Source organism: Cricetulus griseus, chromosome 7 (genome assembly GCF_003668045.3).
Source record: "Cricetulus griseus strain 17A/GY chromosome 7, alternate assembly CriGri-PICRH-1.0, whole genome shotgun sequence".
In the NCBI taxonomy this organism is placed as follows: Eukaryota; Metazoa; Chordata; class Mammalia; order Rodentia; family Cricetidae; genus Cricetulus; species Cricetulus griseus.
Genome location: NC_048600.1, coordinates 39,219,819 through 39,796,534, shown reverse-complemented (window position 1 = coordinate 39,796,534; position 576,716 = coordinate 39,219,819). Strand labels below are relative to the sequence as shown.

At 41.4% G+C, this 576,716-nt stretch overlaps 1 protein-coding gene across 7 annotated transcripts; it reads left to right on the top strand.

The window, feature by feature from the left end:
* Positions 1–175,754: 175,754 nt before the first annotated feature.
* Rbfox1 (RNA binding fox-1 homolog 1) lies at positions 175,755–532,655 on the top strand. Of its 7 annotated transcripts, XM_035447733.1 has the most exons (14): positions 175,755–175,853; positions 365,495–365,734; positions 418,077–418,220; positions 425,704–425,757; positions 432,101–432,193; positions 433,935–433,995; positions 443,886–443,939; positions 463,041–463,121; positions 481,429–481,561; positions 491,450–491,489; positions 500,937–501,001; positions 516,682–516,734; positions 530,860–530,935; positions 531,315–531,462. In XM_035447733.1, exons 1-14 carry the CDS (start codon positions 175,755–175,757, stop codon positions 531,460–531,462), a joined length of 1,341 nt encoding a protein of 446 aa, XP_035303624.1. The 7 variants fall into 7 exon arrangements, with proteins under 7 accessions (XP_035303624.1, XP_035303625.1, XP_035303626.1 ...); XM_035447734.1 differs by lacking the exon at positions 463,041–463,121; XM_035447735.1 differs by lacking the exon at positions 516,682–516,734 and having other exon boundaries at positions 531,315–531,392.
* Positions 532,656–576,716: the final 44,061 nt, after the last annotated feature.

Genomic DNA, 576,716 nt, shown 5'->3' with positions numbered 1-576,716 from the left:
GACAAGGTGATTCTACCTGCTCAGGAAGGGCCAGAACATGTTTTCAGACAGCTTTATTGAAACATGATGACAATAAGCCCCTGGAGGTGAAGGGTCATCCTCACAAGCCTCAGCAACATTGGGAACTTGAAAATCTCCACTGCTCCAACTTTTCCTGCCCAGTGACATTTTGGTTTCCAAATCATCTCCTTCCACCTTTCCTGACATAATCATTGCAGGTCTGCTGTCTTCCCCTAGACTTTAGTTTTCCCTTTCTAGAACTGTTTCGAAAGCAAATCAGGTTACTTAATAGCAATTATTTTCTGTAAAGACTAGGACACATCTGCATGGCTGTGAATACATGAGAATCTTTCCAGAACAGAAAACATTGTATTCTCCTCCTCTTTTCATGGCTGTGCATTGTCCTATAGAAGCCACAGTTGACCTAGAAAGTAATGGCAGGAGGGTGACTAAAGATTGAGAGAGAGTGATGGAGAGATAAGCTAAGGGAAGATGCTGCCTAATCATTCTATCCTGGAAATAAGATGCATGGATGACCAATTAGAATACAGTAAAGTACACTTAACCAAAGTTGTGCTCAATATAATTTAATCTCTAATGATTCATAACAACCTTGGGTCATTGTAAGCATGAACTCTGAAGTCAGAGGCTTTGGGAGAAGTGTGAACATCCAACCCCTACTGAAGGCATCAACATATGAGTATTGCCCTCTGCATTGACAGGGAAGAGTGTCTTTGTATATGTAAGTCTATTTTTGGTAAAGTCTGTGAAGATCTTCACAGTTGAACTTGGTAGCATATGCCTTTTAGATATTAAGATATATAGAGGCCAAATTTTCTTCCATTACACATTTCTTTATCCAGTAAGCACTTGATGAGTATTTAGCATCTTTGATATATGGGTGATTATAGTAGGTAATTACCAATACGGAGTCAGGTAGAAATATAAGGGTATTTAATAGGGAAAAGCCTTACTTACAGAGCGAACCAGCCAGCCGGTGGTAGTCTGTACAGCAAGAAGCAAAGAGAGACCGAAACCGAAAACGCAGTCCCCCTACTCACTCTGACCACGCCCTCACAAGCCCTCAGGTACTCTTGTAGCCAGCCCCTAAGAAGGCGTGGCTACAGCTTCCCCTACAATTCCCCTTTTAGTCTAAAAGAGGATTAAAACTTAACAGTATAAAGGTAAAATATAAGAAGATAACTATCTATTTTAACTAAACCCTAAAGTCATCTGAAAGAGGTGTCCAAGCCTGAACACCTCCTTCCAAACCGAACCATAAACAATAGGAAGCTATTCCTAACAAGGTGTATACACTATCCTAAGTGACAACAATGGGGAAAGGGGCGTAGCATTTTACAAGTTACTTCCTGCTGAAATGGGATGTTGATAGTCATATGGGGTCCTGTAGAAAGAAAATGTTAGTATCCAGTCCATGTTAGATGGGATTCACTTGATTGAAGATCTCGCTTGAAATCCTCAACTTGATTGAAGTTAGTACCCGAACCTCTGGCCGGAGTGTCAGCTGAAATGGAGCAAGTTGGATCCAGTGCAGTCGAGGAGCTGTGGCCCATTTTCTTTCCAGGGTGTCCAGGGATTGCTGTCAGGCAGGTCTTCATTGGCTGTGTGGGACTCAAACATGAACAGTTAGCAGAGAAATGTTTGCTTGTGTATGTACACATGCTAGGGAATGCAACCATGAGAGCATAACAATTATGAAAGGGTGTACACCTTGAGAGAAAGATCCAAGAAAAGACAAAGACAGTCCCCAAATTCTTCTTTTATTTTGTATTACATCAATTGGCTTCTTGATACAATACAGAAACACTAAAGCTTAGTTAAATAATGTGCTTGGATTTTAGAGGAGGAAAGCCAAATCCACCTCTAAGTCCAGCATTGGTTTAATTGAATAGGGACTAGGAAATAAAGAGAAATAGAGTTTTTTGAGAGACAGCTGTAAAGTTTACCGTATGGCACATTAAGCTGTAGCCACGCCTTCTTAGGGGCTGGCTACAGCTTCCCCTACAGGTGATGGACAACATGAGTCTTTTATCATACCTGCTTGACTGTAAGTATTAGAATGCATGAGCATTATATCCCAGAAGCTGTTAAATACATCATTTACTATAATATGATAGGAGTTTAAATTAATGAAATCCACTAATGTATGTTGCAATTATACGTGTGCAATCCTTTGCAGAGGTAGAAATTTCATTAGAGATTGATGCAGCCACATGCCCAGAGATGCATGGGTCATGGGGCTTGTGGCAGCTTAGTTGGTTGTGCCTACCATGAAGCAAGACAAGATATGTATTTGTGACAGAATACTCTGTATTTATAAGCAGAATAAGGTTACTAAGCTGCACTGATATTGAAGTAATTCTCAGACATATGGTGATGGGGAAAATCATAACAAGCAACAATATGAATGGCAGGTTTCCATTTGTCAATGGAATGGGAAGGTGTGTGTTCGTGTTTGTGTTCTCTCTCTCTCTCTCTCTCTCTCTCTCTCTCTCTCTCTCTCTCTCTCTCTCTCTCTCTCTCCCCTACCTCAATATTTAACACCATTAGGAAGAAATGGCAAACAACATTATGTTTTGAAAACTTGTTTCTAAGCAGAGAGGGTGGTCAGACTATAACCTCTTATTTTAAATATTTACAATGTGCATTATTGGGTGTTTGGTTTGGAAAACAAATTTTTAAATATGTCTACAAAGGACACAGGTAGATTATTTTCATGTTTATCTTGAGATTCTTATATCTATTTTATGCAAATATCTCCCGAACTTACTATTAGGTCTCCTTCATTTATCATGTCCCTAAACACATAAAAGGAGAGAGAAATGTTGCAATTGTCCCTCTTCCATCAGATTTGCTTCAAGCCAATGAATTGATGATTTTCCTCTTGTGTCGCAGAATACTCAGAAAGAAAAATTGTAACTGGAAAGGAAAAGGAGCCCCCAGGGGTAAATCTCACCTAGAAAGTGATGCTTTTTGAGCCAGTGAGGGTGGCTACCTGTGGGCTAGGAGTGGCTTAGCCAAGGGAATGTCTGTGTGATTGGAGACTGGAAAAAGAGAGGGCGGTACTTCACAGAGCCTAGGAAGGACAAGTCTAGCCAAATGAGATAGGATGCTAAAGTTAATGTCAGCCATGCAGAGATGGGATTAATTTTTAATGGTGCAAGTGCTTGTAAGAGAGAGACAGGTGGATTCCTGGGACCCACTGGAAAGCTGGACTTGTCTACTTGGTGATCTCCAGAAAATGAGAAACCCTGCCTTAATTTTTAAACAAGGTAGATAGTGCCTGAGAGACAGCACCTGAAGTTGTCCTATGGCCTCCACATGCAAGAACACAAATATGTGCACTCATACATACAGAGAACACCCACCTAATTATGCTAAAAACATGAAGGAAAGTGAGGTAAAGTCATTTTCCTGGGACAAGAAGTGTGAGTGGAACCAAGACTTGAACACAGTTACAGAGAGGCTCACAGGCAAGGAGAGCATGAGAACACATGGTTCCTTGTTTTAGCTTTAAAATCCAAGCCCCTCAAGTGCATAGTAGTTAATAACAAGGTGCCATCTCTCTACTGACATCATTGCAGTTTCTCTGGTGACACTTAAGGTATTAATTTGGACACAAAGGAACCTAAGCTACTTCCCAAAGGTAAATGAAGCAGAGGCTAGCAGAATAGAGCCTAGTATTAACAGTCACTAAAGGCTTCTGATGTTTTTTTTTTCCATCGTGGAAATCATCTTACACAGAGATGATGATTTGGAGAAAAATTATTGTCTTATGGCTGAAATGTCTGTATTTATTATAGCCCCCAGAGCAATGCAGAATGGTGAGGATTGCGTGTTTCTCCCAGAGGCATCTGTGATATGAAATTAGAATTTTTAATTTGAGGTCATAGAAAGTCACTAGCATATCTATGGAATATCCCTGGAATTGATATTGTACAGTATTTTTAGGGGGGAAATCTAGATTGTTTTTATTTTCTTATCCTCACATGGCATTATGCAATGAAAGAGAAAAAATTAATAAAAATCAACTGTTCTCCAAAAGCCAAAGAGCTGTGGTTTCCTATTTTGAGACATTTGGCAAATCTCATTTTCCTACAGATGTTGTTGGACATAAATTGATGTTTTCAAGAAGCAAATAGAATATTCTGCAATGCTCAGAATTAAGGAGTTCAATGTGATCAGATGGGGCTTTGTCAAACTGAAGCATCTGAATTAACTTATGCCATACAAGTCGTCTGAGTGCTGTGCTTCTTCCCAGCTAATCAATGAAGATTAATATTCTATGGGAACCTGATTTTGTAGATGAGGTTCAGCCACACTATTTCCCTTACCAATTTTTTCTCCTGGTAAATAAATCATCTTTATTGTCCTGTATGAATTTACTTGGCTGTTTTAATAGGCTTTGTAAGAATAATGCTTCCTTTGATTATATTATATTTTTAAGTGCGTGCAAGTATGGAATGTGGTTGTGCTGTTGGGGGAAGGGTGGTGAGAAATGGAAGACTTGCTGAATATATCAGTTTTATCAGCTCATCCCCTGTGTGTTAAAGCAGATGAAGCAATGCCCCTGTATCCAGGGAGTCTTCCCCACAAATCACTGACTGTTTGCTGGGATAAAAATTGTTCCTATCTCTGCCTCATATCAAACTTTTCCTGTGGAAGATTAGATTATTCCAAAGGACTTGATCTTTATAAAACTATTTATAAAACTATTCTGGTTGCTATTTTGTATCCTTTTTATCTTCAAGGTGTTGGCTAGTTTATTTGATTTTTCTTCTCCCAAAGGAGGGAAATAAACTTTTTAATTCCAGCACTATCATCCACACATAGATTGATCGGCTGAATTGAAAAGTTGCTGACTGTGGACTCTCAGCTACTGCAGGTGGTCTCATTCACAATTAATAGAGTGGGTTCTCATACTGCATTCTCATAGGTTTAACCCTGCAAGGATAGATACACACAGTGAATGTCAGTGAGACACAGTAAGAGATAAAGGAGAGGAGAGAATACAGACAAGAAGGACAGAATATAGGTAGGATATAGGAAAGGAAAGATGATAGATAGATAGATAGATAGATAGATAGATAGATAGATAGATGATATTCAGAGACAGACTAAATACAGATGGGTGGAGAAAGAGCAGGAAGAGAGAAGAGGAGGAAAGGGGAAAAACAAAGGAGAGAGCTATTTCGATGGAAACAAAAAGTACTCAATGATCTTAGGCACTAGCCCAAGTCGTTCATTATTAATGTCACTGATGAGAAGAAATCAGAACCTCCCTGGCTTTCTACGTCTCTATGTGTTGTATATCATTTACTGTCAGCAGAATGGTCCTTCAAAGACATGTTGTCCATGGAGTTGAAGCGTGATGGGCTCCTGCTCAGGGTCTAAAAGCTCTGCTCTGTTTACAGATTTTTTAAAGAACCTTGTCTGAAAATATAGCTTCTCTTAAATCTACTTTTTCTGTCTATAAGTTGGGATAGAGCACATATACATATGATTGTACACATATGCTCACAGACAGACAGAAAGACAGACACACAGACAGACACACAGACACAGACACAGACACAGACTCACACACACACACACACACACACACACACACACACACACACACACACACACACACACACACGGGAAGGGGTTAATCTTTCAGTAGCTTGATGGATAATACCAGCACTGAGCTGTATTTGCTATCAGCTTGCTATAGGACAATGGGAAAAAAAATCTAGTCCTTTCTGGGCATCTGTTTATTATTTGTGTGGCATGAGGATTTGTGGTGAGAGGAACAAATGGTGACTGTAACACAATGCTGCTTGTACTGCTTAGTTGATTTAATTGGTGTCCTTTGGAAGGAATCAAAGGCCCTTCTCTGTTGATATTTGCCCCTCCATAAGGTGCCCAGAAGTTGTTGATGATGACTTCATGTAAACAAGGACTTAGACCTACCTGACTCCATAGAGTAATGTTATCCAGAGCTGGGCAGGATGCATGATGAAACACACATACTGGCTCCATCTATTCAAATATCAGCTCTCTAGAAACATGAATAATATTTACTTGTTTATCTAAAAGTAAAGAATTACTCTAAGCTCTTTTGGAAGAAACCAACCCTGTGTACACACACTCCTGTGGCTGACTTACAGAGAGACTGGAGATGGCAAATTCCATCAGTACCCTGCACAGTACAGAGATACTCTGCAGTCCTTAGCTTTTCTGTAGTCTGGTGCTAATTTTATCACACAGCTCAGTGGGAAGGACTGCTGTGAGGCATTTCAACAGTGAAGATGCTTATAAAGCAAAGAGCCAAAGTTGCATTTGTTATTTTGCTGGGCATCCTTCTCATGTTCACAGTGTCACCCAACAACTCTCTTTCTGGTGGCGTATTAGAGAATTGTGTGTTATTGCTGCCATTTGATCATGTAAGCCCATAAAAGCAACGATTTAGTGTGCTTCCAGTTCCAGTCCAGTTGAGGATGTACCAAGTGTATGATTTTCAGGTTGCATAGGAGAAACTGTACTACAGTTTCTCCTCTCTTAATGTCAGTGAATACATATTGGAGATATTTGTCCAGGAATATGTAGAGAGCTGTTTTGCTTGTGTATCTGTGTATGCATGTGTGCGTGTTGTCTATATATGTGTGTGCATGTATATGGAGGATAGTGGTCAACCCCAATTATTGTTCTTCAGATGCTGTCCACCTTGGATTTTTGAGGGAGGTTCTCTCATTGGTCAAACACTCACAAAGTAGCTTAGAATGGTTGGCCATGGAGCCCAAAGGATTCTCCCATCTCTACCTCTCTGGAGCTGAGATTACAAACACTAGCCAATGTGGCCTGATTTCAGTTTGGGGCATCAAACTTAGCTCCTCATGTATGCAAGGCAAGAGCTTTACCTACAAAGCTATCACTCCAGTCCACATTTTGCTTATTTTAAGTCTATATATACTCCTTATATAGATTATTCTACTGAGTTGTCATTTATTTTTATACTTGTTCTCTCATTGAAAAACCTTGTGAGCTCCCACTACCATGTTTTGACAGTTATCTATGATATTTCATGACCACCTCAAGTCATACACATTTATGTATATGGATATTTTTGCAAGAGTATTTCTAGGGGTTGAAGAGATAGCTCAGTGGGTAAGAATGCATGGTATGTAAGGAGGAGGACCAGACTTCAGTTTCCCAGCACCCATGGAAAAGCCAGGTACACCTCTCTATGTCTGTAACCCCAGGGCTGGGAGAAGGATAGAGACAGGTAGATTTTTGGTGCTCAAGTAATCAAAAAATGGTGAGCTCCAGGCACAGTGAGAGACTGTTTCAACAGAATAATGCAGACAATAATAGAAGAAGAGACCAAGTGTCTTCCTACAATCTCCATAGGCTCTTCCCTGCGTGAGTACACACACACACACACACACGCACACGCACACGCACGCGCACACGCACACGCACACACACACCATGGTATTATTTTTAGGGGGATCCAAGGTCTCTTACACTCTTAAATTCCTACCTTTGGGAAGGAACTTAGTTCTTTCTCTATGTTTTTATATAGGGACCCCAGAGGGCAGTGCTGTTTGCATGGAAGCATGCATGAGTGCTATTCATTTGAAGACGCACTCTGGCAGTATGGAAATCAGAACTGGTGCATGTTTCCAAATGCAAGTGATGGCCTGAGCCTAAGGAGAAATCCAGTGCCACTGATTCATCTCCTACAGCCCCAATCTTTCTCTATCATTTCAATGGTTCCCAAATACCTTCCCATCCTCAGCACAGTCCCTTCAAAGCTGAAAGGAGCCTCCCACCTCCTTCTATTCTGTGCTGGAACAAGCTTCTTTAGCCTCTTCAGTTTGTCTCTTCACACTTCACTCCCAGTCTGGGATTCATAATGTAAAATCCACTGATCTGGGGCAGGGAAGATGGCTCAGTCAGTGCATTGTTGGCAAGAAAGACCTGGACTTAAGCCCAAAACCCAGTCTGGGATTGGGGGAATCCTGGTGTGGTGGTGTAACTCCAGTCCTGTGCACCCGGAGACAGAGAATCCTTTAGTTACCTAACCTAGCCTAAGCTAACTAGCCCATGATAGACCCTGTCTCCAAAATCAAGATGGAGAGCAATTGAGTAATAACAGCTGAATTTTTCTGACTTCCACAAACATGTCCCAGACATAAATTGTGCCTTCATACACCTGTGTATAAACACACACACACACACACACACACACACACACACACACACACACACACACACGTGCACATGCACGCCCATGCACAGAGGGTGGAGGAAGAAGGCCTGGCATGATTTTGTGTGGCCTCCTTCCTGCTGATGCTGATGTCTCCCATCCAAGTACTAACCAGGCCTGACCCTGCTTAGCTTCCAAGATCAGATGAGATGGGGCATGTTCAGGTGGTATGGTAGTAGACTGCTGATGCTGATGTCTATGCCTGGCTCCTTCCCAGCTGTCTTTAGACTTAGGTGTGGTCACCCATGTGGCCTGCATAGAGTCAGAACTTGCAGAAGTGATAAATACTCATGTGAGTTGGTTGCAATTTGAAGTTAGAGCAAACCAAGTGTGGAAAGCTCTCTGGGTAAGGGTAGGCTGCCTGGCTTTGAAGAGATCTAGAGGCTTTAAACATTGGCTATGCAAAGAATGTTTCTTCAGTATAGCAGCATCCTGAACTAGTTGCTTTAAAATGGTGTTACTTGATGTTCTTTCTGTGGGATTTTGAAAGATACAGCCTATATTATTTTATTTTTATTAGCATATATTCATTCCACACAATAATGGGTTTTATTATAACATTTTCATACATATGCAGAATATACTCTAACCATACTCACCCCTAATACTCTGTCTTATCTTGACTCCCACAATTCTGGTTCCCTTTCTCTTCACAAAGCATTGCCTTTCTACTTCCATGTCTTTTCCCCCTTTAAGCCTAGATTCTACATACAATAGAAAGCACAACATACCTGTCCTTCTGAGTCTGGTTAGTTTTGTCTCACATTGTGGTCTCCAGTGGTCTGTTCTGCATTCAGTTCCATGACTTTAATACAAAAGCTGGTTTGTATTCTTCTGGAGTTGTTGTATTTGTTTTTGTTTGTTGTTTTTTGTTTCGTTTTTGAGTCAAGCTCTTACAGTGTAGCTCAGGATAGCTTCAAATGTGCAATCTTCACTAGGATAACATGTGGGGGGCGCGCACGCCATCTTTCCCCGTGGTGTGTTTTCTTTTTATTGTTCATAAAAAAGGACCAGGTGAGGAATGAATATCCTGGCCACAGTGAACCTTTACAGTGATCATTTGTAGAGGAAACCTGGTTTTGAATACATGCTTATTTCTGGGATCCATTTTTTGGCCTTTAGCTACACAGCACAGCAATGAAAATTATGTACAAAAGCCCTACCATTGTGAAGCTCAATTTTTATGAAAAAAAAAGGTAATGTTTTATTGCTGGATCTAGTGATACATGCTTACAATTCAGCACATGATAGGTGGCTGCGAACACATCAGGAGTTCGAGGCCAGTGTCTGAGAGCCAAGCAAGAATCTGAGTCCTCTTTGCTGAGTGATTTTTATAGCTGTGGCGGGGGCTAACATGTTGCCAAGACTGAACTAGGCTAGGATATACCTCTAAGCACTCTCTTGCGACTGCTACAAGACTTAGAAGTTCTACTTTCATGTTTTTATATGGGCCTTTTTAGAATGCTTGCTCAAGGCAGGGTCCCTGGTTTCCCCTAGGCTAAACAAGAGAGAATAAGAGAGGACACCTACAAAGAGGAAACATAGTAATTGTGTCATCTGATCTTGCCAGTGAAACTCCATCTTTCATGCTTTATTCTGTTCATTAATTAAATTAATCTGGTCCATTTTTAAGTGGAGGGACTGACACAATGGTAGAAGTCACTGAAGAATATCATGAAGCCTGCCCACTATATTCAACACATGCCTACCTTGAGGGGTATGATATGTCTCAGTGGTTAAAATAAGGAGATTTGAATACTGGAGCTCAGAACCCCAAGAACCAGTATAAATTTAAGAGGAACATGGCAATCTGCATATAATTCCAGCTCCCAGAAGGCAGAGGCAGGAGATCCCCAGAGCAAGTAAGTTAGCTACCCTCATCATATTGATATATTCCAAGTTCAATGCAGAGACTACCTCAAAAATAAAGGTGGAAAGTGATGAGGAAGAATCCCAGAGAAGCACTGGACCTCCGCATGTACACATGGTGCACCTGCACTCATACATGTGAACATGCATATATGTATACAAGAACATGACACTCAAATGGACACACAGATACACATATGGAAGGGGAGATGGAGGAAGGGAGAACAATACCTATCTGGAGATGCATTGAGAAGCAAGAATGGAATAAAATTTATTGAAGACTAAATGTTGGAACAGCTTCATGTTAAGTTATAATGATAAATCTCACCTACACTAAGCAAAAATCGAGGCCTAGGAACTGAGCTAAATATTCCATGAGCATCTCTACTCAGTCTTCACAGCAGCCTTCTTGCAGTGGGTACCAGTATATGTCTACTTTATAGATAAAGAAACACAAGCAGAGACAGCCATTTGGAGCTCTCTGTGTAATGCACCATTGGCCCATGCTTTTTGTCATATCCATCATGTTTTAGAACATGATTCCCACCTTCTCAGAATCAGACAAAGAGGACATCTGTGCACACAGGCCAACACTCACTATCATTGCTGATAGACATGTTTCAGATGGAAGAGTGAGATCTCATTCTCTTGAAGGGAACATGAATCTGGAGAGTTTTCCAGAGTGCTTTTGAGGCAAATATATTATAGTTCACGGTCAGGGTTCCCAGTGGGGTTGGCAGCCTCACAGTCACAGGCACTGGCCTCTCTTCTCTTCCAAATTTCCCCTCTCAAACCAATTTATTGCAATGAATAAACTTTATTCCGATTTATTGGACTGAATCCTCACTTCACAAGCAAATAAACAGGCAATAAATAGTCAAGCTCTGGGCTTGTTGCTGCTCCAGCTTACTGTACATTTCCATTCAACAAATCTATTAAAGCTTAAAACTGAATGTTTTTGGAAAAAGAAGAATAAAACCCCTAGCACCAGTCAAGGACCGCAGAGTTGGAAAATGCAGTTCACGTTGACATGATGGGATTCCAGCAGGGCTTCCATTAGAGGGGTCATTAAGCAGCTCTCTACTCACTGTTAGGTTGAAGGAAGACAAAGAGGACTCTGGGAATGCCTTGCATGCATTTGACTGATGGTCACTGATAACCCTCTCCTTGCCAGGCTTGCTACTAGGCATGTCATGACACACAGGACAAAGACCATCACTTCAAGGCCTGTCCTGTCCAGTGGGAATGGCCAATGGTGATTTAAATAATCCATGATGGGTAGTAGACAAACCAAACTTGAGGTTTTCTAAGAGAAACCTCTGAGAGAAGGCCTCCTGGAGGAGGCGTTGTCTAAGCTGCATCTATCAACTGAGGAAGAGTTTGATAAGTGTGGGTTAAGGATGGACAGTTTACCAAACACTGAGTTAAAAAGCAACCAAAATCATGATGTGTCTATAGAACTCTGCAAGTCCAATGCCACTGATGAAGAAAGTTTGACATGAGCAGTAGGGAGGTGAGGCAGACAGACAATGGAAAATGAAACAGGGAGAATATGGGATGTACTGGGGCTTACAAGTCATGTCAGTATTTTAGATTTTGAAGCAAGTATACTGACATGTTTTTAACCTATTTTAATTTATATGACTGTTTATTTTGTAGTTATTTATCAAGACAGGGATTCTTCCTATAGCCTAGGCTGTCCTGAAACACACTCTGTAGACCAGGTTGGCTTTGAACTCAGAGATCAGCCTGCCTCTGCTTCTCCAGGGCTGAGGTTAAAGGGGTATGTGCCACTGTTACTTATTTACAGGGCACACTAACATATTCCAAGCTAATAGATAAAAGTATTCATGTCAGTCATCAACCTCACACATGATTTTTATAGAATATCTTAGGAATACACTAAAATTAATGATAATGTATTAATGACTTGAGCAACATAGAATATATCACATTCATACATCCTTCTGTACTCTTTAATGCCTAAAATTCTTAAGACACCCAAGGGAATACAAATTTTGCATCATTCATTCATTCACTGTGATAGGAAACAATGGCATGTCAAGAGTGAAGGGAATAGTTTTTAAAAAGATATAATCTTGGTCAAAGTCAGTTGATTTTGCAGGGTGAGAACTCATGGATTCGGGGAGCTAATTTTGTATTGATATTTAATGACACATTGCAACTGATGACTAGAAGTTTATGAACTATACTGCTTTATATTGCTTTATATATATAATATAATATAACATAATATAAGGGACCACCAATGTTTTCCCATGGGATGAGAGGTGATGACTATATCCAATTTATGTCTTAAGGATATCACACACACACACACACACACACACACACACACACACACACACACACACACACACACACTGCCACACTGCAGGGGGACAAGAGTGGAAGGGTATGTTTTAGCCACAGCCCCATTAGTAGATATTCTATACAGGTACTTAATGCAAGTTTTCTGTCTCTCTACTTATTCCAAGAATTGCTCTAAGAAAGGATAGAGCTTTAGAAATAGAACACATACATTCATATGTCCCTCCAATTGGCTTTGCTGTTTTATTTTTATTCTGTTTATAATTTAATGTTTCTCTCTCTCTCTCTCTCTCTCTCTCTCTCTCTCTCTCTCTCTCTCTGTCTGTGTGTGTGTGTGTGTGTGTGTGTGTGTGTGTGTGTCCCTCTTTTGCTACCATCTGACTGAAGCGACACCCAAAGTGTTGTGGCCACAGTCTTAGGTTCACAACCAAGAAGACACTGGTGTGTGTGTGTGTGTGTGTGTGTGTGAGAGAGAGAGAGAGAGAGAGAGAGAGAGAGAATGTGAATATGTATATATGGAGAAAGAGGTGGCATGCAATGGTGTACATATGGAGACTAGAGACAATCTTCATAGAGTCCATGTTTTCTTTCCACTATGTGTGTTTTGGGGATCAAAATTCAGGTCATCAGGCTGTAAACCAAGCACCTTTAACTGCTGAGACATTACCCTGGCTACAATGGCTATAATGTTTTCTACTTTTACAAAATATGAAGAGACTCTTTATTGGGCTTGTAAATAAAGCATATTAATTGGGCTGGAGATGGCCCAAAGAGCACTTGTTACTCTTGCAGAGGACAGAAGTTCAGTTCCTACCTCAGCACCCACATGGCAGCTCACAATTGCCTTTATTCCTAGTTCCAGGAGTTGATGCTGTCATCTGCTCTCTGTGGGCACCAATTATGCACATGGTACACAGATAAACATGCAGGTAAAATATCCATACTCATAATTTTTAAAAATTAAATAGATTATTACTCACATATGCAATTTGAATATCCATAATTTAAATACAAACAGCTGTGAGACAGATGTTTAATACAGATATTGTGCTACAGTACTATCATTTGGAATACGTATGGTACACTACTTCCATAGTTTCTATATTATATGCTTCCATCCCTTCTCCCTCTCTGAGTTTCCCCTCCTCATCTGCTTTCCTTCTTTGTAACAGTAATTTGAGAGGTTGTGTGTATGTGGGTGGGGTATGTAGGCACTAATAAGGATGTATGCATGCGAATATACAAGTAGTTCGGGTAAGACAGTGAAAGCACAAGGGAGGTCAGATGTCTTCCTTCATTTCTCCCCACCTTACATTTTGAGACAGGGTCTCTCACTGGACCTGGAGTTCACAGAATGACTAATCGGCCTGCTAATGCACTCCAGCTATCTGTCCGTCTCCTTGACTCCCTTAGCACTGGATTAGCAGATCCACATCTCTGTGTCTATCTTTTATATGGGCATTAGGGATCTGAATCCATGCCCTTGTAGTTGTGCAGCCACCTCTCTGTCTCTCTGTATTTTTATTTAAAGATTTTTAATGCCATCTCCAACAAAGTTATCTATTATGACCAACTTTCATCATATCTCACTTCAAAATATTAATACAAAAATAGCCTCTTTCTCAAAACGAAAGACAACCACATTAGTCTCTGATCCTTGAAGAGAAGGGATCAGGCTTTAGCACAGAGATGACAGTGTGACAGTTTCTCTTTCACAGGTAGAAATGGCAGCTAGCATAGAAACGGTCTATATCCCATTTTTACAGTGTGCTGATTCATAAATTACTGAAGTGTATTCCTGAGAAATAAATATTTCACCAGCCAGTGACAGACTTATGAGATAATTAAAATGTGAGCCCATGAAGAAGTAGTGCCATTAGCTCAATTCAGGGGACTTGGAAACTTGGAGCTTTACTGGTCATTGACTCTGGGGTAGACGTTTACATATGGAAGGGAGGGGGCAGCCCATCCATGCTTTGGATAAAGGGAGTCCTCAGTAGAACATGAGATATTTAAAGAAAACAAAAGAAATAATATGAGAATTTTTTGGCTCATGGGATGAGATATGTTACTATAGGGTGATTCTAAGTGTACCTTGTGGGTGGATGGGTTGGGCAATATGCCTGAACTCAATTCCAAGCCCTATCCTTGCCAGATGCAGGACTTTGGGTGAGTCACTTATGTAGTATAAACCTTGATGTTATTGTCTATGTGGTGGTCACAGAAACACCTCCTTCCCCCATTGGGGCTGGGTTTAAAGTGAGGTCATGCTTATAGGTCATTACCAACATCTCGGCAAATTCTTGCCCAGCAAATGTCAAATACCAGTCTCTATCTAACACCAGCTGGTTCAGGAACGAAAGTCCTGTTTAACTGTCCCACTTTCTGTTCAAAATTCACAACCTACTAGATGCTGAGCAGTTTTGTTTCATTCCCACTGAGCCTGTTGAGGAAAACATCTTATGGGTCATGAAAATTCTAAAGACTACTGTGTGCACATCTTATTCACCCTCACCAAGTTATTACAAGATGCTTTTAATTCCATAGGGGAAACCGAGGCACAGAATTGCTGGAATTTGCTCAAGTTACTCTTTTAGGAATCTTCCTGTATTTCCATCTCAGCCTTAAATGGTCATGAAGAAAGATTTTCTTCTCTTTTAATTTTTATTTGGGGGGAGAGGTACTATGACTAGTCCTTGCTGTTCCTCTCTGATCTAAACATTGGTCAAGGTGGTAATTTCATGTAGTCCTAAATTTTGGTCTTTCTCCCACCTCTCTGGGTCTAACTACACTATCAGAGGAAGGAGATCTCAATGAGCCAGACACAGATGGCTTCTAAAAGCATAAAAACATTACTCAGCATTTTTGTGCTTTCCTTTATTCATTGTGTTGTCAGCAGTATGTCATATTATTCGTAGAACACATCATGCTGTACTCCTGTGGAGTCAAAAGGAGATAGTATTGAAAATAACCACAATGCAACTATAATACTAAGAGTGACTAGCTCATCAAATGTTTTTGCTAGATCAGGACTGCTTAGAAATATTTACAGACAATAGCTGATCTGATACTAATTATATGTCACATGACTATCACCCCATCTTACACATACTACTTTACAAAGAATGGAGAAATAAATACCTTGTTATATTAAGGAATAAAAATAACAGTTTCTTATGGCAGAGACTTACCTTCTTATTGGTTTCAGAGATCATGTGGATTATGTGAATGTCTGCTATGTGTGTCTGTTTGTGTGTCTGTGTGGGTTTGTGTGTTTATATCTGAATGCCTCTGCATTTTGTATCTGTCTTTCCATGTGTCTGTGGATAATGCCTCTGTGTGTGTGTCTGTGTGTGCCCTTGTGTCTGTATTGTGTGAGTCTGTGAGTGACCTTATGCTTGTGTCTGTCTATGTATCCTTGATTCTGTGTGTCTGTATGTATGTCTGTGTGTCTCTCTGTGTGTACCTTTGTATCTTTTTGTATATCTGTACATCTCTCTCTCCCTCCCTCCCCCTCTCTCTCTCTCTCTCTCTCTCTCTCTCTCTCTCTCTCTCTCTGTGTGTGTGTGTGTGTGTGTGTGTGTGTGTGTGTGTGTTGCTAACTGAATTCATTGACTATAAAGGTGTGAGTAAATTGAGAATCAATTTAGGAATGAATGAAATGACAATTTATGATGAGGTGACAGTTTCAAATAGTTGCATATCTAAGGGAAAAATGAGGCTGTGTGTGTGTGTGTGTGTGTGTGTGTGTGTGTGTGTGTGTGTGTGTGTATGTGTGCGTGTGCGTGTGCGTGCGTGCCTCTGAGTATATGCATGCATTTGCATGTTTGTGTGTGGCAAGGTGTACAGATGTACACATGGAGGTCAGAGGACAGCCTTAAGTATGGTTCTTTGGGTGCCTTCCACTTTCTGTTTGCCATAGTATCTCTCATTGGCCTGGAACTTTGTCAGGTAGGGAGCCAGTGATCTCCAGGGAGCCAGTAGCTTCTGCCTTCTGTCTCATTATTGCTGGTGTCTGACATTTTATGTGGGTTCTGGGGATCCAAATCAGGTCCTGAAACTTTCATGGCAAGTGCTTTACCAACTGACTCATCTCCCCAGCTGAACAAGAATTTTTCGGTGGTCTTTGAGTTTGATACTTTCCAGACATTGGCTTGTCTACTGTCCTAGTTAGCTTTAACTGTCAACTTGACACAGTCTAGATTAACCTAACAGAGTCTCAATTGAGGAATTATACAGCTCAGATCAGACCAGTTTGTAGGCATATTTGTAAAGGATTGTCTTGACTGTTAATTGGTACAGGAGACCATCCTACTGGGGGTGACATCATTCTATGGACAGGTGCTCCTAGGAGTATATAAGAACTCTTGTTAATCATGAACCTGAAACTGAGTCAGCAAACAACATTTCTAAGATTTCTTCTTCAACCTTCCGTTTGAGTGCCTGTCCTGACTCCCTTCAATGATGAATTGTGACCTAGATGTATAAGCTGAAATACCCCTTTCCTCCTATGAGTGGCTTTTGGTCATGGTGTCTGTCACAGTAACAGAAAAGAAACCAGAGCATCTACATTTCCCTCTGTGCCCCTCAGAGGCTAGCTGTAGTCTGACCGATCTTGTTAACATGGATAGACTCAAATCAAAGGTAGTTTGCAAGACTGTAAAGATTTTATCAAGAAACACATGAAGCAGTACACCATGGGCTGCAAGCTGTGCTGAATCACAGCTCGAGCACATTCCAGGGTGGGGGTATTGCATGAGCACAGGGTCCAGCTGCTCAAATGCTCTGCCTGAAATATGTTTCCTTTCTCTTTTTTGGCTCATCTTTTCTCTGCTGACTTCCCCCTCCGGCAGGCTTTTCCTCCATAGGAAAAGAATCTGAAGTGATGTAGCAGCTCTGGGCTTATTTTCCTCCAAACAGTTAGCTTGAAAACACACACACACACACACACACACACACACACACACACACACACACACACACACACACACCTGCTTCCTTAAAATTCTAACCAGAAGACAAAACTTGGAATGATTACTTTCAAAGAATAATTGTGTGTGTTAAATATCAGAAACTGTTATAATCCATTTGCTTACACTAACTCATTATTTCTTTCAATTCTTGCAATAATCCTAAAAACCAGGATTAGTATCTAAATGCTTTGAAATATAAATCTATCCATACAAACTCTATCAGCTGCATTTTAATATGATATGTAGGTACAGCATTCTTGCATGTGTTTGCTGTATTGCTGAGCAACACAGCTATCCAAGATTTGTGGCTTCTGAGAGGAATCTTGTATTGTTTCTCTGTCTATAGACACAAGGTCACATAGGGCTGGAATCCTCGGGTGCCTGTGGCCAAGAATGGTGGCTTATTTTTGTAGTCCTTTTAGTGTGGGTTGGAGACAGGTAGACCCCTCCAGCTTCCTTGCCAGCTAGCCCAGCCGAATTGGTGATTCACTGGCCACAGAAAGACCTTGTGTCAAAAAGAGATGGAAGTGGAAGCTGGAGAGGCTCAGCAGACAAGAGCACTTGCTGCTCTTGCAGAAGACTCCATGTCGCAATCAAGCACTTACATGGTGGCTTGCAACTATCTTGTAACTCCAGTTCCAGGGGATTAATACCCTCTTCTGAGTTCTTCAGGCTCCAGACAAGCATGCAGTGCACATACATACATACATACATACATACATACATACATACATGCAGGCTAATCACTCATAAAATAAATATTTTTCATATAAGGAGCTAGAGAAATTGAATAGCAGTTAAGAGCATTTATTGCTCTTGCAGAGGACCTTAGGTTGGTTCTCAGCACCCACATTTTGGCTCACAGCCATCTGTGATTCCAATGCCAGGGGATAGACTATTTGTTTCTGGTTCTGGGCACATAAGACATGTATGCCCTATATACACATACATGAGGGCAAAACACAAATATATCTAAAAACATTAACAATCAAAATGTGGGCAGTGACAATGACTGAGGAATGGAAGCCAAAGTGGTTTTCTGGACACCACAAGTCTGCATGCAAGCATACATGGGCACACACATTCACATATGCTTGAGTGAGTACATGCACACAAACACACACACACACACACACACACACACACACACACACACACACACACACACCATGGGGGGGGGAGATACAAGGACTCACTCACACACACACATGATTCTAGGATTCCACCAAAACGAGGTCATCAGATGATCCATAGACAGGGATTATTGTATTCAGTTTAGAGATCAGTCCTGTATAGAGCAGACACATGCACAATGAAGGAAAGTGATTGATTCTCTTAGTTTTAAACAGATGGGTATTTTAAAAGGGAGAACTTTATGGCTACAAATGGTCTTTTTATCCTCAGAATAATACCTTCTGCTTAGAAGGTGACTACTTCTGTCTCCTGTCCTGGATTGCCACTTTGTCTCTATTGCTCCACAAAGATAGGTTTTCTAATCTCCATTTCATCGTAGGTGGAAGGTTGAAGTAAGTCACCAGAAGTGATGCAACTTTTATGTAGTGGAAGTGGATAGGGCTGGAGTTTGGTTCTGAGCATGAAGACTTCTTTGTATATCATTCCTCCCAGCTCAGACTGGGAGGCTCAGACTGTCATATGAGGGCATGGCTGGCACATGAAGGTGGCTGGAAGGGAGACAGGTACAGCCTCCAGTACATTCTTCTCTTTCTGGGAGACAATAAGCAAGGGTCTCCTGTGCATTTGACTAGCATGTAAATGAGCTTCTTAGCTTCTCTGATGGGGTTTGATTTGTGATCTCATCACAGAATATTTGGTATACATGAAATCAAGTATTGAAGTAGAATAACTGTGAGATGGCTGTGCCATATTTCTAAAAAGGAGGATCTCAGCAATAGCATAAGGAAATAGCTATTCAACATATCTGTGCACTAGGAACACTTGTTGAGCTTCAAAACATACAGTTGCCTGACACACCCATATTTAATGTGGAATTAGGACCTGAGAGGTAGAAGCAAATTCGTATCCACTGATGGATAGACAGTTCAAATAGGTGTGACAAATAGCATAATAATAAATAAGGAGATCCTTCTGTCATAACACAGCTATTCTAACTTTGTGTCTGTTGCTGTGGAAAACACTCTGATCAAAAGGAGCTAGGAGCTTAGACTTCCATGTCCAAAATCCATCACTGAGTAAAGTCAGGTCAGGAACTAAGGTAGGAACCTGGAGGGTGGAACCTAGAAGAATCAGGCTTTCTGACTTAACCCCCCATTGCATGATTCCCAGTTGTGGAAAGTGGGTATTTAAAAGCAAACATCAGGGTCACATTGGCAATTAAAGCTAACCATCACAATATTCCTTAAGAACATCAAACTTATATGAAATGTTCCAAAAATAACTTTTCTGAATAGGCCTAACTATTAGCAGTAAGGTCATCAAAATTGAAATATATATGCATATACATTGATATATACATACACAAATATCTCAACAACCACCAAGACAGCAGCAGTGTCCTGGCACTGCGTAGTGTGTCCTCTGCACAGAGACTGCATTTTGGTGCTTATGACTGATAAATCCATGGACTAAAAATAGAGAATAAGCCATCAGTTGTCCCATTCCCTCTTACTTCTTTGATTCTCAGAAGTGACCTCATTCTTGCAAAACCAGGTTCTGATATCATGATTTATATGCATACAAAATGCAGTTTTAATATCAGAATTAATGACCTAGAAAGAGAGTTGAGTATCAGGTTTTCAAGATTTTAGAAAAAAAAAAGACAGGAAGAGCGACCATATAATTTTTTTAAATTATATTCATTGTCAGAGACATTATATTTGGGGCAGAATATTACTTTGTATGCAAGGATTTGAGAGGAACAGTGACATGCTTTGGCTGTTGGGGTGTGTGCTCTGTCTCTGGGTCAGTGAGTTTCGTTGTGAGAGACGGACGTAGGAAGTAAAGATCGGTGCAGGGCTCAGAATCTTTCCTCCACACAGAATTGGGCTAAGATGGTTGGATGACACTGGAATAAAAGCAAAATGTTCCACGGCAATCCCCTCATCTTAGTTCCTTTTGTTGTAATAAACAAAGAATCAATGGCAGGAAAGGAAAAAAAGGAGCAGAAAAACAGCGCTACTTAAGACAGGAGAGGTAGGAATGATTAACAGCAAAAAACATTTTCCTTTTAGCCACAGCGTCGTGATTTTAGAATGTATTGACACGAGTGGAAGGCAGAAAGAAAACAATAAACTGTTGATTTTTAAGTGACATTTATTTGAGGTGCACTTACTGTTCCCATAGATGTATAGTAATGTCATTAAGAAAATTACTAATTGATCTGCCAGGGGGTGAGGTGCAGGGAGGGACGACAAAGAATGGAGAGCAGAGAAAGGGTTTTTTTTGTGTGTGTCTCTTCCCTTGTACTCGAGAACACAGTGTTCATTTTGAAATATCATGGCTAATCCAAAAATATACAGCTAAACAGAAACATAACATCAGCTCCAAATATGAATACATGATACCCTACTTAATATGTCAGTGTATCTGTCAGGTTGATAACATTAGGCTCTGCGGCATTCAATTCCAAGCCTTGCAATATTTGAAGTCTGATATTGTGCTTCACTAAATTTAATACATGGGCCCCAGTAATGGAGGGAATCGCGTTAGCACTTGGCAGTTTGTTATGCTGTATAAAATTGACTGCCCTGCAAATACAATAGCGATCATAAAAACGGTGGTCAGCAGAGAGAGGCGTAATGCATTTTTGAGGTTTCCGTAAAGGTCCAGATGAAATTTATTGAGATTTTTTTCTTTCTGCCATTTGGGTGATGATCAATAGAACTCTGCTAATAATTTGTTGTGAGGACGCTCTCTGGGGAGATGGCATTTTGCTGTGAAACTTTGGAAATGCAGAAAGTAGACTAAGCAAAAGATGCGGCCCTCCTCTATGGGCCCGTCACAGCTGTTCATATCACTCAGAGAGAGGATTTACAGTGATCGAGATCGCTTCTTGCGGCAGTGGGGGTGCCATCCATTCAATTACTGCTAAGTACTCGTGCCCTCTCCAAGTTGGATTCATAGTCATTTGATCCTGTCCCTGTTTTCAGCCCAGGCTTGGGTGGTAGGTTTGTTTTTAATTTCATTCAGTTTCCAAATCGCTGCTTTATTTCCTTAATGATCATCGATCCCCACTTCCTTGGTCAGAAGCAGTCTTTTGCAAAGAAAGGGAAAGGAATGCACTGGTTGTCATTCACAGGGGCAGAGCCTGCTTAGAATCCCAGCTGCTCCAAGCGGGTTCGGTGTGGATTGAGGGCACTGCGGGTAGAGATAGATGGCCTGGATGCTGAGCTGAATTTACAGAGGGCTTCTGAGTTCCTGTTAAGGTCCTATGCGGCATGCAGATAGCCTTTAATGGTTGCAGTTCCAACATGCAGCTGCCAAGGGACCTGCTAAGGCATCAGGAGTACCATTCTCTCCCTTTTTCTGATTGTTGTTGGATTTCTCTCATGTTTTTTTTTTTTTTTCCCAATTTTGATTAGCTGCATCCTAGGAGAGGTGATTGATCTTTACAGAGTGAGTTGCCCTGCTGACAGTGCAGCTATCATTCCGAGGAAACACACACACACACACACACACACACACACACACACACACACACACACACACACACAAAGAGACCACTCAATCAGCAAAGTGCTTGCTGAACAGCATGAGGACTTGGTTGTCCCCCAGCACCCATGTAAAATCTGAGCACAGCAGAAGGCACCTGTAACCCCAGCACTGTGTTCCTGGGGCTTGCTGCTCAGACATGCTACTTGAACTGAAGCTCTTTATGTTCAGTGGGATATCTGGTCTCAAGAAACAAGATGGAAAAGCAATTGAGGAAGAACACACACACACACACACACACACACACACACACACACACACACACACTCACAAAGACAGACAGACAGATGGATAGACAGACAGACAGACAGACAGACAGAGAATCTTAAGATAGTTTTCTTTTTACATCAAAGTAACCCTGTTCTGGGCATGGGCTTATAGGCAGTCTTGTACTTGCCAGTGAGTGGAAAACAGCAGCCTCTACAGGGTGAGCACTGAGACTAGGCACAGCAGGACAATTTGTTTTGGAGAAGCACACACAAAGTAAGATTTATGGGTCTGTATCTTTGATGACATTTCTTACATTGCTTCTGAGCTCTGGCAAATTAAAGGGATCCGTGAATTCTAAGGGGTGTGTTTTTGTAATGAGGGAAAGAGACAGAGCAATAAGAAGATAATTAAGGTAACAACTTGTGAAAAATTAAAGTGTTTCCTGCTTTCATTTTTGAGTCTCTGAGCATAAACTCTGTAGTTGTTAATTTAATTGCCGCTGTCCACTGCATCCATGAAGAATATTGGGGATTAATCACCTGGATTGTTGCAGCAAGAGATAAGGCCTGAATGAATTGAAATATTCCCCAATTTCACCCTGTCTCCCTCCTAATATGACATGATTAACATTTCTTCAGTTAACAGTGTGTAATCATTCATGAGGTCACACGCTACTTATTTTGGTCTTTTTGACAGAGCAGTGTTCTTCTTCAGGTTGTGGGCCTAGAGTCATTCTAACATGGCTCTGAGAGCACTGATAGTTCCACGTGTATGGGGCATACTGCTTCATCTGCATTAGGCCACTGGAGTTGTTAGACCCCCGAAAACTCAAGTATCCGGGGTCTCAGGCCAGGTTCGCGGTCACCCCAATCACCAGGCGGATTCGAGAGCTTGCTGCAAACTGCACGAGGCTTTATTGTAATTTAACGAACTAACCCCATGTTAGCTTGGGTCTTTTACCCACCCGCCATGGCGGACAGCTAGAAAAAAGACGGCTCCTTGGGTCTCCCAAAAGATCTTATAGGGCAGCGTAAGGGGAGTGTCTAGGGGTACGCACAGGCTTAAGCACAGGCTCACGATTGTTGTGCTTCCAGGCTTGGAGGGCTTGCCCTGTGTTGATTGGTCAACTGGTTGTTATGGCTCATAGGCCCTCCCAAGGTGGTTGCTATGCTCTCTACGTCATTGCTATGCGCTTGCCCGTAAAGCACACCCAGGGTCGTAAAGCATAGCGCCACCAGCTAACTTCTGATTGGTTCCTTGTCACAAGACAGGCATCTGACCTCGTGTTCGGCTGTTATGGCTGCCAAAAGGGAAGCCGGTTCCTTCAGAGTTACCTTTCTCCAAAATGTATGAGAGAGAGAGAGAGAGAGAGAGAGAGAGAGAGAGAGAGAGAGAGAGAGAGAGAGAGAGATGGAGGGAGAGAGACAGAGACAGAGAGAGACTATAAACTCACCCATGTGTTCATGTTGTGTGGGTGTACATATGTGTGAAGAAATGTGGAGGCCAGAGAACAACCTCAGGTGCTATTACTCTTCATGAATTGTTTCTTATGGTTATTATTATTATTGTGCTGCTGCTGTTGTATTTACTTTTATTGTGTGTATTTGTGTGTGTGGAGGGGCACATGCCAGGCTTCTGTGTGAGATCAGAGGACAACCTGAAGGAGATGGGATGTCACTCCAACCAAAGGTGGGAGTTTTTCTTGTTGCTGCTGTTGCTTTGACCAGATGGACGTCCTGAAAAGTATGGCATGGCTCAGTGAAGCCTGAGTATTATGTGTGGCTGAGCTGTGTGAAACAGAACGCACCTTCTAGATGGGATGCCAGCAGCAGGTGGTGCTGAAGCTGTCTAATGCTGAACCCTTATGCACAAAACCCGCTGCCCTCTCTGTTGTTTCCTTGTAGTCCGAAGAAATTAGGAAACAGGAATTGGAGAAGAAACATGGGTTTCATTACACTTTGAACAAACATGGGCATATAAAAGAAAGAAGCCTCACTTCTCCCAGCAATGTCTGTAGCCATCTTAAGTGAGCCTATGGTGGAGACAGATGTAAATTGAACTGTGAGATGAGTTAACTGGTACTTTCCCAGGAGGAAGAAGGTCTGTGCCCAGGGTGATTCCATTCTCTCTGTTTGTGTTTGGTTGCTATTTTTCAGCTTTAAAATAAATAATCTGTGGCCAGATGATAAAGGAACTTAAATCTCTCCATTTTTAAAGAAAGAAGAACTAGGATTTTGGGGTCAAATCTCTGTCCTTTGTGGTCTGACAGAGACCTCTTTCTCCCTAGATCTGTGGCTGTGGCAGATGGTGAGGAAGCCTTTTGTGTCTTTCCTTCATGTGAGCTTCAAGCTGCAAGCTCCTGCTTGCCTGTTAAACACACTAATTTTGCAAGTGAAAAAAGACCAGACAGCTGCAGGAAGGGGCAGGAATGTCTCTTTAGATTGTTTACCCTCAGCCTGGGGCTTTGGGGTAAAATCTCAATTACAAAGGCAGAAGAACATTCTTTGTGTGTAATGATTGTGTGTTGTGTATGTAGTGATGGTGCTTGTGTGTGTGTGTGTGGGGGGGTGCACACATGTAATATATGTAGTGTTATATGTGTGTATGTTGCATGCTCCTGAGTTCACATGGGAGTATCCTCTCTTGTATCCCCAGAGCTAGATATTCAGTGTATTCCTTTATCACTCCCATTTCATCGCCTTGAGACAAGGTCTCTTACTGAAGCAGAAGCTCATGATTTTAGCTGGACTGTCTGGCCAGGAAACCCTTAGGATCCCCTGGTCTCTTTCCCGCATTGCTGGAATTACAGGCAAACATATCCATGCCTGGCTCAATGAGCCATTCTCCCACCTTGCCCTTTCATTTGTAAGAACCTGAATCAATACTAGTCCTTTTTGCAGTGTCAACATGGCAGTTGGTGGTCACAGTAGCTACACAAATGGAAAATGATTTTAATCTAAATGAAACTCATCACTCAGATTCAGCCAGGCTGCAATGCATGTACTGTGTGGTCCTTTGTGCCTAATTGTCACCATATTGGATATGATACATCTAGAGTTTCCCTTAATAGGAAGTTCCACTAAGTGTTGCTAGACAAGCATACAGTGCTGGGTGTGCCACATTCTGATAGTCAATGTTCTCCCTGGACCCCAGGAATGAACTCAACAACATACACTTTTGCACACCTAAAAGCTCACTGTAGGCCTGAGCAGGAGGAGAAGTAGCTGGAGGGCTATGTTAGGATCCTTCCTCTTTCCTTCTTGTTCTTTTTGTGAGAATTGATCATTGCTGACTTACATTTCTATGGAAGCATTAAGACTTCTGTGTTCTGTGGGCTAAATGAAAACTTACATCACCAAATAAGGGATTATTTTTTCTACCAATGAAAAGCTGAGGCTCAGAGAGGTTTGAGAATTTGCCCAAGATTGAACGGCTGAAGAATGATGGAGCAAGAGCGAAGTACAAGTAAGCCAGCTGTACCAATTCAATCTTTACTCAACTGTGTTGCTTTGAACAGAAGTCATTAGAGATTTTCAAAAACCTGCCCTGACCAACACCAGAAACACAAAGGAAACTCAGAATAGGGACAGCCAATTGTCTAGATGGTTGTTGTCACCATAGCTAAAGGTACAAGCTATGGGAAACACAGGCGTACATCAGTGAAGCAAAACCCACTTCAAGCATCTAGACTGGAAACTCTCATGTAACCAGAGATCCTGTTCAGTTCACTTCTACCTAACATCTCTTGACCCCCACTGCTTGCTGAATGCAATGCTGGAGGTTTAGCTGGATATGTAATATCCAGTGCCTCTCTCAAGACCTCCTAGTGAAGCAGCTACTGATTTCTTGGTTGACAATGAGGAAGTGATGGTAGAGAGAGGGTCTGGAATGTGCTGTTCTAGTTTTATTTCTGTGGCTGTGATAAAGCACCCTGCCTAAAAGCAACTTAGGAGAAAGACAGGTTTATTTTGGCTTACAATTCCAGACTAGAGTCAAACATTGTGGGAAAGTCAAGACAGGAACTTCAAACCTCCAGTCATTTCACATCCATAGTGAATGGAAGAGAGAATGGACACATGCTTGCTCATGTTTGCTTATGTTGCTCAGTGTAACTGCTCCCACGATTGCACAGTTTAATAGCCCCTGCCTAGGGAATGGTGTCACTCACAACACACTAGGTCTTCCCACATTAGTTAACTGAAGACAAACCCTCAAAAAAATGCCCACAAGCCAACACAATGTGGATACCTCTCACTGAACCTCTCTTCACAGGTAATTCTATGTTGTATTGAGTTGAGAAAATTAGCCATCACACTTTCCCAAGGTTGCACAACAGAATTTCTATATCAGGCTTGATTTAAAAACAAAAATACTTTTTAGAAAGAAGGAAAACTCAGAGGTCAGAAGCATTGCAGTAGAGGAAATGGGAATGCTGTGTGCCCTAGAAGGGTAATCGTATAACACAGATGTTAAGCTTGGGTTTGAGAACCAGAGGGGGCAAAGAAGGCATAGAGGTGGAACTCTGGAATAAAGAGAAGAAACTGGGTGGCTGAGAGAGAAGAAGAAAATAAGAAGGAATATAAAAGACTGCACCAAGAACTCTCTGACAATAAGGCAGTGCTCAAGGCCAAGACTTTCAGTCTTGTGGGAAGCTTGGCTTTGCCACTTTATCATGTGTACAGGTTACATCATTTTTCTGGGACATTTTCTTATTGGCAACACACAGGTAAGGATGCCCAAAGTCTCCAACTCTTGTAATGATTAAAAAGGAAAAAGGATAAGAACCCCAAAACTCAGTTTCTGTACCATTTCTAAGCTAGGTTAATTTGAATTTTATGCTTATGGGCATGTCTATTTCCTGGTCAGAAACCCCTTGAGGGACAGAGGGAGACTATGGATATCACCAGAGACTTTTGCAAAACACTTTTCTGAGACCCAAATACTTCATTCAGTTTTGGTGTTTGCTTGCTTGTTTGTTTTACATTGCTGGTACGCTCAGCATTGTGTGCATTCTAGGCAAGCAACTTAACACTGAGGCACATCCCAAGCACTTACACATTGTTGAAACTGGGGTTTTATATTTGCAATCACCCTCCCCCAGGTTTTCTACAGACTTTGATCCTCTTATTAATAACTGGGATCTCTTGTATAGTCTAAGGAAAGTTAACCTCTTTCTCCTCAGTCCCTTCCCCTCCTTTCCTATTTTCCTCTCATTTATAACCCATTCCTTCACACCTTTGCCACCTGTTTTAAAGGCCATCTCTTCTCACTTGATCTTCTCTTTGTAACCTTTTCTGACTTTTCTACTTCATACCTACCCTCCCTCATCACAACTCTTCTACAGACACTATTCATTTTTCTTAGTGTGTGTGTGTGTGTGTGTGTGTGTGTGTGTGTGTGTGTGTGTTGCTATGCTGCCTACCTTCCTAACTAGGTAACTAGGTGGCTCTGGAAGGTGCATACATACTCCTATGGGATTGAGTAACATGTAGGAAACTAGAAAGGCGTCCAGAAGATTTGGAAAAGAGACTTTAAAGGAGTGCAGTACAAAAGTCAGTGAAAGACTTGAGATATTAAAGTAGAAGGAAATACTGGGGGTAGGGATGGTGGTGGAGGATGGATGGAGCAGAGTGGGAAGGGGTAGGTCAACCAAAACTCAGTATGTGTCTAAATGTCAAAAGGAACCCTGGTGCTTTGTAAGCTAATTGTTTTATTTTAAAGAGGCTAAAAACTGTGAATGCATACATGAACTCATTTGAAGGCACTATGCTAATTTCTCATGAATGAACGAATGAACTTGTTCCCACTCCTGTGTCAGTTTGTTGGCAGTATCTGAATCAATGTCTCCTATCTTAAAATGCTTAAAACACAAATTCTCAGTGATAACATGTACAAGAATTATTGAATTGGGAGTGGGAGAGTCAAGAGATAACTCAGAAATTACAGGGAATGTAGCATGATGCTCCCCAGTGCCTAGTATATATTATTTTATTTTGTTTCATTTTATTTGCATTCTTGTTGCTGGCTTCAAAGCCCCCTGTCTACTACGAATTTCCCATGAACAGAGTCCTGTGAAGTTCTTTTGTGAAATGATTCCATAGGAAATTGCCATTTCATGCATGGCTTCCAAGGCTCAGAGCCCAAGGTAAGAGTGGGAGAGGAAAGGAGGGTGTGAGGATGAAGCTCAGCTGGAAGTCAAGCTGGAGTCTCCTTCCTCCGGAGCTTTGCCAGGAAGCCACCCTCAGCAGACCCCGGGAACTCCGGGTGGTTTGTGAGCCAGCTATGAGTCATCTCACTCAAGGAGGCTCCGGATGTCTCTGAATGGTGTGTCTAGACTTACAGTCTGCTGGGGAGGGAGTAGGAGGATCCTGAGAGAAGACCAGGAAATGATGGGTGGGTGTTGGTGCTGGGCTCAGATGACTTCCTGTCCTTCATATCCTGGAGACTCAGAGAGTTAATTCCAGGTCATCTACTCTGATGTTTATTTGTTTCCCGGAGCTCACAAGATGCTAGACACAGAGCTTGGTTCTATGAATGAATGAAGAGATGACCAGGACTCCTAGAGCTCTTCTCTGATGAATCTCAGAATGCTGCTTGGGAGAGCTACTGTACCTTGTCACACAATGATTTAATGGAAATGATGGGGATGTTATAAGGGGCATATGTAGGTGTCTGTGAAACCATAAGGCACAGGAATTTGACTTTGTTAGAGGGAGCTCTTGATGGTTTCTTTTCTTCTTGCTTATTTACTTCTGCTTTGACACTTTCATAGCTACAGATAATGAATTCCAATTGCTCTCAGCCCATTGCCCTCTTTCACACCCCTCCAATTCCATAGACACCATCCCTCATTCCAAGAAGTGCTCTCTGAGTTTCATGCCCTTCCTTTCTTTTGGGTGACTCGCTGAGTTTAGTTAGGCTTGCCTGCATTCACATGGGTGGGAGGTCATGTTCTACTGCATCTCCCCCAGCCCTGACTAAATGCCAAGAGTCAATATCTCAGGGAGGGGTGGAGCTCATACACTCACCCCCACTTGTAATGCATCGTTGATGACTACTGCTGTTTCTGGTCATATGTGGTAAGCTCAGGTGCACAGATTTTATGATTACAACAGCCAGGTCATGCTCAGATGTCCTTTGGTGGCATGCCTCCATACCTCCTGGGCCTTACATTGTTTCTTCCCCATCTTTATGATATTTTCTGAACCTTAGATGAGGTGATATAAATTTCCAGTTTAGGACCAGGGCCAAGGATCACTTATTTTTTTTTTCTTTTGGAGGATGGGAGATTTGTAACAGTTCGGGCCTGGTAAAGGAATGGTGATTGTCCAACATCATTCTTCCTTAGAATGAGTTAAAATAATCTGACCTTGGTATTCCTACAAGATTGGTCTATAAGAACGAAACACACAAGTGTGTTTCTGAGCTTCTATTGTCTCTGGATCCTCCTTTCCTCTACTTTGGCATCTAATTCGTGAGTCAGTCTATGTCTCTCTGTCTCTGTCTCTCACTCTCTGTCTCTCTCCCTGTTTCTGTGTCTCTCTTACTCATCATCCTGGTCAGAGCCACTGCGTTATTTCTTGTCTCTCTGTCTCTGTCTCTCACTCTCTGTCTCTCTCCCTGTTTCTGTGTCTCTCTTACTCATCATCCTGGTCAGAGCCACTGCGTTATTTCTTGTGATGACTCTTCTAGCTTTCTAACTATACACTTAGAATCCATTGGTGTCTCTTCCCTCATATTTTTCATATGCTAGCCAGGGCAACCTTTGAAAGGCATCAACCCCACTATCCTGAACCAGGATGTAATAGAGCTTCCATGAGGTTGGACTTCTGCTTTTATAACAACACTGCCATAGGAACTAAACAGGGCCTTACAAGGAATCCCCCATTCTCTGCTGAGTATGTGATTCCACTCTGCAAAAGACATTCCACAAGGCCTCACTGCTAGAAGGTCCATATACCTCAAGAATGCTGTCTTGAGACCAAGCCTCCAACACACAAAATCCTGGACATACTTCCATGATGATAACTACAACAATGCCACCCTGCAATGATAAATAAAAAGAAAAGTGAAGCTGGTACCTTTCAGAGGGCCCTGCCAAGGTACAACACTAAGCAAACAAGTCACATACAGTAGCTTTAGTGCAAGAGGTTTATTGGTGGAGAGGGAAGGGAGAGAGTAAAAGAGTAAAAGGCCATGTCAGAATGGGGACATGGGAGCAGGCAGACAGACATAGAGACAAGAGGAAGAAGAGAGGAACAAGAGGAAAGAAAAGAAAAAAGATGCAAGAGAGGTAAGAAGAGGCAAAGAAGGGTAAGAGAGGAACAAGCGGCAAGAGCTGTACTCTGATAGGCACTTTCAAGGGGGTGGAAATGCAACCCTGCTGATGATAGGTGATGATGTAACTGCTTTGGCATCAGAGGCAGGCTGCTGTGAAGCAGAAACTCACACACACCCGTCCAACATTGTCACCAGAAGCTCCAGTGACTTTTCGTGTTATTATACAAACACCCTGTCCTGATGACTCAGGGGTTAAAAGCAATTGCTGCTCTGCCAAAGGACCCAATTTATTCTTGATAATCCCTACAAATGTGAAGAAAATGCCACCAACTCAAAATAATCATGGCCAAATTAATTAAAGCAGAGCATAAGCATAACAAGTTGCTCATAACAACCTCCTGAAACAAAGATATGGTTGCAAAGTGGTCATAACAAGGTGTCATTACAAGGTGGTTATAACAAGGTAGTCCTAACAACAAGGTGGCCATAACAAGATGGTCATAACAAGATGGTCATAACAACCTTATAAACCAAAGACATGGTAGCAGTTTCCTGGAATAGGCAGTACCAAAACATTTGTAGTATAGGTGACAGGTGGGGAATTACCCAATTCTTGAAAATCACATGGAATCATAAACAGGAATGAACCTAGTTTGTCTTTACTATAAGATAGCTTTCAAGTCTAAGAAGGAGGCAGACTGGTTTAACACTGGTCCCCACATGCCATGCTGGGCAGCTCACAATCACCTCTACTCCAGTTTAAGAATATCTAAAGCCCTTTTCTGGCTTCCACAGGCATGCACATATGGCATATGAACACACAGACACATAGAAGCGCACACGTAATAAAAGCAAACTAAATCTTAAAACAGGAAAACCAGAGCCTGACCAGGCCCACTGTGGGTTCCTTATTGGCCTCATTTTGTGTTGCTCTTCTCTGAGTCCCTGAATGGAAACCTCTCTAGCTGCCTGGTAGTTTTTGGAATATTCCAAAACTGTGTTGTGTGTCTGAGTATTCATACTTGCTCCCTCCAGCACTGTTCTCTGTGTGCCTGCCTCCTTCTTTTGCTTTTGGTCTCTACAATATTATTTTCCAAGGGGACTGTCTCTTATCTTCATACCTTCTGGACAGTCAATCAAAGCACTCTGTTTTGCAAAACCATAATGGGCCATTATCTTGTTTGCATATGCATACCTCAATTATCTGTCTTCTTTCCCAAGCCTGCTGCATTCAGGCAGGGCCACCTCCATTGTTCTGTACATGGTGCTCCCAATGTCTTACAGCATTAGGAATATATAGGTTTGCTTCAAATACCATAGAGTGAATGAATGATTAAAAGTAAATGTCCAACCTGAGTGGTTTTTTCTTCTTTATTTTCCTTCTGTTTTTCTTAGTTTCATCTGAGGAATATTTTTCTTTGAGAATATACTCTTTCTATGATAGAGCTGTTTATTGACCCTTGAGATAAAATTTCCAAATTGGAATTGGGTGGTTGTGAGTGGTTTTCGGAGAGGTAAAATTTGTCGTTAGTATCATTGTTTATGTGTCCAATGTCCTTCATATTTTTCCCTTTTATACACCATTTGACATTTGCAAAATGTTTTCCATTTACTTTTATGTATGGGAAAGAAAAAAGCCATCCACTTTTTTTTCTCTTTTTACTCCTCCTCCCCCCTTAAGAGAGCATAAAGACAAAGAGTCTGATTCAGAGTAACTCTAGCTATCAGCTTTGTGTTCAGGATTGGACAAATTGAGAGCAATAGAGGGAGGGAGAGAGAAATGGGTACAATGAAAGATAACTGGAAGGCTGGCAAGGTGCCAGTCAGTCAAGTGCTTGGTGTTTGAGGATGAGGATCTGAGTTCGGGCCTTCAGAACCCTCATGAAATCCCAGGGGAAGTGGTGCATGGCCATCACCCCAGCTATGGCAAGGCAAAGGTCAGTGGATCCCTGGGACACCACAAATTGTTGGACTCTAGGTTTGGTGAGCGACTTGTCTCAAAACATAAAATGAAGGCGACTATGGAGATGGTTCAATGGATAAAGCACTTGTCAATTAGTTTTGAGAACAAGAATCTGATGCCCCCAAACTTATATAATAGCTGGACAGGTAAGACCAGTGCCTGGAATCTTAGCTTACAAGGGAAAAGGTAGGGGACCCTTGGAGCAAGTTGGCTAATTTGAGTGGTTGGAATTGGCCAGTTTCAAGTTCATTGAGAAACTCTGCTTCAATTAATAACGGGAGAACAAATGAGGAAGACATCTAACATTCACCTATACACACATATGCATAGGTGCACACTTGCACACATATGAGCAAATGTATCCCCCACTCCCAAACACACACTCAAATGAAATCCCACACAACTACAAATGAAAGATACTGACATCAACTTACCAACTTCAAGCCTCCACATGCTCATACATGGGCATTCATATGTACACACATAGGAGCATGCATGCACAAAAAGGGAGGTAGGTTAGGAAAAGACACATACAGAGAGAAATGTAAGATGAGAGTGTATGGAGTTGGAAGTTAGATGATAGATAGATATAGATAGATAGATAGATAGATAGATAGATAGATAGATAGATAGATGTAAGGATGTTGCATCAGGCAGTTTCTTCCTACACACCCGCCCCCAACCTCACTGTCAGAACTGAGTCACTGGAGAAGGTGGGAACATTAAATGACCCAAGGAAATATGAGATGGTGTGGGGTGTAGGGTTTCTTTATTAGTCAATTTAAAATAAAATGTGGCTGAGTAATTTAGAATGTGTCTGGAGTCAAGCAGAAAATTAGCCATATTCCCATATCCTATCCCCTCCCCTGAAGGCAGCAGAAGTGCCAATAAAAATAAAAATAACAACACCTTGTATTTATGGGGTCACTTCTCTCCAGAGCTGCTCCTCACTCAGCCTTTTAATCTTTCCTTTGTCCTTGGAGGGGAGCAAGCATCTAGAGACTGGGGGCTCATCTCTCTGCATACATTGAAACAACTTCTCAGAAGACCTTTCTTGCATAGGATGCTCCTTCATGAGATTATTTGTTCATCTACATTATTTTTACTATTATTTACAGAGCAGCACTGTGGACCAGCACTTCATAAGTCTGGGAGGGCAGCTATAGACACACATATAAGCCTACAGGCACCTGTACACTCATATGCACATATGCATGCCTATACATACCTATACATTTACAAACACCTGCGTCTATACACACATACTCACACACACACACACACACACACACACACACACACACACACACACACATGCAACATCTGATATACCATACACACGTATATCCACACACTGTAGAAATTCACAAAGTAATATATATATTGATGCATATTAGAAAGATTTTGCTAAATTTTCCTAATTTCCCTACTGTCTCTAAAATGCCACACTGACTTCAGAGCCCTGAGCAACATTCAGTGGCTATAAAAACTGAGCTTAGGGTTGAGATCTCTATGTTTTCTCCCTTGGGAGAAAGTGTTGGTAGGCTTTGCCTGTCCTGGTAATAATGCATGGATCTCTCTCCCTTGGGAAAATGATTCTTTTAGGAAAAAAGGGGGTGGAGTCCTTTTCTCCTTTTGAAGGTTTCCTCACTGGGGAAAGGAAGTGTCCCAGAGGCCTTTGAACACGGAAGGAAAGCAGAGACTGTCCACCAAGGAAGGAACAGAAACAGCTCCAGCCCTTGCAGAACAATTTACAAAGTTGACACTCTTGTCCTTGCACCTGCCAGTGCTACCACCACATGGAATGCTCCCAGCATGGTACAGTAAGAGACTGGACTCTTAGGAGTTCTGGGGAGAGCCTGTCCTGCGCTTGGAGTCTTCTATTGAGGATGGCATCAGTGAGTACAGAACTTCCTCCACTGTCTTCCTTTCAACTCCTCCCACTTAACAACCGAGAGCACAACAGGTTCTCCTGCATTGCTATGAAACAGCCTTAAATCAATAGCAATTCAAGCCTTGGAATAAAGGAGTCTTTATGGCCCAGGAAGGTGATAGCTGAAGGTTGCCTTTAAGCAGCTTTAGGTTTGTGTCTCCCTGGGGTATCCCATGGTGCAGTATCTCTCTGTGCCTTTGCCTGCATGAAAGTCAGCCCCTTCCAGCTTATCCTGAGGAGGGCAGGCAACACAAATTCTACAATGGGTCTGCCAGCATTTCTTCATTTAACTTGTGCCTCTGGTAAATCCTGAGACTATCAACTGTAGCTTTACAGATAGCCCTCCCCAGTACCAATGTCTGCACCTAAACACAGGGTGGTTTTAGCCAGAGTCCCTTCCAGGTTCCTCTTCCCCAGGACTGTGCATATTTATCTGGCTGTAAGAGGAGTTCAAATCAAGACCTGTACAGAGCTCTATGTACAGGTGGATTATGGTGATGAGCATACTTAGGACCCACACTCTTCTTAGAGGATCTTGTTTTCCTCTTAGCTTTTAATGAAGTTTGCTTGTTGCTTTGTTTGTTTGTGAGAGGGTCTTGTATAGCCCAGGTCAATCTCTAACTCACTGTGTTACCAAAGATGACTGGAAAATTCTGGTCTTCCTACCTCCACTGCTGAAGTGCTGGGACTATGGGTATGTATACCATTGTGCCAGTTTATACATGTTGTGGATCAAACCCAAGACTTCATGCATGTAAGGCCAACACTCTACCAACTGTACGATGACCCTGCCCACTCAGAAGGGTCTTGAAATTTAAAAATAAATGGAAGCTTAAGCTTGGCACTTATCATTGAAATAAGCCCTAACAAGATTGCATCAGGGCCATGTTTAAATCAGTTTTTTTTAACAACTCTAGCCTTTGTTCCTTCCTTCTTACAGCCCCATCCCCTCTTTAATTTCTCTTTCTCTCTCCCTGTTTTCCTTTCTGCTTTCCTTCCAATTGCTCTCTGTCTTGACCTTCCCCTCCTCATTTCCATCTCCATGTCCCCTTCTCTCCCTTTCCCCTCCTCATTCTGCTCTATGGCCCCTGCATGTGACCCTTTCATAAAAACATTGATCTTCAAAACCTCCATTCCTGAAGTTCATGGTCCATTCAGTGTGCAGCAACAATGGCCAGGTATTCATCTCTGCAGCTATCTGACAGTTCCTCTTTTCTCTTTTCCTCTTCCACCATTCATTGCATCTGCTGCTGACACCCGACTGAGGGCTAAGAGTACCATGATTAAAACTCCATGTTCTGCTACTCTCCTAATGGTTCTGAAGGACAGGAGATGGGTTTTAAAATGAACTCTGCCTCTCTTATCCTGTGCAAATCACAAGCAAAGGGTACAGAGTAGGATGCACATGAGAGGATGAAGGGCCTGCCCTAGTTCAAACTGCATCTCCACTTGCCTGGAGATTGAGTCCAAGCTCTTGTGTAGGAATTGCCAGTGCCATGCACTGAAGCTCTGTTTCTCTAGCACTGTAATGGATAATGCCTTGGAACTACAGTGTCTCACCTTCACACAGAGCTTGCAGAGAAGGTATTTCCTAGGCCAAGGGGGAGAGTAATGCATTGAGCCCCCATCAGCCCATTAGTTCTTTCACTCTCCACATAGCAGGCTGGCTAGTGATCTTGAACACAGAATATTTTCTGATGCTAGGGAGAAACATGTTGCATAGGCCATTGGGGTTAGCTTTAGCTATTTCATTTTTATCTTTTTAAGCTCCTCATTGAAACAAAGCAAGGGTGACATGGCACCAGTGCTCCACGGGAGTGATTATTGGAATAAGGCAAAGGTGAAGTCTTGACTATGGGCAAAAGCTTTCCAGGAAACAGTTTCCAGCTGAATGCTGTGCAGTCATCTAGGAGGCTGACAGGGGTAGGGACTTCCCCCGTGAGGTCAGAGATTAAAAGAAAGGATTCTGTTTGATGGCCAGAGAAAGTAGCCACTGCCATTTCTTAAGAAATGAGCACAACCAGCTTAGAGAAAAACAAACCAGCCAAACAACAAAAATTTAACCAGCAATTACAAACATACTACCTTTCATCCTTTGCTCCCAGGATCCAGATCCTAAGAGTATTAAATGTCTGACAAAGCAACGCTATGGAAACAGAACCTTAATATAGATGGGTGACATCGAAAGGGACTATGGCTATTGTTGATAGAGCTTCTTTTTGTGTGTATGTGTTTGTTCATGTGTGCACATATATGTAGAGGCCAGAGGTCAACCTTCCTCAAGAGCCTTCTAGCTTATTTTCAGAGTCAGGGTCTCTCATTGGCATGTACTTGCCAATTAGTATAGAATTGCTGGCCACTGAGCCCCAGGGAGCCTCCTGTATCTGCTTCCACAGTCCTAGAAAAAGTGCTTGCACCACCATGCTAGCTGTTTATGTGGGTTGTGGGACAATCAAAGCCATGTCCTTGTGTCTGCATGGCGAGCACTTTACCAACTAAGAGCTCCCCACCCCAAGAGTTTTCCTTTTAATACCTACCACAAGGAAACTCTGAGAAGCCTGATGCCAGCAATACACAGGCTGCCAGAGAATTAATTTTTGTATAATCCTATGCCTTTGATTTTCTTATCTCAGGCTCCTCCTTTTCCTTGCACATTTCTACCTCAGATCTCTCGTAGACCCAGAGAGTAAATGCACATTTTACATGTCTCTAGGCTGCAGTGCCCAGTTCCCTGAACACAAAGCATGCAGGTTTGATGGAGAGGAGATTTTCCAAGTTTGATTTCCTAACGACTCACCCTTTCCCTTGTACTTGTGATAAATTCCAGTTGTATAGTTTAAGTGGTCATTGAATAGATGTGCAGTTCTGCTGTCTACGGTTTTAACATGCTTGAATGATCTCAAAATGAGGCAATCGTTTGAACAGAAACCCAGAGAGGCCTGGGAGGCAAAGCTTGCCTGAGACTGATCCTGAATTCTGCAGCCTCAGGCTCTCGCTGCAGACAGGCTCCGAGTGTGTTGTAGCAGAGCGACCCTAGGGTCACCTATTCCATTCCTCCTCCTGCTCGCAGGTAGACAGCCGGCAGCTCCGCAAGTGCTTAAAATGAGTTCAGCCTGCTGTGTTCCTTTGAAGGAGGAAGTAACACAGGCATACCTGGAGCCATATTCTCTTGCTGCCTTTCTTGGTTCATGGGTTGTTTTCAGAAAAGTATCTTCTGGTCCACCAGCCCCACATTTTCTCTTTTCTTCTGTAAGTTTCCCTTCCTTACAATGGGAGATGGCATTTGAAAGTACAGGTATTCTTTTTTCAGTGTGTGTGTGTGTGTGTGTGTGTGTGTGTGTGTGTGTGTGTGTGTGTTCGTGTGTCTGAGTACATGAAGGCACCTGTACTGTAGCAACACTATACCTGCAGAAGTCAGGTTTTGATTCCTGCCCTGTGCCTTGTTTGTGAAAGGGTCTTGTGCCGAATACAGCAGGCTGGATGACCTTCAAGTTCCCAGGGATCAACCTGTCTCTGGCTTTCAGTGGTATTACATGTGCATGCAATAATGTGCCCAACATTACATGGGTTATTAGGATCCGAACTCAGGTCTTCAGGCTTGCAAAGCAAGTACTTTACACAGGGAATTCTCTCCAAGCCCTGCAAACTCAATTTACAGAGACACAAAAGAGAAGTAAGTGCTGCAATTTATCTCTAATGCTGGGCCCCGAAATCTCCACCTTCATTTTGTATTTATTTTGTTTTGTTTTGTTTGAGATTGTAACCCAGTAATCCTCCTGCCTCATCTTCCCAAGTTCTGGAATTAGACATATATTACCATGCCCAGTGCCAGTTATATTTTACAGGGATGATAGACTTCTGGATTTCCTGGTACATGTAACCCCACTGTGTAGCTATCATGGATATTTGCTTGGTAAGGAGTTAACAATAAAATCACACTCCTCTAGGTGTAGGAGTGAAGCTTGGGGTTTTATCTCCCAGTCATCCCACAAGTGTGTCTATTGAGTCACTGTCCCATTTTCATGTTAGTATTGAGTGAGGATCACCTTATCCCATGTATGACTTGTATGAATTAGCACAAATTCCCATGATTTCCTCTCTCCTGTGGGTCTCTACACTCCACTGTGCATACACAGACCTACTGACTCGCTTCTCCTGTGAAGTCAGGTGTGCTTCACTGTCACCTCTGGCAGGGACCATATGGACCCTAGCCAATCCCTTCTCAACACTTCTGAGCTGCAAATGCCAGGATAGTAGCCATTCTGGAGGTATTTCATGGTTTTCTCATATGGAGCCTTCTGTACAGGTGTTTCTCTTACCCCCGTTCTGCCTCATCTTCCTCACAACCCAGTTGTGACACTTAGAAAATCAAATAGACATTATAATTCTTGAGAGGACCTGTGTGCAGACCTCCATCCCTGGGCTGAATTGCTGGATCTAGCCCCTCTTTCTGCTCTGCCTCCTCTAATACAGGGCTCTTATGGCTCTTCAGAGTTCACATCAAAAACTTCTTGATGCATACCTGACAGCAATGGATACATTTGTTTATCTATTGCTTGCCAACAGTTTAAGTGTAAAAGACAGAAGACACATCACTGGCTTTGTCTCTTAACATATGTACCTTAACTTTGTTTCTGGACAACCTTCCTCTCCCCCTGCCCTTTTTTCCTTCCCCTTCCTTTCTTTCCTCTCCCATACATTTGCCTCTTCTCCTCCTCCCCTTATGTTTCTCTTCTCTTTCATCTCCTCCCTTTTCTTCCCTCCCATCCTTTCTCTCCCCCTTGTCCACTCCCCTTCTCTTCTTGATCACACATAATACCTATGGATTGGTTCTTATTATATCTTAATGCCCTATGACTTGATGAGACGATTATGACTCCCTTAGACATTATGGGTCTCTAGGCTCTATTGAAGAACCATGCTGTGTATGTGACAGCCACATCACCTCCCACAATGACCATGACACAGTGCTGGCAACAATCCCATAAATGATTGCACCAGAAAGGAAGAAGGGAATGGGCAGTTGTTGATCACCTCTTAAGAGGAGGTGGCTCCAGCAGATTAAAGTCTTACTTCCAGGATATTTATGTCTCTATTCACTCTTTCACTGTTAATGACTATTGTTGCCTCCAAGAAGTATCATTTTAACGTCCAGGTGGTGTTGTGGCAGAAATCAATCAAAGATTGTTTGGGTATCAGCTGTGAACTTTCTGCTTCTTACTTGAAAAGAAGCAAACAGACCCAGCAGTGTGCATTGAAGCATGTGTGAGTTATTAATAATTTACTCAATCTATTGATGCTCACTAATTGCAGTGGCTGAGAAAAGTTAGTTAATGATGTACCTGCCTGCACCACATTATAATTATGATGGTAGTTCCCCTATTATTAGGGCTGAGTAGGTGTTCCCATTAGAAACCTCAATTTTCAAGCTGATTGTCTTAGCCATTTCAAATCACATCAGGCCAAATCTTGGCAGACACTCTCACAGAGTGGATACACTTCCTTCCAAAATTATTTTTATGCTAGCACAAAAGTATCCTCCCTCAAATAACAGAGACTATAAAGCCTGTTCCACTTTCAGGAACCCTGTTGTTACACCCTGCGTGACCATGTCATCTCAGAAGCTGTGCAAAGAAAAAGCAGATTTTTGCTGATATGGATATTATATTGGTTCAAATCAGATGTATTTGGGAAAACGAATTTCACGAAGTTTCATTGTGTGTGTGTGTGTGTGTGTGTGTGTGTGTGTGTGTGTGTGTGCATAAACATGTAGAGTTCAAGGGCAATTCTCAGGAGTTAGTTCTCTGTTTCCCACTTGTGGTTTCTGGTAACCAGACTCAGGTCACCAGGCTTTGCGGCAAGCACATTTACCCTCTTAGGTGTCTTGCCATCCCCAAAAGTGAGTTTAGTGACATTATCCATGGAGTTTAAACTACATCGTGTTTCTCTCAGGACTCCTTGGACTTGGAATGTTTTTCATCTCAAGTAACAGAAACCCAGTATGTAAAGAGTATAGCCTACTGTCTCATGGAATTAAGTGTGAGAAATTACAGCATATTTGTGTTGATCTAGAGCCAGCACAAGCAGGGTGGCGAATGCATATGTCATTCTCTATCCTTTGAGTCTCTGTGTTGTTCAGCTTTTGGCTGTCACATGTGCCTGAGGGAAACTGTCTTAAAAGGAGAAAGTTTTATTTTGGCTCATTCTCTCAAAGGTTTCCATCAAAGTAAACTAGCCTCACTACTGTGAGCATAAGGTAAAACAGACTATCTTGGTAGTGATGGCTTGTGGTGGAAGAGGTCACTTACCCCATAGCAACTAGGAGGTAGCAATGCAATGGGGATGTTTAAAAGGCTTGCCCTGTATCCCATTCCCACAACTAGGTCCCACTTCCTGATATCCATTTAGCAATGAATTAATCATTGGAGTAATCCATTGATGAAGATGCCTTCATGATGCATCCCTACTTAATAGCACCACAGCTCAGGAGGGGACATTCGACATCTGAGCCTTTGAAGGGCTCATTATACTACAATTCAAAAAATTACAATCTAGTCTCAGATCTGGCTTTAGTCACTAGGAAATTTTTAATATGTGATCAGCCATAGGTTCCAGGCCATATTCTTAATATCTCATGTTTTACAAAACAACACAATTGTGTTATAACATCTCTTATAAAGCTTCCATGCATTTCAGTCAGTGAGATGGTGCAGTGTGTAAAACACTTGTCATCAAGCCTGACAGTCTCAGTTCAATTCTCAGAACACACATGATAGAAGAAGAGACTCCTGCAAGCTGCTCTCTGACTTCTACATGCTCACAGCCTCTTTTCCCACATAAGGTGCATACATACTTACATATGTACATGTATAAATCACAATTAAATGAGTTGATGTTAAAATATATCAAAATGATAAGAGGGATAGAGGTATGGCTCAGTCATTACTAGTAGGTACTATTATTGCTGAGGACCCAAGATCAGGTCTCAAGGATTTGATCACTTCCTCTGGCCTCTGTGAGTAACTGAAGTCACATGTATGTACCACACACACAGAGATGCATACACACACACACACACACAAAAAAAAAATTAAAATAAAATGAATCCTTAAAAATTAAATAAAGGAGCCAGGCAATGGTGGTACTGATCTTTAATCCTAGCACTCAGGAGGCAGAGGCAGGTAGATTTCTGTGAGTTTGAGGCCAGCCTGGTCTATAAAGAGAGTTGAGGACAGGCTCCAAAGCTACAGTGAAACCCTGTCTCGAAAATGCAAAAAATGAATGAATGAATAAATAAATAAATAAATAAATAAATAAAGTGAAAATTCCCATTTCCAGTCCTGAACAGATGCTTGGGGTTAGAAGGAAAGAAGATTCTAATGCACAGGCTGGGAAAGCATCTATCACATAGCTCTTCTGGAGTCATCATAGCTGTATGGTACCCACTGTAGAAAAAGTGTGATATTGATGCAAAGAGAAGAGTTACCACCAAAAGACAAAGAGAAAAGATGACTGACAAAAAAAGATAATGTGGATTGTCTATAACACTATGTCCATTACCTCATTCACCTCTTGGTCTCCCTGATGGCCAAAAAAGTAAGTAGCCATCACCTTTTCATGACCATCACAGGTCAACACACTCTTACAGCTTTGTTTTATACTCAAATCCTAACATTTAAAAATATGGTTCCCATAAGTTTTGATGGTATAGCTGGTTATGCAGACTTGGAAATGACATCTCATACAGTTCATTGGATTCTATTTGCATTATTGCCAGTGGCCTTTCTATTGTGACAATGGCATTAGACAGAGAGGAGTCTTGTGAGTTCTCACATTAGTGAGGAGGAATCTAGCACAGAAAATTGTTGCCTCAGCTCCCATAGAAATTAGGTTAGGTGAATTTCTTCTGAAGTCAAGGGATGACATGTTGTGTCCAACACAGTAGAACTTTTTATTTTCCAAGAAAAGCCAACAAATTTTAGGGTCACATAGAAGACTCCCAGAAGACACTAGCTGACATAATGCCATGGAAGTGGTTTCAGCTACCTAATTCATGCAAGCAAAAGAGGGAAGCAAGGATTGGTAGCTAACCCAATGATGAGTTCATTGATGGGCTTTTGGTAAGTGAATATGTGAGTCACTGGGAATGTGCCCTTGAAGGGTATTCCTTGTCCCAGACTCTTTCTTTCCTCTCTCTCTCTGGTGTTCATGATGCATAGCCTCTTCCATCTCATGCTTGTGTTGTCATGACACTGTACCTCACTTTAGGACCCGAGTTGTGGAGCCAGAATGCTTGGGTAGACTTTGAAGAAGCATAATGATTCATGCATCCTAGGGGATTATGTGTGGGCTTATGCTTCTAAAAGGTTTTCACCTTTTAATGTTTGGACTACTTAATATCTTGTGCAAAACTTTGTTTTTAAAGTCATACTCTGCTCAAGGTAAAATAGATGATAGATAGGTAGATGGATAGACAGAAAGATAGAAAGATTAGTAGAATAAATTGAGTTTTCTCCTTTCCCAGTGCTCACTATAATCTGTGTCACTTGCTGGACCTAACTGGGTCTTTTTTTTTTTCAGTAACTCAACTTTGGGTAAGAAAACAAAAGCAAAAGCCTCTATCAAATGCATACCTGGAGGCACGGGTCAATTCTCCTGAACTTTCCCATGTCTATTGATTGAAATAAATCAATAAACATGATCTGATTTAGTCTCTACAGCCAGAGTATGAGTGTAACCTTTTTATTTTCATCTTTCCTTTCTGTGCCACCTTCCAGGAAAAGCTGGCGTTAGTGAAGAAGGGCATTTATTAGATGGAAGGAGTGTCTATTTTCTTACTGTGTTTTTGTCAAAGTCACTGTAGTTGGAAAAGTACAAGGAATATGATTCAGAAAAGAAAATCATCAGACCCTGTTGCTCTCAATTCAAGACTGAAGGAGATAGATGTAAATTATTCTAGTTAGACAGTAGCACCAGCAAAAAACATCCCTTCTAAAATAGGCAGAATGGAAATAAAGAGGCAGAAGCATTGTCTTGACATCTCTGTGGGTTCACCTTTCAATTTGTCCATCATTGCCATCATTGTTGTTGCTTCCATTATTAATATTTAAACAGCAGAGTTGTGTAAATATTCTGCCAGGAGACTTAATGAACTAGAATTTATGCAGACATTTTTGTAGGTGGAAAAACATCCAAGATTATTTTGCTTTTAGATGGTTTGTTTCAACATCCAAAAGGCATTCCCTGAACACTATTATGTGTCAACTCTTGTGAGGTTAAGAAATAGCTATGGTTAGGCTGGAAGTATAGCTCAGTTGCTAGAGCACCTGCTCAGCATGAAGAGAACACTGGATTGATCAGAAACAACACAAAACCTGGCACAGTACTGACTGTAACCACAACACTCAGGAGGTGGAGGCAGAAGGATCTGAAGTTCAAGGTTATCCTTCCCTTCATAATGAGTTTGACACCAGCCTGGGCTACATGATACTCCGTCACAAAAGATAAAGAAAGAAAAAAAGAACCAGAATCCAGTTATAAGTCACAGCCCTACCTCTTTCCCATAGGCAGAAAAGATGCTCTGAGTATATACTTGGTTGCAAGCCAGCTCTTGTGAGGAGGATGGCACATTGTGGTGTAGATGGTATAGATGGTGTAGATGGTGTAGATGATGTAGATGGTGTAGATGGTGTAAATAGTGTATATGCTGGTGTAGATGGTGTGGAGTGAATTACCACCCTCTCTGTGCCCCCTGGCGAGGAGGAGGCTTGTATACTGTGTTGTAGATGGTATGAAGTAAATAACCCACTCTCTATGCTGAAGATTAGGAAGAGCACAGCTAATGTGTGTGACAGAAATTTAGTGTGACATAGATTGAAAGCTAAACTAGAAAGCCCTATCATGAAACACCCCAGAACCATTCTTGTTCTTATAACTTACCTCACAATAGGCCATTTGTTTGGATGCTCAGTGATGGAACCATGGCACAGACTATAAATTTTTCATGGGTTTGAGTTTTAGAAGTTGCTCTTCATGTTCAGTTGTTCATGCTCTGCATTAAAAAGGCATCTATAAGATGCTGAAAATTGAGCAATTGCAAAAAAATGGGAAAAGAAAAGCCAAAAATTTACATTGGTAAATGACACAATCCTCTGTCATGTGTGTGTGTGTGTGTGTGTGTGTGTGTGTGTGTGTGTGTGTGTGTGTGTGTGTGTTTCCATATGCCACACATGCACACTAATTAAACATCAACATTAGACATTATGTGTAGTATTTATTTAGTTCAGTATGCCCAAAGTAATGCATATGTGTTATCAAATCTGCTTTAAAGATGGCACAACTAAGATTTGAGAATGTCATTACTTGCTTAGTATTAAATGGTGAGTGGTAAAGTTGAGGTTTTATCTTTGCTTTAAATAACTTTATTCTCAAAATAGCACATTGACTTGAACTAGGTAGATACCTTGTATGGATTCTGCTGCTTTGGAACAGTCCTGTAATTGTTCTCTGCATGCAAGTATTAGAAGAGGCTACTGTTAAATTAATATTTTGTAATTAAAGCTGAAATAAAACGGAAGATATTTTTCCTTGAATTCTGACACCATGAACTTCATATCCTCATCAGATCCCCAGAAGTATCAGATCTTGTGAAACAAATCAGGGGAGGAATGAAACAAGTAGCCAAATTCTCTGTGGTTGGCTCCTCTCATAAAATGTCTACCTGCCTGCCTTCCCCATCCAACCCATCTAATTGCAGCCATCATTTGCTGCACTACCATGCACAAACACTAACACATAGACCTTCTGGCATGCACACACACATTCCTGTGCACACAGACACATTCACACATATACATGCCTGTGTATATGCATGCACACACAGTTATGTGATATTTTCATGGGAGTTAGAAATATCTTTACTAGCATCATAGTTTTCCATATTTTTATTTGCTGTGTTCCTCGGTGATATATATTAACTGATTTGCTTTTGTTTTGGTTTTTACTTTCTTCTTGTTTCAGAAATTGCATATATTTTTGCTTCTGTTTTTCTATATTTGTACATGTATATTTGTAGAACATTTTTTTTTGCAGAGACAGTAGCTAGATCAATTTAACGCCATAGGTTTTGCTAAGATTTGCCTTCTACCAGGTTTTATCCACTTACATTCCTGTTGTGTATGTGATAACCGGTTTTCATTACAACAAAACCAACAATAACAATATACTTTTAGAAAACATTTCCCTATAATCAACATATATATCTCCTATGCTGTCTGACTGCAAGGGTTGAAAGGGGTATAAGTCATTTTCCCATGCTGCTCATGTTGTATTTGATTATGCTGCAAAGGGTTCAGTGATTATGTCTAGCATGGAAGGATGGGACAGTGATGTTCTCAGCACAGATGAACGGAGGCAAACTCACCAGTCATCATTCTAGCCTTAGCATTGCCAGCTAGATCACTTTCTTGTGTGTCTGCACTGGCCATCATTTGCTGTTAGGAATAGTACCAGAGACTTGAGGTGGGAAGAAAGGTCCTCTGCTTCATTATTAAATGAATTCAGAGAAAACATGTGTCTTCCACAAGATATCATTTCAATTTGGAAATGAATGTCAGGCAAAGAGAAGGGTTGTGCCCATGCAGGACACAGGGAGGAGATAGGGCTATGCTGAAATCAGAGGAAGCCTAGGGCCAGTCAGTTCATACAATGCTGTTTTAGAATGTTGATACTCCATGTAAGGAGGTGCAGGTAAAAGGATGAGGAGGTGAAGCTCATTCTCAGCTGCATAGTGAGTTCAAGACCAGTCTGGGCAATGTGGAGCCTTGTTCAAAATTCTAAAACTTCAGAGATGGGGTAAGAGAGAGAGAGAGTTTGAGAGATAGAGAGACAGAGACAGAGAGACAGAGAGACAGAGAGAGAGAAGGGAGGGAGGGAGGAGAATCAAAGAAAAAAGGCGAAGAGGGATTATGTGTGCCTGATTTTTTTTCTGACAACCATATTAGATCACAGTTCCCAGATATGAGGAAAAACACTATCTAGATGTTACTTGTGAAATCATTTTTGAGATATTGTTAACATATTTCCCCTCCTTAAACTGCATGACACCACCCAAACAGCTGAAGGCCAAAGAGGCAAAGGCTCTTCCAGCATGTAACCTCCAGCCAGTCATGCGGACTCTCAGCACAGCTCCATTAGTGTATGGAATTTTGTTCAAGGCCTGGAATGTCACTGAGTAATGTGTGCCCAGAGATGGTGGAAGGAGTGTCAGGATCTTGGATATAGTTGTAAAGTTTTAGCTGAACTAGGAATGGAAGATGGAGGCCAGGTCTCAATTACAAACCTCCATCCACTTGTTCCCCCTTTCTCTGCTCCTTGTGATAGTCTCAAACATCTTCTGTGGCTGGAGATTCTTCTCCTTTACTAGAGGCAATGCCATTCACAAGGCATTTTTGCTCAGGATGTGTGATGACTGAGAAACATGAGCTCCCTGGCCACCTTTCTCCTATTGAACAACTGGACTTGCCCAACACGGGAATGCCAGCTGCAGCAACAGACTGGATGTCCCACACATTGGGAACAGAAAGACAGTCAGTGTCTTTGCTTTGATCATATTCACTAATTTATGGTAATGCAGGCACCTTGTGATTTCATTTTATTTTACTTTTGTTTTCACTCAATATTTGAATTACTTCCTTCAGGGGAGTTGTCACACTAATTAATTGTTTTGTGTTTTTCTTGACATGTCTCAGCATTATCTGTGCACTTGTGATCATGTATCTGTTAGGAATATTTGGGGCATTTGTAAAGATTATAAAACTAATTTCTCATTATATCTAGAATGTTATCTGTTTTAAAAGTCTGTTTCTGTCTCAAGAAGTTGAATGTTTCCAGGCTTCTGAACCTTATGTGACCTTGAACTTCGTGTCAGTTTTGTTCACACAATGAAGTCATTTCCCTGGTCTTGTTCTTTTGTGACATTCCCATCACTCACAAACATTCAGCACTTATGACAAAGAAGCTAGCTCCCTTTCTGTGTGTGATGCAGGCTTCCTTATGCTCCTGCTCTGGCTCATGCTCCAGGTGCCTATCTCACTTGCAGACCTTCACCATAGATCATCAAGGCCACTGCCAGACACTAAAATGATTTTGTGTGACTTTCTGTCTATGGGTAACCAGCAGTGCCTATCTTCAGTAGGGATGAATAGAGGATGGAGTGGCATGATCAATTAGTAATGCCTGCCACGGCTGTGGAATGGGGAAACAGTATGCTGAGGTATGTTGACTTTAACTCAGCAGGTCAATTCTCCTCTCTGAATCAATTGCTGATCCTTCTCACTTTGTACCCTTTCAGCACTTTGAGCGCTCACCTAGTTTCCACACTTCCAAGCAGGTATTATAACAGTGCATAAGAGTGTGGAGTGGAATTTGACAGGGAAAGGAGAAGCACAACACTTAGAGTTTTCTCTTATTGATGCAGATAAGAGCATAATTACTCCAATATGCCCTCCTTCAGCAGAAGCCTCAGGAGACTTGATGGGGCAGTTTGAGAACTATGTTTGGGGTCTTTCATTTTCTGTTCTGTGGCTTCTCTCTCCCATTTATCCATAGCTCATCAGGAACTTTAGATAATTACAGTGCCTTGTTCTCCTAGTTGTGGACTTACATAACTAACTGTATGTACTTCTTGATGCTTCTTGTGTTACTTTAGAGTGGATTAAAAAGATTCATCATCTATTTCCTAAAGACACTATGGCCCTCACTGACACTCATAGACATAGTTACTGTCCAGGGCAAGGCACTCTAAAAGCTTATTGGCCTTTATTGCCTGTCATCTTTTGCTTACTTTTGGAGTTTGTTGATGATGATAATGATGAAGATGGTGATGATGATGATGGTGATTTTGAGCTAAGGCCTCATGCAGTCAAGGCTGGCCTTGCCTTTCTGATCCTTCTCTTTCCACCTTCTGAGTGTTAAAATTGTTGATGTATACCACAGAGGCCCTGCTTATGTGATGTGGGGATCAAGCCTTAGGTTTTATATTGTGTGGGAAAGCACTCCAAAAGCTGGGGTGTATGATTTCGGAGAATATTTACTCCCATTTTACAAATGCAGAAGCTGGGATGCATGGTTGTTAAGCCATTTACCAGAATGGTTTGCCTAGTAAGCATAATTTACTTATTTCAACCTGGACCATACAATCCAAGAGACCTTTATACAACAGTACTGAAAATGAGCAGATTTCCACATGAAAAATATGAGTGAGTTTTTCCAGGGAGATTTCTAGTCCTTAGTTTTAGCAGCTACTCCTAGAATCACCCCTCTAGTCACTTGAAAGCAGACAGGCTAGCTTTCAGAAAGATGGTGTCCATTTAAAGACTGGATATTTGAAACCTCTAGTCAGTCCTAAGCTTCAAAGATGGAACTTGTTCAACTGATTTGTAGTTGGAGCAGCCCAAATGAGGAAGGTTCTGTGTCTCTGGAGCCAGGCTCAGTGGCTCTAACTAGTGGCTCAAGTCTCATTTTCCAAGCAATGAACCACTAGAAGCATGTTTGCTCCCAGGATACAGCCAGCCAGTGAGGTTTCTCCCACTGGTGCTGACATTTACCAGAATAAGAGTCTGTTTCCTTCTCTTAGAGAAGCAGCCAGCTGCTCACAAGGGAGTGGGCACCCTGCCAGAGGAACCCCGCCAAGCCCAACAGGGTGTGCCAGTAAAGTCAGCAGAAGTCAATGCTCCTCACCCCACCTGAAGTTGTCCAGTTGTGGGGCAATGGTGTCTAGCTGCTAAACTAACAAAGTGAAATACTTATCTGTCCAAAAATTTTTTCCTTTCACCTATCCATGTATTCATCACTCACATACTTGTGTTAATATGCAGATATACGTATGTATTAATTTCATTAGTTCTTTGAGAGTTATATGAATGCAGTTTTAATAACTTTTTATTCTTTTAAATTACAATTATATCATTTCTTCCCCTCTGAGCCCTTCCATGTACCTCCCTATGTTCTCTTTCAAATTCATGGCCTCTTCAATTATTGATATATATTCCTAAATGTAAAAATTCAATGTGCCCAGTCCATATAGTGTTATATAATGTTACTTGATTGTTATCATCTTCAAAGATGATCATTTGGTATTTGATAACCAATCAATGTATTCTTCCCTGAGAAAGAGGATTCCCATCCCTACTCCCATTATCCCTCTGCTGCCTGCAGTCCTTTGTATAGAGTTGAGGGCAACTGCCTAGGGCAGGTAAATTCCTGGATCTTGGAGGTGAATCTACAACCACCGCTTTACTATACCAGCATAATTCTTTATTTTCAATGTTTATCCTCACACCCACAGATAACTGCAGTCCTCGCTGCTCATCAAGGAAAATTTTCTTCGCAACAGATGGAGACCAATATAGAAAAATCATACAGTGTATTTTGATCATATTCTTCCCCTCCCTGAACTCCTCCCCAGTTCACATCCCCTTGCCTATTCACTCAACATTGTATCATTTTTAAAGGAAAGCTTCAAGATAAATTTGTGCCATCCAAATTCTCTTAGATGTGTGCTATTCCACTGGAAAATGATCTACTTGTCAATGGGATACAGTCAGACAGAAAACAGTCTCCCTTCAAGCAGCTAATAATTGACTATAACTTCGTGGCTAGGGGTGGGATTGTATGCCCATCTCCTCTCTCCATGCTGGGATTTGATCTGGCTTGAGCTTATGTTTTGTACATGCTGTTGCAAGCACTGTGAGTTCATATGTGCAGCTGCCCTGCAGTGTCCAGAAGCTTTCCTTGAGGTCATCCACCACCTCAGGCACTTACACTCTTTTCTCCATTTTCCTATGTCTTTAATAATATGGCTATATGTATGGAGAGAGAGGGAAGAGGAGAGAGAGGGAGGAAGGGAGAGAGGGAGGGACAGAGGGGAGACAGATTTGGAGGGCAGAATGGAGAAATGGAAGAAAAGATAGAGTGCACGTGAGAGAAAGAGATATGGTGGTTAAAATTAATATACTTATTATAATATCACTCTAATGCCATACATTTTAATGAGCAGATTTCATTATACCTCATCGTGCCAATGATAAAACATATATGGGAATCTGGAGATCATGATTCTAAGTTAATAAAGGTAAGGAGACATGGGAAACTCTCATCTTCATTTTCCTCTTCCACATTCCTTGTCTTCCTCTATATCTTCTCTCTTCTCTTGCTCCTCCTCTCCTTCATTCCCTCCATCCTCTTCCTCCTTGTATACTCCCCTTTCTTTGACTCATTCTCCTTTCTCTTCTGCACAGACTTAAAAGTTGTAGAATTGTCTGGGGAACTGTCTGGTCATCCTCAGATGGCACATGGAGGTTGGGGCAGCTGTGTTTATTTTCATTTTGGCCACTATTTACTTGATGATCCTGGGCATGTTGGTCAGTGTCTTTATGATTCCATTCTAGCATGTGACTCTGCAGACTCTCCTGTATTACTCTGGGAGCACAAAGCAGGGGAACACACTGTATTTATCTGGCAGGCACAGTGGTGCACATATCAATAATTCCTAGAGCAGCATATGTATCTGAGCTCACCCTCTTCAGTCTTATTTTGCTTATGTCAACAGCTGTCAACTGGGCTTTGGAAAGGTTCTGACTTACTTGTGCTGAAAGCATCAAGGAGTCCACTAGCCAATTTCTTTTGAGTATTACCTTGTTTGATTTGGATGAAGGGACAGGGAATTGTATAAATGTCACTGTGGAGAGCCCTTGTCCCCTGGTGATTAGTAACCTTATCAATCCAGAGCAAAGAGACATATCTAGAGACTTGGCTTTGGAAAATGGCACACAGATGAGGGTATTTTATGACTATGTATGAAAAGGTTGGTCTGGTGCCATTTCCCCTTGCAGGTGGCTGAGCGGCCTCATTCACCATGTGATCTGTCCTGTTTATTCTTGAATTGAGTTTCGTCCTTCCTCTGGCCTCAGTCTCTCCCCCTCCTCTCTCACCCAGGGTCTCCATAAATTTGTTCAGGATACTAGTTCGCACACAGCAAAATATTTGAAAGAAATGTTCTCAGTTTCATTTTTCCCATGACAAATAGTATGTGTCTATTGAAAATAAAACAAAAAACAAAATCCTAATCACAAAAGAATAAGGAGCAACATATATGAAGGTTCCCTCCTAAATCCTCTGCCGCAAAATAAGAATTTTTAATAACTTAAAATTTCTCCTAAATACACAACATGCACACATGGGTGCGCGCGCACACACACACACACACACACACACACACACACACACACACACACACACACACACACACAATCGGCTTTACAATGCTATAACAAATACCTGAGTTAAGAAAACTGATAGAGAAAATGTTTATCTTGACTCATGGTTTCAGAGTCTTTATCTCTGGATGACTGGTCCTGTTGGTTTGGGTCTTTGGATGAACATCATGGTGAGTGCACATAGCAGAGCAGAGACAGAGAGACAGAAAGGAAGAGGAAGAGCTCAGGGCTAACTACATGCTTCAGGAGAATGTGTCCATGACCCAAAGACCTCTGACATGGCTCTGTCTCTTAAAGTTTTCTGCTACTGATGATGCCAAGCTAGATCTAAGACCTGTCACACATGAGGCTTTAGGGACACTCCAGATGCAGATTGTAGCAGAAACAATATATGGGGTCCCTCAGTCAGCCTGGAACTGGGGCACAGTCTGCTTTGCACAGAAGACTTGAAGAAGACACACTCTCTCTGGAGTTCTCTAGGTCAAACCAGGCAAAGGCAGGGACACAGTTGGCACCAGTCTTTAGAAGTCAGGTTGCTTGCTTGTTTGTTGATTTTTTGCAGAGTTTTTTCCCCTACAGTCCATGCACCAGGCAGACCAGGGAAAATTGCTAGAAGACACTTGATAATCCACTTAGTTCTGCTTATACTAGGACAGAAAAGCTTCAGTGAAGTAAGTTGACAAAACACACACACACACACACACACACACACACGCACGCACGCACGCACGCACGCACGCACGCACGCACGCACACACACACACACACAGGAGCTAAGGCATAAGCAGGTTTTATGTGTGCTTCTATCTTACATCTTGGTGGAGGCCATTTTTATTTTCTTTGCATATTTCACTGAGACTTCTCAGCCACTTCTAGCCATAACTTCCTTCCTGTTACGAATTTTTCTTCCCAGATTTACTCTTCGGTCGGTCCCTAAAAATATCCAACCCACATTATTTATTCACTCCATAATGCACACCATCCAAAGACAACAATTTTGCCAATAAACTGTTACTCTCCTGAATAATTCATGCAGCCTTCATTCTCCTGACATGAACAAATATACTTTCAAATGGGAGGCGTGTGGCTCTATTTTAGTCTTTCACTCCATCTTTTAACTTAATATATTTTTAAGGCTTTGTGGTACCCTGCCTGAGGGGGAAACTCCATGGGGACTAATTCTAAAACTCCAATTAAAAAAAATAAGCCATGGCATGGAAACAGAACCAGAGTTCTGTCAGAGTGACATGAAAGTTTGGAAGTGAAGGAAGAAGGAAGGAAGTCATCAATGTTTCTGGGATTAGAATGTGTAACTAACTTTCACATAATAAGATAGCAGTGACAATAATTTTTTTCAGTTTTTCTAACATCCACGGCCATGGTTTCCTTATATTTTATATGTATGGTTGTGTTGCTGCTAATAAGTAAATAATAACAATTATATATGATAATTTTATGTGACACAAAAATAATGTTTGTGTTACAAAGAGATGTTTGACCTTCCACTAGGGGCTTTTCTTATATCAGTGTTTCCCAATCTTGATATTATTTGTATTTTGGATCAGATGATTATTTTGAAGGGAAGGAAGGCTGCCAAATATATGTGTAGGGTGTTTCCAAGATTCCCTTACTGATTTTCACCCTACAGTTCCAGTAGCACCTGCTTCTTCACTCCAAAAAAGCAAACATAATATATTTCCAGACATAACCCCAAAAACCCTCAGTGGATAAAATCTCTCAGTTGCAACATGCTCACACACATAGTTAGCTCTATTTTGATAGTATTCTTGCAGGCTATCTGAATCTACAGTTCCAATTCTAAGGGAAGAGACTGAAGTTTGAAACAAAGGAAGGACCAAACTTATAAGCAGGTTTTTAAGATGATTTTAATTTTTATTTGTGTGTATGAGCTTATGTATGTGCTCAAGTATGTTGTCATGTGTGCAAATTTGCCCACAGAGGCCATAGAGGGTAATATACTCCTTTGAATCAGAATTACAGGTAATCATGAGGCTCCTCACATGGATGATGGGACCAGAATACAAGTCCTCTTGTATTCTGTAAAATCAGGATATATTCTTTATGGCTGAGTTGCCTCCCCCACATCTTATACATTATTTATAACCACACCAATATCAGGGCTATTTTGTCACATACAACAATTCTAAACATTCATCCATCTACTGTCTTTTCTTCAGTAGATATTTTTGGCTTAAAAAAAATACAGAGTTAAAGCTGGACTGTGGTGGTGCATTCCTTTAATCCCAGAACTCAGGAGACAGAGACAGGCAGATCTCTGAGTTAGAGGCCAGTCTGGTCTACAGAGTGAATTCCAAGACAACTAGGACTACACAAAGACATTCTATCTTGAAAAGCCAAATAAAGAAAAAAGAAGGAAAGGAAGGAAGGAAGGAAGGAAGGAAGGAAGGAAGGAAGGAAGGAAGGAAGGAAGAGAGAAGGAAAAGGGAGGGAGGAGGGAGGGGGGAGGGAGGGAGGGAGGGGAGGGAGAGAGGGAGGGAGGGAGGGAAGGATTAGCTGGAGCACACTTTTAGTCCCAGAACTCAAGAGGCAGAGGCAGCTAGATCTCTGAGTTCAAAGCCAAACAAATATACATATTTAGATAGAGAGAACTGACATAGTATTTTGACATATGTGCATGTGGTAACTAGTAGCAATGTCTTAATTTTACCTGTGTGGGTGAATGTGTACATATGTGTTATGTGCACAGTGTCTTTGGCCAGAAGAGGCCAGAAGAGGGCATCAGATCCCCTGGAACTGGAATTAGAGGTTGTGAGCCACCATGTGGGTTCTGGGAACTAAAATCAGGTCCTTTGAAAGAACAGCAAGTGCTTTTAACTGCTGGGCCATCTCTCCTGCCCCTTATTAATAGTATTTTATGTTTTATTCAGAGATAGTTTCAAGTTCCCTAAACTCCATAGTCACAAAATGAACAATAACAGTAAAAACAATAATATCATGATTGCTAATCCCATCTCTTATCACTTCATCCTAAGTGCTGCCTGTGTGGCAGTTGGAAGGACTCGCCTGATCTGTGTGTTTGGTTTCAATATTGAAATGACAACTGCTGTGAGTATCTGTTAACTCTGTGCAGTGTAGACAAGATTTGTTTTATTCACTCCAGTGTCCTGGGCATTTTGAATAGCACCTGGCCTCCACACATGTTGATTAGATGAATGACTTAATAGAATTTTAGAGATGATGGTATTAAATTCAAATCCATGTGATGGGATTCCACAGTGTCCATTGCTGCCCATTGGGGCCCTTTTGGGACTGCTTCCTAAATGCTCCCATTTCTGCACCCACTGAAGCACCCACTACCCTCTACTTTTATGATACACTTGGTCTTGCTATGTCATGGTTAATGCCATCCTATCTTGCTCCTATTCTGGCTTGCTCTCTGCCTTCTTCATTATTGTTCATCTAAAATATCCCTTTCAGAGACAGTTAATTTCAGCCCTTGTCTTGGATACTGGACTGCTTTCTGCAGACTCTTAGGCACTCATAGTACATGATCCATCAGCAGTGGGTGGAGAATATGCAAACCAGACACATCTATGATTTATTGTCAGGTCCGTTACTTTAGGACATGTAAACTCCGGCAGTTGAGTGAAACTCCCAGAAACCTCAAATCCCTCAACCAAATAACAAAGAGAACACCATTACTACACATCCCTGTTGATCCTCGACACCTGGTGAGAAAATGCTTACCATGGTCTTCATACATATCCCATCCTTAAGGAATTACTGACAACATTAATATCCTTTGCTCAATGCACTCTGTGGTCTCCAATCACTTTATGTGTACATGACTTATCTCTATAACTAAACTATAGGATTATAAAAGAATCTTTCTTTCTGAGTGGGTCCTTAATGTTCCACAGAATTCATCACAGCAGACAGACCTGTGGCCAAGAGGATGCTTCTACGATCAGAACATAATTTTCTCTTTTTATATTCTGAACCTCAGTGTCTTTATCAATAACAGGAAAACAGCCATTTCCATTTACTTTGCCGTAAGAGAAGGGTCATTGCAAATGAGTTTCTTTAGATGGTAGGCAATCTGCTAGTGTTTTCTGAGAGCTGAGCCTCAGAACTATATTAACTCATTATCAGTCTGTCTGTGTACTTCATTGAAGTTCCTGGGTCCTTTGAATGTTGGCTTAGCCAGTGTCTTTCTTTATCTGTAAAATGGTGCTTAACATATAGCTTGAAGCAGGATGATAACCAAGACACATCTCCAGTTATGAGAGCCACTTAAGTGAGAATAGGACCCACAGAGAGTCATTTCCCAAAGGGAGCTGTATGCTTGGGATTCAATGCCTGCTGGCAGGCAGCGTGATGTGTTAGGAAAAAAATTTAGCTTCTGCCTGCAAGGAGGCCAGTTTCTGGTTCCAATTTTCCCAGGATGCACACAACCTTGGACAAGTCAGAAACCTCATTGTGTGCTTTACTGTTCTCACACATAAAAATAAACATGCAAATCAGATGTTATTACTTAACTCCCATTCCTAGAAATTTGCATTTTTGGATTGGAGTTCCTGGGGTTCAAACAAGCATTCAATATTTACATGAATCTACACCCAACAATAGATTTCCCACCATGATCCTGCCAGCTCCATCAAAAATATCTGCTCTCTTCAAATGCATGTTCAGCAGCTACTCCCCTAGTCCCCTGTGCCCCACACATTTTCCTAATAAAGTATATAATAAAAGTAAGCCTTCCCACTGGTGTTTTTATAGTGTGAAAGATGTTGTTAGTCCCACCATGGCTACTGGATTAAAAAATACATATTTATCTGTCTCTCATACCCACCCTTTGATCGCCAGGTTTTTGTCAGCAAATCTAAAGTGTTACCTTAGGCAGATGAGCACCACCTCCTGAGAAATGGTGCCAAGTTCCATTAAGTGTAATTAGCACTCCTGTTGTTTCTCTCACATTGCAAGAAAGAGAGACAGAGAAAGGAAGAGAAAGGAAACTGTCTGAGCATTGCCACAAACACACTTCATGCCAAGTTCTACCAATAGCATTGGTGCAAGGCTAGACACAGGAGGCAGACATGGGTCTTCACACACAGCTGGGAACTCACCTTCATAGGGTTGAAGTATCATAGAGTCTTCTCCCATGGCTTTTCACAAGAAAGCTTGACTTTCCAAGCCCAAACTAGTAGCTAGTGTGGGGCCTTCAGCACAGATGGTCTAAAAAGCAGGGCAAGAATAATGATCCCCTTCTTAAAATGGACCACTAGGGACCTTCAAAGTGACAGACTGAGCTATCTTAGAGCACTTAATCTCAGAACTCTATGCTGGGGTCTCCCATGAGCATTTTTTTTATAAGGAGTATAAATCACATAATAGGAATTGCATATCTCCTTGTGTGTATCTAAATGTGTATGTTACTAGCATTTGAACCCAAGGCTTTCTACATGCTGAGCAAACATGATATCAAGGAATTTTATACTCATACCTACAAATAGCATATTGATAGCTCACAAGTAGATTGTGTATGTTTAGAGCACATAATGGTGATAAATAGTATGTATTTTATTATGATTCTTGTATTGAATTACTTGTAACAAAAGTTTCCTAAACATTTACTATTAAGTAAACGAAAAACAATCACTAATTTGCTCTCAGCAGATTTATTTCAAATTATGCTATAGATTATAAAGAAAATAGTCATACCAACCCTAAACATAGGAATGACTATGGTAAAGGGTTGAATAGCTAAATCATTGTGCACTGTCAAAACTGTATGTCCCTCTGCACCCTATCCCATACATAAATAGAAAACAGAATTTAGAAACAAGTGGGTATAGGTACCAAGCACTTTGGCCAAGAGTGGGCTGATTTTGAGTGTTTTGTGTGCAACTGTGTTCATTTTGGCTGGAAATTCTTTTTTCTCTCCCAGAGCCATTTCTTCTCCTTTCCTTCTTGCCATCTCCCTGGTATTTCTACATTTGTCATTTCAATTACAGCACCACATACTATTTTTACACTCAGAAAGCAATTTCCAGAAACACCAGGGAAAGAGCGGTAAAAATATTAGGAGGTAGCACTTAAGACTGTGAGGATGGCTTCAGGAGGGTGGAACAAATTTAGGACATTTTTTATTTTAATCATCTATAAAGAAACTAATTCCATGCACCCATCTACAGTTAAGACCCACTTATGGCACTAAGCATCATAAAATTGAATAAAGTAATATTCTTTAGTGCCATGTCATAACTATTATATTATGCAAGTTAAATAGCTTAGCATGCCCACTAGCTTCTTGGAGAGCTGAGGAGAAGAGCCAGGCATGTCCCAGCCTGGGTCACTCAAGACAGAGTAAGCTAGTTAGTGGGGACTTCCTTTAGCAACTGCTTGTTGTACTTTGTGTTAGAAACAGGGAGCCATATGCAGCACAAAGGACTCTGTATTTACTGAACTTACCTTCTGTTCTAGGCCAAAAATGTAATTATTCAGGTATGTGTGTGGAAATGTATGTATGGGGGAGGTGTGCATATGGGGGGGTCAAGGTGGATATTGAGCATCTTCCTCTTTCATTTGCTAGCTGAATTTTGAGACAGGATCTCAGTAATCTTGGAGCTTACCAATTCCATTATACAAGTTTCCAGTAATCTTCAGGGATCCTTTAGGCTTTTGTTTCCACTTAGATACTCATGTGCCCACTCCCTCGTCATGAAGAGAATCCCTCAGTCAGAGGTCAAACTCCACACAGCATTATCTACAGCCAAGGATACACAGTAGGAAACAGGGAGGATGCTCACTCATAGGGTGCTATCTATCACTACGCTACAATTCTTTATAGTTTAGTCCCCTGCTTAGGGATAGAGGTACCCACAATGGACTGGGCCCTCGGACATCAAGTGATGATCAAGATACTCCCCCATTCATTTCACATGTCCCCACAGGCCAATATGATCTAGACAAATTCCTCAGTTAAGATTTCTATAAGCTATGTCAAGTTAACAGTTGAAGCTAATCAGGAGACACAACTTTCCTGTGACTGATTGATCATTCAATGAACCTCGTTCACCTCAGCAATGGAGCTCAATGAATACTAAGGGACATCTATCTTTATCAATAATATCAATCTATCTTTATCTTCCCCTTGTGACTGAGCCGACTAAGAAATGGGGGAGAGTAATGAAGAGGAGGAAAATATTTCTTCTTTTACAGAAAATCAGAAACTTAGGACATGAAGCTAAGCTTTTCCTGTCCAGTTTCTTCACAGTGCTTATTATCTAGGTGTAGAAGCATGGCATAGGTGGAGATGGCAGACCTTAGATGCAAACCATCCCTTTTGTTATTAAGGCACATTTTGTATGAGGACTTTGCTTTGGAAATAGGATGTGAATTCATGTCCCATCTTTGTGCTGCGTCCCTCTACTTTGAAGCCTGACAGCCACACATTACCCTGTCAGCACCAGCTTGCCTCTTCTAGCCACACCATAATTGACATTATTATTATTATCTTTTATCTTGTAAGTAAATGACTTGCTCACTCTGTGGATAATGCAGGTGGCTGCATGTGTTTCTCAGTCTGGTTCCAACAAGCAGTTCTCTCTAGGAAAAGGTCACTCTTTAGAAAATTTGAAAGGACTTGAGATGTGGAGATTAAGCCTAATGGGTTCAAAGAAACAAATAGTGGTTTCTTCACACCATAACAATTTACAATAAGACTGAGCATATACCCTCATATCAAGGTTGAATTGGGCAACCAAGTAGGAGGAAAATGGGATTTTTAAACATTCAATGATCCAAATGAAAAAGCCAAAGTTCTGAGAGGGACTTTTTCAACAGGCACCCAATGAGTGCATTGGTTAATTTGATGCATATTCAATAAGGACTTCAGCCAACAGAGGTTCCCCCAGTAGACATGAGAGTGGTTCTGGGAAAGCTGGTTTTGTGTCTGAGATTAAACACAGAGTCTCACACATGCTACAAGTTCCAGTACACATACCTTTAATCATGTTTCTCCATCTGCGTTCCTGGGACTCCATTGCTGTATGTGGGACTCAGGCAAAAGATCCTTAAACATATTAAGCATTGATTAGCCTAACTATAGAAGAGGATTGATGCTACTAGGAGTATCTTCAAGTCATAGTAGATAGGATTAAATGAGATAGACAGTGATTAGCACCATTCTTCTTTTTTTTTTTAGTTATTAAAAGTCTTCCTGTCATATTGATTCTGTATCGCTGACAGAATCTTACTAGATACACATGGTCTCTGTGACTTAACCACATACCTGAGATTCTCATTAATCCCAGCAATGTGACAGATACCTCTGAGGTACCTAGTTAGTGTCAGAGAGTGGTGTATGTCTTATCTCAGCCAACTGCGACTCTCAGAAGTAGCCAGTGTCCACCTGTTCTGTAAAAATAGTTTTATTGTCATCTGGCCAAACACACTCATTTGCATATTGGCCTTAAATATGTCCTTCCATTGCAACAGCTGAGTTGAAATCTCATGAAACTGCATGGTTCAATACTTACTATTAAGTGTTTCCTGGACAAGTTTTCCAACTCTTGTTCTAGATCCAAAGAATAAGATTTTGAACTCTCCATGTGTCCATATGCCATTTTCATCATAATAATGATTAGACAGCCAGAACACTTACAAACAAGAACCCGCATACAAATCTCAGTGGCTATAAGGAGCATAAGAAAATAAGAACATGAAAGGGGCTAGGCAAAGAATAGAAGGAAAAAGTAATATGTATATATGTATGTATGTATTCATGTGCATGTGTGTATGTTCCACTTTCAATTTAAAAGATTCTAATCTCAGATTAGAATTCCAAAAGATGTTTTTAATATTTTATTTTATGTGTATGGGCATTTTCCTATATGTATGTCTGTGTACTACATGTATACCTGGTGCCCACAGGAGCCACAAAAGGTATTGGAACTCCTGGAACAGTAGTTAACAGCCAAATAGAGTCACAGGTTCTGGGAATAGAACCTAAGTTCTCTGGAATAGCAGCCAGGGCTCTTAACCACTGAGCCATCCATCCAGCCCTCAAAAGATCTTCCCCCTTTTATTAAATATAGATTCTTTTCTCATATAATATATCCTGACCACACTCCTCCCTCCCTGTATTCCTCCCAGTTTCTCTCCACCTCCCCTCCCCTTGGTATTTGCTCCCTTTCTGTCTCTCATTAGAAAAGACAGCTTTCACACTCAGGAGGCATAGGCAGGCAAATATCTGTGAGCTGGAGGCCAGCCTAGTCTACAGAGTGAGTTCCAGGACAGCAGAGGTGTTATACAGAGAATCCCTGTCTCAAAAAACCAAAAGAAAAAAAGACAAATATAATAAGGAAAAAAAACCATAATATTAAATTTGGACAAGGCAAACCAAAAGAACTCAAGGGAAGGCATAAGAATCAGAGACACACTGGTTTACACACTTAGGGTCCTGTAAAAATGCTACACTGAGAGTCATAACACAGATGCAGAGGACCTGGTGCAGACATGAATAGGCCCTGTGCTTGCTGCTTCAGCCTCTGTGAGTTCTTCTGAGAATTAGTTGATTTAGAGGGCCTTGTTTTCTTGGTATCCTCCATCCCCTTGGCTCTTATTCTTTCTGCCTCCTCTTCCATGGGGCTCCCTGAGCTCGAAGGTTGGGGGGGGGGTAGAAAATATCCTATCCAGAGTTGTGTGTTCTCTCTCTCTCTCTCTCTCTCTCTCTCTCTCTCTCTCTCTCTCTCTCTCTCTCTCTCTCTTTCTGTGTGTGTGTGTGATGTCTGGGTGTGGGTCACTGTTTTGTTCCGTCTGTTGCAAGAGGAAGCTTCTTTGATGATGACTGAATAAGGCACTGGTCAGAATATTATTAGGAGTCATTTATCACTACATGTTTTAAGACAGGTAATATTTGGTTTTTCCTATGTCTCTGAGCTCTCTAGTCTCTGATTCTTGGTCACTCTTGCAAGGTTGGGTATGGATTACATCTCATAGCCTTAAGTCAAATCAGATGTTGATTGGTTACTCCTACAAGCTTTGTACCATCATCCACCTACCATAATTTGCTAGCAGGACCGCATTGTAGATAAAAGGTTTTGTGGCTGGTTTGATGTTTATGGTTCTCTTTTGGTATATCATTATATAATGCTTTATTGATGTAAGATAATTTTATGTAGAAAAAAACTGTCTGTAGCCAATGAAGTCCCATTGAGCAGATGGAAAAAATACTCAAGAATGCATGCATGTTCAGATATGGCTAACTGTCTAAGCTTTTTAGGCTATCATGGAGCTGGCTCTAAGGATAAAGTGTTTGGCATGCAATTTCCAGGACCAGAGATCATACGTCTAATAACCACATAAAATCCAGGCAGGCGTGGCAGTCACCTGTAGTCTCAAGTCAAAAGGCAGAGATAGGTGGTACCTGGGTGAAGTTGACTATATAGAAAAGGCAGAATTGGCAAATTCTGGCAAGAGACCCTGACTCATAAATAAAGTAGAAGGTAATAAGGAACAAATTCATTGTCAAGTTCTGACCTTCACAGGCTTGGATGTGAACATGCACACCTGAGCCCACACATAAAGCCATACACATGTGTGCATACATACATACACACACACACACACACACACACACACACACACACACACACACCACAAATACACATAAAATACACAAAATGTAGAGAGCAATTGAGGATATCAACTTTTGGTCTCCACATGAATGCTCACACACGTGTACCTACAGGCACACATGTAAATACACATGAGAATATTTACGCATGTACACCATATACACATGCAAATGAAAAATGTTAAAACATCTTGTTTTGTGTGACCTTGTGACTATTTTAAAACTGAGAATTTGTCATTTTGCTGACTGGCCTGCAGTGTGGGCCCTGAATTTGATTTTAGCAGAGACAATGGGGAGAAAACTTCTGTTTCAGTGAGAGGGAATTGCATCTGTGGTCTTCTGACAGGCTGAAGACCCACCAACAAGACAAAAGTATCAATTGCACAAACAAGCAAGCAGCCCTGGGGCCTCGGGCTTTGAGGATAAGAGGAATGGGAAGTAGGTCAAAGATGCTTTGTAAGGTTTACACCCTGTGTCTTATTTTCAGTAGTTTTTTTTCCCCTTCACAGTGGCTACTGTTGTAGGACCAGCTGCTTGCTCTGAGTGCGGCACTCCAAGCAAATTGCATTATTAACTAGATTGTTCAGGGAAGCAGGGCACTTGCACAGAATCCTCATGCCGAGGTCAGCAAATCTTATCTAAAAAAAGGCAGGTTGTAAATATTTTAGATTTTTATAGGTCCTACAATTTCTGTTGCATTTCTTCAGCCATGAACAAGACAGCCATGGACAATGAATAAATGAATGAGTGTGGTCATGTGCCAATAAAACTTTATTTATAGAAGTTTATAGGCTCCAACCTTGGACATATGGTTTTCCAAAGTCTGTTACATGTGTTGAAGCCTTAGAGTGTCCACTGGGTATCCCATACCTCAAGACTACGCTCTAGTCTTCCATTCTGATTTGTTGGTTTATTATCTCTGGGGTTCAAGGCCAGCTGTGTGTCCACTTCCAATCACTCCTCAGAGGAAGCATGTCAGTTCATTGTACCATCAAAGTCACTCAGTGGTAGCAAAAGGAAAGTTTGGTTTCTGCTCATTGAATGCCTGTGGTGGGTCTAAGAGACTTTCTAATGCAGTTGTGCAGAGCCATTTCACCGTGACTGCAGTTTCTAGAGCCCACAGTTTTGACTCTTCGATGTAATTGAGAAAGGCCAATGCAGAAGATCTCATAACAGTACCCCAGTGACTGACTTACTCACAGTTGTGGAGATTTCATCACATGACTCTAACCAGCCTCAATCACATGACCATAACCAGTCACAACAAAATGGCTGAATCTTTCCAGTGTCCATCAGGGGCAGGATATATTTAATCCTCTAATACTTTCATTCCATCAGTTACTTGGCATGTCCAAACTATTGACTGGTTGATGCATTAGTTACTTTGCTTATGGCTGCATGCAACAACACCCCCCCCACACACACACACACACATAAAAGGAAGGAAGGGTTCATTTTGACTAATAGTTAGTGGGTAAGTCCTGGTGGTAGTCCCCAGAATGATCAATCTCATGACCTCAACGTATATTTCTGTCACTGATGAGTGTAACCCTACTGAACAAGAAGGTCTGAATACCCACAGTGTCACAGTACTTACTATTTTTGAAGTTATTTCCCAAGTAACACATATCTTTGCTTGCCACACATATCTGGTGTGCTTAACTTTATTTACTTGGCTAATAAGATCATGAATAATAAGCCCCTTTGTTTATAGCCAACAATAGTGGCACATTATAATTTTCCATGGCAGCGCATAAGGCCCATGATAAACTCACTAATAAAGCTGTTCTGCCCCCTGTAGGATAATTCTTATTTTTATAGCTGTTTCTTAATCTGATACATAATTAATGTGTATGGGTCAACATTTTTTTGGTCTGGTACCATTTTATTTGATGCATATTGAAGGCTTTATTTTTGACATGATTGGAAGTAGGCATCTGACACAGAATTACAGTGTGCTACAGTCTATATGGAAGGATACGCAGTGGGGTTTTTAAAAAGCTATTTATTCTTTGAAAATTTCATGGATATCTACAATGAATTTTGATCTTATCCTTCCCTCATTCCCTACATCAAGCTCTGCCTGGGCCCTTTCTCTTCTATGTCCCCCAACCAGATTTATGACCCCTTCTTTTGTTTTTATTGATTCTGGTTAGGGATGCTAATTGGATTCTAATTAGTGATGCCCATGCCCACATAAGCATAGGACTATCCACTGGAGCATGGTCATCCTGCCAGAGGCCACACTCCTGAAGAAACCTACCTTTCCTCCATATTCACAAACCACCATTGGCTCCTCAGGTAGGGGTGGGGCCCTGTGAACTCTTTCCATGTCTATGCTGCAATTTTGAACTGGGCTGATCTTGTTGAGGTAACCACAGTCACCGTGAGTTTTGTGCAAAGCCAAGCCAGGTCCAGAAGACACTATACTGTGGAAATCTTCTGTGACTTCCCGTGCTTAGAATTCTTTCTACCTGCCCAGCTCTGAGATGCTCTCTGAGTCTTTCAGGAAAGGATTGTGACACAGGTTTTGCATTCCAGAGAAAGCTACTCCACAGAGGGAATCTCAAGTCTTCCCTGCCCTGCAACTACATCCTGAGCATCATCTCCTGGAGAAGCACCTCTACTGCCTTCCATCTCCCTTAGTGATCTGTCTGGCTCCTTCTTGAACCAATTTAGAGACCACCTACATCTGGGAGAGTGTTCTGTAAGCTGTTGTCTGGGTTACTGTATCTGTTATTAGCACTGTCTGCCTGGTGCTGGTGCTTCCATTTGGTCAGACATTTACAACAGAACACCACAAGTGATTCACCTTTGTTTTTCTCAAGCACTGGGCCAAGCACACAGGAGTGATTCTAACAGGTGCATCACCCTTCATTCATGTATGGACTCTGATGAAGCAAAGTCACAGCTTCTGTGTTGCAAGGGGCATGGGATAAATCCCATGATTTATCCAAAAGCAGCCCAATACTCACAGTGAGAGTCAGTTCTTCATTTTCTACCCAGAAGCATAAAGATGGTATTTAATAGTGATGATTCCAAACATGCCAATAACTCACATAACCCTTACTTGTATTCCACACACACTATCCTCTAATGCACTTTAGTATATGCATTACTGTATGTAACTCTTAAATTCTTTCTATAATTGTATGAGGAGGTTACTATTTTTATACTATCCTTCTCAGTTCCTTTAGAGGGGAATCAGGATCAGAGAGGGTAAGCAAGTTCTTGCTGCCACACAGTCAAGAAGGAACAGTATCTCTAGAAGTCCCATTCCAAAGCATGAGACACTGTTGGTATCAGATAAGGGGCAGGGCTGGCTCACCCTTCTGGCTCACCTGTTTTCAGAAAGCACACACTGGGTTTGTGCAGTATTCTTGATCTGGCAGGGTGCTTTGATTTTATTGGGCAGTGCTTCACAGGGTGATGGATGAAGGGATACTAGCAACAGGGACAGTTTTCTTCCCTTACTTGTAAAAGGTGTGATGGTTCCCTGTGGTGCTGAACAGAATTGCGGGAGATTTACTTCAGGAAGTTATCCTCCTTTGCTCTTCCTGACTCCATTTCTGCTGTGAGTTATTATGATACAAAAAGTAGGGAGCACATTTGCTTCAAGGTGAAAATATTTAGACAAAATATTACCACGGGGAAGAGTTAATGTTAAGCATCAAGGTTAGAAGGAAGAGTGCCAAATTTAGGATGTTGTGTGTCATGCTGTGTAGTGGTGGCTGTAAGGGGACAGATAATTAATATTTTAGGCTGGTGTGCCATGCTGTTTCTGTCAAAACTGCTCATCCTTGTTGTTGCTGAGCAAAACTTTTTGCAGACAATACAAAACACATAGTGTGGCTGCAGTGCAGTAAGCCTCTTTCTTCAGCAGTGTACAGTGAGAGAGTGTGGCCTCCATAAACTGGCTGGACTCAGGCAGAAAGGAATACAGAAGATGGGCATTCTGTCAGTAGCCTCTCTGTAATTTCCTACATCTTTGGACCTCTCTGAGTCACAGTCTTCTCAACTGCTAAACATATTGATTAATGTCTTACTTTTCCTGGTGCTATGATTAAATGCCCGGACTAAAGGAACTTGTAGGAGAAAATATTTATTTTGGTTCATAGTTCAAGGGTCACATCACATCAATAATCAAGAAGCATAAAACAAAGTGTGTGCCCTTCTCACTTTCTCTTTCTTTATATATATTGGGACCCTGACCCAGGGAATGGTGCCACCCAAAAGTGGGCAGGTCTTCATGACTCAATTAATACAACCATGATAATTCCCCAGAGGTATGCCCAAAGTGCAGACTCTAGATCTCATCAAGCTGACAGTTGAGATTAACCATCACATTACATATGATCCTAGTCATGGGAGCAAAGGACTAACTAACTGACTAACTGAGGGAATTATGAAATCAGTGAAAGCTGTTTTGTGCTGTCCTCTTCTCCCTAACCAAAGTCCCTTTCTTCTTGTGTCTATGTTCTGCTCCTTGACAAAAGAAGCCTCCTCCCTAGTGATGGTTGCCTGAGAATTTCTGCATGCTTTTTTATTTTTCTAGTCTAAGAAAAGCACCTCTCCTAGAAGGTCTTTCTGAACTGTGGAATTGGGAGGAATTCTTAAGTCCTGGTGGGGTTTTCTCAAAACAGAGGGAGGTAGGTGGCTACTTTGGAAAACCTAACATGAAAGAACACACCAGGATTCTCTGAACCAAGGTGCAGGGCACAGTGATGGTTAACCCTAATCTCCCTTGCTGATAAACTGGACAGACCTTTGCAGACTTGTTTGTGATGGACTCTGTAGTCAATGTCATTGCTTTGTGGTTATCTCATAAGATGCGCCTTCTTGTATGCCTTTGATCTAGGTGATTATCACTCAGGGACAGAGACTCTGAGCTTTCCTCAGAGCCTGCACTGTGAAAGGCTATGCTGCCTGGCATTTTATCCCACTTTCTGTAAATAATTATGGCCTTCTGCAGAGACCTTAACTGGAATCCAGAGGCCCCCAACAGACTGAGAAGTAAAAAAGTATTTTCTTTCCTCACTCAGGTTTCTACACCTCCTGACATTGGAGCCAGATGAGCCCCTGATTTGTTGACTCTGAAAGGCTTAGTCACACCTGGATATCTTCTCTGTTTTTGCCTTTTTCTGGTAGAAAACAGGCTTAGTCAGGTTAAGTAAATTACTGCATACCTGGGGGTGAGCTGCTGTCCTAGAAATCCAGAGATTAAAAGTAGTGTTAACTCTTCCAGGTGTGAAGAGCAGAAATCCACTGGACTCACACAAGGAAAATTTTGTTTGGGAATATTCCATGAATTTCAAATGTTACCAGGAGGAGGGGTGGAGCAGACAGAGGATGGGGGAGGAGTGGGGAGAAGGACAGGGAGGAGGGGAGGAGAGGTTTGGGATGTTGGGATATAGAAGAAACAGGAATAATCTCAGAACTCTGGCCAACAACCTTCCTTCTCTGTTGGTTGCCCCCAACCAAAAAGACTCCTCCCCCTTCACCTTGCATAGAATCCTTTGGGATTCAACCAGAAAGAGTTTCATATCCATGAGTCCTTTGACTTAATTGCTTTTCACCTCATCCCTGGCCATAAATAACCACATGTCCTGATCCTAAATTATCTTATTTTCTTTGCTTATTTTCCACTAGAACCTAAATTTATTGAGATCAGAAACATATTTAGAACAATGTTTGGCATTTACAGGAGATGGTGATTTGGGGGATAAATATTAGTTTAGTTAAAGTATGATAGCCTTAGATACAAATCTCCTAAGGGATAGAACTGAAATGTTTTTGCTGAGGTCAGTCCTTTGTCCAGTGAATGGAGGCTCCATAGATGAGGTACTTCTGTGTTTTTGATTCTGATAGGAAGCTGTCTTGGACTTGGTAGAAAAGGAATTCATTGTGAACAAGGAAGACAAAGCCCAAATGACAGCAACTATAATGGGTATTGGTGAATTTACAAGGTTGTGAGCATGAGAGCTGATCTCAAGTTTGGCATAAGAATGTGAGTAATTTCTCTGCTTGAAGGTTCATGCCAGAATTTGAGATCACCGGGCATAATGGATATGGCCAGAACTGAGATCGCTTATTCATTTGTTGTTCCCAAACACTGAAAACACCATAGAGTCATCTCAAACTTTAGTGGTAACAGATGGTATTCCATCCTCAAATTCCTGTGTATGTATGTTTAAAAGAGGGATGTAAGAAGTAAGGAGTGAAAGGGAGAAACAGAGAAGGAGAAGAGGGATGGGGAGAGACAGAAACAGAGGCAGAGCAAATATGGATTTATTTCTGGGCTCCTAGAAGGATGCATTAGTGATCTCCTGAAACTAGAAGATGTACTCTAGACCTCAGGATTCCAGGCCAGGTGATGTTTTCCCAGAAGGAACCATGGGATAGCTAACTCATATGCAACACAATCTTAGACTTAGTTTTAATGTATGAATTAGGTCCCTTTGAGTTTGATTCAGCTAGTAGACACTAGGCACTGGTTGTTGGGGGCCATTTTAATAGTTATGATATGGTCTTTGCTCTCTTCAATCTGCCATGCAAATAGAGCTAGTGGCTTTAAAGAGACTCAAAGTCAACAAAAAGGGTAACATTTTCTGCCTAAATTATGATGCCATTGAGAGAAGGGGTGAAGGAGTGTGGCAAGCATTGGCCAAGCTTGCCAGAGATAACAGGAAATCCTGGATGGGGTAGAGGGGAAGAAGGAAAGTCAGAAAGAGGAGTGGAGTGCCCTTAACTTGTGTGCCAGAGTCTCCAGCCTGAAAGTCCTTGGCTTGGTATGTTTAAAGAATAGACAAGAATTTGTGAAAGAAATTCCACAAATAGGAGCTAGAGAAGAGAGAGAGGGAAAGGAGTCCAATCAATCTTCCTCTACTCATGGTAAGATACTTGAGTCAGTGTTAGTCTGAGACAAAAGAGAGGCCATGGATGACATAAGAGATGGGGGTATCATATGAATTTTGAGAGGTGTGTGATGAAGAAGGCAAAAAGGAAGAAGAAACCCAGGGGCTTCTGAGCAATCCCATACAGATGGTGTTGGTCATGTACTTGCTAACACAATGCCTGGACTGAGCATCTGTCTGTCTGCACCATGGGTAAGATTTTGCCAAATTTGTCATAGTTATCAGCACTCCCCATCTCCTGGTTAAAGCTTTTCCAAAGTGTGCTACTTTAAACATGCCTTGATAATGAGCTTGCAAGCTTCTTGTGCCAAATGTCTCAGAATCTAGAAGAGTTGGCATGTACAATCTCTTACACATACTTAAAAATATATTAACCACCAAATCTGAAGAAGAATGCTTTGGAACTTTAAAAAAAAATAGGATTTGGGCAACATGTAGCTATAGATAGAAGTTGGTGCCTTTCAGTCAGAAGCATATAGTTTCTAAATTGCAAAGACTTGGACAAGGTTAAGGATGTAACTCAGTGGGTACAGTACTTGCTAAACATGCACAAAAACCTGAGCTTGATCCTCAACACAAAACAAAACAAAACAAAACAAAACAGTGTTGATGGTGCCTGTCTGTAATTCCAGCATTTGGGAGACAGAGGCAAGGAGATTAGGAGTTTAAGGCCAGCCTCAGATAAATGGCAATCTCAAAGCCAGCTGCATGAGACACTGCATCAAAAATTAGATAAATAAAATAAATAGAAACTTAAACAATGTCCTTTACCCCTTAATTGTTTGTATGTGATACTATTCACGTCAACACTAATGCTTACAAATATTATTAATGAGAAGCATAATAATGATTACTGGGTCTCAGGGGTAGTTTGGGGCTTAATATTTTCCATCTCTATGCCTTATGCATTCAAAACAATGACCCATTCTGGGTATAAAGAAAAGGACTTCAAATGAAATAACAGTTTTGAAATTATAACATTCACAGAGGACCATCTGTGTACTTTATTCCATTGAGTCCACCATATCCTGATACATTATGGGTTAGTGTGGGAAGTCCTTGGCAGGGCATTAACCACAGAGTAGGTACCTGATAACTTTCATGTTATACCTCTCATTGCAGATTTCAAATATTTATGACCTTAGAATGAATTCTAAGGAAAGAAAATTGACGGAAGTGTTTGCATGTGATTTTTTTTCCTAATGATTTTACTGTACCCGTGGGCATTCCCACATTTGTGTTTAATCACAAAATCTCAGCCATGATGTTGCTGACAGGTAATTTCCTTAATGCAGTTGACAAAGATGGATTGCATGGAGGTGCCTTGGATTCTGTGTCTTTGTGTGCATGTGATAGGACTACATTAGAGTCATCTGTGTCTAGTTCCTTCCTGATATTGCACCCTAATAATTCCCATAATAATAAGGGTCATATTTGTGGATACACATATTTTTGACCAGATCAGATTCACCAGTTTTCAAGAAACCCTGCTACATTAATTGCACCCTGAGAAACATCTGGGCTCATGTTTGTGTAGTAGCATCATAAATCAGTTTCATCCTTGGAGATAGGCTTTGTTATGCAATTTCATCTCCAAATACACTTGTTTCGAACTATCTCTGCAAGTGTACAGAGATGTGCACATATATAGGGGCCTTGAACTGCTTTTTAGATTTTAAAGTCATTTTGTGGGCACTCAAATATCTGAGCATCCTTCAGTCTCCTTTTTACTTTGTGAGCAAGACTCTTGTGTTACACATAGTGGTTCCTCCTTGGGTGTCAAGACTCCCCATCTTGTCTTGAGTGAAGGTCCAAAAGCTTAAGGATGACTCACTTTCCCTTCCTTTCCTCCTCTCCAGTATACCTTAGACTACTGTAGGCACTAGCCTACAGTTCTTTGGTGCTCTTTAGTAAGTTCAAGAGAAAGAACTTGTTGTGTGTTCACAAGGAGAATAATTGTTTCACTCATGTGAAAATAAATATGATTCAGTGGAAATCCATATTTACCAATTTTATCCTAATTGTTAACATTGGAAATAAAAATCTAAATTTCTGAAACAGACTAGTGGCCAGTTTTTTCATGGTCCTAAAGGACAATGCTGGCTTTGTGTTGTCAGGTGAACAAAGTACTTAGCACAGTGGCCTGAGAAGAATCAGGATATGCTGATATGTAGCTGACACGTGGAGCAAAGGCATTCAAAATGTATTTATGCAGCTCTCTTTCATAAAGTGTTGGAGGAAGGACACACTTTATGTTAGGGGTTTCCCCTCAATGTTTCATGGGGTATGAAATTATTTGGTAATTGCATGAAAGATGGCTTTTTATTCTCTGACATATATACATATCCATGTATATGATGACTATTATTATACCCTGATTACCCTTGTTTACCCTGTCCCCTCACCCTCTACCTCTCCCATCCTCTGGTTACCTTCTTCCAAATAAGTCACAGTTCTACTCTCTCATTGGTTTTTAACGATATACTGAGTTTAATTAGGGTTGTTTTCATGAGCACATACATTAAGTCATTTTGAACTAGTATTTAGGAGACTGAGAAAGGAGGATTGCTGTGAGTTCAAAAACAGCTTAAACTACAGAGAGATAAAGAAGGGAGAGAGGGAGAGAGAATAGAGAGGGGGAAATGGATAGGGAAAAGGAAGGAGAAGAAGACTAAAGAATCAGCCAATTCAACCCTTTGGACAAAAGCTCTCCTCAGCCCTTGTATTCCCATTGGATCCTGGAAGCAGACCTTGGCTGCAGATCTGGAGACATTAGCCTAAGCCTTTTAAGCTAAAATGAAGACATCATAAGATGTATTCCTGTATTTCCGTTGGCTTTCTAAGCCTTGCCTGGAAATGCTCTGATATTGTCTGAGTAGAGTTTTATTAAAAACCCTAGAGTTAAGATTTGCATTGCAATTAGTTTCAAAATGCCATTTGGAGAAAGCTTTTAAGTGCGTGTTGTCGAGGTCTAATATAGACCCTAGCTGAAGTGATGCAGGAAGGAAATGGGGTGTGTGTGTGTGTGTGTGTGTGTGTGTGTGTGTGTGTGTGTGTGTGTAGTTTAACCTCCCCCATTTGCTAGATGCTGCTTTGTACTCACCTTACCCCTAAACACTATCCCACACCCACATATAGCTTGTGAGGGAACATAGATATGGTGATCTGTTTTTTTCACTATCTCTTGATTTATGGACTAGCCTACCACTGGGAGAAAGGTGCTCTGAATAGGTTTTAAATTGCCAGTGAGGGAAAAGTCCTCAGTTCCAGCTCTTCCCACAGATACCTGCAGGCAAATCCTTGCAAAACTTTTTAGTGAATACAATCAAATCAAATAAAATTTTATATCTTCCTTCCAGCTTTCTGGTAGAGTCTGTTCTACAGTCTATATCTTGATTACCTGCATGTCTAGAATAGACTCAACCCAAATGTATAGGAAAAATGGATCATTATCCTAATTGAAATGGAAGACCATTGGGCAGGACATCAATTAATGACCTGACTGAAACGCTCTCCCTTGAGTAATGACAAAACTCGAAGACATCTTAGAAGGCCACTAAGAAACAGAAAAGCATTGATCAACTTGGTGAGCCCAGAACAATTAAATTTGAAATAAACGTCCTTCCATCCCATCTAGCTAGCCTTTGCCCTTATTTTCTCATTAGCTTTTATAAACATTGATGCATCTAACCCTTCAAAAAATCCCAATAAATATTTGTATTTCTCAGGCAGGTACTTTTTTATTTTATTTTATTTTATTTTATTTTATTTTATTTCTTTCCTAAGAGTAACTCTAAGCTTCATATAATTGGCTGAGGAGAATATAGGGAAAGATCTGGTACACAAAAGGAAACCAAGAAGACTGTCTGAGCCTAGGTTAAAGAACAGCATGGCATATTACTTACATTTCATGGCATGGGGACACAATAGATGGCAGACTCAACTCAGGAGAGAGAGCACTCATTTTATCTCACAGTTTCATGTGAAGGAATTCATGGCTATACTCATGGATAAGGAGTATAAGGCTAGAGTTCTTTATATCTTGGATCAGGAAGCAGAAAGCTTGTGCTGGAAGTAGAAATTCAGTCTCTTAAGCCTTGTTTCTATGGCCCTAAATCTACCAACCATGTTCAAAAGAGTCCACAACCTTCCAAAATAGTAATCCCCAGACAGAGACATTTCTCAAGCATATGAACCTGTTTGGGGAGATTCTTGTTTGTTTGATTGGGCTTTGTTGTTGTTGTTGTTGTTTACTTTTTTATTAGTTCAAATTAGGAACAACCTTGCTTCACATGTCAATCCCTTCTCCCTCTTCCTTCCCTCCCTCCAACCCTCCACCAGCTCCCCAGGAAAATTAGGGCCCTCCTTGGGGGCTTGTTTGGGCAGATTTTATACTCAAATCATAACATCTAGCTAGTAAAAATCAGTAAGATGAAATCAGAAATTCAAATACCCAGGACTCAGTGAAATTCCACCAAATGTCAGCATGGACTTGGGCGCACCAAGCCACAAGTGATAGGATTCTGTACAGCATGCGCCACTGTAATATAGAGTCCCTTTCTTATCATATCCTTCATTTATTTGAAGTGGGTACAACTATACTCGTGTGTGCGCACGCGCGCATACACACACACACACACACACACACACACACACACACACACACACACACACACGGCTTACTTATGCTTCACAAGAGAAATTCAGTGTTTACAAAATCAAGAAGAAACCTGTTTTTGAAATGTGAATTTCTGGGCTTGTTCTCAATTATTTCAGTGATCACCTTGGGAAGGAATATATGTCTGCCTTCCCTGAGAATCCTAATCATTAGTCCAATTTTGGGAAATGCCTAGGACTAACACATAATGAAAATAGGATTCCTCATTCAGAGGAGATATATTTCTGTTCTCATCATTGTTCATACTGTTAATAGCTACCATCCTCTTCCTAAGCAGACCACCTTTCATTTCTCTGTGTGTGTGTGTGTGTGTGTGTGTGAGAGAGAGAGAGAGAGAGAGAGAGAGAGAGAGAGAGAGAGAGAGAGAGAGAGAGAGAGAACATGAGTGCATAAGTGGGGCATGGCTATGTGGCTACATGTTGACAAATTCTAGTGGAGTCTAGAGGACAACCTTGAATGTAATCCTTTGGTTACTGTTTTACTTTGTTTCTTGAGACAGAGACTCCCATTGGCTTGGATCTCACTGAGTAGGTTAAGTTGGCTCACCAGCAAGCTCAGGGATTTTCCTATCTCCACTTCCTTGGTTCTGGGATTATACATTCAGCGCACCTGGCTTTTTATATGGATTCTGAGAATTGAAATCAGATCCTTTCCTTGCTAGGCAAGCACTTTTTCAACTGAGTTATCTCCCCAGCCCCACTTCCATTCCTTCATAATAAGTTGTGCTTATTCTTTAAATTTTTCATAGATGGATGCCATATATCTTTCAGTACTTACAAGCCACTGAGTCCAGTGAATGCAGCCTGGGGCATAGAAACCTACCAGTAGCCATTCTCCCAACAAAAGTGTTGCTACCCACACCCCATGGCAGTTAACTGCAAATAGTTTCTCAGCTAGGGGTGCATCTGTGGGTGAAGTTTTAACTGGCTTGATCTTATACAGGTCTTATGCAGGTAAACACACTACTGTTAATTCATATGTTATGTCATTGAGACAGAACATTATTATAAGAATAGATGTCTTAGATGTTTAGTATTTGATTGGAGAAGTCCCTCAGGTCATGTAGCATTGTAAGCTACTTTTATCCCTCTTTTCAAGGAGAAGTATAATGTATTGCTAACAAAAAAAAATAATAATCACAGCATTTTCTGGGTGCTTTCGAATATGCTGTGACAAATGGTGCCTCTTGTTGTGCAATCGTCCTCGTGGCTTGTAATACATCCCTTAATGAATTGATCACAGTGGAATGTAAAGACAGAGCAGCATTTATTTTGTGTGTTATATTGCATATAATTTTGAAAGTTGACATTTATAACCATGGAAGCTGTTATTTTACATATCATCTTCAAACCATATCAGCCTTAAACACATTTAAATTTAATAAGCAAGTAGATTAGATTTGCTTTTAAGCTAGGCATATCATTACAGTGTGTGCTTCCACTAGGAAAGCATGCTCATGATTAATACTATCTTTAGTTGTCTTAAAGAAACAAAAATCATAAAGAAAGGGGCTAAAGATGAGGTTGAAATAATTAAGTATAAAGCCCAAAGAATATTCTTTAGTGGAAGACTCTTAGCATAGCTCTCAAACCACTGAGGCAAAGAGATCTGATCATTTTTATTAACCATCATTGGGCAACTTGGAAGCTGAGTACAAGCCTTGGGAAGAAAATGCAAATTCAGTAATAGGAACATCGTTGTGATAATAATTTATTAAATTTCTTGAGCCATCTCCCTCTGAGGAGGACAGCACAAATGGCCCTGGTGATTAATTTTCAAGATCGTTTAACATTTTATTAGAGGGAAGCAGTTTTAAATCTATTGATGCCCTGTCTCTGCTAGTCCATGGATTGTTGTCCAAATCATGGAAAGATAAACAAGAGGAGAGGGGGAGCCCTGCAGAGGTGCAGTCTTGGTTCAGATGCCTCATAGATCAGTAGCCCCGGATTTCCATGGCATAAGTTTAGCTCCATTGGTAGCACACTGGGGCTTGATGCAATGAGAGAATTTGTTAATGAGTTGTGTTAGGGAAATCACAACATTCAGAAAGGAGGGATAACCAAGAGGATTTGTGTGGCTGGGGACTTACCTGAATCCTGATTCAAATGCCTATAGGAGCCAGGAATTCCCTATCTGGGAACTGAAGTGCAATTGAGTGATGAAGCAACACTCACTGGAAAGCTAGGGGTTGGAAAGCTAGGACATTGTCTAGAAGACTAGTGAGAAATAACAACTAAATGTCAGGTGGGTTCCTGGTTGGGACCATGACACAAAAAAGAGGGTAAGTGGACAAACCATGCCACCCCAAAGTACTCTGCAGTCCAGTGTACAATACTGTGCTGATGGCCATTTCCTGGTTCTTATATGTGCTGTGGATAAATATTAGCATGAGGGGAGATAAAGGTTCTCTGTATTATGTTTTTGTAGCCTTTCAGAAGGTTTAGAGATATTCCAAGCTAATGACTTAAAAAAGCAATTAATGGAAATTATGGAACATAGAAAACACACTAATAGGAGAGCACAGACTTCACCTGCTGTGGCTATTCCCTTTAGACAATGTCACACACTGGCTGGTAATTGTGTAGGACAGCATGTTTGCTCTGCTTTTGTTGAAGGGATACCCTACAGTTTGGCAGACTGGTTGGCAAAATATCCTGCCATGAATACAGACATACTCTTCCCCTGGAACTCTGAATATATTTGGCTCCGCAACAAAGAGGCAGTCAAGTTTTCAGATGGAGTTACCTGCAGCCATGTACTTCAGATGGGGATCAACTCTTGAATTGCCTGATCCAATACAATAAATAACACAAGGCACTAAATGTGGACAGGGGACAGAGGACAAAAGTATGAGAATGATGCTTTCTGATAAATCTTGACACATCACGGTTGTCTTTCTGATAGAAGGAAGCCATAAGCCATGGAATGCAGGCAGCTTTTGGAATCTGGAGGAGACAACAATGTGAGTGTCTGTCATCAGCTCCCTCCCCCCAGAACCCCTAGAGATGAAAGCTAGTAAGATTTGCTTAGGAAGACTTGTATCTCAGTTCGAAAATATTGACCTTCAAGATAATGCTTGTGCTACTGTAAACCACCTCGTTTTTTGATAATTTGTGTGGCAGCACCAAAAGGAAACCAACCCAGGCAAGTATTACATACAATAATGAATACATATGAAATTATTGCATGTGTCAGACACTCAAGCATTTTAATGCATTGCTGCCTTTAACACCCTGAGGCAGGTGCCATGTTATATTTTATTTCATAGTAGAAGAAAGAAGCAGATAGGTGCTACCTTGAGCATTGGTGTCCAGAGTCTGTGGATGATAGGAAAGAGGACTAGTCAGAGGCACAAGGTCCAGCCTGAGATGTATAGGAAGACCTTGTCTCAAAAATCTAAATAATGATGATCATGATGAAGGTCCTGGTATTGATGAAGCCTATGGGGATGGTGATGATAATGATGATGATGGTGGTGATAATCATGATAGTGATAATGATTATGTTGTTGATAATGATGATAATGAATGTGGTGGTAGTGATGGTGATAAAGATGCTAACAATGGTGGTAGCAATGAGCTGTTCCTGGTAGCAGTGACAACAATATGATTGTGATGATGTTGGTGGTGGTAAAGATGGAGGTGAAAGTGTAGTGGTGATGATGATGATGGGGTTGATGATGATTTGGGAGTCACATCTTCAGTGTCTGACTTTCAGAGGTACAGATTTCAGCAACTGTATTTATTTAATGGCTTCTTTCTACTTGGTAAGTGGCTTTTTAATATTTGCAATGCTGGTATATATTGTTTTTTTAAACAACATATTTCAATTTAACATAGGGATGGAAGATATTAGTTGATTGATCATCAATCATGTAACACACAGTGGCCTGAATGACAATGTCAGTGGAACAGCTAAGACTTGGGGAAATCAGTCCCTTGAGGACTGGAATTTTAAGACTCGTCTTTCTAAGTATGAAGCAGATGCTCATCACTAAACTGCAAGGCTTGTGAATGCCTTTTCCTAGAATGTACTCTTATTTTTAATTAAAGTACAGCAATTGTGGCATATTTATGGAGAACCATGTGGCACCTCCACACATGTATACAAGATGTGACAATTGGGGAGTCTCCCCGTAAGTAAGACAGTCATCTCTCTATCTGCGCTGCAGCCATCTTTGAATCCATTCATTCTGCTCTTCCCTTGCCAGAGTAAGGAGTTGCTGTTGCCTTTAGAAAGCAGAGCATAGACAGCCAGGACACTGTTCCTATCTTCAAGTTTTACTGGGGTGAGCATTGGTTCTTAATTTACTCTTTGCAGTTGTCAACATTCTAGCAACACAGACTTTAAATGTTTATGTTCTGTATTCAATTATAAAGACTTTTCTGTATGTTCACCTCACTATGATCTGTGCCTCAAATTGTTGGGCTGGCTGTGCGAGGTTTTCCGTGTGTATTCTGCTAATGGTCTGATATTTATTTGATGGTATTTGATGAAAAATGTCTGCATTGGGAAAATATTGTTTTAAGATACTTGTCACTGCACAAACCTGTAAGATACATTGCTCTAAGAAAAATTGGTTGTGAGTCAGTCTTAAACCATTGAACCCATGAACTAGCATGCCTCATTTCTGACTACTATGTTAAGTCACAAATCTAGGTGACTTATCAGCATCCTGCATAACTGAAGGCAGGTGGCTAGTATCTGATATTTTCAAGGCCAAACAGGTAACAGACTCAACAGTCCAGGATTGAGCATTGCAGAGTACTAGAGATGTACATGAACTGCCATAGAGTGTCTCATTTGTATTTCTTACAAACAGGTATTAGATGCAGTATAACCTGTAAAGCATGACATTGCTTTTATTCTCTGCTCTTGTAGCATTGTCTATGGATTTTCTTCTTCATTCTCAGCATCTTAAATCTTGCAGGATTATTTTCTACAGAATCCTAGTGAGTGTTCTACGGCTTTGTTGATTATTGTTGTTTTGTTTTGTTTGAGATGATTTTTTTTCTTTATCCTCTCCCTCTTCTATTTATGCAAAGAAAAGAAGGATATCCATCAGGTTGGTCCAGTTATTTTAAATTCTGACTCAGTAGTGCTATGATCATAATGAAGGTACTGATGTTGACTTTGATAATTCATTTTGTTGTGTTATGTGTTATAAATTCTGTTCTCATGGTACTGGCCATATGCTACTCATTCTCCCATTTTTCCCTGAAGCTCTCCCCATCTCTCACATTTCGAATCTCCTTCCTTCTCCCTTCTCTCTTGCCCACATTACCAGAGATTTGCTTCACCATGCAAAATCAAAAAGCATCTTTTCTTCAGACCACTCTGAACATTGACAGTGCAGGTCCCCAAAGGCCCCACAGCTTTGCAAAGGTTTATTAAGTATCTGCAGAGCTCAAAGTGGTGCAGAGGGCTTTTTAAATGTGTGAGCTCACATTACACTGACAATATGCCTGAACACTGAGGATGCTATGCCCATTTGTGTGTGTGTGTGTGTGTGTGTGTGTGTGTGTGTGTGCGTGTGTGTGTGTGTGTGTGTGTGTGTGTGTAGAGGGTGCATTCATGATTCTGAATGCTATAAGTACAACATAATGAGGGGGTAGATATCAAAGGAAACTTCACATTTTGTTCCTTGCCATCTTTGTAGCTGGCCCATGGGTTTCTGGGTATTCTCCTGTTTCCACTTCCCATGTTCCTGTATAAGTACTGGGATTATAGATATATGCTAGAGTGTCTAGGTTTACATGGATATTAGGGATGCAACTCAGGTTCTTGGGTTGTATAATGTGTGCTTTATCCACTGAACCATGTATCCAGTCCCTGTTATCCTCATTTTAAAGAAAAAGGCAGCGTTCCTAACTGCAAAGAGTACATATTCTAGGAGGGGACAAGTATTATGTTGACCCAAGTAAAACCAGTGGCATATACATGTGTGTACAATTGAAAACTTATGCTGAGAGAACAGGAGGAAATGTTAGAGACAAGGTTCTTGGCATGTTTCTCTCTCTCTCTTTCTCTCTCTCTCTCTCTCTCTCTCTCTCTCTCTCTCTCTCTCTCTCTCTCTCTGTGTGTGTGTGTGTTTCCAGTACCTGATTCATGGAGGGATGTGTTGAGCAGAGAGAATATTTGCAAAGAAGAAGGAAGGTAGAATTCTGAATCAGAGTTAAATAGCCTCAGACAAACATGGTTCTAGTGGCATGCAGAGGGGAAGCTGCGTAATCTGAAGTATGCAAAGCCAGCAGTCTAGTCTTTGAAAGTCAAGGATGGAGTTTAAGGAGAATTTCAAAGATGTGCTGTCAAAGGTGCACACCAGAGGCCCCTAGCAGCCCAACTGCTTTGTTTTCTGGATCTGATTTTGTGTGCAGCTGCTTTTCCATCTTGCCAAGTAGTTCCTCCAGTGCTCCTCCAAATTAGTCCTCCCCCAGGCTTCTCTGCTTTCCTTAGGCTGTTGGAGTGAAGTGTGTTATTGTTTGTCCAAGCACCCTAAATAGGTGTTCTCTTTTGGAATGAAGTAGTGAGAGGAGAAGGGAGAGAAGGTGGGGAAGGAGGGAGAGTAATGTGTCCCTGAGCCTCCCATGCTCAATGTCACTGTGGTTGAAACAAGAAACGGTTGAGCTTATTGTCCATTTCACCCACTGCTCCTGGGAATCATAGAGGTTCTTTGTTTTCCAGAGGGATGTTTTCTTGACAGCTGAGTTCAAATAGAGTTCAGGGGTCAGCCTGAACATCTGTAAGTAGAAGGCAACAGCAGCAACCACAGAAACAGACTGGTGGCTCCACGAAAACGTAGTTGTAGAATTACAGTAACACTCAAAGGTTCCAGTGCTGGCTTTAGACCTGAAAGAATAAAACCAATCAGTGAACTGCAGCTCATGTGTATAGGTGTGATAGTCACAGGGGCTAAATGTAACTGGAAGGCTTGTAAAGGAAGCAAACTCAGTCTTACCTATCTCAGCCATGAAAGCAAATTGAGTTTTGGCAAATGCCATAATGTGGACAAACCCTGTGACATCCTTGCCAGCGAGAGAAGCCAGAAACAAAGGACTGAGTACTGTGTGGTTCTGTATACATGCTATTTAGAAGTGGAAACCTCATTGAGACAGAAAGAACAATGGTGGTTACTGTGGGAAGGAGAATGACTGTGAGGTTTTATTTGTGTGTGTGAGGGTGGGGGGCCTGATATGTGCATAGCATGTTTATGTGAGTACATGTTAGAGTATCGATGTGTGTGAATGTGAGCACATGCATGATATAGCATATATGGAGGTCAGAGGACACAGCCTTGGGTATTGGTTCTCATCTTGAATTTTGTTTGATACAAGGTCTCTTGTTCACTGCTGAATATACAGCCTGGCTAACCCACCACACCACTCAATTGCATACTTCAAATGGTTTGTTTTATGTGAAGTGACATAAATTTCACTTCTGTGAAAGGACAGGCACAAAAGCAAAAGTCCACTACCAGCAAAACCCAGTGAGACTTCCAAGGACATGTGCTTGCTGATTTCCACAGTTTGTTCAGCTTCGGGGTTTCAAGAAGTGCCCACAATTGATCATCAGGGAAATGGTATCCATGGAGACTCTGTAGAAGAGAACACTCCAAGCACAGGGTACTTCCCAGCTCCTAGGGCTCACTTAGGTAGGACCAACAACCTCTATGTAGTCAGCCTCCAGCTGGGGGGTGGGATGCAGCCCATAGAATGGACTCAGATCATTGGATGCTGAGGACAAAGACATTGGGAATGGATGGAGTTTTACAGCAACTGGTCTTTAACTCCACTTTGGAGCAGAGGGGGACATTTGAAGGAGCTAAAAGCTTAAACCAGACAAGAGTTACTCCGCATGGTAATAAATACGCTGAAGTGCCCTTTTATGTTTAATAATTCAGGATCCACTGAGTGTTTAAAGGTTTCCCTGTTTTATCATTTTTTTTTAAAAAAAAATCGAATGGTAATCGGTTAAAAAGTAATAGCTGAAAAATGTCTGCAGGACGGGCTCTGCCCCGTGCACTTTAAAATGTCTTTGGAAATGGATGTCTGAGTATTCCAGGCAGCAGGTACCTGAGCTTTGGAAGCTTTAAACAGAGCCAGGCACCTGTCACACCACTGTGTTGCCAGGAGTATGGTGCTGGCTGGTGGCTGGAATGGAGAGAAGTTGAAATTATAAGATGTGAACATTGTGAGGATAGCCCTTGCTCTTGCCCAGTTCTGAAGGAGCTGAAGATGTAGACAGATACAGTCATAGGGCCAAATGCCCAGAAAATTCTGGAAGGAATCTTTGGTCAGACAGTAGCTCCATTTTATTTTCTGGGACATAAACACAGATGGAATGTCCTTGAGAATGGTTTTAATTGTTATGACCTGTAACTACATATGCAACTTGAATATAATAAGAAACCAGAGGTGTTTTGATGTGGCGGGGTGGAGAATTGTGTGGCAGGTTACATGTGCATGTGTATATGAATATGTGTAGAGACAAGAAGATAAACTCACATGTGATTCTTCTGGGACTCATTAAGTAGACTCTACTAGCCAGCAAGCCTCAGATCTATACCTGTCTCTGCCTCTCCAGCACTAGGATTCCAAACACAGTCTAGCCACCACACCTACATCCCCCCACTCCACCAGAGGATTTGGGGATTTAACTCAGGTCCTCATATTTAAATGGCAAGCACTTAACTAACAAAGCTACTTCCTAACTCCAGGTTGTGCCTTTCAAAAGAGGAAAGCAAAGGAGGAGGACAAGTTCAACTCTCATTGTAGACATACTGAATGACATTAGAATTCTTGGATTTAAAGCCAGAGAAGGGGTAGTGTGGGAATGTGGAGTGGCTGATGAAGGCAGTAAGCAGGTGTATCTAGTGGAAAATGGAGCAGTAGAGACCCATACACCCTTTGTTCTTTAAAGACAGGGTCTTGTTGTATAACCCAGGCTGGCTACAAACTCCCCATCTTCTATCTTCAGCTACCTCTTTGTTGTGATTACAGTTGTGTTTTATTATGTCTGGTTTCTTTGCATGTGTATATTTGTATTCATGTATGTATAGATACATGTGAGAGTATCTTCTCTCAGGTGCCATTCATCTTAATTTTGAAACATGGTCACTCATTGGCCTGGATTTTGCATGCCAGTGTAGCTAGACTGGATGGCCACTGAGCCTCGGGGATCTTTCTGACTCTACTTCATCAGAGTTCTTCTTCAATATTAAGATTACCAGCATGCACCACCAATCTTGATTTTTTTTTATATAGGTTCTAGGGACTGAACTCAGGTACTCATGTTTGCAAGGCAAGTGCTTTACTGATTGAGCTAACCCCCTCAGCCACTCTTTCTGTATTCTTAACTATCATCTTAGAAAAGAACCCACAACAATGCTTCATTATCACTCACCTGCTACTTGCTGTATCTCTGTTTATAGCATGTATGTCCAATGCTGCAGTCAGACATGGGATATTGTGGTACACAGTTCAGATATCATTGCTTCTTGCATGAAGCTCACATTCTCTGGGTAAGAAAAATCATTAAGAAAGAACTTCTGTCAGAAACTGCCAGCTGCCTACCCAGTATGCATTTATTGCTTCCTCTTCATGAACAGAACCCTTGGACCCCTTGGTAATGGGCCCATTAGTCATAGCCAATGTGGCCAAATCAAAAGAAGAGGAACATTAGGTTCTGGCTTTCCCAGCAAAGAGAGAAGTCCAAAAAGATGGCAATTGTAATGACTAGATGTGTCTTCTGGCAAAGTCCTGTAGTGATGGCCAGTTCTCTCCTCATACATATCCCTGTATCCCTGCTCCCTTTTGTCTCTTTAGAAGCCTTTGAAGTAACTTCTTCAGTCATGTACCAGGTATGATGGAAAAGGACAGGGAAAGAGAAAGAAATGATTGGGATATACTGTTTGGCTCAGAGAATCTTTCATTGAGAGAAAACAAACCTGTATTTTCTTTAAGCCACAGCTATTTTGGGAAGCTGTAAGTAGTGAAACCCAATTTTAGGTGCAAAATACGGGTTGAGCATCCTTTGTTTGAAATGCTGGAGAGCACAAGTGTTTTGTTTTTCATATTTTTTTAAGATTGTGGAATATTTACATATATATGAGATATCGTGTGGATGGTTTCCAAGTCTAAACAGAAAGTTCATTTATGTTTCATATGCACCTTAGACACATAGCCTGAAGGCAATTTCATACAATATTCTTTATTATTTGTGCAGCCTGCCTTTTGACTGCAACCTGTTGCAGGAGGTCAAGCATGGAATTTTCCACTTGTGGCATCCTGTCAGCAATCATTTTTGGAACACTGATTTTTTTCTCCACAGCAAGGACATTCAAACTTTACAAATATGAAATAATTTCTGAAAGAGAAAATTCTTCAGAAGGCAATGAAACTGGAAGATTGGGGATTGTTTAGGGAAGAAAGTGACAAAGGAGGGTCTCTTGAGGTTTGGAGAGCAATGTGTGGTCAGGCTTTGACAGTCTAGGAGGCCCAAGGTGAAGGAATATAGAACCACTGTGAACAATATGGCCAATATGGCACAGCTGTAGTACTACAGAGACCATAATTGCTGGAGGAAGAAAGAAATATAGAGATGCTACCAGCCAAGATCCGAGATGGGAAGACCATGATGATTGTCCTTACATCATGACCAAAAAAAGGGTTCTATTTTTGAATAAGGTGGGGTCTGAGGGTTTTGTTGGGTGTAGACAAGGGAATGTTGTAACCTGCCTCACTCACAATCTCTAGGGCAGAGAGTGGGCATATTGGCATGGGAAGGTTGGTATCTGGAGGATAACTTAGGCAGTGCTTGCAGACTTCCAGGTGAAGATAGATATCATGTAAAGTAGACTGTAAAGGTTGTAGACATGTGTAAGGGATTTGTATTAAAGGTAGTGCTGGCAGAATTTATAGAAATCCAGGAACCCAAAGAATCGAGAAGAGGTGTGTACATATGCCATTGACATCGTCTTCAGGAGAACCTCTCAGGGACTTCCCACTGGAACCATGTCCTCTGCAAGAGTTACTGACAGAGTAGGACACAGCAACAGAATCAAATAATCCCACTCAAGCTTACACAAAAGATTGGAATAGACCTTTCTCCAAAGGAGATAAGCAAATATCTACTAAACATGTGAAAAGATGTGCCACAAGCTAATCATTAGGGAAGTACAAACCAAAGTTATAAAGAGAAAGAATCCCACACCTAGTAGGATGGCTGTGATTAAGAAAAAAAAGATAATTTGTTAGCAAGGATATGAAGGAAATGAAACCTGCTTGGACTGTTGGTGAAAATGTGAAATTGTTCCATTGTTGGAGAGAACAGTGATTGGTCATCAAATAACTGGAAAGAGATTTATTACTTGACCCAGAAATTCTACTTCTAGGTATACAATCCAAAATTTGGAAAGCAGAGTCTCAAGAAAAAACCTTGCTTAGAGCTATGGTGTTCACACTAGCTAATATAGAACTAACTTACAAATCCATGATGAATAAGCTAAATGTGCTATGTATGTTTGTATACTACATACAAATGGACTTACACAATGGAATATTATTCAGCATTGCCTAAGAGGTGTGGCAATTCCATTCACTATAGATGAACCATGAGCACATTATGCCAAGTAAAATATGAAGGCATAAAAAAATAGTGTATCATTCCACTTACAAGAAATTGTTATAGAGTTATCAAAATCTTGGAGACCAAGAATAGAATAGAGATTGAGAGGGGCCAAGGACAGAGGAGCACAGAGACCTACTGTTTTATAGGAACAGAGTTTCAGTTTTATATGATGCAGAATTCTAGAAATGGTGATGACCATGCATACTGGGTATGTATTTAATGCCATTGAACCCTACATACAAAATTTTAAGACAAGATGACATGTTATCTACTTTCCCCATCACTGGCAACATAGCTGAGCAAAGCAACTTCCATGAGGACACATTTCTTTGGTTTGGTTTTAGATGATTTTGGTCCATCATGACAACAAAACTATGGGAGAGCAGCTCCAGGGTGTCATGAGCATGTGACCAAAGTCCTCACATTATGGCAACATCTGGAAGGAGAATTTAACAGGAAGAAGCCAGGAAATGCATACCCCTAGAGGATCAACTCCTACTGACTGATTCCTTCCGGTGAAGTACTACCCAGGAAAGAGTCCACTGCTTCCTACAATAGCTCAACCACCTGAGGACCAAGTGTTCAAACACACGAGCCTGTGGGGGTCATTTCCCATTCAAACTAGCCTTGCCTCATTTCCTATCGTTGCTATAAAATGTCTTGGCATAAGCACCTTGGGGGAGATAGGGTTGATTTGGGGTCTTAGTCCATCATAGCAGACATGTGACAGCAGTAGAAGTTTGAGAGAGCTAGTCCCATTGGATTTATAATCAAGACCACAGAACAAGAAATGCATATGTGTTTTTTCAGCATCTTGTCCCAGGCCTGGAAATGGTGCCAACTACATTCAGGGTTCGTCTTCCTACCTTGATAATGCAATCACGATAATCTCAGACACACAGCCAAAGGCCAGTCTGATCTACAGCATCCATCACTGGGACTTTTCTCCCAGGAGTTCTCTAGGTCATAATTGATAACATTAAATGTCACACTAATGATAGCACTAAATATACATTTGGATAAAAACATCAGCGGGCTGTTTGTTTATAGGGAAGCAGTGAGTCTTCAGCTAAAATTACTTTGTCTTTCCTCTCTCAGCTCAGTCAGAGACACGTCCCTTCACCTGCATGTCCATTCCAGTATCTAGATAACAAATGGAGTCACCTGGTTCCCTTTTTTTTTTGTTTGCAGATATCAACATTGTTCTTGATTCCTTAAAAGATCGTTTATAACCCAAGAAAGGCAGCCTTGGCCTTTAGAGAGCATGAATCACCATTCACTGAGTTAAGCAGACATCCAAGTGTGTCTACAGCTCTCATGCACAGAAGCAGCTAAAGTCAGAGCCAGCCAAGGAGAACACGTGTACATTTACATATGATTTGCATCTGTTTTACATAGGGCTGAGCAAGCTGTGCTGTGTTCTCAAACATCATTCACATTGTATTTTAAGATTGTCACAATCTTTAACTAACATTTAGAGCTGCAGCCAAGGTGCCCCTAACTTTCCATCATTTTATATTAGAACTTGCTGCAACCTCAGTTCCCACGTGCTGGAGCCCAGTGCCCATTCAAAGTTCCTGCATCTACCTGGCAGGTTGTTTATATTCTATATACCCATTCATTCCCATTCTCTAGGTTCAAAGAATGGCCTCTGGCCTCATCTCTTGCCCTGCTTTTCAGGCCAAGATGTAGGATTCCAGGGAAGGTTGCTGACTCTTTCTTTCCATGCTTAGATTGCTAGCCTTTTCTCATCCCCTGACTCCCCTTTGCTCCTTTCCCTCTTCCCTTGCTTCTCTATCTCCTCTCTGTCCTTTTCTTACCTTCCTTTCCTCTCTGCCATCCTTGGCACATGTCCCATCTTTTCATCGCCCATCTCAATTGTCTCTTATCATACCTAGCTCTTTTCTTTTCCTTTCCTCTTTCTTCCTTTGCTCCCCCATTCCCACTTCTTCCCTTCCTAATCCCTCTATTTCTTTGGCATGGCCTTGCTCTGTGTGTGCTTTGTTCCTCTCTACTGTTCTTCCATCCTTTCTTCTTGGCCTCTATGCCTTTTCTGGCTCCTCCATCTCAGGGCACAGTGGGGGTGTGATTCAGTCATTCTAACAGTATGCATGAATTCGATGCTGATAAACTCTTAAACATGACATAGGAATCTCTCTCCTCTGCTTTCCCATATTTCCTGCTTTCCAGTATTGTGTTAATGAATATTGTGATAAAGAGTAATTAGATTCTAGTTTTCCAGGGGAATTGAAAGGGTGGGATGGTGACCTAGTGAGCAGACCTACAGTTAAGGTGTTGTAAGCAGAGGTCTGTCTTAGGAGATCACCATTAAGGAAATCTACACCATCCAGAAAGGTAGGGTGACATGTATGGCAGAGAGAGCAAATGGGACAGGGAAGGAGTAGGTATGCCTGTGCTGTGTGGTTGCAGTCCAGTGGAGTAGTGGCTTGAAGGAGGAACCTAGCAGAGGTTAACTCTTCTCCTATCACCTATCTTTATTTGTTGAAAATTTTAATATGGTAAGAAGATACAATATGAAATCTATCCTTACAAAATTTAAGTGGCCAATATAATATTGGTACTGTGTCATATAACAGAGATATAGAATTACTGACTCTAGGCAATAGTCAATGTCTCCAACCATCCTACTCTGAGTTTGTATATGCTTTTATCTCTGGGGTATCCCATCTTCCTAGGCCACATGCATGCTCAAGGATCAGGCCAGAAAACTAAGCTCAATTTCTTTACTTTTCCTCTAAAGTATACTGTGACTTTGCCCAGAATTCTCCTTCCTTCTCACATCTGCTCTCCTGCTTCCTCTCCTGTTCCTTTTCCCATCTCCCTTTCCTTCTAATGTCTTTTATGTATGCCTTTATAATTTGTCTTTCCTTGTGTGAGATATCTCCATATGAGAGACAGAAATTTACTGAGTGTGGGAGATGGAGGGATAATGCCAGTCTTCTGTGAGGTAGGAGTAGGAAAACCAAGTGAAATATTTAGTCTCTTGCTTTTCTTCCACCTATCCCTTCACTGATATTAAGGAAATGAGTGAGAGATAAAGAAAAGTGAGACAAGAAATGCATCTTAACCAGGTGCCTATTTTGGAAAACTCCAGTTGTTTGAAGATGTCTAGAAAGAAACCTGGCTGCTTGTGATGGTGGGATTCTGCCTAACATGTTTCTGTCCCACCTTCTGTGATGACTAGTAGGTTATGCAATTTAAGCCTGGACCTTCTCAGCTTTCTGTTTCCCAGTGCCATTGGTGATTAACTGATCATTTAGCCTAGGTGGAAGGCGAAGGGAGGGAAAAGAACTCCTGTGTCTGTTCAAGTGCAGAATCCAAAGACTCTGATGACAATCTCCAAGATAGGAGGTGGCACCTTGCCTAGAAGGGAACTATAGCTAGTATCTGCTAAGGTCCAAGTCCACATTTTGTTCACACATCCAAAGTATGGCATACATTAGTACCCAGTCCAGCCTATACAAGGATATGCCAATGACAAATTAACTTTTACCCAACAGCATGGGGAAACCATGATAGCTATTTCAAGGCTTGGCCACTCAGACAAGAGTAAGACAGCTTTTCTTTAAACCAGCTTTAAGAAATCAACACTGTGGAGATGGCTCAGTTGGTAAAGTGTTTATAATACAACCATGAGGACCTAGGTTCAAATCCCCAAAACCCACAAAAAAGATGTTTGAGCCACTCACTGTGCACACATAATCCCAGCACTGGAGATGCAGAGACAGGGTGATGCCTCTGGGTCTTTCTGGACAGTCTAGCAGAAATTTACCATACCCAGTGAGAGACCCTGACTCAAAAATAATTTGGAGAGTAATTGAGGAGTCACCAATATCAACCTCTAGCTTACATGCAAATGTGAACATGAATATACATGTGTAATGTGTAGAACTGAACACACACACACACACACACACAGAGAGAGAGAGAGAGAGAGAGAGAGAGAGAGAGAGAGAGAGAGAGAGAGGAGAGACATCAAAAGAAGAATTTTAGTACATAAGTGTTTAATTTAGAAAAATAAGCTCTTAGTCTGGGTAATGGTCTTGGTCTGAGTTAAGTCAGTAAAAATGGACTAATTGTGTTTATAGGGAGACTTAGGAGATCAAATGGCTTTACTATAAACAGTCTCTTAGCATTTGGTGACTGGTCTGTACGAATATGGCTAGTGATGGGGAGTTTGAGGTAACAGGGTATGTTATTTGTGATATTGCCTGGCTACATAGTGTTAGAGTCCCTGCCAAAGGCACTTTGAGCATTCTCGGCAGTAGGGATATTTACTTCCAGGTATTTTTATAAGAAACTTGTAAGCTCTCTGAAGTGAGTTGCCTCCAACACCATAACCTCCTGCCAATCATAATGGCTACGAATGATTTTACTGCCAGTCATGTTGAGTTTGAGTTGAAATGCTAAGAATGCTGTCTTATCCCTCAGTTAGATTAGTCTTAAAAGGTGATCTTGGATTCCTGTCAAGCAAAGAATAAGGATTTACAAAGTGACAAATACATGCCCACAACATTTACAATGAGATGTCCTGTAATGGTAATGGGATTCCCAGCCCTGACCAAGAAAAATTGGAAAAGGGGGCATTTAAGTCTGGAAACAACTGAGAACTCAGACAGTTCTTTATGCCATTTTTTCTTTTCTTTCTCTCCTTTCTCTCTTTCTTTTTTTAGATTGGGGTTTATAAATAACATGACAATTCTCTTTATATCCGAGAAAAATGGGGGAGTGAGAGAAATGACCTTAACTTGAAATACTACTCCAATTCTCCCCGTTCTGGTCTAGGTCCACTCCATATGCAAGTGCTACTTACAGTGCACAGGACTTTCTGCCCTTTCCAAGCCAATTTAGCCCTCTGCTGCTCATTGTAATCTCATGCCTCATCCTGGCATCTTCAAGGGCTTTATGGAAATGCTGTACAGATGTTCTGGCACTTCTGTAGAGTCAGTAGCTGAGTCTTCAAATAACCCCATCTATCTTCATGGCATTTTTTACCTGACCAGTGAGAGCTGTACATTGTATTTTCTTTTATGGCATCTTCATTACCTCTGAGTCTCACACAGCAGCCCATTTCCATGTAGATTGTATCATCCACTAGGCTTTATGGCAGTTCCCTGGTCATGCTCAACCCTTCATCCACCAGCTTCAGCTTGATCAGCCATGCATGTTTCTGACCAGACAGAACATGCCCCTCATTATGTCACCTCTGTCCCTTCTAAGAATTGTTATTGTTCTATCCATTAGGTTCACTTCACAGGAGTGATGAAGAGAAGAAATCTGAAACATAAAAGGGGGGCTAGGGAGGTAGCTAGGTTGGTGAAGTACTTGCCATATAAGCATGTTCCCCAGAACCCATGTGGAATGGCATTATGAAATGTGCAGAGGACAAGGAGACATCCCCTGGGACCACTGGCCAGAGAATCCAGCTGAATGGAAGATTTCCTGGCTCAATGAGACACCTGTTTCAAAACTAACAAGTTGGATGGCAACTGAGGAATGATACCCACCATTGTTCTCTGACCTCCACATGTACATGTACAAGTACAGACCAGCATACACATGTGTACACACACACACACACACACACCACACCCCATAAGCTAGAAGCCCAAACAGAAACTTTATTAAATCTAAATGCATCTCCTACTACATTGAGCTTTATACATAACAAATGCAGCAGCAGTTCAAGCTTGGGTGTTGGTGTGATGGGTCTTGCTACATCATTCATAGGAGTTTCCATTCAAAGGTCTTCAGTTTGAGGACCAATGCGGAGTCAAATTCTCTTTTGGGGAAAGAGGTTTACTAGCGGTGTTATTAACACTGTGGCCATATGTACTGAAAGAAATTAGCAAGGCAGGGGTAGAGGCGCCTTCTTACAGATCATATTCAAAATGGGGTAGGTTTCAAATCAGGAGCCTGCAACCAGATTATCCCTGAATCCTTAAGGGGGGAAAGGAGGCAATTTAGGGGAAGGAATGTATGACTGAGAGGATGTGGGGGAGGAGGTTTATTATCCATTAGACTCTAGCCCCCTGATAGCCTGATGTTTGGCAGCATGAGGTCTGTGAACTTTCTTCGGAGGAGTGCCAATGATGCTTGCATTCCACTGGAATCCAGTCACCCAGGAGTCTGGCTACATAGACAGTTCATAGACAGGCTCTAAGTAGGATGTAGGAGGGTTGTTGTATCCTCCACAGCAGCTATACAAAAGACTGATGCATGTCAGGTAAAGCTTGATCAATCTGTAGCCCCAAACCTAACAAATACTCAGAATAACAAATGGATCAAAACTCTTACAGCAGAACAGTTTTCAGTACTGAGAACATTCTCAACAACCTAGAAGAAATGGCTCTAGGGGGAGAGAGGCGGCATTTATTTTTCATCAAAACTCAGAAATGGAGCAAGCACTTGGATTTCTCTGTATCATACTCAGTCTTGGTCCAATTGGGGATAATTTGTCAGTGGGGTCCATCTCAGATGGCTTCATGGTAGAATCAGCATTGATGGAGGGAGGAGGCCACTGTCTGTCACTAAGGAATGTCTTTCTGTTATTTGGGATCCAAACCTAAATAGTATACAAACTGTTACAGAAGGACCCCTTCTTCAGAAAGGTCTACCTCTGCTCTCTCCCAGGATCAGTCTTGGGGAAACCCCTTTAACTCTTGAGGAGCTTTTAATAAATGAAATCTATGTTGCACATCACCTGAGTAGCTTCATGCACCATCCCGAGCATGCTGGAAGTGTACACATCACTGATACTGGAATGGGTATCAGCTACCAGCAAACCACAGCCTGCCATCTAGCCATCCCTAGAATCTGGCTGCCAGACATCAATCTGTGTTTGAGATAGGAAACTGTAGTCAATTATCTCATCACCTATTACAGAGTCACTTATGTCTCCTCTTGGTACTCTTCTCACTGTTGAAGGAAGAGTTTCTTTTGGCACACAGTTTGAGGGTACAGTCCATCAGACTGGAAATTAACAATAATGTCACAGAAGGTATCAGGCATGCCACTAAGAACCTTGCATACCAAATGTTGTAGCCTGTTTTTTTTTTTTTTTCAGCTCATTTCTCATTCTCATCACAGACAGACAGACACACAGACAGACACACATACACATACACACACACACTGCTTTTTAGGAGCTTAACTGATCTATTCAACGTCACACACTTAAAATGTATGTCTGTATGAAAGTATTTAAGATATAAGAACTGTAATTCCTAAGATTGTTTGTTATTCGGTAATTGACCAAGAAATTGGATTTTTGTACTATTACCATAAAAAATTGAGAAATAAAAAAGAAATGCAACTATATATTAAGATATAGGTATTAATTAGGTTGGTTCCAGTAATCACAATATCATGATACGCTGATCAAAATGTCATGTCAGATATTAATGTATACACCAATTTTAAAATAGTCATATTCTCCCAGTGTAAGCTTTCAATACTTGGGCTAGTAAAATAAGGGCATATGCACTGTACTTTTGGGTTAAATAACTAATAAATGATAGATACATTAAAAGTCCAAAGTAATATTTTTCATATAAACAGTAGCCCTTGGATATAAAAGAGAGAGAAGTGTAGTGATGCTGGAATCTAGGGGCATGTGTGGCAAAGAAGGGTCATTCTTTACATTTCTTGAATTTCAAAACTGAACAAAAAGCAAATTCTCCAGTTCCAGTGATAGGGGCCATGAGCACATCTTCAAGCTCATGCCAGGTGGGTGGGATCCTGCTCCAGGAATCCTCCCAGGGGCTCACTGTAAGCTGCAATAAGCCTTCCCAGCATCCTGGGTTCATCCCCCACCCTTAGCACAAAGTTGCCTCAGCATTTCCTAATATAAATGCAAGCAAAATAAAATTAGAAAGTGCCAGTGGGGGGAAGCCAGCTACCCACAGACTCCATAAATTGCCTTTTTCCCTCTCACCCCTCCTCCCTTTTGCCCACCCCCTCTCAGCCCCATCAAGCCACCCCAAATAACCTGCCTAGCCTGGCTTGGTCGATGCTTCTGGAAAAGAAGGACCCAGGAGGCTCTAGTCAGTGGAGTGATGATTTGATGTTGGTGTTCAACAATCAAGGGAGAAGGCTGAATCCAGAGACAGCTGCTTTGATTAACCTGTGTGGGTACTAGTCTGGAAGGGATGCTTAGGGCAGACCCAGTGACACGTGTTATTAAGGGTCAAATGAAAGGAATCAAGAAATGAGAAAAAGAAGCTGCTGGATTTTGTCTTCCCACTGGCCATTGTTGTGTGTGACTCCTTTGCTTCTGTTCTCCACATCAGGGTGCTTCTCTTTCCTTGGGAGTGCTAGCTAGTTACCCTTAAAGGCCCACATGTTTGATAACTGAAGAACATCTATTTCTCTAGGAGCCCACTTCTTCCTGTTTTAATTGGGTGGGTGTATTAGTCAGGGTTCTCTAGAGGAACTACTGAACTGATAAGATGATTATATGTTAAAGTGAGATTTATTAGGTAGGTCTGGGTAGTCCACCAATGGCTGTCTCCCACTAAAGAGACTGTGGAAATTTATTAGACTGGCTTACAATGCAGAGTCTGGGTAGCCCACCAATGGCTGTCTCACACTAGAGAGACTGAGGATCTGCTCAACTGTGAACCTGGATTTCTCATGATCCTGGTCTTGTGTTGAAGGCCTGGAAAGTTTCTGGAGAGCTGCGGATCTTCAGTCTGCAGTAGAAACCAGAAGGAGCTGGTTCTATGATCAGTGAAGGAATGGCACAGTGACAGGACAGATGGACTTTCCAGCGAGAATGAAGACAAGCTGACAAATACACTGCAATTTTCTTCTTCCACCTAACTTTTGCCTAGGTTACCACTAGGAGTTGCCACTCACATTTAGGATGGATCATGCCATTTTAAATACTCTGATTAAGAAAGTTCCTCACAGGAGGACCAACAACTTGCCTTTTAGTTGATTTCAGATCCAGTCAAGTTGACAACTAAGATTAGCCATCTCAGTGGGCATATGTCAGGCTAACATCATAGTGTGTCATAGGAGAGTGTTTCCCATCATTACCCAGAAATATCCACCCTGAGCCTCTACTCCAGTCCCATGAAACAAAATCATGAATGGAGTGGAGGTTGTGCATAGACAGTGTCCAGGCAGAGCATTCTCATGATCCTCCTCGAAGGCTGAAATTTCTGGCATGAGACCTTCTCACCAGCTGCTTAAATAAAAAGAATCCTCAGTATTGAGTGTAGTTAATTAGATGAATGGTTGGTTGCTAAGATAATGATGGTGGTGTTAACACAGATGATAATGAAAGCAAGAGTGGCAATATGTGACCTACTGTTGAGCTATTGCTGTGCTGTTTATCCCCCAAGAGACACCACACGGAGCTTTAAGCTTGATTATCATAATAATTCCGTAAAACAAGTTGGATTGTCCAGTGTTGATGAGAAGAAATAAATGGAGGCATGAAGAAGAATGGCCAAGATGTGCCTGTGGAAGCTATCCCGGGCTATACAACAATACCTGATCTCAAAAAGAAAAATTCAAAAGCAAACAAGGTATAGTGGCTGGTGCCTGTAATTCTGGCACCTAAGAGAATGAGGTGGGGTTATTAACATGACTTTGTGGCTAGCCTTGGCTACATAGTGAGATCCAGGCTACTCTGGGCCATAAAATGAGTGAGTTCTAGGCCAGCCTAGACACAACAGATGACAGAGTTCCTAACCACTTCAATACCCTAAGTATGAGGCAAAGGTGGGACACACAGAAGTACATCTTGGGTAGAACAAAAAGGTATCAATTCTCCTCCTTCACCAGTGGCTCCCCATTTGAACTGATTAATATAATCTCTAGGGACATTTTCTAAATTATGTGCCCTGAGTATAACCTCAGAAGGTTTAGACACTTTTAAGCATGTAGGTCCTGTTACCAGGGGGCTGTTTAAGAGCTAACATAACAGACATTGGAGTTGAAGTCTACTACCTGATGTAAATGACCCTCAAAACTTGTACCATGGGTGGGACTTTGACCATTCTGTTCAAGTGGTCATGCATGAACACCTATTAAAATCAGGGGACATGACACCTCATGCTAACAATCCAACCATAATGATATAATAGTCTTTTGTAGGCAGAGTCTTTTCCACTTTCCACCAAGAACCTGTCATATGCACTAGGTGCTTCAATGGACTTCTTCGTTGGACCCTCTCATTTCACAGTCTTGATTTCCCTAGCATTATATAAGGAAGCTGATTAGAGGGAAAAGAGTTTTGTTTTGTTTTGTTTTGTTTTAGCTTACAATTCCAGGTTCTAGCTTACCATTATAATTATAGGAAAATCAAAATGGCATGACTTTGAGACAGCTGGTCACATCACATCCATGTCAAGAGTAAAGAATGAATAAATATATGCATGCTCATTTGTTTCTTGTGCTCATCTGACTTCTCTGCTCATCCAGTTTAGGACTACCTGCTTTGGGAATGCTGCCACCCACAGTGGGCTGAGTCTTTCCACATCAATTAACTTAAGCGCCCCCCCATAGACATGCCACAGGCCAACCAAATAGACAAAGCTTAATTGAGACTCTCAACCCAGGTGGTTCTAGGAAAGTTAACCATCACATGTGCCAAATTCAGTTTTTTATACACTCCCCTGATGAGTGAGGTTTGTAACCAACATTCTACACTGAAATTGCAGGAATAGTTCAAGGTAGGTAGTTGTAACCTTCAGGACATAAAGGGTTTCTGAAATGGAAATAGCTAATGGAAAAAATATTCCAAGTTATACCTTACCACTCAGAAATTATCTAAACCTTCCTGACAGAACAGGTGGGAAGGAGTTTGGCATTTCTTCTTGCCTTGAACTGTGCCTTATGGGGAAGCTTCTGAGTCTGTTGTGGGACATTTTTTTTCTCTTCCTTCTTTTCCTTACTACCTTACTTGTTTTCTCCCTAATTGTACCTCAATAGTGGAAGTGTGATATTTCTAATGGAGTAGACCCTTTGTTTCCCTAGTTATCTATTGTCCTAGTTAGGGTTTCTATTGCTGTGATGAAACACCATGACCGAAAAGTTGGGAAAGAACAAGACTATTTGGCTTATATTTGCAGATCATAGTCCATCATTGGAGGATGTCAGAATAAGAATTCAAGCCTGGCTACAACCTGGAGGCAGGAGCTGATAGAGAGGCTAAGGAGGGGAACTGCTTACTGGCTTGCTTCCCATAGTTTATTCAGCCTGCTTTCTTATAGAACCCAGGACCACCAGTACAGGGATGGCACCACCCACCATGGGCTGGACCCTCCTCTATTGATCACTAATTGAGAAAATGCCTTATAGCTGGGTCTCATGGAGGCATTTCCACAACTGGGGCTCCTTCCTCTCTGATGAATCTAGCTTGTGTCAAGTTGACATACAAAAACAGCCAGTATATCTGTTTTCTTTCACTTTTGCTTTTCTCTGAAGTGCAGCTATGGTTTCCTATCTGCCCATGGTTGCAAAGAATCCTTACAATGGTCAAATAATTCTCTTTGGCAACTCTATTCCCTTGGAGATGTTTCTGATAACCAATAGTGTGATAAACATACTCAGGTTCATCACCTCTATCTATTCCTCACTCCCCACTCATGGCCAGCCTGATGCCTGGGTCCACAAAGTGCATCCTCACATCCTGCCATGCTGTTCCTGCTCCCTTCCCTCCACCTTCACTACCTCTGAGGTTCAAACATCACCACTCTGCAGAAAGAAGCTCTCCTGTCTCCTGAGCCTTGCCCACCTCAGACTCCTCTACTTCAAAGTAATCTCTGGTAGCCAGGTAAATAAGTTTAGATACAACTTCCATCACACCTCTGTGGTGCTGAGAATGTTCCAGTAGTTACTTGAAGACTGGAAGTAAAGCACAGTATCCTTTCCTCAGCGCAGCATGGGATTTATGGTCTTTCTGTTCTCTAGCAGACATGTCTGTATTGTTTGTGTTCATATTTTGACATCACCTCTGCAAAATGAAGCAGACATTTTATGGCTATGCATGGATGATTGTAGACGGCATGGTCTGGGTAGCTCATCATACTGTAAGAGGATTTCTGTTTGTTTTTTAAGCAACTTTATAGAGATGTAATTTACATACTATAAAATTGGCCTACTTTAAGTATAGAATGAAACGGATTTGTAGTGTTGGCTGAATTGAAAAGCCATCTCCACAACCAAACATTCTAAATTTGACTCATGATCTTGAGGCTGTAAAATTAAGAGAGAGAGAGAGAGAGAGAGAGAGAGAGAGAGAGAGAGAGAGAGACAGACAGAGAGAGAGAAAGTTGAGCATGTTCATGACCCCCAGGAATATTGTAGAGTCAACTAGTGCTCATTCCCATTGCTACAACTTTGGGCAAACACCAAGCTACTTCTGTCTGGGAATTTCCCTGTTCTGGATGTCCCATAAAGATAGAATCATTTGGTGTTTGCCCTTTTGTGGCCAGCTTTTCTCAAGCAGGGTCATGTTTTCATGTGATCTATGTTACATACAGTATGTATGTCCAGGGAAGATGACAAGGCATGGAAGCACCTTGTCTTACTCATCTACTCAGAAAGTTTCCTGGCACTGGGTTGCATCCCCTAGTTACAGTGAGTCATGTTACTCTATATTTGTTTGGCCAGTCCAGGTGCCTTGTTTGTGATCAGAAGGAACCTCACCCACATGTCTACTCTTCTAACCCTGGTGAACATTAGCTGTTAGCATGTGAGTGAGGAGCTCAGTACAGCACTGGATGACAGGAGCACCCCACCTGCCTGAGCTATTGATGGTTGTCCCCTTCTCTTGGGGTCATAGTCTATTAGGAAAGCAGTTGTTGGTTGTTATCATACTGGCTCACTCCTCCTGGGTTGCTCAGCCTTTCTTATAGAATCCAGGACCATCTGCCCAAGTGTGGCACCACTACACCAATCATCAATCAAGAAAATGCACCACAAGCTCTCCCAGGCCAATTTGATGAGGGCATCATCTCACTGAGAAATTATCTTCCCAAATGACTCCATGACTCTAGTTTAGGTCAAGTTGACATAAAACTAGACAGTTGTCTCTGTATGTCTCTGTCTCTCTCTTACACACACACACACACACACACACACACACACACACACACACACACACAAACAGCTGTTACAATAAATCTTTCTGCCAAAAGCCACCTAGCCCCACCGCCACATGTGAGCTTTACGCCAGTCACCCGCCCTAGTTAGGGCCCAAATGAATACACAGAAACTTGTATTAGGTTCAAATGCTGCTTGGCCAATGACTAGGATTTTTCATCTGCTAGCTCAGTCTTAACTATCATAAACCTATATATTTTATAAGATTTATCTTATAGAGGATGCCTTTCGCTGGCACCCTCTCTTGCTGGTGGCTCACATGGCGCCACTGGAGGAGGAAGGGGAAAAAGGGAAACACTTCCTGTTTCCTTTGCTTAAATATGAGTCTCCTTGCTATGTCACTTCCAGCCTGGAACACCACTTCTCTACTACATTTCCCAGAATCCTCTTTGACTCCTAGTCCTGCCTAACTTGCTGTTTCATTGGCCAAACAAGTACTTTATTTAATAATCAATAAGATGAACATACACAGAAGTACATTCCCCATCACACAGCCCCTATTTGGAAACTTAACCCTAGCATTGTGAGTCTGATGTCCACTTATCACTAGACTACCAACTCCCAATCTAGCTTAGCCCTCATATAAATGCACAAAGCATCTTGAGATGGCTGTCTCTGACTGTCCTTTAGTAAACAAAAGGCCTATTGGGAAAAAGTTACTGTTATTTTGCTCGGTGTGGGGGTAGGCAGTGGGGAGTGTGGGGTGGGTTGGGGCACTAAGCTTTATTCACAGCAGCTAAGACTGCAAAGACACTTCAAAAAGAACTGGCTCATTGTACAGAATTTGAATCCCAAATAGCTCATCTCCCTAAATGGAAACTATAGTATCATCTCTGATAATTTGTGCATGTATTCTTTATGTGTGTACATACATGTGCATGTATGTGAATATGTCCTCATGTGTTGAAGTGTACATGCCCTGTACATGGTTGGTAAATGAATTATGTTTGTGTATGAGTGTAATTTGTTTGCATGTACACATATGATTGGTATGTATACATGGTAATATGGATATGTGTTTGTAATACTGTTTCCATATACATGTGTCCAGTTTCATGTGTGCATATTTGTGTGTTATGTGTTCATGCTTTCTTGAACATATTATCTCTGCCTGTGTTTGCACAGACATTGCTTCTGAGACCAGGGTGGACCATCCACCTCACTCATTCCTCAGATTCTTTCCATGGGGAATTGGAACATAGTTTAAATTTTATGTTCTCCTTTTCTCCTCAATCTAGCTAAATCCTCTGCCTCACACTCTTTTCCCATATTAAAATGTACAATGTGGCCACCATGAAAAATCTTCTCCAATACAATAGGCTGCTCCAACATACTGTGTATCTTGCTTTCTTGGGTTTTAACATGTGTGTCCTATGGGACAAGCAGACACGACCAGAGAAGTGATAGAGAGCCTGAGAGAGCTGGAGAGATGGATGCCTTGATGCTCCAAACCAGAGAGATTACAAGTGACACCTGACTGAATGTCATACATAGCAGCCTTTGCAGTGACTGAGCAAGAAAGGAAGGGCCTTCTTCCCCAGTTCTCTTTTCTTTCTTGCAGAGCCTGCACTTGCTAGGCCAATAACCTATGCCTCAGCTGTACCCCAACCTGATCTTATGGTTATATGCCATATGTATATCTGTGTGTTTACATGTACACACATGTATATACATAGGTTATGTATATATATTTGCATATTGTATACACACAAGCGTATATGTATACATGTGCATATATGTATTTGTATAGACGTGTCTATATGTACATTGCTCATATTTATGTGTGTGTGCATCTGAATGTATATATGCATATGTAAACTTACTTGTATTTGCATGTGTACGTACAAGTGTACCTTTTGCTCCTAACAATTTGCAAGTCTTTGACAGTCTCCTCAGACTTTTGGTGAGACTTGCTGTTCACTCAATCTCTTCTGATATAGTGGTCTGTCAGGACTCTTCCTCACTGCTTCAGTGATGTATGCTGGATCTTGGTGGGCCAGCCACTGGCTACCTCCTACCTTCTTATGTCCAGTCAGGGAGGACACTGAACACTTCTTCTTCTCAAGGGTGCAGGAAGCATATGAGCTGACTGTTCCTGGCAGGGCAGGATCATTGCTTTCACAATATTGCCTGTTACATGCTGATGGCCACAAGAAAAGGCAAAGTGAGAAGGGCTTGGGGCCAGAGTGAACCTTTGAAATGAGCAAGGCGTTGGCCACCAGCAGCCTTGTTACTCCCCGCCTTGCAGGCAGCCTGGCTGGCTTCTTGTCAGCCCTGCTCAGAGAAGCCTTGTTAATTCACCCCCATGAAAATGGAAGTTTCATACACATTGACATAATTAATGAAGAGCCAGGCAGCATGCTCTACCAATTAACACCACAGGGAAAAGTAAAATGGGCTTTCTTTTGGCGTGTTGTGCCAAAGTTAAGGACTGTAACACACAGCAAATAAATAGAGATGCTTTTAATGAGCCACAAGATCGAGCTGAATAACTCAGAAAGGATGGTGGGTAAACACTGCCAACTTGGGGCTCTGTTACCAGTAATTGATGAGCATAGTTAGAAGTTTGGGGGGAAGGGGCTGCTGGCCGTTGCAACAGTGCTCATTTATAAATGCGGTTTTTTTTTCCTGAAAATTACCTCTAGGTATGTAAAAAGATGTAATGTGCAACTGGAAACAAATATGAGAGACTGAGCATTTTGTAGGGCCTAGAAAACATGATGGAGCCGCTCTAGAAAGAAGAAAAAAGGAGGCGGGCATATTTTCACACATGATAGGCTTGTCGCCATTCATCCCTGCTCCAAGTACACCCTGGAAACAGAAGGGAGGAAATTGCTACTATGTCACTGGAAACATTCCATTCCTTTGAGAAAGCCAGATGGGTAATTTAATTATTTTTCTCTGTTTCTAAGATGAAACATGACCTTCCACCAAAGGAGCTTCCTCGTTTCTGAAAGAGCAAGCTCATTGGTGCAAGGAAGTTTTCTGACCAGAGCAATATACATCAGATCAAAAGTAGAAAACAGCCAGGTTCAGTTACTGTCTTATGATGCATACTAACCGGGATTCAGATGGCTTTTGTTACTGTGTTTATTTGGTCCAGACAAGGAAACATTTAGAAACTGCATTGCCTCCCACAGAGTTGAAGAATAGGTATGTTTAACTTCCAAGAATTTATTATGAAAGCCAAGCAAAATAAAACCTAACATATCCAACAGCTGCTCTGCCACCCTCCTGCTTCCTCTTATTGACAATTCCAGCCTTGGTCAGGAGCTCATTCTCAAGTGAGAGAAGGATAACTCAATACAGCAGCCAGCAGTGACTCTGGTCCTTCCAAACTCTCTCAGCTCCAGCATCAGATGATGATAATTATGATTCTACTTCCAAGTTCCACATCTTTCATGCATCTTTCCCTATGTTCTGTGCAAATACTTAAACTTTTTTCGTTCAAATAAACAGCAGGGCATTGCCATGCTACAGAACAAATTGACTGCCCCCTTCCCTGACATGTTTAAAGTACTTCATCATGAGGACAACATGGTAGCTGCCTAATTTATTTTCTGAGATTTGACCAGATATGTTTTTTCTTTTTTTCATAGTGTAACAGCCTGTGATGACCTTAGTGTTAAAGTAGTCCCCAGGAAGGCTCATAGTGTTAGGTAGCTATTTCTTTTGAATTGAGATGCTCACTTATTGGGAAAGGGGGGCCTCCTAAGTCTCAGACATATTAGTTGTAGGAAAGTTAAAAGATTCACAAGGGCCCTGACCAAGACTTACAAACAGTAAACAGTTCTGGGGAAGAGGATCCTCCAGAGGAGCCTTTTGGTGAGCCTTGAGGATGTTGCTTTACTGAGTCATTGGCAATGCCAGCTGGGGTGTGCTTTTCCTTCCGTGATGCAACTGCCTTAGTCATCCTTGCTCCTGTAAGTGAGTCCTCACCCATGCTCCTGCCTGTAACCCCAGTTAACTCAATGATTCAGCAAGCTAGACTTGGGTGAAATTCTTTCCTTGGTCTGTTACCCATGTAGTACCTCAAGTGGTTAGACGTTTATTCCTGTGTCCATCGGGAAAAAAAACACACATATCATGCAAGTTTCTGTCATATAAGGAATGAAACTTCTTCCTTTTGTGTAGGAACTTTGCTATGGCTGAGGGCTGAGGACTGGGGAGGATAGTTTTGTTAGAGTGTGATTCCCTGGACTAGCCTCATAATCACCATAGATGTCAGCTTACAGTGGAGTTTACAGTCAGTTTCTGATGTATAATAGATCATGGTGGCCCCCAAACAAACATTTTGAATAGACATCTTACTAACTCATGATGCTTCTACTTCGAAGAGTCCATGCTTCCTCTCTACTATTTCCAGCACTTGTGCTCTGGAAATTTTAGTGTCCTTGTACTTCAGAGAATGAGAAAGGAACACCTGCCCAGGTAAGAAAACAACCCTTTACTACCCATCTGTTAGAGAGGAATGCCATCTATGAGATGGGCCGTATGATGGCCCAGTGTGTACTTCTCTGTTTTTTTGAGAGGAGACCAGAACTGGGATGACTATCTCAGTTTTGAGTTTAAAATCTGCATTGTCTTCTGTGGATCATCGTTCAGTGGCTTATACAGTTGTGCTACCTGTACCTTTTAAGGAACCAAAATCAAAACACCTGCCTAGCACATTGTAGGGAGGTCAAGAAATCACTTGGAAATTTACAGCCAGCTGGTGCCTCTCAGAAGGTGAGGTGGCACATTGTAGGGAGGGCAAGAAATCATTTGGAAATTTCCAGAATAGAGGCTTCCCATCCCACAGGTGCTTCTCAAAAGGTGATGTGGCTAATTATAAAATGGAAATATCTGCCTTCTATCTCCTTTCTTTGTAATTCTCTCTCTCCTGCCACATACATACTTTAAGGAGTACTTCAGTTCACTGAAGCCAGTTATTCTACCGGAACGGTCCTGCCTCTCAGAGGTGTGATCAGAGAAAGTCAAGATGCTCACGACCAAGACATTGATCTCTCTTCCCAGAGGAGGCTGATTCATCTTCACAGATCCAGGAGAGCTCGCATCTCAGCATGTCCAGCGACAAAATGGGTAGAAAACCGTAGAAGGCCGTTGAGGCTTCTAAGCCTGGGTTTTCTCCTGCACAGAAAAAGGAAAGAGGCTGCGTTTTATTTTTCCCATCATTAGCCAGCCTGTCAGTCATCTAACAGTTCTGTGTGAAGACATGAAGCCAAGTTTTGAATACTTTGTGTCACACCTTGCCACTGATCTTACGAAAGACACTGGTGAATATTTCAGCTTAACACATACAAAAAAATGTTCATTTCAAAAGTGCAGCTGGAAGCCGGGTGCTATAGAAATGACCATGCCACAGGGCAGGTGGCTCACAAAGGCCCTTCCTTGTTTCTTTGAGCTTGTTTACTTTGTGTGAGCTCAATGAGCCCAGGCAATTAAAGATCTAACACTGCATTTGACAGGCAAACAGGGCCTAGTGTGGAGAGTCTCACATTGACTGTGTAGGTAGTTTTTCTGTCAGTCCCAATTACGAATACAGTCCTCAGCAATGAGGGTTTTCCTCCTTCATTCTCTCTGAGATGTTAGGGCACACTGCAGCCCAGAGCTCTGTCAAAATGAATTGTCCCCCCTGAAAAGTTGACAAAGCAGGCAAGTGACAACCCAATGCATGCTAAAGTTCTCTTGATAATGGGACCCAAGGGAGGTAGAAAAGGAGCAAGCTGTGTGGAATTATGCACCTGGGTCCTGGCCGCTGTTCTGCCTGGGTTCAAATCTTCCCTCTCTGGGCTGTATGCTGTGCTCTCTTACAGATTTCTTAGTACCTGGGAGACTTTTTACTTTGTAGAACAGTCAGGCAGATGGCTTGAAACTATGAGCCAGATTTATCCAATGCCTGCCATACAATACTTGCTCTATACCAATAATTATGCAAGTGGCAGGCAGAAACCAGCACCAGGAGCTGTCCAGTGCCCTCACCATTACACGTTCCATTTATAGACATTGTTTAGTAGCTTACTGTCAAGGCTGCTTGTTTGCCACCCTTTCTCACTTTGGTTTGCCCAGCAGTCTTTCCCTTGTGTGACAATATCGTTCAGTGAGTTCCCCTCTTAACCAGCATGAACCTGTACAAATGAACTAAGCTTGAGAACACACCAGGCAGCTGCAACTTGGGAAGCCAGCTGCCAGAGGGAATGGGTGCAGGGAACCTGCATATTCAAGGAACAGAAGCTGATGAGTAGGAGTGACCATCCAGGGCAAGAAAAGCTGCCTGCCACTCATTGTGAGTCAGCTCAAGAACTGAAGCTTGAGACCAGAACTGTGAGCATAAGACTGTGTAGGAGTCCACACTTGTGTGTTTGGAATCCAATGCCTCTTTATTCTTAGAGCACGAGAACAGTGTCTCTGAACCTCCATAGTCAGTGGTAGAAAAGGCTTCAGGGATTGGTGGGTCATTATAGGGAGAGTTTATAGTGATAGGATGTGTAAAGAGACAGAAAATGAAAACATACTTTTTACTTAATCATGATAAATTAGCATTTGCAAGCCAGAACTATGACAGGATGTAATGGATAGTACCAAAGAGCCTTACCTGAATGAAAGATTTATCAAAACTCTGATTTACAGGTGCATCTTCATTCCATCTGAGTGCAGGGCTTCGGGCTTCCCTCCAAGATAGCTCAACTCCCTCTAAAGACTCCTAAACATGCTACCATTCATTTTAGTGTCTTGGCCCAGAGTTAAAGATGGGTTGGATAAGTCACATTCTCCAATTTGCACACAATAGTGGATGATGTAGGAGATACAAGCATGTAGAATTATAGGACACTGATGAGATGTAGAGGAATAGGGAGCAAAGTGAAAAGTTCTTGTTTTCATCTTTGTTTAATAGGAATGATTTCACAACTAGCTGTCAACAAAATTTGTATACCTTAATGCTGGTTGGTTAGCACATATTACAGTTTAAATGTATCAAGATAAAAGTGGGTGTACACTATTCTAGACACTAATAATTATTCTTATTTTGCCTTATGCAAAGTACTCAATAACACCAATCATAAACATATCTGTAAAATGTATATTGTTTTGTGTTTTTAAATTCATGAACACTGGGGTGGGTAGGTAATGTCAAAGCATGAGTTTTGCTTGATTGACATTTTCAAATAATGTTTTCTCTACTTTCCTAAAGATGTCTCAGTTAGAAAGTTTACTTAGTGTATTAACATAATGGGAAAAGATCCCAAGTACTAATATTTCAGTGATAAAATGGCTAAATCTTGATACAATGATAGGATGTGCATCTCTCGATGTGATTAGTGAGTTTAGCAGGGTTCACTTCAGTAAATTCATATGTTTCAGGGATGTTTGAGTTCTGCATGTGTGGATCAGCAAGAGTTGCTATTCCTCCTTGATCTATAATGTCCCTCCCTAGGCATCTCCAGCCTATAGCTTTCAGTCCTGGCTACAAAAACTGTCCTCTAAACATACTGACACCCAGCCTTCCCATCAGCACTTTTGAATTCACTCATGTGGGAGGATGATGGGTCTTGGGATTCTTAACTGTTCGTTTTGGGCATTGATTGTAGAGATAGCATATTTCAAAATGGAAATGTTTCTTTGTTGAAGTTAGAAAGATCCAATAAGCTGTGTTTTGGAAAAACTTGAATATTTATAAACCATTCAATAGGATTCTTGTTTAGTGATTCCTAGCTGCCAGTAACCAAGGACCTCATCCTGAGAGGTATGGTCTGAAGACCAGCATCTCTCAGGAACTGCCTATGAATGCACTCTCAGGCCATGCCCAGTGAGTCAGAGCCTGCAGTGCATCACAATACCCAGGTAATTATGTGTACTTGAGTTAGAGGAACAAGGCTCCAGTGACAGTGGAAGAAGCTAATGTAGGGAGAATATATTTTCATCAAGCCTTTGCTAAATGTCAGATGTGGGGTGAAAACATGCTTGTGATATACTCTGAATCCTTCAACTATTGTGAGGATTGAATAAGGTGAAAACAAACATAACTAAGTGACTCACATCAGTGCTCTAAAGCGGGACTGCTGTTGTCACTATCATCATTATTGTCATTATCATCATCTTCATCACCATCCTGTGTGGTCTAGAGAGCAACCCTAGGACATGAGCATGAATATGGATGAAATTTTGCATATTGTCTTCTTCTCATGGGCCCCACTAGACGAGGAGATTAGGGCTTTTCTTAAAAGGTAACTAAACCAGAGTAAAATTGAATGCCTCATTCTTCTCATCTTTGTACAGTTACAAAGATAGAAATCATAACATAATTGTCCTCAGCCCAAATCAGAATATAGTACACTTTTGGAATTGTGGCTATCATGTCCACACTTGGTATAACCACATAATGTCTTCAAGACGATAGCCTGCTCTATCTCTAGTGTCTGCTTTTCTTGGTATCCATTTTTGGGGACCATTTTCCCCAAATGATGGCAAGATACTTATCCTTAAGTGCAGACTAAGACCATGTTCATTTTCTGTGATTGAAAAGAAAGAGCACCTTCTCTATAGTCTTGAAAGTCACTGGCTCATAGATAACAATGACCAATTGGCACTGCCCAGGAGCCTCAGAAAGTGTAAGACCCAACATAAGGTTACCTCCTGGATGAAGGCGCATTTCTTTAAAGTACAGTATGTTATTCTTACATAAAGGGTTATGAGAATTAATGTTCAGTGCAGAGGAGCATAAGTGAGGTATGTGTGATAGTTGTGGGGGAACCTGCATTGATTATTCAATGCCAGTATGCATTATTAAATGCTCCACCTGAGGAGCTGCTTATTCTGGCTCACAGCTTGAAGGGCAAGCAGTCCATAATGTTGTGGGAGACACAGCAGTGGTAGTGGCTCCCAGCTGCAATGGCAGCAGCATGAGGCTTCTTGCTCACATCTTGGTGGACTAGGAAGCAGACAGATTGCAACTAAGAATGTAGTAAGGATATGAACACTCATGGTACCACCCCCACCTGTCTATTTTCTCCAGGTTGGCTTTCCCTCTTACAGGTTCTACAACTTCTCAAGCCAGCTAAGGACAAAGTGCTCAAACACATGGGCCTATGAGGGACATTCTACATTCAAACAGCAATATTCATTCTCAGATCAAATCTCTGATCTCCTCTTATCTCCCTTGGCTGTTTCTCTCAGCTGGGTACCCTTTGAGGAGAGCCATCTGGTGTCTTTATCTGGCATGAAAATAGAGTCAGCTATTTGCCCAGTGAGCCCATTTTGTGTCCATGACATCTCATGAGATAGCCTTCCAGACTCAATCTCTGAACCAGAGTGTACAATGGTGGATCTGAGCTCATAGCAAAACAAGAGAGCTACCAGAAACTCAGCTCACCCCACAACTTATATGTAAATGCATTTCTCTCTGAAGATAAATTTCTCAGCAAGTTGTACCTGGTCCCTACCTACATCTAACTGCTCAGGAGGCTGTGCAGAAGAGTCTCAATTTTATGCTTTGGTCATAGAATGAGTTCAAGGCTAACCTGGGCATCTTAATTAGACTCTGTAATAAAAGGAAAATGTAAAAGGAGAACTGAGGAGACGCCTTATGCTGGAGCTTTGCTGAGCCTTCATGTGGCCCTATATTCCATAATACTACAAGGAAAACAAGTCATACTCTGATCAAATCATCTTGTTAAAAATCAAGCCCTAGTCAGAGCTCCTAGAAATGGGCCTCACTGGGCAGATGGGATTTTGTAAGATGCACATAGTCTAAGAATTTTGCTCTCATAGTAGGTAAGTGTGTACTATGGAAAATATAAATGTCTAGATTTCCTCCATCTCTCTTACAGAATGAAAACTGTAGTTGAGGTGCAACTGTCTACTCTCCCTCAGCAATGGGGATTTTCTTCTCTGTCAAGCTTTCTGCCTGGCCAGCATTGGTTATTTACATGATCATGTGGGCCTTAGAGACATGAGAGTTTGTATAGCCTAAAGTAACAGTAGCATGTCATTCCACTCATGCACACAGCAGCCAATGCTGTGTGTGAGTCTGGTGTTCTCCTCCCACACCCCAGGCTGCTGCAGAGTACACCACATGCTCTGTATTTGCATATATCTGTCCTCACTGAGTGTCAGTTTTGCACTCAGGCCAGAATCTGCCATGGCTCTTCTCTTTTCCTGCCCTGCTCCCTATCACTTAAGTCCCTGCATCACCTACTTGCCACCTCCATCCCCATCGTGTAGGAATTTAGCATGCTTTCAGCCCAACCATATTAATAAAACACTTAAAATATGCAATTTTATTCAGGATTATTTATCTAGCTATCTCTGCTGAAGTGGTACTGTGCAGCGATTCAGATGCAGTGGCTTCCCTAGGGGCAGCTTCTGGATTTGAAGGAAGAAATGCAAAAACAGTAATGCTAGCTGCACACCAGAGCAGCCACATGGTCAGCAGCAGAGAGTGGGATGAACATGCATGAACAGATCCTTCCTGCAGGTATTCCTTTCCTCACCTAGCACAAGTATCCAGTGATGTTTTTTTCTTCTTGTGGCAGAGGCCAAGAACTCACAGTGAATCTTCATACCTCCATGTCTGAGAGAGCTGGAGGTGATGACAAATTCTGTCTTGGCTGGTTTTCTTGCCATAATGATAAATTATCCTATATTCTTATTCCATTCCCTTTGGTGGGATTTTTTTCACAGCCAGGTATTGGTTTGCTGAGGGGTGTGAATAGCATTCCAGACTCTGGCCATGGGCTCCTAGTAGAGTCTCCTCCAACCAAATTATGACACCCAGCATGGCTTTTGGTATGCACTGATGTCTGCTGGGGGCACCTATTCCTGGCTGAGGACCTACTGCTTGCAAGGGATGGTAAATGGCAGACTTTACATTTCTTGAAAGCAGCACTAGGTCTGGATTAGCTCACTATTACTTGCCAGCATGATGTAAGTTCCCAATAAATATTTGTCATTGAGTGAATAAAGATATTCTTGGTCAAAACAGGAGGTTATATTCATCCCCAAGTTAAAATAGGAAACAGGTTATAATTTTAATTCACCTATTATGAGGGACATCAAGGGTCCCATTCTATTTCTTCCTCTTCCCCCCACCCCTAGTATCATCATCAAATACGTTCAGTAAAGGTTTGCTTAATGAAGCCCTACATCATCGTTATGGTGCTCTTAAATAGAGAATTGGCTGTGCAATGCTTTTAAATGCATGTTCTCATTTAATTGAATTCCCTTCATGATTTATCAAGGTAGGTAATATCAACCAGATTTTATAGACTAGGAGATTGAAAACTAGAGAGCTTCAGTGACATTTCCAAGTCCATGCAGCTATAACAGAGTAAGAAATGGATATAGAACTCAAGCCTGCAGAATTCCCAGAGTCCTCCCTACTCTGTGCATATTATTGGATGTGATCATGGTTCTGCCCAAGCAAAACTCAATTCAAGAGCAAGAAGAACATTAATCACTAGGTAATTTCTGCAGGGATTCAAGCAGACCAGGGTTCTTTCCAAGCACATTTCATTTGGCTGGGGGGGGGGGTTGATTAAAGACAGAGGTCCTAGATCCTAACTCTCAGGTTCCTTTCAGAGTGAGAAATAAGTGGCTAGGGAGATGATTAAATGGGCAAAGTTTTGCTGCACAAGTAGAGAGACCTAAATTCAAGTCCCTGGAACTCATGTAAAAGTGGCCATGGTAGAATGCATCTACAATCCCAGAACACGGGAGGCAGAGAACAGGAGACCCTCCAGAAGCCCTTTGGGTAGCCTGGAGTACAGTGAAGAATATTAAAGAGACCATGTTTCAGACAAGATGGAAAGCAAGGGCTGGCATCTGCGGTGGTCCTCTGGACTTCATATGGGCAGTGTGGCACTTACATGCCCACACTCACTCACATAAAGATCCATACACACACAGCAAAACAGAGTAGAATGTTTTACTAATACACAACTTCATGCTTTCTTTGGAAATGCTAGAGAAAGGAAGAGATGGATGGACTGGGGCAGAGAGCATAATAATATAACCAGGCTTTCTAGGGAAGGGTCAAGTGGGGAGATGTGCTAGAAGCTTAGGCAGCAGAAGGCTCAGTGTGGATAATGCATTCAAGATGTCACTGGACTATTTTTAAAAATGGTTAAGAGATTCAAGGAGAAATATAAAGAAGGAAGCACTCTAAAAGGTCACAGAAAGTAGTCAAGTAAGAAGCAAAGTCATTTAAACACGAAGAGGGAAGGCTTCATACACTCCTTTCATGCTTCAAGAAGCATCTGTCTGAAAGCTTGTAGCATCCCAATAATTCAACACAATCTTCTGCCAGGCACCAGTGTATTTCACAAAGACATACTTTTCTCCACCAAAGTTGATGATGCTCAGAAATGGTCCAGATTTCCTTAAAAATGAAACTAAACAACTGAATTTTGTTTGCATTAACCTTAAAGATAACAATGTGTTAGACTTGCCCTACACAGGAAGGCCTGGGGGTAATATCTTACCATCTATGGGACAACTCTGTACTTTAAAGTATGAGCATGAACATTACTAAGAAAAAGGAAAGGAAAGGAAGAGGGAGGAGATACAGATGGGGGAGGAAGGGGAAGTGAGGAATTAAAAATAGATGGACCAAAGGGAGGAAGTAAGGAGGAAGTGAAGGCAAGAAAGAAGGGAAGGATGGGAGAGACAGGAGGGAAGGAAGAAGGGAAGGTGGTTGAATCCATGTGAACATACTTCTTCACATACACCCAAATAAGCCCTAATTCAGGGATTTACTCCTGAGATTGATTCCTACCCCTATTTGTTACAAGTCGGTTCAGATCCAATGAACACATTTCCAGTGATGTTCCTTCCCCCTAACTCACCAGACATGGTTGTCATTACCCTTTCCTGAATATGTGCACTGGGCACCTTCTTCTTCCTTTTTCTTATTCCAAAAGATGCACAAGGAACTTTCAGAGAGGGCACAGAGCTTTCATTCTCTTCCCAGGTAAAACCCTGGAATGGGTCTCAGGGTCTCAGAGAATATATGTATATTTGCTGTACAAACACAGGGATGTGAGTTCATATCCTGAGCACCCTTGTAAACAGCTGACTATAGCTGCCTGTGCCTGTAACACTAGCACTGGGGAAAGAAACAGGTGGAACCCAAGAGCCTGATGGCCATCCAACCTATCAAAAGGAGATACTTCTGGGTCAATGAGAGACTCTTACTCATGGTAGTAAGATGGGGAGTGATGGAGGAAGATACCAGAGGTCTTGCTTTGTCCTCTACATGAAGTAATATACTCACAAGTACATGCGAGCACACACACACACACACACACACACACACACACACACACACACACACACACACTTCTGAAAGTCTATGATAAACCTTCCCAATCTTATCCTTTACTTCTCACTGAATCTTGACCCCCTTCTAATTATTTCCATCCCAGCTGGAAAGTCACCTCTTCAAAGAGGGGACCTATGCCTTCTTTACTCTTTGCCATGACACCCTGCTCACTCATCTTCTAACATCTCCATTTATTCTTTACATTGACTTGTACTTTGCTCTCAGGCTGTCTCCTTCATAAATGTAACACTGCTGATGAATATGAGGGCTTGGATGGTGCAAGCCCTAGATCAGTGCTTGTTAAATGAGATCAATGGGTGGCAGTTATTATGATGATCATTCTGAAAATCTCCAAAGTCCACTTTGCCCTGGAGCACAAATTGGCAGAATGATTTGGGATGTGTTTATAGCCAGCATCGTGATAGCCAGGCTGTTCTTCAGTACTCTGCCATTTCCACAAGGCCCATGACCTTCGTGCAAGGTACTGGCCCACTGAACTCTCAGCTTTTCTTTTATTTATGATGTATGTCTCAGGGACAATGACAACATCTGGGAATTCACTAAATGACAGTTTTCCCTTCCATTCCTTTCTCTGGTTTATTTCACCCAATGCAATCCTATTAAGGGAAAAGCTAATTGGTCACTAGCTTCGTTTTTGCTTAGCTTAGCCAAAAAGTCAATCACCAGCAGCCTGGAGCTGCGGCGGCTGCTCAGTGCATGCATCTCCGTCTCCACTGGCTTTGCAGTTCTGAAGAGAATCGATGGGAATATGTTTAATTCTATTTTGATATTTTTCATTTTCAGCAAAATGGAGACAACCTTGTGAAGTTATAATGATAAAGGGAAAGGGGAAATGGCTTTTGTAAGAAAGTTGGGTGTGATCTGGGGGTACTTGTCTGCTCAGGGAAGAGTGCCTGGTATTCTGACATCTTTGTCTGGTATGGGAGTCACTCTGGCAATCAAGTTGTTATAGCATTGTGTAAAGCATTTGCTAGGGCCCATGAAGAGTAACCCCACTGGTAGGGGAAAAGAGGGTCTATCAGTGAACTAAGGGTCTTATTACACACAATAAGGTGACTGATGTCAAGTTGGTTAGGCTTCCATCCATTTGCTAGAAAACTACAGCATAAGAAGCTCAACCTTTGCATGATAAAAGCTGACAGAACAGGTTGTTGAGTTGTCTCCATGGGTAAAGTGTAAACCCCAGGACCAGCATTTGAATCCCCAGAACCCATAAAGGAGGACATAATAGAGTGAACCTTAATCCATCTGTTTCTATGGGAGTTGGGGTATAGAGATATGAGAATCCTTAGAAGCTTGCTGGCCAGCTAGCCCAACAAGCATGACAAATAAAGGAGGTCCCATCTCAAACGTAGTGGAAGTCAAGCACTGACATCCAAGGCTATCCTCTGCCCTGCATGTGACTATATTAATGTACATTCACACATAGGAATACATACATAAATACACATGCACACATATACAAATATTTTTAAAAGCAGAATAGGCAACATGCTATCTGTGAAATAAGCCCCCTGCTCACAAAGAAGGAACTAGTTTTAAGAAAAATGTGCACTAGGTTCTATTAAGCTAAGCATTCAAAGAATGAAGCTTTCTGTTATAAACAACCAAAAAAAAAAAAAAAAGTGAACTTGAACTTGCCGTTTGAGCCAATCTTTCCACACACCTGTTCTGAACAGAGAAATAAGAAGAAAGTAATAGAACACATTCAAACTCATTTTCAATTTCCTAAAGAAAAAAAGCAAGGCACATTTGGGGTACATGGCTGTTTTTGAGCATTTAATAGGTAGGAATTTTATATATCCCATAAGAATTATTCACGAACATCTCCCGGTTCCATTTGCTGAGATCTATTGTAGACCTGCTTTTATAGCTGCAGCTTGGATCCAAGAAATTTATTTCTCCCACTGCAGTCCGAGAAAGGGAATGTCTAATGAGTTTTCACTGGGTGAGTCAAAGCCCCATGCTGGAATACTCCTTCCCAGTGTGTGCTTCATGAGCAGGGTGAATGTAAGGTGGAGAGAGTTCTGTAGGAAACATGGAAATCTGTGGATCATAAGTGGCTGCACTGGTCATCAGCATTCATTCAATGCTACATATTTTCAAAACTCCTTAAAATGCTGCCTTGCTTTTTAAAGGAAAAGAGATTTCCTGGGTGAGAATCGTGGTTCCCTTTAAGGGTTGGGTTACACACAGAATCATTAACTCAGTGTGTTTGAGGTTGACAAACTATATCCATTAGCATGACCATTGCCTGGTGGGGTTTGGGGCCTATGCAAAGATGGTGTACTGGAGATAGGACTGGCTCAGTGGGAAAGAACAGATAGGCAGATATGGTAGTAAACCCTCTGGCAAAATGCTTTGTTTCTGAACTGTAAGCCATTGTAGACCATGAGTGGCTCTGGGAGAGTCCCTACCACAGTGAATGTGGTAGGGGCTAATGCAAAGTCAGAGACTATTTGATGAAGAGCCTTATCTGGTAATGAATGAGCCCCCACCCCTACCCCTGACCCCACCCTGCCAACCTGTGTGCATGCACAGGGTACTTTCTATGTTCCTGTGGCTTCAAGAACCCTGGGAGCTAGGTATGTTTTCACACTCAAGGACTGAGACAGGTGTGCTGTGAGTTTGAGGCAGGCTTGGGAAAGAAAAGTAAAAGAGGAAGTAGGAAAGGAAGAGAAAGAGAGAAATGGGGGGGATAAAAAGAGAAGAGAAGAGGAGGGGAAACAGGGAAGGAGGAAGTAGAGAAGGAGAAAGAGGTAGGAGAGAAAGATGACAGAGGCAGGCAGGGAGTCCGTTTCATTTTCCTTCTTAACCATTTATTAGAACTTGATCAGAAAAAAATAAATTCAAAGTTTAAATCTAAGTAGCATCCCGATGTCAGCCTGCACACAAAAAATAATGCTTTATTACCACCATTCCGGCTTTACACTTGAAGGCTATTAATCAATGAGGCAGCAAGGACCCTATGAATATTGATCACGGTCTCCTTGCCCTCCTGTGAACGGCCTCTCTTAATGACAGCCAATTTCAATATTCATTAGAAAGGGTGCATTTTCTGGATTGGACCATCGCTGATTAGTGACTGGAGGGATTTCATTAGAGCGTGGTGGTCTTGTTTAATCAGATCAAACACATCCTAGGGGTAGTCTATCTGGATGCTCCAGCCTTCAGCAAATTAGAATGTTTTATTATTTGTACTCTAAGCTGGACACCTAAACAATGCTGCTATCAAACATTGACCTACCCTAATTAATACCTTAAAAAATCAAAGCAAATAGCCAAATGGTGTATTCTAGACCCCCAAGGGAAAACCTTGGTACTTCATACCGAGCACTGCCCAGGATTAGAACAGTCTGCTTAACGCCATGTTATTTCGTACTTGTGCTGTGTTTACTGAGACAGGGTCCCCTGTATCCCAGCTGGCCTTCCACTCTCTATGTACTGGAGAATGACCTTGAACTTTTGATCATCCTACCTCTGTCTCTTGAGTGTTGAGATTACAAGCCTGCACCGCCACTCCTGGTATATACAGAACTGGAGATCTAACTGGGGTCTTTGCCCATGCTAGATAAGCATTCTGCCAACTGAGCTACATGCCCAGCCTCCACCATAGAGTTTTAATGAAGTTTAATGAGAAAAGAATATCATGCTTGTATGCAAAGAAATCCTCTTCTTCCCATTTTAGCCGAGCATCATGGGCCCTTTTTGGTCCCTCCAGAACATGCAGATGCAGTTCCCGTCTCAGCTGCTGTGTGATGTGCACAGTAAAGCCCCTTTGTGCTCCATGCTCGCTATTTGCATCTACTCTGATGCCATAACGACCTTGCTTTTGGTTTCATCTCCATCTTTTGGGGTTTAGTTATGTCCTATAAATGGATATTTCTTGACCATAAATGGCCTCTTTGTGAGGCTGTCCCAAACAGGAAGTTACCCAGAGAGTGACAAGGCTTTAGTTGCTTCAAAAAATAAAAAATAAAAAGTCAGAAAGATGCCAATCAGGTGGCTCAGGAGGTAAAAAGCACTTGCTATGTGAAGCTAAGTTTGAGTCCTGTAACTCCACTAGAAAGAAGAGAAGCAGCTCCTGAAAGATAACCTTCTAGGCCTGTGCTTAGTACACACACACACACACACACACACACACACACACACACACACACACACACCACAGAGTATTAAAAATCATTAGTAACTCCACTCATTAGCTCATTAGCAGTGCATGTTCATTGTTATAGTACTGGGTTTCTTAAAGACATTTTCAAACAAGTATGTGTTGTACTTTGTGCCCTACCCCCACATATCCCATCCTCTTTCTCTTTTCTCTCCATTCCCCACTCCCAATAGCCCCCTTTAGTCTCCTAGAAACCTTTGCTTCTACTGTCATGGCATATACATCAGCATGGTTTTATGCATCTGGATATAATCTAGAATCTGAAAATGAGAGAACACACATGGTATTTGTCTTTCTGAGTCTGACTTAATTCACTTGATATGATAATCTCCAGTTGCATCCATTTTCCTGCAAACAACATAATTTCCTTTTTCTTTATAGCTGAACAAAATTCCATTGTGCAATGTAAATTAGTCCTGCCACTATGGAAATCAGTAAAGAGATTCCTTAAAAAGCTAAAAATAGATCCTCCATATGAGCCAGCTATACCCCTCCTAGGTATTTGCCCAAAGGACTCTAAGTCAGCATAGCATTGTTTTTGAAAAATATTTTTCAGCTATTGTGAGTTTCCTCTAGCCTTTGGTGGCCTGCGTTACCCAGCAGTCATTGAATATGCAGGTGATGAGGAAGCCAATTGGGTCTGACTTTATCCCCATGTCTGACTCTTCAGCAAACATAAGGTCTCCAGGAAGCATGTGAGACTTATCTGACTTCTCTGGGGTGCCTTGTGTGGATATAGTTCCTGGGGATGTCATTCAGGGAATTCTCTTCCCTCGGAAGTGCTTCAGAGACCTAAGGGTAACATCTGGAGCATCCTGGCTTTAGAAGTTCTGTTCCGAGGGAGAGCTTACCATATCTTTTACAAGCCTGGCTTAAGACAGGTAGAGAACAATGCACAGTTCGGGAAAGCAAGCTGCTTCCAAATCCTGCTAGACACCACACCACAGTAGTCGGCACAGGTATCAACATGGGGAGCTCACAGGTCAGAGCTATAACCAAGAGTCACTTCTTCATCAGGCCTTCTGGATTCTGCCTTTTAGTCCAGAAATGTACATGCTGAGCACATGGTCTCAGTGGGCATCTGATGTCCCTCCATGTCCAGTAAGCTAAGAGAAGGTCACCAGAGAGGGTATAAGAGAATTTGGTTGTTGACTAAACATTCTGGATATAATAATAATTTGTACTGACACCATGAAATGATCTCTACATAATGCTGTAGACTAGGCACCACTCAGAATGGTGCCAAGGTGTTTTTATTTAAATCACATTTACATAGTTGGCATCTATGCACACACCTTATTAGCCTTAATCAGAAGTAAGTGCACAAAGCAAAATGCCAATAAGACTCTGTGTAATGGCTTCACACTCCCAGCTCTGCCTTACCCCCCCCCCCCCCCCCCGCCCATGACTTTGGAAAGTCCATTTTGCTTTCTACACCTGAGCTCCCTGTTTCCTATTCAGCTCTTCATTCCAGCCCTGGGTACCATGTGGCTTTTGCACAGGGTGTTTCTTTTCCCTGGAATATTTTCCCTGGAGCCTTCTTTCCCCCCTGAGATTAGCCTTCTTCCTCTTGCAAATTTTGGACTAATCTATGCCTCATTAGGACACCTTCACTCAAGTCCCTTCTCTTTGTTGTGTGCCTCCCGAATTCAAAGGCTCTAATGAGATGGACATGCAATTCCTTCTGTTGTCTTTAATTCCTTGTCACCCCTAAAAGACATGGTTTGAAATAGCCAAGGGGAATCTTCCATCATTGGCATGGGGACAGGGAAGGCCAGGGAACTTAGAAAATCATAAATCAGCCTGGAGGGAGCATTCTCCTTGTCACTCCTAAAAGACAGAGAGAGACAGAGACAGAGAGAGAGAGAGAGAGAGAGAGAGAGAGAGAGAGAGAGATATGAAGGGAGGTATGCCTCTCTCTGTGTGTCTCTGTCTCTGTCTCTGTCTCTGTCTCTGTCTCTCTCTCTCTCTCTCTCTCTCTCTCTCTCTGTGTGTGTGTGTGTGTGTGTGTGTGTGTGTGTGTGTGTGTGTGTGAAAGAAAAATGAAAACAGAAAAGGATAGGACACTCATAGGCACCTCTGCCCCTGGTGAGATTGTGACAGCGCATTTATCTTGTATTTGATGATTATTTTATCTCCTGAACCTTTGATTTAGGTAGTTAGTGTATTAAAATTTGCTGATGTTGTATGTCTGTGTGTTTCTTTGAATCAGCAGTACCTTACTTAGAACCAAAAATGGGGCATGTGGCTTGGAGGAAGAAAATAAATATCATTTATATTCATCCTGCTACATTAGACTACAGCTACTAAAGGAGACCACATGGCTCAATGCATAAAAGGCGGAGTTCTCCATGTTGCTTGATATTCTCATGTCATGAAACTCCATTGTGCCTTCCTGGTTGAAAGTATAAGACTGAATAGTCACCATGACCTTTGGGAATATTGTATATATCAGGCACCAACATAAGTGCTTCTCATGTCTTAACATGTTGACAATCACAAATTGCTTAAATGACTCCTGTTCATGGATGTTGTTTTTAACATGTCTCTTGTCTACTTTTTGAGGCACAGTTTCAAGTAGTCCACGCTGGCCTCAATTTTTTTTTTTTTTTTGTAACTGTGGGCAACCTTGAATTCTTTATCCTCCTGTCTTCGTCTCCCAAGTCCCAAGCTTACATGAAAGCCCTCCTTTGCCTAGTTTTATGCAGTGCTAAATATTGATCCTAAAGCCTTGTGCTTTCCAGATTATTGCTGTCCCAAATAAACTTCATCCCTGAAGGCCTATAACATGTCTCATGAACTATGGGTGCTACTTTGGGTATTTCGTGACTGAACAAAAAGTTTCTGGTTTGATGTGGTATTTTGCTGGTTCCCATGCTACCAGACACTTTTACTTAAAAACAGGAGCAGCAGCAGCAGCAGCAGCAGCTTCATTCTGAATAAAAGTTAAGTCACTAAATATTCCTACAATAAAGAAATGAGGGACATTCAAGATAGGCTATGTTTAACCTAACTTAAACATAAAATGCATGCATGTAACAAACTATCATAAACCACAACCCCCTGTGCTCCCCAGGGAGGGTGAGGCCCTCTTATGGGATCCCCAGTGTCTGTCATATCATTTGGGGCAGGGCCTAGGCCCTCCCCCATGTGTCCAAGCTGAGAGAACATCCCTCCATGTGGAACTGGCTTCCAAATTCAATTCATATACCAGGGATAAATACTGATCTACCACCCTAGGCCCCATACGTTGCCAAGGCCTCCTCACTGACACCCACATTCAGGGAGTCTGGATCAGTCCTATTCTTGCCTCTCAGTCATCAGTCTGGGGTCCATGAGCTCCCTCTTGTTCAAGTCAGCTGTTTACATAGGTTTCTCCAGCCTGGTCTTGACCCCTTTGCTCATCACTCCTCCCTCTCTGCAACTGGGTTCCAGGAGTTCAGTTCAGTGTTTAACTAAGGGTGTCTGTCTCTGCTCTAGATGAAGGCTCTAGGATGGCATATAAGGTAGTCATTAATCTCATTATTGGGGAAGGGCATTTAGGGTAGTCTCTCCACTATTGCTTAGATTGCCAGTTAGTGTTATCCTTGTAGATCTCTGGAAATCTCCCTAGTGCCAGATCTCTTCTCAAATCTATAATGGCTCCCTCTATTATAGTATCTCTCATCCTACTCTCCTCTATTCTTCCCCTGAATCAGCCTTCCTGCTCCATTTCTTCCCCTCCCCTCCTCTTCTCTCCCTCTCCTTCTCCCCTACCCCATGCTCCCAATCCCCCATTTGCCTTCTCCAGGGTACCATTCATGTCTTTCTTAGGATCCTCCCTGTTTCCCAGACTCTCTGGCAGTGTGATTATAGACTGGCAATCCCCTGCTCTTTAATGAAAGAGCAATGGGTGAACAAAGAATATTGAAAGAGTAGACATAGTCTTCTCAGGGAAGAGCCCACCAATTGGTTACCCAACACCAAATGGTAGCCCTGAAAGCACACAGGCAATCAATATTGCACAGATGGAGCAGGTTGTATTTATGAATTTGTGTATATGTGAGTATTTTTACGACAATTAATGAAAACAGAGGCAAATGAATTTAAAAGAGAACAAGGTGGGGCATATGGGGGGTTGGAGGGAAGAAAGGGAAGGGGAAATGATGTGATTATATTATAATCTCAAAAATAAAAGAAATAGTTATAAAAAGATAGCCTACATGTTTCAGAGCCAGTCATTCTGAAAGTTAGTGAAATTTCATAGTAAATGCTTATATGAGGATAGCCTGGGTAAATATGATGTATTAGGACATTGTGCAAGAGGTCTTTAAAATGTTGTTTCTGATGGAAGTCATAACAAAGGGAAAATAAATGCCATTGCAAAAACACAGCCCTTACCTCCATAAGAAATCATTTATTCTGAAGTCAACTGTGAGTGACTATTGCTCAGGAATACAGATTGAGGCTCCTTACCCCAAATTTCAGGTTTCAAAGTGCTAACAGTTATGGTGATATATTTATTGTTGTTGTTGTTGTTTGAGATAAATTCTCTTTATGCTACCCTGGTTGTCCTCAAACTTGCTGTGTAGGCTCTGTAGGTGAGGCTAGCCTGTGACTCACTGAGATCTGCCTACCTCTGCCTCCCAAATGCTAGGAGCAAAGGTGTGCACCATTGCACCAGGCTTGACTTGTTGCAGTACCAAAGGAAAGCCAGAAATCGGAGCAGTTTTAAATGCATTGGCGGTAATATTAAGCAGGTGGGCAAAAACAGAGAAAAGAAATCTCATTGTGGCCCTCAGTTGCTATCGATAGATATGTGGTCTTTTTTGTTGGTGAAAGTTAGGGTTTTAATAAATGAATATATTACAGAAGGTATTGTCTTTTGGTCACAGGGTGCTAGAGGTTGGCAAGGAATGTATATTGGTGGGGGTACTAAATATAGCCCCAAATAAATTGTAATTAGGCACTGGACCTTCAACACCCTTCCTCAACCCTCCCCAGAGTCACTGATGTCCCTCTCACTCAATGAGCTCAGAAGTTTCAGTGGAAAGTATGGTCACTTTCTAAGGACTTTGGTTCACATGACTTTCCTCTTTGCCTTCACAGTTTCCAGTAAAGAGGGCTTATGAAGGTCCACACCTAGGTATGGCTACGACACAAACAGTCTGGTATACTTTATATCTGTGGAGCAGGAGGGGTAACTTGGGGGCAGAGTGCTTGCTTAGCACTGTGAGGCTGGGTCCCATTCTCAGTGCTGACAAACAGTCCTTGTGCATAGACACAAATGTATGCATACAAGTGCATGTTCATATGTACTCCTATTTCAGTCAGGGTTACTATTGCTCTGACAAAACACCATGACCAAAACAACTTGGGGAGGAAAGAATTTATTTGGCTCATGCTTTCACATCGCAGTTCATCATCATAGGAACTCAGGGCAGGAACTCAAGCAGGGCAGGAACCTGGAGGCAGGAGCTGATGCAGAGGTCATGGAAGGGTGCTGCTTATTGGCTTGCTCCTCATAGCTTGCTCAACCTGTATTCTTGTAGAATCCAAGACCACCAACCCAGGGATGGTACCACCCACAATGGGCTGAGCCCTCACACATCAATCACTAACTGAGAAAATGCCCTATAGGCTTGCCTATAGCCCAGATCTTATGGAGGTGTTTTCTCAATTGAGGTTCCTTCCTCTCAAGTTGTGTCAAGTTGACATAAAACTATCCAGCACTACTCCTTTGTATTTATGTACATAGATGTGTATGTAGACACATACACATATATGTGTATTATCTAAGTAAATATACACACATATGTATGCATAAGTAAATAAATATGAGCTTCAAAATACTATAGATTAGTGTTATATGTATGATTGTTGGTTTTCAATCTTGGCTCTGTTGATATTATTAACTTACGCTTTTTAATGCTATGCCATTCTGCCCTGTAATTTGTATACCATTCTGCCCTGTAAGTTGTAGACTATACATCATATCAGCATCTCTGGTTTCATCCACTATCTGTGGATAGCACCAGTCCCTGCATTTGATCCTGAACTGTGTAAGAAATGGAAAAATTGAGCTGAGGAGTGGACATTCATTCCTTGTGCTCTTGACTGTGGATATGCATGACTACCTGTTTTATGTTCTGGCTACCTTGACTTCCTGCCATGATGGGCTGTCACCTGGAATTGTGAGCTAAAATAAATTCTTTCTCTCTCTTAAGTTGTGTTTGCCCCTCATAATGCCTTATCACAGCAACAGGTATGAAACTAGAACATATCTGAGCTTATTAGAGGGAATTTTATTATAGGAAAGACAGGTACCATTTGTTGGTGCAAGATCAGTTTGTGTCATGTCATAGCTATGTAACCTTGGACATGTAACCAGATTTTCCTGAGCCTTGGATGTTTTATGTATGTAAAAAGAAGGAATTTTGCTCCTCAAAGAAAAGTGTGGAAGAAGGCAGAAAGTTGCACAGCTGTGCCCACAGTGTGGGTAATCTTTCAGTGACCAGATAAAAGAAGAGTGAATAGACTGTTGGAGAGCATCCTGATACCCACTTTCTGGATACCTTTCCCTTCTAAGAAGGACCACTGCCAACATGCCCTGTTTCTTCTAGGACTATTTGACCATGAGGCTATAAAACCCACTATTCATGAGAGGACACAATTTATATGGGCTAGCATGGGGAAGAAAGACCATTTATTTTACCAGAGCGGAGACTGCCCATAAGAACTAGTATAGGGAAGGATCATTCTTTAATCTAGCTAGAGAGGAAGGTGTCCACATGGCTGGCAAAGAGAAAAGTAGCAGTCTTTCAATGTCACCATTTGTTACATTCAAGGATGTATGTACCATAATTCACATCCTCAGCCATGCATGTGTTCAGGGTTACACGGCAGTTTGAGTGTCTAGAGGGTTCCTGATAGTTACCTGGGTATAATTTTTAAAATGTCTTAGAGTTATATCTGCAGTAGGCCTACCTCAATCATTCAGTGGAACATCAGTTCTTCCCGATCTATGTCCCTGTAATGTTGTACCCCCCAGTTTCTAATAGACTTTGGTTGCATGTCTGATGGCGATAGTCACACCCATTCCTTGTCAGGTGGAATTGGTTACACCACTCAAGCAAAAGACCCAACTGTTTATTGAGACTTCACTGTTGGCCACTCCAGGGCAGTGGGTGGTTGTGATGTCTGTGGATGGCTCTGAAAGACAGTGTCTTTGTGCCCACCCCTGACACCTGCCATCTCATGTTCTCCCTCCTCTGGTCTTATTCCTTCTTCAGTCTTCTTCTTCCCCCAATATATTCCTCATTCTTTGATGCTTTGATTTTCAGAATGTTGATTTTCAGAATATATATATGTAATGCACTTTCCTCATTATCTTTGCTACTAATGTAAGATTTTAAAGATGCCAATATATAATACATTGGGATGTTTTCATTAAAATTGAAACACAGCCAATATTAAATCTGAAAGTGGCTGTTGGCAAACACTTATCAACTGATCTCTTACTATTAATGCCAACAACTATTCTAAGAGCTTCATGTGTATTTAGTCCTCCTGGCCTACCAAGAAGTCCTCAACTGACAGCCTGACACCACCCTCATTCTGGAGATGAGGAAGGGGAGATTCAGAAAGTTCACAGAAGGCATTGCCAAGCCAAGGGCAGTTATCACTCCAAGAAGCTATGTACTTGACTGTTAATCAGCATCGGCAGAAATGTTAACTTTTCAGAGACTATTTTTAATTTATGTATATGTGGGGAGGGATATATAAACATGAGTGCAGGGTCCAAAAGAAAGCATTAGGTCCCCTGGAGTTGGAGTCAGGGGTGGTTTTGTGTCATCCCCCACCCCTGGTGTTGGGAACCTAGCTCAGTTCCTCTGCAGGAGCAGCAAGCACTCTTAATTGCTGAACTTCTTTCCTGACATGATTTCTTTATTTTAATATATAGGGGGGATACAATTAGGGGAAGAAGAAAAAGAAGAAGATTGCAAAAGGAATAAGACTAGAGGAGGAGGAAGATGGTTGGCAGGTACTAGGGGTAGGCACAAAGAAAATGTCCTTCTGAACCATAGAGAAATATTTTGTGTGTGTGTGTGTGTGTGTGTGTGTGTGTGTGTGTGTGTGTGTGTGTAAGTTTAAGCAAGTACTCTCTATGTACTCTAGCTCTAGGCTGGCATAAGCTTCAGAGTTCTTCCTAGTTCTTCCTAGTTCAGATCCCTGAGGGCTGATGTTACAAGTGTGAGCCATCACACCTAAAAACAAAAGTCTTGATTCCTTATAAAGTTCATAGATCCATTGAATCTCTGCAAGTGCTTAGAAAACTACATGCCTAATACATTTGTATTTCCTGGGGAGACTGTTCACAGCTTAGATCAATGCCTCAAAGTAGTCTTTGTGTTTTCCACATGACTGAAAAGGAAATGAGAAATAATCAAACATTTCTGGACAACTTTTTGTTATCATTTCCCCAGTCAGTTTTAAGGATTCTCCTCAGCCAAAAAAAAAAAAAAAAAGGGAGGAGTAAGTAAATATTTATAGTAATATGCTTTACACATCTTTGTAACAGTTCTGTTCTAGGAAAGTATGAACTGTCTGACAGAGGTGAAGGTTGGTGCTCTGTGCTCACTGTACTAAAGTCCTGAAACCCTCAGGTGTGTCCCTGTGGACCATACTGGTCTTTCCTCGTAAGCAAGGCATTTTGGCACAGTCTACGTCATACTTTGTCATGCTGTGATTGAGCATGGCTGTCTGCTCTGCAGAATCATATCCAATTTTCTTAAGTGGGATTGTGTTTCTGGCTTGCTTCCATTGGCTGCAGAGCCAGCAGTCACTTTCAGTTGCAGACCTAGTGGAGAGTGGACACTTTAATTAGGACACAGTGGAGTTGGCCGGTGGCCCAAGTCATAGAGAGTGCTCCCCTGATGTGGCCACACCAATCTGTCAGTCTGTGGCTTCCTCTCTTTGGATCTCTTCTCACTTCTCGCCAGCTTCTAATATTGATTTGGTAAAGGTCAGAAGTATAAAACCCAGGAGTTGAGAAGTTATCATATCTTTAGGAGATAGGCTTCATCATACAACATACATTTGTCACAGTCTAATGCTCACATTTCTATCTGGGGTCCTGATTCGATGGTAGGAGATATTCCCATGCTACAGAACAACTCTGAGTTGGGATAGAGAGATTGCTCATCTGGTAAGCATAACTGCTTCTTTTGCAGAGGATCCAAGTGTCATGTGGGGTGGCTCATAACTGCCTGTACCTCCAGCTCTAGGGGATCTAGACCTTCTCCTTGGCCTCCTTGGCCACTCACACAGACACCCAGCCTCCACCCCCCAACATAAATAAAAAAGAAATCTTTCAAAAGAAAAATCTTATGAATAAGATTTGAAGCTGGCACTAGAGGCAAAGAGATCATGAGAACCAGGGACTGATGCTTGCCTGGCCACTACCACCTGCTCCCCAGCTCCAGTCCATTTGCATGTCATAGAAATGACTGATTATCTGATTTTTTGAAAAGAGAATCTATAACCTCTGGTTGTTAAATAAAGGTCTCTCCATTCCATCTTGACTTCTAAACTAATTTTTAAAACCCTACTGGATTTGGGATATAGCTGAGCCAATGATGTGTTTGCTGTGCAGGCATGAGGATGTGTGCATGGCCCAGAGTTTATAACCTGCACATGGTGGCACTCACTTGTGATCCCAGTCTGGATAGGCAGATACAGATGAATCTGGGGATAATTAGTCAGCTATCCTAGCTGATTCAGTGAGTTCCAGGTAAAAGTGAGAGACTATCTCAACACCAGCAAGCTCCAAAACAGTTAAGTGCTAGAGAGGTGGCTCAGTGGTTAAAGACTTGTCATGCAAGTGTGAGGACCAGAGTTCAGATCTCCAGAAATCCTCATAAATGATGGATGGATGTGATAGCCTGCCTGTAGATCCACTCTCAAAAGGCAGAGACAGGATTCTTGGGGACAGCTGTCAAGCAAGGCTAACTGAATTAGTGAGCTCTGGGTTTCATTGAAAAATACTGTCTCGGCAAATAAAGCAGAAGAGCAATTAAGGATGATCATATTTGGACCTCCACTTGTACAGGCACACACTTGTATGCACACCCCCTACACAAGCACTCTCTCTCTCTCTCTCTCTCTCTCTCTCTCTCTCTCTCTCTCACACACACACACACACACACACACACACACACATGAAAATAGGGAGATGAAGGTGGTCAGTACTAAGGGATCATAGCTGAGATTGTCCTCTTCCTCCCTCAAGTGTGCTTATGTACCTGCATATATACACACATTGAGAAAGAGAGAGGAATGGAGATGGAGGGAGGGAGGATGGGGAGGGAAGAAGTGAAGGGGTGAAATAAGCCCACTTGAGCTAAAAGAAAGGTATTTGTACAGTCCTTCTCATCTCACAGTTTGTAGGAATAGGGAAGAAGATGATTGATAAACCTGGTTTTGTACTTCAGAAAGAGAGAAAAGAAGACAAAGGAGGGAAGAAAAGAATCAGTGTTGGTCCCATGCCTTCTGTGAGGCAGCTACTGCAAAAGCTAAGCAGATGGAGGTGGCCACTGGCTTCTGTCGTTTTGTTTGTTTGTTCCAAGATGTTTGCTGACTCTTGAATACTCAGAACTAAAGAAATGTTGAGGGGTGGCCTTGTGTAATTCCTTATTACTGCAAAAAACAACAACAAAAAAAAACAGACAAACAAACAAAAAAAGGAACCACCCATTTTACTTTCTGCCCAGCAGTATTCCACAGTGGTTTAGATAATACTTCATTTGTTCAAACAACTGCTCTCACTTCCCAATTCTGTTCCCTTAGGGTTTACCTAATTTAATCCCTCTAGCCTTATGAATAGAAAGTCTGTTCTGCCAGCCCACAGCAACTTGAAACAACTTAACAAACACAAATTAGTTCATCCCCGCAAAAGAAAAATGATATAGATCCCGCTATAAATATACATTTCTCTTTTGACTACAAGTAGGGCATAAATTATCACCCACCTTAGGTGAGTGACTAATTCTACAACTGCTGAGTAGTTTTTACTTTTACTCTTAGCAAATATTTTGAGATAGCTTTCATAATTTAGTTTGATACTGAAGTTGGTACGTGTTCTGATGAAACCCGCTGAAGCCAAGACTAATTTAGAACTAGGCTGACTTTCCTTTTCCATAGTCTCCAAACATTTTTAGCCATGCATTTTCATTGTATACAGTAATAGGTTTCAGACGGACATTTTCGTCCTACTCAGTCATGTATTTGAGCTGCACATCATGTGTATAGATCCTGACGAGGCCAGAAGAGGGCATCAGATACCCTGGGACTGGAGTTAATACTGTCCTGAGCCACCAAATGGGTACAGGGAATCATAAGTAGGTCCTCTGGAAAACAGCCAGCATGCTTATCTGTAAGCCATCTCTCTAGCTTCTTTCTAAAAGTTTACATTACTTAATCTTTGTGTACAGGAGTCACATGCATCTGTGTTTAAAGTTAACTATGACAATTGCTTTTGACATATTCTTGCACCCCAGTAATAACAAAAAAAGTTACTAATACCTGGAGCATTGTCTCAGTAGGTTACTGGGGGAATTGCTGCCATGTAAATGAGAATCTTCTAGAATAGTCTTGCCATGGCTTAGTAGCCCTTTCATGATTGGTAGGGTTTGCATGTACATAGTGGCTGAGCCAAGCTATGTGGTATAGAATACCTTTCCTTCCTTGCAGCCTTCCTCCATGGTCTTTTCTTTACTTCTGCTAGGCCCAACCTTCCTTCTAGAGACAGACCTTTCTCTTGACACTTGTCATTATGAAAGCAATACTGCATTATTATAGGTATGCAGGTACTGCAAACACCCACAAAGAAGTTTATTATAACCACCCATTCCTCCTCCTCATCATCATCATAAAATAATGGTTAGTGAACAGTTTGATTAACTTATTTTTTCTAGACATGTAGAGATGGCTATTTTAGGAAATTTTCTGTTTAAAACCATCCATCTTTATGGTGAGTGACAGTTCAGTGATCAGCTATTTGTACTCTGCATCACCTTACATACATGTAGCTGATATACTGGTTATATAAGCAAATGTTGCTGCTTCTAGTACACCATCATCATCATCTCAGCATCTCAAGAAGAGGTGGTCATGTGAAGGCCCCTTTTTCTGGAATCTTAGTTTGAATTTTGCAAGAAATACTGTGTCATGTGTGTACATGTATGTACATGTATGTATGTAAGGTGATGCAGAGTAGAAAGGAACAGATGGAGTTGAAGACAGATAGTTATGGCTGTAGTTTTCTTTAGTTATTATAAAAGATAAGCTACATATACTACTTTAGACTCACAAAGATAAGAGAGATGATAGAATATTTTCCTTAAATCTTGCTAAATGTTAATGAACTAAATATCATAACTACGGTTCTTAATTGATAACTTACTATATATTTTATTATGTTAAAACCCTTCTTTTTATTTAGACACAAAAGAGGAGATGATGGTGAAGGTCCTTCTGTGTATGTTTATCTTATTGGTTGTTGAATACAGCACTGTTGGCCAAAAGAGGAGCAACACAGGTGGGACTAAGAGTTGAGGAGGATTCTGGGAAATGTAGTAAAGAGATATCTTGTGATCCAGGCAGGAAGTGATATAGCAGGTAGACTCAGAATATAAGCAGGGACAGGCAGGAAATTACTGTCTTCCTCCTCCCCTCTTCTCTGTGGAGCTGCCATGTGATCCCAGCAAGAGAAGACACCTGCCACTGGCATCCGATAAGATAAGTTCTTATAAAATATATAGATTAATAGCTATGGTTGATACTTAAGACATAGCTAGCAAGTAAGAAATCCTAGTCATTGGTCAGCAGCATTGTACCTAATATAAGTCTCTATGTGTTATTTTGGGCACCCACTTGGCAGGTGGAACTCGGACAGCTGGCAGAAAGATTTATCCTTACAGCCCCACACCCATGGGCAGCACTAATCAGTGTTTATTATGGGTTTTTTTTAAAGGACATAATTCTTAGAGGAAGATGGATTATGGAATCTTTATGTGATCTAGAGGGTAATAGTGAGCTGTATATGATTAAAATAGATTATATACATATAAAATGTCTAGAAAACAAGTAATTCCTTTTAAAAGAAGGGGCCTGGAAAGATTGCTCAGTGGTTAAGTGCAAATACTGCTGTTGCAAAAGACCTGAGTTCAGTCCCCAGAACCCACATCAGGAAAGCTCTTCACTGTCCCCTTAAAGTCAGCTCCAAACACTTCTGTCCTCTGAGTGCACCTACACTCATGTGTATACACACACACACAGACAGACACACACACACACATTAAAAAAACATTTAAAAGAATGTACAAATAGATACAATATCCATAAACCTGCCAAATTGAGGCCAAATAAATTATATGCATTGTTTTTGGAGTCCTAATTGTGAAGCTATTCCTTTGATTGCCCCCTCAGCAAGCCTATGGTGACTGTCAAACTTGAGCATGTATCTGAAGCACACCCAAGACCACTACTGAATTAGCTCCTACATGTGGAAACCCCAGGAATGAGAGTTATGTGGATGTCTAAGCCTTTCCATACACATTGTTGAGTTGTCTCTTCAGAAAGGTTAAACCAATTCACACTCTCCACAGTCCTATTCAGGGAGACTCTTCCCTAAATCCCCCTTAATCGTTAGGATTAGCATTAAAAAAGACTTCTCCAATTGTCATTTAAGGGGAAAACTAGAGCCTGTTTGTATTACACTTATTTGGTAATTATTACAGTGACATACACACTCCAATTTTCCCACCTAGGTTTTGTGTCCTTTTCTTCTGAAAAGAATCATGTTGTCTTATTTGTCATTTCATTGGATTTTATATATAGGTGGCTTTACATTTTTGTTTTCAAAACTCAAATATGGTGTTCCCAAGCAATAGACAAGTGTGACTTCACTTGCTGGGCCCTTGTCAGCTGATTCTCAAGGAGCAGCATCCCCTGAGGGGGCATTGGTTCATTTCTAAGTCTCTGTGCCTGAAAGCCTAATAAAGAAATTTAGGGAAGGAATGGTTTACTTAGGCTCATGATTTGGTGGTGCAGTCCATCATGGCTGGAATAGGAGTGTCTCTTTGAGGTGGCAGCAGAAGTGTGAGGCTGGTTGTTCACACCTTAGCAGAACAGGAAGTAGAGATGCAGAGACAAAACTGGAAGTAAGCAGGCCTATATATCTCAAGCCTGCCCCTCCACAGCATACTTCTTCTAGCTAGATCCTTCTTTGTACCTGTTTCACAGCCTCCTAAAATAGCATCCCCAGCTGGAGATTTGTGCCTTTGTGGGACAGTTAATACTCACACCATAACAGACAGCAAAAAAAATGAATGATCTATTCTACTATTCTGCTTGGGAGCATGAACAGTTTATGGTACGGATAGATACTGGCAAAATGATGTAGCATTCTGAAGTCATTTTGGTTTCATGGAGCCTCTTCCTTGAATGTGTGTTCTCAGTGAAACCCACTGGCCTTAGCTGCTAGTTCTTCAGCACCTAAGCTACCCTTCCCTGTATATACAGGTATCTCCCTCTGTTTATGTAGCTTCCTGTTCTTGACTCTAAAACATGAACTAAAGACAAAGACTCCTGGTTCCCTACTCCAGAAGCCTGGAACATACCTGTGCATTCAGCCAACCCTGAACCACATGTTTAGAGGAAGGCATTTTCTCCTTTAACTTCTGAATTATTCCCTGCTGTTTTGCTCAGAAAGGTGGGTATGTCCAGGGAATTGCATATGAAAGACTAACTGGAGGTGGGGGTCCTCATTGGGCTTGACTCTCTATTTTACACTGGAAAAGAATTAGTATTGGGGGCTAAAGAGATGGCCCAGTAGTTAAGAGCACTTACAGCTTTTGCAGAGGACCTGAGTTCAGTTCCAAGCACCCGTATTATGTAGGTGGCATCTAGCAACAACTCTAGTTCCAGGAATTCTGATAGCCTGTTCTGACCTCCAAGGTCACCTGCATATAAATGATACACAAAGCATTCGCACGCACATGCATGCATGCGCTCACACACACACACACACACACACACACACACACACACACACACACACACGTTAGACCCCCGAAAACTCAAGTATCCGGGGTCTCAGGCCAGGTTCGCGGTCACCCCAATCACCAGGCGGATTCGAGAGCTTGCTGCAAACTGCACGAGGCTTTATTGTAATTTAACGAGCTAACCCTATGTTAGCTCGGGTCTTTCACCCACCCGCCATGGCGGACGGCTAGAAAAGACGGCTCCAACGGGCTCCCAAAAGATCTTATAGGGCAGCGTAAGGGGAGTGTCTAGGGGTACGCACAGGCTTACGATTGGTGTGCTTCCAGGCTTGGAGGGCTTGCCCTGTGTTGATTGGTCAACTGGTTGTTATGGCCCATAGGCCCTCCCAGGGTGGTTGCTATGCTCTCTACGTCATTGTCGTGCGCTTGTCCGTAAAGCACACCCAGGGTCGTAAAGCATAGCGCCACCAGCTAACTTCTGATTGGTTCCTTGTCACAAGACAGGCATCTGACCTCTAAGTGACTAAGGTTCCTTGTCACGAGACAGGCATCTGACCTCTACGTGACCAAGGCAGGTTTATGGCAAGCACGTGTTCGGCTTTTATGGCTGCCAAAAGGAAGCTGGTTCCTTCACACACACATAAATAAAAATAAATCTGTTCTTCCTTATTTAAGGCTGGTGATTATTTGCTTATGTATACATGTACCCTGCCTTTTCTTTGTTCATTTATCCCTTAATTGACATATAAGTTGATTCTACAACATGGCTACCATGGGTAAGGCTACAGTGACCATAAAGTTCAGATGTCTCCTTCATATTCTTATTCCTTTTCTTTTGGCAATATTCCAGAAGTGGGACTGCCAAAGGTAGAGTAATTCCATTTTAATTTTTGAAGTGCTTCTATGCTGTTTTGCACAATGACTGCAGATTCCCTCTCACTAACAGTGAGGTTGTTGAAGAGGCTCTGGATAGAAGCCAGACATGCTGTATCTGCTGTACTCAGGAACTCACTGCAGCTGTGGTTATTGTCTGCATAAGACTTGAACAAGATGGGCCCATCAATGTGGCATCATGGATGAGGAAGGGGCCCATGAGGCCCTCTCTTCCCAGAGGGACTATCAGCAAAGAAGGCATGTTGTGGGAGGGATGGAGGGACATCTCAGTGGTGTAGCCCAGGATAAATTGTCTTTGGTTAACTTAATAACTTCTCATCCACACTGGGCAAGTAACCCTAACTGAACTCAGTGGGCCACACACAAATGAAGACACAGACAGGGTACTTTTTGAGAAGAATGCGGGAGAGAGAGGGGGATGAGAAATGGTAATTGGGGTCAAAATGACTAGAATTTTTATACAAATGTATGAAATGGTCAGACAACAAAAATAATGCAAAAAAATTCAAAACTACTACCACCACCACAATAAAGAACTGCCACAGAGAGTGGATTGTCTACCCATGTATGTAAAAGTGGGTAACTGATGTGGGATTTAAAACAGGGAGGAGGGAGATTTATTTTTAGATGCAGAACAGCAGGTTGGGGTCAACAGACCAAGGAAGCCAAGACTCTGGAAAAACAATCTACTTTACTTCTAGAAAACAAACTATAGTTATTGGAGATTTATGACATGGTATGGCCCTGGATAACAGCTAGAAGAGACAGGTCACTCAGCCAGCACTGTGGACTGACAGTGGCATCAAGAGTGCTGGTAGAGAATGCTGGATTCTGTGTCTGCTTTGTTCCTTTCTTCTAGCTGGTTTGCATCATACTCTGCTTCAATTACTTTGCAGCCTCTTGTTTTAACTTGGGGTGGTCTGAATTTCCAAAGAGCCTTGAGTTTGAACCTCTGCCTAGCTCTACAACTTCAAACATTTTTTGCCTTCTAACCATCTGCAAAAGCATACTGGCTTTTGTTATTGGCAGGCCCTCTAATTCTCATATGCTCCTGCACTTTCTACTCTGCCGAGGTCATCCTGCCCATCTTGCCTATGCTTTGGCTTCATCTCCCTCTTTTTCTGAGATGCCTGTTAACAGCTTATGTGTCCTTCCTCCATCTCTGTGTGGTATGCCATGCCTACCTGTGGTAATCTCATGTTTTCTTACACTGTTCAGAGAAGGCATTAATTTCAGGTGGTATGGTCTCCAGCAATGAGTTCAGAGCCTGTACAAGAGACCTTTTGAGAGATACATATACAAAGGGTTAATACTATATGTTGGGTACCTAAATATGGAGTGTTTCTATATAGGAACTTTATAAAGAATGGATAACTTGTTCCAGTGAGACTGCTCAGTGGGTAAAAGCAAAAAGAAATGTTTGACATAACTTTCAGAATATATGATTTGATATACTATCATTTAACTCTACCATAAATACCTAAAGTTCATAGGATACTCAATTTGGAACAGAAGGATTTGTGTATATTGAGTTGACGTCTTCTTTGGTCCTATCTACATTTTCTAGACTTCCATAGTAAATACATACTGCTTTTGGAATTAAAATAAACTATTAAAGACATTGTTCATTTTTAATAAGGAATGGTGAGCTTCTAAAATACACTGTTAAAAATAAATGCATGAAATGTAAATCCATGGCCTATTTTCTGCGGGGTAGAACCTGAGCTCTGCTCTGTCCTGTCTTACCTTACTGCTTATGGAACCAGAGAATGAAGGAGAGGAAGTTCCACCCCATAAGAGGTTAGCAGGTGTCTCAGAAAGCCATCTCACCTTCGATAAGGGTGACACTTTGCAGAAGGTTCATTCATGGTCCATCCCTTTAAGAGACAAACATAGTTAGGGCCATCATGATGGCTAAGCATAGGATCCCACATGCTGCACATGCTTGATGGCCCAACTTTACTCCCTGGAGCCAGTTGTAGTGCACATATTTGCAAACACAATACCTCTATAGTGAGATGGGAGGCAGAGACAGGAGAATTGCCCATAGCTCCAAGACCAGATGCCTGGAATACACAGCAGAAATAAGACAGATCCCCTCAACAAGGTGGAAGGTAGGAAACAATTCCTAAAAGTTGTTCTCTGCCCTCCACACTCATACTGTGTCACAGGAGTCCTCAAACTCACACACACACACACACACACACACACACACACACACACACACACACACACAAAGAAAAAAAAAACACATGCGTACTTGCATATAAATAATTTGAACCTACATCAATTTGTGTCATAATCTTATACCATCGGATTGACTCTTTACCATATAGCCCTTTTGGGGATTTTGCCCCTGCCTCTGTCACTTGTGTTAAATGTCAGTCACGGGGATCATACTGTAATACATGATCACTTAGTGTCTTGATATCGGACCATGCAGGTCCCTGCCCTTTGTTCCCATAGGTCTTTTCTCCACAAAGTCCCTTCTATTCCAATATTTCCATTGAGAGTTAGACAATCAGTAGAAAGGTCACTGAACCCAACAAGCCTAGGATAGCCCAAGGTCATGGGCAGAGTGAATACCCACTACAAGAGCCTGTCTACCTTTACCCTTTCTGCCTTTCTCAAGTCACTGTCCAAGCCAACTGTGTCCTTTCAATGTGCCCTAACTCTACATCTATGTCTATTCTCCCCTGGGATCTGACTGCCCTTAGGAACAGGACATGACACTTTATCTACCTCCTTGTGTTTTCTGTGAGCCAGGCTTTGCATGCCATCACTTCCCAGAGAATAGTTGTGGAACAGCAAGGAATTGCGTTCAGAAAACACTTTGCAGTCCAACTGTTTCTCTATCAGAAAATCTCATTAAGACTTAATCAGGAGCATCTTCCCATCCCTAGGGTCAGGCTGCAGTCCCCAGCTGACAGCGCAATCCTGAGAGGAAGCAAGAAAATCCCTTGGCATTCCCGAATGCCACATGCTTCTTTCTTTTTCCAAAGATCTTTATTTTTATTTTATGTGTGTTAGTGTTTTGTCTGCAGGCATGCTAATGAACCTCATGCATGCCTGGTGACCATGGAGGACCAAAGGGAGTATCAGATTCCCAAAAACTGGGGTTATGGATAGTGTTGAACAGCCGTGTTGGCACTGGGAATCAAACCTGGGTCCTCTTCAAGGGCAACAAGTAATCTGCATTTAAACTATGGCCCATCTCTCCAGCCCCTACTTCTTAGCGTATTAAACATTGGTTAATTGGAAATGAATGGTGATGTCTCCTACTGAGAGCTGGACTCTCCACTGGTTTCCTCCACCTGATTAGCTGGTACTTGATGCTCACCTCCCACTCTGGATTACCCCTGTCACCATGTCATCCCATGTTCATCATAGCACCTCTGAGCTGATTTCCTCTTCCTAAGTAAAGTTTTACTCCAAACTTCCTCCCCAAAACAGCCTTTAATCACCTGGAAACAGCATATTCCCCCAAGGTCAGGAAACAGCTCCATTATTCCACTCTGCATGTGTCTTGGTTACTTTTCTCTCATTGCTGTAATGACACACCTGACACAAACTCTTTAAGGAAGGAGGGGTTTAATTTGGGTCACAGTTCTATGGGACAGTCCATGGAGTCAGTGAATGAGTGAGGCAGCTAACTGGTCACATTGCATCACAATCAGGAAGCAGAGGAATGGTTGCTGTGGATCAGCTTCACCCTCTCCAGGAGCCTATCCTACCAGGCAGTGCTGTCCATATTTACAGTGAGTCTTTCTACCAGTTAAAGCAACTTAGGAAATCCCTGACAGACATGCCTGGAGGTTTATCTCCAACATCCTTCTAAATCCTGTCAGGCTGACAATCCCTGTTACCTGTCAAGGCATAGATATTCTAATTCCAGGAAGTGCCTGCCAATCATAATGTGAGCTGACTCCCTGTGCCCTTTGACCTGAGGATTTTTGGCCAGGAGGAGAGCCCGATGTGCAACCTCTCGCTCTCTTAGAGCAGAGCAAGATGGGAGTCCAGTGGCACCTAGTGAAGGACTTGGCAAAACCCTGACTTCTGAGATGTTCAATGTTGCCAGCAGAGATGGAAAGCTCAAGCAAAATCACTGCACGGAACAATAAAAGACAGTTAGCCATGTTCTGTCTATAAAAATGCACTCTTAAAAGTAGTTCACAGCTTTTAGGGTGCCAGCTAGTGTTTTCTGGAAAAATATAGATATGAATGAAAACATGTAACATACACCCTAGCATGTATATAGAGATCTCAGTTACATTTACAACCTAGTATGTTCTTTATTAATGGCTGTTCACATCAATTTTATAGAGTCTAGATTTGAACATGGAAATGAGCAAAAATGATAGGAAGGAATGTTGTTGATTAAACTTTTTGTCTGGCAGTTCGGTTCATGCACAAGCACACACAGCTTAAGTAGATTTCAAATATTATTTCAATTGTATGCATGATTTACCATTTTAAAATCCCATTGTCCCCCCTTTATCTCTCTCAGTATGTTCCTGACTATGTGCATGTGTGTGTCTGCCTGTCTGTCTGTCTGTCTGTATATATGTATGTATGTATGCCAGGGGAGTAGAAATTATCACACAAAGATTTTGATATATTATAATCCATATATATAAAATACACCAGACCAGGTATATTTGTAAGTTACTCCTAAGCATGAGAATCCTATTTGAGATCTATATATCGCATGAGCCATCCTACACTGTATTATTTTACTAACACCATGGCTGACTCTCAAATGAAATGCAAAGGTCAGGGCTGCTGTTCTGTGAGGGCGGCTTAATCTCATTTGTCTCCCCATTACTGACCTCGACTTCATTACTCACTGCGTCTGCTCCTGATTCTGAACTAAGAAAGAGTTCTCCAACGGATGCCATGGCAGAATTTCAATTTACCAGGAAGAGACCCTGATTTTAAAATCTCTGGTCCTCTGGGCAAAGAGAATGTAGAAAGTTGGAGACCATCCTGTGATTTCCCCTAGGGGGATGTTTTTAAATGGAAGATGGGTTCCATCTCCCCTATGATATGTGATGCACCTTTGCACCTGCTCAAGTCCTGTCACCCCACGCCCCTCCTCAAACTGCTGCTCACCTCCACCTCTGAAAAACACACACACACACACACACACACACACATAGAAGGTAAAAAGAAGCAGCCCCACTTTATGAAAAGTCCCTGAGAAGCAATTTAACCTAGTTGACCATGTCCATCAATTTGTCACCTGAAGAGAAGCTGTTGACATCAGATGACCTCTTCCCTACCATCAAGTTACAGAGTTGTCAGTGGGGAAAGGATTTTTTTCTTTGATGTTAGCCAATTAAATCAAAGGACCAAAGGCCCTGCTAGAAAATAAAATACTAATTGCAGAAGATCCCCCAATACCCTAAAGCTGCCCTCCCCTGTCAGACACAGAGGCAGATCATTGTTAGCTGAAAGGAAATTAATTTCAGTTGCTCATGACATATATCACATATGAAATATTCCTAGGGCACAGGATGAGGAGATAGTTCACTGGGTAACACGTTTACCTTGTAAGGATGAGGACCTCAGTTTTCAGAAAGGTACTAGAAAAAAAAAAGTGAATCATGGTGGTGTTTGTGAACCCTGTGCTGGAGACGTAGAAACAGATACATTCCTAGGGTTTACTAGTTAGCCAGCCAAGGCCACTTGGAGATTCTAGAGAGGAGTGGGGAGAGATGGGGAGAAAGGAGAGAGAGGAACAGAGAGAGAGAGAGAGAGAGAGAGAGAGAGAGAGAGAGAGAGAGAGGAGAGGAGAGAGAGAAAATTGGAGGAAATAGAGAGGGTTCAGACAGGACAAAAGAAAGAACAAAAAGAGGTTGGGTTATCTAAGGAAGGACACCCATAGTCGTTGTCTATCCTTCACACATACATGTATACATACATGTGCATGTACCTGCATACACAGATGCATCTATCATGAAAATGCATGAGACACAAACCCAAAGATATTTCTAGAAAGTCCCTTTTTTTTTAAAATTGGGAAAAATCAAACAAAAAACCCTGAGTCAAATACAAGTAGAATATGTATGCTCGCATCAAATACTTAGCCAATCTTGATATGTATTGTTGGCTGGTTCACTTGTTAACCTATTTGAGAGTTTCTCATTGCAGGAATTCTCCTCAGGCAGCCATGCCCATTTACTGTGAATAGAAACCCTCCATTGAACCCCGGGGTAGTTTTTACTGAGTGAAACAGGAAGTAGTTAGGTGACCAGTGGAAATTTCCAATGTGAACAAACCATGCAGATTAAAGAGTTGTTCACATTCAAGGAATTTCTCTGTGTGTTGAAATCCTCTCTACTTCTCAGATGGCATCACTTGAGAAGTCCCTTTTCTGGTATCTGTCACTCACTGGGCATGCTATAGTAACAGTGCTACAACACTTATCAGTAAGTCGTGGATCCATGGGGAGCAGAAGAGGCTATTCCCAGAAAGCAGCCTTCTCAGGAAGGATCACTGTGTGTGTGATTGGACTTGGGAACACCTAACATGCAGTAGGCCTTGGTAAACAATCCCACAATAGTGATTATATGTGTTTTCTCTGACTGGTTTCTGACTGGGAAGGCTGCTCTGAAATCTTTGCTGTGACATGTGGCTTCTCTTCTGTAATGGTCTATAAGCTCCTTGAGAGCTGGGGAGTTTGTGTTGCTTTGTTTGTGTGAGGACATCACCATGTTCTCAGTCTATGGTCCCTCACATGTTAAATGTCGATACATGAGAGAAGTAAAACTGTATTTCATGTTAGCTTCCAATTCAGGTTTCCCAGGAAACAAGGCTTCCTATGCTCATGGCTTACTCATAAAATGGCAATAGAAATGGTATAGAGAGTGTTTTATTAAAATCTCATTAGTTATTTTGGGGGGCTAGAGAGTTGGCCCGACAGTTAAGAATATGGTTGCAGCTGGGTAATGGTGGGGCATGCCTTTAATTCCAGAGGAAGGTGGATCTCTGTGAGTTCAAGACCAGCCTGGTCTTCAGAGGGAGTTCCAGGACAGCCAGAGCTAAACAGCGAAACCCTGTCTCCAAACAAAAACAAACAAACAAAAAACAATAAAAACCACTTGTTGCTTTTGCAGAGAACCCATGTGTGACTCCCAGGTGGTGGCTCACAATTATCTGTAACTCCAATTCCAGGGGATCTGATGCACTTTCTTGACCCCCATAGGCACCAAGTATGCACAAGGTGCATATACATACATGCAGGCAAAGCACTTATATACAAAAATGATAAAATTTAATTTAAAATTTTTATTAACTTCTTCAAAATAAGTAAACGAAGTGAACATATACAACCAACCCAACCAAAAATCACATTCAGTTCCTGTGGGATTTGGATCGAGGAATAATGTAAGCCTTTATCATTTTCCGTAGAGAGAAAGATACATAGACAGAAAGACAAGAAAATAGATAGGTGATAGATAAATCCATAGATAGATAGATAGATAGATAGATAGATAGATAGATAGATAGATGGATAGATAGATAGATGGTAGTAGATGGATAGATAATAGATATGAGATAGCTAGTTAGGTAGATTATAAGGTAGATGGTAGATAATAGATGATAGATGGATTTTTATTAGCTGATTCTCATCTCCATGGATCTTCAGGCTGTTTTCTCAGGAATAATTCCTGGCTTCTCCATTTTTGTCATCTCTGGGCTTGGTATGGACAGGACAGCACCCAGCCTGGAGGACCCACTATTCCATTTGATTTGTTGCTGCAGCTGTTTAGTTTTTATGTTTCTCTGATGCTGTCATGAAAATATTTCTTGCCCATTCTGAAGGATACTGAAGCCAATTATTGAACTTTGCATGTGGTCTGCATGAGGGCTACCTTTCCAGGCTTGCAAAACAGAGGTTCTATAAGAGACTAAATGGAAAAATTGCTTTTCTACTGACCGCACACCCCTGGTGATGGAAGCACTGTGTAATGAAGGCCCTGGACAGTTCTGATGCAGTCATTGGGTTGGGCCTCTGATTAGGGTAAATGCTGAACTCTGGTTAAGCATTTATTTATTGCTCTATGAGGGTCAGGAAAGTTCACAGAAAAAGATTCAATTACATTTTTTTGATGGTAGAAGTTCCACCCAACCTCGTATTCCCTTCAACAACCCCAAATTCCGCATGACCAGAGTGGAGAGGGGGACATTGGAAGGAACAATGGTATCGGATCATCACTGAGCTATAGGATGGATCCAGCTTGCCACTGTTCCAAGTTAGCTCCAATTTATTTTGATTGCATGAGTTTATATAAATCAGTTAACATCTCTGAGCTTATACAACCATTCGGATTGTTGTGGAGACAGTGTTATGTGATGTATGGAAACAAATTCTACCTTATTCTCATCCTCCTGTACTTCCTCCTCCTCCCAAACCTCTCCTCCTTTTGTTCTTCTCTTCTTTTCTTCCAACTCTTCTGCCTAGTCCTCCTCCTCTTCCCCTTTCCCTCCTCTTGTACTTTCTTCTCACTCTTCACCCCTCCTCCTCTCATTCCCTCCTTCTCTTCCCTCCATCTTTTATCCCTTCCATCTCCTCCCTCTTTCCTCTCCTCTTCACCTTCTCCCTTCCCTCTCTACCTTTTCCTCTCCTCTGCTTGTCTTCTTCCCTCATCCCTTTTCACTCTTCTTCCTATCTACCCCATTCTCCTCTTCTGCTTCTCCTATCATCCCCCTCCATATTTTATCCTTAGCCCTCTTTCCTCCTCCTCTTCTTCATCTTTATTCTAATCATCATCATCATTATCCTTCTCAGAACTCAAAGAAGCAAAATGGAACCTCCACAGGCAGTGGGAGGCAGAGCTTCTCTTGAAGGCCAGCAAGATGCTTTTTGAGGAAGCAAATGAATGACTTCATTGTCACCTTCCGATAGAGGAAGTGTAATGAGTGTAGGTAAGCGCTGCTCTGCACTGTTGCCTCTTCATAAATACTAGCTTTATGCTCTCTGTGTGCAGAGGTAGTACCAAGATGCCCTGCATCTGAGGCTCTAGAGTTACTGTCCCTCAGGCACTAGTTGTTTTCCCTCAGTCTAAGCATCACTTTTCTTATAGACTAAAGTGGGCACAAAACAGCAGGAGTTACTCATATTATGAGTGTCTAGTCTATGTGGTAGACCACAACAGGGTGTGGTCATGAGAGCCTGATTCAAGGTTTGGATTCAGTGGATAAGGAAGGGAGGCCTGTTGGTCATCAATACTGGAAAACATCCTCTTGCAGACTCTAGTCAAGGTTCCTTGCAAGTCACTAAGAGCAGAATGATGATAACTGTATTAATTACTATCACTGTGATAAAAACACAGTACCAAAGCAACTAGTATAAGAGTTTATTTCGACTAAACAGTCCAGAGTGTTAGAGTTGATGATGGTGAATCACAGGCAGCAAGCATAGCTGTTGGAGCAGCAGCTGAAAGCACATATCTTGAACCACAAACACATAACAGAGAGAGCAAATTGGGAAAGGAATGAGATTTTGAAACCTCAAAGCCCACCTCCAGTGACTTACTTCCTCCAGCAAGGCCATACCTCCTAGACCTTGACAAACAGCACTATCCACTGGCAAATAAGTGTTGAAATGCTGTTCCTGTGGTGAAGATTCTCACACAAACTACCACAGTTGTCATTACTTCCTTTTCCTTCTGATCTCATTCTTGTATCTTTTTTCTTTTTTCTCATTAATGAACAAGCTGATTGCATTTTTAAGGTTTATAGGAAAATATTTACTTTCAGTTGGTTTTCCTTCTCTTTGGGAACCATGTTAGGAAATATAGCACAAAAGCTCTGGGCAATTAAAGGCTTGTTAAGTAGCAGATATGGTTCCTTATTGAAGCTTGGATACTCAATCCTGATCTTTACAACATCACACCAAGTTTGCACACATCTGTTGCACTCCTCACAGCTGGCACCCTTGCTCCTTATACTATGTCCAACTTTAATGTCCTGGAGTGGCACTGCCTCTGGCCATTATCTTCAGCTTTGGTCACCTTCCCCAAGTGCCATCCATAATTTGTCAGGGAAGGGTGTAGAAGTGGCCTCAATAATCAGCAGGTGTCTTGGTCATCACCAAATAAAAAGAAGATAGCATGTCCTGAGTGCACAAAGGGCAGACACGTTGCTGCAAAAGCAATCGGAAGCTTGAAAATCCAATTCTTTTTCTAAATTGGTGCTAAACACAAGGATGACAGGGTACTCAGTATCAAAAATGGGACAAAAGAGAGAAATAGTGATCTTATTGGTGAGCCAGACCTGCTCAGAGTAGCCTACACTCCATCACATTAGAAATGAGATCATAGTCTTCAGCCTCAATTTACCTGAGAGAATTGTGTTTGTTTTCATTTTATAATGTATGCACATATTATGTGTATATGCATTCATATATATGCACCAAATAAACAAACACAAATTAGAAAGTAGCCTCAGAGAGGCATGCATGCTCAAAGGCAAACTGGTAGATTCATAAAACCCAAAAAGAACAAAGAACAAACTAGAAGAGGAACTACAACTTTGAAGATGGATTTTCAGAGGAGGCCTGTTTGGGTGACAGGACAGAGATGTGGGTGAGGTGACTTGGAAGCAAAGGGGGACCTGGTAGGAAGCTGAGAGAAAGGTGGGAGAGAGGGAGGCTAGAGCTAGTACAAATGGTCCCCTGAGTCTAAAAGTGGTTCAGAAGACTGAGTCACAGAGAGTCAGAGTAAAGGGAGGTCACTGTGCCTACAGATAGTGACAGCTGGTCACAGGAGTTCAGAGGGATGAAAATATGAAGTCAGAAGCATTGGATATTTGAATGCAATACAAAGAATAGACAACAGGGGGCAGTAGTGGAAATAGAGCAAAGAACACAGTAGTACTGAAGTAATTCCTGTCCAGCCTGAAGTACTTTCTGATGCACATTTTATTTTTATTATTTATTTTCTTGCTATACGTGGGATTAAATCTAAGACCTCAAACATACTGATCAAGGACCCACTTTTCACTTTAAAATTTCATCATCATTGTCGTGTGTGTGTGTGTGTGTGTGTGTGTGTGTGTGTGTGTGTGTGTGTGTGTACACATGTACACTGTGGTATGTGAGGGGCAGTCAGGGGATAACTTGTTAGAGCCAGATTTCTCTTTTCATGGTGAACTTAGCAGATAGACTTGTGTTAACAGCCTTTGCAGGACAAGCACATTTATCCACTGAACAACCTTACCAGCCTCACATTTATTTTGTATTTTGAGACAGAATCTTACTAAGTTTCCTAGGCTGTCCTTGAACTGACTCTGTAGCCCAGGCGGGCCTTAAACGTGCTATCCTCTTGCCTAGGCTTCTCTTGGATTTTTGAGCATACCCTGCTGAAGATGCCCGACCACAGAGGCCAGTGAGACAATGAAGCTAACAGCAGAGCTCTGGCATACCTGCTTGTTTCTGCTTGCATGCCCCCTTCAGAAACTTCCAGACTGTTCGTCAGTCATGTGATCTCAGGACAAGTCCAAATCGACTAATACAGCCTAGATGATTCTCCCAATGATTAGGAGTCTCTAACTGACTGTGTTGTCATCTTAGGAAACCTTTGCCCTTAAGCCTGTATAATACCAATACAACAGACATAGCTTTTCTGTTACCAAAGAGAGGAGTTGTATGCCATGGCCACTCTCACAGTCCTATGAGAGGAGGCAGGGAGTTGAGATTCCTAAACCAGTTAGCCCTCCACACACACCATGAAATGCTCAGGTTCATATCCATACATGCTATTATCTCAAAAGACTCATTCTTCACATTGATAGTTTCGATAGGTTCTCCTTAATTTGGGAGTTTTTGTATGTGTATGAGAGAGAGACAGAGAAAGAGAGAGAATTTATAATGCAAGTCGTATTGTGTATTTTTCAGAGCATATCCTACAGTCAATTTTTGGAATTAAAATGTGTATTTTATTCTGTCATCTATCATAATTTCCAAAATTAAATTGAATGATTCCATATTATTCTATTGTGTGGGAATTTGCTACCACATTCATATTTTAGGAATTATTATTTTGTCTCTCTCTCTCTTAATATTGTTATGAATACCACCACAGAGTACTTTCCTCTAGGAAAATGTTTGTTTATATTTTGAATGTAACCTTGTATTAAATTCTAAAAAAATAAGGCCAGTTTGAGGGTCCAACAATGTAAGCATCTTTCTACCTCTTAAATGAATTTTATCTATTTGCTTTTTTTAATTGCTTTTATCTTTCCCTCTATTTTTATTCATTGTTATCATATACATTTAAATGTATATACATTTCTAATACATAAATACAGCCTTCTCAGTCTGCATAATGTTACTTGTATGTGGATATTTTCAAGGCTGACTATTTGGTATTGGATAGCCAATCGGTGTGCTCTTCCTTGGAGAGGCCTATTTCTCCTGTTTTCAGCATCTTTAGTTGCCTGTAGTTCTTTGTGTAGGGTTGAGGCCTGTGGGTATTCCCTCTCCACACTAGCATCTGTGTTGTTGCTGTCCTTGTTCAGGCCATGTTTAAGCAAATTATGTTAGCAAGAACTTATGGGCCATTTGCTTTCTTTACATTTATTTACTTATCATCATCATTATTTGGAGGGGGGCACAAACATGTCATCGCATGCATGTGGAGGTCAGTTATCTCCTTCTACCTTTATGTGCATTTGAGAGATAGAACTCAGGTCTGGTGAAGCCAGTGCCTTTTCCCACTGAATTATCTTGGGCCCCCAAATTACTTTCTAAGACAATTGTGCCCAAAGATAGTCCATAGTGCTACCCTGAGAGTGCTGCCTAATTGATAGGCTGAAAACAAACATCTGCATGGTTGAGACTCCCAATGTTTATCTGACCTGTGTCACCAGCAAACATAGTCTGTGTTCTTACCACAGACTTGTTGGGGAGGTTGGAGATATTTTTATATTTTATGATTTCATTTTGCAAATTGAGAAACTACAGCTACCAGGAAAGATGTGTAATTACAATTGAACTCATCCCAATTAATGGGATCCTTGAATCTGTGTGTTGCCCATCACTCTGGAGGCAGTCAAAACCCAAGAAAAGACTCTAGGTAGCAATAAAGTCACTCAATTAAAGTAATTCTTACTAGCATTTGAATGGCCCATAGAAATGTATCTGTCTTTTATTAAAATAAAACAAAAACTACTCAATACTGTAAATCAACCTATGTTTTGTAGAAGGAATTTTGTGAAACTTAACAGAAGTGAAAAAACAAAACTGTAGTTGTATGGAAATTTTTTTGTCGGCAAACTGAAATTTTTCATTAATCCAGTGATTGTTCACTTCCTGGTCCATGGGATAACAGTAGCCTAGAGAATTATTTTATTTCATATGAATGCACAGTTCTTTTTTTAAGTTTCTATTTTTTTATTTTTTTACATATTTGAATTACAAACAAGATTGTCTATGGCCATACCACCCTGAACATGCCCGATCTCCTCTGATCTCAGAAACTAAGCAGGGTCGGGCCTGGTTAGTACTTGGATGGGAGAATACACAATTCTTAAAAGAGTGAACAAGATGCCCTTTTACAAACATATGGGGATGGTGATATGGCTGGGCTTGTAAAGGCATGTGCCACCAAACCTGACCTTAGCTCAATCCCTGGGATCCACACAGAAGAATTTCTGACCCATAACTGCCTTTCTCCATTGTCCTCTGACCTCCATACATGTGTTATAACACTTGTGTACCCATGTACACATGCACACATGCAATAAATAATAAGATTAAAATGTTATTGAAAAGAAAGTAGTATATAACACTGTTGTCTATTTGATAAATTAGGATGTTGGATTAAGCCTGAAAGCTAGGGTTTGACTTTTGAAATATTATCTATCTATGGCTTCCTTCTTTACTGTTCTGCTCCCTTTCTCTCTTTCCATATCAACTCCAAATCTTTGCATACTATGACAGTTTTGTTTAAAGTCAGCCTTTTGAGTTTTGGGACTCCCCTTCCCATTGGATTTAGGAAGGAGATACTTGGGGCTGTGTCCCTGTCCTACCATGAGTCATTTAGAAATCATAGACATGCTCAAGATGAAGCCTTAGTCTTTGCTTTCCCTCCTTCACTTGCTTGGTAACTCTGTTCTCTGCTCTTGATACCTTGCCTCAGAGTTCCTAGGAAGACCTGAAATAGAGTGGGTCACATATGCACACTTTTGGAAGATCGTGAGTGCAGGTGGAATATAAAACCCAAATCCATACTCTTAGTCTAAGTTTCCAGTAATTGCAGATAGGATGCTTGCAGTCTTTATCTGTGTGTGTTAAGAGGCTGGATTTCCATCCTGTCTGTTTTTAGAATATTGCAGACATCATCTTAGCTTTGAAGAGACATTCTTGAGTTGGGTATTTGATAGGAGAACCTGTCATAAGACACTACTCAACACATGGCATCTAAAAATTACAACATGCTGGGAACACTTTGTCCTCCACAGCCACTGTGGTGATTTGGCCATTCTCTAAGTGGTGTAGGTAGTGCACACCTTTAATCCCAGCATTTGGGAGATGGGGGAAGGGATATCTGAATGTCATGATGTTTCAAGGCTACACTCAGCAACCAAGTGGTTTTGATACCTATCTAGGTACTTGAGTCCCTGTCTCAAAATAATAATGATGATAATTGGGCTGTTTACTTTCTATAATTTTATTATTTAATAAATTTATAGCTGATGTTTTATTTACATATATTTTATGTCAAGATTGTGTGTAAAACCTCAGTGTTAGAGGTTGAGGCATAAACACACAAACAAACTATTAAAGTGAATGTGGAATAAGAACATTATCTAGCCTAAGTACTACCAAGGATGCATGTGTCAGATGTTGGGAGGTATTTCAATGGATAGGCAGAAAGTAAAGGCCAGTGATTATTTTCAAGGAAGCCAAGGTAGTTTAACCAGCCCCTTGGATCATGTTGTAAAGGCTCTACTCAAGAAAAACATCTCAGAGTTCCTTGGCTAGCAGCAGTATCTTTCTCACCTGTGGTCCTCTGTACATAAAAATCCCTCATATTTTGGGGGGATTCATCCTCTTGTAATCCCCCAAGGCTTTCTTTTCTTCTGTCTACCATTTATAACATTCTAGACAATTTGATCCTATTATTCCCACAAGGAACAGTTATGTAGACATAGTCTTTTATTGCAGCCCAGGCTGACCTCAAACTCACTGTCTTCCTGTCTCAGTCTTCTCAGTGCTGGGATTATAAGTATGTTCCAACATCCCTGATTTGACGTGGCCAATTTGAAGATGTCATATTCTTCTTGCAAATTAAAATGGCCACTTTTTGGAAGAAGAAATGTGCTTAGCATGTTTCTGTTTCACATGAACCCCGTGACACAGAACAAGTTGTTTGATATATTTCTGTCTTGATTTCTTCAACTGGAAAATAAAATGAGACAGGTACCTCCTGGGGTTTTCAAGGGATAGATGAGGAAGCAAAAATGTAAAAGATTGAGAAAATTGTGAATCTCTGTTGTAATAGGGAGTGGGCTGAGCTCTAAGTTTACATAGGAGGCTTCAGTCACCAATAAATCACACCCATTGGCACACAGCTGAGAAGGCTTCTTGTAGATGGAGGTTCTGTTCTGCCTAGTCCAAATGCCCTTCAGTCCCAAATAAATACACAGAATCTTATATTAATTATAAAACTGTTTGGATGGTGGCTCAGGCTTCTTACTGGCTAGCTCTTTTCTAAATATTAACTGATAACTATTAATCTATGTATTTCTACATGGGCTTATCTTACTGGAGAAGGCTCCAGCATGTTACTCTGTCAGCAGCTACATTACATCTCCTGGCGATCCCTCTCTGTGTCTTCTCCCCAGAATCCTGTTCATCTCGTAGCCCCACCTTTACTTCCTGCCTGGCTACTGACAAATCAGTGTTTTATTCATCAACCAATAAGACAACATATATACAGGACTTCCCCCTCAGCTTCTGCCACATGCATTTCATTGCACTGTTCATAAAACTCCTCCTTTTCAAATGTCGATTTGCTTTCTTTCCCGTTCTCCCTCTGCTCCTGCATAATTCCATTATCTGCAGTACATAAATGTATTATGCAACTCTTTCAATATGTCATAGATTGCTTCTGTTTTCCTGTAGTATTACTTAAGTCCATAATACTTCTTATTAAATCCCCAAGGGATGTTATGAGCACGGTTGAAGTGCCCTCCTCTCTAAAGTAGAACATGGCACTTCAGTATTTGAAATGACACAAAGCACCAGAGGAAACTCACAAATGGAATTTTCCCACCTGCTTACAAAATCCAGGGAGCCTGATCTGGAAATTAACTTACAGTTGTTTTGTTGATATAAGTTATTGATCCAGTCATTGAGATAGTAAGAACTGTGCCACCAAATGACATGAATTGACTCATGTGCATTCATTACTTCCTGTATTCTAGGAACTATAGTGGACCGTATTTACTAAGTACTTCCCATGTTCTAGGCACCATCACTGATCATGTTTGCTGAGCACTTCCTTTGTTATAGGTACAATGAGAAAGAAATCCTAGAAGTAACACAGTTATTAAAAATGGCAGGAGATCGGGGGAGAATAATAGAGAATAAGTGAGAAGAAGAGAATTGAATAACGTCAAAGTACATTATATGCAATAACACAGATGTCAGAATGAAACTCATCATGTAGTACAATTAATGTATATTAATAAAATACGATGTGCAAAGAAACTTAAAATAATTCACCTATACAGAAAAGCATACCTTTACACACAAACACAAAGACTATATTATAAATCTGTTCCCCCTTTAGCTTACAGGAAAAATGTAACTGTAACATGCCCAAGAGTTTGTTACCACTCTGCTCTAAACTTGACACTGGCATTAACTAGTACTTCATTTTTACCTTATGGTTCGTTACAGGCTAGATTGGGAGGGTCAATTGAAATCACAGCGTCATGAATGTAAGTAATGTGAGTGAGTGGTTCAGGGGAGTGGAGATGGTAGAACAAACAATGTTTTGTATCCCTTCACTGTCAACCACTGCACTGATGTTTCTATCTTGGACAGGTGAATGGTTGGGTGGATGGATGGATGGTTGGGTGGATGGATGAGTGGGTGAATAAATGGGTGAATGGATGAATAGGTATATAAAAGAAAGAAAAGGAGAGAAGGGGAGAAAATAGAGGTTGGGTGGGAGAGGTATGGGGGACATAAAAGAAGCAACATACAATAAAGGTCATACTTTGCAGTATTAATCAATTTAAAAATAGCATAGTGACATGGTTGTTTAAGAATTATGCCATTAAATGTTCCCTGAATGCATAATGGCTACATAATTTTCAAATGTATAAACTGACTAACCATCTCCTTACTTTAAACATACTTCTTTTGATTCCCCATTTTTCATGTATTCACCCATACATTCCTCAAATACTGGCAGCTATCCCTTGTCTGGCATTAGCTTAGATATAGGATGCTACTTATAACATGTGTTGTTTGACCTACACATATTTGCTTCCATAGTTTTGAGGAAGTTGGGAGGGTGTGGTCTGTAAAGCATCTTGAATTTGGATAGAGGTTCAGATAACAGCAAACAATTGTTGAGCTTGGATGGCATAGGAAATAATTAGAGCTCTGGACATACTGTCTCCCAAGATTGTTGTTACAAAATTAATTGACATTGTTTTGGATGTATATGCTACAAGCATCCAAAAATAAACCAAAAACAAAAAAAACTCTACTTTGTGTTCCCAAGCCTCAAAGCGTCATCCTGAATCTAGACTTTACCTCCTGCCTTCTTTAGGGCCATATGGAACCTTTGAGTATGGCTGCCTGGGAGGACAAAAGAGATGCCCCAGAGATGGCTGGAAGTAGTCTTGCCCCCTTTAAATAATATGGGTGTGTGTGTCATTATCTACAGTGAATATGGCTGGGATTCATGCTGCTTAAATTCCAGCCATAAATCACTCACAATGCAGACCAGTTTTGATTGAAAAGACAGTAAGGAGAAACCAAAACATAATTCCTTGTTCATCAAGGGGAAACACACAACTCAGCTTTGTGGATTCAAAAGAACCGAATGAGGGGGTGACTCTGAAAAGCCCCTTGGAGGCCCAGTGCCAAGTCTGAAGAGCAGCTTCATAGCAATGCACCGTCCAGGGACTGGGCTATTTCTGGCAGCAGTCTTTGTGTCATGAAATAGTGACACTTCCCCATGCCCCTAATTCCCCAGCTCTCCTTTACAATACTACACATTTGAGTGATGGTCAGTCTATTTGGAAGCAGCTACCTTTGTGTCTAAGGACTAAAGATGTCCAGGAAAGACAAAACCCAGACACCTGGGAGTCAAGCATCTATCAAGACTCAAGGGGACTCAGAACAGAGGATCTGCATCTGTCCTTCTCCTCTTTCTGCATTCCTTTTCCATGGCTTTTCTCTCTCTACATTCCTTCCCCCTCTCTTCATTCCCTTTTATTTCTTTCCTCTCCTTGTATTCCTTTTCCACTTCTTTCCTCTGCATTTCTTTTCCATTTCTTTCCCCTCTTTTCATTCCCTTTCATTTCTTTCCTCCCTATGCATTCTTTTTTATCCCTTTTCCGGGAAGATAATGAAGGATGGAGAACCTGAGTGGGAGGCTTCTATCCTTGGCTGATTCCTTTTTCATTTTTTATGCTTCCAAAGGGATTGTAGTCAAACTCATTTTATGCCTCTGGAAAAGACTAGATTATTCTAATTCTTCTACATACCTGGGCAGGTTACCTCTTCCAACCTCATCTCATCGTTATTCTGCACTGAGTTATGTAATGATCTGACTGTGGAGAGGAACAACACACCTCTGTTCCCACCTATGTGATGACTGATTAGAAATACTCATAAAGTCTTCATTATGCTCCCCCAAAACGTCCTTAAGAATCGTCTGTTAGAGAAGGGGCCATGCTGCCGCTTCCAAGTGTGGGCTTCTGTCTAATTATGTGTAAATTATCTGAGCAGAATCTCAAATGTTTAGTGATAAACAGTTTTATGCTTCCCCGCAAAGTATCTAGTTTGCAAGGCAATACAATCAAAAGCAGCTTGTGTGCAGTGAATTGTAGATTGTATAACTTGCCTCCTTTTCAAGGTATTGAAAGAAACTGGAAAGGTGTCTCCAGCCCTTGTAGAAAAGCACATGACAGAATCTGCCTTTTTGGGAGAAAGAGGTAAAAACAGAAGAGGATAATCTACCCTTTGACTGCATCTCATTCTGTTCTCAGAAGAAACACTTAAAAAGTTGGATTTTTTCAGAAATGCAGTTAACCAACATTTATTTAATGGTTTTTTTCTCAAATTAGACATCCTGGAGGGATTATATCTATGGTTATTAACCAAGGTAAGGATGGATTATTAAGAAACAAAATATGATATTCCACTGCAAAATATATCTTGCATCTCAAGGAACCTCAATTGGGGGTCTGTATGGAGATGATGCCTCCTTTAGGAAGACATTCCTGCAAACATCCCCATCTTTTACCCGATATGCATGAGCCTCCATCCTCTAAGTTCCAGCACACTGTCATCATGATAGTGCAGAGAGTTGGGACATCCACTGGTTAGAATGAGGCCAAAACAGCAAATGCAGCTGCTGTCCGTGTATCCAACACCTTCTAACTGACCATAGGCACACAGGACTGGAAGGGCATTTCCTCTAGGCAAAGGTGGTCTGGATACTCCACTAGGCACACACAAAGAAATACAATCCAGTACCAGAGACAAGAATCATTAAGATAAAGCAGAATTCCACTTAAGCAAAAATCACCACCTCTTTGAGCTAAGGATCTACCACAGCTGTTCCACATTGAGAGATGTTCCTGTCACAAAAGAAATGGACAAACCTGGAGAAGAAAGAACATGAAAGGAGAGAGGGAGAAAAAGATAAGAACAGAAAGATTAATATTCAGATAGGTTAATGTTTCAGTAGCATTCAACAAGAATTCGTTAACAAGACAAAACAATATTCATTCTCTCTCTTTCTCTTTCTCTCTCTCACACACACTAGAGGGAGAGAGAGAGAGAATGAGACAGAGGGAGGGAGGGAGGGAGGGAGGGGAGGAGGGATGGATGAAGAGAGAGAGTTACTGGAGATTGAAACTAAAACCTTAGGAATGCATAGGTAGCTAAGGAGATTGCCTGATGCACATACTGTACTGCCTGGCTCTACTTTGTTCCCCAAATCCTGATGTGAATTCCACCACATGATTTTAAATTGAAAATGAGGACAGATGTTGTTGTACTTGTGTTCATTCAAACAATTGCTCATGTGCAAATCCATGCCCATTTGCATACCTACTGATTGAATTTGCAAATGCATCAGCTTTTAAATAAATGTGTCATAATGCTTAAAGGATGCATAAGCCTCTCTCTGTCTCTGCACAAGTACAGCTTCACTATCTCAGTTCAGAAGATCTACACAAGAACTGCAAGGTGTAGTTGACATTTGCAAGCCACAAAAAAAAGGAGGTGGATTCCACAAAGGAAATCATTTAGATGATTGCCTGAATATACAACTCAACATCATGGAGATCTACCCTTACCAGTTGATTTTTTCAAACAGTTCATGCTCTTATATAGTTCATCAACCTTCATATGATTGTCTGTCTGTTGGTTTTGACAATCTAGCGGTATGGCTCAAATTGCCTTAAAACCCATGGCCTCCTCCTGCCTGAGCCTCTAAGTGCGAGAGTCCAGGCATGCATTGCTGCACCAGATTATCACTGCCTTTTGAATGCCTTCTTTTCAGGTTGACTCCTGTCCTTCCTTTTACATTCTTTGTTTCCTGTTTCTTCTCATCTGCCATTCCTATGAAAACATCTGAGGGGACTTTAGTTTTGCTCTTTTTTTTCTCAGTGAAAACATTACCAATGGTCAATTCATGGTATACTCAATTTGGATCTAAAGCATCATTGTTTAAAAACGCAATAAAACCTGAAATGGGCACTAATGTTCATTCCAAGGATTAAGGCTACAGATGAGTTCTGTAGCTTAGCTAATGTTGTCCTGTTCTCAGAGTAAATTGACCTCATTGAATAAGAACCATTTGGTGAATGGTAGAAAGTGAAGAAAGCTAATGTTTGCTTTCTTCTTGCTTTTTGTTTCTTTTAAAAAATGGTTATGATCCTCTTAGGAGCTAGGTTTTAAAATGTAAATAGTGAAAAGAGATTGATAAAAAGTCTTATTTTATCTGATCATAAAATTTCCATATGTTTCTGAAGATCTTTTTTTAAAAAATATTTTTCCTTTCTTATTTTTTAAAGTGGATCTTTGGCCAGGAGGGACCCCGTGCTGAGCGTCTAACCTCTCTGACTTACAGAGAGGAAGCTGGTGTAATAGAAATAAATGCTGCATTTTCTCTGTATATAACATGTCACTTGGGCAAAGTGCTATGTGTCTCTTTGGTAAAGCTGAAATGCGGATTTCTCAGAAATGTCTTGTTTTCAGTTAATGATATTTTCTGCCTTTCACCAGGTGGTCTCTTTGGGGGTTTGCACTTGAATTCATTTCTGTGTGTGTACACCAGGGTTTTTATTATTGGTTCATTCAGCAGGCATTGACCGAATTCTCTGCACAGTGAGGTCTGAGCCACACGTGGCAGTGACCAGCAAGTCACCCTCATCCTCTGGGGCAAAGAACATGATGCTAATGCATGCTATAGTGAGGACAATATTAGAGATTTAAGGGGGGAGGGCTGGAGGAACCAGAGAAGAACAGGTCTGCATGGAGATGAGCTGAATGGGTCATGACTACTCTCAGAACATTTTCTGGGCTCGGTCCACACGTGGTGCATGGTGCCAACTCATCCTAATGTTGACTTAGGAGACTGTCTCCCCTAGAGAAAGCTGGAGACTCATCTTTCTCTCATGTAGCATCTCACAAAGAAAGTCAACTTCTGGAAATGGCCAAACTTCCTATCCCTACTTCAGAGTCAGCCCCCAGTGACTCACACAACAGAAAGAGAAATTGATTGTTGGTTTGTTATGATTCCCTTGTGGCATGAGCTTTGAGAACCCAGAGAACCTAGTGAGAGCACAGCCCTGGCTGCCAAACATGACCATCATTGCAGATGCTGGTGTATTTTTTGGGCCAAGAGACAGCCTCATGTCAGCTGCCCTGAGACTGTTCAATCCCCTCACATTTGGACCTTAATTCGCCCAGGGAGAAAAGCTGACCCTCGAATCCCAGCCGTGAATCTTACTGCACATCTAAACCATCACTAAATCATTGTTTCTAATCTCAGGTGTTAGTAAGGAAAGTCTAGTTTGTTTATGCTTTTGGCTTCATTTGGAGCAAAGAAGATGTCCTGGACATCTTTGCAGGGTAAGATGGACTTCTAAAGATGGAATGCAAATATACTGTTGTTCCTTTTTCTTTTCAGCATTTCCCTAGAAAATAGAAAAAAAGCGCAAACAATATTAGCATGTAGGGGGGATATTCATTCCTTTTTACCACAAATACTTATGGAATTTTAACTTATTGCAGGGCATAAGGTTTAGGAATTGTTTAAGTTTAAGGAACATAAAATAGTTGTATAGAAAGGTATTTTTCTTTTCTTTTTTTCTTTAAATTAGAAACAAGATTGCTTTACATGTCAATCCCCGTTCCCTCTCCCTCCCTTACTCCCCTGACCCCCACTAGCACCCTACCTATCCAATACCATTTCTGCTCCCCAGGGAGAGTGAGACCTTCCATGGGGCGTCTTCAGAGTCTGTCATATCCTTTGGGATAGGGCCTAGGACCTCCCCCATTTGTCTAGGCTGAAGGAATATCCCTCTATGTGAAATGGGATCCCAAAGTCCATTCCTACACTAGGGATAAGTACTGATATATTTCTGAGGCCTCCTCACTGATACCCACATTTATGGGGTCTAGATCAATTCCATGCTGGTTTCTCAGTGATCAGTCTGGGGGCCAAGAACTCCCTCTTATTCAGGTCAGCTGTTTCTGTGGGTTTCACCAGTGTGGTCTTGATCCCTTGGCTCATCACTCCTCCTTCTCTGCAACTGGATTCCAGTTCAGTTCAGTTTTTAGCTGTAGATCTCTGCTTCTACTTACATCAGCTTCTGGATGAAGGCTCGAGGATGGTATATAAGTTAGTTGTCAATCTTGTTATCAGGGGAGGGCATAGCTTTTTAAGAATCAAGAAATAACTCACAAACCTGAGCTAGATGAGTAAGGCTACCAGAAGTCCTGGGCAATCTCTCCTTGGAGATTTCCTCTGCTGATTCATCTCGTCTATTACCCTTCTGGTGCTTGGTCTAGTTCAGTGGTTCTCAACTTTCCTAATACTTTGACCTGTTAATACAGTTCCTTGTGTTGTAGTGACCCCCAACCATAGCATTTTTTTGTTGCTACTCATTAACTGTAATTTTGCAACTTTTATGAATCATAATGTAAATCTCTGATATGTAGGATATCTGATTTGTGATCTCCAAAGAAGTTGAGACCCATGAGTTGAGAACTACTAGTCTAGTTCCTAGTTCTCCATTGCCTTTCTGTGTGGTCCCCAAATCATCCCTTTCAGTTTCCATATTCAAATAGAGAGATGCAGAGCAGAAGCAGATCTTACTGAACCAACAGGCACTGGTGTCTACCACTGTTTGAGCATCTGGGAAGATTTGGGTGGGATGCACTTTCTCTTGTTTGATGACAAGGAAGTTGGGATCTCTAAGTGAGTGGAACACACGGGGGAAATAGTTGGCACACTCATGACGAGGCCCGCTATGACCACCAGGTCCTCCATACCCCACCCTGTTAACTGCCTTTCCCTAGACACCAGTTACCACACTCTACAGAAGCTGTATTATTCTTCCATTTTTATTTAACATACCTTCTGAAAATAAGATTATTAGTACTGCAGTCTCTTGGGCCCACCAATAACTTCCCAGACATGAGCAAGGTTTTCCTTTGGCTTTCTTCTCTATCTGCTCATTCCCTGAGATCAGAGAATCAAAGCCAGGCTTACTAAAGAATGTTTTACATGCAGGAAAATTTGCCCTGTTGAACACACAGATCCATGAGTTTCAGTAACTGCAGCTGGTCATGTGACAACCACCAGCATCAGCATATGGAATTTCTTCATCTCTCTGAAAAGTTTCCTTGATCCTGTTTGGAGTCAGTCTCCTATTCCAGTCCCCAAGTATCACCAGAATCTTGGCTGCCCCTGTTGTTTTGTCTTCTCTCGAATGTCATAAGAACAGAATAATAAGACAGCCATGGAGGCTGTCTTCTTTCTTTGGGCAAAGTGGATTTGGATTCCTCCACGTGACTGCATCTATCAATAGACCATCCTTCCTCTTTCTTGCTGAGTAGCATTCTTAATGGTGTGGAAGCATCACTCTGCGTATATTCAATAGTTGAAGGGCATTTGGGTTGCTTCCAGTTTTTGCTGATTTTGAAAATCTTGCTCCAGACATTTCTGCTTAGATATTTCTCTTAACATAAATTTTGTTCTCTAAGGTAAACTCATAGAAGCAATATTGTTGTGTTAAATAGTATGTGCCTATTTAACCTTGTTATACTGTTCTTTTTTTCATTGTATGTTGGTGTGTGTGTGTGTGTGTGTGTGTGTGTGTGTGTGTGTGTGAATGAGTGTGTAGGTGTGGGCATGCATATGCTATGGTGTGTATGTGGAGATCAGAGGGCAACCTTGTGTTTCAGTCCTCACCTTCTGCCTCATTTGTGATTGTCTCTTTGTCTTTGCTGTGTATGCCAGGCTGGCTGGCCTCAGAACTTCTGGGGATTCTCCTCCTCTGTCTACCACATTGTTGTAGGAATACTGGATGACAGATATATTCATGGGGTCTGGAGTTTTTAACTCAACCAGGGCTCACACCCTTAAATAACATGGCTTTCCACTAAACTACCTCCCTATCCCTGAAAAGTACTGATAAGGGAGATGGCACATATGGTAACTTTGGTGTTGAAACCCAAGCCAGACACATCCTAGATCTATGACTTATTATAGTTTATTAGTGCCTGCATGGTAGTAATAACTTCTGTACAAGTTCACTTACTCATTTTTTAAAGAGTTATTTTTATTTGTGTATATTGTGTGGGTATGGGGGGAGCTATACTATGACTATACTGCCTGTGGTGGCCAGAAGAGGGCACTGGCAGAAGAGGGCACTGGATTCCTTAGAGCTAGAGCTACACACAGTAGTGACTGCCCAACCTATGTGCTAAGAATAGAACTCAGGTCCTCTGAAAGAGCCATACCTGCTGTTAACCTCTGAGCCATTTCTCCCGTCCATTACTTGGTTTATTATACAGCTGCAAATGTCCCCCTCATCTTTGCATACTGTGTCCTCTCTACCATGTTCCTTCCTCTGCCTAAACATGCCCACCCTGGTTAGGCCACAAGACTTCCCTTCCTGGAATATTTGCCATTCACCATGATCCTCACCAACTCCTCATCAATTGCTTTACTTGCTGTCTATAGCCCCTTTATTACTGTTAACATCTGATTTTTTCCCCTTATACCATGAAACATTGCTGGCCTCAGAAAATTTGCCATGTAATTTTGTTTGATTGGATTTTTATTAAGATAATTGTTGATTCATTACAGAGTAATAGGTACCCCCCTTTACTTAGTTTCCTTATTGGACATGTTGACAAAATTATAGTATTTCATACCAGGATGTGTATATTGATAAAGTCCACTGATCTTATTCACATGTCTTTAGGTTTGCTAATTTTATCATATGTGGGGATCAGTGTCCACCAAAGTGAAGATATATATAGCGGTTTCCATATCTTCCTGTGATTTCTCATAGCTACACCCAACACCCACCCCTACCCTTCCAAGACTTAATTTTTGGTAAATGCTAATTCTTCCTTTAACAAAATGTAGGTACCTCAAAATCAGAACCATGCACTTAGCTAACCTGTGGAGTTTACCAACCCCTCAGATTCATCTACACTGTTATATATAAATAGTTGGTTTATTTTTATTGTGGAATAGTATCTCATTATATGGACATACTGCTGGGTTTTAAGCATTCACCTATTAAAATATATCTGAAATTATTCCTGACTTTGGTTATGATGAATAAAACTACCATGAGCCTTCATGTATACATTGTTGTATGAATAAGTTTCAATTTCTCTTATATTTTTATTGTGAGTCTACCTTTAATTGCTGAGCTATCCCTCCAGCCCAAGTTTCCATTTCTCTTGGATAAACTCCAAAGTGTAAGTATGGTAGCACTCAGTTGTGTAAGAAATTCATCAGACTGATGGTTTTCAGGTCTGTCTCTGGTACTAAGTTGAATTCAAGTTCCATTCAAGGCAATAGTATGAGTAGTGTTTTCTTGCTTGCTACTTGTTTGTGTTTAGTCACTGTACACTGGGAACACTATACAAGCCTAAGAACATAATTTACCACTCCATAAATATTTATAGATGAATTAAATGAGAAATGAATGGGTGGATGCCTGAATAAAAACTTTGATATAGGGATTAAATAAAATGATGCATGTAAATGATTTCCAGAATACTGAGCATGAGGTGAACTTCAGTGTCCATACATGGGTCTTACACCATCATTATTGGCTGTAATTTTGGCTGGAAAAGACATAGCTTAATGTCAGTTTTAGTCTACCTTCACTGGACCACAGATGTCATCATGTGACCTTATTCAGTTCCCAGAGAGATGGCTCTGAGGTCAGGAGTTCATACTGTTCTTTCAAAAGTCCCAAGTTTATTTCCCAACACACTTAGAGTTCTTTCTCCTTCACCTTATTTCTGTAAAGATGTGTCCTTCTTGTAAACATGTTCAGTAGAGGATGACATAGGAACTTGGCCTTCATTTTTTTTAGTAGGGTCCCACTTAAACAAGTGAGCATGCAGCTCTGTGGACCACCTTATCTGTTGAACACAAGCACAAGAAATAAATATTAGGAGGCTTTGGAATGTGAAGGTGTGTGGCACCAGAGAGGTTAACATTCTCTCAGGTCCCCAATGTCTTAGAGTGTGAAATAAAAATTGTGGAACCCAATGGAGGTAGCATAGTCCTTAATAGAGAGAGAAAATTAGTCATTCACATTCGCCTGAGGAAAGTGCAGGTCCTGATAATGTCTTGATCTATGTACAAAGAGCCAGTAAAGACAAGCAGTTCTCATAATAAAAATAGAAATGAGGTTTTCCTGACAAAAATGCCACTGGAGTGATGAGCTGTCAGGCAGGATCTGGAGAGACGAGGAAGAATCTTCTTTGGTGACTATAATTAGGCTGCATGGAGAGCTCAGCCTATGCCAGCACCTCTGTCTCTTTCTAGATTCCCCATCAGGTTGTGTCTACAGGGCAGGGGTAGTAGGGAGATCAAGGATAGTTCCTGGAAGGTCAAATCCTTGCACCCCACATGTCCTGGTGAGCCTCTTACCTGGGTTATAATGGGGGAGGAGGGTCTTTACTCTGTGACTTTGGCTATTTAGATTTATTTCCTAAAAAGGAAAAGGAAGAGAAATATTTCCTTCTCTCTATCCCAATACCCAATATACAAAACTTGATTCATTACAAATAAACAACAAAAATAATTTTAAAAACCATAGTCACTAATGTCACATAACATTGGGTGGTTTTTCTGAGGCATTTCCTGGATCTAAGTGGATATATAGATTGGCATCTAGAAAGAGATAAGTTCAGAAGTGAACAGTATGGATTAGCAATATGGATTGATCTTTCATAAGAGACTGCATTGCTTTTGTTGTGTGGCTGTGATCAAATCAAATCATTTGAGAGAATGACTTCATTCTAGCTCAGAGTTTCAGTCATTGGTTCTGTAAGTTCAGAGACTGTGGTCAGGTAGAGCTTCATGGACATGGGAGCATATAGCAAAGGCTATGCACCTCGTGGTAATAAGAAAGTAGAGAATGAGGAAAGGACTGTGAGTGAGGTCTAATGTTCAGAGGTACAACCCCGGGAACTTCCTCCAACTACTTTTTAGAGCCTCCTCAAAATAGCTCTCCCTGAGAGTGGAGCCTTCAGCATGTGAACCAATGGGAGCCATTTCATTTTTAAACCATAATAGGAGGATATTTCCCATACAAGTGCATATCGGGGCAGCCATGTGTGGTAGCTATACAAATTTTTATACCTTTTAAACTATCCTCCCCAGCCTTTATTTCTGAAATCAGGGGATATGATATATTAGAACATTCAATAAGATAGAAATGTGTATGGATAGCTATTTAACCAAAGACCAAGCCATTCCTGGATGCACTTCCTGGATAAGATCTACTTGGTTATGATTTATGGAAGCAAAGAGACATATTGTATATTAGTAACCTGGTATCTTCTTCAGGTGTCAAAACTTGACACCTGAAGAATTCAGTCTTTAATGAGCCTATGAGTTTGAGATACCCCCAGGGACTGGAGGAAGAAAGAGCTACTTGAACCACAGCTTAGAAACAATTTCTGGGAAAGAACCTGCCCTTGGAGAGCTCCAATATGTATCATTCAGCTTTTGGATATTATGAATTTAACTTCATTTTCTGGTTGCATTATGGAATAAGTAGTCACACTATGTTAAGGAAACCACACCCACCTGAATTACCCACTCCAGTCTGGGAATTTAAACTAATTACTACTTTATCTCCTCAGTTTCCAGGCCTGTAGAATTGGATAGGTGATATCACCTTGCTTGTTGGAATGCTAGGAAGATGGAATGAGATAATAAATGTGAGACATTTGGCACAGTACCCAGCACACGGCAAATGTTCAATGATTCTTGGCTTTGCTAGTTTTTATGATATTTCCTGGAATTGTGTATGTCTCAATAAGACATTGACTATGCAGGAAAAAGTCTATTGGAATGGCTTTGCTGGTGTGAGACAAGTCTTGGAGAAAGAGAACATGAGTGCCTGCTGGGAATCTGAATGGTATCAGAGGAAATATCAGCACCCTGGGGTTGTGCATTTTCTCTAAGAAGGTCATAAAATATTGATATCCCCACAGTTACCCAGAAGGATACAGGTGCCAGATGCTGCCTGGTACACAGGAGAATCTCCTGGAGATGTTTGTCACAAGTATTGAGGAGGGAAAGCAGGAGAGCCAGACAGGTAACAGTCATGCCAGTTACTTCTGGGCTGGATACACCAGGGTAAAGGGAGAACATGGGTGGACCAGCAATATGCTCTCTTTAAAAAAAAATCATCTTCCTTTCTTCCTAGCCTAGGACGAGTCAGAGGTCAATAATGCTTTATGCTTCCCTCACAATCAAGAACAGCCAGATCACACAGCCACCACTGCATCCATCCCCATCCCCATCGCTATTATCATCATTGCCAGCCATTACTACCATCACCACCGTTATTAGTACCACCTTCATCTCCATTATTAACATCAACAATATTACCACCAGAATCCTGTTATTGTCCTCCCCAAACACCAATATCACCATCACCCTTATCAACACTGTGATCAGAATCATTATCATCAGCAATCAGCAGCACCACTACACATCACTATCATTATCACCTTCACCAACAAGTACCACCATCCCCATCAGCATCAGTATCATCTTTGAAGCCTATGTATAACATGCATTTAACAGGTTCCAAGTACTGTATAAAGTGATTTACTTGTATTTTTGTATGTTAGCTAAATTCAAACTTGAAAGGAAAAAAAAGGTAATCATGTATTTAGCATTTACATCATAGTCACCCAGAACTCAAAAAATCCAAATAGTTTGTCCAAAAGTCACCTATCAGAGGACTTAGCAGAGTCAAAATTGAGCTCCAGGAAGCCAGTTTCCCAATCCTTGTATTCTTCTTCTTTTAAGAAGACAACACAGGGTTGCAGTCAAGTTTTTGACCTTCTAGAGCATGTCTTATATTTTTTTGGAGAGGGGCTGTGTTTGAAGCAGAGTTCTTTCTAAGAAGTCCTCAAGGGCCCCAAACTTTTCATCCCACCTCTGGCTTCCAAGTGCTGGGATTGCAGACATGTACCATTGTGCCTGGCAGCATGCCCTTTAAATTACCATTATTTTTCCCTGTGAGAAGGTAAGCCTGTAATCTGTCCCTCACAGTATCAAACAGCAAACTCATGGTTTTCCATCACAGACATCCATTTATACCAGCAGACACTCTCATAGAAAGCAAGGTTTCACAAAACACTGTTTAGAATATAGATACAGGAACAAAATTGGAGATGAATTTTATAATGTCTAATAGGAAACTTTTATGGTGAATCCAGTCAGAGAAAAGATAAGTCTTGGATGAACACTAATATTTGAAAATGAGAATATAGATAAGTAACACTGTTTTCAATTAGCCCCAGGGTACAGTTCACTCTTTTAATGTGTTACATGATGTTGAGAAAAATGCTGATTCACATGCTAAGAGTGGCTAAAAGTAATTCTTTTAATTAGATGACCTTAATATATCTAGTTAGTGTCGAACCTATAATCTGTGTCTTAAGAGTCATAGGATCTCCAGGTTTAGGTGCCATGTTTGATGCAGCAAATGCATTCAAGGTATGGCAGATAAGGAAATGTTTAAATGAAACAATTGTTGAAGGGAACAGATTGGAACCCAAGAAGCATGGGAGAGTGTGTCATTTACAAGTTTCCCCATTCATTCAGCCATGATTTCACCAGGACTTGCTGTTAGATAATGGCTGTTCTAATGAGATGAGGGAGACATAGAGGGTGGGAGACAGATTGAACCTTCTCACAGAACATGTGCCTGCATATATGTGTAGAATGGTATATCAAACATAGACAGAACTCACTGCAGTTAACACTATGCCACTTATAAACACTAGGATGCACACTCCTGGACAACATGGCATTACCTATGTGTGCCTAGTACTGCCAATGGGAAACTAAATAGACATTACAGAAGGCACTATCAGGTTCATCTCTATCTCAACATGGAAACAAAAACAAAGATACCCATTTTACTCTGCAATTATTGGTTAGGCCCTGAGCATTCTGGGATTTGTGCACTCATAATTTTAAAGAAGGTTGAGAAAGGAAACACACATCATTATGCACTGGGCATAAACAGTTTACACCAGGTTGGAGGTGACTGGAAGCTGAAACATGAAATCATTTGAAAGTGCTGGTTGTGTTACAAAGGCAACAGACATAGCCCAGACCACTGCAAGTGTTCACATGCACTAACTGTGGGAGCCATCATTGGTGTTTGTTGAGCATAGTAAGATTGGCAGGCCTTGTTTTATACAGTTGAAAGTCCTCTACGAGATCCATAGATAGCATGAGTTGGGGGCAACTCAAGCTGAGAGCAAAGGAACTTATTTGGGGAGAAGAACAGATTTCTAATACAGACTAAAAAGACTAAGATGACTCACTGGTTCAATGGCAATGGAAGAAAATCAAGAGGGAATTTATAGTTGTAAGTTTGGAGAGATGGAGTGATACAGTTTGAGATTTGGGTTCATGATTCAGAGCATCACAGGGGAGGGAAGCGTGAAGAGCACATATTGAGGCTTCAAGGTCAAGTAAAGTGGAATGGAGGGGCATCCATGAGCAGCCAGTTTCAGGAACAAACTGTTTGGGGGAATAATAAAGTAGCAGTGAGGACTGAGTCTGGGACAGAGGCATTCTGGAGGCTCTGTGAAGTTCATGAGCATTCCCGAGATGTGCCCTGTGTGGGGATGTCGGTGAAGATTGATTCTGAGTTGTTTCAGTGCATTTCAGCTTTGCTTGGAATCCTTGATAGATGTGTGAAATGTGTCAGCCACAGCTCTCTCTCTCTCTCTCTCTCTCTCTCTCTCTCTGTGTGTGTGTGTGTGGTGTGTGTGTGTGTGTGTGTGTGTGTGTGTGTGTGTAGTCATGAAAGGTAAGAATGATTAGACTACAAGAGACCTTGGGCTGGGCAGATGTCTCAGTCCAGAAAGTGCTTGCCTTACAAGAGTGAGGACATGTGTTGTGTCTCCTAGGCTAGGTGAATAGCAAACTTCAGTTCAGTAAGAGTCCCTGCCTCAAAAAAACAAGAGGACAGCATCTTGAGGAATAACAGCTAAAGTTGAACTCTGGTCTACACAGGTCCATACATTTCACACTAACATATGTGTCAAACACACACACACACACACACACACACACACACACACACACACACACACACACACACACACACGGGCGCAGCGGGGGAGGGGGTTGGAGTCTCCCAATGGTGTCTGTGCAGGGCATGAATCCTCTATGCTGTACATGAGATAGTCTAGCCAAGGAAGCTCCTGCATGCTAATATGCTGAGAGCACTGGTTAATTACAGTGGAAGCCAGGTAAAGGGAATGATAGTGAACATGATAGATCATTTTTCAGGGACAAGAGTTTCAGTTCAGGAAAATGGTTTTGAAGCACCTTAAGGAGAAGATGATGCCATCAAGGACAAAAGGGACCATTGATTTTAAGCTTTTGAGCGCCAGGAAAGAAAACAGACCACTGAAGATGAGAATTTCCAAGCTTGTTTTCCAAGGGAAGGGGTAAGTTGGGGGAAACACTGGTGCCTGAAGAATCTAATCAAGTCAGTGTAGAGCAGCCAGTGTCTCCACTGAGGATGAAATGTGTCCAGACCCTCGAGAATAATTTCAGTTGTTTAATTCAGTCTTCCAGTTTTACTGTCTGTGACACTCATACAAATAGATGTAAGGGGAACATGGTGAGGGGCTTAGCTTTGTGTGTGAGTCTTTGTATTTAAGCCTAGAGGCAGTACGTGTATATCTCAGCTAACGGGCCAGATGGGGTTATGGGAGGCCTGTCACCGTGAAGTGCAACTCCTGCCACAAAACTTGGAGATCTAGAAAGCACAGATTAGATGAGATGCGATCTTGAGAATTAAGGAGCTTTCCTACCCAATAGCCAGTATATTTGTATCATAACTGTCTAGGTTTTCTGGAATAACCTAGTTCTGTATGTCCTCATATCCTTCAGTGTTCACTATTAACAGCCACCAGCCTTTGAAGGTGTACCCATAATACTGAGACCTGAGAGTCCCTGATGTGCCTTTTACCTGAGTACCAGGACAAGACCTTGGGATGGCTAAGGTCAAACTTGATTAATTCAGATATTCAAAGGTTAGAGGTGAAGCTACATCTAGTCAGAGAAGCTCATGGGAGACTCAGGTTGAAGAAAGATAAATATTTTTGACCATTTACAGGGTCAAAGAACCCTGCAGCCAGGTCTATTGCAGTTGGGGGGGGGGGTTAATTCTCTTGCAGGATTTGTTTGCCTTCAAATTTGTTCAAGTTCCATGCAGAAAATCGAAACACGAGTGGGTGGATGTGGAGGCTTCCCAAAGTAGACCTCCCACCCACATATTCATTAGAAGAAATCACCACTTAGCCGTTTTTGTCTCTACCGCCTACCCTCCTGGGTCCCACGCTCTTAACATTCTGTCCTGTGTGCTGGAAGCCGACTCCCACCCTCTAAACTGCCAAACATTGAACTCTCTCCCCTAGCATCTCCTCTTGGAACCTATTGTTTCAGTAAAGCTCCTATGAGAATAGAAGCTATCCGCCCGCTCTGGATACTTTTTAAATTTATGGATATGCTGTGGAACTTTCCAGCACTTTGGCTAGTATATTAGAACACTCTCCTCCGGAATTTGTCACTTTGGCCAGAGGTGATGAGGAGAGTGTGCTGTCAGAGACACAGGAGTCAGGGTCTTTTTCTTTGAGAAAGTGCAGCTATGGACATGGTGGTACTTCCACCTCTTGTCTCAAGAGAGAGAGTAGAAAGCTGGGATAATGTCATTCTGTAAAAATAGACGTTTGGGACGAGGGATTCATTTCTGGGAGGGGAAGCCTTGTAGATTAACTGGAAAGGGTAGTGCTGTGCCAAAGTGCCTGCTTAGGTGAGGTGCTCACAAAGACTGGAACACTGATGGTGATGATGATAAAGGTGGCCAGCACCACGATGGTGATAACTATGCTGGCATTACTTTGGAAGCAACTCTTTTGCTGCTTCTGGTACAGCTGATACTTTAAGGTATAATCCTTGACTCTGTTCTTAAAACCTTAACCAAATCCCTACTCTCCTCCCTATGTACAAGTAAGCATACATTCATTTCAACCTTCAGCATGTTGTTGAGAGCCTTCAAACGCTATCTTAGGGTTTGGCGGAGGTAAAGACAAAACAAAAACATTAGTTGACATCTGGCCATAAGCCATTTTCTAGAATATGTTATACAATGCCTCCCCAAAACACAGAGGAGATTGACCTCATAGGTTATCTGAGAAGCTGGGTAGGAAGAGAGCAGATGAGGACTAATGTGCACATTTGGTTTGTTAGCAAGGTCAAGTCATGCACTTAGCAAATTAGGACAGGGCTGAGAATGCTGGTGCATGCCTATAGTCCTAATACTCAGGAGACTGAAGAGTGGAGCCTCTGAGTTCAAGACCAACCTGGACTATGTGGTGAGTACAAGGCCAGAATGATCCTGTTTGTGGTACTACATGTTTGTAATTCTAGCAGTTGGAAGACTGAGGCAAGAGGATAGTGAGGTTGATACTAGTCTGAGATAGTATCAACTGCAAAACCTCAAACCAACAAACAAAAGAAAAAAGGATACAAACAAACAAAAGTCCAGTGCCAAAAGGCCATGTCTATACATTTTTCCATAATGCCATGTTATTCAAAAACCTTTTCAAAACCAAAATTGCATTTGCAATTCTGCATCCTTTCAATGTATTGACTTTACTGGTCTTGTATGTGATTTATTTACTTATTTATTTTGCAAAAAGGATAAATGTCTGTTTCATTAACTCATTAGAGAGTGATAATAAAAATAATATTTTCTTATTACTATCCTCCATTATAGAATGGAACTGAAGTTTTAAAAGTTTAGAAGTCACTAGACTATTTTCTTTTGTTCGGGCTTTGAGACAGGGTCTCACACATTCCAGACTGTCCTCGACCTTGTTTTGCAGTAGAGAAGGACATTCAATGTCTGAACCTCCAGCCTCTACCTCCCAAGTGTGTGCGTTATAGGTGTTCATCACCATGAGTGATTTCTGCAGAGCTATGAACCCCACCAAGGGTTTCATGCATATTAGGCAAACACTCTACGATAGTGCTTTAACCCCACCTCTTAATAGATATTCACTATCAGATATTGAAGTTTGAGCACTGAGCCCCATGATGTGGAGCTGCAAAGACAGAGTCCCCTATGCAGTGTACTGCATACCCTATCATGAACCAGAGAGTTTCTGTGCATTTCATTTCAGTTATGCTATAGGGTGGCCTTGAAGGAGCAGGGCTGTGTCATTGCAGAGAGTGAATAAACTCTGGTGATCCATCATAATCAATTCCCTTGACCTTTCTGACACCTCTTCTACAAGAAAGTCAAGCTGATCTGTGGGTCAGAATGCTAAGAACTGGGAAGGGCATGGGGTTTGTGCTGCAGAGAGCCAGCAAGAAGAGGACACTTGCTCAGGTCCAGTGAGTACTGCTACTAATTGTTTCCAAGCATCCCTATGACACTTACCAAGAATCCCTGGTCCTAAGGGTGTGGGTGCCTGGACTGAGAAGCACTTTAGGTTCATTATCTCAGTGGTTCCCAAATGCTGACCCACAGGCTCATCAGACTACTCAAATGGCATTTCCAACAGACTGCAGCTAAATGAGAAAATCAAGGGCAATTTAGTGAAAATTTTAATAGACCTAAATTTAATCAATTTGAAAGGCCGTCCTTTATTTTGAGATTATGTCCTTCTTGCTTTTTTGCTTTTGGGTGTAAAATGCCCTTTCCTTTTTGAAGTGACGAAACTAGCAGATGGTGTGTGTGTGTGTGTGTGTGTGTGTGTGTGTGTGTGTGTGTGTGTGTATGTGTGTGTGTGTGTGTGTTGTGTACGAACTTCCTAACTTGGCCACAAATGTAAAAGTTGTTAATTTCATGCAGTCCCTGTTTTAAATTTTATTCTAACAGCCTCTGATTGGAGAGGATGGCAGGAAATAATGAGCTTGCTCAGGGAGAGCCCTTCATTATTGACTCCATTTTACAGAAGAAACTGGCATGACTCTCCCTCTTGCCCAGGCTGACAACCCTTACAAGTACTAAACTTGAATTTAAACCCAGTTGACATTTCTGGAGACTTAGCAAAGCTTCATTGGGGCCTAGTACTACTGTCACAGTAAGTGGCTCCCTTTCCTGCCCCTGGCCATTTTCAGTGTCACTGGACTCAGGAAATCTTGAGGGCATAGACTAGAGTCAACAACAGCTTTAGAGACTTCATGTAATTCCCAGAAGCTGCCTAAAGGCAGCTGTGTTCCTTGCCTTGCCTTGCCTTGCCTTGCCTTGCCTTGCGTTGAAAGAATAGCGTCAATGGAACCTGGGAAGACCTGTATGTCCCTTTACTCTGTACCTTCTTTTTTGGGTATGTTCACCCTAAAATAATGTAATCAGTGCAGACAGGTGTGTACAGAAGTTAACACCAACATACTACTGCATGCCATGCAGCAGACGCTCACAGTGACACAGACAGTCTCCATGTTCAGAGGCCAAGTTCATAAGTGGGAGTCCCTGCAATAGCAGCCAGGGAGACAACCACACAGGGAAAGAAGAAGGGATACCCTTTTTATACCCCACCAGCTTCCTTGATATTGAGCAGGGAAAAGATGGGGCCCTGCAGGAACAAAGGGTATAAATTAATCTGAACCTTTTCCTGGTTTCTACTTTAGGCCTGGTGCCAAGACAAACTGTTTAACCTAGGAGAGGTCAACTGAGGTCTAAACATACGGAAGCTAGCAGAGTAACCATACCTCTAGTTTCCTGCATAAACATATGCAAGATGCCAACTTGCCAGTCTGTTTTTCAGCAGCCTTGATATCTGAGGAGGTGGTAGGCAAGGATTCAACTCCTTTCATTTATGAACAAGTAAATTAAATGTGATTTTTCCCTGGGAAGTTGTGCTTGAAGCAAACATGGGGTTTTTAGATCTCCAAACCCTTCACCTAGGATCTTTTTTGTTCTTTTTATATTTTTGGAGGATGCTGAGAATGGAACACAGGTCCTTGAATATATGAAATGCATTTGTGTTATAGTAGATGCATGTGTGTGCCTATCTGTATGTATGTCATCAGATGAGGGCATTAGATCCTTTGGTACTGGAGTTACAGGTAGTTGTGATCTCTCTCATATGGGTGCTAAGACCCAAACTCCTGTCCTCTTCCAGAGGCGTTCATATTCTTAACTGATGTGCAATCTCCCTAGCCTTAGAACCTGGAGCTTTCATGATTACAACTGTGATAGACATGAGGTAGCAATAGTTATAATGTATTTGTTTTGTTTTATCACAAAGGCAATTACACATAGGCACATTGTGAAAACCCAAGCAACAGTAAGTGTGTACAGAGTAAAAATCAAATCCCCCATTATTCTAAAGACAAACACATTTTTTAGTCCTACTCCTCCAGGCCCTCTTTTATGCCTTTCACATGCATGTGTATTTATATTCACACATTTATAACCCCTGGCTGTTTATGAATTGTGGACTTTTGTTTTGTTGTTATTGTTTTAATTTTTAAATTATCACTGTGTGTGTGTGTGTGTGTGTGTGCGCGCGCGCGCGCGCACAGGTATATGTATACCATGGCAAATGAGACAGTCAGGAGACAACTTTGGAGAATCACTTCTCTCCTTTCAGATCTTTGAGACAAGGCATCCCTTGTTTCTGTTGCTATGCTCCATATCCCTGGCTGCCAGGCCCATGAGTTTCCTAGCGCTTTCCTTAAGGATTCTGGGTTCACTTCCTGTCTTAGCATAGGAGTTCTGGGTTCTCGGCTCAGACTCCAGTTATCAGGATTGCCAAGCCCCTGTTGTGGGCTTTTATTGCTATTTTATTTGATTTCACACAGAAATGTTATTCTGTATATTCTGAAGCTTCTTAAAATACTTTCTTAGTGATTTCTCCAAGGGAAAACATGCAGATGCTTCTGGTTCCCTCTAACAGGTGTGTGGATGGCAGTTACATTTTAAATACCCTTCCTCTATTGCTTTGTGTCATTTGCCTTTATAAGCAACATGAGAGAGAATATCCTGACAGATACACATCTGTGTTCAACACAACTTTCAATGGTGCAGATATAGGGGACTGGAATAGTTCCCTGAGAAGACAGGGACATTTTACATTTTGATAATCAATACCAAAATATTATCTTCCAGACTCAACCAATTTTGACATCCTGACAAGTATGTGAGACTGTGTGTCTTTCCATGTCTACTTCAACTTCACTATTATTGGTAGGCATTTTACCTTTGAACTTGGAGAATTTTATTTGGTAATTACTGTCAGTCTTTTGAGAAAAAGGCAATAATAGTCACAATGACCATAGTTTTTATTTGAATTTATTTTTATTTTTACTTCTTAAAAAACAAAACAGCATTTCAAATAACTGAGATGTGCCTGGAATTTCCAATGTGATAGAAGATGACCTTGAATTTCTGATGTTCCTGCTTCAACCTTCGCTAAAGAGAACTTGTGTGCTGAATGTGGTGGTTCATACCTCCTGTTTCAGCAATTGAGAAGCCGAGACAGGAGGATTATTGTGAGTGCAAAGTGAGCCTATATTTCAGAGTAAGACCCTGCATCACAAAATTTAAAACTGTAAAAAAAAATTAAAAATAACAGAGAGGAAAGATATTGTAGTGTGTGCTCTTGCGATCTGGGTACAATGTGTGCTTCTGTTCTTGTTTTGCAAGCATAGCTTATTTTTAGTCAGAGGCTTACTGACAGCCCACACTCAGGGTAGAAAGCTCCAGGAGTTTAAGGGTTGTTTATACAGGAAGAATCTTATCTCTAGGCTGGACCCTGTCATTACATGCAAAGCAATTGTAACTAAGAAGTTGCAATGGGCTCTGCCAGAGATGCAGCCCATTGCTCAGAATGAGCTCATCTGAGTGAGTCTGTGCTGGAGCATCTTCAATGACTCAGTGATGGGGAGTGATGCTTTCACCTGGAGGACAGTGTGTGAATATGGATCTTTTGCAGAGTGGCTTAGAGGGAGCATCGGGGACTGAGACCTCATGGCAACTTAAAGTACATGGAAGTGAAAGGTTAGCCAAGGCTTGGGATGCATGCTTTCTGAGTGGAAATAGATAGCAAGATGTCATATAATCCAAGTTCCTGTTGCATTCATCCATCCATTCACCTACCCAGACAGCCATGCATTCATCCTTCAAAGTTAGTATTATCTGAGCATATCCTATGTTCTCAGGTGGTGCATTAAACCCTGCATGTCTAGTAATCATAGTTGGAGGTGAAAATCTCTCCAATTTTGCAGCATTAGGAGTGCCAGATTCCCACTGCTGTTTCATGGATGGACCCCAGAGAGTTCCAAAATCCATCTATTAGATAACCCTGAGGCTTGGAATCAGATTGCAAAGGGCAGGAAGCAGGGGGCTTTCTGAAGGCTGACACTGCAATTTACAGAGCTGGCAAGCTTGCTAGTGTTGGCTGCAGCGGCCCCCCACACACCCCCAAACACACCCTGACTTCCAGCAACCCCTCATCTGACTTGTCTCCTGCTCTTTCTGGCAGCACCCACTCTTTCTGTTATGGTACAAGTTTACTTGCTTATCTTCATTGTTCATCACACACACACACACACACACACACACACACACACACACACACACACACACACTTGAATATAAGCTCTACGATGTGAGGGATCTTTGTTTGTCCTCTCTGGGCCAATACAGCTCCAGGGACTGGGACAGCCCCTGGAGTGAGGTTAATACTAACTAAATTGCATTCAAGTGTTTGCAAGGCCGTCAATCAAAGTGATGCTCAGGATAGAGATAATAAATAATAAAGTTCTCTAAAAAGGCTTCTTTTATTCTTACTTGACTTAAGGTTGAAAATATGTAGTTATGTGTATTAAAATTTGGAAGTAAGATTCATATTTAGCTAAGCTTCATGTTGATATTGTCACTGAGCTAACACCGTGGTCTGAATTACTTATGAATTGTATCCAAATGTCCTTCCTTCCGTCTTACCGGAGTCCTTCTTGCTCTGATACATGGCAATCCCCATGCAAAGAATCCTTCTATGCAATGTTTACTGTATTGCCAGTTTTAGAAAATAATAAGAAACAAAGAGAGGTGGAAATGACTTATTTCATTCTCTTAGCTCATTGACAGATTTGAGGGAAAGGGAAAAATGTTGCAAATACTATTGTTTGGGTTAAATAAGAACTTGGGCAGTTGCTTTCAAAGAAAGTACTATTTGAAGATGTTATTATTCTTTGCTATTTTTCCTTAAGCCTTTTGGCTTCCTACAGGGCATCTATAGCCATTCAATTAAGGGTCCTTGTAGCTAAAAGCCAGCAGGACAGCCCCTGAATGCACAGACAGCAGATACATGCAAGTGATCTCCAGGGCCAGGAACTCTTTGTAGAAACAAGCACATTTTCTTCCTGCTCTTCCCCCACTAAATGACGTAGAAAGAATTTTCTTTTTATGTCATTGAGAAGGGGTTCTGATTTGGCACTCCTGTATGCCATCTAAAAAGCCTCACCAAGTTTTGTCATCAGTATATCAAAAATGGTCACAGAAAGAATATGCCTTTTGATTTGGGGTCCTTCGATGCTCTACACTGATGTTACCCACAGGGGAAAAACAGGCATTCCTCTGTTCAAGTGGCTTCTCATAGCCAAAGTGTCCAGGAAAAGAGCACTTAGTGATTGTGATCGTTCACACCGTGCAAGGACATTTGGGCAGGTTGGGCCAGAGAACATAATCTGCCTCCAAATAATTTTGGCTTGGTTTTAGGACTGCGAGCTCATTGCTTCACCAACAGATTCCCAATGTGGCTGACTTTAAGACAGAAGTCTAAGGGAAAAGAGTGAGCCGTTACTTCAAAGTGGGTTTGAAGGAACTCAGTCCCTGCTGAGAGTTTTCTTGTTGGGAGGAAACAGGGATCCTGCCAGGTGAGAGCCATTAGTGGCTCCTTCCAGGATGTGTTTGTTTTTCATTAAACCATTCAGATACGGTCTTATTAAAGTGCCAGGTTTTACTTATCTCATTCCTTATGAAAATGAGCTGAAGAGAAATTTCTACCCTGTTCTTGGAACATTGTAGTTTTTCCAGTGTCAGACTGAAAAAAAAATCCTGTTGTTCAAAATAATAAATAAATTGCTTGAAGCAAAAGAAAGAGCTTGGAAAGGCAAGAGAGACCAGAAAGCCACCATCTCTGAGCTTTCGTTCTTTCTCGTTGGTTTTCGGAGTTGCAAAATCAAACTACTCACAAAAAAGGAAAATAAGGAGAGAAGTACTTAGGGTCTGTGTGAATCAGAGCTTGTGTGACAAGTGTCATTGATTTCTGAGAAGACATCAGCAAGCATTTTTTCAGATATCTCTGCCAGCCCTCTTACCCCTAAGCAACCAACAGGAGCACTTGCCCTTGCTCTCTCAGTCCCTCTCAACAGATGCAGCAAAGGGTCAAACATGCTACTGAGTGCCTGTAGAGTCCACAGGACACAGAGCCCCCAGCAAAGTGGTTGGAGGAGTGGGATCACAAGGTGGAAGGCTTGACCTGAACAGCCAGTCAGGTTGGGGCACAGTGGAGCTGTGATTTTGATAACATTTGAGAAGAACAATGCTGAACTGCGGATCATTCCTTTCTTTCCCATCAGAAATCATTTTGATTAGTCTGCCAAGTGAATTGTGTCTTGCAAGTTGAGGGATCAGTCTAAAAGGCTTCCTTCTGCTGGGAGTATGTGGGGAACACCGTGGGGATGGCCTTTAGAGAGGCCAATCCCAGGGTCCTGCCTCAGTGTCCCCTCCTGAGATAAGTCTTTCCCCTGTAGGGGCTAGTTCTGTGCTGCAGAGCTGCTGGTACCAGTCTTCACCTAGGATTTATTCTGGGAACCTAGCAACCAGGGAAGGGTACTATGTAGTGGACCCTTGATCTGAGAATAAAGAAGAAACCCAATCACTAACTCTAAATAAATCTATATAAAATATGGTAACTATTCCTGATCATGATTTTACTATTGCCAGGATTTCCCCCCTTGTGGGAATCAAGGACGAATTAGAGTCTTCATATTTTCTCTTAATTCACAGATCACATCCCTTTTTATTGCATAAAGACTAACGAAATCTACTAATGAATAATTATTACTTCATAAGATAAAGGGGAGGGGGAAAGATCTGCCTGCAAGAGTGGAATGTTAATTTGGCCAAGGAGGCCAGGCAAGAGGGGAAAATATAAAATAAAACCATTTCAATTTGCTCTCTGCATCACGAACAGTAATCTCTTATAAGACAGGGACTTTTGTCTACCCCGTGTATTTATAATTTGAGAAGAGCAACGGGTTCTAGGCTGGGAGAAGGCCCCTTGCATTCACCTCGAGCTGGCATTTTAGTGTAACAGCTGCGTGGATTCTCCAGTTAAGCCGCACCGCTCGGGGCTGCTTGCCCCGGGTAGGCTGATTCCAGGGAGAAAGCAGTGCCCCTAGAGCAGCGGGGGGCGGGGGGGGGGGGGCAGAGACCTCCTCGAGCCCCCACCCCTGCACAGACAGCACCCCAACCCCTGGCGTGTCCATCACCCCCAAGCTTCTTACAAAAGGGGAAATCCCTTTCTTGTGTTTATTTGCCAACGAGTCAGGCAAACAAACCGCCAGCTGAAAATCTCCCGGGCTCCTTAGTGTCCCAGCTGAGCAGTCTTGTTAATGGTCCAGCTCCTTTGATTGCTGGAGATGTGGGGCGCTCATACGTTCGCTCGCCCTCTCCCTCCCATCGGAGGATTTTAGCAGGCAAAATTTAAATTTTGGCGAGTCCTTTTTTAAAAAAAGAAAGAAACCCACAACCCTGCCCCTGGACCTCTTTGACAAATGAGAAGACTCCCAGCATCAGCACCAAGCGAGTGAGCTACAGTGAAGCTGTGAGTCAAAACCTCTCTCTCTCTCTCTCTCTCTCTCTCTCTCTCTCTCTCTCTCTCTCTCTCTCTCTCTCTCTCTCTCTCTCTCTCTCTCCCCAACCCCTCCCCCCTCTTCTCCTCTCCCTTCCTTCCTTCTCCTCCCCCTTCCCTACTACATATCCCTGTCTTCCCTCTCTAGCATCTCTATCAGGGCATCCTAACCCCTGTCTTTCATAGAAGTCGACTTTGCCCATTTTTGTCACCTTTAGGGGGTGGCGGAGGTGGGTGGGATGAGGGGCACCTTCCACTTTAAGAGCGCTCCAACAACAGGCCCAATAAGCCAAGGGGAGCCAACACTACTTCCCAGCCTCTCCAAGTGTCTTTAGTTGAAGGCTGATGAACGCTGGGTACTAGCAAACCCGAGGGCGAGGAGAGCCAGGGAGGAGGGACTCTCTTGGGGTGCGGTGGGGGGAGGGAGAAAGAGAGAGACGAAAGAGGAAGAGAGAGGAAGAGGGACAGCCACTGCTGCGTGAGTTAGATAATCAGCAAAAATTAAAAAGAAAAAAAAAAAAACTGTAGCGACTAGGCAAGAGGGTTAAAAAAAAAAAAAAGCAACGCGATTGTAGATTGTATGTGAGCATCTCCGCTCTCGCTCTGCGGGCACCCGAGAATCGCGATGCAGCATCCTCTGACGGGGGCCACCTGCGTGGCACTCCCCAACGTGGGCATGTGTCCCCAGCTCTCGTGTGCCTTGACTTTTATGTACTTACAGCAGGTAAGACGCGCGGCTCTTTCTCAGCGGCAGCTTCTTCTCAGCTTGACCAGACTGGGTACCGGTTCAGTGGGCTGCGCGTTGGGGGGTGGAGGGTGGGGGGTCTCGATCATTGGGACGAGGTTTGGTGGGAGCTTCTGGTTTTCCGTTAAGCCACGATGCTATTTTAATTCACCTGTCTGAATACTTTGTGAACACCGATTTCCAGCCTCAGGGACCGGGAATTTGAAAATAAAAAACTGGCTTTTTCTTGTGAGCATCTTTTCTCATGTCAGAAGTCCCAGAGGTGGGGTGAGGGGAGATTTCTAGGATGTTGAGAGAGTTTGGGGCTCTGTGAAGACATCCTGATGTTTGTAGTTTTAATTCAGCTGTTTTAATGATTGACACAAAGTGTGCATGTAGTGTGTGTGTGTGTGTGTGTGTGTGTGTGTGTGTGTGAGAGAGAGAGAGAGAGAGAGAGAGAGAGATCTTTGTTAAGTTTGTGTTATCTATCCATCCACAAGAATCAGTACATTGGGATATCTGGAGCTTGACAGCCCCCCTACCCAATCTTCTTTGAAACTCCCCAGCATTGGGTGAGCATGGGTAGATGCTGTCTTGACTGGCCGGAACACAGGGTGGTTTGTTTGCTTCTTTGGTTGTTTCTATAACCCAGGCCTGTCCACTCCCTGACAGTGGTCTTGCCAGATGTCTGTTGGCTTCATTCCCACCCAGTCCACATCTGTGAATTTTTGGATTCAGTTCTTGCTCTGAGTGTCTGCTCTGGGCCTCAATGGGTCTCCTCCTCCCTCTTACTAGAAAGGCTTCTGCCGAGTACAATACTCCGGGGCTTTGGAAACCACCTAACACTGTCCTGTGGGGAAGCAGGCCAGCTGTATCACGGGGCGGGGTCTGTGGCAGTGAGTTGGCAATATTAGAGGGGTTTTGTCTGCTGGTGGGAATCCATGACCCGACTCACTTTGGCCTGTCCTATGAAGTTTTCACCGGGGGTAATCCTTTTGCCTGCCTTTCAATGAATTCACTTTAAGAATAAGATTGGTTACATGTGTGTGTTAACAAAACTTCTTTTCCAAGAGTTGAAAGGAGCCCCTTTCCTCCAAGATGTCCCACTCTAATTTGTGCTACAGAAATATATGTCTTCATAAAATGTCAGGGGTTCTGTTTTGAACATTCGGGTAATTTGTTATCAGCTCGGTTGCCAATTTTTTTCCTCCTCATATTTACTGCTGCTAGTCTTTTTTTGAGAATAGCTCCTTAAAAACATCTTGTGAATAAATTGGTTTATACATGTATTTGTTTTATTTTGTTTCCCATTTAGTCAATCATACCAGGAACCATCTCTTAGGAAGGTATTGATAATATATGTGATTCATCAGCATGTACCATTTCCTTGCCTCAGTTGTGAGTGTGTGTCAAGTGCCGGTGCATTTTACATCAGTTATTTGTCACAGAAACATTCCAGTAAACATTTCTTCAGTTGCTAAACCTCAGCTGGATTGAATCAAACAAATTACTAGAGCAACTGGTTTTTTATCCTATATTTGTGCCTTTCATTTTATTTATGAATCAACTGGATTATGTTATTTAAGACGTAGAATGTTATGAGTGCGCAGTGCTTACTCTGTTTCTGGGGCTTATGTGTTTTAACTAATCTGTATTTCTGCTTCATCATTAAACTGGTTTGCTCATTGAAGAATTTAGGAAGGAGGACAGTGGCTTTGAACAAGAATCTATTCTTCTGTGAAAAGGAAGGGTGCATCATGTGGCACCAATCTTTCCCACTGTGGAATGCACCTGCTTTGGAGAGGAGCCTCACAGGAAGTGCTGGCAGCCATAACAAATATTTAGAGGTGACTAAATCAACAGCACGATTCCCCAGGAAGGTAGATGGGGGACGGTCTTTGAAATGAGGTCTCAATGTGTTCTCCCCACGACTGAGTGAGGCATGGGGTCAGAAAGGTGAGAGTGACAGAAGTATGTCCCTTACTGAGGTTTACTAAAATTCTGAAGTATAAAAAACGGGCAGACATTTATTTTTGCTTGTCCTATTTACAATCAAGGTTTTTAGCTGCCACCACTACCCTTTCCTAAAATTCACTATCAGAGACCTGTGCCTTGGGGTCATCTCTTCTGACCTTTTAACGCCATGATTCAAAGTCAAGGTCAGAAAACTGGCTGATTTACAGAGGAGACAGTCCCTTTCATCTCCACAGGCCACATATCAGTACAGACTACACATCTTCTGCCCGTGTGGAACCACTATACTTTTTTCTGCTACTAATCTATGGCTAATATTACATATCCATGTATTTGATAAGCAGAGAGCTAGTTCATACTTTCAAAGCATATTCATCAAATAGATGACTGAATCATGCTTCATTTATGAATAACAATACCTTCATTAGAAGAATTAAATTTTGTGTGTAGGAAAAAGGTATGTGTCAGAAACCACTGTCCTCTTCATCGCCAGTTTACATACAAAAATAATTAAAATCCTCCTATCTTTTGTGAAACATTTCTCATCCTGTTTTTATCCATGCACACGGTCTCATGTGTTGGGGACTCCTGGGTCCTCACTGAAATATTTTATCTTAGAATGAAGTCTTATATAGGGACTATCTCTTACCCAGCACTCAAGGAAAATGACTCGGTTATATGTGTTCACTGGCCTTGATCTTAACAACCCGTTCCTTCCTAGATACTATAAGACAACTCATGAAAACAAAAATCAATTAGGATGCCTCAGCCTTGAGAACATACACTGAATGTTCAAGTGAAAACAACATAATCTCTTTGCTACAAATAGCTTATTTTTTCAGATCAATGAAGTGATATATTTGGTGTTTGCATTTTTTGACTTATTTTGTATCATTTGTTTACATTTTCTAATACTTCCCTTTACATAAATATATTCCTTAAGTTTATGATTTCTTCTTTTTTGCTCTTTTCTCTGTCTTTCTTCTCTTCCCTTTGGAAATGTGAGACAGGATAAAGCTTGGTAACCCTTTTCACATCTAGATAATCTAGCCAATGATGTCATCACTGGCATGTACACACATGCACACTTAAACATCGCTAGCACATTTCATGTGTTTACAGCTATAGCCTACTTCTAGATAGAAGGGATGAAGGGTTGCTGAAGCAGCCAGCTTTTCTTCTCACTGTTGAGGTGAAGTATATGCTTCAGCCTCGAGCCTTGATGTACTCCAGTGGCCCTTTTCTGTGGCTCCTTTGAGGGTGACATTGTCCCACAATTTGACTTCCAGCTTGTATATACTTCCAGGGCAAAATCTTTCCAGAGTTGCTAACTGGTTATTCATTTAAACATTCTTTCTTTGAGAATTGAATTCCAGTTCCAAATTTGGAGCTTATTATCAGTGAGATCAAAGGAGAATCTATTTTGTTTGCTTAATGGAAAACAGCATGTGCATTCTCTTACACACACACACACTCACATACACACACACACACACACACACACACACACACACACACACACACACTACAACGGTCTCCTAAATCAAGGGGAATAAACACCAGGTGCCCATTTCCTGGTAAGGAATACTGAGGACATAGGCAGGACAGACACTCCGGTTTGTTTTCTGATGCATACTTCATACTCCAGACCTCCAGAGCTGTATATTGCACAGAGTTCCCACTCTATAAAGAAAACCAGTAGCATATGAACTTACTGCTCCTTGTTCCTACCCCACCCTCACTGTCTCCAGTTCTGTTCTGCGAAGCCTTCTCATCTGTCAAGTGCTGTTCACTCCCAACCTTTTAATCAGCCCAAATTTAACAACAAGTCAAATACTTAAAATCCACATTAAAGAGGGGAGGAAAAGGGGGCCTCTAAAGTGGCCCACACCACTGTCAATATCCAAAGATGGGTCATTTTTCCACACCTAATGGTGATGCATGAGCTTTGTTTTAAATAGTGAAGTGGTTTGTACAAAGGGTAATTCCTGGTAAATGAAGCCATTGCTCATGGTGGACACCTTCAGATCGAAAGCAATTGAACTGAAACCCGCACATCAGCCCTTTCTGTCTTTAATTAGAAAGTGCTGCTCAGTGTGGAAACTCACTGGGGTAGAAGGGCTCCCTCATGGAGGTTGGATGGTGGTGGTGTTGCGGGGGCTTGCTTCTATGCACCAGCAGTGGTTATAAATTTGGGACACATTAGGTAAGGCATAACAATTATTGCTGCATAGGAAAGTTCAATTCTCATCGCAGTTACTCCCCTTTGGTCTCTCCATCTGATGATTTACGGAGGGGACAAATGACACTTTATCACATTCTTTCTTCTTGGCTTAATCCCGTACTGATTTATTAGATAGTGCTGCGGATTGGGGGTAGTCAATAGTGTCAATAACGCAGAAAAGAATTAGGATAGATTATCTTCATGTCTGAATTGTTTAAAGGGATCTAAGTGGCTAGAATGAGCACATTTGTAGGCCTTGCTAGCTGTTTGCCATGAGATGTCTGCCTGACTGTGTCTTCAGATATTGTCTGCTATAAATTTTTTGATTAACGAACCCTGCTGCGTTTTCTGATCTTTTCTAAAGAGAGAGAGAGAAGGTGTGTGTGGTAGAGCTGTCTGAACAGGGTGAGGCCCAGCATCCAGTGAACCAGGTGCTTCTTCTCCTTAGCCCCATGGAGAGAAAGGTCTCATGAAATGGGCTCCCTTCCTTCCTGTTGCCTACAAGTTTACCTGGATTGCCTCTTCGTTAAAGCCACTTTAAGTGACATTCATTTGTGGAAACCATGATGCATCTGTCTGTCCACAGATGGGTGTCTCCTGTGCCATTTCTCTCTGCCTGCCATTTCGTGGTAGGTTGTGTGTCAGAACATGCAAGCCAGCATCTCTGCCTGAGCCGGGAAAGGAGAAAGCCCATGTCATTAGTGCTCACACACCATCTGTTTTTCTTACAGCTGGCCCTTGAGTGATTGTCCGGTAGCTGATACGCTGAGGGTAGACTGTTGTTTTTTAGGGGTTTCTGATTCATTTCACCAAGCTCCCTGCCCCAAGAGAAAACATAATGCTTGTTTATTCATATTGGCTGGTAAAAAGCAGTGTAGTTTATCAGGCAAATCATAGTCTTCTGGAAGAGAAAGACATTGTGGCATAGTAAACAAAATCAGGTTGGTGCATCTGTGCCTAAGGGGGCTGGTGATGGCCATGAGGCATCATCCGGAGAAAGAGCAGAAACAACAGACATGGATGTAATTGTCCCATCTGCAGAGACTTCTTTAATGGACAGGGAGAGGTGTCCCAGTGTGCTGCTTAATTCAATTAAGAAAAGCATAGAAAGGTCCATTCATCAATAAAGTTGCCTGTTTCCAGTGCTGTTAGAGAGAGTCTTTCAGAGCTGAGCACTGGGCTGTGGCTGTCACCCTGATGTGACTTGCCTCTCCTGGCTCTATTGAGGAAGAGTCTGTGTCAAATAGGGTCAGCTCTTAAGCACAATAGCTTAGAAGGGCCCTGGCTCGTCTACCATGCTGAGTGTAAGTCAGCTGGGGAAATGAGCAGTGGTCACACGGTCTGCCCTTACAAGAGGAAGCTATTAGGAGATCACTAACTAAAGGATCCCAAATTCTGTACCCAAGCACCTCCTAAGGTTAGGAAAGTGCCCTGGTTGGAATTCCCAGCCCCCTGACATGGTTGGCAAGTGGGGCTTTTCCAGTTGCCTCTGCTTTTCCAGCACATTAAAGCTCTGATTGCTTGCCTGAGAAAGAGCAAAAGATGATTCCTGTCCATTGCATGGAATCTTTTCCTTTGGATTCCTCTACTGTTGATCTGCATTCCTCCTATTTAATAAGTGTTCGACAGTTCCCAGAGCATTGTTTGTGAGCTTTACAGTGAGATAGACAGTTGAGGTCTTACAATTTTTTCCTAAATTTCACCCACAATGCCTCAGGGTGTAGCTGTTCAGTAAAGAGAGCAATGGATGAATGTATGGGTTTGGAGACAACAAAATGATAAAGACAAGGGGAGGCAGTGTCCACCACTCTCTACTGTATAGTGCCCAGTACAGTATAGTCATTTTTATATGAAAATTATTTCCAAGTATTGTTACCATTTCAGTATGTTAAGAAGTATCCATGCTGTTGTGGGCTAAGGTTTCAGTAAAAGATGGATGTGGATAGGGATGAACCCGGAAATAGCTTCAGATTGGGGAGCCTAAAGTAGGAAATGAAGAGAATGGTGGAAAAGCCTCTAGAGAGGTGATACTTCTTCTGACCTGAGGTGAAGGGTATTGGGCCTAGGAGAAGTGAGAGAAAGCAGTCTAGGAGTATAACAGTGGAGGAATGGGGTCAGGTAGATAGCTGAAGTGGTAGAACATTTGGCACCCAAGCATGGAGGCCTGTGCTTATTATTTAGCACTTACAGCAGGAGGAGGGGACCAAGCAGGTTTGTTGGCCCATGTTTAAACATCACAGCACTGGGAAGGCAGACTGAGGAGTGGAACAGGTTGTTTTCTGACCTTCATGCATCAGCAAGCACACATGAATCTCTCTCTCTCTCTTTCTCTCTCTCTCTCTCTCTCTCTCTCTCTCATACACACACACACATACACACACACACACACACACACACACACACACACACACACATGAAATTGTACTCAACTACAGGAGAATTCATGGAAATCTCACACAAACATACATACACAGAGATGTGGAACAGTAGAGCTGGCCTTGTGCAGCAGTGTTGTCCAGTCTCTGGAGGACAGAGTATGGGAGGCACAGTGTCTGTCATGTAGTCTCACTCTGTTTTGAAGTGAGGCACAGGAGGGAAAGGTGACCTAATGAAAGAATATCATTCCAGAATTGTAGAATGATGCCTGTGAGGTATGGACCCAACAGGGAACATAGGTAGGAGGAGAGTTTGATCAGATTCCTAAGGAATGGTATTCACCAAGAGGCCTCAAGGCTACTGTTGGCAACCTTGTAATCTTGTCAAGGGGCATAAATGATGAGTCAGTCAATGAAACTGAGACAAGCATGGCCCACTCTTGCTCCACCTTTAGGAATTCAGTCTGCTCTTTCCTCATTTTTGCCAACCGCCTTGTTACCACAGATGACATATCTTTACTAATTTTGAAATGAACCTACATTTCAGATGGTAAGTACCCTTCCTTGCCTAATCACAGTGGTGATAATAGTTTTCCAGTATCCATAGAAACCAACAGTCACCCCCATGCTTGCTCACACAGTATATGTATGCATGTACATACTCATTTATTGTGTCACTTGGGGTTGAACTGGGGCCTACTACATGTTAGGTAAGTGCTTTGCCATTGGCCTTCATCTATTCTCTGGCCTCTTTTTTACATTTTATTCTGAAACAAGTTCTTAATAAGTTACCTTGACCTTTTGTTCCTCCTAACTCAATCATCCTAGTTGCTGGAATGACAGGCCTGGGGCCACCACTACACTCTGCTCCCTCTGTGTTTATTAAACTCCCATAGGGTGCCAGATGCCCTCAGTAAGTAACGCCCAGGGCTTCCCCATCCCCCACCCCCCATCCCCTGGAGAGCATTATTTACCTGTGTACCACATTTAGACGCACATCAGCTTGGCCCATTGCATGTGTTAGGAATCTTCTGCCATTCCTGGGCTAGAATGACTCCTTTCTTCCTTCCTTCTTTCCTTCTTTCCTTCTTTCCTTCTTTCCTTCTTTCCTTCCTTCCTTCCTTCCTTCCTTCCTTCCTTCCTTCCTTCCTTCCTTCCCTCCTGTGATCCAGTGTGCAAAGAACAAGCCAACATTCTTTGCATCACCTCCCCTCCCCTCTGAGGAGATAGTAGCCTACAGCAAAGGAAAGGCATCCCTGTATTTAATGTTTACAGTATACAGAGGCCTCTGCAACAGTGGGCTGGGTCAAAAGCTGTTGCTGTGGTCCTTAGTTAGGGCTTATCAAAGCTCTGTTTGCCATGCAACTGCGCCCAGTTTTGATCTTTTCCTCTGCATTGTTTCAGCACACACAGAATAGGAAGGCGTGTGGGAATGTCAAGTGTTCAGAAGGCCAGTGTGTGTTCCCAGGGACTTAATCACTATTTTCCTTTTTCTTCTGTGGCTATGGAACAAAGTATAGCAGCTTTAGGATTTAAGGGCCTCAGATTTCCCTGGACTAAGGAGTGAAATACAGGAGGGTTTTGGCTTTAATGGGTATTTTCCTTCGTTGGCGGCAGATGTTTGCCTGGGATTCACCTGGAGAACTGGCGTTTTCTTACTGGAAATAGCAGCAAGCATCTGTGTGTTCCTTCCAGAAGAACTGCTTTCCATGCCTGGGTCGTGTAGTGCTCAGCTGTCAGGAGAAGATTTGGGCTGAGAGATGATACCCCTCTCCTGGAATACGTCAGGAACAACAGCAGTAACTATGGAATCTTAGGCAGAGAGAGAGAGAGAGTCCTTCCGGTTCATATTCAAAGGCTGGTGTTCCCTTAGAAGCCTGGATATCAGTTTTCCCTTTAAAAAATGGTTTGCAAAAAGCAGGTGTGTCTTGCCCTGAGCAGACATCAGGCTCGGAGGCTTAGTCCTAACTCCGTTATTCGGGAGCTGATCTGACTGAATTGAGCAAGTCACTTAACTTGATTTGGACCTTAATTGCTTCTTCGGAAAAAATCGAGATGAGAATGGCCATTTTATATTGTTCTTAGTGAGATGAAGTGGGATACCACTCCGGCTTGAGATGCAACAAATAGCCTGTAGATGCTCAAGATACTGAAAAAATAGATCCAATCCTCACGTAGATGTTAAGGAGATGGATAAGTGTGTTAAGATAACACAGGGTTTGCTCCTGGGAACTGCCCACTTCTGTTTGCCATTTTTCCTATGAATGGAAGTACTGATGTTCCCATGGCCTGCTGAGGTTACAGGTGCTGGGAATCTGGGGTCACTTTGGGTCTCTCACCCATCCTGTCTGCCCAGTTCCCTGCTCCCCTTCCTCCTCTGGGTCTTTCCTGCTGCATGTGGTGACTGAGATATGGCTGCATAGCTCAATAAATGCTCCATGGCAGGAAGAGGAAGAGTAAAAATCATCTTGCTCTCGTCAGTAGCCAAGTTATTTACTTTCAAAAGCTGACAGAATCATACTGCAGGGCTTCATTTACTTGTATTCAGAATGTTGTTGTGCCCTGGTTTTGGAGATATGGGACATGCTGATGCAGAATCCAGTAGGTTTCAATATGGTGAGTGGCGGCTCACATGTAGGGCAGGCACCCAGAGGAGTCTTGGTGTGCTTGAGGTGCCCGGGGCCCTGACTAGGATGCCATAGCAAGCACTCACTGGGATTGATAAAGCACACAGGTTCAGTGTCAGTCTTGTGGGATGAAGCAGATCCCCTGCTGCCTGATCATTTGTTCCTTTTATTCTGGGAACATAAGAGCAAGGTGTAAGGGACTCCATCTGGGTCACTCCTGGTGTTTCTGGAAACACAAAAGCACCTCCTAGGAAAAGCTCTGTGCTGGCTTCCCCATCCATTGCCTCTGCTTACATGAGCTGACAGGCTCGCTCATCCAGATAATCTTTAGAAAGCTATGCATTTGTTGTTTTTTTCCTGTTTTGCTTTCTTCCCTCACCCCCAAACTCCTTCCTGTCTACTGTCTAAGGATTCCAAAGGAGCTGCTGAAGTAGGAAGGGAATGGAGTCTTTGCCTGTTGGTGCAATTTCTGTTCCTTCCACTAGGGGTCTCTGTGTCAAACTCAGGATTCCTCACACTTTCTTTTCTTTTTTTCCCCCACCTTTCTTCTCTTTTGGTTCAGTTTAAGAAATGAAGCTCTTTTTGTAAACAGGGAGAGATACTCTGAGTCCATTGAGGACACCAGAGAATTTTGCTGTCCTTAGCACCATGATGACAATAACATAATTGAAATAGTGACATAATAACATTTATGGAGTTCTGGGGAGTAAGCAGGTGACTCAGCAAATTTACATGAATTCTTTTTTAATCTTGCATACAGGCCTCTAGGGCGTCCATATATTTACATCTTATTTCTCTATTTGTTTATCGTTTTCTTTTGAGGCAGGGTCTTGCTGTATAATCCAGCTGGTCTTTAACTTATAGCAATCCTCCTGCCTCAGCTTTCCTAATGCTGGGATTACAGTTGTGTAACAGTAAATCCTGCTCAGGTTTCACCTACCCATCTTCCTTCCTTCCTTCCTTCCTTCCTTCCTTCCTTCCTTCCTTTCTTCCTTCCTTCCTTCCTTAACACAAAGAACAAGGGACTTAGGTGGGAGGGGTGGTGTTTAAAACCATGGATTGTTTTGACAGACCTCCTACTGAGAGACACTACTATTCACTGCTCACTTGGTGGTATCAGGCCTGGCCCTGCTGTGTAGGCTTCTGGTAGAACTTGATTTAAGAGGTCTGTGCCAGGCACAGCTCCACTAAACAGGGTGCTCCTTGGCTGTGCTTTAAATGGAAAAACTCATTATAAAGGGCAGTGATCTGAGCATCATTCCTCCTTGATGCAGATCCTGGAATCTGTTAGTGGAGATCTCAGTTGATAACCCAGGCTGACCTCACACTCATTATGTGGCATAGACTATGTGGCATAACCCCAAACTCATGGCAGTTCTCCTGCCTCAGCCTTGTGAGTACTGGGATTACAGGCATGAACCAGATTATTTTGTCTTAAGTCATTAGGTTTATTGGTTTGTACGTTAAGTCACTTAATAGGCCTTGGGCTTGGGTTGCAGAGGGTTCAAAGAGAAAGTGTGGGGGGGACTAGTAGGCAGTACCCACAGACAGTGATAGAGTGTGTTTCTGTAAAGCCAATTTCAGCCCCTAGAGCCCCGCCTTGAACCAAAGCTCTTCAACTAACAGGGAATGCAGTCCCTGCCTGGCTCCGTCTGTATTAATGATTTATAAGCCACACGGCTGCTTTTGTTCACGAGCAGGGCCTTGTCCTGTTCATAAAGGCATTTCAGGGAGTGGGGTCTTGGCTGGCCATGTTGTTAGCTCGATTCTGTGAAGGCTGCTTCATAAATCAAAAGCCCAGTACTTTACTGCCTCCGAGCTCTCAGATGGTGTGCGTGTGTGCACAGTGTGAGTGCATGTGTGCATGTGTTCGAAAGTGTGTGTGAATCAGATTCACTTAGGGATGGCTGCTTTGCCTTTCCATAAAGAATGAATGGGGGGGGGATGCGATTGGTCTTAGGTGCTTCAGGGTAAAGGGGTTGGCTTCCTGGCAGCTTCCTGGCCCCATTTGTTTCTCATTTGATGCTTATGTTTTCCGGTGTTGCCCATGAAAATGGGCTAACGCTACTTTATTAGCATAAAGAAATGCAAACCCCATTAGAATCCCCTTCCTTCTGCATCATCAGAACCTGCAGTGGAGGAGGCAGGAAGGGAGCTGACTGAAGGCTAGAGGCCACTCATTCACTGAAAGCCAACACTGGCTTCCTGTGCTCTATAAACAATGGCATTCGGGGCATTTTAAAAGAATTACTACAATTCCATTTACTCACCAGAAAAGAGTTCTGCCTTGTTTTGAACACGAGTGGGAGTGTTTATTATGTGGGCTTAGAAGGCTGGGTTAGGAAACTTCTGTGAAGTGAGCCATAGAGCCCTAGAACACTCTGATTTTAAGCCTAGAGGTCGTTTGTTTGTTTTGTCTTTAAGTGTCAAAAAGAGATGTTATGATCATGTGGTTTTTTTTTTGGAGTTGTGAATTCTTTCATGATATGTTCAGAGAGCAGCTCTATGGTTTAGTTTGTCTCTGTTTGTTTTCATTCTGGACTGCTTTTTAAATTCTATTACGAGTTTCAGTTTATGTGTGCCAGTGTTTTTCTCCCCCTGTAGAACCAAGAACTGACGACCAATGTAGGACTGAGAAGAAGCTGGGAGGAACAAAAATATTTAGGAAATTAGAGTGAGGCTTTAAGTGTTCTATCCAAGAAGAAGAGTTTTGCATAGATGAAATGCTAAATTTCAAAATGCTGTTACACAAGGAGAAGAGAGCAAGTGTGTAGAGCTTTTGGGAAATAAGGATGAGAGCTGAGAAGGCCCCCACAGAAAAATAAATATACACACTAATGCTGAAACTCCACTCCACCTCCCACTCTGCAAGGGCTAGAGTCTCCTTGATAAATATAAAGATTGGGGTGCTAACTGGTCCCTACCAACATTTGTGCCTAGGAAAAAATTACTGTTTTTTTTTTTTTAAATAATCTCACATGCCAGTCAGCAGTCATGAAATTGAGACAGATTCATTCATTGAGAAAGACTGACTTTTACCACACTGTCTTCCTGAAAAGCAGAGGGCAGGATGAATGTGGATTTACATAAGTAAAGAAAAGATTTTTACCATGTTTCCACAGGACCGGAAATACGATACAGCATTTCAGATGGAGAAAGCAGGTGCCCAGAAAGGGACGACGATGGTCCTATTGTGCACATCTCTGTCTGTGTTTGTCCTCTATTCTCTGAACCCGCCAGTGCCTCGTTGTCTTTAATTATGTCTACGAGGCACAAGACGGCAGTCAACATCTGCTCCTTTGTTTACTTGGCTAACATATAGCTTTGATGGCTTATTAAACAATCTATTTTTCAAACCCAAAACAGAGAAACCAGCCGAACCCATATTATGGCATTCTGTAAAGACCCATTATGCAATTAGCACTTGGGATTTGTGCAAAGCTGGTGATTCACCCAAATAAACATCCCTCTGTTCTGATAGCTTTTGATGGCATCGTGGAAAATATCAATTTTAAAAAAAAGTAAAAATCCAACTGCATTTCCTCCTTCATCATCATGCCGACCAAGAAGATGATGAGTAGATTGGAGAAGCAAATTCTTCACTCTTTATAGTGTGTGTGCGTGTGTGTGTGTGTGTGTGTGTGTGTGTGTGTGTGTGTGTGTGTGTGTAACTTTTTCAAATGATGATGTCTTTTAATTCAAGCCAGCAATTACAATGGAATACATGATACTGTGCTATTAGAGAAAAGAAATGCTGATTTTAACCCTTGGTGGCATGTTCTTAACACAACATGATCTAGTAGTAAAAACTTTCCAGACAGGTGTTGCAGAGCCTGTGAGGTCCACAAATAAGTCACAGCAGAAGCATCTGATGGTTCAGTGCATTGACTTGCTCACTGCCAAAACTGATCACCTGAGTTTGATCCCCAGGACCCGCATGGTGGAAAGAGAGGACCAACTGCTACAAATTATCCTTTGACCCCCCCCACCCTGCCCCTGCCACAGAGAGAGGGGGCAGGGAGAGAAAGAGAGAGTAAAATAAATGAAAAAATAAGTAAATAAATCACTTTAAACCTCAGCCTTTCACTTAAGTCAGAGGTCAGTAATCTGTTCATTCATTCATTCATTCATTCATTCATTCATTCATTCAAAGTATATTTATGTAGCCTCTTATCTGACTCAGAAATTAGGCTAGTCATGAAGGACACACACATAGGGAGGGAAAACAACTTTTGGTTTCTTCTTCCCATGGAGGTTATGAGTTCACATGGGAGAGACAAAACCTGGGGAGATAGAGGCAAGTGACGCCATGTGATGCATGTGGCAAGGTGGGCTTAGACAGGATAGTAGTCCCCCTGGTGGAAGCAGAGGTGGAATTCAGAGATGATGCTGAAGAAGTGGCATCAGTGCTGAGATGAAAGAGGGAAGAGAAGCAAAGGGTAGGGTGGAGTAGGACTTCCTTTCTCAGGCAAATCTCATATTGGGTGGCCCTTGTGCCTTTGTGTTGTAAGCCCCTGTGAGAGACAGAGATGGAGAAGGCAGAAAGGAGCCTAGAGTGGAGATTCAGGTGAGAATTGGATTTATTCTAAGAACACAAAAGGAGTCACTGCATGGACTGGGTGAGAGGGGGGAAGGTAACAAGCTGGAGGTGAGGGATACTGAAATCAGGTCTCCATGAGACAGATGTTCTTCAGAGTAGGAATGTGGAGAAGGGAGAAATATACAGGACTGTAGCAGTGAAAGTTTCCAAGAGGTCCAGAATGTGACTGACCTTGGAAGGCTGGGACATCAGGAGCAAGAGCTGCAATGGGACCTCACTGGCAGGCCCATACCAGCTTATTTTGGAGCAACATTCACTGTGTGTTCATGAGGACCTCAGCAGCTTCTTTGTACCCTGTTAGGTAGGAGCAGCAGCATCCACATGTACCCCAACTTGCCAAGTCAGTTGCTCCCATCCAAGTGCCAGATCTTGAACTAGGGAATCACCTTAATGAAATGTTGTGTGGAAGTGCCTTATCCAAACCATAGTGGGAATGATAGTGTTCAAACCATCATCATGTGACCTGGCTTTGAATCCTAAACATATCACGAAGCTTATAGAATCATGATTAGCTATTTGTGCATAATTATGAACCATTTTAGAACTTAGTTTCCACATTTGGGAAATAGAAAGGATTATAGGATAGAGACCATAGCATTGTCAAGAAGTTTCCAGCCTGGTATCCAACTACTGGAAAATATAAGTGTCTCCACTCTACTCTTATTGGTGGTAGTAAAGAGGGAAGTGTTTGTGAGAAACTTTAGTGCCCGTGATTCCACAGAAATGAAGGTCATAATGGTGGTGATGATGGAGAGATATAAGGATGCTGGCTATGCAGTGAAGCTGAAGTTCCTGATAATGGTGGAATCACAGAATAGCAGGTGACGATAGAAATGGATGTGGTGCTAGAGATGGTGATGATGAAGTGGAGATGAAGACTGTGGTAGTAATGATTGAAGAAACCTATTTGTTCCAGAACATGCTGGTGGTGTGGTGGGAATACAGGCCATCGCCATCATGATGATGGTGGATGACACAGTAGAAGTTGATGATGGTAAGGTTGAGGTGGTGATGGTGGCTATAATGTATCAGGTGATATTGGAGATAGAGATAGTAGTTAAAGATCATTGAAGATCATGGTGATAGTGGAATGACGTCTTGGTCGGTGTTGATGGAGACAGAAATTCGGGTTGAAATGTTTGTGGTAGTAGTGGTGGCTATGGTAAAGGGGCAGGTGTTGTAGGCAACAGTAATTAATGGGTGATCACAGTGACACTTAGATTACAACACAGTACAAAAGTTTCACCCATAAGACCCTGGGTGCCATTTTCCTTTTAGCACACTTTTTTTTTTCCTCATCTGTAAAACAGAAACTGGGTGCTCATGCTCAGTCACTGTGAGAATGAACGAATGAACTTCCTATTTGGAAAACAAATCCGAATATTTGCTGTTCTCCACAAACTTGTGAATACAGTGCATGTTGGCTAAACAAAGTGCTGGCACACAGTACAGCTCAATGGCAGAAAAGATACCTCATGGCTCCCATCAGCTTCTTCTCTTTTCATCCTGCTTTTCAGAGCAGGCAGGAAGGACCACCTACCCCTTCCCTCCACCAGACCCACCTCCATCTCCTCATGTGTTCTGTGTAGAACAGGTGTGTAGTGTTCCAGCACTCTGGTGGAGTACAACATGAAAAAGCTCCAAGTCATTATAAAAATAACACCAAGGCTGCTCTGCAAGACAGGCAGATGAGCACACTGCTAGCCTGCATGATAAAAAGATCCAGCAAATGTTGGGTCCCGGTGGGAGAAGACCACCATATGGGGACCCACTATACTCAAAGCTGGACATCACTGTTGAGTTTTAAGTGGTTAAGGCAGCCCTTTCCTTTCCTTTCCTCTCTTTCTTTCTTTCTTTCTTTCTTTCTTTCTTTCTTTCTTTCTTTCTTTCTTTCTTTCTTTCTTTTTCTTCTTTTTTTTCATCCTAATTTTAAATCCTTTAGTTCCTTTATAGCCCTTTGTTCTATTTTGGTCCTAAAAGGCACATTCATCTTTGAGGCCAGCCATGAAGTCTCCAAGGAGGTAAGATCTGTATGGTAATCCTGAAACAAATGTCTGTCCTGGAATCTGTGAATTCCCAACTTTACCTCCAAGCCATTAGTTGAGGGAGATGAAAACAGACACAGGAGGCATATTCTAGGATGCTGATACGTTGCACTCAGGCCTATGATGTCTGTGTGTACAGAACTGTTGATACCTGTGCCAGCTTGTGCACTTCCCAGCGTCCATAGAAGGGATAGGCAACCCTCCATTATTTGAAAAGATATGGGCAGAGGGGCATCTGTCTTCTATCACTGTTTATATGCCTGAGTACAAATAGTGTGGAGATTGTGCCATCTGTTTGATGTAGCTCCAAAGCAGTGACACTTTTCTGGAAGGATATTTTGGAACTCTCATTCACTGCCCACAGAGCTTCTCTGGGATTTAGAGGTTTGAGGGTGAGGCTGGTTTCTTAAGTGGGCACCTGAATGGGAAGCAAGCTCCTTAGTGATTTTAAGGATCCCTTTTCCTATCAGATCCATCAAACATCATCAGTAGTGTAAGGTGCCCAGAAGGGAGAGACAAATGGGAATCAGAGGGTGTGCCACTCATGTAACCTCGAGGGAAATTACTGTGATTCCAATGGTGTGGTCTGTAGAATGGGGCCCTTCTGAGTACTGATGAGGTCATGGAATAGTTATAAAGATTGGGTCAAAGTCTTCAGGTAATGAGAACTGTATTCCATACATAATAAGTTCTGTTGAAGCATTTGAGCCAGGTGTGCAGGTGACTCAAGTCTGGACTCCAAGTGCTCAGTTAGGGGAAGCACCAGCTTGGACTACATAGCAAAGCACCACCACAAAAGAAAAGCAAAATTTACATTTTAAAAATGAGCAAGGGCTAGAACAATGACTCACTATGTAAAGTGTTTGCCATATACGCTTAGAGAACAGAATGAGACCCCTACAGCACACTTCTAAAATGCATGGTGGTAAATGCTTGTATTCCTAGATCCAGGAAGGTGGAGACATGCAGATTCCTGGGGCTTACTGGCCACCAGCCTTGCCTGGTGAGGAGAATGTTGACCTGCTGAGGGAGTCCGTCTCCCAAACAAGGCAGAGGGTACCTAAGGAAGACAGTCAAGGCAGACATCTGACCTTTACATGCTGCACATATATATGCACACACACCTACACACACAACTGTACAGACATAGATAAATGATAGGTAGATATAGATAGATGGATAGAAAAAAGATAGGTTAGGATAGGTAGGTAGATTAGATAGATAGATAGATAGATAGATAGATAGATAGATAGATAGATAGATAGATATGCAAATGGCCTAACTTCTCCTTTTTGCATGTATAGGTATCTAGTATTTTTCAACCATTTTTAGATTTTTCTGGAATGTGTTAGTTGTGAGACCAGGAGCCCAAGTCAAGTCAAAGTAAGCAAAAATTAGAATTTACTGATTTAGGAAAGATGATAGTGTGGACAGTCACTTAAATGCTTGATATTCCACTTAGGTTGTGAACAGCATAGTCATGCTAAGAGGCAGGATCTACGCACAGAGGTTTGACACTTCAAAACAGACTGATACCCAGACAGTGTTAAATTCAGTTACATTATTTAGCGAATGCCCCACCTAGGAAACTTGTGAGAATATGATCACCATCAGTTTATAAGAGAATTAATTGAGATTCAGAGAGGTTAAGTAACTTGCCTAGGGCAACACAGACAGGAATTGTTGGAGCCAGAACTTGACACTGGCTATTGTCTCTATGCTCATAGTCAATACAGATATAATACATTGCTGTTAGGATAAGAAAATAAGGGGTGTATAGTAAATTAAAGATCTTGAGGGGGAATATATATATATATATATATATATATATATATATATATATATATCTTCTTATGGAGAGATTTTGGAAACTTACCACTGGCAAATTGTGTGACTTTGAGTGAGTTACATAACCTGTCTTAGCTCAGTGTCCCTATCAGTTGTATGGGGTTAGTAACAGGATTTAGCTTATAGACTTGTTATTAAGATTAAATGAGTTAATAAACAAGGAGGTTAGAAGGTGCCTGACAAATAATAAATAGTTGTCTATGGCTTGTTAAAAATGATCTATAAATAGATTGTAATGTAAGAGGAAATGAGGTCAGTCAGGGTGGTTCTGCTTGTGATGTCCCCAGTGTGTCCCAGAAGGACACTGCTAATCTGGGAAGTTGGAATCCCACCTGTCAAAGGTTCTTGCTTGCCATCAGCTGCCTGGCCATGACACTGAGGAGAAAACATCCAGCCACATCAGCTCTTCAGCTAATCTTTAGTGAAGGCTGAGCCAATAAGGAGTAGCACTGGGCACCTAGCTTCTATGTCCTGTGCTGAGGCCATATTACATGAGTTGTGAACACAAGCATATGCCCCCACCTGAAAGGGGCATTCTGGCAAAAGAAGGCATACAATGGCCCCTCCTTGCAGAGCTTTTGTTTTAGTTTTGCTTCCTGTTACTGTGATGGAACACCTAAGAAGCACAACTTAAAGGATGAAGGGTTTGTTTGGCTCACAATTTCAGTTTATAATCCTTACTCTGGGGCAAAAGAAGGCAGTAGAAACTTGAAGCAGTTAGTCACATCCACAATCAGAAGCAGAGGAAGAATGGATTCATGCATGCTTGTGCTTAACACAAGTTTGTTCATTTGTTTTTATAGAGTCTAGGAACTAAGCATAGGGAATGGAGCCACCCCGTCAGACTGAGTCTTCCCATATTAATCAACATAAGCAAGAAAATTTCTCAGATATGTTCACAGGCCAACCAGATCAAGGCAGTCCCTCCTTGAGACTGCCCTCCAAGGCAATTCTAGATTCTATCAAATTGACAGTTAAAATGAACCATAACTACTTTCATGCTACCTTGAAATCCTACCACTGCTAAGTTATGGATAAGTTTTTAGAGTAGAAGGTCTGGGTCCTCAGAAGCAAAGGACTGGCAAGCACATTAGCCTGGTTTCACATAAGGATGGCCATCTGGCTTGTTCATGTGAGCCTCCATTGCAGTGTCTCATTTTATACACACTCAGACTTTCTAAAAGCCAGAATCCGAAATCTCACATCAATTCATATGCCCACTGTAGAGTCCACAGGTGAATCTCAGACGAGACATCACACCCATACAGTGAATGGCATGGAAGCTTTCCCAAGTGATGTGCAGTTTTCTGGGATGAAGATGAAATTATCCAAGTGGTCCATGCTTTAGCCCCAGGAAAGAAGTTACTATGAGAAAAATAATAAAGGACTATCCAGTCCTGGGGATGAATATGGAGCTGCAACATCCTCTAGAGAGATCTGAAGTAGGGTAATCCAAACTTTTTGCTCCTCTGAGCCATACTGGAAAAAAAAATTGTGCTAACCTGCATGCCTCAGATTTCAAGTACACTTACAAATTTGCTTCATGTAACATAGTTGTCATTTGCAACATTCATGCTTGAGAACCATGTGATTGAGGCAAAAAACAATAATCATTGCAAAAAGCCACATTTTAAGTAGGTTCACAGTTTTGTGGGTGGCTATATTCATAGCTATCCTCAGCTTCATGAGCCCACTGGCTGTAGGTTGGACAAACATTCAAAGATGCCTTCCTTGGGTGTCATCTTGATACTCTCTTGATCTTCTAGGGTTATTCTTTCCTATTGTTTTATAGGATTAGCTCCCTTCTCAGGTACAGTGGACCCCCTCTTGTTAGACAGGTTATTTCCAGCCTCGGAAGAGTCAGCAAGATGGTAAATGTCACCTTGTCTACAAACCTGGAAGTCCTCTGCTCACTTTTGCTTCTGAATTCTGCATTCTGTTAACATGTAATTACCATCAGAGTGGTTGAGACTGAATGAGAAACTGAGGGTTAAGAATTCAGAGGCCATTCAGGTTCCATTTAGCCCAAGTGTATGGTTCTTACAACATGTTAATGGGCACCATATGCCAAAAGTGACTTTCATGGTTGTTGGCAAGGAGGGTCTAGCTCTGGCATAGGCTGGCCATATGTCCTGTCATATCCCCTTTAGTTCTCATGGTTTTCTTGGTAGAAATGCAGTGAAAATGGAAGAATCAACCTACTTTAGTGCAATGGGGAAGATAAACTGAGAAAAAGATAGGCTGGAATGTGGGTAGGTCTGGTAAAAAAAAAAAAGCATTGAATACCTATCAATGACTGAATTAGTGGTTATGGAGACTGAAAAGTTGGAGGATGAGACAACAAACTGAAAGAAAGAAATTAGCACCAGACATGTCATTAACTCTTAAGTGTCAGATGGTCAGGTAGTGAACAAAATTGGATAATTGGATAAATGAGTTGATAGGTGAGTGGGGTAATGAATGGGTGGGTATATGAATAGGTGTGTATGGATAGATGAGTTGATGCATACCTGAGTAAGTAGATGAGTATATGAGTGGGTGGTAGATGGGATGATAGGTAGGTGAATGAGTAGGTAGGGGTTCAGAAAGAGAGACTTATGGGTAGACAAGTATATGATTGACTATATAATAGAATTAGTGAATGGATGGGTGGATGAACTAATAGACAAATAGATTGCTGAATTGAGGGATGAATGGCATGTTGGTTTTTAGTTCTGTTCAGAATGTTTGTATTAAACAAGGTCAAGCAGTTTTTCTGTCTTACAGGACTCCTCAGATAGTTTTGAACGCTAATAGTCATCTAGAATCTGAAAAAGAGGAGGGAGAAGAAAGGGAACAGAAAGTAGAGAGAGAAACAAATGGTAAACCTTCAAATGTATGTACTTGACCATTGATCGCGTGGACAGAGAGAATCCAATGAGTCTCTGCCATCCCACATGTTATTTTGGAGACTGCACCCCAGTTCCAAATGTCAGAGCAGAAAGCGGTGCACACCAAGACGAGGTAGTTCAGCCCGTTCTTTGGCTGTATGGGGATGAGACAGAGAAGCTTCATTCCCAGAGCTGGAGTAGAGACCTATTTGGAGCATTCTTTGTGCCCAGCTCCTACAGGCACCTGCACTACAGAAGGCAGGGCATGTGGGAAGGGCACCAAGGACCATGCAAGGGGCAGCTGATTATTCAATCCATATTTGGAGAGTCCTCAGGGAGTATTTGTTTGCCTTAAGCAAGGTCAACTAATTCTCCAACCCAGTTGCCATTCATCCCCAGACAGGTCAGAGGTCAGTTCCTGAAGCATTGTTGAACTCAGCAGAGATGGTGCACAGGGCTGATATTCTTAGATTTGCTCATTCAGCCAGTCAGTCTGGCTTTCAGAGGAGAATCAGGTCAAGAAGCGCTTAATGAACCAAGAGAAGCTCAGTGTTATCTGCGCCGCTGGGGGCTCAGGCTTCTAACGATCATCATCAGTGTCCTCATGGACAGACCTACTGGAATGTTCTTTGTGCATCTTCCTAACCATTTTGGGAGATGGGGCAGTGCTACTGGGGAGAGTGACACATTGTCCCAGATTCTTTGGTTTGCTCCCATTTTGAAGGCACCATTGATTTCAGAAACTATCACATGAGCTTGACTTTGTCATAGATTAGTTTAAAAACCCTCTGCTATGCACAGAAGCCATATACATATCCTTTGTCAATGTGTGGATTTTATATTATCATCTGGGAGATGGAAGGAAGTAGCATGTGCACAGGGAAGGGACAGGTTTGAGCTTGTAAGCACACTTTAACCAGTTAGCAGTGGAAAAGTGAGAATGTTGGGATCACTTACTTAGTGGGCCAAAGCATTTGCTGCTCAACTGTCATTATGACAACTACCACCAGGCAGGGGCTACTGCTATGGGCCAGTTCTCCAGCTAAACACTTTAGAATATGGTTTTTGTTTAAACCATAGACTAAGGCCAGGGGGTTGCATCAGTCAGTAAAGTGCTCACTTCATAAGCATGGGGATATGAATCTGAATTCCTAGAATCCACATAAGAAACTATACATTATGGTGCACATCTGTAATTCCAGGGATGGCATGAAGGGAGGCAGAGACAGGAGGATTTGTGAAGCTCACAAGCCAGTTGGCCTGGCCTGCATGATGAAGTTCCAGGCCATGAAGAGATAGAACTTGCCTTAAACAAAAGGTGAAAGTACCAATGGATAAGCACTCAAGGTTCTCTTCTAATGTCTACACACCTGCCATACATATCTTCACGTGTGCATGTGCACACACACACACACTCTCATCCCATTCCATAAATTACAATTACTAGCTTATGTCATAGTTTATTCTCATGTAATAGATACTCAATCTGCAGGACCCAACATTTGAATATTGGGTACTATTGTGTGTCCCAATATTGTGAGGTGACCAAGCATGATGAGGAATGTTAGGCAGTGAGAGACTAAATATCAAGGGACCAAGAATAGTTGCTGTGTTGGGGAAAAGTGTTTAATGCTCTTACAAAGGACCTAGATTCAATTCCCAGTGCCCACATCAGTCAGCTCAGCAACCTATTGTATCTCCAGCTCAAGGGGATCCTGTCCCCTCTGGACTTGATGGGTATGCATCTGGGGCATGCATATGGGAATGATAATCTCACATGGGAACACAAATGCATAAATAAATAATAAAGTAGCTAACACTCATAATGAACTTGGCATTGACATGAGATCTTTCCATGGATAAACTCACTTATGCATCAAAATTGAAAAGTACCCATAACAGGAGTCAGGGATGTGGCTTCTTTTCTTGGTTCCCCAATAAAAATGCTATTGCAGTGAAGACAGTTGCATCCAAAGGAAGGGCTAATTGTCAGCCTAGTGTGTGTTTCCCATGGTGGAGGTTTTTCCTATGAAGAGTTTCCCTCCTTAATACTCTATTTGAAGTTTCTGTGACTTGGGTGTTGTGCTACCATCCCTACTGTAGCCAATCTCCTCTTTTCCAGAATTAACTTGTCAATCTTTTAGTCATTGGCAGTCAGGAATGTAAACATTATATAATAAGTCAAGGAATTTGTATATAGCTCTTCAAAGCAATTGTGCTACCTTCACTGGATGGAACAGAAACAGTGTCTCGTGGTGAGTCACATGTATCTCTCTTGTTATAGCTGCTTTCTGAACATGGTCCTTCTTGATGAGCTGGCAGGTAGAGATAGCTGCTCCTTGATAATCAATAGGGTCTATAACCATGGAGGTGAGCAGAAAGCCCAAACCATGGAACAGAAGAAAGGAAAGACAAAATGAAATTTCCCTGAAAATTACAACCATATGTTTCCTACCTTAGGACAAATCAACTGGGATGTTTTGGGATCTAAGCTGAAGAGATGAAAACCTGGGAAACCAGGCCACTGTTTCCGAAGCTTCAACAAACATGCCCAAAGTTTTCAAAGTGTGACAAAATGTCTGTCATCTACAATGTTTGTGCTTGGAAACTGTGCCATCAAGTTGAAAATAGAAGTCATTGGACTAGGAATGTGACTCAGTTGACGAAGTGATTACTTAGCTTACAAAAGGCTCCGGGTTCAACTTCCAGTGCCACATAATGGTGTGTGCTACCATATGTGCCTATAATCCCAGTTCATATGGGGAAGGTAGAGGCAGAAAATTCAGGGTTCAAAGTCATCCTCAGATACATAGTGATTTTGAGGCCAGCCAGTGTTGCATGAGACCCTGTCTCAACAAAAAGAACAAAATCTCTGGGTTTTCAGAAAGCTTATGATTTTGTGTTGGGCCACATTCATAACTGTTCAGAGCCATAGGATGGACAGGCCTGCTTGCACTCAGCTGCTTGCTGAGGGACAGGCACATCTATGCATGAGGGCTTGTGAAGAGAGTAGCTGAATGAATAGACTGATGGAGGCCTTGGTGTAGGATGTTTCTGAGACACTAAGGACATAGGTATCCCATGAGGGGGGGAGACAAGAAGTTATCTTGCAGAGACATGTTACAGACATTCCAAAGAAGGAAATAAAAATAAGTTGGTGCTTTTGAACACATTTTAAGTGCCAAGGACACCCACATACCACATGTTATTCCACCACCTCAACACACCTGTGGGAAGGTTTAGGTACTCTGTGTTATCACTGTGGAGATGAGGGTTCCAGACAAAACATTTCATCCTGGCATAGACAGTGAAAAGACTAACAGAGCCAAAATTTGATGCCAGCCTCCCAACTTTAAAGCTCGTGCTTTCTCTGATGAGCCATGATGTCCCCTTTGATGGTTTTGGAGCTACAGATAATGCTTCATCCTCCCAGTCTCACTTATACATGTTCACATAATTATTCTGCAAAGGGTTAGGAAATTTCATTTTCTTCTTACTTTCATTTTCTCCCTCCCTCCCTCTTTCCTCTCCCCCCTTTCCCTCCCTCTCTCTTTCTCTCTCTCCCTCTTTTTGAGATGGGATTTCCTATATCCATGTTGTCCACGGATGACCTTAAACTTGTGAACCTCCTGCTCTCTATGTCTTGAATGTTACAATTGCAGCTGTGAACCACTGTAGCTAGTTTAGGTGATGCTAGGGATCAAACTCAGGGCTTTGTACATAGTAGGCGGTATCTCTAAACACTGAGCCACAGCCTCAGCCTGTATTTAATCACCTTTTAAATCTGTCTTCTTGGTGGGATAATCACCTACACAGTGGAATCATGATGCAATATGACAACATTTGGGACTATGTGCAACCATAAAATAATTCCAAACATTGAAGGTCAATGGTTTCTGCATGTGGTGGTAGAGAAGGCTTTACATAAAATGTGGCCTTATACTTAGCTGAGTGAAGTTGACTATGAAGGAAAGAAAGGAGGAAAGGATGAAAAGGGAGGGTATTTTTGTATAGTTAGCAAGTTTGAAAATAAACTTGAATCATGGGAGTGTTCAGCAAAAGGCAATTAGTTGGTGTAGTTTTCACAGGAAAGAAACGAAAGGAAAGCATAGTGGGCAATGGAAGTTGAACATGACCAGGTACAAAAAAAATAAATATTAAGTATTAGTACCAACTTTGAAGAATGTACAAGTGTTCTTGCCCAGCATTGTTTGGGGTAAGATGGTGTGATTCACTCATCTATGAAAATCCATGTGGTGAGTCACACAAGCTCCATCTCTAAAAGACAAGAAAAGCAGTTACAAGCAGCATAATTGAACTGTTCAGCAACAACCTAGGGAAACTGCTGTTTTGTGGGGTTTGTTTAGGTGGTTAGCCCATGGTGCCCGAGACTCAGCTTCTTTGGGGAAGCTGGCCAGAGGAGTTGGGAAGGCTCCTGTAGACACATTTTCCCTTTGGGAAGACACTACTCCTTCCAAGATCTGAGTCATGGCTGGGTCAATGACATGAAGTCCATCATGCCTTAATCTCCTAGACTCTCAAGAAACACCATGTACCTACATTTATACAAATACCCCAATTTCACACATTATCCCTTTTCACAGTGTCGAAATGGTATCATAATTCCTTCTCTGGGCTGGATTTAGTTTCTTGGGGGTATCTACTGGTCACTGCAATCCTTAGGACATGAATGGCTGGTCCTCCAGCTTACACTTGGCATTCTGTGTTCTTCTCACATGTGGATGTTTGTAACCCAGGTGGGGCTGTTCTAGAAGAATGATGCTGGTGTTAATCCTTAAGATCTGGGAAAGGAGCCACAGTACCTAACAACTAGGTAATTGATTTAATAGTGGTGGTGGTGGTGGTGGGGTTACAACTAACTATCATGAAAGGCAGAGAGATGGGTGAAGTTTCTAGGAGAAAGGGTAAGATCCAAGTATCACTCATTAGGTACAAGAAAATAAAACCTTTGGTAGACATTTATGACACATGAAGATCAGTAGCACTGTCTTGAAATAGCCATGACAAAAAAATAATTCTAGAAGCATAATGGACCACAGAAGAAGCCTTTGGATGTGAAGATATCGAGGCCCGACTTCTCTAGTAAAATGTATACAAGGAGTCAGCAAACACTAGATATGAGCCAGTCAGTACCAGTTTTTATTTTTATATCACTTAACTTATCCATCTAAAAATGCTTCTTATACTTTGAAACCTCTTTCTTTCCTTATCTTTTCTTTTCCTACCTTTTCTTTTCAGACAGTTTCTCTATATAGCCCTGGCTGTCCTGGAACCTGCTTTATAGACCAGGCTGGCCTCAAACTCAGAGATCCATGTGCCTCTGCCTCCTGAGTGCTGGGATTAAAGGTGTGCTCCACCATATTTAGCCCTCCTATCTTCTTTTTGAGTCTCTCTCTCTCTCTCTCTCTCTCTCTCTCTCTCTCTCTCTCTCTCTCTCCTCTGCCTCCTAACTCCCACTTCCCCCATTCTCCTGTCCTCCCTGAACCTGGCTTTGAAATTATAATCCTGAATCAGTTTCCCAATTTCTGAAGTTACAGGTAGGCATCACCATGCCCACCATGCCTGGTCCATTTTACGCTTTTAAGTGGTTGAAAGGACTTAAGGGAAAAAATTTCATGTGAAAACCCAAGGATATATAAATTTCAATGTCTCTTAATATAGTTATATTGAAATCAGACAACAGTCATTCATTTAAACTTATCAGTGAATGGCTTTGTGTGCTACAATAGTCAGGTATTGAAAGATTGCAAATGAGAGAATAAGGTATACCACACCAAAAACGTGTGTTACCTATATGTTAATAGGGACACTACATGGACCTTTATTTTGAGTGCAAGGCATTTGGGGCAGTGACTGTGATTTCAGCCACTATCAGCACTTCTTCCTGTATCTTATTATTTCATTGTCTCTTTTATGATTATGTTTTCAAAATATATCATGAGGTAAATATTTCATGTTGAATATTTCACATACCACGAGGTGTCTATACCAGCCCCTGGAGAGTGCAGAGCTGCACAAAATGTAGCATAACTTCTAGTAAGTGAACCTAGAAGAAAAAAATCATAGCTTATTTATATAAGGGAGTATTCTACTTGGGAAAATAAAGCAGTTGGTAGAAAAAAGAACTTTCATTTAATTCACTTAATATGGTGGCCATTCATTCACATTCTTTGTTATTGGTGTTAGGCTTAGAATATGTAGGGACTATGATCAAGCAAGACAGTAATATATCAATGGAAAGTTATAATCAGAGATAATGGGAGTCACTGTGGTCAGTACTAGGGTGGTCAGAATAGACAAGAGAATATCCACAAAGGCTGGCAGGTGGATAGTATTGAACCTCTCATTTGATGCTAATTTTCCTGACAGGGAAACTAAAAAGCATCCCCCACCCAAAAATTAGCATTTGGTTTTAGATAGGAGAAAGTAAATACTAGAGACGGCAAACATTTTTATCACTGTTTCATTAAAAAGAGCAGAAAGAAAATATCTATGTAGAATCCATAGGTACATGTCACTCTGGCCCATATAAACACAGTCCATTTCAGCTTAACTTGAACCAGCAGGTTCTTCAAGAAAATTGTGTGTATACAAATGAATAATCCATAAGATGGTCCACTACATTTGTTTATTTATTTTATCTTTTTTTGGGGGGTTGCCTATGTTTATATATGCCACATGAATATTTGGGCCTGGCGGAGGCCAGAAGAGGACATTAGATCCTCTTTAACTGAAATTGGGGATCATTGTGAGCCACTATGCAGGTGCCAAGAACCTAATCTGGATCTCTTGTAGGAACAAGTGCTCTGAATTGCTGAGCCATCTCTCCAGCCCCAAGTTTGCTAATCTGTTACATTCATACAACTCCTCAGCTTCCTAAGCATCCCCACAAGTTTGCCCTTAGACTGTTTTACACCTGCAAGATCAAGATGTAAATATCTCAGTCTCTGACCTAAATGACTAAGTTGTGTGTACTGCCTCCCACTACCATAGCCTTTGCACTTTATAGTAGCAAAGAGCTAAAATTCAATGTGCCTGGGACCTTCCCTCAGCACTAAGCAGTGTCTCTATTCCATGATTGCCAAGGGGAAGTCAGCTAGAAAACACACCCATCTCCTGGTGATGTGTTTGTCCTTGCTGGTAACTTGTCAGAAATGTGGTTTTGAAAGTCATGGTCAGAAGCTAAAGTTAGAAACAGTATCAGGCAGTGGTATAAGATGGGTCAGTGTGCAGCTGTTCCAGGAGCTTTCAGGATTGCACAACATGGCCACTCCAATGCATGAGAATCAATTACACAGAAACCTTGTCAAGATGGCCAAAAATCCAGCCTTAAATAATTGAATTCTCTGCCAAACCCTGTCTGCTGTCGTTATCTAGAAATGTAATTATGTAGCTAAATCAAGCCACTAAAATTAGTGTAGTGTAAAAACACCTTGGCTATCTAAAAGTGGAGGAATTGGCATTAGGCTTAGAGAAAGCCAATAGTTGAATATGTGTGGTGGTGTCTAGAACTTTTGCACTCTACATTTTGACAAAAATCTATATTATGAATCCCTTTTAGAGAGACAAGTGGTTTGTGGCAAGGGGGTGTCTGATTCAAAGGTGACTGTGTGTGTGTGTGTGTGTGTGTGTGTTGTGTGTGTGTGTGTGTGTGTGTGTGTTTGTATCCAGAAGTCAATGTCTGGTGACTTCTTATATCCATTTGTTTCCTATGTTTGAGACAGTGTCTCTCACTGAATATAGATCTCACAGATTCACTAAGTTAGTTGGCCATGAGCCCTAGGGATCCTCCTGCCTGTGCTTCCTGATTGCTAGCACCATAGGCTTGCCCTACCATGCTTTTTACATAGGTCTTAGGAGTCTGAACCCAGGTCTTCATACTTACTCAGCAAGTACTTCACCCATGGAGCTGTCTGCCAAGTCCTATGGAGAGTCTCAATTGTCTTCAGACATTACTTCATCAGAGCTTCATATTACTACTTTCAAAGTTATGGAGTACTAAATATGCCCATGTACTTTTCTGGTATGAAAATTGGAAAAATGACAGTTTATCATCTGAGCCTTCAGGTCTGAAGTCAAAGATGGTCAATACCAACCCTGAAGGGAAGAGCAGAAACCATGGCAACTGACTACTGCACACTGCAAGAAGTTGACAAGACTTCATGTCACTGTGACATGTCCAAATGGAACTGGAGTCTAGGAAGCAAATAAAGTTGTTCAAGACTCTAGAGCTAGGAAAAGAAAACTCCAGAAACCTCACTCCCATAGGAAACGGTATACCAAGTAATGCATCTTCAATTCACAACCTGGGCATTTCTCAACATCTTTCTTTCATATTTGAGAGCAGGGTGCCATCTTCCTTTAATATTGCTATATCAATGTGTCACAGCTGGAAGACAAACATGCAAGCCATGTGAAATCCCTTATATATGAAACACAGCACTGGCAAATTTGTACCCACTCTGTGGCCCCCGAATAACTCTGACTGCCACCCAACACATTTCTAGACCACACATCACAGTACAATGTCACCGCACCTAGTGAATGTGATTGAGGTGTTTCAAACTCAACACTGCCTCCTACTGGCTGCAAAGTGGCTGACTGAGGAGAGCCTGGATTCCCTCTGGTTACCATTTGGTTTCCTAGGGCTGGAATTAGTCCCTGCTTCTGAGATATGGAAGAATGGCATGCCATCACCCCAAACTTATTTACTCCAGTTTCAGCTGGTATTATATTGTTACTTATGAATTAACCCTCCAAACAGAAATCTGGTAAAAGTCAAATGTTTTATTAGATCATCATCATGCTCACCATTATTTGGAGACAGTCTTTAGTAGCTAGGCTGGCCTTGAACTTGCTATGCAGCTCAGCTCCTTCCTGACTTTCCTGTATCCACCTTCTCAGTTCTAGAACAATAGATGTTTGTTACCACACTCTTTCTTCTTAGATAATTTTTGATTAGCTGCCCAGGTAAGCCTGATAGATTTGAGTGGTTTTTTTTGTAATTGTTGTTGTTGTTGTTTTGTTTTTTACATATCTCTCTGTGTGGTGGGGGTATAGGTATGCAAATGTATATGCAGTGGCCAGAGGGTGACCTCCAGGTATCTTCCTTTATTGCTCTCTACTTATCTCCTGAGAGACATCTCTCACCAAACCACTGAACCTGGAGATTTCTGTTTGACTATCCTGGCTAGCTAGTTGAGACCTAGATCCTCCTAGCTCCATTTTCCTAACGCTGGAAATACAGATGTGTGCCACATTACCCAGCTTCTTACATGAGTGCTGGAGATCCAAATTTGTGTCCTCATGCTTGTATGGCAATACAAAGTTCACACAACAATCAGTTGCAACTTAGAACTTAAATCTAGTGGCTGAGGCAATCCTTTAGCTGGGCAAAGACTTATACTCTCTCAGTTGCAACTGATTGTCATGTAAGCTTCTATGCTCCTGTTCCTTTTTCTTTTTAAAAGTCTCATGTAGACCCAGCCCCTTGCAGTTTGGCCCAGTTCCTCAGGACAAATGCCTTCTATCCTTTCCCGATTTGCTGTCACTCCATCTCCCTCTGTCTGAGAACTAAATTAATGGAGAGTATTTGGTTAGTCATGTTGGGCGAGCTGTTCCCAAAATAGCTCCTTCCATTTTGGTAGCTCCAACCCTGCAGCTGCCGCGTCCCTTCCTTGTCTGGGAAGAAAACTTTCACATTAAGAGTTGCTGATGCGGATTTTCTTTCCTTTCCCCTCTCTGCCGCCTGTGGATGAGCACTTGGCTCCTGACAGAAGCGATTTGGCTCTTGGCTTTGTAGTTGAGAAGAAGTTGGGTCTATAGATTTTTTTTCCCCTCTAACTCTCTATTGATGTGTTCAGCCTTGGAGGGAATAAAGCCTCCATTTAAAGCATGTTGGCGTCGCAAGGAGTCCTTCTGCATTCTTATGGAGTGCCAATGATTGTGCCTGCTGCCCCCTACTTCCCAGGACTGATGCAGGTAATTCATGGCTTTTGCCAGCAAGCAACTTAACTCCAGAATGCTCCGAGTAATAATTGGAATTTTTATGGTTGAGAAAGCAAACACTTTTAATACAGGAAGGGGGGAAAAAGCCCTCGTGTAGTCAGAGGGAAGACAGTAGGAAATCAAAAAGATGGATCACCTTAATCTGGCTATTGACATCTCTCATGGATGAATAAATGGTGTAGTTGAGCTGTATTTGCTTGTATTGATCTGGGTGCTGTTTAACATTCATGCCTCTGCTTCAGGAGGTTGACCAGGGGGCAAAAGATTTGCTCTCTGCCCCAGCTTTCTGAGGGCCTCTGTCTCCCAGAACAGATCATGAGGCACAGTGACTTATCATGAGATGGCTTGCTTAAAGGCTTTAACCCAGGAAACAGAAGGGCAGGAAATACAGAGTACTGCCGAGGACACCCCACACAGGTTGTTGCCATCCCCCCCATTCCAAATCTGAGAGGTGACCCATGAACAAGAGGGAATTCTGAGAAAGAAGGGTTTCTTTAGGAAGTTCTGAAGCTATTCTGGAAATCCCCTACCAACTGTTTGTATTCTTGGTAGCAAGAGAGAAGCTGAGAAGCCCATCGTTTTGACTTCTAAGGCTATTATTCTGTGTGCAGAGAGTTTCACATGCTAGCAAGAAATAAGGGCTGTTTCTTTGCCTTATTGTACCTCTGTGTTGTAACTCAAAACCATCACTTCTGGATGTATGCCTGCAATTCTCCGGAAAGCCAACATCCAGTCGTGATAGAAGTGGGTCATTGTAGGAAGCAAGTGGCTATTTGTTGCTGTTTTTTTGAGAGTAACCAGCCCTTGGTAATAAATTTTAAATCTTCTTTCTGTGGGAAGGGAAAATTAAAGTATGCAGCACAACATGGCAGCTTTCCTCTTGTGGCCCCACCCCCAGTGCTCCATGGATGAGAGTTCTAACAACTATAATTCATTAATTACAATTTCTGAGGAGGATCCTGAGCAAATACTCTTCTTTTTCCATTAATGTGACTGTTACCTTTTATTAACTGTCAGACCCTGGGTGCTGGAATCTATTCGGCAGTCAGTCCAGATAGCACCAGAACTGCCAATTACCCTGCATGTATGGTATATCACTAGGCTTCTATATAGTAGGTACATAGGTCAGACGGAGAATGGTCCTAACAACAAGAAAAAGGCTTTTTATTTGTAACTGGATAGCGATATGAAACTTAGGATTTGATGGTAAAGCAGAGTAAAGGTCTTTTTGCTTCTCTTGGAAATTTGGGGTGAAGGTCAAAGGCTGGAGTTTTGTTGGCCCCTCTGCTCCCCTGTCCAATAAATAATTACAAGCAAATCGCTCATTTCACTCCGTGCTGATTGATGCTGAAATTGCTTTTGAAAGTTCTCATAAGTTCCTGTTATAGATTAAGTGCTGGTGCAGGAGAATAACGGCACCCACAGAAATGGGTGAATGTAATCAGGTTTAATGGACTCGAGAGCTTGTTGGGAATTAAATAACTATCGATTTGCTGGGATGTTTCTGTCATTACAAAATGCCACTCTGAACGTATTACCCCAATGATAGATGAGAAGATGCCAGAGCCAACAGAGAAGTTGGGACGGCCCTATTTCTTCCTCTTTGGCAGAATGTGCAAGAAATATAACTGGTTAGTTTGGGATGGAGTAAGTTATTTTACTTGCAAATGTTGACCTGATCCATTCTCATTTGTTTCCCAAAATGAAACTTCTAAACTAGTGACCTGGCAGTCATTGGCCAGTGGGGAGCCTCTGGTGTGCTTCTGGGACCCACTTTATCCTTAAACACTCCTGTACACAGAGCCCCCTGACAGGCTGTGCACATGAAGGTGCTAGCCAGTCCTGTTGCTGATTTGTGGAGGCAGCACCATTTAGCTCAAAGAAACCAAAACCTCTCCCATTGCAGTTATGTTTACAAGGGAAGGATGGAGTTGATATAAAGGGGCAGAAGATTTAAGCAACCACCTACCTTTTAGCTTATGCTTCTTGTGTCAGTTCCCTTGGTACTTAGCCATGGGGAGTTTTATCCCAAGTCAAGAATAAAGGCCCTTCCACAGGGAATTGAGGTTTCTTTAGCATCTTAGTGATGCCAGAAAGACAACAAAATGATAAGGAGTGTGTATCCATCCATCCTTGCTAGTGCCCTGTGCTTGGAGATTTGGAAACAGTATTCGTGGCTATGTGCAAGGGTCACTGGCTGGCTGTTTGAGATACGCAGTCTTTCCAAACTCCACAACCAACAGTTCTGTGGCCAAAGAGATTCATTTTTTGTATTGTTCTCTGTGACATTTTAGAAATTCAGACAAGCATGGCCTAATTTTTTGTTCAGGAATTTTATTAAATAAAAAGTAATTTGCATATTTGGGTTTTAAGAGAGTGACTCATGCTGCAGATAGTGTATCCAGGGGTGTCCTCACCATTCTAGTAAGGTCACTCTCATGATCTCGTCTTTAAAGTCAGTCCCAGAGTTCACATGGATCCTGCCTTTCATTCCTCTGTAAAGCCAGTGTCTGCCATATTTTATTCACTGAGCCCATTATGATGTCTAAACTTACTGAGTTTAAAGACAAATAAGGTTGTTGTTATTTGTTTTGTTTTCATTTAGTTACACAGATAATCAGATGTATGATAAGCCAGGTTGAATTATCTCATGGGTGGTAAGAAGTCAAAAGGATTCAGAAAAGACTAGTACTCCCAAGTGCACTTCATAGACTATGGCACTTCATAGACTATGGTACTTTCATAGATGGCTATGGTATTTCATAGACTATGGTTCACCCCCAGTGTAAAAACCAGTCTTGGGATCTTTGGATGAAGCACCAAAGCATCTTCCTTGGGACCTCTTTCCTTAGTCCTCCATTCCCAATGCCATTTTGATTCACCAGTGGGTTCTGACCTGCTGTCATAGGAAGTCAAGTCCATTGTCCATTCTTGAGTCCACACCCTGCCAGCAGGATTTACTTAAGCCATTGGCCACTTGTCAAGTTAGAACATGGTTTCATACCTCATTTGCATGGTTGCTCAGGGTTTGAGTTTAGTGTTTCTTGGCTCTGTGGAGCAAGCATAGATCTGCAACCCTGAAATACATACTTGCCTGTACATATGGCTAAAGCAACTTTCCTCCTATATGGAGTGATTCTTTTGAGGTCCTTTCAGGCCTCAGAGATGACAGCTTCTGAAATGACAACATTTGCAGGAAAATGGATAGAACTGGAGATTATAAATAAAGCATGGCAGAATTAGAAAGATAGAAATGCTTTCCTTTGTGGCTCCTAGATTATATGTATGTATGTGTGTTATATGTATATATACATATATGCATAAAATCATATACATACATGCACTCATATGCATATGGCATGAAAATACTGAAAAAAGGAGTAGTACTAACAGGAGGGGAAGGAAGGAGAGAGTCAAGTGGATAGATTTAAACAAAATACATCACATACTTGAATGAAAGTGCTTGAAACCCTTCAGTATATAAGATGATTATATGCCAACACACAATATCACACAATATTGGTTATCTGTTAGTGCAGAAAAACACTAATACAATCTTTAAATAAAATATGATGCCCCAGAACCTAAAGTTTTCTTTCTTGGGTTATGTCTTGTTAATAAAAGAATTTAAAAATGGACTCAGAAAGCATCTCCAAGACCATGCTTTTTGTTGTTATTAGTTTTTGTTTTTTTGAGACAGAGTTTCTCTCTGGGTAGCCCTGGCTATCCTGGGACTCACTTTATAGACCAGGCGGGCTTTGAACTCACAGAAATCTGACTGCTTTTGCCAGGAGTGCTGGGATTAAAGGCACGTGCCACCACCACCCAGCTAGTCCAGGACAATCATAGAGTTTGAAGGAAAAACAACAGGGCAGATAAGCTATGCATCTGGGCAGCCACTGGCTAGAGAGAGATCGAAAAGAGGAAGAGAGAGAATCATGGCTTTTGAGTTGGGGAGCCTAGAAAATTACCATGTTCAGAAATGGGGACAGCAAACAGCTATAGGGTGGAAGCAGGCTAGGAGTGGAGACCGGACCTTTCAGAGAAAAAGTGAAGTAGCCCAGTGTTAGGAAAGCACACTCAGGCTTTGGCCAGTGTCCAAAGAAAAGGAGAAAAAGTTAGTAGTTTCTGAATATCTGATAAATATATAAATAAATAGCTTAGTAAGGGAAATTAGTCCTCCTCAGCATGTCTTCAGGCAAATCCACTTTTAGTTCATGGGCTGGGTTCCTGGTCAGGTGACTGACAGACTCATTTGGCTTCAGTTTTAAAAGCATGGTAAAAATAATAATGATAATAATAAAGGTAATAATAATAATAATGCTTTGGGTTTCCAGGTCTCCACCCTGAGCTAGAACTTAGTTTCCATTCTTGTGACTCTGAGGAAGTAACTTTTCTTTACTAGGCCTCAACAAAGCCCACACACCTCCAGCTTTTCATATGGTAATTTAAGTCCTGGGGAGGGGCTTGCATTTCTAGTGTTACCTGGGAAAGAGGAGGGAGGCATCGACCTACAATGTCCTCCAAGGCTGTGACTATGTATCTAGCTACCAAACAAATGAACAGATTACTAAGCAGCATCTACTAAGATTTTATGTCCTGGAAGAAAAGCTTCTTTCCTAAATAAAGGACAGTGAACAGTCTTAGCAGCCTTCCCAGGCACCAATTCATCTATCTGTCACCATGAATTCACTTTAGTCAGGCCCTAAGGAGGGGCACCCAAAAGGCAAAAGTGATATCACAACCTGCACATTCATAGCCTAGTGGGAGAAACAGTAGATCATTCCCAAACTAAAGATAGCAGAAGGAAGCACTTGGGCTCTGGGTATGGTGCTAATGTCTTAGATATTGTAGAAACTCAGTTTCCATAGTGATCTAGTGACATTGGGTTACTGTTCACCACCTAATACCTATAACTCTCAGTTCCAAACAGTTCTGGAACCCAAAATTTTAAGGCCTGACACCAAATCTCACTCAGGAATAAGACTTGACCAGAAATGGCTACAAGCAATTTTTTATACACTATCCAGTCATCATGAATATTCATGTCCTTTCCATGGGGAATATTTATGTGTTTAATATCAGGGTGTTGTCCCAGACTCTGCTGAAGGTTTTACATAATCAGTGTTTCCAATGGAATACCTTTCTGGAAAGGAAGCAATACAGCAAAAAACCAAAATGCATATTAAAAAAGTCAGGTGACTACACCTGGCCACATATTGAAATTTAATATAATATTATGAGATAGAAAGAGGTAGGACAATAGAAAAACCTTACAAGTTTGCCTTTAAGAATATATAAACCCATTGATATGATTAATCCATTAATTTGTTGATAGGTTATCTTGGGAATTGCCAAAATTCAAGTTGTTCAGTTATCAGACACTGTCATGCAATACCCTTCACCACCTTGGACTCTGTCACAAAGAAAGCCATTACCAGATGTGGCACCTTGTTTTTGGACCCCACCTACAATCCAAAATAAACCCATTTACTTGCCTTAAAAAAAAAATGACAGGAGACTCCAGAGGTTTCAGTTTGGGAATCACTGTCTTATATTTTGAGTCCCCCTTTAAATATGGAGGATGTGGGAGTAACCCAAAGTCCCCAGAAATGCCAATGCTAAAGTCCAGATTTACATTGGATTTGTGGAGTGACCACCATCTCTTTTAGTGGGAGACCAAGTAATAAAAATAAACATGTGTTGGGACATCGGAGAGGAAGTGGCCCATGATTGCTAGCATTGGGAAATGGACAGTTTCAAAGGAGAAACTGGGGCTGGAGCTGGGTAAACACCAGCTGGCACTCACCAGTGAATTCGTCACACTGAGAGATCCTCTTCAGTGTTTTTGCCATCTTTCTAGCTCTGTGAAATTTGATGGTGTTTGGATTCCAAAAGGGAAAGGCTTAGTCCAAAGGAGCTGGGAAGAGCCTCAGAAAGGAATCTCCCATACTCCGAATCTGTTTGTCCTGGAGGAATAAGCTCCATAACACCTTCAGGTGGACCTACAAAGCACTCATGGCTATTCTTTACCTCTGAGAGAGTAATTTCTCCAAATACTGATGTCTTCCCACACCTATACTCTCCAGAGCTCCCAACAGAAAACTGCTGGGCTGTGTCTCTCTGATGTGCACACAGACCCTAGGCTCTGTGTATTTTGAAGCAGGCATCAGCCTCCTTGTGTGGGCAGTGTGTTTTACAAGAATGCTGAATTCTTTGTGTGGTGCTACTGGAATTGACTGAAATGTTAACTTTTCCCATTGGTCAAAGAGGATCCTACCCACCCTCTAGATATGCAAAGACATGGGTGGATATCTTACACATCATTTGCATATGTTTCTGATTGGACTTAGAAACAACACCTTTAATTTTATGGCTGGGGTAGCCATTTTCCATTCTCAGTGGTATTTCTGCCCCATGATGTGATCTGCCTGTTCAGAGAGTATGTTGATTGGGAAAGACATCAGAACGGATGCCTGATATAAATGCCAGTGGTGTCATTTACTTTGTGGCCACTCCATCTTAGTCACTGAGTGACTTTTTTGTACTGCCAATGAGGCCATGTCAACAGTGAACTAAATTAAACAGTAAGAGAGGTGGCAAGGAGAATTTGGAGTCGAGCAGGGTTCAAGTTGATAAATTAACTTTGGCATATACTAAGCGTGTGGCCTTGGGCTTGTCAGTTAACCTCACCTTGCCTCAGTTTTTCTCAGTTAATGCATCAAACCTGGAAGAGCTAACTTGCAATGTTCTCTTGTGCCTTTGGTATAGTTCACGATCTATTTTATTTATTGACTGGAATGTGCAGGACTGAGAATTAAGAATAGGTAATGAGGAAGCACAGAAGACATATAAGCATAGATCATATTATAAGGGAAAGAATGTACTATGAAGTATATATATCCATATGTTGTATTCTAGTGAGTGAATGGACAGTGACTATACTTAATAAGTTCTTTTTTATCTGTAAGGAACAAAACTCTAAGTCTCATTAGTTTGGAGGAGTGGTTTCTGGTCTCATTGGATCCAGGAACTCAGATAACAAAAAGAGAGCCTCTTTGCTGGCCACAGCAGTTGCCTCTCCTCAATCTTCCCTAATCTGCAGACACTGAGGTGAATGGGTACAACATCTGTTTTCAGGGGTCAAATGGAGGGCCACCTTCTAGGTAGCAAAGTTGGACATTAAATACAATGGTATGTAATAGCCACACAGTGACAGAGTTGATTGGCAACATGTCCAGACATGCAGTGCACACTCCCTCATCTTAGAGTGTATGTTCCTCATCTGTTCCAACAGACATTCCAGGGTCCAGCATCCCTGACTGATGCTACATCTGAACTAAGTGAACTGGGATTGCACAGCCTGCTAGGGAACTATTAAATATTGAGTGCTGGATAGGCAAAGTCCAATGAGAATAATGAAAGCTCTTACACTTGAAGATGACCCTTCTCCCTGCATAGGGCACACTTTATCCCCCAGGATAAAGAGGTGGTCTTGTTACCTGGAGACTGAGTAGCACATACTCGTGGGGCACTTGTTCTGTCACTCCAGCCCACCAGCTTTGCTGTTAATGACTAGATACAGCTACTTCATCCAGCATCTTCTCACCTAGACTGATAAAGTATATCTGGGGACACTCCCATGGTTTCATAGACAAGAACCTCAAAATCTAGGCAAGTCAGAAAAACCATAGGACATCCACCACACTAGGAATTGAGCCCATTTGAGTATCTTAGAACAAGTAGCTCTTACTCTTTAGATTAGCCATGCATAAATCAATACATAGTATTTGCATAGAGATATATATCTAACATAGTAATATATTCAGGTTTAAATAATATATTCTGAAAGATGTTATATACTTGTTTACATGTGCTTTTGTATGTATATGCAGTGCATGTGCATGTTAGGCTAGAGGCTAACTTCAGGTTTCTCACTTGGTCAATCTCTACCTTGTTTTTTGACCCAGTGACTCTTCCTGAACCTGGAGTTCATCAATTCATCTAGGCTGTTAACTAATGAGCTCCATGGGGTCCACCTTTTACCATACCTCCACTCCAGTGTTGGTGTTATAGCTGTGCACCATTTTGCCAGATTTCATGTGGATGTTCCAGATCTAAATTTGAGCTCTCATATTTACACATTAGACTGTTTTTAACCGAGCTACCTTATCAGATCCTATCTGAGATATTCTCAGTATACATCCTATTCTATTCCTAACTACGGAAGGGAATCTCTAAGTTCAGGAAACAAAGTGAACTCTTTTGGTGATGGAATATGAAATAGTATGGACCTTCCATCGTTCCAAAGCACTTAGAGATGCTAGTAGCATGCCATGTCCTGTTTCAGAGAAATACACTTTAAAAAATTAAAATATTAAGGGAACTCTGTCAATCTTTGTGATTAATATGTGTCCTATAGAAAGGATGTGTTTCTGCTGCAGCCATCTATCATTTTAATCATTTCAAAGGCATGCTATATCAGCAAGTATGTTTTTTATATGTTGGTGCAACCTAAGGGGAGTTGGAAGACCTGTGGATTTTACTTTTGAGTTGCTATAAATCTTAGTGTAGCAATCTGAGCCCTTGGCAGTGAAGCACCCCTTCCCTGTTTTGGGTAAGTGCTTTGCCTGGTTGATTTATGATGGGAGACTTACCCATATTTGTGTTTCTCTTCCATCCAAAGATAGACCTATCACATGTGCAAGGAGTCAGTATGTCTACTTTATTAACTGCTCAGCCTGTAAGGTAGCTGCAGACATGCAGCTCCATGCTCAGGCCTTTCAAGGTAGCTGGAACTAGTGTCTTTAGCAATAGGCACTTGCAGAATGAGCACTCTGGACTTTTAAAAGCAGAAGGCAGAGGCTCCATATAGTTCATTCATAAATGCTTGCTTATTGATTATAGGTTCCACATTGGAATCTCTTTTAAGCTCTGAAGACACTGAGATGATTGGGTGGAGCATCTGTCCTCAGAGGTCACATGGAGAGCCTCTTATGGGTAGCAATTTGGAAATCAATACAACAGCTTGGCTATAGTTTCCTCAAGTCCCTAGGCCCTAGCTCCAAATAATTCATGACTTCTTTACCACAGCTGGGCATGAAGTCGGGTTTGATGACCATCTCAGGAAGCTGTTCATCCTTCCTGAGGGACAGCAATTCTGATACTCCATAAAACAGGGTTTTGTGGTTTCTGTTTGAATGTTTTTGACATTGGGATGATGAGGATAGGTGTGTGATAGAGGAAGGGATGGTGGGCTATGAGATCAGCCTTGTGCCCTGTTCACACTTCCAACACTCTTTTCCTCTCTGCTCTCAGGGATACGCTGTTAAGAGCTGTTTCCTCTCAGTCAGTGAGGGACTTGGTTGTGCAAAAAGGAAAGCAGCATTCATAGAGGCCAAAGTTAAGTATGGTGGTGACCCACTGTGGGTGATCCTGCTTGACTTCTAGAAGCCTCTACTTTCCTATCTGTAACATGTAAGTACCACCAAGGTACACAGTCTCCTCAGACCACTATCAGGATTCAGAATGCAAAATTGACCCTTCCTGAGGTCTTTGGAGGTCAATCACTGCAGCCTTAAGAGGACATGATGCCATGCCTAGGATTGGACTTTCTAGTCAGTTCACTCTAGTGGTCAGCGGTGCTCATGTGTGATACTGACTGTCACTCCCTGTCTCATCTTGCAAATGGAGAGAGACCACATCTCCCTCACAGGTAGCCATGGAGAATCTGGTGAGCAGCATCTGTTCTCACTGGGAATACTGCATAGGATGGTAAACTGGCTGTTGTCTTGCTTGGTTTGTGATTTCCCAACAGTCTGCACTACCATGTTTGTGGGTGAAAATGTTCTCGGTGGGGTGAAGGTCACAGCTTCTTCTCTGTTGCCCCTGTCTGAGGAGGTTCCTTTCAGTGTAGCTGGACAGCAGAGGGGTTCCATCATAGAGTGCCATGGAGGAGAGCTGAATGTATGGTCATGGACTTTGACATCTGTGGTAGAAATTGACATGGGGTCTTGTGTAGTCCATGTGGGACAGAAGTTGTGTGAGGCAGAATGACCTTTAATTCATGATCCTTCTGTTGGGATGATTGGGCCTTTTGTTTTTTCCCTTTTGTCCTTTTCTTTCTCCCTCCAAGAAAATGCCTTCTATGTTGTTTTTCACATTGAATCATAATTATTTCAACTGTAACTGTTAGATTTCATATATTCTGGCCACATATGAGGCATTTCACCTGTGTGCTATGAAGCTCACCAGCCCTACCTTCTTGGGTGCCATGAAGACCCTTATCCACTCTCACTTGTCATATATGAAGCAAATTGTCTCCTTTCCACTGCTGAGTGATCGTCTGGAGAGCTGAGACTTCTAGACAAAGAGTATGTAAGAGAAGTCACACTGAGACCACTGAGGCCACATCTTTTTTCCCCACTTGCTCCTGCAGAACATGCTGGAGCTGGGTGGCAGGGGTGGAGGGTGCCCTTTGTAGTGGGGAAAAGAGAGGCCCATCTCATCTCTTCCATGTGGCTATAGCCTTCTGGGGACAGACTCTTTGGGACCACCCACAGCCCTGTTCTGTGAAGCTCCTGGCACACTGTGGGCGCTTAATAAATGTTAAATAATGAGAATAGCTCCCATCTGTCAGTGCCTGGTGTCAGGGAGGATGGGTGAGTGCCAAGTGGTACTGGGCAGCTTGTGGCAAACTGTGTGTGTGTGTGTGTGTGTGTGTGTGTGTGTGTGTGTGTGTGTGGTAGCGGGACTATAGCCCTGAGTCACTCATGGTTCCTCACCATTAAGGTGCCTCCCACCCCTCTACAAATCAGAGTGTAGACAAGTGCCTTGTCAGTACGGGCACAGCACCACACTCCTGGCTGTCTGTGTTGTTTACATGGAACCCAGCCCAGTAACTGCTTTTCTCATGGGAAGCTAGGCTCAGGAACATGTTGATCAACAATGCAGGGGCTTTGTTGAGGTTTAAGAGAGGAGTGAAGGATTTGCCCTTGGAGCAGACGGCACCATAAATTCATACTTCTGTCATTTTCTTGGAGGAAAACTCCTCCCAGGGCTTTTCACATTTAGTCATAATTATATCAACAGTGGCTGCTTGATTTCAAGCATTACTATGTACCAGGCCATGTCTGAGATGTTTTACCTCCAGTATCTTATCAACACACTATGTTTTAGTTAGGCAAAACAGTCTAACAGGAGAAAGGACAGTGTAGAGCTATGGGCTGGACCTCTCCTGTCTCTACCACTGTGTTCACCTTGGCTGCACATATGTTGACCTTGAACTGTACTCTTCCTTCAGCTGGTCAGTCTTTATCCTATTGGTTGGTAGTTAAAGGAAACATGGCCTGTAAACAGCAGAGCAATCGGCCCAGACTCAAAATATATTTCCAAGTTTGTCACCAAGTGCACTACAAACCCATCAACATGACACTATTCATGGTCTGATGGTGGTGATTGTAAGTGTTCTCTGTGTGGCAGCCAGTGCTGTGTGTTGTTCCAGAGCATAAGCCCAGAGCCAGGCTGCTTGCTTAAGAATCAGTTTTGCCTCCATTAGAAAGTTCTAGAACCCTCTGTTCTGCAGTTCCTTGTATCTACAGTAAGTACATGAAAAGTGCATCAACTTTACATCCTTCTCTATAGGATGGGGATACCATCAGATGTTGAAGAATGAATATTCATAATACACCTCTAATAGTAATATGTGCAGAATGTCTGAGAAAGGAGTAGAAATAATTGCCCGTAATTGTTATATTCATCTCTATGCATTGTATACATGAGTACTAGTATGTACTATATAATATGTAATCAGTATACAAGATACATATGACATGATGCTACAAACACATTGGAATATTATTCATATCATCATTATATAATTTTATATAAATATTAGCATATAATATTTAATGGTAACATAATATACAATTCAGATATAGTATAAAATTATCATTATTCTCATTTCTACTGTTCTTGAAATGGCTGCTACTCACTGCAATTTGGAGTTTTCTCTAAAATATTCCTTCTGCTTTGAACCCTCCTGGAAAGATTTACTTTGAAGAGGAAAGGGAAGCCAAGCATGTGGTAGCCCCTATAATCCCCACACTCAGGGGACTGAAGCAGGAAGATCACAAGTTCTAAGCCAGCTAGGGCTACTGGAAGAAGACCTTGCCTCAGAAATCAAACAAACTAGTAATGTAAATATTTTCAAAGGAAAGAGAGGACAGTCAAGTGAACTGGCTGGCTTTCCTAGTAGGCATGAGGTGGTAGCAGACTCACTGTACTCAGAAGGCCTGTGCTCTGAGCACCCATGATTCTGAAGCAGTGGAGGTGTTACCTGCTCTCCACAGGGGAATGGCTATGTCTGTGCTTAGTACAAGGCACTCTGAGCAGAAGGCTAATGCAGTACTTCTCTGCTGTCATATCTCGTCAGTTTTCCTCCTTCAGTCTTGCAACTGGCTGTCAGGAGGGCTTGTTCCCCAGTGGAAGTCAAGTTCCTGGGGGCACCAATCACAACAGGACACAAGCTGTTGATGAAGGGCCCGGAGGGGACTTCTGGGAAAAGGGGCCCTTGTAGCTTGGTTCACAAGACGGATGGTCTTTTCAGTTATCAGTGTCTAATCCTACTAGAGATACACCTTCAGGTTTCCCCCTAAGCACACATAATCTATCAAACATGTCAGTTACACCAGGGACCATGGACAGCCTGCAAGCTGTGTCTTCCATTGTTACTGCCTGGGCAGGTCTTCCTCCCTTCAATAGCTATGCCTTTGTTCTGAGTAGATGTGTTCTCTCTGGGAGGTTTTGGCAGAACATGTGACATGGATGGGACCAACTTGCTATTGTCTCAATATTAATAAACCTGGCTTCCCACTCCTCAGAGCAGCTCTGTGCTTTGCTTGTAGCATTTTCTAGAAGTCTGGATGTGGGCTCAGGGTTCTTACTAGAATTTTGTTTCACACCTGGTGGCTTTTTTTTCCCCCAGACTTAGTGAAAGGACTTGCTGTAGCTTGCCAGAGGGCTTGGGATCAGTGTGGGACCCAGCAAACACTGAGCATTTCCCATCACCCCAGGTGCTGTTCAGCAGCTTCTAAACCTGGTTCCTTATCTGTTGTCCTGACTAGGCTCCCAGGTGCTGCCTATGATGGAGCCTTCTAGGGGCAGTGAGAAGTCTCTAGCATTAGAGTAAAATTGAACATACAGGATTCTTATGTGTCTAAACCATGGTGGAGATGGGGCTAGTTACATGTCCATTCTTTACCATCTGGCCATGACAACCCTGAGACGCACACACAAAGGGATTCTGTTTTCTTCCTTCCTGGGGAAGGAGAATACCTAAGTTTGATGATGTCTCCATTTTGTGGGTTCCCCTACCTCCTTGTGGAGGTTGTGTAAGTCCACATACAGTCAAGCCTCTATCTTTTAGCAGAGAGTAGAACATTCTTTTGCCATCTTTATTGCTGACACAGCCTGGTATATTTTCAGGGTCCCGTAGGCCTGGGAACACCTGCTTCACTGAGCTTTTATGCTGTGATCAGCTTCAGGACTGAGGCAGATGCACTGAGGCCCCTGTTTTACTGTGGGTTGAATGAGGACAGATGGGCTGGATAGCTGGGCATGGTGGCACATGCCTATGATCCCAGCAGTCTGGTATCAGGGTGAGGGTACTGGAGCAGGAGAATCATGAATTCAAATCCACCCTGAACTGTATAGTGAGTTCCAGGTCAGTCTGTGTTATGGAGTAGCACAGTGATTCTAAAAGCCATAATAAAGAAAGTGTTTTTTATAAGGAGAGCCACTCAAGTCCAGCTAGCTTTAAAAGTACAGTAGTGGAGGTGTGGATGTTTTAGTGAATATTAAAATACATTGCTTAAACAAATGAGCATGTACTAACTCATGAATTAAAAAGAAAACTAAAATAAAACAAGGGCTAAACAGGAGGTAGAATGAACTCAGCGACCTGAGTGGATTCCACAGACCTCTGTCTAGGGGAATGGTTTTCATCCAGGACTGAATTTTTATACTGCTGGGACATTTTACAATGTCTAGACATGTATTTCAGTTGTCATACTAGAAAGCGCTACTCCTGGGAGCCCACAATTTTTAGGAAGGCAGAAAATATGCAGAAATATAGCTTAATATTTATCCACCAATCCAAGGCTGAAAAGTTCCCTATCACAACAACAGAGCAACAATGATCTGCCCAGTCTAGGTGACTCTGCTAACATTTGCAATCCCAAGGATGGGAGTGTGACTCAGGATTAGGATGTTTGTCCAGCTTGCTCCAGGCCATGGGTTTAGTCTGTCATTTTACAAAACAAGAGTCACAAATTCCTTCTTTCCAAAGTAGAATCTGATAGGTACAAGATACAGAGGTCCTCAGTGTCTGACCTACTCTGCACTTGGAGTTCATGTGGAGCTCTGCTGAGCCATGGTAGGTAATGGGAATGATGAAGATTTTTGAATAATTATCATCCTTGCAGTGTCTTAGAGAGTTGAAAGCAGCCCACCCTTGACCCCACAGCATCGCTGAAATGCATTCTAGATAATACTGGTCCCACTATGCTCTGCCTGCATGAAGGAAGTATCGTTTTGGTGCCAACTTAAACAATAAGTCAGTTAGATTAATATTTGGTTTAAATGCACAGTCTTTTTCATGAGTTGTTTTCAATATAAATTGTTTTAAAAATTTACTTTTTTAATATTTACTTTTCTTACTGCAAAATTAATATGGGATATATTTGTGTATATATAAACATATATATGTGTATGTAAAATCAGTTTGGTGAATCTTCATTAAAGACCTAAGGAAATACTTAGAAAATATGTATATAACATAAAAACAACATCTATGCATACATAGAAACATATCACATGAGCATATAGACATAACCACTAAAAACCACTGTTTTCCAAGGCTTTCCTTAGGCACATTCATGTTTCCCCCACTGTCTTCTCATGCTCTCTCTGTATAGAAAGGCATATGACTAGCAACATGATTTTCCTTTTAAAAAAATACTCCAAGAGTATGTTTTTAATTACATTTTCTGAGCATTTCATATAAGAGTTCAGTATTTGTACCATTTCTAGCCCCCCTCTTTTGCTTCTAATTCCCCCCTTGTTCCTACTCCCTATCTTTTTTTTTCCAGCAGCATTTGATTTTACTTTCCTATTCAAAATTCTTTTGGGTTTCATTCTATATTCTTTTTCCTCTAACTTTACCTCATTTTTTTTTAAATAGGCTTTCATCTTATAGCCCAGACTGTGTTTCATCTTGTAGCCCAGGCTAGCTTCAAATTCTCTCTTATTTCACTTTAGCCTCCTGAGTGCTGGGACTACAGGCTTCTGCTACCACACCTGGCTGCATAGTGATTCTTAAACTGCAATGCCAATGTTTCAAAGCTATCCCACTCCCTATCTAATTCAAGGCCTCTTCTTTAATTATAGCTTAATTAAGTTATAGTTACAGAGGCAAGACTAATAATTTAGGACAGAGTGGAATATAAAAAAAGTTCAGACCTAATCTAGAACACACAGTGAGACTATCTCAAAAATAAAAGAAAAAAAACACAATAAAGAATTAATGACTTTTTACTCTACAGATACCTTTTGTTTGGTCTGTACCTACTAGAGTGGTATCTCATAACAAAAACATCCCCTGTCTCCATTTGACCCTTCTCTTGTCCTTTGCCTCTATGGGATAGATAGAGCATCAATCAATCAACCAATCAATGGATGGTAGGGTTTGACTTTTATGGGAAATAGACAGAAAGATAAAGTAACCAGTGTGTTGCAGCCAGCCAGGACAATAGCTGAGACTTCCTACATTTCAGGAGATATGGCCATTGAAAGTGGTGCCCCTCTCTCTGCAATAGGAAAACCCTGTAGCCACCAAGAAGGCAAGGATAAATCAGACTTCTAGACAGTCTGTGCTCAACATGGGTTAGAAAGCAGCCTGCTCAAGACACCAGGCTGCCAACCTGGCTGCTGTTTCAGGGACTGGGCTGGTTAGAGCCCTCATTGCCTTTCTTTCTCTCCTCACTGCTGACCAAGGGTTTCTCTTACAAACCAAGCCATGTACATCTAAAGGCAGGAGATTGATTTTCAATTTGAGTGACTTTACTTTCTCTCTTAAAATCAAAATCCTCATCCTAATTCCCTTAAGTCCAAAAGTATAACATTTTCAAGTTATAGATTGGAGATCGTGAAGTGACAGGCTGCACTTGCTAGGGCAGCTAGACGAGATCTACCAGGCAGCCCTTTTCACAATGTGTGCCTAAAATTTAAAGACTGTTTTCTGCACTTAGCAGTTGAACAGTTAACGTGTTTTCCTTCTCTCTATATCACCTCTGCCCTGCCCTTTGAGAGGGTTCAAAAATTCAGATGAGTGTGGTGGCTTGGTTTTTGTATGATTACTGATTTTGTAAATATTTGTTCTACCTTCAGTTTGTGTTCTCAGTTTATGTGAGACCTTATATTCTGCTGGGGAAAAACAGTAAACAAACAGACATTCAGACCCTGGGAAGTTCTGTGAGGAAAATGAAATAGGTTACACGATAGTGACAGAGGGTGATATTTTAGATCACTCAAGGAGAAATTTGAGCTCAGACTGGCTGACAAGAAGGAGTCAGCTGGCTTAAGTCTGGGGTTAGAAGAGAGAGAGAAACAAGCAGAGAGAACATGGGTAGACCTAAGGTAGAAGGAGAAATGTAGATTTGGGAGTAACAACAAGGACAATAAAGTTGTGAATTTGAGGCACCTAAGGGGCCATTCATCTTTCTGCAATATTACAGAGAATGTATGTTTCATTTTCTTTATGTGTGTATGTGTCCATGTGTCTGTGCAGGTACAGAGGGAGGCCAGAAAACAACATCAGGGATGTCCCTCAGGTACTACCTACCTTTCAAGGGGAGGTGGGAAAAACAAGGTCTCTCACCAGAGATCCTAGACTGCCTGGCTAGCAAAGTCCCAGGGATCCATGTGTCTCTGCCTCCCCAGTTCTGGGATTGCAAGCACAAACCATAACTAGATCTTTCTATGAGTTGAACTATTCTTTTTAAGTGACTTGTAGGAAACAAACATAGGTCCTTGTGCATGCAAGTCTAGCACTTTACCAACTCAGCTATCCCCCTGTTCTAAGAGTAAAGAAGCCCAGAAGTTTTAAAATAGGACAAAGCTGGGATCTACTTTTATAATTTTAAAAAAATCCCTCTGAGTGGTAGATAGAAGTTGGCCATGGCTTTTTTTTTTTCAAGACAGGGTTTCTTTGTGTAGCTTTGGAGTGTCTATCCTGGCACTCGATCTGGAGACCAGGCTGGCCTGGAACTCACAGAGTTCCACCTGCCTCTGCCTCCTGAGTGCTGGGATTAAAAGCGTGCACCACCAATGCCTGGTTGGCCGTGGCTTTTAACAAGATGAAAATGGGAATCAGTGGGCACAGATGACAACCTCCAATCAAAGTCACCCATGCCATGTTTTCTATAGTCTGTCCACATGTCAGACTGGCATATCTTTGATCTTCATTTATTGGAGAATTCTGCCTGTTTTGTTTTTTTTTCTTTTTCTTTTCTTTTTTTTTTTTTTTGAGAAGGACTGTTGGATGGTTTGTAGGGGCATGTAGAATTGGAAGCAAGTTATTGCTCTTACAGAAAAAGAGGTACAGAGCTGGAGAACACAGGACTTTGTGTTCCTGGGTTTGATACTTGTGTTGCTTTGGTGGTGTGTGAATGTGTGTTTAATTGTTAATGACCCAAAAATGCATCCAAGGGCGTCAAGGAAACCTGCTGGAGCATGGAGGATCCATCCTGGATGTTTTATTAAATCTTGCTGTACCAAAGCTGTTTGCAACATCTGGTGGGCCATGTGTGTGTGGACCAGGCTTTCTATCACAGGACAGTACTGTCTCAGGGCTGGTTGATTCTCATTCTATTGTATTTTAGCAGAAGTAGAAAAAGGGCCCTGGGGTTGGATCCCTTACTTTTATAATCTGTAACAATGGCAGACAATTTAGCAGTTTAGATTTAGACAGAACCTGGGTTTCAGAACTACTCTGGCTCTATGATAGCTTTGATCTTAAATAGGTTGTGCTTCATTGAAAGTCCCTTTTTTGCATAAAATTGAGGGAAACTTCTCATGTCAAAGGGTTTTAGAGAAGATTACTTACTATGCAGTAAGTTAGTTCAATTCTCTAATGATTCTTAAGACAGGAATTGAGCATCCACTGCATAAAAGTTTCTGTGGTGGACATCAGGAACCAGTGCTCAAAAAAATCAAATGGTGTGTGTGTGTGTGTGTGTGTGTGTGTGTGTGTGTGTGTGTGTGTATGTGTGTGTATGCACGAACACACACACACACACACACACACACACACACACACTCGTAACTTCATGTGTCTGCAGGTGTGTGATGTGTATAAGCATACATGTGGAGACTAGAGGACAGTCTTCAGTATCATTCCTCATTGTGGTTTAATTTTTCTCTAACTAGCCTGGAACTTGATGTATAGGCTTTGCTGGCAGGCCAGAGTGACCCAGGGGTCCTCCTATCTCTTCCTCCCCAGCACTGCAATTACAAGCATACACTGCAATATTTGGCTTCCTTTACAAAGGTTCTAGGGGTCAGACTCAGGTGGTCAAGTACTGCACTGACTGAGCCACTTCCCAGGCCCACTTGATACCTTTCTTATAGGAATTTTGTGTTCTGGAAGGGTAAAGAGATGAAACCAATTCCATGAGCTTTGCAGAATAGATGGAATGATTATGGGCAGCAAATAGCTCTATGAAAAAATAACATAGGAGAGAAGAAAGTTAATGATGGGGAGAGTGATCACATCTCTCTGGCCTTGAACTCATACTCTACAGAGCTCAAGTCTATCTTCCTGAGGCTCACATCTCATTTTCCTCCTGTACCAGTTTTCCTTAGAGACAGCTGGTTCTTTACTCTTCTGGGCCCTAACTACATGTGCCCACAGGGAGCGGTTGTGGAGTGGAGAATGTGTTTGTCCAGAGCTTGAGAGAGCCACCTGTTTCTGGGAGTGCCATGGAAATGAACATTCCATCACTTGATCTGCATGGAGTTTGCAGTTGTCAGCAGCTGTCTTTTCAGATCAGTTGCCGAGGAGATTCCAGTCCCAAAGAAAGGGCCTGTGCCTCTTGTGAGTGACGGTATCCCACTACTCAGCTAGGATGGAAGAAGAGGTTCCTGGGTAGCAATAGCAATTTGTGGGTTTGGACTCTTAGTTGTGGTGGCTCCAACTCCCTATCAAGTATTAAGTTTATATGTACACACACACACACACACACACACACACACACACACACACACACGCACGCACACACTCTTCTTCAATTTCTCTGTGAGTGTATATGTATGTATGTATGTATGTATGTATGTATGTATGTATGTATGTGTATGGGAATCTGTATGTCACAGCTTTTGTGTGGAGGTCAGAGGACAAAATGCATGAGTCTCTTCTCTCTCCTTCTACCATGTGGATTCAGGGAATTTAACTTGGTCATCAGATTTGGCAGCAAGCTATTTTACTCAGTGAGCCATCACACCAGCCTCATCTTAAGTTGTAAATCGATTTGTGAGCAGATGTTCTTGCAGCAGAGAAGTTTGTAACTATGACTTGATTATTCTCCCACCCTATGGCAGCAGCATGTTTAAGAATCTCTGCTGCAGGAACAGCTGTGGTGTTTCTGGCACTTTGTGTGTATCTGGCTGCTGGGTAGAAACCCTCCTTAGGCCTCTCCAAGTAGCTATTTGGTTAAATCTTTGAGCATGTCCTCAAATAGACCAGAAAGAATTGGTCTTCTTTCCCCAGGCCAGGCCAGTGGGAGGGAACTGAATGTTGTATAGTGTACTTAGAGAAGACACACCCCTTTGTCTGGATAGAGATATGGTTATTCTGAGAATATGTAGTTGGTTCCTTCTGCAAGGAAGTGAGGCAATCTTAGGGTGTGGAACTGATGTAGATCCCTTACCACTGAGCAACTGCTTCTGGTTTCTTATCCTGCTGTTTGGTGAGACCTATTATTCTAGATCTTTTGGGTCCTAACTCAAAGAGAAATGAAGTGGGTGTAGAATTATAAATAAAGATAAATGATGTAATTATTTTGCAAGAAAAGTCATCCTGGCTACATTTGTACTTAAATTGTCTGTGTACTTCCAGAAAATAACCTGCTACAGGAATTCTGAAGACTACACACTTGTCCTACTTAGCTCTCCTAAATACTTAGGTATCAATGAAGAAACCACATAAATTTTCAATGTTACTTCCGAGATACACATTTATGAAAGTACTGCATGTCTTGGACCATAGTCTTCTAAGTGTTACATATTCAAATGATTATGGTACCTACATTAAACTCAAGAGGTATTTTATTTAAATTTGTTTTACAACTAATATTAACTGATTTTTGTTCAGAAACTTACCATTTCTGATTTCTTTACCTTGCATAAATGAAAGTATACATGACATCTGAACTAATCATATTATTGAGAACTGATCGTACAGACAGAACTTTCCCATAAGTTCTGATAAGGATGGGAGGAGTCAGAGCATGCACTGTCTGTGAGAATGCAAATGTCAGATTTGGGGAATAACTTAGGAGTTCCTCAAAAAGTGACATAGAATTACAATATGTCCAAAACTGTACTCCTAGATACGATTCTAGAAGAACTACACGTGTGTGTGTGTGTGTGTGTGTGTGTGTGTGTGTGTGTGTGTGTGTAGAATGTACAGAATCTTGGGCACAAATGTTCATAGCAGCATTATTTATAGTGCCAAACAATGAGAATCAAGGTAAAACTAGTGAATGGGTGTGCAAAATGACCTAGCCTACAATGGGATATTATGTAGTCACAAGCAGAATAGAGTATTAATATGTGGAAGGATATGAATGAACAATGAAAATATTACAACATACAAGAGAAGCTAGCCACCAAAGAAAACTTAGCTATGATTCCAATTAAGTGCTTAGAGTAGGTAAAATTGTAGTAATTCAAGTGGACCTGTTATTGCCAAGGCCTGCAGGGAGCAGAATGGAGGAGTGAGCGTTTAAGGTTTGTGTTGTGAAAAAATGTTCTATCACCCAATAGCAGTGATAGTTACAAAGTTTTGAACCATATTTAAATAAATTCTGAACTCTGGACTTTAGAATTATGAATTATATGGATATTGATTATCTCTCAATTGAACAAACCATTAAAAACAAATTAATATTATCAGTTTCTCCCTGTTACCTGTGGTTGATGAAGGTATTTGTTATGTCCAAGGCTTATTCTCTCTCGGGAACAGAAAAGGCAATTGGAAAGTGTTAACTGGGTGTGGTGGTACAATCCTGTAACCTTAGCAAGTGGGAAGCTGAGGCATAAAGTCTGAGTGTGAAGACAGCCTAAGCTACATAGTGATACCTTGTCACACAGATAGACAGAAGGATAGATACCACACAACCACAACACACACACACACACACACACACACACACACACACACACACACACACACCACACATACATACACACACTCTTGAGAGACAGAAAAGCAGAGAGAGGGAGGGAGGGTGATGTAGACAATATCATAGATAGGGAACAGATAACATTTTTTCCTTTGAGGACTCAGAAAAGTGGAATGAATTCAAAGAGCAGACTACTCCCTAAGACCTGGTGTCAGCTCTTCAACAAAGGAAAAATGAAATACTATTTCATATTATTGTCGGTTGTGTCAATATGCAATACTAGTCACTATTAAGAAAGAATTAGGATAGTTTAGCTCGGGAAATACAATTTCCAAAAAAGGCTTTAGAGAGGACCATTAGCTCATAATTCTACTTAAATTAAATTACTGGAAATTAAATATTAAAAATTCCATACATAAATGATACCATTGGCATTTCTTGAGCTCAAGAACCATTCGTGGCTTGTGTTGCCTATATTGGAAAGCATGATACAGAACATGTCATTTATTGAAGAGAGTTCTATGGGATAATTTTAGAAGACTTATTTGATTATATCCCTGTATTATCGTCTGTTTGAACTATTGCTCCCTTTCTTTACTATAGCATATTGACTACTAAAAGATGAATGAATGCTAACAGCCGTGCTTCCTCTGAGCTGGGATGGAGGCTAGCCATCGGACATGCTTTATCTCAGTTTATCTGCACAGGATCTCCCACAGGTTGCTGATGGATATTTCAGCTTTGTAAATCAGAAAACTGAGCATAAAGGAGCTTACTTGTGCAGAGTCTAAAATGAACAAAGCCTGAATTTGAATCCAAATCACTCAATTCTGTCCATTTTGTCCTAATGGCTGCTTCTAGTGCTTGGAGTCTGAGCAAGGCCAGGAATTTTCTAATCTTAGTGCAGAATGCAGAATTCTTCTTTTGATATTTACATATGTTCTAGAATCTCTTTACTTATTATTATTGATTATTGTGGTGGCAGGGCATGCCACAGCATGTACATGGAGGTCAAAGGACAACTGTGTGAAGTCTGTTCTCTGCTTTTACCTTTATATGGATTCTAGGGATGGACCCCAGATTGCTAGGCTAGCCTAGTAGGTGTCTTTACCTACCAAGACATATCTCCAGCACCACTCTTACTTTAAAAGTTGTCATATGATGACTGTGTGTTGTTAAAAACAGTTCCAAGAAAGGAGTAGCAAAGCAGAGTAAAGGCAGACACCCACTAAACCCAGCCCTCTTCCCACCCTCACCCACCAGCCAGATTTGATTTGATTTGGGAAAAGCGTGCAAAGTTATCAGTGTGGAGCTCTCTTGTGACTGGCTACAGATCTTGGGCTCACAGACACAGTCCATATGTTTTAAGATTATGGGATTTCTCTGTCCACAATGCTTGATGTCTGTGTTTTAGATATCCAATGGCACACTTGGCTATTCACTCAAGTCCATATAGGGATGTTTCCCTAACATGCTGAACAGATACCCTGAAATTCTATAGGTGTATTTAGTAATTATCTGTGTCAGTGTGTGTACCTCTGTGCAAACACAGTTGCTAGGCAAAGATGGCAGGTGCCCCTTTTTATCACTCTCTACCTGTTGCTTTTGAGGTTAGGTCTCTCCAGGAGCCTGGGACATATGCTAAAAACCAGCAAGTATTTGTGGACTTCCCTGGCCAATTGTAGCATGTCAAGAACACAGCACTGCACAGTGGACCAAAGATGATATTCTTATAGAATTTATATTCTAAAAGGCTGGTGAAAGTTGGAGCATGATACCCCACAATGTCAGACCAAGTGTTCTTAACAGCTGAGCCATATCCCCTAGCCCTTTTATAAGTATTTAAGCAACTTTCACTTATTTTGTATCACAAGGCTACAAATAAATGAGATCATATGTACATGCATGCGTGTGTGTGTGTGTGTGTGTGTGTGTGTGTGTGTGTGTGTGTGTGTACATGGGTGGAAAATTCAGTTGGGGTAGAATCCCAGAACCAGATCGCCTAGTCCTAAGGGCCTATACATTCACTATTCTGACAGACATCATCAAGCTTCCCTTTGGAAAATGGCTTTTCCAATTCTTTCTTCTTCACAGAGTGTCCAAGAAGTCAGTTTCCTTGCATCAGTGTCCAAAATGAACACAGTGAATCTTTCAACTCTTTCCCAATCTGCGGGGTGATAATTTCTTTCCCTTTTAACCTTCAGGGTCATTTACACCTCCCTCCACCTGCTCTGCTCAGGCTTCTAATAGCTGACAGCCAAAAACATTCTGTCAGAGGCAAAATAAGGTCAAGGCCAAAATGGACAGTCCCTTTGTGTGGGAGGGGATGTTTACTTGGGTAGATACTTCTCTTGTAATATACAAAGGTAGATAATCCCTTTGTTTTAAAGGTAGGAAGCAAATCTAAAACTTCCTTTCTAGTAAGGTTGTAGATCTTAACCTTGGGCCTTCAACACATTGACTGATATGATGTGATCAGTTGTTGGGTCAATATGATCAGCTAATCACTTATTCATTAAGTAGGCATTCATGGTCAGGCACTGGATAGTGCTTCAAGAACATGTCAAAGCACAATGGGCAGAGCACAGTGGTCCAAGGATCCCATTCTTACAGGACTTGCATTCTAAAGGGCAGGTAAAAGTTGGGGCATTGGTGTATAACCCTTCTGCATGATTAACAACAAGTAGACTAGAATGAAAGAGACACTCCATGTCACAGGGCCCATTACAAGGGTGTTCAGGGTAGACATTTCTGAACAGTGATGTGGGAGACAGTGATGGAATGCAAAGAGCATCCCACCATTGGAAAGTCTTCACACGAGTAGCTTTTGATAAAGGAGGACAGTGGTCTGGTGGTGCTAAGAAGCCCCAGTGGGCAGTGGCCAAATGTGGGAGGACCCTTGCACCACATGGACATGAGTTTGACTTTTTCTGGCATTAGGCAGAGGATCCATCACCATGTTGTTATGCAATAGTGCAGTTTGGCTTTTTGTGAGAGCTGTGTGTAAGTGTTTGCATCCTGGAGTTTATGAAGGCTGGACTAGTGAAGTGGTACAACCTTGTTAATAAAGAGTACAAGGCTCTGTTTCAGTGGGGCCATACTGTTGTGCGTTCTGCAGTGCCTTCTGAGTGGTGTGGACGCAGGTGGGGTGCTCTTGTAGTGATGGATACTCTCTTGCCTGGGATATCTGATTGGTAACATATCAGAGTGTAGGAAGAACCTGCAATAAGACCCATGTATGGAAAGGATGAGAGGCAGTGGCTTGGATTCTCAAGTTTCTTTCTCTTGTATGAATGCCAGGGGTCCTCTCCACAAGGCTATTTTGGCCATTTCCTATCTGCATAAAGCATTTTGCAGGAATCCAGGTATCTACTTTGCAACATTCCCCATGTAAATGAACATGTTTGTTCCAAATGGTGCCCTTGTAAGAGGTGGAGAAAGGAGCCCTGTGCTCAGTGTGTTGGGGCCAGCACTTGGTCAAATAAGCATTTGGGTTTTGACAGGTACCCACACAATTTGGAAGTCACTGGAGCAGTGAAGGTAGCAAAAAAGAAGGCATTATTTTCATGTTATAGCCCAACAGCTAGAAAGATTCATAGATATTGGAGTGATACTTAAGCTTTCATTACAACTAACCTTTAAGATGGGATGTTAAGATAAAAAATTCTAGCAGGCATGGGGCCATATACTTAGAATACTACAGCTTGGGAGACTGAGGCAGAAGGATCTCAAGTTCAAGGCCATTTGGAGCTACAGAATGAGTTCAAGTGCAGTCCCATCTACACAATTATACTGTCTCAAAGGGAAAAAATGTCTATTGAATGAGCAGCACTGGTTAAACTTAAGGGGAGAGCAGTGGTAACTGGTGGAACACTGCAGTGTGTATTCTTTCACAGCTTCACCAACCCTCTTTGCAGAGTTTGTACTTCTCCATTTTCCCATTTTCTTTGCTCTGCTTCTCTACCCTTCGGATCTCTGAACTGCCATTGCTGGAGGGAACACAACCCTCTTACCTCCATCTCCTTTCAGGTTCACCTACCTGGGCCTGCCCAGGACACTTTGCTCCACATGTGTGTTTGCTCACTGGGCCTGTGGTTCTTCAACCCAAGCCTTGTGTCCATTTATTGTGTGACTTTTCCTGAGCAGACACGGATAAATGTCAATTTGCCATAGCAGGGCCATCGTGAACTGACCAAAGTAACTGTAACAACAAAGTCTATTATAGAGTACCAGGGAGTTTATTGGGTTACTTGGAGGACTTACCACAGGAGCAAGGGCAGCCAACTCAAGGCAGCTGAATCCCTTTAGAGCCTACTAGGACTGAGGACTCATGAAAGCTGTGTCTCTAGAATTCTGAGTGCAACTTGCAAGCAGATCTCCCCAGGAAATGCTACTGATTATGTAACCCAAGGAGGAGCCTGGTGAATCTTTTAAGTTTCATGATGTTTTGGCACTTTAGTTTTCTTTATTCTGGAACCTTATAGAGCCTGCCCCCAGAAGGGACTATTCCAATTTGTAAGGGAATAGCTCACCTTTTGTCTGGATTATCACAGAACCTGGTGTAGCCTTCAAAGGATATGAGCTTTGTGCTAAAGGACTTCTTTTCCTACCCTGGCCAGGATACCTTAGAGAAGAGAGCACATAACTAAAGATACTTCTTACAGCCTAGTGACATTTTAACCATTTACTTTGAATCTGGGGCAATCCAATGCAATCTTCCCTTGTGTACTCTCCTCATCTCTGAGCCTTCTATTGCATTCATGAGGGGAGAATATTTTCCTCCTGAAGGTGGCCCCACTCTAGTTTTTTTTTTTTTTTTCCTGGCAATCATGGCCACAGGATTTGCTGCTAAGGCAAAATCCATTTCATTTTTTATTTTTACTGTCTCTTTCTTAATAGCAAGTCCTGCCTTCGTCCACTTGAGAACCACATTACCTCTCACATGGGCAGTAAACAGTGCAGTCAGAGACCTCAGCTCCAAGCAGCCTTGTAGAAGGAGGATGTTTAATAGGCTGATTTTCAATAGATAATTTATAAGTCTTCCACTTCATATTGATTAACTTTCATAGCTCATGCCAGAAGATAAATTATATATGTGCTGTCATCATACTGGGCAGGTACACATTGACCTGGGAGGGTGGGTAAGCTTTTGGAGAATACACAGCCAGTCCAGTCTCCAGGATCTGGAAGCCATGAAGGGGAAGGAGAGAGCCCTGCCCTGCATAGGGCATCATCAGAGAAGGTGACTGCCACGATGGAAGCATCTCTTAATTACCACTGATGTCCTCACAGAGAAAGTAGAGCTTCATTTACAATCTAGAAAGAGGATAACCTATGAGCTGCTTAGTGATGTCATATTCCAGACCCCAGAAGCTGCAGAATGAAGGCTTCATAGCCTAATCTGATATAATTGCAAGCCATAGGCAAGCTTTCTCTGGGTAGGATGTGATACTGTTTTGCCCTTGGCTCCTCTTTTTATTCCTAATGCTTAGAATTTTAGAGCCCCAAAGAAAAAAATCAAAACTATATCATGTGTTTCAGGAACTAGAAACTGTAGAGTCGGCCTTTGCTGCATCTACCATCCTTTAACTTTGACATAAAAAGGGAATTTCCAGTTACAACCATTTTGAGAAATCACAAATGAATGTGATTGCCAAAGTCCCAGGGTTTGAGTACAATTCCAAGTAAAGGGGGTATGCACTCAGTGGCCTTGTTTGGGACCTGTAACCAAGAGGAAAAGCTACTGTGGAAAGTCACCCTTTAGTGTTCCATTGAGTGTCTTCATTAGCAATTTCAAAACCATTGTATTAAATTTCAGATTGAGCCCACCCTGGAAAAATCAAGGGATGTTGTTGCAATGGAGTCTTCATCTACTTATGCCACCTTTCCCTCCTCCCATGATGGAAACATAGGCCAGTTCACATAGGGGTGGACAGAGCTTCTTTTTCATTGCCGTATCGTTTAGTGCTCTACAAATACAATGGGCATGGCATACAGCACACCACATAGTATAGAATGACACCCTAAGTTCCTTGGGAATAACATAGACATTTGTCAATTTTAAGTCAAAATTTCTGTTGGGATTATTTAAGGGGTCCAAGAATTTCTAGTGGAGATTCACAGTGTGTTAAGTATTAGCTGTAACTTGGTAACTGCAGTGTGTCAAATGTTAGCCATGGCTAGCTAACAAAAGTGTCCCTGAGGCGATTGTGTATGAAAGAGAGGAGAGAGAGAGAGAGAGAGAGAGAGAGAGAGAGAGAGAGAGAGAGAGAAGGAGGGAGGAAGGGAGGAGTTTGCTATGTGTACTTAAGAAAAATGGATATCCCTTTCTATTGCTGTGAAGATCTCCCCATACTCATCTTGGCTACAGTCTTCCTCATATCAGAAAACCAGAGAAGGCAAAGTACTGGTGAAAATTACTCCCAGCTTTGAGTTACTTTCCTGTAGGCTTTGCAAAGCTAGAGGAGTTAGGCCTCCCTGTGGAGCAGAAGGCTCATCCTCTTGGCATGTGGAGAGTCTGTGTTTGGGGGATTCACTGTAAATCTCTGGGCAATGTTGTAGGCACACTGCCAGGGCCCAGCTCAGAGCTCTTTGTTTCTGACCAGCATTGGCCAGGTCTCCTCCTTTCATAGTCCCTTCCTTCAGACAGTGCCATTAATTAGTTGTCCACATTCCATCCCCACTGTCCAGAGATTACACCCAGGTCACCTTGAAGTCTTTGAGTATATCTACAGTCCTTTAATTTATCTTCATCCATGGCCACTCACAATCTCTGGGCATTTTTTTCAGCTATTTTAAGGGCAGCATTAATGTCCCCCAAACCCTGAATGTTCCCATTAGTAAGAAGGACTCAGGATTGGGGAGTTACCCCAGTAAGTATAATGATTGCTTTCCCAACTCTAGGATCTGAGTTTGATTCCCTAGAACCCTTGTCAAAAACTGGGCAGGTGGCATGCAGCTGTAATCCCAGCTCTGGGGAGGCTCTCTGCCCCCAGTCTAGGCAATCAGTGAGCTCCAGCATAAGTGAGAGACTGTCTCAAAAGGAAGCTGGAGAGTGATGAAGAAAGACATTAGATGTCAACCTCAGGCCACACACTGGAGCAAGCACCTACAAGCATGTGTACACGTGAGCATCTACATATGCACTAACCTCCAAATGAATAGCCTAACAGCAGTCACACAGTGAAACCGGCTTTGTTCCTAGGTGCATGGCTGGCTGCAAACTAGGCTTCCTGGAGCTCCCTGAGCTCATAGTGGAGAAGCCTTGTGTCCTGCCCAGGATCAGAGAGCCTTTCTCCGCCCAGCCCCCACCACCACCCCAAACCATTCCTCCAGGTCTGAGCTCCTAACTTGCATGGGAAATGTATGCAGTATAGCTGCTTGAGTTGTGACTAGGTTCCAGTATCAGAAGACCTACTTGTGTCACTGCCCATTGTTCAGCAGTCTGTCTTGCCAGGACCTGCCTGTGACAGGCAGTCCTCAGAAAAGCCACACCTGACTTAGAAAGCTTCATATCTAGCAGGTGTTTGCTCTTGAGGAAGATTAAAACCATTTTTTTTTTTTTTGCATCAAAGAAAGAGGTGATTTCGCATTCCCAATGTAAGAAGCAAGGGTAAAGGGTTTGTTGTGTTCTACAGAGACTCCACTGTATCTTCTGCTTGATGGTGTCTCCATGCCTGGAATGGAGGCAGTCCAGGTTAGCCCAGGTGAGATGGAGGGAGGCAGGTGGCAGAGACAAGAATATTTCCCTGGCAGGTGTCTTGGCCCTGTTTCTGTTCAAAAGGGTGAAGACAGACACCAGAGCACATGGGATCTCCCTTCACACAGCAGATGCAGGTGGGACATAGAAAAGAGGATTTCTGAAATTTGATCATGATGCAGCCAGGCCTGCCAAAGTCTAGGGGGTAAGAGGGATCCAAGGAAGGCCTTAAAAAGTGGTAGGACCAAAAGCAGGTTCCCAGAGTTTGTCAGAAGGCAAATGAAGTGTGTGTGTGTGTGTGTGTGTGTGTGTGTGTGTGTGTGTGTGTGTGTGTGTGTGTGTGTTCTGATATGTGTACATGTTTTATAGTATTTGAGTCAGGAGTCTGCAGTAGGTGGTAGATTCAGCTAGAATTGATTCCAAATTCCACTTGGCTAGCTAAACGTGGGCAGGTCAATTTGCCTGCCTGAAACTTAGTTTTTCTAATGTATGGAAAGAAAATGGTTAAAGTCAGGTGGAGAGCTAAAGAGACGGCTTAGTCAGTAAAGTGCTTGCCACACCAGCATGAGGGCCCAAGTTTAGATCCTCAAACCCACACTAAAATTGGGGCCTAGTGGTACTTGCTGTAACCCCATGGCTGGGGAGCTGGGGAGGAAGAGACAGGAAAATCCATGCTGGCCTATTAATCTATATGAATCAGAGATCTCTAGGTTTAGTAGAGATCCTTACCCAAAAAATAAGGTGGAGTGTGGCAGAAGATAAGTGACATAGATGTTTGGACTAGGCACATATATACACTGCCCTCTGCTACACATGCAGACATACACATACACAGACATATACACATACACACATGTGCCTGTATGCATACACACAGACACACATACTATACACATACCACGCCATGCTACCCGATGCCCCCCTCACACACAGAAGCACTTGTGTGTATGTAAATACATGTACACACATACATAATACACACACCACACCATACCCCCCACAACACACATACACACATAGATGTGTGTCACACAAAATGAGGACACATATAAATGAACACACAGACACCCACATGAAATGTTCTTTCAGGGTTAAATGAGAACCCACCCTCAGGCCTGGCACACAGTTTTAAATGATCAGCTGGATGTTGTAATGGTAGCCTTCCTGCCAGGAGGTACTGTCATTATTTCTCTGCTGTTTGTTATTGCAAGACTTTCAGCAAAGGTGGATCCATATAGCAGATTGTCATCAGCCTTGATCATGGCTCTATGATTCTGATTTGTAATCCAGGGTGATACTGGAGGCAGCCATTATCTAAATGCTGCTTACTGTTGAGTGGCCCTGCCTTTCCTCTGATGTCCTGGGTATGCGACTTCTTCAGTGCAAGGGGGCAAACAGCAAATCTAGTACATCCCATTATCACAAAGTGGCCTTTGAAATGATATGCTTAGAACTGTTTGGCCCAGATTGAATTCTTAATTATAAGTCACAACCCCTCATAGCTAGTGAAAAAAAATAAAGACCAGAGATCTTTTAAAGCTTGTTTGGCTGGGCCAAATGCCCAGCACAAAATGGGTCACATGGCTTGTGAGGCAGAATGTCCAAACAGGTGTGAAAGGTCACTCCAAGTTAGCCGATCCCCACACATCTGATACTGAAAGCCATCAAGTCTCTTGCTGGTTTGTCTTAGTTGCTTTGCTGGATGATAAAACTACCTCACTCAAGGCCAAAAACATGTCTACAGAGTGTTCGGTGACATCTCATGGAAGTCAGAGTGGATTTTGGTTTTAGGAGTGCAAAGAAGTGTCCTAAACCCCGTGTCCTTCTCACTGTTGTTTATTATCTGTGTGAAGTGGGAAGGACAGGTGGGTTTAGCACATGTCAGCTTCTGGCTTTCATTATCGACACTCAGCAGCGAGGGCTGGGGAGGGAGAGGCATATGGCTTTCCTGGTATCTCTCCACGAGGAAAAGAGGGCATTTGAGGGGAAATATTTCTGAACAGGAAGCTAGAGCAAGATGGTACTTGTGGGTGTGATGGAGAAGCAGAGTAGCCAGTCAGCTGCAAGGCTCCTGGGTCCCGTGCCAGCCCACACCTTTGCAAAGCATTTTCGAGATTAGGAATCTGTGTCTTGCTGCCTGTTAGCAGTTGAGGGTTCCGGGATCTATATTGGCTTGTGTCTTGCTGACAGCTTTGTCTGTCACATGGGTGCCTTGGGGTGAGCAGGGATAGCAGCTTCCCCCATCTTCTAGGCATTTGGCTGCCAGGAAAGCATTTCCCCATCTAAGTACGGGATCTCTTTATCTTGCAGTTTGTGTGGAGGAAGGATTTTAATATAGGTTATTGAATTTGACCTTTTTAATAAAAAACAATCTGACACATCATAGTTTTAATTCATAGGTCTTCACATGGCAGCAGTTTGTGGTTTTGGTTTTTGTATTTTCTTAACATTCCCTTGACCATTCTTGCTGGTATCAGCTTGAGTGCCTGGGTTTCAATACTAAAAAACTATTGTGATATCTTTTGGCATGAAGGAGCAGTTATTAGGAAAATGTCCAATAGCTTGAGCACTATTAGAATGGACCTTGACTCCTGGAAGGCACCAGGGAGGGAATTGTGGAATCACTAGGCACTGACTCTAGCAGGGGCAACTCTCCCAGCTAGACAGTTCTCCAGATGACTCTTCGAAGATGTCACCCTGGTTACTATGCAGAGTCCTGGGGATGGTCATGTTCCAGCCCTATGGCGGTCTGTTGGAAGAAGCCCCTAGAAACCTTTGGAGCATGGTCCCTGTTTCTGATCACAAACTGTGAAGTGGTTTGTGATCACAAACTGCTGAAAATGATGTTCATAGGAAAGTGTGATAAATTCTACTTTTAGCTGCCACATGTCTGAATGTTCATGTATTAGGGCAATGGCCATAAGAGTTGCTGTGGGAGAATCTGTCTGTCCACCAGGCCACATGACCCCCTCCCTAATCTCTCTCTATCTCTCTGTGTATCTAATCTGTCATCTATTTGTATATCTATCTACCTACCCATGTATGTAATTATGCATCTATCTATATATCTATTTATCCATGCATCTATCTGTCTAACTTAAGCACCCATCCATTATCCCTTGCATTTCCTCCCATCCATCCAAATGCATGCCTTATGGTGGATAGTGTTCAAGCCCAGTGTCCTAATGTGCAGAACCTTTTCTTCTCTTTGTAACCATAAACATCTTGCGAGATATAAATGTCATCAGAAACCACATCTCCAGATGATGCACTCCACAGGGTAATAAATACATGGAAGAGCTTGCCAGATATTTTGTAGCAAGGAAGAATTTAGAGTCATGGCAAAAATAATATTCTAATCTGAGACTCACCTTTTTAGAAGTTTCAGTCCACACTCCAAACTATAGCCACAGCCAAACAGCACAAAGGCAACTTACTGCTTCTTAGTTCTGGCTTGCTGCATTAAAAGTCCTTCAGTGCAACAACTCTAGATCAGGAGTTAGTTTTTCCCCCACAGCGACTGTTTGACCACATGTAGAGGCATTTTTGGTTGTCACAACTGGATGTGAGATGCTTCTGGCCTCTGATAGACGGAAGAAAACACGTTCTTTAACAGCTTACACTGCACAGAGCAATCTTCTGCAAAAGAGAATCAAAACCCCAGCGTTATGAGGAGAGAGGTGGAAGAACACCAGGCTCGTGTGAGAGATAAGAATACTCTTGCACGGCTGTGGGCAAAGTACTAGCTCTAACTGAATACAGGTTATAGATGGTGAAATTGTTGAGACCCTGTCTTCTTTTCTTAATATTGTTTATAATTGTAATTAGACCAATTTTAAAATAGAAACAAGCTTCTTTTACATGTCAATCCCAGTTTCCTCTCCCTCCCCTCTTCCCTGACACCCCACCCCTTATCCCACCCCCTTTCTGCTCCCCAGGGAGGGTGAGGCCTTCTATGGGGATCTTCAAAATCTGTCAAACCACTTGGAGCAGGGCCTAGACACTCCCCCATGTGTCTAGGCTGAGAGTGTATCTCTCTATGTAGAGTGGGCTCCCGAAGTCCATTCATTTACTAGGGATAAATATTTATCCACTACCAGAGGCCCCATAGATTGCCCAGACCTCCAAACTGACATCCTCATTCTGGGAGTCTAGATCAGTCCTATGCTGTTTTCCAAGCTATCAGTCTGGGGTCTATGAGAAATCCCTTGTTCAGGTCAGCTGTTTCTGTGGGTTTCTCCAGCCTGGTCTTGACCCCTTTGCTCATCACTCCTCTCTGCAACTGGATTCCAGAGTTCAACTCAGTGTTTAGCTGTGGGTATCTGTCTGCTTCCATCAGCTACTGGATAAAGGCTCTAGGATGGCATATAAAATAGTCATCAATCTCATAATCAGGGAAGGGTATTTAAGGCAGACTCTCCACTACTGCTTAGATTGTTAGTTGGGGTCAAACTTGTAGATCTCTGGGCATTTCCCTAGTGCCAGAATTCTCTTTAAATCTATAATGGCTCCCTCTATTATGATATCTCTTTTCTTGCTCTCCTCTATTCTTCTCCTGACTAGATCTTCCTGCTCCCGCATGTTCCCCTCTCCCCTCCTCTTCTCTCCTTCTCTTTCTTCTAGCTCCCTCTAAGCTCCCCCCATGTGCCCAATTAGCTCAGGAGATCTTGTCCCTTTCCCCTTCTCTGAGGGACCATGTATGTCTCTCTTAGGGTCCTCCTTGTTTTCTAGATTTTCTGGAGGTGTGGATTGTAGGCTGGTAATCCTTTGCTCTATGTCTAAAATCCATATATGAGTGAGTACATACCATTTTTGTCTTTTTGTGACTGGGTTACCTCACTCAGGATGGTTTCTCCTAGTTCCATCCATTTTCCCACAAATATCAATATTCCATTGTTTTTTTTTTCTGCTGAGTAGTACTCCATTGTATAAATGTGTCACATTTTCTTTATCCATTCTTCAGTTGAGGGGTGTCTAGGTTGCTTCCAGGTCCTGGAAATTACAAAGAATGCTGCTATGAACATGGTTGAGCAACCCTGTCTTCTTTAATGCCAGTTTCATGTCCACCAGCTGGTTTCCTGCCTGGCTGAGAACAGAGATACCGAGTATGTATGCCTCAGATCAGCAGAGGCTTAGTCTTCTTCTCCCCAGAAACTCCCAGGAAGGAATGTTATTGGTTTGGCATGGGCCACATGTTCTCTTTTGAAGCTGTCCAGTGGGAACCCAGGTGTAGAGCTTGGTGTAACAGGCATGCTCTCAGCCCTCTGCATGTGCATAGAGTTTTTCCCTAGGGAAACTGGGGCTATTTTGCACCAGGTTTCCACTCCTGTTGGTGCCTGCTCCTATTGCATGTTCTCTTACTGCCAGGACATTTGTAAACCTGACATTGTTTCCAGACCAGCTATGTCAGAGAATGTCACTTAGACATTGCCAGATTGCTGAACACCTTGGCTGAATATCACAAAAGCACAGGCTCTTGGAGAGGAAGCAAAGCCTGTGTATTTCCAGGGAAGCTTGGCCTCGACATTTCTGGTGAGAATGCTGAACTTGGTTGTGCCTTGGGAAATCATCTGGTCCAGCCTTCTGTCTCCAGACTTGTGAATTTAGAATTTTCTATGATAGATGGGCTGGGAAGGCCCAGCCATGCATGGCCCTTTTATCCCTTGCTGATCTGACCATGAGACCATCTTAGGTCCTATTTGATATAGTTGTTGTGGTACAAGGCAAACTCTGGTCACTTCATCTAACGATATTGATAGCTTATCTTTTAATTCCACTTAGAAGACATTTGTCAAGCCTGCATCGTGCTAAGCTCTATTAAACTGGTGCCAGGGAACCCAATTACAGAAGCTAGGAAGACATTTGAGAGTAAGCACAGAAAAACATTTAAAGGGATTAAAGATCAGAAAGGGATTCCAGAGAAAACATTAGGAGCCATCAGGCAGAGAAACACAAAAGAATTAGAATATGAAGAACAAAGCCACACAGAGCTGTCTGGGTGCCCTGACTTTTCACCCAGAAGTATTTAATTTTGAGCCTGTTTACTCTTTCAGAAAGTAAAATGAAATGATCGATCACACTTTTGTCAAGTGGACATGTTTTCAAAGTCTGCTGTGAAGTGAATTGCAGATGCATTTTCTGACTTGATTCTGCCCCCTCCTCCACCTTGGTCTTAGACAATATGGTATTGGTTGAATCATGAAATCTTGTCAGTGGGCACATTTACTGAGATGACAAAGGTGCTCTTGGCTAGGAGGTGTTGGCATCTGTTCTCAAGGCAGTGACTAAGGTTCCCCAGACCCATCTTAGCTGCTAGCAGAAATGAGATCCCCAAGCCTCATGGTATACATTGGAGTTTTGCTGCTCTGAGATGGGGAGATATTAGCCCTGGAATAGTCTATCACAGCAGAGCCACACCGAGAGTCAAACAGTAATGTCAATGAAGATGTCTTTGGCTTTTGTTTGGTGTCTCTCCTTTTCATATTCTCTTTCCCTCCCTCCCTTTCTCTCCTCTCTATCCTTTCCTTCCTATTTTCCTTCTTCCTATTTTCTTTCTCTCTGAGTCAGAGTCTCATTCAGCCCAGGGTCACCTAGATAGAGTCTTTAATGAGCTTTGAACTTGCTATTCAGCTGACAATGACCATGAACTTCTGATCCTCCTGAATCCACCTCCCAAATGGAACAATTACAAATGTGTGTTTATGTTATGCTGGGGATCAAACCCTGGTATTCATGCATGCTGGGCAAACACCTCATCTGCAGACCCCAGTGCATTCTTGCACAAGTCCTTATTTAGCTGCTTGATTTGCCCTGAGATTCTTACAGTGGAAACATGTGTATGTCCTCCTGGGAGACAGAAGCAGGCTTCTGTTCCTACCACTTCAATGTTTGTTCTAGGTTTGTAGCATAGAGTTAGAGACTCACAAAAGCTCACTAGAGTCCTAGTTCTTTCCACTGCAGACTTGTATGCCCTCGCCATGACTATCATTGCACCAGTCACAACAAAGGACAGAGAACAAATACACCATCATTGCTCCTTCTTCCATTTGAAAGAGACAGTTTCCCTTTGGCTGCATTCATACTTCTCTGTGCAATAGAAACAGTTGTGTGCTTCCAGATTTTCTGATACAGTAAGAGAGACTAACTTTAAAAATCTATAAGCTACTCATCACAATTTATATTCTCCTTCCTCCACCACTGTCTTTCTCATCTCTTTTTACATGACCAAACATGGCATTAGCCCAAGGGTTATAGCTTTATAATCTCTTCCGAAAGAGAGAAAGAAGAGCAGCCATATGTAACTTCACAGTTGTGCTCAACAGTCCATCAGCATTTTCTTTTCTGGCTATTCATCTTGAGACGTGCTATTTTTGGAAAATTTGAGCATTATCAGGAAGCCAGCATGATTGAACAAATGTTTATAAATGTAAAATGTTTTATGGAGGTGTCAAAACACCAGTCATTAAAAAAAATGGGGAGCATATGTATGTGGTGGTACACTTTGGGGTGGGGTGATGGGGAGAGGAGAGCCCTGGAGATGAAGATACATGTTCTGCCAAAGGGAAAGTCTAGGAGGCTCCACACAACCTTCATGTGGAGTTATGAATAGTGAATCTCTTTTTTCTACCACAGACAAATTAAGGCTTGGCATGTTGACAAATTCCTGAATTTTGAAGACTCTAGAGGCTGAGGCAGGGTTGTGAGTTGAAAGCTGCATTAGCCATATAGTTAGGCAAAGATCCATATGGACTAAATAGTGAGTTAGAGTCCAGTATAGATTATTTAATGAGTAGGAACCTAGCCTAGATTATGTGGTGAATTTAAAGCCAACCTAAGATATACACTGAGTTCAAAGCCAGCCTGTGCTATAATATGTTTGATGAAAGTGTGGGCTACATAAGGAGTGGAAGCCAACCTGGGCTGTGTAAGGAGTCAGAGGCAAGCCTTAGTGTATAGCAAGATTCTACCTCTAATAAAGCAACAATAAAGAAGCAGGAGCTGGAGATGAAGCCCCAGGTAATCCTCTGAGAGTAGGCATTGTGTATCTGTGTAGTTGCCCATCAGTTCATTAGAAAAAAGCATCCTCAGAGCCCTCATCCTCAAAATGCTTTCCAAGCATAGAGTAGAGATGATGGTACAGTTGCATTTTGGAAATCTAAGGCTATTCAATTTATTCTGCAACATCTAGCCATGTACAACTATATAGATTTTAGTTCACTAATATTAAGTAATTCTTAGGACATAGTTCCCCTAGATACATGAGATGATTTTCAAATGTTCTGGAGCCTGGCAGGGCTAGTGGTAAGCATATAGGGTAGGGTAGATATAGAACCTTCTAACATGGGATGCTTTCTTATAGGAAAACCCTAGTTACTCATTAGTCCAGAAGCAGGCGATAAAGTTAGTTTCATGTTCAGAGTGAAAAGGAAAACAAAGACCAAAACAGACTTGGGTTTAAATCCAAACCACCAGCTTGACCTCAAGTAGACAAGTGAACCTCGCTGTATCCCTGGGTTCCTTTACCTGTACAGAGACCTGCTCATCACACTTTCTGTTGGCTTGCCTTATATCCTTTCCTCCTTCCTCCATCAATTACTTCCTTCATCTCTCCTTTCTATTCGTTTTGGGCATTGGGACTGAATCTAGGGCCTCACATAGATGCCAAACAACCTACACTGATCTATGTCCCCAGCCCTCTTTCTGCTGTAGGCTTTGACACACTGTCTCAGTCAGCTAGGTAAAAATGAGAGGTTTGTCTTAGAAAATAGATGCACTGTATCTGAGGAACAACACCCACAATAATCCTCTTGCCTCCACGTACATGTACACACATGAACAAACGACACACACACACACACACACACACACACACACACAGAGAGAGAGAGAGAGAGAGAGAGAGAGAGAGACAGACAGACAGACAGACAGACAGACAGATAGACAGACAGAGACAGAGAGTGAATCCTGGGGCCTTGCCCATTGAAATCCATAGTTTGGTAACTGCATGCTACCTTCCAACCCAAACAGAAAGCAAAAGCACCCACATGTTCTGGAGCCATAGTGCTCCTGCAGGAGTGAAGGGCTGGTCAGGCCTTGTAGGGAAAACCCTAAGCCCTCTTCCTGCATGCCTCATCCAGTTTTCCTGCAAAGTGGAGACCAGAGCAAGAGGCAAGGCAGACAGATGGTGTCCCGCAGACTCTCCCCCAAGCACTTTCATCTCTCCTCTCACTATTAATTCATCTGTTTGGATGGATACATTCACGCATGGAACCAAGATGAATAATAATGAGGTTTTTAATAACTCCCTGCATTTGCATTCCTAGTTACTCTTTACATGGTTCTAGCTGATTAAAATGAATCATTTACATAATTAACATATGGTTATAGTGTTGGCTTTAATATGCTGATTATCTCAATACTTTTGTCTGGAGTCAATTGGATTCTAACTGTAACAATTGTTTGAAGTGAGACTAGTTTATTCCTGGGAGGATGGAGGGGATATTTGCCATGGTGCCTGATTGGCAGTTGCACAACTCGCCAACACTGGTTCTGTCTCAGTTTGATTATGTGATTGGAAAATAAGTAAACAGTAATAATTACAATGATCACAAAGGCTGCCGCTTATAATCTTGCAGGTGTTTCCCCTTCTATTGCCTCAAATTCTTGCAGCTACTTTGCATAGCAGGTCTTATTATTCCCACTTAACAGAGAAAGAAGTCAAGGCTTAGATGGGAAAAGAACTTGCTCAAAGACACAGCACTGTTACATTCCCAGTTGCTCTGAGTCAGTTCCCTGACATTGTGTGGGTATGGGTATGTGTGCCTATGTATGTACATGTAGAGTCTACAGGAGTGTGTCAGGTGTCCTCCTCTATCACTCTGCATTAGTCCCTTCAGACAGGGTATACTGGTAAGTCCTAGCAATATTCCTGTCTCTGCCCTCCCCTAGTGCTGGGCTTACAATGCTAGCATATTCTCATCACAATTACATAGTTGCTGGGGATTAGAACTGAGGTACTCATGTTTATATAGGGAGTGATTTTTGCCCATTGGGCCAACTTATCAGCCCCATTTTTGACATTTTAATCCTCATATTTTTGCTAGAAAATTCTTTGTAGTTCATGGACTTCCTTGTGCTTCATGGGCTTTTAACAGCATCTCTGACCACCATCTGCCAGGTGCCAGTTGTAACCCTGCCTCAAAACAACCAAAATATCTCCAGATGCTGCCAAACTTCCCTTGGGGGAGTGTGGGACAATTGAGAATCACTGCTTTTAGTAGCCTCCTTTTCTTTCTTTTTTCATTTCACATCCTCTCTCTCCCTCCCTCTGTCCCACCTGCCTGCCCTTTCCCTCCCCCTCTCTCTCTCTCCCTCTCTCTCTCTGTGTGTATGTGTATTGTGTGTGTGTTTTGTGTGCATGCACATAGCCATACATACATATATACATACATACATACACATGGAAGCCCAAAGTCAATATGTTCAATCACGGTGTCTTTCCTTAACCAGTCTCCACTGCTATTTTTGGAGACAGGGTCTCTCTATAAAACTGAACCACATTGATTCAGCTAAGTTGTCAAGCCAGTGATGTTCAGGGATCATTCTGTCTCTCCTTTTCCAGAGCCGGAGTTACAGGAATAGCCACTACCCTGCCTTTTTACATAGATACTTAAGTTCAGGGCTGAGCCATCTTGACAGCCTCAGTTGCCTACTTTTCATACTGTAAGTCAAGATTGAGAAGCAAACTGGCTGTCTAGGCTCATTTTCTGGTGATGGTGGCATTAAGGTGACATTGTTATAAACATATTCAGAGTTTGTGATATATGTGACCCCCTGTGTCTATTTCTGAGTCTTTTATTCATTTCTACTGGGAATCATTGTACTCAATCAAAGACATCTTTGTTTTATGACCTTTGTGAAGCCCCGCTCACATGCTTCCTCTAGGGCCATTCTTAGTCTTCCCAAATATACTGCTCTGTACAGTTCACAGCCGGCATTTCAAGAAGTCACTTTCTCATTAGCAGACCATGGGCATGGGCACCATTAGCTATGATCTGATTATCTTGCTAGTTCACATTGAATTTGAAAGACATGAAGGAAAGAGTAGCCAATTGTTCTGTTTCAGCACCCGGGATTTTGGAAGTGCTTTCTGAAGGTTCATGCATATCTGAAATGCATTTAGGCTAATTGCAGGCCTGTTGTCCACAATTAGTCTGCAGTAGGCATGATTAATTGCAAAGAACACTGACATTTATGCATAAAATGCTTGAGGTCAAAAAGAAATGGGGAGAGAAGATGACTAGAGCAATGATGAGTAGAATATTAATGCCCTGTGACCCCAGAAGCAAAGCTCAGAAAGGGGAATTTCTACATTGGCAGGTACAGGTAGTATCTTTGGGATACACATCAGAATGTCTGTGTTTCTGACCTGCCTATATTTTGTCCTCCTCTCCTCCAAAAGTGTTTGGTTTTGTTCAGGTTTTCTGAAGCCATGTTGATGCTGTTATTTTCTTTTTCTTTTGGGCAACAGAATCTCCTATAGCCCAGGTTGACTCACTAGGTAGCCAAGGATGATCTTGAACTCCTAATCTTGCTGCTTTCACCTCCCAAGGGCTGGGTCACAGGCATGTACCACAGTAACTACCTTTACTAATGCTTTTGTGGAGCCATGGGCTTCCCTGTTTATTTCTCTCAACAATATCTCTCTCTCCATCACTTAAAACTCATAATCTTCTTTGGTAACCAATATGCATGTGGTACATTTTTCAGGAGGCATCAAGAAACTAATAGATATAGGATAATCACTACACAGACCAACTAAGTGAAGAACATTTATTATTAAGTTAAATGATACATGCTACAAATTAATAATCAGACATGACCACCAACAACAATGGGAAGGGGTTCATGACCTCTCCTTTGATTACTCACTCCCAGCCTCTATTGGAGGAAGAGAGAGGATCCGAAGATCTGTAGGTATGTAAATTGATAACACATATATGTGGGAACAAAGACAAATCCACACCACACCAGATACCCTTCATGTTTACCTATCTGTATTTTATAGTGTGCTAAGGAGTCTCCTTGACCTGTCCTCCGATGTATGCTTCTTGCATTCATGATTTAATCACTTCCCTGAATAGCCTCTGTGGTATTTTGAATTGGGAACATTAATAGCATACATATACACTGAGTTACCAGTATAAATAGAGCTTTCTAAATCTTTATAAATATATAAGCAGTGTATGGATGCATTAACCTCAGTTACTTTATACTGGGCTCATTAATTTCCTAGCAATGTTGTTAGAGGGCCAAAATGTTGGTGTCTTCTAATTATTTCATTTTGATCAATTTGGCTTGGTATTTTTGAAGCTCTGACTACCCTAGAATTGGCTAAGTAGACCAGGCTGGCTTTAGACATGTGGCAATCCTCCTTCCTGATATCTTATCACTCTTGAGAAATGCAATTCCAATTTTGTTAATGTTCATGTGAGGTTATGCACATTGTAACTTCAGCACTTGGAAAGTAGAATCAGACAGACCAAAGGTCAAAGGCAGCATGGGCTATTCTGTCTCAAGACCCTGTCTCAAAAATAAACAACACAAACAACTTTCCTTCCTACTCCATAGGCATAGATGGTTTGTTCAGTTTCTATCACTTTCTTGCCATTGGCACAAACAGGATATTTGATGGTAGATGACAATAAAGAGAATATATATGCACACAGCAGCCACTTGGCAGTGACTTACCTATCATTGCCTGCACTTGTAACTTGCTGCTGAGGACTCTGCAGAGATGGGGGCAGAGCTATAGGGATGTGATGGGGAATGTACTGTGTATGTTTATCTTATTGATTATTAAATAAAATACTGTTTGGCCAATGAGACAGCAAGTAGAGGGGACTAGGAATCAAAGAGGATTCTGGGAAATGTAGTAGAGATGTGCTGACCCAGGCAGGAAGTGACATAGCAAGGAGACTCATATTTAAGCAAAGGAGAAACAGGAAGGGTCCCTTCCCTTTTCCCTTCACCTCCTCCAGCGGCAGGATGTGAGCCACCGGCAAGGAGGGATGCCAATAAGGCATCCGATAAGTTTTATAAAATATATAGATGTATGATAATTGATACTGAGCTAACAGATGAGAATCCTAGTCATTGGCCAAGCAGCATTGTACCTAATACAAGTTTCTGTGTATTTATTTGGGCCTAACTTGGGCAGGCAGCTAGCGTAAAGCTCACACGTGGCGGTGGGGCTCAGCGGCTTTTGACGGAAAGATATATCGTAACAGGAATGGAGGTCACATTAGAATAAGAAACCACTTCATGTCCTATGCCCCAAAGGGAACAGGTTATCTAGGTGTCAGCTGACTCAAATGGTGATACTCAGATAGCCTTAGATTGGTCTAAACTTCTGATTCTGTATTGTGGGGAGTTTCCTTCATCACTTCCTTTGTTGCCTCTGTCAGAGGGTAAATTTCTGAAGGGCAGAGGGCAGATACAGTACAAGAAACCCTTTGTGGTAATTCAGATTCATTAGTAACAGCTGTTTGGAGAAGAGCCCTGTGTGGCCTCAGGAAGAAGGAGTTCAACAATTGATTAGCAATGTCTGTGTGGGGAACAGAATGGTAGAAACAGAGCTTCTTTGATTAATAAATGTAGGCTACTATTATGGTGTTTTAAAGTTTACAAAGAAATTTTATGTCACCATAAAAACACCTTTATGGGAGAAGTGGTGGAGGAAGGAAGATAGGGAGAGGGTGGATGCAAAATAAACTCTAAAATATGGAAAGTATTATAGGTTGATTTTTTTTATTTGAAACTTTCTATATTCTGAAATTGAGCTCAAGGGACAGAACAGGTGTCACATGTAAAACAAGGCCTAGTAAGTGTTACAGTGAAATGAAGGCAGTCTTGCCTTCCAGGTAGTCTTGAAAGGCAGATTCTAGAAAATGGAAGGCTAGTCTGTGTCTCTCTGCATTCTCTTGGTTTTTGTGTGACCACTCCATGATCAGCCTCCTCTCTAGGTAGAATGAATGGTGTTAATCTCCAGACCCCTTTGTAATAAATGCTGGACTGTGAACAGAAGATGGCTGGAAGAGAGTGCCTGGGCAAGCCTTAATCTTTAATAAGGTGCAGCACTATTCTATAACTGTTAGCCAAGACAGAAGGACCAGGCTTTCTGCTTTCTCACCCAGAATAAGAAATGGAGTCTGGGCTGTCTGGGATGCAAGGGCCTCACTCTTTTAATGCTCTAGGGGGAGCCACCAGGAGCTTCACTTTGGAGCCTGCCATGTTCACCAAACAGCTTTCTCTGTAAAGAAGCGAATGCCTCTTAACGGTGTTCAGCTTCTTGTGAGAGAGAATCTAGCTGCATTATGAGTCTACTCAAATGTTGGCTTACAACTTGGGTCCCTGGTAGCAGCCCTTTGCAGTGAAACTATATCACTTTTGAAGCTTAGCAGATGGGAATTGTCATAAATGATATTTTAGTCACAGATATGAGCCATAAAACTTGAAAGATAAAGTATCATTCTGAGACACACATGGAGAGGCAGACACAGACCCGGAAACACTGAGAGCTTTCTAACAGCTCTGATGGAATGGAGGGAAGGGACCACTGAGGAGGTATTTTACCTCTTAGCAAATGATCTGACTCAGGGCAAGTATTTTGCAGCACGGACTTGGGGAGACAGCAGATATGGGTTTCATTGTGGGTTACACATTCCCTGCTCCAAGGGAACTAGTTTCCTGTTTTGTTTTTTTCCTGAGCTTTCCTACACTCCTGTGAAGGGGCATTAATGGTGTGTATTTCTTGCAGGGTTTGACACTGTGTATGACAGGTAACTGCATAGTGCACATGTTCTGTGCAGCACCTCCTGTTTGCTAGTTATACTTGATTATTTTTCTGAGCTGAATAATTGATTACCATTTAAGTGCCATGATAAGGTGTAATAGTATCTCATGGATTTTTGCCTTGGGTCAATATGTATATGAACACTTTTTATTCAAGAGATGTACCTGGTTCTCATGATCGCAGCCTTCTCTTCATTATTCCTGTTCACACTCATCTGACAGAAAGATTAGTTTGTGGGGACAACAAACAAACAAAACAAAAGCCTTGTGGGAATCCCCCAGAAAGAATTAGACATTAGTTTCCTTGTCTACATTATATACCATATCAGAGTCTTATGCTCATAGCCTATGGTCGCTGGATCTTACTATGTGTCAAAAGATAACCTTGAACTTCTGATCCTGTTTCCTCCACCTCCAGAATACTGGGGTTCCAGACATCTACCAACACGCACAGGGATAGAACCCAGGGCCTTGTACATTCTAAGTAAAGATATTACCAACTGAACTATGTCCTTAATCCAGAGCAACATTTAATGGCTTTGTCTACTCACAGTAGGGACCCTCACAGTTATTGTTATGAGGTTTCATCAATCTCTCCCACACAACTTTTTAATTGAAGTAGCCCTTGAGTAGTTTTCAATCCATAAAAAAGGTGCCTTATCTGTTACTTGCCTGCAGTTATATTTGAAAGCCTTAGTAATTGGCGGGTCTACATGGAGCTTATACTAATTAAATTGGCATGTAAGACACCTATATTGGGGTGGAAATGCTTGTGTGGTTTTGTGAGAGTGAGTGTGTTTATGTGGCATTGAAGATAAGTTGTGAGACTAAGAAGAGACTAAGAAGACATGGGGTTTGCTGTTGTTTTATTTGATTTTATTCAGTGTTTGAGTTTAGAGGTAGTAATACTTTGATTCCTATTCTATCTTACATATATCAACTAATCACCTTTTAATTCATTGTCCTACTCAATCTTTTCTTTTACCTTGGAAGATTAATGTCATTATCTAGGCCAAAGGAAGTAAAATAGCCTCTGTCCAAGTTTCTGACTCCAAAGTCTGCATTTGTGTGTGTTGCTTTTCTTGTTGAACTGACAGAATACCAAACAAGCAAACAAACAGAAGAGAGAAAGGACCTATCTTGGCTCACTTTCATGGTCTCTCAGTCTTATATAATAAATCAGGGTGGGGTTATACATTAAAACCCTGTACCTAGTGGCCTGCACCTTCCAGCTAGGCTCCATATCTTAAAAGTTCCACAACCTTCCCAAACAGTACCATCACTTGGATACCAAGTGCTCATGTATGTGAGCCTGTGGGGGAGCCTCAGATTCAAATGATAATAATGTTCAAATTTCAGACTGCATCCTTCCAAAATTGCTTCTATTATCTTTCTGGTCTCAAGATACAAGAGCCTAAGGTATTTTTAGTAATGTTAATAGTAATGTGTACTTAGGGTGAGGCAAAGGGGGATTTTTTTTTTTTAGGAAACTTATTTTTCTAGGAAGAGAACTAAGCTGAATATTGATCATCGAATCCCTACTTCATTAAAGTGTGGTCTGAATTGAGTTCATGCCCGACAATAATGTTTTCTTTAGAGTGAGATGTTCTGTTTGGGTGTTTGACTGTGCTTGCTTGCTTGCATTCCATAGATGTGTCTGTGTCCTCATTAGTCCCTCAGCTCCTTCTGAAAGGTACAAAGAAGCTGAGTTTAAACTGTGCAGTCCTCTGTTGATCTGGGAAAGTTTGTCCTGAGAGTGTCTTGCCTATAAATAAATACAGTGGAAAACAAAATAAAAAATCTCTCCTGGCTTCTCTTTTATGTTCTTTCTGCCTCCTTGGCATTAATGTATCATTTGTAGCCCACTTTGTAATGATGACACGGGCAATATTTTTAAATGTTATTTGATACTACTTTAGGCAAATGTTCTAAGATATAAGATACACTGGAGAGAGAAGAACTTTGCACATCATGTCTTGGCTTACATAAAAAAGGGAGGGGCAGGCATTTGGTAGACAGACAAGAGAACTGGAGACTATCTGGCTATCTACCCATAAATCAGAGAAGGGGATCCTGTGAATAGCACCACTGTCATGTGTGCTTTTATTTTTCATTACTGTGAATGTCAATCGCACTGGCTGAAACTGTAGTTGATGTGGCTATTCAGTATACAGGGAGTGCGATACTTTTGTTATAAGGTCATCTATGTTAGATATGTGTATGAATTTGTATATATACACACATATACCTATTGTGTGAGATACAACTAAAGCAGCCATTAATGCTGACTTGATCCATGAAATATTGTGGCCATATGTTCTGGCTGTCCATGTCATTTCACCCAGCTTGTCTGACATTCCTCTAATGTTTTCCATATGAAATCGTTTCACTTCCTGTCACTAATGTGTGACACCATGAAGTGTCCCCTCGAGATGATCCTGCATTTCCATCCCCATTTTACAGATGAGCATGACTGATAAAGAATAGGTTAAGTGATTATTTCTCCTCAGGTCACATATGCTGAGAGAAAGATTAGAGCCCGGCACATGATTGCCTTGCTCTGTGTGGGTGATAAGTCTCCAAATTCAAATATTCTGACCTCAGAGTTTTCTGGGTTAGACCTCTAGAAAACTACCAGGAGACATCATGTTATGTAATTAATTACAACTATAATTATCTTGGTTTCTGGGTCATTTAAAGATCATCAGTGCATTTTGTTTTCATGGTTCATTCAGCAAAGGAATTATTTTTTTCTAAAGTACAAGTATAATTAATCCAGTTTTCAGATGCTTAAATAATAGAAACCTAAAACACCAGTATTGAGACTGAGTTCATCCTGCTAAAAGGAACTTAAAGCATAGATGAGTGGAATGTTCACTACAGCACTCATCTGTCTTGGAATAGAAAAATTCCCTCCCTAGAAAATAAGTTGTTTGCATTGGACAAAAGGAATTACCCAGGCCATGTACATTTGTTGTGTGAGTGACTGACTGAATTGGTGAAATAAACACAGGTAGTATTCTTCATCTATCCCCCTAAGCATATGGGAGTGATAGAAAAGCAATGTCTTTAAATGGTCCAAGTAAAGATTTGCACAGGAGTGACAGGAGATAAGAGCATGTAAAGCTGAAAAACCTTCAGGTTTGCCTGTTTTCTCTTGTGGTTCTCCTAGGAAAATAATCTAGGTTCAAAATTACTCTTTATACAACTCTAAGTTCTCTGTAATAAAATCCAGGCCAAGGATCAAGATGAGCCTGTAAAGCCCTTGCCTTGCATGCATGAAAGTCTGAATTCTAGCCCCAAATCCCATGTAAAAAATGCTGGTTATGATGACGCATGTTTGGAATTCCAATACTGAAGAGGCAGAGACAGGAGAATTCCTGGGTTTTGCTGGCCAGACACACCAGCTTACTTGGTGAGCTCCAGGGTATTGAAAGACCCTCTGGTGAATGATATGCTAGAAGATGATACCCAATGTTGCCTTCTGGTGGGTGCCCAAGCACGCGTGTGTGCGCGTGTTCTCTCTGTCTCTGTCTCTGTCTCTGTCTCTGTCTCTGTCTCTCTCTCTCTCTCTCATTAACATAGGTTTATTTTTCACTGTATTCTTTTTTACTCATGGAATTCATGTCAATAGGAATAGGTCTTAAAACATATATCAGTTACTTCTAAACCTTCCAAAGTCTTCCAAAGTTTCCTAGGGTAGATCATAAATGGACAAAAGGTGCCAGTATGATCAAAGTATGTGGGCAACATGCATTTGTCTCCTGAAGAAAAGCACCAAACATCCCCATCCACAAGAATTAGGCCTGTTTGCATTCTATGCATGTCACTATAGATGACTCAGGAGTAGAGTTTCTGAAGAATCATTGTATCATTAAGATATATGGACTATGACAGCCTTACATGCCTGTCAATCATCCAGGAAAAGATATTGTAGTAACCATATAAGGTGGATGGGAAACCCTTGGCTCTGGAATCATTATTTTCAGAACAGAAAAAAAATGTTTTGGAATTCACTGTGGTACTCTTCTTTAGACTTCTGTTTTTCTTTCCCTGTTTATGAGACAGGGTTTCATGTAGTCAAGGTTGGCCTTGAACTCTCTATGTAGCCACAGATTACCTAGATTTTCTATTTTCCTGATTCTGTTTCCTGAGGGCTGGAGTTACAGTCTAGCACCACCCCCCTACAGCTTAATGTCATGCTATATAATGAGTCACTTTGTGTATCGCCAGCCAGCTTCTAAATAATGACATGGAGACTTCTTATTAATTATAAAAGCTCGGCCTTAGCATAGGCTTGTCCCACTAGCTCTTATAACTAAAATTAACCCATGATTTTATTAGTCTACATTCTACCATTTGGCTTTTACCTCTTTTCCATCTCTCACTTCCTGTTTCTTCTTTCTGCCTAGAAGTCCTGCCTGTACCTGCTGCCTGGCTATTGGATGTTTTTCTTTTTATTGAACCAGCAATAATTGCTTTTAATCACAGCAATAAATTTCCACACACTATACAAATATTCCCCAACAGTGCTGAGCATTGAACTTAAGGCTTTGTGCATGCTGAACAAGCACTCTTCAAACAGAGCCCTGCCACTAGCCATGTGACAGTTTTCTCTCACAGTAGAACTCCATAACCCTTAAAAAATTGGATACATTCCTTTGTTACTGCAGTCGTTACTTTGTTCTACAGATATGAATATGAAGTTTCACGAGAGTTGAGACCTGTTTACCATGTGACAGAGATAAAGGTGTAAATAAACAGTACAGGTGCCCACTCACTCATATTCTGGTAGAGAGATGATAGTGACCAAGTAGAGACTCAGAGTGACAGGCACAGGGAGAAGATATTTACTACAGAATAATGTAAAAGGAAAATACTGATGGTCTAGTTTAGAGATTCAGCAAAAGTCTAAGAATAGAAGAGTTTAGGTGAGGAAGGCTTGCTATGAGATCACTAGCCAGGCAGAGAAGACAACTGAGCATACAAAATCTCCAAGGAGGAAACAAACATGATATGTCTGAAGAAGAAGACAGAATGCTTAGGTGGCCAGAATAGTGTTTGGGAGCTCAACACATTGAATAAGGCAAAATAAAAGGTGTAGATAAATAAGTACAAGATAGGCATTGGTGAGCATCGTGTAGGGAATCAGCAACATATACACAGTGGCTGGGAAGTTGAGTCACATGACAAGTGTTGATTTGTGTGCAGTCTTGGCCCTTTGAACAATGGAGGGAAAGGGAAATGTAGAGGTGATACATAGACATATTCCAACTTTTGGGTTCACTGGCTTAGAGAATGTGGATGTGTTTCATTCAGCCATATAATGACTACTTACATTGCTGGAACATCCTTAACCAAAATAAGGGTAACCATGGCAAGCCAATCAAAGTTCAAACCAGAGCTGCTACTTGCTAAAGGTTCCCATATTGGTCAGTAGGGCATTTTCCAGCTGGATCTGTCATTTGTACCAAGTCAGTGGTGACTCTACCCAATAGATGACTCCACTATAGAGATACATGATACCCTCTTCTACCTACCATCTCTGTGAAGCTTGCTTGATAGATGTTCTCTGTTGACTACCCTGCAGTGGCCCTTGTTTTTAGTTATGCTCTCTTCTTCAGGGAGATCTTTGCTATTGTTTTTTGTAATGGTTGGTCACTGCAGTTTGCATTGAACATACTGCTAAACTAGTATCTTCTTGGGACATTCCTTTCAAAGGACACAAATAACCTTCCAAAACAATAGAATCCTGTATCCAATGGTCTGGGGAAGGGATTTGTGCAGGTGCATGTTACCCCATGAGAAGACTATGAGGAGCAACAAACAGACCTCAAAAAATCTTCATCACCAGCACTGTGGCTGACACTGTATGAGGCAGGCTCTTTGAACCTAAACCTCGAACATGTGACAACAGTACTTACTGCACAGTAGTCTAGCTCTGAGCATCATAAGCATGCAACAAATTAAGGTCAATATTGTTTTTGCTGCTTACAATGGTAGCAGTAGTCTAATTTATTCTCCTTTGAGTGAGTGAAACATTTGGATGGGAAAAGAATTGAGGTGGGATGAGACTCCATTGTCACATTTTGCCACGAAACTGAAGAGGCTGATTAATAACTGTTTCTTATCCTTCCCTACCCAGTATCTCTTTTATATTTAGGCTCCTTTAAAATAACAAAAATAGTATCTAGCTGATTTAAAAATCAAAACAGCCCCAATAATAAAGGGGACCCTTGTGTATAGTGGGATATCACAAAGTGGAGAAAATAAGTAAATTATAGCTACAGATTAGAAGAAAAATGGCTTCTGTCAATCCAATCAGACTTCTGAGTGAATGATGAGAAGTAGGAAAGAAAATTTACTCATATTTTTTGAAACATGCAGGTGTTTTAGATCTCAGTGCTATTGAACAAGATACAAATAAGTGATTATTGTATAAAGAGGGTAAAGGAAAGACCAGTTGGCAGAGCACTAGCCTTGCCTTGCATGTACAAAACCCCAGATTCACCCCAGCACCATGTACATCTAGACATGTAGTGGTACATAGCTGTCATCCCAGCATTTAGAAGGTGAAGGATGGAGAAGCCCAAGGTCACCCTCAGCCAGAAGGCATACTCAAGGTCAGCCTGAGTATCAAGAGATGCCTACTTAAAAGATGAGGGACAGCGAACTGTTTAAGAAAGTTCTCAGGGGTGAGTTCAGTTACAAAAACATTTCATTATTTAAGCCTGGCAATATCTGTCTGAGTATGTTTGTATTTTCTTATAGTAGTCCTGAAACTCGATATTTTAAAGTAATACATGTTTTGAGTTTTAACAACCACCAACATACTCACTACATGGCATAACATAAAGTAAAACAAATTTTATGTTCTCTGTTTCTCCCTATCCCATCATTTAGTAATTATTAATACATAATGTTTCCAGATATTTTCTGAGTAAATTAATAATACACACATTAGACATAAACACAATATAATACCTGTTATTTGTCTACTCACTAAAAGGTGGTGCATATCAATCTCTCATTGTCAGCACATAGAGATTATCCACTTGATATTAATTTCACCTGCCTTATATTTCATCTCTCTGTGCCCTATGATTTGTTCAAGGTCTGTGCACCCGGACTCCACTGATGGACAGTTGTATTTAGAGAAATAATAAGAGAAAAAAAACAAACAGAAAATAGTCTTTGCAAACTCCACTCTGCCTTGAGTCTGGTAAAACAGTTCCAGGTCACACCACCACTGGGCAGTCAATACTTCCTCTTTGCTATTATAGCACTCCAAATGCTCTAGGAGGAATATAATCACACTAAGAGCTAAAGTTAATAATAAAAGATTCATTTTCATTGGGACCAGGGGCTCCTTAAGACTCAAAGGACTTTGTAAATGTCTGTGCCACCCATAGAGAGGAATTAGAAAGAACATGATTTTTGAAAGTGAAGTTTTGAATTTCTATGACTTCCCAGTGGAAAAAGACAGGTATGTCCAATGATCTTTTGAACTTGAAAAGAACTTTTTTTGTGTTTTCTCTATTTGACTATTTAAGATGCAAGTCATAGTTCACAGATATGCTTGAGATGGTGTACTTCAAACAAGCCCTGTGTCCTTGCTTCACAAGGGTGAATGGACACAAGGTCTTGTTTCATGACCTTTGCCCATGTTAAGCATCTTACATGGCCCTCCCTATAAAGAGTTCCCATCAGAGCACCAAGGTCTTTTCTTTCAAGGCCAAATTCAAGTGCAGATTTGAAACATTCCTGACTCTCCAAATTTCTTCTCACTCTACCTTCTTGTTCACAGTATTGTTTTCTTGGGTACATAATACACACATGTGGAGAACAGTGTAAAATATAGACTGTGTCCAGTCTATAAGAGTATATTGCATGCAGCTAAACTTACACTGTTTTGTGTTTGCTTCTCTAAAAATATGTTCTCATAATGCACATGTGTTTTGACTATTTATATGTCTGTGTACCACATGTATCCCTGGTGCCCTGGGAGGCTGGAAGTGGGTAGTGAAATCCCTAGAACTGGAGTTACAGAAGGTTGTGAGCCTCCATGAAGGTGCTGAGAACCAAACCTGGCTCCTCTGCAAGATAAGCCAGTGCTCTTTACCATTGAGCCCTTTCCCAAGCTCCCAGTTATTTCTTTCTTCTGTGGTTACACTGTGTTCTGTTGCATGGATATGCTATGAATAAGGGATGCCAATTCTGTCATCAGCCTCTTGTTTTTCCTATGATGCCTCATTGGAGGGTTTACTTCTGTTCCTCATTTTAAAATTCCTGTTATATATAATGGAGGAACTGTACATGTAATGTAATATGAATTATGAGCCTTACAAATCAATGGTGCCTTTTTTATTCTTTAAGAACCATCATGGACATTCAGATGGGCATTCAGCTGGTCTTCAGCACCTCAGCATTTCCTGATGCTCTGGGCGGGGTAAACCTCTGTGGTAAAGCTGGCTGGTGCTTTAGTGGATGGTTCCAGCATCTACAGCCTCTACCTTCTAGAGGTTGCTTGCCCTTCTCTTGCCATTGTGACATGCAAGGTCCCTCTGAACATAGCCAGATGCCTCTGCACTTGCTGGAACCCTCCCACTTTAAGAACCACTGATTTCATATAATGGAAGCTGCTAAATTGTCTGAAGGACGATCTTTTCTTTGAGCACTTATAAATCAGTTTTCGATGTTGGTTCTGGGTTAGTGCCTAAAATAAAACTCAGCCTATTCTGAGAAAACAATATATTTGAGCAGGGACTAATTACCTCTTTTTTATTTCTAGTGACAAAAGCCAATATATCACACTTAGCTACTGGGAGACTCCATTGCGGTAAACTAATTAAACTAATTCTATCTCGACTCATTATTCTCAGTCCCACTAAATATTTTAACACCCTAGATTTATTTCATTCTATAAATTATATCATACTTAAAACTAGGCATAGCCCTCAAGAGTTTATTTTGGACTTTTCAAAATGTAATGTTCAGCTTTATCTGGGATATATATTTTTCCTATCTTTCTTAGCTAATCACTCACCTTAATTATGACTAATTATTAAAAATGATATATGGCTTTAATTAAATGAAAGTGGCTGGCTTCTTGTTAGCACTTATTAAATACTGACAACATTAAGAAGATAATGTAGAGGAGGAAACTTACAGAATTGGTTACATTTTCAGGCTGCAGGCTGGCACAGATATACATCCAAACAGACTGATTAATGCACAAGATGGCAAAAAAGAGTGTTTTTCATAGTTAAAAGGAGTAAAATTCTATGTCCATTTTGGACTCATTTTCCAAAAGAGGCTGGCCACATAATTAAAATGTTAATACACATCCTGCTATTTGTACTTAGGTTCCGAAGCCAGCATACATTAAATAGAAATTTAGCCCAAGTGCTTTGCGGGAGAAGCCAAGAGGAATGCAGCCTAAGTACCACTTCAGAGTAAATTGCTCCTTCTTATAGACATGTAATGCAATTAAGTCAAGGGGCTGTGAGCTGCCTAAATCAAGTAAGTTTAGTTTAGATATTTGTCCTTAGACATCTCCCTGCAAAGGGCTCCATGTTGAAGAGAAGGAAGGGACACTGAGCCAATGAGCTATTCATTAGACTTGACACAGTGGTGAGCAGGGCTAGGGATGCCTAAAGAATAGAGAATTTTCTTTGGTATTTGCAAGAAAAGAAAGCAGCATACAAGTTGGCCTTTTTTAACTAGCTCCTATTAGCTAACTTTCCAGTTTTAGCAGGTGGTTTTGGTCCAGTTTCTTGTTTTGTATAAAAAGATGCTTATTTGAAAACTGCAGAAGCCGCAGGCATTTTGTAAGATAGGCAGACTTCTTCGCTGAGACAGAACAAGATCTCTCCGGGGAGGAAAAAAATTGCTGATGGCAACTATATGAGTGGAATCATTTCGAGCACATGGGGTCATGAACCCTTGACCCTAATGTAATCTCTAGAATTATATGCATTTTGTGCTAGATGGGGACAAGGTGCTAAATGAATTTGTGAACTTGTAACCCATATTTTTAGTTTCTAGTAAATAGGTTCCCTGACATTCTGACCTTATCACTCCCCATATCTCTTTCTCTGTGTGCTGAAAAGCTGTCCCACTTGAGGACGTAGAACATATGACTTTATGAATCTAAAAGTAATAGTCTCTATCAATCTAGATTTAACTCAGTTTCCATTTGATGTATTAAATTAAAGTCTTACTCAAGAAGTATTTAGACTTAAGTAATGTCTTGTGAAATCTATATAGGGCTAAAGCAATAGCTCAGTTGGAAAAGCACTTGCCTTACAAGCAGAAGGAATTGAGTTCAATCCCTATAATAGTCAGGTGTGGTGGCAATAGCTTGTTATCCCAGCCCTGAGTGGGTGGAGGCAGGCAGATCCTTAGAGCCTCCTGCTCAGCCATCCTTGCATACTTAGAGGGTTCTAGGACAATGAGAGATCCTGTGTCAAAATAAGGTGAATAGCTCCTGAAAACTACAACTCGGGGTTTATATATAAGCACACACATATACATATATACTTGCTCATATACCAGCATGCATATATACATATACACAAAAATATGTGCCAATGTATAGCTAGGAGGAATCTCATTATCAGTATTGACATGGGCACATAGAAGTACACAAACATGCATGCATATATAAACATACATGAATACATACATATGCACCAATATGCATGCACATAAGCAGACTCAAGCACATAAAATGCACCTGTATATGCACAAATATACAAGCATATACACAAACATAAACAAAGGCAAATATAAATATACTGCATACACAAACACATGAACACATGTAAAACTTGCACATGTAAGTACACAGTACACACATAAATGCAAATTCACAAATACCTACAAACACACACATGAAAAAAACATATACATGCCCTGTACGTCATTCAGGTCATATGACACAGTCCTTTGTGTATTCCTGATCAACAATAACTTGGAATTCTGTCCCCTCTCATGATGTGTGATGTCAGAACCCATCTGTCTCTCTGTCCTACGTTACTTAGATAAGTCATTTATCCTTCCTTCCCTGAAAAAAAAATGAGAGACATGCTCCTCAGAGTCTATTTTAGCATAGATGTTGGATTTTCTGGAAAGATCCCCTGTTAATTGTATGAATTTTCAAAGAAAACCCAAATAGCACTCACCATGTCTCATTGGGGGCAATGCAAGACCTTAAAAGCTCAAACTACAATATCAAAATGCCATGCTACAGAATGCCACCCAGCACAGCCAGCTTGATTATTACCTTCTCTTTTGGCTGTGCTCCTCTCTAGAAAGGGAAAACTGGTATAGGGTTGTGATATGTTCCCCTCTGCTTCTCTTTCTGTTTATCTCTCTTTCCTCATTTATCTTCTTCTCACACAGTCCCAACTGGTAAGGCCTGGAAAGATCCTCACACGTGGCTCCTCTTTCCTCCACCTTTGTATTGGGAAAAACAGAGTTCAAATAGATGAGGGATATGGCTCAAGGTTCCAGAGGTACATTACCCTTTGATTACACATAGTCTGCCTCTCTCTACTCTTAAATTTTCTCAGAATTTTTGAAAATGGATAATTAAAAATGAACTCTTTATTGTAGTATTTGTGAAGGTTCAATGGTCCAGAGATAGTGTCCCATGAAGAACCTAAATCAACAGCTGGCAGATGACTTTATACTTGGAGGTAATGAAACCAAGGCAATGTTGATTCTTCATGCCATCATTCTGTGTCATCAGTGGTAAAGAACAGTAAGAGCAATACACAGACAGTGAGGGACAAGGGCTATGGACCTGAAAAGTGTGGGGAAGAGAAGTAGGAAGGAGGAATAAACAGTGATCTGAATGTTTGCTACCTATTGACTATTACATCAAGGACAGTGTTAGTTGGTTGTTTTGTTAAGTGTGTAGAAGTCATCCTATAAGGCATGTATCACTGCCTCATTTTACAGGTGAGAAAACTGAATATTTGTCAAATTTCTCCTTGATGATGCAGAGAAGAACTGGCATTTCTGACTTCAATAGAGCTTTGGTTTGCTCCTTCATGTGGCTTGATACTCATTCATTTCTCCCATCTTCTGGAAATATTAAATCTGTGACTGGGAGATAGACCATCACGTCTCTCATTTCTTTTCTTGATTATATTTATTGTATGTATTGTTGTACCAATAAAGTATGTTGTACATACTTTGAGAGAGCTCTTAGAATGAATGCTGAGAACAAGGGATTTGTTTTGAAGAAAGCTCACAGTGCAGGTGTTCAGTGCAGGGTACCAGGTGGAATGGTGTCCCTGTGGCAGCTGCAGGTCATTTGGTATACACTATGTGTCCAGTCTATCTCCCTCCTTATGATCCAATTGGAAGCAAGACCTTTCCAATGTCCTGAATGCCGAAGACACATGTGGCTTCACCATCAGGTTAAGAGCTCAATGTAACCTCTTGGCCATTTTCATGTGTTCATTTTGTGACCATGTACTCTTTGACATTTTACTTTCAACTCTTATTAGTGCCTTTATTGCAAAATAATAGTATCCCTAACTCAAGACTTTGGCTAGGCAAAAAAAAAAAAAAAAGGCAAACAAACAAAAGAAAAAAATATGGTGTCTTTTTGGGGGGATTATTTCCACTTAAATTTAAATGGGATGAACAATTCATTTTCAGTGCTTTTAAGCAAGATTGAGTAAACCTCATTCATATTTCTCCCATTGTGAGATGGTCATTTTCATGAGGTTATGAGCAAGCAGCTGGCTGACCCAACATGGAATGGGGACAGAAAAGATAAATCCCATGTTCCTGTCCTGGTTAGGTTCTAGGGACCACTCAGGTAGGGTCCTCTCTACCAATGTCTGTGATATTTTGGGACCTTCCTTAGATGAAGGTTCCTGTACCTTTGCAAGGAAGTCAGAACATGTTCGGGTGCTGCCCTATGTATATGTCTTTGAGCAGTTTTCTTAATTGAATTAGCTGAAGTGTAAATTCAAGATTAGCCTGGGCAACTCAGTAAGATGAGAATACAGCTCAGAGTTAGTGTGTGCCTCACTTGTCCAAGGATCTCCATCCTATCTCCAGTACTTCTGGGGGAAAAGTAAGTAAAGAGAAAAAAATCTTCTTTCTTAGCTTGTAAAGATTTAATGAGAAAACGAGCTTGAAATATCTTTGAGTGTCAGGAAGATTATGCAAGAGCAAGGTGCCTCATTCTGCATTACCACTAGACAATAAATTGCTTTTGGATTGTCTCCTAGATGGTGAATTTACGAATTTGGCAGCTTTTGATGAAAAGAATCGATACACTGTCTCTTTAAAGAGGAATTAGTAGTTACAAGAACTGGCAATGCATTTAGAGATTTGTTGTGTTTTTTTTTTTTTTATTTCAATAGCTCACAAGGAGACCATTTTCTTTCCGTTTAGAAGAATACGTGTGTGCTTAAGGGAAGACAGATTCCAACAATCGAGTTGTTTGCTCTGATTTGTATGCCCCAGGGATGAGGGGAGTTGGCAATGTCAGAAAATTACAAATATAGTATAAAAAGTTCCAAAAAGGAGAATTTCCTTTTTTTTTTCTATGTGGCTCAAATACGTGGCTTAAAGCAGGAATCTTTTGGAGAGACTTGGATTGTGTAGACACCCCTTTTGGGATAGGCTCCATGGGTCTCCTCATTTGGCTGTTTCCTCTTCTCTTTGTCCTGCAGAACATACCATTTATCCTTGGTTGACCTTTTGAACTAAATTTGTAAAAGTCAGTCCTCCCTGATGTTGGGCAGCATGCCCAGGCACCATTCCTGCACTTGGTGGCCCTGCCTCCATGCCACCTGAGTGTTGATCCTTGGCCTTGGTTTTCTAGGCCAGCCTCTTTGAGAATACCACTTGCTGGTTTCCTTTTAAGTACAGTTTCAGGTCATATGCCCTTGTCTGTGATAGAGAACTCTCAAAGAGAGAGATGTGGGAAAGATGTTCTCAATCATGGGGACCCTAAGAATACTCCACATAGCATTAAATGCCATTTCATACTCCCTCTGAAGTTCTACCATGGTTTTTATGTCCCCAACTCATCTCTCTCCTACTTTCTCAAGTTAATGCTGACCTATGCCTTTGAATCATTTTTGTTTTTCTTTTTTCAAGTAAACATGCCTTGATTCTCCAGAACAGATCAAGGAACTCTATTGCATTAGCCCATACTCTGAGATGCACTGATGTTTAGCTTATACCATCATTTCATCTCTACATCCTTTGATGTTCATTTTGTGACTAGTTCTCTGTAGAGAAAGAATCTATGCCATTTTAATTTCTCTTTACTACCCCTGCAGGATATACTTGCCTTATACACACTAGGCTTTTGACAATGACTGAACAGATGAATGAGTTTCTGAGTGAGTGATTGATAAAAGGAGGGATTGAGTGAGGGAGGGAGAGAGGGAGGCAGGGAGGGAGAGTTATATGACCATCCTGTCAGGATATCTGTTCTTTGAGATAGATTGAAATTTCTGATGAAAGAGACAAAGATATTAACTTGAACTAGCCTACCCCTTGTCCTCCACTAATACTTAAGCCTTTTACTGCTTCTTTGAAGCCCTTGAAACACAAGCACTCTGTAGCCCTCCATGCTCTCATTGTATCCCTTGTTCATTTTCTAATCCCATGTTAAACTGAAACTATTTTCAGGGCTTAAATCTTGTTTTGTTTCCTTCTTGGTGATAGCCATATGCCATTTTTCATGATCAGAAATATTTTGCCATTCCCCTACATATTACTCTTGCACTATCATGCTTATAACTCTGCCTGCACAAACTGTCCATAGAAGCTCTTTCTAACCCTCTAAGCTCAGGCTAGTTCCTCTTCTAGCCTTCCCATTTTCCATCAAAGCATTCCATAAGACTATAGGAGAATGGGAATCAGTCTACCTCAAGATCCAGCAATTCCACCCAAAGAATGCACATTATCCAATAAAGACATATGTTCAACTATGTTCATAGCAGCATTATTTGTAATAGCCAAAACCTGGAAGCAACCTAGATGCCCCTCAACTGAAGATTGGATAGAGAAAATGTGGCACATTTACACAATGGAGTACTACTCAGCAGAAAGAAAACAATGGAATCTTGACATTTGCAGGCAAATGGATGGAACTATAAGAAAACATCCTGAGTGAGGTAACCCAGTCACACAAAGATAAACATGGTATATACTCACTCAAATATGATATTTAGAGATAGAGCAAAGGATTCCCAGTCTACAATCCACACTGGAAGAGGTTCTAGGAAACAAGGAGGACCCCCAAGAGAAGATTGTATAGTCCCTAGAAGAAGGGGAGAGAGACAAGAACCTCTGGACAAAGTGAGAGCATGGGACAGGGGTGGAGAGGATGGAGGTGGGAAGGGCAGAAGGGTAGGGGGAGGAGAACAAGAAGACTGAGTCAGAGGAGGAATAGAGGAGGGCAAGAAAGGAGATACCTTGATAGAGAGAGACAGCACAGGTATGGAGACAGGTCTGGCACAGGGGAAATGTTAGGGGATCCATGGGGATGACCCCAACTAAGAATCCAAGCAGTGGTGGAAAAATAGCATTGATGCCCTTCCCCTATAATGAGATTGATGTCTACCTTGGTTACCATTCCTAGAGTCTTCATCCAGTTGCTGTTCAAAGCAGAAACAGGCACCCACAGCTAAGCACTGAACCATACTCCTGGAATCTAATTGTGGAGAGGGAGGAGGGATGAGCAAAAGAGCCACAATGCTGCAGAAACCTGAAGAAACAGTTGACCTGACCTAGTGAGAGCATGGAGACCCTAGTCATAAAGCTGGGCAAACAGCATTGGACCAAACCAAGCCCTCTGAATGTGGGTGCCAGCTAGGAGGTCAAGACAGTCTATGGGACCTCTAACAGTGGAGCCAGTCTTTAACCCTGGAGCACAAATGGACTTTGGGAGCCATTCTCTATGGATGGATACTATTGCAGCCCAAATACAGCAAGGAGGGCCTAGGCCCTCCCCCAAACTTTATAACAGACTTCAAACGTCCCTGGTAGAGGGCCTCACTATCCCTGAGGAGGAGTTGGGGGATGGGTTTGGGGGTTGGTGGGGAACATGGGAGGATGGGAGGATGAGGGAATGGGAGGATGGATATGTAAATATGAATAGTAATTAATTAATTTAAGTAAAAAATAATGAAATCTGTATTTTTATTTCAACAATACTTGCTAGATTTTGAAATACCAGATATTTATGGAAATTCATTGCATCTGTCTTAGTCATCAGGAAGGTTACAGACCATAATATGCACTTCACAAATGGTGGATAAAGATAGGCTGCCCATTATGACCCAAGCAGAAACGGTGATTTTGGGAGGGGCTGAGAATCAAAGGCAGAGCTGATATGAATAGATGGTTACTTATTTGCACACCTTCTGAGGGTTTGTGAAGATGTCTGTCTCACACTGAAAACCTAGAGTAGCCACTTGCTTTTGATGCTCCACAGCTAACTCTAAGTAGTCTTTGTGTGGTACCCACCTATCAGGATAATTCTGAAGGACCTTATTGGTGTGAAAATAATTCAAACATCTTAAGTTAACTTTGATTACACATTAGTCATGGCTGGTCACAAAGACTGAATGCCCTACTTTCTGTTGTCTGGCTGTGTCCCTTTGTTGTTTTCTGGGGCATAACTCCTTACAAATACTCTTGGGGATGAGTTTTAAAAGAATATGAATGATGTTAAGGATGGAGAAGAGATGAAAATAATGTGAGATCTAAATCCATTCTTGAATCTTAGTTCCCGTAACTGCTCCAGTCTTTGGCAAGTGATGTGTCAAATTAGCTAGTTTTCATTGGTGATTTCTTTATATCCAAAACATAATTATACTAAAGTACACATTTGTTTGGGTGTCCTTTTCATATAGGATTATATATGGGTTTTTCTTTCTTTATCTTTTAGGCTATGTTTTTATACAAGTAGTTCATTGGAAGGATGTGTGAGGTTATAGAGAATGAATTGGAGTAGGGTGGGGAAGTTATGCAAAGAAAATATGTGGAAATGAAGCCTTAGGAAGATCTTATGGGGATCACTGTGGCAAAGATGTCTTTATACAGAGTCACAGCCCAGCTCCTCCTTTCACTGTCTTTGGCCACACTGCACCAAGGCAGAGGTAATAACCCCATAGCCTTCTAGCCTACTATCACTCCATGCATCACTAGCTAAGACAAACCCTGTCTGTCAAATTCTGCTCCTTGGAGAATTCAGGTTGTGAAAGGTTAGTGACCAATACTTACCCCAACTAGCAGCTGAGAGTGATTGCTGAGATACCAACTTTAAGGGTCCCTAAACTAATTAATAGCTGAAATTGGAGAGATTTCATTATACACAGTCCTCTCTATTTGAATTTCCTGATGAGTTTTCATCCCATACCATCTCTTCCATCTCCTTAATCTTCTACATTGTCCCCTTAGAATAGACACTGAGGTCCATAAGGGTGACAATCTGTTCAGACTTCAGCTTCTAGGGGCTATTTCCTGCTAAATAGTGCTATGGAGGCAGTGCTATGGAGGCAGGTCGACACACCCTCAGGTGCACAGAAATGAGGTCACCAGTAGTTTCCAGTCTTTGCAACTCCATTTATCTGTCACGTACACAGAACATATCATGGCCCATCTGTCTCCTTCAAATGGGGACCAGTCTAGTGCCTAGGTTCTTGAATACACCCCTATTATCAATTTATGTCTTAGGTATTTTGGGTGGCCAACTCCAGGCTTTCCTGAGTGAAAGGTATGATGGGAGTTATAAGAAATTGAATTTCTCCTTGTAATTCTCAGGAGGGCTAGTCACAGGGCTCTCCTTCCTCTGTAAATAAAACCAACCCCAGCTTCAGTCCTATCCTGGTCCTCTGCTCCCTTGTCTTTCAACAGTCATCTCCTCCCCATCCTCCCTCTCTATCTCCTGCAGCCTTCATGTCTGTGCACAAAAAACTAAGGCTGTATGCACGCATGTGAGGATATACAGCCATCACAGTACTGTGTGGGTGTGTGTACGTGCTGAGAAGTGTAATAGACTATGGTTGTGTGGTTTTAGGTGTATAATAAGTTTTCTGCAGACTGGGGTGGGGGGAGGCATTTGTTGATTCAAACCAATTTTTTCCCCTGAGTTAGTACCCAATCTGTAGCTAAGAACCGCTGACTACAGCATATTTCTGAATGTAGATTTCCCCCCCTGACAGCCAAGACCTAACTCGCCTGATCTATGTAGCTGCATTGTTCAAATCACAAAGTCTAGGTGACAGAGCTGCTCTATTTTCTGAGAGCCCCCAACACACCTGTCACCATATGGAAGCTAGACTCCTGAAGCCACCACTGTACCTAGGAATTCAGCAGATGATGGAAATTATTTCTTACTACTAATTCCCCTTTTAGTGGAGATAAGCCGCTTTGTTCAGCTGTAAATGAAACATTAGGGTATTAACTGTGAAGCTAGAAGTATTGGGGAAGCTACGATTTTATCTTGGGTAGGAACATTTTGGGCAATAAATTGTTTTGTTGGGCAGAATACTAAATCTCTTGAGTTACAAAGAAGCAGAGCTCATTAAGGGAAATGCTTAAAGCAGGGGGAAAAGAGGCGAGACAAAAGCTTATTGCCTTTGCTGTGGGGATCGTAGGGGTGTACAGGTCCTTTGGTGTATGTAGCATGGAAGAATTATATGGTAGGGTGATTAAACAGGTACATCTGTAGACCTGCAAACACTCTGTGAATATGTCCAAGGGATGAATACATTTCTGAAATATCAATAGTAGTCTATAATAAGTTATGAATTTTGGAGTATATATTTATCTTCAAAGACAAGGTTTTTGTTTCCTGTGGGTGAAATTTTCCCATCTCTTTGCCACATCCTTCAGATTAATCAGCTAGCATAGTTACATAAATGTTTGTAATAGAAAAGAGTAGGTGCTGGGGTTATCCAAAATATTGTCACAGAATACACACCTAAATTGAGATAATTATGTGCTAAAGCATCTGTCAGCAGGGCTTGGCAGGGAGGGAGGGGCTTTCTCATGATGAAAAGAAGGCTTTTGTTAGGAATGGTGGGTTTATATTCCATGTATGTTTGTGTTCTTAGCTTGTTAATGTCTATAGAAGGGGGAGGGATCAGAGGGTGGCTCACTGACTGATGATGTGGGCAGAAGCCACAGAAAAGGACTGATGATGTCTTCTCTGAGAAGATAGTTTTCCTTAGAGTTGGCTTCTCTGTGTGCCTTCAAACCTGAGGTTGCATCAGTGTGACACTACAAGTTTGTGTTTGGTGCGTTTGTTCCCAGGGAGGAAGACAGCCCCTAAACTTAGAGAATTGTAAACAAACAGACCAAGAGGCTGTAAACAGACCAAGAGGCTATCTCAGAGCGGTGTGTTTTCTTCTTTAGTTTTCTCTTTGAGACATTCAGTACATCATTTCCAAGGATTGCACCCTGAAGGACCTCATCATCATTTTCCATTGTCCTGCACATCTGGATGTTAGGTGGATACCCAGTACATTGTCACCTGAAGCTGCCAGTACTGTGCAGAATCCAAGAGTTCTGATTGCTCACTGTGCCCTCACCATGTATGCAAGCCTCATTGATACCTTTGCTTGGTTCTTTCTGCAGAGAAGCCTAGCAGGGAGGTTGATGTATATAAATGAAGGGTAGCATGACCCAACACACAGCTTCCTGTGAGCCTGGGCAAGCATGAGCTTCCTTAAGCCTGACTTGACTTGGAAAAACTAGGAATATGATATGTCAAGGTTATTTTTAGAGCTAGGGTATAACTCAGTGGTAGAGTACTTGCCTATCATGTGTCTTCCATTGCAAAACAAAATCCCTTAGATTTAAATAAGCTAATAAATGATAATTTTATATTTAATTTAAAAAATCATTGAGATATAAGGTCTTACCTGCTAATATTATCCTTTTTGATATTCTATCCAAAAGCAGTCACAGGATGAGATTCTTGGAGACTTTCATAGAATAGAATTGAGTGGATTGTATCCGAATCTGGTGTGTATTTATGCTGTGATTCAAATGACAAGATATTTAGCTTGTCATTCATTGTACTTGCAAGTTTGCAGGACCAGTTATCCATGGAGTAGGACACCAGGCTGTCAATGCTAGTTTATGGGAGCATCAGACATCCAGTGACATTCCTTCCTTCTATCTGTCACTTAGAGGGCATGTTGAGAGTTGAGATGAGTTGAAATCTCTCAGTGAAAGTGACTGGAACCCACTTGTGACACAGGCATGACAGAGTCTATTGTCTTTAAAGTTGGTACCAAGGAGCAAGAAAGGTGAACAGAAGGAAAGAATTAAAACCAAGAATCTGTAGTATAGAGAAACACCATTGTAATAGTAGTTTCCAAATGGAGTCACATTTATGTGGGGATACTCTTGGTACCCTAGGACAATTCTGACATATATTTGTAATCCACATTTTCAACCTTTGCAGTAAAGTAATAGATCTGTATAGTAAGAACACTGGTGTCATGTATTCTGGATTCAAATCTTGTCATTTTGCAAACTACTCAATGTTCAATATACCCAATGGTCTATTTGAGCCTCATTGTTCTCATCTATGAAATAACCACATAAAACTACCCAATTTTTTCAGATCCACTAGGTTCTATAATTTGCTAGCTCAGTAAACAAAGCTGCATTTTACATACTGCTATAGCCTACAAGCTCCTCAGAATGACTATTTGGAGATTCAGCTTATTCAGAGGCTTCTCTTCCTGGGGCTGTTTGTGAGCTCTGGATGAGTAAGAGTCCAGTAGGACTCTGCATGGAGACAATGTGTTCCTCAGGTGGACCTGTTCAAAATGTACCAGAGACTCAATGGCTAATGACTCTGATCTTTATTAGTAAGTGCCATGGTCATTGCGAGAGCACTTGTCAGAGTGGAAGGAGTGTAGCACTGAAACCTCTCGTCTCTGAGTGGCATTTATGAGATGCTAAAGCTTGCTGAATGTCTACTTCTCTCCATGCAGTATAGAGATGGAGAATTCAATTATAGAAAATGTAGAGATGATGATAGTGAAGGGTTTAGTTGATATGTAGGCTGTTGAAGACTCTATGTATGGGTTTATCATCATCATCGTTATCATTGTTTATTTTTACTGCTATGTTACCTAGGAATAAGAATCAATGTTTAAGTCTTTGGAGAATCCATAGATAGATCTTTTCAGGCTAACAGCTATCTTGAGAGACTTTGCCTCTGAATCCTACCTTCATATGCTTGCAGAGATCTCTGTGAGGGGACATCTTCATTCTTATAGGAGCTATCCACAGAGTGATAGTTAGAAAAGTGCTCATGTTATGGGCTGTGGCCATGACAGTCCTACATGCAAGTATGAAGTCCAGTCCCAAGTATGTCCCCAAGAAGCTCCTGCTGCCTCAGACACCCTTGAGGTAGATAACCCCAGGAGACTATACAAATGCAGTCCTCATGCTAAAGGTAACACTAAAGATCCTATTACTAAAAAAATAAAAAAATATCCTATTACTTCTTAGAGCTACTGTCAAAACTACACTATCACACATATGGTGGCCTTAGATGAAAAAATTTATTCTGTCACAGAATCCAAGACTCAAAGGCGAAAATCAAAATGTTCCCATAGAGGAATCTTTATAGTTACTCAGAGAATCTCTTCTGTGCTTTTCTTTCAACTTCTGGTGGCTTCTAGAAATCTGGACACACAATCATGTGTCCTTCCAGGCTCTAACTCTGTCTTTTCATCTCTCTCTCTCTCTCTCTCTCTCTCTCTCTCTCTCTCTCTCTCTCTGGGTGTGTGAAGGTTGGAGGATAGCTTCAAGTGTCAATATCAAATGTTCCTCCCACCCTTTCATGTATCTTTATTGGTTGGGGGGATTTAATGTCATGTATCCCAATCACACTCATTTTCCAGCCCTTCCATATCTCTTCTCCTCCCTTGTAACTGCTACCCACCAACAAAAACTTTTAAAAGTCCAATCTATGCTATCCATACACACACTGGAGCATGGTCACACTCTCAGTGGCCTGCCCCTTAAATAGAACAGAGTCCTTTGCCTCCAGTACCCCACCAAGACCCCCCATGTGGAGAACCAACCCTCTCTCCCGAAAGCTTGGCTCCCCCACCCCTTTTTTCAACAAGTAGGCTAGGCTCCCTAATGTGTGCTCCAGGGTTACTCTTATCTGTGAGGCCCCAGGATGGGATTACAAGGGAATCAGACTGAAGTCTTCATGTTTGTAAGCCTAACTCTTTATCAACCAGGGTATCTCCCTACCTTTCCCCTGACATTTTACCCTATCTTTTCTCTTTGCTTTTGTCAGGATCTGTCAGTGGACTTAAGTCTTAGTCAAATGCAGGGCAATATGAAATAAGGTCTCATGCATGAAAATATGTGCTTAAGACTTTGAGAGACACTGTTAGATACACTTCTATTTCATTGTCAAGCATTCTTAGCAGGAGAACCAAGCAGTCTAACATGGATCAGTCCCCAACAATTACATAATGATGCAAGGAATAGTCATATTTTCTGTGCACTTTCCATGCCACAAGAATGGTGCTAATTGAGTATGGCATTCTTTCCTGAAAGTTTGCCTGTACAGTCCTGAAAGATAATGTTTCTTGTTCCTTCTGGGATGATGATAAGAGAAAGTCAGTTTTCTTAGTCCCTGAACCAAAAAAAACAGGCATCATTGTTCATTGCTAGCTTACAAATTTACATTTCAAATATTGGGGTTTATGCTATGAATCTTTACAAAAATTATTTGTTTGTGTGTGTGTGTGTGTGTGTGTGTGTGTGTGTGTGTGTGTGCGTGTGCGCGCGCGCACAGTGGTGGATCTTGGTCCTGCCCTTATCCTCTGGTCCCCAGACTTGCCATCAAGTGCTTTTACCCATTGACCCATGAAGGCTACCTCATAATTTGAATCTCAATATCTGAAGTTGTTGCATTTTTTTCATGCATAGGATATTGGTGGGATTGTTAATACCCAATCTTTCCCAAAGCTCTCTCTTCAGAGCATTTTGGTTCTGGGGATGCAAGAGGAGGGCCAGAATCTGCATTTAAAATAACTGCCTTATGTAACTCTACCCCCTCTTGCCTCCCACTTAACCCATCCCACAGGTAACTGCCTCGACTCTCACAGATATGTTCATATGATATCTGAAGAGAAAATCCTCAAAAGTGAAAAACATACAGACGCAGAAGAGCTTGAATTGTGTTTTAAGACTTTTAATTTTTTTAATTTTAGATTAATTGCCTTTATTCTCTTTCTGAGATACCCCTCTACTTTTGGTTTCTGCAGCAATCCTCCCTGCCCTCTTTAGTGGGAACGGTGGGAAGGCTGGTTTTGCTCCCAGCCCTTGCTGCAGCAGAGTCAGCTCACTCTTTAGCACTTTCAGGTTTTCCACATGGATGGCGCCCACAGAGCCAGGGGTGGAAAAATCCTTCAGTAGAGCACAGCAGACTCGCCTCAGCCCTATAATAATCCAGTCAATTAAAAATTGATTTTCATTCTGAGCAACATAGTGGTGATGTCACAGGTCTTCAGTGTCCGCACTGCCACCAGTGCACACCCCATGGAGGGAAGCTGAAGTGTCTTCCTGCCATAGAGGGAGCATGTATTGAATGATCTCGGTCACTGAAGCAGCAAAACCGAAGTGTTTCTTCCCACGATGGCATTTTGTTCCCTTCCATGCTGCTCTGTCAGTAGTGGAGTTCTACATGCAACCCTGGATACGTGAACAGACAGAAGTATGAAATTGCATGTCATTTGTGATACAATTGTGCATGAAATGGGCTGGATTTTCCCTAATTAACCTGCTGCTCCTTTTATTCCTTACTACAATATAATTGACCAACAGGAATCACTTGTTTAAGATGTCCAATGTGATTTTGGTACAGATCTTCAATTGTGGCAGGAACACTACCACCTTGCACACTTTCTTTTGCTATCTATGTTTTGGGCGAGAATACCCAAGATCTGCTCTCTCTAGGATTTTAGGTTTAGAATACCTGCAATGTGCCTCGTTGATTTTGGAGAATTTATCTGAAATTAGAACCAGAACATTTTAAGGTTATAGGGGAAACAAGTAATGGTATTAGAAAATCAAGGAGAGTTAAGCTGTCTGGCGGTTGATTTTTAAAATGTATTTCTATTTTTTTGAGAATTCCATATATACAAACAATATATTTTAACCATCTCTGCCTTCTGTTCCCTCTCTCCAAATACTGCCAGACCTTCCTTGTTCTATCTTCCTCCTAATCTCATGTATTAGGAGGAAATAATTACTTTCGTATATATGCATACATATAGCCACTGTAACAGTATTTTTGTATATATGTATTCATATAGCCACTGTGTCAGTATTTTTAAACTAATGTATCTATATTTCATCACAAAATAATTGGCATGAATCTAATTGCTCTCTTTGGAATGAATCAGTCTATACAGAAGTGTACTAAGAAGTAGAGTTTTCAATTTTGTAACAGGCTCAAGCTCATTCTCCTCCTGCAGCAGAAAAGCTTTGTAAGTCATTAGGCATGCTCTAGACTTCTCTATGCTAAATAGTCAAGCTTGGCTTAAAATCATGGCAGGTATTTTGGCAAAACTATAGACAAGTGGGTAGGTTGATAGATAATAAGACATGTGTATACAGGCAGATGGGATTGTTAGGATAAAAAAGAAGAAAACATTGAAAATAGTTCAGAAGCCAGACTTTGAGTGGAGGACCATGTAAGCTTTACCTTCTCCATATGAGGGGCAGCAATTGGAGATTACATTTTTTTGGGGGGTTTGGATCTCATTGATACCATTTATATAGTACAGAAAAATTCACTCATAATGTATGCTTCCAGTTGAGTTGAGGATACAGTGAGATACCAACAGAGGTATGTGAGAATGTTACAAACAAGCAGGCATATGGGTGCAGGGAGGGACCTGATCTTGATCCACAGGGCCCTAAAGAATCCAGGTGTGCTGGCATGTGCTTACAGCTCCAGTGTTGGAGAGGTAAAGGTGGGCAGAGTGCCTGTGGCCTGCTTGCCAGCCACTCTAACCCACACAGTGAGTTTCAGGCCAGTGAGACCCCCAACTCAGAAAAAATAAAATAAAGGTGACTGGTGGCTCTTGAGAAATGATGGCTGAGGTTGCTTTCTTCCCTCTGTGTGTGTGTGTGTGTGTGTGTGTGCGCGCGCGTGCACATGCACACAAGAGTGCAAGCACTCTTGCATGTGTTTATGTGCACTTGCACATACATGAGCATGCACACATCCACACACAAAGTAAATTCCACAAGGAAACTTCATTATTCTGCAGAGATGATTAAAGAAATTTCCTATTTAAAACCATGTCCTATATGTACAAGGCTAGGTCCCCAGCAGGTCCTTACTATCTCGATCATGGTAGGTTTTCCTCCATTTAAGGAAGCTCTTTTTGTTTTGTCTTCATTGTGTAACTGTATTTTAAAGACACAGAGTAGCAAATTCCACAGGCTAAGACACTTCCCTAAAAATGGAAGTTTACACAAAGCATGTAATGGGGACTTTACCCAAATTGAAAACCCTATCTGCTAACTGTCAGAACTCATAGTTGATGAGAACAATGCTCTCAAAGTTTGTTTAAAAATTCCCTGACCTTTGTCTCTGGTCTTACCTGCAAGGGTAAGAAACAACAAAACTGATTTGTTCTTGGATATAGTTAAGTTTTCTGAAAATGGTGCTTAATAATTTCCCTTTGAAGTGAGAAATAATATGTTCCTAAGCTCCATTATCCATCTTTAATAATTTGAGATGAAGTCATTGTCTTTTGATATAAATGAATATCATCTATAAAAAATAATCTTGAATAAAAGTTTTAAATGCACTTGCATTCTCCTGCACTTGAGAACTTCTCACTAGGAACAGAGGCACAATGAGTCCTTGCTACCCTTGGAGGGTGACAGCTAGGAATAGCATACTCCAAATGCTTCAAAAATTTATTGCTGAAGACAATCTTTGGCTTCCCAAGCCTTCTATAGAGTTAGATATGAGTGTGTGGGATTATTCTCTGTTAATTATAGTATTCAGGGTGGTCCTAATTGGCTAACCACTGGCACACAGTGTGGTTAATAAGCTGTGGCCTGGGACACTGGTTGACTTTGAATGTCAGCATTCACCACATGGTCAACTCAACTATAGGAAAAGTGTTTTGTTTCATGCTAGAGGAAGGGCAATAGAGAAGAGGGATCTGGAGACAGTTTCAGAAACCCTGCAGAACATTTTCAAGAGTCATATGGAAATAAACAGTGAGCCTGGAACTATGCATTCATGATATAATTCTGTCATGAGTTGTACTTGATTTCACTTTAATTAACTGAGTGCTTTCCCCCTGGCTTCATTGCAGAATAACTGAGAAACAGGAATTACATGTATTTAAGAAGTACAACTTACTTTGGATGTTGGTATTCATTTTAAACAATTCGATTCTCTTTTCATACTTACTACCTTCAGTTTGATTATACTATCTCAAGCCTGTTCATGTTTTGTGTGTGATGTGCACATATATGCATATGTGTGCATGTATGTACTTAGGGAGTTGAAAGAATACCCTCATATTGATCCTTAAATACCATCAATCTCTTTTTTGAGACAGTATGTCTTGATACCTAGAACTTGCCCAGCAATCTAGTTTTGCTGGCCAGGGAGCCCCAGGGGTCTGCCTATCTCCATCTCTCTAGCACTGGGTCTTCATCTAATGTAGGCTCTCTGAGAAATATGTAGCAAGTTAGTGGATATGAAGAGAACATCTTACAAAAGGCCAAGTGCAGTTTCAAAAGTCTCTGATTGGCTCCTGCTTTGTCATTATCAGGTAAAAGGTTAGATGAGTGAGCATTTCTTCCTTATCCTTCCCTAATGGGTAACATCTCACCAACAATGTGGTAGGTTATGTGAAGGCTGAGAGCCAGGGTGGTGTTTTAAGGCATTTTATTTCCTGTGAATAGACATTTGAGGTTTGATTCCCCGTTCCCTCTACTCCACAGAGTGGAGAGATGTTCCTGTCTGCAGTTGTAAGGATGGCTACTTAGCCAAACCACAAAGGGTATTATTTTGCATGTAGTAATAGCTTCAAGGTGTGTTTTTAAAGCTGGGGAATGCATGCTAAGTTTCTGGGTAACTCTTGAGAGTTTTCTGGGCACAGCCTAGAGAAAGATCTCTAACAAGGCTGCTGTAGGAGTACCGTTCCACATGCTAAGAAAATGCCTGACAAGACAGCAGCATTAGCTTTCTGTTTGGTAAAGTAAAACTGGAAAGTGGCAGAAATGAGGCCGGCACAGTGTTGACACCAGCCCAGAGGCAAAGCCTCTGATGCCCAACTCCCCTGCCGCAAACCTGTGCAGTTGGAAATCCTCAGCTGAGACAGGAATAGCAGATGCAGATGCTGAAGCCAAGGCTCTGTGCAGTTTTTTCTCTGTTCCACCAGGTGCTGCCAGAGAACATTGAGCAAAGCCAAGCTCCAGGCAAAGCATGTTTGCAGCTGCTCTGGAACTCATGGGCTGCTTGGAAGGCAGCAATGAAATGAGTGGTGCTGATGAACAGCCTTCACTCGTGCATAGTTAAATATGCTTCCAAGTGCCTAGCCCTTGCCTCCCATCTCACATCAACATTTTGATGCACACTCGGGTCTTCCCATATGTTCTCACACCCAATGTGTGCATCCAGATCTCCAGCCCAAATGCCAATGCACCTAAGGTCAGTCTTTGGCTTTTCCTCCAAGTGTAGGGCAGGCTAGAAGGGAACAACCTTGTTTCTGGGTATTTCCTCCCTTTTGTAAAGGCTGCTTATTTGTTTTGCCCTTTTCTAGATTCTGGGTCTGTATCAATGAAATGGCAGCCCTAGATCTGTGATCCTCAACCAGGTGTATTTCTGTGTCCCCAAAACTCATTACTCTATCTGTCTCCAGAGGTACAAAAGATGGTCACAACTGTGGGTTTCACAAAGCTGTCCTTGACACTTCCTACATAGAGCCAAGGATGCAGCCCAACACTACATAGTGTCAAGGGGCAGATCCCAAATCCCCAAGAATAATCTATTCCAAGATTTTAATATAGTTGAAAGAAGGAAACCTCATTGTAAAGACAAAAATTTTACTGACAAATGGTTGAATTCTTCATAACAAATCATGTAAATTGTGGTCATTCTAGAGAGCTCCTCTAGGTCACAACACATCTAAGATGTTCAAAAGAGTGACAAGATGCCACACACTGGTGACAGACACATTGCTAATATGGTTTCTAGTTCATGCATGTGTTGTAGCATGAGTACTCCTTGATGCAGAAAATCAATCATAAATGTAAAATAAAATCCAAGATGGGACAGGTGGTGGTGGCACATGCCTTTAATCCCAGAACAAGGGAGGCAGAGGCTGGCCTGGTCTACAGAGAGAGTTCCAGAACAGCTTAGGCTACAGAGAAACCTTGTCACAAAATCCAAACCAAAGCAAAATGAACAAACAAACAGACAAAATCCAAGGTGAATGGCACCCTAAGGAATGACAACCAAGGTTGTTCTTTGGCAGGCCCCTCCACACACACACACACACACACACACACACACACACACACACACATACACACACACATCTCTTCATGACCCTATTGCAAAATACCATAAATATCTTGCCTTACAAGCAGCCTAATTCACTGTCTTAGTGTTAGACACCAAAAAATCATCAAATGAGTCTCACTGGGGTAAAATCAAATTGTTCACAAAATTGGATGCTTCTGAAACCTTGAAGAGTCTGTCTCTTGCCTTTTCAAGCTTCTAGAAGTCCCTAGTCTAGTGGATCCTCCCCCATTTTCAAAGCCACCAACGTCATATTTTCAACTCTCTGTCTCTGTCTCTTCAACCTCTCAAACAACTCTTCTGTTTCTATTGTCCCCAGCGCACCCAAGGTAGCCCCTCCTTTTAAGAGACTGAACTGATTCAAGTCTCATTCTCACAGAGTCATTTTCTTACAAAAGGCGTTATTTTGCCTTCCACACCTACTTTATAGAGATGACTAATAGATATACTGGCTAGGAGAAGATGGGCTTTATTGTCTCTGAGCTTGGATGAGGGGTGTGTGTGTGTGTGTGTGTGTGTGTGTGTGTGTGTGTGTGTGTGTGCCTGTGTGTCTGTCTGTCTGTCTGTCTGTCTGTCTGTCTGTCTGATGCAGAGAACACCATCCAGAAAAGAAGAATGCTAATTCTCACTATGGCAGGCAGGTGTTGTCATTGTAAATCATATCCCTTTAGTACCTAGAACTGTGTGGGGGAGGACTCACTGTGCTGCACTAGCATGTTTTTCTCTGTAATACAAATGCAGAGTCCAACCAAAAGCAGAGGAAAGTGTGTGTGTTGAGCAACCAGAGTATGACAGCACAGCCATTCATTCTCCTCACTGCTAAGCCTCGGGGTAGCACAGTACTTATTCATGGGTTCAGTGATAACCTGGCGACTTCAGTTCAGGAAGCACCTGGCACACCCTGATAGATTCTGTCTCCCTCAGTGAAGTCTAGTGCACTGACAGTCTCTCCTTGAGCAGAGGTGGACAGGCTTAGCATTCAAGCCACATCCAGGGTTCAGACTTTGTTCCTAAACAGACTCTTACAGGAACTCAGTGGTGTATGGTTCCGTATGGATAATTGATGACTGATTTTGTGCTATAGTGTCAGGATTAAGTCACGGCAAAATAGTTTATACCCACGGTGCCTGGAGTACTAACTCTCTACCTCTTTACAGAAAACAGAGTTGGGAGCATTTGATTCAGACAGTTGTGTGCTGGCGATCTCTCTTGCTAGCACAACATTTGAACTTGTAGATTGCTCCAGTGTCAGAACCCACCCATCCTTTGCTACAGTGTCAGTAGGAAGCTATTCCTTTTAACAACTTTTCACAAATAATGCTGGAATCAACAAATGCAGGCATAGGTTGTTTAGAATTTTTCCCCAACTTTATTTATTGAGTTAAATTATGCTTGGCTATGGTAATTTATAGATGATAGTAAAAGCAGAATTTTTGTTTTGTTTTGTTTTGGTTTGGTTTTAGTTTTTTGAGACAGGGTTTCTCTGTGTAGCTTTGAAGCCTATCCTGGCACTTGCTCTTGAGACCAGGCTGGCCTCGAACTCACAGAGATCCTCTGTGAGTTCTGCCCCTGCTGGGAATAAAGGCGTGTGCCACCAACACCCTGCCCAAAAGCAGAGATTTTTAAATTGTAACTATATTCATTTTGAAATTTACAAAGTTTAAGATTTTTCTTCTGGGGACATAGTAAACCATTTAAAACTGTCAGTGTATCTAGGTGAACAGGAGGGAACACTGAACCTCTACATATATATTCCACAGGAGCTTATAGGTGCAACTGATCTGCTGCACAGAAATTCCGGTTCTCACCTCCCTCACCTGCCACTGCCCATGACCTGCACCAGGCATGGGAATAGCTTGCTTAATAGCTGATCTATTGATCTCTTAAGGTAATCGGGCTGCTTCTGGATGGTGGGCCAGAGTTGCAGCCTGCTAGGGCACTCTGTCTGCCCTTGGCCATTGTGCTCGAGTTGGATCATATATCTGGTGTCTGCAGCTGCCTTGCATTCTGCCAGAGACAACAATGTCTCTGGTCTTAGCCACTCTGAGGCTGCATGAGTTATTTCTCATTACTGTGACAGAATGTTTGGTAAAAGGAACCCAAGGAAGGGACGGTTTACTTTGGTACATAGTTGGAGGGGTGTTCGACAGTCATGGCAACAGGAGCAAGAGGCAGTTGGTCACATGGCTTCCATCCTCAGGAAGCTGAGAGGTGAATTCTGGTCTTCAGCCCATTTTCTCCTTTTTATTCAGTCTGAGATTCCAGCCCATGCCACAGTGCTGGGCACAGTTAGGGTGATCCTTCCTTCCTTGCAGGGTACTCATTGTATGTTCCCCTGGGGAATGTTTCCTCTTTTCCTTTGGTGCCCTGAGCTCACCCCCGACCCATGCTTCTCCTTAAGTTTTACTTCACTTCACTATGTGTTTAAATGTGCTGCCAACACCGGATTCCCCAAACTTCTCAGCCTTGCCTGATATGGCTAAGCTGCTGTTGTCGTCACTCTAAGTGGATCAGTAGAGCAGGCCTGTGAGCAGGTTCTGGGGGGCTGCAGGACCTCTCTGTCTCTGGCTGCTGTGATCAGAGGCTCTGAAGAATGAGAGTGCCTCTGATGCGTTCTTATCAGGCAGAGCCTAATGTCAACCCTGTTAGAGGGCCTGCGTCCGATCTGCCTGTAGCTTTGTTCTGAACCGTTCAGTAACAGCTCACTGGAGCAGAAAGAGCCCTGCGAATTGATATTATAAACCTGCATGCCTGTTTTATTCATTGCAGAGCGAACAGAATATAACACAAGTATTTATTTCTAGTGGTTAGAGAGTGACATTTCTTTCCCCTTTCCCCATTGTTACGGAATACAGAAAACAACACAGGGCTCTGTGAACACAATTGCGTTGAAAAGTTATTGCCAACTGTTCCTTGTTTCCATTATCTTCCACTCTCCTAAGCAGTAGATGTGTGTGTTGAATATGTATGTGTGAGTAATATATATTACATTCGTTTGGATGGTCTTAATAAAGAGTCACGGGCCATGGGATGTAATCCAATTGCTGCCAGTTGGGGCTTCTATATCTGGCTGTTCCCTTGACCCTTCTACCTCTCCCCATTTTCATTGAAAGTTAGGTTTTCTAGAAAAATTCATGAGACTTCGTCATGTTTCATTCATCCTTCGCTCCTGGGCATTCCTCACTGAAGGTCAGGAGCTATGAAATTTCTCTTTTAGTGCCTTTGCTTTGATATAGCACAGGCTGGGCAATGGAGAAAATGAAGTGTGGAGAAAATGAAGTTACGGCAATGTCTTAAATGGGATGAGGGACTGCTCAAGATGGCTCATAAATGAGGGTATACTGCCTGTTGTCTGAGCTGGTATATCACTCACAATATCAAGGTGATCAAGGGAAGGACTAGACACATGGGTAGCTTCAGTCACGCTTACAGCTACATTGCTGTTGCTATCTTCAATGATGGTGGTGGTGTGTGTATGGGGAGGGGTAATAGTAAATTATGCTATATGAAAGGTTTAGCATTTGACAATTGTTAGCATATATAATCATCTTCATATGACTTCTGTCAATAACTCTTCAAATGATAACTAATCTGCAGTGTGTGATAGCTGTGGCCCAGCCCTAAGTATTCAACAAGAGTTTGTTTAGTCCATTGAACCAAATGTATCTTCACTAGAAATTCTGCTACTAACCCCATAATTGTAATGTGGACCCTAAGTTGTACAAGTTACTTATGGAATCCCCAAGCTTCCTAAGAAATAAATCTTGGACTGAACTTAGAGATAAAGACTACAGTCTGCTCCTTCCATAATAGAATTATTACCCTTTTCTCAACTGCTCACCTGCATTGGCTGTGTATACAGACCATGTGCATACTTACACATTCTAAAATTAGCTTTCAAAGGAAAACATTGGGATGACAAGGTAGCTCAATGGGTAAGCCTGACAACATGAGTTCAATCCCCAGGTTCTAGGTGGTAGTAGAAGAAAAGAACCAATTCCCACAAGTTGTCCTTTGACCTTCACACATGTACCATGACACACATGTCCCTCAGATTAATAAATGCGTTAACCTTCTATAAAAGAGAAAATTATAAGTATGCATAAAAATAGAAAACAACTTCCCAGATTCTAGATGTCCTACTAATTAGTGGTTTTCATTCATGACCTGTCAAAGGCTACTCACAGCTTTGCAGAGTTTCACATTAAATAGTAACACATTTGTGGGGCTTGCTTTAACCCCACTTTTCCCCGAACTGATTCTCTACTAGAGAAATAGCTATAGAACAAATCATATGTCCTGGTCTCTCTTTAGCCCTGGTATTTTCCTAACACCAGTATTTCCCAGAATTCCTGTGCCTGCAGCTGTTCATTATTACCTTGCTGTGAATCATCACCTACTAAAACATTTCTGTCCCCAAGAAATCCCACCATTGCTGTAGTCTTCTCTCTTCCCATCCATCCTGATTATCAATGGGTCCCATACATTCCCTCCCTGTTAATACCCAAATGATTGGCTCCATGCCCATAGTTCCTGATTCAGTGGGTCTCAGATGGGGTCCCCAAAATGTGTATTTCTTGAATGAGTCCAGGTGACACCAATTTATTTTTTTTCTATTCCTGTGTAGACCTATATAGGGCTATTTCTGAGAGGCTAAATTGTCTTTAGGCACATCTTCTGAGGTCCATGACCTCATAGTGAAGAGGCTCAGACTAACCTCTTCAGTTTTTGTGTGGATGAACAGGATCTTCCTTTGTCAATGTGCACAGAGTCTGGACTATCAGTGCAGTCATACTGATACCAATTAGAACCTCCAGAAAAGTGGCTCCCCTGTGCAGCCTGAGGGACTCAATGTCCCAGATGCTGCCTGGGTTCTCATGCATCAAGTTTAGGGGTAGGATGTAAGTATGCATGCTTGGTAAGGAATTTAGATTAGCCCAGATCACGTGATAGAAAGTCCATCATTACTTTATTCAACAAGTATTTGTCATAGGTATTCTACGAGCCAAGTAGAGCTTCAGGATATGGTGGGCACAGGCCCCACATCCTTGGAGATGGTACATGTGGAACATAGCACACGTAAGTACATGTATGGTGAATAGTTGGGTCATTATGGGTGATTCAATGAAGTGAAAATGGAGCAAGAAGATTGACATAGTTTCTCAGGGGTCTTGGAAAGATGATACTAGGGGAAATAAAGGTGGAAAAATGTAAAAGAATTTTCAATTTCAACTTAACACAAATCAATTTTGTTCTTTTTTAATGTTTTCTTAATAGAAAACTTGGGCTTATCAGCCAGTACAGTAGATTTTGTTAAGGGTCTACGTTATCTCAAGCAGAATTATCTATAGTTGTCAAATGTTATTTCTAATCCTCATAACAAGGTACTATCCTCACATTATAAATAAGGAAAGTCCTGAAGAGATTAAGTTGTAAAGAGTCAGTGTTACCTTTTCCCACCCATATCCTACAAGCTCTCATGTGTGAAGACTTGGGTTTTCCGTGTTTGAAATCTTCAGTAACATTGACCCTGTTGCTGTGATCTTCTTGAAAACCTATTTCTTTTGTTACCAGTTTCCTTGTTTGTACTATTGCTGTGCCTATTGCTTTACAGATTCAGTTATACCTTCATCTCCACTTTGAGTGGGGATTGAGTATCTGGGAATTTAAGTTTTTAGATAACTCTATATTCTGTCAGTGTTGACTACCACCAACTACCAGTGGTCCAAGATTAATAGATGTTTGGCTGCTCACCAGTTGGTGTCTGGTTGAGAAAACATATGCAGAGGGTGGCTGTGAACAGTGCACTTGAAGTTCATTTTCCCATGAGTGATGCAACTCTCAAAAGCAAGAGGTAGAACACTCACTGAAAGGGCAGGCAGAAATAGGCTATAGAATCAACACAGGCATGGTGTCCACACTGAACATGAATCCAGCTCTGCTGTTTTCTGGTTGTATGATTTGGACTAACATACTGGAGTGTTTGTGTGTGCTAACATTATAAAGAATACAGTCTCTTCTCTTTCATAAATACCATGCTCAATCAAAGAACATGAGTTCAATTTCGAGAGGTAAGGAAGGGCCAGGATTTCTCATGTATCCATCAGTGACTGCTATATTCCCACTGTGGGAAAGTAGAAGAAATTAATGAATTAAAACAACAAAATCTTCTCTCCAGGTACATGCTTTTAGTCTCAGTATTTAAGAGGCAGAGACCATTAGCTCTCTGAGTTCAAGGGGCAGTGAATTCAAAGCCAGCCAGAGCTACACAGTAAGATCTCAAAATGAAACAAAACACCCCTACCCCCAAAGAACCCATTCCTCTACAGTTGAGGATAGAACTACCCTTTTTGAACATTACTGGAAGAAATAAACTTTCCACTTGGTAAATGCTTCTTCTGAATCATGAGCTATCAATGAGTTCAGACAGGAAGAAAGCAAGTGAAAGTTGGCTGCTTCCTGTCTTCTTTTCATGGTCTCCCCTCAAAGGAGTAGAATCCTCAGCACTCCTTCTCTCCTTGTCCTTTCTGCCTATTAAACCCCCAATCTGAAACAATTGCTTGCACTTTGTATTCTGTGGAGCTGTAATATTGCCCAGCTATGAGCTCTGTGCTGCAGTTTGTTAACTGAAATGGGAAGTGACAGATTCAATAAAAGGAAATCTCTGTGCTGAGGAAGCAGATAATTCCCCCTCTCACTCTTTCTTTCTTTAATCTTTCTTTCTTTCTTTCTTTCTTCCTTTCTTTCATTCTCCTCTTTCTTTCTTTCTTTCTTTCTTTCTTTCTTTCTTTCTATCTCAGATGACTCTGTGCCCAGAATCCACAGACCCTTAGCTTACAGACATGCTGAGTTTCCCTATTGATCCACATCCACTTTATTTGATCAGAATAGAGACTTTTATTCCCTGTTGTCCCTTCCCATAGTGCTTAACTGATGGGATGGAGTGCCCTGGTGTCACCCCTACCCCCTGCTAACTGTTAGGAAAGAAGAACAGTGGGAGGGGACATGGGTCCATTCTGGGGTGTAGGGGGAGGCAACAGATAACAGAGAGGCTTCTACATGGGTTCTGGAGAATCAAACTCTCATTCTCAGGTTTAAGTGACAAATGCTTTAAGCAATGAGCCATCTGCCAAGCCCTGTTTGAACACTTTTTGTGTAAAAGTAGAAGTGATGATATTGATAAAAACAACTATCAGTTATGGAGCTCCTGTGAAGTGCCAGCAAGTGGTCCAACCACATAGTACTTATTGTTCTATGTTATCTCCTACAATGATGCTTCAGAAGAGGAACTATGATTATCCATATTGGGACTTAGAATTTTTTCTCAAGGTCTCATGTGTAGGAATCTTCTCTTAAGACTTTCTGGTGTTTGAGCTGATGAAAGGCTTATTCCAGTTGTAAGAAATATAAAGTGATGGTCGCAAAGTTCCAGGGGCCAGTAGCCCTTGAGGATGATACAGCATCATAGCAAGGCAGGGATCCTTAATTCAGTCCACAGTCCTGTGACTCCAGTTTTGGGTATACACATTGATGACTACACTGACTACTTTGCAGTGTATTCTCTTTCTTGTGATGGCTGCCACAGTCCACACACTGAATAGGTCTCCTCCCATGATGCCCCTCACTTTTCTCCATCTCAAGATCACTACCCATCTCTCCTCCATCTCTATGAGGTTGTTGGTTCCAGAATAGTATGTGGAAAACTGGCTGTTTGCTCTCTGTTTCTCTGTCTCTGTCTTTCTTCCTTTCTCTACTTCTCCTAACCTCTAGCTCTTATTGTCTCCATCTCTTCCCTTCCCTCTTTCCCCCTCCCTCTCTTATTTTCCCTCCCTTTTCTTCCTCTTTCCCTCCCTTCCTCTCTCTCTATAGGTTGGTCTAGGGACAGGTTCAGTCTCTTCTGGGCTTTACCATGTTCTATAGTTAGTTGCTTCAATACCCCCCCCACACACACTTCATACACTACCACTCATATCCTAAGTTGGTTCTGTGTCCTCTCATGAGATTCATGAGATTATCAAGTTCTATTTGGAAGCCTGAGACAAAGGTGCTTCCTATGATCTTCTCCCTTTTGTCACCTCCCTCCCACAGACTGACTGGGTCCCTTAACCACACAGAACCTGGGGTAGACAGGACAAGCTTTGATGAATGACCATAGAGTCATTACCCAGCACCAGGAGGGATTGACTTTAGGACCATCCCATAACTAAATCCAGAGACACTCCAAGGCAGCATATAAAGTGGCATGTCCTCTCCATAGAACCTAGACCCATCTGTTTCTACCTGTCCCCAATATAATATAAATGATTCTTCTACTGGTATGTTCAAGGGATAACAAAAAACAAGTCTATACATATTGAGTAAAGACACTATTTTTGTTTTATTCTGACGGTTCCTTGTTTGTTCATTTGTTTGTGGGACAAAAATCTCACTTAGTTTGCCTAGCCTGGCCTTGACTTTATGGTCCTCCTGCCTCAGCCTATTGAGTAGCTAGAATTATAAACTTGCCCCATCAGTTCTAGCTCAGGTATGTTTCTTTAAAAAAGAACATTTTTTTTCACCTAGGAATTGCTTAAATACATTGACATAGGACTATAGAAACAGAGACAACTGACCTTCTACCCCAGGAGCTCCATCTCCCATGCAGTTTGGAAAGTTAGCATGGAGGAAGTTGTTTGCCAGAGGGAAAGCAGGTCCTGTGTGTCAAGTAGGGTTGCTGGTTCTCTGTCATGGGTTGGGATTTCATATGCAAATTTCACAATGTGAGGTATCTTCTGAAGTCTGTGATTTCCATCTTTGGTTTCTCTCCATGTCTCTCTGTGTGTAGTGCCCATTTGTGTACTTCTCTTTGGGGGGGGTGTGGCCTGAATTCAATGAGGAGACAAGGTTTTATGTGTCTGTCCAGCTCAAACCTTACCATTTGACTCTATGTGAAGCTACTGAAGTCCCTGCCTGTACCTGCTACACGCTTGTGTTCAAAAGGCAAGGGCAACAGTGGACTAATCTCCCTTTGTCCTAGAGTCTTATTTAATCTAATTGGGTTTTGAATATAGAAAATGTTTACCTTCTTCTTCTTCCAAAGTATGAGAAAACATGGTTCTTAAGTCACTCATTCTGTAGAGCTTACATGAAATATTGCCATTGTCATCCTCTCTCTCCCTCTGTCTTTCTATTTCTCCTTCCCGTTCTCTTCTTCTCTCCCTGTAAAGTCAGACACAGAATCCTCTAGAACCCCTTAATCATCTAAGCATTACCTTTTTTCACTTGCTTCTTTTGTTGTGTGCATGTGTAGACTGTGGGGGGCGGGGTAGGTCATAGGTGAGCTTAATTGGTCTTCCTCAGTTATTCACCATCATTTTGAGACAAGGTCCTTCACTAACTGGATCACTTTGATTGGACTAGACCAGCTGGCCTGTAAGCCCCAGGTTCCCCATGTCTCTATATCCCCAGTGCTGAGATAAATTACCACACACGGATTTTTGATAAAGGTTCTGGAGAAATCAAACTCTAGTCTTCATGCTGTTTGGTATATACTTTATACCCAGCTCCATCTCCTCAATCCCTAGGCATTGTGTTTTAACATTGGAGTGAGACTTGTCCCCACAACCTGATGCTTCTCTAGTCTCTTCTTCAACAACTCTCCTGCCTGCTTGGCAACAAACACAAACTTGGGATATTTTATGTTAGGGATCTTGCCCCTGTCCCTGTTTAGTCATCTGAATTCAAGGGGACCTTCTACTCCTCAGTGTTGAAAGGTATGCCCAGCTGACTCCCTGAAGAACTTGGTACACACAGCAGCTCTGAATGGGGCCAACTATAATGTGTCTTGTCAGACACTCCCTGCCTTTTGTTTTCCTGCACATTTGAATAATATGCCTGATTACCATGTCGAATGCTGCACCCTGTTCAAGCTTGGAATCCTTGCCTAATTAAGCATGTCTAACAGGGCCTGCTGCCCTGTCCCCTTCTCCTCCACCAGGACAGAAGTGAAGATTCTTTTATCTTTCTTCAAAATTGACTTGCTCTCAGACCTTCCAGTGGCTTCTGCCTTATCTGTTTACCTGCTGTGCCTTTGTAAAACTGTTAATTTTCAGTGGCACTTCCTATCTGGTAGTAATTAACACATTGAACATCGAAGAAATAGCTCTGCTTTATGCAAAATGCTAATGAAGGTATTTTTTCCTCCACTAATTATACCACTGTATTTTACTGATCTCTGTTGACCTAAAAGGATCTTTCTCTTTCTTCCTTGCTTCCCTCCCATTTCATTCTTTCCCTTTCTGTGATTTTTATTGGAAGAGCCAGTACAGTTTGGGGACCATTTGGGGACTGTTTGGGCAGTAGAGTACGAGATCATTAGAGTCAGAGGCTGTCACTTTTCTTTTCATAACCTCTAAAGTAACATGAGTATATTTGCTGTCACTCTCTATGTTCAGCATTGGCCCATTCTTTGTTAGTAATGAGTCTGATCTGTTGGGGATGTGTGCTCTCCCCAGAATCTAAATATTCTGCCTTGGTAATTACACAGATGGGGCCCACCACTCCTTCCACAGAGTGTGGAAATCCCAGCAGATTGTCACTAGCCCTGAATCCTGATAGATTTTAGGGTAACAGAGTCCTTGCCTCCTCCAAGCAGACCCTGGATGTATTTATCACCTTCCTCCGCTTAGGCTTAGGATATAATCTGTGAGGAATACCAGTTCAAAGAGATAGAGGTATGAGGAGAAGGTTGGTGGTTACAGCAATAAAAACAGGAGAAAAAGAACAGCTTCTGTGAAGGACTCTGGCTGGAATAATGATGATAGAATCGTCCGAATCGATACGTCTCTTGTCAGACGCACGTCTGATGTTTGAATCAACCAGACCTTTCTGTGAGAGATTTTCTAAGAATATTGAATTATTTATTATTTGTACCCCCTTCCTTTCTGATGATTTTTTTCCCTCTGACTTAGTAAAATTTGTTTTTCATGCTGCTGGTTTCAATGTTGTCTACTCTTTGATAAATAGCAGTAATTGGGCGTATAGCAGAAGTCATGTACAAATGTGCGACTTCAATTACATCCAGAGCATTTTTCCCTTATATTGATTTTTTTTTTATAAGATCTGGTCTCTCTAGCCCATAGTGCTGAGTATTTTAAAGAATTATTCTTTGTCTGCGAGTGTCAGCTTGCCGTCTATGTATCTTTTTAAAAAATGGAATTCTTCCTTCACTCCATGCTGTATATGTAAGGAGCTGGAAAATAGTGAGCTATACCTGACCAGCCCTGCTAGATCTCACCTGGATGCTGCCCAGACTTGCTATTCTGTAATATCCCAGACTGGTTTTCTATGTAAGGAAACGGTGAAGACAAAGAGGTGACTTTGTTGAACTAGAAGCTAGTCTGTAGTAAAAACTGCAAGATGGGGATTCCTATGTTTAAAAGGGAGATGAAAAATGAAATCAAAAAAGAAACAGACGTGTATAGTCTTATCGAGGACTTATAAGATTTTATTGATACTCAATGTTTCTCATTTTTGTCTAAGACTCTTGCACCACAGGCATTTGTAGCCTGTGTTCTTTGCAAGCTCAGTCATTGTTTTCACAGAGCAGACTATCAGTACTCATGTGTCACAAGCACACCTCTCCCCAGAGTTAAGTCAGAACCAGTGGACATGCTGATCATGGGTTGGGAACAGTGATATTTTCTGGTGCAGCCAAGGTTTGTAATGTTGGACAGTTTTGAAATAACTTCTCAGAGTGACCCAAACTACAAGCTGGAGACATCAGTGAGGTTTGAAAGCCTGAGAGTGTCCTCAGGCTTCAGAGGCTTTAGGAACACCCTGAGTCCAGTCCTGCTGGCCAGGGGACAGTCTCTCCCAATAGGCAGTTGTGCAAATAACACCTGGACATTGGGGTTTTTGTAGCCCTGAGTTTCTGAACCATTGTATCCTGCTGCCATCAGCAGTTTATTGAGGAGTAAAATACCATGGGGATGTTGAATTTTACTTTTAAGGACATGTAAATAGAGGACTTTGATTTAAAAAAGAAAACAAAAATGTTTTGAAGGGGAATTGAGGACTTCAGGGGCATTTTCAGGTAAGGTACACACACATATTATTTTATTCTATCCATTTGGTCCCTAAAGCTGTACCTGTCATACTTTGTTCAGAGACTGGAGCAGAGCGTCAAAACCATCTGAGTTTGATGAAGGAGTCAAACTCTAAGTTATTGTGTCACAGGTGATGATGCTGGGACTTAAAGAGACAAAGAGAAATCAAGTTTGTGTTAGCTTCAGCTGTGCCTCTGGACTGGACTCTGTTTCTTTATGTACTGCGCTCTCTCTCTCTCTCTCTCTCTCTCTCTCTCTCTCTCTCTCTCTCTCTGTGTGTGTGTGTGTGTGTGCGCGCGCGCGTGCACACACACACACACACACACACACACACACACACACACACACACACACACACACACGCCACTTGGATAAAACGGCCTCTCTCCTCCCTAGTGGGTTGCCAGGCACAGCCTCACACACAGCCTTATTGTCTTAGATTTCTTTTCCTATCATGTAGGTGTCTATACCACGCCACCCACACAGGAGAGCCAGTGAGCTGTGAAATATATTCATTGTTAGAGTACCCAGGAAATGGCGGCAGGCATTTGCAGGTAATAGTGTCGGACAGGCAAGGGAGACTGCCAACATTACCGGCATTATTTCGGTTGCCTTTTTCATTATAGGTTCGGGAAATAGGCAGCAATTCGATTATGGCATGATTTGGGGTGGAATTGCTTGCACCCCTGACCCCGTCACTGGGGGATCCAGTGAGAAGTCAGCTCAAATAAAGTTTATAGTGCATTAACTGGACAGAGCAACAGCTTCACCCTACAGAGCATGATTTCTCATCTTCCAGTGGTTTGTAACTGCAGAACAGATCTATCTGTACCTTAAGGCACAGGGAGGATTGGCTGAGATGTATAGGAGTGAGCCGAGACAACCAATGGCATGCAAACCCCTCCTCTTCCATGTGCAGCTCTGGGCTCCTCTGCAGCTCTCTGAGGCAGTGTGATTAATAACACAGAGACATCCTGCTTGTTGGATTATTAATTTCCCATCCCCTCTGCCTTATTTTTTTTCTTGGTACATATTCCTGATGCTTTTCTTCTGCCTGTTTGCTGTTTGCCCTTTGCAAAGCCCGGCCATCCCTCCTTTTCCCTCCTGTGGCCCACCTTCTTGCCCATGGAGCTAATCTCCAGCACCTGACCCTGACATCGCCACTCAACCTTGTGCCTGCTTGCTTCACACTTGGGGTGAGTGTATTGCCTCCCATTGGGGATGGTGGTTCTAGGAGAGAGAGAGAGAGAGAGAGAGAGAGAGAGAGAGAGAGAGAGAGAGAGAGAGAGAGAGAGAGAGAGGAGAGAGAGAGAGAGAGAGAGAGAGAGAGAGAGAGAGAGAGAGAGAGAGAGAGAGATTTGTATTTGCTGCATTTGATCTTGGACTTTTGTTAGGGGTGCCCTACAAAGCAAGGCTAGTTAGTTAATAACTGCCCCCAACCCCAATTCAGCTGCCACACAGAAATCGGATGTCTCTTTTTAAACTAGTCACATCTCTGCTCACCAGTTCTGCACACCAAGAATGCACATTGCAAAATACAGAAGGAGGAAATAAAGAGAAACCATGCCAGGTCATTGTACAGCTGTTGTTACTCAGATGTACTCGGGGTGACTGAGTTTCATCTGATACCAGGTTTGAAGAATGAAATAATAAGAGAATGGGAGGCTGCTATAGGTCCTTGAAAAATGTGTGTGGTACTTTGCATCAAAACTTCCATCACCAGCTTGAGTTGCCTGTTTTACATTTGTACTTTTACATACATGCTGACTGGGGGACAGTTAGACATACCATGTGGTTCAGCTTGCTGTGTTGATGTGGTGTCTGTCAAGGGGGGGGCTTAGGGGAGTCTCTGTTTTGATTTGCTGACCTGCTCATGTGTCAGGTTGGTAGAACAGGAGTGGAGGAGCAGGCAAGACCACTTCCTTCCCATACTCCACGGGGCCCTACGTGGCTCTATCTCTCCTCTGTTTTCTCAAAGGCTTCCTTTCTTCCTGATCAACTCTCTCTCCTCTTGGAAATCAGGATAGTTAGCAGAAGACAGGGATGGGACCTAAGTAGTTTATACAAGTTGCTTTGACCAGCACAGAGCACACTTTTCTTAGGGAAAACTATTTTCCCCTCAGTAATCCATATTTTGGAAGATTACCTTAAAATAGAATTCCAAGAGGCTGGAGCTGAAAAGAGTTTGACAAAATTGTTCTCTTCATTTACACAACTGGGGCAAGGAAGGAAATCATCTTCCAAGTTCATTATCTCTTTCCTTTATTTTGGGTGTGTGCATGTGTGCTCACACATGTGTAACATGTTTGAAGATTATTCATGGAATTTTCAGGAAAAAGAATACTTCTCTGATACAAGGATTCTTGTGACAATTTTTTTCCATTAAAAAGAAGGAAGAAAAGGCAGCAATGGATCAACCATGAGTTTCATTTGTGTAATTTAGGCTTAGCTGTGTCTTGAAGAATGTATAAGTAGTAAAGTTTTTTCATGTAACACCCAATCACAAGGTGTGTGCTGGTTGTCTGTTCATTTCCTCTGTCTATATCACTCAGCAGAATAAAAAATTAAAGATTCTATGAAGGAGGACAACATTCGATCATTGCCTGTTTAGAGCTTTGGTGTTGTCCTAAAACAAACAAATAAGGAGCCAGTTGGAGTTACCAGAGGCCCCCAGTTAATTTTTCTTCAGGTTCTAGCTCTTCCTTTAGGAATAACCTGTGTGATTTTTTTCTAACTGGATGACCCACTGAGAGGTAAAATTAAAGAGGGGGACATGAAAACTGACCCTCAAATATAGACAGACAGGATGCTTAGAAGTTTGAGCATAAAGAATAAATGTGCTTGAGATATCAGTAACACAGTACAATACACTCTTCTGGAGTTTTTATTTTGAAACAAGAGAATATATATCTGTAGTAAGGTTTCACTTTTATTAATGCTATTGAGGGGAAAGGCATATATCTATATCTATATCTATATATATCTATATACATATACACATATATACTGTTAAGAAAAAATGTTATTTGGGCAGTTAGAGAAAAGTATGACATTTGTGTTTTAAAGAATTTTTTAATATTCATTTTTATTTATTTCATGTCTGTGTGTGTTGGGGGTAGCAGGACACATGTTTGCCACAATGCATGTGAATCAGTCAGATGACTACCTTTGGAAGTTCTCTTCTTCTCCCATGTGGGTCCCAGTGGTCAAGTCATGTCATTAAGTTTGGCAGCGGGCATCGTTACCCCCAAGCCATCCCAAGAGCTCAAATGAGCATTTTTATTGCATATATAGCATGCTAAAATCCCACTATTGCCTACTGCTTTGTTTTTGCAATGTGGGTTTATAACATAAGCTTGAGAAAGAGGTGGTGCTTGGACTGCCTTCACTGTGACTCTTCTAACCCTTCAAGGGAGAAAGCATCAGATGTGTTCTGGGACAGTCCACCTCACTCTTACTGTTACCTTCTCCCTCCCAGCCCTTCTTAACCCTGGTTATGCAAAGGAAACCTGCTCAAAGTCTATTTTGTACTTGAGAAAGATCAAGGCAGAGGGGCCCTTCTCTCGAGGACCTGAAATTACATTTGTAGCAGAGTGAGTCACATCTGGGCTTTAAATACCGTCTTATCCCTGCACTCTTCCTTTGTTTCAATGTTACCAAATGTTTCTCTGTGATAACCTGGGCTTTCCTTCAGTCTGTTAGCACACTTCTCCAGATCATTTGGTACAGCCCTGGCCAAGGGCTTTTGGAACACACCTTTTAGAAGCAGCCTATGCAAAAGGTCTATATATTTGGAAAAGACCCCCCCACACTTTAAAGAAGCCTCTCTTGGATTGGGGCAAGATGTGTCTCCTAGCCCAGACATTGTTGTGTAATTGTTCTTAAAATATGCCCTTGTTTTATTCTGTTTCACACACACTTTATACAGACAGACATAGAAACAATGCATCCCCCACAATAAAGCTTCCTCCCAGGTTCTTCTATGTTTATAGAGATCAGATAAATTGTTTATGCACAGTGATTCTCAACTGTTTATGGAGTGAGTGTCTGGGCCTCAGATGTTGGGAGAGAGACCCATGGAGGTAACATCCTATTAATAGCCAGGAGGGAAATAATCATTTTAATATGCTCAAGCAAAAGCCAGCCTGCTGCCGTCTGTCTACTCTTGCCTGGTCTGAGTCCATACCTTGGAAAGGCAAGCACAGCCACAAAGACCTCTTGCAGAACTGATTACAGAGACGTGATTACCACAAATTGAGTCTTTTCTCTGCTTGACAGAGATCCAGTCATTGTCCCCCTCACTTAATCCTCTCTAGCAATTTGCCTACAGTTGCTGCTAACAAGAGGTGATTGGAGAGGAGTTGTGAGTCCCCACTTAACATCAGCTCCAGGGCATGGTGTGCACCTCACCTTAGCCTGGCCTGTCTAGCCATTAACAGGCCACCTCACCGGCTCCTTTAGCTAATGAGAGTTTTCAAATACCAACTTGAGTTTGATGCAGTTATCTGATTCCCTGTGCAGTAAAACATATAGAACAGAGAGAAAAAGGGCTTGCTCTTTACACCAGTCAGATAGGTTCCAACAAAGTGAGACACACGCTATCCCTGGGGCCCCACTTGGTCTCCTGGGTATTATTTTCCCTTTTCCTCCTGCAAGGACCGAAGAGTAGTGACTGGACCACATCTCAGTCAGAAGCCTGAGACACAGCCTTTGGAGTTACAACAATACAGTGCTGTGATTCCAAACAGGCCAAGTATGGAATAGCACAGGGGGTGGCAAACTGACTGTTAACTAGCGCAGAACCTCAGAAGTTCAAACTCAGAAGGTCAAGTTTGCACTCCAACAAACTCCCAGGTGTTGCTGACTCTGCTATTCATAGAGTCCAGCAGGAGCACAGATGGACATGGACAGACAGGAGTTTTAAGTATGGAATTCTCAACACTTGAACTGAGCAATAGGCCTTTACTGGTCTTTCCATTTAGGCTGTCTCTTGTCTCCTCCCCCTAGCTCAAGCTAAGGCAACTCAGTGTTCTCAAAATGTTCATGTTTCTTCCTCACTCATTTCCTCTTTTAAGATTTAGCTTAAGTATAGCCTTTTCTGAGAGACCCACCTGCGTTGGTGTTCCGTCATGTCCAAACCCCTGTGGCTCCTTGTAGAACCTTAGCTAATGGCCCCACCAAGCTGTTCATATGTCTTTCTCTTTGTCATCATTGACTACCTTCATTAGTTTTATTTCATTAAGGCAGACATTGCCATGTCCTCAGATTATCCCAGCACTTGGCAGGCAGAGAAGACAGAGTTGCCAATGTCAGGTCGATCTGGGTTACATAGAGATACCTTGTCTCCACACAAAATAGACACAATACAACAAAATCAAAGATGCATGTGATTTCTCCCATGCCTCCTGGTGCCTGTACCTAGCACACAGTCACACCACACAAGTGCTTTTTAAACAAATAATGTTTACGTCTTTCTGAGGCCAGTGTGAGTTATGAGAATAGGTATGTAATGGTAAAGATCAGCTGTTGGAATCAGAAAACCCCCGGCATCTGAGTGTTTGAACAACTATATATGAGAGTTTTATTTGTTTTTGTTTTGCCTGGAGGGTGGTTCATATCCTTCCTGTGAAACTCAGTCCTGCCCATCTTTATAATGCACTATTGTAAGCTGGCCTGAATCAGTAGCAACAGTAGCAGCCTTGAACTGTTTCTGTCCTTCACACACAAAGAAGAAAAAGTACAGCCTAGGACTGCCCCTTTGCAAAAATGCAGTGCATCCAAGGAGTGCCTTATATTACTTCTTGTATCCTGGGATAGTCACACTCATGTAAAAATTATTGGAAGTGGAGAGGAGACCCCCCCTCAGGAATGTCAGGGAAACAGGAAGAAGGGCTACATTGTTTGGATATCACTAAGATAATAAAATGATTATTTTCTTGTGCATTAGAGTCATAGGAAGGCAGGGGCTTGGTAACAGATAGAAGCAAAGCCACACCCCTCTCCCAGGCTGCCCCAGCATCCTGTTTGCCCTTTCTCAGCCTGCATCTTTTTTTTTTTTAACACCTCCTCCTTTCACCCATTCTCTGTAAGCCACTGATTCCTAGAAGTCTTTTCTTGCCTGTGCTTCAAAGGTAGCTCCTGTCCAGCAAGCAGCCTTTCTTAACCATAGCCATGCCCTAGATTTTCCTTCATAACTACAGTGGTCTGAAGTCAACATGCCTGCCCTCCATGATTTTGTCTGCTACTCTACCAGAAGTTCCATGAATACATAGGACTGCCTTTTTCTCCTCTATTGTACTCTCAGAATGCAGTTCAGTGCAATATACAGCAGGTAAGCAGGAAGTCAATGGGGATGGGCAAATGATGAGAGGATGGGCCAAGGCTGACATGTAAACACAGGACACAAGGGAAGGCAGGGGGATGATGTTGCATTCAATGTTAGAAAAAACGACAGTAAGCTGGGCATTGGTGGCACACACCTTTTATCCCAGCACTTGGGAGGCAGAGGCAGGAGGATCTCTGTGAGTTCGAGGCCAGCCTGGTCTCCAGAATGAGTGCCAGGATAGGCTCCAAAACTACACAGAGAAACTCTGTCTCGAAAAAAAAAAAAGAAAGAAAGAAAGAAAAATGACAGTAATAGAATACAAGCCACATATTCCACTTCCACATTTTACTTTGTTGTGGTGTTTGTACATTGTTGTTCTTAGACAGCCTTGCTGTGTAACTCATACTAGCCTCTAACTCATGATCCTTTTATTTCTACCCTGTAATTACTAAGATTATAGATGCTAGAAATCATGCTTACCTCCTAGACCTTACTTCAGGTCTCCCGTTAACTTCATCCTTTCACTCCTCCCCTTCATCCTTTGGCCCTCCTTCTTTCCATACCTTGTTTTTCCCCTCTCTTCTTCTCTCCCTCCTTCTTTCCCTCCCTCCTTCCCTTCATCAACGACTGTACTGGTACCCTTTGGGAAGCTGGAGAGTTCATCAGTAAACACAATGTATAAGAAAGCCTTGCCTTTGGGGATTATATTACAGCCTTACATCTGCTTACTAACTTCCTATTCATTATTCTTGAGGGTTTCTTGGCCAAGGACCATCTGTTATGACAGTTTGTCCCAACATCTAATTCAGTTCTTCACAGAGTCCATGCTCAAAAGAAATTGACTGACTGATTTCTCCAATATCTGTTTCTGATTTTTCCACACATATTATAGAGCTGATGTGCCCAGCATTCAGTTATTTGAATATCTCTTAATTAATAATAATCCTCAGGGTGAGTATAGCTATTCTAGCCTCATATCTTTTCACACAACCATTCTAAGTCTGGGAAGGGGTTGATTCATTTTAGCTATCCATCCCCAAAGGCCACGCTGCCACCATGCACTGAAGGGAATATTTTAAACAACTTCCTTTTGAATTAAAAAGGTACACAGCCATTTGGTACCATTTAATCTCATTAAAAATTGAGAGTGTCGTGATGGATGGAGTATTGGATTTCAAGTTTTATGACCAGACTCCACTTTTGAACCCCAAGATAGCCCAATGGATGGATGGATGTTTGGGTGTCAATCAATTGACTTTTTCTAGTCTTGGCTTCCTTGTTTGTGGGAAGCAAGCCTGGAGTGTCCTGAGTGTGAGAGATATGCCTAGGACACCAAGTCTGGAGGGTCCTGAGTGCTCTAAGTATGAGGGATATACCTGGGACAGCAAGGCTGGGGTGTCCTGAGTGCTCTATATGGGGGTGATATGCCTGGGACAAGATCAGCATGCTACCTAACTGAGTTAGCTCAGTTTTGGACTCAGCTACATCTAAATATGTAATCTCGAATGGAGAGAACAAACATTGCTTTCTGACGCAGCAGAGGTCTCAACCTCCCCCACCTCATAGAATTACAGCTCATACCAAAGCAAGGCACAAGAACTCCTGCCTCTCATGGGCAGTGACTAGTTGTCTACACTCTGCTGATGTTCCATGTGAGTGTTTCATTGTACCTGTCTCCTCATTCTAACCCACCTAGTTTGCAGGAGTTAGTATGCAGATGACACAGGGATGTCCTGATCAGAGACTTCCCACCTTTCCTATCAGTGGATAGACTATGGTCCTTGGAGACCCTGGCAGAAACTCTCCCAGCTTAGGCTGCTCATGCAGAAATACCCCAGGTCTGTAGGGATGCAAGGTGAGCCACACCACAAGTTTTTTCTAGGGACTCTACCTGTACCAGACATGTATCCCTTGGGAGATTCATTTCTCTTGATTTAGGTCCTTATTTTAAAGAGGTAGTGGCATGCTGTGGCTCACAGGATACAATGAACTCCTGGAAGTGGAGTGAAATTAACTTCCAGAGAAGAATCTAGGGTCCTGTTCCCAGGGGAGAATGCCTTAATGTGTTCCCCTAATATATCCAGAACACGCACTAAGGTTGTCTGGTGAGGTAACTTCAGAAGGTTTTGCTGTGAAGGACCAAATGAAATTGGTCTGGACGTTGAATGATCTGGTCAGTGTTATACCTCCTCTGCTCTGCTGGTTGAAAGGGAAAGATGACAGATACACACATAAAAAATGATGGTAATGGTGTTCCAGTAAAATTTACTCACAAACCAAGGAGTGAGCTGACTTGATCTATGGACCATATGTTGAGATCCATGACTAGTCCACATGGACTGAGCCCATGACAGCAAGTAAGGGAATCTTGGATCTGATGGTAGACAGGAATGTTAGATGATGGCTAATGGATGAAGAAGTGGGTAGAGTTTGGGTAGAGTACTGAGAAGTATTGAGAATTAACAAATGATTCTACTGGAAGCTGCTCTTGGAGAGGTCAGGGATGAATGTGTCATAAAGATACTTGAGGAACCAATCATACCTGTGAAAAGGAAGAAAGATGAGATATGCTCTCACCAGAGGAGAGACCACCACAAGATAGCAAACCCACACTGAGACAAACCTGGGGATACAGTGGGGTTAACCACAGAGTCAGCTGTCTCATTGGACTGCATCTAGAAAGGCCCTGGGATTGTACTTTCCTAATAAACCTTTTGGGGAGCTTAGATTTATACAATAGGTGCAAAAGATAGTATTGCAGGTCTCAGTCTGCCCAGCATCTCACCCCCTTTGTTGTTCACATCTAACATCAGTAAGGGGAATTTGTCATATGTAGTGAACCAGTGTGTTGCACTGTTGTTAACTAATAATAGCTATTGTATCAAACGTTGTTACCTTTTTACCTCTTCCCCCTCTATTCTGGTATCCCATCCAGGATCTCATCTTGCTTTTTATGAATTGTTACCTCGGTTCACTCTACCCTGCTACTGTCCCTTGGATTTCACTTAGTTGTGAGTACTCTTGTGGTTTTGTACTAACTGGGCTTTTGTAGAGCTACTCTTCATTGGGTATCCACCTGATGGTAAGACTGGTCTTATGTTGTTTGGATAAGACCACAGTGGTAAAGGGGATGGTACATATTTTTAGAGTAACTTAGAAACTGTGATGCTCATCCTGACCATTGCCTGGGATCCTGTGGGCTGTTTCTTCCCAGACAGATTGACTCTCTGTGTGTTGCATTCCTTCCTGTCTCCATTGGAAGGAAGTGCCTATGAGAAATCTTTGCTAAAGGTAGGAGCAGATACGCTTGATTTTCTTGAGACATCATTATATTCCTGGGAGTGGAAGAAAGACGCTTAACCAGTGTCAAGAGTTTTCTGATCCAACAGTCGCTCCAGGGGCAAGTAGAATCCTGGGAGGATGACAGGATTTGACCTCTGACTCTCCAGTCTCAGTGAGATCTGCCAAGCCCCCTGCAAAAAATTATTTGATTTCCTTTCTGGAATCTTGTTGGTCCATTTTAAACTATCGTGGTGCCAAAGGAAAACTAACTCCAGAAGCCCTAGACACCAGTACCCACTGATGATGGTACAGGACTATCTCATCTGCTTCATGGTGCCAACTTCATATCCATGAAGCAAATGCACTGCCCTTAGTGGTGCTAGGATTTGATGTCTAATCCCTTCCCTTTTGTGCTGCACTACATGGATATCCCTCTCCCTCAGACATGTAGCTCCCACTTGTGGGCAGGAAAAGAGTTCCTGACCATCAACCTCAAGATGAGTGAGTGCCCCATCCCAAGCCTCGTGAATTCTAGGTTTTCTGGTGTCATAGTGTGGGAAGGATGTTACAAGAGACAAAAGGACACTGTAGGCATGTTATTAATGTTAAAAATTGTTGACATTCCATGCAGTATGTTTTTCTAATTAGAGCTGAGCCGTGGAGTACTATTCCCATAATCAACATGGGAATGGAAAACTCAGCAAAATTTCATGTATTTGCAATGAAACTGCTCCCCGGCAACATAAAAATGGCTTTTATAACATAAAGGCTGTAATTAGAATAAGTCAAATCAGTTGGAAACGATTAAGGCCAGAGTCGGCAAAGCTGCCTTCTAAATATTTGTCTGGAGATTAGCCTACTCCTGGAGCCTGGAGAAACATCCCTGATTTACTCATATGGCCCGACATGGCAAAGATAATCTTGCAGCAGGCAAATGAACACAGATTTAGATGTGCATGCCGGTCTTTGCTGCAACTTGACAGGAGGCAGCCCATTGGAAGAGAAGTCAGAAAAAAAAAATGAATATAGGGTCACATTAGACAAATTGCTTTAAAAAAAAAAGGCACATACCACGATCATCAATTTAAATTCTTTTCAAATGTTCTGGGTCTTTGAAGCTTTTAGGATGCACTTTAAAAGTCCACGTGGAATAATTTCCCGCATGTCAATGCGACAGTTGATGTGCGTCTCATTGTATTTAAAATTATAGTCCTGAGATGAGATTTGGTGCTTGCTGCTCATCTGACATCAGCTATTAAAATACAAGTAAATCTTGGCAGGTGGAAATTTAAAGAAGAAAAGATTACATAAGAAAATTCAGAATTGTTAATATTAATTTGCTAAACAGGGGACATTGAGTGTGGAGAGTTCTCCAGCCCTTCTAAAGAGATGCTGAGATGGGGACCTGCCCCTTGTTCTTGCTGGAGGATAAGAAAGGTGGTGCCAATTGTGATAGAGGTAATAGTATGAGAGAACTGCTAAGGACTTCAGTGTAGGGTCTTTTGAAGCCAGGTGACCAAGATGAGGAGGAGGTCCATTTTACTGCAACCCCAAGAGCACTGGATTAGTACTGTACTGGGCTGGAAGGAGAAGGAAATGAAGGGGATAATGCAAACAATCAGAGCTCTTGAGATTGGGCTGGAACATACATGGCTTCTTGCTTTACTATAGAAGAATGGTGTAATCCACCCTGACAGGTTCCCCACTCATTTGTAAACCCTTCCAATTCCCAAACTTGTGTGCATGTCTGCACTTAGCCATTGAAAATATAATCAGCCTAATGCATTCTCTTACTGAATTTTAAACCAGCCCATTAAAACTCCTTTAACGTGCTAAAGTCAGCTTCAGAGAGGGTTTCCATTTCATCTTTATTGAGCTGACACTGTGGTTGCTCTCCCCTTGCACCACAGTGAGCGCCTGTCAATAATTCAATAGTGTAGCCTTGACGGGCCCATGCCTAGCCTAGACTTTCAACCCAGCCAAGCAGCTTGTCAAAGCCTGATGCTCTGTCAATGACCGACTGATCTATACTGCATGAACCCCCTCCCTCAGCTCTTGATGTGTCCCTGGGAATAAAAAGAAAGCCATTTCAGAAGTGAACCCAGTGAGAGGCACCTGTTTGTAGAGAATCTTTAATGAAGGCAGGTCACACCATTGCTGGCTGGTGTTCAGCACAAGTCCCTATACTTTGTTTGGTTGAGCCAGTGTGAGGTCTCTGTGTGTTCACATAGGATGTGCTTAGGGGTCCATTCATGCACCTGGGAAAGATGTCCTTGACATCCCATGTAACTCTCTTTTACACAGGTCTTTGTGTCACATCTGCTTGCTAGTTACAGGAGCCCATGAACTCATGGACCTGGATGAAGGAGAACAAGCTAGAAACCAAGTGATGTTACCATGCCTTGGCTGAGCTGCATCCTCAGTGCCAGTGATTCCAGATACCCTCCTTATTTCTTTACAGAATGTTATGAATCTATACTGGTTCTGAAATTCTAAGAAAACCTCCATATTTTTTACACAGAGGAATTTATCTCCACCATCTATAAAAAGAGCAAATTACTTGTATTTTTTAGCTTGTGTATGAGTGTGTGTATAATTTGAAAATTGTTAACATGTATATAATATGGCTTGATCATATTTACCCTCCACAGTCTTCCCCTCTATCTTTCTATTCCCACAACACATCTCTTTTCCAACTAAGTGTCCTAGGAATGGATTTTGTCAACCCGCAATTACCCATTGGACTCATGCTGCTCTAATCCTTAAACATCATCCAACTGAGATGTGCAAATAATTCTTCTAATAAGAAAAAATGAGAATGTGTCCTCTATGACTAAATGCTGGATTTTCTGAGTCCTTGTGCTGCCCAGTTTTCCCCCAAAGACACTTTTTTTTCTGGATTAAATAACAAGTTTTTAAGGTGTGCTGTGTGCCAGGGCTGTCTCCTTCTGCGATGACATCTGCATTGCTAATGGATGTGACTTGTTCTTATGCATACTCTTCCCAGAGCATCCCCTTCAAGTCTGCACGCTTCTCCCTCATCAACCCAGGGCAGGGTTTGTAGGAGAGGAGGCAGTGACATAGATGGGGGAATTCAGCAACCTGTTAAAAGTGAGTAGAATGCTGGTGCACCAGGAGAGGCTGGTGTGCAAGCCTCTGGTATCATCTACCCACACACTATTTAAGTCCTAAGAAAGTTCGATTGCCTCTGCAGTCAATGGCAGAGGACTTCATTGTCCTTGCTGTGGTATCCCATGACAGGGGAAGTTAACACACTAAATTAGTGCTGGGACAGAGGGAGTGAATGTGCTGAACTAATCCCGTAGGAATGGGGGACTGTTCCTGGGCCATCTTGTTAATGGAGAATAAGGGGTGTCCTACCCGGGTGCACTGTTTGGATGCTCAGTCCTCAGCTAATGGGGGCTAACAGGGAGGTTTAGAGACAGAACATGGCAATGAAATAGGTCAGAGGGTGCAGGATCTTGGGAACATCTTATCTCTGCTCCTTTCTGCTCCTCTTTCTGTTTCCTGGCTGCTATTCACTCCCAAAGCCTCTTACTCATCACTGACTGATCCCTCTAAAACTGTGAGCCCTACTAAGATAGTATAGTCTTACTATCTTAAGTTGTTTCTGTTGGGTATTTTAGACACAGCTGTGCAAAATTACTAATAAACTCATGTTTGTTTCCAATTCCAGTTGACGGGACATAAAGTTCATGGAAGGACAGAGAGCTAGAGAGTCAAGGACAGATCCAGCCAGTCAATTGCTCTGCTGGACTGTCTGGCCACCAGGATTATAGAAATCAGAACATACAGAGCCTGTTGTCATTTCCTTGCTTTAGACTTGGGTATCATTCACTCATTTATTTGTCTTTGAACTTTATACACTCTACACAGAGCTCAGGTGAACACAATAATACTAAGGAATAGGATCTCTTTCGAGCTAGGGAGGAAGAAGGAAGAGCAATGCGCCTTGGGGCTTTGTCTTCTCACTTATATCACTTATTTCTTTCTCTCCATTGTATAGCAACCTCCAAGAGATTACAGCATTGTCCCAGGAACCAATGGATGCCACCTTCAGAATAATCCCACCCATGTCCTCTTACAAAGATAATGAGAAATACTGTATTATCTTACACTCCCCACAAGCTTTAGTTTAGACTTGGCCACCCCTTTTATTGTGTGTATAAGAAGCTAGTCTCTCATTTCTCTCTCTCTCTCCCTCTCTCTCTCTGCCCAGTTCCATTAGGGAATTTGTGCTGTGTACACATGACTTGGCAATCCCACCTCTGGAAGCTCTATTAGGCTAATAATCTATCTTTTAAGAACAATTGGCATCAAGGGCTTTGCTCATGCTGGGGCTGTTAGCATATTAGTTCCATTTGTGATGGGTAAGTGCTTTTGGAAATGATAAGACTTATCTAATAAAATGTATTTTTAAACTATTAGTCACAGACTTTTTTCCAAGAGATCATGTCACCTGCCCCCTGTTACACAAGAGTGAAGAAGGGACTCTTGGGCTTTACCAGTTTATTAGTGTGTGAAGACTGCTGTCTAAATCTAAGTTTTAGGATCAGTTTCACATCAGATATTACAAATCTGAGTTTACACTTTTACCCCATTGCTTTGATGTACTTTTCATTGTTAGTTGGAGATATCTAGAAGAAGATGTATTTGGGGTGGATACAATGATGTGGTTCTGAATTCCCACCACTTAGGATGAGCAGAGTTGGACTAGCCTAGGCTACCCCAGTGAGTTCCATGCCACCAGCCTGGACTGCATAGCAAAACTGACTATGTTTAAAGTTTAAAACAAACAAAAAACAAAAACAAAAAAAAAACAAAAAGCATTTCTGGCTCCTTGTGAAAAGTGAAGAATATTGGGGGTCTTGAGAAGTGGCTCAGTTGGCAAAGCACATATCATGCCAGCATGAGTCCATGAGTTTGGTCCCTGGTACCCATATAAAATAGTCAGGTGTGTTGTCCAGCACTGGAGAGGAGGAGGTAGGAGTAATCCTAAATCTCCTTGGCTAGGTGCCTAGCTGAATCAGCTAGCCCCACATCCCAGTGAAGGAACCTGACTCAAAAATTCAAGGTGGAGAGTGGCTGAGAAATAAGACCTAAGGTTGATCTATGGCCCTCATGTGTACATGCACACACATGTATTTGCATCTACATACATATGAGTACATGCACACACACACACACACACACACACACACACACACACACACTCACACACTTCTGTTTTTGTGAATTGCTGGCTTAAAGAGCAAGTTGACCATCTTTAAGCTCTTACTCCAACTCTATGACATCTATATGTGATATCTGGCCATGAGCTTCTCAGTCCACATCCAATACACACACCTTGGTCCTTTTTAACCTCAACTTACTCTTCTGCAACCCACAGCTATCAGATTTACATGGCTGTATTACATCCTTGCAGAAAAAAACTTGCCCAGCAATGATGGCACTCTGGATGTTTTCGTGTCAACGCTGGGACTGCTTACTCTTACCCATGTCTCGCATACTTATCCCTGCCCAAGGATGACAATAACTCTTTCTCAGCACAAACATGAGTTCATGTAGAGAATAGTATCCCTGGAACATAGCAGAAAACATCTGGTAGTGAATCCATTAGGCAGACTTTTGCAGATGCATGCAGAGCCCATGGGTCTGAAAGCTGGGCTGCACATGACTCAGGAAAGGGACCCAGAGATGTTACCTTTTGGCCTTCATTTGGCTAGAGCACAGGCTTTGTCCTTGGGGCTTCTGTGACCTCCACAATGCCAGGTGTTATCTCCTACCAACCCCAGGCGATGCCAGCCTTCAGGACTCCCTCCCTACTTCCTGGATCACTTCTCCCTCCCTTTCCCATAACAGCCTTCCCAGTGCATACAAAGGAACAGTTAAAGATGATCTTTGGCAGATGTAAAGAGCAGCGTTTGTTCGGCCCCAGTTCTTGCAACTCTGCAAGTAGACCTGTGCACTATACCAACCTTCAGAAGCCCTCTTGTCTGAGGGCTGCAGGAGGTTGGGCCAGAGAGGTAAGAGTGAATAGAAATGAGGAGGCCCCGCAAACTGCTTTTGCCCAAGGGCTGGTTTTAATGAGCCTGTCCCTAATGAGTTGTCCCTGCAACTAGCTTCAGGCCTAAACAGATGAGGCAGGGATTCTGCTAAATTTTTGATAGGATTTGCACTGGTTTTTATGAGAAAGCAAGCAGTCGAGAGTGCAAAGTCGGGGTCATGAATCTTTTACGAGGGTGGACGGTTGTCCGTCTTGTCAACTGAAACGGGAAAGACCTAGTTGCTAATAGAAACCTTGGCCTCAGCCTTCCATTCTCACCCACTAGATCAGCTAATTTGGTCAGGATGACTGGGTGATTTTATTTATTTATTTACTTTCTGATTCAAGACCTGGCCCATGGCCCCCACAAAGAATTCATCTTAAAACTCCATCAAGGGGATAACTTCCGTCATCCTGACGAATGATCTTGTGTGGAACTGTCATGGGACTTGTGCAGATTTTTCCCATAGTGCACCGGGAAGGAAACTCCATCAAACACTTTAATTAACATCCTATCCCCCTGCCCCCATTGGTATCCTCATTCACATCAAAATTGAAGCTCTCCTCCAATGGAAGAGAAAAGTCTGACCAAGGTTAAAATGTCATTCTTGATTCCTATGGAGAAGCTTCTAATGTTTTCTAATATCTGTCAATTGTGGCATTGAGTGGTACAAGAGATTTCATATACTCCCATTTTTTTCTAATATGAATAGCTGCCAACAAATATATTGCTCCAGTTTGATTCATCTCTCCAAAGCCAATTTTCTTGGTGGCTTAGAAGGTTACAGAAGATGCTTGTTCAGCAGCCCTCATGGCATGGCATGAACTGCTGTCCCTTTCTTCTCTCTCACATGCTATCCTTCAAATTAATCATGTAATCAATTTAATAGGTGCTGGCATCATGAGACCTCCATCCACTCATCTTTGGCTTCTTTTTTCCTTCTCCTTATGTGACTTCATGTGAGAGTATAACTAGTCTATCAAAACCCTTAGACTTTGGGGAAGTATACAACCCCGTGGCCTGGTTTGTGTAACACGTATCCTCATCATATGATTCTGTGATTTATGATGTGTATTTGGTAATTCACTTCATTAACAGAGTGTTATACAATTTGTACTGTAGGAATTGACGGTGTACCTCAGCTGGCAGAGTGCTAGCCTAGCATGTACATGGCTCTGGGTTTGATCCCCAGCACTGAACAAACTGAGTGTAGGGACTCACACCTTAATCCTTATACTACAAAAGAAGAGGTAGGGTAATTATGTGTTCAAAATCATCCTTGGCTACATTGTTTCAAGACTAACTTGGGCTATATGAGACCCTTACTCAATACAATAGCTATAAAATATGAAATATAGATCTGCATATTTCTCTATATAACTATTCTGCAGACTTTATTTCACATGTACTGAGTTATTTAAACCTCTCAAAAACTAAACAACTTGAAAATTATCCAGAAGACATCCCTTCTGCTTTATTACAGATTGCCACACAGTTAAGAGAGACGACCTTTCCAAAGGCCTTGTATGCATTGAGGGATGCACATGATGTGCATGTGCAGGGTTCCAAACTCCCTGCAGCAGGACATGCATGGTTTCTATCTCTTGGTTGCCTGGGGAATTTTTTTTGTCAGATTTGAAATAAAAACTAGACCCATTTATTGTCAGGAGAAACATGCAAAGTGTCTATCAGGGAACAGTCAAAGCATTCTGTGCTTGCTGTGAGTCACACTTGCTCATGTTTATAAAGGTTAAATGAGAACAAGCATGTGCATGCCACTCGGTGAGTCACATTAGGCTCAACATGCTCACATGCACACATGCATGCACACACGCTAAGATAAAACAGCTACTTAGCATTCTCTAAAGCTGAGGGATGACAGGAAGAAGCAGAGGATGGAAACAGGGGTAAAGATCATGGGAAACAAAGCAAGGAGACCCACTAGGGGCATAGCATTCTGCAGACTTTTTTTCTGCAGGTTCTCACTGCCTGCATTGATTTGGGGATGTGGATCTGTCCCACCCAGAAATGCTTAGGGTAGATCCCAAGTCTCAGCAACTACTTTGCCATAGTGATTGGAGGATAGAAACATGTCCTCTACTCTCATGCCAAAGTCTTGCTTTGTTTTTTTTGTTTTTTAGAAAGAATGAAAATTAAATTTCATTGCTGCCTGAGGGCATGTTTTCTTGTTGTTGAAGGATTCTGGGTTTAAAGGATATCCTGGGAAGGGAGTGATGGTCCCTTGTAAAGTGTTATGCACGTGCTTGGGTGGCTAAGGATTAAATAAAGGAAGGTATTACAGTAGTATTAATATGAACTATAAACAGTAGGGGAAAAATTAGTAATGGGACTAAAGTAGTGTTGTGTGCTTCCATATAGCCGAAGCCTATATTATTTTGCCTGATTTATCTTTACAGTGGAATTCCCCACTACTTCTTCCCTCCTCCTCAGATCACCATGATAACTGGTTCTATTTGAGAAAATAAAAGATCACAATAGTTTCACTGCATCTCCATATGCAGTTGTAGCTTTTGGTCATTGAAGAGGTTCATCAGAAGGACTTCTCAACATGTAATCAACAAAGTCTCAAATGATTGTGGCAGCCTGTAGGTTGCCATCACCTTATTTGGAGTTGAGAATGTCTGCACACCAGAAAAGTCACTGTCCAGAATACACAAAATTTTCTTGAGATTGGGAGCACAGGTGCCACCTCTCATTCCTGCCTTTGTCCATGGAGGTACATTGTAATCACACCAAAGATAAGCAAACCCACAACTCATGTCCACAAATGTTTATTAGGTGCCATTTTCAGACCCCATTTGTAGACGTAGGTTGTTGAATATTTTCAGTTGGGTGTTGATTATTTTCCATTTTAATTGACTGTTAAGCCTGGTTTTCCTTCTCGAATCTTCCTTTACTTCCCATGCAGGCCCATTCCCAAGGGCCAACAATTTTCTTTTTTCTGATAGCAGCCAAGTCAACAGTCCTGCCAACTTTTCCTCTGGAGCCATGTTCTCCTCCTCTGCTACTCCATCTTGTCTGAAGTCTGGGTTAACTGGGACTTAACTCCTTGTCACCAGTGCTTGTGAAATGACTAATTAACAGTGAGCAGGAGACAGCACTGGCATTGACAAATAGGGCTTTTAGCAACCAGCAATACTCCTGGAATGTTTGCCTGATGACCAAGTCTCTCCTAAAAGAGAGCCTTCATTTGCTTCTCTGTGATTGAGTTGCTTGTCACTTGAGTTTGTCAACTTGAGAGCCACTTCACCCAACCTGTCCTGGAATAGAAAAATATGTAGCCCTAATTTCCCAAGTACAAGAGGCATAGCATAACAAGGCCATGCTTTTCTAGTAGAAATACAGATATGTTTCCAGCAGGTTCTCCCCCAACACCCACATTTGCCTGCAAATGCATTATGTTCCAATGAGATTGAAAGAGGACAATAAGATGGGAGGGGAGATAGATACTTAAGCCCTGAGCAGGTGTCACCCTAACAGTCTCAGGACAGTCTCTCTTAGGATACTCATCTAGCCTTGTCTTTCATCAGCTGTCAAAACTGTATGACCACTACCTGCTTGACCTGGGAGCTCAGCACAGATTTCTCTTGTGTAGTCCCACAAAGACATCCCAGAAACATCAGAGCATTTCTCTTGTTAACAAAATCCACTTCTGCCATCCTGAGATAAACTTTGCTATCTCTCTAGCCAGGGTGCACCTAGCTAAATGAATGTGAGATGTACATAATTGGAAATCTTCTTTAAGAAGAGTAGTCAAAATAAGAATTCATAGTTAGGCATGGTAAAGAAGCACTTTGAGGTTAGTCAAGACTACATAGCAAGCCCTCCCTCTGTCTCTCTGTCTTGGTCTCCCCTTCTCTCTCTATCTCTCTTTCTCTCCTTCTGTCTCTCTGTCTCTTTCCCCTCTATCCATCTGTCTATCTATCTATCTATCTATCTATCTATCTATCTATCTATCTCTCCCTCTGTCTCTGTCTTTCCCCCATCTCAATCTCTCTCTCTCTCTCTCTCTCTCTCTCTCTCTCTCTGTGTGTGTGTGTGTGTGTGTGTGTCCCTATCTCCCCACTCGGTGTATTTCCATGTATCTATCTATGGAAAGTGAAGTGTACTAGCCTTTTTGTAAGAGATCCCTGAAGCTTAAGTTACCTATCTCTGTGACCCCCTTCTTTCAGGAGCTTCTTTCTGATGTGGCTGACCTTAAAACACAGTCATGAAGTGCTCTTGAGACTCCACTCCATTCTTTACTTCTTCCTGTCTAGGACCCTCAGCTTCATTTATACTGATACACTTACATTTATTCTCCTTTCTTAAATGATGGTTTGAAAAAGAATTGATTCTTGAGATAGGTGCTTACATCTGTTACAGGCCATCATGCCTTGCTGGGGGCAGCAGGAATTGGTTGGATTTGAAGTGACTGAAATATAAAAATACTATCAACATGTATTCTAGTATTACCTGCATTGTTGTCATTGGAGGAGGTGTCTCAATGGCATCTTGTTAACTCATAGGTGTCTAAACCACTCAGAATGACTGCTTATTGGCTGGGCAGAAGCTTGGTGGCTTTGCCCAATGATCCCAGATACTCTAGAAATTGAGGCAGAAGGGTTGCAAATTTACATCCTTCCTTGGCTTCAGAGTGAGTTGGAGGCCAGCCTGAGCCACTGTAAAAGATAGTTGAGGATATGTCTCAGAGGAAAGTACTTACTGTGTATGAAGGAGGCTCTGGTTAAAAAGCTCAGTACCTCAATAAATAAGTAAATCTTGGTTTTGGATGGAGGACTATCTATTCCTAAGAAAAGCTCACCTTTCACAATTCTGATGCACATGGAGATTTGAAGGTGCTGCTCTAGAGATGCCACATTCAATTTGAGAGTAAATGGTGAATGGAAATCACCAAGTATATTTTAGATTCCTAAGGTTTCTGTGGTGAAATGGCATAACCAGATTGGGAAATCTCTATTGGTTCTAGAAGCTATCTGGAGTCAGTCTTTAAGCAGGCTTAGTTTCTCCAGAGAGGGATCAGTTGTGTGCCTCTCTTCCAAGTTTACATGGTTATAGACAGTCCATGTGTCTGGTTTATAGCCCATAGGTCCTATTTCTGTCTCCATCCTCATATAAGCTTAAAAAATGTGTAAGTCATTGGATTTATAGCCCACCCTAATCTAGTATTGCCTCATCCTAAATAGTCTTATTACCAAATTCACTATTTTTCTACTGGATTGCATTAGAGGCATCAGCTTTGTAGGGTGCACTCAGTATACCATGTTAAGGCAGTGTGGTGGCAGGGAAGGACAGGAAGTGGAAGTGTGTGTGACCAGACACTCATGGAGTACAAGGGCAGCTGGTAATTTGCTTCCCTAGACATTTTAAGTCCATAAAGCAGGTTCTTGTACTACCTTTGGATGAAATAAAGAAACTGAGGGCTTAGCAGTGTGGCAGGATGAGCTTGAATGGGAAAACTGACATTGTGTAGCAGAGAAGGAGAAAGGGAGCCAAGGAATAGTGACCCTAGAACAAGTACAAGTACCATGAAAGAGGACTTCACTCTTAAGAATTTCCATGATATTTTGAGGAATGTTCTGAGCCAGGAAAACCCCCACCCAGAGGCTTGGGAGATATTGTTCTGGATCCCTGATATATTTGCAGAGGTAAATAAGGAAAGATGGGGGAGACTAGCAGGTGCCCCGGGCCTGCAGTTATCCCACCCTGTGTCTGGGCAGGGTTTGGAAAAAGCTGACTGTGTTATAAGATGCAGACATGCTGTGCTTTGTGGAAAATTCTTTATTTCTGGAGTCACAGTGGAACCTTTCTACTTCATTCCTTTTATGGTCGTTGTTGTTGTTCCTTTTTTTTTTTTTTTCAAACCAACTTTTGGTAAATAATCCAGATTGGAACTGAGCTCATAACAATCCTGCCCCAGCCTCCAAAATGCTGGGGTCACAGACTTATGCTCCCATACCTAGTGCTGTACTTCACAATTGCTAATAATTGGGATGTTCTCCAGAATTCTTGTTTAGGACATTTCTCCATCTGCAGTGAAGGCTCCCCAAGGACCTTTGTACTGTTATTGATATCCTTGCTGGGTGCTCACTGCCCAGGCCTGGAAGGAATTGGTCCTTACTGGCAATTAGTCAGGCTTCAGTCCTATACTAAAATGTCCCTTGTCAAGAAGGTATGGCTCTTTGGGTCATGCTGAATTACATCACCCTATTCTGTAGCTCCATCACACTTCTAAATGCTATTTACTTATTTGGAACTTCCTCTTCTCACTCTCCATAAACCTTTAATCTCTGTTAGATTGAGGTCTATGGTCCTTTGAGTCTGAAGAGTGGCTGATGCCTGGTAGGCTTTCAGTAGTAACTCATTCAAATGGTACTTTTAGTTGGGAGGAAGAGGTATTTGTGTGTGCATGCTTGTGTATGTGGGGGGGGGCGCAAGTGTGCATGTATGCATGCGTGTGGGCACCAGTGTGTGCAGGAAGGCACAAGTGAGCACATGAGTGTATGCATATGTGTGTTTCATAAAATGATTTAAACTTCAGTGCTTAGTCCTTTAGGGGAAGGCCTTCCTCATAGTGGAAATCTGCATGGTTAAAACGTCTTGGAGGCCTCTGAGAGGGGTATTCTTGAACCATTGGTGTGTAGGAAGTGGAGAATTACATCTCTGAATCCATATATTAGGTGCTGGAAACTTCAGAGTGGAGAGGAAGTCACCAAAGGAGAAGTTCCCTTACAGGAACCTGGTATTGAACATGGATTTCAGACTTATCCTAGACACTCATGTATAGAAAAATGATGATGGATAGGAACAATACACAATGGAGAATGTTTTGTTTTCAGAAGCTTGAGTACTGGGGATGTAGCTCAGTTGGTGCAATGTATTCTTAGCATACACGAGGCCCTGGGTTTGACTGCATAGATGGGGCATTGTGTGTATACCAGAAACTGCATCCAGAGGTGGGGCAGGAAGCTCAGTAGCTCTGGGTCACTGTCAGCTGTGTAGTGAGTTCCAGTTCAGTCCTGGAAACTTGAGTCCCTGACAAAACAGCAAGGAATTCCAAGGAACCATGGGAAAGCAGTAGAGGAATGATGAAGAGAGGAGAGGAAGAAGAAGAAGAGGAGGGAATAAAGTCAGGAGAGAAGACAGCCAATCTCAGGTGTGAAAGGAGAGCATTTCCTGGACCAAGCTCAAACAACAGAAGCCCTACGAGTAAGCCATTCCCTGTCTCAGAATGCTGACTCCACGGGCACTCATGGGTGTCTTTCTCAGGCTGTGCATGCTTCTATTAGTGTAAAGGCTATTGATGGCATGTCTGAGACCTTCTGGTTGCTGGATCCCCTCTCCCTTTTTGCTCTTCTCCTGAATTTGAAGTGGAAAGAAAGGGCTCAAGGTTAGTCCTAGGAAAAGGAGTCTTGTGTTAGGAGTCTTGTCTTGAAGCCGACATCACAGTGAGTGCACTAGAGTGAGTGGGCATAGGGACATGTGTCTATGCCAGAGTTTGGCTGCTTAGAGGCCAGCTGGGCAGCGACTATGTAATGAGCCTATGCCAGTCTTTGCTGTGATCATACTTGGAATTCACTCTGAGGCATCTGGAGTCCCCAAGTGACACAGAGAATCCTGCTGTGCCGGGGAGAACATCTGGTCAAGGTACTGGGGAAGAACAAAAATGAAAAGAGCATGCATCTTTCTGGGGTGTGAGGACACACAGTAGATGGGGCATGTTTTTTCTAGGATCTCTAAGAATGCTTTCAGGATGAGAACATACATACATACCTTAACTGTCCTGTGAACTCTATATGCACAGTCTGCTCCATTCTTGCATGAAGTGTAACTAGTCCTTCATTTGCCTGAGATCACTCAGGGCACTAAAGAGGGAGGTAAACCTCAGTTGGACTACCTGGCTTCCATGACTTGGAAGTACTCATTCACCTTAAACTGGAACTTCAGACCATAGTGTGAACCCAGAGTACTACCAGGGGTATTTTACCTCATTTAAGCAGTGGAGTGGGAGATCCAGGCTCTATGCTCATTCTTCCCTTTGCTTTGGAGTTTGGGCTTTCTATTCCAAGTGAATTACAAACATTCTTTTAGAGTGGACTTTGCTAACATTTTGCACTTAAGTCTGCCTGTCTTTGATACAGTTTTTGGCATTGTTCCCTTATTCCTTTTCTGAGGCAGAAGCTTTAAACAGCATTCTGGGGAAGAAATATTTATTCTCCATCCTGAAGAGGGAGGGCCAGATATGTGTCATGTTCAGTGGAGATCACTGCCCAGTCCTCATGCTCCCCTCCCAATCCCCTAATCCAATCTAATCTAATCCAATCTAATATAATATAATATAATAGAACTCAGTGGGGTTTGTGGGGATTCATTTAAGCAGCAGAGGCTGGACTGAATGCGTACAGGTGCTGGTTCCCATTTGACCATCTGGGGATGAGCTAGGGGTGGCATAGATAACGAGGTAAAGGAGTGGAGAGGAAGAGAGAGGTACAACCACAGACAAATACTGTTCTGCTGTTACCAAAACAGCATCATTCAAGAAAGGCTGTGGAGCAATTGTAAAACAAGGAAGAGGAAAACAAGGCAGCTTTAGTAAACTGTCAGAGTTTGATGAAACAGGGGAGCCATGCTACTTCATGATACAGCCAAGTTACAGGCAGGTGGCAGCTGTAAATATGTATATAAATAAGTACATGAATAGAATGTCAGGACTTCCAGCTGGCTTGGTTAAAGCATTTCAGTAATAATCTATTTAGGGTAACAATGCAGCCTGACAATTTCCATGAAAAGTACATCATTGGGGAATGAATCAGGCCCCCCATTAGTGTTTAGGTGATCTGAGTCTCCCTAAGAGCTGAGAAGAGCCGTGGATGCCCAGTGTGACCCCATCTGTCCAGAATGGTTTCTGATGTTATGGTGGAATGGCAATGGCACTTTACTTCTCGTAAAAGGATCGTAAAATAATATGGAAAAAGATGGTAAATTGTCAATAGAATCTTAACTATGAGAAGGAGCCAACTGATATCTTAATTTATATTCTTAGAGAGAAATTGGTCATCACTGCCCTATTTTCAGAATACCTCATTTGCTTTTCTGACTCCCCTGATGTTTACACTCTCCATCAGGTCTTTGTAGCCACTGTGTCTTCATTCCAGAATGCAGTTTCATTAGAGTCTTGCTCAACTTGACCCTTCCCTGTCTCTCAGTTCATCACACACATCATCTTTTTAGGTAGAAATTTTCTGAATACTCACTGGAATTGAGACCCCCCCTTCTCTTACTTTTCCTTTCTTGATGGGCATTTTACCTTATCACTTGCTACCATCTCAGATCCACTGCACTTTGTCATCTCAGTTGTTTGAACCTCAGTAGTACACAGGCACCACCAAGGAATATCATTTAGCTTTTTGACTTGTTGTTGTGTCTCTGAGTGGATAAGTAATAGAGGAATGAATAGATGCATGTATTGGTAGGTGAATGGATGGGTTTAGCTGGCTTGTTGGCTAGATAGATGGATAGTTGACTGTATAGGTCAGTGGAATCATGGGTAAATAGGCAAAATGATGGATATAGAGATAAATATTGACTAGATAGATGAATAGATAGGTATCTGGATGAATGGATGAATTCATAGATGGATGGTGACATGGCTGGGTAGCTGGATTTTAAAATGAATTTGGCTTTAAATTTTAATATTGACAGTGATCTCCATCTTCTAGATCATGGGTTCAGAGTGACTAACAAAGTTCTACTTTGGTACAAACCTTGGAAATTTCAGAACTGTTTTTAATTTTAACACATATGGGAAACTACTGTGCATTTGCCATTGTATATAAAAACTTACCCCTGCTCCTTCATTGACAAACTGAAGGTGATCATTGAAGTAAGGCCTTTCAAAGACTGTTAGAGGTTTAAGAAGCTGTTTTGTTTTGTTTTTCGTAAGTGACAAATCATTGTGTGTTTTATGTGCCCAGACTGAAGCATTGCATCCAGCCTGCTGAGTGGTTGCAAATCTCAGCTCTCAATTGAAAAAAATGTGTTAACATAGACAACCTACACCTTGAATTTGAGGGTGAAGTTCTAGTTTCAAATAGCCTCCTGTTGTTTCTGTCAATCATAGAAATGATCTAAAAATTGCAACATTTTGGCATTCCAGATTGTGGCTTGCATCTGGCAAAAGCACCAGAGTATCTTTCCCAGATGCAATGGCCAGCAGAAAATATGGCAAAGAGGATTTGAGCACTTGGGTTTTATGTCGGTCTGTCTTTTGGCTTTCAGGCCCTAATATGCACACACTACTGCATTACTTTTTCTATAGTTGCATAGGAATGTGTGTGTGTGTGTGTGTGTGTGTGTGTGTGTGTGTGTGTGTGTGTGTAGACCAGAAGGCTATTTTGTTTGTGTTCCTCCCCAACTTGTTGTTTGAGACAGGATCTCTCATTGTAATCTAGATCTTCAAAGTCAGCTGGACTGACTAACCAGTCAGTGAGCCTCAGAGATCTTCCACCTCCCCAGCACTGGGGTTACAATATTATGTGAATGTAGGCTTGAAATTATTGTCTCATTTCCTAACCTGCTGAATAATTTCTATGTTCCAAACACATAAGAGGCAGAAATCCTACTTAGGTGGTTTATTGATTTGATCATTTTGGCAGGGTATAATTGAAATGTGAATCTGAAGTAGCTTACAGAAAGGGGGCATATATATTTCATAGAATAAAACTTCACAAGGTATGAGTTGTACAGTTGGCTAACTTGGATAATTTAGAAATTCAAAAATACCATTATAGCTTCAGGTTCTTTCTGTGTTTCTCTGCTGTCACTTTCACTCTCCTGGTGTATCCATTTCAGCTGGTATTACTAGTGATCCTAAGATATCAGCCATTGTTCCAGGAACCACAGTCCAGAAAGAAATGAAAAATGCCCCCCCAGGAAAAGCTCCAAAACCTCCCATTCAGCTATCCGTCCTAAACCAGATTGTTTTAGTTCCCTTACTCACTTAGCAAAATAAATTAGTTCCCCAAGGTTGATTTGCAGCAGTTATTTTCAAGCTTGAATATTCTTCAGAAACACCTAGAATCCATGCTTGCTGGAGTGCAGAATTATGGTGTGTAGTCTCAGTTTCGAATTTGGTGCTCTAGGCTGGGCATGAACAATCAGATCTTTGTTCTCAGCCACATTTTGAGACCCCAAAACATGTCATTTCTTTGGGAGTCTCAGTGTCACATAGCCTTGAATGCTGTTTCCAAAGCACACCATACTCCCTATCTCCTCTTTCCCTTCTTCAACCTCCTGTGATACTAGGATAGAAATATTATGGGTTTTCCCTATACCATGCTAAAGGACAAACCAGGACAGTGTGTAGAATAGAACTGTGGGGAATCTTCTGAGGATGGCCTGGTGCTAATGGCCTATAGAGAGAGAGCTGGCATATAAATGAGGCCAGGGAGGGTGCCTGCCACTTTCTAGATGCAATTTTCTCTACTGATATGATTGTTTGAGTTCATTTCTGTGTGTTAAGAATCACCATGCCATTGGCACTTGCTTATGATTGTTTCCTCATCATTGTCATTTCATTTTCTCTGTTTTTATCTTCCTCCTGCTCTTCCTTGCTCTCCTTTTCTTCCTGCCCCCTTCCCTTCTCTTCTTCCTCCTTTTAAATGATGTGTCTGCAGTATTTTATTTCCTTCCGTTTATCTCCAGACACACACCTTGTATCCTCTCTGCTGTCCCTGGGTTTGCCTTAGGCTTGAACATTATCTCGAATAGTCCACGTCATACCCATCTGACAATTTTTCTTGAGGTATTCAAGCCTTTTCCTGGACTTTGCAAATTTTGTTTTTATAACTAGGAAGTCTTTTTCTGGGATGCTTGAGATTATAGATGAACCAACCGTTCAAACTCACAATGACCAGGGCCCATTCTTAGTGACATCTTTTCTCATACTGATTTATATACACCTCACTACATTTACAATCTACTGGTGGTCTTTCTGGCTTTTGCCTATTGTAGGGAATCTTCTATGAAGTTCTAAGCTCTCTGGAGCAGAGACCCTTCCTGTTGTGGTTTTTATTGGGATGTCATGCATTTCTTTGCATCAGACACTTAGCTCCACAAGTGTTTGTGAAAAGACTTGTGAATTGTACCATTTTCCTTGCTTTTCTCATCAGAATTCTCCCCACTTCAACACATGCTTTGTCCCCAGCTTCATGGGAAGGACTATCAGGCTGAGTTAGCTCATGAAAGCACACTTCCACCACCCATCTGTTTCCTAGAACTGCTGTGGGGAAGGGATGTTCTGCTTGCTTTGAGCAAGCCAATCTATGTGATAGGTTCTCAAGTCATTCACTGGAGAGTCGCCTGCATGTGAGTCAGTGGAGAATTAGTAAATGAAGGGTCTTGGGATCCTTTTCAATCTGAGCAATCAGAACCACTAATGCAGAGAACCAAGGATGGGCAGAGGCAAGAGAAAACCCAGCAAGTTTTAGGATAACTAATGTAGCCAGTCCCATGCTCATTGTTTCTTGCCTATAGTGCCTAATCTTGCCAGCAGAAACATCCCTGCTGCTTATCTAAGCAGCTTTTAGCTTTTGGTTTTGTTGGTCTTATTTCATTTTTGAGACAGGGACTTACTACATAGCCCAGAGTGGTCTTGAAGTCACAATCCTTCTGCCTGCACTTCCCAGGAACCTAAGTAGTTTAGTCATTTAAAGGAATTCTAACAGAGATGGCATGATAGATCATTCAGTAAAATACTTGACTTGCAAGCATGAGAGACTCAAAATCTGCATGACAGAGAGAGAAAGAGAGAGATAGAGATAGATAGATAGAGAGAGAGAGTGTGTGTGTGAGAGAGAGAGAGAGAGGCAAACAAGCAAATTGGGCATGTTGGCATATACTTGTAATCCAATCACTGGAGAGGCAAAAAGAAGTAGATCCTTGGGGCTTTCTGGCCAGTCAGCCTAGCCTACATGGTGAGTCACAGGTCCATGAGAGACTCTATCTGAAAACAAAAGTATGGACAACACCTGAGCAATAATACCAGAGATTTTTCTCTGGCTTCCATGTATATGTGTATACATAGGCCTGAACTACTGCCCCCCCAACACACACAGCCTGGACAGTTGGGAGCAGACATCTTTTTTCATCAATTCCATTGCATTTAAGTGAAAAATGGGTCAGCTCCATTTTCTGATCCCCAACTTGGATTGGATTTGTGCCTGCCCAGGGGCTCTCCCCAGGTGTAGCTAGCACAGGACCTGAGCATGGAGCTGAGTCAGCACTGTCTAGTGCAGCAATTGGATCCTGCTTTCAAACATCTAGCATGGCTATCTTTTGCACACCATAGAAACGGGATCTATAGAACAAGGGCAGTAAAAACCCCATCTACAGTTTCCTGTGGGGATCATGTCATTGCTTGCCTTGAATTACCTAATCTAAACAAGGTAGTCATTTTAATAATGGTTAAAATAAGTTATTGCTTATTTTGTGTCAAGCTAAGATCTTAAAATTGGACTTGCCCCATACACCATGAACCAAGTTATGAAACTTTCAGTCTATGGATATCTATTATGGGGGTGTATAAAAGAAGTTTTTTTCAATATTCAAGTTCTGCTGCCTTCACATAGGCTTTCCACGAAGCTGAAACTTGGGCTGCTTTGGTGGCCAGCTCCGTCCTAAATAGCTATTCATCTTTAGCAAGTTGAGTCTTGGTTCCATACCTGATGCTTACACATAGGACTTAAGTGATGCAGGCCTTCTATGCATCTGGTTGAAGGTGCTCTACCGAGGTATGCTTCTCTAGGTGGGTGAGATCGTAACACAGAATATCAAGTTGGGAACATCACACTTCCTGAAGATTGTGAACAATGTGACATAAGAAGAGTCCAAGCTGGTAGAATGACCACAAATCATGTCCACTCAAGGTGGGATTCAGAAACTGAGGTTCTGTCCTTGCCTGATAGACTCATGCAATCAACACAAATTCACCTGGTGGCCATGCTGCTCCAGGGAGAGTGTTAGGAACTTAGGAAGCAGAACAGAACATAGCAGAAAGGTTCCTTGAATATGGGTGGTTTCATCCCATGCAAGCAGCAGTGACCATACACATCTGTGACTTCAGATGGGAGAATGAATGTAATTGATAGACACTTTGACAGACTCATTAGAATAACCCCTCAAAAGTGAGAGAGCAACCAGGCTTCTTCAAAGCCTTGAGTGCTGAAAGAATTCTCGCTTGGGGCTGAGAGATAGCTTCACTTATGAGCATGAAGAACTCAGTCTCCAGAATGCACATTAAAAAGTCAGGATTATAACCCCAGTATCCAGGAGGCTGGAAGGCAAACCCATGAAGTTTACAAGACTGGTATCCTTGCTGTCTCAAAAGAACAAGGCAAATCCTAGAGCCCAGAAGAGGAAGTATTGAGCCTTTCTGTGATTAGCTCTTATATATTTCTTTTAGGCAAACAGAGCTACTGAAGTTAATAATAGTGACACTGTTACTTCTGTTTTTCATTTTTAAATGTCCAGGTTTATGAGCTACTATTTTGTATTCCCCCAAAAAACCTTTTAAAATCATGAAACAAACAAGACAAATAACATCTGAAGAAAAATAATTGGCCTCTACATAAGCATGCACTCTCACTTGCACATGCATGTACACCTACACACACAAATCATGCACACATAGCACAAACACATCGAGTTCTGGCTTAGGCACCATGACATGGAGAATGTCCTAGTGATCCCCCATGATCTGCGAGGCACCCTCACAGCATGGAGCAGGTGACTATGTCAGATAACTGCTGGGTGTGACTGCTGCAGGGACCTCAAGCATCTCCATTCTCACAGCTGTGCTGATCTCTGATGTCAACTCCAGACTCTTGAGACTTCGTGTGCCTGTGTCTTTTAAGAGCATTCCTAAAGACATACTATTTGGGCAAAGAGAATGGTGGGATATTGCAACCACAACGGCCGACAAACCCCCAATGCCCAGAGAGGACATTGAACCCCTTGACTGTTAGAGAAGGCAGTATAATATAATGGTTGAGCACATAGATTTTGGAATCAAATAAATGCTGGTTGGAATCCCAGCTCTATCATTTACTATCTGTGGGACCTTGAGTAAGATAATTCAGCTGCAAAAATAAAATGTGGTATGATAATAAGTGTGACCTTGCTGGAAAGCTTGGAGATTAAGTGAGATGTGTACCTATGGAGAAACAGAAAAAGAAAGTGATGGCTGCCTGCAAGTACCCTCCTGGTCTTATCCATTGCACCTACAGAGTCTGTGTTGCTTCTGCTTCATCTCTTTCCAGGATATTGCTGTCCTGCCCGCCTTCAGTCTCTAGAGAGGACTTTCTTTGTTTCCAGAGAACTCAGTCTACAGGCAGTGTAATGAGCCTGATCTCATTCAGCCCAGGCGCTCTGGTCCTTGAACTGAAGTTGCCATGTCCATAATTTGTACATTTTAGATAACGGGTTATTTTGCTAAGAGGGAGAATCTTTAGCTGAATCCAATACAGTCCCAGCAAGCAGAGCAGGAGGAAAATACCTAATTCGGGCTTGTTAACCACCGGGCTTCTGAGAACAGAATCAGCTTAGCTGCTTGCAAATAAGCAAGGTTCACAGGACTGGGTTGAGCTGGCAAGGAGGTAACAAGCTGTGTGTGAAAACCCCAGGATTAAATCTCCACAGCAAAATTGCTTGGTGCACGGGATCAAAAGAGCCGCAAGGGGACCAAGACAATGAGCAGACTCCCTTCTGCATGCTCGCCCAAACCTTTCCATTAGCAAAACCCCAAAGAGCATAGACTCTGGCATCTTATCAAGAAATAAGGCTGTGCTTTAGATTATAATTAAAACAATAAATTCTTGTCCCCTGTGTGCATCCCGATTAGATTGTTGACACTGTGTCAAGCTGTTAAGGAGATAAATTCATGCTGCTACTAGCACTCGCCACACTGCGTATTTTTGAGTCGCTCAATGTTTTTTTTTTTATGACAACTTGAAAATAATATATTGGAATTTTTTCCCTTCCATTTCTCTATCAAGTTATTAATGTTGGTTAACATGAAACTTTTGGCCTGTGAGGCTTTTGTTTGTTTTTTGTTTTGTTTTTGTACTGGAGTTTCATGCAGGTCCCACTGTGATCACTTACAGAACTCGTTAGTGAGTAAAAGATGCCCATCAGCATTGCATACACAGGGGCTTTTTAATGTTTTCCAAAGATACATTGCTATGAAGGATGGCTAAGGGTGCTTGCTACTGTGTTTGATTCCTAGAACGCACACCTGGTAGAGAGACAGAACTGACTGACTCTCTCAAGTTGACCTCTACACATGTGCACGCATGTGTGTGCACACACACATACACACTCTCACACACACCAAATAAATAAATTATAATTTATAAAAGATAATAATCCTCTGTAGGCTTTTAAGAAATAGTCTGGCTCCTCACTCTTTGTCTCTTCAAGCACTGTGAGCAAATGCATCCTACTAATGGATCCCAGTGGCATCCAAGCCACACTCAGGATGGGAGGTGACTCCTGTAGTAGGCTGTGGTAGTATCCCATGTAAGTGACCTGTCTAGGAATTTGAGGCTGTGAAACCATGTTGCCCATAAGGCTCCTGACTATTTATTTTCTGAGCTGTGCATGTGTCCCCAGCGGACCTCTGTCCATGGAATTTCCTGGTCTGAAATGAGCACAGGATAGTGATTCCCTTAAGTAGCTCTCCTCTTTTAGGTTTTTCAGGTTTCCTGTCTTGTTTCCACGATATAACTGAATTTTCAAATTAGCACTTAATGCTGGAGTAGCGTTAGGTATATATCAGACTTCCACTTGTCTCTAATACTCTTCCCCTCATTGTTAAGACCTTGATATACTATAGCACATTAGTCACAACTAATGAACCAGAACTAAACCATTTACAGTGGGGTTGGTGGATAGTTCAGGGTCTTCAAGTATTGTCACGTGGTTGAGTAGTCTTCCTCTCCAGATACCTTTTCTTCTTTCAGAACTGGATTCTACACCTACAAACACCTACTCTTCATTCAGCCCTCCTCCCTGTCCTTGACAGCTATAATGCTACCTTTTCTCTGTGAATTTCATCACTATAAGCACACCATATGCACAGGACAGGATGTTGTTATTGTGGCAAGCATCTTCCTTTCAAGGCATAAGCTCTTCAGGGTTCATTCATGCTGTTAAGTGTATCAGGGATCCCTTCCTTTTTAAAGACTGACTAGTACACCACTGTGTGTGTGAATCATGTACTGTCTATTGATACTCTGTCCAGTGGACATTTGGGTTGTTTCCACCTTTTACATTTTGTAATAATGCAGTTTAGAGGGCCTCCTTTTATCCCAGGTGGGTAAAGTCCATTTTTTTCTCTGAACATTACCAGCGCATTTCAAGGAGAGAATCATTTTAGTCCCTATTTTTTAATCAGTTCTGAAAGGGGGAGAAGATAGTACCTATACCCATGAGTTGTGCATAGCAGATAAGAACAGGCGAGGATCCAGAGATGTTAAACTCAAATCTGATTTGAAGTTCTGTCTGTTTTCCTGCCCTCAGTGGATCCATTTAAAGTAGGAGAGACAGGAGAGGTTAAGACCTTCAGTCTCTATCCCTTAAGAGGGATGTGTGATTCTCTACTGTCCGGGAGCTCGGGGGTCTGACCTGCCACTTGGCTGTCACTAATGCTGGCAAGAAATGTCACTGGCTTGGTATGCCCTTGTTGCATGGCATTCCCTGCTTCCATGGGTCAGATGTCAGCCCTATTCAGTGTAGGCTGAGAGGCTGAGGTAAAGACTCTGCAGCTGTGTTTCCTGGTGCACAGATGAGGACATGGTAGAGAAATTGGTAAGAACACTTGAGCATGTGTTCAGTACAACTGTGCTGCCTTGCGCCTCTCCTTTAACACTTCCTGTAGTAAAACAAAATAAAGGATGTTTAATGTGATTGTTTAGATCTTCTCTTTCTCCCACAGACAAGCATATTCTTTTCAAAATATGAGATTAAAACAGTATGAAAGTGCACATCTGTAAACACAGCATTCAGGAGGCAGAGGCACAGTATCATGAGTTCAAGGGAAACCTGGATTATAAGAAAGACAACACATCTCAAAAAACAGAGACAGAAATATATAGATACAGGTATTTATAGAGATGTGAGTTTGTAGGTATCCACAAGCACAAACATGGATCTTTCATGATTTGTGCTAACATGTGAATATTTCAGTTGCCATCCTTTGTGCTGTAACTGAGGAGAGCTATGCAGGCATATAGCCTTTCTGTGGTCAACAGGACTGTCTGGCAACTCTCACACTTACTGCTTTCCTTGGTAACTCATTTGAAAGTCAATTTTCTCCACCATCTCTACATTCTAAGTCTGGAAACAGTGCTATGAAACTTTCAGAGGACATACTGCATTATTTTGATATAAAGTGCTTTATTTTCGAATATTCCATTTATGCAGCACCCCAGTGCACATGTAGGATTTACTCTGATTTTCTCCTTTGGCTTTTCTTCCCAGAAATGCATCTACTCAGGGATGCCACTGAGATCACTGCTGTGTGTTTGTCCAGGAATCTTCCATACCTAAGCATGTGGTCACAGAAATTTCACCTGTGATAACTTGTATTTAATTTAAGTCCAGGGAAATTGCAAAATCATTTTTATTCAAACACAAGGTACAGTACAGAATCTGGAGAGATCATTCATTGGTTATCAGTTGGTAGCACTCATCCAGAGGACCTGGTTTTGTTTCCCAGCATCTATATCAGGGCAGCTCAGAACACTGGTCACTCCAACTCAGGAGGAAGATGCAATACCCTCTTCTGGCTTCATAGCTACCTTTCCTTATGTGCACATACATACTCACATACCCATAATTAAAAAGAATAAAAGGAATCATTTTAAAGAATAAATACAAGGTACAGAAAATACTAGTTTCTTTACAGAACTTATCAGATGAAATCTTAGCATGAGAATATGAATACACAAGATGGTAGCATGTCTCTTAATTGTACTCTGATTATTTAGAGTAAGTATGGTGTTAATACTACACTAATTTGATTATGCTTTTCATTGTCTGTGAGTTTTTGGAAGTTTTTGTTTTATTTGTTCCTTATTTTCAAGTGGAAGGAAATCTATCTATTCAAGAGGTAGATACAAATACAAACTAAAGATGCTTAGAAAGAACTTGGGTCATAGCAATGGTCAATGGATGTGCTTTGCTTACTCTCTTTGTTTTCCCAGCTCACACTTGGCTGATACAAGTCCTGTAACACTCATGACTTCCTGAGCTCTGCTTTGTTAAACTTGATAGAAGAGATGAATACATGGTGCAGACCAGGGCTGGTCTTCTCTGGTGTCTCAGTATTCCCCCTTCCTTTGTATTATTTTAAGTATTTTAACAATTAAAATACTTATATTATGAGATCAGACATGAGTGGAACATGGAGACATGCATCTTGTCTCACATGTGCTTTCTTCCTGTGCAATTCTTATGTGATAACATGGCAGTGATTATGGACCAGGATGAGAGGGTGTGTGCCAAGTGCTCAAGTACTGTCCAACTCTAACACTTGATCCAAATCCCCTCAAGTACCTTTGAATTATCTATTAACTGGCAAGTAACTGGTTGTTAATTGTTAATATGGTCTTTTTATTAAAAGCAAAAGACTCTTTATCTCTCCAGATGTTATCTTCTCCCCAAAATGAATGAAAAGCTTGTTCTTACCTATCTGGATTCCCGAGTGCCCTTTAAGTCTGCTATGAAGGTTGTTGGTTAATATATGTAGTATTCTAATGCTTTGGTAGACTCGTTCCTTAGGCAAATGAAATGAGATGTGACACTGTCCTCTAGTGACCACCTGCACAGTCCATTAGTAAAGATCCTGATCAAAAGCTGGTATGGGGTGCACACATTTAATACTGTACTTGAGAGGTAGAGGCAAGTGAACCTCTGTAAGTTCATGACTAATGGTCCATAGCAAGACTGGAGACAGCTAGGGTTACACAGAACATAAACAAACAGAAAGATCGTGGTGTAGAGTCACATTAGTTCCACGTATTATTATTTGTGTTAAATCCTTAACTTTCCAATTTTCAGCTTTGCCTTTTATAAAATGGATGTGATAGTAGAAATGTCTCCTAGGGCACCCGAGGGGAAATGTATGAGACAGAAAGCATGAAGCAGTCCTTGTGAGGTATGTGTTAGTTACTTGTCTCATTGTTGTGATAAAACATGACAGAAACATCTTGGGAAGGAACAGTTTATTTGTCTCACAGTTTGAGACTATGTTCCTTCCTAATAGCAAGGAAGGCATGCCCGCAAGAGCATGAGGTGGCTGGTCACACTGCATCCTGAGTCAGGAAGAAGAGAGATGGATGGTGATTCTCAGCTCCCTTTCTCATTTTCATTCAGTCTGGAACCACACATTGCCTGGGATGGAGCTACTCATACCTAGAGTGGGCCTGCCCTCCTTAGTTAACCTCATCCAGCTAAACCTTCCTGGCTTGCCCAAGGACTTGACTTCTATGTGATTTTAGATCCTGTCAAGATGACAAGCCTCTTATCCATAATGAGACATTTAGCTAATTTCCATTCTCCATGGGTCAGCTGCTATTGCTAATGCTGTTTACTTAACCAAATCTACCCATCCATTCCTCTTCTACCATCATCTAGTATTGATGGAATACCTGGATTGTTCTAAGTACTTTAAGAGCCACACTCTTGCCTGTGACTCTGACAATAACAGGATTGTATTTCGGATGTTTTCTGTAAGTTCAAGTCTGTTGCATCAAGGGAAAGGCATCTCAGTGAACCAGGGAGTCCTTCAAGAGAAAGATGGGTCTCTCATCATGCCCTGGTTCTGCTCCAGAGGTGATGTTTCATGTGGAGATAGAGGAAGAGGTTGTCTCTGCTCTCCTTTGGTTATTTTCTGTGACTTAATAGAAACCCAAGAATAAAATTGCTCAATACAAAAGAAGGGGAGAGTTTGTGGTCTGTTTTTATTGCTTGGCTTATTGTTGCATACACTGGGAGAATGCATCATAGACAAGCATTTGGATATAATTATGTGCTAATATCAGGTTTGCAGAACCCCAGATCACAATACTGGCTATTTTGCTTAGTGCTTGAGTGACTGTTGATAAGTTATTGGACCTACTCAGTCATCTGTTTACTGATATGAAACTAGTGTGGTTTTCTCTAAGATATAAGAGTCACTCCCAGTATATATAGTATATAGAGAGAATCTTCTCATATTGGCCATGATTCACATAGCTATGGGGTTTCATTTATTGAGTGATTAGTGTTAGACAAGAGCTGAGCAGATGACTTCATTCTAGAGAGGCAGGTGTAGTCTCATAACTCACAGAAGAAGTGCTGAACTCAGAATCTGAGTTGGAGCCCTCACCCACTGGTTGCAACCCGTGATCTCAGGAAGTCACCATCACTCTGTTGCCTCTATATCTGTGTTAGGTTAAACTCTTTGCAAAAGCTGAAAATTTGTAGGTGACTTAGTAAATGGTGGTTATTCCTAGGACTCAAATATCACTACTGTTAGGTCATATCTTAGATACGTCGTTATTGTTATGATAAAATACCTGAGTCAAAACAATTCAAGGGAGAAAGGGTTTCTTTTTGGTTTGCAGTTAGTTCTAGAGTGATGTAGTCCATCATAGTGAGAGTACATGGCAGCAGGCAGAGAAGGCAGACGGCATGATGGCAGGAGCAAGGGGCTAGCTGGTCACATTGTGTGTGAACTCAGACAGCAGAGAGTGATGAATGTATGCTGCTGTTCAACACCCTTTCTTCACTACAGTCCCAGATCTTAGCCAGGGAAGGTACTGCCACAGTGGGAAAGTCTTCATACCTCAATTAATCAAGATCATCTCCAACAAACATGCCTATAGGCCCATCCCAGGCCTGGGTGATCAGAGCTTCTGTGAAGTTGACAATGAACACTGTTACAGACTGTATAATTTGTGCAGGCTTCATATTTCAGAAGAAGTAAGGAGCAGACTCGGTTCTGCCTTTCTTCTTTATGTATAGGGGCTGAATGAGTGGCAGCCTGAAAGTGATGTCTTCTTCAGCTCCAGGGAGACAGCTACCCAGCTGTCCTCAGATGCCACCTTTGGGTCACATTCTATAAACTGTACAAAATTAAATCCCTCACTACATTTCTCCCAGAAAGACCCCTCAGAAGCATTGCTATGCCCCCCACATCTATACTGCAGAGGCAAGAGAGGATGTGAGTCCAATCCACCCCCCCCCACACACACACAAACACAAAATCCCCTGGAAGATGTATGAGGCTGCATATAAATTGCATTGAATTTGGCCAGCCATGGGCTAGCATTGCTTTTATGCTGAATATCAGCGAAAAGTATGAAATGGAGATTACATTTTCAATTCTGGCTTTTCCCCCAAAGCTCTGCAGAGATGCCTTCATCCGCTCCATCCATCACAGCACAATTGCACTGGTGTAGAGTCTCATGCTTTGCATCCCTTCCTAGAAAGGGAATCTGCAGCTGGCTGTCAGACTGGACCAGTGAGGTACCAGCCTCTTTATTGGCTGACTTCTTTATTCCCGAAATCTCGCCCTTTTGGCAACTATTTTTGTTTCTAAGTTCTATTACACATGAAGATCCAAAATAAATCATGCAGGTGTGTACACACACACACACACACACACACACACACACACACACACACAGAGAGAGAGAGAGAGAGAGAGAGAGAGAGAGAGAGAGAGGGAGAGAGAGTGCTTGGGGATGCTCAAATTACTGTATTTGATTCTTATTTGATTCTTGGGTTGTTTGGGGCAGAAATAAGATGTTACTGCAAGTGGGGTTCATCCACCAACAGTGAGAAGCATGCTTATTACTTCTTCCTGAAATACATATATTCATACTAGCTATTTAGTTCCTATCCCCATACAGCCCTAAATCACTGTCAGTGTCTCAGCTCCAGCCTCAGTCTGAGGGGGAAAAAAGTGTTTCCTGGTGGAGGGTAGAAGGATAAGCTGCTGCACATGTGGTTTTATATTGCCATCAGCTTCAATGTCTTTAATAGCCTTTTCCTGCCCACTCTCCTTGCTGCTCCTTCCTGCCCCTCCCCCACCCCCAGTGATTGCCTGGCTAGCTCCCCAAAGAGAAAATGTGTTAAGTGAACTTGACAGATTCCAGGCTGGCTCCATATGGCAAGGCCCAGGTTGCATGTTCCTGGGGTCCCCAAGCTGCTCTCACCTTATTAAGATGGCAGTAACTACATGCAAGTCAAGTTCACTGCATGGTTTTAATTCCTGGAGCCCCAGAGACCAGCCTTAGACTTCAAGGTGGAATTAGAAGCAGCATCTTCTACTGCAGATGTGGCCTTTCTCCCTCTTCCTCACAGCTACAGAGCTGTCAAGGAGGTAAGGGAAACATGGACCCAGAGTGGGAGGAATACTTCTGGAAAATGCAGGGCTTAGGTGCAAGGCTCTCATAGGGTTACCAGAGGTGTCTGACAAAGACATCCAAAAGCAGCATCATGCTCTTGTTTGTTGCTTGCTCTGCACTTGTCTGAACCTTTGGACTCCTACACATAATTGAGACTTTGACTTTGATTTATAAGTATCTAATTTGAGCTCCTCCTTCCTGTGAAAGCCACGGAGAAAATTAACTCCAAATCAAATCAATGCATTTCAAGTGGATAAGCCCTTGTAACCCAGTGATTAAGGGCTGGAGTTGAAGCCTACATTTTCAGATGGTAGGAATTTTGTGAGAATAAGTCTGTGAAAGACAGGCCCTTGCTAGAAATCATTTTATGTGAGATGTATAGAAAATGTGGTTACCTTTTTTATGCCGTGGATTTCCATATTTTACAGAGAACTACAGTTATGTAGAATGGAGATTCCTTAGAGGGCAGAGAGTCACTTCATTTGAATATGTAAAAAAGAATAGCAAGAGGAGGCACAGGTTTTACTTCAGGTATTTCATGGGGAGAATATCTAACCAGTGGAAAGTTTGATTCAGAATTTTTAAGGGTATGCAGAATGGAGAGAGAGAGAGAGAGAGAGAGAGAGAGAGAGAGAGAGAGAGAGAGAGAGTACAGCTGGATCATAAGCAGAAGTGTTCTTAGTGAGGAGGGGATTGCTGTGGCGGAGAAGGGAGATCTAGCTTCAAGGTCCCTAGGTTTTCTAAACCAACTTAGTTATTTAAGATGATTTCCTGTGTAAATACACTGACCAAAATTATAAATGATTATGGTGATTTCAGAGTCTATTTCTTCCTGCAATCCCCGCACATATGTGTGTGTGTGTGTGTGTGTGTGTGTGTGTGTGTGTGTGTGTGTGTTATACACTCACATGTGGGTGATGGCAGCGGACATGTGTGGATATGTGTGGAGATAGCCAGAAGATGCAGAGTTTGGGTTTTTTTATTCTATCACTCTCTACTTTATATCCTTGAGATTGTCTCTCATTCATCCTGGAGCTAGGTAGGCAACCACCAAGCCTAAGTGATCTTCCTCTCTCTGCATACCCCTCCTCTATCCCTAGAGTTGGGGTTATATACACGTGTAATAATACTTGTCTTTTTACATGGGTTCTTGGGATTTGAATTTGGGTGTTTATGCTTGTCAACAAGCCCCCTGACCCCTTACTTATTGATAGGTTTTCACATGCTGCCTCAGAACACATAACCCCTAAATAGGAGCAATTGAATCTAAGTTGTATTTCTTTCGCTAAATTAATCAAAATGTGACTACAATAATTCATGTGTTGATATAATCCTGGTCCCAAAACAAACAGATCTCAACTGACACCAAAGACATCTTGGGGATTTTGATAATATTTGCATAGTCTCTCATTCCCAGGACAAACAAATTGAAATGTTTACTCCACATAGGCCTCCCAGTAGTCTGGCTTGTTGATTCACTGAGTAGAGGTGAAAATATCATCATTTACTTGTTCCTACAATGTGCTAATGTGAAAGAGGCTATTGATGCACACTATCTTTATTTAACAATGTAAAACAGAAGAACTCACCCCTGCTTTAAGAGAAGGGATTATGTAACATCTCACTAGGGAAGTGCCAGGAGGGAAAGTGGATCCATTGCCAGGTGTTTGCCTCTGTAATGCTTTCCCTTTAATCAGTTGCATCCTGAACCAGGACACTGAATGAGTCTGTAAATCATCATCTATGGAAAAGACCATGATGGCCTCACCTACTTGGATGAGGCAGGCCCATACAATTGGGCAAGAAGTATGCCACAGCCTTTGCATGTCTTTCCTCAAGGGAGAAGTCAGAGGGAGCTACTCTCTCCTCTTGTTCTACTAGGTCCAGACCACGTGAGCAAGGTATCCCATAGTTCTTTGGTATATGATGACTTTAGTTTTACGTTCTCCCCAGTACAACATGCTGTGTATGTGCATGGGTGTGTGTGTGTGTGTGTGTGTGTGTGTGTGTGTGTGTGTGTGTGTATGGAGTGTTTTTATGAGGATAAGTGTAGATGTGTGAGCATGAGTAGAAAAGTTCGGGGTGACATTCCTCAAGAGCTATCCATCTAGCTTTTTTGGAACAGAGTCTTTCACTGGCCTCAAACTCTCCAGTACTCTATAGGCTGGCTGGCCAGAAAACTATAACCCCACCCTCTCTCTCTCTCTCTCTCTCTCTCTCTCTCTCTCTCTCTCTCTCTTCCCTCTCCCCCCTCTCTCTGTATCCCCAGTGCTTCCTAGGGATTACAAGTGTACACCACCATACCTATCACTGTACATGAGCACTAGGGATTGAACATGTGTCCTCAGGCCTGTGTAGAAGAACTTCACTGACAGAGCCCATCCCCTGAGTCCTAGCCCAGCGTGCTGGATCTTTAACGGTACTCTGTGAGAACAGTATTTGTAGAAAAGTCATCAATTATTTGCCCACATTATAGGCATTTTCAACCTCTAGTTTTATCTGAGAGCTCTTTCCCCTCCTTCGTATCAGGTGGTAATCAGATTCATAAGGAGAATGTATTTGCTGCACTCTGTTGACAGGGAGACTGGCAAGTCCATCTCACCTGTTCCCTGAGCCGTTATGTGATGGCTGGCTGTCTGGTGAACACACACTTGCCTTTGGCTTGAATGGTCTGTTCACGCTGATTGTTGTCAAGTTCTTGAGGGAAAGTCAAACAACATAGGTCTTTGACTATTTGTTAAGGCTATATGTCTAGGAATGTGTGAGCAAACTCTTGAGTCCTTATCTTCAGTGCTTCAGATAGAGGCAGTCATCTCAGCCTAAATAGAAGACACCTGGTCTCATGAAGCAGACTCATAGCTTTAGCATGAAACTGGGAAAGGCAGGCCAGAGAACTTGTCCTTCTATGTTTTCAGTGAGCTCAGTTTCTCTGCCTAAAACTGGAGCTAGTGATGCTATATTAGATGGTTCAGATGAGAAGACATTTTGTCTAATACAAATTATAGGCTCAGCCTGGGATAATGTTCTATCCCACTTCTTTCTAGAAACAACTAGCTAAATGCAGATGTTCAGGGGAAATTAATGTGATAGAATATCCCTTCTTTGTCCCAATGCTTATTAGTTCCTCTATTTGATTTTGCCTCTGCCCTGTGCTGTTCAGTTCTTGCAGGCTCCAAACCCTGTTTTCACCCCCTCCCTGTTTCAAACATAGCTTCATTTCAGCTGTGCATTTCCTCCTGCCTCAAGGCCTCAGTGCTTCATGAAAAGACCCAAATCTGAGAGCAGGGCATGGAGCCCGGAAGCACAGGCCACTTTCTGCTGCTGAGAAATCAGTTTCCTTCCCAGGGCACAGGCATGCCTGTGAGGGATGTGGGAAACCATTTGTGAGAAGCTGTAATTAATGATCTGCTGGGTCTTGGCACCTATAAAGGAAACAGAAGGCCACTGGGAATTGGGACAGCCTCTTGGATAAGAGTTGTCCTCTGGGGAGGCCCTTCACTGAGGAAAGTGGGAGTCCTTGGAAGGAAAGAGCAGGGGGATTGGGGCGGCTGGGTTTCTGTAGATTTCCTGGGTGGTACTCATTGGTTTACCATGCACAGCTTCAGATTGACAGTGACCTGAAACCAGAAGCCTGGCACTTGAGAGAAGCCATCCTGGCCTCTATCCCTCATCCTGTAGTTTGTCTCGGTGGGTTCTTTCCTTGGAAATCTCAGGTTTGTCTCATTATAAAATGGCAATGATGTCACATACTCTTCAAAACTCTTTGGTTTAGAAATTTAATGATATCAGTGAAACACAGCAGACACCCAAAAGTCCTCTGGATAAAATGTTAAACTGGGAAGGCACAGCTCCCATTTTCAGGGTGAATATAGCTGTGTGGGTAAAGTGTATGAGCATGGAGATCTACAGATAATCATAGACATTTCTGTGGACAGAGCATGCATCCTACCTCTGGTAGCTAGAAAACTACTGCTGAATCATTCAGGTATTTTGTTTGTGATATCAATTCACCTTCTTTGGTGGAAAATTAAATTGAGTTTCTAATGCAACTTTCTGCCTATCAGTGAATTGGAATGTGTCCACTAAGGGTTAATAACCTCTTGCTTGGTTGTCATACTATTTGGGAAGTTCAGTGATTCCTTGTGTGCGCAGGGGCTGTACAGTCCCTGCAGTGAATATTTCTTAGAATACCATCATTCAGGTCTTCTGTTTCAAAGTCACTTGGTATTCTCTGCACTGGAGCTCACCATCCTGCTTTGAGTATCTTATTAACTAGTGCCTATAAATCAGTGGGCACAGTGTCTACACACAGCAAGGAGTAGTAATGGGGTAATAATGAGAAGCTTTCCTGGTCCATAATAATAACAGTATTTTTTAGCTTCTACCTCATCATATTACAGATGAGTTACATGATGTAGTATTTGCCATATTGACTAGTTTTGCATCAACTTAACTCACATTAGAGTCTTTTTGGAAGAGGGACCCTCAATTGAGAAAATCCCTCCCTCCATCAGATTGGCCTGTGGGAAAATCTGTGAGGTAGTATCTTGATTAATGGTTGATGTGGATGGTCCCAGACCATTATAGGTGGTGCTGTCCCTGGCTATGTGGTCCTGAATGATATAAGCAAGCAGACTGAGCAAACCAGGAGGAGCAAGCCATCAAGCAGCATTTTGCCATGGCTTCTGCTTTAATTACTGCCTCCAGGTTCCTGCCCTACTTAGTTCCTTGTCCTGCTTGAGTTCCTGCCCTAGCATTCCTCAGTGGTAGACTGTTACCTGAGATATATAAGTTTATATGAACCTTTCTTCCTTGTGTTGCTTTTGTTTTCTATCACAATAATGGAAACCCTAACTAAAACAGATGCAGAATTTTTGATGAATGGTTAGTATATTGCATTGTGGGAGATCAAGAAATGCTAATCACAGACATTGTGGTTCATGCCAAGTATGCTGTGCAGAGTTTACAGCAGGTAAACTTTGTGTGGCCCACTCTGCTAAAAATGCTTATTGATTCCAGGTGCCATGTTCCTGGTGCCGGCTGTATTGTGTTCCTTATGATCTTGAACCTTTCACTCCCTACTCTACTTCTCCCTGGTTTGTTTTTAAATCAAGAATTAATGTCTAATATTGCAGGCCACTTCCTTTCAACTGCCTGGAGTTCATTTTGAGAGACAGTCTGAGAGGATGATACCTGGCCCCACATGTGTTTTTCCTGCAAAGGGAGAAGTCTTGATGACTAGGCTCCTGCTAACAGGGAGATGCTCCACTGCTTGAAGTTAGAACCCATAGCAAGGAAGGAATTTTCCTTCCTGGGTGTTTGCTGATGCTCCTAGATGTGCTGGTGAGCCCCTGTCTGCCCACCTCTATGCAAATGAATCCTCCCACAAGCTGGGGATGTGCTGTCCTCAAAATCCAAACGCCATGTGCAGGAGATGGGCTCAGCTGCTGCTGCACAAGCAAGAGCTGAGAAGGGGATAGCGTGTGCCTGCAGTGAGTGATCTCCATGATTGATTGCAGTTTGACAAAAGACCTTCGCCCGGATATGAGATCTGACAACGTGATCACCACTGTAAGTTGGCTTTCTCAGGGCATGAACCTGGGGCCTCGGCCTGGAGCAGTGTGGGAGGAGTAGGAAGTTCCCCCTGTGCTAAGAGGTGCTACCATTATGAGTACCTTTCCTGGGCTGGCAGAACTGCATCATCCCAACTTGACAGGGCATTGGTCATTGAAGGAGCAAGGCATATTTACTTATCATCTTGGTGTCTGTCAGAATGGACTTGTCACTGCTAGAAGTGGTGAGGGATGCAATAAAATGTGGCAATGCTCAGGATACCAACTAAGAACACTGCTTTTGAGACCTGGCAGATTCCATTCCCAGCCTTGCTAAAGATGAGAATGTTGACAGTTATTTATCATCCATTATCTTCCTTTCTCTCATCTGTGAAAGGAGGGCAATAGCGTGTATCTCATGAAAATAAAAGTCTATTAGATAAATGCTTAGCATAGTGTCTTACACCTAATAAACCCTTAGTACAGGGTAGGCTGGCTTCTATGTCATTAACATCCAGACCCTCCCACAATGACAATATTGTCATATACCTATGTGATTCCTGGGAATGTAGGTGTGGGTTGAGAATATCTGCACAACAATGGTCTTATTGAAGCAGTGAATATTAGAGTATGTTTGTAGTCTTGCAGGATGAGAAATATCATTACTTTAAAAGTCAGGTTTTAATGGGTGTAAGTGCACAAGAAAGCAAGTGCTTTGGCCATGTAGGCATGTGTCTATAGCAAAGAGCAATGCCTGAAAATAAAGCTGATTTTCATCCTGAGAAAATCTGTTCTGAATGAATTAGGGTGGAGACATAATTGGGAACTAAGTCATTGTTAGGTGATAGGATGTAACAATTAGGGGCTACAGTGCAGTGTAGTGGTTGATTGCTTGCTTAGTATGAACAAAGCCCTGGGTTCAATATTAAGCACTGACTGTCAAAAGTAAATAGGGAGAGGATGAAAATACATAATAGGTTGGTGATAGGCAGATAAATAGATAGAGAGGTAGATGATAGATGAAAGATAAACTGGTTCGCAGATACAGAAGTGATGGGCAGATACATGATAGGTAGGTAGATTGATGGATGCGTAAGTGGCAGATAACAGAGACAGACATATACTGCTTATGTATAGTAAAATCCATCCATATAAGCATGTACCTTAAATCTTGATAAGTGTATACAATCTTACAGTAATCTCTGTAGAGTTTTTATCCTCAAAGGTTTTCTTATCCCTGTATTTATTCTTTCCTGTCACATCCCAAACCTCAGGCAACCACAGATCTGCCTTCTGTCCATTTTGGATTTCTTGTCAATGGCATCTTCCTGGGAAGCTTTTCTTTTTTTACACCTTTCACTTAAATTGTTGTTTCTCAAGTCCATCTGTGGCCTTATGTGTGTGAAAGGAGTGAAGCTCAGTGCATGTGTGCATTTGTAAGTCATGATTATTTTTTTTAATTTGGGGGTGTTGTGAATGCTGTGGATTTTAGTGTGTCTTTGTGTGGGAACCTTGCTTTATGTTCATGAGCTGATTAGCTAGCTCTTGAACTAGAATTGATGCATGGTATATTAATGCAAATTTAATATTCTAAAGTGCTGTTTTCAAATGTGGAAGTGTGGTTTTTGTTTTGAGTGTGTTTTTTGTTGTTATTAGTGGCAATATTTTGAGATGGAGCAACCTACATAGCCTGGTCTGGCCTGAAATTCACTACATTAGCCCAAGCTTTCCCTGAACTTATAGTCATATTCCTGCCTCTGCTTGATCTCTAGAGTTTCAGGCAAGTATCACCATACCCTACAGGCTGTAGTATTTTGAATTTTCACCAGTATGTACCTTTCACAGCTCCCAAATGCCCTTCTGTGTTTGTCCTGCATTAATACACTCTTGATCCTGTAATGTTCACCTTTGACTCAAGTGAATGATGATGCTGTCAGAATTAGGCTAGTAAAGAAGTGCTCTGTCCCAGTGTATATGCCCTCAGTTACTCAAAACTATTGAGGATTGAGAACTACTCTCCAGATTTCTATAACATTATTAATCTATTATTATTTCAACAATAGAGGAGTGTGCAAATTCAGAAGCCCTTTGTATTGAAGTGTTTCCACGTGGTGTGATCACCTGAGTAGATAAACAGAGGGCATTGTATTTAGTAGGCAATGAGAATGTTTGTTTTATTACTTCAATGACAGCTTTCATCTACACATGCATCTGCATACACAGAAGCTCACCTGTGTGTCTTTGTCCCCTCCTTGTGCTGGATTCTCTGACTCTTTGCCTTGCCACGCACTATACCACTGCATGACAGCTGCTTGAAAACATCATACATACCATTGTCTGCATTTTACTTCATGCTTTCATTTTTCTTCTTGGGATTACAAATGGATTAACATGTTTAGTAGGAGATTTCTACAGTAGTAGGCTGCCCTATAATGTTTTCAGAAGGACTTTAGTAGATTTCCCTCAAATCCAACTGGATTTCGTAACCTCCTATTTGTGCTTTTCATTAGTTCTAAAAAGTATCAGATAAAGAGGTGAAAAAAACTAAGGTTATAGACTTTGTCCTGGGGACAAGCACTCTCAACTCTCATATAAGAGCTTTTTACAAGGGTCATAGAAGAGTCACAACCTCAGGATTATATGAAGAAATTTTAAACAGATGGCTATCCTATATAAACCTATGTGAATCTAAATGATACTCATTTATCATTATATGAAAATAGTATTATATTGCCATATATATGTATGTATATATATATTACCTATTATTAATAATCAATCTTATGGATACCCAAAGGTTAAGTATCAGCCTGTGAGACAAATTTGTCCCACCATCTAGTCTTTTAAATAATGTATTAATGGTACACAGCAATATCCATTCATTTACATATCATTCACAGATACTTTCTCGTTACAACCCCAAAACTGAGGTACATCAACAGAAATTCATAACTTAAAAATCCTAAGGTGTATCTTATCTGGATTGTGTGCCTGTATGTGTGCGTGCATATGTGTGCACATGCACATATGTGTATGATGCCTGTAGTACATGTATATATGCATAGCCTCAATTGTGCTGGCATACATTTGTACAAATGTACATGCACTGACATGGAAGCCAGAGGTTCACATCTGATGTTTTCTTCATTTCCTGTCATCCTTGTCTCCTTAGGGCAAGGTATCTCACTGAACCCAGAACTTGCTGATAGTCTAGCTACCCGATTTTCCCTAGGAATACCCCATCTCTGACCCCCAAATGCTGGGATTACAGGTGGATACCATGCCTGCCTGGTTGTTTTTATGTTGGTACTTGGGATCGAATGATCAGCCTCAGGTTTATCCACAAAGCCATTCCCTCATTCTCCATGTGGCTCTTTATATAGACAATATCCAATGCCTATTCTGAGGTAGCATGTTGAGTGGCTGCAATGTTACTGTATGTCTGTGGATTTCTCTCTTTTGCATACATGTTTACACTGGTTTAACTCCCTCACTATGGACTAGGCACTTTACTCTTCTGAGACCCATGCTCCATGATTTGGGCTTAATAATAGCATCTCCCACAGGATCTGAGAAAATACAGGTTGTGGGTATGTTATGCCCAGCATACAGTTCACAAAAGATGACCCTGTTGGCTGGTGTCCACCCTGAAAGAATCTGCCATATTACTATTGGGATTGCCTACTATTGCATAGCCAACGTTAAGAAATAAGCCATTGATATGAGACCCAATAGGCAAGGGAGAGACCCAGGCCAGTTAATATGGGATAATGCATACAAGAGTCAGTTTCCAGCATCCAGTCCCCAGGCCTTTCTTTAGCCCAGTGGTCACCTCTCTTTATTCTGTCTCCTTGCTGCTCTATAGGCATTGCAAACACACAGTCTTCTTCAAGGCATTTCTTGGATTTGTCCTTCCACATTGCCTAAAATCATCACTTCCGAGATGTCTATAAAGCTTCCTCTTTCCTGACCACTTTTCCTCATTCACAAGCCTTTGCTATTGTCCAATTCCCTGCCTTTGTCCTTCTCACATTTATAGGTCACTATGTTTTAGACCAATGTGTTTACACATCACTTTCCTACTTCTGATACTAGAGGAACACCCCAAGGCATTCAGAGAACTATGTTATACACCCCGCATGAAGAAATTTGCCTGGAATGAAATTACTGGATGAAGAAGTCCCTGAAATAAGACTTTTTTCATTGCTTCTGGGATCTCACTCACCACCTCCTTCCTGCCCATATTCCCATGCACAAAGACAAACAGAATCCACTGCATTTCCCCACTTATCTGTATGTGCAGATCCACAGTCAGAACAAACTGTGGGCAATTTGCTACTACTGTGTGCTATCAGTTGCTCAACACAAACAGAGTATCCTGAACAATGGTTTGAAGCTTGCCTAAGTGCTTATTAACTAACCACAGAGAGAACCCAGGAGCCTCTTATCTAAGAACCAGGATAGCTCTATTGAAGAAGTCCTATGTAGATGAAAGCTGCAGCTCTCTAGCAGCCATTCAACAATCCATGCCAATACCAGGGAAAGGCAAATATTTCTTAGCAGCTTCCTATAGTTTCTGTTCAGGCATTTCCACCCTTGAAATGGATTTCTTTTTTCAAGGCCCCCTTTCTAATTAACTCAGGAGCCTAGATTACAAGAAGCCAACCTTGTGAATAGAGAGGTCACTCTGCAGAAGTGAGCACTGGAGGTGATGTTTAATTAAAGAGATGCCATTAGAAGGACGAGAGCTGAACAGGTTGTAGTGCTAATCCTTCTGCCTGGCCCCTGTATCCCTGTATGATGGTGATTGATGAGCTGGGCCCCTCACATCTTCATCTGCAGCATATATGAATCCCTTCAGGCAGGAGGGGCTCCACCTCTCAGTGCAGGCATTTGCCTTGATTGAGTTTCAGGGGCTGGTAAAAGGCACTGATGTATAAGGGTTCTTTCTCTTTCTATTGATTTCTTCCTTTCCTTTCTCTTCCTTAGTGGGAAGCTAGCTGGATGCATCTCTGGATGGATGGATGGATGGATGGATGGATGGATGGATGGATGGATGGATATTAGATGTTTGGTAGAGAGAGACATAGATGATAGATACATGCATAGATATATAGATTGATAACAGATGGATATAGGGATATGTATGGATGGATGGATGCATGGATGCATATATGTATGCATGGATGAAGAGAATAGAAAGAATGGGTCAAAGAAAGAAAATTAAAGCGAAAAATAATAGGTAGAAGATAATATCAATAAATGATAAGCAGGATTATGGATAGATGGAGAATAATTCATAGTATCTGTATATAGTTGAATTTGTCTGTTCATATTTATAGCCATTCATCCACCAACCTATTACTCCTTATATCTATCTATGTATCTCTTTGTACATCTACAAGCATTTGTCTAGCTATCTCTTTATAAACAATCCTGTGAATATATTTTTATCTTTTCATGCCTGTCTCACTTTGTGTATAGTTTTTCCATTCTTCCCATCTTACTCTACTGCTCATCTTACTATTTGCTCTTCTGTGTCTCATAGGCCTATCATCTGAGTCAGTGTGAGGAAGCCTCTAGCAAGTGTTATTGGTTTTTGTTTTTATTTTCTGTATTGTATAAGTGTTCAAAAGGCCATTGGTTAAACATACATGAGTGCAAGTAACTGGCTGAGGTACCTTCTCACATTGTTTAGTAATTATGAACATTTATTAATATCCTAGTGCATTCTAGTTTCTAATGTTAAGCATGTTTAATCCTGTGCATTTAAATAGTGCCTTCTGTCATTCTCCCACCTGAAAATGGAAAAACTGAGGCTTAGAATTGTGGGGCTTGTGAGTTGACTCCCCAGAAAAGAGCTTGTTATGTTCTCGCACAGGACCTAAATTCTATTACCAGCACCCATATTAGGCTGCTCATAGGTGCTTGGAACTCCATCTTCAGGGATCCTGACATCCTGTCTAGTCTCACACATGTCCCTACCCTCCCACATACATACACATATTAGAAATAAAATCAATCTTTACAAAAAACAGAATCATTCATACTGTGCATACTACGCAATGTAGCACACTGAGATAAAACCTTATTTTTGTGTTCAACAACACGTGCCTAGTGCCTTTAAATTCATCATGCCAGTTGAGAATTTCAGCTCTGCGGTTATAGTGATCATGCTACACATCTGTCTTTCTCCACAGTGTTTCTTTCAAGTGGATGAGAAGACAGGTTTGTGACTCCCAGAGTTTTTCTGTTTTTTTCTTTCGCTTTAATTCTGTGTCCCATTTTCTTTGAGTGAACATTTTCACCACGTGGCCAAGGGGCTGGCTTTTGATTCTAGGAGCCTGCAGAACTTCCATCCATCTTCTGAACCAAAATAAATTGGCAGAAATGTCTGATTTGACTTTCTCTCCTTCTTCAAGGCAGATGCTTTTCTCATTATGGAGACAAGAATGACACTTTGTCTCAGCAAGCACCCAGACACTTAGAATATCTGTGTAGATTCTGGTCTTGATGCTGCTAGCTCAGGAAGGCCTGCAAAGACTCAGGACTCTGCTGAGCTCCATCTTTGTGAAATTATGTTTTCAGAAACTGTGATCTGAGCCTCCTCCAATGGATCATCTGCAATGCTGATTTCAGAAGGTGTGGCTCAAATCCTGGATCCTACCAGGCAGCTTTCCTAATTGAAGGGGTTGGATCTGACATGAAATAATGAGCCCAAGTTCTTCATTTTCCTGTCCTAGAGGAATAAGAATTAAACTGCACTAAATTATAACTTCTTCAACTCCCATTAACTTGAATAAGGAAACTCTTCTTGGAGAAGACGGTAGGCAAATGCCATCCATCCTAGTCTACCCAACTCTAATTGAAGGTGGGAACTTAGTAGATGCTAATTCACCTCAACCACTATCTTTTCATGGATTTTATGATACGAAGTTCCCATGTTGCAGAGAAGAGGAATTTGGGTAATTATAGCATAATTCTACTGTCCTGCAGAAATAGCTCCTCCTTTGTTCTCAGACCATTTTGTTCTCACAATAGGATTCTTTACTATCATGAGAACCCCCATGCGACCTTAGGTCATATCAGTATCTAATTTCCTTGTGAGCTGCAGAAAAAAAAAAAACCCTCTTGATCATGGCACTGCACCCTTGGTAGTATCACAAAGACCCATCAATTAGTAATTCTGTTGGCACAAAGAAACAGATCATTGTCACTTGCCTCCCCACTTCATTTCTACCAGACAGACCCCAAAATAATGTAATCAGGCTGCTAATTATATTATGATGTCCAAATCATGAGTTTGTTTCTCTGAAGCCAGTTCCTGAACCACCAGTCCACCTGTAATTGGTTGTCTGGCTATGCTTTTGATTGTCTGGTTATATGCTTGGTTGTCTGATGATGCTCTTGGTTGTCCAGTGATGCACCATTTTCTTTCTTAGGTCTTACCCATGCCAGCACTCCCAGTCTGTTTAATTGACTCTCAGACCTTCACTTCTGTTTTTCTACGATCTGTAATCTTGATCTTGGCCTTAATGTATTATCTTACTACTGGAAACATCTTTGTTTTTAATTCACGATTCAGTCGGCTTAAGAGACTTTCCCCTATCATAAGCAAATGCATCTTAGAAAGCTGGACCAGCCACATATATGGTGCTAGCCAAACTAAATAGGTGGCTTCTCTGATTTCAGAACTCCGTTAGAAACTATATTAATGTTTTTTACTTTCATGTATAGTCATGGTCAAGCTTTAATGGATGATGGTTTCTGCTGCCTGCCTTCCTCCTCCTCCTCCTCCTCCTCCTCCTCCTCCCTCCTCCTCCTCCTCCATGTTGTAGAGGAAAGGATTTATTTGGCTTACACTTCCATGGCACTCTTCATCATCAAAGGAAGTCAGGACAGTAACTCAAACAGGGCAGGAACCTGGAGGTGGGAGCTGCTGTAGAAGCCATGGAGGAGTGCTGCTTACTGGCTTGCTTCCCCAGGCTTGCTTAGCCTGCTTTCTTATAGAACCCAGGACCACCAGCCCACAGATGGCACATCAAAAATGGACTGGACCCTCCCCAATCAGTCACTAATTAAGAAAATGCCCTACACAGACTTACCTATAACCAGGTCTTGTGGGGGTGTTTTCTCATTTGAGTCTCCATCCTCTCTGATGACTCCAGCTTGTGTCAAGTTGACATAAAATTAATAAATACAATGCCTGTGTCTGGCTTTTAATTTTCAATATGTAATATAACACTGGGACATGTCGTCTACCAAAGATCCCTTCTTGTGATGCACATGTATACACCAAATGACACACACTAACAATTATTATAGTACTGTATTTGTTTCCAAACAATTTAAAGATAACAAATGGAACATTGTTTCTTCTTATTTTGCAAAAATTCTAGTGAGAATATGAAGTTTTAGCAATTGCTTGCTTTTTTGATTGATTTCCACGTTTTGTTAATTTTCATTCCACCACTTCATTGTGTCTCTTCTTTGCCATTCTAAATATTGATTAATATTGCCTATGTTATTATAGGACAAGAGCCTCTGTCACTTTTCAGCAGCCAGAACCTGTGTTCCGTGCTTGTATATCACGAATCCAACTCAATACTCAGCATTAAATTTACCATGTCAAAAGGTGATAAAGCTCTATAATAAACTGACTTCTTTGTATGGTTTTGACCACATTCTGAATTTGTCATTTTAAACACGATCTAAGCAGGCATAAAACTCATCTGAGATTCATCTACTAGGTAGAATATCGCAGAAATTCCAGCAGAATGCAGATTAACAACTGAAGAGAGACATGTATGTAATAAGTAGAAGGCTTTGTGTTTCTGTCCACGGTGCTAAATACATCCCTGGGTATCCAAGTCAACTATTCTGCCTTTGTCAACCTAACAATGCGATTATCCTTAAATGGCTATGTGACAAGGGATCAGGTGTTTCTCTATAATCATCCTTTAGTCTCATTTCCTGGGACTATAGAAGCTGTTGGTGACATGATGGGAGCTGACTGTCATCTACCAGGGAACTGTCTTGTCGGATAGGACAGATTCTAGCTACATATAGCTATTTACATAGATTAAAAGTAAATGAAATTAAAATGCCACTGCTTAGTTATATTATGCATCTTTCAGACACTCAGAGGATACACATGACAAATAGTGGCTGCATCAGACATCACAGATCTGCTGTGTCTCCATTATCTCAGGATGTTTTGCACTCTGTTCATCCTCAGGATAGCATTAGGACAGCTTTGGAAATAATCTCCATTAGAGCTGCATCTTCATCACTAGAATCAGCAGTGTGACTATATATGGCAAAAGGGATATCATCTATGTGATTAAAACACAGATATCAAAATGGAAAGATTTTCTTGAGTCATCTGGGTGTGCTCCATATAATTACAGTATTCCTATCAAGAAAGGAGCTAAGGTGCCAGCTAGATTGAGAGAGGAAGACAAAGTACTAAAGGAAGCAGAGATAAGCTGGTTTGTTTTGAGACTGCAGAAAGAGGCTACAAAATAAGGATTTAGAGGGCTTCTAGCAGGCAACAAAATGGAAATAGTCCAGAAAGTCTACAGGAAAACAAAAACATATTCCTAGTGACACCTTGAGTACATGCCATTGAAAGGGGTTTTGGATCTCTGATGTTCAGAACTATAGCATATAGTGTTGGGTCGCTTCTCCTGTGGGTAGTGATTGCCACACAAACATGAAGACCTGATTTCAGATCTCCATCACTCACATTAAAACTTGGTGCAGAGGCACACAGCTGTAATAGCAGCATTACACTTGCAAAGGCCACAGGTGGGTTTCAGATATTTTATTTTTATCAGTCTCCACCTTATTTTGGAGATAGGATCTCTAATTGAACTGGGACTTACCAATTAGGCTAGTCAAAGCCCAAGGACCCTCCTGTACCTACCCACTCAATTCTTGGATTGTAGGAGAGAGTATCAGCAGTCCAAGGGCACCTTTCATTACATAATGAATTCAAGGGTAGTCTGAGGTATGTGAAACCCTGCCTCAAAAAACAAATAAATGAAAAAAACTCAAGTGGAATGAGAACCAAAGTTTATCCCAATAGGTGCAGTACAGGCATATTTCTGCCCTTCACGCTGTTGGACGCTGGTATTTTATTTGCCAAGCCCAGTGTGATATCGTGGGTGTGATGACTCAAACTCAGTCTCTACTCCCTTATCTTGCTCCTTTCCACTCTGGCTGAATTTTGATGAAGTTTTTCTTTTTTTTATTTTGGAAACTTTTTCTTTGCCTAGTGTACACTGTCATCCAACTTATTTCCTTAGTTAAATAGTAGCAATAATGACAGCAAGGATGCCATGATTATTTGACATATACATTTAGTAAATGCTTGATTTATTTTAAGCAGTGGTGAGAAATTCATGGGCATTACCTAATTTGTTTTATGAATGACCCAACAAAACATGTGCCGTTAGTAACCCCATTTCCACCAAGGTCAGCTGAAACCTGGGGTGGCTGTACCACTTATACTGTGCATTTCACTCAAGGGAATTCCCGATTCAAGCAATAGGCTTTCTATTCTTCAGAAGTTTTTCATTCTAGAACTCATGAGAAATATCATTCTTCCTTCCCACTTCATTTCAGTAACTCTATTATCTTTTATCTTACACTTTGCCCTTTCAAGGAATAATTTGCTTGAAAATCGTGAGAATCTCTTTAAAATAGTTCATGTAAATTAGCATTGACTCTTTATGAGGTACTAGGCATGGAACCCATGGTATTGTACCTCCTAAGTTAGTACTCTGCTACTGGGCTCCATTCCCAGTTTTTAGATTATTAGTAAGGATCTCTACATAGAGGGAGACCAATATGACTATCCCAGAGATCTTCAGCAGCAGATGTAATAGGAGCATGCATGACAGGTTCATGTTCTAGATCCATGTAAATGTCATGCCAATAAGTGAGCCTCAGTATCCTCATCTTTTCAATGGGGTTGTGATCTCCACCTCTGAGATTCTAAGAGCATTCAGTGACATAAGAAAGGTAGAGTCATTTCGGGACACAGGGCTTTATAAAGGATGACAACTGCTGCCAGAACATCAATTTTTCCACTTCCTGCCTAAACATCATATACATTATATTATGCATTTAAGTGCTGGGTTACATTTTGTTGACAATGTACTGTTGAATATATGTAAGTCTCAACAGTAAAAGTTAATAATAATAATAATAATAATAACAATAATCTATTTTAAAAGTCTAAATCATTAGTGATCTCACTAGAAAAGATTATAAACTGGACAAGGTAACAGACACCTGTCATCACAGATATCAAAGAGAATAAAACAGGAGAATAGCTTGAACCCTGAGCAACACAGAAAAACTCTGTATTTTTAAAAACAAAGTTCAAGTTACAAAACAGTGTATTTCATGATTTACTCTAAATTCTATACTACTTTAGGAGGAGAACATCCTAGGATCCTATTGAAATAATTTCAAAATCAGAGTACCCTGCATTGCACACAGAAGAGATAAGGAAGTTAGCCTTCTTTGAAACACTGGTACTAGCTGAAACCCTGGGCTGCTGCCTGTTTGGTGTTCTTCCTTTCCCGAACTGCCACATCCATATTTGCTGCCCTATGTATGACTGAAGCCATCCTATCTAGCCCATTGCTGCTTTACACCCAGCTGACTTTCTAAGACACAAGTCCGACTTGCAACTCTGACACTCTTCCAAGACCTCCCATTAAAGCATCAAATACAAGCCATTTGCCCTTATTTTTCCAGTTTCTCTTTATAGCTTCAACTTTGTTTTTTATTATCAGTACATGCTAACTTTCTATCATAAATGTACATACACGCACATATATACTGCTCACACATCCCTATTCCCTGTGTTCTTTTATGCTCTGGTACCAATATGTTTGATTTTCCTTTATGTTAGATTTCTTCCAACTCATTCATGCTTCTCAAGATTCATCTCAACAGAGCCTTCATGAGCCCTTTGATGCATTTTATGTCTAGATTTGGAGCCTTCTATTTTGCTGCTGTAATAGTCTGTGCTTGTAAACTGTGACACTTTGATCAGTAATCTGTCTACATTCAGATTTAATAATTCAGGACTTTTTCTCAAACTTGAATGCATATTGTTGTACAATGTCATTACCACCATAAATAAAGGTATAATTATTATCAGCATTCTTCAGCAGTGATATATATATAATATATATATATATATATATATATATATATATATGTATGATTGAATGAATGATTGGACTGATGTATTGATGAATGACGTAATGGATGGGCAAATACATTGATTCATGACATGCTAACATGTATCTATATGGTTTAGATAATGATCCAATTCAGTTGATGGCCTTGTGGAGTAAGATGTAACTCCAAGTGTCTGCTGATGCTTTAAGCAGTCTGCATACTGGAGTGTGTTCAATGGATCTTTTCTGACCTCATACACAGGGAATGTTTGTACTCTATAGTATATTTGTTCAGAGTATGTTTCATCTTTTCAGAAGTATGCCCAGTATAAACATTAGACACTTTATTTCTTGCAGAGTTACAATGAGCTTTTAAAGCCCTTTTACCTCTCTTGTCCCAGATTAGGTACTTTATACAGGTTCTCAGAGGCTTTGGAGCTTTGTCAGATCTAGTAAAGGAAATTTTGCATTATGAATACAGTGGACTTCTATGAAAGCTATCTATGGGTTAATGTCTCAGCTCTGCAGAGATAGTCAGGAAAAACAGGGGAGTTTTAGGATAACAGAGAGGTATAGGATGGAAATACAGTTTCACTGGATGCATTTCCATAAAAGAATTTACAGAGATGCTCACCATTGGTGCCAAGGTGACAAGTGGCTGTAGTGATGAGCCCAGGCTTCACATGTGAGTTGTCTGAGTTTGGTCTCATTTTTTATAATGGACTTGCCAATGACAAGTTCAGAGACAAGTTATAGAATCTAAACCAGTGGAAATATATACCAGTGTTCAACTACAAAGTAATCTAGGTATATCCCAGTGATAAACACTAAGGGAAGCACTAAGGAAGGAATGGAAAATGTAAACAGGGTAAAGGTGGGAGGAAAGAAGGAAGAGAAAATATGGCCTGAGCCGCAAATGTCAACTTCAAGATTATATTCTAGTAACCACATTAAGACAAGTAAACAAGAAATAGTTACATTTGATTTTAGTGTTTTACTTAATCAAATGTAGCTTCATATGTAACTATTTATTTAGTCTCATGTATGTAATCTGTTGTCAGTGTAATATATGATCATGATAAAAACATTAGAACTGGTTTGCATTATCATCACTGCACAAAGTCACTTTCCTCTGTGTGTAGTTTACATTCAAAGCATACCTTGTTTCAGACCAGCTCCATGTGTGTTATCTGATACCTCTGCATAGCTAGTTATTGTTCCATTAGTACAGAGTTACAGACTTGAACAGATTTCACAGGCTGAAACATTTCAACCTGCAGAACAGTGGCTATTCTCCAGAGAGCAAATGAAGTCATGGTAGAATTGCCCTATGCCCCAATTTGCTTCTCTGAAGTGTAACCAAGAGTCTGGCAGCTTCCTTAACTGAGTTACATTGCTGCTTTGTTTCTATTGTGAAACCTTAGGCTTGATGAGGTAGGGAGTGATTTCATTCAGCACTTTGTCCAAGGGTAGCACATAGTAGGTATATTAGTGTCCTAAGTTTGTCATAATAAAGAATGACAAATTGTGTGATTTCAACAACAAAAATATATTGGCTCACTGTGTTCCAAGCCAAAAGTCAGAAATCAAGATGTTGGCCAGGCTATTTCATTGAGAAGTATGAGGAAGAATCTCTCTTGGGCCTCTCTTTCAGCTTCCTGTGGTTTGCTGGCATGGTTCAGCTAGTATAAACATCACCCACCCCTACCTCTGCCTTCATCCTCATGCATCTTTTTCCTTAGGAGTGCCTGTATCTCCAAATCTCTCCCTTTCATAAGACAGTTGCATGGTGCTAGGGAGTACCTTAGTTGCCACAAGAGCATGCGTTCATCTCCAGGAACCATATAAAAAGCTGATCACAGTGTCATGCATCTGTAATCCCAGCACAAAGGAGGCAGAGGTAAGAGGATCCTTGGTGCTTTCTGGCCAGCCAGTCTAGCCAATTGTGAAATTCCAGTTCAGTGAGAAACAACCGTGTAAGAAAAAAAAAAAAAGATGGAGAAGTAAGAAAGGAAGACACTCAAAGTAACCTCTAGCCACAACATGCACTGGTATACATATGTACACACACACACACACACACACACACACACACACACGTACACACACACAAACACGTACACACACACTAACCACTACTGCAGCTTTACTGGCCCCAACATCAATAGGTAACTTTGAGTGTAAAACAGTTCAACCTATAAGGGAAAGTTTGATGAATTTAAGTCAAGTGGGTGAACATAAAATAGCTGAATATAAAGAGAACATCTCAGCTACACAGAGAGGTCCCAGGGTTATTCCATCCATCCTGAAGATAGACATATTGGTAATCAAATGAGACAAACCATCCAGTGAGGGAAGCAAAGATTCCCACAGACAGAATGCTCTGTGCAAACACACACTGCATGAACAGGTTTGAAAATATTACTGTTGCTCTCTGATGGTTTTGAATCGAATTGAATTTCCACTGGCCCCTGTTTCCTTACGCATTGTGGTCTTGGAATTTTTAGATGCTCTAACTAGAATGTCACTATAGGTTGCACACAATGATTTGCCTAGACTCTATCTGTTAATTTCTGAACAAAATTGCTCAATTCTGGGCTGCTTCCATCTTCTCTGCCAATAACACAAACCTTTTCTAAGTTTGTAGAAATACCTGGGTTTCCTTTGGATTTGCCTCAATTTTGTGCAAAACTCTTCCCCCTTAAGTCAGTAAAGCCCCATACTTCGCAACCTCTGCCACCCACCCTGCTCAGCATTCCAACAGGCAGGTGTCCTCAAAAGACCAATACCCTCACCTATAGAAGAATAGTACTGATCAACCCCGTGTGAATCATCAGCATAGATCCCATCTCAACTGGTGCATTGGCTTGTGTGTGGGATTACAGAAGTACTGGAAGTAGGAGCAGAATTAGTTACAGGACTTGGGAAGATGGAGTTCATTTCCTCAGTCCCACTGAACACATTTTAAAAATAGTGAACTGGACTCATGCCATAGCTGAGTAGAGAAGTGCTTGTGCAAAGGCTTGGGTTCACAATTGCTACTGAAAAAAATAAGAGGAAAAGAAAAATAGTGGGGGCTGTATTTACTGACATGCATATGCTCAGCTGTGGTGTACTGAATGTGCAAAGTCCGGGAAGTTCTGGTCCCCTTTGGTTCTGATACATGGATGCCTAGCACTTTGTGTTTCAGTTGTCAGCTTGTCATAATGTCCATGTTCAGCTTCCTTCCTCCCCTACTCCCTGTATGAAAGTTACCGGGAGAATGAATGGGATCCAAAAATGCATAAGGCATGCATACCTTTAAAATCTTCACAGTACAGTACTGTCAGCCCAGTATGTCAGAGGACAGTCCCAACATCCCTTCTATTTGTTCTGCCACTCCATATGTGAGACACATTGCCCCATTTAACATCACTTCTATCTTCCATTTATGGTTTTGTCAAGATATTTTATCCTCTATTCTATTTCTTCTTCATTCTTCAGCTCCAGGATTAGCCATCAACTCTTTTGCAAGGGCATTCTTGACCATTGGAGCTCTTTCCCTTCCTCCTCTCAAGATATGTATCCCATTGTATGGAAAATTCCAAGTCTATCTTTGGGCTCGGGCCTGGCTGGATCTTGGAGGTATCTGGGCCATGACTATCTAGTTCAATGTAGCCCCTAGCTACACCTTAGAAAGATGTGGAATAGTGAGTTGCTGTAAAGGGTTGTGTGGATTAGGTCATAGGCCTCACCTCCTGGCAGTTGCTCCTGGTTTCGTTTCTTCTATGTCTGATAATAATTCATTTTTGACAGTCTTTTTTTTCCTAGCTGGCAAGCTATAAGAGACTAAAACTTATGCAATGCACAGTGAAAGACAAGGTCATACTTTATCATTTTTCCCTGTTGCAATAACCAGATTAGACACTTTTCCACAAGTGAGGTGAATACCAGCCAATTGACATTTATCATGTCAAACACCTTGATTACAAACTGCAGGTGAACAAGAGAGAAATATAAAAGAACCTTGTGACAAGCTCCTGCCCTTAGGTAGTATATAGTTTTTTGAGAGCCCTTTAATATTAATGGGACAAAATTGGGTTATTTAAAATAAAAACAAATTTTACTTTTATTAATCTCCTCATAGATAGGATGGGAATGGTAGGTTGCCTTAATCACTTTTTCTAGTGCTATGACAAAACACCCTGGAAGAAGCAACTTAAAGGAGAAAGGGTTCATTTTGGCTCATGGCTTGAGGTTGTAGTCTATCTTAGTGAGGAAGTCATGGTTGCAGGAATGTGAAGCAGCTGGTCACATAGCATCTGTAGTCAAGAACCAGAGAGAAATGAATGCTGTGCTTAGCTTACTGTCTACTTTTTATCTACTCTAGGGCTTCGGCCCATGGAATGGTGTCAGCTATATTTAAACAGAGTCTTTCTACCTCAGTTAGCCAAATCTATACAATCCTTCACAGACATGTGCAGAAATTATTTTCCATGGTGATGATGGACTCCAACAGGTGGATAATTGAGGTTAACAATTACTGAGGTATTTGTTGAGCCTTAGCTGGGTCATGTTTCATGAAATTCACATAATAATTGTATTTATATAACCAGCTTTGAAATGGGCTTGCTTGAAAATGAAGAAGAAATGTTGATTCATGGCTATGTGGCATACACTTTCTTGATGGTTAGAAAAGTTTACAGTATATAATATGAAGAAATATATCTGAAAGGATACATGCATTTTATTGTATGTGGAATGACCATTTTCTCGTTTGATGAAATAGCTTGTTACACCTTACATCAACCAACAATGTATTTTTCTCTGTTCATCAGAGTGACTTAAGAAATCTGATGGGGTTTTTTTGGTGGCATTTCTAGTCAGTAGTACCCACACTGGTACTTTTCTCCTTCCAGACTACTTGATTTTTGTCTGAGTGCTTTCCCTTTTTCTTAATTAAAAAGTATGTTTCACATTCACACAATCTTTTTCACTATGAATGCATAGGTGACATTGTTACTGTCCCCAAATCATATCTGCATGCTAGCAACCAACAAGCTAGTGAAGGAGAAAGAATTCACTATAGCAGGCTTAGCAATGGTAGAGGTGGTTTCAAGTCATGTTGAACGTGGAGTTGACACTGATGTAGTGATGTCGTGGTAGTAATGAGAGCGGTGGAGGTGGTGGTGACGGTGACAGAGGTGGGGTTGGTACAAAGAGGTAGATTGTGAAAATCTTTCTAGAATGGTGATGTCCTTCATATTCAGGACAGAACAATTCTTACTGAATTACTATTTAAAGTACATTTATCAGGGCCATCAAGATGACTTAGCAGTTAACGGCACTTACTGTGAAGTCCTGATGATCAGAATTCCTTCCCTGAACCCATATGAAGGGAGGAGGAGGAGGAGGAGGAGGAGGAGGAGGGAATGAGCTCCACAATGTTGTCTTCTGAGCACCACATGCACACCATGGCACATGTGCTCCCACACATTCACATGATACACGAATAAACATTTAGAATGCAATTTATCTGTCCTTTCCCTTCTGAAAGCACTTCCCCCAATGTTTACTTGCAAAACTCTACTTGCTGTGTGTTCATCTGCCTTTGTGTCCACATGACCATATTCACGACAGTGGTGGGCTATTCTGTCACTCAGGGATAGATGGTGATGGCATGATAGGGTTGATGGAATAATAGCCAAAGCCCCTGAACATCCTCTGACATCACTATCATGACATCCACAGCAGTGTAAAGGAATGATCATGTCAGTTCCATTTCCGGGTTCAGACACTGCATCAAAGTGGCAAGAAGTTCCCCAGGAAACATTGAGTAGAGGTTTACAAGAACCACCTTCATCAATGTTGTTTTAGAACTTTCTGTGTCTCTCTACTAATTTGAAATTAAAACATTAAAGATGATAATTGTTATAAGAGTAAGCTCTGAGATCGTAATTGCATTAGATCAACTTTTTTCTCACACCTTTGCTGTGATCTCTTGAGAACTTGTGTGGTATCTCTAAGCTCCTCATCTATAAAATGAAGGTAACATTTGTACCTATACTGTACAGCTGTGGGCTTGCATCAAAAGAGTGACATTTTTATATCATTTATGACAATGGCAGATATATATATATATATATATATATATATATATTAAACTTCTAATTATATCATTACTAATGCTTTTAAGTGGCATCACCATCATCAGTAACTACCTTGAGTTTTGGAGTTTAGTAAGATGGTAAGAATAAAATTTTATGACTTTTTCGTAACCTCCTACTTTGCCTTAGAATTAGAGACATTTTCCAGGTTTTAAAGATACTTTTCATTGAATAGGTTAAAAATATGCTTGTACTTGTTATTCCTAGTCAGAGCACACAGAGGTCAACTGTAGACATTAGAGAGGCATATGTGGACAGAGTCTGGTTGTATCACCTTCCAGCATCAGCCTTAACTTGCTTGTCTGAGACGGGTGTGTTAAGACTGCTCACTCACAGAGCTCCCATCAAATGACTGGGTAGTATGTAGGGCAGTATTCAAGGAATGCAGCTTCTGCCTGTTGCCTGTGGTCATGAAAAGCAATATTCTATAGGTAGCTTGTAGAATATAGACAGATCCAGTGTACACTCTCTGTCTTTGGAACAAGACATCCCATAGTACTGCTTTTGGTTATTCACCAGCTCAGAGCAGCAGTGGATAGTATTTACCAGGATCTAGCTACTGTGTAGGTCAGAGAATGTCTCTGTGTATATAGAGACAGAAGTATGACTCAGCTCTCAATCCAGTAAACATTTTGAATGTGTATGTGTGTGTCTGTTCATGTATGTTTGTGTGCTTGTCACACCCCAAGAAGCTTCAGGCAACAGGTATGAAAGCATAGAAGAGATTCTTAAACTCAGGGAACTTAACAGTTTGATTGAGCCCAAGGCCTTGCATATGCTAATCAAGCACCTTCTAACTGAGCTATAAGCTTAGCAGTCACTCGGTATTTTATGTTGAGACAAGGTCTTGCTATATAGGCCAGGCTGGCATGAACTTGCTATCTCCTGCCTTACCCTTTCTAGTAACCAAAATTATAGGACTGTCATCTCACTTGCCTGAATAAGCTTGCTACAGACAAAGGCTGGATCCCCTGTGCCCTGGAAGAGTGGTGAGCAGGATGAGGAACCCTACCTCTAAAGTGCTTAATGCTCATAGCTGGAGTTTTACTTCCTTCATGACACTACTAATCTTTTAAGAAACATGCACTTTCTCCTTTGGAAATAGCACCTCTGAAACAACCTTCTCTAGGTTCCTGACTTGAACAGAGTGCCATAAATATTTGATGATTGCTAACTTTTAAAAAGTGGAGAAAAACAACCTCTACATTGCCTTCTGTAACTCCAAATGGAAAAATCGGGCTGGAACATTTGGCAAACATGACACCTCATCTTTGCAAGCCTGCCGCCCACTCAGGCAGTTTGTGTTTCTGGGGCTGGTGTTTGTCAGCCGTGGCGAGATGGCTTCTGTCCTCTTGAGCTTCCACGTAGAGGCTGGGGACGTGAGATGAAACAAATTGCTTTCCCCAGAGTCTCTGGTATGGATTATTGTTGTCTTTGCTGCTGCTTTGCTGTGAACTCTTGACCTAAGAGCAGCGAGCATCCCAGCACTCAGTTTAAGAGGTGCTTTTCCACAAGCTGGAAGAGTTAGGGTTCTAAATCCTGTCTGTTGGCCAAGTGGAGGTTAGCTTTGTATTTTTTTCTTACTATTTAAAAATGACGCTTATAGGAATCTGACAGGCTAGGTGACCTTTGCTTACTAGTTTCCTGAGCATGAATGCTTCTATGTCCCATCACAATGAGGATCACCATGTGCACATGAGGTAATATTAAGGCAATGTTTTGTTGAATCTTCTGTCATCAGTATCAATGTATGGTGCAGTTAATGCTCAAGAAAATTTGGGCTGGGAGGTAGGGACAAAGTGTCATAGTTGCCTGAGGACTGGAGTTCAGACCCCCAGCTCGCACACAAAAGCCAACTGTGGATCATATGCCTATTACCCTAGCACTGGGCGACAGAGATGGTCAGTTCCCAGGGGCTTACTTGCCAGCTAATTCAGCTAAAACAAGGTGCTGTAGTATCAGTGGGAGTCCTTATCTCCAAAAACTAAGGTGAAGAACAAGAGAGGACGATACCCTAAAGAAGACCTCTGAGGTCTACATCTATGTATGTATGAACACACAAATGTTGGGGTGATACCACCATTCATCAGTATTATATTACAAGGTATCACACCTACAATTTGAAAGATGCAACCTGTCTTCTGTTAGTACAGTGAACCAACATGTTTGGGGAGCCCCATGACAGTGCTTGGCATGGATCCCATCCTCTGCCATTCCAAAGCAGCAGCTTTGTTGCAGGCCTTTGTGATTTGATGGTTTGGAAAGAATCCCCTAATTCCTGATGATCCCAAGTCAGTGTCCACTAGTTTGTTGATTGATTCTGCCAGAAGCTCATTATTTTATTTGGTTATTTTGTTTAATAGTGTTTTTTTTTTTTAAGAATTCTCATCAACATTCCCAGTGAGTTTTCCACCTTGGACTCCCTAACCCTTTCCCAGGTTGGAGGACAGAAGTTTGGCTTTGTAGTTATCAGTAAGGACAAGGAACACTTGGCTCTTGACAGGAATCACTGTCCCCACATGCTGAGCTGGAGTCTGTCAAGGACAGACCTGGGTTCTCTAGAGTAAGCAGTTCAGAGAGATCAACCAGCACATCCTTTTAAGGAGCCTGGGTGCTGTTGGTTTTAACCCTGGCTGCCTGGTTGGTGTGTTGGGTGCAGTTAAAAATGTAAGAATGGCAAGAATGATTTTTATCTTAGATTTTCTTTCCAGTGCCAGATAACTGGGGACTTTAAAAAAAAAAGTTATCAATCATCAAGGAGTTTCCTGAATTAGTGCACAAGAAAGACTTGAAGTCTTCCAGGCTTTCTTGGCCCTCACCTCCTCCCTCATAATTTAAGTATAAGGGGAGTCACCTCAGAATCCCCATCCACTCCCTCCATTCAAGCAGGAGCTCCTTTCACAGTTAAGTGTCAGTGATAACAGTTAAGTGTCAGTGATAAGCAGCTGTCCACTCAGACAAAAACCAAGGTGCATGGACCCTTTTTTGATGAGCAGGAAAGACATGGCCAAATATAACTGACGTTGTTTTGACATTCCTCTCTGATTGTTCTGGTTTAAACAAAGAAGGAAGAATCAGATATCTGCAGCTTAAACAAAGAGGCTGGTTTGGGCACTGAAATTGTCTTTGAGACTTCAGGAGGGAATGTTGTATATGACGTTCATTTTTACTCATTGGAAGAGAAGATCAAACAATGACACAGAAAGAGACAGAAGGAGCAAGGAGGCAGCAGGAACCCTTTGCTGTTCCATGGTAACATGCATGATCGTTCTCATTGCATGCATCATGGCTGGGATCTGGTGTCCTGTGTGCTCCTTCACTGATAGCATGTAGACACGCAAAGTGCTTATCTAAGTTGTATGGGGACAGAAACAGGGACAGTGTTGCAATTCAGGCCATTTTTACTACACACGAATGAAACCATATGATAATTTAATTTACCCCATGAGCCTCATTCTGGGTGTTCTTTGCTTGATTTAAATTTGGCTCTTAATGTTTAAAATATTTTAGTCTTCATGATAATACCTTAAGATCACTCTGGTGTTCCCATTTCACAGAAGTCAGTAGTGGCATCCAGTGGCAGCAGCTTACCTAAAGGTATACATCCAGCTTGCCAAGAGTCTGTCCAGTAATCTCTGGTGACCTCATCATATGATTAATTCATGATTAGCCACATAGCTTTATTACAGATATTTCACATACTCTTTTGCTATTTTGTGTGCATGTGTTTGTATATGAGCATATGAATGCTAATTTCTCTCTCTCTCTCTCTCTCTCTCTCTCTCTCTCTCTTTCTCTCTCTCTGTCTGTCTGTCTCACACACACACACACACACACACACACACACACACACACACACGCTTATGTATGTATAGGAACTGTACTTGGGCATGTGTGTGTTTATGTTCCAATGGTGTACACCAAAAGACAACTTTAAGTTTGTTCCTTGGGTGCTCTTCACCCTCTTTATTCAGACAGGTCCCTCACTGGTCCCTCACTGGCCAAGAAATTTTCAAATAGCCTAAACTGGCTAGGCTTGAATCCCAGAAACCTGCTTCTGCTCCTGCTCCACAGCACTGAGACTACAAGCACACAGCACTGTGTTGGGTGTTTTTGTTTCTGAACATGGGTTCCAGGGAAATGAACTCCAGTTCTAACATTTGCAAGGTACATGCTTTACTAGCAGAGCCATCTCCCCAGCCCCATTATGGTAATAATGGTATTTTTTAATTTACCTGTAACTATCTCTATCTCTTTGAGCCTCCTTCATCTTCCTCCTATCACCCTCCCTGTAGCCCCAAACATTCCTCCTTCCTTTCTCAGAAAATGAAATAAGATAGTAGCAAGCTTCCCAGTGGATTTTATAAGTTTGCATATCATATATTTAGTTTAGTAATGAAAAATTCCAGCTCCAGGCTATGCATAGAATAGCATTTCTAATGTTTTTTAAATAGCTATTAGTGTAGTGGAGCTCTGTGTGTGTGTGTGTGTGTGTGTGTGTGTGTGTGTGTGTGTGTGTGTGTGTGTTTTCCCTTCCACTACATAATCATCTGCTCAGTGGTGCACTCTAAAACCCTGAGCAGCAGCCAGAGGAGGAGCGATCTGTGATTGATGGGCCAAGCCTCCCTTGCAGAAGAGTCCCATCTGGGGCTGGTTTTGGATGCAGTCAGATGTTGAGGGGGAGGTCAGCCAGGCAGCCTCAGCTCCCCCTCCGTCAACACCCCGATCATTCTCACAGTGCCCAGCCTGTACACCCTTGCTCCTCATCGAGGCTTGCTTTAGGCAGATGCTCCGTGGTGTGGGATTAGAACAGCTGCTAAGTTTATGGAGGAGAGAGCATGCAGCATGGTGCAGCAGGTATTTTGAATTTTCACTTGAAACTGATTTGAATGGAGCAGAAGCATTGCCTTGTTTTTTTTTTTTTTTTTTGTGCTAAGTCTGGTATTTCTGGAAGACAATTTTCATCTTGTATTATGCCTGGTGAAAGGATAGGAGTATTGTGGAGTGTGTGTGTGTGTGTGTGTGTGTGTGTGTGTGTGTGTGTGTGTGTACAAGGGGATGGGGAAGCAGGTGCTCTTTGCATGGGTCTATGATTGTCCTAGGGACCATCAGGTTAATGGTGTCTTTTTGCATTTTTCCTCTTTGTTTTATTGCCCCTGGGGCATGGCGTGTTTTAGCCTGTTTCGGTTCAGCACAGGAGCCTTTCTCTGAATATGTGCAATTTCCTGCCAAAGACGTAGATCAGAGCAGACCAGGTTGCTGAACTCAAGTAAAACAAACTGTCAGAAAGACTGAAAACTGCAGGCAGCCACTGGGAATAGGCGGGCTCCTCCAGAGAGCTTACCCCAGTGTGTGCTTGTCTTGTCAGGAGGGTCTTGGGTTAAGCAGATGCTTTCTTTAGCCATGTGGACATGTGTAATCAGCAGGCTCATTAGTTCTTGACAATTCCTGTGCACTTCTTCATTCTAAGACATTCTAAGAGCTAGGGTAGTTTAAGAAAAAGACTTAGGGCAAGAAATAGGAAGGGAGTTTGACTATTAAAGCTGAAGAAAACCTATGCACACACACATAAGCATGTACACACACACACACATACACACACACACACACACACACACACACACACACACACACACACACACACACCTTCAGGAAAACATTTGGTTGTTTTCCAGTCTACCTTGGCAGCTATGCAATCAGTCACTTTCCCTTCTCATGCCACAGAAGAACTATGACTGTTTCTCTACTAAAATGTGCTCCACATTAGTTTCCAAGCCAACATGTTTTGCAAAGTCAGCCTGGCTGCCACTGTTTGTTCTTGTGTTCCTCTAAGAAGAGTTCTGCTGGACCACTCCGATTGGTGCACAGCTAAAAGAGGATATATGGGGCTAGGTGGAGGGTGGGGAGGATAACAGAAACAGGACTCCATCTCCTGTGTCCATCTCAGAGCCAACATTGATTGTTTCTGGTGCCTGAGAAAGTACTCTGCATCTGAGGCGTGGCTCAGTGAATGTGTGCATACATGAAGCTAAATAGATTATGCCGCCTGTCTTAAAATAGCAATAATATTCTGTCTATTTCATGCTCCAGTAAAATACTTAAATTGAAATGACTTTGGGGGATTTTTTTCTTTAAGGAATAAGATTTGTTTGCATCTTAATAATCCTTTTGCTCTTGATAAACAAGTGTAAGAAGCACTGTGGAGCATCCTGGGTAACACTGGATTCCATGTCATTGAGCAGGTTTTGACTTGATCTGATTGATGGAGAAGTTTGATCTATGAAGATAAGGAAATTTTTTCAACATTTACCCTCGGAGGCCTTATTTATTCCACAATTCCACACAGCTCCCCTCTTCAGCATCGTGGGTTTGAAAACATGAGAGATCCTGACCTCTTCCCACCCACCCTCCCCCTTTCCTTATATTTAGCAGCAACCTAAGAATGTCTTGGCAGAGGAAATTGGATGTGAAGTTTGCACAAGCTCTTGGAGTGCTTGGCTGGTGATGTGGGGGATACTTGCAAAGCAGAGTCACCTCCCTGTCAAGGAGGGACACCCACAAGCACCCTGACTGCAAATATCCAGAGCTCTCTGGCTGTTCCATTTATTTAGGGAAAAGTGGGGGCTTGGCAGTGGTATAGGAGAGGCAGCCTCTGGAAATGATTGTCCAACCAGAACACTCTTAATATTTTACCTGTCACCACCACATGTAGGAAAGTGGCTTTAGCCTTCTACCAGGATATGGTTCACATACCTGGAATTTGCCCTGACCTGAAGCAGAAAGAGTGTCCTTACCATTCATGTAATTTTCTAAGAAAATGTGTTTCAGCTTGAGCTGAGAACCTAGGAGCATCACTAGGGAGGGAACAAAGACATCTCTCAAGTCATTTGAAGGTGAAAAATACTTCCATAGGAAGTACAATGATCTTAATTAAATATTAGCTGTAATTAGCCTAAAGTGCAAATGTTGGGAATATTAATTAGGGTCTCTCTGGAGCAGCTGTCAGTGTTAATAAGTAACTGTAGGGGGTCCTGCCAACATCTGTTTGAGACCTCCAGGTCCAAGATGCAATTCAGAGCCCCAGTGTACCTGGGCGCTAACTGTTGTCCACTTGGTTTTCACTGACTTGGTTCTCATAACTGGACAACTGTGTCTGCCAGAGTGGTACAGATCTTGAGAGCTTCTGCTGCTCTGGGTCCAGAGACACTCTTAGCTGGTCCTTGCCTTTCCTATGACAGGTTCAGAGTACTCTAAAGACAGAGCTCAAACTTGAACTGGCACAGAGGTTTCCCATACTGCTGTGCCACCAAGTATCCAGGGTCACCTCTGCATCTGGAAAACAGAGTCAGAGGTATCCTACATCCTAACCTCCACACAGGAGGAGGTGAAATATGTTGGAGTGCAGAGCTATATATTACAGAGAGGGGTGTGTTCATTTGCAGACTCAGCTGACCTCTGAAGCAGATGACTCTCTCACAAAATGAAAGGGGAAGTTGGGTCTTAGTTTAGCTCCTTGCTTTCCTGTGAATGGTCTGTGCCTTGGGTGTTGAATCATTTTTTTTCTTAGTTCTAGAAGAAACATTTCTGATTACTAAGTTAAATAGACTAGGGGGTCTAGTACATGCAAAGCAAGAATTCTAGACATCCCTATTATTAGCTTTTGAAGCCCATGGGTAGCCCTTTGGGAGTTTGTACACTACTGGGACTTGGCAGTATCAATGGTGTCCAAGAACTAAATGAGAAGAAGAGCATAGCCTTCCTGAGCCATGACAACCAAAATGTCTCCTGTCATTGCCTTAAATCTCCTTGGAGTATGCATACTTGTTTAAGACCTGTTGACATAAAGTACAAAGCTGAAGATGAAGGGTGATATTGCTAAACTTGTCCTCTGAGCACCAGTGAGTAAAAGGGATGGTCTGTGCTGTGCAGTGTGTGTGTGTGTGTGTGTGTGTGTGTGTGTGTGTGTGTGTGTGTGTTTCCATCTCAGATTACAATCACAAATCTAGTGGAGGGAAGAAAATTGTAGAAGAGAGATCCTAACTTATGCTTTGTGCCACCATCACTACTGCCAATACGGAGGAGCAGCCAAGAGTACCCCTCCTTTGCTTAGACAGAATATGTCCCTTTTCTTCTCCTCCTATGTGACTGTTAGCTTCATATCCTGCCAAAACTCTGTGTACAATAATGATTTCTTAGCTGGGTTTCTCATATCTAATGCTATTCTTCAACAGCTGTTTGAAAATTTTTTTGCACAGGTCCAGACAGTAAATAGTTTAGACTTTGAGGCTCATATGGTCTCTGTCACAACAGACCAACTCTGTGTTTGTTGTACAAAAGCAGTGTAGGCAATTTGTTAAACAAATGAACCCATTTATTGGATTATGTCCCAATAAAACTTTATTAACAAGAATAAGCAGTGGTGCAGGGTTGCTCTATCATTGGTTTGCTAACCCAGACTCTGTAGGATAGGTTCTATGGTTCTCCCAAGAAAAGAAAAGTACCTAAGTTCTATAATGAAACAACACAGGATGGACACACACACACACACACACACACACACACACACACACACACACACACACACACACACGTTGGGTCATTTAGATCTTAAGGGACAGAAAACCACCATAGGGAAGATGCAATTTCTGAGCCTGATGGCTTATGTCCATAACCTCAGCTACTCAAAAGACTGAAACAGGAGTATTTCAAAGGCAAGTTCAAAGCCTACCTGGATGACTTTGTGAAATGAAATCCTTTCTCAAAATGAAAAGTAAAAAGAGAGTGGAGGGTACAGCTCAGTGCTAGAGCATTTGACTAACATGCAGGAGGTCCTGGGTTCTATCACTGTTACCAAAAAATAGAGGAAATGGAAAAGAAAGGGGAAATATTTTAAAAGTTTGATTTATGCACAGTGAAGCTGCTCTGGGGAAGTAAAATGCCAAATGATGATGATGGTTTAACAAGTCATGTGTGGTTCTAGGAAGATGAACCTTAAGTGAAATCTTCTCCAAACACATAAGCTCACAGGCATGTGGGCAAGTGGTAACTACACAGAGGTATTGGAGGAGCCGACAAGGGGAGCACAGGGACCTTTACACATTGTCTATATGTATAAAAGCATCAAGTCGTGCCTCCTAAATGCATACATTTTTTGTTAATGGTAGCTTAGTAAAGCTATTGAAAAAGGAGTATATATTCCCTTTTGTAACTAGAACATTGCTGTTTCTAACTACCCATGCGGTTGGATTCAGTCTTGACATGATGTAACCAAGACTTGAAGCTTCCTCTGTTTCCCCTAGATCCTTGGCACCATTTTGCTCTGTGTAACCTCATCTTCAGGCAGTTCCCTTTCCAGTGGCACTGCTTGGCAGCCCCAGGCTTATACTGTTTCTATAGTTTTCCATTATTTCTACTACTATATCACAGTGGAAAGGAAGCTGCTCAAATGCTATAACAATATCCTAGACTGACAGGAACTCATTGGTATGACTAGGAAGGAAACTGAAGAGTTAGCTAAATAGATAATCATGAGGCTACACTGTGATTGGCAGTTGATGTCCTGCGGTTGACTCTGGTGGTAGCTCAGAGATCATGATTGGCAGCTGGTGTTGTGTGGTTGACTCTGGTGGTAACTCAGAGACCACCCAGAACTGAGTATAGCAACTTCTACACAGCATGAGCTAAGGGTGAATGTCCTCCATAATAGAAGCTGGGGTGTATTTTTGAAGAATTAAGTGTAGAATGTGAGTATCAGTGATAGCAAATGTCTTCTGGGGTTTGATGCTCTTATGTAGCCACCCATCTTCAGCCAGGACCAACCTACTGCTGCCCCCAGTGCTATAGGAAAATGGTCAAAACAGAAAGAAAGATGTCCTTTTATTCACTCCCAGTGAAACAGATGTTGGAACCATTATGGAGGAAGAAAAAGCAGGTGGGGATGCAGTCCTTGTAAAAGTACTTAAACTTCAACACTATACAATTAAGGGTTCCCTCTAAAACAGGTATGGACTCTGTGTCTGTGCCTTGCTCAAGTTACTGTGGCAGAGGCTGAGGTCTCCTGTTGACAGCACTTATTGATGTGTGTGCCCTGCAATTCTTGTAGAAGGACTAAAGTCACATGTAACTGTCCACAGAAAAGGGGTGTGGCCACTAATTGCTGAGCTTAATTGCCTGCCTTCCTTAATTTCTTCCTTCCTTCCTTGCTTCCTCCCTCTTTCCCTGCCTTATTCCGTCCCTCCTTCCCACCCTTCTTCTACCCCCTTTCTTTTTGACTGTACACTTGAATCTCCTGAGGCCACTGAAGTTTTGGACCTCTAGTCTACTGCTTCTTATGCATTTTGCATATGTGTATGCAGAGTGTGGGAAGGGTGTTGGAGTTATGGGGGTGGAGGTGGAGGGAGGGAGATGTTTCCAGAAATGGAAACATTTGAATTCAGGTTTTTTTTAATTCTTTTGACTTGACTGTAATTATCATGCATGTTTAGGCTATAACTGAAGGGTGAATTGTTATATAATCACACACACACACACACACACACACACACACACACACACACACACACATATATATATATATATATATATATATATATATATATATAAGACAGGGTGAGGGGCATTGATTAATGAGTCTCAGAGTTAAATCCAGAATCTGAAAGGGAGAAAGTAGGGATATCACAGGGTTTCTCTAAATTAAGGCCTAAATTTCCATTGGCTGCTTTTATCACAGATATGCATACAATAATAACACACACACACACACACAGAGAGAGAGAGAGAGAGAGAGAGAGAGAGAGAGAGAGAGAGAGAGATCTTTACTAGGGCCCTTCAAAAGTACCTAACAATTGAAATCAGTCCAAATGCTTCTCTCAAGCACACACTCAGTGTTCTTGGCACTGTATCAAATTGGGACTCCAGTGTCACCATAGATGACACAATGTTAACCTCTTCCAAAATTGAGGTGAAACAAAGAGGATTTTCCAGTGGTAGACAGACCCTACAGTCTTAGCCAATCAGGTGTACAGATCATGTAGTCTCCGCAAGTTTGATTGGAGTCTTGGGGAAAGTGACTTCATCATTGTGTGCCTTGATTTTTCCATCTATACATCGAGAATAATGATGACTGCTGTTTGCTCACAGTGACTTCCTGAAGGTTTGGCTGGGGTGGTCCCTCTTGGGCTGGAGGTCTTCAGCTGGACCCTAGGAAGTGTGCTGGGACTTGAATCCCTGGGCTCTTTTGAACAGTTCTGTTTGCAGAGCAATAATAGTGTTCTGTCTTTTTTTTCCTCTCTCAGGGTAATCAGGAAGCAGCGGCCGCCCCTGACACAATGGCTCAACCTTATGCCTCAGCCCAGTTTGCTCCACCTCAGAATGGCATCCCCGCAGAATACACGGCCCCTCATCCCCATCCCGCGCCAGAGTACACCGGCCAGACCACCGTCCCCGACCACACATTAAACCTGTATCCTCCTACACAGACGCACTCGGAGCAGAACGCTGACACAAGTGCGCAGACCGTCTCCGGCACCGCCACAGTAAGTGGATGCTGCATCCTAGACCTGGAGGGTGCTGTTCCCAAGCAGGTGCCCCAGTCCTGCTGCTGGTAGTGAACCATGTACACTGTGTGCTAGAGATCTTGTCAAGCAAAGCAGCTCTATTCCTCTCCTTATATTACCAACTTTCCAGTGACTGGGCATCCTTCCTTACTAGTTAGAACATGTTTCCATTTGCCATATTTATTTGTAAATGGACATAGGCATCTATTTTCCTGTCTCTAAAGTGATGAGTTGAACACAATGCTATCCCAGTAGAGTGCATACTTTTAAGCTATTTCATGGAAATATGGGGGTCAGGGGATGTAGCTCAGATATAGAGTGCTTGTTTGGCATGTCCAAATTCTTGGGTTTAGTCTTCAGCACTGTAAAACCAGCAACAACAAAAAACACAACTTGGACACATAACTTAGCCACCACAAATTTATCTGTTTTAGGTGTATGGTTTGCTGGTTTTAAGAACATTTACACAGCTGTGTAACCATTGCCAAATTTTGATGTTAGAACATTTTTTAATCAATCCTAAAACAAAGCTTGGGCCCATTTGCAGGCCAGCCATCTTTATTCTTGGGTGAGTTCATTTGAGTCTCATTTATATTTGTATCTATGTGTCCTTAGTTTGTGATGTGTTGTTTGTGCATTGGATCATATCAAGTAATCAAGAATGGCCTTCAGCTTTCTGTGTGGGGTGGAAATAAGCTTGAACTAAGCCTCTTCCCTGAGCCTAAGTGCTGGGATTGCAGGGATGCCCTATCATGTCCAGTTTCTGCAGTGCTAGGAACAGAACCCAGGGCTTGGTGCATGCTAGGCCAGCACTCTCCTAGCCAAGCTATACCATCTAGCTGTAGTCTGTGGGAGTTTGTTGCTAGTACATAAAGAAGGGATAGATATGAGGGATTATTAGTTGGGCAGGAAAAGTGTTAATCCTTAAGAAATATAAACAGAAAGATGGACTTGATGGATAAGAATTAAGCAAGCAATCAGAAGGCAGAGACAAAATTTTATAGCCACCCTATGTGAAATCTAGTAGTGGGATGGTAATCAAACATGACTGTGGGCACCAATATTTACATTAAAATTAGATGCTCATCTATGAACCACCTATAATAATTAAGGATCTGTAAACCTGTATAGTCCATGTTGTGGAAAACTTCCTCTGCAAAATTCATTAGAGATGCAAATAAGCTCTAGCATGTAGCATTTTACTGGTGTAAGGCAATGCTGCCTCTTCCTTCCACCCTCAAGGGCCTGGAAACCCAGAATCCTGACACTGAACATACCTGTGTTGGGCACATGTGTAAGTAGCTCCCATCTTTGTACTGCTGAATACCTATTTCATTGCATGGACATACCACAGCTTGTTTTTCCATTGTGCATAGATATGTGGGTTGTTCTCTCTCCATGGTAACTCACGGAAAATTAAAACTAATGTGAACACAAGTAAGCATGTCAAGTGCAAAACAGAAGAGAAGCAAGAATAGGTGTGTTAAAGTATAAAGAAACAGAGACAAACACTTTCTTGAGACTTTCATTTTCTAAATATGTATGACCTTCATTTTCTCCCTGTAACAACTGAGAGTGAGGGGTGGTATTTGGAAATGAGGGAGAGTGATTTGGGATTTGGGCAAAGATGCCAGGAAAATGCTCTGAAAAATATCCTAGAATATTTGAAAGCATGGAAATCCTGAGTTTAGAAAGCATGCTTTTGTGGTGGGGCTGGCCATTGCTTTGTCTTCCCTGGTCCTATTTAAATGATGCACACTATAGGAGAGGAAGTAATAGAAGATAGATACCATCTTTTCTGCTTCAAACAGTTATATGCAGATTCTTTCCTCTCTTTGGCCAAAAAGGAAGGTACTTATATGTGTCTGGGTATATACCCATGAAGAGGTCAAAGGAACTCCTTGAATGTCCTCTATGGCTCTCCACCCTAGTCTCTTGAGACAAGGTCTATCACTGGACCTGGAACTCACTGTCTTTTCAGGTAGGTTGACAGGCCATCAAGTGCCAGCAGTGTTCTTATCTCCAGCCCCCACTGCCCCAGTGTCAGAGGCACACTGTGGTCACACCTGGCTTTTATACATTCAGACTGGGAACAGAACTCAGGTTCCCAGGCTTATACACACATGCTCCTGCCTGCCAGTCCTTCTCTCTGTCTTCATCACTTACTTTTGAATCATTTTTCTAATCTGAACTTGTCTATGACAAGCTTACTTCAAATTGTCTCCGTCTCCCTAAATCTTGATGGAGTTGTTTTCTCTTTCTCTCCTCTCAAGTTCTGCATTTCATGTGGAAGAAATTACACTCCAAAATGGGTCAAAAGGATGCTTCTCTCAGTGCTGCACACACAGTCTTATATTAAAAAGTTATTGTTGAGCAGACACTGTAGCTCAGCCTCTACAGCTTGTGGTTAACATGAGCTACAGGGGAAAAGAGAAAGGGTTAATGTTGGGAGAATAACTAGGCTATTCCTCATAGAAGAGTGTTACTCCTGGAACAGCCATACTTTGACATATATAACCATGGTGTTTAATGTCATTTTAAGGACATTGTGGAGGCCATGCTTTCTTGGAGAAACCAAATGGTTTAGGGTAAAAGAAAATATCCATCCATATGGTGGCCTCCAAGAACATCTAATATATGCACATGACTTAACAAAAATTGCAGGATCTTGAAAGGGAGACAGTGTGCAACCTTGAGCTCCCAACCAGAGCTAAGTAAGGCATGTATAGAAAAGTCTTAGCAGGTCATCTCCTCCAGTCCCCAGGGCCTGAGACAATTCCCTGCAGGACATTTACTGCTGAGTTTCTATTTTGTACAGGATTCCAAACATATCCCAGATCACAGTGCTGACAGAGCCATTGCTGTATTCTCCCGGATACTGTTTCTCATGAGGTATTTTACTCTTGACATATTATAATTAGAGATTTGTGAGTGGAGAATTCTCCATGTATCTCCAATAGCAACTTGATTTCTATTTTTAACACTTGTTCTGCAGTCTGCCTGTCTCCTCCACTTGCCCCCTCCTTCTGAACTCTGATGGGATGAAGAACTTGGGTCCCTGAGCTGAGTTTTCAGCCTGCATTTGCTGACAGGAAGAGGAACCATGTACAGAGACTCTTGTTTTTAGTGGCAGTGCTAGTGATGCCACCAGATCCTACTAATGCCTTCAGGCAGATGAGAAGTGAGGTGATGAGGCCTTACTCCCAACCATTTGGGCTCTAGATCCAGGGATGGCATATGCAAACAAACAAAAAAGAAATCCGGTTTAAGAAATACCTTATTTTGTTCATTAGCTATTTGTTGTTCAAGCAATTAAAACTTAACGTTTAAAAAGTCAAGCATAGATTACATTTTTTTCTTTATGCTGAGGAAAATTTCTGACCTGTCTATGTATCACATTTTCTTTTTCCATCAATCTGTTGATAGACTTCTAGGCTGGTTCTACTTTCTGGCTTCTGTGACTGATATAGCAACAAGCATAGATTTTCATGTTTCTCTGTAGTGTGATGACAGAGAGCTTTAGGTATATGCCCAAGAGTGGTGTGGTTCTAGTTTTAGTTGTTTTGAGAAAACATTGTACTGGTTTCTGTATAAGCCACACAAGATTACAGTCCCACCAATAGTGAGTAAGGGCTCTCTCCTTCTTCTTGGAAAATAGGTGGGATTAGAAATCACTGTTTAGCACAATAAGCCAAACTAGAAAGATAATTACTATGTTTTCCTTCAAGGTCAGTACCTAGATTTGTAATTGTGGATATGTATATGTATGTGTTTATGAAATAAGAAAGGAAATGATAAGAAGGGAGAAAATCTTAAGGGGGAAAATAATGGAATGTATTTAGCATACAATCAGAAAATGGGAAATATTTGCAGAAAGGAAAGGGACCAACAAGAGGCAGGACAGGAGACATGGAGGAGGGCAGTGATATTGGGGGGCATATTAGGACAAAGCATAATGACATATACATATGAAAATGCAACAGTGAAATTCGTTATTTTGTATATTAACTTTAAAATTTAATTTAAAACTATTATTAAGGATCAAATCATCTAGGGTTAGAGAGATGGCCAGGTGGGTAAAGCACTTACTTTGCAAACATAAGAACCTAAGTTCAAATCCCTGAACCCTTGTAAAAACCAGGAGTGGTACAATGAATGTGTAATCTGGCACTGGGGAAAGGAGATTCCCCTACCTGTCAGTCTACCTAACACAGATTTCCAGACTCAGCGAGCATTCCTGCCTCAGCAAGAAATGTAGGAAGTAACTAAGGAAGACATTAGATTTGGCCTCTCATCTTAACAATGTATTGGATGCTTGCATACACACATACATACACACACACACACACACACACACACACACACATGCACACGCACACAACCATGTGTGTATAATGTATATAAAGTCCATTACTTTAAGATGTACAGAAAAAAACCTAAGTCTGTTACTCCCACACCCCTAGTTAATAGGGACCGCTGCCAGAGACAGGTGCTACTAAAATCTCCCTTCCAGAAGTGTTTTATGCAGAAGCAAAGACAAGCTGCCATCACAGCCTCTCTTGTTCTCAGCTGTAGCTCTATTCATATAGTCTGTTTATAAATCCAGTCTGTAAATTCTCTAACATCTCATCACTTAAATTCTCAAAACAGTAGAGCAGAGATCCACTGAGCACCCACTTCAACAGTACTGAAGTGGGAAGGTCTGTACCATGCTTTGGAATTCAGGTCATTATTTTTAACTCTGTGAAAATTCTTACAGACAAAGGTATCCCTGTGGGGGAGATGCAGACAACTTAAGTGATTGATCTGGTCTGTTGTCTTTCTCAATCAGGCCACAGGGAAGAGTGAAATAGAAATATCATGGTCTACCTCTTATCATCTATTATTATCCCTTAGTATATATCTTTGAACAGTACATGGGTTTAAAATGTACATATTGATCATTTCACTAGCAGAAATCATTTGTTAATTTGAACCTGAAGAAATTGCTTGCTCAGCATAATACAGCACCGATTTTCAATCCATAGTTGTCTTGATTGTGTTTGGGTGTGGCCATCCCTCCCTTTTATAAAGAAAAAACAAGTACCTCAAGAATGGCTTGAGGTTGCAGAGAAGAGAGACTAGGGTATACACTCATTGTTCAAGGTTTATCCTGATTCACAAACCATGTTAGGCTGATAGGAATTCCTTCGATACTTGCACCATTTTGTTTTCCTCACAGACTTCTGTTTTAGCGATTTTGTTTTGTTTTGCTGGGCACAGTGTCTTGCTATAGAGATTATGAACTCACTATTTAACCCAGGTTAGTCCCAAAGTCCACAGCTTCCCAAGTATTAAGATTGCAGGCATGCACCACCTCAATTGCTTTAGATCTTTTCAGTGGTATCAGTACCCCTCACTTTGCAATGGAGATGTAAAGGGACAGAGGCAAAGGATGTCAGAGTTGAGAAGTGGTGTGGCTGAGACCCACACCCAGATCTTCTGATATCAAATTACAGATCTCTGTCCATGCTCCATTTGCCCCCCTAACAGTTTAGTGCTTGACGAGCTACAGCAACAGACACAGAATTGTCCCCAAGCCTGGTGCCATTATTCTTGCCCTCTAATTTCCGAAGGAACATCAGCCAAGATCCTAGCCTCTGAGAGGGCTTGCCAATATCTGTCCCTCTGTTATACCAGCCATATGGTCTTAGATCAGTTGATTGATAAACCTTTCTATTCTTGTGATTCCCACTGTCCCTCTCCCATGGGCCTCCTCTTCTTTTCCTCTAAAGATCACCAGCCAATGATTTACAGAACACCACAGCTTTGTCCTTTGGGGGAGATTTCATCCTCATGAATTACACTGGAAGTTTGGCAAAATCATTGAGAAATAACATATCTAAAAATAGGATAGATGCATCGCATTGGGAAGCAGAGAGTTCTAGCCTCAGAAATAGTCCTTTTTGTTCAGTGTCAGGGTATGTTCATTGCAGTGTTTGTAAACAACCTCAACTCATCTTCATTCTTGCCCACCCGAACTGGAAGGCAATGTTACATTCCCATGATCAAGGTGCAGAATCCAAGGCAAGTGCCTTGCACAAGGTCCTTGGAGCTAAAAACTAGGAGAGGAGGGATGCTCAATCCCAGGCATGCCACATACAAGACCAGAAGTGGCATAGGCTGGAGGTTCCAGGGATTTCTCCAGACATTCTGGGACTTGCATTATGCACTCTTCTGATAGATGGCAGTTGCATCCAGGAATCCTCTGTGTGGGAATTACTCATGTCACCACAGGAAGGGCCCTAGCAGGTCTAGATTGCACTCTTAGAGTGTACTCTTGTCTGAGACCTTAAGCAAACTACCATATATGTTTTGTTGGCTTCAAAATTTTTGGATGACAGTGCCACTGAGCTGTCTTGTCAACACCACATCCACTTTCTTAAGGCTATAGGTACTGTCTCTTGTTTCCTCATGAGCCTCATCCTCCTTGGGATGCTTTAGAATGCATGGTCCAGGACTTTCAGAATAAATTACAGCCCTCCACTAAGTAGGAATAAGACACAAGACCCTTTTACTGTTCAAAAGTCTCATTTGGAGAATGAGCACTTAATGTTTGCTAGTCAACAAGCACCAGGGAGCCTAACAGAGAATGTCTGAAAGGACCAGAGTAGCTCTGAGTGTAAAGGACCTTGGGGTGTGTGTGGTGGGGGAGGTGCTCAGAAGAGCACTTACTGAAATTCTAAGGGTTCATTCTGAATACTGACATATTAGAAAATTCCTATGGCAGATTAGGAAAAATGACCTGGATAAATCCTTTAGCTGTTATCAGGATAAGCATCATACAGTCTATGTAAAATCATCTTTACATAGAGTCTATGTAAAGAACTTGCAGTTCTCAGGCTTGGGGAGATAGCTTAGTAGCTCAAGACCCTGCCTGATAAACATGAAGACCTGAATTCAAATCCCAGAGCCCGTAAAAAATGGGGAAAGGTAGCATGTATTTACATATACCAGTGTTCTCTCAGCAAGATAAGAGAAGGGGAAGGTAAAACAAGGCAATGTCCACAACTCATGAAGCAACTAGCAGCCTTACAGTTGAATGAGCAAAACAAGACCATCAGAATCAAGGTAGATGCCAAAGACAGATCCCCTCAGGTTATTATCTGACCTATGGCACATGTTCACCCATAATTACTCACTTACTTGTATACACAGTCATATACTGAAAGTTAGAAGAAAAAAAAGAGCCTATAGTTTTCATTCTATTTCTAACCCCAAGTGGATCCAAAACATGTTATCTAGCCTCTGTGGTCTTTAGTTTCTTCTTCACATAATACACATAAATAACTTTGAATTTCTGAGGTATCAATGATAAACATACAAGGACCCCAAGTCAGTGTGGCTCTTGGCTTGGAATTATTCATATTTAAGACTTTTTCAGGAGTCTGAACTTCTACCATAGGTCTGTAACCCCACTGCTCATGAGACTAAAGTAAGAAGACAAGAAGTTGAAGGGCTTCCTAGACTACAGAGTTCAAAGCCAGGTGAGAAGGTGAAGGAGATGGATGGAGATTTATTTATTTATTTATTTATTTATTTATTTATTTATTTATTTGGTTTTTCGAGACAGGGTTTCTCTTTGTCGTTTTGGAACCTATCCTGGCACTCGCTCTGGAAACCAGGCTGACCTCGAACTCACAGAGATCTGCCTGCCTCTGCCTCCCGAGTGCTGGGATTAAAGGTGTGCACCACCAATGCCTGGCTGGATGGAGATTTATAATCCAGGAAAATAAATACATCATAAGAGTCCTAAAATGTGCTTTCTCTTAAGTAAGTAAATCTCACATTCCCAAATTGATTTTAAAACTCAATTTGATATTTAATGATTCATAGATAAATATGTTTCAAATACTATGTCTGAGTACAATAGATTGCTACAAAGTGTCCCTTGACCTGAGTCTAGACCAAGAACTAGGTAATGGAAGATTTATTAGAAAACTGGATGCCTGATATTCTGTTCATAATACACAAGAACAGCTTATTTTGTTAAATGAGGAAAGCTCTGGTACATTCTGAGTGTTTCAATAGGGGGCCTTTGTTCATATTTCCATTGCAAGTGTGGTACCCACCACAAGGGTCATCTATCTTTGTATTTGATGTTCTGTATGTTTTCATGCCTATGCTTATTTCAATTACATTTACCCTCTTAGGGTCTCTTTTTGATACAGAGGTTAATCTTTGAGAGTGTATGAACACAATGGGATTTGAACACATTGTGATAGTGATTTGGATAATGAGAAGATGAAGTAGACTGTCTATGTACCAAGTGCTGATTCAAATGGCTGAAAGTCATACATGCTGTTATTTAACTCATTGGCCCAATGAACAGCTTTGTTGTTCTTGTTTGCTTTTGAGAAAATGTAGAAGCAGACATCATACCATTTTGCAGGTCCTATTTGGGATCATTAGCCAACCATCAGTTCATGACCTTAATTTGTGGCAATAGATTCTTTAGGTTCATAGTGAGTGTCTATAATATTTGTATTCTTTTTATATGGACAGAGGACAGAGGTACAGGAATAGTTCATCTCATCCGGTTTCTGACATGCTAGAATGGGATGGAACCAATGGTTTACCTAGCCTAACCTACTCACTGCACAGATTCTAACATGATCATATAAATGAAAGTAAAAACTCAGATGCTTTCAAGCCTAGGTATGCAATATATATACTTGGAAGAGACTATTTTACAATGGAGACAAATTTACAGCAAATAGTTATAATTGAGTACTTTCATGTTGATACTAAAATTGCCAAATTTTGGGCATGATGCTTTGTAACCACTTGATAGGGCCTGTGTTTGCAGTTAAGAGAAATAGAGGAGCTGCTGGTCAACCAGTCACTGCCATTTTGGATTATAGACAGCCATTTGAATTGTTGATTCCACTTGGTAGTAGCATTCATTTTGTATAGTAAGCTGCTGTTTTGCATTGCCAGTTGTCATTTTGAATTGTTGATCTGTTACTTCAACTTTTAAGTTATTCTTAAGAGTAAGCAGTAGTTTGGTTCCCCTGTGTATTCTTGTTTTATAAAATTTTGTTACCTGCTTTGATTTGGTTGGTAATGAACTATGACTCCTAATTTAAACATGTAGTGCTATCTTTTAACAAAAGACATGAAATTAAGAACTTTAACCTTTAAAGAGAGAAAATATTTCAAGTTTCCAAAAAGGGCCTTGGGTATTTGAACCTGACTATAAAACCTTGTGGCCTTGCAGGACCTTAATGAGCTATCTGAAAGTATGTGTTTTGTAAAGAAAATCCAGCAAGTAAAACTTATGTGCCTGAATCACAGAGCAAATATCATAGCAGAAATCAGAGGGAAGTAGCCTAAAAAATACTGGCCCTACACCACACCTGTCTGTGCACAGTCTTCTTGGCTCTGACCCTTTTCTTTCTGTTTCCCAGATTCCACAGTAGATTGGAGGTGCATATACCTGAGGTGACCTAATACACTGATATGAACAAAGCCCAATAGCACCACTTCTAACAGTAGTTATACAATATAGTTTGGGCCTCCATTTCTCTATAGCATGTTCTTTTAGTTCTCAGCTATGTAGATATTCACTTTCTTGACACCCATGGTCACTCCAGAGTCAGAACACTCTAATACGGGGCCTAGCTTTTGACCTGTATATCTGTGAGGCATGTGAGGCTGCTAACTGCTAAATTCTCAAATAGTAACCTATCATGTCAAACTATGTCTGTCTTTGCAAAAGATCTGTAAGGGCACAATGATGAACTCTATCCATCATGGGAGAGAAAAGACACCTCAGAAGACAGTTAGATGGGGCATCTTAGAGGTCCCAATGCCTCATAAAGCCTCTGTCCTCAAGGCTCTTAACAGTGCCCAGCTAGGGAATGAACTATCCTTCTGACACAAGGAGCAGAAGGTTCCATCCTTGAGGACCTGGCTTTTATGCAGTTTCAGTGCCCTTAAGAAGATAGCTACATGACCATGTTCATTTAAAAATGGGGAGAAATCAAGATTTTTCAACTGTGCAGTTCAAACAAACCAGCTCACAGGACCAGTGGAAATTGAAGGCTCAAGTAAGAAAGTCTTGTTTGGAGAGAAAAAAATTTGAATTTTCCCTAAGAAAGAGTTGTGACATTGCACATTATAAAATTCAAATTTGAAGAAATTAATAGCTTTGGTCTTTTTAAGGGGAAGTATAAATGACCATCTTGAGGTGGAATAAAATAAACATCAATTTCTTGTGCTGAAAAGAAGGAAGAAAGATGAAGGAACTCTCGCTATTGGCAATAAAGGAGGGTTAGAACCAGCATTTAGTGCATTTAGATGCAGGGGTGGCAGTGCTTCAAGCCTATATACATAACTGCTTGAATCCAGTTAAGCAGTTATGTATCCATAGTAGTCAGGCACTGTAGTTCACTCTTTAAACCTAGGTGAGGAACCCAGAGCACAGAGAAGGGGATGCTCAATTTCACAAAGCTGAGAAAAGCAGAGCTAGACTCCATTGACAATCAGAGACATGTCTCTTCCTCACTCCTCACTCAAGTCTTCATAAGGCATTTCATTCACACAACCAGTGAGGGATGCTAAAATTGTAGATATGGAAACTGAGCTCCAAAAGGTAAGTAAATGCAGACTCAGTCCTGGTGATTCCAAAACAAACTGGAAACCACCTATTGACATTAATTGCTTTCTAGTTCAATCATAATATCACTGCAGGCAGATATCTTGGCACTGTTTGTCACTACAACTTTAGATTTAACTCTGAATAGCTTCAGTGTGCGCATCCAAGAGTCGAGCATGTAAGCATACATGCATGCATTTTCTCTGTGTGTCTGTTTCTCTCTATCTCTTTGTCTCTACCTCTATGTCTGCTTCTGTCTCCCTCTATCTTCATTTCCCCAACACTATCCCTACCCCTTCCTGGTGGTATCCACTGGTTCCAGAGAGTGAAAATGGCCTCCATACCCTTTGCAAGCCAACTAGAAGAGTCCTAGATTTCCCAGAGAATCGTTTTACATGGAAATCACTAATTATAACCTAAATTGTATTTGACTTCTGCATCTTTGCTTCATATTGCAGCCCTGTAATTTAAATAGACAGTTCTCTAGCCTTATGTAGGAAGAGAAATTAGCTACCTTTTGTTTTAAAGCCTTGTTGGTAGTGCTACTCTAATGACAGGAGGTGGACTTGGTACCATTTTTTCTCTATTTTGCTTGCAAGTGGAAGGAGTTAGGCTAATAATTATTAGAGGAATTGCCTGGGTTCCAGACACTGTCTCTCAGAGGTGTTAATGCAGAGGGTACACAAGAAAAGTAATAACAGAACACAGGGCATGCATGTGAGAATATCTCACAGCCACCTCACCTCCAGGAGATAGGAGTTTAGAAACACGTAGGAAAGAGGGAATGACATTTGGATTTAAGGAAATTTTCTGTTTGAAGGGGCCCAGGATAATTTTTCCTGGAGCTATAATATTTGAACCCAGGAAGACTCTCATAAGACATGGGTAAAGTTGTCAAGATCGAAGTAACTAGAGTGATTACTCTCCTAATGGAGACTAGAAGGGACCTGATAGAAACTGAGGAAGAGAATTTGGCAGCACTTGCTGGAGCTTAAGGCTCTTGATGCATGAATTTTTCTGAGACTATTTCTATTCACCTCAGATACAGGAAAATGACAGATGATGGTAAATGTCACCCAAATGTAAGTGATTAACTTACAAAGGTTGCATTACTGGAATCCCCTGTTCAAATTGCAGGCAGTTCCACTAAAGAGTCTCCTCTTCCTCCACAACTGTTTGCTGCTTATGTAACTTCATGAAAGATCCCATTGGAGTCTTGTAAGATTAATATGTTCAGTGATATTAATTCTCCCCCTTCCCTCCAAGGGAGAATGTTTCTATCTGAAGCAGTTACAGTTACAGATTTCCTCCCTTCTAGGTCCACCTATCAGTAGGATCCAGGCTTATCACAGATCCTTCCTTTAGTCCCTTATCGAAAGGCTTTACAAGCTTTTAGTCTCAGCATTAAGAATCTAGACTAGGAGTTGGCTAACTATGGCTGCTGATGCAACTCTAGGCTACCTGATGTTTCCAAAGACAAAGTTTTATTGGCACACACTGTAACAATTGGCTCATGATTTGCCTTTGGCCACTTTTGCATCACAGAACTGAGTGAGTGTGACAGTAAAGTGTGACCCATGGGGGAACAATACTTACCATCTAACCAGCAAAGGGAAGAGTTGCCATTGCTTGGTCTTGGCAAATGTTCAAGGACTGTCAATTGGCTGGCTTTTTTCAGACCTCAGGCATGCTTTGTGAGATTCAAGAATGAAGTGTGTTAGCTATATTTTTAGAATGAGAGCTTTTCTAGACTGAGGTCATTCTGATTAAAAGATGAAAAAAATCTAACAACATATATGTAGTTCTGGGATTGTGTTTGTGTGTCCTAAGTCTGTGAGCCTGTGGCAAGAATTAGCCCTTATAGGCATTTGTTGATACATGCTCCACACTTATGGATTTGCTGGGTTATGTTTTTAAGAATCTATTCAAATTCCACCCACCCACCCATTCACCTACCTATCAACCTATGCACACATTTGTATCATCTATATTTATATAGTCTATATACAGCTAATTAGACAGACAAATATATAATATATATATATATTATATATACAGATAGATAGATAGATAGATAGATAGATAGATAGATAATGACCTGATTTTCCTTCTTTGCAATAGAAACCTCTGTCACTACTGATGCAGACTTTAATCTAGGCAGGTATAGTCACAGAATGAGCATTGAAACGGTTATTGTTATTCTTGTTATCATTGTTTTTAGAGACAGTGCCTTACTATGTAGCCTAGGCTGGGTTGGGTCTCATGACTGTCCTGCCTCAGCTATATTTATGCTGGACTAACAGCCTTCACCATCATGATCAGTTTTTAATGGTTGTTTTTTAACAGGATAAGTGTCAGACATGGGGAGTACGCAATGTGTGTATGATCCAGTTCCACTAATTCTAAAGCTATTGTGGGCAGTTTTATCCTCACTTTTATAGCTAAGGCATAAGAGTTGAAGAGCTTCCTTTAATTTCTTAAACTGCTTCCCTGGGAGATGAGAGATGTGGATCACACATCCCATGCCCCACTTCCATTCTGGATGATAGTGAAGTTATCATTCTTTCCCCTCATTCCTCATTTTTTCTTTTGAAATTAATTTTTTAAACAGTGTTTCCCAGTGTAGCCCAGGCTGTTCCTGAACTTGGAGACCTACCTGTCTCTGTCTTCTGAGTGCTGGGATTAATGATGTGCACCTCCACTCCTATCCTGACATCACTTTTTCTAAAACACCACAGCAATTCTAACAAGCAAAGTGTGGTGAGGTATACCCAAGGTAGTTTTTCTAATGGAAAAGTATTTGTTCCCAGGCAGAATCTCATAAGAGCCATGGAAAGTCATTTTGGATCAAGTCCTTGAAGTGTCTTCTATTTTTCTCAACAGATCTTCAGCATATTACTTTTCAATTTCCCTCAGGAGTTTCAGCAGAGATAGAACAAAAGTTGGTGATGGGATCAGGAGGGATCACATGATTCTTTTTCTTGGTGCCAACCATGGTAGTAGGAAATCACTGGGAACAGGATCCAGTTTCATCTAGGCCTTCATTCTAGTATATATCTGTGCTGGACGTTCACCATAATGGAAGATGGAAGGGGGTGTTGTTGGAATTGCTGCTATGTTCCTCCTTCAGCCTCGGTGTCGATAGCTGCAGTCTCTCCATGAATTCATTGTCCCGATACTGGAACTGAGCCCTTGGAAGGACACTGTAGACTTGAGGTAATTACAGATCTGTTCCTTTCCAAGTCAGACTAAGTGGACCTCTGATTATTATTCAGAGGATAATGGGAGCATAACGAACACTGAAGGGAAATTGTGCTCCGCTCTTTATGAACTGCTTTTATATTCCCTTGTGCATGGCTATGATGCTATGAAATCTCCTTAAATGTGATATTACTCAACATAATACAATAATAATGCACACACTATATGTATTGGATTACTTTGCAAACAGCCCCTTTGAAATTGAATTTCCCATCATTTCTTGGGTCCTGCTTAGGGTTGCTGGACTTGCAGGTCTTTCTGTAGCTGGGGGACTGGAGTATGCCTTCACAGTCACTTAGGTTTCCACAGATGTGAACAATTGGCCCACATCATTTTTATTCACGGTGGGGATGTTGGCCTGCCAAGTTCCCAGACATCTCACTGTGTGTTACTGCTCAGTAATACAGGCGACTGCTGATACTCAGCATAGTTGTAAAATGAACTGGGTTAGATGGACTCAGGAACAAAGCTAGAGAGAGAAGGGAGCCCGCTCATGCTGGAATCCAATTCTGAAGTATTCGTAATTGCCTGTGCTGGAGATTCTATCAAATCATTGTTCTCTGAACATTTTCCAGATACCATCTCAGGACCAGGACTGATTCTCTTTTCTTACACTGTACATGCCTTGAAAACATATCTTTTTGCTTGACATCCCAAAATAGTTATTGCACTCCTCTTAGATGTCAAACACAGATCAATCTACTAGATGCACATCCAAGAGTTTTCCAGTCATACACAGCATTATTTTTGCTGTAACACCACAGGATTACAAGGTCTTTCTGGTTGCAACTGCACTTCATGAATCTTGTTATTCTTAATGTCAGGAATAGTGTCTGAATCGAGGTGGATATGCATCATTCATAGATTCCCATTGTTTGAGTCCCTTTGTTTTAGAAAGCACAGAGGCCATGGTGGTGCAGGAGTGAATGATGCAGGCATATACTATCCTTCAAGAAGCTCATAGATGGGTTAAAACAGAAAGAAACACAAAAATATGATTCACATCATTAAGCTTCAGGAAATCACTGGCAATAAAAGTGTAAGTTAGTCATCACCCCTCCCTCTCTGCAACTGGTGTTGATAGGGGGCTGGGGAAGAGGAAAGGAAGAGAGAACTGGGATTGGCATGTAAAACAAGCTCGTATCTAATTTAATTAAAAAAAAAAAAAAGGTGTAAGATGGTATGTAACCAGGTACCAAGGGGGTATGTAGGTCAGGGTAGACCATCAGAAAACTTCCTTGAATAGATATCTAAAATAAGAATAAGCAAGCATTAACAAAGAAAGGGGGAAGAGCACAATATGCTAGGTAGAAGGAATAAAAGAAGTGGAACCAAGATTTCACAGTAAGCAAGATACGCCTTTGACTAACCTGCAACTATGACCTATGCACATCTTCTTCCTAATGGAGCTTGACATGGCTGTGGAGAGTATTTGCACATGGGGACTTGGAGGTATATCTAGGCAGGGATTTACTGGTTACTGCCTGTAATTATCATCATCGTATCAAGGCAGAAAGGACTATGGTCTAGTTCAAATGCAAGAACTCCAGTGTGATAGCCTGAGGCACAGAGATGGAGGCTCTGTAGAGAGTAGAAGTAAGCAGGTAGGAAACATACAGGACTCTGTTTGCCATATTGAGGCATCTTCTATCATTAGCATAAATGAGAGGTCACTGGAGAACTTTAAGTGAGAGAATGCCGTATTTCACTATCACTTTAGGAATAGTCTGACTGGAAGGTGAGACACACTATGGAGAAAAGCAATAATGGCAATGGGTCATGGCAAAAAAAAAAATAATAACAATTAATAATTCCTTCTGAAAGGATCCAGGCAAGAAATGGCACCAAGATCTCAGATGTCATGTGGTCTTGGGAATGATTGGCAGGGACCATCAGCTGGCCAGAGAGTCTGCCTAGGCTCTTTAGAAGAAGTGGCTTGCAGGCATGAGACCTTTCCTAACTAATGTGAATTGGTGTAGAGCTTAGTTGTTCAGTCTTTAGAGTTGCCCTTGGATGTACATGTGACGTGGCTCTCTTCTTTACAGCTGAAGAAACTGAGACTCGGTGACATCCTCAAGGCCACATCATTCATGGCTGTTTTGGTGTTGTCTGGCTGCGCAACCGCACTGTTAACTAAAATTAAATACTTCTCCCACCACTTTCTGCAGGAATAAAGAAGTTGTTGACGATGAGATGAGAAGATTAAAGGAGGTGCTGTGACAGTTAACAGTAATCCACTTGACAGGATCTAGACAGTGGTTCTCACCTTCCCAATGCTGAGACCCTTAATATGGTTCCTCATGTTGTGGAAACCCCCAACCATAAAAACTATTTTGTTGCCACTTCATAACTGTAATTTTGCTCCTGTTATGAATAGTAATGTAAATATCTGATATGCAGGATATTTGATATGTGATTCCCCTAAAGCAGTCATTACCCACAGATTAAGAATTGCTTATCACAGAGGAGACAAACTTTGGGGCTTGCCTATAAGATCATATCTAAACTGGACGGTGGTGCCACACGCCTTTAATCCCAGGACTTGGGAGGCAGAGGCAGCTGGATCTCTGTGAGTTCGAGACCAGTCTGGTCTACAAGAGCTAGTTCCAGGACAGCCTCCAAAGCCACAGAGAAACCCTGTCTCAAAAAAAACAGAGAGAGAGAGAGAGAGAGAGAGAGAGAGAGAGAGAGAGGAGAGAGAGAGAGAGGAGAGAGAGAGAGGAGAGAGGAGAGATCATATCCAGATTGGGTCAGCTTCTGCCATGACAGTGAGGGATTGTCTTGATTAGGTTAACTGAGATTGGAGGACCCAACTCCCTTAGCTGGGATCCTGAACTGAATAAAATAGAGAAAGCAGAGAATATTACTTGCATTCATCTCCATCTGTTTCCTGACTCCAGATGTAGTTTCACCAGACTCCACCTCCCACCTCTGTGACTTCTCCACCTTCTCCACCAGGATGGACTGTTCCCTCAACTATGAGCAAGAATACACTTGGCCTTCCTTAAATTGATTCCATTATGTTTGTCCCAGCAACATGGAATCTAAGTAATATAGGTATACCTAGACAATACTCAGATCTTGCCAAGGGAAGCTGCTTCTGCCATGATTTCTCTCAGCCCATTTCCTTGTACCTACTCATAAGTGATGTTGGGGTCACATGGGAAATACATGCTAGTCAGGCTCTGTTGTTGTTGTTGGAATGTGGGCTAAATTCTTTGGAAGCTGTGGATGGGGAAACAGTTCTGGATAAATTAATTTGGGCAATGTATAATGCATAAAAGGAAATCTGTGGTATTTTTGAACAATGGAAATGAGAAAATCTGCCTTTTGGGCATTGGTCCCAACTCTATTTTATTCAGGAAACATTTATCAACACCTACTGTGCGCCAGGATCTTGCTGGGCAACAGATGAGTCATTGCCCTACCCGGGAAGGGTGAGAAATGAATAGAGAGACCCTGTGAGCCATCCACTCAGGGTTAGACCTTGAGTTTGAGAGAGGTGGGGGGGGGCGTTGTAAGTATGAGGAGAGTTAAATCTGAGATACACAGCCAGGCCAGTAGAACACAGGCATGCCAGAGGATTTGTGAGTGAGCATCTGTGAAGAAGGGGGTGACCTATCTGTAGCTTCCATTGCATGGTTTCTTCCTATCTGCTCTTCACCCGTTTTAAAGCCTGCTACCTTGCAGCCATGCTAAGCATTCTCCATTGGCTCCCACTGAAGCAGGGCTACTGTTGTAGCCCTCCTGAGTGCTCTTTACCCCCTTCTCACTGGTGAATAATAGATCATCTGCAACTATTTGATGAGTGACTACAATATAACAAATACAGGAGATTCAAGAATAGAGAGAAACTGGCCATAGTTTTGAGATACTTCATCTACATTTGATCCAGGTTGAAACAACTAAACACCATGACATCCTAATTAAATGTGTAGTGTTTGCTTCCTAACAAACTATCCTCCCTTGTGAAATGCAAGCCATTTTATTTGCTTATGATTCTGGACTTGAGGACTTTGGATGAGGCTCAGCCTAGCAGAATGACTGGGTTGACTCACTGCTAGTGGCTGAAGTTTGTAGTACATTTCAGGGTTTCTTTCCAAAGTCTGGACCCTGGCAATTACCTTTTCTATAGAATCGCCACTGGAATAGCTTAGGCTTCCTTTCAGCCAGAGGTCTCTTGTTAATCAAAGTTCCCACAGGGATATCATTGCAGTGCATGCACACGCATGTGGCTGGATAGTCAGGAAGATCTCAAGGTGGCAAAACAGGACTTGTATATCATTCAGCTTATGTCTTGGCCATGGCCCTGAGCTACTCCTGCCCAACCCAGTGGCCATAATAAGACAGCATACTCCTGTTGTAGCTTAGGGAGGAATCATACCCAGACACAGGGATGTGACAGAGATGGCGTTAGACGCTGCAACTTAAGCCTGGAGACTTAAGCCAGACATGCCACTTTGTATTGACCTTCCAGCCCCATCTTCTGGCCTGGTTGCCTGGATTACAGGGCAGAATCCATCTACTTACACAGATGAGGTGGGGTTCTCCTGACCTCTGTCTCTTACTTAGATAAGTTTTGCAAGCTTAGATCTCCCCATCCTATCATATGCAGGATGGATATCTGTTATCCCAGGTGACTTGATGGTCTCTGTGGATCAATGTTGCCCTCCTCAGAAACAACATTATTATTAGTTGTCATTTAAGACTGTACTATATGGTACTCTGTGGATGCTGGGACTAGTATGACAGAATACATGCTTTCTCCCCACACCCTCATATAGGAACTGTTCAAGACTTGGTAAATGACACAACTGCTCTATGTTACTTACTATCTCTACAATTAGAATTATAAAAAAATGTTTGTTTCAAAAGGTTATTATGAGACCAACCCAAACAAATTACTGCAAAGACAGCCTAGTGTTAGATTTAGAGAGCCAGGGCAGTGAGCCCAGGTCACCTTCTTTGTACTGACTATGGCTATTGTTTTTAAACAGAAAAGATTGATGGGTGGATTTATTGATGGATGAGTAACAGATGAATATTTGCTTCTAATACTCTTGAGCGTGTCCAGGTACCATCAGTATTTATGCCTGCTCCTGTGAAGAGCAATAAGCTAAACCAGCAACCAATTGGCAGGATACACTTTATAAAAGTATCCTCTGTAGTCACCCCAGCACCATGTAAGAATCCTATAAAGATTCCCTTTAGGTGTTCAAAAAAATTGAGACCCAGAGAAGTCTTATACCTTGCCCCAAACTGTTTTTCATGCATCCAGGCTGCATCCATTCCATCTATGTGTAAATCCCTTAACAAACAGCAATCCTTGGGATGACTCTGGTTGATTCCAATTGCAGACTGGCCCCCTCTTAGAAGGTAAGAGGAAATACATCACCCTCCCTTTCCCAGACTCATGGTATTTCAATTCACAAGATGCCCTGTGCAGAAATCCCAAGCTTCTGTGGTTCATAGATGCCCCCTTCTGCACTTGGATGCTATGTAAACCCTGAACAGAAAGATAATTCTCTCTCATTATCCAGGAAACATATCTGAGGACAAGTACAAAGAGCTCCCACTCAGGTTCAAAGATAAGTTGTTCAGCCAAATAGCAGGAGATGCTCTCCCTCATAAAGAAGAGCTCATCTCTGGCAGCTATAAAAGGGAGCATTCACCCTTTGTTGGCTGCAAGGTCAAGTGTGTGTCCTAAGCCCAGGTACAGCATGTTTTTATCCATGCAGCTTTTATCCCGATGCCAGTCTAAGGCTCCAGCTTCCTCTCACACATCAGCCTGTATTCTATGGGACTTTTTTATGGGTATGCTATTCTGTTTATTTTTTTTTCTTTGCAGTTACATGTTCATTAACATTCAGGATGCAGGAAAAGTAAGTGAATATTCTATGGAAATCCTGCTTATTCTAAGAGTAATGCCCCAGATATTTTTTGTGTACATATAGGTTTAGGGACTGTCTATTCATTGATCTTGACACTGAGATTTGGGGAGGACTGTTGAGGAATGCTCAAAAGGTTTGGGCCCTCAGCATTTGGTTTGCCTTAGTCTAAGCAGCAGGTGTTCTCACTAAGCACATGTCCTGAGGGCTTGTCACTTTCTCCATGTCTCTATTCCTTCACCTGGCAAATGATTTTGTTGGTTGTCATGAAGATGAGACAGAATAATATGAGTGATATGGGTGCTTAGGGAATCTTCCAGGCCATCCACGGTGGAAGTGCCTACAAAGACATTTTAAGGCAAGAGAAGGCCACTTTCCTACTGATCCAAGGTCTAAAAGGTAGTGCCACTGCCAGTACAGGAGAGCTGGCCTAGAAACTGGGAGCTGGTCTTGAATTTGAAAGAGCTTGCTGTGACAGGAGCCTAAAATTCTCCTCCAAGGACATAATATATGGGTATGAACAGTCTTCTCTGGATGCCTGTGAGCTTCCCAGAGCACCACTCCTCTCTCAGGAATGACAAGTATACATCTTATGATATTAAATAAGATAAGGGAGAGAAACTTGAACAATCTAAACTCACTCAGTGACCTTCCTCCCCATATTCACAGAGGACAGTGACCACAGAGGAAACTAATACTCTCATTATTGTATCAAGGTAAGTTTGAATCATGCCCAGATACAGGGATGTGACAGAGATGGCTTTAGACCCTGAAATTTAGGCCTGAAGACTTAAGCCAGACATGCCACTTTGTGTTGGCCTTCCAGCCCCATCTTCTGGCCTGGTTGCCTGGATTACAGGGCAGATTCCAGCTACTTACACAGACAGCTGCAGGCAAAAGAAAAATAGAATGAGGGGCCTAGAGGAACAAGATTAAAGAAATTAGAAGGGATAAAAAAGGCAGGAAAGCTAGGCAGTGGTGGCACACCCCTTTAATCCCAGCACTTGGGAGGCAGAAGCAGCTGGATCTCTGTGAGTTCAAGACCAGCCAGGTCTACATGAGCTAGTTCCAGGACAGCTTTCAAAGCCACAGAGAAACCCTGTCTCGAAAAACCAAAAATGAAAGGAAGGAAGGAAGGAAGGAAGGAAGGAAGGAAGGAAGGAAGGAAGGAAATGAGGGATAGGCAGAAGGAAGAAATGATAGGAGAAAGGAAGGACATGGAAAGAAGGGTAAATAGAAAGGGCTAGCGAGAAAGAGACAAAGATGACATGCTATAGATTGACCCACTTGTAATTTTTGTTTCCCTTAAAACATAATGTAATTAGCAGGAATTCTGTGATGTCACCCCTTAAGCTGATGGTATTGAGGCTGGTGGCCCTCCACTGTGGGTTGAGCCTCACTAAATGTTCTAGGACATACAAGATCACAGAAGTGGCTAGCCTTGCATAGAAGTCAGGCAAACATTAGCAGAGCGTACAACAACCTCTTCTCCCATTGTTCCACATCCAGAGATGACTTGAAGCCAACTAAGGTTACTATTGAACCATAGGACCCCCAGGTTTTGTTTGTTTACTTGTTTGGGGTGTCTGTTTGAGAGAGTCTTACTATGTATCCAGGTCTGTCCTTGAACTGGAAATTCTTCTGCCTCTGCTTCCTATGAACTAAAATTATAGATGTGCACCTATATGTCTGGTTAGAATGTACTTTCACTAACTTCCTGTGGTGTGCTTGCAAAACCAGTCTGATAGAATTTCACACAAGGGATTGAAGAATAATGTTCAGTGTTCCTTTAGAATGAATGATATATAACTCAGGAAGGTATCTGAACCTGATGTAAGACATAATGTGCCTAAGAACAGGAATGATAGGTGCCAACAGCTGCCATGACCCAGGGACAGTTAGATGCCAATCATTCCTTTGTGTTACTTGACATGGAGAACCCCTATAAAAACCTCCCAATCTATATGAGATGGTGATATCCCCGAGTGTTGACAGTTGTATGTGCCTGCAGCAACACTATCATGGTCTCTCTCTCTCTCTCTCTCTCTCTCTCTCTCTCTCTCTCTCTCTCTCTCTCCCATCCCCTTGTGTGATGTGCGTACATGCTATAGTGTATGTGTGGAGGTCACAAGACAACTTTGCAGAGTTGCTTCTCTCCTTCCATGTTTGTGTGGATTTTAGGGGTCCAACTCAGGTCCCCAAACTTGTGTCATCAGGTGGCAAGCTCCTGTACTCCCTGTACTCCTTGATATCCTACATTCTTGGCTCTTTGTATGAATGATGGATATTTGAACTTGGGTCCTCATGCTTTCAAAGAAGTTCTCTGACATACTGAGACATTCTTCCAGCCCCCAAACAACATTCCAAATAGTTTTTGCATGTAAACACCAAGAGTCATTGCTAGAAGATTTATTAGAAAGTGTTGTTTATTTAACATCTGCTGTTTGCTGGCCAGTTTCTAAGAGTGTACAGTACTTTTTATCTCTGCTTGTCTTCTCAGTGATTTTACAAAGCATGAGAGGGTCCCAGAATTCCATGGAGCAGTTTCAGGAAATAAAGCCAGGAAGCCACCAAGTTTCTTCCTAGCACGGGGCTTTGAGTTGTACTTTCTTCCTACTATCTATTGACTGCTTCTAGAAAAATACAGCTAAGAAAGTGAATGTTGAAATCAGATGGCATTTTCCTGAATACATGTTAGCCTTGCCACTGGGTTTGTCAATGACACCCTGGGTTTTCTAGTATCTTTGGAAAATCTCATTACTTGGAATCTCAGAATGAGACCTCAGTGAAATAAAGAGCCATTGAAATATCATATTTAATTAAATAAAGTTATACTAGATTAGGGCACATCATAAATTCTCCCATCCATGTACGAAGCAGGACCAACCCTCCTCAGCCTCCTAGATCAGATGAAATGAAACATATTGAAGGTGGTATAGCTGTAGACTTGAGTCCTAAATTCTATGAATGATGTCTTTATACAAATCCTACATAAAGACACAGGGGCCAGAAGGACAGGTGACTATAAAAGTGGGCACTAAAATGATACATCTATAAGCAAGAACTTGCTGGGAGCTACTGAAATCTAGGAAGGGTCCCCAGAAGACCCTCTCTGATTGCCTTGGAAGGGAGTATGGTTCACCCAACACCCTACTTTGAATTTCTTGCCCTGGAACTGTGTAAATATACATTTTGGGGGGTTGCTGTTGGTTTTTTATTTTCTTTTTCTTTGATTTTTGAGATAGGATCTCATTATGTAGCCCAACTCAGTAGCCTAATAACCACTGAGATTCTAGCTGTGGTTCATCATACCCACTTGACTTTTCCAATATTTTAGATATTAAGTTTGTTATAATTGTTATGGACACTTACAAAACCAAAAACATCCAAGTTATTTATTTCTTGTATTTTTGTTGTTGTTGTTGTTGTTGTTGTTGTTGTTCTTTCTCCTGCTGCAACTTGCAATAATCCTGTTTATTAGCTTGGTTACTCATTTCTGCCCGACAGCCATCAGAGGGTGTCAGAAACCATGTTGTATCTTGTTCATGGCCATTGCATGCCTGACAGTTTGCTCAAGTGCAGTAAAAATATATTTAGATAAATGGAAGGAAGGAAGAAAGCAGGGAAGGAAGGAAGGAAGCTGAAAAAGAATGAGTGGGAAGGAGAATGAAGGAAGGAGCTGTGTTGAGGATCAAACAGTATAACATATTAAAAATGTATCAATGTTCAGCCAAAAGCAGACATACAAAACAAAAGCTTTTATAATTGTCATTCCAAGCATGGTTGGTGTTTTTTTGAGGGCCCCTCTGAAAGCCAAGGTGAACTTGAATATTTTTATGCACTAAGAGAACATAGTTCAAGGATGTTTCCATGGAGATTGACAGGTGAGAGCTCCACCCTCCCTTTCCAAAAACAGTAGTTGTCCTATGAGACAGGAGCCCACCAGTGAGAGGCAGGAGCCTGGCAGTGAAGACTAGGGAGGGGGCATCATTTGCAGCCCCCTGCTTGAGGCCAGGCCTCCGCCTTTGCTCTCTTCAGAGAGCTTTGATCTCTCCCTGTCCAACAGACACACATTAGTCGATAATTCTGGGAGACATCAAAACTCCAGCAGTAGCCCCCCTTCCCCAACTCCCTGCAGCCTCCACAAGCTGCAAGCCATGTTAATAGGCCTCAGACAGGGATATTCTGGTTCAGGGCCCAGAGTCCTACAACTGTCTGTTCTCTTGAGTTCTGGCTCATCCACTTCTAATGCCAGCCTCCAACCCAGTGAATTTAGACTAAAGCCAATTGCCCTGAGTGAAGAGTTGACCTCTATGGTGTCTCCAAAGACCTGGGGCCACCTTGTTCATGTTGACTGTTCTTTGCAAAAGAGGTAAACAACGGAGAGAAAAGAATGTAAGTTCAGGAGTTGAATGGGGACCATAGCTCAGCTGTGTTGACCCCATGTGACCATCAGCATATCACCTGTGTGCTCAGACTCTGTGTGTCTGAGGAACAAACAGCTGGGGAGCACAGCTGGCATGCTGGGTGGCACTACAACCTGACAGAACTGCCTGAGGACTCATGTGAGAAATAAGATGCAAGTTGTGTGTCAATCATTAAGAAGTGTTATAAAAACTGAAGCAATCCTGACCTGAATCTCTAACCCTTCAAGTCAGCTTTAAAACATAACAAAATCAGTTGTTGGTCCTATAACAAGCACTGTGGATCAAGCGACAGCCAGTCCCATGGAACAGTTTAAATGGTGTAGGTACTCAACTCATACCCAGTAGAGGAAGGGTTCAAACCCCGGATAAGTAATAAAAACCCAGGTAAGCAATGACAACCTTAGTCATTGAATCACTTCATTAACTGAAGAGCTTAATCCTTAGAGTCTGCAATACTTCACACACACAAATTTAAAGATAAAGAACTCAATATGTTTCTTGATGTACTATTTTGTGATTTTTTAAATAGTTGTTTTATTTGTTTTTCTTTTTATTTATTTAATTATTTTTTCATTTATTTTACATCCCAATCTCAGTTTCCCCTCCCTCCTCTCCTCCTGTTCCCTCCCCACTCCTCCCCTCTACCCCGTATCCACTCTTCCTCCCATGGCTGTCAATAAAACATGGCACATAAAGTTGAGAAAGGAGCAAGCTCCTCCCCCTACATCAATGCTGGGCTACACACCCTGCACAGGGAATAGGTTCCCAAAAGCCAGCTCAAGCACCAGGGACAGGTCTTGATCCCACTGCTAGCAGCCCCAAAATGGAGCAAGCTGCGCAACTGTCACATATGTATGTGGTTCTTTTCTTAATCAAAAATGTGTATGGAGTGCCAGGTTGGGGTGGTGCCTGCCTTTAATCCTAGCACTTGAGAGGCAGAGGCAGGCAGATCTCTGAGTTCTAGGCAACCCTGGTCTACAGAGTGAGTTCCAGGATAGCCAGGGCAACTAGCTTAGTCAATAGAGTGCTTGCAGAAAAGCCTGGGCTCCATCTCCAGTACTTTATAAACTGGACGCAGTGGTATACCACACCTATAATTAGAGAACTTGGATAGTAGGGGCAGAAGAATCAGGAAAGAGTTCAAGTTCGTCCTTCGTTACATAAGGAGTTCGAGGCCAGCTAGGGTAAGAGACCTATCTCACACACATAATATTAATAATAATATCCTTTGAAATAATTCTGTTGTGTGTGTGTGTGTGTGTGTGTGTGTGTGTGTGTGTGTGTGTGTGGTGTGTATGTGAATGTGTGTGTACAAGTGCATGCCTATGCATAGGTGAGCATATGGCTTCTTCCTTTATCCTTCTTGTCTTCACTTTTGAGATAAAGTTTCTTCTTGAACCTGGATCTCACCAAATAGCCTAGGCTAGGGTGGCTGGCCAACGAGCCTCTGGGATCCTCCTGTGTCTGCCTCCCAGAGCAGAGGGCCCAGGCCCAGGCCTCTGTGTTTGTTTCCTTATGTGGTTCCAGGGGTTTAAACTCAGGCTCTTATGCTCATGTTAACCCTTGACTGATGGAGTTGTTGTCGTCCCACATCCCCTCAAAGTCATTAAATCTCAACTTCCACCCTGCTCTCTCCCTCAACCTCTCCTGACCCCATTGTGTGCTTCAGTGTGTTAATGGGAGATACTATAGTTACCAAATCCCTTAGAGTTGGGTACTTAGGTTGCATCTCATTTCTCCCCTTAGCAGACTTCTGATGATGATTCCCCTTTGCTGGAATCTCTGCATAGTTTCACAATTGTTTCTGTAGGAAAATTCCCAAAAGTAGTACCACTGGGTCAAAGAGTAAAAACGTACATTAAAAAAAATCTTTTGATACTCATATAAACATTAAATATCACCCTCTAGAAAAATTAAAATTCTCACCAACCTTCATGGAATGCCTGAACTCTCCTCTCACATTCCAAACCAGGCATTATCTCAGAGAGATTTAAAACACCCAAAGAAAGAAGTGATAATGGCCTCTAAACAGCCCTACCTAAAGCACAGGCTCCATATTGGCTTTCAACTTGATAAATACTTTCTAATAAGGTCATAAATATCAGTGGAACCAAAGGTTAATGTAGTGTGCAGTGCTGTAAAATGCAGCAGGCTACCTGCTAGATCATAATGATGCATGGGGACCTTTCACAATGAAGTGTGATGGCTTACAAAGTCTGCTTAGAAGTGCCCACTAACTCAACAAGTGCATAATTGTGTCTGTTGGCAGTGCAGTCTCTGCAAACACAATTTATTCAGTGGGCACCTTTCATTAAATGCCAAAAGTGAGGAGGAAGAGAAAGAAAGCAGGGAGGATTAGGGGGAGGAAAAGGAAGGAGAGGAGGAGGGTGGGAGAATGATTATGAGGGAGAGAAAAGAGAAGGAGGAAGGTAAGAAAATGAAGAAAGGGAATAAATAAGAAAGGGGGGAAGAAAATAAAAGAGAGAATGATAGGAAAAGAGCATGATTGGAGGTTCTATTGTCAACCCTTTTGTGAGCCAAGGGTACTTAAAGGCATAATTTACTGAAGTAAAAACAAAGCAAATCACCTTTTTCATTTAAGAACTTCAAGTTAGCCTGCCTTAGAGTTGGCAATGCTAGAATTGAGGGAGACATGACAAGCCACTGTAGCAGGAGACAGCAAGTGAGCTTAGAAACTCGTTTCTGAAATACTTTGTATTTTGAGAGCCTGGCTGCCTCCCCTTCCCCCCTTTATTCAGGTGGAAACAGGTGTTGTAGTTCTTGGTGTTTGTTCTTGGATGAACTGCTTTGAAGTTAAAACCCATAACTATGATTAATGGTTGTGTGGGTCTTAAAGCACAACAATATTTCCATCCAGGGGACAGAGAGAATGGATGACATACCAGGTGTGTACCCATTCGGCTCAGCTTCTCCGGTGATGAAACAAACTCCTGCTGGCACTGTGGAAAGGCTTTAGCAAAACATCACTGCATTTGCCTGCATCTCATGCCAGGGCTCTTTGTGTTTGCTCTTAGAGAAAGCTCTGCAGCACAGAAACAGAAATCACGTGTGTAGCATGTGCACATTATTCTCTTCACCCTGGGCAATATTCTAAAACAGACCCCAAGGGGCTTCACACAGATCCTTTGGTTATTAGGTTTTTAAACATTTAAATTTGGCACCAATTGGCCAGAGAGATAGCTCAGTAAGGAACTTGCTGGGCAAGTGTGAAGGACCTGGGTTCAAGCCCTAGAACCCCTGTTAAGAAAAATCTAAGCATGGTCAGACAGGGTGGTAATCTGCTGCTACTGATGATACAGGAGGATCTGTGGGGATTGAAGTCAGTCACCTTAGCTTATTTGGCATGTTTCAGGGCACTGAGAGACCATTTCTCAATGAAAGGGATGAAGGAAAAGCAGGCATTTCCTGAGGAATGATGCCTGAAATTGACCTCTGCCCACACCTTCACACACACACACCTTCACACACACACACACACACACACACACACACACACACACACACACACACTGACACACTGCCATACATACACTCTGCCACACATACAATCTGCCACACACACATTCAAAACTAAATTGTGCACCGGTGTTGAGGATGGAGACATAAACACTGCATCCTGAATCCCCTTGAAGTTCTCATCTCAGGCCATTAGCATTTCAGGTGAGCAGAATGCTGAAGGAGTAGACAGGGGCCTCTGTGTTGTCCTCTCAGCTAGTTTCTTTTCATTCTTCTGCTCCTTCCACCGAGATAACATTGTAGGAAATTAGTTTCTTCCACCTGTGATACTGTCATGTGTACATCGGTCTTGACGTCATCTAGGCTACAGAAATGAGCGGGATGGAATCTTAGGCACAGTGACATTTTGGCACCACCTTCAGGAACCCACTTCATGAATGAATTAGGGATTGACATTCACTTTTAGGAGCCCACCTCCCAGTGTTCTGGAAAGATTTAGAAAAAGCCAAAGAAGGATTCACCATCACAGGACTTGTATGCCAAAGGGTCAACATGTTGTCTGTCTGGTGTAGGAGAGAGGTGGACAGGATGGGTGTTGTGTGTCATTCAGAGAGGACTTGGGGACTTTGGCAAGACAGCTGTTTGCCAATGACATAAATGAGAGCAAGGTCAAGTTTAGAAATCAGTAGAAGAAATGAGACTCCAGAGAAAAGGAACCAAAGACTCAAGGACTTGGAACCAGGAAATGAAGACACTCTAATACTTGAAGGGTGGCACTTGTTGGGGTTATGGATATGGAAACAGCTCAGTGAATAAAACACTTTCTGTGTAAGTGTGAGGACCTGGGTTCAGATTCCCAGACCCACATGCTAGCATGCATCTGTAATTCCCTGTACCCCTAAAACGAGATGGAAGGAGGAAGCAGGAGAATCCAGATGCTCTCAGGTCAGCTTGCCCTGTATATGCAGTTGCAAACAAGAGCCCCTGCAAGGTGTCAGGTAGAGGTTAGCACTCCGGATTTTCCTCTGACCTCCATAGTCATATGGCAACAGGGACACACACACAGGTGCACATGTAAGAAAAATAGGCACCTGTCAAGGAAACAACCCCTAAATGGGAACCACTGAGATGGCAGAGGGACACTTCAGAGACTGAACAGGCAAAGGTATATTTCAGCTTACAAGGTATGGCCCAGCTTGCCAAGATTTGACACAAAGTGCAATCCACTGGAAATTAAGGGTAAGTTCCTGATCAGTAAGCTTGCCTTTCTCTAGAGCTTTCTCTGGTGGGATAAGTACCCAGGGCAAGTTAGTGATTTCAGAGATTCCCAAGTCCAAGTGCACTCAGATTATAATACAATGCCTTCTTCCAGGATAGAGAGATGGCTCTCCCAAGGCCCAGAGGGCGGACTTTATGATCTGAGAGCACTTCACACGTGTATGGCAACACAGCCATGTTGTCCCTTTGGAGATCTCGTACATTTTTAATGAAGAGCCTGGAGGCACTGTACAAATAAAACGGCCGAATTATTAAATTATCACTCTACAGAGCCTCTTATATTAGTCCTAATTAAGTGATGCTTTTCATGTTAACAAACAGTGCTCAAGAAGGATTCCGATTTCAAAATCTGACCTAATAGAAGTCAAAAGGCTTAGGAATTTCTAGAATGTAGTTTTCAGACATTGCTCAGAATTTTAACATTCTCATTAAATGCAGCAACTGTCTGACTCACCCCAGCTCTGACAAGCTTACAGGATTTCCATTCTTATCCACGATGGAGCCACAAGAACTGGGTTTGCATTGCTGTCTTATGTAACTTTAAAAGGTGGACACTGGGCGCTGGAATGAAGGCTCGGTCAGTAAAGTGCTGAGAAAGCATGAGGACCCGAGTTTAGAACAGAAGTATCTGCTTAAAAAGTTGGGTATCCCTGTAATCCTAGAGTTGAGGAGGCAGCTGAGGAGGCTCATTGGCCAGGCAGTCTAAACAAGTCAGTGAAGTCCAGGTACAGTAAGAGACTTTGTCTCAAAACCTGAAGTGGAGATTGACTGAGGAAGATACCTTCAGCCTTGGCATGTACAGAAATGCATTCTATTTGGGTCCACAAGCAGCAGGAAGAGAGAATGAGACACTGGACCTGGCTTGAGCATCTGAAACCTCAAAGCCCACTCCTAGTGACACACTTCCTCCAACAAAGCCACACCTACTCCAACAAAGGCCACATCTCCTAATATGGCCACTTCCTAATGGCTAATGTCAAATGATGACATGTACCAAAAGAGAAATAAAGGAGATGAAAGGTGTCTTCAGCACAGTGCATGGAGATCATTTCTGAGCACAGGACAAGGGTGAGGCAGAAACAAGGATCATTTGTGCAGTAGTTGGTGAGCCTGCCACAGGGTGCTGAGGACACAGAAGCAGCAAGATCCAATGAGCTCCAAACTTGCTTCAGTCCTTAGAAGGAGAGAGTCCCAGAGCCAAGCGGCTGGAGACATTAGAGAATATGAGAAATGCCGAAAGGAACTAAAAGGGATCTTATATTAGAGTGCTATAACTGAGTGTGGGATCCAGTGCTGTGAACTACTGAGCTTGCGGGAGCCTGGTAAGCATGTCTTTCTAAGTCCGTATTCACTGACATCCCATTGGCAAGTTGAAAGAAGTCATGGTGAAGTAATTACAGTAAGGATACTATAGAGATGGCTCTCTCTCTCTCTCTCTCTCTCTCTCTCTCTCTCTCTCTCTCTGTCTGTCTCTCTCTGTCTCTCTCTCTCTCTCTGTCTCTCTCTCTCTCTCTCTGTGTGTGTGTGTGTGTGTGTGCATACATGTGCACGCACACACACATGTACATGCACACGCATACCTGTGGGCACACACATGTACTTCTATGTGTGTGTGCAGGGGTACAGATATATGTGCAGATGTCTGTGTTACCTGTGTTATTTCTTGGTTGCCGACTACCTTGTTTTTTTGAGACAGTCTCTCGTTGGCTTGAAGCTTACTAGGAAGTCTAGATTGGCTAGCCAAATGAGCCTCAGGGATCTGCCTGTGTCCCCATTTTCTGCCCCAAAACTGGGATTATAAATGCATGCCACCATACTCAGGTGTTTTTTAAAATGTAGGTTCTGGAGATAAACGTCAGGTCCTTGTGTTTACATAGCAAGTGCATTACTGCCCGAGCCATTCCCTAGCCCTTGAGATCTTTTTTTCAATGCCAACATGTTTCTAGCTAGTTGGTCTGGCAAGATTTTGTAAAGATCAACTTTGGCATGACATCAATCAGCAATCATTGTTCATCATCTATGCAACAAATCCTGAGAGAGCTATCCACATCCTTGCATCTGAATGGCTGTACTGTTTCTATGCCTACGTCTTTATATTTGTTCCCAGACTCTTTCCTCTGTTTGGAGGCTATCTCCTTCTCTTCCATAGTGGAATTTTACCTCTTCCCAGAAATGTTTCTTTCTGTCTGTGAGGGCCTTGGCTGTACCTACAGCTTCTTATATAACCTTGGGATCCTTGGCATTCCCACAGGGAGAGGACTTCAGAATCAGAAGGTCAACACTACAGATGATCTCCTTTCTATCTTCTTCTAAAAAGTGTCCCCTTAATCCCAGACTGTCCGTGAAGCTGCAGAGTTGAGCCTGCTAGGATAGCTATGAGGTTGATGGCCCCAGACATCAGCAGGTCAGGGTTCATTGACAGTGATGCATTTTATGGTAAAATCAGAGCCAAGCCCCAACTGGACTCTTAATTTGAGCTGCAGAAGTAGAGACAAAATCCATAGTTCATGACCTTGTGTGTGTTACATCTCAAGCATTTCGAAGGCCTGCTTTGTAGGGGCATTAGTTATTTGTCACACTCAAACCTTCTCTGATACAGTCTATGGCTAAACAAACAAAGTTCCAGAAGGAACAGACAGTATGCTCCCCTCCCAGGTTCCCCTCTTCTCTCCTTCCCCTCTCCCTCCCCTTCCCCTTTCTTCTTTATTCGTTACTAGACCACTTACCTCTCTTCCTTTTCCCCTTCTTTGCTTTCTCTTTCCTTTGTGCCTTATCTCCTTTCTCTCTCCTCCATTCTGCCTCCCTTCCTTCTACTCTTCCTCCCTCCTCAGCTCCTCCTCTTCCTTCCCACTCTTTATTCTTTCAATCTTCTACAGTATTCAATTTTTAAGAGTACATGAAATCTTCCAGGAGCAATTAGATGCATTACACAGACAACATTTTTAGGCCTATAAGGCAGAGGTCCTTCTCAGCCCTGATGGACAAATTGAGTTTAGGTCCATGTGCAGAATAAGTGGCTCAAGTGAACAACTCCAGTTATTAGGGTTCTTGGAAGGTCCAGCTCATTGTAGAAAATTCGGCCTTACAGCACCAGGCTAGAGCTACACAATCAACCCCAGCTGCCAGGGCATTCTTAAGCAAGGTGGAGTTGGGTGACTCGAGAAGGCAATGTTTACCCAGTCTTAAAAGTATTGTGAGCCAAAAGGTCTAGCTCCTGTGCCAAGAGCAAACACTTCCAGTAGACAACTCATCTGGGTCTAGACTAGGTGCTAGGTGTTTTCCAGGAGCTCACCTCTGCTCAGAGGCTGTTAGTGAGTGAGTAGCTCTGTGCTAAGCACCATGGATAAAGGATAGGAGAACAAACTGGAACCATGGTGCTCCTCTGCAGTCCTGCCTACTCTGGTGGCTGAGAAGCTCACCTGAGCCAGCCTGGGCAGCATAGAGAAATCATTTCTTAAAAAGAAAGACAAAAAGTTAGCAGGTTTTATTGTCTCCAAGTTGACAGTTTCAGTGGGCTGAGGGGCTCATTAGCAGCCTGTCTTACTTTACTAGGATGATTCTAGGATAGAACCAGGAAGAGTCAGAGAGAAGCCAAAGAAACTCACACAAGTCCATGTTTATCATATGAACAGTTAGGAGTCAACAACTATCTTCCAGTCATGGAAGGTCTAAAACAATGATCTGAAACTTGTACTCTCTCCCCACAGTTTTACCCAGGCACCCCAAACCTATAACTTAACCACTCTACACACACTGTCTCTTTCTATATGTGTGTGAGTGTGTGTGAATGTTTGTGTGTGCTATGTCCTTAGCATTCTAATTTTGTTCCCCCTTTGTGTCTAAAGAGAAATGCTTAACATCAAACATGTAATTTTTGCCATATTATTCCTATGTTCAAACCAGGTAAGGTTATTAGTTCAAACAATTAGGAAAATAGAAGTTGAAAATGCTGGGATATTAGAAGAAGGAGTCATAAATCCAAGGTGTTGGGACAATTAGCATCTTGGCAATAAAAGTCAAGTTGAACACTAAGGAAATGAAGTACTGTTAGTTATTTAGTGGTTCCAGCGTCTCAAGTGTTTGCAAAATGCCTGATAATTGTTTTTGACCATTTCTCCTGGTGTAATTCTGATAAAAGGCATTTTCTGTTCTTGTGGGTAGTGGGAGGAGGATGTGTGGGAATCTACTCAATTACAGTTCCTGTAATCTTCCTAGGCTTTTGCTCACAATGAAAATTCAAGTACAGAAAGAAAACACTCAGACATCTTGCTAAGACATAAGCCATTTTATCTTCTTCCTTTGCTAAAAGCCTTCTAGGGACTCTCATTTCCATCAGAGTAAAAGCTAAAATCCTGGAACTGTGCCCTGAGATCATAGGTTGGATTCCGGGATAGAAGAAAAGATACCAGTGAAGAACAAGCTGAGGAAAAATGACTAAAACACAGAGATTGGTTAATGGAAATCTAGCAAATGCAATGTCTTTGTTTTGATAAGTGTTGCTTTAAGGGGCAATGTCAGTGTTTGGAGAAAACTAGGCAATGGCATGTGAGGAGGCAGTGTTCCCAGACTTGGGCGAAGGCTCAGGTGCTGAGGTGCTGGCTGCATAAGCGTGAAGGTTTGAGCCAAGACCCACACAAGAAGTGGGGCTGTTATTCTTTTGTTTAAAAAGAAGAAAAGAGAAATGCTGAGACATGAGACATGAGACTATAAGTTTATTATAAGGCCCGGCAGAGTAGGAAGACTAAGAAGAGGAACAGGGGTAAATGGCTAACCTCCATGGCCGGTCTCCATAGAGAGGCAGAGAGAGCACATAGGTGAGAGACAGAGTAGAGAGGAAGCAGAGAGCGTAAATGGGCAGGGATCTGTCTTTTAAAGGGGTCCTCTGCACCTGTGTGCAGACTCAGTTCCCATGGAACCTTGGGCAGACCAGGGTACTGCCTATTCCACCAGGTAACAGGGGCAGGCCAGCATAATGCCTAAACCTTTCAGGGGCCATATTGGTATGCCTCATAATCCTGGTGCTGGGGAGACAGAGACAAGCAGATTCTTTATGTCCCAAGCCATCCAGCCAGCCAGCCTGACCTACCTGGAAAGTTCCAGGCCAGTGAGAGACTTTGTATCAAAGGAAGCGAATTTCTGAGGATGACTTCTGAGGTTGTTCTCTGGTCTCTGGCCTTGAAACACATTTTTACACACACACACACACACACACACACACACACACACACACACACGCATGCACGCAGGCAGGTACGCACGCAAGCACAACAATTGCTATGCAACTCTTCTATAAGCATAAAACAATTTTAACAGTGTAAAAAATGTTTTAAAGGCACAAATTCCTGCAGCAACCTACATGACCTGGTTTGGCTCCATATTTGTACCTCTGACCCCATGTAAAATCCTATTTCCTATTGACACTCCGTGTCTGCCTCTTTCCTTGGCGCTTTCTGATCCCAAGACCTTTGCATGCTGTCCCTGTGTCTCAACTGGATTTTCTTAGCAAATGTCACCCTCCCCAAAGCTTTTCAGTACAAGTCCAAAGCTCACCTAATATTACTTATTTCCTTTCCTTTGGGCCACTACTTGCCCATAGTGCTATTTCTAAACTACTGTGTACAGTCTTCTCAGTCATCTTGCCGGAACTCAGCCCGTCCATCCCTGCCCACTAGATGTCTAGCTCTTCTAATGTCCTGTTCCATGATGCATTTCTAGTTCCTATAATTGAACCTTGCACTTGATAAATACATATTGAAAGTAAATACTAAATTCTAAATTGAAAGATGACAGTGACACTTGATTGCTTGGGTGGCAGGAGCATTATGCAAACACTTAAATAAGGTAGACTTTAATGGAGGTGTCATGGTAACCTAAAATATAAGTATTAGTTTTCTGTATATGTATGTGGGTACATGGGTGTATGATTGCAAGTACTCATGTGTGGATGTGTGTGCACATGTGTTTGTATGCATGTGGAGGCCAGAATCAACTTTGGCTGTCATTCCTTAATGCCATCCACCTTGGTTTTTGTTCTTCTTTTTGTTTTATTGTTGCTGTTTGAATAGTTTTATTTTCCTTTGAAGACAATGCCTCTCGGTGATTTGGCTCAAGTGTCTGCAGTGCTCCACAGGAATCCATCAACACCAGTGTTATAAGTACATACAACATACATAGATGTTTTTCTTGTTGTTTGCTTGTTTGTTTCACAAACATGGATTCTAGATTTCCAACTAGGGTTCTTAAAATTGAAGACAATCCATTTATCTAGTCCTCAAACTGAAACAATGTTGCCAACATTGATACATCCAAGATAAAGCTTGAGCTTTGTCAAAGGTCACAACAGGCCCCAGTAAAATTAAATGGCCCTGGCTCTCCTCATGCCACATTCATCACCACCTCCTATACCAGACTCACAAACTTTCCTTTTTTCATTAAAACCGTAGCATGTCACTAATAACTTTACTTAGACTAGGGTAGCTCATCAAGATTAAGGTGTGGGGCATCTTTTTCTCCTAAGTATCCCAGGTAACTCAAGGGTTCTGGGACTTTTTCACAGTTCATTCAATAGAAACTTTGGCCTTGAATTTCTCCTGTCTTGGTCTGTTTATTTCCAAGTCCTGTGATCTCATATGAATAGTTCTATCACTAGAAGGCTAGTATTAGGTGGACAAAAACAGCTTGCAAGTACTCACTCTTTTTTTCTTTTTAAAAATTGTTTTTATTTATTTAATTTTTACATTCCAATCCTAGTTCCCCCACCCTTCTTTCCCCTACACCCCTGCTCTCCCCCATCTGCTCCTCAGAGAGGGTAAGGACTCCCCTGGGAAGTCTACTAAGTCTGTCCCATCATCTTATCGAGGCAGGACCAAGGCACCTCTCCACCCACGCCCATACCCCTGTGTCTAGGCTGAGCAAGGTATTTCTCCACATAGAATGGGCTCCACTAAGTCAATTTGTGCATTAGTGTTAGACCTTGGACTCACTGTCAGTGGTCTCATTTATTGTCCAAGTCACACCATTGTCACCTATATTAAGGGAGTCTAGTTCGGATTTACAAAGGTTCTCCATTTGTCAGACCAGAGTCAGTGATCTCTCACTAACTCAGGTCAGTCAGCTGATTCTGTGGGTTTCTTCATCATTGTCTTCACTCCCTTGTTCACATTATCACTCCTCCCTCACTTTGATTGCACTCCAGGAGCCTGGCTCATTGGTTAATTGTGAATTTCTGCATCTGCTTCCATCTGTTTCTGGAAGAAGATTCAAGCTTCTCTGGAGTTGTGGATTAAAGGCTGGGTATCTTTTGCATTATGTCTGGTATCCACTTATGAGTGAGTACATACTACATTTGTCTTTCTGGTTTTGGGTTACCTCACTCAGGATGGTTTTTTCTATTCTGTCCATTTGCCTGGGAATTTTAGGATGCCACTGCTGAGTAGTACTCCATTGTATAAATATACCACATTTTATTTATCCATTCTTCAGTTGAGGGACATCTAGGCTGTTTCCAAGATCTAGCTATTACAAATACTTTGCTGTGAACAGAGTTGAGCAAGTGTCCTTGTGATGTGACTGTGCTTCCTTTGGGTATATGCCCAACAGTGGTATTGCAGGGTCTTGAGGTAGGTTGGTCCCTAATTTTCTGAGAAATCTCCATACTGATTTCCACAGCTGCTATACAAGTTTGTACTCCCACCAGCAATGAAGGAGTGTTCTCCTTTCTCCATATCCTCTCCAGCATAAGCTATCATTGGTGTTTTCTTATCTTAGCCATTTTGATTGGTATAAGATGAAATCTCAGAGTGTTTTTAATTTGCATTTCCCTGATGACTTTCTTCGATTTCTAGCACATGCTGTCACCCAACTTTATGGGGATCTTAGGGATTCAAACTTAGGTTGTCACGCTTGCATGGGCAAGTGCTGTACCAACTGAGCCATCTCCCTAACCCTTCACAACCTGTATATATACACTATCTGTTATTAAAGGCTATCTCCACAGCTAATTCCAACAGTCCCTGATGAACAGGATTTACAGTTCACTGGAGCTCACAGACACACAATAGCATTCCATTATATGACCCAGGCCAAGTCAACTCAACACAAAAGAAGACCAGATCTCTGAACTCTACAGTTCTCAGTAGTCTGAGGACTCTGGTCCACAGGAAAATGGCAGAGCCAGTCTCATTGCCCTCCCAGGAGGATACTAGAAGGGCATGGAAATACATGTAAGATAAGCATGCAGTAGTATGTATGGACTCCTCACTCCAGGCTCATGTTCTAGGCTGTTGTGTTAAATGTATTTCACTGTTATTCTTCTTAGAAGGAATTTTCCTCTTTTTATGACTTTCAAAATGAATAAAATTATCTTGTTTTATATTCTATCATTCAATAAGAAGTGGCTATCACCTTCTTAAGAAGGAAATAATCATGTTTCCAAATAGCCAGTCTAAGAGATCAGTTCAGAGGCCTTTTGTGAGCAGTTTAGGCAAAGATAAAACATCTTAAAAAGCAGATGGATGAATGTGGCTGAGTGGGAAAACCTGCTGATAGTCTAGAATTCAGTATAAAGGTAGAAACATTGAATTATCAGAGGAAGCAGCAAATCCCCAATCAAGGTGTTCTGTCTGCCAAGAAGTTGAGCTTTGCAACTGCATTGTGATCCATCCATCTACATCTTTCTCCCTTCAATCATATCCTCATAGAAACTGGGGCAACCCAAGGTCTGTAAGGAAGGTGTGCACAATTTCAATCAGAGAAGCCATTTGAAATATGTCCTGCCTCCAGCTGCTACCCTGTCACCTTCAAAATAGAAGTGCTTTGCTGGAGAGAAGTTTTGCTTTGAGGAAAAAGTTTGTCTTCCATGCCAAGGGCAGTCCAGAGATGCAAGCACAATATAAGACCCAGGAGATCTATCCCGAGGCATAGAATCTGTCTTCCATATTGCTTTTGAAGGTGGATTTAGAGTGTAGTTAAAAATAGATATCCCTAACCAACATGTCATACCTGCTCACATCACATGGAATGTGATTAATCAGTTATCTTTGAATAGGATTAAATAAGATAGTGCATGCCATTCAAACATGAGCACTTGCGTTCAGATCCCTAGAACACACATAAGGAGATAGATATGCTGGCACATATTTATAATCCCAGATCTGAGGAGACTAAGACAGGAGACTCCTTGGGGTTTGTTGGCCAAATTGTAGAGCTCCAGATTCAATAAGAGACCTTATCCCAAACAATAAGTATAAAAAATGACTGGGAAAGACAAATGTTGTGGACTTTTGGGCTCTATTCACATAACACACATACATACATACAAATAATCTTCAAATGAGTAAATTCACAAACAGCCAACTACAAGTGGGATATGTAAGGCATAGAAAGTTGTTGTTACAGGAAGCTAAAATTACCACACAGGCTCATGTTCTTGAGCACCTAGTCCCATCTGGTGGTGTAGTACTGGGAGGTTGTAGAACCTTTGGGGCATTGCTAGAGGAAGTGGGTGGCATGGAAGAAGTTCATACAGTTGATAGTTCACTCTTGCTTCCAACCCTCTCTCTGTAGCCTATCTTGATGAAATGAGTGGAGGAGAAGGGACCCATCATCCTGCCACAATGGTGTTCTCTGTCTCAGTAGCCTCCCTACTATCAGGTGCTCAAACTGTGAGCCAAAACGCTTCCTTCTTTAATTTGCTTCATATCAACTTTTTGGCAACACAGATGAGAAAAGTAGCCAGTACAAGGAATGGAGTTTCAGGTCCTGAGGCAAGTGTCTGGGATCAGAGGTCCTAATCAAATATATTTGCAAGTCCAGACAAATATATATCTCATCATTACTGGCCTAGGCTGTGCAGAATTGGATTTTGAAATGTAGATGTAACTCCACTCAAAATGATTTTATCATTGTCTTTGTTTTATTTTTGTTGTTGTTGTTTTGATACAGGGCCTCATGTAGCCTGGGCTGGCTGTGAACTTGCTGTGTAGCTAAAAGTAAACTTGGACTTTTGATCAGCCTGTCTCTGCCTCCCAATTGCCTGGTTGATAGGATGCATAACCACATCAGGATTATCTCAGCAGGAGATGGAACCCAGGTCTTGGTGCATCTAGATAAGCACTCTACCAACCAATTCACATCCCCAGTCCTAGGACATTATTTAAAATTATTCTTTTTGGATCCATGGATTATGAATGCATAGTTCAAGGGTAGAGTTCAAGAATCTGCCAGCTTCTCTTGGTGACACAGGTATAAGCAGACTACATTCCCAGACAAGCCGATGCATCCAAAGTCGGTCCCTTCACAAGTTGGCAACTGTGAGGAAACCTGTTCACTCTCTAGACCACAGATTCCATGCCATGATTCAGGCAACCAGAGACCACTTACCAAAGTTTTCCTGACATCTAATTGACCTTCATCCTTGAGTCTTTGAGCCTTGACATGTGGCAGAGTCAAAGAACCCAGTGTCTTGTTTTATCAGGAGGAGAATATGTTCTGTCCCATCATGACACAGCAACACAGTGAGGAATTGACATGAGGACATTAGGTAGGCTTGAATTTAAGCATGCTACACAGAAAACCCAATGGATGTTAGACACACTGCCATTTTGTTGGCCTCCTATATAACCAGAGACTTCAGCAAAAATAGAAACCATTGGCTACATTTGCAGGAGCGCCTTGAAACTGCCAAAGTGCTTTCTAAAGCAAAATTTCACTCCCTTTTCTTTGATGTCATGAAGGGCAGGCATTGTCATCCCACAAGCCTTTTCATTGGAAACAGAGGTCTATAGACTCAAAGAAAGTAAGTCGTTTATTCACAACCACACAGGACAATGCTTCCTCATCAGATCTTCCACTTTCTCTCTTGTTACTAAAGGCATGAAAGGTGTAAACAGCTAATGGAAAACCTCAGGAGCAGTAGATATTTCTCTGTCTCTCTCATCTTTCTTCTGTTCCTTCTCCTCTTTCTTTTCCTCTTGATCCTCTCTACTTCTCCTCTTCTTCCTTCTCTTCATTTTCCTCTTGTTCTTTTATTTATTTTTAATTATTCATAATTATGTGTGTGCATTTGTACATGTATATGCAAGTGTCATCAGAGGCCAGAGGTACCAGATGCCCCTAGAGATAGTTACAGATTTTTGTGAGCCACTCAACATGGATGCTAGAATTTCAGTTCAGATCATTTGTAAGAGCACCATGTGCTCTTAACCCCCATCCCACCCATCTCTCCAACACCTTTGTTTTTGTGTTTAAGACAGGGCCTTTCACTGTAGCTCAGCAATGGCCTGGAACTTAATATATGGGGCCCCCTGGCCTTGAATTCACACCAATGTGCCAGCATCCCAAAGGCTTGGATTATGGGTGCATGCTACCATGCACTGCAGACTCTAGTCCTGTAAAGCATCAAAGTTTTGTCTGTGTTTCAGTGCATACATAATGACTGAGAATCTAAATAGTTGAGCCTTTCTCTAAGGATTCTTCTATCATCTCTGGCAGAAGAATTGTCAACCTGAAGTCCTTCAATTATTGTGCATACATTTTCTTAGTTACACAGTTTATTATCTTTCCACTTTTTAACCAAGATTCCTCAAGGATTCATAGAATATCTTCTCATCCTCACATCTATCAATAGAAAACATTTCTAATAAAACCAACAGATGCTTTTTAAATGGTAAACATGCACATTATTATCGACCTAGAACATGGAGAGCTATGACCTGCAGGACAAATCTAGCCCACACGTTCTTCTTTTATAAATAAAGTTTTATTACAAAGCAGACTGGGTCACAGTTCATTTGGCTATGTATTACTGAGGCTACATCAACATGTTTCAGTTACAGAATGGCCCACAAAGCAAAGCTATTTACCCTGAATCTGAAGTACACACTACAAGGGAGGTGCGAACATGTCTATTTCAGCAATCAGTTTCTTATCACTTCTATTTTCCAGCATACAGTGCACTGGCTTAACCCTACACTGCAGTGTGGAAGAAATTAGCCCACTGAGAAATGGGGTTTGCAGCTTGAAAGAAAGCCAAATCATGTCACTTTGCAGAAATGGTGTACTTTACATGGTAGGATTCTTGCCTTATTTATGTGAAAAAAAAAAAACCTATCACAATTCACAGAGATAGTAACAGCATGCTATGTGTATATTGGAGGAAAAAACCTACTTTTAGAACAAAGTTCTTGGAACACGTGTTTCTCTGACTGAATCACTTATAAAGAATGAGAGGCAATTAGTCAGGAAAACCCTGGATCTTCACTGAAATCAGCTCCATTTTTAAACTCATCTCCAGGTTCTATAACTGAATTGTGCTTTTGGCAGTTTCCTCAGTCCTAGAAAATTACCATAATGTATAGAATTAACATTTGGTTCATTTAAATCTTGCATAATACATTAGGGAGAAATCTTTGAGCTAGGTGCAATTGTGAATTCAACTAAGAACATTTTTTTCTTTTTAAATAGAGGTTTGATATTAGCTTGGATTTTTTTTAATCTGCCAGGATGATTAAAGACAATCAGGCTATTTGGGCAGGAAAAAGAGATAGCTGCAAGGGAGTCACTACTGAGGAAGGCAGGTGTACAGGCCAGGAGGGATCTGCTGGCTATTTCATCTGGAGCTGGCTGATCTGAAGAACCCAAAGGTTTGTCTTAAAGATTCCAGAAAACAGAAGAAAGATTCTGAGGAGAATAATGTTTTTTCAGTTATGTATGGGAATGGTTGACATTGACATAGAGGGTATTGAATAGCAACACCATATCAGGCACTGTCCTATTGATGCCAAAATTAATAGCCAGAACTTTAATAAACACAAAATCATTTAGTATAGCTGTTAGCAGTAGCATTTTTAACTTTTTGTGTATGTCATGAAAAGCCTAAGATTCAGAATTCAGAGATCCAGAATAAGATCACGTTCTATATAATCTGGTCACTCATGGCTTCTGGTAAGCCACAGTGTCTCACCTGTTCCATGTTCTCAGTAGATGCATCTTGAATGATTGGTTATGTTAGGATACACTTATCTCTCTATAAAGCAAACATGCTTTCTTATCCCAAAGTGTGTGTGGGTTCTCCTCAACAATGTTACTGTGCCTTCCCGTCAATCCTTACATTGTTGTCTGTATCCCTGATGTGATGATCTTTGGAAACTGCCTGTTGAGGTAATTTGGTTAACTGAGTTTGTGAGGGTGAAGTACCCATGAGGAAAATAATGTTTTCCTACAAAAAGAGGGAGAATAGATTCTCCCTTTGACCTGTGAGGATATAGCATGAAGGTATCAACCCATAATCCTTGCTTTTACAGGTCCAGCTTCCCAAACAATGAGACATAAGTGCTTGTTGTACCTATTGGTGGCATTTTGTTTTAGCAGCCAGGGAAGATTACTGCAGTCACCTTGACATCCATGTCCTTTAGTGATGTGGAACCCTTGATGCCTTTCATGTTCTTCCCACATCTCCAAAGGATGAAAAGAGCAAAGTAAAGTAAAGTCAGTCTGTCTCGTGTCTCCCATCCTTCTTTCTGAGGAATCCCATCATTCAAGCTCACCATTAAATTTATTTGAGATGGGGGAAATGTGATGTATTTCTTAAGTCTGCCTTACCCAGGTACAGAATTGGCTCTGTCGAACTGGGAATGAGGTATTAACTATATCCAAAGCTGTGTGATTAACTTATTTGTTTGCCTATGGAACTAAAATGAAAAAGGCAAGACGTTCGGAGACTCTGTGCAGCCCCGTTTTTAAGTGGGATTGTGAGAAAACCAGAGTCATGGGTTTTAATTCATATCCCTTGGTGTGCTATTATTACTTTAATGGAAAATAACTTTTCACAGTCTTTCTCCATTTTAAATGGAGACTGTGCAATACTGTCTAATGTAGGTAGAAAGTTGATTGGAATCACATGTATATGCTTGTCTAGCCCCTCCCTTCTCCCATTCTTGGTTCCTTGTACACATTAAATATGGTTACAATTTTGCTTATAACATATATATTTCCCCCTGAACTTTTTTCAATTGCTTTTTTATCAGGTTTACAAATCAAATCAAATAGGTATATTGCAGAGCTCTGTGATATTATTTTTTGAGTTTCCAGCACAATGTATTGAATTATTCCAGCCTTTGCTCTGGCCTTGCTACTCTCTGCAGAGAGAGCAACCACAAACTGTGCAAATTCACCCAGCACCCAGTAGCACTGGCTAAATCAAGACCTGCTATTCAGGCTTCTAGAAGAGACATAGCAAGTGTTTGTTACACAAATCAATTTGGTCCAAAATACATTGCTTTGGGCACTCAACCATTGCTCAGATAATATTGTCAACTTAATCAAATCATGCCTCTAAGACTCTCACAAGTTTCTCCTCCTCTAAGAAACAGCTTGATTGGTAGAAGAGTGAAAAGCAGTGGGATATTCAGAAGTATTCTTTTTATTTATTAGTGTGAGGAGTGTTATATAGAGAGTGAGGGAGCTGGCTGGAGAGAAAAGATGCTGTGTGCTCACCAGTCTGGTAGAAGGGAAAGCCATGTGCTGTTCACGTGCTCTTGAGTGTGTTGGGTTTCTAAAGCCTTGAAGGCAGACTCAGAAAATGTGTACATAAAATGATTGATTGACCTAAAGAAATAGACTAGAATGATTCAGGAAAGACGTACTGAGGGTCTACTATGTGCCAGGTAAAAGTATTCAAAACTCCATGGGTATTAGATAGTGTGCCTGCCTTGAAGGTGTTCATGTATACCAGGATAGTGTGATAATTAAGCTCAAGTTTGGGGCCCAGAGAGATGACTCAGAAATTAAGAATGCTTGCTGTTCAGAAGACTACAGTTTGGTTTCCAGCACCCACGATATACAGCTCACAATCCCCTATAATTCCAATGGGTTCTGGCACCTTCCTCTGGCCTCCTTATGCACCAGTATATATGTGCACATTCACACATATAGACTCACAAACACATGAATAAACAATAAAATACATCTTTAAAGTTAAACAAGAAAGGGAAAGTTGTTTTTTCTAAAGTAAGCTGAAAATAATTATGACTAATAGGAGCCCAAGAGAAGACTCTGGAGACTCATTGGAGGTGTCTGAAGCAGCCTGGACATGTTGGCTTTGTAGCTGCTGTGGTAGCACAGATCTCACCCTGTCAGAACTGCAGAAAATCTTTACTTCTCCCTATGTGCTTTGTATTTGTCTTCTGTACTATCCTTAGACTTTCCTCAGCATCTTCATTTTGCCCTTGAGAGGCAGGGCCAGAGCGTAAACAATCCAGCAGGTGGAGTCAGAAATCCTACTGTGCCCTTGCTTTGTATAGGCAACTTCACTTCTCTGAGATTCAGACTTCTAAATCTCTGATGGTTGCATGAGGTGAGGCATAGGCACCTCTTTTTAAGATCCCCAGCTCATGTTATCTGAGCAGAGCTTTCAGTTCCCTCCACATGTCCTATAAACCAGCACTGGATGGTAATAGTTGATGTCACAGACAGTCAGCAACCATTGCCTCAGCCTGGGATGTGGCAAAAGCAAATGACCTTCCTCTGTTGGTTATACCTGGCATCTATATATGTTATAGGTATCCTGGGAAACTTTCTGGGAGTTTATACAAAATATTGGGATATAACAGGCACCCCCCCCCCACACACACACACACATACCCAACACATAACCCTATGCAGTGGGTATCTAGCCTCAATGTGTCCAGGAACACAGAAGTAGTGAGTTAAGGAACACGTATTTATGTTATGCCAGAAATAGTAACAAATAATAGTAGTCATGATCCCAGCAAGAGTCACAGATAACAGAGGCCCTGGAGACACAAGCTGTGTGTGTGATAGATGTTATTCTCAGTACTTATTCTTTGAAAGATGGCAGACTTGTTGACTCTACAGTGTCCAAATGACCTGCTTTGGGAACGCAGGTCAAACTCTGAAAGAGTCCATACCTATGTCTATTCTTGCATGTAGTTCATCATTGCTTGAAGCACTGGATGTGGACTTGACTTAATTTTGTTCCTCAATGCGGAACGCTTCTGCCTCCCTCCACCCCACCTCACATCCTTCTCTGCTTATCTTCCTTGAATCCCTGTCTTTATTCTTACCATCTCCTGCACACTGACTAAAAAATTCTGATAAAGACTTCTGGAATGTTGTATGCCTGTGGTTTGTCATGTAGATAACGGTAGTTTTAAACTCTTTCTTTGTAGCAAATACTGACTCCAACATACATATATTATGAGATGGCCCCTAGGTGTCTGAAGCCCAGTTTAGAGATCACTAGGTAAAGTGACAAACTCTAGCCATGGAGGTGGCCTTTCTTTCTAGAGCCTTTACATTTTCCAGTTCGTTAATTCTTGGGCTCCTGTCCTTCCTCCATCATCCTGTCACCAGGCCAGAAACTGCAGAAGGACTTCTCACAGCCCATCCCATGTCACTAGCTCTCTTCTCTTCTACTTCTAAAGACCTTTGGATGGTTCTTGGTGTTTGTACCAGCCTCCCCAGGAAATCTGAAATAATCTAACTCATAGTGGGGTGATCAGTGACTTCAATTCTGGCCACAATCCTTCCCACTTTTTCACCGGTTCTAGAGATAAGAAACATCCTTAAGGGATCCTCATGTTACCTTTGAGCTTCTGAAAGTGTCCTCTTTTGACTGATGGAAAAGATTTCTCATTTAGTTAAGCTTTATCTTAAACAGAAGAACTTACCCTTGAATCAGTCATTGGTGACTTTTGAACCGTAAGTGGAAAAACCAGATATTCAACCATCTTTTTTGTTTGTTTGGAGACAGGGTTTCTCTGTGTAACAGTCCTAGCTGTCTTGGAACTCACTCTGTAGACCAGGCTGGCCTTGAAAGCAAAGAGTTCTGCTTGCCTCTCTCTCCTGAGTGCTGGGATTAAAGGCAAGGGACACCACCCAGCCTCAACTGCCATTTTCTTTGAAGCTTAAATATAGATCAATTATTCTTAATAAGAAATCAATGTACCCTCCTGAGATTAGGGCACTTAAGCATAAAGTATACAATAAATGTCAAAGACTTGGTGCAGAAAAAGTAGTTTAAATGCCCTTTTCACTGATGATATATCATAATACTATGCTTGTTAAGTAGTTAAAATGAATATATGCTTAAGATTGATTTCATATTTTATTTCATTCTTAAAAACACGTGACTTCCAGACATTATAAAATTACATCTGCTGCTCATATTTTATTTTATTTTATTTTTGTTCAGGGCTGCCCAAGTGTGCTTCCTCAGCACCCTTGAGCTATATCTAGTACTAGGTTATGCATATATGTATTTTTAATTCTCACCAAATATAGCTTGGTTCTTGCTTTTTTTCTAATTGTTGCCATTCCCTCTCCTTAGCTGGATGCTGCAATAAAGAGCTCCATTTTCTCTCTGAATTCTAATTTCTCTTATAGGTTTCTATCTAGTGTGCTTTACATCCATCCTCACTTTTTTATTAGTATTTTCATTTTATATACCAATACTAGTTCCCCCTCTCTCCCCTTATCCTGTCCCTCCCCTCATTCCCACCCCCCTATTCACTCCTCAGAGGGAGTAAAGTCTTCCTTGGGAAATCAACAAAGTCTGGCATACCAATTTGAGGCAGGACCAAGCCCCCCCACCCCTTAAAGGCTGAACACAGTATCCCACTGTAGGGAATGAGCTCCAAAAAGCCAGTTCATGTACCTGAGATAGGTCCTGGTTACACTGACAGCACTCCCTGCTCCCAACTGATCTAGCCACATAACTGTCACCCACATTCAGAGGACATAGTTTGGTCCCATGCAGGTCCCCCGAGCTGTCAGTCCATAGTCCCTGAGCTCCCACTAGCTAGCTGCTGCTGCTGCTGCTTCTGCTTCTTCTTCTTCTTCTTCTTCTTCTTCTTCTTCTTCTTCTTCTTCTTCTTCTTCTTCTTCTTCTTCCTCTTCCTCTTCCTCCTCCTCCTCCTCCTCCTCCTCCTCCTCCTCTTCTTCTTCTTCTTCTTCTTCTGAATTTGGGAGTTCAAACCCACTAGCTTTTTAAAGGCATTTTGAGTGAATAATTATACCTCATCTGTAGCACTCATGAGCCCCAGAAATAAGTCTCCTGGGGAATCTAAGGTTCAGAAGGATGGACTTTACTGGAACAGTGTGTGACGGATGTGTTTTTAACTCAGAGATGCCTAGCCATTAACAGCCACTACACAATGCTTCTAACACCCAGTTACTTAGTACCCATCAGGAGGTACCAGTTGACTCCACAGTGTCTAAGTAACCTAGTGAGATAACACTGGGGCAGGGACAGACTTGTAAAAGGAGCCTATTTCTATGTGTATTCTCTCAAACAGTCATCCTTGGATTGGTCGATATTAAAATCCAATTTCACTAGGATTAGCTGTGGGTTGCTCAGAGCTATTCATTGAATTAGGAACGATTACAGCAGAGGGAGCCCCACGGTTCTTTATTAAGGTCTTTGTGGAAACACTAAGTGATCTTCAGGAGATTAAAGTGCCGGTGGTGTTTTCTTAACATTTATAACCTATGCCAATACCTGGGGAGTTTGTTTATTAAGAAAAATTCTTCAACCAACAGTCTGCCTCCTGATAGGGTTGTGACACAGTGAACCAACACAGAACCCGGCATGGTGGGTCTTAAGGCGCTTGTTCAGAATTTCTACCAAGAACTTCAGAGAAACCTGCCTCTTGGAGTAAGGGGTCTCCAATTCAGAGGGTCTGTTAGTATTCCTGTGTGGTTAGAAGACTGGTTCTCAGAGCTGTATATGTCCATGGTCCAGAGAAACTGAGAACAAAACTAAAATGAGTGCTGTTGGTGCCTGTCATGATTGATGTAGGCTTGTTAAGTGGGGCTTAACCATCACTGTTTCATTCGAAAAAGTCCACCACAGGTGAATAATTACCATTTTATTCATTTTCACACTAAAGTGTGGAATGGTAATGACATTTCTAGAAATTGACAAAGGACCTCCCACCCTAACAGAGGGGACAGGCACATAAGGACAGGTGACCAGCCTGGCCTGGTGAAGGGAAGGTTCCTGTGTCTTCTCTGTTTATACTAGAACATTCTCCTTTCTTTTGGTCCTTGTTGGAAGCTAGCTCTTTTGAGAGTCTCCAAGGGCCAAGAGATAGTACTAAAAATAACATAGCCATTCCTGGAAAATAGCCACTAATTGAATATGCTCTTCTGGCTTTGTGTTTAGAAGGAAACTGTCATAGGTTGAATGGCAGCTTCCAAATATATGTCCATGGTGTAACCTCTCTCAACTGTGAATAGTTGAGACCTTATTTGAGGGTCCTGGAAGATAGAATGAAATTAATGATCTCAGGTCATTCTTCCTTAAAATGGGCTCTAAATCTAATGACTGGTTTTTTTAAAAAAAAAGAAAGAAAGAAAGAAAGAAAAAGAAAAAAGAAAGAAAAGAAAAGAGAAAAGAAAAGAAAAGAAAAGAAAAGAAAAGAAAAGAAAAGAAAAGAAAAGAAAAGGAAGCTCAAGCAGACTTGAGTGAGGCACACAGGGAAGATGACCATGTGAAAACTGTGGCAGATCAGGGTCACAAAGCCACAAACCAAGAGATGCCCAGAAACAGAAGCTGCAAGAGGCAAAGAAAGAAGGAAGTTGGTCCTGTAGAAGCCTTGGTTATAGATTTTCATCCTCATTACTATGGTATAAAATGTTCGATGGTTTTAAGCCACTAAATTTGTGGTAATCTGACTGGAGACAAACCCAGAGATTGTGCTAGGCAGCTCCAGATGCTGTGAAAGAATGACAACTTATTCAGCAAGGAGGTGTATCTTTGCTTGTAGTTTCAGAGCTTTTAGCCTGTGGCTATCAGAGCACAGGGCATTGTGGAGATGTGTAGAGGAGGACTGTTCACTCTGTGATATCAGGATACAAAAGAAGAAGAAGAGCAGGTCCCATCCCTGCAGTGACCTCACTTCCATGAAGTGTCAACTTTTACAAGTGATGCCAACTCCTAAAGTACCAAGTATTTGGGTACCAAAGTCCCAAAGTATTCACCAAATTGTAGTTAACACATGTAGGTGACATACCAGATCTAAACCCAAGTGGACATAGAAAAGCACAGATATGTTCCAGGAATATTTTCCTTGAAAGTTCCAAGAGGTATGCATAGGAAAAGCCCCCTTTGTCCTAAAAAGTAAAGAGTACTCTCTATATAAATATTGGGGGATTCCTTGTTCTGAGATTATTGCCTATTGTACCTGCCCCTATATTTTAGTCCTTGTCCTAAGCCTGCAGGCTATGACCATTATTGTCCTTTCAAAGATGAGAGAACTGTAGGCACAGAGATATAAGGTGCCCAGTGCTGGATTAGCAGTTGGTGGCAGTAGGGATGCACATTGGATGGATGTATCCATATTCCTGGTTGTATCCCAATGGGTTACCTTGGACATAGGCACACTCAGCTTGAAATTACCTTTTTGGTTATCCTTTCTCACCCTGTAGAGGTTCATACCCCTATTCACCCCTTCTCACAAACATAAAAATTTCAAAACAATTTGGAATTACTTTTAATTTTACATATTTTCAGTAAAATTTATTTCTTCTATAGGTATCCCTACATAATAATTTATGAATATTTGTATAAATGTGTATACTACAAAACGATTAATTGAGCGTTGTATGTTTCCATCAAAGGAAACACCACAAAGATTTCTCCAAAGTCTTGTTTGACTAGAGATGATTAATTTTAATTTTTACATGAGCAGCATAATGCTATTAATCATTTAATATGTTTAATCATAATCTCTGTAATTCCTAATTAGGTTTATTAAACTGAGCCATTCAGCAATTGTGCACAAATCCAAGTCTAAGTCCCTTTCTTGGGAGGAAGAGAAAGTAATTTTAATTTTTTATTCACAGAGTAATTTTTAATAGGGTGGAGAAAATAGGCTGGAAGCATGGGGTCTTGGCTATTGCTTACGTCAACTTTGGGTCTTGTGGTAGGACACTGAAAACTCTTATTCTTTGGCAAATTAGCAATATCATGATTTAAAAGTAGTTTCCTTGTCATTGATGTGGAACCCAACATACTGTTATAAAACAAAGAAAAAAACCACAGTGCCTGCTCTGTGTCGGTCTCAATATTACAAAATGGTGTGTGTGTGTGTGTGTGTGTGTGTGTGTGTGTGTGTGTGTGTGTGTGTACATGTGCCAAGGCATGCATGTGGAGGTCAGAGGTCAGCTTCAGATGTTAGTTCATGTCTTCTTCCTCCTTTGAGATGGCCTCTCATCATTGCTGTTTACAAGACAACTGCCTCTGAACTTCCAGGAATCATCCTGTACCCACCTCCTATTTCACTGTGGGAGTCCTGAGATTATAAACACATACTACCATGTCCAGTTTTATGTGGGTTCTGAGGTGGCAAACTCAAACCCTCCCTTATGCTTGGACAGCAAGCAGTTCTTCCAGTGAACTTCCTCCCTAGCTTACCTAGGTATTCATTACCTAGCACTTGAAGCTGACAAACATGATAGTCACTCACGTATTTATTATTCATATATTAGTTGTACAATAATTTTCATGCTTTCAGTCTGTCACTGCACCAGCCAATCATGTAGCAGGCGTTTAACATTCATGTAGCATGCTGGTAACAACTTACTCATGCTGTTCTCTGTAAGTGGCTTCTAAATAGCCACTTGCTTTTATGAACATGACTCATTGGGGTCTACAACTTTTACCTACCTCTGAAGTCTTCCCTTTAGCTCCTCCTCCATGCATTCTTTCTGGCTCCAGATAGTCTCCCCATATTGAAGGGCTTCCCCTTACATCTTTCTATTGTGTCACATTGCACTATCTTGGCACAGTCTGTCCCCTACACCTCTACTAATACTTCTCTCTACTAAGCCAGAGTTGGTGTGTCTTGGGACCCCAGTGGCAAGCGTGACTCGAGGTTACTCAGTCCCACGTCCACAAAGAACCAATTGCATTATAATTGGTTTTGTTTTTTCACCTCTTACTAGACCATCTCCTTCTTCACACTTGAGGCAAAATAATGTGGTTGCCAGGGTCACATTGCACTTGAAAGTTGGCAAAGTCATGTGGTAGGGCTTCTGATACCAAATCAATTTAGAAGGATGGTGAACAAGACACCAGGAGGTCTTGACTTTAACATGTAATTCCCAATGTGTGATGAAAGAGGACGCAAATAAAATATCCTAGTACACAGGAGAGATGTTGATAAAATTGCTAATTATGCTCCTGTTATTTAGGTGTTTCTTTTACATTTCACTATGTAAGACTGTCTCCTCTAAGTCTCCATTATTTTACACCTGGCTGCCTGATAGTGCACTGATAGTTTTGTCCTATTTATATGCTTCTAAATCGCTTATAAATAGATGAGGATGATTCTTTACTCACGGATTTCAACTTTGTCAAGCTACAATAGTAGTTTCAAAGTGTATCTTATGTGGATAGTGTCTACTGGCACCCACAGGCATAATATGCTAATTGCAGAAAAAGTCCAGAAAAAGAGTGTCGATCAATGTCAGCAGTTAATGTGACTTTTCTCTTAGTTCTTGCCTTTATTGTAGGTAGCAGAATAATAACATAGTGTCCTGATTTATCCTGTGTGGAGGAGAACAGAAGGAAATAATGGGCTATGCTAATACCCTTACATTATCTACACCAGCATAACCCAGCAGGGCTTTTGTATAGATGGGAATATTCTGTTTTTGCCTTTTCCAACACAGGCACTACCTACACATGACTATTGAGTATTTCAAATGCAAACAAACCCATTTATTTAAAATTTAAATGATCTTTTGGGGTCCATGGCAGTAGACAACACAGATTTACACAATTAAAGAGCTAAGTTAACACGGCAAAAACTACTTGAGTCAATCACCTGCTTCTCTGGATGAATGGCAAATCACCAAAGGGCCTTTGCAAATTTTTGACATTTATTAATATTTTATCTGTACAGCCTCAGTACTTATATAGGAATAGCATAAGAATTCAGGCAGCATTAAAGGATGCATTTTCTTATCTCTAATAATCTTTACTCTATTTCTGATGAGGCATCCACTACTTACCCTGAGCCCCAGCCCCTCCTAGCTTCTGTTTCCCATCTCCTTCTTCCCAACTATACATTTATTTATGAGTGGTTTTTATTATGCCTTCCTACTGCGAGAGTTACAGCACATGAAACCAGGGACTTTTGACTGTTTTGCTTGATATGGAATCTCAGACCCCTGTTTGGGAACTCAGTGGATATTCAAAACATACTTTTGCCATTAAATATAAAAAAACAAGAAGCTTTGTCCAACAACACCCTGCCAGTAGGGAAAGGGGGAGGACATTAAGACAGAGTACTTACAGCTACTTTGCTTTCCTCTTGTTCCTTTAGCAGACAGATGATGCAGCACCAACTGATGGCCAGCCCCAGACACAACCTTCTGAAAACACAGAAAACAAGTCCCAGCCCAAGCGGCTGCATGTGTCCAACATCCCCTTCAGGTTCCGGGATCCAGACCTCCGACAAATGTTTGGTGTAAGTACTACCTTTGTCCTCAGTTTCCCTCCTTTTGGGAGTTCCAGGAACTCATCATTCTAAGGTAGAATGTTCTTGTGGGATGAAGGCATTTTAGCAGCTGATACTTGGGTCTATGGTAGCTAGAATCCCTTAGGGGTGACAGGATACATTTACTTGTTTTAGTTGTGCACATAGGGTTTCTTCTTTGCCATTTGGTCTTCTTCTAGTAAGTAACTTAAAAGGCAAGTGGAAAGGAAACTCCTCTATTAACCACTGATGATAAGGTCCATTGATGATCACAAATCCAGCAGACCAGTAACTCACATTATAACTGAAACAAATTTTGAAGCCCTTGCCTGCTTACCTAAAAGAATGACCCATGAATGGCTCGATCCCCATTTTCCCCAGGCACTGGGCACTGCAGCTGCAGTGAATGGCTAGTTCTACAGAAAGCTGAGTCTTCAAAATCAGCCACCACCACCATCAAAAGACTACCAGTTTCTAAATCTGATTTGATTCTTGCAGTGTACAGTTTCCTAGATGAAGCTTCAGGGGTATTTACCATGCTACCAAGGGTGGCAAAGGGCAGCCTGTCTAGGCACCATAGTGAAGCAGAACCAGCCAGAAGCCACCACTCACCCGGAGGAAAGAAAGGACAGCTTCGCTTTCTCACAGATCATCATGACCCTGATTATTTCTTGGGAAGATGTTTGAACAGTCCACCCAGGAAGGGAAGAGCATACTATTCATTTGGTCTCAGCTATGCCATAGGACATAGCTTTGATGAGGCTCAGATCAAGTTTTGTGTTTTGAAATGTAGTCACTCTGTGTATCTATGACATCCCAGTAGTAATAGCAAGCATCTGTGCATTTGACCAAAGAACTACATCCTTAACATTTGACTCAGAACAAAGGTGGGTTGCTTGGAGACTCCTCTAAAGGTTTGTGGAGAGCTGCAAATATCACAACAGTGGTTAGAAGAGGCCAGGTCAGATGTCTCATTGTGAGAACAACTCATCTTATTCTCTGCATGAAGATGAAGCTCTGCTTCATTACTAAGGGTTTCCATGATTTGTGGGGAGAGCTTGGACCTTTTCTTTCTTTAACACACACGATGCTTATCAAGTATGCATGTGACACAAAAGCAGAGCAGGCATCCTAATATTTTAGATACCCAGGCTTGAATCCTGACATTTCAGAGGAAAAGGTCAACTTTTGCACTTTTATCGCTCTCTCATTTGGTAATAACCTTGAGTTAAGCCCTCTAACTCTTGCAGAACGAAGATACCCTCGGGCACTCTCAGGTCAAAGATGACTTTGAAAAGTGCAGAGCATTCGAAGTTAGAGTCGAGGTTAAGTGTGTGCAAAGCAGTGGGACCCAGCTTGACTGATGGGTAGCTGGAAGAGTTATATTCTCTTTGCCATGTCAAGCCAGGGGATGTCTTGCTATTCGGTCTGTCTTTGCTCATCAAGTGTCACTGTGATGTTGGCTTTGAACTAGATTCTCTTAATGACCATTCTCAAAATCTTTCATGGTGACATGTGAGGCAGCCAAACCAGTTTCTCACTCTCAAGGGTCTATTTTCTTCCCTGGACTTTTTGATTATCTTGAACTTTACCTGAGGCTACAGGGCTAAGTCAGAGAAGGAGTCAAAATACTCGCAGCTGGAAGTCACACTGATGAGTTGATGTATATGTTAATATCTGAATCTCTGTGTCTTATAGGGTTAGGGCAGATGGTCTAGAGAAAGAATTTGTTATGTGTTATGCTACGTGGTAGTAAACCCAGATCAAAATCTATTTGTTTCAGAAAGACTGGTTTTGTTTTTTCTTTTAAGTCAAAATTTTCATGCAGCCAGCTAACAAGATGTTGATTTGATATGATGATAGATATACCCTTAGCATCTGTCAGTTAAGGGAATGCAGGATACGTTCATGAACACTGAAATTAATTCTACTTATCACAAACAACATCTGTGTCTACGTTAAAGAGTATGTGTGGATTTTGTGTGGTATGGATTTCATCTATAAAAATTATTGGACCATATGGACTCATGGACCACTTGCAGTAACTTGGGAGTCCTCTTTGGTTTTTTACAACTGCTATTTTAAAGAAATGGAATTTTCCTAAGATGAACACTCGTGGTCACAAAGCCGTTCTATTATATGATACATTTAGCAGCATGAATCATACTGAGAGGCATCTGGAACTTTCTGCTTAGCTCCCCATGGCAGAGTTTAGGGGATTCAGCACAGTTTCCTCTTTCAGATCTTAGGTACTGTAAGCAACTATGTTTTAGTCTCAGTTAGCTGCTGCTCCAAGCCTTTGGCCATGAAACAGTGTGTTTCTTTTCCTTGCTCTCTTTTGTCTTCTGTCTCCTTGCTTGGCCATGGGGTTAGATGAGGACAGTAACAGAGAAAAACACAAAGATCTTTGTACCTCCTTTCTCCTTTGACTATTGTTCAAACAAGGCACAGAAATTTCAATGTCAAAAACATAACAAGACACAAAGTACCCTCTTTTTCCAAATTACCTAGAACTTGGCAGTTTCCAACTTCCCCACATGGTCCTGATAGGTATCTCATGTTTTATTTTAATTTGTGCTTTTTGTAACTTTTCAGAGAGACAGGCATTATAGTTTCCCATTCTCTACTTTCATCTTTGTCAGGGAACACTTCTTCCAAAGCTGACATTAACTTGTGCTTCACATTGCATTTCTTTGCATGCTGTCTTTTAAGGCGGTATATTCATTTCTTGGGTGAGAAGTGCATGCTACAATATACAAAGCAGTAGCTAGAGTCCTTTTAAATCATCCATGGCTCTGTGAGTGAATGGGGACAGAGTAGTCATTAGGAGCACTTATTCCAGATGTTTCCATGGGAGAACTGAAAAGTTATTGCTCTCAGCCCTGTCTGTGTGCCCCTTGAGGTCTGCTGAGGATAGTGTGGACAGCCCTGAAGCTCACATTTCTTCACATTTTAATTTTCATTTTGTTATGTTTTATTTGTTGGTTTTCAAGACAATCTCTCACCATGCAGCCAAAAACTCGCTTAAAACTTGCTGGCCTCAAACTATCAATCCACCTGCCTCACCATCCAAAATTGTGGGCACGCAAGCATGTAACAACTTTTTTGAATTTCTTTTTGCCCATATTTAGAGAGTGATCAATAAGTGTATTTTATTTAATGTGTCTGGCAAGTAGTCAGGGAATTTACTTCCTTGATTAAGGAAAAGGTTGTATCATTATTTATCTGCCAAATTTATAAGTGTGGCTCACAGGCAGTCATGATTGGAGACATCGCTATTTTCATATCAAAGTTCTACACTTGAATTCTTGACATAATAAAAGGACTCTGTGGATTACAACCAAATTAATTACAATGTGTTGCTCTTGAATGAAAAATATGGAATATAAGTTAATGTTCAAAGTTTAAATGTTTCCGGGTTTGAGATGAGAATAGACTATGATACATCCAGACCCCTGGTATAACACATGGCACAACAAAATTGTTTCATTTTAAAAACAGTGTGATCAGTTGGCAGTCTGCAGTTTGTAGCATGGTCTTGATGTCACAGCCTCTTGGTTTTGTTATCAAAATCAAGGTGCTCCAGGAGCTGGAGAGATGATTCAGTTATAAAGTGATTGGAATGTGGACACATAGGCCAGCATTCATTCCCAGGACTCATGTGAAAAAAATCAAGAAGTGGTGACCCATGCTTATAATCCCAGCACTGGAAAGTGACATGAGGATCCCTAGGCTTGCTGGCCAGTGAGCCTAGACCACCTGGCAAGCTCCAAGTCAGTGAGAGACCCTGTCTAAAGCCAAAATGATCTTGCTTGAGGAAGCACACCTGAAGTTGTTGTTTAGATTCCACATACAGGCACATGTGCAAACATGGGCACCTGCACAAACACATGCATCTGCACACACACTGAAACACACATGTACATATACACACAATAAGTAAAGACACACCGGATAAGAATGGGATCAATTCACTTCTGTCTGTAGTCATAAAGACAAAACACATAACTGTTTATCTGTGAAAAAGACACCTGGTTGGTGCCTTTTGGTGAATACAGTGCAGATGAACTACCTTGAACCTTTCATGTTAATACAACACTCCATAAAACAGGACATTAGGAATAGTAAAGGCATTTCGAGGAGATGTCACAGTGCCTACTGTTTCTGTACTGAAACCACCTTAAAAACTACTTGAGAAAATATCACACCAGTTGGTTGTCCAGTGCCAAATGGCCAGCCTTGAAAACATACAAACAGAGTGCCATTATAGGGACTGAATGGGTTATATTTAGAAATATAGCAGGGTGGTGGTGGCACACACCTTTAATCCCAGTACTCAAGAGGCAGAAGAAGGCAGATTTCTGTGAGTTTGAGTCCAGCCCTGTCTACAAAGCAAGTTCCAGGGCAGCTAAGGGATGTTATATAGAGAAACCCTATCTTGAAAATCCAAATATGAAGATTGGGGAAGGATGTCTAACATGTTTAGAAGAAGGAAATAGAAGGGAGAAATGTAATTAAATTATAACCCCAAAAGTAAAAAAAAAAAAAGTTTTAAAAACGAAGCACCAGTGTGAAGCCTGTCTTTAGTCTCAGTGCACACACTGAACTAACCCTTACTTTCAGGTTTTATGTAGCTGCTGAACATCCTTCACAACTTTTCTGGGAAATATTATTTGATCTAAGGATATCTAAAACTGCTCAGTACATATTTTCCCAAGCACACACATATAGGCTTCGGGATTTTGGTCTTGATACAGCCATTGAGGTACCTCATGTGGGTCCAAGACACTTCTCAGTGCTCATGAACATTGTCGTTGAGCAAACAAATGCTAGTTATGTCTGCAAACGAGTCATGTCTATTTAAACTGAAGATGTGCCAGCTGTGTTGACATCGTTAGTACCAAACTTCTCAATTAAACCGTTGATACTATAAATATAGTACACAACTGTCTCAGAAAATGGGCTTGCTTCAGCATTCTTCTTATGGCTTGTTTCACTGGCTTCCAGAACCATCCACTCAGTGCCACCTGCCAAGGAAGCAAACATTGGAGATCATTCCAGGGCATATGGTGTCATTGTTTCATTTAGGGAATGACACATGCTAAGATGGCTTTCTGATCGGTTCGTCTCATCCAGTTCCTATTTTAAGGGGAGTGTTTTGTGTTGACTGCTTAGGGAGTGTTCCATGGGTGACATTTGCTTCATGGTGTCGGAAGATGTCTTTTTCAGCCTTCTCTTTCCATAAATATATGTGCTTCTAGGCTCTGATGCCTGAAATAAATATAAAAGCATCTGTGGGAATAGAATATTCTGCAGCAGTTGTTCTTTTCAAGTGCTTACACAGTGGCGGATTCTTTACTATGGATCTTGGTTCACCTCTGAATGGCCAATTCTTCATTTGTCACATTGGAAAGTTTTCTTTGTCTGTTTTTAATGAGTTTTTTTTTTTTCTCTGCCATGAAAACTGGCACAACAAATGTTCTAAAGGGCTAGAAAGATTATTCAGGAGACAAGATACTTACTGCCAAGCTTAACACACTATATTCAACCCCTAGTCCTCTGACCTCTACATGCATGCCTTGGCCCATGCATGCGGGCAGACCTCACACACACATACACACACACACCAAATAAATAAATATGAAAATGTTTAAATAATAATTATTTTCTTCAGTGCTATCAGACATCTGTTGCCATTGATTCTCCAAGTTTCTAGCAATTCACAGACTTGGACATGTTGGTCAGGGGAACTATTCCAACTTCTTGGAATTATTATTCTTTTGCCCCTTTTGGTCTGGTCTGACCCCCATCCCAACACTGCCATCTTTTGTTATAGAGCTTTGCTTAACAGTCCCATCCAGGGATGAAAGAATGACACAGACTTTCCCTAGGTAACAAGGCTGCAGTGAATACCCAGAATGCACAAGCAAGCAGAGCATGACAGGAAAGCACCAAATGAAAACAAAACGATCCTGAAGTGTAGCTCTTCACGGATGGTGGCTTCTGGTGGGAATCTGGGAGGGGGAACCTCAGTTATCTTTAAGGGGCTAAACAGTGGGACTTTCACCATTCACCAATGAGTATATGGAAAACACAAATTGATCTTCATGTATTCTTTTCTTTGGGGGTGGGGGACAAAGGCAGGAAGGTAAACCTGGGAGGAATGAGAATCAAAAATGATTTCCAAAATAATCAATGGGGATATATGTTGGGGGAAATTAAAAAAAAAGGAAGAAAGGAAGGAAAGATAATCTGCAGAAATGCATTCCAGGGGTTTTTGGTTTTTTTGTTTAGTCATTAAAATGGGTGTTTCCCTTCCATTGTGCATTGAGGCAAAATTCCCATCTTATTCTTCCCTGGGCCAGGTGGCCTGCTTTACAACAACCCATTTCCACCACCATTATGGGGACCAAACTATAAGCATGAAACACTTGTTCCATTTTCTATGACATCTGGGAAACACAAGAACCTTAAGGTAGAGAGGATTCTTGGTTATCAGGTGCTCATGCTTTCAGGTGCCCCAGTCAAGAAATGTGTGATGGGCAATACTCACTAAGACTGCCAAATTTAACATTTTGTCACTAGCACACAGACACAATAGTCATATTTGAATTTTATATAAACAGCAAGTGTTTATCTTACATCCTAAATATAATGTGGGACATATTACTTACATGTAATATAAAATTACAGGTCACAAATGTTACTTAGCCTATAAAGTCTGAAATTTAAATGTCAATGCTCATTTTTTTTTGCCTGTCTGGGTATTTGATAACTAAAACTTTGTTTCTGGACCTTTTATAGAGCCAGCTCATTTTACAGAGACAGTTTATTCAAGAGTACAGACTGTCATCTGGGGCAGGGGAATGGCATCCTCCCAGACCCATCCTGGCTCTGCAGATAACCCAAAGGTTATGATGCACCTGGGACACAGGGCCTCTCTTTTGTGTTTATACTTTTCTCACATGGTCTGGTTGCTCCTGGTTTTGCTGTGAGCTCAGAGCTACAAACTATCGACATCACATTCTAGTTGGGTATTTTATTATCAAAATCTCAGCTCCCCAGGATGTTTATCTCAGTAGCTGGTAGAAATGTTATATAGGTAATGACTAGCCATTTGTTATCACTGCTGCTCAGTGCCTGGGAAAGTACACACACACACACACACACACACAGAGAGAGAGAGAGAGAGAGAGAGAGAGAGAGAGAGAGAGAGAGAATTAACGTCTTGGTTAATATTTTGTCCTGGGCCCTCATAGTGTACCTCACCTTTTAGAAAAAAGATAAATTGAAGATAATGAATATTCTGGAATTTTTTCATTTTACACATTGTCATTTAGTAACTGAACAAAATAAAAAATGTGTACTTTTAACTCAGGAAAGGCTCTTTGACTTGAGGAGTAATTACTGGTGTATATTGTATAATTTATCTGATTTCTCTGTTTGCTCATGAGATATCTCTGTTTCTTTGCAGCAATTTGGTAAAATATTAGATGTTGAAATTATTTTTAATGAGCGAGGCTCGAAGGTAAGCAACTTGATTCAGTTTGGAATTTCTTAGCTCGTTGTGACATGTCTGTTGGAGTAAGGGGAAATAACTGCACTGTTTGAGTCAGTACCCTGAGAATTGCACTTTGGTGGGAATTTCTTTAGAGACCACCTCCCATTTCCTTAATGTTGGGAAATGCATTGGGTTCCATTTAAAATGTATAGGAGTTAAATTTTAATTGCTGGTTTAAATAGATAGAGAGATAAAATTATATATCTTAAGTTTCCAGAGGAAAATTACCCATGCTTAAAAAATAATGATGTTGCTACATTTTTTGTTTTTCAGTGATAATTATGTTCTTTATATTAAAAAGTGAGTTGATAGTCTCATGAGCAGGTAAATATGTGATTATTCTGTATTAATAAAGTGCAGTTCTTTTCCTGGGTTGCAGAGGAGAGAATTCTCATATACACCAACCTTTTGAATATACCTTTATTCATTAGTATGTTATAGATCCTCCTTTTGTAGTGTGGTATTGTGTGGAGTTTATTTTCTCACCAGGAAACCAATGTTGAAATCGCTTTTTCCTAGAGCTGACAAGTATTCATGGAAGGCTCTGAGAAAAGATTCCAGTGTCTACACAATTTCCATCTTCCTTCCATCCTTAACCTCTGAGGGTGAATATTGGGAATATTGCTATCAGATACAGAGAAATGCTGGCTGGGCTTAATAATGACCCTCCTGTGGGCAACACAGGACAATAGGTACCCAGCAGGCCCCCTAAGTGTCACTGTTCTGTAGCATGTCACATGGCACAGTAACCATACTATGAAGCAAACCTTGTGATTTACTGTTCCTTATAGCATCTTCCCTCTGCCCACTCCATCCTAGGTAGATTTAACATTGACTGAGGACAGTGTTGATCAAATTGAACAAATAAAGTTCCAGGACTTGCTTTATATACAAAATGATATTGTAATATGCCAGATGGGTTGAAAGTCCATCAATTGTTAAGTTTTCACTTATACTCATTCAGGGACCTGGTTATTCTTTGTCAACTTTAGCTATTTTTCAGTCATTCTTATAGTCTGACCTCTGAACTAGGGTTAGGGGAATAAGTTAGCTGTTTCTTGTATGGAATTAATTGACGCAAATAATTTTATACCTGTGGAGCAAGGTGCACTAAGAGAAAGATATACTCAAGGCTAAACCTTCTTGCTTGGGCCTGATGGATTCTTGGCAAAACTGGTGAAGATGAGGTAGAATGTGTCCCGATCCTGTTTCTGAGTCTCTTTGTCATCATATCATTGCCTTGTGAGCTCTTTATCATAGCATTGCCTTGTGGGCTCCTTTTCTCCCTTGTTTTCAGTTTTAAATTTATATTTAATTTACATTTTGTTCAGTAAGATACTTGTCAGTTGAAGAAAGCTGTTTGATTCCTTTCTGAGAGATGTTTGGAGACATCACTTCAGTAGTGTTGGCTTTTTCAAAGTACAATGGCATGCTATTTTTAGGACTTTTCCCATTATTTCCTTGATTAGCCTGTCCCTGGTGGCTTCAGGGAAAAGGTTATTTCCATTTCTACATCTACAGCATGGATTTGTTGGGCTCTTTTATTTCCCTTTGTCCTTTTTTCTCTTAGATTAGAAAACATCCAAACTGGCCTTTTGTCTTTCTGGGTGGGAACACTCTACCTTCAGATATGGATGCTGGGTGTTGCCATGTCACTGGAAAGTCCCTGAGACAGTCTATCTGGGAATGCTACCTGGGGCAACATCTTGCACAAGGATAGTTGTCATATTTGACATCTTTTGAGGGAAAGGGCCTTATTTAGAAGGCATTTCCATCCTTGCCCTCAAGAAATGGGACAATTGTTAGAAGCTCATTTCCATCAGTTGCTGTCTCAGTTGGCCAGGAAACCAGAGGCCCCAAAGGACCAAGAACTCTCCTCCTTTATTCTCCATAGGACACTTCCTGAGGCAGATGACTCAAAGCTGAGTGAGGATGACACAGTCTGAGTATTTTGTATATAGATGGATACTATAGGAAAGTCATATCTTCAAAAGTAATGACAGACTTGATCATCAGAACCAGACTGCATGCAGAAGTAATGAATTACACAATTCATTTATTCTTTTAGGAGACTGAGAAATCGTTCTTTTGCTTCTGAAATGCTTTATTTCTGGGAACACAGTCAGATTTAGCTGTTCTCTATCAAACCTAAGAAATATACAATTTGGTCTTTGATTTTGTATATATGTATATGCCCATATGTATTTATTGATTAGTTCCTCTCCAGGTGAATATTCTTGAGCAAGACAGGTATGCTTCTAGCCCTTAGCTTTTCTTGAATATCAGGAAAGACCAGTCATGAACATCTGTCATAAAATACACTGCATTTTTCCATGACATGAGGGGCTGTTGAAATTCTAAGCATGTAGTTGGAGGAAAGGATGCTTTTTGAGAGAAAGAAATAAACTGAGGGTGAAAGAGGGAGAGAGGGAGGGAGGGAGAGAGGAAGGAAGGAAGGGAAGGAAGGAAGATAGGAAGGAAGGTAGGAAGGAAAGTAGGAAGGAAGGAAGGAAGGGGAAAGATAATATCTTACAGAGAGAAGGGGCTGTATTTGTAAAAGTCACTGGAGAGATGTGAAATGGGAGACTCCTTAGTCATTAGGAAAATTAATTTCTTTGGCTCTTTCAATTAAATATGTGTTTTCTGCATTGGATATGGAAGAACTTGGATTATCATATTGAATAGAGTGTGTTCATTCCACCTTACAGGTAGCTTTGGAATCTTGATTTAAAATGCAAAGCAGGGTGTCCACATGAGTGCCCCAAAGAAAATCCACTACCTAAACACGTAGACCCCAGAAGGGGAAGTGATCAGGATACAGAACGTAAATTTATGATTCTCTGAAAGGCTTTGAGATCAGCAAGCCGTGCTCTAGGACTCTATCTTAGTTCACCAAGTCATTCATGCCCATCTATGCAGCACAGACCCCCTCCACAAGAAGCTTTCTTCTCTAACCTCTGACCGCCAGGCCTGTCTAGGTAGGCCTGAGAAGGTATGTCTTTCAGTGGAAGGACACTGACCACAATCTGAACTTCACCTCACCTCATTTCCTCTCTCCTCCCTTCATCCCTCCTCCTTTGTCCTTTCTGCCCTTTCTTCATTTCCTTATATTTCCTTCCCATCTCTTATCCCTCTTTCTACCTATTCCTTCTGTCCTTTCATTTGTTTGTTTTTTTTTTCTTTTTTAATCATGCAGTAACTAGCAATCAAACTTAAGACACACTGGACAAGCATCCTATCACTGATCTACACCCCAAGGCCCTTTTATATTTTTTTGTCTGAGACAGGGTCTCACTTAGGCAAACCTTGAACTTGTGACTCTCCTGTTCCAGTCTTGCACCTATCTGGGATGACTGGCTTACACTGCTATGCCTGGCTCTGTATGGCCTGTTATCTTACAGTCTTCATTATTCCACATCATCATTTCATTTTGCCCCTAACTCTTCAAATCAAAGAAATTTCATTCATTCCAAGACAAAGGCAAAAAATTCATCTTTTTAAGAATGATGCAGTACTATTTCCTTGAGATGTGAACTTATCCATGGGAAAGGCCAACAGAAACAACTACCTCATCTTAACTCCTACTTTCTGCAACAAACTTTCTGAGACACCAGGAACCAGAACCTTAGAAATAGAAAGTCTAACAATTGAGAGGGCCGGTGGACCACATCTCCAGTCCCAATGGCAGTTTTCTGACCCAAGCAAGCTATATTATGGACTGGATGGAAGATAGAATCATCCAAGGCTGCAGAATGTTTAGGGAATCGTTTCTAGGACAAGCTCAGCTTTGCAGCTAATCTTCACAAATCATCCAACACCTTGAAATGTGCAGAACTATGCAAGGGCCTTTCCTTTCTCAATCTGGGCACATTTTCTAGAATGGCACAGGTGCTTCCACTCCATCTTCAGCTCTTCTTCGTGTGCATAGCATGCATCTGAGCCAGTGGGTTTGCCTGGCATTCAGAACAAGTTTCCTAAGACAGTGTTTACAACTGTGTTCTTTGCAGTGCTGTGGTAATAGAGATGTCTGGTGACAATAAAAATGACAGCCCCCTTCCCTCCCTCCACAAGGCAGAAACTAGATTATCGTTTCTTGCCTGATGAGAGACTACAAATCCCTTATTTCTCTTAATGATTCCTCAGCGGCTGACTTGGATGCTTATGGACTTAGGCCTACAGGAGAGAAAGAACATGGCTGAGACATCTTGGGCACATGATCTTTACTGTGCCCCCCTACAGTTATTCACAAAATCAGAGAGTCCTAAACTCACACTGCCCCATGAACGACATTTTTCAAAGCACTGGTATAAAGTTCTGCTTATTCTCGCACATGAAATCTTCTTTCTATGGGTATGTAATAAAGAGAGAAATCAGGGAAATCCAGCTATGGGGGCATGTAGTTAGTTTTGTGAGGCAAAAGGATATCTAGTCTCTACTCAGGGTTTCTGATGTGGCAAATACAAAGTGAGGACCAGGAATCAAAATATGTAATATGCTTCTGTCCCTGCTGATGTACAACTGAATTTTGGAACCACTAGCCAGGAGATAGAGTTGTCAAATGAAACAACCCATTCCCTCAAATTCTCCCCTTTGTCATAAAAGAATATTTTTGTTCCTTTCTCACCAGAACCAGAATATTATTAGCAAGTATTTCTGAGCACCCAGATTAGGTAGGCAACACACAAAACTTTTGTGGAGTGTATCTCTGTTTATTAATTGGATCACTCAGGCATGCCCTACTTATGAATCCTTATTCTGAGAAAAGAAATGCAAAGTCATTCAGTCAAGTAAATACATATGATCTTTTTTCTGTGTGTGACATTGACAAATATCTATCTCCCAGTACCTTAACACATTCACAGCTCATACCCTCCATAGACAAGACTGGTTTTATAGAGTCTCCTTGTTGGTGCACCCAGCAGCTTTCTCCAAACATCCCTCAATTATAAGCTTCTCATAGGCTCCATTATAGGACTATTGTCCAATATCAGATGGCTATTACCACTCTAAAGTGTAATTATTGCATATTTTATTTGTAAAGCTCAATGTCGTGTATGAGGGTCAAGTAACTGTCTTGACTGTGTGTTAGGTTTATTCTGTGAAAATTGATAGAGTATGAAATTGCTTCCTACTTATACCAATGTGGACCCAACATACTGGAATTATTCCAAAGGTTGGTGTATATATTTCTAAACAAAATGTAGAAATATATTTAAGGATTTTAGGAATAGTATGTCAGATTTTTCTATACTCATCATAGAAACAGTGTCAGTAAAGAATGAAGATGGATTTTTAAAAAATGGAATACTGGGGTTGGTGTTAGAGGCTGAAATATTAAAAGCAAAAACTGTACTTGTGATGCAAACAAGGGCTGTATTTGATGTTTATCAGTCAAAGAGGATGGGTTCAGATGGTACATAGATTCTCCCATCTAGGAAATGTCTTTACTTTGGTACCTGTTGACATAGCAAGTGAATGCCAGCCTAGAGCCCTAGAACTTTGTTTTTTGGTTAATAACATAATATAAAAGGTCAAATTCTAAAGCCTTTTATTATTTGGGGAAGGGGGAGGGCAAAGTACAAATGTAGAATGGTACTTGCTTATCTACATTGTTAACCAAAAAAGTTTGTTTCTATTCATTTCATGTGATTTTTCTTTTGTTTATTAGAACCACAAGTTCAAAATTTATTATAAGAAAAGGTCTTTCCTTTTTTAGGCTTGTTACTTTTATTTTTGAGAAGCAAATGCTGTACAGTTGACAGAATCGAATAACCTTAAAATTGCATGAAGAAGAACTGTTCTTAAATCCACGCAGCATGACTCCGTAGGCAATGTGACAGGACTTGAGCATTCACTGTTGAATTCCCGTGCACACGTTTTATTTTGTTTGATTTTTTAATTTGCATGTCAAGAAACTGGTTCCCTTTCTTTTTCCTCATTATTTCATTTATTCTCTGTGAAGACACTGTACATTTATTTTGATCTCGTTTTCTTTTTGTTTGATTTCTTTTCTTTCATAGTGATGTTTAGAAAGGTATTTTTTTTGTTTGTTTGTTGGTTTGGTTTTCGTTTCCATATCCATCTTTGAATTCTTTAGGGGTTCCAGCTAACTGGTGACAGGAAAAAAATCTCGTTCACATTTGTTGCTTAATGACTGCACATCGTAGTGTTCTTATAATTTCTCTAATTTGCATGTTACAGAACTGAAGCCAGGACAAGAAATAGCAATGAAAGCGAGAGAACTTTACCAAGTGGTCGTTGACTGAAATAATAATATGCATGTTGTTCTCCTTCTCCCTCCTGCATGCAGGGATTTGGTTTCGTAACTTTCGAAAATAGTGCGGATGCGGACAGGGCGAGGGAGAAATTGCACGGTACCGTGGTAGAGGGCCGTAAAATCGAGGTGCATGTCCAAAATATTTTCCTTTCCTCTTTTTTTTTTTTATAAATGTCTGCTTCACGCTCATTTGTCCTTCCAGGTGCATCATTGGTGTCTCGTGTGTGACCCTACTCCCTTCTCATTGTTTATATATATTTATATATATATATTTAGATATAAAAAGGAAAACTGGCCTTACTTTCTGTTAAATTTTACTTTACATTATTCTTTATATTACTGCTGGAGATTAGATGGCAAAAAAAAGTGAGATGAAAGGGAGGTTAATATGAAAGGTTCTGTCTGTTTGTTTTATTTTATTTTCCATGTTTTATGAACAATGGGTGCAATAGGTTCCAAAGAGGACACAGTATCCAAACAAAACCAAATATATATCAAGTTTTGTTTTATTTTGTTTCCTTTTTAGTCCACTTTAGGGTTGAAGAGGGATCCACAGTGGTTTGCAAATTAGACCAAATTTCCAAGGCAATGACATTTCAAAATATTAAAACAGAAAAAGTGAGAGGCACTTGTCATTAAATCTTGCTGTTAAAAAAACAAAAGCCAGCTTCAATTTCTGCATTCAATGATTAGACATTGAATAGGCAATCAGCATTTCCCGCTTAAGTCATGGCCCCTGTCAATTGGAAATGTAGACCCTTCGTTCTGACATTCAGCACCTGCCCTTTGTACCACTGGGTTCCTCTTCAACACAATCAAAGGGTCATATTTGTTAAAACTTGAAAAGAAAAAAATTACCAGTTAAAAATGCTTTAGTCTTTGGAGTAAGATGTCGCATATTTTGCCTTTTTATTTTCCCCCCTCGACGGTAACGCTTAGGCCCCTCACCAAACCCTCAGTAACCATGGTAACTGTATACAAACCCATGCTGGCGATGGTGGTGAATGGTAAGTGATGAAGTCCATCTGCCGCTTCACGTATTTAGTGCTGATATATCTCTATACATATCTCTCTACCACGTGGATTTTTTTGACTTGTTGTATTAAGTTTTCTTGATGCTCTATTTTTTTGGGTCTTTGGTACGCCTGTAACTGAGTGTACGTTCTAAGCTAGCCTGAGAGGCTCTGACTGGACTGAGTTATGACCAGTGCACATCTTACTCAGATCGTTAACTCCATATTGTGTTACACAATGCACCCTCTCTTTTATCCTTTTGTTAGCTGTGACCTTAAAGCTTGAATGATTCGTTAATTCTTGCAATGTAAAAGGCTCTTGTTCCAAGTGTTGAATGCTAGATGTTGCTTCCCCATGGTTTCCCTTCCCAAAGTGTTGCACACGGCTTAAACTTGTCTGTCCCTTTCTTTGACATTTATGTTCCCTGTACTTTGTCTCCTCTCCCTTCTCCACTGCATGCCCCTTTCATATTAACTTTATTTTCTGTTTAAAAACCTATCTCTTGTTTCTGTGTTACCATGGAGCACACGCATGCTTTTAAATCTTCAATTATGCATTATCTTTTAATTTGCTTTTACTGTCTCTTTATTAAACTTTTAAATGAGATGACATTGCTTTATTGAAATGATTTGTAAGTTAAATCTGTTATGAAGTAAATGTAATTATAAAAATGTATGATTTTTGGGTTATGCACCTATTGCCATTTGTAAATTAAAATGCATTTCAGTTTTTGTTTAAGTTTTTGTTTCTTGGTTTTGATTTCAATAAGTAATCACAGTCATAATGCATGCAACTAATTGAATCATGGGCTGGCCTTGGCATCCAAACTCACTTGAGTTTTCTATGTGTGTAGGTTAATAACGCAACAGCACGTGTAATGACTAATAAAAAGACTGTCAACCCATACACCAATGGTAAGTAGATACCTGCCTACCACAAGATACCTTCTTTGCCTACAAGTCCACAGTGTTCTTTAACCAGGGAATCTGTTTCTTTTTCATTTTATTCTTTGAAAAGTATTATACATGGATACATTTTATCTTACCACATGTACTCCCAACTCCCCCCTCCAATCCTTCTAAAGAATCCACATCATATCTCCCATCCAACTTCATGTCTTACTTATTCATGTTAGCCCACTGATTTCAACTAGGGGTGATGCACTGGTGTCAAATTCGTAAAGAAAAGTGACCTTCCCAGGCCCAGAAGCCATGGACTGCCAACAACTCCTCAGCTAGCAGTAGGGCCTGAGGATCCTCCTGCCCTCATATGCTAGATTTTTTTTTAACTGTGCAGGACTTGGGCAAGTAACTACAGATGATTAGAGTTCATGGGTGTCATATACCACATTGACCTGACCTGGCTACCATTTCATTGCTGACCGGCTACAGTGAACAACAGCCTAGAGATGATTTTTCACAGCAAAGCAGATATAGTTTTCTAGTTCAGCCATCCCATTTCTCTAGAGCAGTGGTTGACCCTCACCAGGGTCACATAGCAGATACCTTGCATAGCAGATATTTACATAACTATTCTTGATCATTCAATTTTTTGAAATTCTAGCAAATTTAGGGGAGAATAATAGTTTTGTTTGTTTATTTTTCAAAGCCATATATACTTAATAATTTGCCATTCCTGGAAGTGTAGTTAGAAAATTTGGTTCTGGCTTTCAGACTTCTAGGTTGTTAAAGTATTGTGATGGCTGAGCTCCATGGGAAAGGAGCTGTCTGAGTAAGTTATTTTCTCCCATGGACATATTCCTGAGTGCCATGGGGCCAGGCACATCTATGGAGGTCTACTGCAGACTCTTTTAGGACAAAGAATTTCTATGACTACCAGGAATATTTCCCAGGATTTATCATTAAAATTTGGCTGGCATGTGGCTGTGGATGTAGCTCAGTGGTAAGGTGCTTGCCTAGCACATATAAGACTCTGGGTTCAATCATCACCATCACCAGAAAAAGATGCTTCCCATTTATATGAAGAACTATTAAATATGTTCCCACAGTTTGATCCATTACTTCTTCTCAAAATAAGCACCTATTAAGGTATAAGGAGGGAGAATTATGTTTTTACTTTAATTAGAAAGATGATTCTGCAAGTAATAGCTCTGAATTCAGATCCCATTACACACATAATAGCCAGATGTGGCTAACACCTGCTTGTTTGGACATCTTTGTGGGAGTGGAGGTAGAAGATCACTGTAGCAGGCTGACTATAAACTCGACTGTAACTTGAATGAGAGACCCCATATCAGAAAGCAAAATGCCACAGAACATTTGACCAGGACACTCAAAGTCCACCTCTGGCCTCCTAACCTGTACATTTGTATACACACACAACACTCATATACATACATACATATTAAATAAATAGCAAATAAATAAGTGAAAGTGATCTAGTAAGGTAAAGTATAAGAACTTGATAGAATATTACACCCATTAAAATGAGCCATGTCAGATGACGGGAGGGAGAAGGGAACTGGGATTGTCATGTAAAACAATCTTGTTTCTAATTCAAATAAAAAAATCTGGAAAAAAATGAGCCATGTCAATGTAATCATGGGATGAGGAAAAAAAATGTGGATTCTAATTTCAGCTGATGGCAGTAATTCTGCCAAAATGGTAATGCTATGTTGGATGGATATCAGGACTGAAAGGTATTTTTTACTTTGCTTTATAGGTTTTTTAAAATAATATAATTTCACTGGGCATTGGTGGTGCATGCCTTTAATCCCAGCACTCGGGAGGCAGAGGCAGGCGGATCCCTGTGAGTTCGAGGCTTGCCTGGTCTCCAGAGCGAGTGTCAGGATAGGCTCCAAAGCTATACAGAGAAACCCTGTCTAGAAAACCAAAATATAAATAAATAAAAATAATATAATTTCATTAAATACAATAAGAAAATGTATAGAATTCCTATTTTTAAAGTTTTAATTATGTGTGAAGCATAGAGTTATTTTGAAACAGAAATCAACGAAAGAGGAAACAAAGTGAAAAATGTTTTGGCTAGCACCCTCTCTTGAGAAGAAGCCACTGTTAGAGACTATTGTCTACAGTTCATTTTGCAGTATGGTATTTACAGTATGATCTACATATTCCTGACATAAATAGCATTATGACATGCACAGCTTTTAATCACCCTTATGAACTAATTTGGATATCTTTAGATGCTGATTCATAGAGATGGAACTAATTCTCTCTCATGGCTATATAGCATCCCGCAGGTTGGGTCAGGTCTTCAGTGTTCACTGACATTTCATTATTTTTGTTTCTATTTTTGTACTTTTGCAAACACATTAGCATTTTGTAGCTTTTATACTATTTTTTTCTGCTGGTGGCAACCAATTTGACTATGTCAGTGTATTCTTACCTTGAAACATAATGCTATTAAACAAGTATATACCCTCAATGTAACATGAAAAGGACAGAAGAATAATTTATTTTGATGTCCAGTTTTCCCAGCCTCAGCAAACAGGGACATGCCCTTGAACTGGTAAGCAGTTTTTCTGAGTGCCCAACATCTCTGAATTATATGTTTATGAGGATTTTCTATTTGGATAAAATTCATAGCTCTGCAACTGGCAAGTGTTCACACAGACATCCACTCAAATGCTGTACATTTGGGAATTCATGGCATAGCTATTGTATGCTTTGGTGTGTACACTGCACAGTTGTAGGTGTGCTCAAATGCCCCATGAAAGTATGGATGTGCCAAGTGAAAGAAAAACAAATGAACAAAACAGGAGACTTGGATGAGGACTGGGTGGTAAAGTGCTTATGAATGAGGACTGGGAACCAGACTTCCAGCACTCACAGAAATGTCAGGTAGACATGGCTGTTTAACTGCAGAGTCCACATTTGAGAGATGGGGAGATGAGGGATTCTTGGAGCAAGCCACAGCACTATTTAGACTAGGTGAATGAAACATCGAGCTGTGGTGAGAGACCTTCCTTATTAAAGAAAGTGGAGAGGGGTGGAGGAAATCACAAACACAGTGACATCACACTCTGTCCTCCATATGACCCAGTCCACACACGTGTCCACATACATGCAAACATACATGCCTATTCACATGTATAATATATATATATATACATATATATATATATGAATGCAAAGCAAAAACCTCAAATGTAATTCCATAAGCCATGTAATGTATATATATATATTTATCTTGAAGGAAGAATTATTGATCAATTCCATATCTAAGGACTAAAAATCATCTCCTATAGGAATTTGAAGTGTAATTCAAAGCCCATTCAAAATACTTGTATTTCTGTAACACTGTGTGTTATATATTATATGAGACATTCCAATGGCAGTGCACCAAGATGGAGGCCTGGAGAGACAACATCATCATCCTATTTTGAAGAGGCAGAAACAGAGAGCATAGAAGTAGTGACTTTTCGCTTCTTTGTGAAGTGTCACTGCTGTAACTAGAATTTTCTACAAATTATAGTGTACTCAATTGGGAAAATAAAGGCCCTTAAAATCTTAAGGAGGGTGTGGTTTTGTAAGAGACTGGGTTAGGGAAATTCTGCATCACTGGGGCAAATTACCTGGCATAGAGGAGGAAGGTCCACTTTAGCCCATAATTTCAAAGGATCCCTGCCATAGCCCATGGCCATGTGACCTGTGAGATAGAGCATCACAAGTATCAGAAATGGGGCAAATGGGAAGCTGAAAGGTGGACTTGACCCAAGGACTGTGAATAACCTTCACAGCCATGCTCCCTGAGGCCAACTTCTAAGAGAGCCTGCATCTCCCACCTTTTGCCTTCTCCATCAAATGCCATCATGTATTGATGAAGTTTAACATGGTATGTCTCATCCAATCACTTCCCAAGCAATATGGAGTGCCTGATAACCAGGTCCTTGATACATAAGCCTCTGAGGAGTATTTCTTTTCAAACCATCACAGATAATTTGTCAATACCCATGAAGCCATGCTAGAATAAGAAAGTAATCAACTTGAGGTTTACATCTTAGCTGCATGGCTTATAAACCATAGAAATAAAACTTTTTTCCAAAGTTATAAGCTATCCAACTTTGAAGCCCAAGTATTGTAATAAAACTTTAGTTGCCAATGTCATGTTCTTGAGTTCCTTTGGCCATACATCCAGCTGCAATTACAACAGCTTCAGGGTTGCCAGTGATGCCTAAGATGGGCCGTAATGCAATGAGAAATGTGTGGGAGGGTGTGAAGGAGGATCTACTGTAGAAGATTGTGGTTAATATCAGTGTGGAGGATATAGGAGTCGTGCCTATAGTTTTCTAATATAGATATGATTAAAGACAGTAGAAGGAGATATGGAAGTTTTGTGAAGCCCACCAGTCAGGAAGGTTTGTAAAGGCATAATTAGACTTTCTCTGTTTCTCCCAAAAGCATGCCTGTGGATAGAGGGGGAGAAGAGATGCTATATGCATTAGGTAGCAAAGATTGGATCCACTTTACAAATTGAGAACTGGATTTAGAGGGATTTCCTGAAAGTCTTCGAAGCATGGCTGTTATATAGGATTCTGTTTCTGTAGAAATTTTTACAAGGCTGGAACAGAGCAAAAATACCCAAGACCATGGCAATAGGAGGTCTTGGCTTCCAGTGTGGGCTTTTCAACATGATTCTATACAGTAGGAGCTGGACATACATAGGAACCAACATCCCAGTATCTGGGATCTTCAGGGGGAAGTAAGAACCACCAGCGTGGGAGGCAGAGATAGTGACTTGTGCTTGACTACTGCTTGTGGATCAATAGTATTTGATTACAGAGAAGCCTCAGTCTTAATTGGCCATCTCTCTCCTTGTTTCTGTGCCAAGATTGTAGGAGCCAAGATTCAGATGCTAACTGGAGTTGGGTAAGGGAAACAAGAGAAAAATCGGAATCTGAGAAACTCAGTCTTGGGTTTTCATTGTTTGGGATATTTGATTGTACTTTTTAAAAATTTGTTTAATTTATTTTAATTTGATACATTAGGGTCACAATTATCCCTAATCCCTCTCTTAGCCTTGCCCTACACCACCCTCCTACCAAATCTCCATCTTTGCCACTTCCTTGCCTCTTTGTTTTCAGTTTGGTTTTGCTTTGGGCTACACTGTGCTTTAGCAAGGCCACTTGTTTGAGTATGAGTATGGGGCTACCCACTTGAGTCAGAGTAACTCAATTATGGCTTCTTCAATGAAGACAATGATTTTGTCAGGCTGCCATAGCTCCCCTGGGTAGGTGAGCCTCATGAGTCCCTTCTCATGTGGGGTTGAATGTTTAGAGGCTTTCTTTTGTGCAAGTTCCTGAGTGCTACAGCAATGTCCTGCCCACAAAACAGCATTTCACAGCCCCTATCTTCTAGCTTGGTTTTGTTTATAATTTGTCTCTACCACTGAACTCTATCCCTGGCTAGATTACTACTTTTCATTTTGAAACATGATCTTACTAAGTTGCCCAGCCCAGCCTTGAACTCATGTTATAATCATTGTAGGTTTTGAACTTTAGATCTTCCTGCCTTGGGCTCCCAAATATCTAGGATGATGGACCTGACTGAAAGTCAGTCTGAAACATTTATCTTTTGTTTTTTTTCTGGGTAAAGCAAGAGATTTCTCTCTGAGCAGACAAAAACAGCCTGGTTTAACAACAGAAGGCCACAGCAGGGAGCTTTATTTTTTGGCTGACTGTTACTGTCTGAGCAGTCACACATCACAGCCTCTGGTCACCTCTAATAAAGCTATCTGAGGGGATTCCTAACATAAAGTTGCCGTTTCTTCCAATGGTTCAAGGGAACCAGAAATCCGACACTTTAGATAAAATCTATATGTTGGCTATGAATACTTGTTACTAACAACTAGAGAAAAACTTCCGAGTGACTCAAAATAAACGACCACACAGCAGTGTGATCAATGTATGAATAACTGTTTTGTTTGTCATTTGGATGTTGCTGCCTGCTCTATTTAATCTATGAGGTCTCTGTTTAGAATGTACACAGGTTATTTTCTAAAGTTTTATCACATTCACTCTAGCAAGGCTTGTACACCAGGGAACTTGCCTAGCATTTTTCTGAAGCAGGCTAGCACATAACCCTAGACAAGCTACATTTCAGGGAGGCAGGGAGTCTGAGTTGATGCAACTCCCTGAAGATTCATCTCGGAGAGGTGAAGCTCCACTTGCCTGCCTGGGCTTTGCTCCATTGCCTTGTTGGATGGGACCCTGGGAGGCTGGGAGTGGTAGGCTTTATCTGCTATTCTCTTTCTTTTGTAAGCCTCATTGTACGGTTTAATGTCCCTGATGAAAATCTCAGAGGTTGTGAAGCCTGGGGACATACATAAACTGTCTCAGAAATTAAAATTGGGATCATTTTGTCCATCTTCCTGACAGTGCAGGCTTGTATTTGCAGCAAGGTTATCCCAGGGGTCTCTTTCAGGTACTAGAAGGAGCCACAGAAAGGATAAGTCCATTTGCCTGTGATTTACATACATTTACATAAGTCTACTTGAGGTTTGTTAGTCTGAGCAAGTCTGTGCAGAGGTGATTTTCAAGGGCAATTCTCATTGCCTTCACTGGAAGATGGCAGTCCCTAAGAGGTCCTTTGTTGCATGTAGAACACTTAGCATCTGGATGGCAGAAGAAAACCAAATCCTAGCCAGAAGGAAATAAGACCACTCAAAAAGCTCATTGTGCCTTCTAATTCTTTACAATAATTCTAAGTCCAGGTTTATGGAATATTTAGTATTTGTCAAATGCTTTTAAGTGCCTGGGACTCATGCTTGACAATCTTTCCAGCTTTCCTCTCAAATCTAATGAAGAATGATAGAGAAAACAAACAATAATGAAAAGAGAAGAAGGAAGGGAAAGGAAAGAGAATAGATTCAAATACAGTTAGCACCCATGCAGAAAATTTAACTAGGCAATGATGAGTCAATGAGTACCCCTAAGGGAAGGCAGGACACTGACAGTGAGTATCATGTTTTGGAAAGGAATTGAAGACCCAGACAACACCTTGATACTTAGGAAAGACCTGGGAAGCATTCTCCAAGAAAGGCCAGGAAGTCTCTGGATGTTCAGTTAGTCTGTGTGGTTTTACTCAGATTAAAGAGGCTGACACCCACAACTTATCACTTAACTGAATTGGAATCCAGATGCAGAGAAGGACGAGTGAAGAGCAAACGGGTCCAGACCAAGCTGGTGAAACCCACAGAAACAACTGACCTGAACATCAGGGAACTCTTGCTCCCCAGACTGATGGCTGGGATACCAGCATGGGACTGAACCAGACCCCAGGAACATGGATTTCATTGAGGAAACCTCAGAAATCTATAGGACCTCCTGTAGTAGTTCAGTACTTATCCCTAGCATAGGTGTGGATATTTGGAGTCCATTCCACGTAGAGGAATACTCCCTGAGCCAAGACACACAGGGCGTGGGCCTAGGCTCCATCCCAAAGAATATGATAGACTCTGATGACACCCTATGGAAGGCCTCATTATCCAGGGGGAGCAGAAAGGATATGTGACAGGTAGGGTTTTAGTTGGGGAGAATGGTAGGGGAGGACAGGAGGGAGAAGGGAACTGGGATTGTCATTTAAAACAATCTTGTTTCTAATTCAAATAAAAAAATTTGAAAAAGAAAAAAAAAAAGGTTAACACTCTTATCTTAGAGAGATGGAGACAGTGGTGCAAAGTGAATGTACCTTGTTTAGATTGTGATCTCTAGTCCAGTGCAAGGAGTTTGTGCTTATCCTGAGTCAAGAAGGAAGAGAGTCCTGAGTAGAGGAGCAGAGCATGTGTTGGTTTCTTCCATAACTCTTTGGCCACTGTAAATAGAGTGGATGGGGAGAAAGGAGAATGAAAGGGTCTTTTATTTTTACTGTTCAGATACTGATTTTTAAGTGTGTGTGTGTGTGTGTGTGTGTGTGTGTACCTATGAGCATGTAGGAAATTGCATGTGAACGCAGACCCTTGCAGAGACCAGAAAAGGGTTCCAGAGCCTCCTGGAGCTAGAGTTATAGGTGGTTTTAAGCTGCCAGTCATGGGTGCTGGGACCTGAGCTTCATTTCTCTGCAAGAACAGAACACTGAGCTATCCCTCCAGCCCCAAGGGATAGTTAATTATTGCTATTGCTTTGTTTTGCTTTGGTATGACTCTTGTCTGGCAAGAAACAGATTGTAAAGAAGGAAGGCCCTGTTCCAAGTTTAATGGAATATCTTTTTTTAATGGATTGCAAATATGATATGAAGGTAAGGTATCAACTACTGAGCAGAATTTTGAGTGACCAGTTGGATGGAAGTGCCATTTGCTGGAGGGGAAGACTGGGTGATCAGGTTTCATGGGAGAATGCAGAGTTGAAGGTGGCATCCAGTGCAAGTACAAGATTCAAAAAGATATTCAAGCACCCTGTTTGGGAGTGGGAAGCCTTGTTTAGAAGAAGGGTCCAAGGTAAGAAGGGACATGGCACAGTCATTAAGGCCCAAGGTTGACTTAAAGAGGCTCACATGTTGCAGTCAGGTCCTCGTATAGCTCCTATACTCAAGGTCCAAGACCTAGCATTCCCCTGCCTCCAACTAGGCCCAGCTTACCAGAAGCTATTCAACCTCCCAAAACATCACCACCTACTAGGGACCAAGTGTTCAAACACAGGGGCCAACAAGGAACATGTCTCATCCAAACCATAACATCTTTTAAAAATAAGCCATTTCTATTCTCAGGTCTATTTACTGAAAGGTGTTTGGTATTTGGCCCTTGATCCGAGATACAGGGACACATAGGGGCACACAGTGTGGAGCTCATTTAGGAAAATGATTTCTGGGCTTACATGGAATACTGAGTTCAATACCTAGTACTTCATAAACTGGGTATGGTATTCCAAACCTATAATCCATGTATTCAAGAGAAGGAGGATGGAAGATCAGAAGTTCAAAGCCATCCTAAGTTATATAATGAGTTCAAATTCAGCCCAGGCTACATGAGATTCCTGGGCTCCATAAGACCCTGTTTGAAAAACAATTCTACCACTATAATTTCCTTAGAGATTTACTAGGAAAATCAGAACCAATCTTATGCTCTGAAGCATAAGCATTCTTTGCTGACATTACAGAAACAAACAAAAAACCAGGTCCATAATGTGCTTTCCAGTTTATAGATGTTCTTGTGTGCTGTGGTGCCAGAGTTCGCAGTTAAGATACATTTCCATCAATAACATTTAGCAAACCAGAAACTAATGTTAATGACACAGACAGGTGACTTGAAAGTTATTTAGCACTGACTAAGGTGTTTCCAGTTCCTGAATGCATTAAAATGTTTTCCACACTAGATCTCTGGGGGATAAACTACTGTTTTCTCTGTTATTCACAAGGCTCACAACACAGAATTGGAAGTCTCTACTATCTAAAGCTCATAATCAGGAAGGCTAATCGTAAGAATGAGTTCCCTCAAAGAGTTCTGTTTAAATATATGTGACTTTAAATATATGTGACTTTAATGCAAGAAAATACGTGTTGCAGTATCTAGCAATGTTACACGAAATAAAACAAACACTGAAATTATGATAGTGAACTTACTGATACCATTAAGCACAAATTCTCCTTTTCACAAGGTTCACCTGTAGCCGGTCAGTGGTTTTCATTCCATTCACCTGAGCTAGGAGAAAACCAGAAACATAGATGCCAGAGATGGAGAGCAACTTTGTGCCTGTCCAACTTACATAGCCCTGAAATTTTCCGATGCCAACAAGTGCACCACCTAGGTCTGTTTTCACTGTGGTTACCTTGAAGGGATGAAAGTTCCTGACTCAAATGTGATGTAATCCTTCTGTGCTTATTTTAAGGCTGGAAATTAAATCCAGTTGTGGGCGCCGTCTACAGCCCCGACTTCTATGCAGGTAAGGAACTTTGCTTTGCACGCCAAAGTCTTGCTTGGTCATTTCTAAATGTGCTTTGCCTGCCCTTAAATCTTGGGTTTTGTACCTCAATCCAAATGAGGAATCCTGCCCTAATAAATTCTCAATGATTTCTTCGGGTAAAAGCAAGAGTGTTTACAACTCTCTTGTGATTTAGGGAGGTTTCCACCTGTTAGGTAAGCAGGCAGCTCTGCCACTCATGGCATTTCACATGGATTTGCCTTAGGAAAGTATGGAGGCCTTGCTCGGTAGTACCCTGGGCAGATGAGTGGTGGATCATTCCCATTTTAATGTATCACCCCTGCCATGCACCTGTTAGCTGTACATTTCCACTGGAGATGTCTTCCCTTCCTAATAAAGCAGAGGGCTGAGTCAATCATTTCAGCAAAGTGCAGACTGGGAGTTTCTAAGATAGAGTTTATGTGAAAGTTATGAGGAAAAAATGACTTATGTCTATCTTCCTCCATGGATCAATTTGACTTAGCAAGTTCACTTCTCTCTCCTTTTCTCCATGCATTTGTCTCTCCCCTCCCCTCTTCCCTGCCTGAGTACCAAACTTAGTAGGGAAATCTACCTTCTCAGAAAACTCAGTGAACAAATCAGAGTGGGAGCCAGAAGCCTCCACAGCTAAGATTCCGTACTTTGATATGGCAGATTAGCCTGTCACTGCTCCTCAGGTCTTGTCACCAAGGATGACTTGAAAACCTGGTACCCTAGTAGCAGACTTTCATTAAGGGTATGGGGAAGGAGCCTTCCTATGTCATGCCTCTTAAACAAGGTACAATTGGTAAGTAATTGATCTGAGCCACTCAGTGGTGGAGGTAAATCTTGGCTCATTTCTTCCTGTTGCCCAACTCCTTTCATTTTTCTGAGACTAAACATCACTTATGGAGGATGTGAAAGTAACAGAACTTAGCTACTCTTATGCACAAACCAAACTATGAAACCTTGGATAAACCTGGTGAAGGGACATAAAGAGCTGAGATTTGTATTTCAGCTATACAGTGTTTGTGATTCTCTTCTTGTGTGAGTTTAGATTAAGATTGCTCCACTCTGCTGCAGCTATGTTCACTCTTCTAAGGGAAGGTACACTTGGTGATAAGGATTCTCAACAATTCTACTGTGTACCCTACCTCCTGAAATGAAACACAGGAATGTAAGGAACATGAAAAGTGAACCAGACAGCCCAAACTCTAATGTTTCGTCCCTATTTGCCAGATGTGTAACTCTGCACAAGTTATTAAGCCTTTCTGTGCCTGAGTTTCTCCATCTCTCAAATGGGGATTATGGTAGCAGAGTGCACAGGTGTTTATAATATAAAGAAGGGCTATATGAAACCCTGGCTACATACTCAGCATCATATAAATATTTGTTGAATAAAAATGAGCAAGTTAATACTCAGCCTTTGTATCATGGTGGGAGAGGGCATGTCAACAGCTGATACTGATGAACCCTGAACACACTGCAGGACTCAGGTTGTTTCATTACTTGTAAGAGGACTTGCCTGTGACTTCTCAGCACACCTATTGGGTCATTAACTACTGGGCTTAGGGACATGGCTATCTGTTCAGGAGCAAGATGAACCCTGGACGATATTGGAATTCTGAGGTCCATCTTTTCCAAAACAGAAAATGTACAAAATCTCCCTAAAGATCAAAGATCTGGCTTCCACATACCTGTAGAGACAGCAAGGAATCCACAGCAGCTGACCCAAGGCAGGTTCTCTGGATCTCTGAATGTTCATAATTTGTGCCTGTGTTCAGGTTTTCTCTCTGGAGAACTGAGGTCAAGAGCAACAAGCAGAAAGTATTCCCTTGGGGAGTTTGGCACAGATGTGGGCATGATCTGATAGCACTGTATAGTTTTCATCCTTGACTCTACTGACAAGAATAATGTCAACTCTCTCCTTTATTTGGGATTCCACCCCACAGTCAATGCCTGTTGGTATTGAAGAGCACAAGGAAGATGGTTAGACTGACTTACATGTGCTAGCATAAAGGAATCTGTATTCCTTCAGTAGCATCAGAATATTAGTTGAAACTAGATCAAAGCTCAGCCTTGAAAGAGAGGTCTCTGGTTTTCTGTGGACTAGCACTATTCTAAGCACATTCCATACATGATTGTATTAAATCTTTGTGGCAGTTTTGCAAATTAAAACACAAAAGTATACAAAGGTTGTATATCTCCTTTAGGATTTCACAATAAAAGTGGAGTTTTGATCAATCTCAGGTGCTGAGTCCTTTGTAAGTAGATACCATGACTCCTTGTATTTTATAAATAGTAAGTCTACATTTCTGTGGCTGTGCCCTGTGGTCAGCCCACTGTCTAAGTCCAAACAAGAAAAGTGAAACAAGCCACACCTGGTCATTGCACTAGCACCACCACCACTGTTAGGTATCTGAAATGGTTGTGTGAGGACAGCCTTGAAGAAACCTGAACAAACAATGATGTATTATGAGGTTTCCCCAGTGAATTAAAGTTTTGGTTTTTGCTGTTGTTGGGTTTTTGTGTTTTAAGTTTTGGGTTTAAGTTAGTTTGTTTGTTTTATTTTTAACAAGGAACCTGGCATAGAAGTGTGTGTATACATGTCAGCACTTGGGAGGCTGAGGCCAAAGAATTGCCTTGAGTCTAAGGCCAGAATGGGTTACAAATTGAAACACTGTTGTAAAAAACAAACAAACAAAACATACATACACATAACAACAACAAAAAGAGAGAGAGAAAGGAGGCTGAGTCATTAGCTCAGTTGGCAAAACACTAGCCATGTAAGTGTGGAGTCTGGGTATGATGACCCATGCCTTCCAGGTGCACACTATGACTAGGAATTTACAAAGCATCTGAACTTAGCTATAAAACTAGTCTGGAGTTTTCTTGCAATTTGGAGGTTTCCTCCTACCGGAGATAAAGACCTTCCCATTGGCTTGTTTGGATATTTCATAGGTCATCTCTATGTATGTCCAAGATGGAAAGCCAGACTCATTAGTCATTTCTCAGTCTAAGATGTGTTCATGACAGACTTCATGATATTCCCATAGCATAATTATTGATTTTCCTCAAGCTTATACAGAAAGAACCATCCAGCCTCCAATTGTCTCTCAAAATGGGGCATGGAAAGTTCACAGATTTTGTAAATTAAAATCAATATTTTCAATCTCTCCTAAAGGTAATTTTCCTAATTTAGTGGACTTTCCCCTAACATTTATTTTCTCTTTTAATTATAAAATGGCAAGTTATTGATTTTCCTATAGAACCTTCTGGTGCCCCCCGTGCATTTTTATTGCTGATGTTGGATGGGGGTGGGGAGGGAGGGCACACTTCTTAATGAAGACCTTTAATTACTAGCTGAACAGTATTAATTTGCTTTGATAGATTATGACTTTTGCACGTACACACACACACACACACACACACACACACACACACACACACACAGTCCTGGGAAGCATTTAGAAAGCCAAAGCCATTTTAAATGGTTTTTCATTTTGGAGGTTGTATTTCTTTTCTTTCTTTTTTATTTTCTGGTTTCACCCCCAGGCATACTTACTATAAACTCTTTTAAGTTCTTATTGAATACAAGTGTGATGAAACAAATATACATAAATCTGCATATTCTAGGAACACATATAAATCTTTTCCAAAGACAGGTGAGTGTTTTCATATAAGCAGCATTGATTATTTCCCTAAGTCTAATCATCTGCAGACCCTGTGAGGTTTATTCTCAAGACAAATGATTGATAAGTCAATTAAGGCACAGATGGGTATTAAAGATTTTGACCAATATGTATGGATACACCATCTTAGGGTTTAAATAAAATTTGGGGTGCTAATAGAAATGGAATATCTGTGGATATCTGCTCACATCACTATGCCTCAAGTTACTGGGTGTAATTAGAATGAGCATGTCTAAGAATCAAAAGAAAGAAAGCTCATAAGGGATTCTTATCATCCCCCTGTCCATAGAGAAACCTATTTGCCTATTCTAATAAAACATTTTGAGATCTGGGGAGATAGCTCAGCTGGTAAAGCTCTTGTCTTGCATTTATAAGGGCCTGAGTTCAATCCCCAGAACTCAAGTTAAAAAGGGAGGCAGTTCAGCACATGACTGTCACCTCAGCCTGGGGAGGGAGGGAAAGCTAGGTTCCTGGAAGCATACAGCCAGTCAGTCTAGCCTACATCTCAAGCCCCATGCTCTAGTCTCAAAAAGGTAGATAATTCCCTCCAAACACCTATCCTATTACCTTTACATGTCCACACAAAACACACATTCATGTATACACGCATGCACACACATGCACACATGCATACAAATGTCCTCACCACTTGAAAATGTAGTGTTTTCTTTTTTTTAGAGATGATACGTATCCAGTAAAATGGTTGATTCAATATACCTTTAATGTTCATAATAAGTGAAGCAAAATAAATAAGAAACAGAAGGTGATTCAAAGTTGTCATAGTAGTACTGACAAATGGCAACGTTCTGATCCTCGATTGCCAGTAAGATCCACAGGGCAGAGCTTCCTCACACTGTACATCATATCAGCCAGCTCATTTCTGTGATTAAATATTCCATCAGTGGGGCTAGAAGGTGGCAAAGCTTAACAAGATTCGGAAGATGTAGCACTTGAACACACATAACTCACTCCCATGGTTCAGGAACACCCAGCCTGCAAAGGAAAATTGCAATTTAGTTACATTACTCCAGGAGACACAATCGATAGAGAAAGGAAAGGAACTGCTAGTGAATTGCAGATCAAAGATGGGGTTGTGTCTCAAAGATGAGAAAGGTTACCGTTAGAAAGAAAGGGAAAAATAAGGAGAGGTGGAGTATGGCAAGTGGAAAACTAAGATAATGGAGGAGGGGATGTGGCCCTATTGCCAATTACTCTCATTAGCAATATTTGAGAAAGGAAGAAGGAGCCTTGTGATACAGCTAAATTTTTATTCTTGTTTGATGTGAGAGGGGGTAACAAAAAGGTACTAAAATAAAGGGCAGGCTGGACCTCAAAGTCCCATTTGAAAGGTGATCAGGTCTTAAAGTAAGTCAATGCCAAGGGCACGGATGGGATCAGGTACAATAATGAGGGCAGGAGAACCTCACCCGCTCTAAAGTAAGATATAAATTTAAGGGATTAGTGTGATCACTGAAGTCATCTCCACCGGCTATATCCATATCAGGGAGCCTAGTCCTAGACCACATCACATGAGAAGAAGTGATGGGATAGTGGATTGAGATCTCAATGTGAAGTTTAAAAACAAAGAGTTGGGATATAGCACTCTGTGATTGCTTATCTCAAAAGGGCAGGTGTATTTGACCTTGGATTAGCTGTACAAATGTGTGGGTTTTCTATGAGTGTTTGGCCACTGTGAACTATGATTCATCTCAGAACTGGGTTAGAGGAAGGTGGTGTGGAACCCATTCCCCATTTGCCCTTCATTGTGTCCAGTACATTTAATAGGATGACTTTTTGCACACTTTCTCATGAATCTCTTTCTAGCTCCTTTCTTGCATTTTGAACATGTTAGCACCTGCAAAACATAAAATTGTTCAAAAGTCATAGTGTGATGGTTAATTATTGATTGTCTACCTGGCAAGAGAATCACCTAGAAGACAAGCATCGGTACATGCCTATGAGGGTGTCTACACTAGGGTGATTGGAGTGAACAGAATAGGTGATTGAATTCCCGGACTGTCTAAAAGGGAGAGCACAAACTTAGCATGAGTATTCATTGCTTTTTGCTTGCTGACTGTGGACACATGTGACCTGCTCCTGTCATCATGCCTTCCCCACTTTGATAAACTCTGCCCTTGAACTGTGACCCAAATAAACCTTTTTCCCTACATTGCTTTTCCTGGTGCTTTTATCACAGCACCAAGGAAGGACTGGCACAGAGTAGCTATGATCCCAGGCACATTGTATAGTATTTGAAGATTGAGCTCAGGGTTCATGTGTGACATAAACCATGCAATTTAGTGTACAACCTTAGCGCTTTGGAATATGGTGGTGTATGTTTGCAGGTCCCCACTGCCACTCAAAGGCCTCCAAGCAATAAATATTCCATCATCCTTTGTGGCATGAATGTCTTGACATCCCCACCTAGAAGAACAGGCTGGACTTGGATGCTGAGTTTTGTCCTTAAAGAGAATGTGCTCACCAACAGTGACCTTTGGCTCTGGGATGCTGTGTATAATTTACACATCTGCTAAATTCAAATGCAGTGCACTTCAGTGAGCTGGAACAGGGGCATCCAGATTTCGGTCCCCAAGCAGCAGATTTGCAGCCTGAAAATGTTCCACTTCAGAGACCTTATCTTGTACATCTGTTTACCTTTGCCTCCTCATTGGGATGAGACTCGCTTTGCTTCGTGCCCTCTTCTCCCCCCATCTGTCTTATCAGATTTCACTCCATCCCTGCCCACATTTGGCCTTAGTTTTTATCTGTATCCTTCCCTGGCCCACAGAGGGAACACAGCTCATCTTTGATGGAGCCTGTGGGGGGTTTTGATCTTCAGATAGGATCAGGACTTGCTGAGATGGTTAAAATAAATGCATTTCTTAAATAAATTTGCCCTCTCTTTTCATGTTGCATGGGAAGTCTGTCAAGGCTTGTTCCTCTGACAGCAAAGGGAGGCAGGGCCTTTCTGGTATAAGAAGAGCTGCCTGTAGGCAGAGAGGGTGCCTTTCAAGTGTTTTGTTAGGGTTAGGGTTGCACTTGGCATGAACACACAAAACTCCTTAGCTGTGCTAGACTCATCATGGAATGACCAAAGAATGAGATCACTGCAAATTTTTAAATTGCCACTCATTTGCTTCCATTTACTCACTCATCCTGCTCACACATCTGTAGCATGTGTACAATATGATTTGTATGTGTGCTCAGTGTGTGAGTGTGTAATTGCCACTTCTAACTTATCTGAAATCAAGGTCACTCTTTGGTTGTTGGTGGCTGTCTGTTTGAGGCTAACTGGTCTGTGGGATTACAGGGATTCTGTCTCCACCACTCATCTCTCAGTTGAAGCACTGGTCTTACATACATAAGATACCATGTCCAGGTTTTATGTGGGCTCTGGGGATTCAGATTCAAGGTTCCCATGTTTATGCCTTGTCCTTTGGGCCGTCTCCCCATTCTAACTCATTCCTTAGTACAAAGTTATAGAACAAAGGCCAGACATTTAGCCAAGGTAACAGAGCTGAACTATGCCTTCCTTTAAATATATAAGGCTTTTGAAGGATGCCAAGCTATACACACAGTATACAAAAAGATACTGCAGGACCTTACACCCATGTACATATGCACACACACAGACACACACACACACACACACACACACACACACACACACACACCAACAAGACCATGGAGCTTGCACACATACATATATGCATATGTACATAGACACCAACAACAACACAGAGCATGCACACATGCACACTACTGCTAACATCAGTCATTATACCTGCATTAGAAATCAAAAGGGTGATGTAAATTGGGTCTTTAAGGATAAATAGGAGTTCATCTGACAAAAACAGTAGAAAAAGTTCATTGCAGAGGTAGGAAGGTTGGTAGAGTCCCAGGGCATCCCTCAACCTTTAACTTTAGACTCCATTAAGAAATTCTAAAGGAATAAAGAAGATGTAGGGAGTCGATCTTTATCTGTTACCACAGGTGGGAATTTCTGGGCAAAGTTAAGCTCTTTCCAAAGGCTGAGGAGTATTGATCTACTGAGATCAGAGGATACCTTCAACAGAAATGGTGCTGAAAATACCACAGGAAGGAATATGAATTCTGGAGGATGTACTCTGAGGGGTAGGCTGTCATTGAAAGCACAGCTGAAAAACAAACACATGAAAATGTCTGCTGGTCCATTACACCTACACCTATACTCAGAGCTATGTGATGAGGAAGGATGGGGTAAGCGAAGAACACAGAGAATATGAAAGGAGGAACTTGGGGAGAGGTCATCAAGAGGGACTATAAATAGCAGAGGTGGAAGAGATGAAGGGGAATGAGAGTCTACTAATGCACACTTCATTGGGAAATTATATAATGGCATAAGAATTCATTGTACACCAATTTTAAACATTCAAAAATCTAAAAGAACAAAATCATTTAAAATGTATTATATATATATATATATGAAATTATACGATAATATATTAAAAGTCTACTTTTTAAAAAACTTAAGTATCCAGATATCATTATTCATAAAGGCAGTTACTGCACTAGGGAAATAATTTAGAGGTTTGCAAGTACAAAGGACCCAAGTTTAATCCCCCAAACCCATGCTTAAAAAGACCTGAGTTCTATCCACAGAACCCACTTTTATAAAAATGGCAGTATCAGTGTGCAATTATAATCCCAGTACTGAGGAGGCCAAAATCAATACCTGTGCTCACTTGCTAGCCAGTTAACATGCAGGTGAAGTTCAGGGCCAGGGAGAGGCCCTGCCTTCAAAAGGAAATTCAGAATGACACTCAAGCCTCTTTCCTGTCCTCTGCACAGACACACACATGCACATACATGTGTTCTCTCACACACAGACATACATGCACATGCATACTCTCTCTCACACACACATGGGCATGCATACTCTCTCACACATGCACACACTCACATGTGCACACATACTCTCACATGCATGAGCACACTCAACCACACATGCACATACATACTCTCTCACACACAAATATGCACATGCATACGCTCTTACACATACATGCACACACTTAAACACACACACACACACAAACACACACACACACACACACACACACACACACACACACACACAAGAAAAGCTCATCCCACCAACCTCTACTCATCAGTCCTCTGATCTGAACACTCAGTTTAAGCAAGGACCAGCAAGAATGTGACCACAGAACCAATTTCCTTCACTCTAAATCACTTTCTAGGCAAGAGACTTACCAGATGCCTCAAACAGGAAGCAATGAATGCCTTTAGAGCTATTTATGCTACATTGTCCTTTGATTATAAATTATTCAATGCTGTAGATTCATATTTTAGCTTCCCACATTGAGTATTCTTTCCAAAAAATATATAGCTACTCCTATTTGTCTAACTAATTAAGTTGTGGGATAAGTAGATTCAAGTTGGCTAAATATTTTTATCATATCCTTTATGTTAATTATGTATTCTGCAAATTTAAAACAAAACTGTTTCATTGCCTTTTAATCTTAAAAAATATTTTTTAAATTATGTGTATGTGAGGAAGGTATATGCAACTGACTGCAATGGTAATCAGAGAAAAAGGGGCATCAGATCCTCTAGAGCTGAAGTTCCAGTTGGTTGTGAGCTTCCCAGCAGTAGCTGGGTGCTGGGAACCAGGCTCGGGCTCTCTGTAACAGCAGATGAGCTCTTTTTTATTATTATTATTATTAGTTCTAGTTAGGGAACAAGCTTATTTCAAGTCCCTTCTCCCTCTCCCTCCCCTCACCCCCACCCCATCCACCCACCACTCCCCAGGCAGGGTAGGGCCCTCAACTGGGGCTCTGCAAAGTCCACCAAGTTTTCCTATGCTGGTCCTGAGCTCTTAAGTAGTCAGCCATATCTCCAACTCTCCACCCTTCACTGTCTTTTGAAAATCATGGTGTTGATGAACCAGCTCACACATGGCACTCTCCTACTTGGGTGTACCACATCACTAGGAGTTAATGTGTTTCTGGGACTTCCTTAGAACTATTACAACTCATTACAGGCAAAATATTGGTTTATGAAATATTAATAAGGCCAGAGGAAAACAGAATTCAGTATCTACATTAGCTATTTACACCAAAAGAAAACAGCCAGAATTAATTATGCCACATGCAACATTCTAATGGGGTTTTCATTAACTGTATACCATTATGGTAACTAAGCAAGGATTATTCAGAGAATAATGCCAGTGGCTGTTATTGTTTCAGAGATTAAGTTAGTTAATGGGTTACATATTCAAATCTGATGCAAAGGTTAATCGATGTACAGTAATCATTATACTAAGCCCTTTATCATTCTAAGACATAAACACCCCAATATTACTGATGCTTTCCCTGGGAAAAAAACATCTATTTGGACCTTTCTGATGTTTCTTTGATGTGCATGTGATATGAAGACTATTGGAACCCTAAATGTTATTAATAGTTCTCTGTCATTTTGAGAGAATAAATCTCTCTCTCTCTCTCTCTCTCTCTCTCTCTCTCTCTCTCTCGTGTGTGTGTGTGTGTGTGTGTGTGTGTGTATTTCTGGGAAGCATATTTAAGTAACTACATCCAGTTATTTTCTGAGAGATTCAGAGGTGAAATTTATTCTCTCTTGAGAAGGCAATTCAAGATGTTAGGCTCCTCCAGTTCAGAAAAATAGGCAGAGAATCCTAAAATAGAGTTATGTGATAGCATGGAGAATTTAAAGAGGGGACATGGGCAGCCTCTCCAGGAAGCTTTTGAGACTCTTCACTGTTTTAGGGGCCATCCATATTCCTAAGGTTATTACGGGGGAGGGAAAGTGGGCAAGAAAGAGTGCAGAACTTCAGATCATAGCCAAGACCTTCTGGACAGCAGCCTTCATGGAAAATCCCAGACAACAAATAGCATAGTGGGGTGTAAAATGAATGTCTCTGGATCCCCCTTTCTGTTTCTGGGGCCTTGTATACCTAAAGTCTAGATATTAGGAAATAAAAGTGATTTCCATTGCTTCTGCAGGAGCTCAGTTGCTAGACTTCCATTTGGACTCTGTAGAATCATTTCTACTCCACCACCACACCCATTGACTCTGAACACTGAGATTTGAACACAGTCAAAAAATCTGAGGCATGTTTTAAAAAGTCATGTCATCCAGGATGGAGAGATAGCTCAGTCAATATAGTCTTGCCATGTAAGCATGAGGACCTGAGTTCAATCCCCAGAAGCCACATTAAAAAGTAAGTCCAAGCATGGTAGCACTAGCTTGTATTAAGATGCTGGAGAAGTAGAGACAGGCAGATCACTGTCTCCCAGTCAACCAAGCCTGATTAGTATCCCCAAGCCAGTGAGAGACTATCTCAAAAACAACACCTGAGATTGTCCTCTGATCTTCACATACATCTCCCTCCCTCCCTCCCTCCCTCCCTCCCTCCCTCCCTCCTCCCTCCCTCCCTCCCTCCCTCCCTCCCTCTCCCTCCCTCTCTCTCTCTCTGTCTCTCTCTCTCTCTCTCTCTCTCTCTCTCTCTCTCTCTCTCTCTCACACACACACACACACAGGTTTTTACAGGTTTTTAAGGGTAGACGGTAGTTCACAGTGTAACTGGAGTTTCTTGGGTGTTCACTGAAAAATTGTTGGGTGCTAGGGAAATAGTTCAGGTGGTAATGTGCTCTTCAGGCAAAAACTAGTTCTATAATACCAGTACGGGGAAGGTGGAGACACGGAAATTCTTGGATGGTCCAGGATTCGAGCCCAGCCTTCTTGTTGACCTCTGACCTACACACACTTGTGCACACAGGTACAGCATGCATGTACACACATACACATACACAAAAAATTTCTGGAATTATTGTTGCTAATCTTAATCACATAGGGAGTTAAATCTTTTCTCTTAAAGCCACAAGTAACCTAAAATTGGTAAGAGAGTGAGCCTCCCAAAATTGTATACAAATGATCGAGGAGGACATTGTAAACAGGTTTTTGGAACTTTCATGCAAAACCTAAAATTGTGCAAATTAAGAAGTGAAAAGAAAGATAAGAAATGATGCATTTCTTTATGAATATTATGAAAATCAAAACTTAGAAAAATAAATTAGGTTGAAGGATTATTTACAGAATAGATTTGCTTCAGGGCCCCTTTAAATATGGAAATCTCCCAGTATAATTAAAACACATTTCGATTTATAAGCATTATATATACATGCAACATTTCCAGTGACATCTGTGCCCAGATAAATGGAAATATCCCTGTGCTGGGAGCTCTATTGTAGCCCTTCAGAGAAGTGCATCTTACAGGCTGGTATAACAACATTATGCTTCTGGAAGACCAGCATATTTGCTATGGTGGTGTTAGCTTAATACTAGTTGGATGTTCAAAAATGTATGACTTTAGAAGTATCCACTGCTCTTGTGTGGTTTTGGATTCATTTGTCAATTAGAAACAGTGTGTTCTCTAAGAGACTTAATGGAAACAGCTCAAACCTTTGAGTCTAGCAGAAGTTTGAAGCTGGGAGGACAAGCTGATATGGTATCTCATTGAGCCTCAAGGCAGGATCAGTGAGGAGACTGTGTGTGCACTAACATTCTGGGACCTAACAAGGCATCACAGACAGGGCAGACAGAAATAATTATTTTCAAGATATCGAAGGCTAACAGCAAAAGAGTAGTCTTGGTTGGTTGGAGTCTTTGGAGGAGAACCCATATCTTAGCTTGTGACAATGGCTGACATCTGTACTTTTATCTGGTACCTCTGTGCAAGACTGTACCCAAATTGCCTCTTAAGAGAACAGCATGTTGTTCCATGAGGGTCTGTCTCATTTTAACTCAGCTGTAACATTTGAATCATTCCTGAGATGATTCAGACTCGGAACTCCTGAGGCTTAGGAATGGACCACATGGGTTCTTGTGATATGTGAGCTCTTCTATAACAGAAAGTAAGGTTACACACCTCTCCCTTGGGTAGGAAAACATACAGGGCCCTCTCAAGAATCATGTAGTCAGCAACCGCTTAGCTGCCCACCTCCATAGTTTACTGAGTAAGTGACACTAGAAGGAGCTATTCTTTCCCAGGTTGCAGAGCAAAGACAACTATCTACTGTGTGATAGGTGAGAAGAACAAAAATAATATTACATTTTGTTCATTGAAGCACTTGCCTGGCACTCAGGAAGCCTAGGGGTCTATCCTTAGCACCTCAGAAACTGGGGGTGGTAGCATAAGCCTGTAATCTTTCCCAACACTTGAAAGCTAGAGGCAGGAAGATCAGGAGTTCAAAGTCATTCTTGGATACATAGTGAATTGGAGGATAGCCTAGGCTAAATGAGACTGTTTCTCACAAACAAACAAACAAAAAAAAAAAAAAACTAAACAAAAAAATGGGGAAAATATTTAGAACAGATCTATTAAGCCAAGTTGATAGTTTTATCCCTGTGTGTATTATGGTTATTGTTTGGTTGGTTATGTAAATTTCTGAACCTCTGGATTAGAGCCCCTTGGGGTGAAGTCTGAAAAGAGACCCCTTTTCCCACCCTCCCAGGTTATTTTAGAACCCCATAATGGATTAGAGTCCAGTGCTGCACAGGTGGAAGTTGTCAGGTTTCTGTTTCAGCAAGGTACCTGTTTACCAGGTATGCATAGCTGGGTTGTTCACTTAGGATCACTTTCCTACTTTTAAGTTAATTTTTAAAGCTTTTAAAAATCACTCAATAATGATTGATATTGATAAAGTGAGTAGTTGTTAAAGCCCAAATAACCTGCTTTTCCTTCAGAATTTGCCTTTCTGACTATTAGGCTTCTGGGGGAAAAAAATGTATGGTTGATTTTTACCTTTAAAAAAAACCTAAAAGAAGAAGAGCTGTTCTAGATAAGGTTTTAGTGGGGGTGGGGGGGGGTAGGGGAGGACGGGTGGGAGAAGGCAAATGGGATTGTCATGTAAAACAATCCTGTTCCTAATTCAAATAAAAAAAAGTTGGGAGAAAAAAACAAACCTAAAGGACCAACACTACTTTACCTTCTTAACTGGGAATGAGCAAATGCATGTAAATATTCCGTGAAAGTGTGGAATATAACAGTTTTTTTTTGTTTTTTTGTTTTTTTTTTTTTCTGTGACTGGGGTGATGGCTCAGTGGGAAAACTACTTACCATGGAAGACCTCAGTTCAGCACTCAGACTCCATGGGTTTTTGTTTTTGACAAAGCCAGGCATAGGGTGTGTGCTTATAATCTCAGTAATGTCTTAGTGGAGACTGGGAGACTTCTGTGACTCTCTGGCCAGCTAACCTAGGCTACATGCTCCAGGCCAGTGACAGAACTTGTCTCATGTTTTTTCTTTCTTTTTTTAAACAAACAAACAAACAACATAGTGGATAATGCCTGAGAAACAACTCCCAGTATTTTATGTCTTTCCTCTGGCCTCCATACACACCTGCATAGATATGAACACATATACATTTTTATCTTTTTATTTAATTTTTTCCTACAATACATTTTTGATCATGTTTTCCTCTTTCCCAACTCTCCCCACTTCCCTAAGCAGAAAAATTCAAAGTTTTTCTGGCATTGATGACTTACTAAGCTTTCTCAGTCTTGCCTGCAGCAGACCCCGGGGGGGGGGGATTCTTTCCAGCCATAATTATCATTAATGAAAATTGTGCTGAAATAGCTTATTAATTTTATTAATCCCAGTGAATCATACACTGAATTGAATAAGCCCAGGTTAGTGCTCAAAATTCCTTTCCTTTACTTTCTTTCTTTTTTTCTTTTTTTCTTTTTTTTTTTTGTGGCTTGTTTTTTTCTTTGTCCCTGATCCAGTGAATTTCAGAAAGGATAGTGTGCTAAGTGTTTTCAAAAAAAATGCAAGGAGTTCCACAGGATAGCCTCACTCCAGAGCTAGCAAGTCACTTGGCACATTGTAGGCACTTACAAATCCCTCACACTGAACACTGATTCTTAAAGCCCTATCTTTCCCCAAAGATCCCAGGAAGAGAGTGGGCTGAGCTCAGGCAAGGAACTTCTTGCTCTCCCTCAGTCCTTGGCCTTCCTCTCACACCTTGTTACTTTACAAGGCTGAGGAACAAGAGAAAATGCATGAGGAGCCCAGCAGAGAACCTGTTCTTGACTGACTTGACTAGCATGGTGTACGTTTGTCTGTAACCCCAGAATTAGGGATGATGTTAGATGGATCCCAAGAGCTCTTCGCCAGCCACCTTGCATAGTCAAAAGGGGCAAGTTCCAGGTCAGTGAGATGCCTTGTCTCAATGCAACGTTAAGTCAAAAGGAAACAAAGACCCCTATATCCTGTCCTGGCCTAGAAATCCAAATCAAATTTACCTTTACCCATATACTCACATGCATGTACCACCACACACACACACACACACACACACACACACACACACACACACACACACACACACACACACACGCACACACACGCACACACGCATGCACGCGCACACACACACACACACACACACACACACACACACAAACCCCACAGGAAATAGAAGGCACCTCTCAGAGAGGCTAGTTGGGAAAAGTACTATTTTTAGCAAGGAAAATAAAAATAGATAATGAAAAAAAAATGTTCTAATTGAATTCCACTCATTAGTTCCTGCCCAGGGTCAGGTATCTCACTGGTGCTGGGTAAAATGATAAGCATGATTGGGCCCTGCTTGGGGGTTCTACGGGGAAAACCCATATGTAAATAAGCAAAAGGATCTGCCAGGGAATTAAAATGAATATTAGACCATAAAGAGGGAGTAATTAAGTCACTCTTGATGAGTGGGACGAGAAGACATCACTTTTAAACTATGCAGAAAGGAGAGAAGAAAAGACAACTTTTAAGAGAGCTGCACCATATGCAATTATGAACATTCAGTCCTGCCAGAGGTAGAATGGCCAATTCCATCTGATTTAACTCAGGGTTAGGGAAAAGAGGTTATAGAGAACTCCCATCCCTAACAACTCACATCAAGTGGCAGCAACTGCCAGTAGCTGGGTTCAGAGTAATTGTGGACACTCCAGGATAATACTAATGAATATTCGACATTAAAACTGATTAGTGATGTCTGCCCTGGCTACAGAGTTGTTAGGTCAGAGTGTAATTTAGACCCATTGTTATTCTTCACGTACTTAATAAGTCAAGGAAGAAATGTGTAAGAGCAGATATAACCACCCTATGAACATAGATGCTGGTTCACAGTAGTTGCATGGTCTCTGTTGGGATTGGAAGAAAACAAAAGACAGCATTCAAGGAACTCTTGAGAGGCTATGTATATGCTGGGTTGGGAAGTGCTTCCAACAATTTTGTAAACAGTCTTTATAGGGCTGGTTATACCCTATTAGCTACTTGACCTACTTTTTAAAACAAATATGCATTAGCCAGCCCTCTCCCTGAGATGCATGGAGGCTGCCCCATTCCTCTTTGTTGCTTTGTTTTTATTGAATCCAAAGCTTTCCTTTAAACAAAGGTCACAAAGTGGGAAGATAACTCACTCTAAGCACTTTGCAAATTAAATTAGAGCATGTTTTTAGGTAAAATAAAACCCAGGTCTTATGACCAAGCATAGATTTTGTTTCACAAAAGGTTAAAATCATTGTAAGAAGACTATTTCATTTTGTTCTGTCTTACTACTAAGGGAGCATTCAAAGAAGTGATTCCAGTTTGGCTTCTCAGGACCCACAGCTCAAGAAGAATGAGAGAGCTTCATTAAGCAAGCCCTTCCAGGGTTTAGCTTTCTACTCCGAATCTGTGTTGGGTCCCAGTGGAATTCTGCAGACTGCACTGAGGATATTGAAACTTGACCCAAGGGCTTTAACAGCAGATACTGAAATGGCCTTTAGCTGTGTTTTGGCTAAAATTAGATGATTTTCCTTTTTTGAAATTCTGGCACACCTTCCCCCAAGAAACTCCAGGTCCTGTTGTAAAGGTGGATTTTTAACCAAGGATACACAGGAGAGAGCAGCAAAAGCCATCCACCAAGATCTTCATGTTGGGGATTCAGAATCATAAATTTCTCTGCATCCTATAGTAACCTACATTTCTCTGTAAGATTTTTAGCGGTGAGCAAAAACAGCTGAGATACCCACCCACGGCAAGGGCTTTACAAAGGACTTGTTGCTGGGACAGCTGCCTGTCCTGGTGTGTAGTTCACCTCCCAGTGACTGATTTTAGAAGTCACCCCTCCTCACTAGTAGTTTATCTGCCCTTAATTCTCTTGCCAGTCACCTTTTGCAACCAGAAGTGTTTCTGGAAGGCTAGTTAGACCATGGCCTATCTTTTGTATGATATAAACTTATGAAGAAAGGAGAGGTTGACTTCAATTCAGCAGAAGTTTATCATGACAAGGGACTACCCAAGTTCTTAATGTACTGACTCCCAAGCTATGCCAGTTGGGTTCATTTTTATGCCATAACTATTTTGAGCACAAATGAAAAGGAGGCATGGATGGCTCTTCTCCAAGTACAAGCATAAGATGGGTGTAATGTATTCAAGCTAGTTTTTTTGTCATAGGAATAGCATTAATAGATGGTGACTGGAAGAGGAGAAGATGGTTTTGGAGTTTAAATAAAATCTTTGTTTTGTGGGGGGAGGGGGACCAGGGAAATAGTTCAGTTGATGAAATCCATGCCATAAAAGCATGAGGAGGCTTGGTTCAGATTCCTAGCACCAGCATCAAAAGCTCAATGGTCTCAGGTTCCATAAGAGACCTCATCAAAAAAGTCAGATGGAGAACAACATAAGATACTTGATGTTGATTGCTGACTTACACACACGCACACACACACACACACACACACACACACACCTTTATTATAACCTGGAAATTGTTTTCAAACTCTAGAGAAGTACATAGAAAAGATGGGCCTGGGTTTGAAGAACTGCTAGTCTCTCCAATGTACCATGTCTCATGTTAGAATTTGAATGGGTTGGGCGGGGGGCACAGGGCTGACAGAAACATCAGCCTTATTGTCTCTGGAACACAAATGTCTCTTGGGAGTCATAACTACCTGTCTGTTGACGTGGTGGAATGTAGGGCAGGATGCCAGACCCCTTCCACAGGGTGGCCTTGTTCTTGAGATAGGCTTCTTTCCAAGGAAGAGGACATTCAGCTGCAGGATCAAAATAAGTGAGAAAGGCTGGCTCTGCCAGGTCAGGGAAGTCAACAGAGAGCACAGGGAAAAGTTTGCAGCATCCCTCATCGCTTTCCCCATATGCACTGAGCCTGCTCATTCTCTGCAGTCTCTGAGTTTGGCTTCAACAGTAGCAGAGGCAGATTAACACTCAAAAGAGGCCTCAGGCCAGTCCTTGATGTGGGTGGGTAGTTCAAAGCAAGGCACAGAAGTAGGAAATGTCTCAGGACTCCGCCATTCCTTCCTGCTGTAAATTTCCATTTTACACAGATAAGATGGCTGCCCTATCCTTTAAATCAGATGAGGCAAGCCCTCACTGCAGTACCTGGCTGCCTGAAGGTCAGTTAAGCAAACCCTGCTGCAGGAGACAAAGAGATCCTGGGATGCTACCTGAAGCAAGTAGGCCAGCAGTTATCTCCCACAGGGTTGGGCGTGCATCCAGGATGGGCCATAGTGACAACATATCTGGCATTCTTTTCTTCCTTGCCTTCCTCCCACTCTTCCCATAAAGAAGTCATCCATCAAGATAAAACTTTAGGGCAGGCATAGGAAAAGTTGCCCCTAAACAAATCAATACCTGTACTTTCCATGTGTGGAGTAATTGTTACGTGATAGCTCTTACTATGGATATGTTATGAAGGTAGGTACATATTTATCCCTGTTTCTCAGATAGGAATGATGAGTTTCAGAGAGGCACTATGACTTATAAAGATTGCATAGCAAAGGGGTGTTTCAGTCCAACTTACTGTCTGATTCTTATTGAGAGTTTAAAAGTTCATTTAAATTAGAATTATGACAAAGGCTTCCATTATGACATTTCATGTATATATTTATCTCATCAGTTCCTCCATTATCTTCTCTTTTTCTCCTCATACTCATATTTATTCCCTTCCAAAATATCTCTTTTACTTTCTTTTTGGGGGAAGAGAGATCAAATGCATTTACTTGAGGATGCTTACTGGAGTGTGGGTAATGGGTTTGTTGCTATTTCTTAAGACCCCTTTTGAGAATGCCATAGCACTCCTATTGCTGGTATGAAAGTGGGCTGTACAGCATTAACCAGACCCTTTAGTTTACCCTCATGTGAAATGGCATGGCATGCATTTGGTGGGGTATGCAGGTGGGTGGGTTTTCTCTGGTCTCTTTGGCTTCCTATGCTCTGAGATGTGGCTGTGTTTTCATTTCTCTGCCTTTCTTGTTTATGTTACCATGCTCTCAGATGTAGTGTGCTGTCCCCAAACCAGACACCATCTCTTTCTCTCTTTCTTTCTCTCTCTTGTAGGCACGGTGCTGTTGTGCCAGGCCAACCAGGAGGGATCTTCCATGTACAGTGGCCCCAGTTCACTTGTATATACTTCCGCAAGTAAGCCCACAGTTGTGGCTCTTTTTGTTTTGTGATATGTATATATGAGTCCACTCATCTCCTTGCCATGTAAGTCTCTCCCCTTCCTTAAACTCCTTCAGGGTGTCCTTTCCATAGGGTGGAGTGGCGTTTCATAAGCATGTCTGTTTCTTCATTGCCTTAGAATCAAAATCCCTCCATTTGCTCCCATTCATAGCAGTTCCACATCCCAGATATGTACTAGCCATTTTTCATTAAACCTGCCTTGACTGACTGTCATGATGGGCATTTGTTGGTTGGGAAGGTTGTGGGAGGAAGGGAAACAAAGCCATTTCCTGCATTTATCATAGCTCTGTAAATTAATGGTAATGTATTTTAAATGTGCAAGCCACCCAAAAGTCCCCAATAGTGTAGCAGGTATCTTGGTCTGTTTCTTTGTATATAGAAGGTTCTCTGTGGGAAATATGACCAGCTTATAGCTAGATTGCAAGGTTTGCAAGTCCAAAATGAAGGGAGATAAATTAAGGTTTTTCAAATTTCATTGGAAGGCAGCAATACAAAATGTTCTAATTAAATTGTATATATGTATATAAATACATGTATATGTAAATATGGCCACAGAGGGGCAGTGGTATGAGAGGAAATATACGGTTGGAAGGAAGGCCTGGGGAGCTCCCTACCTGATCTCCAGAGCAGACTGGATAACTAAAGCCAAACCCAGGCCCTTTGGGTCTTCTCCTTTTGTCTCTTAGTCAGTGTTCTTTATTTGTTATCTAATGCAGGCACTCTATGTAGTCCTGGGAGATTCCCTTAGTTGACAAAAGTGTCCTCTTCAGTGTTGGTGCTCAAAAATTAGCCTGCAGGTCCTTGGGAAAGTCACTCAGCTTCTGAAACAAAATCATGAAGGGTAGAGTTGAAGTGGAGGTTCATGACAGTCACAAAAATAAAAGCAAGGAGACTCCTCACTACTGGGAAAAACCTGACCCCTCAATTCCCAAAATATGAGAGTAGAACAAAATAGGTAGGCCACCAGAAGCCCAAACTGTAAGGATGACAGCTCTGGAACATACCAAGTGTATGTGGAATAGGCAACTACTTCATTTTCAAACCCAGGTTTGAATTGGTTAAATGAGCGTTATATTTTTCTGTGCCCCAAGAAATTCTAACCCTGACAAAAAGTTGCTCTTTCTGAATGGAGGTAAATTGTCCCTTGTGAGTCACTGTAAATGTTAGCTTTCTCCATGCCCACTCCAGGTAGGTACTGTACTACTTGTTTTACAGGAGGAAGTGGAAGACTCCTAGGACGGTGACTAACCTGGAGCCAGGGGAGTTACTCAATGTTCAGAGGCATTTACTGACATACTAGGTTCTTTGCACTTGCCTGCCCTTCTGTTTCTTCCCTATTATCTGGAGAAGAGTTGGTGTATTGTTAGTATTGTTAGTATTGGTCTCCAGAACTCGCAGAACAAATTATCTAATATGCATTCTATAGGACAGTGTGGGCAGGTCTCAGAGAAGCTAATTATTTGAATTCATCATGTTTGTTAGCCACACTGGGAAAGTAGTCAGTTAACATACTGGACAAAATGGATCTGTGTACTAGTGTGATATGCTTCCATCTTTTTTACAGAAGTAAACCAGACACACCTCAGAAAGGAGTCATTTAGATCTGTCTAGCTGCTCTAAAGCAAACTGGGGGCATGTTTTATATATCAAATATAGAAGTATCACATAAACTCACTGATAAAATAATGGGGAAAATGATGTAAGGATTTAGCCAACCAAAGTCACAGGCCAGACCCTATCCTTATCCATTCTATAAGAAATGTAAAACAAAAATGAGTGGAAACATGTATTATTGCCACATGTGATGGTCCATGGCTTTGATCCCAGTACTAGGGCACTTGGGAGGCAGGTGAGTCCTGAGTTTGATACCAATCAGGCTTATAGTTACATAGTAAGAACCCATCTTCAAAATAGAGGAAAGAAAATGTACATTTTATATTCATGTTTTTAAATGTATATTCTTCATAGGTGCCTGATATTCTAAGCAATTGCAAATTGTCTCTCTGCAGGAACAATGTCTAAGTACTCATGCAAAGGGTCTTTTTTTCAGTACTAAGAATATATGGTGACATTACCGCCTCACATGTATGATTACACAAGCTTAGCTAGTTCCTATTTTAAGTGACATCAGTCATCTCACCTACAAATTTTCAATTTCTTATTGTCACAGATCGGCCATGTGACCTTTAGAAATTATGCTAATGGCCTCTTCAAATGCTATTGTTTAATTATATTTTAATCTGTTGTCCCAATTGCTGAATCTTCAAGTTCATAGCAATTATTTTCAAATATATTAAAATCAATGCCATTTTCCATAGCAGTCTTAAAGGAAGCAATTAATAGCTAATTTCATTTTAAAAAAAAAAGCACAACCTAGTTTCTTCCACTAAGATTCTTTTCTGGGTGTTTATCATAAGCAATAGTATTCTGATTGCCAAGCTGGGTGAGTATTTTGTCAGAGCAAGGAACTCTACTAGCAGTATGTAAAGGTTATTCACGACCTTTGGGCACACTGCCCAGGCTTCCTTTCTTCTTCATTGCTTTTTGATCCAGCTGTTTGCAGAGAGCTGGCACCTTGGCAAGACTTATCTGGGTTTTCTCTTTCTTACCAGTGAAAATACACTCTAGAACAAAGCTGTAGCTCCTGACCAAACCATCAAGCCAACATGTACAAGGTCCTTTTCTTTCAGGGAAGATTCTTACCTGGTGGAGCACTCCATATGATGGTGGAGCACTCCTTCCGATCTTGCTCTGAGAGCTGAATGATACAGTCTTTCTTTTGGAACCCTGCCTTCTATTTCCAAGTGAGGGCTCTCTTAATTCTAAGCAATGTTTCAGGGCATCATTTTTCATCTTGAAGATATACATATTTCTCATTTTTTTTTACTCACAATCATGTTCCTAGAAAAATGTATGTGGCAGTTAGACTCTGTGAGTTGTTTTTATGTAAGCTAACCTCTGATACTACTCATCAATTTGAGGGTTCTTTGCATTTTTTATTATATTTTTATTATTGAAATAAGTTTTAAATTTAAATAAACTTTGATCATGTTCTTCCCCTGCCCCAGGTCCTTCTGTAGTCACTTGATCACTATTTTTGTCGTTGTTTTAAAACCACAATTATTTAATTTACCCTAGGTCCTTGGGCTATCTAGTCTCAGGTTCCTGTTCACCTAAGCAGTGCTGGGTATGGGTCCCGTCTTGTGGAATGGGCCTTAAGTCAAATCAGTTATTGATCACTCATGCAAGCTTTTTGCTACCACTGCTCTGGCTTTTCTTGCAGGTAGTGCACCATATTAGATCAAAGCATCTGTGGCTTACTATGTTTATGTTTCTCCTTTGGTAGCATTCAGAATACCTTCCTGTACCAAATAAACTAGAACATAGGAGTGGAGGCTCTATGTAGGCACCAGATTGACATGTTTCATAAGTTGTGTAGGTGCCTTGCTGTCGGTTGTGGAGAACAATCTACATATAGTCTTGGAAACAGGCTTGGTTGTTTAAAGATTCCCAAGGGGTCCTTTGGCCAGCAACTCAATTAGACATAACCCAATGCCAGTATTAGAAGCTTCTTGGGTAATAAGATATAGCCAGCTGGGAATCTGTATCTCCCATTATTTGGTGATTTCATTTAGATCACCTTCATATATGTGTATATTTTAGGAAGTTTCTACTGTATTCAATACTACCCCTCAAATTCCCCCAAGTTTTAGCCATCTCTCCTTGTATTCCCTCGCACAACCTCCTCTGCCCCCACCTTGATCTTCACACTCCAGCCCCCACTCTGGTCCATCCAACCATAATTATCTACTCTATGCCCTTCCCCAAGGAGATCTATCTGTTCCCTCTAATTCCTTACTTTATGTAGTTCTACAGATTATAGCTTGTTTTTGACTGGCTTAACATATAACCCACATAAAAGCAAATACCATATTTGTCTTTCTGGATCTGGGATACCTCACTTGGGATGATTTTTTTTTTCTAGTTCCATCTATTTGCCTGCAAATTTCATGTTTTTTTTTTTTTGAAATGGCTGACTAATACCATTGGATAAATACATCACATTTTTAATCTGCTCTTCTATTGAAGGACATCTGGGTTGTTTCCAATTTCTGCCTACTGTGAATAGAACAACAGTGAACATGGTTGAGCAAGTGCCTTTGTGGTAGGATGAAGCATCCTTTAGGGTATGCTAAAGAGTGTTACAACTGTATCTTGAGGTAGATGGATTCTCATTTTTCTGAGGAACTGCCTCCACAGTGGCTAAATGAATTTTTACCCCCACCTACAATGTATGAGTATTTACTCCATATCTTTACCAGTGTGAGCTGCCACTTGTTTCAACTACCTGAGCCACTCTGACATAGACAGAAATAAGATGAAATCTCCAAGTAGTTTTGATTGGTATTTCTCTGGTGGCTTAGCATGTTGAACATTTCTTTAAGTATTTCTCCGATCATTTGAGTTTCCCCAATTTCAAGGTATATTACAGAGCTATATAAAACCAACATGGTGAAGGCACAAGAATAGTCATGCTTGTTGATCAATGGAATCAAACTGAAGACCCAGATATATATTCACACACCTATAGTCACCTGATTTTTATAAAGAGGCCTAAACTACACACTGGAAAAAAAAGGATAGCATCTTCAATAACTGGTACTGGCCAAACTGGATGTCAGCATGTGGATGAATGCAAATAGATCCATACTTATCACCCTACACAAAACCCAAAGTCCAAATGAATCTAAGACCTAAACATAAAACCAGACACACTGAGACTGATAGAAGAGAAAGTAGGGAATAACCTTGAACACACTGGCACGAGAGAAGACTTTCTGAATAGAACACCAGTAATGGAGGCACTAAGAACAACAATCAATAAATGGGAACTCATAAAATTGAAGAGCTTCTGCATGGCAAAGAGCACTATTACTTGGGCAAAGGGGCAGCCTATATAATGTGGAAATGTTTCTACCAACTACACATCTGATAGATGGCTAATATCAAAAATATATAAAGAACTTCAGAAATTAGATATAAAGAAAACAAATAACCCAATTATAATTGGGGTACAGATCTAAACAGAATTCTCAAAGGACTTTCCATTTTTATATTGGCCTTAAATGTTTTTAAGTTAAGTTGTCCATATTCTTAGCCAATAGATAATCATCTGTAAATAATACCCTTACATGCAGTAGGGGAGATCATTTTCAAGGGAACCCTGCTGGATGAGCCTGTAAAGAAAATAATATCAACTGAAGTCACTGCTTTTTAAGATGCACTTTTGCATAATGTTACCCCTACTAAGTAAATCTTCCTGATGGGACCTAAACAACATCATTAAGAGGGAAAATTTTCACTTGGGACTGCCTGTCAGTATAACCTAGTCCCTTTGCTCTTCCCATCTGACCCTACACTTTATGCTGACTTAAAAGTGTCATAGGACACTGCATAGCCTTCCATATGCCCCCATAAGACACTCTCAGAAACCAGAAACACTTTATACATTCTATACCAAAATTAAAGTCAGAGAAAAACATCAAGATTTGGCAAGATGTGTTCCTACATGCTTACTAACATGTAACATGCTTACTAAGAATGTTAATAGGGGCTGGTGAGATGACTCAGAGATTAAGCATATTGGTTGCTCTTCCAGAGGTTCTGAGTTCAATTCCCAGCAACCTTATGGTCACTCACAACCATCTATAATGAGATCTGGTACCCTCGTCTAGTATACAGCATACATGCAACCAGAATGCTGTATACATAATAAAAATAAATCTTAAAAACAAAAAAAATGTTATTAGATGCATTGTGAGCCATAAGATTCTTTGCCAGAGAAGTTTTGAGATGGGCAGGGAAGTGCTGGTAATAAACTTGATGCCTACCCCATCTCAATATGTTTCTAGAAATGTTGCTCAGTATGTCATATGTTTGGAACAATGTCCTTCTGCAAACTTGCAGCGTGTCTATGTGGAGTCCTAGATCCTTCTCCCTTTCTCCCATGTTAATTTGAGACGTAAACTCTGAGCCAGGCTTACTCTGGATGAGTCACAGCCATAACACCATCTTCTCCTGGTAGTTTCTGGTCCTTTTATTTCCCTAGAACATAAAGACAGGATTGCTACCTGAGCATCCAACGAATGCTGCTGCTTCCTTAACCTAAGACATGACTCAAGATACAGCTCAGACTGGCTTCCAATTTTCCATCTTCCTGCTTCAACTTGTGGAGAGCCGGGGTGATGGATATGCACCACCATACCCAGCTACACCCCCAGCTCTTTGAAGGGAAGGGCTTGCCAGCCAGCAGTCTTTTTTCAAGTGACTACTATCTTGCATCCTCCATTTGGTTATTAATCTCAATGCAGAAGAGTGGCCTTTGTCTTTTTCAAATGGGGGTCTGCCTTCTGCAAAAGACTGCCAGTTGCAAAGCTCCCATCCTGTGGTGTGCCCCCAAACATCTTATTTGTCTTGATATTTCTTTCACAGAAATACATATGACAGATAAGGAGTCACTGGAGGATGTGCTTGCTTTGTGTCAGACAGATATTAAAACAATAAACTATGCTGCCCTGGGATTCCAGCACACACAAAGCCAGAGAACAAGGCTGAGATGAGATGTTTCTGAAAAGCGGTGAGGCAGTTGTGCTGGGGAAATTCCCTGGAAACAACAGGACCTGTGATAGCATTGAGAGAAAGCATTTTTTAATGCTCACATTTGCTTAAGAGGATCAAGCGCCTGCTGCAGATCCTAAGTTCAGCTCCTTGACAATGCCCACCCATTCTCCAGCTCTGATAGGGGCAACAGAGAACTCCTTCAGTAGTTTGAGAAGCTTATGTGGAGAAGTTTATTTTTTTAAGTGCTGTTCTGCATGTCTCTGCTTTCTTAAACTATTGTGAATTTAAAAATAAGAAGGGGTTGGAGCAGTATTCTCCAGTCAAACCTCTGCCCATACACATTCTAGAGGTGAAAGCATAGAAACAAGCTTGGCTTTTGAAGGGCATCAGAGGGCAGTGTGATGTCACAGAGTAGGTGTACAATCCTGGTGGACTCAGATTTGCACATTGAGCCAGGTGTGCAGCTAACCCTAAGGTCCCCAGGTCTGCAGACCTGCAGAACAGTAGCTGAAGACTAAGGATGGGAGAAAGGGCACGTGTGTATTTCAAGAGCTGGAAGGGAGATTCCAGGAGCTCCCTGCGTGGATATTCTGATCATAGAGACAGAAATGCAAGTAGAGGGCTCCATCCCACTCAGTACAAGGATACCAAAAAAGGATGAGTGTGTGCCTCTTGTGGAAGGAAAGGGAATCTGGGAGAGTTCATAGCCACCCAGGAATTTAAACATTTGCCACTGCTAATGGAACTTTCCTTAAATCGTGTTATCAGCTTCAGATAAAAGCAATCACAGGGCTACCAGAGAAATTGAGTACAGTGGCAAGGAAATGCAGCTTTAGGCCCAAATACCCAGGCTGAATGCATACACCTATCTCATTGGGTTTTGTTTTCATGCAATGCAGGTTTTTGATACCTCATTTCTTTCTGTGTAAAAACAAGAAAGAGCTGGAAAGATGGCTCAATGGGAAAGTATTTGCCATGCAAACATGAGGACCTGAGCTTAAGCTAGAAAGCCACACATAAGAAAGGCTGGGCATGTTGGCACACACTGTAATCTAGGGGTTGGGGGTCTGGAGACTGGCAGGTTCAGAGAGCTTGCTGGACACCCAGTTTGGTGGTGGCATTGACTACATCCAAGCCAATGAGAGACCCTGTCTCAAAAACACTAACACCTATGGAATGATACCTGAGGGTTCCCTAGCCCCTGCATGCTCATGTATTTTGGCCTTCTCCCTTTAACCCCCCCACACAAAAATCACTTCTAACCACGAAGAGTCCTACTTTCCACTAACACATCCTGGTCCCCATCAGTGGCTTCACAAAATTCTGCCAGCACTTTCCCACAACACAAAGAAAAGATCAGGACTGCGATGATGTGTGGTCTGCTTGGGTGGTAGTTGTGATGTGACCCACTATCTTTGCTATATAAATTGTCTTGGATACTTACTTGTATGTGGGCATTAAAAGAAATGGCCATGTAAGTTCTTTCCAGAATTCTAGAGTAATAACAGCTACCAAGAAATAGACTAGCTTCTCAAAGGACCTAATTGGGAAGGTTTTATTTGTCTAATGACTGGGCAACTGGGCATTTTCCAAATGGCCCTCCTGCAGTCTTGGGATTCCAGCTCCTATATCAGACATGGGATTAGCAGGTACAGATGGCACCTGTCCTACAGGTTTGTTTCAGGTGTTGAGCAAAGGCCTCAGAGTCAGTTTTTGTTTTCGTGGGGGCTTTTTGTTTTATTTTGTTCTAAGCTAAACGCTGATCCTGAGAGGCAGATGGCCTCAAACCCTGACAGACAGAACAGCTCTCCTCACGGTGATGGCTGGATGTGAAATGAACAAATGCATTTGCATCTCATACCTGTCTTGTGAGTCACTGCCAGTCCCCCTCTAAGGACCTCAAGCTTGAGAGCTCTAGCAGCCCCAGAGAACCATGGGAAATCCAGTCCAGCATAAGGCAGCTAATTTATCTCACTTGCCCTGCTTCCTACCTTGAGAGGCAATCCATCGAGCTCACTGTTCCAGCCAGCTGTTAGATAGATCATGAATGATTTAACAATTGAACCTTTACTGTATATATATGCACTCGATAAAGTCATTATTTATATAAACTATTTGGTTTCTCTTTTTTTCCCTCTTGGCTTCCTGGCGGTGGGGGAACAAAACTAAGTTGACATTGGTACTGATTTTGTCAAACTAAGAGATTATGGCAAATGGCTCCATCTAAATTAAAATAGATCCCAGCTTCTATGCTCTGTCCAACAACAGAAAGCACTTTTGCAAATTCTGGCTACAGTACTGCCAAGTTAAACACTCCAAGATGGAGATTCATTTCCATTTTGCTGAATGAAATGTTACAAAAATCTTGCCAGGGGGAAGTCTGTCAATACCTATGAGTCAGAGGGATCACGAGGACCTCTTCCACAGAGAATGTGGGACTGCATACCCAGAAGCCATGAAGCACCCACTGTGCACCTGCTGAATTAACCCTGTCATTTGCAGCACGGTAGAGAAACTAGCTAGGTTCTATAGGAAGTGGCAGCAGAGTGGTGGTTAGTGAGACAAAGGCTGCTTTCTTGCTCAGCCACACACAGATGAGTGATTTGAGAATATTTCTGTGCATGGGTAATGAGGGTACGCTTTTGTTCTGCCTTTCAAAATTGACTGTTTGGGGTGAAGAAATCTTTCTGCTTGGTGAACACTGATCCTGCGATCCAGAACAAATCCCTGCATGTTCATTGTGCTTGGTTTTCTGTATGGTTTTCTTCTAGCTCATCCATTTATGTACGAGCAGGAGATTTATTTCAAACCAAGATGTGGGTAAAATAATATGTGGTAACAGAACTAACAAATTAATTACATATAGACCAATAAATACAGTACCCCAAAGTAGTAGGTTAGTTTTATACTCAAATAGTCCCAACTTCTGAAATGAGATTTTTCGTGGACATGTGTGTGTGAGCACCTGTGTGTGCTCCTGTGTGTGCATGCCTGTGGAGAACAGATGTGGACCTGAGTGCCTTCCTCTATGTTCTCCACCTGAGTTTTTGAGACAGAGTCTCTCAATGAGCCTGAAACTCACTGATTTGGCTGGTGGAGGGAGTAGGGGGCAGGCCAGTGAGGTAAGCCACAGGGATCTGTCTGTCTCTCCCTTCCAAGTGTCACTATGTGGCTATTTAAATAAGGGTTCTTGGGATTGAACTTAGGGCCTAATTGCTTGCAGGAAACTTGCTTTACTAGTAAACCATCTCCCAAGCCCTGAAATATGTTTCTTATTCAAATCTTCCAAATTCAAAAGTTGTAGCAGAATTGAATCACCATGAACTTACAATAACTAGGTTTGTGTATACAACTAAGTCCTCTACTGACGTGGCTCTAGTGTAACTCTTGTTGCTACTTACACATCTCTATATGTTGGATAGTTTGCTTATAAAACCCTGGCTTATATCCAGATGCTTAAATAACTCTGGTAGGGAAGGGAAATGGGCCACACTTGGATTTTATCAATATAAATCTATGGCCATCTGTGTGTACTGCACCCAATTAGTGGAAGAGCAATAGAACTTTCATAGGTGTCTTGAAATCTCAGAATATAAGCACATAGGGCAAATGATGGAATAGTCCCTCCCCCAACATAGTGCCCAACAGGGAGTATGCTGAGATCTCCAGGAAGTTTGTCAAAAGAGTCCCCTGCAGATTTATCCAATCCATGATGGATTGAAGCTGGCTCTCTCTATCAGATGAACTAGAAACACAGCAGAGGATAGTGCAGCTTGTGCAGGCAATAAGAGGGAAGCCACGCTAGGCTAGCCTCAAAAAGAGAGAAAGCACAGCGGGAACTAGACTGGGGATGCCCAGGGGCTGGGTGAAAGATAAGGCTCAGAATCTCAACTTTGGAGGCTACAGAGTTGCTCTAGACTCCAAATGCCCCTAGAAATCCAAAAAAAAAAAAAAAAAAAAAAAAAAAAGCAATACTCCAGATTCATATGGTTTTCCAAAGAGCTAATGGGTTAATCTGTGCATCTGGCAATTAGCAAGTGTTAATAAATGCTAGCTGCTATCATGCAGTTGAATCTCTTCCATCAGCTAATGGAGTCTCACAGGCTAGATATCTGCCAACTGTGATCACATCTTTGCTAGGATTACTCCAGTTATCTCTGCCCAAGGTTTAGACAAGTGAGATCCAGGATCTCTCAGTACTATCAGCATGAGTAAATGATGCTTTATCCTTAGAGTGAGCAACCTGCCTAGGCAGCATCTTAAGACTTCCAGGTTCAAGTTTAGGATCAGCCACCCAGTTTTCTCTGTAACTGAGCTGCTGCAGAATTCTGATTATCTGAAGAGTGCAATCATAACATTGCAGTGATCTTGTGCCAGGTGATTTTTTTCCATGTTAGAGACATGGTAGTACCCAAAATATAGCTCTCAGGATAGTTCAATGAAGAGTTATAGAAGGATGTGTCCATCAAAGAGGCAGTAAGGAAAACCAACGATAGAGAGAGGAAACATAACTCTAGTGGAATATGCTGATATCAGCATAAAGGGACAAGATGTGAGAGACAACGTGAGGAAATGAAGCCCAGCAGCAGACCAAATTTTGCCTCATGGAGTCTTCATTAGTCTTTATAGACTAAACAAAAGGAAAAGAATCTGCCAGAGCCACTCAGAGGCAGCAGTCACATCAAGCAGGAGAAAACTGAGACATCCTAGTCTCTCTTCAAAGTCTAGCTGAAGTATAGACTTGGATCAATACATGTGTGCCTTGACAGTCAAGCTGGTATAGTGTCACTGTGTCCCCACTCCCCATCTCCTTTCAAGACCACACATCTCTCTCCAAGTTCAAATTCTTGCCAGTTCTTTCAAACACATCCTAATCAGACCTATAACAGCCTTAGAAACTTCTGGCTAATTTGGATTTGACTAAAACTTTTGTACCATGACTGTTATGTAAAGAGATTCAATTATGGTACGCAGTGTTTTGTGAGTAACTACCGCCCATAAAAAGTTAATTAATCAGGGCTGTGTCAATTTCCTGGTGCCGTGTCAATTTGCTGCAAGGTAATTAATCACTAATCACCCACCAGCCAGCCAGCCGAGGGACAATCCACCAGCCATTTATTGTGTCTCCCCCCCCCAATAAATGGCCAGCGCAGCCAGCAAGAAACACATCTTGCCTTTCACAATATTTTTATCGACACTTTCGGATGCTGTAGTAGAATGCAGCAACAAGCCTCGGCAGTTCAATGGAATATGAATATTAAAGAAAGAAACGAGTGGAGATTTATAGGGCATTGCATTTCTGTTATGTCAGTTTTGAGATTAAACCAAGCAAATGAACAGTGAAAAATTACTCTTCCATGTGGAGAATGGTGATTAGAATTGTACATTAATTAGAAATTTTTTTTTGTTTTCCCATTCAATGCATTTCTAATGAGGATGTCCTATAAGGCACCGGTTTGTCCAAAATGTAGATTTATTCACTTCTAAGCAGAAGCATTTAACATCATTTATGCTGAACAAGAGTGTATCCCAAATGTGGGTTTCAGACATAAATACTGTGAGTAGAAGCACCAGAAATTCTACACATTAAGATGCTGTTTGAGATCCTTTTATAAGATGACAGAAAGAATGAATCACGTTTGCCCTAAGCCCTAAAATTACTGGATTAAAAGAAGACCTTTCTATAAAAGGGTATAAAGATACACCCTGTCATATTACATTTGCAACTGAATGTCACTTAAAGAGGATGATTTAGTCATGTGTGAACCCTGTGTCCCAAGCCAGATTGGTGGACTTTAATTCTGGATTTGTTTTGAAAAGAGAAGTTAATATTTTTGGCCATTCAGAAAACAACAATCTGGTTTTTGGACCTCTTGTGAAGATGTTTACTGCCCAGTGCCCAGCCTTTCAGGAGCTAGGCTGGCTGTTTATGGTGCCCCAGTGTGTTTGTTAACTACTACACCATATCATATCATAATTTATAGTCTGACACATGAAATGTGAGTCCCCACAAGGGAATCCTGTAAGATCCTGAACCTGCTGTGGAAGGCACATTTGCAGCCCCCAAATTCAAGCATTTGAATGTGTCCTATCATCCATTACTTGCAGAATAATTCAATCACATATTAGCATGTGCACTTGTGTTTTCATCTCTCCAAAGGATGGGAAAACAAGTGGGGATTCAGGATGCAAAGGGGTAGAAGGCACCAGACAAAGAACCCACTCTGATGGCAACACCTTTACCAGGGCATCTGGCAATCTCATGCAAATTCAACCCAGCACACAAATGCAAAGAATAATTGCCCATTAAAGCGGGTTGTATATTTTTATGGCTGTGTTGCAGAATCAGCCCCCCTGCCGGGGTCTGCATCTGCTATTCTTCTGTCTCTCCCAGAGCTCTAAAACTTTAATATGCAGTTTATAACCCTCAAGTATTTTCCACTGGCTTTGTGTTTCTTCTCTTGGGATTTCCAGGCTGGTGAAATGATCTCATTTGTGTTTATTTTCTAAGGTAAGCACCATGTTCATAAACGAAATGGAGAGGGAGGAGACACTAGTCACTGTAAATACATGAAGGTGGAGCTCATTGATGGTGGGAGCTTTGTCTTTGAGGGAGACATGGGCAGGAAGCAGTAGACACTTGGTAAATGGCTCATTTGGCTGGTTGATACACCCCCATGTCTTCCATTTAAAACCACTGATTTGCCTTGATGCTTGAGAGTTATGGAGTGCCTCTTGTTCCTTTCCTTAAGCTTCTATTCCATAGAGTTTCCACAATGTTAGAAGATTCCTTATTCCCAAGGGCAAGGTGACACTCCCCTCACCCTGTACCTGCACTCATATTCATCTCTCTCACTGAAGGGCTTTGACAGGGACTATGTGGAGCTAGGAATGGAGATGTGTCAGACACCTAGGGAATTTTTGATCCTGCCCTGTGCTTTTCTGGTGTTACATCGTAGCTTATGAGCTAAATCCCATTTTGTTCTGTTGACACTGGACTCCCCAAACTTTCATGTTACACAGGTTTAAGAGGGAATGTATGAGTTTTCTCTTCCTCATCTTCTCCACCCAGAAGGAGATCCAGAATTGAATACCACATCCACAAATCAATTTGAATACCACCATTGTCACTTACTGGTGGTTTTATCTAGGTGTTTAATAATCTCAAGCTTTCTATCAGGGGTGGGGGATCCAACTCGGGAGTTATGGTTCTAAATATGCCTGTAAGTTAGCATCTTTTTGTTTTTCTAACATTATTATTTGTTGTTTGTTTTTTATTTTGTTTCTTGGAGACAGGATCTCACTATGTAGCTCAGGCTAGCCTCAATGTTTGCAATTCTCCTGCCTCAGCCTTGTAAATGCTGGGATTATAGGTAGGAACCATTAGACACAGCTTATACAGAAAAATTAGCCAAGGTAACATTTATGTACTTAATTTTAATGCCAGCTTGCTGATTACAGAAATGGAGAGGGTTTGTGGCTTTTGTTTGGCACAACATTGCACTTATTAAGCATTTATTATCTACTTAATGGATGCAAACTCCGAACCAAAATGTACATAGATGATAAAATACTTTAACTCAACAAGACTAAGTGTTGCATCATGAAGGAAATGAATCATTAAGAGGCATTTCCTCTTATATTTGAAGAATAAATCCATTAGTTTGTGTTTAATCTGTGCCTGGGTTATCTGCCCAGGTAATTGCTTCAAATACACATTTGACCACGTCAGCATTTATAAACCCACACCCAGTAAGCAAGTGGAAAATTTCCACTTTCCCTATCCTATTAGTATAAAAGAAGTCTGATGAAAAGTTGTGTTCTTTGCCCTTGAAACTGACCATGTGACTTTTGACTCATGACAGCTATGCTCTTATCAGCAGCCATGAGAGAAAAACACTTAGAGAAGGGAAGAACCACAGGAAATGACTCCAAAAGTTTTATCATATGGAAATGGATGAGCATTTACTTGCTTGTTTCACAGAATTGCTATGCTCAGGCAGAGCTGTGGCTGGGCAGGAAAGAAATTGTTTATGGGCTATCTGGATGGAGTGACATAAGTAGCTTGTGGTAGGTACTACTTGTCTGGGAGAGTTTACTCAGAATAAGCAACATTTTGTGTGTAAGGTCAATGGGAGAGTATTGTGTAATTGTGGGTGAATTTGGGTTCTGATCCTCCTGAAGTGCCAGCCACCTCATTATTTTCAGGCAGGGTCATTTATGGTCTGAGACTAAAGAGGAAGTTAGGTACCAAAGGATAACTAGGTGTCAGTTAGGTGTTCCTCCAAACCATAGCAGGGCAGATGTAGAGCTTTGTCCTAATGGTCATGGTTAGGCTGGCTAGACAGCAAGTGCCAGTCATCCACTGCTTCCATGTCTTTAGTGAGGAGACTAGAAGTTTGTATTGACATGCCTGTTTCTATTTGTTTTTAAATATGGATTCTTAGGCTCAAAAACTCAGGTCCCTATGCTTTGAAATCAAGCACTTTCCTGACTGAGTCCCAAAACATTTTTGATCCATGCCAACTAATCTAAAATCAATGTGGCTAAAACTGAGGATTTTGATATGTCTGAATGGTACATTTGTTCAAGCATTCTCTCCTACTGGAAACTCGTGGATTTTGTATCTAGTAGCATCTCTGGACGAGTTCAGCGTCTCTCAGGACCACAGAAGAGATGATCTTCCAAGGCCTCATGACAACTATATCACTTGTGCTGTTTATTTTGCAGCTCTGGGAAGTGATGGCAAGTGGGCAGTGAAAAATCGGGGCCACGCTCTCCTAAAAGGAAAGAGGTAGTTAGGTACCAGAGGACAATCAAGGTTGGAATTGAGTGCAGTTAGGTGCTCATTGAAACCAAAGAGCAGGACAGATGGAGAGTTCTGCCATAATGGAGCTTGATTTATAACACCAAGCAAGAGTTCTTCTTCCCTCTTCATACAGTCCAAGCTACTTGATCTTGATATGGGAGGCCCAGAGCATCTGTCTTCAGAGGGTATTTTATGTGTGTGGGGTATGCAAATAAAAGATAAAAACAAAAACAAAGAAAATGAAAGGAGAAGATAGATATAAGATGGAAGGGAATAATGAGGAGAGGAGGAAGAAAGGAGGAATAGAGGGAGACAGAAGGAATGGAGGAGGGAGAAAGGGAGGAAAAGAGAGTAGGAGGTAAAAAGAATATCCTCTAGCCTCATCTCAGTATCTACAGTCACTTATCCCACCCAAGAAAACCAGACTGTCTCAGAATAGAGGCCTGGCTCTCCAGACCGAGCAGCATTTGCTCTCTTCATTCCAGTGTCAAGCTTCTGTTTCATGTGGCATCTCATCTCCACAACCAAATCCTCTAAATCAGGCTCATCACCTGATAGAGCTGGTCTCACTCCTGTGGCTCCGGAGGGGGCGCTAACAAGTGGGTCAGCATAATTCCAGAGTGCCCTCACACAGCAAGCCAGCTGCTCAACCACACTGTACATTCCTCAATTTCCTTATTTGGAAAATGCAAAACATTCTATGAAGATTTTTATTTGAATCATGTTGAGAGAGAATCAGGATGGAAGCATTCCCACGCATTTCCCCAGTCCTGAAACAAGCTTCTCTTGTGCTGCATAGTCCTAGGCTCAAATGAGCTCAGCACTTCCTGCTTCCTTCAATTCTGCCATATTGGTTGAAACATAATCCAGGAAACTTGGGCTCTAGAGACTGACTGGCATGAGGGTTTAATAAACCCATACAATTTGTTTTTTATCATAACCACAAAAACAGTTCAATATAAACTTCTGTCAGAAATAGGAGGATAAAGTCAATCTGGCTTTGTTCTATGATCTTAGCATTTTACTCATGCTGCAAAGGAAAGTATAATAAAAGCCCCTGTTCAGACTTCAAGAATGTGTACCAAATTCTAGACAACCACTGACAGTTGATCTTCACTTAAAGGGAATAATCCCTACTAAGAATGCATAGAGAATTGCAAATAGCCCTGGCTCATCCACTACATAGGTACAAACCTACTCTACCTAGATGGAAGGTTTTCTCTAGACCTCCAGAATCACTATGTGGTCCCTCCACCTCCTAAAGAGCAAGTACTTCCTGTGGGGCTCTTGCACACTTTCCTAATCTACTTTCTCATTTTTATGCTCCTCCCACAATCCCCACGAAGGTTCACACCTAAGTGGGTATGAGAAAGACTCTTGGATATGATAAGACACATGGGGCAGGAGTCTTCTGCTCCGGAAGGTGATAGTGGAGAAGGGTTTGGGCCCCTCTCTGCAGTGTGGATGCAAGGTGGAGAATATCTTTAGCATGGCATAACTGGGAATGCTCTCACTTGGTTAGAAGTCCTGCAGCAGCCTGGAAGAGGGAAATTTGGGTGTGTGGGGGGTGTTACAGACTTCCTTTGTGCCTCTCATTTCTGCTTTCTGGGTCCTTTCTGTAGCTTTTACAAACAGTGGCTTTTCACATACATTTTTCAGGAATCCAGTCTCTGTATGAGATAAAGTGTAGGGTACATTGTCTTTTAAGTGAACTAGGGAGTCGGCACAGGTAGAACAGTGTGAGGTTCAGCAAGAGACTGGGCATCTAGAGCCAGAATATTTCCCTGATGGCTGCTTGGACTTTCCTGAGGAGTTCATATCTGCATGCATGGGTGGAAGGGTCCCCTAAGACAACATTCAAGACTTGAGGAATTGCCAGGCATAGTTCCTCTCCCAACTCCTAATACTGTCTCCCCAGATGAGGAGCACTTCTTCCCAAAGAGGTAGTTATCAGACTTCCCTGTCTCCAGATACAAGCAAATGTGCACTGATGCTTAGAGGCTTGTGAGATGTTAGTAAGCCACTGAGGACACAAAGCAGCTTTCATACTCATGGCACACGTCAGCAAGAATGCCTCAATTAAAAGTTCCAGGCAAAGAATTGGGGGTGCTTCTCAAGGGACAAGCACTTGCCGAGCAAGAATGTCGAAAGCCCTGCATTCCACCCCCAACAATTTCCATGAAAAAAATTAAATTTGTAACAAGCCACATATGGATATAAAAGGGATGTAGACTCTAAAGATAGATAGGGGGAGCAAAAATAATGAACTCTTAATTCTATTCAGTTTAGCAAAAATGCAAAAAATATGTATGCATATGTGTAGAAATACAGATATGTCCATGCAAACAAATAGAATACACATATAATACACATGTGCATACATATGTATATATATTTTTATATATGCATAGGATATATTCAAAATCACATCCGTGCAAACATGTATAGATTGTGAGGTTTCCCAAACATGCACCCAGATATATGCATACACATACTCACATGAGTGCACACATAGGCATAGACAGTGATTGAGGCATTGACATAAGTTTTACATTTACTTTTCTATAATTTAGGCTTATGTGGGAGCTTTTCTCCTGTTCTGAGGAATTCTCTGTAAATGTCGGTCACTCCTTATATCCTATGGTCAGAAATAATTGTCGTACCTACATCATGCTCTCCTTGTTTGTTTCCATCCTTGGCAGTACTGCTGTTTGCCCTTTGAATCTTACTGAGAGAGGGTAGACCCTACATTAACAGGGTTAGGGAAATGATCCTCGCCAGACTACATGTACACCTATCTCATGGTATCCTGCTCTCTCTTCTCTCCCATAGTGCCTGGCTTCCCATATCCAGCCGCCACTGCTGCAGCTGCATACCGAGGGGCCCACCTGCGAGGCCGTGGCCGCACCGTGTACAACACCTTCAGGGCTGCAGCGCCCCCACCCCCAATCCCGGCCTATGGCGGGTAAGTACTGCACCCTCCTGGGAGGGGGGCCTCTCTGCACCTGCTCTCCCTCCCCAGAGGCACGGAGTGTTTGCGAACGCATGATGGTCTTGACCACCCCACCAGAAATTCCCCAGCATGCAGCCTAGCGTGCCTGCTGCAGAGCACCTTGCAAAGAGTATTGAAAAATGAGTGTAATTTGTCTGGTCATGGTTGGTGCCTTTAAGCATTCTACATGTCACATGTTGTTATGTAAATTCTCTTTGAGACTGAATGCTGGAGAACAGAGAAATGGTTACAGCCAAAGATGTATTTCTGAGGACTGCAAGCATCTGGTTATTAAGGAGGTTGGACTACATTTACCCCTTGATTTCAAAGGGACATGAGGTTTCCCATACATAAAATTCACTGGGGTGATCTTGCTTCCCTCCTCATAGACATTTTGCACTCCCAGGTGTATGAACTTTTGCCTGAGAAAATTAGATATTGAGTCAAACACAACATTCCAGACAGGAATGAAATTACAGTTAATTTGCCTCTTACTTGCATTTTCCAAAATAGCCCAGCTTGTCCTTTCTCCTCCATGGGAAAAGTGAAAATGGATTTGTTTTCTACTGCTAACTAAGGCTACCTGTGATTGGATGTTGTTACTGACAACTAAAGATCTAGGGATTTGGGGGAAGAAAGGAGGGAAGAAAGGAAGGAAGGGGGATAGAGGGAGGGAAGGAAAGATTGACTAACACAAAGGAGAGCACCCTGAAATGGCTCTTCCTCTGCTCTTTCATTAGGCATCTTGGAAGGGCATTCCTCCACCTCTGAGCATGAAGACAGAGAGGTGCCCTGAGGCAGTGGCCCTACATAGGACAAGGTCTAAGATATTTTTGGTTGGTACAACAGGGTAGAAATGGGTAATGGTATCGAGTGGATAGACTCCAGGTTGCTTAATACCCTGTGGTCCTTAGGCTAGCCCCACCCTCAGGACAAAGCTTTGCTGGGCTCAAAGTGTGAATTGAGCTCTACTTTCCTTCCCCCGCCCCCCAGTTGCATAGAACATTCCGCTACACTAAGGAGGATCTGGTGTGAGCTTTTCGAGGCCAAGGACTAGCTTTCTCATCTGTAGAAAGACTGTGTCTATGCTCGTGATCATATGAGAAGGGTTAAATGCATTTTCTTAAAAGCTTTGTTACATATAAATCTTTTAGGAAATCTGAATTACCCCAGCTCACTTGCTATACCGATGACAAAGGGAAATACTCTCGTCATTGTTTATTTATATCTCACCCACTCCAAAAGAGCCTAGCTGAAGTGTGTGAAAAAACAGACTATGAAGCAGACTGGAGACTATGCAGGAATGAGGCTAGGTGAGATCATCAAAACAGGAGAATAAAGGCAAGAAAAGGAACAAGATTACTGACATCCAGTTTCTTGTGTAAGTCATTTGAGTTGTTAGTCAGTGAGAGGTTTCTTAGGGGGTCAAAATGACAAGAGGTTGTAGATGGTAGAAAATAAGAGCCATCTGGCTTTAAAGTCTCCCCATGCCCCAGTGTATCTATATATCATATAAAGGACCTTTGACTCTATAATCTGTGTACCACCCACCCAGCATGAGCCCATTTGATACATGGGTTCTGGAAGGCATTGGAGAAGGTATCGAAACAGCTAAGTGATCATTTGGGTTCACATTATTGCTAAAGGAAATTCGTTAGCCATGAGTGTAGAATAGCACATTTAAGCCACTTTATTCTGTCTGAAAATCATCATCTTAGTACATGGTAATTGTAGCTTCTCTATATATACCCCAGTTAGTATCTCACTACTATATTGAACAGGAAAAAATTAAGTAAAATTATATGGCCTATCCTCCCATGGACAATTTGTAAAAACCTCAACATAACACACCTGCTATAAAATTGAAATTTACTAACTTATAATGAATGTGCTCTTTGCCGGGAATAACCATGCATAACTAATTAATGCCATGTTCGCCAGGGAGAAACAGGCACTTCCAAATGGTACACAACATGTTTGTGACTCTTTTGGAAGGGATAAAAATGCAATATTCCAGGAGTCCTCCTAACTATCCTGGCTGTGATGGTGACTTATGCCCTTCTGCTTCCTTGAACATGTGTCCATATAGAACATACAACAGAACACAAATGATGACATGTGCCAAGGGAAGGGTGTTGAGTTGAACTGCATTCAGGGAAAGATCTTATGGCTGAAATTCTGGAATTAGAAATTAAAATAGAATTCTCAATTCCGGAAGCTGGAGAAATAGCTCACTGACTTGGAGCAATTGTGTTGCCAACATGCAGACCTGTGTTTGAACCTAACACCAATTAAAAAAAAAAAGTTAGGCATGGCTAGGCGTGCCTGAATCCCAGCACTGGGAGGTTGGAGATAGGCAGATCCTGGGAACTCACTGGTCAGCAAAACCTAGCACAAAATTAGTGAGCCCCTGTCTTCAGATAGCAAAATGATAGAAAATGCTATCTAGGATTTTCCTGCAGGATACCTGCAACATCATTGCTCATTGCTTCTCCTCACCTCAGATCAGGTACCTCTATCAGGGCAGGACTTACACTTTTGGTAATCTTCTTAAAAATATGTACTTTCCCTGGGAAAATGTACATATATAAATACATACACAGTTATGTGCAAATACCAATGTGTGCATGGAACTACCTGATAAAATAGGAAAGGTCCTGCATTGCCCTCCATGCACACTCATAGGCACACTCATATGCAAGCACCACACATACACATACCACACAGAATTTAATTAATTAATTATAAAGAATTCTCAACATGGGGCAAAAGGCTGGTGTCAAGAATCTGTAAGACACAAAAGTACTGGTGAAAAATAAAGACTTGGTTAGGTGCCTGTGTTTCCCTTTTCCCCTCTGGACTCATTGGCTTAGATGGAAGGCAGTCCATCTTTTGAAGAAAACAAAGTGGTACCCAGAGCATAAATTTCCCAGAGGATAGAGGTACCTGATCTGAGGTGAGGAGAAGCAATGAGCAATGATGCTGCATGTATCCAACACTGATAGGAGCATCCAAGAAAACTCGTTAAATGTTTTCTTATCTGGATCCATTTTCTGCCCTCCCAGCAGTTAAACTGAACAGATTATGAAGAAGCCCTATTCTGTTTTCTCTGGCATACCTAAATAGAACTATCTGGAAATATCAATATGTGATCATCACTCGTGAAGCAATACTTCTGCTCAGGAACAATAGAGGGATCAAAGGAATAATCAGACAACCCTAAACGCAGCCAGAAACTCACTATCAACTGCCAATGGTAAATGAATCAGACTCTAGAGAGTAAATATGGGATTTTACCACCCTAGAAAGCTACAAGGAAATACAATGTACTTGATAGGAGAGTAAAGTATGCACCCGCTGCATCGGGTTGATGAAGGATGAAATAGGAAGAGCCCTACAAAGTTACAGCTCAGTAAGACCAATGCTAGTACACATTTACTGGACTGCAGCTAATCTTGTTGAGGTTGATATGACTATTGACGTTTTTTGTAAGTTGCCCATGATCCCCTCCCTCGGTGCTCCCCTTTTCTTGAGGTGGTACAGAGGTTAATCTTACATCTCTTCCTTCATGTATATTTTACCTTTTTATTGGGGAGCCCCTTCAGTTCACAAACCTCATATTACTCACAAAGCACAGACACAGTCTTAGGAAGAGGCACACCAAAAGTTTGTGGATCCCATAAACTAAGCATAGTACCTCAGTTAGAGGGCTGTCTCAGAGTCCAATGGATAAGGATGTTCCTATTTCTCCTTGTCATTATTGACATTTTGGTGAAGAAGCCACAGTGTCCTATTGTCCAATGGGTCATATTCATAAAAAATTATCCATTATGGAGTTGACAGTTAAAGGAGCTTGCAGGCTGGCAATATAGGTGTAATAGGACACATACTCACTAGACTGAGCCCAGCATCCCATATAGGATACAGCAGCTAACTCCATTCCCTGAGCAGTGGCATAGGCCTTGTTTCACCACACACTAAGTAATTATTAAGTACATACTTATCAAGTGTGTACTATGTATGTTGTATGGTGATACAACATGATGCCCTTAGGAAGCATGCTAAGAGATGTAAGCCTAAACATCCAGCATTGGCTATGGGGCTGTAGTCTTTGTTCTATGGTATCTATAACATGTATTTTCCTTGTTGCTACTAAAAAATGTCAGACAAAAACAACTTAAGATAGGAGGAAATGCTATATCATGGCTCACAATGGATACAGTGTACCACAGCAAGTAAGGCATGACAGGGGGAGCTTGAGGCTGCTGCTCACACTGCACCCTCAATCAGGAAGCAGAAGATGAATGTTGCTAGTGCTCTCCTGGCTTTTTTTCCTTTCTGTTCATTCTGAGGCCCCAGAACCATCACTGCCAAGAGTCAAGGTGGTTCCTCCCACCACAGTTAATCCAATCTAGAAACTTCCTCACAGACATGCCCAGAGGCCTGTCTCAAGGTGATTTTGGATCCTGTCAAGTTGATAATCTATTACTCATCTATGAACCAGTGCAGGGCTTTATTGCTATGATATTCTGTATATCCTCTAGTAACTTATTAGGACACTTGTACACACAACTTCAAGAGAAACCTGGAAAAGAATTTTAAGGAAATTCTTTATCACCACAATAAACATCAGATAGCAGCACCCCGTGGGCAAGCATCTTAAAGATGCCCAATACAAGAAAACAACCTGGGACTCGCAGCCATAAGTTCATGCACAAGGGAGCACAGATGCTCAGCGCCTGTGCTCAGACACCAACAAGTCCCCCAAGCCTGCCACCTCACACATGGGAACAATAGTCACCCCACCCCTCGGCCCAAAAATGGTGTGGCCCATCCCACATACTTTCACTGGCTTCATTGAGGTCAGGACTTGCACTTTTGGTAATCTTCTTAAAAATATGTACTTTCCCTGGGAAAATGTACATATACAAATACATACACAGTTATGTACAAATACCAATGTGTGCATGGAACTACCTGATAAAAATTCTAAACAGTTATAACTGAATATATTCAAAAACATAATTTATTTTCCAGGTGAAGTGTCAGTAGAGAAGAGAGGTTTTAAATGCCTTTCCTACAAAAATACATTTGTGGTTGGTATATATTCTGTTACACAAAGATTGCTTAGTTTGGGGCATCCTCTGCCTTTGTTCCTTCCTTGTCCTTTTCCCCCCTTTTCTTTTCTATTTTTTTAAGTAAACTAATTTGCTATAGTGAAATGATTCCCTGCTTGCCTCTATCCAAATATTTAACTACCACTATTACTTTCTTAAGAAAATGAGATGTGAATTTGCATCATGCTCTTGCAAAAGCATATTGCAGTCCTACAGTGATTGACAAGCAACACAATTACCTTTGCATGGCTAGTCAGACCATTTCTGCATTAAAATAGGACCACATCTGTTCAGTGCATGGCAGCAACTCCCTTATACAGTGTGGGAATTGCTGTGTATCTATAGCTGCCTCCTCCATGTGGGCCCCCATCTTCTTTATATATATATATATATATATATATATATATATATATATTATTTTAAATGCAATAGTTTGCTGAGGAATTAGAAAAGCACTGGGAGCCATTCCTGGAAAGGGCCATACAACTCTGTAAGGACTCTCTCACACTCAGCTACTCCTCAAGAACAGCATCTTGGGGAATGTGATATCACTCAGTTTTCAGAGCGCTTGCCTACATGCGTAATTTCCTAGACTTGATCCTTAGCATTGCAAAACCTGGCATAGTGGTTCACATCTGTTTTCCAAGCACTTGGGAGGCTGAAGCAGGAAGATCAGAAGTTCAAGGTTGTGTCTGGCTACGTAGTGAATTAAGGCTAGCTTGGGCTACATGAGACTCTGGGAGGGGGTAGAGGGAGAATAGGGTCCCATAGAGTCTGAGCTTCAGTTTCATCATACATGTGATTAAAAATAACACCTGGAATGTGTCACTTAGCAACACAATTCCCTTCCTTCTTGAACTACATGCAGCAACATTGCCCATTACTTGAAAGAAATACAAATCTTTTGCTACCCACCCTATCCAGATCTATTGAATCAAGTCCTCTGTATGACCAGCCATCTGTATTTCATCTGTTAGTCCCTGAGGTGAGTCTCAGGCACACTGAAGTTCAACCATGACTGTCTGCCATGTCATTAAGAGTTTGGCTATGGAACCAGAAGACCTGGGCTAGAATATTTATTAGTTAAGTCAATTAATCCATAGTGGGGAGACAAGGAGGGTGAGAAGCACAGATTACTTTGATGGGGCCCATCTCAGAGTAGTCAACTTGCAAATATGAGTCATCACAGTAATGATGCTTTTTCTGTGACTAATAACTTAGAGGCAGTAGCACTTTTGTAACACTGGCAGCCCATTCCTGTAGGTTTATTTTACTCTGTCGGTGAAATGAGAATGGCTACATCAGCTCATGACTTTCCAGGGTTATTAACATCATGAAGGTATATCACTCACTATCTCCTTTGTGCTTCCAAAATATACTTGGCACAAGTGGGCAATCCCTTCTCATTATGGTTGGTAAGAGCTAAAATTCTTGGCTTCTTTGCTCAGAAGCCACTACCTTCTAAAGGGCTTCAGGGACCTAAAGCTACTAAGTGTGTCCTTCCTCCAGGCTCTCCAAGGAGCCAGACACCTTCCAACCAAGGGTCATTTGCCAGCCTGCTAGTCCTTCCAGGCTCCCCCTGTTCCTTCCTTTCCTCTTCCAGGGTGCCTCTGTTCCTTCATTCTGCAGCAAAGACTGCAGCTCTCACTGTAGCTTGATGCATGACTGTGGCTTTACTTTCCCCTCTGATGACTCTAGACCTCTAGGGATCAGTGGTGGGAGAGCCTCAGCCATGATGCCCCAGCGCAGTGGTTGGGGCAGAGGAAATCTAATAATGCAGAAGGCCAATACTTGCATCCCATTTGTTTGTGCTTATCAAAATGAGGAAGCTTGCCCACTGTTTCCCTTCAATTCTATATCTCATAAATTTGGGATGCCAGAGGTTTCAAAATAACTTCCCATAGCCCATGTACAAACCACAGCAACTGGGTTATTTTTCAGAGAAAAGGCTCCCAAAGGCAAATGACACAATGTGTTCTTTCTTGCTGTGGGTGCTCTTAATACAGATAGATGGGAAAATGACTGACATGGCAATGGCCCCTATACACAAACACTCCTTCTGGAGAAAGCAGCAGCCATTTTCCCTTCCTCATTTCCTCCTCATCTCACTGGCAGAGGAAGAACCAAGTCTCAGCCATGTGGCATAGCTCTTCCCTCCTTTCCAAGCTGTGTGCCCCTGAGCCTCCAAAGCCTACGTTTGGCTTTTCTCACTATTTTTCATAAAATGAGGCTGACAGTTAGGAAAATGCAAGCCTCCTCATATTTAAATGCATACTAATTTTTAAAAGATTAATATTTATCCATACCCCTCTAGTATTCTGTATTGGTAGGATTCACGATTGTTTAATTTTATCTCTTTTTTTTCCCTCCAATACCAATAACCATTATGGCTAAATATGCAAACCACCCTCTCAACAGCTAGTTTGTATGTTTTCTGGGACTGAGATAAAGAGTTAAAACATAGATGAGATGCAATGGGGTGGAAATCCAATGAGTGCAACTTCTATGGCCAAACAAAGCATGGACACAAATGCCTTTTATAGGAGGTAGAAGCTAATGAGCCACCTAGATAGACAGAGTCTTGACACATGGATGCTGGTATTCACAGGGACAGCATAAAACTCAGCTTCGGGTAGCCTGGGTCACAGTTATAGAACTTGTCACCTCAGTGCTAAGCATGCTGGCCATCATTTTGAAAGCATTACCTGACTAAATCCTACACCTGTTTGTCTGCACATGTGTGCCTTGAGGTTGCACTTGGTGACCCACTTTTCCCATTTTGCACAGAGTAAGTCAAGCACGGCTGTCTTAGTAATTCTGTTCCAGGCCGCAGAGCCATTGACTGGGGAAGCTGCACTTCAGTGCAAATGTCTATGTTTCTACACCTTGCCTGTCTCTTAAGTGATGACCTAGCTGCTTTTAGATGGGGGTACTGGGAGAAGAGACACTGGGAACCAAAGGGTGGCATGAATAAAAGCATGATGGCATGAAAACATGACACAGACATGATCTTGATGCAGCTAAGGCTCGGGTCTGTGCCTTGGGAACCTAAGTCAGTATCTGTTGCTTGCCTGCTTTTCATCAGATCTGTTCTAAGGCCTGTTTGGTAGAAGCTGACCTTGCCTTCTGACCCCACAACAGACAGTGCCTTTTTACATTGCTAATGTCAAAAGCAAATTCAAAGCCTAGCTCAGGACCCTACACACCTCTGGCTGCCTTTTGGACTAGGGTTTAGCACTGCTTGACAAGTGTTCTTGTGAAGTGTAGCCCACCAGGATCAAATACAAACAACAGCTGAAAGGCATTCTTTCCAACCTCCTTAGTGTGTGAAAGACCTGCCACACTTTAAGGATAATGGTCCTTGGGGGTTTGCCAATCAGCTCTGAAAAAGCACTGGGAAAGAAGTGCACTCCCGTGTTCTCCAGCAAGCCAGTGTCACTGCTTTGTGTGAGTGTGAGTGTGTGTGTGTGTGTGTGTGTGTGTGTGTGTGTGTGTGTGTGTGTGTGCACTTAGGTGATGAAATGCACTCTCCCTTGGCTTGAGATGCCTGGCTTTTCTGCGTGTTCATTCTGCTCGTGAAATCCTTTCATATCAAAGTTGTGCTTCTATTAGGGCCCTGACTTGACTCCTCATGGGAAGATGCTAGGGGAGGGAACTGATGACTACCATGCTCTGAAAACAAAGTTTAGAAATACAACATTTTATACTCAGGGTATCTGCTGTCTCAAAAAAGCCTGTGAGGAGTCCAGGGCCTTGGTAACCCCACTCAGATACTTAAGGAATAGAACATGTCCCTAGGATGACATAACATTGAGCTTCTTTGCCTTGATATTCTAAGAGACTTGGAGAAGTCCAAGATCATTCTTTGTCCCCTGGAAGGAGCTTTTTTTCTGGGATTCTGAGACCAGGGACTGGGGTGCATTATTGAAAGCTTTCACAACATTAGGTTTATTCTGTCATAAAGTAGAATCTTGCCTTAGCCTGAATATGATTTATCTGAATATGTACAAACATGTATACAATTGAACCTACACACACACTCAGAAATACATAAGGGTTTGATGCACATAGACACATATATGCACTCCCATGCATTTGTACATATGAAAAATATACATATTTTGTAAACATGCATATCTGTATATGTTTATACATAGATACACATAAAAGTTTTCTGTTACATTGACAATTAAAGTCTCACAGAACTACCACTGATAATATTACCTTATGAAATGATTATAGAAGAAAATGTCTGAGTCACCTGGGTGTCCCCTGAGACCATTTCGCTCTAGCCCATCATCAAAGTGTTCTCTGAGTCTCTGCCCTTGCAAGCCCATTTAGACAGATGCTGTGTTTTGTATTTGTTGGTGAGGGGAGTTGTGGCTTGATTCCAAACTTTAATATTGTTAAGATTCTCAGGTCTGTGTAGGCTACTTGAAAATGCACACCAGCCCTTTTGCCTTTCCAAGCCATGTGATGCACCTTCTTCTGAAAGAGGGAAGTTCATTTTGGTGCTCAAGCAAAAGCACTCTGACCCTGGTCCACCATGGAACCCCAGGCTACACAACTTCCTGCTTTGATGGACAGCTGTTGTCTCCAACCTCCTTAATCAGTTTGAAACTCTCCTCAGTTCCTGTGTTTTGGATCATGAGACCAGACTAACCTGGCCTGTGCGGGGGTTGGTGCGTCTGCATGGGGAACTGCACTAATCCGAATGTTTCTCTTTGTGTGTGCACCTTTACAGTGTTGTTTACCAGGATGGATTTTATGGTGCAGACATTTATGTAAGTATTCATTAACGTGCATGCCGTCCTCCTTACCTCCAGGAGTCATTCCTTATACAAGTTTGCTCTGAACTCAGTGGGGGCAGACTACCTCTTCTGGGGCATGTCTTTCAAGGTAGAAGGGCTGATGATCATGAGCTCAAAAAACATGTGACATGCTATTTGAGGGTAATTAATGGCTTGGGCTTGATCAACTTTGGAACAGATAAACACAACTGCATCTATTAAGAAAGATGGTTTTTCTCTCACATTTTAAATTGTTGGTAGTTGCAGAGATTCCTTGAAAATCATTTCAGATTCTGTTTTATTTAAAGAAATTTTTTCCCTAGGCCTACAATCTCATTATGATATTTTACAATAAATAGCTTCATGGTCATTATCAGAGGTTCTGGAATGTGTAGGCTAAATAAGTCTCCACTTAATGTTTGTCTCTTATTTCTCTATAATCCATTAAGTAAAGCACAAAATTCCTAGATTTGGTCCCCTCTGATCAAGGCACATTCTTCCTGTGCAATCTCTTCTCTGCTCTACAGCCTATCTGAGAGGACCAACCACACCCACAGTAGAACACTCTCTAAAACTACTGCCCAACTACCTGTATTCCACTGTCTCCTTCCTTTTGATTTTGTCCTCTAGGACCTCATTCCCCTACTACTTGATGTTGAATCTCTTAGGCATTTCTGAGACTTCTTAGTATTGACAGAGAACCAAGGATTAGAAAGACCTTCTAGAACCCTATGACAGTCAAGTTGCAAGGTCCTACCCACAATGATCTTCTTAATCTTTTCAGAGAGGAGAAGGTTAAAGGAAGAGGTAGAAAAGATGTAGATGCCAGTTAATTACCACAGAGCATAGTCTTGCCATGGATCATGTGCTCAGAAAATCTATGGCAAAGAAAGCAGCCCTCCTATACAGGAGGTTCCCTGCCAGAAAGTGGCTGCCTCTGGGCCTTGGGATAAACTTGTGCACTGTGCGGACAGCTACATATCAGAGACAAGGAGAGTTCTGAGTCAGAGCAGGGGATGTGCAGGTTTGTCACCAAAATCTTCTCTATTTTAAACGATAGGGATGCCATTTTTATAAATAGCATACTAAGTCTGAAAGAGAGCTGGAATTTTAATGAAAATATTGAAATGAACTTATTAGTTGATTTTCTTACTGCTGTGGCAAAATTCCTGACAAAATAAACTTAAAGCTTACTTAGGATCAAGTTGGAGGGTACAGTCAATCATGGTCACAAGTCCTGGTAAGTAGGAGCATGAGATGGCTGGTCACATGGCATCCACAGTCAAGAACAGATGGAAATGAGAGCCAGCTTGCTTTCTCTTTTTCATTCAACTGGAGGCCCTTGCCCATGGCAAAGTGCCACCCACACTTAGTGTATGTCTTCTCATTTCATTTAACCCCATGGAGAGATTTCCTGCTATACATGCCCCAGAGTTTGTTTCATACATAAGTCTAGATCCTGTCAAGTTGATAATTAACCACCACATTCATTTTAATTTAAAAAAAATGTCAAATTAAGTAACAAAAAAACAATGACCAGAACAATATTGATTGAAAGTTGTAGAAGTTAACTTCCCTAGACCTACAAATCCAGGTCCCCTGTTCCCCAATGAAGCTATAGAAGTCTTGAAGCTACACAAGTCTTGAAGTAGAAAATAAGTGTCAGTTGACATTTGCTGGGAGGATCAAAGAAGATGACCTCTGATCAAAGGCAATGGCTGGAAATGGACAAAGGGACAGAAAGTATGGTAGAGCAGAGAAAATGTGATGAATGCTTGGTGGAAAATAGGGAAAGACAATGGTAAATTAGACAATAGGATAGAAATGTGGGGGTATGGGAGGAAGGAGAAAGAAGGCACAGAGTGTTAATGTTACCTGGGTCTTCATTGAGAATACCCTAAGTTTCTGAAGAGGAGGAGCCATGCTGAGACCCACTACCCCACCACCAACATATAAATTTCCACAAGATTCCAAGGCATTTCACACTGTTGGAACTTCTAGGGTCTCAATAAAACTGTTTTGCATTCAAGTAACTTGCAATAAATAGGTGTGGTTCCTCCATGCTGTGTGAACTTGGGAATAAGAGGAGTGAGCCTGGAGCTTTGCAAACACCCGAAACCAGAAGTCTTGCAAACTTAAGCCTCAAGCCTTTCCTTCCCAAGACTTTATGTTGAAAAGGTCCATGTGGGGATCACATTAGGCTTAACATCCTCAGTCACTATGAAGACTCAAGGGTTCTGAAGAGGTAAAGACATCAGAGGGTACTCGGTCCATGCCACAGCATCTTCTCCCTACCACAGCCAGTGAGACAGGGACTTTATCGCCTCCATTTCCTTCAAAAGAGGAACGTTTTCTTCCAGAAAAGATGAAATAGTTTATTCAGATTCTTCCCTGATACCAAAGCTTGAACCCATGTGATTTGAAGACAGTTCAACACTTAAACACTGGACAACAGATTAATTCAAAATGGTGGAATTCTAGAAATACAGTAAGAAATGGGGGTGTGAAAAGGTAATATAGAGATTATGGGGGGTGCTGAGGAGGTGACTCTGCAGTTAATAGCTGTTCAATCATGAGGATCAGAATCTAGACCCAGGACCCACATAACAAGTCAAGTGATGAGAATTCTGACCTCCTTAATGAAGACACACCCACTCATCCCTCATAGGCATAGGAAGAAAAGAAAGGAAAAGAGGTGCATCTAAAGGGTTCAGTAGACCACTAGACTGTAATATCTGTGCCTAAAACATTCAAATGAACAATGAAAACTAGGGAGAAAAGTAAGAAGGAGAAAGAGAAAAGAGATAGGACAGAGAGGGAGAGGTGGGGGAGAGAACAGGAAATTAAAATAAATTTGAATAGGAATAGCTCAATGCTCTTAAATTTCAGAAAAGCTAAATGTAACCAAAATCTTGGAAAGCCAGTTGACTTTAAAAAAATGTGTACACAGATCCATAAGACAAGTCCCTAAATGTCTTCAGATAGTCAACCACTTTGCTATCTGCCACGGAAACCAAAGAATTTCTTTTCCAACTCAATTTCTCTTCCACCTCCAGTGAGCCACATGAAATAGCCCTGTGGCAACTCTCTCATTTTACAGCTGTTCTCAATCTGTATGGGGCTCTACTGAGATGTGATCAGAAATAAGCATGTTAAAGATGTGTGCATCACACTGTAGCTATCTTAAGTGCACCCACAGACTCGCTTGGTAAGAGTGTCTAAATGTGACTGAAGCCCTCAGTGTGATCAATGCAGTCCTGAAGAGCCATTTTGCTGTGTGAGCAGAAATGGTTAAAGTTGCTGTTTCAGTCCAGGTTGTCCCTGCTCATTTATCTTAGCCCTCTAAGTCTTAACAACAAAACTGAATCCTCAGGTAAGCCAGAAAATTCCAACCACGAGATAAAGAGAGAATCATCATACTGAAACTGTTGGGATGCAGATTAAAAGGTGAGAAGCCATGAAATTATCCTTTTAGCTTTCATAAAAGCAAACATGGGTATATCCTAAATGCAGACCACACGGTTTGAGCTCCATGTTCACCTCCTTTATAACTGTCGGTATGGGGATTTGCAAGTCCAGAACTGGGACACGCCTAGCCCTGCTTTTGGTTTGGCAGATTGCTCTCAACACTGAACTAAGAGAAGCAAACTTGTAAATGAATTGCTCCATGGTTGCTGTCTGATTTGTGCACTTTCTTTTATTTATTTCATTTTTGCATTGAAAACATTACATCTCTGTTTCCTTATAGAGTAGTGTATCAAGAGCCAGTGTATGGCAATAAATTGCTACAGGTATGACTTCCTGACTGACGGAAAAACACTCATCATGTGGTTGTGGGTTTGCTCTGAAATCCTCACTAACAAGATGATTCCTGGGATGGCAAATGTTCTCTAACACAGAGGGAGCCTTAACTGAATTTTCCAGTTCAATTCCCATTCTCCTGTGAACTTTCTGACAGGTCCACAGTGGGGATGGGACACTTCCTTCGAGTCCCAGCACTGTATATGCGCACTTAGCTTGATCATGAATTTACCATGTGAGAGGAGAGGTCTAATGTGGCTTTTAATTTCTTGAATTATAAAAATCAAACCACCAAAACCAAAAAGGGCCAGGAAGATGTCCCAACAGACAGAAATGTTAACTGCTAAGGCCTGGCAGCCTCTGTGAGTTTGATCCACAGAAACAAAAGTAGACAGAGCGCACTGACTCATGAAGATTGTCCTCTGACCTCTACACCTCTACTTGCATTCTGTGGCATGTGTGCACACACCACACACACATGAACACTCACACACACACACACACACACACACACACACACACACACACACACACACACACTACATGTACTTACATGCACATAATAAAATAAAAATAATAATAATACAGAAACAAAGGCTTTAGATTACAGATATGGTTCAGTAGGTAAAGCACTTTCTGTGCAAATATGGGGACCACAGTTTTGAATCCCCCAGAGACCAAATAAACTCAGATATAGTACCACTTATCTGTCATCCATCACTGCTGCAGAGAGATGTGAGGAGAAGGCATGGAGATTCCAAGAAACTCACAGGCCAGCTATCCAAGTATACATAGTAAGAAGCAACAAGATAGAAGGCAAGGGCCAACACCCCAAGTGACATGTACATCATGCCATGGCACATGTACACACACACACACACACTCCATGATGTAGGGTAATTAGAGGGTTTATTAGAATCAATTTCTCCATAATCTTTGGTTGGTTCTTAGAATACACTAGAATCTTTAAATCAAAATTCCCCTTATACCTCCAGCCTTGAGTTTTCTTTCCAGTTGCTAACACTATTCTCTTTGGCAAAGAAATACCAAATGAGTAAATTTGTAGAAATTAATAAAAAGAAAACAAACAAAACCAACACATTCACCACTGGCCAACAGTCTTAAAATGTGGTCTACAGCTAATATTAAAGCTTCCTTGCAACTGAAAGGTAGTAGCACCTATGGCTCCATGACACAGGCTAGCAAGGGACAGTTAATGGGGTCCTGTGTTAAAACAAAAAGTCAAAGGAAGGCTTTGATTGTAGTTCAGTGATAGAGCACTTGCCTAATGTGCATAAAGCTCTGGCTTCAATATCCAGCAAAATACACACACACACACACACACACACACACACACACACACACACACACACACACAAAACAGACCTAAATGTGTGCACATACATCCACACACTCAGGCACGCATGTACACATGAATATTTTTGTGAGTAGAACAGATAAAACTGTTCTGCTTTTTTTCTTCTTCTTCTTCAGTTTGGAGAAGGATAAATCTTGTTAGTAATGTTATTTGTTCACTAGGTCTGCAGTTACCAGGTCCACCAAGACGTGAAGGCAGATCTCATTCTTCAGACATCAGCATAGAACTACACACAAGTTCTAGCTCTGCTCAGCAGGCTACAGAGGACAGAGCAATACAGCTCATCTGAGTCACAATTTTGGAAAGCAAATTAAAGCAGTTTGTATCTGTGGGCCATTTTACAGTGTGTGCACATACACTGAGTTAACACACAGCTCCACTATTGCTGCAACATGGCTCTCATGCAAGAGAGAACCAGGAAAGACAACATACAGTGCAGAAAGGCGGCATGATCAAGCCACCAAATCCTTTTCACACCATTATCTCATATTGCAGAGAGAAATACTACCATCCACAGATGCTTACATTTAAATAGGAGTTGAGGAGGTACTCCTTTGGTAAAGTGCTTACTTTGTAAGCAGGAGACGTGAGATGGATCTTCAGAACTGAGGGATTTTGTGGGGGTTTTTTTGTTTGTTTGTTTGTTTTTTAAATACAACCATGGAGGCATCTCTTTCTAACCCCAGAGCTGGAAAGGCAGACAAAATGATCTGTAGGTCTTGCTTGGCAAGTTCTAGACTAATTAGAGACCCTGTCTCAGAAAAAAAGAAAGAAAAATAGAAGGTTACTGAGGAGGTTGTCCTCTGGCCTCCAAACACATGAACTCATGTGTGCACACTAGCTGCATACAGATAAACACACAAGCAACATACAAAACTTCATTTAACAATAGTAGAGCCAGGCAGTGGTGGCCCATGACTTTAATCCCAGCACTCGGAGGCAGAGGCAAGTGAATCTCTGTGAGTTTGAGACCAGCCTGGTCTACAAGAGCTACTTCCAGGACAGCCTCCAAAGTCACAGAGAAACCCTGTCTCGGGAAAATAAACAAAACAAAACAAAACAATAGTCAATCTAGTATAACTGTAATACCTGCTTTTGGGAAGTGGAGACAAGAGGATAACAAGTTCAAAGCTTGCATGACTACAGGATCAGCCCAAGGCCAACTTTGAACTTATACTACCTCAAAGTTAAAAAATATAAAGGAGGAGGGTGGGCTTAGAAAATAGCTTAACATTGCATCATCATGTAAGACATCCCAGTACAACAAAATAAATGACAAGTTAAAAACAAACAAGTTAACAGAACATAAGTAAATTAATTAATTATAGTCCCTGCATTTCAATGGATAAATAAACACCTAAAACTATTGGGCTTTTGGCCACTATCCTGGACAAGGCACAGGCAGAACATTGCTGTTACCACAGTGTGATTTATATACCAAGGTCAAAGCCATTTCACTTACTCTAAACATATTAGCAGACAAGGCTGTTGAGTCTGAAGAAGGTGGAAGGTGGAGAGATGTGCTTGCTGCTCTTAGGAGGACCAGTGCTAAGTTCTCAGTACTGAACTTGAGTGGCTCTAAACACCTGTAACCACACACCCAGGGGATCCGATGTCCTCTTCTGACATTCACACAAATACACATAAATAAAAATTAAAACAAACTTGATTGGGAATGTAGCCCAGTTGGTACAGGGCTTACCCAACATGCATGAAGCCCCGAAGATATCCATGTCCTCCTGAACCAGGCATGGTGGAACACAGCTGTGATTCCAGCACTTTAGGGAATGAGGCAGGATTATTAGAAATTCAAGATAAATTTTAACTGCATAGCAAGTTTGAGGCTAGCCTGTGCTACATTTGATCTTGCATCGAAAACAAAACAGAGAGAGAGAGAGAGAGAGAGAGAGAGAGAGAGAGAGAGAGAGAGAGAGAGAGAGAGAGAATATTTAAAAGCAAAAAAAAAAATCCTAACTAACAAACCACCCAACCTCTGTACTTCTTGTGACTGTTTGGCATAGAAACTTATTTCCTTTCAGTGGTGAAGTCATCAGCAAATACACACACAAAAAAATAGATCATTCCCAAACTCTCATAGTTCACCTTATTTAGAAGAGAGGAAAGGAAATGGAGAAATATTGTAATCAAATTATAATCTCAAAAATTAAATTAAAAAGAAAAAGTAATTTTTTAAAAGACAGTGCAGATTGCGTAGCTGCATTTACATTCCCAGGATAAATATCAACCTTTTAGGCAGTGAAGTTCATATTAGCTACTTCTGTGTGCACTGTAGCCATGCTTCACATTTGTTGAATTCCTACTTGCTCTCATGACAAACCCTTCTGCAAACTTCCAGAGAAAATTATAGAATACGAGCCACAGGGGCTTGCAAAGCAGACATTGCTGGGAACAGATTCCATCACCACTTAGAATTTACATGGAAGCTGATATATGTATGCAAATAGCTTTACAAATTTTTGTTCTGGACAGACAGACACACACACACTTACACACACACACACACACACACACACACACACACACACACACACACACACACACACACACACTTACTTCATCCAAATTGTTGCTAATGCCATAGTCATTGGCTGGCCAATTCTAATCCCTCCCTACCTTATTAAATTTAATGCACATGCTTGCATACTTACATCATTCTGATATATCATGAAAGCCAAGAAAAACAGCCAGGCAGATTAAAAGAACAACTGGAGAAAACTGGTGACCTGGTTTCTTCCTGGCCCAGCTCCTCTGGAGTTCAGTGCTGGTCTGACACCTGCTTTGTTTTTATGACTCTTCAGCACATATAATGAGTTCCCCCATTCCTCATTAGAGAGCACTGTGTTTGGAACACCAGGTGGTGTCTGCCTAAGACCTTTTTTGTTTTAAATTACACATTTTTTTTTCCTTAAGGAAAGCTGTCACAGAAACTCCTGGCTCTGTATTATTGGTGATTATCCACCAAGATGTCTTAGGTGTGTCTTTACCAAAGCTGATCCAAAGAATAAATTTCCTCATAGAAAAACAGGCTCTTTTGAGCTACGACATACATGATAGAGGATTTCAGTCAGAAACATTGGGAGAATCTGTCAAGAGCTATTACCTACATGTTTGAAGTTACTTTTGTAGCCTTGCTTTATCCCTGTGTATAAGGCCACATGCTGACACTTGTCAACTTTGCCCTCCTGTCATTGGGCATTTTGCTGTTGTCAGCCTTCTGACATGCCACTCTACCCCGAGTTAGCCCCTCATTGTAAAGGTGAGACTCCAGCCCTTGAAGGATTGCAGTGCTATGCATTCTCATCAGAGCTCAAGCAAGCCCCTTGTTACCTCTGGACACTGGATCCAGTTTGTTAATCATGCTGAGATCCTTTCGTGGTGGCTGACATATTGCCCTGGTCTGTTGAGCAAGATGCCGTTATTTTCTCAGCTTGATAATCAATGCGTCACTGCACACAATTCCTTCGCAATGTGCACATTTGCTCTCCCTCTTTGCTTAATTGAACAATGGCAATTACTGGTACATAGAACTAAATGTTAATTATTTTCCTTTTCAGATTCTTTTCTCTTAATGATTTTATTTACAAATTGGAAGACTTTATCATATCTCCCCTCCTCTGAAGAAAATTCTCTGTCTGAATTTGTGTGACAAGTAGCAGTGTGATATTTTCAGCTGAGAAGACAGAATTTTTGACAATTTTTCACTTTTGTAATAATTATGGAACATTAAAAAAAGCCTTCTACAAAACCATCAATGATTAAGTGACTACACATACACACACACACACAATTATTAAGAAATTTACTGATCTTGTTTCTAAAATCAGTATGAGGCAGGAGAGTATCTACTTTTATGAAGAAATAATGATAATTTAATAAAATTTAGGTTAGTATTTGGTAAGTTATGGTAAAACATGGTCAATTCTGGAAACCTGGAAAGTTCAGCCAAGTAGGAAGAATATTTAATTTTCACTCCCAAACCATCACCATTAACGCTTAGGTGTGTTTCCTTCAAAGGGTCTCTGGGTTCTGCCTCTGAAGATATGCTTAGGGCTTCTAACCTTTAACACGCAGCCAGGATGGGTGTTCAACCTCCTCTCTCCAATATTGTTCTACTTCTCTCATTAACCTCAGCCTTGGATGGGAGGACTTGGGTCCCTGCCTTTCTGGTGCGGGCTGACCACTGCTGGGTGTCCCTGAACTGGGCTCTGCATCCCTAAGCCTCATCTCTCCTTGTGTTTTAGGGTGGTTATGCTGCATACCGCTACGCCCAGCCCACCCCTGCCACTGCCGCTGCCTACAGTGACAGGTAAGGCTCTTGCTCCTCTCGATGACTTGAAAATAGCTGGTGGGGCAGGGAATTCTTATTCTTATTTGGTCTTGCTTGAAACATGCATGACTACTGAAGAGGAAGCCCCCAAAAGTTAGGTCCCATGGTGAACTTATGCATAGACTACATGGAGAGAAGATGGATGCTTAAGCCTTGTTCTTTGTGAATTCTTCACCCTGTCCTATGCAATGCAAAGAAAACCTGCTGTGTCCCTGGATAGCTGTTTTTCAAGCCTCTTTATTCCTATAACCATGTATCTTGTACATGCAAACACACACACACACACACACACACACACACACACACACACACACACACTACTGTTCAACCTTCTCATGGCCTTCTGTGTAAGACCATAGTTTCATCTAATTCATGGGAAGAAAATGAGAAAGTAATAAGCCGGAAGGTTCACTTCTTCCCTCATGACACCCAGGAAAGCTTTCACCTCTGCCCCATTGAATTCAAAGAAAAGGAATGGGCAACACATCTGGCTTTCATAAGGAGATTCATTGATCCTGGCAATGCCCAGTGCCCAAACTTACAAACAGAAGCCAACTTTCATTTGCACTGCATACCTCACATGAAGACTGGCAGCTGGAGGTACAGAAATGTATTTGAGAGACACAGAATTCCGAATGGATGTGTGTGACTGCCTTGGTCCCCAGGCTTTGGCGATGTGATGGTTTCTAAAACAGTTATAACTATTTCTATATAGGTGCCTTGTTGGGGGGGAGGGGTTGGGCAGCAAACCAGCCAACAAACAAAATGTGTGTGTTTCCATATTGAATGCGATTTTCTGGCTCTGTTCTCTGAGGACATCAATGTGAATGTTCAGGTCCTCTGCATGCATGAATGTCCCGGAGGGTGCTTATTTTCGTGATGACTATTTTAATTTAAGGATATGTTTCATGAATAAAATGATAATGGTAACGATTTGCATGTGTGGCTGAGGCATGCTGGGTCAGACAGGTAAGCAAGCAGGCAAGGGGCGTGGCTCATGAAAGAGAACTGTCAGAGGACAGTTGTTAGCTTGCAGCAACTGCAGAATCCTTCTGCAGTTTAATAAAGCAAAAGAAATCCCTGAATTTAAAAATGCCGTACTTAGCTCCATGCACAAACTTGTCATAAATGACTCTTTGGCAGGCAGAGCTGAGATCTTCTGTCTGGCCACATACAGGGTTTATTACTGTTTTCTCCTGAGCACTCATAACACGTTTTCTAAATTGTAGGGACTCTTCAAAGAAATCCAAGCCATTGGCCAGACATACTTGTAAATACATGAATTATCCATTTACCCAATCATCAGTTGCCAAGATGCAAGATGCTGCATGTAAATTATTATCTTCAATATTCTCTGACACCGGATTAGGAAAATTGAGAGGGTCAATAAGGCTAATAAAGACGATGACAATCTTGAAATACTTGAGATCATTCTACAAATGAAAAGGCTTAAATGTTATTAAATTCCATCACTGAAGATCCACACAGTCTCAATTGTAATGTGGCTCAGCTACAGCCCTTAATTATTTTTATGAAAATATCTCTAGATGCTAAATTCTCAAACGCCCACTTTGTATGTAATTATAATCATAGTAACTTTAGCCTGCTGTATAATTATAAGAATCTTAAACAGATTTATTTCTTTGAGTGTTTATCTTGCTTTCTTCAGAATAAGTGCATCTAGCCCCAAGTTGAAGAAAGGTTAATTACAAAGATAGACTTTAAATCGCCGTCTTCAATAAGACTAATTTAGACACTTGATCAAAACAAACAATGTCTAATAACTATTCTCAGAGTTACTGAGGAAGCCCACCATCCCCACTTACATCTGTCTGAAACTGTTAAAATTCTCTGCATTGCAGAACATGATATATGTAAATATCTGTATAAAACCTGCAATTTTAATTTTATTAGGAGTTCTCATTGGTGATACATTCTACTGAAAAAAATACTCATTCTTGGATTGATAAATCTTTAATAACTGCAATTGCCAGTTTGGTGTAGCAGTTGCAGCTGAAGGAATCCACTAACTATTTCCATGTAATTGGCCTCTTGCTGTTTATTAGAGATGCTTGCACATTAGGTCCTCTTGGTTGCTGTGGAAATTGATTACTGGCCCTATTTAACTTTATTGTAATCAGAATCCTTGTCACCTGTGGAATTTTTCATTGAGGTAAATTCAGTGATAGATGAATTTTCAGAAACAATCTCTAAAATGGAATTTCTGGTTTGATTTATCATTATTAAGTGGTGGTACCTTTTATTTTTAATCAATGCAGACAAGGAAAGGACTTTATTAAAACACAATCAGGGTGAAATGGGAAATTATAGTAATATCTTTTGAGTCTCTACTAAAGATATAGAATCTATCAGGGCAATAGTATGATAAATTATTTTTATACTATCATACCACAGCATCAATAATAACAAAGTCTAACTTCCTCCTCTCTGGAAGACAGACAGGATGACAAAGAAATATGCTTCCTAACGAAAAGAAACCCTTTCAAACTTACAAGGGAAATCAGTGGAGTTGGGAATGTTTGAGAAATGGTTACTGCTTGACAATTTGATAAAAAGAAACACAGCAACAAACCTTCCTTGTGATTCACTCTTCAGCTTTCTCCAAATTGAAACTAAGCCTGCTGTGCTGCCCTCACCCTCTGTAGAATTCTACCTTTACTCAGCACAAATTACACCATTATAAAATTAAAAATTCAGGAACCCTTTGAAAAATATTGAACTACAGTAACCCCAGTGCTGCCCAGAAGGTCTTTATTGGGTACCTTGCAGCTCACTGCCCATCATCCACCTGTGTAAATGATCACATGCTGACAATCTCAGAGCATCTGAGAGGCTCTGGGTGTTGACCTCCCGGATAAAGACCATCTGCTATGGGCCAAGCTTGTCCCAAATCTCAAAGATTGAACTGAGCTAGGTAACATCACAGCTTTGTTGAGGAATTGAGTGGGAATAGGTGAACAGCTTTCCTCGGCATTTCATAAGCATTTGGTAACACTTGACCTTATCAATTCTTTATTTTGTTAATCTTGCTTTGGTGTAATGGAAGCCAGCTGTCCAGACTCTCAAGGAGATTGTTTTCTGAGCTTGAATCAATCAGAGCATGGCGGTGGGGCCTGTGGTCATCTGGTCATTGCATGCTACTCGGTGTGCTGATGTGTCTGTGGTATGCGTTGGGTTGGACAGGTCCATCACATTAGCTACATGAATGGCTTGCTTGGAATAAGCCTGGGGTACAGGTCTCTCTTTATTGATTGGCTCTTGGTTCATTGTGTTTTATGGCTTGGTCTTTGTTGCATCTTTCAGCTATTCAACTGGGAGGTGGGAAGTGGAGAAGGTCCCCTATTCAATGAATTATGGCACTCATAGTGGGGGAATAAATGTGATATGTACATAGCATTGATGAAATACTCCGGCTAGAAAAAAACTCCAGCCATGCTTGTTCTGCTTGCTGATACTCTAACATTCCCTAAGGTTTGGTGCATGAAAGTGTCCCTCCCTGTTAGGGAAGATGGTAGCTAGACCTAGACAGGTTAGAAAAACACCAAGAACAGAATGTCTTACTGTCAAGTTTAACAATAATATGGTTTTAACTGCAACCATTTCTTCTATCAATTAAAACATGATTTTCCTTTCAAAAAATATAGTGCTTTTTGAAAAGTAAGGTAGTACATAAAATTTAGGCATAACAATCATCACTTAGGAAGTAAAATAATTTCTAGCAAGTTCTGTTTAGATTAGAGGAATGTGTTCATTGGAAATTTAGTGTCCAAAAGTTGACACTTTTAGGAAATGCATTTATATTAAAAATGATTTTTAATCACTTAACTAATTTAATCATCAAATAATTTAATCCTAAATATATTTTCTTATATTTTATTATAATGAAGGGTTTTGAGCTGTTAAAATATAAAAATACATTTTTAAGTAACCAAGAAATATGTGTTCTGGAACATAGAATGGAATATTCATAATTATGTAAAGATATCTTCTGGGTAAGAGATGCTCATTGAAAGTCAGACAAAACTATAAATATAGATGTATACAGATCTACAAATGCTGGAATTGTGTTGACATGAGAGTACAACACCAGGCCCATAGGTGTCCTTAGACTAAGCAAGGAGGCTGTGAGCAACAGGGTCTGCTTTCAGTTTACTCTTCTTCATTTTCTGAGACTTTAAAGTTTCATTGTTTTTATATGATAAGAAAGTATAATATGGCAATTCCATATAACTCCACCTAATATAAACTCAAACAAAATCTTGTCATCTTACATACTTATAGAGAACTTCTAAGAGTTTTGGAGATAAATCTCAGAACAAGAAAGCCAGACCTTGTAGAGTTTAAGCACTATTCAGACCAGGTACTCAGAAGCTGAAGATTAGATGATTCATTTCAGAGAGTGGAAGATTAGTAAATTTCTTAAAATTTAATAGGCATAAGTAGCCATGTCTTTATTATATAGATGACAGAAATGCAAACATATATAGATGAGGAGATGGGTAGATGGATGAATGGATGTGAAGAGACATATATGATTCTTAAATCTGTGGGTGGGTGGATGAAGGAAGGAAAAGAAAGCAAAAAGGAAAGAAAGAGATGCAGGACAAGCAGACAGAAGATGGGGGCAAGAAATGAAAAGGAAAATGTCAAGAGCAAAATAACGTCTTTTCTCCCTTCTATTTCATCATAAGTGAATCTACGGAGAACAGAACTAAATTCTTAGACAAAACTTTAGTCTGAAGACTGAAGCAGCTGAGGGATCTGAGTCCATTCCCATTTGTGTAGCACAGCCCCTCAGTCTATCTTAGGTGTTATTTTCTGGATTCAGATTTAAAATTACTGAATTTCTACCGGGGTAATAGGCAAATAGCTTCATTTAAAATGATAAGCCATTTTACTAGCATCCTTAGGTATGTATATGGACACACACACATACACACACACAAGGTAGGAAGTTGGCACTGTAAAAAGCAAATGAGCATCCTGAATAAAAAGCTCACCATTTATATTTAAGGACTTTATTTTCATTATAGAAATGTTGTTTCACAAAAAGAGTTGTATCATCTGAACTTGATGATTTTACACATTTTTTCTAGCCATGCATTAACATATAGAGAGTTTAGTGTATAGCGTGTATAGAATGTTTAATGAGGACATACAGCACAGAGGAAGGTTAGGGGCATTTCCTGGTTTCCCAATTCTTCCTTTTCAAACCAGGTGTGCTAAGAATTTCAACTATTCCAGAATAACAGAAGCAAGCCTCATGCCTGTTCTTAGGGACACGTGTAAGAATAGGTAGCACAGCACATTCACAGATTTACCACCCTCCAGACTCTAAGTGGAATATGGCCAATGACTTTCTATTTGGGGACTACTGAGTTCTGCCCATTATTCCTTCTATCGTGCAGCTAAAATGTTCTTCCCTTAGGAATATGCCACAATAGGATATTATACCTTTGTTTCTTTTGTTGTTGTTGTTGGTTTATAGCCAATTTCCCTTTCTGTACACTGCCTTGGGAAAATAAACCTTGATAACTTGTGGGGACTTCCTGTTTATGTATTCAATCTTTTTGAGAAACAAACTCTCAAGAAAGTCTACAGAGGGTATAACAAAACTTGGTGATGCCAAGCAAGAATGAGATTCCTAGGTCAACAGTCAGCTGAGAGTTCGTAAGAGGTCAGGGCAGACCCAAGAGTATCATGTGGCATGGCCCAATGAGATAAAGCCCCTAAGGTAGTTCTCTGCTTCAATCATGAAGTGTCAGTGAGAAGGACCCTTTCCTCAGGAGCCTGTAATAGCCACTTCCTGACATTGTTCTTGGTTTTAGTTTTTTAGTCATTTCTGTCACTATGATGGGCAATCCTAGGCTTTTGTTTTTAATCAAACAAAAGATGCTCTGTCACCTTATAATAGGAATGTAGCAGGAATGAGTCACCAGTATCTTTATTTATATCCATTTGTCTCCCAGTGCCACTGCTAAAAATAATAGTCAGGACTTTATTAAACCTCTATATTGAAAACATCCATATATGTGTATGCTCACATGCTCACACAACCACATGTGCACCCAGATACATGCATAATATACATTGTCTTATTTTTATGTGTCTTTGTTTGTTTTAAAGTTCATTTCCTTAACAGACTCAGTTACATTTTTGAGTGACACACAACCCCTTCAAGAAGAGAAAGAGAAGTTAATTGTTATAGAAGTTATCAGATATTTAAAAGAAATGCGTTTCTGAGAGAGCTATGATATCAGACTGAAATGCCAGCCAAAGCCACGTGCACACATCACTGTTTCTTTAAAATTGTTCTGATTTTACATTCTCCAAAAAGTTACAACTATACTAATTCTATTTTCGCCCAATATACCTGTGGTTGCACAAATTACAATACATGGGATTGGGATGAAGTAGGTTAATTTTATTGGGGAGAAATCACTTACATGAGAAACTGATAACCCAGGATCCACACTGCAAGCATCTGAGCTCAGCTGCCCACAGAGAGCTGACCAGAAACCAGAGAGAGTGAACCTGTCCTTCCCCTCAGACCTAAATCCCACATGCTCAGGTAGGCACCTGTGACCACACCCAAATGAGTATGGTCAGTGCCACCGGTACCTAGTAAGATCTCTCACTATAATACCCTTTAAGTTATTATTTTTTTAATTTGAGAACGACTAAAATGATTCTGAAACCTAAATAAGGAAGCAGAAACCACTTGAAATTTGGGTCTATGGATGCCAAACTGAACAGCAAGGAGCAATAGTGATGCTATAAAAGGACCTATTACTTGATTTTCTCTTATTTTTAACTTAGAGACCAATTGCCCATACACATTCACATATATTTATATACACACTCACACATAATCACACAGGCACACACACATGTACACACAGGTGTTCTCTCAAGCCTTAAATGTGCCCAAGTTTTGCCTCAAGAACTAATTACCTTTTTTATCCATAACCTATCATGGCTTCTCTGGTGTTTTGCGATGTTGGATGAATATGTAATTGAGGCAGTTAAAAAAAATAGGCCTGTAATAATCCACACACTGGACCAACAAGGGACCACGGAGAGATTAAGGGCATTCCAAACCCAGCAGACCATGGCCATCACAGCCACATGGGAAGCCACTTCTGCAGGTGACAAGACAAGGTATAACAGCTCCTTTGGTCATGAAATGGCCTGATTACATGCTTTTCAGGTTGCAGATCATTGGCTTGATAGGCCACAAAAAAGCAAACGAAATCCATCTTTTAAGTGGTACCTTCACGGCCTTTCACTGTGAATGCTTAGAAAATGTTGGCTTCCTGGAGGTAGGTCAGGAACCTGTGGTGAAAATATACTCCACAGCCTCTGGCTGAGCCCTTTCCCCTACCAATGAAGAGTAACTGACAGTCACCCAGCAGAGCAGAAGGACACACACCCAAGGCAGAATCTTAGTTCATCAAGTATTTATAGATGCCTCCCCAAACAAAACAGGAGAGAGCTCTTATTCCACAATCATAAGGACCCAAGTTCAGCTTCATAGCAACCATGTGAAAACAAGGCCTGGTGACATGCACCTGTGATTCCCAATGTTGGGAAACATTCAAATCTGCAGAGCATTCTTGCCAGTCAGCCTTGCTCAAATGCCAAGCTCCAGGTTCAGTGGAAGACCCTGACTCAGCAATGAGATGAAGAGTGACTAAAGATTGCTCTGCCATCAACATGTGGCACTGGTGCTCACACATATGTGCTTACACACATATGTACACAAATTTAAAATTATCAATTGAAAACACTCAGCTTCTTTGCCATATTTTCCCTTTACATGTTATTTTTTTATTGGGGTGGCTTTTCCTTTCTGTTCTCTATATGTTGACCTTAGCTCATATGATAAAGCTGTTATCTTTTAGAAGAATCAGGTGGAATTTTTTCCATTAAGACCTCTCCTACTCTTTCTAAGAGTGCCAAAGCAAGTTAGGACCCTGTGCCTAAGAGCACAGGTTGACTTCAAGAACTGTCTGCTGTTGGTATTTGGTGTTAAGTTTTTTCTATATCTGTGTGTAGTGATTTCATGCAAAAAAAAATTCATCTTACAGAAATGGGTGATTTTTTTATGATTTTTCTCCTTAGTGTAAAACACAATGATTGATTATTCTGGAATTCAATGCTCTTCAAAACTGTAGTGCATTTCATACTTAATTAACATACAAAACAGTTAGAGGGAGGCCTTCTTACTGTCAGGCGGATGGGATGCTGGTGGGTGAGAACTGAAGAGACTCTTAATTAGCTAGCTTCCTGGCCTTCCATCCAGGCTTAGTTTTGCTACACAATAATGCATAATGTTTAGACAAATGAATAGATTCCAAGGAATTCAAGCAATAAAACCCCGCTATCTTCATAATTTGCCTTGAAATGCTTTAGCCAGAGATAGAAGGATGCCACATTTCTGATAACCTTCCCCCATGGTCCCACCTACCTGATGCTGTCTCATCTCCACTCTCATTCTTCAGTGACCTCTTCAATGTTTGGCATCTCAAAATCTCTTCTCTTGTGACCACCTGCATCAGCTGGCCTCTGGCCATAATTATCATTTTCTTAACCCACAAGGTCATATGAAGAGAGAGTGGTTCTGTATTAAGATCTTGTCATTGGCTGCATAATAGGCTGGTATCTCTACAAAACAAACCCTGCAGTAACTACATCTGGTTTCTTTTAATGTCACTAAGCCTTAGTTTTCTCATCTACTCAGAGGACAGATCGTACCCATTAGACTGAGAGACAGGTGAATGCTTTAAATCCATAAGCTGGTAAAAATGTTATTAGTTACTTAGTTTCTGATTGATGGCTGTCTTAGAGTAGAGATGATTCACTGTAAGCACTGGCTTGACCGAGGATACAGCAATAAGCTAACTCCATTCAAATTCTGAGTTGTTTTGCTGCCTGATCATCGCAAGACTCCCCAGAACAGTAGCATGCTGAGATTCTACATGTTGCTAAGTAGCCAATGACAGTATGTAGCTGAGTTATGTTTGGAACAGGCTCTTTTATGTATTGTCTGTGTTCTTCAATGTATACTTGTGCTAATCAATCTTTGCTACTGGTATTTAGAAGATAATCACAAACTTAGGTTAAAGCTGGAATCAAATCTTAGGATGATTGTTTAATCCATGAGAGATATGGGCAAGTTTAAGAAATTACCAAGCTTCTGCTTGCCTCATCTCTAAAGTGAGAGAGTTGGGTGGTCACTAACTCTTTGGCTTCCTGAGAAAATGTCCATTGGTTTTGAATGCAAGCTCTTCAGCTATAGCCTGATATCAGCACTCAGTGTATCATCATCATCATCATCATCATCATCATCATCACCATCACCATCATCACTAACATCATCACCATCAGCAGTGTCAGCTCCATGCGTGTTGAGTGAGTTCAAGCATATTTTCCCCCCACTCATGCTTATATGTGGGTCCTCTTCTCACTCGCTTTCAAAAGGGATGGAGTTACCAGAGATGTACCAGATTCCTAAAAGATACACTTAACCCCTTCTGGGACAAATCCAGCCCCCAAATCACAGCCCAATGCCCTTCTGTTGAGTGGGGCAGGCAATGGCACTAGCTTCCACAGTGTTTTCATTTTTTAATCTGCATAAAGTCTATGAGGAACATATATTTTAATTTCTAGCTTGATTTCCCAGTGAGAAGACTGAGATAACTTTTCTAATGAGACAGCTTGCACTGACAGCCCTGCCTTCTAGATTCACTGATAGCTCTGTTTCATCTTAGTGGGAATATAGTAGAAAGTAGGTGAAATGATAGATGTTAGAGAGACTGAGATGACAGGGGAAGGTGTACATTGTTTCCAGGTTAGAGAAAGGCCCTTATAAATGACTTTCCAAAGTCCAAGGTTATCTAGTCAAACAGTCAAATTTAGGAGAAACAGGAAAGTCTCTTAATTTAAGCCTATTTTAATGCAACATAAGCAATGGAATTGTACCTACATGAGGTGACTAAATGTGCCTTCATATATTCATCTTTTCAACATGGGCATCATGATAGTTCCCTCTTAGAGCTTTTCTGCTTCATTTAGTTATTCGTTGGTTTATCTGTATATGCCACATCTCATGTATCTATGGTATAACATACATGAAAACCCAAATACAAATAACCACAGGGAAGGAAAACATATGCACCTCACTGGGATGTGTACCTTCCATAATAGACTGTTGGAAGTGGACGTGGAAGATAGACTCAACACTGGTCAAAAGCAGCCATATCACTCGCCTCTTCTAAGTAACAAAACTGAAATATACCTGAGAGTATGAGGTTGAAGGCAGACACATCCAGGACAGGGCATCCACAATGGTACAAAGGCCCTAAGAACATGCCCCACCCCCATAGCTTAGCTCTGTGTACTCAAGGACCATTTGAAAAACCAATGGAGCTAGCAAGATGGATCAGTGGGTAAGGGTGTCTGCCATCAAGCCTAATGACCTGATCCCAAGGACCCACATAGTAGAAGAGAACCAACTCCAATAATTTTTCTTCTTACCTCCACATGTGTATTGTGATAGGTGTGACCACATACACACACACACACACACACACACACACACACACACACACACACACACAATCCCTACTGACCATGAAGTTTGGGGCCCTCTGGGACATATAATTAATAGAGTCCCCAGAACCTGCAGGTAGAATCAAATTGACTTCATCCAATTACTATGTTGGGGGATCCCTGCTGTCACCTTCCAGGTCAAGAGACCAAGTCTCAGGCTGTAGGGGGTTTTGTAGTCAGCATCTTACAGGGTTTTAGATATGCATGTGTTGTGTTAGGTTTGAAATGTACAGCATTGGATTCACAAAGACTCACTATAAGGAACACAGATCTGGAGTTTTTAACAATAACAATATAGAATTGAAAAGCCAAAGAGTGAGGAGACAATAGAGCCTGTGACAATAAAACTTAAAACTTAACACTGGCGCTCTTTGAGAAGGGACAGTTATAGCTGGGCCTCACTTGCTCATGACAAAGCCTGCCCTTTGACCTCTGTGAGGCTTCTCACATCCCCTTGAGAAATACTAGCAGGTCACTCTTTTCACTTGACACTTAGAATTCAGTGGGTAATTATTTTTGGAAGAAAATTGCAGATAGATGAGATTTAACCTGGAGGTGGGGAAGTGAGAAATGAAGATGATATATGGTAAGCCACAAGACTAATTTAAATGCGCCACCAGCTGAGTCAGATGGACTCTGAATGGTTGATCTATGGAAACCATCTTAAAATGGAAGGAAGTCTGTGGATAAATAAGTGAAGTATGTCACTTCTATATCATGGGAAGCTGAATATACTTGTAATCATCTCTCTCGAGCTTCAGTTATATCATATGCAAAGAGGAATTCAAATATCTATCATTTTGTCTCAAAGAAACTAAAGATTCAAAGCAATATAATAGGAAATTTCCCTAGAGAGGCACACTACTACTAGTGATAGAACATCCCCCATATGATGTCCCCTGAGCAGAATCACAGAGGAAGTGGGGGTAAGGGGCTGGATTCCAGATAACTGTTCTCATCTTCCCTTTTCTCCACTTAGTGTTTTTTCTCAAATGGCCTGCATCAGTTTACTCATCTTTTGTTGGGGTAACCATAAGAGGGATTATAAGAAAAATGAAATAAATATGTAGGCATTTAGCAGGCTCATATTGAAGGCAAGTGCTCAATTCATATTTGATAGAGTTTGAAGTCTCAAGAAGCACAGCTCTTAGCATATGGAATTAAAAGTTTACTAATTCAGTGTTGGCAATTAACATAGTATAATCACCTTCAGAGTGTCCATTGGACTCTGACCCATATTACCTAAACCAGAATCTAGAGCAGAGGAGACCCAGCTGGTAGCACACCCCTGAGCTCTGCCTGTGAGTCTGTTGCTCATTCAAGCTACAAACCATTCAACCAGACAAGCAGCACTCAAACTCTAGTGCACTTGAAAATGACCAGGAGAATAGAAGCAACCCATGCTCATTCAGGGGGTCTTGGGTGTAACTTGTTTGCCAGGAATATCAGAAGTTCCCCAGGTAAACACCATGTTTAATCAAGATTGAGAATGACTCAGCCAGACACTGTCATCTACAACCAAGGTACAGACCAGTTTGTTTAAAATGAGGTGTAAGATGACATGTAAATGCATGAGTCTCTATGGAGTATAGAAAACATCTGATGCTTAGCATAAGTACCAGCCTCCCTTCTTAGCATGAGAGGTGGCTCCACATCTACACTGCTCCCTCAGATCATTTGATTCTTTCTGAGCTTGTTTGCAGACAGCATTCTTTTCAGCTACAATTTTCATTCTTGTTTGTCTCTCTCTGGTCATTTGGGATAAATGGCTTCATAGAACAATCAACATGTGGCCTATTTACATGCATCTAAATAGAACATTTGTCTTGAATTGTCCTTCAGGGTAAACAGAACAGAAATATCCATAAAATGCACAGCATAGGGTGATGGACACTAATGTGGCCCTTGAGAAGTCCAGTACCATTGCTCTATTGGCCATCACACTGAACCCCCCCACCCCACTTTGAGGCTCTTTGACACAATTTTCCATTGATCTTACTCATAATCAGCAATGAAAGCAAATGCTTAGAAGGCTGGTAGCAACACAGACTCATATTTAATGAGCTCTGTGGAAAAGCACTTTGCTGACATTTTATGGGGATTTTTCTGGACAGGAATGGCAATGGTTATGGGTATTTGAAAATAAAGGAGAATAGCACAGTATTCATGCTTAAATTAGCCATCAATTTTGAAAAGCCTTTTGTAAGTCCCTCTGGTACTAGAGCCATGTGTGCCATTTCCTTGTCTCTGCCACTACTGGAAATGATCCTTAGACCTTTGAGATTTGATATTACTTAACAGAACCAGTTAAGCCAATTCTTTATAGGAAGTAAGTTTTTGGAACAGATGTGATCTCCTTTGTTCACAAAAACATCCTCAAGAATTGTAAAAATGATGTGGGACAGGCCCAGTTACTCAGAAGCCTTAGGAAAGAACATCTATAGAGCCTAGTACCCTAAGACCAGATTTGTGATAAAGTAACAGCCCCACCTCCAAACAAACAAGCAGTAAAAAAGACCCAATGAGAAGAGAAAATCCAAGGGAAGGAGTTACCAGAAGGAATGGTGGATGGTAGGAGAGAAGGAAGAAGAAAAAGAGTAAAAATAAAGCAGGAAGGAAGAAAGAAGGAAAGGAGGAAAAGGTGAGAGAGAAAGAAGGAAATAGAGAAGAGCAGGAGAAAAAATATAACATTTTAAGAGTTAAGATCATGGTGTCCAAAAGATCACTCTTAAAGGCAACATCATATTACATAAAATTCTGGAAAACTTAAGATCGAATTAATTTATAAATTTATAAATCTGTGGGTTTAATTTTGCCAGTTTTTCTACTTATTCAATAACCTTTAACATCTGTATGGGTTGCCTACAATCAGCCCTGCTCACCATATCTAGCAATCTGGGAATTGGCCTTGTACCTCAATTGTCAGAATGCTTGCCTACCATACATGAAACCCTGGGTTGAATCCCTAGTACCAGGTAAAACTAAGGGTCGGGGCACATGCCTGTAATTGTAACATGACAGATGTGGAGGCAGGAGGATCAGTCAAGGTCTCCATTGGCTATATAGACTAATCTGTAGAAAGGAGCCATGCAGAAGCAACATACATGTTTGCAGAGTCTTATAGAACTGGGGAGTAGAGTCAGGCAGAGCTTTTTAAACAACACACACACACACACACACACACACACACACACACACACACACACACACCATTCATATGGAAATGTCCCTTCTAAGGGCCCACCTGCACCCTGAGACTCTACAAGGCTGCCATGTTCACTTATGGCTGAGCTCTTGTTATAGGCACCTTGTGAACAGATCCTTCTGAGTCTTTGTCTGAGGCTTGCTGGGTGTACACTTCCTGCAGGTTAGGCATGCCACATCTCACTACCCCTTATGTAAGACAAATCAAATTCCTCACCACATATCTCTTTCATTTTCAGATATATCAATTGTATTGCTCCTTAAACCTAGGGAATCAAAATTCAATAGTTTCTAAGTTTCAAAAAGTTTGGGGCATAATAAAAATGTAGCAAAGATTCAACAAAACTTTTATTGTTTTAAGATAGGCGACAAATGAACTTGGTTTTGACTTTTGATTTATAGAAGACAGTATTCTCAGAGAGTGTATAATTTTGTTAGAATTTTATTGGTTTAGAAGCAACTAGAATTTTCAACCGAACATTAAGTTCCAAGGAATATTTGAGAGGTATCTCTGTTTATATTCAAAGGTGCACCTCTTGTGACAGTAAAACTCTCCTAAGCTGTTTTATGAAATGTTCAGTTGCTGGATGTTTTTGAAACACTGGAACAAAGGCAATCATACTAAGACTCCCCCAGAAATGCATTTATCTGGGTTCTTGATCCCTATGCACAGTAAAAATCTAACAAATGAGAACCCAGCACCTCTCTGGGGTTTTTAAGGCATTTAAGACCCTAGCCAATCTCAACAAGCCATTCCAATTGGCAGGGTATAGATATTCATATTCCTAGGGAAATCAGCAGTACCTCTGATTCAAACACCTTACATCATTGGCTGGATTTAGTATATCAAAGCAAAATAGCATTTTTCATTTTTTAAAATATTCTTTCCAATATACCTCATTACAAAATAAACTGAGAGAAGTGAGGAAATGGCTCACTGGGTAGAGCATTTGCTGTGCAATTGTAAGGACCCTCAAGGACTCACTTAAAGCCAGACACAGTAGTGTATGTCTATAGTTACAACACTCCTACAATGCAATGGAAGGCAGAGAGGAGAAAAATCCTTGGAAGCTTACAGGCCAATAGTCAGGTGTACACAGTTGGAAGTAACAGGAGATGCTGTCTCAAATAAGATGGAGGGCAAAGACCAATACCAAGGTTGTTCTCTGACCACCACATGTGCATTATGGCATTCACATGACGCCCCCCAAAAAAAGAATAATTTTGAAAGGTAGTTATTGTTTCAGTTGATGAGATTTTTTTCTTCATATAGCAAGCTTAGTTTGATAAAGAAATTATTATCCATAACCTGATTCCATAGAATGTTCTCTTCTGCAGTAAGAGTATTTTTCTTTCCTTTTAAAAGAAGTTTTGAATAGTGTATCATAATATATGGAGTTTTATGATATTTCTAGTTAGTCCTGGTACATTCTTTTCCTAATCAGTCTTTATTTTTTTAAAAAAAAAAGTTGTACTATATATTTAGCTTAAAAACCTATGTATACACAACTGGAAATAGCTTGGCCTTAGCTATATTCCCTGGCATGTTTTGGTAACACGCAGTATTAATACCCTGGCACAATAATAGCTTGTACACGCCCACATCCTGATGCCCTCATGATTTCATTTAAGTGGTCCCGCATGCCTGTTTTGTGATCTTTCCAAGCTTTCCAAGTCCACGGTCCATCAGCACATTTCCTTGCCACACCCATGCAGACTCAGCCCCCTCCCCACCCTTCACCCGTGCACATGGAACCAATTGCCAGAGAGCACGTTTCCCCCTGAGCGAGCAGTATTGTGAATTTTATCTTCTCTTCCAGAAATCAGTTCGTCTTCGTTGCAACAGATGAAATTTCTTGTAACACCTCTGCAGGTAACAGACATTCCTACTTCCTGATGCTCCCATCTGAGTCCCAGTATCCTTTTTTTTTCTTTTTATCTTCATCACATGCAGCAGTTAGTCACTTGAGTAAGTCTAGTTTTTTTTATAAAGAGAGAAAGAGACCATATACTTTTGAGTGTAGCTGAAGCTTTTAGGATCTACCATGTGGAAAATAATGAGACATTTTGCTAACTCTGATGTTTATATTTCTGGTTTTAATAGTACCTGGTTCAGAAGGCTAACACTTGTGGTGAACAAATTCACAACAAAATTCATGGAATAATCAGTGTTCTTGTTGTAAAATACTGACCAAGGTAGCTTAGGGACATGACATGACATGACCCTGTGCTTTTGACATACTGTATTTATGTTTAGAGAGGTTGAATTGGGAATTATTTGGGATCTTTATAGACTATTACTGGCCATAAGAGACTGCATCCACAAAGCCAGTGACATTAAGAAATATGATTATGTCTGTCTTATAAGAAGGGGATCTTCCTTTCATTAGCTAAAGATCCTCTGTTTCCTTTCCTTCAACACATCTTCTCAAATATCAGGTCTTAAGGAAAGGAAGGCTTATTTTGCTAGCAAATCCAGGAAATTGGTGAATAGAAATTACCTAGTTACATGATATGTCCATCAACATAATCCCTCTCACTTTTCTTTGGTGTGGTTCAGAACAATTAAATTTGGAATTACTGGATGAAATACTAAAATATTCCCCAATGACTATTAGATATTTGTGTGTGTGTGTGTGTGTGTGTGTGTGTGTGTGTGTGTGTGTGTGTGTGTGTGTCTGTCTGTCTGTCTGTCTGTCTGTCTGTCTCTGTCTCTCTCTTTCTCTCCTTTTTTTCTCTTTTTCTTTTGTTGTATGTGTGTGGGGAGGGCTAAAGTCTAAACTACCTCAGATGATCACTAGGTAATCTTGCCAATGGGATGCTTTTGACCAAGGAAAGTGGATGTAACAGCCATAACCAAGCATGTCCAATGATATTTGAAAGCAAACATACCATCCAGCCATATGTACAGAAAGTACATCTGATGCCAGTCACTTTTTGTCAGTGGAGTAGTAAACAAAGGTGACAATTACTAAGAATGTTTCAGGCCCTGTTCAGAGTCTTTGGAGAAAATGAATAAAAAGGAGGGCAGAACTAGGACCATGCTTCTGGCAGGGCCACACAGGTCTCTGCATGTGGTTCATTTATACAGGCATTCTCTGCCTTTTTAATGGGGTTGAGGTTTTATTCCAAGAGTTACAGGAGCTAGATTCCTAAAGCAACTGCTTATGCCATTTACATAAAGCTTCTCTACTAATGCCCTTGCTCTCTCCTCCCCTTATCTCTATGCTCACATAGCTCTGCTTCTCCCAGTTAGAAGTGCTGCCAAAGCTCACACCACACTAATGCCTCACAGTGGAAGATGGCCTGTTAATTGCATGTCTGAGAGTGACAGGGTGAGAAATAGTTTTCTGGGACACTGGGATAACTTAACATTTCCAGAGTGGAGCAACGAAAAGGAGATGGGATGGGAGAGAATGGAGTTGGGAGGAATGGTAGTTTAGTGTGTGAGCGAGTGTTATCTGTGGATGGATGTCTGCCACAGACTCACTTGTCTTCCCTGTTAAACTTCACATGTGTTCAGTGTGTCTCAGGCTATATTTTGACACCATACATTAAAAAACAGGAGACTTGTGATGTCAGAGGTAGATATCGATCCCATCCCATGATCTAGCAACCCCTCTTATGTTAGCAAGTGGTCCTCAAACAACATTCTATAAAGAAGTAACATATAATGCTTGCATGAGCACAGCCTAGTTCTCCCCCATTCCTGTCTTCTCTAGGAGGACTGCTCAGTAAATTCTTAATGAATTGTTATGGATAACACTTCAAAGATACCACTGTTCCTCAGATGGCCAGATTAATAATGTGTTGTGTGCTTCGTAAGATCTCATTTGAACTGGAAGTTTTGAATCAAGGAGGAAAAAAAGATACCCATATCAATCAGATCCCTTGCAGCTAGCCTATTTCCCATACAGAGTCAAAAGGAAAACTCAGAACTGCAATGAAATTAATGCCTTCTAGGAGATCTTCCCTTGAAAGCTGCAAAATCCCAGTGCATGCACATCCTACACAGCCCACCTGTCTGAACCCCCACTTGCTTACCAAAGTGGTACCATAAAGGGCAGGCCTATTGCATCCTGGTATCTATCAACAACTACAGTTCAATAACAAGCCTTTTCCTTTTTCTTAAGAGGAGAAAAGTATCAATGAGCTAGGCTGAGGATGAGCTTGTTGGTAGAAAACATACCTGGTAGGAATAAACCCCTGGGTTTGATCACCTACACTGAATTAAAAAAATCAGTATCCTTCAAATCTTTGGATGGCTTTGGAAGGCTTGCTGGATTTTATAAAAATACTGAAAAGGATGGATGGGTTTTGGGTATGGTTGCAAATTGTGGGAGATATGAGCAGGCAGTCTGTCTGTGGCTTAGTAATGGTGAGATGATCAGCACCAGCAGAATCAAGTCATGATCTGTTGCTTGAGCTCACCAAGGCAAAGGGGGCATATTTTGCAGAGAATATTCTCTAGTTGATTCTGCATTTGCTAGCTGCATAGGGTAGTTGCCCATTCACATTTGTGGTCTATGAGAGTCTATGTGGGAAAAACAATTTTTGTACTTGGTCGCTTTTCCTCTGGATGGGGCTGCCCCTTTAACAGCAGGGTATAGGGCTAACTGTTGCATCTACCTAGCCTACTTGAAGCATCTGTTAACATACAACATCAAGAACCTCCCTTAGTTTGGAGTCTGCAGGAATGTAAAGTATGGAGGGGATGCTTTTTCCTTCAGAGAAAACCCCCCACCTCTGTGAGTCACAAGAACATTTCTGGGGTAAACTAGTGACGGCAGCAGAACAATATGGGTCTTATGTGAGAATGGAGGTTGAAAATCAAGTTGCTTAATGGCTGGAATTCTTTCAGGTCTTTGTAGTTATGGAGATGCTGTCACATTCTGGGAAAGCATCTAACTCCTGGGGTCAGAATGAGCCACCTGCAGATGAATTTCCATACTAATGGAGAGCATACTCCAAATCATACAGATGAAAAAGCATAGGATAGACCTGTATATAAAATTGGACTGGAGCCAACAAGATAACTTAGTGAACAAAGGTGCTTGCATCAAACCTGATCATTTGAATTTGATTCCAGGAGCCTATGTGGTAGGAGTGAATCACCTCCCCAAATATGCCCTCTGAGCTCCACATGCCTGCCATGGCACATGCATACCAGTACATATATACATATGCATGCATGCAGAGTAAAAGTTAAAATGCAATAAAAAATAAATTTGAAAGATAGAGTTACAGCATTTCTAACTAATGATAATAACAGCAGGGGAGAGGGACTCTAAGGTGCCATGCAGCTTTAGTTTCCATGCTCAGAGACACTTTCAGGACTACCGTGACACTGTAAAGACACTCAAATCTAATCAGGGAATGAACCAAGTGTTTCATTTGTGTTGCTCTATTAAAAACAGCCAACAAAAATCAACCTAGGTATAGAGATAGTCTATTCTGTTTCTGGTTCTAAACTACAATCCTTCACTTGGAAGATACCAAGGCAGGAACTCAAGCATCCAGTCACATCAATCCATTGTCAAGGACAAGAAGGATATAAGTGATACATACTGCCCTCTTGCTCTCATCCAGCTTGCTTCAGTCCTGTGTAGGTCAGGATCCTCTGATCAGGTAGTGGCACTACCCACAATGGGCTTGGTCAAACAGCCCCCACAAACATGCCCATAGGGCGCCCTGATAAAGACAATCAACTGAGACTTTCTCCCAACAGAGTCTAAATTGTAACAAGTTGACAGTTGAAACCAATCATCAGACCAGATGATTTTGCAGCTGAAAGTTCATCAAGTTGAGCAGACAACCAGGGCAAAGGCCATGCAATTAGGCTTGCTTACCATTCCAGAGCAAAATGTCCAGGGTGGTCAGAGCAAGTGTATATCTTAGAGCTATCAGGGAGTAGCAGGAGCTCAGAAAGGCAGCTCAGACAAGTTACGACTAGAAGGCTGTGAAACCATCTGGCATCTTCCATAATCACTGGGGGATTCATTTCTGTCTCATTATTTAACATAGGCAGTCAGAGATCTTGATAGAGGTCAGAAAGGTATGCGATAAGAACAGGAGAAAAAAAGCTTCTATGGAGATTCTTGACAGTGTAGAAAGGGATGGTGACAGCCTCCGGTGATGCTTGGCCATGGGATTTAAGGAACTTTTGTTTTTGAAAGTTTCTGAACAATGTTTGATAGGAAAATAAGCAGGACATGCTGGTAGGGTTGGGAAGCACAAGTCTGGTCCATATTAAATGGGGCTCCTGGGTTACAGTCACCTTTCCTATGGCTGTGACAAAATGCCTGACCAAAGCAACTTAAGGAAAGAGGGTTTTGTTTTAGCTCCCAGCTTGAAGGCACCATCCACCATGGTGGGGAAGGCACAGTGGTAGGAGCGTGTGGCAGTGGATCACATTGGATCTCTAGTCAAGAAGCAGAAAGTAATGAATGCTTTAGTGTTTTGTTTTGTTTTGTTTTTAATGTCTGGGACCCCATCCATGGGATGGTACCACCCACATTCAGTGTGGATCTTCCTTCCTTGAGTAAACCAATCTAGAATCTCCCTCATAGATGTGCCAGAAATTTGTCTCCTATATAGTGCTAGACTTTGTCAACCTGGCAATCACTACTGACCATCACAATCCTCTCTCTCCCTCTAGTGTGGTATAAGAGTCATTTCCAGGTGTAGAGGGTCACATTGAGTCCTTTGCCCTTGTAACAGCTGTGTCTCTTTCATGGGCTCTATGGAATTCTTCAGGCTGCATCACTAACTTGCTATTATTAAGTTCTATGTGCTGGCATGTAATAAGTTATATATGGATGTGTATAGGGGCTAGAGAACTGGCTCAGTCAGTAAAGTTCTTGCTACACAATCATGAAGACCTGCTTCCAAGCACCAGAACCCATATAGAAAAGCAGGCCCAGTTTATAGTGCTTATGATACCTCAGACAGGGTCTCTGAAAAATCCTAGCTAAATGAAAATAGCAAAAGCTGTGGGGGCCATCCACTGTGAGGCAGGTCTCTTAAATAGTGGAGCAATATTTGGCAATCCAGGGCACCAGGTTGAGTGTGAGCACTGTTTCCTTCCTGTATTCCCAATTGAGCCTACATGCATACATACACCTGCAATAAAATTTCAAATAATATTTAGAAGAAATTGCTAAATTGGCCATTCCTTTAATGGATCCTTCAGCAAGTTCCCTCTAATTGTCGTCCCCCCCCCCGCATCAGGGTGTTCTGATGGCTCAGCAAACTTGTCAGGAAGAAAACTGACTTCTGGTTAATTGGTGTTGTCGCCAGAGGAATGTGATGTCCACTTTCCTAGAAGTACCAGATGCATAGAGAACATGGAAGCAAAGATATTTGGTAAAAATAATAATCCTGTCTATTGTGAGCTTACTGTATCTGAGGCACTGTTCCAGGCTTGTGGCATGCAATAACAATAAAACATACTCATAAAAACAAAATGCCCTTATCTATTTGCCTGGTAAAATTAGAGATATATGAATAACTCTAAAGTTACCTAAGTAGAAGGCAACAGCAGCAAAAATTTAGAACAAAAATATCATTATTAAATTCAGAGTGTAAGCCCATTCAGTCTCCGGGTCCTGCCCCCTAGCCCTGGGCATTGGATTCCTAGGTCTGAAAAGGGAGCCTGAAAATCAGCATTTTAGCAAGTTCTCCCAGGCAGTTCCAAAGCAGAGTTCCACACACACCTTGGAAGTCTTTTCTTTCCATTGGTAAGGAGAGTACTGGAGACTTTTCCGGATGTGGGTCTTCTACTATCTTGACTGTGAGCCCCAAGATGTGGTTGTCCCATCTGTATTCAGCTCAACCCAGTGGAAGCTCTCACATATGAAGAGACAGAGGCCATCATCTACAGCATTCTCAGCCAGTAACTGATGCCTCTTTGGCAACTCACAAGCTAGTGACCCACCACCCTCACTTCATCCCCACTATAGCTGGAAGCCCTGTAATGTCAGGATTCCTACCTTTATTTAGCAAAGGAGTAGCAGAGGCAGATGACTCCAGGGATTTCAAGCCTAAGGATCCTTAGCTACTGCTCAGCTCCACTTCTCTGTGGGAGATTATCAGATTATAGACCTGATGAAAGATGCAAACAGTTCTATGATTATCTGTGTACATTATTCAGCTACTGGGATGCCACAGTGTTTTCAAAGCATGATGGGAAATTCCTACTAATTTTTACTACAAGTGTTAAGACTGAAAGTGAAAGAAGGTTTCTAAGAAGTTGTATTTAGTGCCGATGTCTCATTCCAGACTAACATACTGTAAGGCCCAAAGTGGGACTTTTTGCATCTTCCTAAATGGCTGCTGTTCTGCTTGTTGAATATAGAATTGAGATTTTGATTTCAAACCTGCCCCACAGAGATTCAGACTAATGCAAGCTATTGAAATTGCATTGAGATGACAGGGCAAATGATTTGACAGGGATATAGAGTTCAATTTTTTATATTCTATAGATATTGGATTTGTATGTGCATTTATGTTCATCACACAATTGTGTGATGGACATCCTTGTGCAAAAAAAAAAAAAAAAAAAAAAAAAAAAAGAATTGATGAGACTTCCACAGTGATGTTACAGAGCTCAGAGCATGCCTTTTATCCTCCTGGGACAACTGGGAGGACCATAAGGTTGGATCTGTGCTCAGTGACTCCTGAAGCTGATTGCTTTAAATTCAAGGTGAGGGAGTTAGCATGAAAGGGAGAGGGTGTCCACTTGTTTCAGAAATAGGTCAATATGGTCCATTGCAAGAATCTGAAAGACCTTCTGTGCTTTCAGACTAGCATAGTCTGAGCAGTATTTCTTGAGTCATTTAAGGGAGAAGTTTGTACCCATTCTGAGCTCAGAGAAAGCCCAGGAGTCATGTGATTTATGAGTCTGTATCCACACAATTACAGGGGATTTCTAAGCAGATGTCTCCATGTTGAAGTCTCTAAAATCTTACTCTGTTTGTTGGGAGGGTTTTTTTTGCTTGCTTGTCTTTCTGAGTGAGAATAGGAACTGATTGATTTGAAAAGCATAATGCTCATTACACTTATTCTGGAAAATGGATGGATGGGCACTGAGTCAAGGAAGGAATTAACACTAGCTATAGGAGATTGAAGACCCTAAAGGCCATGTGCCTTCTGAGTGCTTCCCTGCCGCCACGCCCCCCCTCCATGCTGGCTACAGTTCCTTTCCTCCTCCCAGTCCCTGGAAAGGATAGAGGGTGTGGTCCAAACAAGCACCCTCTTGTTTAGGATCCTGTATGCTCCAAATGCATTCCCCTCCCCTCCACAGAGGAGGTAGTTCCTCCTCACCAGTGCCTTCCACCAGCAGGAAAATAAGCCAACGGGCTTTCTTTTGAATCTGTCCATCTTCATTTGGCAAAGTCCTCAGAATTCACCAGATGAGAGTGATCAAATAGGATGAATATCGGGGTGGAATAAAAAGGCCTTGTACAATTTAAGTCCCCACCTCCTCCACCCTCCTCACTGCCTCAGAGTCTCACCAAAGTGGGTGGGATGGGCCAACAAGCTTTAAAGACTGTTGGCTCTTCATTAGAAAGTGAAAGGGTAGTTGCTCTGACCCCAGGGCACAAGTTAGAACCCCTGGGCCCTCACACCTTTGCAATTTGTTTGTGACTAGCCTGGATTCATTTCCCTATATAACTACATATAGTCCACCTCTAAAGAAAGGGGGTACAGTAGTTCCTTAAGGACTGTGCAGACGGGTACACTCACTGTCTCAGTGAAGCATGCTTATGCAAATGTCCCTCTGCAGTCATTCTTCCTGCAGGAGGGACACAAGTTAGTTGCTTCTCTGACACAAATAGACTGGCTAGGAAGGTCACAACACCTTGTAAACTTCATTTCAGGGGTGAATAGACTTCACCAACCTTTCTGCCCCAAAGGGATTCTCCCAGCTGTCTCTGAGACTGGAGGCATGGGGAAGTAATGTAAAAGAGATCATAAAAGACTCTTAATTGAAAAGGAGTGAAATTAATTGCACCGAACTTACTACATCCTTAGAAGAAAACTGTGAGACTGTTGTAAGTCTGCCTGAGCTACCCACACAGGAACATTGCATTTCATTAGCACCCAGCTTGTCTTAACTAGATTTTTGAAAACATTAATAATAAGTACTATTTATACATCTCAGTAGAATTGACAAAACATTTTTAAAAATATATGGATTCAGAGCCAGCTGGTAGTGTTGCACACCTTTAATCCCAGCACTTGCAAGGCAGAGGCAGGTCGATCTCTGAGTTTGAGACCAACCTAGTCTACAAAGCAAGTTCCAGGACTGCCAGAGCTACAGAAAAACCCTGTTTCAACCCCACCCTAGCAAAATGGATAGAGGGCTGTGACAATGTATGCAAGTATGCAGATGACAGAATCCCGGCCCTCAAGTAGAAGTAGGTGGGTGTGACAGCCTGCTGGCCAATTTGCAAGCTCCCTGGGTCAGCAAAAGACCCTGCTTCAGCAAATGAAGTGGAGAGCAATCAAAGAAGACACCTTACATTAAACTCTAGCCCATATATGTATGCCCAGGATCAACGTCTGGCATTTCCATGCATCAGCACACAAGTACAAAAACACATGCATAAAAACACACCACACCCTGTACATCCATATACACACAAATAAAAATATAGGTTCCTGGTTCCCATTCAGTTGTGAGAAGAATCATTCATTCACTGCAATGTAACCTTGAGTTCCAATACAGTAATTGAAGCTACAGCTGTAACTTACAAATGAGATAGCTCCTGATTCCACAGCATTTGTAATTGGGTTGCTGGAAGTTCCTGTGAGCATATTAGAATAGAACCCTTCAGCTGACTCGGAAATCAAAATTATGGGCAGTAGGAAGAGGGCAGCTTGTGAGATGCCATGTTAGAAGCCTTGCATCCTAATGTTTTCCAGTCTTTATGGATGGTTTGAAAATATATCAGGCTTGTTCTTGAGCATTTCACATGCGAACTTGGCAGAACTCAAATAGGCACACACTATTTTGGAATGGGAAAGATGTGGATCCACATTCTTGCCTGACTTAGAAGAACAAAGACAGTGTAAAAACAGAAATTGAATGTGGAGGTTCTTGGCTTTCTCCCTAAGACCTCATGTTGCTTCCTTCTTTTAACTTGAGGCCTTGTGGCTGCAAACCATCATGAAGCAGCCAACCAGGGAGGCATCCATCTTGTGTTTTACTTTCTCATAAGGGATTTAGACTTTGTGGCCATTTGCCTAGTGTTTGTAATCTAACAGGGGTGCAAAGTTCCACATTCCAATTTAAGATTCCCCAGTTGTTTGTTTGTCTGTTTTTTGTTTTTTTGTTTTTTTTTTTCTGTATCTTGAAGGATTTTGAATGCCTGTTAGTGGCTAAGCACAATGCTTAGAAAGTATATCCTAAAGAATCTTTCTACTGGTAGAATATAAAGTATGGTCCTGGGGAGACAGCTGAGTGAGAGAGAGTGTGTTTACTTTGTAAGTGTAAAAATCCAAGTCTGAATCCCAAGTGCACATTTAAATATTAGGCATAGCTGCATGTATCTGTAACCCCCACACTGGGGTAAGCCAGCCAATCAAATTGTTAGACCCCCAAAAACTCAAGTATCTGGGGTCCCAGGCCATGTTCTCGGTCACCCCAATCACCAGGCAGATTCGAGAGCTTGCTGCAAACTGCACGAGGCTTTATTGTAATTTAACGAGCTAACCCCATGTTAGCTCGGGTCTTTCACCCACCCACAATGGCAGATGGCTAGCAAAAGACGGCTCCTAGGGGCTCCCGAGAGATCTTATAGGACAGCATAAGGGGAGTGTCTAGGGGTACGCACAGGCTCACGATTGGTGTGCCTCCAGGCTTGGAGGGCTTGCCCTGTGTTGATTGGTCAACTGGTTGTTATGGCCCATAGGCCCTCCCAGGGTAGTTGCTATACTTTGTGCGTCATTGCTGTGCGATTGTCCGTAAAGCACACCCAGGGTCGTAAAGCATAGCGCCACCAGCTAACTTCTGATTGGTTCCTTGTCACTAGGCAGGCATCTGACTTTCTAGTGTCTAGGACAAGGTCATAGAAGCACGTGTTCGGCCATTATGGCCGTTATGGCTGCCAAAAGGGAAACTGGTCCCTTCACAATATGGATCTTGAACTCAAAACACACACACACACACACACACACACACACACACACACAGCTAATGGTAGATCCTACTAGTAGAATTGTAAAACTAAGGCAAGGCCCTAGTCCCAGAACCTACATAGTAGAAGGAGAGGTCCAACTAAGCAGCAATTTGTCCTCTTACTTTCAGACACGTGCAGTGATGTACACATGCCTCCACTCACTCTCTCTCTCTCTCTCTCTCTCTCTATATATATATATATATATATATATATGTATATATATATATAATTAAGAAAAATTATAGTATACTTAGAAGCATCTTTAAAATCTTGCTTCTCTCCCCCTCTTTACTTGCCCCCTAATCCAATGACCCACACCTATGGAGCAGACATAACCTGAGCCCCATGGGCCTTTCTTACCAAAGGTGAACAACCATGTAGAAAAATAAATAAAATTATCAGAGGTGTGCCATGTGGCATTAAGGGGAGAGGGACAAATCTGGAAAGTAGCCTTCAGAAAGGGTGGACAGAAGAGGAGGCACCATTTGGACATTTAATCCAAAACATCAATGCTGAAAAGAAATGGTTCAAGTGGAAGAAGAGTGAATGGTCAGGTCCTAAGATTGCCTGTGTCTAAGGCCTATAAATGAGACTGGAGTGCCTAGGACACAGGGACCATGGGATGCATGGGAACAAGTTAAGGACTGAAAGGGAGATAGAAGATATGGTTCTCGAGTCCATGGGGAACCACTTAAGCAGAAGAATGGTAAGGGACAATCTATATAGATTTACACTTAATCAAACAGAGAAACAAGTGGGTGAATGGAAAACAAAGGATGGGTGGACAGATTACATGGACCCAAGACTCAAGTTGGGCAAAGATTGCTGAATTCGAGCTAATGTAACATGGGTGTCCTCTACCAGGGTAGTGATACTATATGTGGAATGCAGTGAGCAACTATTTTTTTAAGATTTCTGGCTTGTTGGAACTGGGGCCAGGAGAGTTTCATGGTCTGATTACATCTTGTCCAGTTTTACCAGAAATGGTGATGTAAAAGATAATCTCATGCCAGGTCAGATCCTAACACAACAGCCAGAGACATGTTGCCCTCACTCTTGTGGCGGTCTCTGGGAACTGCTGCTCTTTGTTCAGGCTGTACTTAGCCAGCTCTAAGGATACTAGGGTGCCTACGTGCCTGGCATGTCTGCTGAAGAAGCACTCCTCAAGTCCCCATCTTCCCTAATAACCTTGTGTCTAAATTGTGGTGTCACACAAGAGCGTGTTTAGAAATTAGCATCTGAAAAGAAGCTTCCTTGCTCTCTGTTAGAGCTGACATGGTCCCTTTTCCTCAGTGGAAATGAAATTTATTAATCATCATAAAACCATGGTATTCTGAAGATAGAGGTCACCCTGAGGAGAACCAGAGCCTTCTCATTTGGGAGGAACACTTTGGGGCTGCTGTATTTTCTTCACTCTTCAAAGAGAGTGTTGCCAAATTGTTACCTTGGGTTTTCTGCAAAGGTTAAAGTTATACCCAGTGTTAGAGCCCCAAAATGATTAGAGCAGAATAGAAGATGGAAGCTGTGATTTTCATTCAATTCCTTCAGTTTTTCGCTGAAAAGTGGACTCATATAAATGTGCAGGTACATGTGAACATATGTGCCTGTGTATGGAGGCCAGAGGACAACCTCAGATGCCATTCCTCAGGATGCTACATACTTCTTTTTTGGTGGGGGGGGGGGAGATGTTTTTAATGATTTCTCACTGGCCTGGAATTTGTCAAGTAAGCTAAGATGGCTGTTCACTAAATCCCAGGGACCGACCTGCTTCTATCTCCCCTGTGCCACCACACTTAGCATTTCTGAAGATACGGGCTTGGCAACTCTAACTCAGGTCCTCATGTTTGTAAAACAAGCACCTGGCCAATTCAGCTATCAGGCTAAAGTGTACCTTGTTGCCACAGTAAAACTGTTCTCAAAATTAAAAACAAATTGTTCTAAACTTTCATCTTCACACTCACAGTGAAGAACTCTGTGGGCCATTGTTTAGCATATGCCCTAGAATTCTTGTCCATGTCTGTTAACGTAACCAGATTTGCCAAGTGAGATATTGACAAACAATACAAATCAATAAAATAAAACCAAATGCCACCATCATGTTAGCATATCCTCATATCCTCCTGCCTTGACCTTGAATCTACTACTCCTCCCAGAAAGTGGGCTCTGGTAAAATTCTTGTTTTTAATGAACAAAGGCACACAAAGGTATTTGAATGAAAGAAGAGGGAGCATGAGATGACCATTTGTTAGCTTCAAAGAGAAGTGTGTGTCTGAACAGAAGTACCAGTTGTTGTGTTGCTGCAGAGGACCAGGGAGCCTGGGCTGGGTGCTGAAGACTGAACTACGGGGGTCTCAGCTTCAAGCTCTTGAAAACAGTCAGGGAGGGTGTGGTGGTTAGAGAGTGCCCTTGGCATTTGTATTACTTGGCCATTGGAAAGCTAACTGACTTGCCTGCAGGGGAGAAAGCTCTAACATGCAACCACCGGAGTCAGATCAAAGTCAGTGTCCAGCTCACCCTTCCCTGCTTTCTTTGTTCTTGCTGTGCCTGCCTCTTTCTCCTCTAGAGAGCACTCTCTTCAGAAACTACATGTGCTAGAGTCTCCATGGCAGACTTACCTTCTTGGGACCCTATTCTACCCTATCCTATCCATCTGCAGATCGCATCTGAGCTTTCATCAGTATCAACATCTCATTTTTCAAACCATCTCCAGAAAGGTGTCTGTGGAGGGTGTCGAACAAGCAAGGGTATATTACGAGACAAGTGTGCACATTACCCTGAGAGGTTCAATGGTCCCCACCAGTTCTGTCCACCATGTCACTTACAGCATGTGAAGTAAACTCACGATTCGTATAGCACTCCTTTCTAGAAATTCACTGAAAACCCAGGACACTTGCTTTCCATCCCTTGTTCATTTTCATTATAATGCCAGCCCCTGACACTATAGCAGTTGAAGGAAAAGAGATAGGAGGAAAACCAAAAGTTCAGGAAGTAGGACTAAAATACATTACTCTAAATATTCCTATCACAAGAACTAGGCCAAGGATTGATGAGGTACTGGGATGAGAAGATCAAAACCAAACCAGGCTATGATTTCTATGTTCACAGACCCTTCATGGTGTCATGTTCTTTGGCAATCTGAAGTATTGGGCAGGAGCTGCTCTGACAGAATGCTACACTCTTTCTGAAGTATCTAATCTCATTTGCTTGGTGACAGTCAAATCAGATGAAAAGACATCTATCTACCCATCTATTCTTAAACATTGAATTATGTCTGGGACACTGGAATTCTCAAGACCAGTCTCTCTAGTGTTTGCTTCCTGCCTGCCTCAGACTCTGAAGTAGCTACCTTACAGTGGGGGAGAATGTGGAATTGTGTATGTGTGTGTGTGTATGTGTGTGTGTGTGTGTGTGTGTGTGTGTGTGTGTGTGTGTGTGTGTGTGTGTTTTCAGTCACATGCCACATCTACAGCAGTGGTCCCTGAGATTTTTACCACCAAGGTTTTCTTGGTTTGTGTTAAATGTACTTTGTGATGTTCCAAAGACTGAATCATACAAGGATGCTCGTCTCAGAATGGGTCCCCATCATTAATTTGTACATGACTGTATATGGAATGCATCCCTATGACCAGCTGTGTTAAATGGACCACCATGCTTAGACTGAGTTTCTTAGTACCCTGTGGTGGAGTGGGGATGTTTCATGTTTTAGGATGAGTACACCCTCCGTGATATCTTGGTATTCTCTATCTTATATTGGCATTATTGCACTGTAACAGTGTGTGATGGACCAGTCTCACCTCTTTTTTCCCTTTGCAGTTACGGACGAGTTTATGCTGCCGACCCCTACCACCACACACTTGCTCCAGCCCCCACCTACGGCGTTGGTGCCATGGTGAGTAGCAATCCCTCCTTGTCCTCTGCTCTTCCTGCCTTTCTCCCTGCCCTCCCACCCCCAGCTGGGGCCTCAGTATGGGCTGATGGTTGAAGTCCTCTCACTTTCCCTTAATTGAATTTGTCTCTTGTGCTAACAGCAGCTAAAATGCCACATTAATCCTCCCAGTAAACTTGATAAATGTCTTAATTTCTTGGCAATATAGTGCATGTAAGTTATTATATTTCTAATTTTGCAAGTCTCACCTAGCGAGCACTTACCTTAATGGAATAATTAGTCATTTTGATAATTAAATCCATCACTAACGGAATGCAGTGTCAATGCAGAACTTTTTTTTTTCTTTTTTTTCCCTTCCCTCCCGTGCTGCTCATTCACATAGCCCCAAGGTTCCAGCCCCAGCACAGACTTCAGAGGAGCTAAGCTGCACACTTCCAGGCCTCTGCTGTCAGGCAGCTGAGAATCTGCCTGCCTCTCCTCCCCTTTTACAATTCATGTTTAAAGTTATAGTCGCCCAGGAGAGAAAGTAGACAGCAGGGCACACTTTGTGTGTGTGCCTAGTACATAAGAAATTAAGGAATCAGCTGGCTTTGGGGGTTGTCTTGTTTTCCTTTTTTTTTTCTTGGGGATGTGGGAAGTTTAGGATTTTGTTTTTGTTTTGGGATGGGTAAGGGGGAGGGAAAAGTGGGGGGCAAGGGTGGGGTGAATTTGCCTGTATTTGTTCAAACTTCTATGCACTAAAACTCTTGAGTCCAGTAAGACGTGCCCATCGCGTGAGAGCATATACGATCCTTACAGCGCTTTGGCATGCAGTCTTCTGCTTGAGTCAAGAATATCTGTCCTCTTCCTAAAAGTCAGTCCCATAGGCATTCACTGGAATCGCCAATACTTTCAGCAAAGCAAATGGTTAAATGTCACCTCATAGCCCTAGAAAGCTCTGGTCAGACAGTTCCCTGGACCCTGGGTCATGCAAACCCAAGCAGCATTAGAAAAGCCTACCGCTCTACATCTACACAAGCTTAATCACACCCAGCACACCCCTGTTCCACCACAAAGTCAGAATCCATAGGTTCCTAGCCACATTCAAAAGCATCCCTCCCTTTTTTTTTCTTTTGTTTCTTCAATGTGGCATTCAACAACCCCATTTCAATACCTAGGCCACTTGAGGAAAGGGGTGGAAAGAACTGAAACCCTACATTCAGTAAATCATCTAGAATCATTGTTGAATGTAGACAGAGCTTCTCCCAGTGGAGCATCATATCAGTTAATCTATTCATCAAAGAAACAAGCCAATAAAATGAGCCAGGTCCTATCCATCCACTGTTCATTTGTAAACTGGAGTCCTCGTAGCTAGCAGGACCAGAGGATCCAGTTCAGTTTCCTGGAGATTTTTTTTTTTCCATAAGGAGTTGCAGAGGGAGGTCAGGATTGACCATACCATTAGTTTTCTGAAAAGGTCGTGGGAAGGGGAAAGGGGTGCCCTCTATTTTGGTTGGTTTCGAGTGTCTATTTTTTTTTTTAACATTAGTCTTTTTGATGAGCCACATGTTACAAAAGGAAAAATGTAAAAAACCACACCCCTCAAATTGCTTTGTTTCAGAATGCTTTTGCGCCCTTGACTGATGCCAAGACTAGGAGCCATGCTGATGATGTGGGTCTCGTTCTTTCTTCATTGCAGGCTAGTATATACCGAGGGGGATACAACCGTTTTGCTCCATATTAAATGGCAAAATCATTAACAAACAAAAACAAACAAACAAACAAACAAACAAAAACAACCTTCCAATGTGGGGAGAGAGAAAGCTTTCCGAGGCCTGAGTGTTGTAACACATGCAGTAGGACATCATTTTAGCAACTCAAAGAAAAAAACAAATTAAAAAGAGGAAAAAAAATTACATTTTTTATCTTATACCTCAGATATTTTGTTCTGTGTATTTTAATATTGTGGGTCTTTGGTTTCTGAAGGTTCTCGTAGTTCAGTTGCTGGCTGTAGGAGTTTTTGTGGTTGATCTAGAGAGAGGCTACATATGAATACAAACCGCTTTAGGGCCATATCCAGAGTGCTATATTATGTAAATGAATTATATGCTGAACATGAGGTTACTGGGGTTAAGGTGTTTGGGAGGAGTCTAGGTGACAAGTCATTCTTTCTGCATCTATATTATTTTATTCTGTGAAGGGGAGGCCGGGAGGGACTTAGGGGTTTGGGACTAGGGTTTGGCTGAAAGAAAAAAAAAATATATATATATATATATATATATAGTAACTGATGAATCTAAATGACCCACTGCACCAACGATCATAAATCTATGGTTCTAAGTTACTCCTGGCAAAGTCAAGCCAAAGGCTCTGTTAAGAAACTGCTGCTTCTGGCACTGAGATTGGAGTTGAAGGAAGCTGTGTAAGTCCACCCTCTTATCATTCCACCCGCACTACTCAGCTTCTTACCTACCCACTAGTTATTTAAGCAAAGACTACTAGTTAGGCCATCAATAAGCATTCTTTTTATATTTCTTCCAGTATGAGAAATTATTGATATCACTGCTGACTTTTATATTATGGGAGGGAAAATTAACATTAATAAAAAGGTGATAAAAAGCACTGTTTCTATTTTTTTCTTTTTTTCCAAAAAAAAGAAAGTAATAAAAACTTAAATTCTTTGTACCAGTTAAAATATGTATAAAATTTACATCTGTGCAGTGGAGTTATGTTCTAGAAACAGTCTCTGAGGCTTTAGTTTTAGCTTAGTAGATTAACTGTTAGAGACAGACGTATAATTTTTATGGAATTACATGATAATCATATCTGGATTTATAGTTGCATTTTACAAGTATCGCAATCATTGAATAGAGATAATCACGGTATTTTCATCAGCTTGATACTTTTTGAAAACATGACTGCGCTGTGAGCAACTTGCAATTTTTCAGTCTGTGAAGAGCCTGCCCTCCCCTCTCCCCAGTGCCCCAGGGTTATCTGAAACTGGTATCTTTACTTCTGTCTCCGAGGCCCAAGAGGATTGTCAGAAGGAAAGGAAAACAAGACTAAAAACGACACTAGAACCTCCCCCACCGCCAGAGAACAGTGTCTGTCCCATTCTTTCTTGGATGCAGGGCCAGAGCAACACAGCCGAAAAATTGCAGCTTGTGGTTTTCTTCTGTTTGAATCCCCCCCGCCCCCATGTTGTCCTGTTTACAAGTTAACCTAAGTTGGGGTATCTGTCATGGGTCTTCCTGTTTTTGTATTTAAATTATAAAATATCAGCAAGCTGTCCCCCTGAGTAGCGTTGCTGCCTGTGTGTGCAGTGCAGGCCCCACGGCGCGCACTTTAGTAAGTTATCAACTCACGCTGTGAACCTGCCAATCCGCTGTAACAACTGCTTTAAAATTAAAACCAAACAAAACTTTAAAAAGAAAAAAAAAAGTGTTTGTGATCCAGCTTTTCCTAGTCATCCTACGTGCATGCCCGTAAGATCGGTTGGATATTAAACCATCAATAAAGTTTCATGAGATTTGAAAACAAAGTTTCTGTAGCTTCGATATCTAAGGCAGATGATGGTCATGGTTTGGGAGAGAAAGAAAAGGAAAGGGCGAGGAGGGGAAGGGAGAGAAACTGCTGAATTGCTGAGAAGAGAAAAGCCTAGAGATTGGTCTTTTTCCTTCATTCTAAGTGGGGAGAGACTGTTTGGCAGCATCACTCGGAAATTCTCATTCCCCACCTGCTACAGTGGGATGGCCATGTGTGCACCTGGTTGATGTTGTCCAAGGCAAGCATTTATTATGATGTTGTAGCATTTGACCCCAGATGGGATAGACAGTGATAGATAAGGGGCTGCAGAAGGATCAACAGATTCCTCAGTCGCCCCAGCTTTCCAAGCCCAGAACCTGTGTTGTGTATGAAATCACAAACATGGAATTCTTACTGTGCTGGCTAAAGTAAAACTCATTTGCAGTTTTGATTTTCATCAATGAAATGTACTTTCCCCCACGACTGTATGTAGTTTTAATAAAATCATTTAGAGCAAGTGGGTGCCAACCGATGTCGCAGAATCTTTTGTCTAGGCACTCCGCTGAGCTGCCGATAAGTCGTTTTAAAATGTCATGTCAGAAGTGTAAACAAACATTTTGGATTTTTTAAAAAACAACAGTATTTATTTGGAATGTTTTCATTTATCTAAATAACTATTGCTATTATGAATTATGAAAAAAGATTAATGTGGCATATAGTGACTTCTTAACACACATCACTCAATCTGCAAACCCAGAAATGTGTATATCTGTCTTTAGAAATTAGTGTTTATATCACTTACAGTGGTTTGTGAATAAAGAAAACTGGTTTGTAATATCAAAAAAATAAAAGCTTAGTCTGAAAAGGTACCTATAAGTTTGTGTTCTGAGTTCTTCTGCCTCTGTGAATTTCTTTATGATGTCAATCTCTCTCTCTCTCTCTCTCTCTCTCTCTCTCTCTCTCTCTCTCTCTCTCTCTCTCACACACACACACACACACACACACACACACACACACACACTACACAATCATCTGTATAATATGCTTGCAGCAAGCAATGATAGGCTAATATTACAGGCAAAACATTAGAGGTACAAAGAGGTTAGTTAATGTAAGATCGCAGAGCCAATGACAGGGAGCGTTTCCATCTGGCCAAGCACAACTAGAGAAGCAAGATTTTTACCCTGAATATCTTCTGAATACCTTCAGTCTCCTGTCCTCTTTCTACATCCAAGGTTGTTTGAATAGCATGAATTCTGAGGATAGTAACAATAGCTGAAGTAGCAAAGTACTGTCCAATCATGAGAACCAGAGTTCAGGTCCCTAGCACCCACACAAAAAAGCTGGGCATGATGGCACCCATCTGTAATCCAAGCACTGAGGAGTTATAGGTATCAGGATCCCTAAGGCTCACTGGCCAGCTAGTCTTGCTGAATTGGTCAGCTCCAGGTTCAATAAGAGACTGTGTCATGCAAATCCTCTGTCTACTTCCTGAGAAGAAGACTCTGAAAAAGTCAGTACTTCAGGGCTGGAAAGATGGCTCAGTGGTTATGTGCACCGACTGCTCTTGCAGAAGACCAAGGCTTAATTCTCAGCACCCACATGATAGCTCACAACTGTATATAATTCAAATTCCAGGGAATTTGATACCCCCTTCTGAACCCCACAGGCACCATGCACATATGTGGCAAAGAGATCTATATTCAGGCAAAACATGCACAAAAAAATAGTTATTTAAAAAAAATAGCATTTTGGATGAGCACTTCATGACCCCATGACCTGCATGAGCAGACTCTGGCACATAAACAAAAGCCCTACCCCACTAGGATAGTATCACACCAACTTGAGGCTCCTACACTTCCTCTCTAAGTTATGTCTGGTGTGCTTACCACAAAGGTAAACTCTTAGGCCACTTGGCATTGTGGTCTCCCACATCAAAGAGCCATCATTGTATAGAAGGTACCATCTTCCAGAGGCCATAATTTCAGGCCTGTGCTCCACATATCTATTTGATATAGGTTTACACCTAAGGATGTATCCACCTGAAATAAATATATTTATAGGCACACAGATTCAAATCTGTCTATATGTATGCGTTGTGTGAGCTGACAAATATGCAGGCTAGAAGTCACTCTCCAATGTCATCTCTCAGGAGCTGTCCACCTGGGTTTTTAAAGACAGAATCTCTCATTGGTCTTGAGTTCATAATGTAGGCTAAGCTGGCAGGCCATCAAGCTTCAAGCAGAGAGACTCAGCAGTCGCTATCTCTCTAGCTTTAGGGTTAGGAACATGTAACCATCACATCTGCAGCTGGAGCCTTGCATTTACACGTGAAGCTTTGCCACCCATACGACCTCTGCTGCCCACAATTTTATTTTCATTTGTTTTAATAGAGTCTGGCTTTGAACACAGTATTCCCCTGCCTAGGCCTCCCAAGTGCTGAGATTTCAGGCATTCACTATGCCATACCTAGCTCTAATATTTTAAATATATTTAGATATGTTTATTAAGTAAATATATATAATTTTATGCCTATAACATAGCTCCCTAAGCATATGCTCATTCATTTAAAGTAGGTGAACATCAAATAGAACTTGTTACTATTATTCCCAACATCCTTATTATTTTGATCTTCCTTAGCCCTCAATGGTTAAGGTATAGTACTGCCACTATCTAGCCACTGGAACTAGAACTCAAGCAAGCTGGGGACATGCCCAAGGGGAGAAGCTCTATCCAGCTGGCTGACTCCAGAGTGTCTGATGCTCCATGCTAATACAGGTTTCACACCCATCCTGAACTTAATCCTTGCAGGAGCCCAGGTAAGTAATTAGCCTCATGTCCCAAAGCTTATGAGCACTGGAGATACAGGCCAAATCCAGCATCCCTCCTCTTTAGCATACCACACTCTCAGAGAGGCCCCCCCCTCTAGTAACTGCCTGATGAACTCTGCCTTAGATCAGGGCCACTTGAACTCTTTCCACTTAGGATCCTTTTTCCATCAAGAAAATTTTGGTATGACTCTAGTTATATAAGTATATAAAATGAATATAAAATCAGTCACTGGTAAACATCATAAAGAAACAACTTCTACAGCAGTTGTGGTTTGTTTAATGCAACATGTGTCAAAGAACAAACTATGTACACCAAAGATGGATGAGCTTGTGCTTCTAATCCAATCCAATCCAAAGTTACACCAATTTGATATTAACATGCTGAGAGATGGTGAAAGGAAAATGTTTGAAGGTGTTTGATTTTCATAATTAAACCATTACACTTCTAGAAGAGTGGGAAAACTTGTGTGTCCTGTAAAAACACTGCAACTGGGCCAGCAAGATGGCTCAACAGAGTAGAAATGCCTGACACCAAATCCAACAATTTGAGTCATCCCCAGGATCCATCTGGTAACAAGGGAGTACCAACTCCCAAAAGTTGTCCTCTGACTTCCCAATGCACACAATTGTATACCCCCCACACACACACATATGCACACACAAAAACATAATACAATACTTAAAAACTACATTTCATAACATACAACGGTCTCAAATCTAAGCCAACGTGTTCTGGGCATCTTCAATGGTGTGTCATGGTATGACAGCATGCACAGTAGTACAAAGTGCATGTGTTGTGGCCTTAGAACCAACACTGCAGTGAAGTTTCGAAATGCAGCATAGATGAGCACTTTCAGAAACAGCTTGGATTCATCTTACTTTGGTTTGAATTTTTTTTGGCCATTGTGCAATCAGAAACCTTTCAGTCTTGTCACAATAACCCAGAGGTTAAGCAACAAAAGTTCTCAACCAATCTAATGCTCCTCACATTGTGGTGACCCCCAACCATAAAGTTATTTTTGTTACTACTTCATAACTGTAATTTTGCAATGTTATAAATTGTAATGTAAGCATCTGTGTTTTCTGATGGTCTTAGGCAACCCCTGTGAGAAGGTCAGTTGACGCCCAAAGAGTTCTAACCCCACAGCTAGAGAAACACTGGTCTAGTGGGAACAAAGGCCCCCAAAAACTACCTTCCATTCTTGCTTCTGCACACCTATGAGCAGACATACCACTGCTTCCAGGATTATCCCTCAGGACACCTAGAATGTGCTGGTGACTTTGACAGCCTAGCTCTCTGACTGAAATAGACAGATGGTGTGTCGCCCGAATGAAGCAAAAAGTCAGAAAGAGCAAGAGTATTCCCCAGGCTCGAGAAATGAAGGGAAAAAATAGCAGGTGTAGGTAGGAAATAGAAGTGCAGAGACCCAAAAAAGTAGGGTAATGGTGCTAAGCGGGCAGGGAATGGCTGTGAAGGCTCAGAATGCAAATTGGAAGTTCAGCCTCCAGATGCCAGAAAATGTTAAATCTCCCTCAGCCCCAGCATCTCAGCTCTCATTCCCTGCAAAACCCACCTTCAAGCATACTGTAATAACTTCAGGTAGCCAAGCCCCTTTCTGCTCACATGTGGGAAGTCAAACTTTCTGCAGCCATTCCAGGACGTAGTTAGAACTGAGAAAGCAGGTCAGAGGCATAGTGCACAGCTTGCCTTTTATCTCCTGCAAACACTCCCAAGCTGAGTAGAGTGAGGTATTGCAATTCATTACTGGGAGGAGGACTTCCCCCAGAACCCTGTTGCGGCTGGATGGGACTGTCAGTGGACCAGCTGGCTGCTGCTTTCTCCTTTTCAAGTTTCCTAAGCTACATGACCAGATGATGTATTGTTCCTCCAACCCGTTCCCTTTGTTGAAAGACCCATTCTCCTCTCACTGGTGTGTACATGTGTGGTGATGGTCTGTGTATGAGGGGGTAATTCAGGAAGACAGCTAAAATGATGCTTTACCAACAAAGGTGGAGGCATTGGAAAAACAAACCTACAAATCTTCCCATTTTTGTTACATCATCCAAATACTGATTTCCAGGGTTATTTCTGCCTAGTAGAGTGAAGAAAAACATAAAGCCTTCCTTTTCGAAAGCAGATTTTCTGATACTTAAAACAAAATGACTCACCCAAGTTCATTAAAAAGAAAGAGAGACCACAGAAATGGGTGTCTTCCATTAAGCCAAAGACCTAATTATAATAGCAGCACAAATGGAAGAATGGATAGCAAAATTTAGTGCACTAAAGGGATCTCTATTATTTTTTAAAAAAAAATAACTTCTAGGTTAATTTGTATTATTTCTTCTACTGTCCCCACCTTTGTTCTCATCATCTTCACCATCTTTGTTTAGCTTATTCCTTCTCTTCTGCCTCCTACTTCTTCCCCAAGATGTTAGTCAATTTAATGAGCCTTGCTGAGCTTTCATGTTGGGGAAGTCCTTCATCAGGCTTCAGTGTAGGTTCAAGACTGCACAACCCTGAAGCTCTGGCTTCTGGAAAAGCCATTTGCCTTTATCTTGAGGACAAACATCAAACCCATATTTGAAAGTGAGACATTGGAATTGGTAAAACAAAGAACCGCAAATGAGTTTAGATTAAAAAGCACAGAGGGGCCGCTCACTTATCGGAATACTTGAACATCTTCACAGTGTTCTGCAGTCTGCGTGCACCACCCAGTAAAGTCCTGGCAGCCTGCGCTTTGGGTCTACAAGGCGGCAAACCCCTGAAGACAGCAGAAACAGTAAGCTTCAAAGCGGCTCTGCCACATGTGTGGATCCCATTCATTGCACTTGACCATGGGTAAAGACATGACCATATCCAATCCACTTCCTCTTTAAGAACACGGAGGAACTCTGATTTCCCTGAAATCTGATCCACAACAAAGTTCTCAGAATACAGGAATGTGGGAGAAGGGCCTTAAGGCCCCACCTCACTGTTCTACCCTCCCACAAGCCTCAACCAGGCTCCTTTCAGCCCCCAGCCCTGCCCCACCTAGAGGACTAGAGTGTGGGCTCAGTCAGTAAGCACTTGCTTTACAAATGTGAGGACCTGGGTTCAATCCCCAGAATCAACATAGAAAAGCCTGGTGTGGTGATGAACAATTGTAATTACAGTGTTGGGGAGGCAGAAACAGGCAGGTCCTGAGCTTCCCTGGCCAGTCAGCCAAACCTAACAGTCTGGTTCCAGGCCAAAATAAGGGTGAGGCAGAGAGATGGTTAACATCTCCATGGTTAAGAGCACTTTTTACTGTTGCAGAAGACCTGGGTTCAGTTCCCAGCACCCACATGGTGGCTCACAACCATCTGTAACTCCAGATCCCAACATCAAGAATTTGAAGCAACATGAGGTAGAACTATAATGAAAACACTGTAGAATGTAGTTGGCATACAAAGGAAAGGACAGATAATTAGATCATCTGGTTCCCAATATAATTTGAATCACCATAAAAAGAAACTTTGAAAAATAATTAAAATAGGTAACTGCTGAGGAATTGCACCCAAAGTTGTCCTCTGACCACCACAGCTCTCATTCGCATATGTTCTCATTTTTCCGATACCCTTCACACACACACACACACACACACACACACACACACACACACACACACACCAAAACCTACTTTGCCCCCTCCCTACACAGATTCTAGGATCAGAAAATGGAGGTTTAAAAAATAAATGAGCCAGGCATGGTGGTACATCCCTTTAATCATTGCACTTGGAAGGCAGAGGGAACAGATCTCTGTAAGTTCGAAGCCAGCCTGGTCTACAAAGCAAGTTCTAGGGCAGCTAGCACTGTTACATAGAGAAACCTGTCTCTCACACACTCACACAAAAGGGAAGGAACAAATGAAGAAAGGAAGGAAGGAAGAACGGAAAAGTATTTGAAGGTCAATCATGTAGATCATATAGGCCACTGGGAAGTAAACAGACTCAGGAAGGGCTTGCATGGATGCTTGACTGGCCCTGTTCTGTGTCCCTAACCACTAGGTTGGTTCCTCTCTTGATACACTATACTTACCTCATGAATCAAGGAATGTACAGAAAAGAAGGGATTTGGAATGGAGGGATTCATGAAAGGGTAATAGCCTCGGAGGAAGACAAAATATCACATCTCTGGATAATCCAGTAGGTCCTCCCCATTTTCTTGAGCATACCAGTTTCAAACTCATTTTCCAGAGAAGGAAGCACATTTTTATTTTTGTGGTTACAATGCTATGGATCACACTGGGACTTTATAGGCAAATACTTCACCAGGATGGAGAACAACAGCCCCAGTCCAAATATTCTTGGTGTGTCCTCTGTCCTCTACAAGGTTGATGCTGTGTCTGGATCTAGGGCTCAGGTAGGAGGCAGCCCTCTTCCTGTCTTTGGAAGCAAAGTCTGCTCCTGGGTATGCTGTTGAATTTGGTCACATTTCCTTAAGATGGGTGCTATATTACAATGCTGCAAATAGGAAATTTTGAACAATTATAAAGCTGAAAGCAGAGTTTAAATAGCTCCCTAGCAACAACTAAAGCTTAGTAACAACTCTGCTATAGGGGACTTGGGTAAAGGGGGGGGGTCATATACGGGTACCACCCAGTTCACTGAACAAATAACTGTACATCCTAGAAAGAACACCTGAGTAGTTAGGAAAGTAAAGTGACAACTGGAGACAGAAGGGCTGCTGACAGAGTGACATCTAGAGATTGAGGTGGGAGAGTGTGGGGGGGGGAGGAGGGGATGGAAGGGTGGGGAAGCAGGGACCCACAGAGACTAGAAGTTATAAAAGACTGTGATTGCCCCTGAGGGCAAGTCACAGATCTGTAGAAAAGCAAGCCAAGAGTGAAAGTAGAGATTTTCATAGTCCTGGACACAAAGTAACAGGTGCAGCTCCTGATGCCCCAACCAGAGAGTAAACTGTAAGTGTGCCAGACACAGAATAATGATTATATATCGGGGGCAGCTGACAGCGTGAACAACAGCTATGGACTGTCAGAAATGAATCACCAGCCACAGAGAGAAAAAGGAATAGAAACTACCAGTTCTGTCACAACAGACTAACAGCTCCCATCAGGAGGTTAGGAAGGACACCAAGGAGGGAGTTGATCAGGGTGTTCTAGGTTGGAGTTCTTATAGGCTCCTGTGGGCAGGACTGCCTCCATTCTTACTGGTCCTGCCTAAGCCATCCTTCCTCCCTTGGATAGGCCATTTTCTCTCCTCCAGCCTTTAGCAGTTTATAACTTTTGCAATCTCCTGGGGTTCAATGAAGCAGCCCTTCTTAAAGGGACCCATTCCTATTACCCAGGTCTACACAAGTTCCTCTGACTCCTTGCTGATGACATGAGAGCAGATCTTCATTATTATTTACACTATAACTGACAACCAACCTGAACTCCATGGTATTTGACTTTTATTTCATTTTTTCCACTAACTTGTTTAGCAGTGTTGGAGTGGAAACTAGTGTTCCATGCAAGGCAGTTTATGGGCTCTACCACTGAGCTCAACACTCAACACTCTTACTTGCTGTTGAGCAGGAGAGCTGTGTGAAAACAGATTGATCTGAGGATTTTATTGTACATGTGAGCATCTCGTGAACACATGTGTGCTGCTGTGTACATGCCTGTGGCAGTCAGAAGTCAACTTGCAGTGTCTGGTCCCTCCTCCTGCCACGTGGATCAGTCTTTGCAGCAAGTGCCCATACCAGGCTTATCTCAATGATCACTCTTTTTGTTTTAAAGATTTTATTTATTTTTTTTATGTGTACAACATTCTGCTTCCATATATATATATATAAATATATATATATATATATATATATATATATATATATATGCACATCAGAAAAGGGCACCAGATCTCATAACAGATGGTTGTGAGCCACCATGTGGTTGCTGGGAATTGAAGTCAGGACCTCTGGAAGAGCAGTCAGTGCTCTCAAACTCTGAGCCATCCCTCCAGCCCCCATCAATGATCACTCTTTAAGATTCTTTTAAGTGGCTATAGTTTGGAAAGAGACAGAGTAAAACATCTCCTGAATGGGAGGTCACTGAAAATTCAGTGCAATGAATAGAAAAGGAAAAATGGCAGAGAAAGACAGACATGGAGGGAGGATGGGATATGAAAGTATTAGAGAGATAAATACATGGAAGGGGCTGAAAAGGAGGAGAGACAGAGGGAGGAAACTTCTTATTTAAAGTATCTGTTACACATTTGTTTGTATAGTGAATGCACACTTGACATTGCACCTAGTTGTCATTGTATGAACTATGGCATTTTAATGTTTCAGCCCAGAATTACATTTCCTTTTTGTCATGTTTTCATCCTTACTGTGTCAAGTATAGACTCTCTCAGCCTTTCACCTGTCCTTGCCCAAAGGAGCCAAAGTACAAGATACATGTTTAGTTTTAAACTGTCAAATAGATAGGCAAAATACATAAATAAGTAAAGAGAAATAAAGCTACTTTGCTGTTGAGTATGTGGTAGACATATGAGCACATACATGTACATTTCTTGTGTGTGAGCATCCTGCCTCTGCCTCCCATCACTGAGATTACAGGCAGGATAGACTCATCAGAGTTTTTTTTTTTTTTTTTAAGCACCCATGTTTTAATTATGGGCTAAAAATGTCTAATACATTAAGCATGAATTAATTATTAAAATCCAGAATCTAAATACAGTGCTAGAGAATTTCACAATGGGAAGATGAATGAAAATTCTTTTCTACTTACATTATGATGAACAGACTAGCAAATCTTAATCAGAATAAGGCCAAGACAGTAAAACCACACTTTTCCTATAAAAAGTTACACATCATCTCCTATAGGGACAGCTATCATACATGAAGAAACATGTACTCTACTGCACACCCAGGAGCATCATGCAACCTCATCCTGGAGGGATCTAGTCATCATCTTCCTCTCCATCATCTTCAGCATCTTGCTTCCTTTTCTTTCCCCGAAGACCTTCTTCCTCCTCTTCCTCACTTGTTTGGGTCAGCTGTTTCTGTGGTTTTCTCCAGCCTGGTCTTGACCCCTTTGCTCATCCCTCCTCCCTCTCTACAACTGTATTCCAGGAGTACAGCTCAGTGCTTAGCTGTGGGTGTCTGCTTCTGCTTCCATCAGCTACTGGAGGAAGTCTCTAGGATGGCATTTAAAGTAGTCATCAATCTCATTATAGGGGAAGGGCTTTTAAGGTAGCTTCTCCACTGTTCATCCATTTAAAAAAATATAACAAAATAAAATATAATAATATAAAGCAAAAAACCATCACATCAAAATTGGACAAGAAAAACCAACCAAAGAAGAAGAGCCCAAAAGGTCAGAGACCCAAGATGGCTGGAAATGTAGCTGAGTGGTATAGGTCTCAATTAGCATGATTCTCAGTCTTCTATCCCTAGCCCTGGGAGAGACTGGGAGCAGGGCTCCAAGTTAGACAAGCCTAATTCCACCGATGCTTTCAAGTTATTCTCTCTCCTCATCTCTCATCTCCATTTCACTTTACCTTTTGTCCTAGTGCTACCTCATCACATTTCTTCCCTTCTCTTGTTTGGACTAGTTCACTATATACTGCCACCGATGAGAAAGCCCACATAGATCCAAGCCTTCTTTGTTTCGGGGAATGTGGACCAAAGACCTAGTATATGCCAAAGAAGGTTCTCATTGGTCCTCACTGTTCTCTCCTGGGGAAGCTTGGCTCAGTGGTGTGGGATTTTCCTTTGTTACCACAAAAGAGAGACTCCTCAATGAAATATTTCTGAAGTTGGGAAAGAAGAGAGAGGGGGGCAGAATATGAAAGGAACTAAAGAGAGGGGAAAGGAAGGGTAGGGAGGGATAGAGGTAGGGTACTAGTTTTCAAAATGAAAACTTCATCCTGCTGTGAGCTTAGCAGTCATAATACATCGTGTCTTCCTGAAATTTTGTCATTCCTACATGTGTCCTCAGTGGCACATGATAAAGCTGGTAAAATGGAGGAATGAATGCTAGCAAGTAAATACTCCCAAGCATCATTGAAATTTAATTTTCTCAATGTAAATGACTGTAGCCATTCAGACTAACCATTCTCCCCATCTGGGAGTTACCTTTTGAAGCCTTGAAGAAACCCAGAGCTCAGATATTGCCCGTTCTGCAATTGGTCTTTCCTGGTTTGGATGTCTGCTGAGCTAATAACCCACTGACTACAGTTTAGGCTTTTGAAAGCTAAGTTCTAACATCAAACTTTCATCAGGGCGATAGCAGCCTGTCTCTAATGAATTTTTTATTTGTTTACTCATTGCTTCTCTGGGATATGAAAGAAACGTTCATCTTTTTAATATTAAAAATAAAACTTTAAATCAGGACCTCATCCAATGGCAAACTGATGAGATTCCCTTCAGCCAGGAGGGGTTCACCAGTGGGAAAACTGCACTCTGAAATAAAGGGAGATGGGACAGCGGGGAAAGGGTGACATGCCGTATGAGTGTGCTTCTGCTGTTTCTTTTTAATCTTTTGTGAGCAGGGGTAAATTATTCATAGCAAACAGTGTACTGTACATCATGTGAGTTCCAGGAACTCATCCACCAAACAGCTGAGCTCCCTCCCAGCTCTGCAGGACCTGACTCTGCTCACTGCCCCCTATGTCCAAGCTGTTTGTTCTTAGGGACTCGGGAGCACACAGAGCAGCAAATGTCAGGCATAAAAGAGTGGAGTAGAGGGGTCTAGGTGTCACTTGTGGGAAGACTTATGCTCAGGGCTATGCACCTCCTGGGTGCTATTTCTTTTACTTGGCACAGATTGCAAAAAACAATGTGCAATTGGACAGGAGCAAACTATAGGATGTGACATCCACTATAGACGTGAGATCAGAAACGTTTAACACTGATAGCCTTGAATAAGGTCGTTCAAGGCAGGACAAGGAACAAGGGAGGCACATGTGACCAGATGCATACTTTGTCCATCCAGATGTCATCCTCTATCAGCAATTATGCACTGATATTACCTGCAGCTGGGACCCAACAGAAGCCCTCTCTCTACTCTTTTAAGTTGCTTTTGTAGAACATTCTGTCATGGCAACCTCAAGAGTAACACATTATATATTTAAAATTCTATAAATACCCGCACAACTACAGGATTTGGAAGCAAAGCAATAGGTGTTTGCCCCTTCTCCCTCTGCCTGTATTTGTTACAAAGCATGAACTTTATCTCTTAGTTTCAGAGATAAACCTCACAAACTAGGGATAGTAACCAGTTAATTTAGTTGTAAAATTAAAGAAATAATGAGACCTGTCATGTTATCTAAAGAAGTACTTTTCAGCTTGTGCAGTGCTTGGAAGGAGAGGCAGGAGGGTCAGGAGTTCAAAGTCATCCTGAGCTGCATAGAGAGATCAAAGCCAGCATGAGCTACATGAGCACCTCTCTCTCAAAAACACACAAAAAAAATGAAGAATGAATAGAAGAGAGTCAGGCAGGGGGAGGATGGGCTGGGGAAGAAGATGAGGGTGGGAGAGTGGAAAGAGAGAAGGGGAAAGAGGAAAAGCAGGAAGAAGAAATAAGTGCTCAGTATTGCCATTGGTTAGTTGACTCTCTCTGACTTCCATTTCTTTCTCTTGTCTCCCTGTCTACATGACTCAGATGTATTTCCTCATTTCTCCCTGAAAGTTGAAGATCTGCTAACAATACAAATACACACTTGTTAATATATATAAACTAGGAGGTATCAGGTTGACTGTGGATGTTCCCATTTATTCAAGACATCTCTGATTAAGTTAATCCATGTTACATTTTGCCTTGTGACATTGAACCTTATCCAGTTCCTAAAAACTTTATAAGAAATGTATGTGCTTCCTGGAATATCCCATCCACAGGCTCTTTATAGGATGTGATTACACTATCTTCAAATGCTCATAAATATCTACCCAGCTCTCTAAACATCCGCAAGTGCCTTACTATGCATAGCATCTTGGAATATTCCTTCACTCTGTTTGAGATAAACATTTGGCATCTGACTTTCTAGTGACTAACTTCTGATGGGTTCCTTGTCACGAGACAGGCATCTGACCTCTAAGTGACCAAGGCAGGTTTATGGCAAGCACGTGTTCAGCTGTTATGGCTGCCGAAAGGGAAGCTGGTCCCTTCACATTTATATATAAATACTAGCATATTTGCCTGCAACTGGTCTTGCAAGACCTCCTAGAACTACATATACTAATGTACTAGTTAGGCTTACCATTGCTGTGATGAAACCATGACCAAAAGCAACTTAGAGAGAAAAATTTAGTTGGCTTATGCTTCAGAAACACTGCTTACCACTGAGCAGTGTCAGGATAGGAACTCAAATAGGACAGGGACCTGGAGGCAGATGCTGATGCAAAGGTTATGGAGGGGTCCTGCTTACTGGGTTGCATTCCATGACTTGCTCAGCCTGCTTTCTTATAGAACCGAAGACCAGCAGTCCAGGGTGGAACCACCCACAATGGCCTGGGCCCTTCTCTTATCAATCACTAATCAAGAAAATTCCCTACAGTTTCTATAGCCCAATCTTTTTTCTTTTTTTTTCTTCTCTTGTATATTATGTTCTGATCACAGCTGCAGATTTCCCTGCTCTCTTCTCATAGTCCCTCCTCCTCATCCCACCTCTCCCTCAGATCCACTACTCCATTTCCCCTTAGGAAAGAGCAGACCTCACGCCATGACAAATTACAATAAGGCTAGGCACATATCTTCATATCAAGACTGGATGAGGCAGCTCAGTAGAAGGAAAAGGGTCCCCCAAACAGGCAAAAGAGTCAGAGACAGCCCCTATTCCCACTGTTAGTAGTCCCATGAGAACATCAAGCTACATAACCATAAATAGGACCTAATGCACACCTCTATAGGCCCCTTGATTGTCATATGAGTCTCTGTGAGCCCTAGTTAGGGTAGTCTGTGTGGACAGCCCAATATTAAGAAGGCATTTTCTCAAATGAGTTTCCCTCCTCTCAGATGACTTTAGCTTGTGTCAAGTTGACATAAAGCTAGCCAGCACAACCAGGTTCATCTGGGACCCTACAAGCACACACAGCATCTGGGCTGATATACTGGTGTCTGGAAAGTAACATATTAACACCTGGCTGTCTCATTTCCTCTGTGGATGAAACTAGAAAAATCACTTAACATCTGTGTGAAGGGACCAGTTCCCCATTTCAGCAGCCATGACAGTAACATGTGCTCGCTATGACCTTGTTTTAGTCACTAGAGGTTAGATGCCTGCCTCGTGACAAGGAACCAATCAGAAGTTAGCTGGTGGCGCTATGCTTTACGACCCTGGGTGTGCTTTACGGACAAGCACACAGCAATGACGTAGAGAGCATAGCAACCACCCTGGGAGGGCCTATGGGCCATAACAACCAGTTGACCAATCAACACAGGGCAAGCCCTCCAAGCCTGGAGGCACACCAATCGTGAGCCTGTGTGTACCCCTAGACACTCCCCTTACGCTGCCCTATAAAGATCTGTGCGCAGCGGCTTCAAACTGTCTTTTGCTAGCCATCCGCCATTGTGGGTGGGTGAAAGACCCGAGCTAATATGGGGTTAGCTCGTTAAATTACAATAAAGCCTCGTGCAGTTTGCAGCAAGCTCTCGAATCTGCCTGGTGATTGGGGTGACCTTGAACGTGGCCTGGGACCCTGGATACTTGAGTTTTCGGGGGTCTAACATGTGAACCTAAATTTCCTCATTCTTATAGGAACTAGACCAGTGTTAATATAAGCACAGATATCCATTGGCTCATTCATGTGTGTGAATGAGTTTGTGTGTGTGTGTGTGTGTGTGTGTGTGTGTGTGTGTGTGTGTGTGTGTGTGTGTAAGCACATCTGTGTGCCCATAAGGATAAGAGTTAATGTCAAATGTCTTCCTTGGCCGCTTCTCCATCTTATTTTTTGAGAATTCTCACTGAACCTGCAGCTCTTAGATTTTGCCTGTATCCCAGTAGTCCCTAGTTCCCAGAGCTGACATTACAAGCCCAAAGCTCAGTTTTTAGACCAGTGTTGGGGATTCAAACTCAGGTCCTCAACTTTCCCCACTGAACCACCCCCTTGATTCCTCTGCTGATAGAGTGCTTTGCTATATGGAAAGTGCATCCCAACAAGTTCTGCCCAAGTGACATCATAGGTGGTAGGACAAACAACTTTAAGTCCTGTTGGCTTCTCATGCATTATTTTACAAAGAGGATCCTATAACCCCAGGGTGTCCCTGCAGGGGTGTCCCTGCAAGGGAGAGTGAACCAAGAAAGCCCCTTGGAGGATAACAGCTTTTCTTAGGTTTAAGCTTCTTCAGTTGCCTTTTCCTTCTATTTCAGGACATGCAGTAATCAGAGTTCTTTGCATTTGTTTACCTGGGTGTCAGTCCCACCAAGGGATACTCAGCCCTTCCCATCCCACAGCAAATGGACAAGAAGACTGAGAACAACAACACTATGCAAACGCCCTAGCAGGGGCCACTGACTTGTTTCCTACAAATGCCTATTGTCTGCTTACTACTCAGTGGGTGATCTCAGGGCTTGTTTTTTGGGTTTCTTTGCTAAAGGACCAATTTCCAGTTGGTACTTTCCCTGCATCTTTGGGTGACCTTGAGATGTCTCCTCTTCTCATATGTACATTGCTGCCTGGGATAAAACAGAATAAATGAAGCTATGCAGTGTAAAGTACCGAACATGATGCCTCTCTTACACCAGGGGGATCAATAAAATGCATTGCTGTTATTGCTGTCCTGATTATTCTTATCCCACATGGATCTCTACAACCAGTCACAGTTGTGGTGGCTGTGGGGCCTCCAAGAACACCTTGGCATTCCTGTGTTTGGAGAAGAGAGACAGGTGGAGGAGCCTGGAGTTGTTATCTAGCATATTGTGTATGTATGGCTTCTTTTCTGGCTCCTTGGCCTGGATCTCCATCGGGACAAAATTTTTCTACTAACAAATTTCCAAATGTAATAGGAAAAATTATTGAAGGGGATAATGAAAAACAGTTGGTACTTTTTTTGGTCCTATTTTGTATTGCTGAATATTATTACTGGTCAACAAAACTCCGAAGGTACTTCAAAAACCGTGTAGTACAGTCTGCCTCTCTGCTTGAGCTGACTGGGGGTAGGATAGACATCAGCTCCACACATCTGAAGTCTGAAATCTCCACTGCCTCTTTCCAATGTCTGACAACTCTAAAGAGCCTGGGTGATGTATCTTTTGGTGTCTGTGCTCAGCTGAAATCCTCACAAAACTACATGCTGCTCCATGTCCAGTTGCACACTGCCCCATGTCCAGCTGAATAATGAGAAGAGAAGTTATGAAATCCCATCTGCCACAAGCCCCAACTTCCACAACTGAAAAATGGGGCTCATACTGTTTAAAAATCCCACAAGGAAAATCCAAAATTTAGAATGCTCCTAAATAAATAAAATAGTTTGAATGTCAGAAACAGCAAGTCACAATGGAAAAATTTCACAACAGAAATCTTCTTCCATGCAGAAACCTACTTGAAATATGTGCATAAAATTACCTTCAGACTATGTGCACATAAACAAAATTAATTTTGTTTCTGGACTTGGGTCTTATTTCCAAGATACCTTGTTGATGCAGATGCAATGACTTTAAAAGCAGGAAACATAATTTGAAACCTGCAATTCTGCTCCCAAGTGTCAGCTCACACATGTGGAGCTGTAGATAGAATCAGCCTCATGTAGACCCTGTTTAACAGCTTCCAGGAGCCACTAGGTTCCTAGAGTGTGGAATAGCACTAGGTAGGTTGGGACAACAGGAACAGCTTCCTGAGTTACCGCCTCACATCCTGTCTAGTACCTTCACCAAGCTGCTAAACTCAGAGGCTCCCATGGAGACTCCTTCCCTGCTCCCTAAACTCAGAGGACAGACTCCTCTAAATCCAGAACCCTCCCCTGTAAAGTCTATACATTTAGGATTTCCTTTTGTTCTGTGGGCTGATGTTGTCCTCAGCTTCGTCTGCTGAGAATGGCCAGAATTACTAAATGCCTTCTTGCCTGAAATCCATCTCAACACATCTCTGCATAGAAACCTGGAAAGAGAATTGTCTGAAACACCTGCCTTTCAAGATTATGAAGGAAATTGGGCATAACATGAAAAAAGACATGGGAGGTTTTGTTATGTTTTGCTGGTTTTAGATTATTTACTTATGGGTGTGCATGGGTCTGCCTGTGTTTAAGAGCACAGCATGCAATAGTAACTCCCAGGGTGAGAGTGTGTTGGATCCCCTGGTACTGGAGTAAAAGACAGTTATGAATCACTCAATGTAGGTGTTGGGAACCAAACTTGGGTCTGCAGAAAGAGCAGCAAGTGTTTTTAACTACTGAACCATCTTCCTGCCACTGGAGAGTAGGGTGAAAAGGAACACAACCATACACATGATATGGTTATTGATGCTATATTATAAATGGTAACAATGAGAACAACTCACACGTGTAGCCAATAACCAGATTGGCACTCCGAGCAGTCCAGTCTCAGATGCGTTCAGAGACCTGGCTTGGACCCCCAAAAGAGAATGAGAGTCTTCTCCTTAGTTGTTTTATCCCATCCCTTCTGTGTACCTGTGACCAAGCCCAAATGGGTCATTGTCAGCACTACAGGTAGGTGGGATTCTCCCTACAGTAGGGATTTGCTTAATCCCTAACAGCTAATTCCTGACACTCTTTTTTTATTCAATTTTTTATTTACTTTACATCACAACCTCAGTTTCCCCTCCTTTCTCTAATCCCATTCCCCCACCTCTCCTTTGCCCTCACTTCAATCCACTCCTTCTCAGTTTCTGTTCAAAAAGGGGCAAGACTCTTTGGATATCAATAAAACATGGCATATCAAGTTGCAGTAAGACTAAGCACCACCCCCTGTTTGAAGGCTGAGGAAGGTCCCAAAACCAGCCAAAGCCTTAGGGACAGCCCCTGTTCCCATTGTTAAGAGTCCTACAAATAGACCAAGCTACACAACTTGTCACATATATGTAGAGGGACTAGATTAGTCCCAGGCAATCTAGTTGTAGGTTGTAGGTTCAGACTCTGACTGCCTATGAGCAAGCCAAGTTTAGTTGATTCTATGGGTTTTCTTGTGACGTCCTTGACCCCTCTAGCTCCTACAATTCTTCTTCCCTTTCTTCAGCAGGATTCCCTAAGCTCAACCTAATGTTTGGCTGTGGGTCTCTATCTGTTTCTGCAAGTTGCTGGGTGAAGCCCCTCTGAAGACAATTGAGCTAAGCATCAATCTATGAGAATAGCAGAATGTTATTAGGTATAATTATTACACTGACAGTTTTTTTCTTCAATCATGTTTGGTTCTATCATAGGTTTCTGGGCCATCTAGCCTCTGGGTCCCTGCACTCTAGGTAGTGAGCTCACTAGGGGTAGACTCACTCACATGTCATGGGTCTCAGGCTGAGACTGGTTCTACCTAATAACAAAATGCAATGCACCCCCTTTCCAATCATTTCTTCCATTACTCCCCCCTCCATCTGCTCCCCCCACAATCTGATCCTTCATATTCCCATCCACAACTGCCCCGATCCACCCATGAGAGCTTTTCTATTATTTCCCCTTCCAGGGAGAAGCCAGCATTCCTCCTTGTGTCCTCCTTGTTATCTAGGAACCCCTGACCCTCTTGTTTCTATTATTGATTACCACTGTCAATGGAGGATAAGGTCATCTGAATAGTGAAGGAGAGGGATTGTAGTTACCTCTATGAAAAGGAATTTAAAAAAACAGGGAATCTTATGTGACACCAGAGTATAGAGACTGAGCCAAAACTCATGAAAACAAATTCTATAAAGTATCTAAAATTGTTTAAAGATCTTTTATTTTACTATTGCATAAATAAAACTAAACATGTGAGAGATAGTAGAGGGAGAGATGGGAAGGAGAAACAGAACTTCATCTCTACCTCATTATAAAAGCATTAATCCCATCCCATCATGACTTTATCTAAATCAAAGCTTCCCAAAGCCCCACCTCAGAACCCTTCTGTAGGGGTTGAAGCATCAACACATACAATCTAAGACACATTCAGTCCACAGCATAGACTGGTGATAGCAGTTTCGTTGGTATGGCCCATCTGATCTTTTTCTGTCTATTCTTTTGTTCAGATATCTGTCTATTGCAGTATTGAAGTCACTTTGTATTGATGAGTGGTACAAATCTATCTCTTGAAGTCCACTTGTAAACATCTTATATAACTGGGGCACCAGAGTTAAGTGTATACACATTTGAGATCATAATGTCTCTTGGTTAACTGGTCTTTGGATCCTGATAAAGTGTCCCTTATCTCTTCTGACTAATTTTAGTTTGAAATCTATTTTGCCAGGTTTTAGGATAGTGATTGAAATGTTCAGGCATTATGCTGGCCTGCCCCTGTTACCTGGTGGAATCCACTCAGGCAATACCCTGGTCAGCCCAAGGTTCCATGAGAAAAAAGTCTGCACGCAGGTGCAGAGGACCCCTTTAAAAGATAAGTCCCTGCCCCTTTACGCTCTTTCTCTCTGTGTGCTCTCCCGTCTCTCTGTTTCCCCGCTCTGTCTCTCTATGGCGACCGGCCATGGCGGTCAGCCATTTACCCTGTTCCTCTTCTTAGTCTCCCCATTCTGCCGGCCCTTATAATAAACTTATAGTCTTATGTCTGACTCAGCAATTTCTCTTTTCTTCTTTTTAAACAAAACAATAACAGTGATACCTGTTTGTTTCCTGGTCCAATTTCCTGGAAATACTTTTTTCTATTTTTGCTCTAAGGTGGTATCTATTCTTAAAGATAAATGGCCTTCTTGTAGACAACAAAAGGATTGACTTTCTTTTTAGTAAATGTAATATATTAGATATTATATATTATTAGATTATATATTATGTTTTGAGATTATAGTTGCATCATTTCCCCTTCTCTTTCCTCCCATATAACTCCCTTTTCTCTCTTTTAAATTCAGTCTTCTTTTTCTTTAACTATTATGAGATACATATACATATCACACACACACACACACACACACACACACACACACACACACACACACATATATATATATATATGTATATATATATATATATATGCATAACTCAACCGATTAAGTCTATATAATGCTACTTCTATGTCTCCATTTTCAGGGCTGACTATTTGATACTGGATAGCCAATTGGTTTTCTTTTTCCTGGGGAAGACTGTTTCTCCAGCTCTCAGTATTCCTTAGTTGGCTGTAGTTCTTTGTCTAGGGTTGAGGCCTCATGACCTTTCCCCTGTTCACATTAGCATGTCCATTGATGTTGCTCTTGCTCAGTTCATGATTAGGTCACTGTGTTGGTGAAACTTCATGGCTGTAGTTTCTGACATTTCTAGGAGATACAATCTCACAGCAAAGTTGCTGTTCCTCCAGCTCTTATAATCTTACACCAATCTGTGGGCATAAGGACAAATATTTACCATATAGTTGGGGATTGTGTTGGCTTAGCAAAGTGACATTGTAGCTTCTCCTCCAAAATCAGTGACTTTACTAACCCTGCGCAGACAGCTAGGTTTCCAGTACTGAGTATGATTTCCCTCTGCAGTTCAATTAGAGATCTATTTGTCACCACCAAGATTTGTATGCCACTGCATCCTTAGGGTTAGCATGCCATCATGTTCATCACTTTAGTTCACAGGTGTCATAGCTGATAGGACTACTGGTTGCTTCCCTCCCTTGAGAGACTGAATGGTACTTCCTGGTACCATGAATGCTAGTTCTCATAGAGGAGGCCTTCAGGTCAGATCCAACTCAGGGTCCTCTGAGCCCTGTGTCTGAAGTGCAAGGTTCTTCTGCCCATACTTGTGTGACTAAGGACAATGACAATAGCCTGTAATGTTTTGGGAGTTTCTTGGACAACCCTGACCAACAACTCAAAATGTTGTGGCTTTGTTAGATTGTCTGCGGCTCTTGGGGAGAGCACCAGAACAAGGTTTTAATGTGTAGCCCTGGCTGTCCTGGAACTCACTCTGAGACCAGGCTAGCCTCAAACTCACAGAGCTCCACATGCCTCTGCCTCCTGAATGATGGGATTAAAGGTGTGTTCCACCACCACCCAACTGTAAATGTATATTTAAATGTTGACTTACTTGTATTCTAAGTATTTTTAAGTATATAATTAATAGCATGACTCCTTTAACCTTTTCAAACATCCTTATAATTATTTTACTCTCTTCTCTCCTTCTGTATTTCCTTGTTTAGGAATGAGGCTTTCCCCTGCCTAATTAGAGACCCCAATTTCCCCTTCAAATAATCTGTACCCTGATATTTCCCTCTCTATTGTTCATTCCCTACCCCACAATGATCCCTTTTACTTTCCTGTTTTTTGCAGTTACTCCATATCACATACTCACATTTAAAGATTTGGAGCTATTTCATTGCTATTCTATTCCCAGTAGCTGGGAAATGGAAACAACGCAAATGTCCTTCAACAGACAAATAGATAATGAAAATGTGATACATATACACTGTGGAGTACTATTCAGCTTAAGTGTCAAAACTAGAAAAATGAATCTGTGGTGATGAATATCAGATTAATGCTGTCTTTAGAGTAGAGATTGACTAGGATGGTAAATGAGGGGCCTCTCTAGCAGGAAAGGAGTTAATTTAAGATCTTTATAGGCATCTTGTTGTACAGGTGTGTGGGTTGTTTAAATTTGGGGGACTGGATGCTTACAGATTGAATAATTTCTTATATATAAATTGTATCTCATACTTCATATACATTTGCCAGGCATTTCCTGAAACTGTCGATCATTGGCACAAGATCAAACCAGCACAGATGAAGTTGGTGATCTCAATACCCTTTCTCCAACTGAAGAGCTTTTGGGAAACGATAGCTGCTAGGGGGTAAAGAACCATTCTCATTGGGGGTGGGTATGGTCACCGGTAGGTTTCTCATACTCCAGTGGCTGCTACCACTCCTGTGCACTCACTGTTGTACTAACTAGACTTAGCACTTACTAATTTATGCAGAAGGAGGAGGAAAGATGGAAAATAATGGAGTTTGGAGGAGGACATGTCACATGTTGGGGGTCCATTGAGGGAGTTGGAGAGTAGAAATTAGAAGTGGATATGACCATATTTCTTTGCATCCATGCATGAAGTTCTCAAGAATAAAAGTTATTATGAATATATAAACCTGGTGGATGCTACATATTTTGACATACACATTCAATGTCAGCACCCAGAAAACAGAGACAGTCAGATTTTTATGAGTTTGAGGCTATACTAGTCTACATAGCAAGTTCCAGACCGGCCATGGCTACATAATGAAGTTTTACACACACACACACACACACACACACACACACACACACACACACACACACACAAACCCTAGTGGAGTCATTCTGTATAAATGTGTAGTCGGGGTAGAAATTAGCCCATCCATATATACTCCTGAAGAATATGACAAGCCTAATTTACACCCAGGTTCACAAAGGGATTTAAAAACCATTATACATGTTGATTATAACAAACACAGTCTTCAAATGAGTGATTGAGAGTGTGTGATTGCATTAGTCACTTTTCTCATTTCAAATACCTGAGAAAAGCAACTTAGAAAGGAGGGGCTTATGCTGGTTCAGTTTGAAGATACACATCAGCATGTCAAGAAAATCATGGAAGCAGAAACATGGAGGCAGCTGGTCACACTGCGCCCACAGTCTGGAAGCAAAGAGCAGTGGCGTTCATGCTCAGCTTGCTTTTTCCTTTTTATTCAGTCCAGGAACTCAGCCATGGAATGGTGCTGCCCACACTTAGGGGAAACATTCTTACCTCAATTGACCTCTTTGGACCATCCCCCACAGAGGTGCCCAGAAGCCTGCTTCCATGGTGATGCTCAAGCCCATCAAACCAGCAAGACTCAGCATCCTAGTGAGAGCCCCTGTTGCAGTCATTCATAGAGAAGTCCAACTAGTGAGTATGGAAAGTACTCATTGGAGTCTGAGGAAGAAATTCCAGAAAATGAAAGGCTCTGTGCATTTTCAGGATGGCTCTGCCAGCTCTGAGCATGTGTACAAAAACTGCCATGCTGTTTTCAGGAACTGGTTATAAGACAACCTTTCCCCAAATGAAGCAACTCAATAACAAAGGATATTTCTCAGTAGATTTGTTATATTAAAAAGGCACTGTCTACTATGCTAATCAACTGTGTTGTACTAGAACTCCATGTAGATTAATTAAATTCATTACTTGCCAAAAGGAATGTGATGTAGACACAATAATCCCTTCCCCCATCTCATACATATACATCCCCATAATAATGGAAGCATGTAAAATTACAGGGTATGTTTTTTCTCACAGAACCAAATGCCTTTTTTGGTTTTTAGCTACTGAGACTTTAAATAGGATGAATAGAATGTTATCTTCACAGCTGAGTCAAAGGCTTCTTCAAATAACAGCACAATCATATAGCTGTAACTTGGGATCTAGAGGCACCTTAAGCAACTGGCACCAGCATGAATATATATTTTGTATTTTAGTTTTAGCTTTAGCTTTGGATTGTGGAAATGAATCTGTCTGATGCCCTCATATTAAAAAAAAAAAAAAAAACCGCTGAGGGAATGTTCTAACAAAATCTTGGTGCACCAACATCCAACCATCAATATCTAGGGCAGACACTCACAATATGACTTTGATAAACTATAAAAGCCAGAACAGAGGTCACTAGTCATTCCCTTTTGTCTCTTCTTGGTCCTTTTTCCAACCTAAAGTTGACTGGTGATTATCCTCCTCAGTAATAACACTGACTACTCTCTTTTGTAAGAAGCAGAGACCTCTAAGGACGTGCTAGGCAGGCAAGCACTGGACTCTAGACTTCCCATCACTACTTCCAAGGTGAAAGATCTTGGACAAATGAGATTGCTGCAGAAGATGGTGCGAGTAAATACACAGGAAGTACTCAAAACCATCAAGTATGCAGCATTTTAAAGATATCATATGCAGCATTTTAAAGATATCATTTTCTAAACCCCTCTCCACTTTACCCTCTCCAGTGGTGCTGAGACCTGCATGGCTTCTAGAATCTCTCCCAGGTATAGTATACTGGTGTCAAATGCCCATTCATGATATTATTTTCTGCAGAACACCTCTCTTCTATTACTGCACTTCTAATCCCTCAAATGTCTCCAGAGTCCTCATCACTGGGAAACTGTCATCTCAATTACTTCCATAACATAACTGGTACCACATACTAAAGGTGAGAGGGGATAGGCATGTTTCCAAACATGAGCTTTGAAGTTAGAGAGAACTACATTCATTTACCAGCCCTTCCCTTTGCTGTAGGGAGAGCATCTTAAGCCCCATGCATCCTTTTGACAAAATGCAGATAATAGTAGTTGTGGCTAAACATGGCTATTAGAAACATTATCGTGTGTGTGTGTGTGTGTGTGTGTGTGTGTGTGTGTGTGTGTGTGTGTGTGTGATGCATACCTGCATGTCTGTCTGCCTGCCTCTGTTTCCATACATGCCACAGAGTGTGTGTATAGGTCAGGAAAAGTTGTGGGAGTCTTAGGGACATGCCATAGCCCACTATGGTTGATCTAGCTTGGCATTTCCTTGGTATACTGTGTCTTCTTGACATAGAGTGATCACTGTTTCTGAAGAACTCACCCACCAGTGTCCATGAAAAACAAAAGCAGGAATTGCACTTGCTGAGTCATAGGCTGTCATAGTTAGAGCTATACCAGGAGAATGTAGGACTGGAAAAAGATGAATTGGTCAGATTTTCTAGTTGTTGTCACTTATCCTCTGGTGTGCTGGTTTTCCTGTCTGCCACTGAGGGCAAGAAACCCTTGAAGAAAAACAGGTCATGCTGAAAGTCTGATTATGGGAGGAAACAAACTAACAAAAAGCATTGGTAACTTGTTGATATCTTTTTTTTAAGATTCAGGAGAGCTAGGATAATAATTCAATAGTTTTGTTCAACTTTTTCACAGAAACTCAAAGGATGAAGACACAAATGTGGGACCTTCTAGGTTTGCAAGCTCACAAACTGAGGCACAGTGATGGTAGCTGACATCCCTTTACAGCAGAAGGTCTGGTCCAGGAGCCTAGTGAGATGGGAAGACCCCATCCGAGCCAGCAAAATACACCCTGCTCTGATCCCTGTGTCTTCTCCCCAACCACGATGGGCTTGTTTGGGGGTGGCCACATTAAAAAGGAGGCAGGTGCTCAGGGTTAGCCTTTCTGAGAACAGAACAGCCACCCAAACCAACAGGAAAACAAAGCAGATCCCAGTGTGCAGGTTTAATGTGGAATGCAAGCCATCTGTGCATGTTCCTTTTAGTTCATTTGCTTCATTGGCAAGTGTCAAACAATGTCGTAAAGATCCAGAGGAATTATGGAAATGGGTATTAACATTAAAATCGGAGGACAATTAGAACATTTTGCTGCATAATTGTTTGGCAGAGACTGTGAGCAAGCAAGGAATTTCCAGGGCTGTGATTTATTAGACACAGGTTGTCTGATTCTTTCCAATTTCTGGGGCCAGAACATGCTGGGGGTGGGGATTGCTCCTGAAATGTCAATACCATCGAACCATTGATAGAAACTTAGGCCATCTTTGATTCTTGGCAACTCCTCATTGAGCTGCTGGATCAGCACTTCCAGTAAAGCCAAACAGGAGCACCATCCAGGCAAAAGGAGTGTGCCGAGAAGCAGAGAAACCTCTGTGCCACGCTGCCTGTGTCTTTGTCAGAGAAAGTATACCATGTTTGCTTGTAATTAGCACTCAGACAGACGTCAGAGAAAGCGGCTAATCACTGACATGGCCCACAGTGCTTTGTAAGTAAACACCATATTGCCATAGACATGCAATTAATTACAGAACACTCCAATTAAACATGTTCAAAATGGAAGTTGGGGTTGGGGGGAGGTACCAGCACTGTGCTGCTCCAAACTCTTCCCATCCTATTGGTTTTTTTTCAATCTCAAGGAAACAATAAATGGTTCATCTCTGAACTACCAACAAGACATTTCCAGGCATCTCTTGGCACAAAGCCCACAGCTGTGAGTATTTCTGGGAAGTTATAAGGTGATGGACACAAAGCTTCTTCTAGAGACACCAAATCCAGTGTCTTTCTTAGCAATTGGAACATGAATGGCTGGAAATCCTGTTCTGCTCCTTTCCTAGCCCAGTATCCCTTGCCCCCAAACTGCAGAATTTAGGTGTTCTCTACTCACATCTGTACCTACCCATGGAAGATGATTTTGGACTTGGGGATATATCTCAATTGTGGAAATGCCTAGCATATTCAAGGCCCCCAGATCTATTCCCAGTTTCCAAGGACATCTCTTAAGATGTTTAAAAGTTTATGTATATCACTCACCACAATAATTCAAACCAGTGCCCAAATGGCATGACTGTACAGTCAGCCCAGCCCCTACCTTCATAAGCAGGGTTACCATTTGAATAAGGAATGTCCCCAATAAACTTCTGTATTTAATCTTGGACTCCAGCTGCCAGTGATGTTTTGGAAGTTTTCAGAACCTGGTTAGCAGTCATGGGTCTCTATGGACAGGCCCTACACATACTGTTTCTGGTTCTGGTCTAAGTTATTCCCATCTTCATCTGCTGAGAGATGAAAGAGCACCCTGAAAGCTTCTTTGACCATGTCCCAAGCAAATGTGGCCACCACATATCCTAACCATGCTGGACTATATTCCACGAAACTATGAGCCCAAAGAAATCTTTCCTCTATGACATTGCTTCTGTCATGCATTTTTGTTACAGTGATGGACAACATAAGTAAATAAACAAACACAAAAATAAACAAATGAATTCAACACAGTTGGGAAACTGCAGTGGTACAATCAACCTTCTAGAAAGTTCCATAAGCTGAGGCTAGGCTTGCCAGAATGCCCACCCCCTCTCCTTTTCCATGTTTGCCTGATCTTCCTTCACTCACTATTTCTTCCAAGTTCCTTCACAATATGCACCACTAATTAGGAATAAAAATCTCTCCTGGAGAACTGCATCAAAGATGACTAGTGCCTTCTTAAATGCGAGCTGCAACATAAGTGTGGTATTCTTTTCTATCCTTTTTAAAATTAAAGAATCTATCATGAAACAAGTATTTGGCTACCAGAATACATAGAATACCAGAATGCAGTGAGAAGAGGGTTTGAGGAAAGAGACACCTGCACTAAAGCTTGTAAGAATAAAAAAATTATTAGCGAAAACCATAACATAGTATGATAGCAATGGAAATAGAGTTGGGACATAGCAGCATGCCTAGTCATAATGACTTTCATTGAATATTTGCTTAGACGGGCACAGAAAATAAATGTCAACAAGGTCAGCATATGCAAGGAATGGTAGTTCAGGTCTGTCAGACATCTCAGTTCCTTGGTTGGCTGAGGCAGGAGGATCACAAGTTCAAGACCAAAGAAGGTGTTGTAGTGAGTACAAGGCTATCTTTCTGAGAGTAGTTTCATGGTGGAGTTTTTAGGTTCATGCTACCACCAAGAAGCATGCCAATGGCTGCTCATTAATACCACTTAACTGTTTGGTAGCAGAGCCTCTTAAAAGAGTCCTGTGCTTTTTGCCACTAATACTGAGCCAGAGCAGCTGCCATGTAGCTACTGGGAAGATAGGACGTACCAAGTGTTCTCTGGTAAGATCATGTAGAAGTAAATATATTAATAGTTATGGCTTAATAATTAAGAGAAAGCTAGCCAATAAGAAGCCTAAGCCATCAGTCAAACAGTTTAATAATTAATAGAAGTCTCTGTGTGTTTATATGGGGCTAAACGGCTGTGGGATCAGGCTGGAAAGAAACTCCAGCTACATTGATAAGACCTTGTCTTAGAATAAAGAGCACAGAGGCAGGGGAGATGGTTCCTTGGGTAAAATGCCTGCTGATAAACCTGAGTAAATGTGTTCAGATCTGCAGCATCACAGAAATCCTGTGCATGACCTGGTACATAGGTGACACTATATTCTCAGGGATCAGAGGCAGGAGGGCTGCTGGGGTCTGCTTTCTAGCCAGTAGAGCCAAAATGGTCAACTCCAGTTAGGTGAGAGACCCTGTCTCAATGGATTAAAACAGAAAGTGATAGAGCAGGGCACCCCATGTCTTCACCCATCCTCCACATATGTGCATATCCTATATCTATATCTATATGCACCTGTGTACACACATATACTATAAACACACACACGGGGGGGGGGGGAGAAAGGGATTTGGAAAGCTCTCAGGTTAGTTCAGTGGAAGACTACTTGCCTAGCACACACAAGGCTCAGTTCAATTCCTTATACAACAAACAAACAGAAATCCAAAACAAATAAACAAAAAAAAGAGTCATTATGCCCCCAAAGAAAGTTAGATGGGAACATGAAAGAGATGAAAAAAATAAAAAAAAAATGACAGTGCTTCCTGAAAATCTACCATCTGCCACTAAAGACATACTGACACACTTGCAAGATGCACTACATTCTTATAAAAATACTATAAAAAGTTTTGTATTATCATCACTTTCCAAATGTTACAAGCAAAAACAAATAAAGGCTTAGCAAGGTTAAGCCATTTTTCCATAATCACTCAGCTAGCAACTAGTGGAAATGAGGCAATAAGGAACACGGAAAGATTAATTAACAAGGGAATGGCAAGATTAGAAAGAGCCCAGGGAGGCAACATGAGAGGAGAGACAGCCTCATGGCTCCAAGTCCCAAAAGCAAGAAAGGGACCCCAAGGAGGAGAGAAATATTTCACTGTGTAATATCTAAACTGGCACGCATCACTGATAAGCCAGAGACATTGGCGAAGCTTGTCTGCTCTGCTTTCTGTACTGAAGTCTCGTGGCTTCTACTGGGAAAACTAATAACATAACAAATGAAACTATTGTTCAGTTTCATTAAAAATAAATCTGATAAGATGGGCAGAATTGAATTAACCGATCTCAATAGAGTTCTCGTTATTGGAGCAAACGGAATATTCTCTCTAATAGAATAAGTCCTGGTTCATTTTGGCCAGCCCATTCAGCTCCTTGCTATAGATTTGGTTTCCAGCCTTTGGCTCTAGGCATGCACACACTAATGTTAGTATCTACAGGTCAGTATAATAGATCTGCATTCAAGATCTGGCCAGAGGACTGGATGGATCAGTATGACAGATGTAGGGGCCTCTGTTACCCTTGGCAGACAAGAGCTGTCCTCCTCTCCAAGGAAGTCAGATTTAGGGCCCTAGAGCTTGCAAAAGAGAGAGATGGCCCTTGTTCCAAAGAGGGTGATGTTGGGCTAGAATCCTATGATGGGCTGCTCTTGGAGACCGGAATGGAAAACAACATTCAGCAGGCCTGATTGTTTTGGCTGGCTCTGATTGAAATGAATGCCAGCAATATTTCTATTCCTTTGCACTGGCTGGAGTTCAAGGACTCAGGACTGGATAGCAAAGGGATCAGGTATTTTTATAGACACATTCGTGAGTGTGCACGCACACACACAAATACATAGAGAGGCACATAGAAATAATACATGGTCATTGTTTTTCTGAAAATGGAAATGCCACACAGTTTATCCGCAGATGAGATTGGAACCATAGTGCAATTGGTAAGGTTATATATTGTTCTTCCAGAAGATTTGAATTTGTTTCCAAGCATCCATGTTTGGTGGATCTGATGTTTTTTCTGCCCTCTCTGAAACACACGTGTGCATGCTCACATTCACACACACATGGGCACACACATGCACACCCACACAAATACATAAATAAAAATAAACTTTCAAATGTGTACATGGAAGAGAAAGCATGAGGAGAGCTTGGAATATGGTTCAGTTGGTAGACTGCTTGCCTGGCATGCAGCAAGTCCTGCGAGACATGCCCAGCAACTGTACCAACCAGGCATAGGCAGTCCATGCATACTTATAATTCCAGAACATGGAAGTCAAAGCAGGAGGATCAGAAGTTCAAAGTTATCCTCAATCACATAGCCTGTTTAAAGGCAGATGGGGCTAAACAAGATGGCTATAAAAGTTAATTAATTAATTTTTAAGAAAAGAAGAAGAGAACAAACAACAGAAAGAGAAAGCAAGACTGAAATAGAAAATTAGAATGGGATGGAAACATAGTAATATTAAGCAATTAATCATAAAAATGCACAATGGAGGCTAAAGAGACACTACACAGGTAAGAACACTGGCTACTCTTGCAGAGGACTCTAACTCAGTTCCCAAAACCCACATGGTAGCTCACAAACCACGTATACTAATACAGGCAAACACACACACAGACACACACACACAATTTAAAATACAATGATTTGAAAGTATATTTCCAGTGATGTGGCTGAACCACTTTTTAGGTAGACTGAAAATGTTTACATTGTGTCAAAAACATAAAAATATGTATTTTTATTTTAGTCCAAATGACTTGGATTGTGTATGTCCATAAGAAGAGGAAAACTAGTTACAACAGTCATGAAGGAAGGGTCACTTGGGTGACACATCCCAGATGAAGAAGAGATTAGGTCTTTTAACCCAGCACCTCACGGAAGTCCCTTTGGCCGAAAGATTCCTGCATACCCTCTACCTACACAGACCTGGGTGTAGTGCTGGCTGTTGTCTGAAACTTCCACCTTTGAATTTCTGACATTATAGGAACTAAGTTTGACCTTTGACCTTTGTAGAAGAAGAACTACAGACTTTATGTTGATATCTGAATTCTAATTGCACCCTTACCTCCTCCAAGATGAGTGTCTATTGGGAAGTGACAGCATTTCTCTGAGTCCCAATTTCACCATTTGTAAAGTGAAGGTCCCAGCATGCCCTGGGGCAAAGTAGTTTGTAGAAGGAGATTTTCTTTTATTTGTGTGTTTGTGGACTTTCTTAATCTGACCACAGTAGCTACAATGGAGGAAAGTAAGTACTCTGAGTGTCCAATTGTGTGCCACTAAGTAACATGGGCTTTCTCTTGAACATGACAGTACATTAGCTAACACACACACACACACACACACACACACACACTTACTCCTACGCACTGAGAATACAGTGAAGACAAAGGTAGGTGAAGTCTCTACCATAGTGGACCTCATGGCTTACTAGATGGTATGCTCCATGTGATTTTCATCATAGCATGCATAAAGAGAAATTTTGCATAAAATGACAAGTCTACTCTTACTCTTACACAGTTAAACATCACCTATTTTTTTGCCACCATTATGATTTCCTGTCTGAACCTGTTAACTTTTATGTTTGTGACTTGTTAGACATCCATTGTATTTGGGTTGCCTGGGGCTCTGGTTGTGGAATGACTTGATATCCTGTTATCTTTTCATGACATCATTAGGATTTAGAAAATCCCCCTTGAGATTTTTCTTCTCAGCATTGCCACTGAAAGTTTCAGTAAAATCAGCATTTTGATTCTTATTATTTAGTCCTAAGCAGCCAAGAGTATGGCTGAAACACTGAACTATCTTCTAAATAATTAAAAAGAAAGAAGACCAAAACAGTGGGCTCTATAGGGTAAAACATATACCTTCCACAACTGTCTAAAAGCATTAACCAAACACTGAGAATAAAACTTTCCATTTCGTTAAAGATTTAGTTTATATTGTGTGTCATGTCTCAATAAAGAAATGAAATCTAATTAAATTGTAGTATTTTGTAGACAAGTCACAGAGATATACAGCTTATTTAATTTTAGGTTTTTCCTGATTGGGTGCTTCTGCCCCAGGTTTTATAACTGAAATATTTGCTGGGTATGCTGGCTCATATTTGTATCACCAACACTTAGGGATAAGATGGAGGATCTCACATTCTAGGCAAGCATGGGCTACATAGGAGGGCCATAGCTCCAAAAACATCAGAAATGAGGATGTATCATGTATCTCAGTGGTAAACACTGACCTAGCATGCATGACACACACGCACGCACGCACGCACGCTCCCACACTCCATGAAATACTTGTAGTCAGTTCATCACCCATGCATCGGGCTGTGAACAAATATAGTTATGATGCTAAAAAAGAAGTCATGGTTATGAGAACAAAGAAAGTTACTGTTGATTATGTGGAGAGGACCAGGGTCAAACAGAGAATTTCACACACTTCAGTGTTAATGCTTACCATCTGTCTTAGTTTGTTTTCTATTGCTGTGATAAAATACAATGACCAAAAGCAACTTGAGCAAGAGAGGGTTTATTTCGCTTTACAGATTAGTGTCCATCATTGAAGGAAATCAGGGCAGGAACTCAAGGCAAGAAACTTGAGGTGGGAAGTAAGTCAGAAGACATGGCTTGCTCCTCTTGGCTTGCTCAGCCTGCTTTCTTATACAACTCAGGAATACCTACTCAGGGGTGGCACCACACACAATGAGCTATGCCCTCTCCTGTCAATCATCAGTCAAGAATATGCTCCCACTGACTTGTCTACTGGCCAATCTTAAAGAGGAATGTTTTTTAGATGATATTCCCTCATCTCAGATGACTCTAGCATAGTGGTTCTCAACCTTCCTATAATAAAAAAGCTGTAAACCTTTAATACATTTCCTCATGTTGTGGTGACCCCAACTATAACATTATTTCATTGCTACTTCATGACTGTAATTTTGCTACTGTTACCAATAATAATGTAAATGATTTATATGAAGGATATTTGATATGCCACCCAAAAGGGGTTGCAACCCACAGGTTGAGAGCTACTGTTCTAGCTCATGTCAAGTTGACAAGAAACTATCCCAAGCACCACCTCTACTGGGAAAATGCTAATTTGTCTACATTCTTTCACAAATGGGAAAAATGATTCACAAAACATGTATGTAATGTGCTCTAGATCAGAGGCTGGAGATATGGCTCATTGGGTATGAGCACCTGCTACATTTGTATCAGATTTGTATCACCAACACTTAGGGATAAGATGAGGGAATCTCACATTCCCCCATGTGGGAATCTTCCCCCTAAGTGGGAATCTTCAGCAGCCACAGGAAAAGCCAGGAATGGCCACATGTACACCTATAATCACCACTGCTGTGGCAGGCAGACACAGAAAGAGTGCAGGGCGTGCTGGCTGACATTCTGGCTCAAGGGTTAGTAAGAGAGATTCTGTCTAATGGAAATATTGCATCAAGTGATAAAGCCGGGACCCCTAAGTCCTCTTCTGCTATCTGCATGTTGATGCATGCATGAGCATGCATACCAACACAGTATAACACACACACACACACACACACACACACACACACACACACAAACACACGTACCACACACATGGGCACACAGACACACAAACACCCCCCACACCCATGCTATTAAGTGCTTTTAATCAGAGAAAATGCAAAACACAGTGAGTTGAAAGTGTGTACTCATTTCCATGGCAGGAGTCAGGGTTGGTGAATTTCAGGACCCTGGTCAGCTCATCACCCACCACAGACTAGACCATACCCCCACAGGTAAACAAATTGGTTTGTTAGATAACAATTGTCCCTTCTATCCATGATGATGAACAATTTTCTTGGTTCACCTTACAAGATGCAATTTAAAGCTTTAGTAAAGATTTTATTAATTCTTCCCTCTTAAACTGCAGGATGCAGTTTGGAGAGAAAGACACTCACATTCTCAACTATTGTATATAATGTTTGTTTTCATTTAAACGTTGTTATAAGTGGTTAATGATCACAGTCAATCTCTTTCTAAAGAAAAAACAGGGAATATGATATAGAAATGAATACTTTGCATTGATATAGATTTTGGTTTGTTGATACAAATTTAAGGTCAATCATGTTTTATGTGTATTTCTACTCTTGTTTAGGTATTGTGTCTATACATCTCTTTTTAAAATGTAATGTATAATTAAATACAGATTATAGATAATTATCTATAATAGTCAAAATTTATAGTTACGTTAGTTAGGTTTTCTAGATATGCAGAGATATATTTCAAATGATATATATTTTTCAAAACCTTTCAAAGACCTTCAGAATACAGCATTTAAAATGGTTTATTAGGATTTGTCATGTCAATGAGACATGTCTGCTCCTGGTAGCACCAATCTGCTTCAGAGAAGATGATAGGCATTGAAGAAACTCCACATGGAGTTTACTTTCCTTGTGATAAAAGTAGTCACTGGGCATGAAAGTGCACTTGCCTTGACTGCTGACAGTATGCTGTCTAAATTGGAAAAACAGGACACCAACGAGAGTGATTGCAATGCCTTGCCAAGACAAGGTAGGACATCCCTTCAGAAAATCCTGCATCACAGAAAAATCTGTCAGAGATGCTAGGTCTATAGGCCAAAGATGGATGTTCCAACGTTGCAGAGGAAACTTGGGTGACTATCCAGGCAGCAAGATATATCTGTTAATTCTGGAGTTTATATATTATTCTTCTGGGGTCTTTGATGGAGTTGAAGACAGATAGTTATGGTTATGGTTCTCCTTAGTTATGATAAAAAGATAAGTTACATAGAAAACTTTAGACTCACAAAGATAGGATAGATGATAGAATATTTTCTTTAAATTTTGCTAAATGTTAGTAGACTAAATATTGTTAACTATAGTTCTTGCTTGATAACTGTTTTATTATATATAATTTTACTATGTTAAAGTTAAAATCTTTTTACTTAGACAGAAAAGAGAAGATGAAGGGGGAATGTCCTCTATATGCTATGATTATATGTTTCTCTTATTGGTTGATGAATAAAGTGGTTTCAGCTAATGGACAGGCAGGATGTAGCTAGGCAGGAAGTATAGGTGGGGCTACCAGACTCTGGGAAGGCTGGAAGAAGAACACAAAGAGTGGGTGAAAAAGAGAGATAGATGGCATTCTCCAGTAAGCCAAGACTACATTGAGATACTCAGATAAATAAAAATGGGTTAATAATTAAGAGAAAGCTAGCCAATAAGATGCTTGAGCCATTGGCCAAACAATTTATAATTAATATAAGCCTCTGTATGTTTATTTGAGACTAAACATCTGTGGGGCCAGGCAGAACAAAAACTTCCATCCACAGTACCCCAGAAATAGACAGAATGGATCAAGGAACCCAAGGCCTTTTTAACCCCAGTAGAGAAAACCTACTGTACTTGAAGACTCACCAGTCACCATAACCCTTGTCCAATTAGGCCAGAAGACCCAGAAAGAAACAAAAACTAGGGAACAAAACAACTATCCGAAAAAGACAAACACAGGAATAATTACCTAGACCTAAAACAATCCCAAATCTAGGTGCCTAAATGCCAGTGTAAGATCACAACCAATAACAGAAAGGGCAAAATGGTATTAACAGAGTCCAGCTATCCTACAACTGCAAGACCCAAACATTCCAACACAGCTGAAGCACAAGAAAATGATCATAAAAATGACTTTATGAAGATGATATAGGTCCTTAAAGAGGAAATGAAAAAAATCCTTTGAAGAAATTGAGGAAAAGACAGACAAAAATGGAAGAAAACTCAATAAATCCCTTAAAGAATGCCAAGAAAACTCAAACAGTTGATAGAAACAGATAAAACTATTTAAGACCTGAAAATAGAAATAGAAGCAATAAAGAAAACATAAACTGAGAGACTTGTGGAAGTGGGTAAGCAAAGGGAGACTACAGATGTGAGCATCACCAACAGAATACAAGAGATGGAAGAGAGAATCTCAAGTGTTGAAGATCCAATAAAGGAAATAGGTTTATTGGTCAAAGAAAGTGTCAAATCTAAAAATTCCTAACAGAAATCATGCAGGAAATTTGGGAAACTAGGATAAGAACAATACTAAGAATAATAGCAATAGAGGAAGGAGAGGAATCATAACTTAATGACCCAGAAAATATATTCAGCAAAATCATAAAAGAAAAATTTCCCAACTTAAAGAACAACATACCTATAAAGGTACAAGAAGCTTACTGAACACCAAATAGATTGGACCAGAAAATTCCCCCTCACCACATAATAATCAAAATGCTAAACATAGAGAACAAAGAAAGAATATTAAAAGCTGCAAAGTAAAAAGGCCCAGTAACATACAAAAGCTGACCCATCAGAATTATACCATACTTCTCAATGGAGAGTCTAAAAACCAGAAGTTCCTGGATAGACCTCTTGCAGACTCTCAGAGACCATGGATGTTAGTGCAGACTACTATACCCAGCAAGGTGTTCAATCACCCTAGACAGAGAAAACAAGGTATTTCATGACAAAGTAAAATTTAATCAGTATCTATCCACAAATCCAACTCTACAGAAGGAAAACTCAACCTAAGTACGTTAGCTACACTCAAGAAAACACAGACAGTAGATAATCTCGTTAACAAAACACAAAGAAGGGAAACTCACACATACACAAATACATAACTCACATACACACCACCACTAACAACAATAACAAATAATAGGAATTAGAAATCACCAATCATTAACATCTCTCAATATCAATGGATTTAATTTAACAATAAAAAGACAGAGGCTAGCAGAATGGATATGAAAAGAGGACCCATCCTCTTGCTGCATACCAGAAACACATCTCAACATCAAAGACAGGTATTACCTCAGAGTGAAGGGTTGGAAAAAGATTTTCCAATCAAATGAACCTAAGAAGTAAGCTGTTGTATCTACCCTAATATCTAAACAAATAGACTTCAAGTCAGAATTAATCAAAAGATATAGAGGGACATTTCATAATCATTAAAAGACAAATCCACCAAGATGATGTCTCAATTCTGAACATCTATGCCCCAAGTACAAGGGTACCCACATTTGTAAAAGTAACATTACTAAAGCTTAAATAACATAGAAACCCACACATTAATAGTGGGAGATTTTTAAACTTCACTCTCACCAGTGGACAGGTCATCTACACAGAAAATAAACAGAAATATATAATTAACAGACATCATGACTGAAATGGACCTAACAGATATCTACAGAACTGTTTACTTAAACACCAAGAATATATCTTCTCTTCAGGACTTCATGCAATCTCGTCCAAAATTGACCACATACCCAGTCACAAAGCAGTTCTTAACAGATACAAGAAAATCCAAATAACCTTGTGTATCTTATCAGATCACCATGAATTAAAGTTGTGGTTCAACAAAAACAAAACTACAAAAAGCCTACAAACTCATGGAAACTGGACAAAACTCAACTGAATTTCAACTGGTTCAAGGAAGAAATAAAGAAATTAAAGACTTCCTAGAATCCATTAAAAATGAATACAAAACATACCTATAAACAATGAAACACAGGGACACAATGAAAGCAGTGCTAAGAGGAAAGTTTATAGCACTAAGTGCCTTCATAAAGAATTTGGAGAAATCTCATACTAGTGACATAAAAACATACACAAAAGCTCTAGAACAAGAAGTAAGCACACACAAGAGGAATAGACATCAAGAAATAATCATACTGAGGGCTGAAACCAGTAAAATAGAAACAAAGAGAACAATACAATGATCAATGAAACAAAGAGCTTTCTTCAAGAAAATCAACAACATAGGCAACCCTTATCTAAACTAAAGAGTAACAACATCAAAATTAGGAAAATCGGAAGGGAAAAAAGGAATATAACAACTGACACTAAGGAAATCTAGAGAATTATTAGGTCATACTTCAAAAACCTGTACTCAACAAAATTGGATAATCTGAAAGAAATGGACAAATTTCTTGATAGATACCACATACCAAACTTAAACCAAGGTCATATAAACAATTTAAATAAACCTATAACCCCTAAGGAAATAGAAGCAGTCTTTAAAAGTCTCCTAACTAAGAAAAGCACATGGCCAGATGGTTTTAGCACAGAATTCTACCAGACTTTCAAAGAAGAGATAATACCAATACTCCTCAAATTATTTTACAAAATAGAAACAGAAGGAACATTGCCAATTTCTTTTTATGAGGCTATTGTTACAATGAAACCCAAACCACACAATGAAGACTCAACAATGAAAGAGAATTGCAGAAGAATTTACCTCATGAACATCCATTCAAAAATACTCAATAAAAATACTGGTAAACCAAATCCACAAACACATAAAAATGATCAACCATCATGATAAATTGGGCTTCATCCCAGAGATGCAGAGATGATTCAATATATGAAAATCTATCAATGTAATCCACCATATAAACAAACTGAAAGAATTAAAAAAAAATACCACACACACACATGACCTTCTATCTCTTCATATGCTGAAAAAAGTCATTGACAAAATCCAAAACCCACTAAATATCTCGGAGAGCTCAGGTGTATAGGGAACACACCTAAATATAATAAAAGCAATATACAGCAAACTGACAGGTAACAACAAATTAAATATACAGAAATACCATTAAAATCAAAAATAAGAAAATAGCTGTTCACTCTCTCCATATCTCTTTAATATAGTACTTGAAGTTCTAGCTAGAACAATAAGACAACAAAAGGAGATCAAGGGGATACAATTTGGAAAAAAAGAAGTCAAAGTATCTCTATTTGCAGATGACATGACACTATATATAAATGACACCAAAAATCTACCAGGGAACTTCTGTAATCATACATATTCAGTGAAGTGGAAGGATACAAGATTCACAAAACAAAACAAAAACTTATATACAAATAATTAAAGGGTTGAGAAAGAAACCAGGGGAAGCCCTTCACAATAGTCAGCAACAATATAAAATATCTTGGGGTAAATATAAGCAAATGAAAGATCTTTATGACAAGAATTTCAAGTATTTGAAGAAAGAAACTGGAGAAGATACCAGAAAATGGAAAGATCCTCCATGGTCTTGTATAGGTAGGATTAACATAGTAAAAATGGCCAAAAGCAGTCTGCAGATTCAATGCAATCCCTATTAAAATCCCAACACAATTCTTTACAGACCTCAAAAGAACAATACTCAACTTCATATGGAAAAACAAAATAAAGAAACCCAGGATGACTAAATCAATCTGTACAATGAAAGACCCCAATTGTCATCAGAGAACCTTCATCTAGTAACCGAAGGAGGGAATTCTGCTGAAGAGAGGGAGAAAGGATTGTAGGAGCCAGAGTAGTCAAGAACATCATAAGAAAACCCACAGAAACAACTAGCCAGGGCTCATTGGAACTCACAGTCTGAACTAACAACCAGGAAGCCGCATGGAACCAAACTAAGCCTTCTACACATATGTGACCATTGTGTAGCTTGGTCTATTTGTGGTACTTTTAACAATGGGAGCAGGGGCTGTCCCTAATGCTTTGGCTGGCTCTTATAGTAGGTAATTACCAATACGGAGTCAGGTAGAAATATAAGGGTATTTAATAGGGAAAAGCCTTACTTACAGAGCGGACCAGCCAGCTGGTGGTAGTCTGTACAGCAAGAAGCAAAGAGAAACCGAAACCGAAAACGCAGTCCCCCTACTCACTCTGACCACGCCCTCACAAGCCCTCAGGTACTCTTGTAGCCAGCCCCTAAGAAGGCGTGGCTACAGCTTCCCCTACAATTCCCCTTTTAGTCTAAAAGAGGATTAAAACTTAACAGTATAAAGGTAAAATATAAGAAGATAACTATCTATTTTAACTAAACCCTAAAGTCATAAACAATAGGAAGCTATTCCTAACTAGGTATATACACTATCCTAAGTGACAACAATGGGGAAAGGGGGCGTAGCATTTTCCAAGTTACTTCCTGCTGAAATGGGACGATGATAGTCATGTGGGGTCCTGTAGAAAGAAAATGTTAGTATCCAGTCCATGTTAGATGGGATTCACTTGATTGAAGATCTCGCTTGAAATCCTCAACTTGATTGAAGTCAGTACCCGAACCAGAGTGTCAGCTGAAATGGAGCAAGTTGGATCCAGTGCAGTCGAGGAGCTGTGGCCCATTTTCTTTCCAGGGTGTCCAGGGATTGCTGTCAGGCAGGTCTTCATTGGCTGTGTGGGACTCAAACATGAACAGTTAGCAGAGAAATGTTTGCTTGTGTATGTACACATGCTAGGGAATGCAACCATGAGAGCATAACAATTATGAAAGGGTGTACACCTTGAGAGAAAGATCCAAGAAAAGACAAAGACAGTCCCCAAATTCTTCTTTTATTCTGTATTACATCAATTGGCTTCTTGATACAATACAGAAACACTAAAGCTTAGTTAAATAATGTGCTTGGATTTTAGAGGAGGAAAGCCAAATCCACCTCTAAGTCCAGCATTGGTTTAATTGAATAGGGACTAGGAAATAAAGAGAAATAGAGTTTTTTGAGAGACAGCTGTAAAGTTTACCGTATGGCACATTCCTTCTATTTGATGGTTATAGCTACCTTTTCTTCTTAAGTATCTACCCATGTAGTGTCCTTTGCCTTCTGAAGATGAGTTTTCCTGTGAAGATAAAAGCAAAACACTTCCCTTTCCTTTGGGAGGTTTCTATTTAGTTTATAAGATATACCTTAGTAGAATACCTGTCATTTGTCCTCGTTGAGAGGTTTTTCCTTTTCCAGTCGAATCTTGATCAACTTTGATGGTATCCAAAGTTTTTCTTCTCCTGTAGAAACCAATGCAAAACCCCTACCCCAACGTAATACATGTCCTGGTTTCCATGCAGAGGTTAGTACATCTTTGAAGTATACTGGCTGATTGAGTTCAGCAGTTTTTTCCGTAGTCCAGTGTCTTTCTGTAGCTGTTTGTCCTTTTTCATTGGCATTAAGAAAGTTTAGTGTTAATAAAGCATTATGTAACCTATGTTTGGGGGGTTTAGTCTTCCAAGCTTGTTTGTTGAGCATCTCCTTAAGTGTTTTATTAGATCTCTCAACCACTGCTTGTCCTGTAGGATTGTGTGGTATACCAGTAACATGCTTTATGTTATAATATTTGAAAAATTGTTCCAATTTCGTAGAGACATATGCTGGAGCATTGTCAGTTTTTATTTGTGCAGGTATACCCATAACTGCCATCACCTCTAGCAGGTGTATAATAACAGAATCAGCTTTTTCAGAGTTAAGAGCAGTAGCCCATTGGAACCCTGAGAATGTGTCTATGGTATGATGCACATATTTCAAATTTCCAAACTCTGCAAAGTGAAAGACATCCATCTGCCAAACCTCATTTCTCCGAATGCCCTTAGGATTACAACCTGCTGGCAATGGAGTTTGATTATAAAAGGAACAAGTAGGACAGTTTTTCACTATCTCCTTGGCTTGTTGCCAAGTGATAGAGAAGTCTTTTTTTAAACCTCTGCTATTTACATGATGTTTCTTATGAAATTCTGAGGCTTCTAGCATACTTCCAATTAATAAACAATCAATCTCATCATTGCCTTGTGCTAGTGGGCCAGGCAGACCCGTATGGGATCTGATATGTGTAATATACATAGGATTACTTCTGTTTCTGATAGTTTCCTGTAATTGTAAAAACAGAGAAGTTAATTCTGTATTATCAGGAACAAATTTTGTAGTCTCAATATGTAACATGACTCTCTCTGTATACTGAGAATCAGTAACTATATTAAGAGGTTCTGTAAAATCCTTAAGTACCATGAGAATTGCATATAATTCTGCCTTCTGTACAGATGTATATGGACTTTGAACTACTTTACTTACCTCACCTGCTTTATAACCTGCCTTACCTGATTTGTTGGCATCAGTGTAGAAGGTAAGAACTCCAGAAATGGGAGTTTGTCTTACAATACGTGGAAGAATCCAGACTGTCTTTTTTATGAATTTAATTCTGTCAGTTTTGGGATAGTTGTTGCTAATTGTTCCCAAAAAGTCAGTAAGAGCTATTTGCCAATATTCATTATCTTTCCATAAGGAAGAAATTTCTTCATTAGTTAAAGGTACTATAATTTCTGCTGGATCTTTTCCAGTCAGCTGGCGAAGTCTTAATTTACCCTTTAAAATCAAATCAGAAATCTTTTCTATATATGTCTTTAACTTTTTATTCTGTTTATGTGGCAGAAATATCCATTCCAATATAGTGTCTTCCCTCTGCATCAGAATTCCAGAAGGGTATTCTCTGGATGGCAAGATAACCAGAATACAGTCTAAATTAAGGTTTATCCGATCTACATGTGCATTCAATATTCTGTTTTCTACCCATTGTAACTCTTTTTCTGCCTCATCAGATAATATTCTAGGACTGTTTAGGTCCTTATCACCTTTAAGGGCCATTTTTAAATGCTTTAAGTCATGTCCTTCTACACCAATAATTGTCTGTAATTGAGAAATTTCCCCTAATAATTTCTGAAGAGAATTAAGAGTTTGATACCGATCTCTCCTAATTTGTACCTTTTGAGGTCTGATTCTCTGTAAGTCTATCTTGTAACCTAAATAGTTAATAGAATTTCCTCTTTGTATCTTTTCTGGTGCAATCTGTAATCCCCAACGAGGCAGAACTTCCTTCACCATTTCAAACATACGTTCCAAAGTTTCCTTATTAGAATCTGATAAAAGAATATCATCCATGTAATGATAAACAAGAGATTGTGGAAATTTCTTACGAATTATTCCCAAAGGTTGCTGTACAAAGTGTTGACACAAA

Bases quoted from the DNA above. Each gene is read 5' to 3' on its own strand.
- Rbfox1 (XM_035447733.1), top strand. From the start codon at position 175,755: ATGCAGCATCCTCTGACGGGGGCCACCTGCGTGGCACTCCCCAACGTG. The intron at 481,562-491,449 runs GTAAGTACTGCA...GCACCTTTACAG, and splicing joins CCAATCCCGGCCTATGGCGG to TGTTGTTTACCAGGATGGAT. The intron at 516,735-530,859 runs GTAACAGACATT...TTCCCTTTGCAG, and splicing joins TTCTTGTAACACCTCTGCAG to TTACGGACGAGTTTATGCTG.